Source organism: Lissotriton vulgaris, chromosome 1_1 (assembly GCF_964263255.1).
Source record: "Lissotriton vulgaris chromosome 1_1, aLisVul1.2, whole genome shotgun sequence".
Taxonomy (NCBI): domain Eukaryota; kingdom Metazoa; phylum Chordata; class Amphibia; order Caudata; family Salamandridae; genus Lissotriton; species Lissotriton vulgaris.
In genome coordinates this window covers 1,558,124,067-1,558,700,782 of record NC_141685.1, presented here as the reverse complement: position 1 = coordinate 1,558,700,782, position 576,716 = coordinate 1,558,124,067, and the positions used below count along the sequence as shown (strand labels likewise).

General features: G+C 44.9%; 2 protein-coding genes and 1 non-coding gene across 3 annotated transcripts in view; 1 reads left to right on the top strand and 2 right to left on the bottom strand.

The window, feature by feature from the left end:
• The first annotated feature begins 85,584 nt into the window (after positions 1-85,584).
• On the top strand, positions 85,585-85,718 carry LOC147750806 (small nucleolar RNA SNORA69). Its single transcript, XR_015300142.1, has one exon. It is a non-coding gene; the product is annotated as a small nucleolar RNA SNORA69 (small nucleolar RNA).
• Positions 85,719-113,703: 27,985 nt separating this feature from the next.
• LOC147750805 (sodium-coupled monocarboxylate transporter 1-like) lies at positions 113,704-390,843 on the bottom strand. The gene is made up of 15 exons (XM_086918021.1): positions 390,188-390,843; positions 314,618-314,683; positions 278,018-278,069; positions 257,406-257,473; positions 251,153-251,307; positions 240,360-240,500; positions 230,471-230,600; positions 205,906-205,994; positions 191,976-192,088; positions 168,136-168,203; positions 156,365-156,451; positions 139,150-139,382; positions 130,709-130,812; positions 128,771-128,859; positions 113,704-113,832 (listed from the first exon to the last, which is right to left on the bottom strand). Exons 1-15 carry the CDS (start codon positions 390,536-390,538, stop codon positions 113,728-113,730), a joined length of 1,851 nt encoding a protein of 616 aa, XP_086774147.1. The 5' UTR covers positions 390,539-390,843; the 3' UTR covers positions 113,704-113,727.
• Positions 390,844-494,482: 103,639 nt separating this feature from the next.
• Positions 494,483-576,716, bottom strand: part of LOC147750804 (sodium-coupled monocarboxylate transporter 1-like) — a 366,759-nt gene continuing 284,525 nt past the window's right edge. Inside the window, exons 13-15 of the mRNA XM_086936978.1 lie at positions 543,833-543,936; positions 529,229-529,317; positions 494,483-494,976 (exon numbers count right to left, since the gene is read on the bottom strand). Of these exons, the coding sequence (XP_086793104.1) occupies positions 494,779-494,976; positions 529,229-529,317; positions 543,833-543,936 (391 nt within the window). The 3' untranslated portion in view covers positions 494,483-494,778. The remainder of the gene's footprint in view (positions 494,977-529,228; positions 529,318-543,832; positions 543,937-576,716) is intronic.

Genomic DNA, 576,716 nt, shown 5'->3' with positions numbered 1-576,716 from the left:
AATCCAGTTTGGCAAGCCTCCACACTTAAAAGGTGTTGTTATTACCAGTATCACCTGATAGGGACCAAGGCAAGATGGTTTTAGGCAAGGCTTCCATACATGCTTCTTTATTAGCACTCAGTCCCAAGGACACAGATCTTGTACTTGGTCTTGCTGTGTTGTTGTAGCAACTTCTCCAACATGGTGAGACCCAAAACGTACCACAACAGCCAATGCTTTGCAATAATCCAGTACCAAATCATCAGTTAAGTTCATTATTTGATTTGCTGGGACTGTCGGCTGTCTCATAGCCCTGCCCATCACAATTTCATGTGGGAATAGTACTGTTCTCTTGTCAGGGATACTTCTTAGACTCAGCAACATTAATGGTAATGCATCAGGCCTTTTCAGTGTTGTGGATGCACAAACCTTAGCCAATCTAGAATTTATTGTGCTGCTCATCTGCTCAACCACACCTGAAGCCTTAGGTCTGTAGGCACAGTGCAACTTCTGTTCAATTTGTAATGCTGCACAAATCATATGAATTATTTCATTGTTGAAGTGCGTTCCCCTATCTTATTCCAAAGAGACTGGGAAACCAAACCTAGGTATTATCTCTCTAAGAAGCAATTTAGCAACTGTTAGGCTGTCATTGCATGTTGTTTGATATGCTTCAACCTAACGACAAAACAGACAAACAATCACATATTTTAGTCCCTGGCAAGGTGGCATTTTAATTAAATCAATCTGCATGCTGGTAAATGGACCCGCAGCTTTTCCAATTCTACCCATGCTAACTGCTGTTTTTCTCCCTGCATTTTGTTGCTGACATATTGCACATCTTTGACAGAGACATTCTGCAATAACCCTGAATTTTTTGTTAAACCATGTTTGACGAAACAATCTAATCATTGCATCTCTACCTATGTTTGTTAGACAATGATAGACCCTTGCCATCTGTGATTACAGACCATCTGGCATTACTGGTCTTCTGTCTGTATAGATCCACACCTCATCTTCTGATCTACCTGTACATCCTGAGTTGATCCACCCATTTTTCTCTAAGGCACTTGCTTCCTCCTGTAACTTTCTCACCTCATCCCATGTTTCAACAAATGAGAACATCAACCTGCAATCTGTTTGGCCAATTTGATCAATTTGTTGGACTATGTTAATCAAATATATATTTAAAGCACAAAATCGTGCAATCTCGTCAGCATATCTGTTGCCTAGTGTGACATATTCACAACCAGAGAAATATGCGGAACATTTGACCACACCTATTTGTGCCCGCATCTGTAGTGCCATCAGTAAATCTTTCACATACTCTCAATGGCTGATTGGTGAACCTGAAGAGGTCCAAAATCCACATTGGGACCACAACTGCCCAAAGTCATGGACCACCCAAAAGCCGTATTGGCTATCAGTATATATTGTCACTCTCAACTGCCTCGCTAAGCAACATGCTCAAGTTAGAGCCACCAACCCAACCACTTGTGCAGAACTCACTCCTTTCAACCATGATGCTTCAATCACATTTGCCACTGTGCAGATTGTGTATGCAGCTCGCAAACCTCCTCCTGAACCTCTCAAAAATGACCCATCTACAATCAATACAACATCAGACTCACCCAATGAAGTATATTTGATATCAGGTCTTGGTTTAGTACACAACTCAGTCACATCCAGACAGTCATGATCAACTTCATTCCTAACCACTTCACAGTCAGGTGTTGGTAATAGCGTGGCTGGATTCAATGTTGTACATCTTGCTATCATTGAGTTTCAGCACCCAATATCACTTGCTCATATTTTGTTAACCTACTGCTTGTAAGGTGTTGTGTGAGAGTCTGAGTTAACAAAATCTCAACTGAATGTGACACATATACTCTCAAAGCATATCCCATTATAATCAATTCACTCTGCTCAAGACTCACACAAGAAGCAGCAACTGCTTTAAGACATACTAGTAATGCTGCAGCCACTGGATCCAACGTGGCAGAAAAATATGCCACTAGCCTTCGTGCTGTTCAGTGAGTTTGTGTTAGAACTGACAGTGCGCAACCATCACGTTCATTACAGAACAATTCAAACTCTTTGTCAAAATATGGCATTCCTAATCCTGGTGCTCGACATAAACTGTCTCGCAACTCCATGAATGTTTTCCTCGCTCTGAAATCAAGATGAATTGGATCTGTTACATCCTTGTGTGCCAATCTTTGTAATGGCTTGCAATCAGTGAGAAATTCATAATCCACTGCCTACAATATCCAATCATTCCCAAAAACTTTTGCACTTCTTTGTGTTTTTGGCGGATTCAATTGCATTATGGCATTGATCCAATCCTGAGAGACCTTCTGATGACTCTTTATGCCCACCTACTGCCAAATGGTTCAGTAAAGAAATTGTTTCTGTCACACAGTCTTCTCTCGTTTTTCGATGCCACTAAAAGGTCATCGATATATTGAACTGAGTCTTTAGGCAATACAAATGACTCCAGACCTTTCTTCAATATCTGATTGAAAATTTAGGGTACCTTTGAGAGACGTGGCACCATGCCAAAACACGGTTTCCGAACCGGAACGTAAGCAAATATTGGCTAGCAGGGTGTAAGGGTATCAAGAAAAATGCTTGACATAGATCGATTATTGTAAACCTCCCTGCATTGCATGGGATTTGATATAGGATCACAGCTGGGTTTGGTACAATTGGACAACAAGGTATAACAATTTGGTTCACCTTTCTCAGGTCCTGTACGATCCTATATTTCCCATTCAGTTTGCAATTTCCCATTATAGGTGAATTGCATGGCCTTCCAAGGATTTCTTTTAGTATTCCTTTTTCAATCAACATGTCAATCACAGGTGTCACTCCTGCAATTATCCCTGGACTCATTTTATACTGACGTGTTCTTGGAAATTTTACAGCAGGCTTTACTGTTATTTGAATCGGTGCAACTCATTTCATTAGTCCAATATCTTTTTCTGTAAAATCCCACACATGAGACAACAGTGTCTCTCTCAATTCAACAGGTAAATGATTCGCTGTAAGCATTGGATACAACTCATTCACTTCTGTTCCTTACCGTGACATCTTGAAGATCACATCCTCTTCTTTTGTATGAACTACTATTGCATCTGCGGTACAATAAATGGAACAGTTCATCTTACAAAACAAGTCCCTTCCTAACTGATTAACTGGACTTGTGTCACACAACAAATTTCTCCACACATTCAATTCTTTCTCAGTAGCTTCAGCCTGAATCGTTTTCACACTCTCTATTGTATCTTCACATATTCCTCTTTCCGGAACCCATCTATCAGGGCCTGCAACATACATTCAACTCGTCACATCTTTCGCTGTTTCTCTTCCTACTTCATCCGCAAACGCATTACCACGACCAACATCATCCGTTATCTTCTTATGTGCACTGCATTTCACAATCGCAACTTTCATCAGCAAAGTAAGTGACTCAAGAAGTTCATTCACCAATTGTCCATGCTGAATCTTCGTACCATGAGAAGTAAGAAATCCTCTCTCTCTCCACAAACGCCCAAAACTATGAGCCACACCAAACGCATATTGACTATCGGTATACACAGTCACTCTCTTTCCTTTTGACAACACACACACTGTCGTCAGTGAAATCAACTCTGCTGCTTGAGCTGAATTCTGTGGAATACGTCCAGTTTTAACAATCGTGTGCAAAGTCGTAATCGCATACGCTGCAGTCGTATCGCCATTCGGGAGCTTAAAGCACAAACCATCTACCCATAGGCACCATCAGAACTCAAAAGAGGAGTATCTTTCAGATAATTTCTACCCTTTGTTTCTTCCTCTCTCCGGAGAAAACACTCATGCTGTTCCTGAGCATCTGTCTCTACAGAAATCGGCAACAACGTAGCTGGATTCAACGTGTTGCACCGCTTTATATGCACATGACTAGCCAAAAGCGTCAACTCATAACCTGACAAGCGTGCACTAGTAAGGTGCTGAGTCTTTGTTTTATTCAATAAGGTATCCACTGCATGTGGGACCATCACAATCAACGTATTATCCAATACCAGACCAGAAGACTGTCGAATAGACACAGCCGCTGCCGCTGTAGCTCTCAGACAACTCGGCAACGCTTTAGCTACCGGATCTAACATAGCCGAAAAATACGCACATGGGCGTTGCTTGTCTCCAAACTGTTGTGTCAACACTGACAATGCACAACCCTCTCTCTCGTGCACGTAAAGCGTGAAAGGCTTACTGTAGTCGGGGGTACCCAATACCGGAGCAGAACACAACGCATCACGCAATTCAGAAAAACTTCTCTGACATTCGTCAGACCAAGGAAGAGGATTCGGTGTATCCTTAAGAGTAAGTCCCAACAGAGGTTTCGCCAATAAAGAAAAATTCGGAATCCACTGTCTACAATACGAAGTGATACCCAAGAAAGCACGCACTTCTCTCTGTGTGGATGGTACAGTCATTTGCGCAATCGCTTGTATACGTTCTGGAGTCAATCGTCTTCCCTCCTTCGACAAGAGATGACCTAAGTAGGTCACTTCTTGGCGACAATATTGCAACTTCGAAAGTGACACTTTATGATGGAGGTCATACAAATGCCGTAACAAAGAAAGCGTAACTTCTTTACAAGTCTCTTCATCCTCAGCAGCGACCAACAGATCATCCACGTACTGGATAAGAGTAGCACCAGAAGGCAATGCAAGAGTATCAAGCTGAGTTTTCAACGCTTGAATATAGATGGATGGACTCTCACAATAACCTTGAGGAGCACGCTTAAACCGGAAGCTTCGGCCTCCTAAAGAGAAGCCAAAAAATATCTCTACTCTCTTCCGCAATCGGAATACTAAAGAAAGCATTCTTCAGGTCAATAACAGAAAACCAAGCAGCCGAAGCAAGGATCATAGTCAGTAAGGCAGTAATGTCCGGGACAACAGGAAACTGTGGCACCACGATCTTATTGACCTCACGAAGGTCGATCACAAACCGATACACAGGTGGCTGAGAAGAATCAGTACACTTAAGACAGGCAAAACAGGACTGTTACACACATTACCTCTTGTTTCTTCAATCACATCTTTCTCAACCAAATCATAGATAATCGCTAAAAGAGCTCTCTCACCATCACTAGATATTTGATATTGAGGAATGCGAGGTAACTTAGCATTCCCCTTGAGGGTAACAACATATGGTGGAATCTGTAAAAGACCAACATCGTTTGGACCCGTAGCCCAAAGCGTATCAGGAAGAGAACGCAATTCCAGTGGAAGCCGATCTTTAGAAAAATACATCAGAGAAATCACTTTCTCACCCAACGTAAGATGTACTCCCGAAGGAGAACAATACAATGTTGCATGCAATCTCTTCAACAAGTCCAAACCCAACAGATTCTCACCACAACCTGTCGTTAGAATAAGAGATGCTTCCAATTCACAAGGCCCAACAGAAAGAGACAAAGGACAAGAAACCGGGTTACGAACTGGGGCGCCAGAAAATCCTACCGAAACATTCGTCAAGCCAGACAAAGGTGCGCCAGGGAGTTTAGAGTGCATGATAGAACTCTTTGCCGCATCAGTATCCAAAAGAAAACGTTCTGACACACCTGATGTAACCACTTCAACATAAGGTTCAATCTGGTCTACTGGAACTGACACTACTCCCTCTCTTTGTCTTTGGCTGTCCTAGTTATCATGAAAATCAGCATTCTCACTTTCAACATAATAATCATCAGCAGAATATTGAGCCGACTGACCAGACGAAACATTCTGTTGATCAAAACAATTCATAGAATTCTGTGGGGGAAAGGAACGTCCATTCTGGGGGAACACACGACGTCCTCTACCCCTAGGCACTTGCTGGACACCGCGACCTCTCACACCAGACATACCATTCGCATGTTGTAGCAAAATCGGACAATTATGGTTGAAGTGACCTTCCTCTGTACAATAAGCGCACTGATTAGGGCCTACCGGAAGTTGCTGAGGAAAAGACTCGGGCTTCTGCAACAATCTCTGAAACTGTGGAGGTTGCTGAAACTCACGCTGATTAAGGCGAGGCGGATACGCCTGCTGTAAAAGGACCTTTGTCTTTAATTCTTTAGTCTTCTTCTGTGGTCTATCTTTCTCATCTTTATCTCTATTCTCGTAATATTGTGCAGTAGCCAATATCTGGGCAGAAGAAGAAACAGCCCATGAACTCTCAGAGTCCTTCAACTTCATACAAAGCTCGGGGAGCAAATTATAAACAAACTTATCCACAAACAACCGTTGGCCACCTTCTGTACTCATATCTTGACCACTATGATCGATGAATGTTTCTTCAAACCTAGTGAAGAAATCAGACACACTTTCGTCTTTCTTCTGCTTGCATGCTGCTAACTTATCGCAATTCACTCGCATAGGAGGCATCAAAGTCTTCATTAAAGCAATAATCTTACCAGGGAGTTCTGTAACTAAAGGCTCAGGTTTAGCCCCTCCACCTTGACGACCATGCGCAGCAACAATATTAACCCATGCATCTCCCAACTCAACTGCATGATCCTCGTGACGGATCTTCGCCCACAAAGTTGAAGGACGACATTCCCCAACAACATATCTATATCAGCTAAATTCATCACAACTCTTTATAATAACCTGCAGGATTTTTGCGGGGGTCAGGCAAAGTCTGCTTAAGAGCCAGAACTTCAGCTCTCTTCCAAGGAACATGTACCCAAACTCGCTGAAAATGAGCTGGTGCAGCCGCAATACCATGAGCAGCATCAGCCAAAACTTCCTCTCTCCATACAGGGGGAACCTCTCTCATCGGATACTGCTTCACTTTTCTCCTAACAGAAGGATCAGGTTCAAACAACAACTGAGAAGGAAGTCTACACCTAAACCCAAGAAGCGTCTCTACCACGTCCTCAAAATCGGGACCCACTATCGTCCCTTTAGCAAATTCAGACTGAACATTAAGTAATTCCGATGGAATCGGACACAATTTAGTATTGTCCCACTCTTCACGAAGGAAAGTACACATAACATCAAAAACATACCTTTGCTTCGGTGCTTCCCACTGTAGGAAAACATCCATAACCGCTTGCAGGTCATACCTGGAGGCATTCTAACACAGTCCGCTCCTCTGAACTAGGGAGCTGACTACGCGTTTGTTTCCGTACAGAAACTGGGTTCATATTTAGTGACCCAAAAAGAGGAGACAAAAGGCTAGTAATAGTCTCAGTCATTCGTTGTCGAGCAGAAGGAGAAGAAGTCGACATGAGGACAGGAGATAAAGTGTTTTGAGACGACAAAGACATAGGGTCAGTAGAAAAGGAAGTTAGAGGCAAAGGAGTAGAAGGCAAAGGAGTTTGAGGCAAAACAGTGCCGAGTCCAAAACATACCGTTAAAAATCTTGGTGTGCATCTGGATCAGGCACTGGTGCTTAAAGAACATGCCAATCAAGTCGCCGGTTTGTGTTTCCATACCATCGGACTCCTGCAACGCATTTTCCCATTCCTGCCTGATTATCATCGTAAGACTCTGGTCCAGACCCTGGTGGTCAGTAGACTGGACTACTGCAATGGCCTGCTCATCTCGGCCAATGAGGAACAACTAAATCGTTTGCAAGTGGTCCAGAATACCGCGGCAAGACTGGTGCTCAACGTTTTGCCCAGGACTCCTTCCCGCCCGCTTTTGGACAACCTTCATTGGCTGCCAGTTCGGCAGCGGGTTAAATACAAAATCTGTTGTACCATACATAAATGTCTTTTTGGGTCGGGGCCTAAGTACTTAACGGACAAGTTCATCCCCTATAGTCCTGGATGTTCCTTGCGTTCAAGCAACCAGCAACTGCTTCAGGTCCCCAGGATTAGGAGGGTAAGACAGGGAGGGCGCGCCCTATCCTATAAAGGTCCCATTCTCTGGAATTCACTTCCACTTGCCCTAAAGATTAACTCCAACTTCCAATCCTTTAGGAAGCTCCTTAAAACCCATCTATACTCAACCTCATAATCTGCTGGTAGTCTAATTATTCAGTTATCAGTCCTACATCTGTATCAAAAGCGCAAGTGCGGAGATACCCCTTTGGGGGTTGAATCCTGCACTATGTAAGAAAATAAATAGATAAATAAATAAATAAAGCTGTAAGCAAAGCTGGCGGCCCTAAAGAAGGCTGCGCCAGAGGTGGGAGAACCAACTGTGGAAGAACGGGTGGCTGAACAACAGCAGGGGGTTGAACAACTGGAGGTTGTGGAGGTGCCATAGCACTCTGCAGATAAGGGGGTGGTAATCTCAACAAATTGTGGTATTGGGTTCTCCAAGTCTACATACTCCGCAAAAACCCGCTACAGCTTTAAAAGATGTTGGCACGGAAACTGGAAAATGCAAAAGACAAGTTTATTAAGACCTCATGGGGTGGTGGTACATTCCTACAGCACCCTTCGGCAATGCAAGAAGTATCACCCCGAACATCGGTGCAAACCTTCTTTTATACAGTTTTACAGTAATAAAAATGTAGGCGGAACACTTTTACAGAGTTTTTCGGTCCATATATGGTCAATTTTGGAACACAGCCAACTCATGGGAGGAGTTACAACACCACTGGTCAATTTGGAGGGACATTCCTAAGTGATGACTGTCCACTAGTACAAAGGGCTTAACTACGCATGTGTGAGCTTGACCAGTACTAAAAATAGCCTGTTGCTGGGCAAATTCGAGTGGTCAGTAGTACAGAGAAAGGACAAAAGGGTATGCTGGCCACGAGGCGACGCATTCATATAAAATGGCCGCCGGCACATTCAAAATGGCTTCCAACAACCATAGTCAAGATAAGGGAAATTCGTGTAGCAAAAGCTTAACGCTAACCCGATCACCGTCAAATTACGACAGAGGACCCTTTTAGCGTTCAGCTGAAGCTACCTCATAATGGACATAATCAGGGTATTCATCTTCAATATCAATGGACATAATTTGCGCTACTTCTTTATGCATCATTTGTTCATTTTTGGCAATAGCTCGTTTGGACGGGATACAGGCAGAAAGACACATTGTACATAACATAACATAACATTGAATACAAAGGCATAGGAAGAATAATATCCCAATTATCACACATAGTATTGTCAGCAACTTCCAACCCCACGTACTAAGCAATGTCCAAAACCACCCCGAGAATGTCCATGTACCATTATCAGGATGTATCTCAGCAGCAATCTTATGTAATTTAGATATTGCATCATAAACAGAAGGTGAATTATCTGGCGCGTATACACAACAACTACTTCCGATAATACGACATGCTCCTCCACGGTCAGCTAATATTACATCTAAGACCATGCGATTCTGGAGCGTTACAATTCTAATAATCTGAAGTTCTTCTGTTAAGTTTCCTAAAGCAAAAACTGTCTCATTAGCAACAGCTTCTACAACACGTGTCTGTCGTCTTATTTTTCGACTGTTTAAAGCAGCTCCAACGAATGAAAAGAGGCCTAAATTAAAGTCAACATACTGTTGCAAAGCAGTATCAGTCTGGTCAATCTCATCGAGAACCAATGTTCTCTTTACTCTATTTAATATAAAATCGTGGTATAACACCTAGTCATTATGATACATGGGTGGGGCAATAAATACAGGAGGTAATACAAAAGATATATAACATGTTCCTAACCATCCTATTGGGAGACGGTGATAACCTTTATTTCCACAAATAAAGTACGTGTTTCGTGAGGCCACAAACGTAATACCATTTGGTGTGTCAAAGGTGAGAGTGGTGTTACATTGACTTCTTCCTAATGGGATTGTACCTTTATTACGAACGCACAAGTCAGCTTTTGTATCGATAACAGTAATCACGTGCAGATTAGACATATTTACACTTCTTTGATTGCTATAAATTTGCGGCGAGGATACGTTGTCAGGACAGTATTCTTCCAATTCAAACTTAGTTCCTTCAGCTTGTGGATAACCATCTCGAACATTGAAACAAACTTTGTTAAGTCAAAAAAGTAATCCACCTTTCGTTGGCCATCGCAAAGTAAACAAAAGTGTATACCAAGCATTACAAGACCCATTATGGGAAAACGGGAGTGGGATAAGTGGAGTGCCTCCTTTCTTTTGATGTCCAGACAACATCCCACATACACAACAGTTCGAAGTATTTGTCATATTGTGGGTGTGATGCAGAATCTGGATGAAGCTATTATTCAAGTAAGTCGTTCTGTGTCGTTCTTCATGGTAAGGCAAGGTAAAATGAAAATGTTCAGACGGAATTGGGGTAGTTGGCAATAAATGTTCTCTTGCCGGCACCTGGAGTTCTACTACCCAAGCTTTCACAGCTATCACCACAATTGTCATAACAAATAGTACTGCACCAAGAATACTTTTATTTCGCATTGTAGAAGATGCCATAGTTCAAAGTTCAAAACGTCTCAAAAAACACCTAAAAAATAAAAACACCTGCTCGGGGCCACGCCACCTCGGCTCCAAGCTGCTTGTTCTCTCAAAGGATCAGACCATCACATGGTCCCCAGGACGAAGATTGTGAGCCTCTCCAATGGAATTGTCAGGGAGCGCTTCTCGAACCTATTGATGAATGGAAATTAAATCATTTGTTACTCGTGCCAAATAATCGTTCATCATTATACAAGGCACATCATGTAATAATCGAGGCTTAGGAACTTCCCATATATTCATAGGCCTTCCAAACACCACTTCATAAGGTGGGAGGCCAGTTCGGGAATGGGGCACTGATCTTATAGATAGCAATGCCAGAGGCAGAGCATCCGGCCATTTCAAAGACGTGGATGCCACGATCTTTGCTAGCTTTAATTTCAGAGTAGCATTGCATCTTTCCACGAGACCTGCTGACTGCGGATGAAATACAGCATGAAACTTTTGCTGAATTCCCAATCCCTTCATTACATATTCCACAATTTTCCAAACAAAATGAGGACCATTATTGCTCCAGAAAAATGTACAAACACCGTAGCGAGGGAAGTACTCCTTGAGCAAAACCTTAGCTGTTGTCAGCGCTGTATTATCCTTCGTGGGGAAGGCCTCAATCCATTTACTGAAAGCACACACCACCACTAAGACATACTTAAGGTTATTGCAATGCTCAAGCTGAATGTAATCCATTTGCAGTACTTCAAATGGTGCAGTAGGTGGAACAAACCCTCCTTTCGGAGTGTGGGTCCCTTTTGCAGGATTGTGCTGTAAACAGATCAGACAGGTCTGCACTACTCTTTCGGCCGTATTGGCAATCTCAGGATGCTCCCAAACTCGCGTTAGCAATCGAGTAATTGCAAGAGCTCCAACATGTGCCAATCGATGTGTCATTTGGACCATCGCTTGCAAGTAAGCTGCAGGCAATTTCCATTGTTCCATATCTTTGCTTCTCCAACAACCCTCATCATCCAGCACTCCCTCTGTTGCCCAGGTTGCAAGTTCTGCTTCAGACGCTGATTTCTGAATATCTAGTATCTCCTCTCTAGCATCATGCCATCGCTCAGCCTGTGATTTCACTACATACATCGGCGAGGCATTTCGTAACATAGCAGTCTCTCTCGCCATGCTATCTGCAAAAGCGTTTCCTTGCCCCACTTTGTCCGTCACTTTCTTATGTGCACTGCATTTGATTATCGCCACTTTCTTTGGAAAAAGTAACGCATTCAAGAGATCACGCACTAGTTCTCCGTGCATGATGTGCACTCCATGTGAAGTCAAAACCCCCCGCTCTCTCCAGAGTAGGCCAAAATCATGCGCTACTCCAAAGGCGTACCGGCTATCGGTGTAAATGTTCACACACAAGCCAGCACTCAATTCACATGCTCTTGTTAACCCCTTGGATGCTAATGACAAGGGTAACTCATCATGCACTTACCATTCATTTCAATGGAAATTAGAGGAGCATAATATTATTGCCTTAGCACTAAAGAGGTTAAAGCTATCAATTCCGCTGCTTGGGCCGATTTCTGTGGTATTCGTGCTGCTTCTACCACCGTCTTAAGTGTCGTGATCGCATATGCCGCAGAAGTTGTACCATCTGGCAGCCTCAAACACGATCCATCAACCCACAGTTCCCCATCCACATCTGGAAGTGGCGTATCCTGTAAGTCGACACAACCCTTTGTTTGTACTTCAGTCAGGAAAACACAATCATGGTGTTCTTCCTCCTGGCCCTCAGCAACTGGATACGGCAATAAAGTCGCAGGGTTCAGGGTAGCACATCTCTTTAGTGTGATGTGTGGCGCCAACAGTGTGAGCTCATATCCTGTTAGACGTGCACTCGTAAGATACTGGGTCTTTGTTTGGTTTAACAGAGCATCTACCGCATGGGGAACTAACACCAGCAATTTGTGTGACAAAACTATTCCCTCACTCTGCCGTATGGCCACTGCTGTTGCTGCAACTGCTAGAAAGCACCCAGGTAATCCTCGTGCTACGGGGTCAAGTACTGCCGAAAAATACGCACAGGGCCTCTGCTTATCCCAGTGTGTCTGCACTAAAACTGACAATGCACACCCATCTTTCTCGTGTACATACAACGTGAAAATCTTCGTGTAGTCTGGTGTACCTAACACTGGTGCAGAGCAAAGAGCTTGTCTCAATTGTTCAAAAGCGTTCTGGCATTCATCTGTCCATTCAAGGGGCATTGGTGTAGTCTTGGACAATAACGCTAACAAGGGTTTTATAATGTGTGAAAACCCCATTATCCACTGCCTACAGAAGGACGTTAAACCTATGAAAGCACGCACATCTCTCTGAGTACGGGGACTGGTGTATCTAAAATTGCTTAAATTCGATCAGATGTTAATGCACGCCCCTCCTTAGACAAAAGATGACCGAGGTAGGTCACCTTTGGTCTACAGTATTGCAGTTTCTTCCTAGATACTTTGTGATTATTCTGAGCAAGAAAGGAGAGTAAAGCAAGAGTACTCTCTTCACACTGTGCATGCGTGTCTGCAGCTAGTAAAATATCATCAACATACTGGATGAGAGCCACTCCAGACTGCAAATCAAAAGAATCTAGCTGTCTCTTTAAAGCCTGGCTATAGATGCTAGGACTTTCTGTATAGCCTTGAGGAACTCGACAAAATCTATACGATTTGTTATTTAATGTGAAGCCAAATAGATATCTGCTATCGGGATTTATGGGAATGGAAAAGAAGGCATTTTTTAGATCAATCACGGTAAACGTGGTAGCAGTGGGCGGAATCAGAGTAAGTAAGGTGGTGATGTCAGACACCACCGGATACTGGAGCACTACAATTTTGTTAATTTCCCTCAAATCAATAATAAATCGATAGACTTTGTCATCAGTGTCTTTCTTTAAGATCGGAAGAATCGGGCTGTTACAGACATTGTAGGGAACTTCCTCCACTACTCCCGCAATAATCAAATCATGTACAATGTGAGTTAAGGCGATTTCACCTTCCCTAGATATTTTGTATTGTGGTACACGTGGCAAAGACACACCCTCCTTAACAGTTATTCGAATAGGGGGAATAAGCATCTGTCCCACATCCGTGTCCGAAGTAGCCCATAACGTTTGTGGGAGAGAGGCTTCAATTTCTTGCATAGTACACAGTCTCTCTACATCTGGGTAATTGTCATTCAAGATGACCCGCACTCCTTCAGGAGCGCAGCGTATTGTCGCTCCGAAGTATTTAAGCAAATCTATGCCCATAATATTGTCTGGAGTGTTTGGTGACAATAAGAACGGGCATGGACTAAAGAATCTGTCAATGTAAAATGTAAGGGGTTGTGACAATGGGCTAAGAGAGGGTGTTCCATCGAACCCTATAGATGTAATCATTTCACCAGACAGGGGAGCCCTTGGAACCAGGTTTTTAGATAGAGCACTACGAGTAGCTCCTGTATCAACCAGGAACTGATCAATAGAACCCAAAACGCCCGCTGATACATAGGTACCTCTTTGATCTACTGGTACTTCAACCGATTCCACACCCCATCCTACGCAATCCTATGCATGCACATAGTCCTGAGACTCCACATTCTCACCCTCCGATATCTGATACTGATTCCGTCGATCAAAAGTATTACGATCATCCTGACCACGACCCCTCGCCTCAAACCTACCACAATCACTCGCTCCACCCCTCGCTCCTGAAGAACTATTCCGTGTCCTTCCACCTCCTCGACCACGCTGATTACGTTGTTCACGAAGCACCGGACAATCTGAAGCCCAATGTCCAAACTCTTTACAATATGCACACTGATCTTCAGCAATGTCGGTACGACCAGAAGACGCACCATACCCTCCACGCCTGCCTCTATCGTTCCCTCTCGGCTGTGTAGCACGAACCTGAGCCAACATCACTTTCGTCTTTAATTCCTTCGCTTTCTTATCAGTACTTTCCTTAGCCTCTAATTCCTGTCGCTTATAATACTGAGCCATAGTCAATAAGGACGCAGGGGTCACCGTGGTCCAGGAACTCTCACTAGTCTTTAAATGTTTCGCAATCTCCGGCAGGAGATTAGCCACATACTCATCGACAAACAAATGCCTACCCGTGTCATCTGTTAATAATTGCCCACTGTAATCATGAAATGCTTCCTCAAAACGTGAAAAGAAGTCAGAAACCGATTCATCTTGTTTCTGTTTGCAAGAAGCTAACATAGTCCAATCAATCTTTTTAGGGGGAACGAGCGTTTTTAATTTATTCAAAATAGCTGTTGTACCTTGCCCTTTAGGAGGGACATACAAAGGTGCAGCTTCACGCATAGGCATAACATAAACCGTAGAACTCTTATCTGTTCCAAAGATAGAACACTCTTTGGATTGCTCCGTCGATCCCGGCGCAGGCACATCTGATTCTTTTTCTGCTTCCCGTAATCTTGACGCCGCATCCCGTAGCTGGACCAACCAATGGAAAAACCCATCCGCATCTGCAATAACAAATAAACCTTTACGCATATTCTCACGATTAACTAATATATCCTTAGGCTCTAGATCAGTCGAATATTTCCTAAACCGATCTACAACTTCATCTCCAAACTGACTCAAGAAATACAACCGTTCTCGTTCGGACCATTTACTCATTTCATCATTAATCTCCAACATAGTTATTTTGTTCAAATTTAGTTTATGGGCAAAACTGCGCAATTCCGCAGACTCACTAGCACTTAGCCTCATACTCTTACTCCCTTGACCATCTCCGTCCGAGTCCTCTTCTGGGGCCGTAGGCAGAACATACGGAGGCGGGCACCGATCTAACAATGAAAAATCATCAACTTCATAAGTAAGGACAGGATAAAGGGATGTACCATGTTTCAACGCATACCGTTACAACTACCTACTGTTACAACGCGACCATTACAACGCATACCATTACAACGCATAGCGCTTTGAGGTGCTGGATAGTGGTAAGTATAATTTACTATTCTAACTCCAGTCCCTGTGGACCCTAGGGAAGGTGTTGGATAGTAAATTATACTTATTCCCTATCCTAGAGCGCCCCCCAGCGCAATGCGTTGTAATGGTATGCGTTGTTAAAGTCGCGTTGTAATGGTAGTGCGGAGTAACAAATGCGTTGTAACAGGTGTATACCGGATAAAGAGGACGTCGAATAGGGAATTGACCATTCGTTTGCAAATTACGTTCCCGTGCCTCCCTCTCTTTCTTCTCCTGCAACTCCTTCTCCTCCAGCTGTAAAGCCTTATCACGGGCAGCCTTCCGCTGTTCTTTGTCCGCCAAGGCTATTTCACGCTTCATTCGTTCGCGCACTGCTTTCTCCCACATTCGTACACAATCAAACATATCTTGTCTAGACCTGCGCTGAAACAAACATTGCTCCACATACTGAACCTTTCGTAAATCAAACGACCCATGTAGTGGCCATTGCAACTCGGGATCAGATTTAGTATACTTGTTCCATAATTTACTGTATAATATAGGGGAAGGCCAAATTTAATATACATTTCCCGATTGGGAGTCCCCTCTGGGGGAGCCGGCTGAGATTCATTTAATCGATAATTGGTACCATTTCCAAGACAGCACATTCCTCGAAGTGTGCTTAAAACAGGCATGGCAAAAATATCACGGAAACGTGATACCACAAAAATGGCACTTAATATACTCCACACAAATGTGCCGTTCAAACAAAAACAAGTTTAGAGAAATATCTCTACATGCCTGCCTATGTGAAGTGCACTGCACATATAACTCAAATCATAGAACCAAATGTTAGCTAACTCAAAACATATTCAAAGAGCCACACTAAGCGTCCGTAGACTATCTTACCAATCACAAGCTTACCAAATTCTCAGATATCCAGATTCCAACTGCCAAGGTCTTTAATCGAATCCGCCAAACCGGCACTGTACGACAACTCGAACGAGCATGATCTCAGTCGAGGACCGGCGCCACCTGGAAGGTCAGATCAGAAGGAAAGGAAGAAAACACCGTGGGTGCCAAGACTCGGGTCACTCAGTGGCAGCGTACGCGTCCATGGCGAGTTTCCAATCCTTCGTCACGACCTCTCCTTCGGGCATCCGAGTCGCCGATGAGTCCCTTCGTGGTCGCAATTTGTGGTATTGGGTTCTCCAAGCCTACATACTCCGCAAAAACCCGCTACAGCTTTAAAAGATGTTGGCACGGAAACTGGAAAATGCAAAAGACAAGTTTATTAAGACCCCATGGGGTGGTGGTACATTCCTAAAGCACCCTTCGGCAATGCAAGAAGTATCACCCCGAACATCGGTGCGAACCTTCTTTTATACAGTTTTACAGTAATAAAAATGTAGGCGGAACACTTTTACAGAGTTTTTAGGTACATATATGGTCATTTTTGGAACACAGCCAACTCATGGGAGGAGTTACAACACCACTGGTCAATTTGGAGGGACATTCCTAAGTGATGACTGTCCACTAGTACAAAGGGCTTAACTACGCATGTGTGAGCTTGACCAGTACTAAAAATAGCCTGTTGCTGGGCAAATTCGAGTGGTCAGTAGTACAGAGAAAGGACAAAAGGGTATGCTGGCCACGAGGCGACGCATTCATATAAAATGGCCACCGGCACATTCAAAATGGCTTCCGACAACCATAGTCAAGATAAGGGAAATTTGTGTAGCAAAAGCTTAACGCTAACCCGATCACCGTCAAATTACGACAAAATGCGACATCAGAGGATCCTTTTCAGGGTCCTTAGTCACATTTGGAAGAAGAGGTGGCAAAGCCGGATAACATTTATCAATGGCCATACAATGTTGTCTATCCGACACCTCAATTGCACGATCTTCTTCATCTTCTTTAAACTGCCTAGCAGCTTGCATTATGACATATTCTTTTCTTTCCTATCTCTTTTAGATTGCTTAATTTCTCTCTGTTTGGCTTCCTTGCACCAGAGGCGGAAAGAGGCAAACATCGCCGGCCGGGCTTTCTTCCTAAATAGTGCAACTTCCAAATAATCTAAAACATCTGTTTCGAAACTACCATGTGTGGCCATCGTAAGACAGCATCTTTTCGTGTCTAGCGGACCCATACTTCATTATACATAATGGGACCCACTCCATGCTTTGAATAGAGCTCATAATTCGGCGTTCCAAGCGGAGGTATCGGACACGAGTCCTCCAATCGGGAATCCCTGTTAGAACTACAACAAAACCATTTCCTAAGTTTGCTAAGACCAGGCATCTTCGCTCACTAATCTAGCTTCAAACTTCAAGGGGTTATCTAACACGATATACTCGCAAATGTACGAGCCCCTCGGCTTTGGTATTTGCAAAAACCAAATCAAAGAACCCAAGAAACAAAACCAAGTCGTGGGAGCGACCCACTTATACTTAACCAAAATGTCTATCACGGCACCAGAAGACCGTCTATCGTCTCGCTCTACAAATCATCACAAAAGGGTCCAAGATAGGGCGACAGTCAGGGCAGCATTCCTTCTTAGCTGTCGGAACGGGGAAGCCTCGCAGGAAAAACCTTCAGTCCACATTCGACATGCCGGGGTCGATGAAGTGGGAGCCCTCTTCCAGAATTTCCTCACGAAGCTCCTCACAATCTTCGGGCTTGGACCGGTACAGCTGAAGTCGCCCTACGTTGGGCGTTAATTGAAGAACCGGGCTTTCAGAACCCAGCGGCGCCAGGGGCACGCCCAAAGTCTTCGGATTCACCTGTCTTGGTTTACAGAGACACGGAATACTTCTGGGTGGCGTCAGAGCCCAAGTTTATTAGCTGCAGCCAGTAACAGTGATCCCAGAAACACAGGAGGGAGTATTTCGGGAGACTGCTCAAATTCGTAGAGCAACACATCTCCTTTTATACACAATATTCACATATACAAACATACTCCCACTGCGCAAAAATCTAACCAATGGGGTACATTCTCAAACAAAGTATCACATGACGAAAAGCTCAGTTTGCAACATCCCAACCCAAAGTTAATCATTGGGAATGTCCCAAATCCAATCTCCACAAGCAGGACAAACCATAATTGAAAAGCACAATGCATGTAATAAAGAGCATCGAAAAAGAAACAATGTCTGATAGTGAGCAAGATAAGGCATGTGTAAGGAGACTAAAAGTTAACGATTTCCTGAACAGTGATTGGCAATCTCAGACAATGATCAAACCAGGGAAATTGACTCGGCAGCGTCTGTTTCAGGTGAAGGAATCAGATCCTTGCAATTCACCTCGAAATCAAGAAAGACCCTGTTAATGTATACCAATACGTGAAGGCCAGGCCGCTTCGTTCGTTCGACCACATTCGTCGGCCTGCGTGATGGCAAGCCAAAGTAGAGACTTAAACAAAATGGAACCCATGTTCAAGACGAAATCTCCAAATACATGGTGAATAAGCATGGGCGAATTTTGCGAATCTCGCGTTCGCAAATTTTGCGGATTTGCGAACTCGCAATCCGCAAAATCCGCGAATTCTCGCGAATTTGCGGATTTTTTTTTGTGTTCGCGCGGGTTTCTGCCAGTTCGCGAGGGTTTTGTACAATTTCGCAAATTCTAACTTACCTGTCGGGTCGCAAGTTTTGCGAACTTGTTGTTTCTACCTGTCCAGCCTGTTTGGGACACTCTTCTTCATCACTGCCACTCTCTGTCACCACTGCCACTCTCTGACTACTCATGCCACCCTCTGGCCCACCCATGCCACCCTCGGTTTCATCACCGCATCCTCTGGTTGTCCAGTGTACATTATTTTCGGCAAAGCAAAGCACACCTTCCCTGCCTCAAGTGACCTGAATTAATTTGGGGCTGATTAATGTGTCACAGAATATTTTTTTAGCTGGCACCTGCTTCCTTAGTGCTTCCTGATTAGTGATCTTTTGCACTTGCTAAGTGCTTTCATTGTTGCAAAATTAGTTACAACACCTGCCCTGCCCCAACTGACAATAATGAATTAGGGGCTGATTAATGTGTCACTGGATTTGAACTTCCAGCCTGGCTCCTGCTTGTCTGCCTTAGCTGTAATTCAGGACCTTTGTGTAACTATTCTGAGGGTCAGAGCAGGGTCACATAATAGTTGCAAGTAGGCAACTTAACTCTGGAGGGGCCCCTCAGGAAGCACTACAGGAAATGGCTACTAATGATGAGCTTGAACTTTTGAACCTGGTAAGTAGTTTCAGTTTTGCTAAGATCGTATTTCTGCAATTTAGCGCTTATTCGCGGGGCGCGAAGTTGAACTGGGAAGCCGCGAACTCACGCGAACAGTGCGAGCAAGCCATAAAATCCGCTGCTCGCGGATTTGCGGATTTTGCGGGAAATTCGCGAATCTCGCGGATTGCGAATTTACCGAAAATCCGCAAAATCCGCGAGCGTAACGGATTTTCCGCCCATGCTTAATGGTGAACTCGCTAGCTAACGTGACAAATTCACTCCATATTAGCGGCACTCACTAAATACGGTTCAACATCACCAAAATCGTGACGGAACCATAACCTTACGTGACAAGGTCCGTTTTCACAGAAACACATAGTCTGACCAATATTCTGAAAGTCATTTGGCGAATCAAGACTCAAGTACCCTCCTTTCTCTGCTGCTTTCATCTCAGCCAGCATTAATTTTTCTTTCAGTTTCTTGTGTCTCATTTCTATGTCATCCCCACAATCCTTTGCATAATGAAGTGTTTTGTCAACAGATTTACACTGCCAACAAATCAAATGATGCTGAATCATAGCACTTATCTCAGGTCTTAATTCATACACAAACCTATACACAAAGTGTCCCATATGTTTCTCCGTGGTATTTTCGATGTCACTGTACTGTGAAAAGCCCCTCATAATATGCATGCACTGATTTTTTTAATTTGTGGGTAGTTAGGTCTATTTTCACTGAATCGGTTTCTTTTCGAGAAATATTCAGTTTCAAGTGCGTAGTGACTTGATTACATTTTTTCATGACCTTTTCTGAAGGTGCTCCTGTTTTTGGATCTTTTGGATATTCTTTTTTCTGCCAATCTACAGCAATTTTACACTTGATCCACAAATCCGCTGGAACTACAATATAAAAAGACCTTACAATTCAACCCACAAAACCTTTAAAACTTTCGCGCATCTTTCCACTTGTATGTACCACTCAACAGGTTTTTCTCTCAGCCTGGGGAAATCATTCGTAAATGACAATATATCCTGTCTTGACCAAGGAACGTGCACAAAATCACCTCCTGATACCTCTCTCATTGGATATGCTGTAACCACATCGTCTGGTACTGACTCTTTGTCTGCTACTTTTCCAGGGTACAATGACAAAGCAGCTTTTGATGACACACTCGATTCATCCTTCTTCTTTTCCCATCTTCCTTTCCATCTAGCTAACTCTCCCTAACGGCTGAATGTGGAAATCAACTCTTTAATCTGTAATTGTCTCCCTGATATATTCATGTTCTCTAAATCCTTGTCTGTGAAATCCAATCTATATGTTTTTTGCATCAGTTTTAGACTTTTCAATGTCAACTCCATACATCTGTGCAACTTCAGCAAACGTCTCATCCAAGCTTCTCGCTTTTCTTGTAATATTCTTACACAAGAATAACAACTCATCTTCTTGATATTTACTCAATCTTTTAGACTAATTGTACCAGCAATCATCTCCTCCAGATCTCCGTTCAATTTAATCACATCTACATAGGCATTATTATGTTGACTACTACATCCAGATGCTATCTCTCTAATCCAATCATCCGATTCTTCTGGTGATGGACCCAATGATCTCTGTACATTTTTACTCGTATTTCTCCTTGACCTATTAGGTGTCTGGGCATTCATTCTCCTTTCTACTTGCATAAATCTCTTAGGATCAAGATGTATAATTTGTTTTGGTGTCTCATCCTTCTCTGAAACATCAATCAATTGTTCCACTTGTTCTGCAGCTATATTTACATGTGTACTACTATTTCCATTCACTTTTACTATCTATCTATTATCTATGTAATAATGGTCATTACTCTTCCTGGAACTGTTAAGACATGTACTCGTGTAAGTCCTTGCTCACTATATATTGGAACTATAGGAGCAATTGTCACTGGAGCTGACAAAATATCTGAATGCGTTATCGGATTCATTCTTACTACTTCTTCTCTGCTAACATTTTTAATTTGACACACCTTCTAGCGATCTATTTATTTTTTCTTCAAGCTGAATTAAAGAAGCACTCAGTGAAATGCTTGAAGCACTTGCACTCGTATTTGTATTAATCTGTCCTCCTGAGATAGTTGAGGTCTATTCATTTATAATTCATTTAAGAAATCCTCATTAATTTAATCTATATCTACTAAGTCTGTATTTTTCTCTGGTGGTTCTGTATTATTCTTTTTCTCTTTGGATTTTCCCCCTTCACTCGCCTCAACTTCTCTAACGGAAAACATTTTAGTACCTTCAACCACATCTCTCCTCCACAATTTCTTATAAGCATCCCCTTTTGCTTCAGAATACCTACTCGCTGTATTCTTGTATCTATTTTGTTACCTCTCTCTCTCTCTTTAGTATGCATCATATTACCAGTCTTCCAAAGCCTCATACTGCATTGGTCTTGGGTTTGGATTCAAACAATTCATTCAAAATCTCACATTTTCTAAAAAACTGGTATTAAAGGTATCATTTTCTGGAAAAGCTAAATTAGCATCATTCTCTGTATATTTCATCCAATTTTCTAACCAAGTACAAGCATGATAACCCCTTTCTAACGCCATGAATGCTGCAGGTGTTCCTTCCGGGGGCATCAGAATTTCTTCTCTGATTTGTATTGGTTGATCTTTGCTAAACAAAACTTCAACAATTTAATTATCTTCATGATTTCTTTTTAGCTCTGCAAAATTTGTATTAGTAAATAAATCTACAACTCCCTTTAGTGTTATGTTTTCTCGGCTTCCAATCAAAGTTAATTTCCGCTGTCCAATCTCAGCGCAACTCACACCAACCAACCTATATCAGCGCAGCACTTTTGGTGACGTATACTCACCACTGACCAACACCAGCGCAGCTGTTTGTTACGTCAGTATAACTCCTTCCACTTCCTATTAGTAGTTTCACATATGTTATTGAAAATACATGCAAATAAGGGAAATTCACCTAGAAGATTTTATATTAAAATATCGTGCTCTATCACTATATTGACCCCTCTACCTCTACAAGCAAGCCCCATCAAGATTAGTAATGTGGGTTTCCTATAGGAACATGTCACGTCCTCCACTGTGCTTAATATAGGAATATGTGTTATGCTCTTTCCTGAGGATGTGCATGCCATGGATGTTCCACGATATAAAGAACAAGTAATTGAGTGGATTTATTTCCTAATAGGGTATAGTGCCCCCAAACAGCCACCACATAGTAGTGAAGGCACCAGCCATGCAACCACAAATATATCCACATGCTGTGATGGTGACAAGATTTAAAGATTACATTTCACATACAATAATATCCCAACTGCCCATCTCAGGACAAAGAAAAAATTCCGTTCAACTCAAATTTTAAATAAAGAATGTAGAATTGGGTGAATGCGTCCCCTAAACAATCTACTGAACTAAGGGAATAGCGGGCTAGCAAAGGCAAGATGGTCAGGTGCTACCCAATCTCTAATGCCTAGGATGACATCTGGTGGCGCAGTGCTGTATACATTATACACTTGGAGCTGTAGCAAAATAAGTAGAAATTAAAGGTTTAGGCACAAGTACACTTGATTAGGTATGCTGATGCAGTGCGAGCAAGTTAGGTTAGATTGTTGGAAGCCTAAGGGGTCCATAGAGGAGGGTAGTCACTTGTATCAGTGCAGGTGTGATCATGATGGGGCCATAACATCAGTATAAGGCTGATTCTTTTGCTGGTGTCAGAGCTTCACTTAAAATGCAGGGCAATCACAGTGGCCAGGAGTATCTGCATAATTGAGGGAACATTCATTGAAATGGTTGCAGTGTGAGACCAGCCACCTGCATGGAAGTGTCACATGCGTGGAGCACGGGCACCAACAGGGAGGGTGCCAGCCAGAGGGATGTGCCTGCCCAATCAGCCACCCACTATCTCAGGATCTGTGAAGATGTGTGCTCACTGATCCACAATAATCCTCGGTTTCACAGGAAAGGTAACGGCATAAATGAGACCCAGGTCACTTAGATGCAGCCTGACACCATTAAAGGAGGCACACTTGTGTTGGTCAGCCAAGGTAAAACTGGGGAGCAGCATAAATGTGTTGCCATCAACATAAAAAGTCCCCAGTTTTACGATAACATTGTAGTAGATAATCTCTGGCGATATAGTTTGGCAATCTGACCAGTAGTAAACTTGGTGGCGCTGCCAGATGGGGATGCCAATTGAGGTCTCTCTGTGTGCTTTTGCCACTGTGAACATGCTGTAAAGACTGGACTGAGCAACCTCCACCTACAGCCACTGCTCCGCAAAGTGTGTGGGATTAGGGTCCCACTGCCCTAAGGTATTCCCACAATCCAGATATTGTGCCTTGGAAGTCCTTTACTCTGCTTCTGTTGGATAGTTCTTCTAGCTGTATGCTGAGTTCTTGTGTACAGGCTTAAAGGTCTTTCAAAAGCGATGCATGACTCTTTTTACAAGTGGTCTTCAGGGAGCAGGATTAGGTCAATGGCCACATTGTTGATTTTAGTTTTCAAAGCATTTTGCGGAGCCTCAATAGTTTGGCGATGAGGAGGAGGGCTTAAACAGTGGAGGCCAATCCCGTAACCCTGCAGGTTCAGAAATTGTGTCCCGGATGCATGGCCGCCACCTTCTGGCCCCTCGGCTTCACCATATGGACCGAGAGCAATGTGTGTAGATTGGACAAATACTTGCCGCAAGGGCAAATGATGAGCAGGAGGGGCAAACGTAGTGGCTGGTGGTGGGCGCTCACCAAGTTGTGGCACCCTGGGTAAAAGATTTAGTGAATCAATAGTGAACAAGCCGCTAGGTTCATCCATTCATGGTCCAACGATATTTTGTGAATTATCCATCAATATTGGAATCAGGTGCTCCTTGCTAAATGGTGGGTGAAGCAATGTCCCGTCACTCAGAGTGTGCCCCTCTGGGTGTCCATTAGGGTAGCCACGTTTGAATCTGTAAGTCTGCGAGAGGACAGGCAGCGGAAACTGTGCAGGAAGAGGTCCTAGAGTCTTTAGGAGGTAGAAAGCCTGAGTGTCAATGCTTGTGGGCAATGCATCATGGAAGGTGGCCCTCAAGTGGAAGGAAGCCCCACAGCTGCGTGGACAAAGCCACAATCGGAATACATAACCATGAACATTAGACATATCAGACACACTTGTCATGCACTGGGGGGCTGCCAGGCTCAACAGTAGCATGTGACGGAAGCCCAGCTCCAACACATGAGAGGGACCCACCTGGAGAAGGACCACAGTCACGATGGCCCACACAGAGGCGAGATGCATTTGCACTGCCCAGCAACAAAACATTAGGGGCCAGGAGCAGTAAGCGAAGAATGTCAAGGGAGTCCTAGAATGCCATGCCAGAGCTGTGGCAGTGTGACAGCCCAGAAGCACAGACGGGTCAAAATGTAGCAGCTGGACTGTGGTCTGTCAGAGGGAGTTGATGACACCATAGGGCTGCCAATGCGCCGTCACAGGTAGGTGCCAAGGGGCCATAGCAATCTATGCTGGGGCCACTGTAGGAGAGCAGTCAATGCAGGTCATGACGATTGCTCCAAACAGCAGCCAGCAGCTAGATCCCTGGCTGCTGACATCAATCTAGGGCTCACATCTGGGCCAGAAGCATCAGATTTAATATTAAGCCTGCCTCAGCATGGCCATGGCAGCGTGGCCGACCAGGAACTGAGACAGGCCAAGTTGGTGCCAGTGGGCAGAGCTCTTCCAATGCAGAGTGAGATGCCAGAGGGCAGGAGCAATCTATAATTGAAAGCCTCCTAACCACTGTCACAAGGAGGTACATAGGGGGGGCCAGCAGGCCATACCATGGTCGAAGCAGGAGGATAGACGATGTTAATGCAAGGCCCCTGAAGGGTTGCCGAGGACTTCAACACAGCTGCCGCGAGACCGTGCATGGGAGGCAGGAGCAGGAAGCCATGATCATAAGTGGGGCCAGGCACCCTGACAGCGGCGGTTGACCCCAGCAAGCAGCAACAGCAGCGAGATTAATTGAGGGCAGTCACCACACAGCATGACGGATGGCAGGAGTTGAACAGCCGGCTCAAATAAAGCACAGCCACCATCATGCATAGTTTTTCCACGCCCTCCAAGGTTTGTTTTTTTCCTTTTTGCACTTCATATCAAGTGTGGTGTTATTATATTTTTTGTGTTGTGTTTTATTTTTATTTTATATTAATTAAAGCAAATGTAAAACGTTAATGGGATGTTTTGCTACTATATAAATGGATTTCATGATTCCTCTCTTTTGAATTGCCTGTATTTTCTACAAATGTTTTCAGCACTTCCGTTATGACCATTGTGTATTGTAAAATTAAACTTCATAAGGAATCTTCATTAATCTTTGTTGGACGTCTGGCATTTTATTTAATCAAGATGTGAAGATGGGTTTTGCATTTCCTCACACCATCAATTAAACCTGTGTATGGAAACCTCACACTTATCCACAGAGCTTATACTCTATTGTTTAGTCTATGAACGCTCCCTCTGTGCTGAGGAACATTTCCTAAATCTCACAATTACCCAATTGGACACACTCTTCCATTTGTATAGTCCTTTAAGCAGATAAAGCTGCGCCGATATAAACAATAATTATGACTCAATGTACTGAATTACAAAATTTGGTAAGGGTGTGGGAAGGGATTAATCTCTGGGCCTGATTTACCAAAACAGGGTTTCATTACAGCATACATGCATTACACCTATGAATGGTCATAACTTGCAGTTTTGTTGACTGATGGACAAAACGTTCTGGCATTCACATGCATAGCTTACTCATGTCTCAGTGAGCATGGAGAGGTCAAAGTAACTCACGATATTGAAGAAATGCACCTTTTCACACCTACTGCAGACCTGTACATTTCAGCAGTTTGAATTTCACTTTTTTCATTTGATTAGTTCTTTCTTTTTTCAAAAACAGGTATATTCATTTATTTAAGGTTTTTTATCGCACAAGTACAGTGTAAAGGCTTTCGACGAAGCAACTTAGGGCTCTATTACGAGTCTGGCAGTCCACAGACGGCCATATTTGCGGGGGCCCTTGGGTGGTGGCGGTCTTCCGACCGTCCTATTAGAGTTAGGGTAGTTGGACCGCCACTGCCTTGCTGCAGTCGCCAGGGAACCGCAGTTCCCTGGTGGTGTTGCACGGTCAGGAGGCTGCAATATGCTTGGTGCGACCTCAATTGTCCCACCAAGCATATTACGCGTTTCCTCTCTGACAAGGCGGTTTTCATGGCTCCCTTGTGCCACTGAGCCCTGAGATGCATACAGGGGGGCACAACATGGGCCCCCCTGTGTGCATGCACCACAGTTCTTGCACGGAATAGACTTTACAGACCATGCCATGCAGGAACTGTTTTTGGCGTTCCCATTGCGGTGCCCATTTTCAGGACACTGCCATGGAAACGTAAAAAAAGCCCCAAGACACAAGAAAAAGACGTAATCTGGAAGGCGGCCTGCCCACAGGTTTGGCGGTGGGGCGGGGAGACCCAGTGCCGCACTGTCAAACTCATAATCAGGCCCTTAGAAACAAAATGGATTAAAAAAATTAAAACAGAAAGAAACCTTTTTACACAGAACATGGTACTTTTTTTTGCAAGGTCCAAAAGTACTGCTATGTGAAACAAATATCAATATATACAGAAAACAGTCCAGCAAGTTCAGTACAAGACAGACAGGAGAGAAGGTAAGTTTATTAAGATGTAAGTGCAGTAGTGGATCGCACAGGTAACGCTGTGGGACAGTAGGTGGGCGGGGTGGGTCGGGTGGGGGTAGTGGAGTTCGACATATGTCAGGAAAGAAAGAAAGAAATAGAACTGCTTACCTTGAGCTCACCGCATCGTAAAGTCGGGCACATAGGCTTTCGGACTCTGCCAGCCAATCCTAATGCTGCAGAAGCAGTGTTGTGATTGGTCTAAGCATCCTGTTTGGATGCTTATGCAGTGCCTGGGAGGCTGGTAATGTTCTCCAAGGGCTGAGCTACACAGCCCAATGGAGAACATGCCAAGTGCGCATTGCGGTTCGGTTGGCCCTAGAGGGTTGGTCAGAGCATCATTGCACACTTAGGAGTGGGCAAACCACTCCTACTCCCTCTGATGCGGGGAGCCCGGCCCAGCCCCACCCCACCCCACCCGACCTGGCTGGAGTCTAAAAAAATAAATAATAAGAACTGCTTTTTATTATCATTTTCTTTTGCACTGCTCAAAGGAACAGTGGGGCAACGCTCTTGACTGACTGAATGACTGAGGCTATTTATAAAGAGCACTACTGCTGGTATCCTTCTCAGGTGTGTGGGCAGTGAGTTCCAAAGTTTACATGCCAGGAAGGAAAAGCGTTTTCCTCCACACCTTACTCTTTTTATCTTAGGGAGTTTGACCTGGCCAAGGTTGGCTGACCTTAAGGAATGTGTTGGCAGATAACAGGAAAACAAAGATTGTACATCCTCAGCCCCACCACCAAATAAAGCTTTGTGTACCAAACAAAGTGTCTTAAAATCGACACGTCGTCAGACTGGGAGCCAATGAAGTTGTTTTATAGCATTCAATGTGGGGGGATGTTTAGGTAATTTGAGCAGCACTCTAGCTGCCGCGTTCTGAATTGATTGAAGTTTCGCAAATTAGGCAGCACCTGCCCCCAGATAGAGAGCTTTACCATAATCAATTCTAGAAAGAATCATGGCACCTATCACTGCTTTCCTCACGACAAAGGGGATGAAAAGGAGAATCTTCCTGAGGCCTTTTAACATAAAGAAACAAGCAGATGAGACTTGATTAATATGAGAGGCCTAGGTAAGATCTTTGTCCAACATAAAGCTAAGGTTCCTGGCTTTGTTCACTGGCATGGGAAAAGTACAGGCTGTAGTTGGCCACCAAGGATGATCCCAGATCGAAACTTTCTGACCAAACTCTAGGACCTCAGTTTTGTCAGTGTTCAACTTTAAAAAAGTTTGAATTCATCCAGGTCATCAATGCAGAGGTGCACTTACAGAATTCAGCTACCATGGCATCCACTGACTGAGTTACCAACACTATAAGCTGAGTGTCATCAGCATATGACACCAGCGTAAAGTCATAGCTTTTTATTAGTCTGGCCAGAAGGGCTAAATAAATATAAAAAAGTGTAGGGGATAGAGCCGAGCCCTGAGGGACTCCACCAGGGAGTGTAAACTCCTCTGACTGATATCCAGCCCAGAAAATGACTTGTTCCCTAGATGATAGGAAGGAAAAGAGGAGGGCAAGAGCTGTACCACTGATACCTACATCTTGTATTCTTTGTATTAATAACGCATGGCTCACGGTATCAAAGGATGCTGTTAAATCAAGCAGGACCAGTATAGCCCTTCCTCCCTCATCAATCACCTTACGTATTTCCTCTGCTGCCATAATCAAGGCTGTCTCCGTAGAGTGTTTTGAACGGAAGCCATGTTGTGTGTTGTCAAAAATGTTATTGATCTCTAGATAAGATGTTAGTTCTGAGTTTATAGCCTTCTCAAGAACTTTGGCAGGCAGAGGCAAACAGGAGATGGGACGATAGTTTTTCTCGTCTAGTGGGTCCAGCTTAAGTTTTTTTAAGAGGGGACATGTACAAGCTTTTTTCCACATTGTTGGAAAGACTCCTGAAGTCAAAATTTGATTTAATACAGGAGATAGTGAGGAGTTTATCTCATCTGGGGCCGGATGTAGTATATACGGCGGGCAAGGGTCCAGGGAAGAGCCTGATTTAATTTTTAGCAACGGGTCCGCCACTTTCTCCTCTGCCAGTGATGGAAATTGCGATAGGCCGCAGTGCTTGACCCTACCGTCAGACTGTGCAAAAACATTTCTCACTGTATCCTTAGCTGCCGTTGTATACAGACTTACTTTGAAAAAAGCCGGCTAGCTTTTCTGTAAACTTTTGATCTGGTGTGAATATTACATCCCATGGACACTTCAATAATGCAGAGACTGTTTGGAACAGTTCTTTTGGGAAATTCGTGGCTTCTTTGTTTTTGGTGGTGAAATAGGCAGTTTTAGCCTGAATGATTGCGACCTTATATTCTTCAAATGCAGCACAATAAACTTTCTTTTGTGCAGTGTCATATTGTGACCTCCAAATACGTTCTTTTTGCCTACATTTAATTTCTGCTAGTTTAATATCTGGAGAATACCAGGGGGACAATGCCTTTTTCTGTCGCGGTCGTAAGATTCTTTCTTGTGCAACCTTGTTAGCGGCTCTATTTAGCCAGTTACTGAATTCTGCAGCAGCTTGGTTAGCATCAATGGGAATCAGAAGCCTATCATTAAGTGCTGACACAAAATAATTTTTGCTGACTGACTTCCAAGCACGATGTTTTGACAGTCAGGACCCTGTTCCTCCATCTACTGACTGGCGTTAGTAACGCGATGCTGAAATGCACCGCAGAATGGTCAGACCAGGGTAGAGGGCAGACTTTCTTAACCTCTATACGAGAGGTATTGGTGCAGATACCATCCAGTGTGTGTCCTGCTGTATGTGTAGTCTCACAGATGATTTGATTTAGTTAAAAACTAGCTAGTTTATCTAGAAAGCAAATGGTATCAGGATTGTTATTATCTTCCAAATGGAAGTTAAAGTCACCTAATATGGTGAGGGAGTCCGAATCTAAACAAGACCCCGCCTTAGCGACAGAGCCGCCACGGGTTCAACATGTTCTCCATATAAATGTCTACCACTCACATATCAACGCTGTACAATTTGATTTAATTTATTGTTTATAGAGCACTTGTTCAACTTAAGAGGCATCTTGGCTCTCGTACAATCATATATAAATATGAACAAAAGGCGGCCATCAGCATAAAATCTTTTTTTAAGGATTTCCTGTAAACCAAATAAGAATGAATAATTCAGATGTTTAATGGAAGACTGTTCCAGAGTTGAGGGCTGTAGTATCCTGTGCTTATGCCTTTAAGTCTTTGTAAAGTTCTGGGGAAATCTCCAGGGCCTAAATTACACAGCCTGTTCTTCATGTACAAGTAGGAACGCATAGTACTTAAAATCATGAGTTGGATAAACAACGCAATGAGACTTCTGATACATGATGGGAGATGTAGCATCCGCCCCAGCCTGGGTACTCGCCAATAACTACACCACACATGGAGCTTGGTATAACACGTGTTTATTCTTCTCCATGTAATCAGAAACTCAACATTCTAAACCCTCTTGATGGAGCACTGACAGTGACAAAGTCTCATATATACCTTGAACAATAGCTGGCCATGCCAAGGAATGAACGTAACATGGAGATATCTTGTAGGGGACTGGTAGTTGACAACACTTGCACTTTAGCTGGATCAGGTGTCATGCCCCCATCAGAAAAGATCGGGCCAAAGAATTTTAACTTTGTCTTATGAAACTTACATTTCTCAGCATTCAAAGTCAAACCTGCAGCAGCGGGCAAGCAACACGCTTGCATGAGAGCTTTATTGTGCATCTTCTGTGTAGCTCTGAAAACCAATGTCATCACTATAATTGAAAGCATTCATGACAGGCTGTATGATACGCTGAATGGCATCTTGAAACAGCTCTGCAGCTGATGACACACTGAAAATTAGTCTTTTGAAATGGAACAGACCAATATGAGTAGAAAAGTTGGTAATCTAACTAAAATTCTCCTAGATTTTCAAATGATGATGTCCTTTATTCATATCAAAGTGAGAAAATACCTTTGCAGCATTTAATTGTTATTATGTCTGCAATGGGTGGGCCTGGATGTTGTTCTCTTTCAATTGCCTTGTTTGATTGATGCACATCCACACAGATGAGTACACCTTCTTCACTGTTCTTTTTGGGTACCGCCACTATGGAAGCTACCCAAGACGTCGGACCAGTGGAACTATCAATTATATGATGTTTCAGTAAAAATTCAAGTTCTTTTTCAACTGCTTCCTGCAAAGGAAAGGCAATGTGTCTGGGTATTTGAGTAATGAGGCAAACGTCCTCATTAATGTGTAATCAGACTTTTATAGTCTTCAGTTTTCCTAACTCATAAAACAATGAAGGCAATTGACTTAGTTTTTGATGATGTGCATTCATGTTATAGTTCACTGATATCAGTCCTATATCAGCAACTGTGCTGAAACTGAGTAAACAGGCTCTTGATGTCGTACCCTGAAGTACATGAATGGATGCTTGTACTTTTGTTTTCTTGTGTTTCAACATTGCTATACATGAACATTGACTTTTAAATGGTATTGATGCAGCCCATGCAAATACTTTAGATTTCAATGGCATAGTTCGGGACAATGGAGACAGGTCATTGTATTTCTCCTCAGGCATAATGTTTATCGACGCACCACTGTCGATAATAAAAGGTATTGAACAACCATTGACTTTTAGAGTTATTTTCGCACAATGTTTGAATGGCTTTGGTGCTTTGCTGTGTCGACTTTTTTTGGACCAGGAATTTTCCTCACATACATCCAGTCCAGCGTGTGCATGTTTCGCTGAGGTAAGCTTCGATATGGCACAACCATCTTCTTCATTTTCACTTGCTACTGATACTGAAGAACTGTTTGATGAAGATTTAGATGATGATTGACTTCCTTTGGTGTTCAGTTTGCCTCAGCTGATGTGATCGCTTGGCATAGTGGGTGTGCATCGAATGTCACTTCTGGAATGTTCAGAAGGCTATTTTGTCTTCACCCCGTGACGTACTTACTTTTTCTTCCACCTTGCACACCATTACAAAATGGTTCTTATTTCCACAGCCTTTGCAGATCTGCTCAATGGTGGAACATTTACCTTTGTGTGGAAAGGAAACTCCACACCTGAAGCACAACTTCTTTTTCTGAGGAAAAATCACTCTGTGTACCTCTGCCTTGTGCTTTGGTTAACTTTTCACGTTCATGACTGACTCACTCAGGGCAGCTCGGCCTCCATGTCAGCACCTTGTCGATCAGCATGCTCTTCTGCTCTGGCAGCCATAAGGGCTTGTTTCAGACTTAGGGCCAGATGTAGGTCGGTCGGTAACGGCCGAAAATCGGTATTTTCGGCCGTTACCGACCGGTATACATGATTTGTCATGTAGGGGCACAATTTTACAGAATCAGTAACTTTACCGATTCGGTAAAGTTACCGATTCTGTAAAATACCAAATCGGTATTTTTACCGATTCGGTAAATCTCAGATGTGGGTGGGACTCTTCTGAGTCCCAAAGGCCCTACAAAATCGGTATTTTACCACACAATCCTATTGTGTGGTAAAATACCGATTTCAGGTGTGCATGCACATGTGTGCATGCACACCTAGCCATGTGACAGACAGACATGCCCTTAGGGCATGTCTGTGTGCCACATGGCGCACATGCCTATTTGTGGGGTGCCAGAGGGTGTCAAAGTGACACCCCCTGCACCCTTGCAAAAATCATTATTTACCGATTCTGTAAATACAGAAGCGGTATTTCCCATTGATTCCTATGGGCTTTGAAGCCCATAGGAATCAATGGTAAATACCGCTTCTGTATTTACAGAATCGGTAAATACCGAATGTGACAGATTCGGTATTTGCACATCTGGAAATGCCTACATGTCCAGCACATTGATTTACCGATTTTTAATTACCGAATCGGTAAAATTTGGTAATTAAAAATCGGTAAATCAATATTACCTACATCGGCCCCTATATGTTTCTCTAATTATTCATCGTCTTAAGGAATCTGACAAGCATCCGTCAATCACTCTGAGGCATATCGCTTCCTCATCATTAAATTAATTGAACTTACAGTGTTTGATGAGAGTGTCCAGTCTCTCAACAAATATGTCTATGGTCTGACCAGCTTTCTCTCATTCTTGACTGAAGATGTACATTTCATAATCTATATTTGGCATTGGCTTGAACTTGAGATTCAAGGCTGCTTTGATTTGACTGTATGTAATTTTGTTAGCTCACAACATTTTCTTTATGACTTCTTTTTCCCTTTCATCCGCAAGATTCTAAAGGTACTTGATAATCTTCTTGCTATCAGCTTATTCTATCGCATCAATGAAATAATAAAATGTCTCTATCCAGGCAGACTCTCTGCCACCAATATTTAGCTTTTTGGCAGTATCGCTTGGCGGTGGTGGTTTCAAGAGGGTGGCTGCATTGTAACCATTAACAAGATTGGCTGACACAGAGGATGGAGTTCTCTCCACACTGTCTGCTGGCCTCTGGGTCATCTTGGACAGTCTGTGAAACCTTGACCTTCCTCTTGGTCCCCATGGGAGTCCTTTGCTGTCAGGAGACTTTTGGAGTTGTTCTGAGCTGCCATCCAGCAGCTTTAGTGGTTTGCCGCTTTGGGTATGGACAGCTCCACAAGCACAACAGTGAGGTGGGTCCTCTGGAGCCACTACACCCAGCTCTATGGTATGATGACTGTCTTTACTCTTAGTTCTGGTAAGCAGAGGACAGTTTCTTGTATTTGAATTGTGTTGCGTGTAAGTGTAGTGCCTGATACCTGTTTGATCTCTGCCATGCAGTGCTTCTGCTTGCAGTGTTATTACCCCATATAATGAAGGGCTTTAGGTTGCATAGTATTGCGGTACTTCTCTTTGCGGCCTTCCAAGCAGGTTTTTGGGCAACGATATGCAGACTTCTCAGTAAAGCTTCAGTTATCATCAAATTGTTCACACTTTCTGGAGCAGCGCTTTGGCTCTACTTATGCCAAACATCGATTCCGCACTTCGATGGAGACACACATGGCACACATGAGCAGCTTGCTGGACCACGGCAAACTCTCTGAAAGAGCACTGTCTATCTTCGAATTACTTATCACTTTAACATTTGTTTATTTGTATCCCTCATCTCATTACCAGAGGTAGCGACCTCCCCAGCCCGGGTTCTCGCCATTGGCCACACCGCACATGGAGCTAAGTGTAACACATCATTATTCTTCTGCGTGTAACAACAAACTCAACATTTTAAACCTGCATTCACTTTACTCCACTCTAATAATTATGTCACAGTTCTACGGAGTCCATCAGGAGCCACAAGGGTTCCATCATTGCAAACTCACACAAAATTAAACTTTACATTTCCTGACAGTAAAATTCCCCTATTGTCATTTTCACTATGGAAAGTCTAGTAGCCCCATTGGGGAGTGCACGATTACACGCTGACAACTCAGCAGTGTTAACTTCGGAATGGGTTTATTAGATAAGATACAATGCGGTATCAAAAGAACTGTTGCGTTAACCATGACTTGATGTTCAAGTCGAATTTAATGTAACTTTTGCACAAATGGCAACTTTAGAAAATTGCCACTTAGTTACCCAGAGTTTTGCAGTGACTGTTTACGGTTTCTGGACAGAAAACAGCTTTCTGCCCTCCTGCAGGGAGATGCGAACAACTCTCAGGAAGGAATACAAAGGGTCAGAGGTAGGAAGAGGTGTGACCTCTCCTTGGCAGGAAGGCCAAACAGGGTGTGAGCCCAAAAGATGAGCTTTAAAGAGGAAGCCGCTCTTTAGGGGCAAATGGTGGACACACACAAGAGCGGCTGCTCTTGTTTTTTTCCAGACATGCTGGCATCGGGGACAGAGAGGTGGAAGCCACTGCTAAAAAGTTTTTCCCGTGGGTGTGCAGCCCTCAGGTAGTCACACCTCTGGGAAGGACTAGGGAATCTCTACACACCAAGAGAAGGGTTCTGAAATTTTGGGAGAGGGCAGAATGGTGCATTTTGGGCTAGCTAGATGCTGCAATTTACAGGAATTCATCACTAAGTGGGAGCCCATTAGTTATTAGATGCTGCATCATCTGAGGACACATCACAAGTTTTAACATGGGAGCTCGGCTATCCAATTTTCAGATCACATCTGTACTGGAGAGAGGACCAAAGAAGGACTGTCTTGCTGTTCGCTGGACCCATCAAATGAAGACTGCATGAGAGACTGGACTGCAAATGCAGCTTCTTGGGCTAGCAAAGAGAGGACTGTGCCTGTGGTGCCCTGCTTGAGGAAAAGTCATCCTGATCTCAAGACAGAAGAAGTGACTTCAAGAATCAGTAGGCTCATTTCCTGTTACAGCTACAGTACCACAACATCTGAAGAAGCCTGCCTTTGCCAGTCGGTATCCAAGAATGCTTGGTTGGTGCTGACTGCTGAAGTGCACCGTGGACAACTGAGTACTGACCATTATGATATGTTGCACCGGAGTCTGCTGGACATTAGAGAGTAGTCAAAGTGCAGTTTGGTCACCCAACAATAATTTTACAACCACTTAAAGGGAACTGCAGGTTTGTCTGTACCTAGAGAACAGTAGACCAGTGGAAATTGTTTTCAGCTGAACTTCACCCAGACTTCAAAGGACAACTAACCCTGTTGCCAAACTTGTGCAACTGTGTTCATGGACTGGGGTTGGTGCAGGAAGTTCCCTGTCTCCAGATCAGCATCCTATAGCATCCTGAGCTTCCTGCATCCCTTGCCTCAGGATCCCTCCAATAAAGACTGCTGGTTAGGGGGATGACATCCCCTTTGGATGCTGATGTCCTTGGGGGCCAACTACGCCTCCTGCACCCTCCAGTAAGTCCCACATGCAGGATTGCTAAGAGGTCTTCAAAGGCCAAACCCTCTTTCTCCATCACTCTGCAAACGTGCCTCCTGGTGCACTACTTAATCAATCATAAATTTTGTGAAGCGCACTACTTGACCGTGAGGGTCTCAAGGTGCTGGGGAGTGCTGCTACTGCTCGAAAAGCCAGGTCTTGAGTAGTTTTCTGAAGGACAGCAGGTCTTGGGTCTGCTGTAGGTGGCTGGAGAGGGTGTTCCAGGACTTGGCGGCGAGATGGGAGAACGATCTCCCACCGAAGGTTGCTCTTCGGATGCAGGGGACTATGGCGAGGGCAAGGTCGGGTGAGCGGAGCTGGCGGGTGGGGGTGTAGAAGCTGAGTAGACTGTTGAGGTACGCTGGTCCGGTGTTGTGGAGTGCCTTGTGTGTGTGGGTGAGAAGCTTGAAGGTTATCCTCTTGTTGACGGGGAGCCAGTGCAGGTCTATCAGGTAGGGTGAGATGTGGCTGCGGCGGGGGATGTCCAGGATCAGGCATGCAGAGGCGTTCTGGATGCGTTGAAGCTGTTTCAGGAGTTTGGCCGAGGCTCCTGCGTAGAGGAGGACGTTTCCGAAGTCCAGCCTGCTGCTGACGAGGGCCTGGGTGACAGTTCTTCTCGTTTCGGTGGAGATCTACTTGTAGATCTTGCGGAGCATGGGGAGGGTGTTGAAGCAGGAGGAAGAAACAGCGTTGACCTGCTTGGTCATGGAGAGGGTGGAGTTGAGGATGACCCCTAGGTTGCGTGCGTGGTCGGTGGGTGTTGGTGCTTTTCCCAGTGCGGTCGGCCACCGGAGTCGTTCCAGGCCAAAGGGGCGATCCGAGGATGAGGACCTCCGTCTTGTCCGAGCTCTGCTTCAGTCGGCTGTTCCTCATCCATTCGGCGACGACCTTCATTCCTTCATGGAGGTTGGTTTTGGCGGTGTGGGGGTCCTTGGTGAGGGAGAGGATCAGCTGGATATCGTTGGCGTAGGAGATGATTTTGAAGTCATGCAGTCGGGCGACGTGGGCGAGCGGTGCCATGTACCTGTTGAACAGCGTTGGGCTGAGTGATGAGACCTGGGGTACGCCGCAGAGGATCTCTGTGGCTTCGGAGTGGAAAGGGTGGGGCGGACGCTCTGTGTTCGGCCAGAGAGGAAGGAGGTGGTCCAGTCTAGGGCCTTCTCTTGGGTCCCGGCGTCGTGGAGGTGTGTTCGTAGTGTGCGGTGGCAGACCATGTCGAAGGCGGCTGAAAGGTCCAGGAGGATGAGGGCCGCAGTTCTCCATTGTCTAGCAGGAACCTGATGTCATTGATGGCGGCGATGAGGGCAGCTTCGGTTCTGTGGTTTCTGTGGAACCCGGACTGGGACAGGTCCAGGATGCTGTTCTCCTCGAGGTAGTGGGCCAGTTGTTTATTGACGGTGTTCTTGATGACCTTCGCCAGGAACGGGAGCAGGGAGATGGGTCGGAGGTTCTTGAGATCCTTGGGGTCCACCTTGGGTTTCTTGAGTAAGGCGTTGGTCTCGGCATGCTTCCAGCTCTCCAGGAAGGTTGCTGTCTCGAAGGAGATGTTGATGGCTTTCCGGAGATGGGGTCCAATGGCTGTGCTGGCTTTGTTGAAGATGTGGTGTGGGCAAGGGTCTGACGGGGATCCGGAGTGGATGGTGTTCATGATCTTGATGGTGTTGTAGTCGTTGATGTTGGTCCAGGAGAGCAGGCGGTTGGTGCGGATGGTGGTCATGGGGTCGGACGTCTCAGTGGTAGTCGGGGCGGTTGTGCTGTCGAAGCTGTTGTGGATGTCTGCGATCTTGCGATAGAAGAAGGTGGCCAGTGAGTCGCACAGATCTTGAGAGGGAGGATGTTGTTGGTGATGGAGCTGGGGTTGGAGAGTTCCTTCACAATGTTGAAGAGCTCTTTGCTGTTGTGTGCGTTGTGGTCTAGGCAGTCTTTGAAGGAGGCCCTTTTGGCTGATCTGATGAGGTGGTGGTGTCTGCGGGTGGCGTTCTTGTGGGCTGCATAGCTGTCCGGTGTTCGTTCATGGAGGCAGTTCTTCTTCAGCTTTCGGCAGGTTTGCTTGGAGGCCTCGAGGTCTGCGGTGAACCAGCTGGCTTTCTTGATGGTGTGACTGTTGGAGGGTTTCTTGAACGGGGCGAGGGTGTTGGAGTAGTCGTCGATCCAATGTCTGAGGTTGTGGGCGACGGTGTCGGCATTGGTGGACTCGGGGGTGGGCTCTGGGCTAGGGTGGTGGTTAGCTGGTCTTTGGTGACTTTGCTCCAGCAGCGGTGCGGCATCTGTTGGGAGCGATGGTGCATGGTGGGTTTCCGGAAGGTGAAGTGTATGCAGCGATGGTTGGTCCAGTGGGGTTCGGTGGTGTGGTTGAAAGCGACATGGAGGCTTGCGGAGAAGATGGGGTCGAGCGTTTGGCCTGCAGAGTGGGTGGGTGAATGTTGTGACGAGTTGTCTGAGTCCAAGGTTGGCTAGGTTGTCGATCAGGGCAGTGGAGTTGGTGTTGTTGTTGTTCTCGAGGTCGGAGTTCAGGTCCCCGTGGAGGATGTAGTCCAAGAGGTGAGGGCGTGTGTGCTGACGAAGTCGGCGAGGGAGTCGCTGGATTGTGGTCGGGTACGGGGTGTCCGTAGACGATGGTTCCTCTGAGGGTGGTGTTGGGGTCGGTGTGAATCTGGAAGTGAAGGTGTTCGGCGGTGCTGAGGGTGTTGTTGATGTTGGTCGAGTCTCTGAGAGTGTTCCTGTGGACGATGGCGATTCCCCCTCCTACTCCGTTGGTGCGGTCCCTGCGGGAGATCTTGTAGGCTTCTGAGATGGCTATGGCGATGTTGGGTGCCGAGGAGGGGTTCAGCCAGGTCTCTGTCAGGAAGGCGACGTCTGGGGAGGTTGAGCCGAGTAGGCCCAGAGTTCAACGGTGTGTTTGCGGGCAGAGCGGTTGTTGAGAAGAATGCAGCTGAGGTAGTTGGGTTCTTTCCTGGTCGGTGGGTTGGCGGGCTATATGCTGGTGAAGCTGCAGTTCCGGCAGGAGAAAGGTCGTTGGGTGCACTTCGGGGCCGCCGGGCAACAGGTGCGTGATCATCCGGCGTTGAATGCGTGTAGGGTGTTGGAGTCGTAGCAGAGTCGGGCCTTGTGGCGTTCGTGGGGGCCAGGGGTTCTGGCACTGGGCGTGGTCCAGGCGCGGACGGGTGCAGATGGGCTTGCCTTCGGCGCGCCAGGGACGCGGCCACACAGCGGCTGCCATAAGAAGGGGAGGTGGGAGGGAGGAGCAGCTGGGAGGTGGGGGCGGGTGAATGTGAGAGCGGGGCGGGGCCACAGGGGACACAGCAGCAGGAATGGGAGAGAGAACAGCGATGGATACAGAGAAGAAATGGGCACACAGTCCAAAGGGCACAGTAAGGCACAGAAGGGGGAAACAAGGGCAATAGACACACAGTGAACTAACAATAAGCACAAATGACAGTAAAAAATTAAAAAATACCAAACACGAGCAGGAGCAGGGGGGACCTCGAACCCCTGACAGAAGCAGTGGCAGCTGGGCTGAGGCACGGGCGCACTTGCGGTGCTGTGCGGTGTGGGGAGCGACCTACCAAGGGTCAAGGGTTGCTTTCACTACTGGTTGGGGGATGAAGTCCACTTTACTCCTGAGGGATCCTGGGGCCAAGAAGCTCTCCTGGTACCTCCTGTAAGTTCTACACAGCGGGATTCCTGAGAGCTGGTCAGAGGCCCAGCCCCCTTTCTCTACCACCTTGCAAATGCGACTACTACTAAAAAAAAAGTAGAAATTCTCTGAAAAAAACAAAGATTACAGGGCCGTTATGGTTAGGAATTAGCATTTGAAAAAACATTTGAAATTAACTGAAAAAAAACAAAGGTTACGGGGGCGTTATAGTTCGGAAATGGAATTTTAAAAAACTTAGAAATTAAATGAAAATACCAAAGTTTACATGAACGTTATAGTTAGGCTCAGTTTTCACTCATACAAACCAGTGAAATTCAACAGTTATAGTTAGCTGAGCTAACTATACCTTGCACCCCTGCAATGCACTGCTTATGACCTCACATATTAGATCATTCATGACATGGTCAGTGACATTACTGATGACATCTCAAATGACATCACTGATGACATTACTGATGACATCATCCACATAATCACAGTCACACCCACTCATACTGTCAAAAAACCTTTCATATGCCCACTCCCACACAAACATTTACAAACCCATTCACAGAACCATATCAGTACTTACACACCTACTCACTGATTCATTGATCTACACACACATCTACTCAATTTACCCATACAGCTACTCATACACCCACCCAGTCATTAATACAGCCATTGCCATGTCCACTATTATACCGATACAGCCACTCACGCACTGAGTCAGTCACTCAGAGACCTACTCACACACCTTGTCACTCACCCATACACACAATCACACAGCCACTTATTCATACCAATACTAACACATACTCACTCACCCATACAGTCACTCATATACCCCATTACTAACCTAAACTGTCTTTCACATACCCAGTTACTCACCCATATTCTACAGACACATCCACCTACTCACACACACAGCCATACACACACTCACTCACCCATACAGCCCCTCACACATGCACTCATTAACCCATACAGCCACTGACTCACCCATTCACTCACCCACACAGACTGTCAGACAACCATACAGGTACTCAGACAACCAATCACTCACCAAAACAGCCATTAATTACAACCCACTATCACACCCATACAGTCACTTAGACACCAACTGACAGACTGAAACAAACATCCACACAACCAGTCACTCACCCATACATTCATTGAGACACCTAATCACTCACATACAGTCATTCACACACCCACTGAATCATCCGAATCATCCATACAGGCACTCATGCACCCACTGATTCACCAATGCACCTTGGTGTGTATATATATATATATATATATAAAACTTTTTTAAACACTCACAGTCACCACATGATGCCAAGAATGATGTAATTTGAGATGTCATCAGTGATGTCACTGACTATATCATCGGCGCTGTTCCCAAAAAGCAGCACGCCTGCCCACTTCTGTAACCCTGAGCGCGCAGTGCAATGTGTGGAGCTCTCACACAGAGCACATCCCACGAGAGTATTCGCGCCGCCGCTTTTAAAAGGCGAGCGGCGCAGAAAACGGGTATTTCCCGATTGCGGAGTACGGCGAAAGTGACCACCTTGAAGGGAACACTCGGGAGCGGCAGGTACGTTTTATAATGAGGGCACTGGCTGTCTTTTGTTTCTTTCCCCAGTAGCAAGAGCTGCCGCATGTGCTTTTTTATTGACCTGAAACGTATGCATTGTTTGCCGACTTAATGCATTGTTTGTTAGTAAAGCGAGGCTGCGGGGGAGATTGTGTGCTTTTATTTAAGTATTTATGTTAATTGCAGCCCCTTCAAAAGCTGCGATTAACATGAATACTTAAAAACAAAAGCGCACAATTTTCCCCGCAGCCTCGATTTACTAACACAGCAATACAGCAAGTCTGCGGCAGCTGGTGAATGTACGTTATAGTGGGGTGAAAACATGCATAATGAATTGCTTTGAGTGAGCAATCGACTTGAACCAGTATTTCTCCCCCATTTGGGGTTCGAGAGGCATCTGGCATTTACCTGCACAGTAGCGCCAGTGGCAAAATGCACTACAAGCCTAGCTTTAAAAGGACCTCAAGTGCTCCGAAGTTCTGTCTCTCGCTGATGCTTCTCCTTTGCAGCGCGATGTTGCCGATAATATCTTGCGCATAAATCAAGTTGACTCATTCAGCCCACTGGCTAAATGCTCAGAGAAGCCGGCACTGGTTTCTGTGGCAGGGTGAGACCCTGCGATTTCAGACTCTGGATTCCGGGTATAGAAGCGACGAGAAAACACTACTCAGCGAGGTTTGCTAAGGGCCATGCCACGAGAGTCAGTGTGTACAAAGGCATTAAGTGCACCAAGAACAGCGGCGAGCGAGTGCAGCGTCTGCCCCGTCACTGGAAGGGGAATATGTAAAGTTATCAGCAGGAAAGGAAAGGAAAAATTGTCATAGTAAAGCCATTATTACAGAGCACCACACAGAGAGGGAGGGAGTTCAATCGCAAAATACAACATGTGACACCAGGGTCCGATTAACAGACAATTTACAGAAGCTTCATCTGGAGGTAACAGCACTTCTTTACAGGGTAACCGTGACCCGAATATATTGAAGCGCTTTACATGGGCACCAGTAAAGTTACACAGAGTTTCAAACACTGGTGGATTGAGTGATTTGCCCAGAAACTTAGGCTCTTGAGGCTACGCCCACCGAGACTAACTTGCCCTCCAAGGGAGAAGGGATCATTCTAGACAGCGCTAAAGGACCAATGCCCCGGAAGTGTCTGTGAATGGTATGGATAAACCGCAGGCTGCACACCAGTCCATGCTGAGTCTGGGAACTGAGCCCACACAGCAATTTGCACCTCGGCCCAAGTCCCTCCCGCCTCAACTGGCTTTTAATCTGTCTGCTGCCTTTGAATAGTGTGTTCTGTGCAACGCACTGAACTTCCCTCTAGAAATAGGATACATGAGACTGAACGCCCAGACTGCCTTAGTTAGCCGATTGCTTTTTGTTTTCTTTACTGATGAAGTGATGATACCCGTTCATGTTTTCATGTGTAACTAGGATGGGTGTGAAATTGAAAACCAGCACCGCCTCACAAGTGAAAGGCTGTTATGTCCATACAGATTCTACTTGGTGTGTGCAGAGTCCTCAAATTATTGGCACCATCCAGACCGCTAAATGTCCGGATGTATGAGGAGCATGCACTTGTGTGCACACAGGGGCCAGTAAAGACTTGCGCCGATGGTGCCTGTTTGACTTTGTGCTTCCTTCTGTGAATTGGGTGGCTCGCAATATTCGCGGGGGTGGGGGTGGGGGGGGTGTTTAGAATAAAAGAAAAAGAAAATGTACCTGTCCGTGCTGCCTCAGCTCCTTGGCAGGGGTCCAGGTCTTTTCTTATTGCAACTCTTTTCTTTTAGCACAATAACTTTCATTGTCTGGAGCATTTGCAGTCCTGGTTTGTGGAACTGTTCTAGGTGGCCCATTGACTGATCTGGCCAGTTCTGTCGTGCTTGCTCTCATTCCACCACGGGAAAAGCATGGTGCTTCCAACAACACAGCTTTATGATGTGCTCTGGGAATTTCTTTCCCTTGACAATCTACCTTCTAGTGCTGCATAGCATTTAAGCCACAAGACTAATAGTCTTAATCAACAACTGCATTAATAATAAACAGTGTAAAAAGTCAGAGCCGTCTTCTGTATACTGAGGAAGTGAAAGAACAATTCCTCACAAGAGCACCAAGGCTAGACAAGCGGGTCAGCAATACACCAAAACTCTCTGTATCATTAGAGTCTCTCTCAGCTACAGTGTGCTAAAGGCACTGGTTCTCAGTGTTTTGAAGAGTGGGGGGGAGCATTTGTTTTATTAAATTTTTCATTTTCCCAAACAGTTTTCTCCTGTGCAGTCAATACCCAAGCTCTGTAATTGGCTGCAGCAGTCCCATTGAGGTGACATTCAAGCTTGTCTCTTACAAATATGCTCTTTCCTCACCCACTCTGATGATAGTCTGTTCTGCATAAAAGGATTGCATCTTCTGAATATACTTTAATCCATAAACTAAACCCTGAGGTGTAACATGATTTGCTTTAAGGTAGCCTAACTGAGTGTTCAGTGCTACCCATGCACTCTTCCCAGCCACTTTCACAGCTGTTGTTATTCTCTACCCCAGCAAGTTTTGTTCTTCCCCGCCCCCTTGCATTAAGGGTTTCCATTTCTGCCACCTCCTGATCTGTGACTGCACTACTTCCCTACCCACTTGTAGCAATATTGCCCGTTCTGTCATCCCCTGGTCTGTCACTGAACTTCATCCCTGCCTACCTGCAGCAATGTGTCGTTTTCATGCCAGCTTTCATTTTTTAGCTGAAAGCCTTGCCCGATCTGGTTTGCTAAAGACATTTTGGAGACATTCTGAGGGCTGACCTAGGAATGCATTTTGCCCGTTGCTTACAGTTGGCTTGGGGTTTGTAACTCACATTTTAATGCTTTCTATTAGCTGGCTTTATTTGCTTTAGGCTGTCCAGCTTGAGTTCATCCCTCCCGTTGTCCAAACTTTGATTACTGTATTCTTCCACAAACTCACTTTCTGTAAACAGGCCGTTACATCTTGGTCTTATCTTGTCACATTTGCTGTGCATTCAAAGACAGAGGTCAAATGTCACGCTCTCTCTTCAGAGGGCGCTTGGTGTTTACTTTTCTTTCTCTAACTTCAAGGTGAGAGAATGTATGCGACAATCCTGCTGAGCATCCATCTAAAGTGTGCTGGAAACAAATATTTGATATGATAAAAACACATCAATACACTAGGGGATGACTTATGCACACATTATTGTTTGAGTTTTACCCTATTTCGGTATAAATGTAATGCTCATTTCAATTGAAAATGTGTTGTCTGTAATGGTAGTTCGCTACCACACCATGCATACTCCACTTTATACCACTCCACTTTGCTCTATGCCCTTCCACTCTAACACGCCACTCCATTTGATGCCACTCCACTGTACAACATGCTACTCCACTCGAAGGCACTCCACAACATGCCATGACACTCTACTCCCCTCCACACCACTTACCCCACACTTCTCTAACCTACCCCACCCCAATCTATTACATTCCAATTCACCCAATCTACCCCACTCTACACCAATCTACCAGTTGGAGTCTTGTGCTTTTCTAAACCTGAAGTGTACTTGCCTGTATAACCAATTCATGTCATGGTGTGTTTATCCAATGTGCAAACTGGCCTTAAGACCCTTAACGTGGAGCTGTATGTGAAAATGCACCATCGTTTCACTTTTTTAAGTTAATGTTTGGAGTGACATTTGGCGCTGCACACACGCACGGTCTCGTTCCTGGCGCACATAGCCATGGTTGCAGCGCACAGAGACCCTCCAATGCCGCAAACAGAGGGAAAAAATTAGATGGAACATTGATCATCGGTGATGTAATATGTGAGGTCATAAGCGGTGCATTGCAGGGGGAATGAGTTATAATTAGCTGAGCTAACTATCACTACTGAATTTCACTGGTTTTGTATGAGTGAAACCTGAGCTTAACTATAACGTCCCTGTAACCTTTGTTTTTTCCAATTATATATATACACACACAGCCCTGGTGAGGGGGTCCCCAGGGCCATAATAGGGTTGAGGAGGGGGCCACAAGGCACCCCTCAACTTTTAAAAAATGGTCCATCAGGGTGGGGTCCCCAGGACACAATGAGGCTCTGAAAGGGGGGTCACACAACCACCCCACCCCATTGAAAAAACAAGGCCCTGGAAAATGGGGTCTCCAGGGCCTTTTAAAGGCTGGGGATCAGGTCCCCAGGGCCATAAGGGGCTCAGAGAGGCAGGCTTGTGGTCCCTCCCATTTTTAGGGCTCGGGCCTCCCCTACACGTAGTGTAGGAGGAGCTTGCGAGCTCTTTAGTATTTAGAAAAAAAAGTTTCAGAAAGGACTCCGGCTGGGACATTCCTTAGATTTTCATGGCATCTGCCTAGTGATTCGTCTTCGCTGTGCTGTGTATTCAGTAGCGTTGACGTGATAGGCTGTATGCAATGTACGCGTGCCCGAGTTGGCATTTTCTGTGCGCGAACGAGCACGGGAGAGTGATTAATCTTAATTAGGAGCTGTCAGAGTGCCCGTGTAATGCAATCCAGATGATGCGAGCGCGTTCACAGCGGTGAGCGCGTTCAATGTAAAATGACGAGAGGCAGCAGGCGAGGCTCACAGAAGATGACTCATACATGCTCGTCCAAACTGTAGTTCTTTTTTTTTTTCGTCTCTGAGCGTGGAATGCGGCCGGATTCAAATTACAAACCGAGCATTTTTCGTATGCAAAAGTCTTGTTTAGTAAGCAGTGAGAGAATAAGTGCTTTGCCCGATATCACAGGATGTTTAACCCTCCCGCCAGACTCGAACCTGCTTCCCTAACTTCTAAGTCGGCCGCTTTAGCCGTTAAGCCACACCCTTCGATGACCTGATGGGCACTTGGGCAGTTCAGATTCTAGCATATTAATTACCTTTCCTAGGATGACAAAGTGGGGCTGATTTTGCTTACTTTTATGCAAAAACTGTTTCCGAGCAACTTGAGGCAGTCAAAAATGCCCAATTTGTGCTGTCGCAAAATGCACAGTATTCACAAACAAGCAAATGGCAGGTTTCTGCAAGAGCAAATCGAGCACGGGTACAGACAAACGGCCCAGGCATATGCACCGCCATTGTGGCGATTGAAGGCAAATCAAAGTAAAGGATTTGTCCTTAATTTACTAACTTTTGTCCTTAATTTTGTCCCTAATTTTGTCCTTAATTTACTAACTACAAACAGGAGCACAGTACAATACACAGTTTTCAGAGAAAACTGTTAACACTATGCCGATGTAACTGGCTGGAATTATACAAAGGGATTATAATGGCAGGAAAGAGGAGGAGGAAGACGCTTACTAATACAGTTTGTCGGAGTGGCGCGCGCGCGAGGCCGAGGGCTGAGCAGGATGACTCCATGCCACAGTGTAAGCAGTGCTTGAGGGCAGAGTAGTGAGGGCAGAGTACTGAGGGCAGAGTAGTGAGGGCAGAGTAGTGAGGGCAGAGTAGTGAGGGCAGAGTGCAGAGTAGTGAGAGCAGAGTAGTGAGGGCAGAGTAGTGAGGGCAGAGTAGTGAGGGCAGAGTGCAGAGTAGTGAGGGCAGAGTGCAGAGTAGTGAGGGCAGAGTGCAGAGTAGTGAGGGCAGAGTGCAGAGTGGTGAGGGCAGAGTAGTGAGGGCAGAGTAGTGAGGGCAGAGTAGTGAGGGCAGAGTGCAGAGTAGTGAGGGCAGAGTGCAGAGTAGTGAAGGCAGAGTGCAGAGTAGTGAGGGCAGAGTAGTGAGGGCAGAGTAGTGAGGGCAGAGTAGTGAGGGCAGAGTGCAGAGTAGTGAGGGCAGAGTGCAGAGTAGTGAGGGCAGAGTGCAGAGTAGTGAGGGCAGAGTGCAGAGTAGTGAGGGCAGAGTAGTGAGGGCAGAGTACTGAGGGCAGAGTAGTGAGGGCAGAGTAGTGAGGGCAGAGTAGTGAGGGCAGAGTAGTGAGGGCAGAGTGCAGAGTAGTGAGGGCAGAGTAGTGAGGGCAGAGTGCAGAGTAGTGAGGGCAGAGTGCAGAGTAGTGAGGGCAGAGTAGTGAGGGCAGAGTAGTGAGGGCAGAGTGCAGAGTAGTGAGGGCAGAGGGCAGAGTAGTGAGGGCAGAGTAGTGAGGGCAGAGTAGTGAGGGCAGAGTAGTGAGGGCAGAGTAGTGAGGGCAGAGCGCAGAGTAGTGAGGGCAGAGCGCAGAGTAGTGAGGGCAGAGTGCAGAGTAGTGAGGGCAGAGTAGTGAGGGCAGAGTAGTGAGGGCAGAGTAGTGAGGGCAGAGTGCGGAGTAGTGAGGGCAGAGTGCAGAGTAGTGAGGGCAGAGTAGTGAGGGCAGAGTAGTGAGGGCAGAGTAGTGAGGGCAGAGTAGTGAGGGCAGAGTGCAGAGTAGTGAGGGCAGAGTAGTGAGGGCAGAGTGCAGAGTAGTGAGTGCAGAGTAGTGAGTGCAGAGTAGTGAGGGCAGAGTGCAGAGTAGTGAGGGCAGAGTGCAGAGTAGTGAGGGCAGAGTAGTGAGGGCAGAGTAGTGAGGGCAGAGTAGTGAGGGCAGAGTGCAGAGTAGTGAGGGCAGAGTGCAGAGTAGTGAGGGCAGAGTGCAGAGTAGTGAGGGCAGAGTAGTGAGGGCAGAGTAGTGAGGGCAGAGTAGTGAGGGCAGAGTAGTGAGGGCAGAGTAGTGAGTAGTGAGTAGTAAGTAGAGTAGTGAGTAGAGTAGTGAGTAGTGAGTAGTGAGTAGAGTAGTGAGTAGTGAGTAGTGAGTAGAGTAGTGAGTAGAGTAGTGAGTAGAGTAGTGAGGTGAGGTGAGTAGAGTAGAGAGTAAAGTAGTGAGTGCAGAGTAGTGAGTAGAGTAGTGAGTAGTGAGTAGAGTAGTGAGTGCAGAGTAGTGAGTAGAGTAGTGAGTAGTGAGGTGAGTAGTGAGTAGTGAGTGCAGAGTAGTGAGTAGTGAGTAGAGTAGTGAGTAGAGTAGTGAGTAGTGAGTAGTGAGTAGTGAGTAGAGTAGTGAGTAGTGTAGTGAGTAGTGAGTAGAGTAGTGAGTAGAGTAGTGAGTAGTGAGTAGAGTAGTGAGTAGAGTAGTGAGTAGTGAGTAGAGTAGTGAGTAGAGTAGTGAGGTGAGTAGAGTAGAGAGTAAAGTAGTGAGTGCAGAGTAGTGAGTAGAGTAGTGAGTAGTGAGTAGAGTAGTGAGTGCAGAGTAGTGAGTAGAGTAGTGAGTAGAGTAGTGAGTAGAGTAGTGAGTAGAGTAGTGAGTAGTGAGTAGTGAGTAGAGTAGTGAGTAGAGTAGTGAGTAGAGTAGTGAGTAGAGTAATGAGGTGAGTAGTGAGTAGTGAGTGCAGAGTAGTGAGTAGTGAGTAGAGTAGTGAGTAGAGTAGTGAGTAGTGAGTAGTGAGTAGTGAGTAGTGAGTAGAGTAGTGAGTAGTGTAGTGAGTAGTGAGTAGAGTAGTGAGTAGAGTAGTGAGTAGTGAGTGCAGAGTAGTGAGTAGTAAGTAGAGTAGTGAGTAGAGTAGTGAGTAGAGTAGTGAGTAGTGAGTGCAGAGTAGTGAGTAGTGAGTAGTGAGTAGAGTAGTGAGTAGAGTAGTGAGTAGTGAGTAGAGTAGTGAGTAGTGAGTAGTGAGTAGAGTAGTGAGTAGTGAGTAGAGTAGTGAGTAGTGAGTGCAGAGTAGTGAGTAGAGTAGTGAGTAGAGTAGTGAGTAGTGAGTGCAGAGTAGTGAGTAGTGAGTAGAGTAGTGAGTAGTGAGTAGAGTAGTGAGTAGAGTAGTGAGTAGTGAGTAGTGAGTAGTGAGTAGTGAGTAGAGTAGTGAGTAGTGAGTAGAGTAGTGAGTAGAGTAGTGAGTAGTGAGTAGAGTAGTGAGTAGAGTAGTGAGTAGTGAGTAGTGAGTAGTGAGTAGTGAGTGCAGAGTAGTGAGTAGAGTAGTGAGTAGAGTAGTGAGTAGGGTAGTGAGTAGAGTAGTGAGTAGTGAGTAGTGAGTAGTGAGTAGTGAGTAGAGTAGTGAGTAGTGTAGTGAGTAGTGAGTAGAGTAGTGAGTAGAGTAGTGAGTAGTGAGTGCAGAGTAGTGAGTAGTAAGTAGAGTAGTGAGTAGAGTAGTGAGTAGAGTAGTGAGTAGTGAGTGCAGAGTAGTGAGTAGTGAGTAGTGAGTAGAGTAGTGAGTAGAGTAGTGAGTAGTGAGTAGAGTAGTGAGTAGAAAGTAGTGAGTAGAGTAGTGAGTAGAGTAGTGAGTAGAGTAGTGAGTAGAGTAGTGAGTAGTGAGTGCAGAGTAGTGAGTAGTGAGTAGAGTAGTGAGTAGTGAGTAGAGTAGTGAGTAGAGTAGTGAGTAGTGAGTAGTGAGTAGAGTAGTGAGTAGAGTAGTGAGTAGTGAGTAGAGTAGTGAGTAGAGTAGTGAGTAGAGTAGTGAGTAGAGTAGTGAGTAGTGAGTAGAGTAGTGAGTAGAGTAGTGAGTAGAAAGTAGTGAGTAGAGTAGTGAGTAGTGAGTGCAGAGTAGTGAGTAGAGTAGTGAGTAGAGTAGTGAGTAGTGAGTGCAGAGTAGTGAGTAGTGAGTAGAGTAGTGAGTAGTGAGTAGAGTAGTGAGTAGTGAGTAGTGAGTAGTGAGTAGAGTAGTGAGTAGTGAGTAGAGTAGTGAGTAGAGTAGTGAGTAGAGTAGTGAATAGTGAGTAGAGTAGTGAGTAGAGTAGTGAGTAGTGAGTAGTGAGTAGTGAGTGCAGAGTAGTGAGTAGTGAGTAGAGTAGTGAGTAGAGTAGTGAGTAGTGAGTTGTGAGTAGTGAGTAGAGTAGTGAGTAGTGTAGTGAGTAGTGAGTAGAGTAGTGAGTAGAGTAGTGAGTAGTGAGTGCAGAGTAGTGAGTAGTAAGTAGAGTAGTGAGTAGAGTAGTGAGTAGAGTAGTGCGTAGTGAGTGCAGAGTAGTGAGTAGTGAGTAGAGTAGTGAGTAGAGTAGTGAGGTGAGGTGAGTAGAGTAGAGAGTAAAGTAGTGAGTGTGGAGTAGTGAGTAGAGTAGTGAGTAGTGAGTAGAGTAGTGAGTGCAGAGTAGTGAGTAGAGTAGTGAGTAGTGAGGTGAGTAGTGAGTAGTGAGTGCAGAGTAGTGAGTAGTGAGTAGAGTAGTGAGTAGAGTAGTGAGTAGTGAGTAGTGAGTAGTGAGTAGTGAGTAGAGTAGTGAGTAGTGTAGTGAGTAGTGAGTAGAGTAGTGAGTAGAGTAGTGAGTAGTGAGTAGAGTAGTGAGTAGAGTAGTGAGTAGTGAGTAGAGTAGTGAGTAGAGTAGTGAGGTGAGGTGAGTAGAGTAGAGAGTAAAGTAGTGAGTGCAGAGTAGTGAGTAGAGTAGTGAGTAGTGAGTAGAGTAGTGAGTGCAGAGTAGTGAGTAGAGTAGTGAGTAGTGAGTAGAGTAGTGAGTAGAGTAGTGAGTAGAGTAGTGAGTAGAGTAATGAGGTGAGTAGTGAGTAGTGAGTGCAGAGTAGTGAGTAGTGAGTAGAGTAGTGAGTAGAGTAGTGAGTAGTGAGTAGTGAGTAGAGTAGTGAGTAGTGAGTAGAGTAGTGAGTAGAGTAGTGAGTAGTGAGAAGAGTAGTGAGTAGAGTAGTGAGGTGAGGTGAGTAGAGTAGAGAGTAAAGTAGTGAGTGCAGAGTAGTGAGTAGAGTAGTGAGTAGTGAGTAGAGTAGTGAGTGCAGAGTAGTGAGTAGAGTAGTGAGTAGTGAGTAGAGTAGTGAGTAGAGTAGTGAGTAGAGTAGTCAGTAGAGTAATGAGGTGAGTAGTGAGTAGTGAGTGCAGAGTAGTGAGTAGTGAGTAGAGTAGTGAGTAGAGTAGTGAGTAGTGAGTAGTGAGTAGTGAGTAGTGAGTAGAGTAGTGAGTAGTGTAGTGAGTAGTGAGTAGAGTAGTGAGTAGAGTAGTGAGTAGTGAGTGCAGAGTAGTGAGTAGTAAGTAGAGTAGTGAGTAGAGTAGTGAGTAGAGTAGTGAGTAGTGAGTGCAGAGTAGTGAGTAGTGAGTAGTGAGTAGAGTAGTGAGTAGTGAGTGCAGAGTAGTGAGTAGAGTAGTGAGTAGAGTAGTGAGTAGTGAGTGCAGAGTAGTGAGTAGTGAGTAGAGTAGTGAGTAGTGAGAAGAGTAGTGAGTAGAGTAGTGAGGTGAGGTGAGTAGAGTAGAGAGTAAAGTAGTGAGTGCAGAGTAGTGAGTAGAGTAGTGAGTAGTGAGTAGAGTAGTGAGTGCAGAGTAGTGAGTAGAGTAGTGAGTAGTGAGTAGAGTAGTGAGTAGAGTAGTGAGTAGAGTAGTCAGTAGAGTAATGAGGTGAGTAGTGAGTAGTGAGTGCAGAGTAGTGAGTAGTGAGTAGAGTAGTGAGTAGAGTAGTGAGTAGTGAGTAGTGAGTAGTGAGTAGTGAGTAGAGTAGTGAGTAGTGTAGTGAGTAGTGAGTAGAGTAGTGAGTAGAGTAGTGAGTAGTGAGTGCAGAGTAGTGAGTAGTAAGTAGAGTAGTGAGTAGAGTAGTGAGTAGAGTAGTGAGTAGTGAGTGCAGAGTAGTGAGTAGTGAGTAGTGAGTAGAGTAGTGAGTAGTGAGTGCAGAGTAGTGAGTAGAGTAGTGAGTAGAGTAGTGAGTAGTGAGTGCAGAGTAGTGAGTAGTGAGTAGAGTAGTGAGTAGTGAGTAGAGTAGTGAGTAGAGTAGTGAGTAGTGAGTAGAGTAGTGAGTAGAGTAGTGAGTAGTGAGTAGTGAGTGCAGAGTAGTGAGTAGAGTAGTGAGTAGAGTAGTGAGTAGAGTAGTGAGTAGTGAGTAGTGAGTAGTGAGTAGTGAGTAGTGAGTAGAGTAGTGAGTAGAGTAGTGAGTAGTGAGTAGTGAGTAGTGAGTGCAGAGTAGTGAGTAGAGTAGTGAGTAGAGTAGTGAGTAGAGTAGTGAGTAGTGTAGTGAGTAGTGAGTAGAGTAGTGAGTAGAGTAGTGAGTAGTGAGTGCAGAGTAGTGAGTAGTAAGTAGAGTAGTGAGTAGAGTAGTGAGTAGAGTAGTGAGTAGGGAGTAGTGAGTAGAGTAGTGAGTAGAGTAGTGAGTAGAGTAGTGAGTAGTGAGTAGTGAATAGTGAGTAGTGAGTAGTGAGTAGTGAGTAGAGTAGTGAGTAGTGTAGTGAGTAGTGAGTAGAGTAGTGAGTAGAGTAGTGAGTAGTGAGTGCAGAGTAGTGAGTAGTGAGTAGAGTAGTGAGTAGAGTAGTGAGTAGAGTAGTGAGTAGAAAGTAGTGAGTAGAGTAGTGAGTAGTGAGTAGAGTAGTGAGTAGAGTAGTGAGTAGAGTAGTGAGTGCAGAGGAGTGAGTAGTGAGTAGAGTAGTGAGTAGAGTAGTGAGTAGAGTAGTGAGTAGTGAGTAGTAAGGTAGTGAGTAGAGTAGTGAGTAGAGTAGTGAGTAGTGAGTAGAGTAGTGAGTAGAGTAGTGAGTAGAGTAGTGAGTAGTGAGTAGAGTAGTAAGTAGAGTAGTGAGTAGAAAGTAGTGAGTAGAGTAGTGAGTAGTGAGTGCAAAGTAGTGAGTAGAGTAGTGAGTAGAGTAGTGAGTAGTGAGTGCAGAGTAGTGAGTAGTGAGTAGAGTAGTGAGTAGTGAGTAGAGTAGTGAGTAGTGAGTAGTGAGTAGTGAGTAGAGTAGTGAGTAGAGTAGTGAGTAGTGAGTTGAGTAGTGAGTAGAGTAGTGAGTAGAGTAGTGAGTAGAGTAGTGAGGGCAGAGTGCAGAGTAGTGAGGGCAGAGTGCAGAGTAGTGAGGGCAGAGTAGTGAGGGCAGAGTAGTGAGGGCAGAGTAGTGAGTAGAGTAGTGAGTAGTGAGTAGAGTAGTGAGTAGAGTAGTGAGTAGAGTAGTGAGTAGAGTAATGAGGTGAGTAGTGAGTAGTGAGTGCAGAGTAGTGAGTAGTGAGTAGAGTAGTGAGTAGAGTAGTGAGTAGTGAGTAGTGAGTAGAGTAGTGAGTAGTGAGTAGAGTAGTGAGTAGAGTAGTGAGTAGTGAGTAGAGTAGTGAGTAGAGTAGTGAGGTGAGGTGAGTAGAGTAGAGAGTAAAGTAGTGAGTGCAGAGTAGTGAGTAGAGTAGTGAGTAGTGAGTAGAGTAGTGAGTGCAGAGTAGTGAGTAGAGTAGTGAGTAGTGAGTAGAGTAGTGAGTAGAGTAGTGAGTAGAGTAGTGAGTAGAGTAATGAGGTGAGTAGTGAGTAGTGAGTGCAGAGTAGTGAGTAGTGAGTAGAGTAGTGAGTAGAGTAGTGAGTAGTGAGTAGTGAGTAGAGTAGTGAGTAGTGAGTAGAGTAGTGAGTAGAGTAGTGAGTAGTGAGAAGAGTAGTGAGTAGAGTAGTGAGGTGAGGTGAGTAGAGTAGAGAGTAAAGTAGTGAGTGCAGAGTAGTGAGTAGAGTAGTGAGTAGTGAGTAGAGTAGTGAGTGCAGAGTAGTGAGTAGAGTAGTGAGTAGTGAGTAGAGTAGTGAGTAGAGTAGTGAGTAGAGTAGTCAGTAGAGTAATGAGGTGAGTAGTGAGTAGTGAGTGCAGAGTAGTGAGTAGTGAGTAGAGTAGTGAGTAGAGTAGTGAGTAGTGAGTAGTGAGTAGTGAGTAGTGAGTAGAGTAGTGAGTAGTGTAGTGAGTAGTGAGTAGAGTAGTGAGTAGAGTAGTGAGTAGTGAGTGCAGAGTAGTGAGTAGTAAGTAGAGTAGTGAGTAGAGTAGTGAGTAGAGTAGTGAGTAGTGAGTGCAGAGTAGTGAGTAGTGAGTAGTGAGTAGAGTAGTGAGTAGTGAGTGCAGAGTAGTGAGTAGAGTAGTGAGTAGAGTAGTGAGTAGTGAGTGCAGAGTAGTGAGTAGTGAGTAGAGTAGTGAGTAGTGAGAAGAGTAGTGAGTAGAGTAGTGAGGTGAGGTGAGTAGAGTAGAGAGTAAAGTAGTGAGTGCAGAGTAGTGAGTAGAGTAGTGAGTAGTGAGTAGAGTAGTGAGTGCAGAGTAGTGAGTAGAGTAGTGAGTAGTGAGTAGAGTAGTGAGTAGAGTAGTGAGTAGAGTAGTCAGTAGAGTAATGAGGTGAGTAGTGAGTAGTGAGTGCAGAGTAGTGAGTAGTGAGTAGAGTAGTGAGTAGAGTAGTGAGTAGTGAGTAGTGAGTAGTGAGTAGTGAGTAGAGTAGTGAGTAGTGTAGTGAGTAGTGAGTAGAGTAGTGAGTAGAGTAGTGAGTAGTGAGTGCAGAGTAGTGAGTAGTAAGTAGAGTAGTGAGTAGAGTAGTGAGTAGAGTAGTGAGTAGTGAGTGCAGAGTAGTGAGTAGTGAGTAGTGAGTAGAGTAGTGAGTAGTGAGTGCAGAGTAGTGAGTAGAGTAGTGAGTAGAGTAGTGAGTAGTGAGTGCAGAGTAGTGAGTAGTGAGTAGAGTAGTGAGTAGTGAGTAGAGTAGTGAGTAGAGTAGTGAGTAGTGAGTAGAGTAGTGAGTAGAGTAGTGAGTAGTGAGTAGTGAGTGCAGAGTAGTGAGTAGAGTAGTGAGTAGAGTAGTGAGTAGTGAGTAGTGAGTAGTGAGTAGTGAGTAGTGAGTAGTGAGTAGAGTAGTGAGTAGAGTAGTGAGTAGTGAGTAGTGAGTAGTGAGTGCAGAGTAGTGAGTAGAGTAGTGAGTAGAGTAGTGAGTAGAGTAGTGAGTAGTGTAGTGAGTAGTGAGTAGAGTAGTGAGTAGAGTAGTGAGTAGTGAGTGCAGAGTAGTGAGTAGTAAGTAGAGTAGTGAGTAGAGTAGTGAGTAGAGTAGTGAGTAGTGAGTGCAGAGTAGTGAGTAGTGAGTAGTGAGTAGAGTAGTGAGTAGAGTAGTGAGTAGAGTAGTGAGTAGTGAGTAGTGAATAGTGAGTAGTGAGTAGTGAGTAGTGAGTAGAGTAGTGAGTAGTGTAGTGAGTAGTGAGTAGAGTAGTGAGTAGAGTAGTGAGTAGTGAGTGCAGAGTAGTGAGTAGTGAGTAGAGTAGTGAGTAGAGTAGTGAGTAGAGTAGTGAGTAGAAAGTATTGAGTAGAGTAGTGAGTAGTGAGTAGAGTAGTGAGTAGAGTAGTGAGTAGAGTAGTGAGTGCAGAGGAGTGAGTAGTGAGTAGAGTAGTGAGTAGAGTAGTGAGTAGAGTAGTGAGTAGTGAGTAGTAAGGTAGTGAGTAGAGTAGTGAGTAGAGTAGTGAGTAGTGAGTAGAGTAGTGAGTAGAGTAGTGAGTAGAGTAGTGAGTAGTGAGTAGAGTAGTAAGTAGAGTAGTGAGTAGAAAGTAGTGAGTAGAGTAGTGAGTAGTGAGTGCAAAGTAGTGAGTAGAGTAGTGAGTAGAGTAGTGAGTAGTGAGTGCAGAGTAGTGAGTAGTGAGTAGAGTAGTGAGTAGTGAGTAGAGTAGTGAGTAGTGAGTAGTGAGTAGTGAGTAGAGTAGTGAGTAGAGTAGTGAGTAGTGAGTTGAGTAGTGAGTAGAGTAGTGAGTAGAGTAGTGAGTAGAGTAGTGAGGGCAGAGTGCAGAGTAGTGAGGGCAGAGTGCAGAGTAGTGAGGGCAGAGTAGTGAGGGCAGAGTAGTGAGGGCAGAGTAGTGAGGGCAGAGTAGTGAGGGCAGAGTAGTGAGGGCAGAGTAGTGAAGGCAGAGTAGTGAGGGCAGAGTAGTGAGGGCAGAGTAGTGAGTAGTGAGTAGTAAGTAGAGTAGTGAGTAGAGTAGTGAGTAGTGAGTAGTGAGTAGAGTAGTGAGTAGTGAGTAGTGAGTAGAGTAGTGAGTAGAGTAGTGAGTAGAGTAGTGAGGTGAGGTGAGTAGAGTAGAGAGTAAAGTAGTGAGTGCAGAGTAGTGAGTAGAGTAGTGAGTAGTGAGTAGAGTAGTGAGTGCAGAGTAGTGAGTAGAGTAGTGAGTAGTGAGGTGAGTAGTGAGTAGTGAGTGCAGAGTAGTGAGTAGTGAGTAGAGTAGTGAGTAGAGTAGTGAGTAGTGAGTAGTGAGTAGTGAGTAGAGTAGTGAGTAGTGTAGTGAGTAGTGAGTAGAGTAGTGAGTAGAGTAGTGAGTAGTGAGTAGAGTAGTGAGTAGAGTAGTGAGTAGTGAGTAGAGTAGTGAGTAGAGTAGTGAGGTGAGTAGAGTAGAGAGTAAAGTAGTGAGTGCAGAGTAGTGAGTAGAGTAGTGAGTAGTGAGTAGAGTAGTGAGTGCAGAGTAGTGAGTAGAGTAGTGAGTAGAGTAGTGAGTAGAGTAGTGAGTAGTGAGTAGTGAGTAGAGTAGTGAGTAGAGTAGTGAGTAGAGTAGTGAGTAGAGTAATGAGGTGAGTAGTGAGTAGTGAGTGCAGAGTAGTGAGTAGTGAGTAGAGTAGTGAGTAGAGTAGTGAGTAGTGAGTAGTGAGTAGTGAGTAGAGTAGTGAGTAGTGTAATGAGGTGAGTAGTGAGGTGAGTAGTGAGTAGTGAGTGCAGAGTAGTGAGTAGTGAGTAGAGTAGTGAGTAGAGTAGTGAGTAGTGAGTAGTAAGTAGTGAGTAGAGTAGTGAGTAGTGTAGTGAGTAGTGAGTAGAGTAGGGAGTAGAGTAGTGAGTAGTGAGTGCAGAGTAGTGAGTAGAGTAGTGAGTAGTGAGTGCAGAGTAGTGAGTAGTGAGTAGTGAGTAGAGTAGTGAGTAGAGTAGTGAGTAGTGAGTAGAGTAGTGAGTAGTGAGTAGTGAGTAGAGTAGTGAGTAGTGAGTAGAGTAGTGAGTAGTGAGTAGAGTAGTGAGTAGTGAGTAGAGTAGTGAGTAGTGAGTGCAGAGTAGTGAGTAGAGTAGTGAGTAGAGTAGTGAGTAGTGAGTGCAGAGTAGTGAGTAGTGAGTAGAGTAGTGAGTAGTGAGTAGAGTAGTGAGTAGAGTAGTGAGTAGTGAGTAGTGAGTAGTGAGTAGAGTAGTGAGTAGTGAGTAGAGTAGTGAGTAGAGTAGTGAGTAGTGAGTAGAGTAGTGAGTAGAGTAGTGAGTAGTGAGTAGTGAGTAGTGAGTGCAGAGTAGTGAGTAGAGTAGTGAGTAGAGTAGTGAGTAGGGTAGTGAGTAGAGTAGTGAGTAGTGAGTAGTGAGTAGTGAGTAGTGAGTAGAGTAGTGAGTAGTGTAGTGAGTAGTGAGTAGAGTAGTGTGTAGAGTAGTGAGTAGTGAGTGCAGAGTAGTGAGTAGTAAGTAGAGTAGTGAGTAGAGTAGTGAGTAGAGTAGTGAGTAGTGAGTGCAGAGTAGTGAGTAGTGAGTAGTGAGTAGAGTAGTGAGTAGAGTAGTGAGTAGTGAGTAGAGTAGTGAGTAGAAAGTAGTGAGTAGAGTAGTGAGTAGAGTAGTGAGTAGAGTAGTGAGTAGAGTAGTGAGTAGTGAGTGCAGAGTAGTGAGTAGTGAGTAGAGTAGTGAGTAGTGAGTAGAGTAGTGAGTAGAGTAGTGAGTAGTGAGTAGTGAGTAGAGTAGTGAGTAGAGTAGTGAGTAGTGAGTAGAGTAGTGAGTAGAGTAGTGAGTAGAGTAGTGAGTAGAGTAGTGAGTAGTGAGTAGAGTAGTGAGTAGAGTAGTGAGTAGAAAGTAGTGAGTAGAGTAGTGAGTAGTGAGTGCAGAGTAGTGAGTAGTGAGTAGAGTAGTGAGTAGTGAGTAGAGTAGTGAGTAGAGTAGTGAGTAGTGAGTAGTGAGTAGAGTAGTGAGTAGAGTAGTGAGTAGTGAGTAGTGAGTAGTGAGTAGAGTAGTGAGTAGTGAGTAGAGTAGTGAGTAGAGTAGTGAGTAGAGTAGTGAATAGTGAGTAGAGTAGTGAGTAGAGTAGTGAGTAGTGAGTAGTGAGTAGTGAGTGCAGAGTAGTGAGTAGTGAGTAGAGTAGTGAGTAGAGTAGTGAGTAGTGAGTTGTGAGTAGTGAGTAGAGTAGTGAGTAGTGTAGTGAGTAGTGAGTAGAGTAGTGAGTAGAGTAGTGAGTAGTGAGTGCAGAGTAGTGAGTAGTAAGTAGAGTAGTGAGTAGAGTAGTGAGTAGAGTAGTGCGTAGTGAGTGCAGAGTAGTGAGTAGTGAGTAGAGTAGTGAGTAGAGTAGTGAGGTGAGGTGAGTAGAGTAGAGAGTAAAGTAGTGAGTGTGGAGTAGTGAGTAGAGTAGTGAGTAGTGAGTAGAGTAGTGAGTGCAGAGTAGTGAGTAGAGTAGTGAGTAGTGAGGTGAGTAGTGAGTAGTGAGTGCAGAGTAGTGAGTAGTGAGTAGAGTAGTGAGTAGAGTAGTGAGTAGTGAGTAGTGAGTAGTGAGTAGTGAGTAGAGTAGTGAGTAGTGTAGTGAGTAGTGAGTAGAGTAGTGAGTAGAGTAGTGAGTAGTGAGTAGAGTAGTGAGTAGAGTAGTGAGTAGTGAGTAGAGTAGTGAGTAGAGTAGTGAGGTGAGGTGAGTAGAGTAGAGAGTAAAGTAGTGAGTGCAGAGTAGTGAGTAGAGTAGTGAGTAGTGAGTAGAGTAGTGAGTGCAGAGTAGTGAGTAGAGTAGTGAGTAGTGAGTAGAGTAGTGAGTAGAGTAGTGAGTAGAGTAGTGAGTAGAGTAATGAGGTGAGTAGTGAGTAGTGAGTGCAGAGTAGTGAGTAGTGAGTAGAGTAGTGAGTAGAGTAGTGAGTAGTGAGTAGTGAGTAGTGAGTAGAGTAGTGAGTAGTGTAGTGAGTAGTGAGTAGAGTAGTGAGTAGAGTAGTGAGTAGAGTAGTGAGTAGTGAGTGCAGTGTAGTGAGTAGTGAGTAGAGTAGTGAGTAGTGAGTAGAGTAGTGAGTAGAGTAGTGAGTAGTGAGAAGAGTAGTGAGTAGAGTAGTGAGGTGAGGTGAGTAGAGTAGAGAGTAAAGTAGTGAGTGCAGAGTAGTGAGTAGAGTAGTGAGTAGTGAGTAGAGTAGTGAGTGCAGAGTAGTGAGTAGAGTAGTGAGTAGTGAGTAGAGTAGTGAGTAGAGTAGTGAGTAGAGTAGTCAGTAGAGTAATGAGGTGAGTAGTGAGTAGTGAGTGCAGAGTAGTGAGTAGTGAGTAGAGTAGTGAGTAGAGTAGTGAGTAGTGAGTAGTGAGTAGTGAGTAGTGAGTAGAGTAGTGAGTAGTGTAGTGAGTAGTGAGTAGAGTAGTGAGTAGAGTAGTGAGTAGTGAGTGCAGAGTAGTGAGTAGTAAGTAGAGTAGTGAGTAGAGTAGTGAGTAGAGTAGTGAGTAGTGAGTGCAGAGTAGTGAGTAGTGAGTAGTGAGTAGAGTAGTGAGTAGTGAGTGCAGAGTAGTGAGTAGAGTAGTGAGTAGAGTAGTGAGTAGTGAGTGCAGAGTAGTGAGTAGTGAGTAGAGTAGTGAGTAGTGAGTAGAGTAGTGAGTAGAGTAGTGAGTAGTGAGTAGAGTAGTGAGTAGAGTAGTGAGTAGTGAGTAGTGAGTAGTGAGTGCAGAGTAGTGAGTAGAGTAGTGAGTAGAGTAGTGAGTAGAGTAGTGAGTAGTGAGTAGTGAGTAGTGAGTAGTGAGTAGAGTAGTGAGTAGAGTAGTGAGTAGTGAGTAGTGAGTAGTGAGTGCAGAGTAGTGAGTAGAGTAGTGAGTAGAGTAGTGAGTAGAGTAGTGAGTAGTGTAGTGAGTAGTGAGTAGAGTAGTGAGTAGAGTAGTGAGTAGTGAGTGCAGAGTAGTGAGTAGTAAGTAGAGTAGTGAGTAGAGTAGTGAGTAGAGTAGTGAGTAGTGAGTGCAGAGTAGTGAGTAGTGAGTAGTGAGTAGAGTAGTGAGTAGAGTAGTGAGTAGAGTAGTGAGTAGTGAGTAGTGAATAGTGAGTAGTGAGTAGTGAGTAGTGAGTAGAGTAGTGAGTAGTGTAGTGAGTAGTGAGTAGAGTAGTGAGTAGAGTAGTGAGTAGTGAGTGCAGAGTAGTGAGTAGTAAGTAGAGTAGTGAGTAGAGTAGTGAGTAGAGTAGTGAGTAGTGAGTGCAGAGTAGTGAGTAGTGAGTAGTGAGTAGAGTAGTGAGTAGAGTAGTGAGTAGAGTAGTGAGTAGAAAGTAGTGAGTAGAGTAGTGAGTAGTGAATAGAGTAGTGAGTAGAGTAGTGAGTAGAGTAGTGAGTGCAGAGGAGTGAGTAGTGAGTAGAGTAGTGAGTAGAGTAGTGAGTAGAGTAGTGAGTAGTGAGTAGTAAGGTAGTGAGTAGAGTAGTGAGTAGAGTAGTGAGTAGTGAGTAGAGTAGTGAGTAGAGTAGTGAGTAGAGTAGTGAGTAGTGAGTAGAGTAGTAAGTAGAGTAGTGAGTAGAAAGTAGTGAGTAGAGTAGTGAGTAGTGAGTGCAAAGTAGTGAGTAGAGTAGTGAGTAGAGTAGTGAGTAGTGAGTGCAGAGTAGTGAGTAGTGAGTAGAGTAGTGAGTAGTGAGTAGAGTAGTGAGTAGTGAGTAGTGAGTAGTGAGTAGAGTAGTGAGTAGAGTAGTGAGTAGTGAGTTGAGTAGTGAGTAGAGTAGTGAGTAGAGTAGTGAGTAGTGAGTAGTGAGTAGTGAGTAGAGTAGTGAGTAGTGAGTAGTGAGTGCAGAGTAGTGAGTAGTGAGTAGTGAGTAGAGTAGTGAGTAGAGTAGTGAGTAGAGTAGTGAGTAGTGTAGTGAGTAGTGAGTAGAGTAGTGAGTAGAGTAGTGAGTAGTGAGTGCAGAGTAGTGAGTAGTAAGTAGAGTAGTGAGTAGAGTAGTGAGTAGAGTAGTGAGTAGTGAGTGCAGAGTAGTGAGTAGTGAGTAGTGAGTAGAGTAGTGAGTAGAGTAGTGAGTAGTGAGTAGAGTAGTGAGTAGTGAGTAGAGTAGTGAGTAGAAAGTAGTGAGTAGAGTAGTGAGTAGTGAGTGCAGAGTAGTGAGTAGAGTAGTGAGTAGAGTAGTGAGTAGTGAGTGCAGAGTAGTGAGTAGTGAGTAGAGTAGTGAGTAGTGAGTAGAGTAGTGAGTAGAGTAGTGAGTAGTGAGTAGTGAGTAGTGAGTAGAGTAGTGAGTAGAGTAGTGAGTAGTGAGTAGAGTAGTGAGTAGAGTAGTGAGTAGAGTAGTGAGTAGAGTAGTGAGTAGTGAGTAGAGTAGTGAGTAGAGTAGTGAGTAGAGTAGTGAGTGCAGAGTAGTGAGTAGCGAGTAGAGTAGTGAGTAGTGAGTGCAGAGTAGTGAGTAGAGTAGTGAGTAGTGAGTAGAGTAGTGAGTAGAGTAGTGAGGTGAGTAGAGTAGAGTAGTGAGTAAAGTAGTGAGTGCAGAGTAGTGAGTAGAGAAGTGAGTAGTGAGTAGAGTAGTGAGTAGTGAGTGCAGAGTAGTGAGTAGAGTAGTGAGTAGTGAGTAGAGTAGTGAGTAGTGAGTGCAGAGTAGTGAGTAGTGAGTGCATAGTAGTGAGTGCTGAGTAGTGAGTAGTGAGTGCAGAGTAGTGAGTAGAGTAGTGAGTAGTGAGTGCAGAGTAGTGAGTAGTAAGTAGAGTAGTGAGTAGAGTAGTGAGTAGAGTAGTGAGTGCAGATTAGTGAGTAGTGGGTAGAGTAGTGAGTAGAGTAGAGTAGTGAGTAGTTAGTAGTGAGTAGAGTAGTGAGTAGTGAGTAGAGTAGTGAGTAGAAAGTAGTGAGGTGAGTAGAGTAGTGAGTGCAGAGTAGTGAGTAGTGAGTAGAGTAGTGAGTAGAGTAGTGAGTAGAGTAGTGAGTAGTGAGTAGAGTAGTGAGTAGTGAGTAGTGAGTAGTGAGTAGAGTAGTGAGTGCAGAATAGTGAGTAGAGTAGTGAGTAGTGAGTAGAGTAGTGAGTAGAGTAGTGAGTGCAGAGTAGTGAGTAGATTAGTGAGTAGTGAGTAGAGTAGTGAGGTGAGTAGTGACTAGTGAGTGCAGAGTAGTGAGTAGAGTAGTGAGTAGAGTAGTGAGTAGAGTAGTGAGTAGAGTAGTGAGTAGTGAGTAGAGTAGAGTAGTGAGTAGTGAGTAGTGAGTAGAGTAGTGAGTAGAGTAGTGAGTAGAGTAGTGAGTAGAGTAGTGAGTAGTGAGTAGAGTAGTGAGTAGTGAGTAGAGTAGTGAGTAGAGTAGTGAGTGCAGAGTAGTGAGTAGTGAGTGCAGAGTAGTGAGTAGTGAGTGCAGAGTAGTGAGTAGAGTAGTAAGTAGTGAGTGCAGAGTAGTGAGTAGTGAGTAGAGTAGTGAGTAGAGTAGTGAGTAGTGAGTAGAGTAGTGAGTAGTGAGTAGTGAGTAGTGAGTAGAGTAGTGAGTAGTGAGTAGAGTAGTGAGTAGAGTAGTGAGTAGAGTAGTGAGTGCAGAGTAGTGAGTAGTGAGTGCAGAGTAGTGAGTAGTGAGTGCAGAGTAGTGAGTGCAGAGTAGTGAGTAGAGTAGTGAGTAGAGTAGTGAGTAGAGTAGTGAGTGCAGAGTAGTGAGTAGATTAGTGAGTAGTGAGTAGAGTAGTGAGGTGAGTAGTGAGTAGTGAGTGCAGAGTAGTGAGTAGAGTAGTGAGTAGAGTAGTGAGTAGAGTAGTGAGTAGTGAGTAGAGTAGTGAGTAGAGTAGTGAGTAGTGAGTAGTGAGTAGAGCAGTGAGTAGAGTAGTGAGTAGAGTAGTGAGTAGTGAGTAGAGTAGTGAGTAGTGAGTAGAGTAGTGAGTAGTGAGTAGAGTAGTGAGTAGAGTAGTGAGTGCAGAGTAGTGAGTAGTGAGTGCAGAGTAGTGAGTAGAGTAGTGAGTAGAGTAGAGTAGTGAGTAGGACATCACAGGCAGCAGCTGTGCAAGCTTCTTACACTCACAAGGAGACCACAGGCAGCTGAGGTGCAATCTTCTCCCACTCACAAGAACGACATCACAGGCAGCAGCAGTGCAAGCTTCTTACACTCACAAGGAGACCACAGGCAGCAGAGGTGCAAGCTTCTCACACTCACAAGAAGGACATCACAGGCAGTAACGGTGCAATATTCTCACACTCACAAGGAGATCACTGGCAGTACACACCACATGAACACACTCCATAACACATAGCAACAATACATTGGCATTTACAATGCCATTAGCTCAAACTGAAATAAATCCGAGCCCGATTGCATTTCTAATGCTTGTTATATATATAATAGCCACCAGCATGCGCAGTGAGCTTGAATCAGCACTTAGTATTATCTTGCAGGGTTTGAACACTGCATTAATGTCATTTTTAAAGCCAGTTCAGTGTGCAAATTAAAAAAACTGTCTCAAATATTGCAAGCATACCGTGAATGTTGAACATTGCGCTTTTCTTCACAAGGAATCCGTGAGCCTGAAATGCATTTCAGCTCACATCCCTTACTTGTCTTTACTGGTATTATTTTTGGGGAACATCCCGTCTTTTCAATGGAAGAGACGAGCGAAACAGGCCCCCATGCCAATAAATCACACACCAGGTTGCTCCGTGAAGGGCGCCCCTGACCCTAGCAGGGCTGTTTCAATGTAGCAGGCATGGAACTTCCTGCCTGCACATCCAAAACAACACAACACTTCTCTGCAAAGAAAAGCTTTGAAGCCGAATTCCAAGGAATCCAAGCGCTTTATTGAACACAATGAAATCATGTGGCAGCCAGCAACAATATCTGTCCCAGTGCGTTTCAGTTCTGCTTCCGTGCCTTGCTCACAGGAAAATGAACCTTGCTTTCGGAAATGATCTTGTGTTTGGGTGGGCTCCCTGAGGGCTATAATGGTTCGGGGTGAGGAGCGCCATTGTGCATTCAACAAATATAGGGCCAGATGCATCAAGGCTTTTGCGACTCGCAAAGGCTGAAAATCGCAGAATTTCGGCCTTTGCGACTCGCAAATGGCCTTTTAGCATGATTTGCTATGTATCAAATAATCGCAATTTAAGGAATCGCAAAAAAATGTGATTCCTTATTTTGCCATAGCATTTAAGGAATCGCAATTTTTGCGATTCCTTAAATGATATGTATGTAACTATTTGGAATTGCGAATTTGTGTTAAGAAATCTCAAATTACCAACAACTTGTACTTGGTGGTAATTTGCGATTTCTTTTAAAAATGCCCTATTTGGCATTTGTGAGGGTGGCATATGACACACATACATGCCCACAGGGCATGTATGTGTGCCACATGCACACACAGGTAAATTTCAGGGGTGCAGCAGGGTGTCTTTGAGACACCCCTGCACCCTTTGAAATAATTCTCAGATTGCGATTAGCTAATTGCGAAATCGCATTTTGAGAATTATTGCACTATCATTCCTATGGGCCTCCTGCGAATTCGCAAATAAAGAATAATAAGGAATCGCTAAAAAATAGCGATTTTGTACATACATACCATTTTGCGCTTTCTAAATAGCGATTCGCAAAAAATCGCTATTTAGGAATCGCAAAATGGATGCTTGATGCATCTGGCCCATAGTCATTAAGCTTCCATATTTGTCAGGCCTTCTCCTTGAAGATCCAGAGTGGGATGCGGACTAACCAGAATGGGAGAGGGTCTGACAGAACTTTATTTTTACATAATGTGTAGAGCAGTATAAAAACTGATTTAAATGCAAGATGGAGTAAGTGAAGAAACATAAATGGGTCAAATGTGCTTTACATTTAGGGGTTGGCACATATGTGAAATGTCGTCTACACCAATTTTTCCAAGTGTTTTAAAAACATTTTCTCAATTACATAAAATATACTAAGCTGGCTAATTTCTTTAAAAAAATACCAGGCAAAGAAAATCTCTAAATAAGGTGTTAAAGGACTATTTTCCCAGTGAGGCCTACTTTTACTGGGAGACATTTCCCACTCACATTGGTTTGTGGAGAATTCAACTGCAAATCTTGACTTAATGTGAAAACTCCACAAACGGGTTTAATTGGTAAGTACACTGACTTTGGAGCTTCATGAAATCCGACATCTGTGCATTTCGATAGTGAAATTATGGTTGCACTCACGCAGGGTGCTAGGAGGCCTTGCAATAAACTTTGCGGAGTATGACTCGCTATTGATGGGTCAGACTTCAGGTGGCTGCATCTTAAAGAAGGCTCAGTCACACAGGTCAGTGGTTGGTATCACAGAGTAGAATGCTGAGGCTGGCTGAAATTGGGAGTCAGTGTTGTGGGAAACAGTTCCAGGAAGAATGACGGTCACCACCCCACCTAGGGGGCGTGGTGCCTTTAGTGGCATCAAGGGACAGGAACACAGTGAGGAACGCCTTCAGAGTCAAGAGACCAGGAAGAGGGTGTGCGCCTCAAACACAGGAACCCAACCCCGCAACCGGAAACGCGTCACTGGGGGTCCCCGGAAGCCGCAAACTGGCGGGGGGGGGGAGGGGGGTTAAAAGGAGAAAGGGCAATAACATCGCTCTCTTTGCCCACTCACCTGCGGAGGGAACCGATCGGAGCATTGGAGTAAAAGTTACCCACCCACCCATCCCTGAGTTCAGTGTCTTTGGTTAGGCGGGGTCCTGGGCAAGAGAAATTACAGGATCTCCGTTGGGGGGCGGCTGCTTGGCCCCAGAACAGGGTGTGCAGTCTATTTGTGGCTCCGGGCTGGTGGGAGAGGGGGTTGACCTGCTGGTGGCCCTGGACTCGCTGGCCCCACCCAGGAAGCTGGCGCTTGTCACAAGCAGTGGAGAATTATCTACCAGCGGCTCTGTTGGCCGGGGGGGCGGTCAGCACAAAGAGAGCAGGGTATCTTGGTTGTGGCCTGCTGGCACAACTCAAGGCAAAGCAAAGGACCTGTGGGGATACAATTGTAAATACAATGCAAAATATGTATAACCCTGATATCTTATTTGCGTGTTGTAGTGTGTTAAATAAAGCAATAATAAAAGTTGGTCAGGAGATTACCAGTAGTGAGTCCAATGCTGACATTGTCAGTATCTAAAGCTAGTAAAGACTACGCTGTGAAGACCAACTACCGTCTCAGGTGTTTCATTGGGACTTAATCCCAACGGTGGGGGGGGGGGGACAGGGAATGAGAAGGTGGCTCCTGGTCCAGCCCTGAACTGTTAGATCCTCTCCTTGAAGTAGCAAATCATTTCTGGTGAAAGATAAAACCTACAAGTCTAGATTTAGAAGCGATTTCCAAGATCCTAATAAGTGGCATGGTCGTAAGGGACTCTTTGTTGTTGGCTCATGCAGGGCCGGCTTTAGCACTGGTGTTGCCTGGTTACCCTACATCCCATGATCGCTTCCTCTGATTCCCTCACTACCGCCGGGCAAAAGTGCCCCTCATCCCTCCAATCACAAGTGATTGCTAAACACAGTGCCCCCCTCCCAGGTCGGAGCCCCCTCCACAGGTCAGCACCCAGTGTGGCCGCACCGTTCGGACTGTCCTAAAGCCGGCTCTGGATTGAAGCCTTGCAGCAGGTAGAAAGGATGGGCAAAACAGTGAACTGAGGCGACAGTGCAGTGGCGGTTGCACGAGATCCAAAGTGGTAGGGAATGGGGTAGGGGATACAAAAATAAGCGCAGTCAAAAACATCAATGAAAATATAGAACTTTGCTTACCTGGAGCTCCGTCCACTCCGTCTTGCTCCTCTCCTGACCCTTGACTGGTGCACACTGCACAAGCTCCAAGATGCCAATGCCAGCACTGCTCTCATGCTGGGAATGCTATTCCCAGCAGGAGAGCAATGCTGGGATTGGTCTGAGCAGCCTGGTTTGCTGCTCAGACAGGCCTGGGAGCCTGTGGCTTTTCTCTACCCGGCTGTACAATACAGCCGGGTGGAGCAAGGCTAAGTGCGCATGACGGTATGGCCGGCCTGGGAGAGCAGGTCCAACCGTCATGCGCTCTTAGTAGTGCCCATCACCCGTGCTCCCCACTGTTGCATGTACTGCATGGCACCACCCCGTCCTATTATGAGGCTCACTGGCAGCCTGCAGGGGGTAAGAAGAAAAATAAATGATAATAACATTGGTTTATTATCATTTTATTTTTCATGTTTACATCTGCTGCCACAGAGTGGGGAACACTACTTTGCCATAACGAAGGAGCCGCCCCTGCGAGTGTGCCCTATTAAGAAGCTTCCCTAAATCAGCCATATGAGAAGAACTTGTATGTTATGACTCAGATTTTACATTGCCCATGTTGTATCTCCCAACTCTGAGAATTTTAGGCACATACTGAGAGCAACGAAAACATTACAGGGACCAAAGTGCAACAGATGAAATATAAACCTTCCATCAGGTATCTTATATAGAAGAACAAGTCAAGAGGAGGAACAAAGTAATGTAATACGATCATCAGGGTGTGAAATGTAGATCTTCTGACTGATTTAAATGAACGAAACTTAGTGAAGTAAAAAACTGAATCGTGTGCGCCTAGCACCACGTGACATTGTGACTCAGCTAAATGTTTTCCAAAACAAAGTGAGGGACGGCCGTCTAGACATGTCCATCCCACCCACTTACGGCAGAGAGAGTACACTTTAAGAGATACATCTATATAGGTAGCGCCGTAGTCTCCAGGTTGACTTATCCAGATATATATTGGCACTCCGCAATGACCATCGCTGGTATTCAGTCAAAATGGCGCCACGAGCCAAAGGAGATTAAATCATAAAAGCGAGAGGGAAAACCCCCATTCTGAAACATCAGTTTGCTGCAAGACCGACCACTGTACAATAAATAAAAAGTGTAAATCCCTCTCGTTTTAACCACCGCTGCCCGAGATTGTAGAGAAGTCCAGTAAAGGCAAGAAAATAAAATACAAACTTTTTTTTATCAGCAAATTTGGAAAAAGTAAAATGTAACGGAAACTTGGAAATTAATGTTTTCTTGAGACTCAAATACAGATTCCTCAAACTTCACAAATAAAAAAAACTAACAACCAAAAAACAAAGTTTTTGTAACTGATTGGACAAGTTCCCAAACAGAAAAAGAGTTCTTTCAGATGAGTACCTGCAGTTCTCATAGCAGTCAATGGTGCCTTATTAACAAAATGTATCTCACACATTTTGATGAGGTTTATAGGGAAGATTTAGTTCCGTATAAGCAGGAGATAGAAAAGTGGATAAAAGTCTTAGATCCATTGACAGAAGAGCTTCAAGAGGTTTTGAATCAGGAGATCAGGCAGGGGGAAGTAGAGGAGGCTATTAAGCAGGCTAAGAAAGGCAAAGCACCAGGTCCGGATGGGCTCCCTGTTGAGGTCTATAAGGTCTTGGGTGGGAGTCTGGCACCGTTATTAACTAAGGTTTTTAATGAGGCCTTTATAGGAAAGGCGGCTCTCCCCACATCATGGAATAAGGCGAACATTATAGTCATTCCTAAACCCGGGAAATCACCAAAATACATGGACTCGTTTAGGCCTATATCGCTTCTAAACAGTGATTATAAGCTGTTTGCTAAGATTATGGCGGATAGGCTTGGTAGAGTCGTTCCCTATCTCATTCATGAAGACCAGAAGGGGTTCATTAAGGGCAGATATTTAAAGGAGCTAACGTTTTCTCTGATAGGGAGCATTGATGTGGCTGTCACACACAATCTCCCCTTGGCGGTAGTTGCTCTCGACGCCGCCAAGGCGTTTGATCGTGTTAATTGGGAGTTTTTGAAGGCTTTAATAACACACTTACGGTTGGGGGTCAATTTTGGTGTGGTATTGGCCCGACTGTATCAGTCACCTATTTCGAGAGTCTTAGTAAATGGGGTATTAACTAAGCCGATAAAGGTAATGAGGGGTACAAGGCAGGGATGCCCCCTATCCCCTCTCTTGTTTGATCTTTATATTAAACCGTTAGCTTGTAGAATTAGAGAGGCAGACATGATTCCCCCCTTTGAGTTTCAGGGATGGGCTAGAAAGATCGGGCTGTATGCAGACGATATAGTTATTTTAACATCAAATTTGCATCAAACTTTGGACTCTATAGATTCTATTATGAAGAAATATGGTGAAGTTTCGGGATATCGGTTAAATGCTGATAAAACAGAAATTATGTCCTGAAATTTGGCAACAGAGGATATAAGTTGCAAAAAAGAGATAAGGTACCTAGGGGTCCAAATCACTCAGGACATAAAGGATCTTACCAAAGTCAACTTTGCCAAAGTCAGGAAGGAAATTTCTTTGGCCATGAGGGGCTGGGCCCATCTGCCGTTAACAATGTACGGCCGCGTCAATTTGGTGAAGATGATGGCGTTACCTAAGATAACTTTTTTATTCGACTCGCTCCCTCTTATGTTTGAAAAGGAGGGTTTTTCGAGACTGCAGAGTGAGATTGGATCTTTTATTTGGGCATCTAAGGGATCGCGCTTATCTTGGAAAAAAATCAGGAGAAGACTTTTGAAAGGAGGTTTGGCTGCACCAGATTTCCAGATATATTCTTGGGCTTTTCTGCTTAAGAACTGCAGTATGCTCCTGGGCATGCCAGGGAGTTCGGTCATTGGTGAACTATTGTCTGCAATGCTGAGAGTTGAGAAAACTAAGCAGAATGGATTTATGTATACATTTTCCGACCCAAAGTACTTTAAAAAAGTAAGATTAAAAGTGCTGAAGGATCTGGCGATGGTCTGGTATAGAATTAGGAGGGCCATAAGAATACCATATTTTAGTGCAAGAGCACCGATTTGGGAATCACCAGGTGCCCCGAGTTGGGCTGAGGATGCGCTGGTAAGGACACTAAAAGTAGAGGGACCTCAGAGATGGGGGGATTTGTTTATAGATCGTAGTTTATTGCCGTGGAGCTATTGTGAACAAGAGTGGGGGCGTACGTTTTCGAAGTTTAAATATCTCCAGATACAAAGCTGGGCTGCCCGGAAAGAACATTTAATAGGGCTATATAATGAGTTTGAAGAGAAGCTGGCGTTGGAGGCTCCGATTAAAAAAGAAGTGGCGGCGTGGTACTGGGCAATAGTTGAAATGGAGGATGGACCGTTTACATTGACGGAAAGCCTGTGGGGAGAGTGCTTGCCGAGGATTGCTACAGAAGAATAATGGTAAGTAACTATGTTGATTCTTTATAAGGTGGTAAAACCTGCAAATTTAAGAAGGAACCACTTGTTCACTCTCCACAGGGCGTATTGGTCTCCAAAGAAACTGGCGAAATTTAAAGATGGTGGAATTGTCAGATGCCCCAAATGCAGCAGCCCAAATGAGGATGATATGCACATGTTTGTTACATGTCCGGCGATAAAGGATTTCTGGGGTGATGTGAGTAAATGCTTGTCAGCTGCACTGGCCCAATATATTGAGGTAAGCCCTGAACTTGTCATCACGGGAAGAGCAGATCTACAAGGTAAGGGCTTGGACGATAAAGCAAAGTTGGTGTTCTATGCTATACTGTTGGCCCGGAGGGAAATCTGCAAGATGTGGGTTTCTGCTGATCCTCCGTCAGACTTGTCCTGGATAAGAGCTTTGAGGGCTGTAGCAAATCTGGATATGGTCGGTCAGCATAGGAAGAGATACAGGTTTTGGACTCCGTTCTTAAATTGTTATGGGTGATGGGTAGGGGGGAAATTGGTGAAGGTAATGGTGGAAGAAAGTCCTATGATTAAGCCTCTCCAAAATCTCGGTGGAAACATGCTTCATGGAAGGCCGGTTAAGGGAGTGCACTTTCTCCCAAGAGAGCATAATTCCTATCATATGAGATGAAATCGCCCTAGGGTGCTATCGTGAGAGAAAGGGGTGAGGAGGGGCGAATGAGGACAAAAAAAAATGTATCTCACACACACTTATCTCTGTGTTATTAAATCGAGTTTGCTAACTGACTCGGCTACTTGGGTTTTCCAGATTGCATAGGTAGTCAGACCCCTTGTTGGAAAGTGGATTATTAGTAGTGGTGAATATACATCTACCACTGGCAATAATGCCACTAACACAATGTAGGGCTCAGAAAATTATTCCCATGCTCAACCCTTGGTAGCTTGGTTGCAAGCAGGCAGGCAGGCTTAACTTCAGAGAGAGATCTGTAAAGCATTTAAAAACACCAGTTCAGTAAATAATTAAGACACAACACACAATAAGAATCCAACAACAATTTATGAAAATAAGATATACTTTTTGTTTAAAATGACACCAAAATGAAAAATATCCAATGTTGGGAACCTAGAGATACGATTTTTTAAAGATTGAGCTCTATATAGCACATAGAAACCTATAGCGCCTATTGGGACATTTGGTGGCGCTAGACCGGGATAAAGTCAATGTTTCAGGCCGAACTCGCTATGGAGTCCTGTGAGGCTAGCCCTCGCGGTAGGTCTCTGTTAAAGTTTTACCTTCTGACTTAGAAACTTTTCTGGAGCTTTTCTTCCTGGGGTCCCTCGAAGTTCTCAGCCAGTTCGTATTTGGTGAGGATTCACCTGCTTGCCTTGCAACAAGCTCCGGTCAAACCGATGGAATCAGACCTCCAGAGCGTTCCAACGGGACGAACCAGAGATCCAGGCCAGCTCACGGTTAAAGGAGGGTGGCTTGACTCTCGCGGTTGGTCCAGGTCTCCTTTTCTATGTTCGGACTTAAAAACTTTTATGGAGCCTTTTCTCCCAGGGTCCCTCGATGCTGTTCACCAGGCCGGATTTGGTGAAGGTATGCCAGCTTGGGTTTCGACCAACTCCCAGTCAAACTCCGGAAGTCGGACCTCTGGAGCTTTTCAGCAGCACAAACCTGAGGGGCAGGCCGGCTCGCGTTTGAGGAACGCTGGCTTTGCTGACCAGGACAAGTCGGTCAACTTATAGAGTTTTTTTTCAAAGTTGCTCCAAAGTTCTCCAAACTTCTGGAAGTTCTTCCTGAAGTTCCTTTGAAGGTCCCAAATTCTCCAAAGCTTTTTCCAAGGGTCTGGAAGCTCCAAGACAGTCTTTGAAAGTTTGGGACTTCAATTCCCACAATTCACTTGGACAAACAGGGGCGGCTCCTCTGCTAAGGCGGAGACTTCAATTCCCACAATTCACTTGGACAAACAGGGGCGGCTCCTCTGCTAAGGCGGAGGAGCATCACCCCACTGCATAGAAGAGCAGGAAAAATAAAATGACAATAACATCATTATTATCATTGTCTTTTTTGTAGCTGCGGGCTCGGTTAGGGTGGGGCGAGGCTGTTGGCACAGGGGCAGGTGTGATGTGCACTCCCAGAGTGTGAATGAATAGTTTGGTCGTTCTTCTTGGGCCGACCAAACCGCTCATGTTGACTTTGCATGTTCCCCACTAGGCTACATTACACAGCCTGGTGAGGAACATGCAATGCCTCCCTGTCCCCATCTGAGCACGAACCACGGCGCTCAGACCAATCACAACACTGCATTGCAGCGTCGTGATTGGCTCAGGGGAGCCCGGGAGCCACGTACTTCCTGCTGTCAGGACTGTAGGAAGAGTACAAGTATGGAGGAGGGGCAGTGGCCGATGAAAGTGGTATTTTAATTTTTTTATTTTTTATTTTGTCCCCACCGCTGCCCTTCCACCACAGTTTACTGCCAGCTGCTACTGTGGACAAAAGCCTTACAAATCCACTGGTAGTACTCCAGGCGGGGGGATTCTTTGTGGTAATGGTCCAGGTGAGCTCCGTTTACCCGAAGCTTACAGGGAGTCTACTCTTTAGCAGGTTTGATCCATGAGGCTGTAGTTCCAGATTGTGCAGCCGGCGCAGTCAGTCAGAGTGCAGGGTCTGGTTAGTGCCAATGAAACTTCCAGCATGGACCCTACTTCTTGCTTTAATTTTAAGCAGCCGATGTGAGAGGCACTGTCCCTCTCAGATACCTATTTAGGGGCAGATTTACAATAACTAGTGCATCCCTGCAGATCAGCAGGGAGTCACCAGTTATGTTGCGTGACATTAGGAACCGCTTGAGCCACCATAGATGCTCCACATTTACAATGCGGCGCACAGTGGTGCAAGGAGAGACAGATACGTGACGCATCTGTCAGCGTCTAGGTGACACAGTGCTGGAGTCATGTCACAAGCGATACGTAACTCCAGCACTGCTCAGGGCATGTCTATACTTGCTGTGCTGCATCACCCCTTACGCCTGCTACAAGCAGGCATAAGGTTTTGACGCAGCAGGGATGTAAAAGTGACTCAGTGAAATCTTGTAGATTTCACTGCGTCACTTTTATGGGTCTTCCTTGCGACGGAACTCCCACCTTGCATACTTTATATCTGATGCAGGTATAATGTAGTGCAGGGCTTTACAACGTGACACATCTCACTAGATGTGTCACATTGTAAATTTTTTTGCATAATGGCGAATGGTTTACGACGCCGCTGCATCACAGAAGTGACGCAACAGTGTCGTAAAAATGTTGGAAGGGGCTTGTAAATCTGCCCCTTAGTGTTCTCTGGGGTCACACAGGAGGGCACACTTGCCCAAATAGGTGCAGGTCACACACCAGAGCATGACAATTTCTTCCAAAATGCGGCACTATGGTCTCCAAAAAAAGCACTATTTTTCCACAATTCAATATGGCTGAAGTCTCAGCAGAGAGGCAAGAACTGGCTAAACCAACCTCCACGATGGCTCCTCTCCATCTACTCCCTGCCCCTGGCATCTGCATATTCCTTCCTCAAGTTTACCATCTGGCTGGGTTTAGAGGGTATGGGCGTAAATTAAACTGGTTTTTCTGCCTGTCTCCTCCTTCTTTTGAAGATCATAATTTACGACCCCTCTCCCTTGCTACGGCATTCCTTTGAAGCAGAACCCTCTCCTGTCAGAATGCCTCTTCATACACAGGGCTGCTTATCACCTCATCAAAGCATCCTGGCTTTTCCACTTAACTCTGACCAATCAGGGCAGAGATAGTGGTTGCAGTGAGGGATTTAAAAATAGTTTTATATTCGTTACATTAAGTATGCAGTGGGTACTTTCATGCAATAACCATGGATTTTGATGCTTCTCTAAATTTACAAGATCATGTAACCCTGGGGAAGCGCAAAATCCTCAGGCCTCCCAAGATGAAGCGTAACAAGGAGAAATATCTTTATTTTTCCTCGGTTTTTCCTCTTACTATGTGTTCTGCAATCTTCAGCAAATGTAGAAAGAGGAAAATGCCCCCCAGGATTGTTTCTGTGGAGCTGTGCAGGAAGGTGCCAGTTGGAAGTGGGGGTGCTTATCCGTCAGCGCCGCCACCAAATGCTGGAGGCGGGAGTTCCCGACCCCTCATTTCAACATTAGGCTAAGCAAGGACACCATCTGAGATAACGCTGCTCACCCCCATTAGTAGCTTGACAGGAGCAGCCAGGCTTATCTCCATGGCACCAGTGTACAATATGTGCAACCACACTCACAGCAACCCAATGATGGCACCATAAATAGACCCCACACAAGGTTTTATAAAATGAGTATAAGCTTTATATAAGCAGATATACGATATGACCACACAATACAAAATCAACATATAAGAATGGGTAATATTCCTTCCGGTGGGTTGGTAGGTTCTAATCCCAACCACTGCTTCTAACCAACAGTTTAACTCACTTCTAACTGTTTCTAAAAGGTTAGGCAAGTCGTATTGCTAGAATCACTCATGTTGCAAAAGAAAGACATACTGCAATGCGTAACGATATTCTCTTGTACTGTGCAACAGAGAAACAATTCCATACGTAGTGCCACAGTCATGTACTTTGCAATAGAAGGAATAATGCAATGCTTATCATTCCCAGCATGCCCTGTACCAGGAAGAAACAAAGCAATGCATCATGCTACAATCATGTACTGTGCAATGAAGAAATAATGCACTGCACCACGTTATACTCAGTAACTGTGCGATGAAGAAATAATGCAATGCGCCACGTTACAATCATGTGCTCTGCAAGGGAAAAATAATGCAGTGCGTAGCGCTCCAAGCATGTAGTTCATCAGGCACAAATGAGGTCAAGCATCATACGACAGTTGGATAGTTCGAAAGCAGCAATAATGCAAAGTGTAATACGACAGTTTAGGTGCTCCGTTAACAGTGCCCCCAATATGGATCAATGATGACACAAAAGTACTGCTTCTAACTCCGGCCCCAGTACTGCCCCTCCATGGGCCAGCACGGGCCTAGATCAGAGCTGAAGCAACAGGCTCACCCAGCTGACAGAAGCATGAGTCCGAGAGAGTGTCCCTCCGGGCTCGCACCCCAACCCGAGGTGGTGATCCACATTACCTGGGGGGATGCGACCCCATTCTCCTCTCCTACTTCAGCAACTTAGGCCTTGATCCAGAACTCCGTCACGGGGTACGGCGAGCTAGGGCGGGCAGCTCAGCTCCTCCGGGGCTGCCAGTCTGGGCCGCTGCTGTTTTAGTCCGATGGCCCAATGACTTGGCCCTCCTTCCAGCGGTCTCAGTGAACACCAAGACTCACCCTCGGCACTGTGGAGATTTACTTCGAATTCAGTGTACACACTACCCAGGCATTCCTCACCAGCGCCTCAGGTTGCACCTCAACACGCACCCTGTGCGTCTGAGTATCTCCTCTTCTCCCGGTACACACAATGTCCAGGCGATCTTCACCAACGCCATGGCTGCACCACAACACACACTCTGTGCGTCCGAGTCTCACCTCTTCTCCCGGTGCACACGATGACCAGGCGTTCCACACCAATGCCCTCGCCTGCACCACGCCACTCACTCTGCGAGTCTGAGTCTCACCTCTTCTCCCGGTGCACACGATGACCAGGCGCTCCACACCAATGCTCTGGCTGCACCACGAAACGCACCCTGCGTGTCCAAGACTCAGCTTACTCCTGCGTGCCCCTGATCATAAGGCACAACTTCTCAGGGTCTCAAGCTGCAAAAGCACGTGCACACCACGTTGCTTGGGACTTCTCCGGAAACTTTTATGTTCCTGTGTTTCCAAACAAGGAGCCAGCTCACCTTGGGCCCTTGGGGTTACAAGACACAGCACAAAGCACAGTCTTCTTCAAGCGGATGGACGAAGTGCCTCCAAGCACAGTCCCAAGAGGCTCTCCCTTGGTTAGAACAGCCCCAGATCACAAAGCAAGGATTGGTCTTTCGACAGCAGTCTCTTCAGTTGCTCCTTCTTTAGCAGATGCTCCTCTTGACCACAGAATGGGTCCAAGCCTTTTCAGTCTCAATCCACCTCTGTTTCATTCCCATGTTCAGGGGTTTCAGCACTCATAGTTATACCCCTTAATGTCTTTGAAGTTCGTTTGTGCTCAGGGGTCACTGACCCCTCCCTAAATCAGTTCTGGGTGTCTCCCTCCCAGTGTCACCTTTCTCTCTTTGATACTTGGGGTCTGGATCCTTAATCACTCAGCAGGAGATGGTCAATTGGTTTATAGCACCAGCCCAGGCCTTTTCACCTCCCGGGCTTCTCCTCCCCCTACTCTCCAGATGCAGGGCAGCCTGGTGCACTCAACCCCCTCCCTGGTTTAAGACCTCTACCAGCTCCTCTTACCTTCCAGATCCAGACAGTCAATCCACATTTTAGCAAAGACACACAGAAATGCTTAAAGCACAAAACTCGTCCACCTTTTTAAAAGAGTGGTTTCTGAACACACAATGACAAAACCACCTTTACAGAAAGATGTGTTATGATACTGTAAGTTAATACATTCTAAACATCACCTCTCCATTATAAACTTGCAGGAAACTAGGCTACCAAATACAACACCCAGCCTCCCCCATTCTGTCCTATGGGCAGGGTGGCCTTTCAGCAGTGGAAAACACAATAGAGTGTTTTTCACTGTCAGGACATAACACACACTAGTATATGTCCTGCCTTTTACTTACACTGCACCCACCCAGGGATTACCCGGGACCTACCACAGGGGTGCCCCATGTGTATGCAAAAGAGAAAGTCAGGCCTGACAAGTGGTTGCAGTTGTCAGGACAACATGCTAACTTAGCAAACTGCGCGCAGGCCCTACATTGCAGACCTGAGTTCCCTTCTCTGCACGCCTTTGCATTACTATCCCTGGCACACAAAGTGCACATCACTAGGGACTTTACTAGTACGGCAAAAATACCAATCATGGCCAACCAATTACCATTACATTTTACATAGGGAACACTTGTACTTTGACACTGATCAGCAGTGGCAAAGTAGCCAAAGCATCTAGATTGCAAAGGAGGCAGAGGCAAAAAGTCAGGGGTAATTACGTCAAGATATGCTATGTCTAACAGTGACCCTTCCTGCACAAAAGCAATCCTGCAGACAACACAGGCACCCTTGCACCATAGGGTGCCTGCGTTGGTGCTAGGCAGCCAAAATGGTGCCAGCGCAGGAAGAAAGGACAGGTATGCACCGTATTGCATAAATACAGTGCATTCCTGCCCTTTCACTTTGGTGTAGGGCAGCGCAGCAAGACTACTTACTGCATTGCCTTACACTAAATCCCTGTAAATTAGGGCTACAGGGCTTATTTATGAGCACCCTGGGCCACCGGAACTTCACTTTTTACCCTGAACTTGCAACAGATACTTATTCCTCCTGGCTCAACTCTGCCTTCTCCCAACTTGCCCCAATGAATAGAGGTGGCCCTAGCAGAACTCGACCATACGCCTCTTGGTTCACAGAGGCTCTCAGAATAGAAAAACAAGGTTGTATACGTCAAGAGAGAAAATAAAGAGCCAAATACGATATACAGGAGAGAGAAATGTACAAACACTCTTTAACCAAATACAAAGCTCTATTAGTCACAGAAAAAGCAGCATACTTTTCCTCGCAAATTGATTCATCCAAAAACTCAGCTACCTTTATCAAGATATTAATAAGCTAACTAAACAACCAGAACAAAAAGATACTGGGTTCAGCAGTCCTTCTGCGATGTCATTGCTTCACATCTCAGGGGTAAAATCAACAAAATATTTTACTCATTTGCCCCTCAGGATAACTCTTTGTCAGTCAACGGTCAAGACAAATTGACTTAGCTTTTGACACGGATTTGTCTAGTAAATGTTTTGAGTGTTTCTCATCTGTATCCTCGGCGTTGATAAAAGACCTTATCTTAACTACCAAGTCAGGCTCTCCAGAAGACCCATGTCCACCTTCCATTATAAAGCTAGTCCCTGACATCATTGATACCCATCTCTCAGTCATATTTAATAATATGTTTAGAACTGGTTAATTTCCTTTTCAATGGAAACGAGCCTCCATCCTGCCTCTACTGAAAAAAGCCAACTTATATCCAGAGGACCCATCTAATTACTGACCCATTTCCAGGCTGATCATAAGGCACAACTTCTCAGGGTCTCAAGCTGCAAAAGCACGTGCACACCACGTTGCTTGGGACTTCTCCGGAAACTTTTATGTTCCTGTGTTTCCAAACAAGGAGCCAGCTCACCTTGGGCCCTTGGGGTTACAAGACACAGCACAAAGCACAGTCTTCTTCAAGCGGAGGGACCAAGTGCCTCCAAGCACAGTCCCAAGAGGCTCTCCCTTGGTTAGAACAGCCCCAGATCACAAAGCAAGGATTGGTCTTTCGACAGCAGTCTCTTCAGTTGCTACTTCTTTAGCAGATGCTCCTCTTGACCACAGAATGGGTCCAAGCCTTTTCAGTCTCAATCCACCTCTGTTTCATTCCCATGTTCAGGGGTTTCAGCACTCATAGTTATACCCCTTAATGTCTTTGAAGTTCGTTTGTGCTCAGGGGTCACTGACCCCTCCCTAAATCAGTTCTGGGTGTCTCCCTCCCAGTGTCACCTTTCTCTCTTTGATACTTGGGGTCTGGATCCTTAATCACTCAGCAGGAGACGGTCAATTGGTTTATAGCACCAGCCCAGGCCTTTTCACCTCCCGGGCTTCTCCTCCCCCTACTCTCCAGATGCAGGGCAGCCTGGTGCACTCAACCCCCTCCCTGGTTTAAGACCTCTACCAGCTCCTCTTACCTTCCAGATCCAGACAGTCAATCCACATTTTAGCAAAAACACACAGAAATGCTTAAAGCACAAAACTCGTCCACCTTTTAAAAAGAGTGGTTTCTGAACACACAATGACAAAACCACCTTTACAGAAAGATGTGTTATGACACTGTAAGTTAATACATTCTAAACATCACCTCTCCATTATAAATTTGCAGGAAACTAGGCTACCAAACACAACACCCAGCCTCCCCCATTCTGTCCTATGGGCAGGGTGGCCTTTCAGCAGTGGAAAACACAATAGAGTGTTTTTCACTGTCAGGACATAACACACACTAGTATATGTCCTGCCTTTTACTTACACTGCACCCACCCAGGGATTACCCGGGACCTACCACAGGGGTGCCCCATGTGTATGCAAAAGAGAAAGTCAGGCCTGACAAGTGGTTGCACTTGTCAGGACAACATGCTAACTTAGCAAACTGCGCGCAGGCCCTACACTGCAGACCTGAGTTCCCTTCTCTGCACGCCTTTGCATTACTAGCCCTGGCACACAAAGTGCACATCACTAGGGACTTTACTAGTACGGCAAAAATACCAATCATGGCCAACCAATTACCATTACATTTTACATAGGGAACACTTGTACTTTGACACTGATCAGCAGTGGCAAAGTAGCCAAAGCATCTAGATTGCAAAGGAGGCAGAGGCAAAAAGTCAGGGGTAATCACGTCAAGATATGCTATGTCTAACAGTGACCCTTCCTGCACAAAAGCAATCCTGCAGACAACACAGGCACCCTTGCACCATAGGGTGCCTGCGTTGGTGCTAGGCAGCCAAAATGGTGCCAGCGCAGGAAGAAAGGACAGGTATGCACCGTATTGCATAAATACAGTGCATTCCTGCCCTTTCACTTTGGTGTAGGGCAGCGCAGCAAGACTACTTACTGCATTGCCTTACACTAAATCCCTGTAAATTAGGGCTACAGGGCTTATTTATGAGCACCCTGGGCCACCGGAACTTCACTTTATACCCTGAACTTGCAACAGATACTTATTCCTCCTGGCTCAACTCTGCCTTCTCCCAACTTGCCCCAATGAATAGAGGTGGCCCTAGCAGAACTCGACCATACGCCTCTTGGTTCACAGAGGCTTTCAGAATAGAAAAACAAGGTTGTATACGTCAAGAGAGAAAATAAAGAGCCAAATACGATATACAGGAGAGAGCAATGTACAAACACTCTTTAACCAAATACAAAGCTCTATTAGTCACAGAAAAAGCAGCATACTTTTCTCGCAAATTGATTCATCCAAAAACTCAGCTACCTTTATCAAGATATTAATAAGCTAACTAAACAACCAGAACAAAAAGATACTGGGTTCAGCAGTCCTTCTGCGATGTCATTGCTTCACATCTCAGGGGTAAAATCAACAAAATATTTTACTCATTTGCTCCTCAGGATAACTCTTTGTCAGTCACCGGTCAAGACAAATTGACTTAGCTTTTGACACGGATTTGTCTAGTAAATGTTTTGAGTGTTTCTCATCTGTATCCTTGGCGTTGATAAAAGACCTTATCTTAACTACCAAGTCAGGCTCTCCAGAAGACCCATGTCCACCTTCCATTATAAAGCTAGTCCCTGACATCATTGATACCCATCTCTCAGTCATATTTAATAATATGTTTAGAACTGGTTAATTTCCTTTTCAATGGAAACGAGCCTCCATCCTGCCTCTACTGAAAAAAGCCAACTTATATCCAGAGGACCCATCTAATTACTGACCCATTTCCAGGCTCCCTTTCTCACCAAAGTTGTAGAGAAGGTAATGAACATGCAACTAAATCAGTTCATCAAGAATTCCAACTGCTTGGATCCCACTCAGTTCAGATTCAGATCCGAACATAGCACAGAGACTGCTCTAACTAAGGCAACCAATGAGCTCAAATTAATTTTAGACAATGGGGGATCAGCAGCCCTCATCCTGCTGGACTTATCCGCGGTGTTTGACACAGTGGATCATTCCATCCTGATACACCATCTGGAAGTAAAGGGCACAACAAAAAATCTTGCCCTGAAATTACTTTTATCCTTCCTGTCAAACAGGGAAAACACAATTAATTTAGATGCCTTCTCTTCAAGCCGATGTTGCCTGCCCTGTGAGGTTCCACAGGGATCCTCGCTCAGCCTGACTCTTTTTGACTTATACGTCACAGTCACGTCACAGACCTAGCCCCCCTGGTCGAATGCTTCGGGTTTTCCCTTACCTCATATGCGGACAATACGCAAATGGTATTATCAGCCTCCCAGGGTGCCAACGACACTGGTGCCCGCACACATGACTGCATGAAAGGCATCAATGGTTGGATGAACCGACACCATCTTAAGCTTAATGCTGGAAAGACTAAAGTGATTTTACTCTGCAACAACCCTAACCTTTGGTCTGCCCAGAGTTGGCCTAGAGAGATGGGCCCCCTTCCTGCACCCACCAGGAAAGCCAAGAGTTTGGGTGTCATGATTGATGACCACTTACTCTTGTGAAACCAAATTAACGCAGTGGTGTCTTCCTCATACAACATCCTAAGAATTCTCAAAAAAATCTTAATATTTTTGCCTATGTCAGTCAGGAAGTCAGTCATTTCCACTCTTGTTTTAACTAAAATTGATTATTGTAACAGCCTCTACATCAACCTTCAAGCTCATTATCTAAATAAGTTGCAGGTCCTTCAGAATTCGGTGGCCAGGCTCCTTCTGGATGTACCTAGGCATTTTTCAGTTTCCCCTGCTCTTAAGGATCTCCATTAGGCTGAGAGTCAAAAACAGCATCAAATTTAAAGCCTTTTGCCTGACCTATATGGCTCTCCATGATCCAGGACCCTGGTTTCTCAAGAAAACCATAGCTTGGTACACTCCCTCAAGAAATGTAAGATCAGCAGGCTCTTTCAGAGCAAACTCTATCAGATTAAAAAAATCTAAATGGGGTGGCAGCAGCATTGTGGTTAGAGCTGCGACAGCTTGGAATCTCCTCCCACTCAATCTCAGATCAGCTCCCTCTCTGTCTCAGTTTAGAAGACTGCTGAAAACCTGGCTATTTAATCAATGATTTCACTTACACCCCTCTCACCGCTTCTGCCTCAGCGCCAAGGCACCCTCGGGTATTCGCTGCTCTTTATAAATAATTTAACATAACATCACTTTTTGTGACACTCTGGCAGTACAGATTACAACATCATATCTATGAGGCCACTCAAAGGCATTATGCACATCATAGATATGGAGAAAGACAAGACAGTAAAAAGCATTGCGTTGCCTTACTCTGCGCTATTGAGGCGTTCTATGGGCATTATGGTGGGTTTTCCCATGCCACCCCATAGATTTTGATGCTGCTCCAGATTTACTACATGATGTTAACCTGGGAAGAGCCAAATACCCACAACTCAGTGAGGCGTAACAAGGAGAAATATCTTTATTTTTTCCTCTTTCTATTTGTGCTGCATTCTGTGGCATGCATAGAAAGAGGGAAACGCTTCTTATGATTGTTTTTGTGCAGGAAGTTGGCCCTTCCTGCACAAAAACAATCTTGCTGACAACACAGGCCCCCTTGCACCAGCGTGCAAAAGTGCTTACGTTGGCGCTAAGCTGTCGAAGCGGCGCTAGAGCAAGTGGAAGGACAGGAATGCACCATCTTGGATAAATACATTGCATTCCTGCCCTTTCACTTTGTCGCAGGGCTGTGCAGCAAGGAAACTTGCTGCGTTGCCGTACCCCAAATCCCTTTAAATGAGGGCCCTAGCATTATGAGGAGGGAAAGCAGGTTGAGGAGTGCTCCATCGACACTGTTTGAAGTGTCCCCTTGAATTATTCATAGAGGCTTGAAATCCCTTCGTCTCAAAGTATGCCCATCCTCCAAACTCTCCCCGATAGATTTCGTCCAGTAACCATTACTTTAGAAACAACAGGTGTAGTTTCCCAAATAAAGGTGGATTTGGCACCCACACAATTTCAGATCAACATGTTATGCATGAGTTAACTGCACAACGGGTACTTGGCGGCATATCAGCGGGTGTGGCAGCCACAGAGTCCAGAGCACTCCATTCTCACAGGGGTGCGCCGAACCTGCTGCCACTCGAGAATTTCATCCGTCCACAGCAGTCCCAAAGAGCTGCAGAGCTGTTAAGAAAGGTGCACGATAAGCAGGGGATAAAAACGTCAATTTTGGAAAGAGGGGTGAGCCTAAAATGCAGTCCACACAATGCAAGTGTACAGTAGCAAGGACCGTTGTTTCCCTCAAAAATACCCCTCAGTGTGTTTGTGACTCGGCACCATCCATTTTCTCCACCTCGTTGGGTGACTCTCCTGTAACCTAAGAAAGATTGTTAGAGGTTTTACCGATGCCTGAGGCCAAAGCAATGCAGGGCCCTCTGGACGTACTTTTCGTTTCTGTCAGATGCAATAAGCACCTGTTTTTAAGTTATACGAAAATGTACGCTAGTGAAAGAGAAAACATGTCATCTGGCACCATCCAGTGGAATAACTGCGTAAGTGCCGCCATGATGGTAATGAAGACAGCAGGCTTGTTAAACTTGCATTAAAAATGTCCTTGTTACTGAAGGAGCTTCGTCCCTCAGAAAAGCACAGGGCCAGTCGCTTAATTGCCCATATTATGGGGTTTTTGTTTTGTTAGACAAAAAACAGCTAAGAGGTCTTTTGGCTTCCAGAATTAAGTGGGCGCACTTCCTGAGTAACCGCAGAGTATCATTCTGAATATGTGATAGGTTAAGGCAATGAGGCGAGCGGTAGTACCTCTGAACCGCTCAAAAAAGTGGACCAGAAGGCTGATCAACTTAAACTATAGAAAACAGCTGTGCCCCTGCACTTAAACATTTATGTGATGACAGGTAGTGACTGTGATATTAGTGTTTAAAATTGACAAATATTGTTTTTAAACAAATCCAAACATGTAGTTAATCTCCGAGAATAAGTTCATAATCCTGGGTAAGGGTAATATCAGTAGAAACAAAGTTCGTTCTTAGTATGGACACTTCTGTTTATAGTTCCAATTCATAAGCCAACACGTGTTTCATCGCAGGGAACAAGCTGCGAATCTTCAGGGCTGAAATGGGAAAACTTTGGCGACTAGAAAGAATCAGTACAGATCTCTAGTCAGGAAGTGCAGGGGCACAGCTGTTTTCTTTTTGTTTTGTTAGAACGGAACGGTAAATGCCTGAGTGATGCCGCAGAAGTAGTACTACTGAAGGATAAAGAAGTGTGCTTGAGAGGGAGGGATGTGGGGGGGTGAAGCAGACCACGACAAGGAATATGTGGAAAAGGCCACTTTTATTGGAACAGGTGCGCATCACATATTAAATAAACCTCGGCAAAAAGCCTTCCAAAACTAAGCCTCACTAAATACGTAACATCCCTAACCCCTCCCTGAAAATTTCATGTCCCCGCCCCCACTCATGCAATACAACATTTTAAACATTACAAAAACATTACATTACCATATCAACCATTATAACCTATAAATACAAGCCCTCCATTCACCAATTCCCATGCCTGCCCCTTCACATCTGTCAATCCCCCAAAACGTGTAATCCGAACTAAAAACGACTAACCTATCCTTTCCCTGTTGATAACACAACTTACCCATTAATCAACAAACCTCTGCCAAAACTGCCAAAAAACAAATAGACCCTGCACGGCACCTGCTCCAAGCGACAGAATGCAGCGAAGAAACCCTGCTCCCCTGTTCCAACGAAGCCAACCAAGCTAATAACTTACTGAAAAAATATAGAAAGAATTAAAGAAAAAAGCCCTTACTGACTAAAAGGGGGGAAAAAACACTGACAATAAAAAATTGGAAAGAAGGGAGGGAAAAAATTCCTGCCTAAGCTCCCAGCCACCAGGTCACCAAACCTAAAATGGAGGCTGGGAGCAGGAGCCCAAAGCATTAATGCTTGGGCTACTTTTGGGCTGCCTACTAGAAAAAGCCCAAGACCTAAAATGGCCACTGCTCCTGCCTCTACCCCCCCACAGCCCCTCCCAAATCACCGGGGGGGACCTCCCTGTGGTCGGATTCCACCCCCCAAACCCCCCTTGGGAGGGAGGGGTGAGGGCAGGGGCGGTTTCTGATAAAGGGCGTCGGGGCTCCGCCCCCTTTGTTTTCATCCCCCCAGCGTCGGCATTGCTAAAGTAAAAAAAAACTCTGTAAATCTATTATTATAAAAATAATTTACACACGTTTCTTGGAAGCAGGGCTGTCGATGTGCTGACACTGCCAGCGAGTCCGATACATTCCTTAACTTTCTGCCTGAGGGCGGGCCCGGGAGCTTCAGTCTAATGTATTTGCCGGCGGAAGAGCTCACAGCCCTGAGGCCTGTGAGGTCATCAGCTCGGCAAATACATACACTCGAGCTCCAGTCTCCACCCCCTGATGACGTGTGGATAGAATTTGCCCCGGGCGCTTCAGGTTGAAGCCCTGTAGCACCGGGGATCCACGTCAGTCAAGGAGTGGAGATGATGGTAACCCCACCCTTTCCCAATTCGTCACAGGGGGTGGTACCTGCCCTATGACGAGTTGAGAAGGGGTGGGGTAGAGGCTGCAGGCAGGCGGGAAGCTTCGAACTTCCGAAGACACACATTGCAGACTCGAGGAGATTGCTGTTCTCTGAGGAAGCAGCAAAGACAGGAATGTACCTTAGAACAGAGCCCGAGTCTGTGACTAATTACAGGCTGTTCCACCAAGAAGTCCGACTCCGACCACTAACATAGCAACATAGAATCAAAGGTAGGGGGGGGCAGGTTGCTGAGACTCAAAAAATGAGGAGACCTCGCTTCAAGTTTTTAGAAAATATTAGCTTTAACATTACAGAAGACCCTTAAATGCATCTGTTTGCACTGTTATTGTCGTATGTATTTTAGCACAAAAGCAGGTTGCAATTACAGCGCTTCATCTTGTGGTAGCGTTGCCATTATTCCTGCTGAGAGTAAAGTTGTTAAAACATTTTTCTGATTTCATTTGTACATAGATGAAATCTTTCGTTTTTAACATCTACAGAAATTCCTGACACGATCTTAACTTGTTTTGTATATTTAAATGGTTTAAGTAAAGCGAGGCGGTAGATTTTCAGATTATGTTGCTGAAGATTACATTTGTCAATGTGACTGATTTGGTTGTCAGCTTGGTTGAACGGTGACTCAACGCTTAAGTAAGTCGTTGAACGATCGGGTTTTTTGAGTTTGAACTTTGGGTAGAGGATGCTGGACTGACAAGATGAGATGTACTTGTGGAGCTACAAATAAAGATGAAAACCTAGGTTATGCAACGGTGACCCTGTTTAGGTTTTGTTTAACTGTGTGGTGTATTGTTTCAAGTCTTTCAAATCTAGGAAACCGAATAGAGCATGCTTTTTAAGGTGCCATCTGAAGAACAGTTTAGGAATTTTATTCCATTAATTGAATCTGGTGCTCTGGAAGACCCTTGTCCTCCAAAAATAATGCATATGATTCCAGCACAAGTGGCCAGCATCTTGTGCACATTTTCAATATAATGTTCTCTGAGGGTGCTTTCCCAGTGCACAGGAAATCTGCCTCTTCCTAAAAATGACAATCTCAATACTCTGGAGATAGGACGATAGTTGTTCTGGTACAGACTTCCCTTTGCCGGTAAATTGGTGGAAAAAGTAATGAATAGCTATCTGAATATATTGAAGAAAACTGTTTGTTGGGTGACGCCCAATTTGGGTTCATGAAAAACCATAGTACTAAATCTGCGTTGGTGTTAGCCACAGAGGAAATCCGAGAAATGCTTGATAGTGGAGGAGCGGCTGGTTTGTTTTTATTGGACCTCTCAGCTGAGTTCGATAGGTTCAACCACAAAACTTGTTGACCGGTTACAGAAACTGTGGATAGAGTATACTGCACTTAATCTTCAATCCTTTCTAGCAAATAGGCAACAACAAGTGGCATTGGGTAAATTGATCTCAAAGCCTTTCTCCTTGCGGAGTCCTACAGGGCTCTGCATTGAGCCCAATGCTGTTCAATCTGTCACACCACTAGCTAAACGTATTTTTTTTTTATAGCTGTATTTCCCTAGCTTCTTACGCAGATGAGACACAAATTGTGGTGTCATTAGAGAAACATTCGAACAACCTTGGCCATGCTTTTAGAACTTGCATGAGCGATGAGTAACTGGATGGGTAATTGCCTGAAACTGAAGTCGGCGAAAACTGAGGTTATCCTTTTGGCAATAATCCATCACATTAGGTCCCCTGCTAGAACCAGTAACGAAAGCAAGCTTGCTAAAGAACTGAAGCTCAAAGAACAGGTTAATAAAACCACTTCTAGTGTGAAGTGTAGAGGGGCATTAGCCCGGTTTCTGACAATGGATTAGATAGTAGTTTCCCATGAGCCAGCCAATTAAGATTTTTCGTTTGGCCCCTAGACACCCTATATTCTATGGGACAGTTGTGTTCAACAAAACACCAATATTAGGGAGAATACTTCATACTAGATGTGGATAATGTGCAAATGGCCTTACTGCACTCCTATCATTCGGAAGAAACTTTAGAGAAAGTTGGTTGATTTACATCAGGACCCACAGAAAACTGTATTTAAACTGGTAGAGAAATGCACAGTTTCGATTATTTCTTAAGTCAATCAATGCAATTATCCTATGCCACCACAGCATATCTATTTGACCGGGACCGAATAGGTTAATGGGATACCTCTGACTTGGGGAAACCAGACATCTGAAGAAGTGTTTGGAGGAACAAATCTGGGTCTATAAGTAACAAATGTGCACCACCTGAATTCTGTGAAATGTTCAAATAAATTGTATTTTCTGTTGAAGGAATGCAATACAACACCACGATTCTTAAAATTGATTACAACGTTATAATTTGCATCAGATTTTGGACTATTTCATACCCAAGACATCCTCTGAGAGCCTCTGAACCATATTAAAGTAATCATGCACTGTGACTGTCATCTGTTTCCCCTTTATTCAATGAGCTACTTTACAAATTGCTCTTTGATTCAGTCTGTGGCTTTAATAATGGGACACCTTTAAGAACGGTAATGTACAGTGTCGCTTCCAGTGGTAGTTGAATTGCAAATGTTTTCTTAGTTGCCACTTGTAGTTTATTTTAAATTTTAACTTGCTGGTATATCAGAAGTCGTATCAGACGAAAAAGTGCCAAATTTGTTGAATGACAAATTACTTGTCCACTGTAGTGCTAATAGATGGATAGAACAGTACACAATGTTGGAGTAGAGGGTAGAAACCCAGAAATTTGAATGGAGTCCCATAATACTTTATCCAGCGACTTGTAACTTCTCAGTAAAAGTCAATAAACTATATTGGTCCCTCGAGTTATCCTAATTTATGAGCCCCTGGTCGCATTCATTGTACGCTTGGCAGTGGATATTCCTCCTTCCTTCCTCTCTTCTCTTTTCTCGTATTTTCCCTTTTCTTGCACTCTTCTACCTTTTTTATTATTTTTGTATTTCATATTTTAGCAGTTTTTCCTTTTGAGATTCCTTTCCTACTTGCCTTCCTACCGTCATTTTCCTCTTTGTTCCTCCTTCCACTTTAGTCTCCTTCCTGAGCACTGTAATAGGGACATTTTCCACATTTAATCATGACGAACCCTTGCAATACTAATACTAATGAACAATTTGTGTATAGATTCGTGTTTTCCAGTTCTATGGGCCCTCCATGCTGTTGTGTATCTGCGATGGCTGACTTGCATTTGCACTCTGCATTCTATCCTTGAGGTCTTTTGACCTTCCATAGACCTGACCCAAATGATTGTGGTCAGTGCCATGTACAGGTTGTGTGTCTTCTTGCTCGTAGTACTTCTATCAGGTAGAGGCATTTCGGATCGCGACAGACATTTGCAGTGTGTTGTTCGAGTGAGATGGGTCATTTAATCCTCCACTTACCCTGTGTCTCTATAACTCACATTCTTCAATGTTCAGGTTCTGTGCCAACCTGCGTCAGTGGCTTCTTTTGCATGCACCCTATGCCTCAATATTGCACTTCTCAGATCAGTGATCATCTCCATTGACATGCCTCCTCATTCAAATGAATTCTTACCTCCGTACCTCCCATCCACACTCTCCTAACATTACAAAATCTCACATCTCCTTTGCCCCTGTATGCCTTCGTGAATCATTATTAGGGCTCCCGGTTTTATGGTATTTATTTTTTGGCCATTTCCGTCTTTATTTATCCCTATTTATTTTTTGGGCATTTTTTCTGTATTTATCCACATTTATTTTTGCCACACGCAAAAGGCGCCACTACAGCTAGTATTTTTCCGCATTTATTTAAATTGACAATGCACATCAGTGCCCGGTTGTTATTGGTCAACACAATACATTCATCTGAAAACTTTGCCATTGTAGTACAAGCACATGTGCATTTCAAGAGACTTTGCAGACATTGAGGCTCTTTCTGGTTTGTTAATGAAATGAAGACCACTTAAACTAGAATATTTTGCCTTTCATGTTTGAACTACCCTTGTGGAAAAAGGGAGGAGAATTGCTGATGACGGAAACTCCATGGCTGGGAGACAAATGTCAATAACTCATATTATCCTGGGAAATATTTCATTCTGGGTGCTTTGTTTTTTTTACCCTGTGGTGCAGGTAATACTGGCTTCCCCAACTCACTGTTTGTCTGCCCGAATCTAAGCACACAGCACACAAAGCGTTTTGTGGGTTATTCTGTTTGATTTCGTTCAAAAGACAGGGGAGACGCAGAGTGATTGTCAGATTATTAGAACTCACTGATTAATGCACATTTTGAGGAACTTACAGATAAAAGGCCTTATATACTAACCCTATGCACATGCCGACAGAAGCACCCACAATATCTCATAGGGGAACCTCAACAGGAACTGAAATATTTTGCAAGCAGGCGGCCTAAGTAACATAACATCTATTTGTGAAGCGCACCTTTACCTAAGAGCATCTTGACACCGAATAGCAGATGTTTATTGTTCCCCAACAGTCCTTGTTTTATCGACCTCAGAAGGATGAAAGACTGAGTGGGCCAACCCAGATTTGGACCTGTAACCACGAGAACAACAACATGCCTCTACAGTGGACACATCAGACCACTAAGCCACCAGACCTAACAAGTACGATTGAAAAACCTACTTTATGCCCGATGGTCACCTTGACACTTCTAGTGGATTTTGGTGAAGCTCGCAGAGTGCAAGAAATGGATGGCCTTCACAGTGTGCACAATAAAACTAAAGAAAACAATGCACACGAAAATATGCTTCAGCTCCATAAGTTTTAAAAAGACAAAAATCGGATTAAAGGCAATGGTTTTGGAAGTGATGTTAAACTACTGGTGAGGGGGTTCATACAACGTTGCTGGATTGAATGCTCAAGTTTCCTCTATCCATTGCACGCTTCTCCCCGCTCACTCCCAGTTATTCAACAGAGGTGTACTCTATGGTGTCGTGCAAACTGATGCACCCCAGCTGGGCCGGCCTTCAGCATGGGCGAGCTGGGCCCAGGCCCCGGGCGCCAATATTTTGAGGGGCGCATGGTGCTTTGTGGATTAAGGTCATGCTAACAGCGCCACTTCCGTAGTCTTGCTCCAGCCTTGTCAGTGTCGCTAAGAGCTTGTTTCTGTCTCATTTGCCAGTAAGTGGTTTTAATCCTACACTATCGTACTGTGGACAATGTTTTTAACACTGCATTAACCCCTTGCCCTCCCTCACTGTCTCACCCCTGCTGGCACACATCAACAAAACCATCCTCAGTATAAGGCAGCTAATGAGATAAGCAATTGGTGCTCTGGGTACGCTAAGGGAGGTCTGGTGATGTTTATGTTCAGGGACCAGTCCCTGCTCAGCCAAGGAGTGACCTGTGATCGCCAAAAGGAACCCCCTGCTGCCTCTTATGTTTTTTTTAGCATCGGCTACCTGGGGGCCTCCACTCGGTTTAATCCAGCACGAACAACAGGCTCCACCCAGCCCTACAGATAGCACAGTAGAGGCTGGAGACTGGGACCTCAGCAGCCGCATGGACAGCCATGCACTGAAATAAATTAAGGTTTTTTTTAGGACTGCAAAACAATCCCTGTCCTCTTTGATGTACGGGGCGGAGGCCTTTGGTGTATATCCCATGCTGTGCTGCTCCTGAGTCCACTGCTGGAGTCAGTGACAAAGAAAGTCTGTTTTCAAAAAGATCGCCTTACAAACACTCCCTCTAGAATTGACAGTCCATTGTTCTCACTTTTGATTGGGAAAAGGCCCCTATTTATTTGAGTTTCGATATTATGGAAGGTGTGGAGGGGTAAATCGTAACTGGTGCAAGCCTCTCTGTACTAATGCATGGCCATTCAGGCTCCACCTGCATTGATAGCAATTTTCATGTCATTTTAACAGTTCCAAGTACTACTTCAGATTTTTTTCATTTATATGTTTTGGTACAATTATATGTTTTGGTACAATGGTGCAAAAGTTAAGCTGTCAATTAATTTCCCAATTTTCTTCATGGACATTAAAATAAGAACACCAGTCCTGACTGTTAAATAGAGTACTGGCCATAACTCTACGTTGTGCATTATTTGGCAGCAAAAAATGCATCCTTGGAGTCACACTTGTAATAGGCTTTTCAAAAGTTTGTTCCGCCCAACTGATGCACATTTGTCATTGTTTAGGTTGTTCTTTTGGAACCGTGCCCAACCCTGGTACCCTCACTTCGCGTACATATTCTGCCGTCATCTCCCACCGCCTGTAAGCTGTACAGGTGCCCTGAAACTGGGTGATGGCACACTTTGATATCTGGTCTTCACACTGTACACAACGCGTTATACAGCAGGGAGGCACGCAATGTCTCGGGCACAAGCGTGAGAAATTTCGCACCTCAGCTGCCCCTCACTTCAGTATCAGGAGCTGTCAACACATCAGCTGAACCCGAAGAGCAAACACGCTGAGTGATGACAGCACAGGCTTCTCTTCTTTTGTTTCCATTTTGTTTTATTGTTTTTTGCACGTGGAAAGCCAAGGTTGTCCAGTGTGGCGTTCACGCCCCACAGGGACCTGCTTAACCCCTTTGCTGCAGATTGGCTCAGGGGATGATCGGCCGTCCTTGAAAGACCCTGAGCCAATAGGTCCACATGAGGGCGTTAAAAGACCCTGATTGGAAGGGATTTAAATGAATTTCGGCGTGCAAAGGAAACTGCATGCAGCGGCAGCGCGGCAACATTTGCTAGCGTTTTGCCGTTTCTATATATAAATACAGACAAAGGAAATATATATTTCCGTCTGTATTTATATGTAAATATCCGTAAAAATGGAAAACCGGGAGCCCTAATCATTATCCAAGCAATCTCATTCACAAATCCCCCATCTGTGCATCTCCCCATATGCCAAGATCCCTGCATCTCCCTGTGACTGTCCGTCTCCGAGTCTCACTGTCCTGGGATGAAAAACAACCCCAGGTTTTAAAATCTGAACAGTGCAGGCTTGCTGACAAAGAATAAAATAACAACACTGCCATTTTTTATAAAAAATGCAAAGTTATGTGCAGATTTGAAGAGGGTATAGTGTAAAAGTTATCTGTGATCCACTGCTAATAAACTACTAACGGTGGCCTACAGTGTCACTGTCTTCACAGAGCCTGTGTCTACCTACCCACAGCGTCTGTAACAGGAATGACCCATGACTGACCAGATTAATGCATGGCCGGCTATGCCTGAAATTCTATTCCACCCTATGTCCATTCCTCCAGTACCTACAACTCTCAGTGCCCGTGCCTTTGTTTCACAGTGTCTCCGCGTCCCTGTGCCTCCCTCATGTGTGCCTCTACGTCCGTGTGCCTCCATCATGTCTGTGTCTTACTCTCCTTGCATACCCCTGTACCTATATTACTCTGCTCCTATGCTAAGAGTGATCTAGAGTGGAAGTCGATGCCAAGTTATCAAAGGAGAGATCTTTGGATGCATCATTCAACTGCGGACACAGAGGGCTATTCCTTACGTGCTGCAGGTGCAGCGGCGCCAGTGGTGAGGGAACGGGAATGTTCACCGCGGTTAGTGGTTGTGTTTTTTACTATGGGACAGTGGTCAGTGGGCGAGGGTCCGATTTCCTTCCTGCATTGTGGTTCACTGAACCCTTGGTACGCTACAGGATACAGGGATAAGGGGAAGCAGCACAGGTAGACTGGGACATCTATGTTTAGGAGAGCAAAAGAGTGTGGAAATAGAGAGAGAGGAAGGCAGTTTACCTACAGCCACACACCCACATTTAGTGCAGGTTGGAGGGAAGGAAGCATCTGGTTCCTTTAGGCAGCCTCCTGCATATGGACAGCTACGGGCAGGTGTCCTGAGTGTGGAATCCTTGCACCAAAATTCAGTGAATGCTCTTAGCATGAACATTATTGCAAAGTAACATTCTGGCCGATTGTCCACTTCTAGATACACTGCAAGCACAGTGGAGCATGTTTTTGTGTCATTTTGATATGTTTGTGGCTCGTGAGGGGTGGGTTAGTGAAGCATGGTTGTGAGATGGAAGATGACGATGTAGAAATTATGTCTTGGGATATTTATTAATTTTATGGGCACTGTTCGCACTCTGGGGTGACTCAAAGCAGGGGGAGTTATTATTTAGGGTATGTTGTTGTAATAGAGAGGCTTGGCTGCCATACTGTATGTCCTTGAACTAAAGCTGCAGATTTGTTGTCCAAATAAATTTGATTTACGCTGTCAGTTTGGGTCTGTGGTTTATGTGCAGTCCCGCCCACGTGCTAATTTATTTATGACAGCTTTGCGGCTTCTGCTCTTAAGTAAAATGTTTACTTAATTTATATTAATATACCACAGTCAAGAGCCACTCCTCCATGTGCATCCACCGTGCTCTTCTTGCCACGCCCCAGTTTATGGTGTTACTGTGGGCACTGTGCTGCGTGCCCAGAAGCAGATTAGGTTCACACTGTGTGTGATTCTGTTGAGGGGTCTTCCATTCTGGATCTCTTATTTATTTGATCTATATTTTTTTTTTTTATAGAGTTTTATATAGGGTATCAATGCACTTTACATAGCACCAGTTGCATTACATGAGGAACTCAAATCCTTCAGTGTTAGGCCTAAGAGAAACCAGTGCAGCCCTCACGCTCTTGCTTTTACCACTGATGAATGCCACATTTAAGTTGCACAAGCGAGAGAGAGAGAGATCAGAGTTTTTTGTCTAATTGAAGTTTTGATTCATGGAAAGGTAGCACAGAAGGCTGTTAGAAAGCTCTGTAGCTGTGGTTCTACTGAATAAGCAGCTACCTATGTTATATGACAGCTCTTTAATAATGTAATACCTGCACTTTCACAATTGCTTTATAACCTTCCTACTTTCTCAAATTTGCTTGAAAATGCACCATTTTTCCACTATTTTTTCAAAATTTTCTCGAGGGGGAAATCCCCCCGAACCCTCCTTAGGGGGTTCGGGCTCGCTCGCTACGCTCGCTCGCTACGGTGCAGTATGATTATCAGTTACGCCTCACCACTTTCAAATGTCACCAGCCGCCACTGGGTGAGGGGGGTGAAGCAGACGACGACAAGGAATATGTGGGAAAGGCCACTTTAATTGGAACATTTGCGCTTCACATATTAAATAAACCTCGGCAAAAAGCCTTCCAAAACTAAGCCTCACTAAATACATAACATCTCTAACCCTGCCCCTCCCCTAAAATTTCATGACCCTGATCCCACCCATACAATACAACATTTCAAACATTACAAAAACATTACATCACCATATCAACCATTATAAACTATAAATACAAGCCCTCCATTAACCAACTCCCATGCCTGCCCCTTCACATCTGTCAATCCCCCAAAACGTGTAATCCGAACTAAAAACGACCAACCTATCCATTCCCTGTCGATAACACAACTTGCCCATTAATCAACAAACCTCTGCCAAAACTGCCCAAAAACAATAGACCCCGCCACCCAGAAAGGCAGGGGAGGGAACTACCCCCCTTTCTGCCCCCCAGTAGGAAAACATTCTAAAACTCCTCACTTCTGAACATGCAAGCATCTAGACAAAACTTCCCTGATCTCTAGCAAATAAAGATCCATTCCCAACCTGGGTAAATGCACTCCACCATCACGGAAGAACTCAACTGACTCAAAGCGGATATCCCTGTGTGACACTCTCTCCGAAACCCAATTGACGGCAAAACCTTGAAATCTCTGAGTTCACCTTCTTCCTGGCCCTGTCAATGGCTCTGGGGTTCACCGCCCCTCTCCAGATCCTGCGCGGAACTAATTAAACTAATTAAAGAGCGATGGTCTGGGTGCCAGACCATCGCTCTTTAATTAAAGATAAATCCCTCTTCATAGCCCACAGCAAGACCACACCTTTTACCCCACAAAGATCGTTCTCTCCCAAGTGTGTCAATAAAATATCCACACATAGACCCCTCACCATTGCCTTATTCAAACATGGAATGAGTTCCCTCCAAAGCATACCCCCTTTTCCCTTCCACACAATATTAAACATTTGGTAATTAAAACCCAACATTTTTCCAAAATAACTTTGGGCCACCTGAACTTGGGCCCATTTGATGAACGAATGCCCCACTATCCAAACCGTCACTTCTTTCGACTGGGGCCCAGCCACAGAACCTGTAAAGAGAAAAATACAATGAATCTCGAAGCAAAGAGGATGACGCCGGCGCCTCCCCCGCGTTGCCCCTCACATAACGCTGAAAACAATTTGACGACCAGCGCCCTAACCGCATGATTTCCCCTTGAGACCATCCCCTATTATGCGCATCAGTCGCTGGCCCAATCCTAAAAGGATAAAACTGTAGCAGGTTCCATTGTTTTTTCAGGAGTCAAGGGCACATTCATATCCCTCATGAGCTCATGGAAAGTGTCTAGAGCTGTCTGGCACTCCGCAGAGCCCGGGGTACCAACAAAGGAAAAATCTTCCAAATAGTGTGTTACCAAGGTGTAACCTGTGTGGTGCATGACATGCCATTGCAAAAATGTGCTGAAACATTAGAGCACATGACATGGAGCAACCCATCGGTAATGCTTTGTCCACGTACCATTTACCCTCGAAATGGATACCCAGAAGATCCCAATCATCTGGATGGACTGGAAGCAACCGAAACACAGACTTAATATCACATTTTGCCATCTCTGAGGTTGCGCCTGCGGTCACCACTAGTGACATGGCCACGTCAACCGAGGAAGATGAAACCGAGGCAGCCTCCTCATCAATGAAATCATTCATCGAAGACCCCTCAGGCCATGACAAATGCTGAATGAGCCTGTATTGCCCTTGCTCTTTCTTGGGCACCACTCCAATAGGTGATATTATCAAGTTCTCTATTGGCCAGTCATCAAAAGGGCCTGCCATCTTTCCCTCATGCACTTCTTTACTCAGTTTTTCTTGCACCACCCTGCTATGCTCCGCCGCTGACTTTAAGTTATCTGTCCACCTTCTCTGCCTTGGTCCCTGATAACCCAAATGAAATCCATACTGAAAACCTTCCAAAAGCTTTTGTTTCACCCCCACATCCTCATACTCCTGTATTGCATGTTCAAGCTTTGACAGCCTAACTGGCGTAGGAGCCCTTTGGCCCAGCGCCCTGCGCCCCTCTACCACCTCGTCCCCCCTGAAATTGCTGTGAGGTGCCAGATGTACCTGCACCTGTCTGATTCACTTGCTGACTACCTTGCGGTTTAGGTCCCCAACATCTAACAAGGGGATGGCGCATACCACAGTTGGAGCATTTGTGTCTGTACTTGCAGTACTCCCTAGTGCATAATCCTTTATTGAAGTCCCAGCATGCCCCAATTCCAGTCTGTGTAGCCGCTCCGCTTCCCAGCCCACCCCGGGTGGGCTTCCCCTGAAAGGGCCGATAAATTAACGGCAATCCGCTAGTTGTAAAAATGGTCTTGCCGCCTGCAGCCGCTCCCATGGTATGCTGCCATAAATCTGTATCTAACTCCCCCCACTTTGCTTCTGGGTCCCATGCCATCTGAGCCCGAAACTCCTCATCGTATTGCGCCCAAACATAACCTCCTCCAGTTATCTGCGCTTTCTGAATCACATCCATATATTTAAATATAGACACGCTGCGCTCCGGGAATTTCTCACAATATACGCTTGCATAGATTAAAAACGCTGCCGTCCAGTTCTCAATAGTCAACGGCACTTTAGGGCGCTTAGCCAATTCATACTCCTCCTCCTTAGAACCTTCCTTAGACCTGACCTTCCTGTGCAGGAGTTTCAATATCTCAACATACTCACCTTTCCATATGCGCTCCTTGGTTGCCAGCATTAGATGAGCACCCAACGGCTTGGTTACCCCCATGTAAGGCAGCTTTTTAATTTTTAATTCCTTACTATCAAGTAGCTCTTTAACTCCCCCGGCTGCATCAGTATTAGTCCCACTCTCCACCTTATTGCCCAAGGCCACATTTCCATTCTCAGTGCCCACTCCCATGTCCTTAACATATTTACCTTTGAGCAGTCTCCCCTTTGACACCCCCCGACCCCCTCTACCCCAGTCCCCAGAGACACCATTTTTAGTTTGGCCTGTGTATGAGCTGTCTCACCTGGCTCTAAAGAGGCTGCTCTAGCGGACTACGACCGCCGTGCCGATAATTCCACTCTGTCCCTTGTCCGAGGAGCCCTCACCAAGGGGCGATGCTCTCGTCTGTTCCTTGGCTGCTGTACCAATCCGGAAACCTGTAAAACACTATGAGATACGTGAGAGGGCCCTCCCCCCTCCGTATCCTGCAATTCCCCTTCCTGTGGGCTGTCTTCATCATAATCAAGCAAAATCAGCTCCGCCACCTGAAGCCCCTCATAATCAAATTCAACCTCACAGGTCCTACCAGACTTCGTATTACCAACACTGGCCCTCATGGCCACTGGGCGTCCTCCTGGCGGGGGAGCCGACTGTACCCGCTGGTACTCCCCCAAGCGTTGACTCTGAAGCTCCATAGCCGACGGTCAGGTAGACCACCTAGACCTGCTATTCGTTGGGGCCAGCGAGGTCCCTCCGGACCTTCGTGTGCTGACCACAACGGGATCCCTCGGTGGTACGGAAAGTGCCACGCAAGGCTCTACCCTCCCTTCACCTCGGCCCAGTTGGGCCGAGCCGCGCCCTATCGAGTCTGCTGCGCCACGCTGATCTGAATCCTGAAAAGAAAAAGTTTGGACAGATGTGCTGGGACCCCTTATAGAAAAAACGGACTCTGGCCCCTGCCAACTAGACACCACCGGACCCGCCGACCGCCTTCTTACCCGCCCTGACTGCACAATCCTGCCCGTGCTCACCACTGGGAAATACGACCCCCTTCATCAAGATCACTCCAATCCAACATAGTCCCCACCGCCGCTGAAGGTTGACCCCAACTCCTGCCCACCCTTGAAACAACACTCTCCCCTTGTTGCCTCCCAACTGGCCCACTGAAATCCAACCGGACCCCCGGATACTCCTCCCGGTCATACTGTTTCACCCCACCACGGCCCTACTCCTGCTGACCAAGAAGGAAAAATATCCAATTCCTCCCAAGCCTGCCCACCACCTGCTGGCTCCAAATCCCCTTGCACCCCAACCAATGAACTAGGAACAACACTCCTAACACTTTTAACAGGAGACATTACGCGTGCCCTCGCTGGTACATCCATAAAAGCACCATCACCACAAGAAAAACTCTCCCTAACCTGCCCTGCACCAACACCAGAAACTCCCCCTTTTACAATCACTCCCCCCTCTACCTGAGCCCACTCACCCTCTCCCCTAGAACTCCCCCCAAATGACAGCATACCCCCCTTTAAAGATGCTGGGGGAGAAAACTATAAAAGGCTGCCCAAATTACCCTCATCCTCCCATTCATTTCCAACCCCTTCAATTCAACGTGAGCCACCTTCCACTTCATTCAAAGGTTGGGCCGGCATTACATTCAAAACACTTACAGGCCTGCTAGAATGCATGCCTTCATTGCCCTCTGGCCAAGCAGCCCTGTGACCCTCAAATGTAATGGGCCGACAAGTAAGGCTCTGCTCCCCTCCCACCTCCTCTTCACCCCGCCCTTCTTCAAACTCCAAAGAATCTCGCCGCGCGCTCCTTCGCACACCACTAGAGACAGGCTCCGACACACGCTGGGCGGCCGAGAGTGAAGCCACACACTTTCTGCTCCCCCGCCGACCTCCACGCTTCTTACTATTTACTGGAGAGGCCCCCGCCCCCTCTCTCTGTTCACGGGGCCGGGCTGCCTCAACTACGCTGAAAACATTTACCGGGTGCGCTAAAGAGGCCTCGTCTTCAACCTGCGCAGGCCCGCCCGACGCACCAGCAGCGTCCCCGCCCCCTCCTCGACTCGCACATGACAGGGCTGGTTTCTGGATACGGGACCGGACCCTTTCACTTACCAGGGACACCCGCCACCGTTTAGGAGTGGTACACGCTGCTACGTCAGCAGTGACGCCAGCAGAGGCCTGACAAGGAGGGCGCGCCAACCCCTGCCGACAACCGGATCCATTCTGCCAGCTTCGCTCAACAAGTGAAGAGCCTCCAAAACTCTGTAATCTTCCATACTCCAGGTAAAGAAAATGACAAACCTGCTATCTAAACCTAACTGTATTAACAATAAATGACTATAAAACAGGAAAATCCCAAAAAATTCCTGCCTAAGCTCCCAGCCACCAGGTCACCAAACCTAAATTATTGGCTGGGAGCAGGAGCCCAAAGCATTTATGCTTGGGCTCCTTTTGGGCTACCTACTAGAAAAAGCCCAAGACCTAAAATGGCTTCTGCTCCTGCCTCTAACTGCCCCCCACCAGCCCCTCTCAAATCGCCAGGGGGGACCTCCCTTCGGTCGGCTGCCCCCCCCAAGCCACCTTTGTAGAAGCAGAAAAGAGGAGGCGTCATGGACGTGACATTCAGTGAGCGGCGCTGTGTGCAGTGGGAGCTCTTGCTGGAAGGTTCCTGGGTGGAAGATGAAGGATGAACACCTTATAGACAGAGGATGGACGGAGCGGAGACGTAGCACAGGAGGGGGCAGGTGCCAATAGTGGGGAAGAGGTGAGGGAGACAGGGGAGGGAAAAGGAGAGAGAGCAGCAGCTGCTTCTACAATGCAGGAAAAAATTGACTTGCCATGGAAGGTTAGTTTTCAAGGTTAGGTTATTACCTCAAGTGCTCAATTTTATGTCTTTTCATTTTGTGTTATAGATAGTATTGCACCCACACCTGCTCAACCTTAACTACACTGACTTGTGGTTGCTTTTTTGCTTCAGACACCTGTCTTAGAGTGTCAATGAATCCAGGTCTCATTGGACCCAGGATCAAGGAGCGTGGCTGCCCAATGGGGATGAGCCCTGATAGGAGCAGCCACTAATGCTCAAGTTCATAGCAGCAGGGGTAAATGCTTGATGTGCTCTGTAAGGATTTTTTAAGCCATGAGTTTTCAGGTAGTGAGTGGTCTCATATACTTGAGATACAACAAGACAATAATCAAAGCTAACATATTGGAGGTACCTGCTAAATCCATCCTCCAGACTTTAAGCATGAATACAAGCAGAAGGAAAAGACAGAGGAGCTGAATGGAAACGTATTCATGCCAAAGTCAACACTCCTGGTCGACTCATTTGAAATATGTCATAATTCATATATTAAAGCCCCTTTGGCATATGTCATAATCCAAATGTTTCTTCCATCCACAAGCTGTAAGATCCGTGTTTCTTATTCATGGTGCAATGGATTTCTGTCCTGAGAATCAACAGATGGAAAGCAGCCTCAGCTCTCCTTGCAGAGGTGGTCTCTGAAGCACTGCTAGCTTCTCCCATGATTTCTTCCATTCGCCAGATGGCCCCAGCAGTCTATCACCCCGTCTTGGATTCCTAAGATTGGCAGCATGTTACTAAGTAAAGAGTGGTGCTTATCGAACTCCTACGACATTATTGGGAGAATTACGATTGTGGGATCTGGTGCGGTAAAGTTACCCTAGCGATGTGAAGGTACCCCTATCTAATTATGCACATGACTAGAATACTGAAATAGTACTTTTATAAAAAAGGAAAAATAAGAAATAAAAAGGAATATTTATAAACACTGCCTGAGAACACTTTTCCCAGTGCACCTTTCCATTTTTGGATATTACTATTCTTCTGCTGGACACTTGTGCCTAACAACGGCGGATACGGGAACTGTATTCCACAGGACCTTGATTTGCTGAAACGAGGAGTGAGGTGCAGTATTTATAGTCCGCCGTTGTGGTTTTGAAGTTTATTATTCTAGAATTGAGGACTGAGTTTGACAAACATTTACACATGTCATACACTACAGAACCTCTCCCAGTCTATTACATACATATGTATTAGCAATCATAAAACTTACTTCACTATTGAAGGAAAAATGCTTATGTTTTAGAAAGCACAGTTTCTAATGGGAGTCTTGCAGCGAGGATACAGATGAGGGCTGTTAGTCCGAAACTGGTCCCAGGATGCTTGCTTCCGGTCCAGGAAAGACATGACTTGGCAGTTCGGGCTGGACTGTTCCCATGAAGCACAGGGTCAAGACTGATTTTCATATAGCTGTGTCTGAACCGGGGTGGCGAAGTGAGCCAAAGAATGATGATGAATTCAACCCAGATCTGTGACTGAGGTTGATTGTCTGAAAGGTTTCAGTGCTCCGTCCTTCATATCCTTGTTTTTGCTCAGTATCTTGCCATCTTTTGTGGTTGATAAGACAGTGGAAGTTGCTGAGTTGGGGGTGGTTTGGGTCCATTTGGGCAAGGTTAGGATGAGTCTTACTGCTGAATTCTGTATCATCTGGAGTCTCTTCATAAGTTGGGAGGTGGCTTCTGTGTACAGTGCATTGCCGTAGTCCCGCAGACTGGTGACTAGGGCTTGAGTGATAGTTTTCCTTGTGCTTATTGGGAGCCATCTGAAGATCCTTCGCAGCATGCAGAGAGTGTGGAAGCATGCGGTGGAGATTGTGTTGATCTGTCATTTCCTTATGAATGTGCTATCTAGGATGATGCCACAGTTGCGAGTGTGGTCTGCCAGTGTAGGAGAAGGTTCAAGTTCTGCAGTCCACCAGGAGTCATTCCACTGAAAGGCTTTGTTACCAAAGATCAGCACTTCGGTCTTGTCAGTCTTGAGCTTCAGACAGTTGGCCTTCATCCAGTTGACGATGTTCATCAAGCAGTTGTGGAAGTTGGTCCTCAAGATCAAGGGGTCTGCTGAGAGCGAGAGGGTGAGCTGGGTGTCATCAGCGTAGGATATGATGTTGAGGTTGTTGGTTCTGATGATGTCGGCCAGGGGTGTCATGTATGTGTTGAAGAGGGTGGGGTTGATGGATGAACCTTGAGGAACGCCGCAGATGGTGATCTTTGGTTCCGGGGTGAAGGGTGGCAGTCGGATTCTCTGGATTCATCCTGTGAGGAAGGATGTGATCCATCTGAGGGCGTCACACTGTATCCCAATGCCAAATTTAACATTTGAATTATTTGGAAAATGGCAGCCTTCTTGAAATGAGGGTTTCATTACCAAAGGGAGGAAAACCCTATGCTAAGGTGAAAGACATTTTTATTTCTAATTGAGAGCTCATATTGCCTAGAACCAGAGACATTAGGGAAGGATTACGGTTGCCTATACAACCAGTGATACTTAAGAAGGAGCATTAAAGTATGTAAAGTCAGTGACATATGAGAAGTGCGACATTTGCACATACAACAGGCAAAACCAAAAAACATCCTAAAATAAACAAGTGGATCCAGTATTGCCAACGAAGAAGGAACCTGGGTAAAGTAATGACATAGTTCATCAAGAAAAGCTTGTAAATGCTGGATAACACTGGTCAAGTGTAATGTTTAAAGATCTTTTTTTGTGGTTATTTAGCATTTTTGTCTGTACCAAAAAAAGTATTTAAAAAATGTGCATGGCACATACCATTGAGCAGCAAAGTATGTCATACTTTGAGTAAGAATTCCTTTATCATGTTGAGCTTGTTGTGATCTTGTGAGTTTGTTATGAAGCATTCCTGTCATTGAGACTTCTGCATTGACCAATTAGTCCCTGACACATGGTTCAATCAAAGGCAATCCATACATTGCACTGGAAACACTTCAAATGAGATGAAATAACACCCATATAGCCTACAGGTGAGAGATGTACACTAATTTCAGCTGATCTCAAATGGGATTGACAAAGCCTTAAAATGATGGTGAAAGGTGTTGGCACAAACTAACCAATGCCTAAAGGGGAGCACCCAAGACCTACTCTCTGCATAATGGAAACAATATATGTTGTAATAATCTGTATTGGCAAGCTAAAACTATACAGAAAAGATCTTTAGTGTTTTCCTAATCTGTTGTGACAGGATTGTACTTCTGAATATTCACTATATAACCTAAAACCTATAAACACCCTAAAAATTCCCTTTACACCTAAAAACCCACACCCACTCTAAACCCTGAAAATGCATGGGCCACCCAAAAATCCATACTTACACTGTACTCTAAAATTTCCCTTGCCACCCAAAAAACCATATCCACCCTAAACCCTAAAAATTCCCTTACCACCCAAAAACATATACCCACTCTAAACCCTGAAAATTCCCTTGCCACCAAAAACCCATGCCACCCTAAACCCTAAAAATTCCCTTACCACCCAAAACCCTATACTCACTCTAAACCCTACAAATTCCCTTGCCACCCAAAAACGTATAACCACCCTAAACTCTAAAAAACCTTTCCCCAATTCAGGCACGTTATAGTTAGAAATGAGCATTTTAAAAAACTTAGAAATTCACTGAAAAACCTCAGGTTTCATGGATATTATAGTTAGTTGGACATGTTGCTCATACAAAAATGGAGAAATCCTGCCGTTATATTTAGTTCAGCTAACTATAACTCGTGCCCCCGCAATGCACTGCTGATGACGTTACATATTACATCATTCATGACATGGTCAGTGACATCACTGATGACATCTCAAATGACATCACTAATGACATCATCCATGTAAAAATCTGATGCACCTCCTCACACTCTAATATAACCTTTGATACACCCACGGTCAAATACAGACTACCTTTTTCGAAAGCATCGACACACCAATACCAGTTACTACATAAGTACTCACTGATTCCAAAGAATCGGGGAAAAAGTAATAGGAGATGATTCGACTCTGCATGCACAAAGGCACTCTCTGATCTTAAAAATGCCCTACACAGGATTCCTCGCGACCTATTATTGGTCAGAGGGTTAAGGAAAACCTATAATGAGGCACTGAAAAACCGGAAAAGTGCAATAAAAAGCGAGGCCTGGGAATCCCTTTGTGAGGCTTCGCTCTCTAGAGACCCTTCTGCCTTCTGGAAAGCGGTAAATTCCCCCCTTCTTTGTGATGATACAAAAGCACGCATAGAAATAGCAAACGCTGAGGACGAATGGGTTGCCCACTTTTCTAAACTGTATAGCCATACACAAGGGGCACACCAACCTCTATCTGATATATCTGGGGATAAAAGGGCCAAGGACCTGAAATTGGCCGTAACCTTGGAAGAAGTTATGGCGAGCCTTAGAACAACCAAGGGCGGAAAAGCTGCAGGCCCAGACGATATCCCAGCAGACCTGTTCAAACACAATATTGAGCTTTGGGGCCCATGTTAGTACAACTTTTTAATGCTGCCCTTGCGAGGGGTCTAAATGCCTCATGGTTTTCTTCGGTAATTGTCTCAATATTCAAGAAGGGAGATAGGCAGAATTGTGCGTGATATCGATCCATTTCCCTTTTAGATTCATCCATAAAGATCCTTGGTAGAGTTATTTTAGAGAGACTTCAGAGCTGGGCAGAGGATAATGGGATAATTAGTGACCTGCAATATGGTTTCCAGAAAGGAGTAGGAACAGTAGAGCAGGGCCTAAATCTATTTATTATGCACCAAAAATACACCAGGGTAAAGGGGGAGCGTATATATTTTACATTTGTTGACCTTACGTCTGCATTTGACTGTGTCTCCCATAGCAAACTCTGGGCAATACTAGAAAGTTTAGGGCTGGAAGAAACTATTATTTGTTTTCTAAGGGAACTATATTCAGGTGCCACAGCAACTGTCCGTTATGGAAAGGATGGAGAATGTACTAGATCCTTTGAGATAGGCCATGGGTACGTCAGGGGTGTGTCCTGGCCCCTTTTTTTTATTTCTAGTCTATATAAATGGTCTTGAACGCACTCTGCTGCAGGAGTGCAGGGATATGCCTATGGTAGGCAAAAGATCATCCCTGCACTCTTGTATGCAGATGATGCGGTCATAATGGCACGGACACCCCTTGCCCTACAAGGCTTCACAACATCTTTTAATAATTTCATGTTAAACTTGGATCTAAAAATTAATTGCACGAAAACTTTCTCGATGAACTGTGGCGCAGGTAGTAATAAATGAAGAAAAATCAAAGTCCCTTGGATTCCACCCCTACGTTTCCTTACCTAGGTATCCTGTTCCACGAGTCTGGCACATGGGCAAGTGCGGTAAAAGCAAGAACCCTTTTGTTCTCAAAATCAATAATGGCCCTAAAAAACTTTATTAAAAAAATGGGGAAAAAAACGATCAGGGAAATTTAAAAAATATACAATGCTACCTGTATATCAGTTGCTCTTTATGGATCAGGACTCTGGGGATATGCCAACACAAACTCAATCCAAATAGTGGAAAATATGTTTTTAAAGCACATCCTAGCCGTACCTGAGAGTGCCACAACCTATATTTGCCACACAGAACTTGGCCAGCCACACATTGTAGATATAATTAGAATCCAGCCTATACTTCTCTGGCATAGGGTCTGGACAACAAATGAGTGCGTATTGAATCGCGCTATTTTTAGGGATGTTCTAAGTTTAGAAAACGTGAGCAGGATCAAATGGCTTGACTATGTTAAACGCTTCCTTGTTGAAATTGACTGCCTAAAATATTATGATGATCCCCTCACAATGGTTAATATCCCAAGGAAGATATTGAAAAAACATTGTATGGAATACCTCGAAGAGAGAAGAGCAAATGAGGAAGCAAAGAAAAACACTGTTTGTTTACACAAACTGATATTAACTCGGGACAAACTGCAGCCATATTTAACCTTATACATGACTAATTATGAGAGGTTTTTCCTAACACGTTTCAGGCTAAATATCCTTTTTAGACTTTTAAGTTTACCTGCTATGAACACCTAGTCCCATGATTTAACTATGTGCCCATGTGATGACTCTTCAGCCCAATCGGATATTCATATTTTATTTTTCTGCAAATTCTATACATTACCTCGTAGGAAACTTATTATCCCAATCCTAAAGGAAATGAATGTAAATAGATGCCGCCCAGCGTTTTTAGAATTGCAGAGATTGGACACAGTATTAACGGTTGCAACTATTTTAGAATTTTTAAAAGAAGTTTTTATATTACGGAAATCAATTTGTATGGATGAATTTTAATTGTTTTTAAGCGTAAATTGCCTCTTTATGATGAACTATGTGTGATACTTCGTTGTAAATGAACTTTCATGTTGTATACTTTTATGGTTATTGTTGATTAACCGAATAAAGTAATGAAAAGAAAGAAAGAAAGATTCCTATGTGTACACACACATCAACTTATTCACCCATACAATCACTCGTACATGCAGTCACTCATCAATACAACACTATCATATGCCATACCATATTCACCTATATAGACAGTCACACACTGCCACTCATCTATGGAGTTACTCACACATGGTAATTTTTTCAGTTAATTTCAATGTTTTTTTAAATGTTAATTTCTAACTATAACGTCCCTGGAACCTATGGTCTTTTCAGTGAATTTGAAAGGTTTTTAAAATTCTAATTTCTAACTATAACATACCAGTCGCGTTTCCTGAGTGAAGGAGAAAGGTGAGAGTGGCCTCCGAAACACCTCTTAGAAATGCCACTGTGTGGGATTTACTGGAGGTGACAGGAGGAGCAGTTAGCCCCCATCATCAACCTTGGAGGCCCACTATCCCTTTTATTACCACCAGTAAGTCCCACACAGCAGAATTGCTAACTTCTTATATCATGCCTACCCCCTCCCTGCACCACTGTGCAAACGTGCCTCCTAGCACGTTGTAAGTTGGGGGATTAAGTCCCCTTGAATCCTGAGGGTCCCGGGGGTCAACTAGCCCACTAGGTACCTCCAGAGAGGTGGTCCAAGGCCACGCCCCTTTTTACACCTCTCTGCAACGCAGCTCTGTTGCGCTTACTGGAGGTACCTGGTGGGCTAGTTGGACCCAAGGGACCCTCAGGATTCAAGGGGAATTGATTCCCCAACTTACAACGCGCCACAGGGAGCGTTTTTTAAAGTGATGCACTAAGGGGGCGGGGCCTCCGACACAATGCCTTTGTTAATTTTGTATTTTATTTTTTAGAAGGGGGCTGTGTGACCACCTTCTTTTCCTATTTTCTGGGCCCGGAGGACCCCATCCCCCAGGGCCCGACCCCTATTTTGTAATTAAAAAAAAAAAATACGGTAAGGGGGCTGCGTTGCTCCCTCTTGAGGCCATTTTCAGCCCCGGGGACCCCATTTCCTGGGGCATGGCCAGTATTTAAAATTATATTTAAAATATTTGGAGGGGGGGCACGTGGCCCCCCTCCTCAGGCCACTTCTAGCCCCAGGGACCCCATCCCCCGGGGACTGGCCACTCCGTTGGGGACCATAAGGGGAGCCCCAATGCCCCAGCCCCGCCGGCTCCCCGCCTCCTTCGGTAGCCAGCATTGCTTTTCCAAAAGGGGAGCTGCTAACATGCAGCTCTCCTTGTGGAAAAGCAATCCTACTTTGCTTCATTGAAGCGAGAGGAGGTTTCCTTGCTCTCGCTTCAATGAAGCAAAGCAGAGTTGCTATGACAGGGTGGGAGCCGCACGGCTCCCGCCCTGTCATAGCAAACAGCAGTGTCTTGGAGGTTGGCACCCCACGACACTGCAAGAGCTGACCCTGGGGGGGTGGCGGTCCCCAGGGCCATCAATGACTACAGGAGGGGGGCCGCGTGGCCCATCTCCCCCCAGTGCAAAACCCCGGGGAGGTGGTGGTCCCCCTGGCTCAGGGGTCCATAACATACCCCAGCATTTCCATATTTATTGCCTTGGGAGGTGGTGGTCCATGAGGCATGTGGGGGGGTTTGAGCCCCCCACAGGTTTTAAAGGAATATATAAAATAGAACCCAAGGGAGGTGGCGGTCCCCGGGGCAGTGTGGGGGGGGATTGGGAACCCTGACACACTTTTTTCACAGCCCTGTGGAGGTGGCAGCCCTAGGGCTGTGGGGCCCCCGGTGGCTTCCGCTAATGAATTGGCAGCGCCCCCCAGACCTGGCCACCCGGGGGCTTTTTGAAAATGAAGTGTGGGAGCCCACGCTTCGTTTTTTTAAAATAATTTTGATGGGATTTGCGAACCCAACACGATTTCTGCCAAATTTATTTAAAAAAAATGCTTTTCTTGGCCCTGGGGGTCCTTGTGAGACCCCCTGAGCAGGCCTAGAGGGTCAGGGTGTTTCTACCCTGCCCCCATTTATTGTTTTTTAACCACTTTTTCTGTTTTCTTGTGACTCGGTTCTCCCGAACCACAACCACGAACCACCAGGAATGTAGGCATTCAATTTTTATTACTCCTCAAATGACGCGTTTTGGGCACCACTTGCCTCCACCTTGATCACATATCTGAGAAAGCATTTCGCCATCTTTTTTTGCATGCTGTGTGCTGAAACCACATGGTAGAACACACATAAACATAGTAAAAGCACTTGCACATTTTTCTGCATATGGTTGAGTCTGTTTTCCTTTCCAATATCATTATGACTCTTATATTTAAATCATCCAATCACCATGAATGGTTTAAAATGCACATGTTTACAACATAAATATAACTGATGCTATATAAATTCGATAAGATGTAAAAAACGTGTTTCTATGAATGCATTATTTAAAAAAAGACAAACACCATTGTAAATGCATCGTGATGATATATATTGTCTAAATACAATAAACTCCTAGATTTGATAGTTAAGGACCATGTTTGTCCACAAAGATAAAACCATAAAAATTAATATTCTTTGTGGCAAAAATCCTGCATCCAAATAAGTATCCTAATAAAAAAAATATATATACGTTTATCTACTTTTTGCTGCACAACTAACGGATAGCTCACTGGTTATTGTATGAGAAAAACTGAAGGAAAAACAAGGGCAAACCATTGCATAACATAAAGTAAACAGTAAATGCGTGCAAACAATATGCTCAATATATTTAATGTTTAGGTAGTATTCTCACTGCATAAATACAGATATCGTTGGATTAATCCATACTCAGCCAAACTCCACCTATATGTTGAAATTGTTTTCAATTATTGGCATAGTGCAAACAACGCATAATCCCATAACGTGCTATGTGCTAAGGTGCTACTCTTTATACATATAAAACTAATTAAGTGCAAGTGCTTGAACTTCAAAAAATACCATCATTAAAATACTTAATATCAAAAAAGAATGTGCGTAATGCAAGCCTAAAAGATTAGAAAGGCTGCAGTGGGAACTACCTAATATTTAGAAAAATCTAGTATACACACAAGTCACAGGGAACTCAGGTACCAATCACTGGGGTCAACTTTGCTTGCTTGGTCCCACTTAGTTGACAATCTATAGAAAATGATGCAAGTCCTCAGTATTATTGAGGCCATGTGGAACCTTGCTGTCCAACTCTAAAACAATTTTGAACTCCATCTGCCTTTGGATTTTTTTCTCTGTCTCCCCCCTGCTAAGTTTGGGAATGGCGTAGTTATAGTTAGGACCTATTCTCCATAGGAAATCTGCAACATTCTATTCCCAATAACTTTGGCATCGGTTGACGAATCTTCGCAAAATTTTCAGAACTCGTAGGGCGCTCCAGTGCGTTTCTATCCTGAAAGTCTCGGGGTGATTTTTCAAGCAGGGGCCGAGAAAAAAGAGGGGTCCCAAAATGTGTTTTCCCCATGCAATTTTCCATATGAACATTTAGTCGCAGCTACAGCCCGAACTGCTTAATGGAATTACACCGAATTTGGCAGAAAGGTAGCCCTTGGTTCAGAGTCCTGCCTTTTGTTTAAATGGTGTAAATCTGTTCAGTAGTTCCTGAGAAAATCAAAAGTAAAACCACATATATATCTATTGGCGCAAAGGATCAGCGCACCCTAAGTGCACCCTGCCGAGCACGAGCTGTATGCTAATTGGCTGACAACACTCCAAATCAGGCACAAGAAACCTAAGAAAAAAACGCGCACAATGCAAAAAGGGGGCAGGGTAGAAATACCCTGATCCCCTAGGCCTGCTCAGGGGGCCCCAAAATATTATTATTTTTTTTAAATCGGCAAAATCCACGCATGGTGCGAGTATCCTGCAGATAAAAAAGAAACCCGTAGTGCGGGCTCCAGCGCTTCGGTGGTAATTAGCCCCCAGGGGGGCCAAGTCCCGGGGGCTATATACTTATGTGAATGGGGGGCTCAGAGGGCCCCCGAGGACCGCCACCCTCTGAGGCTTTATAAAGTTATGTACTGGGAGCTCACAGCCCCCCGAGCCCCGGGGACCACCACCGACCAGTGCCTCAATATTCATGTGTGTGTGGGCTAAAAGGCTTGCTTAGAATATATGCGGAGGGCTCAGGGCCCCCCTGCAGCCCCGGGGACCTTGGGGCTTTTTTTTTTTTTTAATCTGCGGGCGGCTTGAGCCCCCCACACGCCCCATTGACGGCCACCTCTCCGGGGCACAAGGTATTCTAATTAGGGGGTCTGTGACGGATCCCCAAGCCCCAGGGACCACCAGCCACAGGCTTTGTAAGTGGTGGAGCCTGTCATGGCCCTGGGGACCGCCATGCCCCCAGGGCTGACTCCTGCAGTGTCCCGGGGTGCCCACTCCCAGGACACTGTAGTTTGCAATGACAGGGCGGGAGCTCCCACCCTGTCATTGCAAACTGCTTTGCTTCGTTGAAACGAGAGCAGATTGCTTTTCCACATGGGGAGCAGCATGTTCGCTGCTCCCCATGTGGAAAAGCAATGATGGCTCCTGCAGGAGGCGAGGAGCCGGCTGGGAATGTGGGGGCATTGTGCTCCCCCCACGGTCTCCAATGAGGTGGCCAGGCCCCGGGGGATGGGGTTCTCGGGCCAGAAGTAGCCAGGGAGGGGGGCCACGCGAACCCCCTCCCCAATAATAATTATGAGGGCACTGTGTGTTTTTAAAATACCCCTCACACACTATGAATCCCATAGTGTCATTCTCCCATCATTGGGGTCTTCCCATCCCTCTACGGGGCGGGCGTGCTAGGGAGTGTAGGGACCTATTTAACTGAATTTTTACCTTTTTTTACACTACCATTCACGTAAATAGGTCCCTACACTCCCTAACACATATCACTATCCTCATCACATCACATAGCCTATTGTCAAAAATATAAGTGCTCCCGCGTCACTCGTAGGTCGAAGCACGCCTCGCCCCGTAGAGGGACGGGAAGACCCCAATGATGGGAGAATGACACTATGGGATTCATAGTGTGTGAGGGGTATTTTAAAAACACACAGTGCCCTCATTCTGCCACCCGCAGAGAGGCCTAATTTTCACATTGCAGTGTATCCACGAGTTTAGAAAATATACAAAATCATATAAAATTAGTCACCACTCACATTTATAGAATCCCATTGTTTACAAGTCTAGTTCAGGAGGGTGATTCTATCATCTCCTCTACACTTCCCCAATTTTTTTTAAAGGCATACCACAACATCATCCAGACTTATGAACTTTTTACACTCAAAAAGAGAGGCAATAACCAAACATGTATATATATAGTCAGTCCAAAGTATGACTAGTAGATCCTTTTTGTGCGTGTTTCATCTTTTAATTCAGGTTCTTCATCTAAAAAACAAAAGCGCAGCCAACACGTTTCACCTTAACAAAGGCTTCCTCAGGGCAGCTTCTTTCTTTCACTGGTGTCTGTCAAAATTCAATCAAGAAGACAAGGGTCCAAGGCATACGTAGTTCCTTATGACAGACATTCTATGTAGACTTCAGTCAAAATGTTCCTTCCAAAAATAATAAACATTGTGAACTCAGGCAATGCATTAATCCAAAATTCCTCGGTTGGTCATTCCAACTTGTTACCATTCTATGTAAACTTCTTCCAGAAAATTCCTCCCAGAGATTCCACCTAAGGATGAAGCTCACAACCAAGTTCTCCTGCATTAATACGGGTACACTGCATGTCATACTCCAAACAAATCTCTTTGGTATGAACATTTGTGGATTTGCAAAAATATGAAAACTTCAACATTTTTGGCGTTCTATGTTGACTGCAAATAGAATTTCAGGAAACCTGTGAGGAGAAAGTCTCAGATGACCCTATGCTAGTTAAGTCTCTTTCAGAAAGATCAAACTCTAATTGCCTCTCATGAAATTCCACTCTGCAGTTCAGTTCCATGTGCTGTGAAATTTGCTAATCGTTGGTTGTCTGAAAAACTATATTGGTTCCAGAGAAAGCTGTTTTTTAGATTGCTGTCTATGGCCATGACCTTCTCTAAAAGTATAAGGGATAAGACTGTCAACAGTTCAGGGGTCTGCATGGCAGCAGTTTGTATCATAAGACTATTCAGAAGTGGAACTGGCTGGGACAATAGTAGGATTTGTTTGAGTAGAAGCAACATGTTTTGATCTTCTGACTCTGGTTTGCAGTTCTCTCTGGGCTCCAGAATGGTGCAGAGGAGCAGAAGCTGAGTCATCCTGCCAACGTTGTCGGTTTTGCAGCTACTAATAATGACTTAGATCCCTGGGACCACTGCCCGCTCTTAAAAAATAGTTTTTGACCCATTCACAAAGGGGAAGGGATCCCCTGGGGACCCCTTTCCTTTTGCGAATGGTTTACCACCCACTTGAAGTAGGTGGTAAATTGCGAGTGTTTTGTGACCACAATTGCGATCCGAAAACATTTATACATACAAATGCGAGTCGCTATTAGGAAGAGACGCCCTTGGCATGCTCCTTCCTAATAGTGAGTCGCAAACCTCATTTCGAGAATCGATAAAATTTACTGATTCGCAAAATGAGGTTTGTACATGGCCTTGCCCTAAATTGCGATCATAAACGGGCTGATTGCCCATTTGCGAGTGCAATTTAGGATCGTACATGTGGTCCATGGTATATTTGTTTGCGTTCAACATTAACTTCTGAAATATTGCCACTTTTTATTCTCTGACATGTAGTATTTTATTGAAGACATGATCACGTGCCGTCTTGTGTGCAGCAGTGAAATGTCTCACGCTGGATGCACAGGAGACCTCCCATGGAATGCTGAGGGTGTCATGAAAATTATGAAATGTCAGTGGCAAAAGTAACTATGAATCAAAATGAAGACTTTCAAATTATTCAGGTGAGCTGCCTACTGTAGTGGGTCAACAATTACAACATTAAACCTGTCTTTTAGTTTTTACACAACACACAAAGACATACAAAATATCGTTGTGATTGTCAGCCTTTTTTCAGACATTTTGTTGAATTTCTAAAGATTAAAGCACAGGCAGAGTGATGCTAAGGGAATCTCTGATCTTCTGTTTTGTGTTGCCTCTTTATTTAACTGGTTCTAGGCCTGAACATTAGTAGGAATCCATTGGACACTAAATAACGTTAAAGGGAGTTAATTACATATGAATAAATTGTCTTATTTATCATTTTGGCCCGGGTGGCGGAGATTAGGGTCTAAGAGCAGAAGACAACACTGGAAACAATCAAATGCTGACCCTTTGAACGCGTTTGCAATTGCAAATAATAATAAGAGTGTATCCTTTTTACACTGGTCCACGCAAAGCAAATACTGCTGCAATGGCAGTTATTTCAACCAACCGAAATAATTGGCAGACTATGCTCATTTGTTCAAGTAATGCAAACGGCGTCCACATTTTTCGGATTTAGCGACACGAATTATCCTTACATCACTATGGCTTATGCCATGAAACATTTTAAAAAAGAGTCAAATCATGTTGTGGGAAAGTTGTCCATTGCATTTTATTTTATTTAAAATCTACTTCAGCATGTTGAAAGGCGGGGTTATCACTTCCACCGAGTTGCTTCTGATCCGGATATGGGGACATATGTAAATCTCCAACTGCATATTTCTGAAACAAAATGTAACATATGTTTCAATAAGCAAATGAACAAAAACTATAGATGAAAATGCAAATAGATATTATAAAACCCAATGAAGGAAAACGATAAATTAATATATGTAAGTGTTTCTGTTTGGTTGTGTTTTCTCGGATACCAGGGTGCATGTGGTTCCTAGGTGTCTCCTGTACTGCTCGTCTGTACCGTTTACTGTCCATGTACTCATGGCCTCTAGGAAGATGATGGTGGGACAGCTGGTAGCAATGCATAGCACATAAAGCAAGAAAACAGCAACAACCTTCTGTGACGCAGACCTGGGGCATTGCATAGGATCCGTAAACATGAAAGAAGCTGAGCTGATAGATCATGGTCTGTCTTAAGAAACCCTCTATAACAACACGTTTGTATGTGCAGTTTAACCTGAATGTGAAAATACGAACGAGAGCCACCTCTTAACACCTTGAAACAGACCCACCACAAGTCAGTGGCATAGCGCAAAATGATGGGACCTCCCTGCAGAATGCGATAAGGGGAGTCACCCAGACTGCTCAGATATTCATTGGATTTGGGCTCAAAAGAGCCCCCTGAAGCATTGGGGCATCCCATGCTGCGGGGGCCTGCATTTCGCCCCTGACATAGACACCTGGGGCCATATTACAGAATATGGTGCACGCTCTTTGTTTGCAAGGCACACATTTCAAAACGTGGACCCTGAGCAAACAAGGAGAATGCGCCGCATCATATTGAAAGAGCTGCCCCCAAGGCAGCAGATAAGTCGTACTGCCCTGGGGGCAGTCTATTCAAGTGAAATACAGAGCGACTTTGAAGTGAAATACAGAGCGACTATGAAGCAGCCGCTCTGTGTTTCACAGTGCAGGCGGCAACCCGCCTGCACTTTTAAGGTGTATTAGAGATCCCCTTGCAGGCAGGTGTAGTGAGTGACTACACCCGCTTGCAAGGGGATGTCTGTGGGGCCCCTCCAGACAGTTTCTATCAGGGAGCTTACTGGCAGTGCGCCAATTCCCGGTGGTGCACTGTTAGTGTGGCACCTGACAGCTTCTTTACCTCTGCGTCTATAAAACGGCGAAGGCGCAGAGGCAAAGGGATTCCCTCATTTGCATGGGCCTACACCCCCACGCAAATGAGGGAACACCCTATGGTGCTAGTGCTGGCGCAATATATCTACAGCCCTTTCTGTAATACCAAAGTGCCCCTGGGGCACACAAAGCGGGCACACACTCCCCTGGGGCACTTTCCAAAATAAGGCTCCTGAAGTAACTTTTGCTGGGCTCTGCTATGCAAATTAAATTAACAGTGTTGCTTATCTGTATTTTTTCTGCTTAGGGAAGCAGAGAGGATTTATTGAGAATTTATGTTTTCTATTCAATGTCATTGCATACATTCTGCCAGGCATGCAATGGCATGGTTTAAAGGCAGAAAGGGCCCCTTGCAAAAGCAAAGAATCCTGGGGCCCCAGCCAAATCACGGGGATTGCAGGGGCCTCCGTTATGCCTCTGAAAAGGTGGGTCACAGCTTGTTTCAGAAGACCAAGTGCCCTAAGGTGTGTATCCCTCTAGGATGGATATTGGCCCCAGGGACAAATTTCAAGGCCCCATGCACAGCAGCTTTGTTTGATAGCTCCATGGAAGAGAAATGCCAGCGGAAGGAGATTAGGTAGAGGCAGGCAAATGGAATGCAAATACCGAGGCAGAGAAGTAAGTAATGCACAATAGGAAAAAATAATATGAAGTTCTTTTAAAAGAGCACATAAATATCTATTACGTCAGATCATTAAAATAAATGTTACTGAAAAGAAGTCCATGTGCACAGACGGAAAGTAGTGCCATAAAATGCTTCAACCCCCATTTTTCCATTCCTTCAGCAAGGAAGTGTTGGTAGCCATCTTGGGACGTGGCTTCAGCCGAGTCCCCCCAAAAATGTATAACAAAAAGAAAAGGACGCAGTGTAGGAATACCCTGACTCCCTAGCCCTGGGGTCCATGAGGGCCCCCACCTGGGCAAAAAAGCATTTCTTTAATATTTTGCCACAATCCACGTAAAAAAACAAGCTCTGTCTCCTGCACTTGTTTAGACCATAGTCCCCAGGTGGGCCAGGTCCTGGGGGCATGAGATCTGCAGCTCTGGGACGGGGAAATGGATGAATTTTAACACAGACCACACCTACATGTCTCAACACATAGTTAATACTTTCTGCTCCCCCAGCCCCTTACTACTCATCCATGGCATGACTGTGACATCTCCCGTCATCTTGTAATTCACGCACCCGCACAATCCATCAGCTCAAGTGCAGTGTAAATTCTGCAAGTCAATCTGAACTCAGATCAGTTAACCCTTTCTTGGGCTCTGAGCCCCAGAGAAGACAAGGTAAAGGGGGCTTCTAGTAGCAGAAACATGGGAGAAAGTTCTCAGGGTTGTACTAGAGCAATCTACTTGTAACAAGGTTTGCACACAAACTCCACTGTTTTACGTCATATTGAGCCATCCACCCACGACCATGAACAGACAAGATTGGGGAGTCAAATCTCATGCATGGCCCAGAGAATTTGATGCACATTGGAGTATTAGTGCTAAGTTTCTTGCAGCTGTAGTAATCAACCCAGGAGGACCCGCTGCTCTGAACTCTACGTGCCTCCGACATAAGATATCACCAAACCTCTACCCAAATCTCACTAGTCCACCCTGTTCCCACCAACATGCTGCTAACTGCTAGTTGACAGCAGTGCCAGAAGTCAGACCATGTAAAGCTTTGAGCCTCCCGTCTCAACACAACCAAATATGGTGCTTATTACAACTATATTGTAAGCTAGTACCCAGAAGCTCCTGGGAGATTTCACACCGGTGCTCTATCAACGTCATGAATACATGTATAGGCAGACAGAAATAAGGCATGTGATACAGGTAACATGTGTGAGTGACCTGAGTTCTGAGGTTTGACTCAAGGTTAGTCCTTCCAAAGTGGATAAAAGGAGTAGAAGGGAGCTAGGTAACTAAGGCACTTGCTAGAAAGCGGTCCCACAAGACCTAGCTGGTGATAGGCGGTACGTAAACAGTCAGAAGTACTGACTAATTGAGCGTGTGTGTTTTCAGGGCACAGCCAATAACTGCCAGAGCAGCACTTTGAGGTGCTATCTGTGATTAGCCCGGGGCTGTTTCCGGGGCAAGGCACAAACATACAAAATAAATATGCCAACTTTAGGAAGCAGGCTGCGTCCATCATGAACAGGACAATGTATCACTGCAGCTCTAGGGTTATGAATCATTGCCTCTCCCTGTGATACCCCTGCCAGCAGCATCATTACTGCCAGGCCGACAAACAGCACTTTCAGTGCTGTGGGGCTGCACTGTAATTGGAAGAGATAGAGCTCAGAACAGGGGCACAGATGTCAAACACATTATGGCCCCAAAATTCACCGGGGCAGCAGCAGTCTGCCAGGGTTGGAGCTAAGACTGTGCCAGGAGAAAAGCCTGTGCCAGGAGAAAAGCCTTACCGACCGCCTCTGATCTGATGAAAGTGAAGATTAGGGGCAGAGGGAACTTAAGAACAATGGGTTTATGCCTCTCCTCATCAGCCTTCAGAGCGTCTCTTTTGTGGTAAAGCTCTCCCTTATGCATAGGCTGCTGGCTGATGATTGAGCGCCACTGCAGAAATGAGCAGGCCTTCAAGGAGCCACCATTGATTCAGACATGTTTTAAGGCATGGGAACAGTGGGGAATCACCCAGGGCTCCCACTTTCTAAGGGTTCCCTTGGAAAAGTGAACATTCTGTCTTTTTGACTATCAGTGTATGATATCATCTTTCTAAACCTCTCAAACCTCTGTAACTCCATGTCAGACTCTACCTTTCAACTCTGTATCTATAGCGCATGTCATCTTAAGGTTTGGGGGGGTCCCAGGCAACACATAATACAATGTTTTGTGTGGTCCTGGTAAATTTAACACATAATTTAGTAATGTTTGGCTTCATGAGGGATTGCGTTAAGAAATGGGTAATCAAATAAAAATGTGTCACTTACAGGACCCCCCGAAATGTGTTTTGCCCGGGCCCTCAAATCCTTAAGACAACACTGCATAGTGTGGAGTGGTGTGGCTCACTGGTTAGAGGCGGCAGACCCGGAAGCAGAGAACGGCCCGAGACCAGGGTTCAATTCCCGACGCGGCAGGGTCGTGGACCAGGGTCAACGGACTCGATAATTCTCGCCTCGGTGCCTACTCTAACCAGGGATCACACTCGGCAACTCTGGGCATTAAGCTTGCCTCATCTCTACAACGGCCCCCCACAGATGCCGGGGATGCCTGGCTTCACCTTGGAGATACCCAGAAGGGACCATCTCACAGGGAAAGCCAGGACGGGTTCCCCAGCGGTCTTCAGCGCCAGGACGCTTACGGGCAGCAGTGCGCTTTACAAATCCAGTACATTTACATTTACACATTTGATTAGGAACCAGCAGCTCACACCACCCCCTAAATCCTCCTCCACCCCTAGACTACATGCCCTTCAATTGCTCTCCATAACCAGATGGGTTTACTCCATTGCATGTATGGAGACAGTCTAGAAAACATTCTACAGTGACAGAGCTATGGACGTAGCCCCCTCAATGCAATGAAAACCAGCAAAGTCCTCTGGCCTAACCAGCCAAGCACCAAACACACCACCAAGGTCTGTGCGGGTACAGGCCCATCTTACCTTCACATTCACCAAGAGTAACCATTTCTAAACTAGACATTATCAAACCTCTAGTAATCATTAGAGCCCAGAAAAAGCAGGGTCTAAAACAGGACTCAATGCCTCCTTCAGGTCTTTACCCTGAGGCCTCTTTATTATTGTCTGACGTCCCCCATTCATTGGTTGAGGCTGAGGGCATCCCTCCCAAGGTAGGCTAGTGTGCAGTCCATATATGACTATATGCACATGTTTTGGTCATAACTCTCTGCAGCTGGGTAGATGTTTTTGGCAAAATGTGAGACTCTTCTTGGAAAAAAATGAGGTTTGATTCTGGCCCTGGTGCTGCTTTCACAAAGAATGTAATCTTGAAGGGAAGAACTTACAAATATAAACATAGCAGGTGCCCCAGTTGAACCTCGTTTCATACATTATAAAATATATACAGTGCAATTATTTACAAATCATTTACAACAGGCAAATCAGAGCATACGTGGGAATATTAAAAAGTAATTCATTTAGTAAAACACCAGGGTCTTGCATCTTAGTTTACACATTTATACAGGGGTCATTAATCTAATGAATATGTTTTTTAATTCTAGTTGCCGCCACCAAGAAGTTAGCCATACAAAAAGTAATGCGTGGGTTGGTCAATAATTGTAAGTAGAGCAGGGCTGGTCTCACTTGAGTGAAACCAGCCTCCTTCAATACCGGTACCAGGTATTTTTTTCTTGGCTCTAAATAAAAACCACAAAACATAACAAAGTGCATGGTGTCTTGAGTGGAAAAATTATCACAACTACAGGGTGGGGCTAGTTCAGGTTTTTCCCATGTTTTAAAATTCCCCAAATAAAAATGTAACACATTAAACCTGAACTTAATTAGAAGGAACCTTTGGAATTGAATAGTGACGAAACCAAGGTAAGGTGCTAGTGCAAATGAGTTAACAAGTAAATAGTGTCTCCTCACCGCTGGCTTCGCTAGTTCCCTTTCCTCACGACGTGCTCTTGCCCTCCCCATGAATTGCTTTTTAACAATGTCGATGTCCTGGATCTTAATGTCTGTGGGAGAGGTAAAGAGCTCTGGTCGTCCTATATCTGCGAATGCCTTCATCAGATAGGCCAGCCATGGAATCCTTTTAAAATGATCTAGGGCCAAAACATCAGCCATGATCTTATGAGTATGTGGAATCAACGATGCAGGGAGCGCAAGGTAAGTGGTTTTATTCATTTTTTTATTTTCCCTATCCCGTCAACTGCCCTCACCTGCCCCAACCCACCGCTCCACCGCACTTACCTGTCCCGCCGCACCTGCTTGTTGGTCTTGGCCTCTGGGGTGTACCAGCTGACTTGTATTGTGGTTTTGTAGTTTTTAGTAGATTTCAGGGGGGGTTGGGGGGGGGTGGGGTGGTGAAACTGTTGACGCAGTTAGTGATCCAGGTAGAGAAGTTCTGGATGGCCTGGTCGAGCTCTGCTAAGTCCTAGTTAGTTAGGTGGTGGTGAGGGCCTGATTCCCCTGAGATCTGGAAACTGTAGTGGGAGGAGGTGTGACGCTTAGTGATGATGTGCTGAGCGTCAAAGATGGTGAGGTGTTCGATGGTGTGGTCCATCCAGGGGAGTTCCTTGGCCTAGTTGAATTTATTCTGTTGCTGGAAGTGAAAATGAGGTCAAGTGTGTGTCTAGCCTTGTGCGCGGGATAAGTGATCAGTTGAGTGAGGTCTTTGTTGTTTAGGTTCTCTAGGAGGGCGATGGAGTTGGCTTTGTTGGGGTCATCAATGTGGAAATGGAGGTTGCAGAGTAGGACGTAGTGGTGGGAGTCGATGACTAGGGGTATAATGAGGTTGTAGATGGTGTCGCAGAAAGTTGGTCGGAGTCCCGGGGGTCTGTAGGAGAAGGTGCCCCCTATCGTGGTCTTCACGTCTGTCTGTAGCTGGAAGTCTTGTTTGTTGGTGCGGTCTCGGTGTACCAGTTTGTAGCCATCGAGAATGGCAGTGGTGATGCCAGGGTTCAACGAGGGTCGGAGCCACGTTTTGTTGATGAAGGCAACGTCTGTGGAAAGGGTAGTGATGGTGTCCCAGATTTCTATGGAGTGTTTGCAAAGGGAGTGGGTGTTGAGCAGGATACATTAGAGCTTTTCCGGGTCATTTATGGTCATCTTGGTGGGGAAAGCGCAGGCTCCTTTGTTGGTTGTGGTGCAGGAGAAATGGCAATGTCGGTAATGAAGGGTCCTTAGGTCGAATGAGAAGCGGAGGAGACCCATCTGACATTTTGGTATCCAGGGTCAAGGCCCAGGAGTTCCTTGGCAGTGTATTGGAGGGTGGCAGGAGGGGCTGGGGTCCTGCTGCTGGGTGTGGTACTGGTGCAAACAGGCTTCCCTTTGGCACACCGGTGCATGGCCGCAAGGCAGCCTGCATTTGTGGTCCTGGGAGGTGGGAGAGGCTAGCAGGGAGGTGGAAGGGTGGGGAACCAGTACAGTGGAAGCAGAAACAATGCGGGAAGGGGCAAGACTGCAAGCAAGTTACCCAGCGCAACTAGGGCAAAAACAGGGCACAAGAGAAATAAAAAGAAATAAAGCTAAAAGCTAACAAAATAAAATAGAGGTACAAATGGAAGAGGAGAGGTCAGGGGACATCGGAGGTCGTCAAGCAGGTGGCAGCCACACATGACCAAACCGGCATCTTCTGGTTTCTGGTGGCAAAGTGAGTGGCTGGAGAGTGGCACACTGGACCAGGAGGTCTAGGGCTGCTCATTTGGGTCACTCAGCGCTCTGCAATTATAGTCCTGGGAGAGGCTAGCAGGGAGGTGGGAGTACGGGGAACGGTACGGCAAGAGCCGGAAAAAGGCAGGAGGGTGCTATGACTGCAAGTGAGTGCAAATAGAGCAAAAAGAGGGCACAAGAGAAATAAAGAGAAATAAAACTATAAGCTAACAAAATAAAATATGGGCACAAATGGAAGAGGAGAGGTCAGGGGATGTTGGAGTACTTCAAGCAGGTGGCGGTCACCCGGAACCAAACCGGCGTCTTCTGGTGGCGAAGTGCAGACTGATGAGGCTGACTAGGCTGGTGGCAGGAGTGGCTGGAGAGCAGTGCACTGGACCAGGTTGTCTATGGCTGCTGCCTGTTATATCTCTAAAATTGATGTTGAAGTCAAGATCATAGGTAGGATCATACTGACGAGATTAACTCAGTGGGCTGAGGAACACAACATACTGTCTGATATCCAATATGGGTTTTGCCTGGGGAGGGGCACTGTGGAGCAGAATCTTAACCTCCATCTTGCAATCAATAAATATATTTGAGCTAAAAGGGCTTCCTACCATCTTGCCTTCATGAACCCCAACTCCGCCTTTGAGAAGGTTAACAGGGACAAAGCTCTGGATGGAGTTGGAGTCCATGGAGGTGGTACAGAGTTTGGTGGATTTTCTCAGGGAACTACATTGTGGGTTGATGGTTTCAGTCACCTACGGTAGTAATGGGAAATACACGAAACACTTTGCACTTAGAACGGGGGTCTGGCATGGCTGTTAGTTTGGCCCCCTTTCATTTTATTATGTATATTAATTGTCTAGAGAGAGTATTTCTGTACATGGCTTAGATGTCCCACGAGTCATGGGAAGACCACTCCCAGCTCTTTTATATGCAGACAATGCTGTTTTAATTGGCAGCACTGCCAGAAGGCTGCAGGGGTTTTAGACCTTTTTGTTGATTTTATAGGCAGCCTGGATTTACTTACCAGTTTAAAAAATCGCATGTGATAGTACTGGGGGCAAAAAACCTGAAAAGTGCCACTTTTTCTGAGCCGGGACAGATTTTAAGTTAGGCGGATAATTTTGCCTATCTAGGAATTTTAATAGATTCTGGTCTTAACTGGCATCACCTAATAAAAAAGAACATTGGAAGTTTAAAGAGGGCATGTGCAGGAGTAAATGATTTCTCCTCTCATTTTGGCCAAAAGCCATTGAAAATTATTCTGGAAATCTACAAAGCTAAGCGTATCCCAATCTCCATTAGTGGCTGTGAGATTTGGGGGTTACACAAAATTAGGCCCAACAATGGTGGTGGAGAATACATTTGTTAAGCCACTCCTAAGGGTGGATCAAAGAATGAAGAGCTAAGGATGTGCTATGCCACTGGTCTTATTTGGTTGCGACCCCTCTTGTTGTGGTGTCCTCTCTGGTTGAAGGCAGAATTAAGTTTCAATCGGTTAGTTATTACAGATTGTATGAAGTTGGACAACATGCACAATATTCCTTGGCTTGTTTATATCAAGGAAAATGTTAGGGCCCTTTGGGAGACCAGAGTTATTTTCCAACCCACTGAGCATCGTTAAATGAGTCATTGTTTGGTTGAGGCAGACCTTTATTCTAAGGGTGGCCGCCGAGAGGGAAGCCACAGCCCTGACCAAGCCATCATACAGGAAATTCGTCATGGTAAGAACAGTACCTGGGGTAGAGTCCAAGCTTCTTTATGAAATGCCAAATTATCAGTGTAGTTTAGTGACTTACTTCAGGTTGGGTTTTGTTTGTTCAGCTGCTCTATCCTGAGAGAACATGATATAAGCACTCTGTATTGTCCCTATGCTCCTGTGATCAGCTTTCAACTTGCAATATTTGCACGTTGTATTCATTTGGCCTTTTTATAAAACTCTTCGATTCAAGTTCATAAAATCTCTAATTTTAACTGGTTATTTTTAACAGGTTCGACCTGTCCTTTTATATTTGCAACTTTTAGCAAAACCGAATTTTTGTCTGTCTTATGTGTCATGGGGGCAGATGTATGACCATTTTTTACGGTCGCAAACTGGAATTCGGCCTGTTTACGACCGAAAAATTGGTCTGCCCCATGCACAAACCATATTTTATGATTCACTAACCTGTTACCGACTTGCAAAATATAGTTTGCGACTCGCTATTTGGAAAAGGCGTGGCAAATGCGTTCCTTCTTAATATCGAGTCCTAATACAATGTATGATTGTTTTGCGACTGCATTTGCGGTCGCAAAACTCTCGCAGTTTACAACCTACTTCAAGTAGGTGGTAAACCACTCACAAACGGAAAGGTATCCCCATGGGGTGCCTTCCCCTTTGTCAGTGTTTGTGAAAATATTTTTTAAGAGCAGGCAGTGGTCCCAAGGACATATCAAATGATTATCAGTGATGTTACCGACCCTGTCATGAGTGATGTATGTGAGGCCATAATCAGGGGCGTGGCGTAAGGTATAGTTAGCTCAGGTAACTATAAATGCTGAATTTCACTGGTTTTGTGCAAGTTAAATCTGAGTCTAACTATAAAGTCCCATGAATCTTTGTCTTTTTTTGGTGAATTTCTAAGTTTTCTTTTAACTTCTATTTACTAACTATAACGACCCTGTAACCTTTGGGTTTTTTAAAAGTGAATTTCTAAGGTTTTTCAAATTCTATTTCCTAACTATAACATTCCTCTTACCTTTGTTTTTTTTTTCAAGTGAATTTCTAAGGTGTTTTAAATTATATATGCATTTGCAGAGGGGTGGAGAAAGGGGACAGGGCCTCTGACCAGCTGTCAGGAATCCTGCCGTGTCGAAGTTACTGGAGGTAACAGGAGGGCTTGTTGGCCCTTAAGGACCCTCAGCGTCTTAAAGGAAATCCATCCTCCAACCAGCAGTGTGCCTGGAGGCACATTTTTGGAGTGTTGGAGAAAGGGGGCATGTCCTCCAAAGACCTCTCAGCAATCACGCAGAGTGGGATTTACGGAAGGTGTCAGGTGGACTTGTTGGCCCCCAAAGACACTCGAAAGGCAAGGGGACTTCACCCTCCAACCGGCATTGCACCAGGGGGTGCATTTGCAGAGTGGTGGAGAAAGGGTGTGTGGTCTCTGAAGCCCTCTCAGCAGTCGCGCTCTGTGAGGTTACTTACAGGTAACAGGAGGGCTAGATGACCCCCAAGGACCCTTTGGAGCCAAGGGGATTTCATCCCCCTACCAGCAGTGTGCCAGGAGGCACATCTGCAGAGTGGTGCACCCCCTGCAGCCAAGGGGACTTCATCCCTCAACCAGTTGTGCTCCAAGAGATGCATTTGCAGAGTGGGGCAGAAAGTGGATGGGGCTCCGGCGACTTGCTGGTCTGTTTTTTTTATAATGGGATGGTGGCTTTTTAAAAAAGTAAATTAGGGAGGGGGGTGAGTACCCTACCTCCTGGGCCAATTTCGACCCTGGGGACCACATGCTCAGGCCTGGTCATTTAAAGTGGGTGCCTCCAGGGCATCCACTCACCGCTGGGACGATGGGGGAAGCCTCAAGGCCCCCCCCATGGTCCCTGCCAGCTCCTCATCTTCTGCAAAAGCCGGCATTGCTTTGACACAGAGGGAGCTGCTAACATACAGCTCCCTCTCTGCCAAAACAATTGTGCTCACTTTCAGTAAGCAAGAGCATTTTCAATGCTTTTGTTTGCTGAAAGTGAGTGCAGTTTGCTATGGCTTGGCATGAGCGGTGAAGCTCCCGCCAAGCCATATTAAATAGCCTGGGACATAGCAGGAGCTGGCCCTGGTGGGATGGCGGTACCCAGGACCATGTATGGCTCCAGGAGAGGAGGGGGTACCCGGCCCCCTTCTTCCTTGATTAATGGCCTGCCCCTGGAGGTGGCAGTCCCTGGGGCTGAGAATGGCCTGGGAGGGAGGCCATGCATCCCTCCTCCCATTTCATAAAAAGATGTTTGGCCCAGGGATGTAGTGGTCCCCGTGGCCCGGAGGTCCGTGAAGCCCCCCATGTCAAAATGAAAAAGCCCAGAGGAGATGGTGGCCCCTGGGGCAGGGGGTTAGCGAGGCCCCCTATTACATTAGCCCAGGGGAGGTGGCAGTCCCTGAGGCTGCGGGGGAGGCCATACAGGCCTCCCCTGCACTAATTGTAACCAATTGCCCTGGGAAGGTGGTGGTCCCCTGGGCTGCAGGGGGGGCTCTGCGGGCCCCCCACATGACTTTACTTATGTTTCTCCTGGGGAGGTGGTAGTCCCCGGGGTGCAGGCGGCACCTCATGGGCACCCCCTACATTAATTGAAACTAGCAGCCCGTCCCGACGTTGTCCGGGTATGAATTGCTGCCGGCCAGTAGTATATTGTTTTGTAGGATTTCATTTTGATAGCATTTCTTATCTGTGACATGCCTGTGAAACGCTCCGATTCACAGGGCACTGCTGATGCACCTAAGCGTGCGCGTTCAGTAGTGTGTGAACTCGAGTTTCCCTACTTTATTTTTCCTTGCAATATTATATAGCGCAAACTCGACAACATGGCATGAGCACAATTTACATTACAGAAGAACACATTTATTTGTGGTAGGCACGTGGAGACAAAGCGATTTGCCTGGAATCACAGGATGTTGAGCTGATGCCGAGATTCGAACGTAGCTCCCCAGCTCTAAAGTTCGCAATTCTAGAACTTCTGGCGGAAGGTGTGTCTAAAAGTGTATGTCATGCTGGCCATCAATGAGAGAGACCTGTGCATTTTTCAAATCGGTGGAGAAAAAATATGAGTATGTTGCTGGAGATGTGGGCCGCCGTGCAACCAATGTACTTACCGGGGGAGGGTAAACACCCATTATTCCGCAACTTTCTTTCCGCATACCATCACTCCGCATACTTTCATTACGAAAGTACCATGACTCCGCAATGCCATTATAACGCATGGCATTACATTTTATATGCTTTTACCACGCATACATTTACAACGAAATTCATTGTAAATGCATGAACCGTAAAAGCATGTTTTTTTAAAATGTTTGGATAAGGTAAGTATGGGTATAGGGGTATATGTTTTCGGGTACTGAGGTATATGTTTTGGGGTGTTTGGGTATTTTAAGGGTTCAGATATAGTTTTGGGTTATGGGGTACAGGGGTAGTTTTAGGGTTTAGGGATAGGTATGGGTTTTGGGGTGCAGGGGTATTTTTAGGGTTCAGGGCTAGGTTTGGTTTTTGGGGTATAGGGGTATTTTTAGGGTTCAGGGGTAGGTTTGGGTTTTGGGGTACAGAGGTATTTTAAGGGTTCAGGGCTAGGTTTGGGTTTTGGGGTACAGGGGTATTTTTAGGGTTCAGGGTTAGGTTTGGGTTTTGGGGTACAGGGGTATTTTAAGGGTTCAGGGCTAGGATTTGGGGTACAGGGGTATTTTAGGGTTCAGGGATAGGTTTGGGTTTTGGGGTACAGGGGTATTTTTAGGGTTCAGGGGTAGGTTTGGGTTTTGAGGTACAGGGGTATTTATAGGGTTCAGGGCTAGGTTTGGGTTTTGGGGTACAGGGGTATTTTTATGGTATAGGGATAGGTTTGGGTTTTGTGGTACAGGGTATATTTATAGGGTTAAGATGGGTTAGTGTTTAAGGGTGCTGGGGTATTTTAAGGAGTAAGGGTGGGTTATGATTATGGGGTGCAGGGGTATTTAAAGGGAGCAGGGTGGACACCTGGAGCTGGAATGTACAGAACCTGGGAAGAAAAAACAATGAAATATTGGGCACACCGCTCGCTTTTTTTCCCATAATCCCGTGCCCCGCACACCACGCCCCCAGCACACGCCCACAGCACACGATATGAGACATGGCATGAAGGGCGGAACGTACCACACGCCCCCAGCGTTTGTCACGCCCCCAGCACACGCCCACAGCACAACGCAGACACTCCCACAAGGGACTACTTTGCTGGCACGGTTCTTTTACCTTTTAAAAGTATATGGTGGGCGTCTGCATAGCCTATGTCCTTCTGCTGCAACTGCCCTTTCCAACGCTGTATTGGGTGTTGTGATTGGTGATCTGGTTCCTGAGATTACCCGCCTCAAAGGTTTGGGCTCTCTCTTTATTATATTAGTATAGATAGGCTATCTGGTTTTAGGCTTAAACCTATAATAACTGATAAAACCCCACCAAAAGGAAAATAGCCATCGCCAGTGTAAACACACTGAAAATACACCTTCACAACCACAAACTAAGTGCCATTCAAATAGAGAAAAAGCTGAGTGAAAGAGTCATTTTTATTTCTTCCTGAAAGGGCCAATACAATGTAATTTTGTTATACAAGGCAGCAGCAAGAAAGACTGGGCTAACATTCTGCTTGTGTTTTGTTGTTCAGGGATGTCACTAAATTATTGTTTTTTCTTCATTCTGCTTTTCTTAGTTGTGTGGTGCTTGGTCTAAAGATGCAGTGTTTAGAAGCATGTTTAGGTCTTATTTAGTTATTTTATAAACTGTAGAGATTCAGGAAATATCAAAATCATATTTGATATTTTGACTATATTTGATTTCACTGATCAGTAAAATTGGTTGGTTTCTTAAGAATCTTTCCCAATATGCACCATCACATTTACCCAGGAACAGCCCCCTTTTCTAGCAAGTCAGTATTGATTGTAGGTAAATTGCCAAACATCCCATGCTTTAAACATTCAATGCAATGTGTAGTGGCAGGTATTTGTGAAAAGATAGTGGTGAAAACATGACACCAGATGTTTGGTAAACATGGAATGCAGTGTCACTTGGAATGCTGCAGCAAAACGTTCTTACAAAGTTCAATAAAGATTGATGTGAAATTTCTTGTGTTTGCACTAATTCAGCTACTTTTATGAAAAAGTTATACGATGACCAGTCAAAATCGATACCTGAGCTGAAGTGCTTCCATGTAAAAGATCCTTGTCACTATGCTGAAAGCGTCTTTACAATCTTCAGAGTTACTGAAGAATGCTATTGACTTTGTAGTCCATTCTGGTGCACTGTTTCCTAATGCCCAGGAACTAAAATGCAAATATTTCTCATTTTGTGCTTTGTGTGGCATCAAAGAGAGAATCATCCTAACTGTGTCATTTAGTCAGTGGTTCTCAGTCTTAGAGGCTGTGAATGCTATATTATCCATTTAGTGACTGTTTACAGATTTTCTGCTTAGTGATAATGCCAAAGGCAAGAAATGTGATGATCTTTAGTCACATATTGATAGTAATGTGAAAAAGTGCAGTTTACTGCATGTTTAGGTTTTTAAAAGAACACATGACTTCTGTAGTGGCATAATCAAAATACTAGAGTCTGAAAACACCTCTGTCTACCAAGTGTTTAGCATAATAGGTGTATATGTGAAACATTCCCTCGTGAGTAGGCTGGTAGACACTTTTAGTAACTTTGGCACTGCAACATGCTAGAATTCTTACCATTTGGTTATCAAAGAAATGTTGAGGAGCAATTCAGGAAATTCTATTTTACAGTCAAAGCAAAAAAAAAGACAATTCTTATAATTAGAGTAATTAATTGTGCAATTTGATATTGATATACTTACTTTCTCTTTTTTACAGCATGTGAAGATGTCAAAAGACAAATCTTCCCTACAAAGAAGGAATTTCCGGTCTATATGTTGCTTTGTCCCGCCTAAACATGGAAGAGTACAAAACAGAAAATCAGAAAATATTCCTGGCACTCCCACAAACTTCTTTCAAAGATCATGCTATGCTCGTCTAATACGTGCTTGGTGTATTTGCAGATATTCTGGCATTGACAATATTTTGGATTTCTGAAGTATTTAATTTGCGGTAACCCACAAACCCACTAACGAGGTCTAACAAGGATGAAACCGGTCTGGGATTGCTTGTGGTCCCTTCTGAAAGAGGCTTCACCTGGCAAATCGGGTCAGAATGTCCCCATGAGCATCAGAGTCTGTACTGGTAGGCATAAGGCGAGCCTTTGTCTGGATTGGAACAGTGGGTGAAAAATGATGAGTTGAAATGCTACCCTGAGTAATTGCCAGTGGTTGGACTGTTTGCAAGCATTCTTCTCATCACCTTTTGTATGATTTGTATGGTGCGATTGTTCTAATCCACACCATGCTATGAGCGCTACATCGGATAACCCCAATGTTCCTTCATCCCACGCATGCAAGGGAATTTTACAACAGTGCTCATACAGAATTTATATTGGGTACATGTGGTATTTATTTATTTATTTATTTAGATTTATAGAGAGCCTTATCATCCAGGGGTCTCTAAGCGCTTGTCTGAGGGTACACTCAAAGTTCGATAAAGGGCGTTCCCCAAGCCCACATTGTCCCACATTCTTCCACTCTTTTCCATAGTGATCACGTCATCAGCTAAACACTTAAAAATACTCTTGCTCACAACTAGACCTCCCTCCTCTGCTTCTCACTAACCCCTTCGATGCTGATGACGAGCTCAGCTCGTCATCAGCCACAGAGGGCGTGTGCGGATGACGAGCTGAGCTCGTCATCTAACGCGGCTTTTAGAAAAAAGCCGCGTAGCGCGAAAATAACCGCCTCAGCGATGCGGTTAAAGGGATACTTTTCACTTTGTTGTTGTGTCTAGCCATCTGGAAGTCTTCAGTAGTTCCTAGGCTATGAGATCTGTTTTTGTTAGCTTACAAGATAGCATTTGTCTCATCTCTAATGCAAAATATCCTGCTGATGATCCCATAACTATGGCAAAACCGGTCCTTGCTTGCTTGTGTTCTGGTTCAGGGTGGAAAAGGCCTGGCATTTCAGGCTGGACTGTTCCTATGAGGAGCAGGTTCAAGAGTGATTTGCATGTGGCTGATTCCAAACTGAGGTGATACGGTGAGCAAAGGAACGATGGGTTGGAATGCTATCCTTAGCGATTGCTAGTGGTTAGACAAATTGCAAGCATTCTTTTCATCACCTTTAGCGTGTTTCAAATGTGCTTTATTGCCTTTGCCAGCCCTTGTAGTTTACTTCTGACATGGACTTTCTCCTAACCATTTAAACTCACGAGGTACACAGTCTACGTGACCAGGTGCATTTTTCTGTCAGAATGACAGCACATTGGACCCCTTGCAGGTGGGGTGTACACCATCACAAGGCTCAGAAACAGTGCGGACCTCTGTGTCTTTGCATAACTCAACAATTTGTTTAACAACAGTCCCCATTTTCTTACCCAGACCTTTGTTGTGTACAGGCTATCCTTGCACCTGATTTCATCAACTGCCTGTCTCTTCTAAATTCCCAGAGTCCTTTGGCAGCTGCATCAATGATTGTGTCGCAGCCAACAATACTCCAATGTCTTATCTACCCAGCTGTCTCTCCATCTAGACCTAAACACCGTGACGTTCACCCTATGGTAACCCCTTACCAAACGTACACTTTCCTCATGTTCTCAGCTCTTGTGGTCTATCAACAATCTGAGAGCACAAAGAAGCTGCTTGGTAACCTACTGAGCTTTATAAAAACGAATATAACTTAGCAAACACTTACCTGTTAAAAGACTAACGATGACTCCTACAATAATAACAATTAATGCTCCAATGGTGCTGAAGTAAAGATATGATATAGAATACCAATAATCTGCAATGGCAGGTCTGAAAAAAACAAATAGTGGAAATATATTAGTTTGGTTGCCTTTCTAACACAAATATATTTTAATCCGCGTTCTTGTCACTTTACATGGCAAACGTGTATTTACATCTGTTGCGAACACTCAAAATCTTTCAAGGCAGTCAAATAGTTTCAATTTGTAGTATGTTTGCTAACTTAGTTTACATACTATGTTTTCTTAAGTGACAACCTGAAGATAAATATATAGTACAACAAAATATAAAAATGTGAGGATGTTGCAAGTTCATCAGAGAATTAGCTAATGGCGTAAAAGATAGGAGTGATGTTGGAATGAAAAGAAATGAAAAGAAAAAGTATCATTTACTCGAGGGGTGCAGAGAGGAGAATGAGAAGAAAGATCTCTGGAAAATGGTGCTGATAAAACCAGGTGCCTACTGTTACCTCATAATGTGTGTACAAGTCACATCAGTCACGATGAATGAAGATCCAACCTGTTCCTTTTGCATCATCGTCACCCCATTACATCAGTGAGCATGTCACTTGGCAGATTTGGGCACAACATATTTAATCCCTATTGTCCTACCAGATTTAGCTACACAGCAGTGTCAAGTAAATTGCTGCAGCCACACCCCTTTTGTCTGACACACACTGTTTCAGGGATTTATTTCTTATGCCAGTACAGTTTGGCTCCGGATAATGTAATTAAGGCTGAGAGATCAAAAAAGATTGTATGGTTGAAGCAAATCAAAAAAATATTATTCAGCATGGGCCTTCATTCCTTGTGGGACAACCCTTCATCTGCCACATCTCTGTCAGCAGCAACGTTAAAAGAACCTTACTGGCTGTGGGTCAGATATTGAGACTCAACAGGTGTTGGATTCAACCCTAAAAGGGAAATTTTTAAACCTTAAATTGTGTAGTTTTTGAAACTCTACTGGGTTGCCATCACTATCCCTCTGGACAGGAAACGTTATTTCCGGTTGAGAGATAGCACCCTCCCCATGAAATCATTCACAAATAAATGGGCCCCAAATAATGATGATATATTGTGTCTGACCTGTAAGCGATCCACAGAAACAACAGGTCATATCTTCTTTGTCTTCTCTGGTTACGTTACGCCTTGACAGAAATGGATTAAGCCATTTTGTAGAATACTGGGGACCCACAGTAGTTGTTCTGCACTTGTTATGTTATGTTATGTTATAAAATCTTATATAGCGCGCAGCTGCCCCAGCTAAGGGGCATCCCAGCGCTTTAATAGACAGGAGAGTTGGCTGCCGTAGAGATGGACATACGGCTATAACATAACAAAGCAGTTAGCAAAACAGGTAGGTTTTGATGGCCCTTCTGAACGTCAGAAGGTCATTTAGGCCGCGGACCTGGGATGGTCAAGCGTTCCATATTTTCGCTGCTAAGTAGCAGAAGGAGTGTCCTCCCATCCGCGCACGCTTTATTCGAGGGACCGCTACCAGGTGTTGGCCCTCTGAGCGTAAGGTTTGCCGAGGAATGTAAGGGGTCAGGAGGGGAAACACCATAGGAGGAGAGGCAAGTTTCAAGATTTTAAATGACAGACATAAGGTTTTAAATTTGATCCTCTTGTCCACGGGCAGCCAGTGAAGTTTGGTCAGAGTGCTGGAAACTGAATGGAAGCGGGGAAGTCCTATAAAGGCTCTGGCTGCCGCGTTTTGCACTCGTTGTAACCTCCCCACCTCCGCCTCATTGGCCCCTAAGAGTAGAGAGCTCGCATAATCCAATCGAGATAGAATGGAAGACTGCACTATGATCTGGCGGGTGGGAGAGTCAAAGAATTTTAAAATCGGCTTGAGGTTCCGAAGAATCCCAAAGCACGTAGCGGCAACCTTTTTTGTGTGGTGGATGAAGTGGAGCGAGGAATCTAGCCAGACTCCAAGGTTTTTTACCTCATTTTTCGTCACAGGAGGATTCCCGAGAATTTCCGGCCACCATTTGTCTCCACAGGCGGAGACATCCTTACCTAGCAGTAAGACCTCAGTCTTGTTGGCGTTGAGCTGTAGGTAATTGGATGTCATCCAGTTGGTAACTGCCGTTAGGCCCGATTTAAAATTGGACGCACTGAGCCCTGAGTCATCACTCAGCAGTACCACTAGCTGAGTGTCGTCTGCGTATGAGACTATAGAAAGCTCCCACCGTTTAGCGACCTCAGCCAGTGGCTGGACGTACAGATTAAAAAGCGTCGGGCTGAGAGCAGATCCCTGGGGCACACCCTGCTCAATTGGGCGTTCTTTTGAAAGAAACGGGGGGTGGAAACTCGGAATGACCTTCCGGTCAAGAATGCCCTAAACCAGCCTAGTGCCTGCCCACAGATCCCTGCTGCCTCCAATCGATACAGCAACACCTTGTGTGAGACCGTGTCGAAGGCAGTGCTGAGATCTAAAAGGATCAGCGCTGCCGTCTGACCGGAATCCATAATGGTCCGCAGTTGTTCCGTTACACTCAGGAGTGCTGTCTCGGTGCTATGCCCCGCAAGGAAACCATGCTGGGAGGCGTCTAGAATGAAATTAGAGCTGAGGAATTTTGTTAGAATATTATTCACGTGGGATTCGGCCACCTCGGCTGGCCAGGGCAGCAATGAAATTGGCCTAAAATTTTCCGGTTTTGTGGGGTCTAGTGTGGGCTTTTTAATAATAGGAGATACCCAAGCTTGCTTCCATCTAGTGGGTATGATGGCAGATGTAAAAGAAGAGTTAATGATTTCAAGAAGGGGGTTGAGTATGAGCACAGGGGCCTCCCTAAAATGGGCCGGCTTAAGTGGGTCTGCAGGAGAACCTGACTTGATGTTCCCACAGAGTCTGAGAAAGTCGTCCTGATTTGAGTCAGGTATAGTCATAAGTTTATTTCTCGGCTCGCTGCTAGCGGAGGTTAATCTGGGAGTGGCTGGGAAGGAGCTATAGATGGTTCGTACCTTATCGATAAAAAAGGAGGCAAGTGTTTCACAGTGTAGATAGGATGCAGTTGTCATTACCACCGCTTTTTGGGCGCTAAGGTCTTTCAGAATTTAAAAAAAGTTTTCGAGGGGTTCTGACTAGCCTTGATCTCCTTGGCATAGTAGATGGCCCTTGTCCTACAGATATTTATGTGGTAATTCTTTTGTGCAGCCACTTAGGATCCTTGGATTGTTAGAGCTAGATCTGCTAGACTGCTTTAAGGAATTCCAGTGTATTATCTTTATCATTTGATCTTTTTCACACCCTAGAAGTATTTGTGTCATTTTCCTAGAGTAGGATCTTAGCAGGATTTTCAAAAATGATTGTGTTTTGTCTAATTTATATCGCCTGCCTGATATTTTGTAATTCTCTGTGGATTGTTTTTAAATTATGTCCATTTATATTTTATACCTATTTTTGGGTGGTACCAAATACAATGTTCTTATGTTTAATGAATTTCACTCCTGTATGCTGCAATGCCTCAGCTCTCACAATTGATTTAATAGTATTTGTATTATTAATCCTGTCTGTTGATGTACTTGTCTGTTTTTATGGGTTTTTATGACTAATCGTCAAATAAACCTCATTGAAATTAAAATTTCTTACGCCTTAAGGTTCATGTTGCACCTCAATGACCAGGCTCAACAAGGATGGAAACTATCTGAGGTTGTTAGGGTTACCTGTAGCCCAGCACGTACTGGAACATGTATATTACGGTGAGTTCACAAACTACTTGCATATGATTAGAGCCTGCCTGTAATGGTCAACAAAAATAAAAAGGAACATAAAATTGTATGATCAATTCTTCTCAATTAGCAGCATTACAAGAAATTCCATGTGATGTTCTGTCCCCAAACATGAGTGATTAAATATCCAATGAATTTCCTCAGGAGTCTTGTTCATCAGTTTCAATCCACTTTTATTCATTATTACAATTGCACATCAGCCCAGCCAACGCGTTTCGTCCTTGCTGACTTCATCAGGGTTAGGTTATTGCTCAATTCCTAATACTGCACGGTATGCAAAATTATTTTTAAAAAACATGTCCGGTGAAAGTTCCAGATAGTAGGTTCGGTGGTATAGTACCCCCTGTTCAATCTTAATCATTCCAATTAAAGTTCTTGCTCCCGACATGGAATTTGTTGTTAAGCTGCTAATTGAGCGGAATTGATCATACAATTTAATACTTTTTAATTTATTTTGGTCTTTGAATGTTGGTGATCCCTGAGCAGTGGGTTCAAATGAAGTTGAGCATAGATCAGATACATATTAACACTACCATACACCAGTGCGAAGTCCTATGGCCCGCACTGCTATTGTATCTTATTTGTAGACCTGCCTGTAATGGTACAAATAAACTAAAAAACGACAAACTGAAATTACAGTGGCCAAGCTTATTCAGCATTTCATCTATCATTTTTTTGCAGTCTAATTGTGTTTGGAACTTCTCCGAAACATCTACTGCTAAAAGGATGTTACAGTTAAAATCCAAATTGTAACTATTTAAATCTCCCAGTTATGGTTAGCTTTGTAACCAGTACCGCTCATGACTTCACAGATGACATCATAGGTTTGCATCACAAATATCCACTTGTACTGATTTGCCAACTTCCACCTAAACGTAATACTCCTGACTTCCTTAAAAATGTTTGTTATGGTTTTACTATTTTTTAAATGATTGACTCCAGATTTTTTAAATTATTTTTTTTATTCGAATGTCCACTTTTTAGCAAATTAATATTTGTTTGCTATTTTTCTTTTTTATGTGCCCAATGGATATGGCCTAGTATTTCTCCTTAGATTCAGTTTATCAGTGTTTAAAACCGGAATCACTTTCATGTTCTCAAACACAATTTGCCATCTTCTGCACCTCGGTGGTAGTGCTACTCAGCTCACTTTTCCATGATCAGTTTCAAAATCTGAAATCCACACCATGTTTTACAAACATCCACGTATGAATCTCTAGCTTTCAATATCAGGAGAGCATGCTAATAAATCAAGGATCAAGCTGCTATATCCACCTGAAGCCCACAAAGTTAGACTTCCTACGTGTCGTTAGTGACAGCAAACAACAAGAATCTGCGATTAATCTTAACAGCTTCTCTCCATGTCTCCCCGATAATACTAAATCCCTGGGTTTCTAACTAGACACCAAACTTACTTTGAGAACCTGCATTGCCCACCTATCAGTGCTTAACTTGAGCCGGCAGTTTGCGGTGCTCTGCACACACAGTGGTTCTGTCAGTCAAATTTAGAAATAAGCACAACAGCTGTTTATTAATTCAATATATAATAAATAAAATACTAATACCTACCACCCAGGCTGTTTTTATAGCTTTGGTGGCCTGGAATTATCACACTTTTAAAAGTGTGATAATTATATTGTCAATCAATCAATCAATCAAACAGATTTGTAAAGCACACTACTCACCCGCTAGAGTCTCAAGGCGCTGGGAGGAGGGGGGAGCCGCTATTGCCCGAACAGCCAGGTCTTGAGTTGTTTCCTGAAGGAGAGATGGTCCTGGGTCAGCCGTAGGTGGGTGGGTAGGGAGTTCCATGTCTTGGCCGTCAGGTAGGAGAAGGATCTTCCTCCGACGGTGGCTTTGCGAACGCATGAGACAGTGGCGAGGGCGAGGCTGGCGGACCGGAGCTGGCGGGTGGGTGTGTAGAATGTGAGGCGGCTGTTGAGGTATTTGGGGCCCATGTCCTGGAGAGCTTTGTGTGTGTGGGAGAGGAGTCTGAATGTGATCCTCTTGCTGACGGGGAGCCAGTGCAGGTCTTTCAGATGGGCAGAGATGTGGCTGTGGCGGGGGATGTCCAGGATGAGTCGTGCAGAAGCGTTCTGTATGTGCTGGAGTCTTTTCTGGAGTTTGGCTGTGGTTCCAGCGTAGAGGGTGTTCCCGTAGTCCAGTCGGCTGGTGACGAGGGCCTGGGTGACCGTCTTCCTGGTTTCGATGGGGATCCATCGGAAGATCTTTCGGAGCATGCGCAGGGTGTTGAAACAGAATGACGAGACGGCGTTGACTTGCTTGGTCATCGTGAGGGAGGAGTCCAGGATGAAGCCCAGGTTGCGTGCATGGTCCGTTGGCTTGGGGGTGGTGCCCAGGGCAGGGGGCCACCAGGAGTCATCCCAGGCAGAGGGGGATGGTCCCAGGATGAGGACTTCCATCTTGTCTGAGTTTCAGACGGCTGAGCTTCACCCATTCTGCGACGTCTTTCATTTCTTTCTGGAGGCTGGCTCTGGCGGTGGCGAGGTCGTTGGTGAGGGAGAGGATTAGCTGGGTGTTGTCGGTGTAGGAGATGATGTTTAAGTTGTGTTGGCGTGCGATGGCTGCGAGGGGGCTCATGTAGACGTTGAAGAGGGTGGGGCTGAACGAGGATCCTTGCAGAACTTCGGTGGCTGCGGATCGGAATGGGGGAGGCGGACTCTCTGGGTTCTTCCGGCGAGGAACGAGATGATCCACTCCAAGGCCGTTCCTTGTATTCCGGTGTTGCTGAAGCGCTGTATCAGGGTGCGGTGGCATACGGTATCGAAGGCTGCTGAGAGGTCCAGGAGGATGAGGGCAGCTGTTTCCCCTTTGTCGAGCAGGGACCTGATGTCGTCGGTAGCTGCGAAGAGGGCGGTCTCGGTGCTGTGGTTTGCTCGGAAACCGGACTGCGAGGGGTCGAGGGATCCGTTTGTCTCGAGAAAGGCGGAGAGCTGTTTGTTGACGGTCTTCTTGATGACTTTGGCAGGAAAAGGGAGGAGCGAGATGGGGCGGAAGTTCTTGAGGTCGGTGGGGTCCGCGGTGGGTTTCTTCAGGAGGGCGCTGAGCTCGGCATGTTTCCAGCTCTCCGGGAAGGTGGCGGATGTGAAGGAGCTGTTAATGATGTCCCGGAGTTGGGGTGCGATGATGGAGTCGGCTTTGTTGAAAATGTGGTGTGGACAGGGGTCGGTAGGGGAGCCGGAGTGGATGATGTTCATCGTGCGGGTTGTGTCTTCGGTGCTGACCGAGGTCCAGGTGCAGAGGGTGGTGGTGGGGGGTGCTGGTTCGGTGGTTGGGTGCGTGGTCTGTGCGCTGAAGCTGTTGTGTATGTCGGCGATCTTGCAGTGAAAGAACAAGGGGAGTGAGTCGCAGAGGTCTTGCGAGGGTGTGGTGTCGTTGTCATTGTCGCGGGCGCTGGGGTTGGCAAGCTCTTTGTCATTGGCAGCTCTGGCAGGGGCAACAGGTTGTGCAAGCTGCAGTGGCATCCTGATGAGGGCCCTGGGACTTATCTTTCTACAAATTAAGCACTGTAAAAACAACTTTGTGGAAACAGTTTCAAATTCTTAGACTTTAGAACTTTTGTACCAGCAATGATCCTGACTTATCTCAACAAGAGCAATGTTCTGCTTATCGGCATCCCTGAGCTAACTCTCCTCTGCACTTGGCCTAAGCAAGGATTATTGCACAACCACCATCAAAGAATTCCATCAATTTCCTTTGCCAGCTTCAGCACAACCAAGGCCTAGTGTGCTGCCTATAACCAAGACAATTTAAACACAACTCCATACCAGGGAGAAATAACAGGGCAGGACAGATTAGGATCTTCAGCGAAGAATGTTTGGGCAACACCAACGGCAGCAGCAATGATAATCTTCAGATCGATAATCGCAGAAAGGTCAAGACAGGACATTAAGTGTTCTGATATGAATCAAGCATCTGCAATGGCTAGCATAATCTGATCTGTCAGAGTCCTTCCTTTCTCCACATCTGTAAAGGGTGGGAGGACACTCATCATGCAAAGACTCCCAATTCCTGGACTACCACTGAAGAGTATTTACTACCCCCAATGCTTCATCTCAGAGTTACCTCAGTGGCATAACGCAAAATAATGCCCCCCTGTAGAATGTGAAGAGGGGCCCATAGTCTCCCAGATCACACAGATATTCATTGGTCTTGGGCTCAGTGTGGGGAGCCCTGAAGAGTCGGGGCTGCTTACGGTATTAAGGCCCCCCACACCACAGGGGGCTACGGGGCCTCTGTTACGTCCCTGTGTTGTTCCCACCTCCATATTACAATGATGTGCAATTCATTCATCACACAGCACCCCTCTACTTGTCCTTTTTCCTCATCAATTGCATTTACTCCACGTCGTACATTTCTCCCTTTGTTCAGCACTCCATTGCTTTCTAGGTAGTTGTGTACTCTTTTAAATTGCACGTGCACATTCCTAAAAGAGGAAATCAGTTCCTTGAGCCTTGGAAAACAATATTAAAACTCTTCTTTTGGGAAAGATGCGAATTCTGCAGAATCATATTCACTACACTCAACAACATACACATTTACAACATTCATTCTGGAGCTGGCTTACCCCTGACACGCAGTACTATATAAAGTGATAACATCGCCCTTCACTGTCAGTTAATTGACATACCTTTCAATAGCTTCCGTTTGCATCAACGTTGTAAATGGTGTTGGTGTTATTGTTGTTGATGTCCAGTTGTTAGATGAGTTCCAGTTGGAATTCATATCATAAAGGCTAAAGTTACAGCCAGCAGTGGAGAGATTCAGTGGTAAACGTCGCTCAGGCAGTGGAGGATAAATCTGACTTCCAATTCCAGCCCATAGTGAAATACCAAATCCAGTGATAAGACCCACAATAGCACCCTGAGGAAGAAAACATATAAGTGAATGGGGTGATTGTTCTAACTTCATAATTTAAACAAATGTAGGTGGTTTAGACTGAAAGAAATGGCATGAGATGAGGCAATTCACACGTTTCTGTTCAATGTGTAAAAATGGGGAAGGAGGCAATATTTGGCACCTATTGGTTTGTGGTTAAATTGGGCCACTTCTTCCTACATAACTGACCTGAGATGCAGTTGTAAAACATGGGCATGTTGTTCTTTTATAACAATGAGAGCTCATACTCTGTATAATACATGGGATTCTGCAATGCCTGTATAAACACCCATCTCTAAAGTCATTATAAACAACAACTTGTGATTTACTCAGTCACCGATTATATATGGGATAAAGTACTCCATGCAGTAAATTAAAAAGAAATTGCAAGTCACTGAAGAGTTTCATCACCATAGAATAATGAGGCTGAAGGCCGATTTCCTTTATAAGGTCATGGAACTCCGAAATGACTTGCATTGTCCTTATTATGTACAACAGGGGGTACTTTATCCCATATAATACATTTCCCACAAACCACTAAAAACCTTGTTGCAGAGCTCTATCATATGAAAGAGCGAGCATGTTTGCAAGCATGAAAATTAAAAATGAAACCTATCTCACAAAATTAAATGTATCAAAAACTTGTTAGATATTTGTTGCAAAACTATCTCAAGGGGTAGAGGGGGAGGGTAATAGGTGAGACTGTCCCCCACTCAGACACTATTCAAACAATTGAGGCCTCACCTATATGGAAACGCATCTATATATAGGACCAAGAGACAGGGACTGATTATCAATATAACTTCCCAGGGTGTGCCGAATAACACTAATCCTCAGGTCAAGATGTGTGGTAATTTAATATAAAATCACACAGGTCCACATACAACTCACCCAAAAAAAGTGTGGAAAATAGAGAGAGTACCTCACGGTAGCACCACCCGAGGGGGTTCCCGGCTAACAATTACCGGTATACCCACTTCTCATCACTGGCCACTCTCTCTATGTGAAAAGACAGAAGTGCACAGAATAAAGTAATTGTGCAAGCGTGAGAATAGTGGTGAAGACACAGTAGTTACAAACATGTAAACAATGATACCAAGATGTTGTGTACATATACAAACAAACAGACCCCTGACCAACCACTAAAAAGGTTATGTGTAGCAGGGCTTTGCTTGCTTTTCGTTTTTATTCTGTTGCAGCAAACCCCGACAATTAAAAATGGTTACTTGTATAACATAATGAATTATATCCTCAAGCCGACATGTTTCATCGCTCCGAATTTCAGCGATTTCATCAGGGCATAAGAGGGGTTATCTATTCTCAGTCTTTTCAGAAGAATCAGGACCTGTGTGAAAAATAAAACAAGAACGCTAAGAGAGCAGTTCATGCCCCTCCAAATGGGGGCATACCCAATGCAGCACATATCGGCACACAGTTAAGGCATATTTACCTTGAGGGTGGTCGGGGGGCAGAGGTCAACCACAGGGACAAGGCAGAGGGAGAACACAACCAACATGGCAAACATATTCACCCCGCATCACACGGAGCAGGGCCAGCTCCTTCCGCAATTAGGGAGAGAGAACAACTCATCATCTTCTATCACCAATGACATTGTGGTAAATCTGTCCTCTTATGAACTCACATCCATCGAGCGCAGAGTTTTAAATAAGGGTCTTCGGTATGTACCCACAACTAGACATGACCCTTTCCTATGTAGGACTGAAATCTCAGGGATGATGAGAAAGATAAAACTACACAAGTTCTTTGCTGATAAAGAAAGTACGCCCCTCTCTCTCTTTGACACCAATTTACGTAGGCCCTCGAATTTCTGTCCACCCACCTCCCTCCTAGGTCCAGAAGTGGCGGTATTTGAACAACGTGTCACACAAGAAATAGAATCTCTTGAACAGAATTCAGGATACAACCTGTGCCACAATATGACGAAGGAAGAATGGCAGGCGGTGGGAACTTTACAAAAAAATTTGGCCATTACCATCAAGCCAGCCGATAAAGGCGGGGCCGTAGTCATACTTAACACCAGTGACTACGAGACAGAAATTCTCAAACTTCTCGGGGACCGCACTAATTACCACCCTTTAGTGCGCGATCCCACCCCTGAGCTTGCTGACACTATCAAGAGGATGGTGGCGGAGGCAGTTTCGAAAAAATGGATTTCTTCCAAGGAGGCGGATTTTATAATTAACATCAATCCAAGGGTGCCGGCATTTTACATCTTGCCCAAAATCCATAAGCCCCAACGCCCTCCGCGAGGTCGCCCCATTGTTTCTGGGATTCAATCCATACTGAACCTCTATCCCAGTTCGCTGACTTTTTTCTCAGGGAAGCGGTGGTCACTCAGGAATCATACGTACAAGACACCACCGACATTCTCAACATCTTGAAAGACATAGGTTTTGACCCTGTGAACTAACTACTGGTTACGATTGACATAGAGTCATTGTATACCAGCATCCCCCAGGACGCCACGCTGGTGGCAGCAGCGCGGGCCCTGGGGTCGATGGAGTGGTTCTAAGACACACCCCAGGCGGTTGTAATGCAGTGCATTGAGTTGGCACTCACTAGAAATGTCTTTGAGCACCGGGGTCAATTGTACTTACAGACCTCTGGAACTTCTATGTCGGCCACATTTGCTCCCAGCCTGGCCTGCATTTATGTGGGCCAGGTTGAGAAGAATGAGGTCCTCCATCAGTCCAACCCATACAGAGAAACCATCTCGTTGTGGAGACGTTATATTGACGATGTCCTCTGTATCAGGACAGGTACAGAGGACCGGCTCAACACATTTTTACAATGGTTGAACCAAGTGGGTACCAGCCTCCGATTCACCTGGACCATCAGCAACACGTCTGCGGTATATCTTGATGTTGACATCTTCGCGGTGGATTACAAATTGGTGACCAGTTTACATCACAAGGCTACAGATAGGAACTCCCTTCTCCACTATCATTCTTTCCATCCTAGATCACTCCGGGATAATCTACCGGTTTGCGCCGGTATTCTTGCGATACCGGCGCAATTGCTCCTCCACTGAAACTTTTCTTGAGCAATCCTCTGAGCTAGTCAACAAACTTCAACAACGGGACTATCCGGTCAAAGTGATCAAACGTACACAGAAGAGGGCTCTCAATACGCCGCGTGAAGCCCTATTGGAGCGCAACGTAAAAGAAAAACAAACTTGCCTTCCAGTGGTGAGAACTTTTGATCCTCTTTCAATAAAAAATAATACAGATCATAAGAAAACATTGGTCTATACTGGACACTGCGGCGGACAAGATGCCAACTCTGCGTTTTGCTTTCAAAAGAGCCTCCAACTTACGAGATAAGTTGGTCCATACACGATATCCGAGTACTGTCCAGGCAAGCACCATCCCGGCGGGACACTACCCCTGTGGCAATTGCTCGGTCTGTGGGCTCACATCAGCCACAAAAAGCGTATCTCTACGTGGGGGCAGAACCTGGTTTCTTAACTGGTTCAGTAACTGCAATACGACACATGTGATCTACAGACTTATGTGCAGTTGTGGTTTTTACTACATCAGCCTCACAACCCGCAAAGTAAAGATACAGGTTCAGGAACATCTGAGTACTATCAGAGCAAAAAAACTCACCACTCGTCTGGTGCAACATTTCAACGTCTCGGGACATGATCCTAAGGATCTCAAATGGACCTTTCTAGAAAAAGTGGTGGGCGAAACACACAATCTGGAGAACATCTTGGCAAGAAAGGAAGCTAAATGGATATTTTTGGAGAAAGCGGACCAGGAGGGGCTGAATGAAAATATTGAGTGGAACAAAGTGAGCAGGCGATAATAGGGCTCTATTATGGACCAACCTGTTAACTCTGGCACCTGTAAGGGTCTGTGAGTCAGCCACCCCCAGACTGTAAAAATATAAGAAATTAAGGTGTCACGTGCAGGGATAGCTACTGACCACCCTCGTGGTAGTTTCATGTATAAATTCGTTTTATGTCTGTTCCCTGATGGGGCATACACTTACACTAATGTCACGGACAACCTCACCAGCTCTTTAAACCCCGTTATGCCTCCCAGCACATAGCGCATGTTTATAGTGGGATCCCTCCCCTCAGCTAACAGACACGCACTGGGCACCGACGAATGTAAATAGGTGCCGGGCAGCAGGGCACAATTGTTGGTCGTGATTCACGATGTCTGATGTGAAGTGCACGTTGGAATCTAGATGTTGCGTCATTGAGACGGTTCTAATCTCTTTAACCTATACGAAAAACATTACCTAGAGCCCAATTCAAGATGGCCGCGCCGTGCGACGTGGTGGGCGGAGTTGCGTTTCCCTCCGGCTACTTCCAGTTTCACGTACACATCCTGCGTGAGGATCGTTGGAAGCGCCGGAGGGACTCGGCAACAGTAAGAGTATGGTGGAGACTGAATGTGTGTGTGACCGAGGGACTCCGTCTACACGTGCATAACACTTTGAAAGTGGCATGTATGGACATCGGACACGCGTCCCAGCAATGATATGGACTGGGACGTTACCGCGACTCATGTGATTGTTTTACCTAAATAGCATTGCATTTCGACCGGGGGTCATAGGTAACAATACAGTCCTTGACGTATATGCTCTGAGAGGCATTTTCGAGCTTTTTATATTCCTGTTGAGTGATCTAGATGGTAGTTTGTCGGACTGTGTCAACTCGATTCACTAACTAGCGCAGTGGGTTGAAACGCTATAGAGTGGATGTGTACTATAGCTTTTACTAACAACTTTTTATTAGCAATTTATCAAGTCACGCTCCAATTCAAGTTCTATCTGTTTTACACGTGTAGGTGGCTGTGATAACTTCCAGCCATTTCTGGACACGTGAAAACTTGACACGGTGTCCTACAGAGTGGTGCCGGTATATACTGACTTAGCACCCTCAAGGTAGATATGCCTTAACTGTGTGCCGATATGTGCTGCATTGTGTATGCCCCCATTTGGATGGGCATGAACTGCTCTCTTAGCGTTCTTGTTTTATTTTTCACACAGGTCCTAGTTCTTCTGAAAAGACTGAGAATAGATAACCCCTCTTATGCCCTGATGAAATCGCTGAAATTCGGAGCGATGAAACATGTCGGCTTGAGGATATAATTCATTATGTTATACAAGTAACCATTTTTAATTGGCGGGGTTTGCTGCAACATAATAAAAACGAAAAGCAAGCAAAGCCACGCAACACATAACCTTTTTTGTGGTTGGTCAGGGGTCTGTTTGTTTGTTTATGTACACAACATCTTGGTATCATTGTTTACATGTTTGTCACTACTGTGTCTTCACCACTATTCTCATGCTTGCACGATTACTTTATTCTGTGCACTTCTGTCTTTTCACATAGAGAGAGTGGCCAATGATGAGAAGTGGGTATACCGGTAATTGTTAGCCAGGAACCCCCTCGGGTGGTGCTACCGTGAGGTACTCTGTCTATTTTCCACACTTTTTTTGGGTGAGTTGTATGGGGACCTGTGTGATTTTATATTGAATTACCACGCATCTTGACCTAAGGATTAGTGTTATTCGACACACCCATGGAAGTTATATTGATAATCAGTCCCTGTCTCTTGGTCGTATATATAGATGCGTTTCCATATAGGTGAGGCCTCAATTGTTTGAATAGATATTTGGTGCAAACATTTATTAGAAACAGTTCAATGTAAGTCAGTTTTTAAAACAAAATAAAAGCTGCAGTAGTTTGGGACGTACAGAAACTTGCTTATTTTTCTATCTAAGGAGTGCAAAAAAATAAACAAGTTCTCTCTGCTTCGGCCTCGTTCCTCTATATGGTTATGGAACTCCTCAGTGACTTGCAATATCCTTATAATGTATGGCAGGGGGGCCGATATTCTTTATATAATGTGTTGTATTTTCTTTTCATATAAAAGGTGCACTCTGACATCAGACCATGCCTATGATCTTTGAACTTCTCAGTGGCTTGTAGTATCCTTATAATGTACAGAAGAGGGTATGTTACCGCTATTATAACTGTAAGTGTAGAAGGGCACCGGTCCTTATTATACTACTGAAGGCACCTCTGAAAACAAGAGCATGCTTAGAATCAATAAGTGGATACTATGGGTGCACTATATACCTGGCAGCACCCCAGGAGAGAACATATATGTCTGGGGTGTGACACGTCTTTGCAGACTACTTTATTTCACATTTCCTAATCCCTCCTTGTGATCCTCAGTTATCTCTTGCTGATGTTCTCATATTTAACAACAAGGGGTGGTGATGGACAGAGTTTCTGAATTAAGCAGAATACTCTCACCCAGTCAAGAGATCAGGGCTAGATCCAACACCGTTTTTTAGCTCACTGCACCATCCCAGCACAGAACCTGGCTATATGCAAATTAGTCTGTTCCTGTCCCAGTGCATGATGGGAACAGGGCAAACCAAACTACCAAGCCAATTCTTACACTGGGAAGGAAACAAGCTTCCGGGGACCGGTTTCTGGCATTTCAGCCGTCGTCGGCCCGGCTTGCTTGAATCCTGATGGTGCAATGTTCTCATATGCTATAGATGTGCATGCATTCCGACATGACGTCTTGCCCCTTGCCTCTTGTCTGATTCATTCCAGCTCCATTGGCTTGACACCAGTTCAAGTCAATGCAGTCCAGTTCTTGTTGTGAGCAACATTTATCATATCTCATTACTTGGGGATCAGAAAGCTTGTCATGGACGCATAAAATTACAATACAAACTGAGACATCAGGGTAGTCTCCTACGCCAGACTTCAACTTATGTGGGGCACCTTCTGATTGCATATTGATACTTTTCCTTAGTTATTTAAGAAATATTTTTTTCATGTGCTAATTTTGTTACCAATTTCCAAATTCCAACATATACGTTCCAAATTCCACCTAACAAGTTTATGCAGTCAGTACATTGTAATACCTATGCCTTACCAGCCCCTGATATCCCCGCAATAAATTTCAGCAATCACAAGTTTTCTCCCTGGAATGGGAACTAACCACCCAGAGGTATTGGGTGCTTTACCATGGGGAGTTCCCAGATTCCAGAATCAAAACCACACACAATTTCTGCCAGCTCTATGCAGGTGGACAATGTCAGGATAGGGCTTTGTCCAGGTTGTTGCACAGTCTTCTCCCCTGGGATGCTGCAGGGGTTGGGTGGGGGCTGTGATGCTGCCCACGGCGCCAGCCCTGCAGCAATAAACACAGGGCAGGTGTTGGGAGTTTTAAGACACTGAATTTCAGACCCAGATGGACTTGGAATTGTTGGTGGCAGGATTTCACTCGGAGGTATCGCTGCAGGATCTGTTTCCCTCACTGAGCCATATTAGGGCAAAATAAGCAAATGATAGAAATATATGTATTTTTATGACTTTAAGAGTTTGAATAGCCTTGTGTTTATACGGAATGGATTTCAATATTTTAGTCTTAAAAAGAAGGGTTTGATAACATTGTCAATAGATATGCATCTGTAGAATAGTGGGATTTCAGAAGCGAGCACTTCAGCACAGTGTGGGGGCTTGTATGAGCTGCATGCTTGCTTGCGCAGGGCTGCATGTGAGCATAGGTGTATTAACTGTGGTTGCAGCACCCTCTAGTTAATCTGGTGTAGAGAGCAGTTGCTTAACAAACTATCGTGGTTTTAAGATAATTACCAACAAAGCGTGTTACCCCCTTTTTCCTTGTTGAAGCATATTAGACATGAGGAGGAAAACAGGAGAGGGCGAACAGTGGGGCATATTAGCAAGAGCGTGCGATAAATAACGCAAATCGCGCTTAGCGCATATTTTTTTATCGTGGAAATAGCATGGTATTACCAACGTGTATCTCCAATGCCACAGAAAATCCAGCGATAGCGGCGAAATCCATCAAAAACACAAGTGAAACAGCAATAAAACTTTAATCACTAGCATAAAGCTTGCTAATAGGCAGCAGGGGGGATTCAGCCTTAGAATCCACATACCAGTGAGGATAATGGCTAAGTCAGGAATTTAGCTGGTGTAAAAATTCCTGCGATAACCCCGGTTAGCGTGACTTTTTTCATCGCTAACCGGGGCCGGGTCCTCATTGCTAATAGGCGTTAGGCCCGTTAGCGGCTGTTTCCGTGGTCTTTTGGTCAGGAATGCCTACTTTGCGGATCTATGTTGATACAACGCATGTTATGCGCGTGTATCAAGAGGGAGAGAGAGGACCAGATAGCTAGTCCAGATCCCCGGTTTATATGTTCAATTAATCAAAAAAGGACTAGCTGGAATGGGGTTGGTATGATATTATATTATAATCATAGTAGTGACTCAGTATTGTTTTGTCAGAAGGAGATGGCACCTGTTGGGTGTCTTTAGAAAGCCCTCACCCACCAACCTAGTTGGTGGCATGCTTCATCATCGGGCCCACCCAGTGACACCTAGCGTGTCCCGGGTGTGCTACGACGCCTGACTACAGCGGAGCAGGTATGTCACTGTGTGTGCGGTGAAGGGTGTTAAGTAAGTGAGTTTAAAACGGCTTGGCGGGGGTCCCAGTACCCGAAGGGTAAGAACACTTTATTAAATGGGCCTCCGCCAGCGGTTAAAAATAAGGTAGTGGGACGTTAGAGGCGGGTTACGACCTCCTACGTCCTTTGATGTGTCAACATGTTTCAGCCAGTGCCTTATCTGTAATCTGGCTTTCTTCAGGACTGGTAAAAAGTGTGTGTAGTTAAAATTAGGGAATGTGTAGTGCAGGCTATGTGTCTACACGCCCTAAAGTGTATCTAACTGTGAGAGGGGGGATTCCCTTCTCAAGATCAGGCTAGTATTAGGTAGGTATGGCTTCAAGGTTATTGAAGTGGCATGGGGTTGACCAGGATTTCTGGTCAGAGCCGGCGTGGGACCTGTTGTGCCTCCTTCGCAGAACCGTAGACACATAGCCTGCACTACACATCCCCTAATTTTAACTACACACACTTACCCTTCGGGTACTGGGACCCCCGCCAAGCCGTTTTAAACTCACTTACTTAACACCCTTCACCGCACACACAGTGACATACCTGCTCCGCTGTAGTCAGGCGTCGTAGCACACCCGGGACACGCTAGGTGTCACTGGGTGGGCCCGATGATGAAGCATGCCACCAACTAGGTTGGTGGGTGAGGGCTTTCTAAAGACACCCAACAGGTGCCATCTCCTTCTGACAAAACAATACTGAGTCACTACTATGATTATAATATAATATCATTCCAACCCCATTCCAGCTAGTCCTTTTTTGATTAATTGAACAACGCATGTTATTACAACGCATGCTTTTACAACGCATTTTTTACAACGCAAAAACTTTTACAACGCATGTATTTACAACGAATGTTTTTACAACGCAGGTACCTTTACAACGCATACCATTACAACGTAAGTATTGGTAAATATATATTAATTTTATAATCGTAAATTAATTTAAAAAATATAATTTAATGTAATTTAATTTAAATTTAATTTTAATTTATTTTTACCCTGTACCCCTGTACCCCCAAAACCCAAAACTGACCCTGAACCCCAAAAATACCCCTTTACCCAAAAACTAAAAACTGACCCTGAACCCCAAAAATACCCCTTTAACCAAAAACTAAAAACTGACCCTGAACCCCAAAAATACCCCTTTACCCAAAAACTAAAAATTGACCCTGAACCCCAAAAATACCCCTTTACCCAAAAACTAAAAACTGACCCTGAACCCCAAAAATACCCCTTTACCCAAAAACTAAAAACTGACCCTGAACCCCAAAAATACCCCTTTACCCAAACACTAAAAACTGACCCTGAACCCCAAAAATACCCCTTTACCCAAAAACTAAAAACTGACCCTGAACCCCAAAAATACCCCTTTCACCAAAAACTAAAAACTGACCCTGAACCCTAAAAATACCCCTTTACCCAAAAACTAAAAACTGACCCTGAACCCCAAAAATACCCCTTTACCCAAAAACTAAAAACTGACCCTGAACCCTAAAAATACCCCTTTACCCAAAAACTAAAAACTGACCCTGAACCCCAAAAATACCCCTTTACCCAAAAACCCCAAACTGACCCTGAACCCTAAAAATACCCCTTTACCCCAAACATATAACATTTAAAATATAATTATATACTTAGCAATACTTACGTTGTAATGGTATGCTTTGTAAAGGTACCTGCGTTGTAAAAACATTCGTTGTAAATACATGCGTTGTAAAAGTTTTTGCGATGTAAAAGTTGCGTTGTAATGGTATGTCGTTGTAAAAGTTGCGTTGTCAGTGATGTTTCCCCTACTTTGCATGTCATTAGCGATAAATATCGCTGACATCCAAAGCGGCCCCCAAAACAGTCGCTTTCGCCAGAAAGCTGTCGCTAAAGCTGTTAGCAACAGCTTGCTGATAGGGCAATTAAAATATCGCCGCTTTAGCAGCAAAAAGTGCCCCTAAAGCGACGAAGACGCCCTTGCTAATATGCCCCAGTGTTCTCAGCCTGGCTAAGGTTAAGTGGCCTGGTTAAGAGCTGCATTTGACCCATGACAAACCTCCTGGTAAACCTGTAAACAACATTGTGAGGCTTGTCCAAAATCATTTTCTATTACTCTGCGTCCACTTCACACTTTATGTTTTTTTCCTGGGAAGGTGAAATTCCTTAGACGCTCACTCTCCTCTGATTTTGAAAACGGTCAGATATAAGAAAAAGATTGATAAAACTCTTTCTATGTTTAGGGAAGGCCACAGGCAGCTGGGGGCTAATTAGCGGGTCCCAACTGTTCAGAGATAACAAAAAATACCATAAGTCAGAAGACATTCTGAGTAAACATGTCAACACATATGTTTGCATTCATAAACTTTCTATGCTACAGTAGGCGTATTGTAACAAAGAGACGTGGTCCCCATACATTCTCTCTCTCACTCTCTCTCTCTTTTACACACACACACGCACACACATGCACGCACGCAAGCACACACGCGCACACACACCAGCTAGTTTTTTATCAGAGAATGTCTTATTTCTGACACCTTGTTAATGTCTCTTGTAACTCTCATTGTGCGTAATGGGATCATTGAGAATCTTTCTATCTAAATGTTAGGGCATCAGTTTCTCACAGGGTTTCAGTAACAACAAGGTAGTATTATTTATGGGCATGTGATGTAATGTACCAAAGGAGCCTCTTCCCAGTAACTGAGGATGTGTCATCAACATTGTATGAAAATGTGATATCTCAGATTCTGAAACTGAATCTATACAGCCTCTCGCCTCTCTGTCTTTTTCTCTCTCCTATCAGTCTAACTACCTTATTTTTTTGAGTTCAAATATTTTATTGTATTTGGATAAAAAGAAATACAGTTTCAAAGCCACAGGGATACATGAATACCCCAAAATTGACGCATATAAGTAAAAATGTAAAAAGTAAAAAAAGAGTTACATGACAAACAGTACCTGATCTAGGATGATAATGATAGAAAATTATCATATAAAAATTACCATGTACTCATCATGACAGAGAGCAGGTGTTTCAAAGTCATTGAATAGTAAATATCCTCCCAAAGAAAGGGGGTCAGATGAAAAACCACCATATAGCGCAGTAAAGTCATATATGGTAAAATGTGTATCGCTTCGTAAATAGAGTTTAACTCTGGTCTTTTAACTGAATAAATTCAAATGGCAGTAAGATTCTAAAATGGCTCTGACTGGCCATCCGATCAGATTACAGTGACAAAAGCTATGCGACAGCAGGGCTTTGATCTCAGTGCCATAACCCTAACTGCTGTCTCTAAATTGCACACTGACACAGCAAACAGACATCCATGTATAATTCACCATGAAACACACACACACATCTCTATAGCTGATATAGAACAAGCCGAGAATATGCTTATGGAAAAATCTTAGGTAGTATGGTTGCACCTGAAACGGACCATTACCATATGAAAATGCTCCACCTGTAATGTGATATAATGTAACCTCATATGTGGACAGATGAGAGCGCGCTTATTGGTCATTAGTGTGTTTAACGCACCCTTCTTCCCGTCGCTGATGATTCAGTGAGTGCCTGAGATGAATCAACATTAGATTGGACAGAGTGATCGTTCATAAGAGAGTGACTGAAAGTTATTATTTTGAGGTTGTGCCTTAGCGTGTGGTGACGCGTCTCTGCGAGTGGAGGTCATTCTCCGAAAGCTGTTCTTATATACCTGTCTCTAATACCTTCCCTACCTGGTCATCCCTTAAACGTTCCTGGTGCTGGTTTATCTTGTACTTTCCCTAGTTCTCCAAGTCTGGGAGAGCTCGACTTCTCATCTATTTTGCTAAGTTCCAGACTATCCCGTGCCAAGAAGTGGATGCGAGCGCCACAGTACTATTGCGTACGCACCACTAGTTGGTTAAGGCTGCATTACTGACCTGAGTGATTGATTGTGTAATGGTTTTGCTCCCTCAAAATGAAAACATTTTTCTTGCTTTGTCCGCAACACATCTTGGTGAAGCTGTTGCTTGGCTTTGGGGTAGTCCGCTCTGCATTGGGCATGCTTTCAATTCCACTGTCGCTGGGTTTGGGGACCTGGTTTCTGCTTTCAATAGTGAGTTTATTAAGGGCCTGAAGGAGACGAAGTCAATGACTTATGCTGATTATCCAGATGGTCGGGCTGTTGTCTCATCAAAGATAATGATATGAGTAGGCCTATTTCTAGACGTGCAGTGTTTTAACCCCTACTATCACACTATGAACATTATAGTAGGGTGGGCGCATACTGACAGGTATCCACTGTAACGCACATTGCATTTGGTCGGAATCACTATCTTCACCTTTTAAGCAAGACAAACTATCAAAAGGATAAAAGGGTCACTAGTAAGACCAAAGAAGGTGGGCACTATCACTTCGCCTGCCAACAGGTAGTCCACGCCACTTTAAAGAGTGGCTTTATTTGGAAGAGCAAAGTCTACAAAAATATCCTGCGTACAGTAGATCTAGTTCCTGATTTAGAGGTGGGCAGAATTGCAGAACCCTCTGATTCCCACTATTAGAAGAACCACTGATGGTGGAGTAACCATAGTATTAATGTAGTATCGGGGATGTACTTTATCTAGCATCAATGTCACCTGCGGTAATGACTCCAGTGGTGGACATACTGCATATGCCTGGATTATGCAGATAATCACATTTCTAAATACCGTTCTCTTAAATTTATGAAAATTACACTTGTTCTATTAAAATCCGCTAAATTCCAAAAATAGGATTACTTGTTTCCCTTCTGATTATATACCTATGCTATCGATATCGCTGCAGTACTTCTCTCTAATGTGTGAACAGAAATGAAGCAACTTGAGAGCATGGAAGTAATGAGAGTGTTCTGAACTTTGAAATCAATCAATCAATCAATCAATCATTGCATTTATGTAGCGCACTACTTACCCAGAGGGTCTCAAGGCGGTGGGGGGGGGGGTGTCGGATCTGCTACTGCTCGAACAACCAGGTCTTGAGTTGCTTCCTGAAGGCGAGGTGGTCCTGGGTCAGGCGGAGGTGGGTGGGGAGGGAGTTCCATGTCTTGGCGGCGAGGTAGGAGAAGGACCGTCCCCTGTGGTGGCTCTCCGGATGCGGGGGACGGCGGCGAGGGCGTGGCTGGTCGATCGAAGCTGGCGTTTGGGAGCGTAGAAGTTGAGGCGGCTGTTGAGGTATCCTGGGCCTTGGCTGTGTAGGGCTTTGTGTGCGTGGGTGAGGAGACGGAAGGTGATTCTCTTTTTGACCGGGAGCCAATGCAGATCTCTCAGGTGTCCGGAGATGTGGCTGCGACGGGGGATGTCCAGGATGAGTCGTGCTGAGGCGTTCTGGATCCGCTGGAGTCTCTTCTGGAGTTTGGCGGTGGTTCCGGTGTAGAGGGTGTTGCCGTAGTCCAGACGGCTGGTGACGAGGGCCTGGGTGACCGTCTTCCTGGTCTCGGTGGGGATCCACCGGAAGATCTCACGTAGCATGCGCATGATGTTGAAGCACGACGAGGAGACGGCGTTGACTTGTCTGGTCATGGAGAGGGACGAGTCCAGGATGAAGCCCAGGTTGCGTGCGTGGTCTGTTGGTTTGGGTTCGCTGCCTAGGGCGGGGGGCCACCAGGAGTCGTCCCAAGCGGCGGGTGAGGATCCCAGGATGAGGACTTCCGTCTTATCTGAGTTCAGTTTCAGGCGGCTGTTCTTCATCCATTCCGCTACCTCTTTCATCCCTTCGTGAAGGTTGGCTCTGGCGGTGGCGGGGTCGTTGGTAAGGGAGTGGATCAGCTAGGTGTCATCGACGTAGGAGATGATGTTGAGGTTGTGCTGGCGTGCGATGTCTGCGAGGGGGCTCATGTAGATGTTGAAGAGGGTTGGACTGAGCGAGGAGCCTTGAGGGACGCCGCAGATGACTTCGGTGGCTTCAGATCTGAATGGAGGGAGGCGGACTCTCTGTGTCCTTCCGGCGAGGAAGGAGATGATCCACTCCAGTGCCTTCTCCTGGACTCCGACGTTGCTGAGGCGTTGTACTAGGGTACGATGGCAGACAGTGTCGAAGGCTGCGGAGAGGTCGAGGAGGATGAGGGCCGCTGTTTCTCCGTTGTCGAGCAGCGCTCGGATGTCATCGGTGACTGCGATCAGGGCGGTCTGGGTGCTGTGGTTGGCCCAGAAGCCAGACTGCGAGGGGTCGAGGGATCCGTTCGTCTCGAGGAAGGCGGCCAGCTGCTTGTTGACGGTCTTCTCAATGACTTTTGCAGGAAACGGGAGCAGCGAGATGGGGCGGTAGTTTTTGAGGTCGGTGGGGTCAGCCGATGGCTTCTTGAGTAGAGCGCTGAGTTCGGCGTGCTTCCAGCTCTCCGGGAAGGTAGCGGTGTCGAAGGAGGTGTTGATGATGTCCCGCAGGTGGGGTGCGATGATAGCGTCGGCCTTGTTGAAGACGTGGTGACCTCAGGGGTCGTTCGGAGATCCGGAGTGGATGGAGTTCATCATGCGGACGGTGTCTTCGGTGCTGATCGGAGTCCAGGCGCGGAGGGTGGTGGTGGCGGGCGGTGGTTCGGTCGTGGTGTTCGTCGGTTGAGTGCTGAAGCTGTTGTGTATGTCCGCGATCTTGTTGTGGAAGTAGGAGGCGAGGGAGTTGCAGAGGTCTTGCGAAGGGGTGATGTCGTTGTTTCCGGCGTTGGGGTTGGAGAGCTCTTTGACGATGTTGAAGAGTTCTTTGCTGTTGTGTGCGTTGTTGTCCAGTTGTTCCTTGAATGCAGTTTTCTTGGTGGCGCGGATGAGTTGGTGGTGTTTTCGGGTGGCGAGCTTGAGGGCAGTCATGTTGTCCGGTGTTGGGTCTCTGCGCCAGGTTCTCTCGAGGGCTCGGCAGTTCTTCTTGGAGCTCTTGAGTTCGTCTGTGAACCATGGGGCTTTCTCGCTGCCGGGTCTGCTGGGCGGGGTCCTCAGGGGGGCGAGCTTGTCTGCGCAGTCGCTGATCCACTTCGTGAGGTTGGTGGCCGCCTGGCTAGGGTTCGTTGTGCTGGTGGGAGGGTTCATGCTCAGGGAGGACGCGAGCTGGTCGGCTATGATCTTGTTCCAGTTCCTGCGTGCAGCCTGTTGCTAGTGGTGGTGGATCGTGGTCCTTGCGAAGCTGAAGTGGACGCAGCTGTGGTCCGTCCAGTGGAGTCCGGTGGCGTGGCTGAAGGCGGTCACTGATGAACTGTCAGTGCTGCTGATGGTGTGGAGGCCATGAGAAATGAGCAAATAAATATAATTACATCTGTACCCTAAATACCGCAGATGTAAAAACAGAGGGACATATTTACAAGCCCCTATCGCCACCACAATGTCACTGTTGGCGACGTTGTGGTGGCGATAGGGGCTTTGCCTTATTTACAAGGCGAAGTTAAGCCACTTAACGTGGCTTAAGGCCAGGCAATGGGTGTTGTGATGGGCTGTACATCGCAACACCCATTGATTTTGACGCTGCCTGGTATTTACAAGGTGTTGTAAATATGGAGCAGAACCAAAATTAGACCAGGCAAAACTGGTGCCAGGAGGAGAAATGCTTAATTGCCCCTCATTTTTGCTGGTTCCATGTGTGTTGCGTTGTGCAGCACACCTAGAAACAGCAAAACACCATTAATTGTTTATGTGGAAGGTGTCCCTTCCTAGTGGAGTGGTGTGGCTCACTGGTTAGAGGTGGCAGACCCGGAAGCAGAGAACGGCCTGGGACCAGGGTTCAATTCCCGACGCGGCAGGGTCGTGGACCAGGGTCAGCGGACTCGATAATTCTCGCCTCGGTGCCTACTCTAACCGGGGATCACACTCGGCAACTCTGGGCATTAGCTTGCCTCATCTCTACAACGGCCCCCCACATTCGCCGGGGATGCCTGGTTTCACCTTGGAGATACCCAGCAGGGACCATCTCACAGGGATAGCCAGGACGGGTTCCCCAGCGGTCTACAGTGCCACGACGCCTCAGGGCAGCAGTGCGCTTTACAAGACCACATACATTACATTCCTGTACATAAACAATCATTAGAAAACTAATGTTTTACAACTTCTATGTGTGCTGCATTAAGGAGCAAACTTAGAAGTTTCAAAACGCCATTTCAGATTGTTTATGTGCAGGAAGGAACACCTTCCTGCACATAAACAATTATTCCCCTCAATGCAGGTACCCTCGCAATATGGTGCAAGGGTGCCTGCGTTGGAGCTCGGCAGCTTAATTAGCACCTGCACAGGGGGAAATTCAAGACTTCACCATGCTCTTGTAAATACAGTGCAGCCCTGCGTTTCAGAAGTAGCGGAGCACGGAGTTAAGGCAAGAAGGTCAACGCCCCGCTACGCCAGTTCTTTGTAAACATGCCCCAGAGTTTGAAATAGAAAAAAGGTCACTGAGTATTTCATGTTAAAGAAGGGTAATTCAATTGTGACAAAAGAGATAGGAAGTGATAAACATGACATTTTAATTCACTTTGCAGAAGTTCTTATATCTTTCATATATACACTTTTACTTACTGCTGAATTGGCAAAGGGGAACAATATGCCCAAAGAGAAGAGTCCAAGCAGTGGGCCACCAACCATGCCAAAGATCGACAACGCTGCCTAAAGAAAGAGAAACCACATTCATTACACCAGATTAACCTAAATCATCATCAGAATTTCCTAAGAGCAGCGTATTTCTTATTTATGGCAACGACATGCAAAAGAGACCACGTTGATATATTTTCTAAGATATCAATCAACCCTGTTATATAGTTTTTCAAATAGACTTCGACCCAAAGACCTTTTATGTATGTCATGTCTTATCACAGATGGCAATTTAGCAACATGATATTATCCATAATGAGTAAAGTAAAGGAATGTATTCACCTAAAGAATTCACAATGGGGGAAGATTCACAAAAAAATTATAGTACACCCACAAGTGGTATGCATCCGTCTATGAAATTCTATATCCAGACTTATGGATCTCACAAAGACACAAATGCTAGGACAAATGCCTCCTAATCCACGCATGATTCACCTCCCAGAAACAAAAATATTTTTCAAAATTGGGAAAGTCCCTTTGTTTCCCAGGAATTTTTAGAAACGTCTGCTTCTTTTCACACCCAACATACTTCTTTCAGATTTTGTTTAACTACAGTAGTGTCCAAATTGAGCATAAACGGCATTGGAAATAATGAGAAAATACCCCAACGTGTATAACTTTGTGAGTTTATCCAAGCCCCTGCGGCAGGAATCTTCATATTTTCACCCCTAAATTATAAACTTTAGCACATGACTAAAGAGAATCTGCCAGACTTGCAGATTTCCTTCCTGAGCTCATGGGTTCCATCTGTAAGTGAATGTGCTCACAGAGGCTAATTCCAAGGAATGAGGCGAAGTTAATCACATCTCCAGATGGCACCGTTTCTGCACCTAAATTTAAATATTTTATGAGGGACTTTGTTTTAACTGTGCTTTTGATTAAGGAGCAGGTTTATATTAAGTTTAATTGTCTATGCATAACAGCACTTCCGAAAAAATTAAGAACCTATATGTTTCCACTGAATCCTTCTCAAGTTCAAGCAAGTACATCTTAACATTAGATGTATTCTGAGTGAGCAGAAAGGGTATAGAATAAGCATCTTTCAGATATAGCATTCATGGGAAATATATAGAAGTACTGATTTGTGTGTGTATGGGGTAGCCAAAAAAAATTCAATATCCCCAAAGTACGCCACCACAAGCTCCCTTAGCCAATGGAGTCTGCTCACCTTCAGACTGCCAAGCTGACGACTAAATAAACAAAAAGCGATGGAAGTCAGTCAAAAGAAGAACCTACAGAGAGAAGCCGTTCAGTGAATCCAATGACCTTGTATTTAGCATTAGATATTCAAAGCATCTTGCACTTGCACTGCCTGTACCTCATAGTCCTTTCACCTTCTTTAGCTTCACTGTGCTGATCCAATTGGCCTGTGATTCTTTGTGGGTACTTGCAAAGTGCTGCTTGCAACCCCACCCTGTTAGTTAGGACTGACCTTCATAAGTAAGACAATGCCGTAAGATAGCTTTGTTCACTATGCCAATTCTCCAAGCCCTATTAGACTGTTTGCTTGTTCTCTTTCATTTTAACAATTTCTCTAGACCACCACTGTTTTCCATAAACTTTAATGTAAACTCTTACCTTACTGAATTTGACGAAAACAAGAGAATAATTAACTTAAAGTGAAATCAATACAACCAGATGGGGAGAAAATGTAAAAAGCACATAGTACACTGTATTCTTGTAAACATTTGTGAGAGGCTGGCCTCCTATATGATGTCCACTAATGTAAGTAGGCACCTTGCACCAGTCCAGACAACTCTTATGGTGATTCAAGAGGTCTCAGACAACCTTAGAAAGCTATCCAAGTGGTAGCTGTGGAGAGCAGCCTTCAGGCTTAGTCTTGAAGGAGTGTAAAGCAGCTTGTTTAACCAGAATACAATATTATAGTATAGATTAAATGAAAAGGAACCACATAAAGTATGTATAAAAATATGTATTTATTATTTAACACTCTCTAGTACGTTACAGTATCTCCTAAACGGAGATAGACACAAAGCACACAATACTTAAGCACACAAATCACCGTGAATAGCACTAATACACAGTGGACCCCAGGGCGACACCAAACCATATACTAAGAAAGTGGTATAAGAGCCATGACTTGAGTCAGTACAATGTCAAGAGGACGTAGAATGGCTGGGGACCCACAGAACCACCCAAGGTAAGCAGATAGGGAACCCACGGAGAGCACGTGCAGTGTGAACATGACCGAGTGCTCCGTACAAGTCTATGTGCAAGTCTTGGTTGAAATTGTAATGATTAGGGACACTTCCCAGTGGACCCCAAAGGCAGAAGGTTGGAGAGCCACCTTACCGTGGATACTGTGATACCCCAGTTACCTGTCCCAGGGAAGCCAGGTGCATAGGTGTGAAGTGGCAACAGAAACCGTAGTCGACCCCAATGGAGGAGTTCAGGAAAGTGCCGCTGCTGGAAGAGGAGAAAGTGTGTGGAGGTATCCAAATGTCGATTCTTGAAGAGGAGTACCAGAAAGCAGAGGGGACAGTGTCTATGCCACTCGGAAGTGACCAGGAGACTTGTAAGACTGATGCTGTCCGATGTTGGGTGCTGCAGGAATGATGACGGTGACCTTGACTCTGCAGCTGCGAGGACCAGGGATGCTGAGGACAACCAGGACCCGGATACAAGCTGCCCCACAAACGATGTCGAGTACGGAGGGGTCTGCGTCCGGCGGGATCACCAAGAAGCCTTGGCAAATGTAACCCACACAGGAAATCAAGAAGGTGCACGGTTGGGACCAGCAAGGTCCAGGAGATACACCACAAGCAGGTGAGTCAGGGCAGGCCTGAGCAATCAGAGGAGCCTAAGGAAAACAAAGGTGACCCTCAAATGGACCCACAGGCCGGAGGTACTGGAGTCGTGAGAGGACCTTGAGCAGCTCACCAACAGGGGCAGGCCACGGTGCCCGCAAGGCAGTGTGGCTGCAGATCTTGGTGAAAGAAGTTGCAGGAGGATTGACTACTTGGAGCCCAATGCACTAGTTGCAAGGTTGCCAACAAGGATATGCACGTGTAAATGTACGTGGTGCACAAGGGTTTGGTTAAGGCACCCCCACAAGGGATTCTGATCTCAAATTCGGTGAGAAGACATCTCAGGCCACAAGAGACGTGTAAACTTACCACCTGTGTTGTTGAACCTTTCGGAGCCCGCAGGAGCTCGGGATCAGCACACCGGTCAGCAGTACTGAGGTGCCTGCAAATGCAGGGATGTGACTCCTTCACTTCAAGGGAGATTATCTTCAAGTGTCTTGGATGCTCCACAGGTCCTTCACAGATCCTGTATGGTGCACAGGCACGGACGAGGCAGAAGACTTAAAGGGAGATGAAGTCAGGCCCAAACAAAATCCAGCGAAGTCAAGAGTGCAGAGTCGGTAGAAGTGCAGTGGTTTCAGTTCTGAATCTAGTCTACGATGAATCTAGAGACCTACACCCAGGTAAGCCCTTAAGTACCCTAAGGAAAGGGTTGGGAAGATTCAGGGGACCCTCCCAGGGGAGGGCCTAGTCAGGGGTCAGGTTACTCCCATGTCCTTTGCCCAGTTTCACCCCAGAGCGGAAGCCAATGGCTCACAAAAGTGGTTTGAACTGGACTATGCACAGGGACACCAAATGTGCCCCTCATGCAGAATTTCTGTTGCTGGCAAGCGCACCCACCCAGCCCTAATGCACTAAATCCTGTCTGGGAGGTGGTCACACTTCCCTGTGACAGGATGCCTATTGTTCTGCCTTCCCCTGCTCGAGCTTGGCTCAGCAGCAAGAGGGCAGAAATGTGTCTCTGATCGACCTCAACCATTTTGTGATGCCCGGGACTAGAAGGCTGGTACCGGTAACACTGAGAGCCTAACAGAGGGCTCTCCCGGTGCTTGTAATCATACCTCCCACACTGTTTACAGTGTGGGAGGTATAATTCCAACATGTTTAATACCAAACATGATAGGATTCATTGCAGCCGTTTTCAAGCTGGTCATCGTGGGTCATGCGATGCCCCTCTATATAGTATATGGCTGCTTCACTGACAACCTGGGAGAATGGACTCCGTAGGCTGCAAGGGTGTCCTGCTCATGCAGGGGCACCCTCTCACTTAAAACCAACTTAAGTACCCTAACCTCAGGATTGTAAAGGAGTGCTAGAGGGGTGACTTATAGGTTTTATGTGCAGGGACCCTTAGATATAGTAAACCTATATCTTTAGTAAGTGGTGCATGCGCCAACGTACACAGGCTGCAATGGCTTGCCTGTAGCTCCATTTTGAATGGTCTCTCATGGGCGGCAAAATGCATGCTTCAACCCATGGGAGACCTCTGGGGTACCTATGCCCTGGGTACATGTGTACCATATACTAGGGTACTCCAGTATCCAATCTGAGATGAACCTAGGTACTGACCACAATAGTTTAGGGAGAAAGCAGATATACTTGGGTCCTGATTAGCAGGATGCCAGAAACCGGTCCTCGGAAGCTTGTTTCCGGTCCAGGGAAGACATGGCTTGGCAGTTCGGGCTGCACTGTTCCCATGAGGCATAGGGTCAGACTGATTTGCATATAGCCATGTCTGAACTGGGGTGGCAGAGTGGGCTAAAGAACGGTGATGGATTAAACCCAGATCTCTTGACTGGGTGTGAGTGTCTGATTGATTCAGAGGCTCCGTCCATCACCATCCCCTTTTGTACTCCTGATTAGCAGGATCCCAGTCATGCTAGTCAAAAACAGCATCACACAAGCAAAAAGCGGGGGTAACCATAAGAAGAAGATCCTACTTTCCTACAAAATTACAGCAAAGAATAGCAGATTTTCCAATATGCACATTTAGATTGAGGGATACATCCAAAGTAAACTGTTGCAATGCCCAGTTTAAAAGTGAGGAAAGCTTGGTTTACTCAGGCAGAATAGACTAGGAGGTATGGACCATCACAAATAACATTGTATGTTTTGGAAATTACCATCTTTTGCATGTTATTCACCCAGATGTTTTGCCATATTTTGCTGAACTTGTTTTTGCTGGAAATAGCACTTCTTACTTTACACAAGCCAACCCGTGGTAAACCGCTTGTGCTCTCCTCTTTAAACATGTTAGAATTGGCACATTTGATTTACTGGTAGGTCCCTGTTAGATAGTACTATATGTACCCAGGGCTTCTAGATTAAATGGTACTCTTGGGCTGCCGCACTCATTGTGCCACCCTCTAAAGCAGTGGCGATTTACCGTGGGGGCGTTTGGGCGCCGCCCCCCCTGTTTTCTCGCCGTGCGAGAAGAAGGCAGAGACAAATGGTAGTTATTTATTTATAACTACCATTTGTTTCTGCCTGCCTTTCTCGCACGGCGAGAAATCAGTCAGCAAACTTCCTCGAGCCTCAGTCTCCTACTCTGCATGCTGCAGAACGGAGAGTGGGAGGAGGCTTGGGGGAGTGGCTTGCCCACTGTTGTGAATACGGACTGTTTGGACAGCCTGAGAGACTGTCCAAACAGACAGTATTAGCAACAGTGGGCAAGCCGCTCCCCCAAGCCTCCTCCCACTCTCCGTTCTGCAGCATGCAGAGTAGGAGACATGACGTATTTAGGGCAGCCGGCCGAACCAATCAGCGCCGGCTGCCATGGAGGGGAGGGAGGCTGCCTGCAGCCTTCGGTGACGAGGGAGGCATTCAAAAAAATCCAGGATGGCGCGCGGGAGTCTGCAGTATCGGCCCTCGGGACAGGACTCGAGTCGAGAGCCAGAGCGGGAAGCCAAGCCAAGGTAAGTTTTTTTACATTTATTTTTATTTGTATTATTATGAGGCAGTCAGTCTGATTTTACGCCCCGCCTATTTCAAATGTCACCAGCCGCGACTGCTCTAAAGAAGCACTGTAAAACATGCCTCCAGGCCTGCCACTACAGCCTGAGTGTGCAGTTTTAATCTGCCATTTTAACCTGGCAAAGCAAACCTTTTGCAATGTGTAAACCTTCATTTTTAATACTTATACCTCACCCCTAAGGTAGGGCTTAAAACATATAGGGTGTGCATGGACATGTATTTATATTGTTTTACATGTCCTGGCAGTTAAAAACATCCAAAGCTATTTTTCAGCGTGTCAAGACAGACTCTCCAATAGGTTAACACTGTTTTACACTACTATATTTAATAAGAGCCAAATTCATTTTGGGAATAGCTAGACACATGGTTCAAGGACTCAATTCAATTCAATTTTACTGTTATAAATTACAAAATTCATCACAATATTACCAGATGACACAAGATAATAAAACCATTAAAAAAAAAATACCTCATAGTTACTTTTCTGGTTTGTCCGTTTTTTCAAAGTTTACTTTGTTATTTCAACGATATAAAATGTACTAAACTATTTGACAACTTAGACTTGATGATTCATTATCCGTTAAATAAAACAGTCATTGACTCTCAACTAAGTCATTATAAAGTGTAATTGTACGTGAAAGTAGCAAGTTTGATTTTTGTTTCTGTTAATACAAAGTACCAGAGTCTCAGGTATTTAAAAGAATCCTGTAGCTAACTTCTGTCCTCAGTCATCTGGTAGTTTTTTTTCTGTACTAACCCGCTATCTCATACTGACGCTGTAAACTTTGTGCCCTATTATAGCAATTTGTCATGTGATTGCAAAAATTTCAAAAGTTTACAATTTATCTGAGTGTCCGTAGGGTCAATGCTCCACATTATTGCCATTCGGCAGAAATGAATCCCCCTCTCGTTGAAGATGCGATTAAGCAATGACAGGCATGCTTTCTTAAATACAGGACATATCCACATTAAATGCAAAAAATCCTCCTTGAAGACACCGCATAGCATGCATGTTTTAGGTCTTTTATAGATGGTTTGTCCGCTAAGGACGGCAGTACTCCTAGACAAATAGCCAGTAACTTTTTTTAAGATACACAGGATGAATTAAAGAGAGATATGCTGCTGGTTTTAAACGTATGTTTACACTGTCATTCAAGCATGTGTCCGCCTAGAAAATATATTCTTATTATCCGTAAGTGAATACATTTTTTCTGCTTTGTTGATCCCATCGCAAAAAGTTGTCTCTGAAAAATTTAGATCCCATAAGTCAACAGTGTTAGTTTTTTTCCAGTGACAAGAGTAGATACTTGTTATAGCTGGAATTTGCGTTCTTCATCAGTGACTACCATAGAGTGCTAAACTAGAGGGCTAGACTGAATGTTTTGTCCCATGATTTAATTGTATAGTATCTCCCAGCTTTATCTTTTTGTGTCAGTCCAAATTCCAGGCAGATTTGCGCAGGTGAAGCATTACAAGGAAGACCAAGTATTTGTTTGCAGTTTATCCAACATTTGAGCATCTTTACCGTGCATCACCATGCTTGCATAAGCTAGCGTGAGAAGCAGTTTTGCACTGATAATTGCTAGTAATGGCTGGAAAGAGAGTCTTTCCAGTTACTTCCCAAGTGCTCAGAAGGCATGTATTAAGGAACAATTTTTCGGACCATGTACTGCTTGTGTGTCTGAAAGTAAAAATTCTTGTCAAAGTATACGCCTAGATATTTGCAGATGTTAACCTCCTATGCTAGCGTTTCCTAGTTTCATTTTCAGAGGAGCACTGGATCTGTCCCTGTTGACATAGTTTTTGTCTTTGTTATGTTGATTTCCAATTTGTTGATCTTTGTAAATACAGCAACTTCTTCAATTAGTCTTTGAAGTCCCACCCTCGTATGGATCAGCAATATATTGTCTGCGTATGAAAGATGTGATATGGTCAATGTTCTTAATCTTGGAGCATGGTAATTTACCCGATCAAGCTGGGGGGATAGATTGGCCACAAAAATATTAAACAGGAACGGAGCAAGGACACACCCTTGCTTAAGGACCATGGCTGTGGGCATTGTCGTGGACAATCTTGTACCGCCCGCCACCATGATCTGGATCCATGTGTCAGTATATCATGATTCAATAGCTCTTAAAAGATTTTCTTGAATGCCTCATCACTTAATTTTACCCACAGAAGGGTTCAGTCAATTTGATTGAAAGCTGCTTTTAGGTCTATTAGGCAGAGCTGCAGTTTTTTCTTTAGACATTTGCACTTCTACGAAATTGTTGTTACTGTTAGCATGTTGATGGTGGTTCCATATCCATTCAGGAAACTCGTCTGTTGTGAAGGTATTAAGTTGTTTGTATTAGACCGATAGATTTGAATAAATCTTCCAGTATTAGTGAAGCATAATACTTGGCTTCAGAGTCGATGAGCGTTATTAACCTATAGTTTACTAGATTTGTACTATCGCCCCCTTGAAGATTGGGTTAATTATCGACCCCCTCCAGTTGTCTGAGGCTAAATTCATGTGTTCCACCTCTTTGAAGAATGCTGTTATTGGGTTGGTCCAATATTTTGGATCTAGCTTGTATATAACTTAATTGTCAAGTCACTCTTTATATTACTATTTTCGAGATTACATATTTAGAAAGTTGCCATTTTCACACCTAAAACCAAAAGGATTTTCTGCTAGTGTCCAGCTGTCCTCTAATCCCTGATGGCTCCCCTGTGGTGAGATGTGTGTTGCTCCCAGACAGTGGACAATGGGCACTCTGCACGGGGTGGGGCGCTCATCTCTTGAAAGGAGTGCCTGGAGGACTGTATCCAGCCCCTTCCTGAACTGCAAAGGATGCTTACCTTGTCATCGGCAGATGAAGCTCAGACCAAGCCTCTGCTTTTATTTTGTCTCTCTAGTCATGCTGGCACCAAACCAAATGGGAGCAGAGGAACTGACCAGAACTAGTTCAGAGGGTTAACAAAGGCTTGCCCTCCAGCTATAGGCGGCACTGGGCATAAAAGTGTAATCCACAGACCTCTCCTCAAATCACTCCTGAACCTGAAGGAAGACTGGACCTGCTTGCCTTGAATCCAGGACCCCATAGATGACTCAAAGTTTCACTTGGTTGACCTCCTGTTTAAGCTACAGGTGCACATCAAGCTTCCAAGTGCCATTACCCTGCAACTGCCCAGTTGACCAGTACCAACCATACCTGCCCTGGACCCTGCTACTGGCAGCAGAGTGAGTCCTAACCCCCTTGGCTGGTGTTATAGTGTACTCCTCCTGGCTTCCAAACTGCAAGACATGGGACTTAAAAACATTTTGCCAACTTTCTGGCAGGAAAATCTATGGATACTGGGATCCCCATTAAAGTTGGAGCTGGTCAACATCAATTTGACTTCTGGGGCCCGAAATCGGAGCTTTTCTACCTTTGTCGATGACCGTACTGGGACCCCGCGCCTTAACAGACTGCCATTGAAAAACACCCAGCTTTGACTACAGTTTGTTGCTTACCCTGCCACTACCATGTCAACAAGCACTTTTTGTCCATAAAAAGTTTCTAAATCTGAAGGCATAATTTCCGCCAGGATGAACTTGCTCCCTGTATCTGGCCAGCAATCCATTGCGTTGGCCTTAACTTTTGACTTTACCCAGTTACCAGATAAACATGGTAACCTTTTGTGATTTTTGTACAAGTTTTAATTCAAACACTCATATCTGGTTTCACTTATTGTATTACAGTTCTTTTTCCGTCATTATATTTATTAAAATATGGTCACTTTTTCTAAATTGTTTTGGAAATTTTCTTGTGGTGTTTTCTCACTTTATTACTGTTTGCATACTTTATGTGTTGCCTGTAAGTTAAGCCGGACTTCTTTGTGCCAAGCTACCAGGAGGATAAGCACAGGTTTATTTGGTGACTTTAATGGTTCAACCTGACCAGGATTGTGATTATTATTTGAGGTGGGTTCTCACCCCCCTCCACTAATATTCCAGTTTCTTATGGTAAAGATTCATCCCAATGGAGTTAATCGACCTACCGTCTAATCCAACACTGAGGCAGTCCCTTAGGCTCAGGCCATCCTCTGAAGAGGGCATTTTAACTAGATCAAGGCATGTGGAACTCTGCCTAGGAGAATGTCAGTTATGGTGGTACCCAACAATACAGAGACGCACTGAAGAGAAAGGAGGAAAATGTGATCATAGGAATGCCAATCCCATTGACTGCAAAAAGGATTTAAAGATAGATCTCAATACTGATCATGTGAAAAACCACGCAGGGGAATCAGTAGGTCTTTCACAGTCATTGTATGGCTGTATACAGAAAACTAAGCATATTTGTTCATGCTTCTGGGCATATTGTGAAAATAGCAGTAAGACATGAGAGGAAATGCAAAGGGTGAACACTGTTGCTCTACACAAAAAGAGGTAATCTGTGCCATGGGCGGAAAATCCGTTACGCTCGCGGATTTTGCGGATTTTCGGTAAATTCGCAATCCGCGAGATCCGCGAATTTCCCGCAAAATCCGCAAATTCGCACGCAGCGGATTTTTTGCTGCGTGCGGTGTAAGTTCGCAATTGCGAACTGGTACAAAACCCTCGCGAACTGGCAGAAATCCTTGCGAACTGGCAGAAATGCTTGCGAACACAAAAAAAGCATTCAGCAGGTTCAAAAGTTCAAACTCATCATTAGTAACCATTCCCTGTAGTGCTTCCTGACAAGGGCCCCTCCAGAGTTCAGTTGCTAGTTGCAACAATTATATGACCCTGCTCTGACCCTCACAGCAGGCTCATAGAATAGCTACAAGTAGGCCACAAAGGTCCTGGAAAAAAAAATTGCACTGCAACAGAAAGCAAATTACAGATAAGGAAGCAGGTGCCAGACTGGAATTTTAAAACAGTGACACATTAATAAATCAACCCCAAATTAATTCATGTCAGATGAAGCAGGCAGGTGTGCTTGCTTTTCCCCCCCATAATCTACAGTGATGATGAACCAGAGGGTGGCATTGATGCACCAGAGGATGGCATGGGTAAAACAGAGGGTGGCAGGGGTGAAACAGAGGGTTCTGGGAACCTGTGATGATGAACCAGACGTAGAAACAACATAATTGTGACCGTTGCGAGCCGACATGTAAGTTCGCAATTGCGAACTGGTACAAAACCCTCGAGAACTGGCAGAAATCCTTGCGAACTGGCAGAAATCCTTGCGAACACAAAAAAAAATCCGCAAATTCGCGAGAATTCGCGGATTTTGCGGATTGCGAGAACGCCAAATTCGCAAAATTTGCCCATGCTTAGTGGTGATAGATAATCCCCTTGACAAGAAAAGAAGGAAGAGACCTATGGTATACATTCATTTTCCACATAAGTCATTCCCTTTAGTCAATCCAGCCAAATAATGTTGTCAACAGCATTGCAGGCAACCATCAGGTTGCCTATCATTAGCAGCAGCAATGGCTTTTTCGTGCTGCCCTCTTGAAGCAGTTGCCACTTCTTAGCCACTAGTTGGTGTAACCTGCATGAAGCGGCAGGAGCACCATGCTTGTCACCAAGAAGCGTAGTGTGCTGTGCATTCTGTATTTGGGGTTGTGTGTGGCAATCAAGGATCTCATGCCATATTAAGCCTGGGTCCTAGGCAGGTAATCACCATTCCATGTGCAAGCGATGAATGTTCAAGTTCAGTAGTCGCACAACCACATCATCAGTGTCACTTTAAACTGAACAATGGGGGCTTCTGCTGAACGTATTTGCCGGGGATTGCTCCAGCACACCCTTGTGACGAGTTATAACCTGTTGCCGCGCAGTTGTGCTGTTGAAGCTTGCCATACAAATGAAACATAGTATATATACACCTCTAAAAAATTATTTATTTGTCACTAAGGAATGTTTTTTGAGTTTAAAACACCAACCTGAATCACGCTTCCCATGAATGACGCCACACCAGACATAGCAATGCACACAGCGCCAAAAAGTAGACCTAAGTGGAAATAAATTACACATTAGCTGTTTTAATCTATAGAGATAAGTTTATCTCATTTGTAGCAAAGTAAATACCTTGTATTTTATTTCACATTGTGCAAAATATACCCTTTAGATACATGATACAATAGCTTACATGTTTATGGTGCGGACAGTGATTTTCTTTCATTACATTTGTTTATTTATGCATCTATAGAGAGACCTGCTATTCAAAACGAGCGACATGGCGCTAACACAGAATCTTGAAGTGAACAAGTTAGGAAGAGTAAGGGAAGAGCCAGGTTTTAAACTTTTTATGGAAAAGAAGATGACTTGGGTTCAGGCGTTCATCTAATGAAAGGCACTACCAGTGCTCCAAGGACCAGCCGCCCTGACGTAAATATCAAGGAGGAAGTAGAAAAGAGAAGGGTGCGATTGGGTACGTAGGGGATGATACACCGTTTAGTAAAGAGGGGCCCTTTTATCAGTAAAGGAGGGTAGCAATGGCATTGACGGAATGCCTCACTGGCAACCCATTGGAGCGCACTTCAATGAGCAGCCGTAGAGAGTCTGAGGGAAGGTTCGATGGACACCAACCCGCAGTGCTTCGAAGAAGCTGCCACCTAGTGAGCAAGAACCTCAGGAGGCCTAAATGTAAGGAGTTACAGCAATCAGAACCAGAGGGGCGATGAGTCTGAAAGACTTGGATGACTGTCTCCCTACAATCCACCGGAAGGAGCCGATCAACCTGAAAAAACTGAAACTGAAAAAAGCTTTTATTGTTCGATTATTTAAAATCATTACAATATGCTAACTGTATAAAAATAGTTATCTAAAAAAGAATCGTAAGTTATATTCCCTAAACTTTTTCCTCCAGTCAGTCAAACGTAAAACCATCATAAAATGTCATGTTCTGACTGTGCAGTTTAACACCTTGGACGCTCATGACGAGCTCGTCATGAGCCACAGCGCTCCAGTGCTCATGACGAGCTCAGCTCGTCATAGCCCGTGGAACGCTCAGGTGCGGGGAGAGTACCCCTGCTGTGCTGAGCGTTCCACGGGAGTCAATACACCTGTGACGAGCTCAGCTCGTCATGAGCACCGGAGCGCCATAGCTCATGACGAGCTCAGCTCGTCATAAGCATGGGGGCACTGTGCGCGCCCCTTCCCCCCAGCACAGCGGGGGAATAACCCCCGCAGCGAAGGGGTTAAAAACAAAGTGCATTAGTGTTTTTAAATTGGAAGTGTATCCACCTCTCTCCTCCATCCAGACCTACAGTTTCCTTTTTACAGCTCAGCGTTTGCAGACAGTTCCGCGCGAATTAGGTCTGTAAATTTCCCTAGCCGTGATACTGTTTGACTTGCTGTAGACAAAAAACACAAGTCCGAAATTTTGCAGCATCGGTTGAGGCCCTGAGCTCTGCAAATTGGGATGACCAACCGTTGCCTCTCTCTGGCTAACTTTGGGCAGCAACACAACAAATGATACCAGGATTCCCGGTGGTAGTCACAGAGTCTGCAGGCTACTGATTTGTCCGGACGGGCCCAGCTTGGGTTGAACTCCACTATAGGTAGTGCCAGGAGCCTCATGTGAGTGATCTTTTTTCGGGTTTGAACGGAAAGAGCTTGTTCAAAGTAGGGCTGTGCTTCACCCACTTTATAAGAGGCATCCAGTGAGGAGAGATTTGGGAGGTGATGCAGACTAGCGAGATCTCTTGCGAATTATATTTGCTTTACCTGTTGGTTCACTGCTCTTTTCCATGCTGCAATTGAGATGTCCGTGTTGGCCAGGTTTTGCACCTCTACTTCCAGCAATTGGTCAGCTACTGCCAGTTGCATTTGCCATGGCGATCCGCTTCAACCTTATGCAACCTTATGCACCGTTCAGATATAAACAATTTGGCACTGGTTTACATTAGAGCATGAACCTTGACCCACAGGGCATTCTTTTGCTGAATCTTAATGTACTTATTTTACAAATGCAACACTCGATCTGTCCAATTATTTACAGAATCTGACATCTGTGCGCAGGTATTGTGTGTTACAGCGGAAAGAATAAAACAATTGTGTAACTGTTTCTGAGGCGAATCCTTATTATGAGCAAAGGGGGCAGGAGCTCGTCCTTCTCTGAGGCTGCGGTTTCTTTCTGCAGCTACCCTGGTCCCTAATACCATTCAACCTGTGCATGGATGTAATTTCAACCAAATGCCAGGGTTGGCTTTGACCCACCCTGTCATCCCAGGGCTGTCGTAAACAAAAAGAGTTTCCTTTCTGTGCAGATCAGTACTGTTAGACTCTTAGCCTTATCAACACATTTGAAATACAACCTGAAATATATACCTCTAACACAAAACTGTTAAAATATCTGTTTTATTAAAAAACCGTCATTAAATGCCAACAAATGTCATGATCATTATACATATACAGTACACAATACACATTTAAAAAGGTTTTTCTATTTCATAGAAACCACATTTTACATATAAGTTGATACAATTGTCCCAGGGCTGTCTCCTTTCCCCGTTAAAGGAGCGAGGAAAGAAAATAAGAAAATAACCCCTATTCCTTATGCAACCTTCATAGCCGAGATGGCACCGTGAAAAGTAAACGTCGTGACAAAAATGATCGAGCTTTGTTTACGGTGACCAGTTGTGATCTCACGAATACATTATCTCATCATCAATCGTGACACTTAGAGATGTCCGTCAGTAAGGCCAGCAGCAGCTGAGTCGAGCTCTTCGGAGGGCTGGCCTCTTAACAGTTCCAATCCAAAGCTTTCACAAGAGGAGTAGAACGTCCCCGAGAGATCTGTAGCATTTCCAAAAAAGGCATGAACCCACGTGTAAATCATTGCATTTCGCAAGTATGCACCTCACAGAGAATGAAGAAGACCCAGGAAGGAAGACAGTTGAGCTTGTTGACCCACCACAAAATAAAATTCAGTTCATTTTGAGTTTGATTCCGAATTATGCAAATAGTCCCCCGTGGAATTCAGAGTAAATGATGTTCATACATATTTATTGGTCATATCCTGAAAACCTGACGGGATTGCTACCAGCCTGACCGGATTGTATATATGAAAAAAGTCACCCAACTGCTGGACTTGTCTCCACTGGTGCCTGTCAGCCACGACAAACAGGGAAAAATGCCCAACAGGGAAAAATTCCAATAAATAGTTGGTGGCGCGCATCAACGTCATGGGAATCAGAGGATTTAAACAAGGGAAAGTGTAAGTATGCCAGACACTGTCCTAGTCTATGAACTTATGTGAAAACCAGCAGTTCATGTCTCTCATTTCATCTTTCTCAAAAATAATATAGAGCAATGAAGAAGCTTACTTGCAGAAAATGGGTTTTGAATCAGGCCATTTAAGTCATTGGTTAAACAGAGTGTCATTCACCTATTGGTTCAGTCCATCGAAGAGAATACATAACATGGATGGAGCAGTAGGTCAACCTTCTTCAGCCATTAGCTTTGTGGCCAATGTTCAACTCAGACCACTGTCGAGCCCTAACTGTGCGGCCATCCTGGAATTATATTCTTCATAGTCTTCTTATTTACTCTTCCAAGAAGAGTTAGATCACAACATGATGCAACCCTATTTTTATATTACAAACATATGCCCACCACGTTTAGGCACTTGAATTTCGCATTTTTTGTTTTGTAAATTATTCTTGCTATAAAAAAGCATCAGTTTATTTTCAAGGTAAGTGGACTGAGGTAATAACAATACGCTGACTATGAATTCCCCATCACTGTCACAAGATGTAATAACACCAGAGTCCACAAAATGGGAAACAGACATCGCCTTCACCTGGAGGTCCAGGGTAAACACAGCATACAAGTGGTCTATGTTTAATCTAGGAAAGTAAGTTGTCCATTTAAAAACGGAAAAACTGCTAGAGTCCAAGGGACTGCACCTGAATGGCATATCTGAATTTGAAATGATGAGCAAGTTTGTCCTAATATAACTAGGGCTGTGTGAACTTGCAAAGTTGGCAAAGGTGTAATTCTGCACATTTTTATTCACGTTTTGCAACTTTTGTAAGACAACTCTAGTGGTCCTTTGCACAGCTGTTAAGTTCGAGTCTTTGTGGTGATTTGATGGTCATCACTTGGCAACTGTTACCCGCTGCCTTTTTGGAGCATTCAGTAATTCCACCACACCCTATCTGAAGTTTGAGCACCTGTCAAAGTCTCCTACTTGAGTGTCACTAGCTCCCCTCCAGCCCACAAGGTCCCCATTATGGGCTCCCACAGGCAGGTTTGATATGCCTGTGTGTGTGTGTGTGTTTGCTTGCTTCAGCAGTTCAGTGTAACAAACAAAATAAAGGATAGACTCTCACTGATGCCAAAGGGCCTTTGGCTTCCCATCTAGCAAGGAACAGCATGTCATGTACCGTGTTGGCTTTTATTATCACTTTCTACGCCTGAAGAGGCGTTGAAATGCTTTGCTGTTGTGTAGCACACTAATTCCTTGGATTCTCACACCATTAGACACTATTAAATACTTTGTCATGCATAAGGATATGTTGTTTGTCATAATGTGTATCACACAATTGTCATGTAGTTTCTAAACAATCTATCATGCAATTTGCTATGCAGTTTTTCACATGTGTATGGGCCTGATTTAGATCTTGCCGGACAGGTTACTCCATCACAATGGTGATGGATATCCCATTCGGCGAAATATAAATCCCGTTATAACCTACTGTTATGTTATGTTATGTTATTTATTTTTTTGTATAGCGCAACGGTTACTCAAAAAGAGAATCCCGGCGCTTTAGGTAAGGTGAAACAGGTTTCAAAATAACACAACACAGATAAAAACAGTTCAAAAGTCCACAAAAGAAACAGGGCTACAGGCAAACCTATTGAGAAAACAGCCAGGTTTTGAGGCCTTTCCTAAAATCAAGAAGAGTAGTCGCCCCCCGCAAAGGGAGCGGTAAGGAATTCCACATCTGTGGGGCCAGCAGACTGAAGGAGCGGCCGCCTAGGCGAGCCCTCTTCACACGCGGAACAACCGCAAGAAGTAAAGATTCCGACCTCAACGCGCGAGTAGGATGGTAGAAAGTGAGTCTCTTTTGAAGATGTTTGGCTCCCACCTCATGGAGAGCTTTATAGGCCAAGGTCAGAGCCTGAAAGGCAATCCGTTTGCGGATGGGTAGCCAGTGTAGCGTCGCCAACAACCCAGAGGCGCTGGTGCGTCTACTTAGGCCAAAGATGGCCCTGGCCGCCGCGTTCTGTGCCACTTGAAGCCTCTGCAGCAAATACTCTGGCAGGCCCAGGTACAGACTGTTGGCATAATCCAACCTGGAGCCTATCAGGGCCTGCACCGTCAGCCTCCTGTGATCCTCGGACAAGAGAGGCAGAAACTTCCGCAACATTTTTAGCAGGCCGAAACAGGTGCCGGTTACCCCCAGAATCTGGGCTTTCATCGTCAGCCCCTTGTCCATCTTAACCCCCAGGTTTTTAGCCATGGGAGAAGAGCCGGACGGAGGGAACATGTCGATGGGCCACCAGGCCTGCCAGCAGGGCTCCGAATCGCACCCGAAGAAGAGAACCTCCGATTTATGGGAATTGCACTTGAGGCTGTGCAGTTGGAACCATGCGAACACAGCCCCAAGGCAATTCTGGATACTCTCCCCGTCAAAGTCAGCCCCCCTCTCACATGAGAAGAGGAGCTGAGTGTCGTCGGCATACGACACGATCCGGGCACCAAAAGACTCCGCCACCGCCGCCAAAGGGGTCATATAGATATTAAAGAGGGTCGGGCTCAAAATAGAGCCCTGAGGGACCCCGACTCCCAAAGGCGGCATTACAGCGGTGTCAGATGATGTCCAGATCGTTTGCCGGCGGCCGGCCAAGAAGGAAGAAAACCATTTGAGCACCGTCCCCCGCAGGCCAATCTCAAAGAGTCTTGCGAGCAGGCCCTCATGGGGGACGGTGTCAAAGGCCGCCGACAGGTCCAACAACACCAGCATGACTTTGCCCCCGGAATCCAGCACCCCTTTGATGGTTTCCGAAACCTCAAGGAGCGCGGTCTCGGTGCTGCGGTTTGAGCGGAAGCCTGACTGGGAGTCGTGCAAGATCTCATGAGACTCCAAAAAATTGGTGAGCACCGACTGAACGTGCTTTTCCAAGATTTTTACAAAAGCCGGCAGCAGCGAGATAGGCCTGTAATTGGCTGGGGCTTTCGGGACAAGTCCCGGCTTTTTAAGCAACGGGATGACCATTGCCTGCTTCCATGATGGCGGGACCTCTCCCGAACTCAACGAAAGGTTGAGAAGAGGGTGAGCCAGCGGATTAACCACCTCCGCCAATTTACCCAGAAGCTTAGCTGGGCAGGGGTCAAGCGGAGACCCAGATTTTAAATTGCCCATAAGCGCAAGGGAGGCGGAGGCTGGCAGAGGTGGAAACTCAGCCAATATGGCGCCCTGCATGACTGGGGGGGGGCATGCCCGCCTCTGGCACCGGCAGCGTGACCGGTCCACTCGAAGGAAAGGAGTCCTGGATGAGTTTGATCTTGCCTGTAAAAAAGCACGCCAGATCTGCTGCCCAGGATTCTACAGGGCCCTCTTCCAAGACGGTGGTCCGGGGTGAGATGAATTCTCGAACGATAGTAAAAATCTCCTTACTGGAGTTCAAAGCTGCTTCGATTCTCCCCTACTGGATTTATATGTCGGCGGACGGGATATGACGGAGTAACCTGTTTCGCCAAGACCTAAATCAGGCCCTATGTTACAGTTATATGGTTGTTTCAAGCTCTCAGGCAGACTTCATGCACACTGTCATGCAACATATCCTAAAGCTTAAAGCTAATGATTCATGTGGTCATTTAGGTGATAGTTCATGCTATTGTGTAATGGTGTTGCAGGTCATCGTACAGTTGGACATATTATACAAGGATTGTTATAGAAGTATTTTATTGCATTTCAGTTATCAAATATCTTTTTCTCGGGCAAGTATTTAATGTCATCAATTCAGTTCTGCTACTGCCAACTATATTGAATCCCACTATTTCAACCATTTCTGGTGTTGCTTTTTGAGTATCTCTTTATGGGATTCTGAGCTTTAAAATTATTTGTATCCTCTTCCATCCTAAGGGTTTGATGATATTGGAGGGGCTGTAGCATGCATGTGGCACAGTTCTCACCAATAGTGATATAGCACACTACTGTTTCTATCCTTAAAGGGTCGTATTGAGTTGGTCGAATGTGCCATTTCTTGCAGTACTAACTAGGGAAAATCCAACTCTTGTCCATCCTCCTGAATTCTAGGGGACCGTCAATGGCTGGTATACTTGCTGGAAATGAGTTTCAGAGTTTTGCAGCTTGCATGGAGATAGAGGTGGTTTCACCTACAGTCTTCGTCTTGTGAGGCGGTACAATTAGCTTTGGTGCCAGCTTAGATCACAGTGTTTTTTTTCTGAGGATACATCTTGATGTTGACCTGTAGGAAAATGTCGCCGCTTGTCAATGTAGTCGATTTTGAAAGTAGATCTTCTGCTTCTGAGGGCGAGGGGACAGTGAAGGGCTTTTTAAGCAGTGAAGAGGGGTTCCTGCAGGTTTATGTGTACCAGTTGTCCCACATGCATTGTGAATTCTTTGTAAGAGTCTCACAACTGTCAGTGAGAACCAATGGTACAGTCAACCGCGTAATGCAGTTTTGATATAATGAGTTTCTTGAATCTTTACTGGAAATCCCAGATGCAGCTAAATGTGTTGTAGTGTCTGCCTAGTAAGAAACAGACTTTTTGTCACTTGTATAATTAGAGGGCCTGTGGACAGGGCAATGTCCATTGTAACTCTTAAATGTATTACTTCTGTTGATCTTGTTGATGGTATCCCATGTTCCTGTGACCAAGCTGTCAAATGATTCATTGTTTTTTCAGTCTCTGCATATGAGAATCTAAGATTTGGATGCATTGAGTGTAAGGAGATTTGTTAACATCCACTGTTCTGTGGCTCACAGGTATTCTTGAGCTGCCAAAAGTGTTAGTACTTTAAAATTCCAGGGCAATCTGTGTATCATCTGCTTGGCTATAGTATGTGAAGTTTAACCATGTGCTAGTTACTGATAGTGGCCTAAGGTACACATTGAAGAGGGGGGTGATCAAGTATTGAGTTACTATAGTCCTGATGCATGGTGGGGAAGTGAATGGAGGTCCCAGGCTAATCCTTGATTTGTCCCTATAGTAGGAGGAGATCCATTTGAGGATGCTTCCTTCTATGCTTATTCGTTTTAGCTCTGTTTACTGGGCAGTGTTGTTGTTCAATTGTCAAAGGCTGCAGATAGGTCAAGTTGTGGTGCTCAGACTGAAGAAGGGTACCTGTAACAAGACTCTTCTGAGAAGATGGATTTAGGGCAACAGACCCTTTTCCTTAGCCTTCCTGATTATCTGGTCCAACGCCTGCAGGTGGCGCAGAACTCCGCCGCCCGGGCAATTTTCGGCCTGCGGAGACGGGCTCGAGCTTCCGGGCTGCTACAGATGCTCCATTGGCTGCCTATCCGGAAGCGGATCTGGTTCAAATCCCTGACGCTGATGCACAAAGCATTGTTTGGCTCAGGTGCCGGATATTTGCGGCGGAGATTGGCCTTCAATCGTCCAGCCCGCTCCCTGCGGTCTGAATGCCTCTTTACAGCGGTGGTTCCGCGGGTGAGGAAGGCCCGCGCTGGGGGGCGCTCTTTTAGCAGTAAAGCTCCCCAGCTGTGGAATTCGCTTCCGTTGTCGCTCCGCAGCACCGCCAATCTGCTCCAGTTCAGGAAGAGCCTGAAGACCTGGCTTTTTAACCTTTAGGCCTTTTTCTGTTCTTTTCTCTGTTTCTGATTCTGTTTTGCTTTGTTGTGTTATTTTTACTCTGAGCTGCATGTGGAAAGCGCCGGGACACTCTTTTTGAGTAGCTGTGCGCTATATAAACGCATTAACAAAAAAAAACAAAAAAGAAAAAAAAATAACAGACCATTGTATATCTCTCTTCTTGTCATCTGCTCAGAGGGACTTCCAATACACCATGAAACAACAGCTCCTTATTTCCTGAAGTGCCTCAAGCTCCCTGTGAGGTGAGGAACCACCCTCCTTCATGAATTAATGTGCTATTTAGTCGCTCCAACTCTTGCTCAGGATTTTGCAATGGCTATTGGCCGGTTAATCTCTACTATCCTTTTTAGGACTCGCATAGGCAGCGCATGCGCTACCTCTACGAGGCATCATGTGATGAGAATTTGTAGTCAAACTCCATCCATGGCATTTCTCTTTGCTTTGTTGCTTGTCATTGGGGAAATCTGCCATCGCTGTTGTTATCTTGCTTGTTGTTGGCTGGTGGTCTAATATATCACTTCTGTTTTCTTCCGTTTCTGGAGGAAGCAGCATTGACCAACTTCAGTTAACCTATGCTGCAGGGTGGTATCTTTTACTGTAGGGACTACTTTATGTTTTTTTTTACTTCGTGCCTGGTTAGCGCATCTCGTTTATTATGCCAGCGCCACTTTTCGCAGTGTTGCACCCTCCACCACCACCCGCCCCTCGTTCCTTGTTTGACTTGTTTGATAAGCCAGGCGTTTCCCAGCAACCAGTATTCCGTTCAGCCACGTCACCGCTGGAGAGAGGGGCCGCCCAGCAGGACGTCAGCGTCGAGGCGAGAGGTGTGCTTGAAACCGAAAGGGCTGCCCCGCTCCTTCTCTGTGCAGCTTCACCAGGAGTCTAGTGTCCCGAAGACTGGAGGGGCCCCAGGAAACGCTCGCAGCTGTGTACGCCTCCCGTGTGTATTGTTCTCAGCTGATTGCAAGAGCGGGGCACAGGCTTTGCTAACATTGACTAATGCTGCTGGTTTAAAATGGTGACTGGTTCACTACACATAAGGAGGCTTGCAGCTTGCTCTGCAGATTTTTTTGTTTCATTTTCTTGTTTGCATTTTTTAAATACCGCAAACTCAACCCGAAGATATTGCAGCGCTTTGGCTAAACAAACACTGTCAAACCGGAGTCTGCTGAAGAGAATATTTGCATAATATTGCCATTGGTTGCATTATTTTCAATATATGTTCAAACAAGAACGTGGCCTTTCTTCCAGTATTAGAGTCAGAAAAAGTGGCACTGTGGATCAGAATTACTGCATATGCACTGGTTTTGCTTTCACTGTTATTTCGGGGTGCTGTTGGTTGCTGGCTGTATTTGTTCATTTAGGAATTGTGGACATGCACACTTTATCAGCGTGGTGCCCTTTCATCAGCGCCCCGCTAGTTATGCTTTCATTGTTGTGTCTCTTTCCCTGCTCCTCAACCCCACTCTCTCTGCTCTCACTCCCTTCTACCCCTCCCACATAGTCACTGGGCTCCAGCTTCCAAATCGTGTGCTAACCTGCACGTATTTCTATTGAGGTTACCAGTGCTATTGTGTGAGAGCCAACAGTACTGAAACTCGTTTGTTTGTGCAGAGGTGTAGTCTATTCAGACCCACAGGATGGAGTTTCAAGTTGTTGGGCAATTGTAATGTATATGGTCTAATGACGGCCCGTGGTTACACATTAAGCAAGGTGCATGAATACAGATAATGCTCAAAACTCCGGTATACAAACAAAGGCAGTAAAAAGTTTAACTGTGTTTAGCTTTAAAATGTGACTTGCGCTGTTTTTTTGTCTCTGTTGTTGCTTTGATTGAAATTGCTGGTACTAAAGCATCGATGCCCATTGAGTTGTAAGATTAGAGATGATTTTATGTTCAGGGACAGGAGTTACTCTTTTAAGCTTGATAGTAAAATAATTTGGTGGGCGATGTAGCGCTCTAGTGTTTCTGAGGGTCTCGGCTGAGCCCGGAAACACTACCACACATTGTATCACCTTCTGGCCAGGCGTGGCCAGAAGGCTATAAATAAATGGGCCGGGGTCGCTCAGGACTTCCGGTCCGACACAGCAATTATAGTGTACATGTCCTTATTATTGCCTTAACCTTTGTGCCATCATTGCCCCTGCCCCTGCCAGGCCGTGTCCCTGGTGGCATCAGAAGAGCGCCCCTCCCCCCCCCACACTGGTGACAAGGGGGGGATGCCGCTGATTGTGCCCCGAAAGAGTGGAAGTACCTGTGACCGACAGCGCACTACGTGCGAGGCAACTGAGGCGGGCGCTCGAAGTACCTGGAGACAGCGATCGTCAGCACCGGTAAGCAGCGTGCGTCAAAAGCTGCATGAAGGCACTGGTGAAGCGAGCGCTAACAGAGCGTGTGCACCACCGGCAGGCCCGTCCCGCATCTGAGGCCTAGCCGCCGAAGCCGGAGACGCGTGCATGCGCAGTGAAAGCAAGGCCGGCCCCGGGGGAAAAGCACAGCGCGAAGGAGCGTTCGTAAAGCAAGGAAGGAAAAAAAAACACACGCGCTCCCAACAACACGGAGAAGGAAGCGTTAGACACCCCAAGGGCACACGAGAAGACAACAACCGGCAAGAACCCACGAGTAAAAGGAACAGACAATACTCAAGTAACAAGCATTGGCAAAATAAAGGAGTAAACAACAAGCATTGGCCAGGGACACAAAAACAACAAACATTGGCAGCACCAAACAGAGCAACAAGCATTGGCAACACAAAATAGAGCAGGAAGAAGAAACATTCACCACAAACAATCAGTTGTAAGACCAAAAGCAGAAACAGAGAGGAGTACTGAGACCTCAAACGCCAAGGAACACAGAAAAGAGAACGCCAGACCACAGGCAACCCGCGATGTTGAATCCACCACCCGCAACAGCAGCGGGACAGCAACAAGCAGCACTCCCTGTGCAGCCAGCAAAGCCTCCGACGCAACATTCAGCACACTCGAAGATTCAAGCACTGCCACCATTCAGCGATCTGATCGATCTTGCGACAGCGGCTCCAAGGTGGGCAGTTTGGATTGGACGACTTAACAACTATTTTGTAGCAACCAGAGAAACAGATGAAGAAGTCAAGAGGTCGCTCCTTCTACACTTTGGAGGAGATGAAATTTACAAACTCTGAGCACCTCCCAAATACCGGAGCGGCCAACGACTTTAACACTGTAGTCCGAGCGTTAAATGCTCACTTTGACCTTCAGCTCAATTCACATTATGAGCGATTCAAGTTCCGACAGTCAAGGCAGAGAGAGGGGAAACAATGGATGCCTTTCATGCACGCTTCCGAGATATGGTGAACACCTGCACAGAAGATGACCAAGCGAAGGAGGTCACCGCACAACTCATTAAAGGCTGCCCCAATAAGCCTCTGAGGACGCTAATACTGCGTCAGCCATGCATCACGCTGGATGAAATCCTACTCCTCGCTCGATCGCATGAGTTGTCAGACGTCCGGGCAACTGCAATGGTGGCAGCCCTCAACCCACAAGCAGACGCCAGAGCCAGTGTGAAGACAGAACGAGTGGATGCCATCCGCACCCCAAGCCAGAGCGGGCGAGGATGATGGCCCACCCGAACACCGCGACGTGCACCATGCGGTTATTGTGGGCGCGAAGAACACAATCAAGATGGCTGCCCGCGAAAGGGAAGACGTGCTCCAAATGCGGAGTGCCGAACCACTTCGCAAGCGTATGTCGGGCAAGCTTCCGGGGAACCCCTCCGGAAGGAAGACGATAACAGGAGCAGTCAGGCACCTAGCCCTGGACGAGACACAATCATCACGACCCATGAAGACACAGCCCCGTCACTACTCACATTTGGAAGACTCTTCCACCGAGGAAGACGACGAATGCTACTTCGTGTCATTCGCATGTGACTTGAAGAGCAAACGTAGACCTCAGCCTAAATGCCAAATTAAGATTGACGGGTCATCAGTAACTGGATTAATAGATACAGGAGCAACAATGAATGTGATGGGCCTGCAGCACTACAAGAACCTTAACCCAAAACTGCGACTGACGCCGTCCAAGATCCGGATCCTAACATACGGAAGTCAGAAGCCACTTCCCCGCAAAGGCAAAATGGTAGTACAGGTGAAGTCGGAGGATCGGGAAGTCACGACAACATTCCATGTTTTTGACAGGGAGGCAGACTTGCTCGTCGGAAGCCACACTGCAGGGGATCTCAACCTCATTGCCTTCGCCAATGCCGTAAAAGTACTCCAGACAGAAGACGTCCTACAGCTGTTTCCGTCACTGTTTGAAGGCCTAGGAACGATCAAGAGACAGCCTGTAAAGCTACATATCGACAAAGCCATTCAACCAGTCGCGTTGAGGCACCGGAGGATTCCATTTCACTTGAGACCAGCCGTCGAGCAAGAACTAACCCAACTAGTCTAGTCTAGTCTAGTCTGGAAATTTGTACTGCGCAAAACATATCACGTCCCGTGAGGGAGTCTCATGGCGCATGCGGACAGCCCCGGAGTAAAAAGGAGAGAGATCTTGCGAAAAAGGCGGAGACCTAGCTGAAGAGCCATGTTTTCAACAGTCTTCGGAAACTCATGTGCTCGGTCGTTGCACGAATATTCAGAGGAAGTTTGTTCCATAGGAGAGGTGCCATATGTGAGAAAGCACGTCCCCCATTCCTGACTGTTTGTATTCTAGATGGCGTAAGTTGGAACTTATAGCTAGATCTCAGTTCTCGTCCGGGCTGGTACCAAGTCAGTTTTTGGTTCCAGTATTTGGGTCCAGTGCCATGCATATGTTTGTGGACCAGACACATGGTTTTAAAAATGACTCTCTTTTTTATGGGTAGCCAGTGTAAATTTTTCAGGCTAGGAAGGGAGGGGGATCGTTTTGGGAGTCCTAAAATCAGACGAGCAGCAGTGTTCTGAACAACTTGCAGTCTCTTTATGTGGCATTCATTTATGGCAAGCAGAATGGAGTTGCAGTAATCTAGCCTATTTATAATAAGGCCCTGAACTAGAACTTTACGTGCTTCTTTTGGTATCCATTTAAAGGCTCTACGGAGACTTCGCATGATTCCAAAACAGGTTCCAACCGTGTGGTTCACGTGGTCCTTCATGGATAATTTATTATCCATGTGGATTCCAAGATTGCGGACAGATTCTTTTGGGACCGGACATTCCCCCATTTCCGGGGGCCACCAGTCCTGAGACCAGTGTGCACTGGCTTGACCGAAAGTCATTATTTCAGACTTTGCGCCGTTTAGTTGTAAATGGTTTAGACTCATCCAGTTTTTAACCTCTATTAAGCACTTTTTAAAGCGTTTTTTGGTGTCATTAATATCATGTTCAAGGGTAACAAGTATTTGCGTGTCATCAGCATATGATAACACGTCAAATCCATGTGCCCTAATGAGATTGGCCAGGGGGGCCATATAAACATTAAAAAGTGAGGGGCTGAGAATAGAGCCCTGTGGCACACCCCTTGTAACTGGCCGTGTGCTGGCTAAGGTTTCATCTAATTGCAGTGTGGTGGTTCGGTTTGACAGATAGCTAATGAACCATTTTAAGACCTGCCCCTTGACACCATACTCCCACAGTCGTCTGATTAGGATATGGTGGGAGATGGTGTCAAAGGCAGCTGATAGGTCTAAAAGTACCAGAATGCATGATTGGCGCTTGTCAAGGGCACCTCTGATGTTATCCGTCACCTCTATCAGGGCTGTCTCCGTACTATGTGCCGCACGGAAACCTGACTGTGAGGTGTCAAGTAGATTGTTCTTCTCGAGATAGCTTCTCAACTGCTCATTTACAAATGCCTCCAGCACCTTCCCCGAGAAAGGTAGCAAGGAGATGGGGCGATAGTTTGAAAAGGTGTTTGCATCCGCACCAGGCTTTTTTAGTAGAGGTTTTACTCTAGCCGCTTTCCAGATTTGAGGAAATTCCGCTTCTCTCAGGGATGTGTTTAGGAGGCAGGAGAGGGGATGGGCCAACACTGGAGAGAGGGTAGTAAATAGTTTGGATGTTAGGTGGTCACAGGGAGATCCGGATTTTATTTTATGTCCTAGACGTAGGATTTTATCATCGTCTAGCAATTCAAAAGTGGACCAGTTAGAGGAAGAGACCTCTTTGTTCATGTGTAGTTCTATGTCCAGGTGTTGGAGAGGTGTATTTTCTGCATTGAATGGTTGACATATTTTTGTGATCTTATCGTCTAGGAACATTGAAAGATCTTCTGTCCATTCTTTGGTTTTTGGGGCCTCTGGTGGGCTTTTAACGGACGTAAGTTCTTTTAGTATGTGGTGGAGCTCTTTGGACGAGTTTTTAGCTTTACTTATGCGTTCAGCTATATGTTTTTTTTTTGCCGCTTTGATTTTCCTCATGTATTCAGTATGTAGGGTTTGGTAAATTTGGCGATCATTGGAGTTTTTTGTTTTACGCCAGATTTTTTCGGCATTTCTTGTTTGAGTTTTAAGATATTTTAGTTGGTCGGTAAACCATGGTGAGGTTTTTTCCCTACAGTATACCTTTCGTAAGGGGGCTATTTTGTCTAGTGTTTTATGAATGGCAGACTCCAGGTGTATAGCTCCGAGGTGTACATTTTCCTTGAGATTTATGTGATCTATCTTGAAATTTGCTGAAAAAGAGGCCTGGGTAACCCTTTTCATGTTTCGACATGCTTTTTGCGTTTTATTTATTATATTTTTAGCACTATGTCCACTTATAGAGAATTTCACCAGAAAGTGATCGGTCCATAATAATGGAGTGGGAGTCTTTAGTGAGACATTTGGCGAATTTGAGAATAAAAGATCAAGAGTATGACCAGCTAGATGGGTGGGACCAGTGATCAATTGTGTCAGATTAAGTGTGTTCATTGTGGAAATCAGTTTATCTGTGTCCGCTTTGGACTGATCATCCACATGATAGTTAAAATCGCCTAATAGTAAGAAATTGTCAGACGTCAGTACGTGAGGGGCGATGGTTTCTAGTAAGGCATTTGCAAAATCTCCTTTGTTTCTTGGAGGGCGATATAATAAAGCCCCTTTCCAAATACCTTCCTTTTCTAGCTCGTTGATTTTGAAAATTAAAATTTCAGTGTCACTTACTACTAGACTGTCTATGATTTGAACATTTATGTTCTTTGTAGCTGCTATGAGTACTCCACCACCTTTACCTCCTATTCTATCTCGTCTTATTATGGTGTATTGTGGGGGAAAGGCAATATGGAGGTCCGGGGTTGCGTGTTCATGCAGCCAAGTTTCCGGTATGAAACACAGTTCTGGTTCTTCATCATTAAGGAGACTCCATATTTCCATGGCATGTTTAGGGATAGATCTGGCATTCACATATATAGCAGTGTATTTCCCTAATATGGGACAGAGTTTTGTTTGGTCGTAAGGCGACCTAATACAGTCTTTGGGGGCTTTTGAGAGATCAGTTTTTAGATTGTCAGATAACGTTAGGGGAAGGCGATTTAGAGCCACCAGATCTTGTCGTGCATACCTGATGGAGGTCGGAGTGCAGAAAGTCAACTAGAGAAACAAGGAGTCATTGAAAAGGTGACAGGCCCGACACCGTGGGTATCACACATGGTGATAGCTGAAAAGCCCCAGCAGCCAGGGAAGATAAGGATCTGCATAGACATGAGGATACCCAACAAAGCAATAAAGCTAGAGAGGCACATCACGCCCACAGTAGACGACATCCTGGCTGACCTAAACGGATCACAGTGGTTTTCGAAATTAGATCTGAATGCGGGTTACCACCAACTAAGGCTAGCAGAAGAAAGCAGATACATAACGACATTTTCAACACATCTGGGTCTCAGGCGATACAAAAGATTGAATTTCGGGATATCAACAGCCGCCGAAATTTTCCAAATTACCGTAAAGGAAATCTTGTCAGGATTACAAGATGTGTTAAACGTAAGTAATGATATCTTAATCCATTTCAAAACAATTGAAGAACATCATCGGAGACTTAGAGCCAGGCTCCAGAGATTGGCCAAACATGGAGTGATATTACACAAAGACAAGTGCAAATTCTTCCAAAAATCAATAGAATTCTTTGGATATGTCTTCAACTCAGAAGGAGTCAAGGTAGACCCCAGGAAATCTCACACGATCAGACTTGCCCCTGCACCAACGACCGTATCAGAAGTGAGAAGCTTCTTGGGCATGGCCTAGTACTGTGCGAAATTCATCCCAAACTTGGCAACAATTGCAGAGCCTCTGTGGAATTTGACGAAGAAAGAAAGTCCTGGGAGGTGTTTAGCCCTCATTGTATCGAATATGAAGTATGAGTATTATCACTAATTATGACTCACCTTTGTAGGTATTTTTGATGGTAGCTGACTCGAGCAGTACTGTTGGTATTATTCACTCATTGATCAATAAGGTAAATACAATGTGCACCTTTTGTGTGAATTTAGTAATGCTAAATATCTTTTTCCTTAACTACGAGTTCTTTAAACTATTGGCTGATTTTACAACAGCCAGTTCTGACTAGACTTGGTGAATTAGAGAATGCCTAGCCTCAAAATCTTTGTAGTGCCCAAAATAAGTAGTGGGCAAGTATGTGACAAGTCCTTGCACATTAGATTGTTGTTATTTTCTTGGATATCTTAGTCTATTAAAAACCACAGATGAGTGTTGTGAATGTGAATGTGGTGTGTTGTAGGAGCAGAATTGTGTAACATGAAGACTGTCTATTCTTTTTATACAGTCATGCGATGTATATCTTATATTGTGTATTTTTATTTCAGATACTGTGTAAAAGTGGGATACTATTATTTTAATCCTGAGGAAGGTTTTTGGCTTTGAACAATTATACGCCATAACCGAAACGCGTTGATGCAATGTTGGGTGGAGATACACTAAGCTATTGAGAAAAGAAACTCCTTTAATTGTAAAATTAAATATACAATCTGGAGTAGTATTCAACAATCAATTTGAACTAGTGATTTCTCTGTCCCCCTTTTTTAATTGGAAGCATTTTCCTTGTGTGTTGTCCCATTTTCTCTGTAATTAATTTATGGTGTGTTACAATGTACTGCTTTTAATATTGTTTTTAATTTACCAAAATAAAATGTACATTTATTTTTTGTATGACTGTTTCATGTTTATCATTAGCTGCTCCTAGTCTGTGAAAGAGAATTAACTCTATGTATGCTTAATGTAAAACTGTGGTTAACCTATAAGTTCGCCCAAAGGGGAAACTTTACTGACAGTTTAACTGTCACCACAACAGAAATTGCACCAAGCGCTATGCCAACCAACAATGAGCATGGAAGAAAGATGATTCCAACAGTACTCCTTCCTTTAAAGGGAAAATGAATATGCAAACATCTTGTGACTAGGAATAAACTTGCAAGTCTGTAGGCCTTCACCGACCTTTTCAGGTGACCCAGTTCTGGTATGTCCATAACCATATCCTATTAACTCACTCAAATTTACACTGCACTTATTTTCACATTTTATGAATAATAACATTGAATTTACACTCTCAACTATTTCTATTTGTAAACTTGAATCATATTTATACGTTTAAAAAGCAAATAAATATGCACTGTGGCCTTTGTGCAGAATTTGTTTTTGTCGACAGGTACCTATACTTTCTAAGGTCAGTGTGAAATTTTTGACTCTTGGGCTTCTTTTAAGTATTTCCTGAAGCTGTGTCCGGGATATAGATTCAATTGTGTAGAGCATGTTCTCTTTCCCTTGTACCCTTTCACAAGCATAAATAAATATACAGCATTGCTGGAAGATGCCACAACAGAAAGCATTGCACAGAGACCTGGTGATATGGTGAATGCCTGGTGCCAAAGCCGCATTGTTTCAAAAAGACTTGGGTGCTACACCAGTCGGGTAAAGAGGATCTGGGGGTGGGATCAAGTCACAAGAAAGAGTGGCCCTCCAGGGTTAAAACTTTGCTGAACTTGGGGTGTTGGCACAGCCTACTGGAGTCAGCGTTGTTGATACCTATTGAGAACAAGGGCAAGGTTTTTTTATATAAAGCAAACTCGCCATGACCACCAGTCCCACAGAGGCATATTCATGTTTTTAAGGCTTGCCTAGGCAGTGCTTGTGCTGGTTCTGCAAGACATAGTGAAGTAGTGTGGCTCACTGGTTAGAGGCGGCAGACCCGAGAGCAGAGGACGGCCCGGGACCAGGGTTCGATTCCCGGCGCGGCAGGTTTCTGGACCAGGGTCAGCGGACTCGATAATTCTCTCGCCTCGGTGCCCACTCTGATCAGCGTTCACACTCGGCAAATCTGGGCATTAGCTTGCCTCATCTTCACTAACGGCCCCACCAGACCGCCGGGGATGCCTGGTCTCACCCTGGAGATACCCATTAAGGGACCATCTCTCAGGGAAGCCAGGAAGGGTTTTGCAGCGGTCAAAGCGCCTTGGGACCCTCCGGGTAAGTAGTGCGCTATATAAATGCCTATACATACATACATACATACATACTGTATTCAGGATATGGGCTTTTAAAGCTCGACCCATTTTCAAGGACTTCCCCTGTTACATGTGTTGTTACTCTGAGCTCGTGAGCACTACTTCTTTCTTTAAGCTGGAGCAGTCAAGAGCAATGCTTGTGGTTTACAGAGATCTATTGTAAACAGAGTGGTAAATCTTACACCTATCTTGCCCCATTTGCTGGGCATTCAAAGATCAAGATCTGTTTTGGCTGCAGCTGCCTCCTCCTCACTCCTGCTTTTAAAATGCACGGCCTGGCGTCACTGTTCCTGCCTTCCTATGGCTGCTGCTGTCTCCGTCTCACAGCTCAATAAACATTTGCAATGCAATAGGTCTTGAATTTGTAGAAATTTGAGCTATTGGCATTATAAATAACAATGGCGTTTATTTATGTGTTTTAAAAACCTGCAATTGGTGTGTAAACACGCACTCTGTACTTCTAGTCATAACTGCGCCTCTTTTACTGCCAGCCTTGCTTCTCGAAAGCAAGGACTATAAGTAACAAATGCGTGTTTACGCACCGTTTGCAGGTTTGCAAAACACATAAATAAAAGGCATTGGTGTTTACAATGCCAATAGCTCAAACGCTTGTGAATGCAAGACCTATTACATTGCAAATGCTAGTTTTAAGGGCAACAGCAACATTCGCTGTGTCAAGAGATTAGTTTGCAGAAATCATGTTTTTAGTCTTGTAGTAGAGCGCAATGTACACCTCAAATGTTTTATAATTGTAATGGCTTTTCAATGGAGCAGATCGAGAGAGGTCAGGAATTCTGAGATGATTTATTTCCACATAAATGTAATCCTGCCTTGGAATACAATTGTGTTTCATAATTATATTGGATTACTTTTAAGTACATACATCATTTGACTGACATAACCCACATGTCACTGTGCCTGATTCAGTTAAGTTTACATCTTGATAAATATATGTTGCAGACCATTGTATAAACAATAAGAGGAACACTTTCGACATAGGAGGAAGTGGAGTATGAGAGAGGTCGAGGGTGCGGTTGATTAATCCAACCTAGTACAAACACATATGAATGTTTTTGTATTGCACATGTTCATGTTGTAACATCAGCACCTCACCTCATAGTATTGCAGACATATAAAATGTTGCAATTACCCCTTTCAATGATACTAATGTTACCTTGTGCACAGATCTCAACAGTAACAGCCTTATTTATAGTTTGGTGGATGTTGCATCTACCATATAAGGAGTGCACTGATGCCAATTTCACCCTCAGTACTCCAAGTTCTTTATATTTGATTGTCTCATAACATCTCACAAGAGAAAGAAAAAACAGGAGCAGGAGAACAAGATATGGGAAATGGTCTGTTTTTTCAAAGGAAAGAAAGGTGTGTTAAGTAAAGTATTTGCCATTGGACTATCCTAAAAGTTCAATTTAAGTATTCTACAAACTTAGTCCTAGCAGCAAATTCTAGGAGTGAGGGGACATTGTTCACATGATAACTCGAGGAAAAAGTACAAAAATCAATAGACCTATGCAGGAAAACTAGACCAATCAGAAGCGCCCTGACACAGCTTCTTGAGACAGGAGAAAGAAACCAAAAACTGGACTGCTAAGGGGACATTTTTATTCAATTAGGATTTTTTTTTAAATGTGCACATTTGAAAGACTCTTATCACGTAGGGTGATAAAACAAATATAGGATAAGTCTGAAAAAATAACAAGTAGGGACTAGGAAAAACACTGAATTAAAGATATTGCTGATTTGAATGGAATTGAGGCAAAATGCGCATTTTATGAATATTGTAAAATATTTGTTTCTGTGGGAAGTACTACCCTATAGAGCGATGCAGGTTTTTGTCTCCTAAAAACACCGGGAAATATGATTGGTACAAACTCAGAATCAAATAACAGAGCCATTCCAATAAAAGGAACATGGGCAAAATATAACTTGTGACCATACACAATGCGTGACAGATGAAATTGTTTTTATAAGTACACAAGGTGCAAATATACTGGTTACATGCTATAGAAATATACAAAATCCATTACAATCCCATTATAATGTAATAGTTATTAAACTAGAATAAAATGTGATTCGAAAATATGGGTTAAGTCACATCAATGTAATTAGATAATGAAGAATCTTAAAGAAAGAAGGTTCTGTACAATGATGATATGAGAAGAAGAACCACAGGAAAATGAAACATGAGGACATAGATTGTCTGAATCCCAAAGAAAGTTGGAAAACCTTTCAGTATATAGGTCTAAGATCACAAATCCAGTGGATTTTCCAGGAGGATATGACTTTTAGAAGAAGGCAGGAATATCTCTTGAAGAAATCTGCTCTGGAAGTGCCAAAGGAAAAATAAGGTTGGAGAGAAACTCCCAGAAGTGGTCAAACAAGAAGAAGTCAGTGGAATAATGCAAGAGTAGCAAGCACCAAGACACAGACAGTAGCAACCTGCAAACAGCTAAAAATACAACTTAAATGACTAGCCGTAAGCCATCTTGTTGAGAAAATACGTACAAAGAACTGCAAATGTATATCTTTCAGTGTGGAAGATGATAATTCACTCGCACATCATGTGACATTGATAAGAAATTGATAGCGCAAAGAATACTGCAAATAGATTGCAATCAACAGAAAACAAACACATCTATTTTCCAAAAAGAAATATAAAAGAAACATCTGAAAACAAGTGTTGCTAAAGAAAAATAATGGCAAAGAAATTTCCGGTATGAATGAAAGTGTATTGTGAATTAAAAGACATCAACAGACCAACAAATGTCCACCTACATTAACTGCATATTGGTTGATTTTGAGTAACAACGTTATTGTTAAATGGACCTTTCATGGAGTCAGTAAAACACACCTCAAATCAGAAATGACATTTATATTTAAAAAAAACTTAAGTGGCTATCCTTGCAGAAAAGTTGAGAAATTCCAGACATTTTTGGCACAATTACAAAAAACATTCACACACAAAGGAGTATGATTTTAATGTAAAATTGGCGTCCCAAGGCCTTTGTAATTATGACCATCACATCATAAAGACTTATGGGAATAAACAGCAAAACCAAGAGAATTTTGCATCTATAGGAAAAAAATATAGACCTACTGTGCGGGGCTGACTCTGCAGATTCTCTCCTCACATGACCCTGGCTGATATTACAACAAAGGCGTATCTAAAATAAGCAATAACTCAGTTGCAGGGGAGGCATTTACAAATTACCACAGTCTCTGCTTTACTTGGTGCCTTCGCCATGATTGTATTTTCACAGTGGAAGCACTCCTCACATGGAGAAAGCTGGTCATAGGCTGCTCTAATGTGGGGTACAAACTGTGCTCCTGGAGCCAGGGGGGTCTTAGAAGAGGGCAAGTGGGCTAGAGAGTCAACCGCTGCCTCTCGGGTGGGAACTCTCTGGCTTGCCGCCACAGTCTGGCTGGTGCTGACCTTTTAGTTAGGTGGGTGGTTCATCGTATAGTCTGGGACCTTCAGCTTTTGCAAAGGCTGAGGGGGTGGGTGACCAGCTCACAGTAACAGAGGACCCAGCAAGTTTTTAAAAATGTGGTCTACAGCGCAGGAAACATTTGACATGCAAGTATTTTTGTACTTGCAATGGCTATTACCAATTTACACTTTATACACTTTGCTACCACTGATTTGCATGATTAAAACTTTAACATAAATAACATGTGCCTGTCTTGGAGCTAAAGGAGGTAATTTTGCATCACATAACAAGGAACAATTCAAGGTTGTGGTGCCATCGTTTGAAAGGGGCACTGCTGAACCAGACGAAAATCAGGCTGAAATGGGTAATTTAACAAATTTCTATATAATATGTCTTTACGTAATTTTGGTGTTAGTGTAGTAAAACAAACATCTCCTTTTTTATTTTTTAAAAATCAAACAACATGAAGATCCAGATTTGCATTCATAATACAGGAACGGTGCAGTAATTATTCAACTTTGGGTTGAGCACTCAGTTACAGCCCTAATGTACAGTCCCTAAGATCTTATCGTGAGATCAGATAATTGCATGCTGCTCAGCTAATGAATCTTGGAGAAGCTCTATTCTCTCAATAAAACAATCCTTTAGACTGTTAGTAAATGCTGTTTGGCCATTCTTGCTGGAGATGAGCCGATGCTCAGATCACTCTTTCAGAATCCTAGTTTGAAAAAGCTAACATAATATATGTGCTTTTGTCTAATGCTACCTAAGCAGGGGCGACTGACTGGCTGTGTACAGTGACATCACACTTTAAAATGACTTAGGCAGCAACAGCAAATGCTGTGAGAGACATGTTCTACTTGACTGGTGGAAGTCCTAATTAGTAGGAGCATGCTGATTGACTCACACAGCCTGTTCAGTCTGTTTGCATGTAATAATTATACATTTCCCCATTTCAACTAAACTCAGTTTCTAATTATTATTGAGCTAATCACACCCTGTTGACCTGGGACATGTGGTCCTCTGAGTGAATGTAGTATTATTCCGATATGTGACTTACTTGCCCCTTTGGCCGCCCATGCCAACTTCCGGTCTGTGAGTGTAGGGAAGCAAGGCTTAATGAGATCCTCAATTGTGACAGCCGCCAATGCATTGATCGTAGAGGACACTGTGCTAGAGATAAAATGATCAAATTAGTGGATTTATTTAATAGCAAAGGTTCTACCAACCGGTTAAAAATTATTTTTGAAGAGAACATACAGAGCATACTTGCTTAAATTTAGCACAACAAAATCAGAAGATACCTTTTTTACCTTGTTTTGAATGCAAGGAGGGGTAAGCTAAGTAAGAAAAACGTTAATAAAGTCCTGTTTCTTGTGATATTGTGTCAAACAAATATTTTATTTGCACGTTTACATGTTTTTTACATTACAAAACAGGTAAATGTAACCAGAGCAGTTAGAGTAAGGTCAAGCATATGTGTATGAAAAGTCAAAACAATATATCATCACTTTAGGTCTGTTTACTTGTAGAACTAGCTTAGGTAGAATTATTGGATACAAGGCCAGATGTATGAACATTCCATTTTGCGAGTCACAAATTGCGACTTTTGCGACTCGCAATTTGCAACTCGCAAAATGGAATGTACAACATTGTCTCAGACTCTGTTTGTGATTCCTAATGGGGTCGCTAAAGACCTTCCTGATCAATGTTAATGAGGTAGGTCGTAATTTGGACTCCTTAGGAATCTCACATATCACAGGGATGGTGTCCTGCTGGGGATAGCAGACCGCTAAGTCTATGTGTATGCTTTTTAAATAAAGCAACTTTTTTTTTCAAATGCAGCTCGTTTTCCTTAAAGGAAAATGGGATGTGTTTAAAAGAAAAGAATGAACAAAATTCTGTTCTATTTTTAAGGGCAGGTTGTGGTCCGTCTGACTGCGTGAATCGGATGGGCGCATCGAGTCTTCAACGCTGACACTTGCTCCATTCAAGGGTCTTTTTAAGAGAGGCCTGCATGGGTCATGTACCTGGCCTGCCCTTCATATCTGTTGGCCTGAAACTTTGGATTTACCCCTATCCAGTGCGACCACAATTAACCCCTAAGTGCTATTGACTTTTGAGCACTATATTGCAGTTTATTCTTTTAAAAATTCATATCTCAAATTCTAATTTTTGGATTTTGTTTTAATTTTGGTCTTGTTTAACCCAGATACATCATTTGGACTTTTCTAAACTAGTGTGGAGTCTTTTTGTTGTGTTTTCACCATGTTACTGTAATTAAAGTGTGCGCAAAATACTTTACACATTTCCCCATAAGTTAAGCCTGACTGGTCTGTGCCAAGGTACCACAGGGGGAGCACAGGTTAATTTAGGTTGCATATCTGACTTACTCTGACTAGGCGTGGGGTCCCTACTTGGACAGGGTGCATACATCTGCCAACTAGAGACCAAATTTTATATCAGAGTGTAAGTATATTACTACCTGTAGAGATGGATAGTGTGGAACCCTTGGGGGTAGGAGGAGCTCACAGTTAGAGTTGTCTTCAGGGATTCCAGATGCATGTCCCAAGTTCCGGCGATGGGGCTTCGCCAATCAGTTATTATCACACTTATCACTTTGCGATTGAATTATTGCAACTTTCTGTACCTCATTATGCTTCCTGTGTTAACAAACTTCCAGTTGCCCAGAAATGGCTGCTCAACTTAACCTTAAAATCGATCAGAGAAAGGATTCGCTCTTTCAACTGGCTTCCAGTTAAAAAAAAGGATTATTTTTAAGGCTCTCTGCATGGTCTATTTATCTTTGCATCAGAAAGGTACCAGCCAACTCAACTCCCTTTTTCATTGGTACTCGTCGTGTAGGCTTCTCAGATCCTCCTCTCATAAGCAAGTGTTGGTGTCCACATTCTGTGAGGTCACATGGAGATATTTGCTGCAAAACTGTAGAATACTCTGCCAGCTCACATCTCAGAAGCTGCTTCTCTTGTTATGTTCGAAAAAATGCTGAAAACATGGTGGCATATCATCAAGAACAGTGATAAAATTATTGCCAATTTAGCGGCAGGAAATTGCAGCTAAAGCGGCGATAATGGGCTTGATAATATGCCCTTGTGATTTCCCATAGCAGCCCAGGTTAACACCAGAACCTGGACTGCTAAGAGAATTCACAAGAGCATATTATCAAGCCCAGTATCGCCGCTTTAGCTGCAGTTTCCTGCCGCTAAAGCAGCGATATTATTTATTGCTGTTCTTGATAATATGCCCCTTGGCTTCTATCTCTCCATCTCCCTTAGTCACTGGAGCTTCTCTGTTTTCTGTTTTGGGATTGGATGCTTTCCGCTAGTGCATTGACACCGCAGGGAATAGTGTGCTCTATAAGTTCTAACAGTTCACTTAGTTTGTGGAGGACCCTTGCCTCCTGCCTGTGCAATGCTCTGCTCTTGGCCTAGCCCATTTCAATAGGGGCTTAATTCCACAAACCCAGGGAGGTAAGGGACTTAGTCTTGCAGTATGAAGTAATAGTGGGTTTTGCGATGAGAATAATAAGAACAGCAAATCTCAATGCCACACAGTCTTTTTGAGATCACTTGTAGACTCCAGGTGCACCTGATCTCCCATTATGTCAGTGGCGTCACTAGGGGGGTGCGGGGGGTGCGGACCGCACCGGGTGACACCAAACATGGGGTGACACCAATCTGTCTGGTTACGCTTTGTCACACAGCTCTGCAACCTCGCCTTTGCTCTGCAAGAGCACCTGCTTACAAAATACTACAGTGCACGCCACGCACGCACCACCTACTACCCTAGTGGTAGTGGTGATGCGATGCGCGGCGGCTGCGTACCCAGTTTGTGGGTCCCAGGGCCGTCAATCTTACAGCGCTACCAATGACGGCCCTGGGACCAGCCCCCGCGCTGAGCTCCTCTGACGCACGCCACCACCACGCACTGAGACTCAGTGGAAACAGTCTTGGCAGGGGAGTGCTGCTGGGCGATTTGCAGAACGCTTAGGGGCCCAGCCACAACCACAGTGGAGTCTAAAGTCCAGAAAAGGTAAGGACACTTGTCCTCCTCACCACTTAAAACACAGTTAAAACAGAGTTACCCCACTGCTGCTCTTCACGTTCAAGTGCCGCCATAAACGCCTCATATTTCACAGTTGAGTTTCGTTTCTTTCAATTCCACTCCCTTTATAAAACTAGCACAGTCGAGGCACAGAGCCGGCAGCAGACGGTGCATACGGCGCTTTAGGGTTCCCCCTCGCTAATATCGTTACCGAGAGCACAGAACAGCGAAGTACACAGTGACAGGAGTGCAGCGTTTAACGGCCTTTTTTAACTCCAAGCGGGAAGGGTTTGACCTGTAGGTTGGGGTCTGATAGAACTAATAGCGTAGCAATTATGACAGGGGCCCAGCCAGGTGCAAGCAAGGAACACGCAGTCTTTCACTGCTGCTGGGGTAGTATAGACGTAAATGATCAGGGCCAGGGTTCAACGGGCCCCGATACGACTGCACCTGCTGGACCGATGGTAACTACTACGCACCTTCTAGAAATGTGATCCATACTAGCAACCCGGTCCCACAGCGTGATTCCCACTTGTCCAGCGTTCTCCGTTTTTTTCCGCTGCTCAGCTGCATATCTGACAACCTGTGGCCCCTTTGATGAGAACGGGATCAGATGTTTACGAGGTTTGTACCATTGAAGTGAAGGGAGGGAAAGGTTTTGAAGGTGGTGCGGGCTTGCAAAGGGGTGATGACCACATGGAAGTCTTTGTCAGGATGCCTCTTTTTAGGAGGGTAAATATAATTGAATGGGTTGAACCCCTCAAAATATGGGCAGTTGACAGGTATGCGCTTATGGGAAAAAGGAGGCTTGTGTGCGTCATATTGCATCTGTGCCTGATGAGAAACAAGTTTGAACACAATATTAAGCACAGGGTTTTGCAGATGTTTTTGAGGTGGTGATAAAAGGGACATGCATATGCCAGCAGCCAGAGCTAAGATTTTTTGTCATCGGTCCCTTTGAGTCCATGAATGTTGGGGGATAGGTGCCGGTGCTAATGGGAGGGTGCAAGTAAGGCTTAATATAACATTCACCCTGGACCTCAAATCCCATACATTTCCGCACCTTGAAACCGCCTGTGACTGTCAGCCCCTGACCAATCACGTCTCTTGAGCGGGTGTGGATTGTGCCAGATTCTGCTGCTCTTTATTTATACTCTCTGCTCATCAAATGCACTACACCTGGGGTGTATTTTCGCGCTCATTTTTTACCGGTGAAGCATCAATTATAGAAAAACAATGTGTAGATACTTCTCGTGAATGCATTTTAAATGCGTGTAAAATTACAGTCTTGATAGAATTCCGGCTCCTTATTTTATCAAGTTGTGTTATAACTTTAAAAAATATAAATTATATTTTCGTATGTTGTGAGGTCGGGATTCGAACCCATGACTTTTTCTTTGTTATATAATTCATTTAGCTCCTAGTGCTAGCGCCGTTGATAAGATCGCCCTCATTTATTAAATCTTCAGTCCGTTCCTCTGGTGGCTATTTACTATATCATGGGTAGCCCAGAATTGTGTTTATACTAATTAATATGCAGATTTCAAACCGGACGGCCTTATTCTTACTATTAAGTTCTTGAGATTCCTCATTATGTGCATGTTTTGACTTACGATTATCCTTTACAATTATTTGTTTTTCTAAACATGACCTACCGTCGCTGTTATGTTATTTTCGCACTCCCAGGCGTACTCGTTATATCTCTCATTCTCTATACCTGTATATTTATGTACTAATTTCTTCACCGCTAACTTATAAAGAAAAACACTTGTCACACTTAGTAGTATTTATTTATACGCTTAAAAATATATAAACTTAAGTCTTGACACTCATTGTCTCAGGTTGTGGCCCCTATCAAATTGTTACTTATCAACTTGCAAAACTACCAATGTCTAACACCCTAAATGAATGTTCCATGTGTTGGCAGGTCGGGAGTCAAACCTACAACCTTCCTTCTAATATATGCCTCCTCCAGCTTCATATATATATATATATATATATATATATATATATATATATATATATATATATAATGTTTCCATGTGTTGTCCTGAAGCGAATGTCCAACAGTAAGTACTCTTCAGAGAGTCCGATGCGCAGGGGATATTGCCAAGGCCCCCCTTGCACAGGCAGGAACCCATGTTCCTTAGCCCGAGGAATCACCAGATCAACAGTGATTCTGAGGGGGTGACACCATGAGTTTCGCACCGGGTGACACCAACCCTAGTGACGCCACTGCATTATGTGGAATGGATTTAGCTGTAATGGTGTCTAGCAAAAATATTATGCGGGTCCAATAAGGCCTTAGGATATGGCAAGACCAGAGCATGTGTGAGAAAACGTCTGATGCAGAGGAGCACTGGGGACATGTGGCAGACGCCTGCGGGAAACATCTATTGATAGGTCCTGTTTCTTATCTGAAACCTCGGACAACAGCCTCCTCTTAATTTTGTGTTCTGCTGGTAGGAGTCTTCAAGTGCATGTACTCAGACGCTGCTCAATCTCCACGAGCATTTCTGAGTTTGCTGACAGCCTTATTGTTATCTACTGCTCCTCAATTAAGGCTGTGCCACCTGTAGATAGCTTGATGAAATATGATTCATCTTTAGTTGATAACCAATCACAGCACCATCAGTTACATCACTGTCCAGGCTAGATGCTACAGGACATCGCTACGCTCTATGGTGGAGACACAGCTCTTGTTACCCTTCCTGCACATTACATTGATTGTCTACAGCTTCCCTTTGCCGTATAGTTCCGAGGGGTCGGTAGCTGTGCAGGTGGGTGTGGGCTGATTCATTTCGTTTTGGCTACCTGCAGGCCTTCTTGGGTCTCGTGCACCGGATGGTTATTTCTCCGATATTACACTAAAGCTGCGACAGTTTGGGGGCCCTTTGGATCGTTGTGCATTGTGTTTTATTTACTGCGCTATACAAAGCTTAAATGCACAGCCGACATCTCCCATACCTTTCAAAACATAGAGTGTATGCTATGGCGGGCCGCAGCTTCCACACCCCAGTGGTCAGAGGGTGCAGGCAGTGAGGGCTGCTGACTTGCACTTTAAGTGGTGCAGGGCGCCGTGGCCAAGAGTGCAGAAAAGGGGCAATACAATTATTGAATGTAGCCAGAAAAATCCTTCACGGCTCAGAGCTTCGGCCTGGAGGTGCCAGAGGTTTTCAGCACATTCATTGCTCGAGCAGGTTTAGCTGCACCGTCCTGATTACAGTGTCTGCAAATAAATAGAGCAGGTATACATCAATAGCTGCACTTGGACAGCTGCACGTCTGTCCCGTGCCTAGGGAGATGGGTAGGTGGAAAGGTAAAGTCACCCAGGGTCCATGGCAGCTTCCAGAGCCCCTTCGCCTGCCAGGGACGGCTGCACAGGGGTTCTGGATCAATAAGGCCTCCTGGGGCTATTAGCATAAAGAGGAAGTCTTATAAAATATCAGTCAGGGGCGCAACTTGATCTTAATTTCAGGGGGGGCTTAAATGGCAAATGAAGGGGCGTGGCTGGTAATCAATAGGGGCGGAGAATAACATTACCCCCCTGGCAGCCCAAAACCCATTCCAGCCCTGAACCCGAAAATTATCCCCTGGCATCTCAAAACCCATACCAACCTTGAGCCCTAAAATTACCCCTGCACCCCAAAACCCATACCCACCCTGATCGCTAAAATTACCCCCCTGGCACCCCAAAACCCATACTTGCCCTGAACCCTAAAATGACCCCCTAGCACCCCAAAACCCATACCCACCCTGAACCTTAAAATTACCCCTCGCACCTCAAAACCCATATCAACCCTGAACCCTAAAATTATCCCACTGGCACCCCAAAACCCATGCCCACACTGAACCCTACAATTACCCCTGGCACCCCAAAACTGATACCCTCCCTGTACACTAAAATTACCCCACTGGCCTCCCAAAAACCATAACCGCTCAGAACCCTAAAATTACCCCCCTGGAACCCCAAAACTCATACCCGCCCTGAACCCTAAAATTTCCCCCCCACTGGCACCCCAAAAATCCATACCCATCCTGAATCCTAAAATGACTCCCTGGCACCCTAAAACCCATACCCACCCTGAACCCTAAATTTACCCCCTGGCACCCCAAAAGCTAAACACTACAAGCTTACACTACATTTGCATATTCGGAGGGGACTGTCCTCTTTGACGTTTCCATGTATGCATGTCTAGAACACCGTTCACTTAGAGTAACCTAGATATTGTATTGTAATTGAATTTATATAAGATATGGAGCCAGTATGTAATGCTGATGCTGTAGAATGCATTAAAGTTACTGGAGCTTGCTTAAAAACTGCTACCTGCTCTTCTGACACTATTCTCTTCAGTCGGGCTGATCAGCAGCACGGTCGTCCTCGCAGAGGCGGGCCACCGTAGGGGTCTCAGGAGCCTTCGCCATAACCCGGCGGCGAGCCCCCAGTGCAGCTAAGCGGGGGCAGGGGACGGCACAGGAGACGCCAATTTGGAGCAAAAACGGGGTTGACTCGGCAAGCAGGGAAGCCCCGAAAGGTGTCCGGCACCCCCCCCCCCCTCGCATTGCGGCCAATGGGGGGGTCGGGCGATGTTCAAGCCTCCCAATGGGTGGAGAGTCTCGAAGCACGAGAACAGCCGGGGGCATATAAGCGCCGCTCCCCCATGTATGCTCCTATCTACAGGAGCGGGGGGAGCAGCACGGCGCACGGAGAATCTTGTCCCACCCACCCACACCTAAGGAACAGCAACGTCGCAGGGCTAAGACAGGGAAGACGCGTGGTGAAGGGCTATGCTGAGAACGGTTGGTACGGAGGCACACCGGAGGGCGGTGTGCCAGAATAGGTCCACTCACCTTCAGATGCCGCACAGCTGGGTGAGATGGCCTAAGGACAGAGACTCTGGGATGCCTCACGGTCGGGTGACATGGCTATGAAGGGAAGGGGTAGCAAGAAGAGACGGCGCTCGCAGCCCAGCTCCTGCCGGATGGCAGGGCACAACAAAGTCGGAAAAGGTAGCGAGGCAGCCTAACTCTTGGACAACGGATATCCCTTTTCCACGCAAAGGAAGCGCAAGAAAATCCAACCTACAAAAAGAACCGCCCCGGAAGGGCTAAGAGACAATAGCAAGGAAATGTATGATGACATAACATGCAAATTCAAGATAGACCTGTTTCTTTGTAACTCTAATAAACTGCGGCCAACAAATGACCACCACAAAGACAAGAAGTGTAGTGGCTTTCTTGGCGGGAGGGGAAGTACAAAAGGAGAAGGTATTGGGAATCACTGCGGGAGTGGGGCAGAGTGCGGGGTTTATGGCATCCAGCCCCTCCCGAAGGTCTCACAGTGTAGATAGATGTGGGTCAAATGTCTCCTGGTTTCTCCTTGCCTGGGACTCCTCTGCTTCTTCGTCCGTGCACTTGGATGTAAAAAGAGACAGATCCATAGCACTGTTCACCATTTATCTGGTGAGCAGTGCCGTGGATGTGTATTCCATACAAGTGCACAGACAGCACACCCTGGGCTTTGACGCCAGCAGGATATCCTTTACAAAGGAAAAGAGTCACCTGCACTGGCCATCCTTTTCCCCTGCTGTGCAATCTTCCCACTCCCACCCCATGCTCACAACACATCAAGTGCTTAGGTGAAATCCCTGACTTCAGGTAAGGATATCAACTTGGTGTCATGGCACCAGTCTACAAGATAACAGGAGGTGGGGGCAGGAAGGGTCGCTGAAACTGTTCAGAGGCTGACTCGCTCTGGCTGGTCTAGACCTCTCAGAAGGGGTCATAAAAATCACATTCTCGGATGCTTAGCATTCTTGCGATACGCAGCCTTCTTTCAGTGCATGTCATCTTAGCCCGAGCTGTAGAAGGCCTCGGGGGGGCTGAAGCCCGGTGAGCCCAATGGGTGTTGCGCGCCTGATGTCAGTCCAACAAACACCTGGTGTAGTGGAAGTAACATCATGCACACTTTTAGCCCAAATAATGCCACATGGCTAACCCGTTTTCCCACTGTTACCTTTTCAGTGAGGAAAGAGGAAGTAAAAGAGTACCTGAGAGGGAAATGGGATATTAGGCAATGGGAGGGAGGGAAAAAGCAAGAAAGAAGTGAAAAGGGGAGATGGAAAGAAGGAAAGAAAGAATTTGAACAACACATGTTCACAAAATTATATTTTATGAGGATTATGTGTGAGTTACTGTTTTTGTTTGGGTTAGTACCCTTCCATTTCTGGCACTTTACAGCAGTTTTAAGATCTTAGAGTTGCTCATTGCTCATCTTGGTGTAATTTCTGTTATTTCTATGTTTTGCTCTTCTTCATTGCTTGATTTTGCTTGCGAGAAAGTGTCACTCATAGTCGTTGAATGTCACTCAAAATTACACTGAAATTATGAAAATGTCACACATAAGCAATCTGAAACCTTAGCAGCTATGACCACCAGCCTAGGAAACCACTGTTGTTGTTTAGTAATATCAAAAAATCTAAAGAACAGGACACTTGTAACTACGTTACACAAGGTTTGTATCAGACTCCCCTCATACACGCTATGTTATTATTCGTTGCGGTTTATGTTGTTTATCCGCCCCACATAGTCGTTGTGGCATTTATCATCGGATTGTCTGAATGTGCTGTATGCCAGCCCCAAACCTGAGGCAACCTCTGGTGCTGCGTAGTAGTGTCCAGAGATATGCACAAATACCCCCGTTGATGAAGAATTTAGATAAAACACACATCTACATCCTAAAAAACTCTTTAATTGACACAGGATGTGATTTGTGATTAAAAGGAAAAATGGGTATGCACTGCGAACAGGTTACTGGTTCTATGCATATCACTTTATCGTCAACATGTTTCTGCTCCTTTGTGCCCAGCCGGGTCTATGGAGCATTCGTCAGGACAAGACAAAACAAAAACAAAAAAATACAGTTTAAAAGTACTCACAAAACTTGTGCAGTATTCACTGAGCAATCTTAATTTCCCTCAGTTTTGATAAGGTACATTGACCTGGAACATAGAAAACATTATTCATACTACTACTCCACAATGTTCAAGAATGAGGGGAAAGTACTAGCATATTACTGCTATTTGTAAACTTAAACTAACTATTATGTTAGGTTACAGTTATTTATCTTGTGCACTATCTGAGGCAAGAGAGATGGCGAATCTTACAAGGAGAATAAAACCAGGGAGATCATGGTGTCCTTAATTGTGTTATGATATTTCTAGTCAACGCATTGTTTCATAGTCCATTATGATGTACCTACGAAGGAATAGTGTACTAAACCTTATTCTATTGAAAACAACCATAGGTGACCCGTATTGCTATTCAGAGCTTCATTTGTAATTTGATACGTTATGGAGCATGCACATAGATTTAAGACAATCATCTTATGTCCCTCGAGTCAGTAACGTGATGCAATCTACAAAAATACTGTCTCCTCGGTTTCTATACAGCACATGCTTGTGCAGATTTAAACACACCCTTCTTACATAATACATCGTTTTTACCTGTCATTCGTAGGCTTCTTTCTTCGTCAGGGGAAATTGGACCCTCGGTCCCAGGCTGTATATGATGGGAAGTGAGAGGCTGAATATTATCGTTCTAGGCGCAAAACGCCATGCTTACCAGTAACGGTCTTCAATCTTACCCGCATCGGAAGCGACTTCCTCGTTCAGTGCTGGCTCTGCCCCTGGACGCGGAGTCGTCATTTCCGGGCGACTTTTACTGTTGGTAGATAGGCAACAAAGATAGAAAGAGGACTATCTTAGCAAACAGCCGACTATCTTGGGTCGGTTGTATTATAATTGAAAACGGACCGTTTTTGGTACAGACTCATTGAAGATGTCTTATTATCATCACAGATAAGAGGTTCATCAGTGTAAATGTAACACATTTCAAATTGTAAAAAATTTAAAAAAATTCTCTCAACTGTAAATGATGTGGTAATTCATAACTGGGGGAACCCAATCATTGTCTTGAAATTCAATAGATATCAGACTGTCTGGTACTCAATGCTAACATTATCGTGTTGGTCATTTTATTTTGGTGGCGGCCATTTGCTGGTGGTCTCAGCACTATGCAAGGACTGTATTCATAATTATGAAAATTGGTGCCACTGGATGTTATTAAGCCCCACTTGATTTGTTTTGAGCCTGTCGACCCACCTTTGTTCCTTCTCAAATAAGATTTTTTCAGCGTTGGTGGTTTTATCTTTTAGCATCTCTAGTACTGTCCATTTAAGTTCATCAGCATTATGACCCTCATCCACAAAATGTGTGCATAATTTCGTGGTAGTCTTTTTTAGCCTTATGTTGCTCTTGTGTTCTCCCACTCTTATTTTAACTCTTCTACAGGTCATGCCAATGTATCGTTTCTGACAAGGGCACGTTATCATGTAAATCACATTTGTAGAATTGCAGTTTGTATGTGCCCTTTGAGTCCAGTTTAGAGTTTCTGTAAGTTGGATGTTCTTTGTCGCAGTTGTTAATTTGCACACATGACAAGTTCCACATGGGTAGTGTCCTGATACTGGGCACATACCAATGTCTCTTGGGGGTCCTGGTAGCAGAAGTTTTCTCGGGCGGGTGTGTACAAGCATGTCTTTTAAGTTCCTTGTTCGTCGGTTTGCGAACCTTGGTTTTGGCCAATCTAGATTGCCTTTGACAACATGCGCCAGTTCTTGTTTATCAACTTTTTTACTTGATAAGTGGCAGGACTGAACGTTGTGACGCAGGTCACTAGGTCTGTGGTCGGTTCCTTTATGATTGTGTCCAGAAGGCACTGCCTTGGTTGATTCCTCGCCCTCTTGCGACATTTGGATATTACCGACTTCTTGTAGTCTCTTTCTTCAAGTTTGATAGATAGTTCTTGCGCTTGTTTTTTATAGTCGCATTCCAGGCTACAATTTCGTTTGAGCCTCAAAAACTGGCTGTAGGGCAAGTTATCTCTAAGTGGTTTAGGATGGAAACTCTTATAGGATAATAGACTGTTCTTAGACGTGGGTTTGTGAAATGTTCTTGTTTCCACCTGTCCATTTTTAATAAAAATTGTCAAGTCCAAGAAGTCTATGCTCGTATGACAGATAAAAACGATGTATTATGTAAGAAGGGTGTGTTTAAATCTGCACAAGCATGTGCTGTATAGAAACCGAGTAGACAGTATTTTTGTAGATTGCATCACGTTACTGACTCGAGGGACATAAGATGATTGTCTTAAATCTATGTGCATGCTCCATAACGTATCAAATTACAAATGAAGCTCTGAATAGCAATACGGGTCACCTATGGTTGTTTTCAATAGAATAAGGTTTAGTACACTATTCCTTCGTAGGTACATCATAATGGACTATGAAACAATGCGTTGACTAGAAATATCATAACACAATTAAGGACACCATGATCTCCCTGGTTTTATTCTCCTTGTAAGATTCGCCATCTCTCTTGCCTCAGATAGTGCACAAGATAAATAACTGTAACCTAACATAATAGTTAGTTCCAGTTTACAAATAGCAGTAATATGCTAGTACTTTCCCCCCATTGTTGAACATTGTGGAGTAGTAGTATGAATAATGGTTTCTATGTTCCAGGTCAATTTACCTTATCAAAACTGAGGGAAATTAAGATTACTCAGTGAATACTGCACAAGTTGTGTGAGTACTTTTAAACTGTATTTTTTTGTTTTTGTTTTGTCTTGTCCTGACGAATGCTCCATAGACCCGGCTGGGCACAAAGGAGCAGAAACATGTTGACGATAAAGTGATATGCATAGAACCAGTAACCTGTTCGCAGTGCATACCCATTTTTCCTTTTAATCACGAATCACATCCTGTGTCAATTAAAGAGTTTTTTAGGATGTAGATGTGTGTTTTATCTAAAACCTTCATCAACAGGGGTATTTGTGCATATCTCTGGACACTACTACGCAGCACCAGAGGTTGCCTCAGGTTTGGGGCTGGCATACAGCACATTCAGACAACCCGATGATAAAAGCCACAACGACTATGTGGGGCGGATAAACAACATAAACCGCAACGAATAATAACATAGCGTTTATGAGGGGAGTCTGATACAAACCTTGTGTAACGTAGTTACAAGTGTCCTGTTCTTTTGATTTTTTGATATCTGACAAGGGGAATTAAATGGACACTATATTCCTCCTCCCTCTTTTGATTGTGAAAGAAAGTTGTTTAGTAATAGTCTGCATCACAGAGCGCCTTTAACTACATGTGCCAGGCACAGACCAGGTCAGTGTGCCCTATCACCAGAAACTAACCTTGGGGCAGCGCATTAGTAAAAGGTGGACTGGCTGTTTGAAGCTAGCTGTCTGCCTTTCACTGTACAGGTAACAACAAGTCTGCATTTGAAAGAGTGGCAGGCATCCTCTTGCAGGCAGGCACAGTGAGTGACTGGGGTGAATGGGGGACCCAAATGATTCTAGTACCTCTTTGCAAGGGTTGCCTTCATGTGTTGCCACCTGTTTGTGGCGCACAGTCAGCATGAATCCTGATATCCTCTTTGCCTCTGCGCCCTCATTCATAATATGGCATGGAAGCAAAGAGGACACATCCCTTGCAGTAAAGAGCCATACCCTTGAGATCACAGCAGTGCTACATATGTACAGAAGGGGTCGTGCAAGTATCTGCGGCCTCTTCTGTAGCACCAAAGTGCCCCAGGGTAGCTAGAAGTAGGCGCACATATCCGTTGTGCCGCAGGGGCACTCTTGGTGATTCGGCCTCAGACCTCTATAAACATGCGGTGGAGCGCTTCAGAGGACTACCCCTAATACATTATTGTGCATATCAGTAAACACATGTTCCATTCATACGCTAGTGCCAATCATTGACTAGTCCTCTTAACAAGCATGCTGAAGTAGCTAGATGACTGATAGTGTTTGCTCAATTATTAAAGAAGTAAATGTGGATAAATTACCTCAAGGTTCCACTATAAGCACATGCAACAAATAACCCAGGAACACCAGGATAGCTTTCCAGAATGTCCATTACCATATATGGCAAAAGCTAAAAATGGAAAAAAATAAAAATTGTATTATAAAGTCACAAAATGCACTTATTTCTGAACGAAAACAGATTTACAGAGATGCCTTATATTTGTCTCTGCCTCATTATGTAAGAAAGCATATACATTTTATCTGTTTGAATGATGTTAGCACTTATGTGACCCAGTCATACTGAACCACTGAAACAGGTTGTCCACAGATCCTTTTCAACCGAAACATTAGCATGAACTTTTGATTTATTATGTGCATCAGTTAAGAAATTACTTTTTGGTTGTGGGGGTGCCCAACAAAGGCCCACTGGGGTCAGAACCATGGGAATTTCCCCATTACACATTGGCTGGGACAGGGTGAGATATTTACTGGAGCAGATAAACACTGATTACCCATTTTCTTCTAAATGAAGCCCCATGACGGAAAACTAAATTGAAGCATATGTTGAAGGTTCAGAGACAGAAATAGACAAACGTAAATTAGAGTAAAAATGTATCCTTCGCAGGGGCCCCTTTGAAGCGTATGTTACATTTCATATTTTACATAACTGACGGTCTATCATATACAGGAGGCAAATTACACAGTTTAAGGCATTCATTTATTTTTAAACTACATATACAATAAATAATAAAATTCGATTATGGGCTGAAACTAACTAAGCAAAAAATTGTTGCAGGAAGAAAATGAATAATGTAACAATCTGCAAAATATTCCTTTTTTTTGTCAAAACACTCAACCTAAAAAAGGTCATAAGTATTTCCCATACTCTATAAATAAATATAAATGTAGAAAACAGATCCCTGTTATTATCACTGCCTTTACATAGGTGAAAGACCGCAAACATCCTATCTATGCTGAAAGCCACGGAAAGCGGGTTCACATACTTTGTTCAAAGTTACCAGTACCAATGTCCTTAATGGACTTCTACTCTATAGACCACCTGGGCCTAGAAACACATTTATTGAATCCATTACAATTGTCATGGAATCTTGTATGGTACACTCAAACTTCACTGTGCTGGGTGACTTCAATTTTAATTTAGACTCCACTGATAATGCTGAAACCAAGGAGCTAATAGACCGGCTTCTCAGTTTAGGATTAAAGCAAATTGTCACCAGGTATACACACACACGGGTAACCATACTTGGGACGGCATTTTCACCAATCATTTACAACAAATTTCACTAAAACTTTATCCTTGCCTTGGGCAGACCACAGTGCTGTATTTTTCGATGTCCACACTAATGGTGTCTTAACCAGAACCTTCAGTACAAACAGAACAGTGGTATCACGCCATTGGAAACAAATAAGCAGTCTCGATCTTGAAACTGCTTTGCGATCACAGAGCCCCTTTTTGGACACTGATCCTGATCAAGCAGCGATACATTTCAACCGCTGGATTGAACAGGGAGTCTCAAGGCTAGCCCCAGATACCTGTAAACGGACAAACAATAGATTGTCATCAGCTTCATGGTACAACACCAATTAAAAAAATCTAAAGAAAATGTGTAGACCTAAAGAACGACTTTGGAGGAAGGAATACTCGGAGACTGGGAAAAAACAATACGGAGAGGCGTTAGCAATATACAAAGAAGCCATAACCGAGGCATAATCCACTTATTTCACCGAGAAAATTATGGCTTTCAAAAACACTCCCAGAGAACTATTTAAGACAGACACTAAATTAGCCACCTTTGGTAATAGCAAACCGTTTAACTCAACAAGACAGTTCTGCTACAAATTTGGTACATTTTCCATGACAAGGTTTTCAAAGAATACAATGTATTCTCTACCGATACTAATGGAACCAGTCAAGACAAATATGAGATGGACAAATTAAACACACAAGCTCTTTACAAGAGTTCAGGCCTCTTACACAGGATCGAGTCAAAAAAATCATTACAGCAATTAAGTCAGGCTCTCCTCTAGACCCCTGCCCGGCCATGCTCTTTCATATGGTCCCCAATATTATCGCTAATAACCTGACACCTCTTTTGAATAATATCCTTAACCTAGGACATTTTCCAGTTGACTGGAAAAATTCCCTGGTAAAACCTATCCTAAAAAAACCGACCATTGACCCCTCGGAAGTTGTTAATTACCGTCCCATTACCTGTCTACAATTTCCGTCAAAAGTTCTCGAAAAAACATTAAAAGGAGAACTGTTGTCTTTCATAGAATCAAACAACAAATTTGATCTAGCGGAACATGGTTTCAGGCGACTACACAGTACCGAATCTGCATTGATTGCAGCTACTGAAAGTTTACGTGCGCAACTAGATCAGGGTGGGAAGGCCATACTGATAACACTTGATTTATCCGCCGCGTTTGATGCGGTAGACCACCGCATACTCCTTCAGTGGTTGGCGGAAATAGGGATTACTGACAAGTCGCAGACATCCTTCGGTCTTATTTAACAAGCAGACAACAATCTGTGACGGTAGATGAGCACAAATCTCCCCCTTTCGTCAAGCCATGTGGGGTACCTCAAGGATCAGCATTTTCACCCACCCTATTGAAGGTATATGTTACCCCACTGGCTAAACTTTTTTGCTCATTTGGCTTTTCAGCCATTTGCTATGCTGACGACACACAAATTGTTGTTTCACTAACCGCCAAACCAGAGATGGTGGCAGCACGTTTCAACCTTTGTATGAGCCATATTATTAGCTGGATGCAGAATAACTGCATAAAACTAAACACTGGGAAGGTGGAAGTGGTCATACTTGGAGGGGATACCTTACTCTGGAACTCGGATTGGTGGCCCGGAAAGCTGGGCCTTGCCCCCAGCCTGTAAAGAAGGTAAAAAACCTTGGAGTCCGGATTGACGATCATCTTTCCCTATCAGACCAGGTTAACAGCTTTACCTCTTCTTGTTTCTACACCTTGAAAATCCTGCGGAAACTTCTTCCTTTCATCCCCATGCCTCTTAGGAAAATGTTCGTTACAGCCCTGATTTTGTCAAAAATTGACTACTGCAATTCACTCTACCTTGGAGCCAAAAAGAGTGTAATACATAAATTACAGACTTTGCAAAATGCTGCTGCCCGACTATTACTAAAACTACCTAAATTCAGTCCCATTAGTCAAGTCATCCGAGAACAACTGCGCTGGTTGCCCATTTCAGCTAGGATCCAGTTCAAATCTATGTGTATTTTACACAGGACCTTGCATGGGGTGGGACCCGGACAGATCAGCCAATATATTAAGCGTTATACCCCACAGAGATTCCTCCACTCCGCATCGGCGTCTCTGTTGGTAGTCCCAAGGGTAAAGACACTGAAATGGGTGGAAGAAGTTTCCCACACTTAGCATGCCGCTGCACCTTAGAACCCAAAGCAACCTATTACAGTTCAGGAACAAAACTCAAAACCTGGTTATTTACCTGTATCTAATCAGCGGGCCAATTTCTTGTTGCATTCTATGGCAGCAAGCGCTAAGACGCCACAGCAAAGATGCGCTCTACAAAAACCCACATTTTATTTCATTTCTCAGGCCTGTATTCGAAGGACTAAAGTATAGAAAATGTACTTCATCTTACTTAACTTCGTGAGAGCAAATACATCAACCTCCACTTCTGTGAACCAATTTAACTATAAAATACCTGAGAAGTGACACAAGTAATCAACAGTTTATTTAAAGGTTTTATGCAGGGGTCAGCATCTTACCATCATCAAAATCAAAAGAAGAAATTCCTTTCTGTGTGTTCAAACTCATATATTCAAATTAATTACAAAAACCATTTGTTTAGACCAATTTCAGACTATACAAAGCCCTATATTGTAGTGTAGTTCCTAGTTTCCCACTAGGCCCTGCGCATTGGAATAACATAAACAGTAGTATCGACGTAGAAGTGCGGATCTTCCAGGCCTCTACTGACTATGCTAAACTTAATTGGGTTTGTTACCAACTAGCTCAGAGGTCACTGGAAACTTTCTTCTCTGCATAGGAAGTGATCAGCTTCCCTGGCACAGACAAGAAGGGATTCAGCTTCCCAACAACCGTGCAACATGACAACTTTGCTCCTCAGACCAAGAGTCAATCACTAGGGTCGTGTGAAACAATAGACAGGTATTTCACTCAGTCAGGTTAGTGCAGATTACTTTCACGATATGTAGAGAATAGAGAGACGGGCGTTTGTCAATAAAGGGTTAACATTTATTGAACAGTCTTTCTTCTCGTACAAGAGAAATGTATTGCCACAATTGCAAGACTTGTTATGATAAAAAGTACGTACAGTAAGATAAGTATTGCTAGATAATACTGTAAAAGCATTGATATGGTTTCTTAGCCATACAATGGTTTAAAAGTAATAAAACATATATACATTCATATATACATTAGGCTAAAATACTCAACTGGTGCTTCTAACTACGCCTACCCCAGTGTGCCTGACCTAAGCCTAACACGTGGAAGGGGAGTAAGTAAGTAGCTTTAAGTTAAGTTGGTTTTGCCAAGGTTTGCTTCAAGAATTCTCTTCTAAGGGTTTAGTCAACACCATACCTCTGAATAGAATGATGGAGGTCTGGTATCTCCTTCAGGGGGAACTCGGTATCCCAGTCACCCGCGAGGGCAGACTAGAAACGCTGGAGCTGGATTTCTCTGCAGGAGAAAGGCAGCGTCTCTCTTCAGCGCGTCGAGGAGGAGGAGGGGGGACAGCGTCCGTGGGCAGCTTGGCATCTGCTGGGCTCTTCGCAGAGGGACGGCTGTTCAGCTCCTAAGCTCACCACACCATCGTTCGCGCTTTAGCAGCGATAATGGTATCAGTAGCTTCACCAACAGCAGCGGGGCAGCAGCAGCATCAGCGTACTGCATACAGCATACAACAGCAATGGGACACCAGCAATTGCTTAAGGCAACGTTGGTAGTATTTATACCTGAAAGGTGCCTTGTTTGACGCAAGTTTGCTGGACATAAGACGCCAATTAAAGATGTCACTAGGAAGTGATAGCTATCAGTTGCTCATTAGAGTTCCATTACTAATCAAAACACAGCAAGCGGGGATTTCCAGGTTTGCTGAGTTTTTATCTTGTTGAAGAACTCGGAGTGTTAATCTAGGAATATCAGATAGTGACTTCTGCTCTGTCATTGCACTAATTGGTTGCAAAGGAAGTGGCAGAGAACTATTCTGGAATGTGGCTCTGTTCGTGTGAGGCCAGAGATACTTTCTGAATATCGCACTTGAACGGTTATGCCAATATAGGGAATAAATGGATTTATAGCCGAATAGGGGCATAAGGTCACAGTATCGATCAGGAACCTAGATAAACACGCAACACCCACTCCACGGGTTCATGTCCATCAAATTACTAAAACTAGAGCAATAGGATGCATGTGTAACATTGCCCACCCCAAAATACATAAATGCATTCGAAATATGCGTATAATGTAATACGTGAAATTTAGGTACTGTACGTTTTTGAAGCATAGAAATCATTCAAAAATTATTGCATATGAAATCAATGAACGATTATGCAAAAAGAATTACACATGAAATATCTCTGAAACAGAAGAAGGGCGAGATAAATCATCACATATAAATGCATTGCAATAACATGTGCTAGAGGCTGATGTAAGTTTGTTATGTCTCTAGATGTGTTTAGAAATAGAAGTGTGAAGCTTCTGTTCTCTAAGAATAGTTTTTACTTTAAGCAAAGAATTGTTCGTGCCAAAAAAAAGTCAATATTAAAAATGTGTTCAATTCAAAAGAATTAATGCTTGAACGGGGAAATAGAGTTCCAACGCTTTTAGCAGTTTTTGTTGATCAAAACTGAAGGCCGAATTCAGAGTTCATGGGAACGCTGTGTGTCGGAAAGCTTCTCTAAAGTTATTGTTTCTGTACGGGTGAGAACATCGTATCAGACAGGCTCTCAAAGAATTGGTCTACAAAATCAGGTGACAGTTCAACCAAATTCGATAGTGCTGTAACTTGGCAGGTGTGAGAATGATTGCTGTCATCATAGTCGGGAGCAGCAATGCTCACAGAAGGTCGTACCTGGGTGATGTTGCTTTTGTCACTCGCTCCACTGTTACCACCTAGTCGTAGCACAGGAGTCTCAACGAATGCCGTCATCAGGATTGGTAGCCGCTGGGGACAACACAATGCGTGAGCCGTTATCGGACTGAGCAAAGTATCGACGTCCATTGGTACTGCTGATGGAAGTGAAAGACAGATGTCCAACACGCACTCATCTCCGCATAGCATACATCGAAGTACCGGTAAGATACAGTTCTGCCATATAGGTCTGAATGAAAGGAACCAGGTCATGTTTAGATCTCTCAGCCTGGCCAATCCAAGGACATTAGTTATCCTGTCCCGGTAGCGCATTGCTAGGATTGTCTCTTCCATTCCCATGGGAGCTATGTCTGAGTTTCGGCTTGCCATAACGAAGCAGGACGGTCAAAAATAAAATCCCTGCTACAAGTCCCAAAAATAAAGGTATGCCGCCAAAAACAGAGTGAACAAAATTAGGAACGATTCCCAAAATTGCTTGAAAAGGTGTTAGCAGTCCCGTAAAATTCGTCTTAAATATGCCTGGGATGCCTGTGGCACTAGACATGTTAAGGAGTTGGCTAAGCATTTCTACGAAATGCACGGGGCAATTTGTTGATAAAAGTTCATGAACTTCAGTAGCTGTCCTTGCAACTAGAAGATCATACGTCTCTTTTGATGACGTTATGGGCACTGTTGTCTGTAAAAGCACAGACTTCATTTTGCTTAAAGTATCAATTCGTATAGAATAGAGATTCAGACGAGGCCAGATGGGAGTCACTGTGTCTGCAGGCCCACTCGGAAACAATGCCTGCATACAACATTTGACCATGGATGTTACGCTTACTAGATAACTTTTCCCTGGCACAAAGCCACAACATCTGTGATCCGTTCTAAGAATGTAACTCCTGTTTGCAAGTTGCATAAAGAAGGGCTCTATCTGAGTTGCAGGTGTGACAAGCTGGTGGCATGAAAGGTTGTTTGAATTTCCATCACATGCTCCGTGTAAATTAATACCCTGACACAAAAGTGTACCGCTCAGTGAATGTTTACAATTTTCACCACTAAGAAATACATTTTTGTCGCTGTCACTATAGCAAGAATGTGTGTATGGTAATTTCCATTCAGATTTTACATATCCTTTACCCAATTGTTCATACTGGCCAGTAGGTATGTACTCAAGGCACTTTTTAAATCGGAAAGTTGTTATCGGAATAGTGATAATTCCGTGTATTATCCATTAAATGACAGGACTCTCTGACATTGTCAATGGTAATCTCTCAAGTTTTTCGATGCTCAGGATTGTATAGTCTGCTCCTTTCTGTGCCAAACTAATCTGTTTATCAGTAAGGTTAAAAATGGAAAATAATGACGTTGTGTTGATTAAACGCCAAGGCGCATAGCCTGAACGAAGATTTTGCAGCGTCCAGCCCAATTGTATAATAGAACGTAATTGAGATTGGCCATGTTGTAACATTAGCAAGTCTCTGTCTATCACATCAAAGGCAGAGGATACAATATTGTCCAACGAATATATTCTGGAAGACAGAGTCATTAACCCATTGTCTACTACAGAAAGTGATTTTTCCAAATTAATACGATCAATTTCTCGTATTTTTTCAGCTGTTTCAATTTGTGTGACTTTCCAAGCCTCGTTGTACGCAGCATAGATACTGGTCGCTATGAAACGCTTTTGACGCTGTTTGCGTGGTCCAAGAATGAAATCGCGCAAATCAGCACCATCTTTTAGTAAAGACAAGTGTTGCTTAATTTCAGCCAGTGTGGATGATGTTAGCCATTCAAGGCAGAGTTTCCCTACACTGTATGTTGTTATTATCCCTGGATGTTGTCTCTGGGAGTATCTCGGGTCTAGTCTGGTCATTTTTAACCCCTGTGTTTTATTCAGGAATCTATCTTGACAGCTGTTTGTGTCAGTAGGCCAGATTAACCACTTTTTGCAATCAGGATGTGTTCTGTTGAAATGTAAAATTTGTGAGACGTCTAACTCAATATCTGCAGTTGTATTCTAAGGTATTGGCTTTGGAATAGACGGTGTTTTAAGGTCTTTGATCTTAGCTAGGCCAAGACAGGATGTTTGGTGTATTGTGTCATTTAAAAACATCATTTGTTCTGGTATCATGCAGGTTCTGAATAGTGCTTCAAGGCCTTGTACCTGCCAATCTTTTGTACCCCAAATGGTTTTCGTTTCAATATTATTTTTCCAATAATCAAAACCAAATGTCATCATTTTTTCATAAAATGCTTCTGAATATATCAATTTAGAATTTGTCAGCATTGTTTTCATTACTGTTTTATCTAACAGTTTGTAATAAAACGTTTCTGCATCACTAGTGTTAAACCCTGAGAAGTATTTGAATTTCTCAAAAAATGCTTTAGAACTGCTTTTAGGTGGTGTAGCACAATGTTCCCATTGATTATACATAAAAACATTTCTAGGCTGTGCCGATTTATGCAAATAGTGATCACCATAATGTGTGTAGCAAAATGTCTGCTCATAACTAGATGAACCTTGTAAATAATCATGATCTGTGAATCTAGCTGACATTACTAAATCAGACATCATGTCATTAATACTGTTAAAGTCCCAATCATCAGAGAATGTACTAGGTTTTACAAAGTCACTTAAGGAAACCTTCAGTTGATGAGGATACTTCAGGATTTCAACCGGACCATAGATCTCATAGTCAGGTTTCTCCCATACTACCCCACCAGGTATTGGAATTGCTGTGACATTTACTGTTGACAGTTCTCTTTTCTTCACGTGGGATGATCTGTGTGGTTTGAGGACTAGGTTGATGTTCTGACTTGCTGTGTCCATTCAATTGTAATAAACTTTCCTAAAATTAAAACTAAAATTAGGTATAGTAGGAGTATGAATACCCCTGAAATAATCCAATGCTCAATCAACGGTGAATCCAGATATAATTCTTTGATTTGTTGAAGGAGTCCTGTTGTATTTTCTTTAGAATACTTTTTTGTTTCTGGCATCACTTCGGGGTCATTTTGATCTTCAGAGAAGTTGTCGAAGTTGATGAAATAACCAGAGGCAGTTCTGTCAATTGATGGGATTGTTCTTTCAATCTGTCTTTCGGTAGCATTTTCTGTTGCCACATTATTGTAGACTGGAGTTTCTTGACGAACTGTTTCAATCTGTGTCTCAAGAGGCACGAGTTCCATGGCATTATTGCATAGTCCTTCACTGTGCACTGCAGGCTGATCGAATGTGATTAGTCTTTCAGTTTGAACCTCTTGGATTGTTGCAAGTTTGGGTATTCTGTTGTTTCTTGAGAGTCCACTGGGCCTACTGTTGATTATAGGGCACATGCTTGTGGTTTTACCAGGTCGATAGACACAACTCTGTTCTCCTTTTTACCAGCAAGGGGCGGTAGTACAACTGATCTTGTTCCGGTGACTGCCAAGACAGGTACTGCTTTTCTGTAAGAAGGCCCAAATTCCTTCTTCACCGCGATCTTTTCTCTGACTAGATCCCCAATCTTTGGAATCCAGACAGGACTTGCTGGGGCTGTTGCTTGTGGTGCCTCGTCAGTGGTAGATGGCTGTTGCTTTAACTTTGTGTTGCTTAAGGATTTTCTTGTTTCATTCAGTTCCTGTAAAACAGCCAAACGATCCTTTACATCAAAGTGCGTTGTTTTTTCTTGTACCACTGACATCTGACTATCGAGGTCCTGAATGTTCATTCTAATTCCGAACAATAGTTCGTATGGGCTGAAACCTTTTAGAGAATTTCTTGGCAAGTTATTAAGACTAGTCTGGACACTTATTAGATGTTTGACCCACCCAGCGCCTGAACCTAATACCTTCGCTGTTATATATCGCTTTATGTCTCGGTTTTTTCTTTCTACCACACTATTCCCTTCGGGGTGCGACGGACAAGAATACCGCAACCCAATTCCCATGCTGGCCATGGCCTCCCTATAAGCTCGAGAGCTAAAAGCAGGACCCTGATCAGAATGGAACGTGGTAATTGCGTATGTGCCGATAAAGACTCGCAAATCGCAAACAGTTCTAGGCGTCAGCCGAGCGCTGGAGGCCACATTTTTAAGTGTGTTTAGCCTTAACTGTGTACAATGGGACGCGCTTCTCTTCTTTGATTGCGCAGATAGACCGCCTTATGCTGTCTAGCTGGGATCCTGAAACTACACTGGCCTGTTCATTACTGCGATCTCTGTTGCAGTTTTCACAATTTTGACCAAAACATTGAATATCTATGCTCATTCCTGTCCACCAGTACTCTGATTGTAATTCTTTCAGAGAATCTTTAATTGTTTGGTGTCTCAGACCCAACCCCATGTGTGCTTCCAGTAAGAGGAAGCCCCTCCTGCTCCTGTTTGGAATTACTCTGTCCCCCACTCCAGGGATTCGAGCAAAAGGAACGGAGTTTGCATCGATTATGTATGCATAATTGAGTGGATAGTTCACGGGTAGTGCTGCACAGTCGTCTTTTACGGTCGTTTTTACTGCCAGCATGGTTTCCCCGTCTATGTATTTTTCTGTACGCTTTTTTGTGGCTACGGAAGCCGGTTTAGTTGCTTCCGCTGTGGCTGTATTAGCCAATGAATTCCCTGCAACGTGAACGCCATCACGTCGAAGACTCTGTGCGTGAATCACGTGAGTCTTTTGTAGTTCTTTGTGTAAAAGAGCTACCTGTTTCCAGAGCAATTTATGCTTTATTGTGGCTGTGTCATCTTTGTAGTCGATTTCAATCCACCTCTGCAGCTTATTGTTGTAAGAGTTGACGCAAAAATGAGAATCGCACACGATAAGTGTCGGGAATTCACGTTCTGCATTTTCGAGCGCCATCTTTAAACATCTGATTTCAGTTCTCTGAACCGAACAGTTTCTTACAGATTCAGTTTTTGTTACTTTCGGTCTGAATTTACCGCACAGCCAACGACCTTTAATGATCGCACATGCTGCATCGTAGGATTTTCTCTCTACGTTGAAATGCTGTACAAATCCATCTGTATAGATTATATAGGCGTATTGTGGGAGAGGCAGAAGTTCGATTGGCAGAGGATATTCTTCTTCATATTCTAAATCATTCAGTTCTTCGAATTGCGGGGCGAAATAGTATTTCACGTCTTCCGCTCCTAGAGAATCTACACACTGTATCCATTTCGGATCCAGTGACACTGTAGGCAGGTTTACTGGGCTGAATAGCGCTTCAAAGGCGGATTCCGCTGTAAGGATATTAATCCGTTTGCCGTGTGCTAGTTCTCGTTCATTTGCTAATGCGATTTGCACTGCTTTCACAGTTCTTTCTGTGTGACTGAATGTGTTTTCTGCTTGTGTGTACAAGTGAGATTTAATTGAAATTGGTACCTTTTCTCCTTCATTTGAGGTTAGGTATGTGAATCCGCATCTTCCTGGGATGACTCGGATTACAAGATCGATTGTGTTGTCACGTGTATCTAATTTTGTTTTTGCTAACATGTCTGTTTGCAGTGATCTCAAAATTTCTGTGTGTTTTTGAGTCCAATTGATTTGTTTAAAATCAGGTTTTATTAGTTCATAGAGAGGTTTAACTCTCTCTGCGTAATTTAGAATGTATGTTCTCCCGAAATTCAGAAAACCTAGAATGGATTGTAAATTCTTCAGCGTTTTTGGAGCTTGGAGTACAGCGCACTTCTCTAAGAAGTTGTCCGCTAGGCTTTTCCCTTCACTTGATAGTTCGTATCCTAAAAATAATACTGTCAGATGGGCAATTCGAGACTTTTTAAAGTTGAATTTGTAACCCTCTGCTGCGAACCCAAGTATAATGGTGTTCACTCTTTTCAAGTGAGTATCCAAGTCGTCGTCTGTGAGATAAATATCATCTACGTAAGATAATGCCTCATCATCATATATTTGTAGTAACTCTGTTACCCTAGCTGAGAATAGTCCTGGGCTGTTCTTGAACCCCTGTGGGAGTCGACAGAATTTTTTCTGCGACCCAAATGCAGAGAAAGCGGTCAAATATCTGCTTTCCGGTGCAATGTTTTGACAAAAGAAACCATTAGATATGTCTAATGTCGTTTTATATTTTTTCCTAACTATGTTATTCATTAGGGCTGCACTATGCGAGTTTTGTACTGCAAAAGTTTTGCAACATGTATTAAGGTGTCTGTAGTCCAAAACTAGACGATATGAATTGTCTGGCTTGGAGACAGGAAACAAAGGATTGTTCATTTGAGAGGTGCATGTTTCAATCACCCCCTGGTACTCAAGTTGATCTAAGATCTCCCTGACTTGTTTTTTAGCTTCTTGCTTAATGGGATACTGCAGTTGGGCAGTTGGTTCACTTTTTAACTGGATTTTGTGGGGAGGAGAGTCCTCATCCCATCCTACATGGTTTTTATATAATGCAGGTGCCTGGGCCACTGCCCATTTCCTTGCATATGTATATTTTTTGTGAATCGGAATGTGATTCGAGAAGGCAGGCATAATCACTTCTTCGCCATGAGGGCACTCCCTGACAAACTCTGGGGGCCAATCTTTTTCAGCTAACAGAATATCATAGCCTTTTGAGAGTTTATCCCAAAATAGACCCCTAATTTTCCTAGTCTTATCCCCCTCTATACGCAATGTTATTTCGTATATTTTATGGGGCTCGCTAAGTCTGGTGTCGGCAGTTTCAACCTGAATGTATTCATTCGTGTCCACTGTCTCCATATGACTCATCAAGATCTTGCGCGCTATACTGATTTCTGCTGCACTGTCCAACATTGTCAATGCCCACTCCCCGTTTTTCAACTGTGTCCTCAGTATTCTCGGCATGGTTGATTACTCTAATACTGGCTACCTTCTTTTTTGAAAATTGAGATTTTTTACTCTGAGCAGGTTCCTTGTCTTTGGACTTGGTGTGCTCTCCTGGGTCTGACCGTCCTCTTCTTTCCGAATTCTGTGGAAAAGATCGAGAGGGACGTGTATCAATACTTTGATATCTATCAGGTTTTTTCAGATGATCCCTATTTCTAAGGTTATATCTTTTCTCAGACGGCTCCCTCTGGGAAGACTGGTGTTCTCGAGTCGGAGTTCTTTCCCTCCGTCGAGGAGACCTTCCTCTGGACTGGAAAACTTTTTCCCTGGGAGTGGATTGTTTATTTCCATCCCAGCTCTTTTTAGGAGTGTTTGAATTATTTTTAATAAATAATTTTACTAACTCTCTATAAGCCTTTGTTAATTCTCTTATGTTAACTAAGAGTTCTTCTTTTGACATTCTTGCAATGTCAGGATGTGGTGTGTAGCCGGCTAGAACCGGCCACGTTGCTCCTGGTCTACCTAGTGGACCGAGCCTGGTTATGTGATCATTATGTTTTAGGGCACCATTAAACCAGAGCAGGTGCTCTTGGAATTTTAGTGGAATTTCAGTCTCCTCGAAAGGAGCGTACTCTTCCGGAGGTTCCTCTATTTTGTAATAGTGAAACTCTTTTGTTGTAGCGTTTGCCGCTGGAAAGTTTATCCATGAATAGAATACCTCTGTCTGCCGATATTCATGAGCCTCTATCACGAAGACTACTGTACCACCTTGAGGTGTCAGTCCATTTTCTATAAGTTTTAACGTTATAGATTTTCTTAAGTGGACCGGGATGATAATTGCATCCGGGTCTGTGTGTTCGGGACCCTGCTGAGTTGCATCTGCTGCGGCCCCAGTGGTTCCGTTTTCTCCTGGCATTGTATAAATGCAGGTTTTGCAAAGTTGGTCTCCAAGGAGACAAAGATTAGTTGCACAATATTTTGGAACACTGTATCCTTCAACGTTGAATAAACCAGAGCTTTACATAGGAATCTCTTCCTACTGAGTTCGGGCGGATTTTAACCTTTCACCCACTCCAGACGTCTATTGGAGTATTTACGGGAGAAAGGGGTCTGTGTGAAATATGCACGACTGAGTTACTCTAACGTCTTGCGTTAGTTTATCGCCTTACCAAACGTTTGGGCGCCATGTAGTGTAGTTCCTAGTTTCCCACTAGGCCCTGCGCATTGGAATAACATAAACAGTAGTATCGACGTAGAAGTGCGGATCTTCCAGGCCTCTACTGACTATGCTAAACTTAATTGGGTTTGTTACCAACTAGCTCAGAGGTCACTGGAAACTTTCTTCTCTGCATAGGAAGTGATCAGCTTCCCTGGCACAGACAAGAAGGGATTCAGCTTTCCAACAACCGTGCAACATGACAACTTTGCTCCTCAGATCAAGAGTCAATCTCTAGGGTCGTGTGAAACAATAGACAGGTATTTCACTCAGTCAAGTTAGTGCAGATTACTTTCACAATATGTAGAGAATAGAGAGACGGGCGTTTGTCAATAAAGGGTTAACATTTATTGAACAGTCTTTCTTCTCGTACAAGAGAAATGTATTGCCACAATTGCAAGACTTGTTATGATAAAAAGTACGTACAGTAAGATAAGTATTGCAAGATAATACTGTAAAAGCATTGATATGGTTTCTTAGCCATACAATGGTTTAAAAGTAATAAAACATATATACATTCATATATACATTAGGCTAAAATACTCAACTGGTGCTTCTAACTACGCCTACCCCAGTGTGCCTGACCTAAGCCTAACACGTGGAAGGGGAGTAAGTAAGTAGCTTTAAGTTAAGTTGGTTTTGCCAAGGTTTGCTTCAAGAATTCTCTTCTAAGGGTTTAGTCAACACCATACCTCTGAATAGAATGATGGAGGTCTGGTATCTCCTTCAGGGGGAACTCGGTATCCCAGTCACCCGCGAGGGCAGACTAGAAACGCTGGAGCTGGATTTCTCTGCAGGAGAAAGGCAGCGTCTCTCTTCAGCGCGTCGAGGAGGAGGAGGGGGGACAGCGTCCGTGGGCAGCTTGGCATCTGCTGGGCTCTTCGCAGAGGGACGGCTGTTCAGCTCCTAAGCTCACCACACCATCGTTCGCGCTTTAGCAGCGATAATGGTATCAGTAGCTTCACCAACAGCAGCGGGGCAGCAGCAGCATCAGCGTACTGCATACAACATACAACAGCAATGGGACACCAGCAATTGCTTAAGGCAACGTTGGTAGTATTTATACCTGAAAGGTGCCTTGTTTGACGCAAGTTTGCTGGACATAAGACGTCAATTAAAGATGTCACTAGGAAGTGATAGCTATCAGTTGCTCATTAGAGTTCCATTACTAATCAAAACACAGCAAGCGGGGATTTCCAGGTTTGCTGAGTTTTTATCTTGTTGAAGAACTCGGAGTGTTAATCTAGGAATATCAGATAGTGACTTCTGCTCTGTCATTGCACTAATTGGTTGCAAAGGAAGTGGCAGAGAACTATTCTGGAATGTGGCTCTGTTCGTGTGAGGCCAGAGATACTTTCTGAATATCGCACTTGAACGGTTATGCCAATATAGGGAATAAATGGATTTATAGCCGAATAGGGGCATAAGGTCACAGTATCGATCAGGAACCTAGATATACACATTCTAATCACAACATAATCATGTATGTATCTTGATAATTTTTATTAAAGGAAGTTCAAGTTTAGAATAGATGCATATTTGATAACAATCCATTAAAATGAATTACACATATTATTCACAGTGACAACATTATGTTCAATTTTTATACATTTCATAGTGAATCAGTACATATTTCACAATACACATCATTTAAAAAAATAACATTTTTATACACATAAAAAGGTGAGTATGTCGACGCGTTTCGGTGCTTCGTTTTTATAGAACACCTTCCTCAGGACAGTATGGTTTAAAAACATCAAATCTTCTTTCTAGAATTAAATACATACAATTAATGTCACTATAGTTACAGAATTTTTCAATCTAACGGGCTATTAAGGGTGAATGGTCATAAACAGATCTTACTTCTTATTTATTACAATCTTTCGGGTACCAGATGAGTATCCCTGGGGTCACAATAGATGATGAACCTCAACTTCAACTCTCTATTTCATCAGAGAATCTGTATAGAAAATAATATGCATTTTTAATTACATGTTTTGATCTGCTATTTAAAGTGTGAAACTATTTACCCATTGTACACTTACTTAATGCATAGTGTGCCGTATTTTGCTTTTAACTACACTTGTCTTGCAATCCTCAGGCTTTATTAAGGCTCGCCTTTGATGGCAGGGGGGTATTTTTCCTCCTCTGTCGTTTTCCAAGGTTAATCCCTCTTTATGCTTTGAGAGGAGCCTGAGCGCCTAGGACACACAATACACAATGTGAATAATGTTCTGTCCTATGCTTTTGGCTGCAATCAAAGGATTATTTTTTCCTTATCACTTTCAACTTTTGCAAGGGTCATATCTTCTGCTTGGAACATACTTCTATATCCTCCTGTTCCAATTAAATTACAGGGGTCTCATAAGAATTTTAGCTGAACTGAAGTAACACCCGTTAATCTTTATTACTACGTGACTTGTCTATATTCTAGCTTTCTCAGCCACTTATGTTGTGGCAGGCAGTCAGAGTTATGTAGTAGCTTGTGGTAAGTACGCCTTCGCCTAAACTTTCCAAAAGTTACCTAAAGGTCGGGTGTTACCACCATGCTCCCATAGAAAAACTCCCATGTGCAAGTGCTTGATCACGTTATTTTATGTGTTAGACGCTCACTGATATTTCGCGTCTACGCTGATTATAATATATTTAGATAAGTTAAGGATTCATATCAAGTCCAACTTATTCTTTAAATAATTCTGCATTTAAACTGGTCATTTATGCAAAAATTAGGCCGGGGTTCTGATTATCGAGTACTTCTTCGCACTTACAAGTGAGCCCCCTGCCTCCCTGACGACGCCAGTCGCCTTACGTGCTTTCCTTACCTTTAGTAAATGTAGCGGCGGTTCACCTTCCCGGTCTCCCTGGTTTTCCGGGTGCGATGAGGTGCTGCTAGAGCACACAGTTTTTATACCCTTCGAGCCTTCAATTAGTTTATTTAATAGACAACAGGTGGAATGAATCGGGAGATCATTTTCCCTCAGACCCACCATCATTGTAGTTTTTAGTTGTAGTTTAGAATTTTCCGCATCTCGTAAATAGAAAACGGACTACGGCGTCCATGTTTGAACGACCTTAATGTTAATTTCTATACCACGCAACAGTTCTACTATGTCTCTATGATGTAAACCTATTTTGGTCAGTGTATTCGTTATCTCAGTGAATTAACATGTAATTACACCAGCCATACCCGATTGTTGCGTGCTCCTACAAATTAGATATATAACGCGCCAGATCCTCCTATAAGAAGCGTTTGCCATATTTGTAGTTTTTGTCATAACAGTAGTTCTCTTATCTATTTATAAGCCTCGTTTTCATCAAGGGACCGTTTAATCGTAATGGAAAACGGACTATGGCGTCCATTTTTGAACGGCCTTACTGGTAATTCCTGTACCGCGCAACAGTTCTACTATATCTCTACGGAGTAAACCTATTTTGGTCAGTGTATTCCTCATCTCAATAAATTAACGTGTCGTTACACCAGCCATACAAAATTGTTGCGTGTTCCTACAAACTAGATATATGACACGCCGCATCATCCCTTTTACAAGGCGTCCGCCATATTTGTAGTTTTTACCATAACAGTAGTTCACTTATTTATTTATAAGCCTCGTTTGCATCAAGGGGCCGCTTTATCGTGATGGGACTCTTACTAGATATTTAAAATAATCAATCCAGCAGTGGTCTAACCTGATATCAAATCATACTAGTACAGTAATCAAACCCACTGTGATTCAATGCATTTAACCCCATTTTAACATCAATTCTACATCATGAATATTACCAAATGTTTCTTGTTTGTCTAGATGTTTATCATGGCACATGTTACATTTCTTATCTTAATTTAACAGACAAAGATAACATTTTCTTTCAGATTGGTACATTATCATCTTTTTAAATATGTAGGTACATGAATCTTCACTCTATTCATTACACTTTGATACTTTTTCCACAGTGTATTTGCCTCTGGTCATAACTGTTAAAACCCACATCAATGCATATATTATAATCACCATCATCATTTTGTACATTTTTGCATCACCGCCTCTTATTTATAATGTTATATGCAGTTCTATTCTCCCTTTTCTCATGTTTGTTGATCTAATTCTCTAATTTAGAGTATCTATACCGCTGTTTTCATCTAATAATCCTTTCCCACTCTTCCCTGCTGTTGAGGCCGTGCATGTATGTTCTAAATTTAGACATAAAAAATTGCTTCCTTTGTTTACGTCTTTTCTCAGAATAGCCCCCTCTTATAGATGTCTTTATTTTTTCTACAATGAACCATCTCAGTTCATCCTCTTTGTGATTTTCAGCCATCCAATGTTCTACTAATGGGGAGTTCTTTATATGGTTCTTCAAGGCTGATCTATGTTCTGTTAGGCGTAACCGCATCTCACGGCCTGTTTCACCAACGTATCCCTTTTGGCAAGGGCATACTAACAGATATATTACATCAGATGTTCTGCAGTTCACGTGCTCATTCATCCAATGTATAATGCCGTTCAGATCAATTTTATCCGACGTTACAATGGATTTACAATGAGTACATGTTCCACATGGCAAATTGCCGCGGATAGGCCTGCCCTGGTCAATGCTCAGTTGAGACCCTGGCCCACAGCCTCGCCTCACTGGCAATATTCCAGGGGAACTGGAAAGTTCAAGTGACCAGACAGCAAAAAGGGGCACATGTGATCCCCTGTCTGAACTGAAAAGCATGTGACCAGCTCAGAAGAGCAATCTCAAGAGGATAAGGCCTGGACCGAGGATGCCAGACTCTGAGATGTATTTCTTGAGCAAGAAACAGGCCTTTCTACATAAAATACTGTACATGCAAAAGAACCAGAGTACAAAAGGTCTTTTACACTTTAGGTGGTAACACACATTTTTGTATGTAAGATACATAACAGGTGGTAATGGAGACAAAATATAGGCAAGACAGCCACTTGACAATAAGCAGGTGAGACAACGTATGTCAGGTGAAGGAGAGGTCAGGGGTGGCATCTGGGTTTAATTTTTCTTTTTGAGCCTGTGGCACCAGACCCATTTACAGAGATTTACAGAGATGTCAACATATGGGTAAGTGGAGCAATTCCCACATGGTGAAGGACTATAGCTACCCTCTGTGTGCCAGGTATAGATACCATTCCTAAAGTGAAGCTGAGATCTTTCTCCCAACTACCAAGCTACAAAATGATGTGCCTATAATAAGCCTAGTTGAAGATCAACTTCTCCAACCCACTAACTTCAGAAAGGATCTGCATCACGTGGGAACCTTTGAAAGGAAAAATAGGTCTCTTGGCAACAACATTAATTTCAATTTTAGTCTCGTAAACTGTTAACAGAGTAACAAGGAGTCATGTGCATGCAGGGCAAAGAAAGACTAGAGCCAGACCGGGGGGCCAAAATGTTGTGGTGAATAAATAACTTGTACAGAGATTATCTGTATGTTTTCATTGAACACTTGCATGAAAATCTCACTCCCTTGCCATAGAAATTCACTCACTCTGTCACCAACGGTCAGCAACTGAATGTGTGTGTCAGGTCAGTGAGAAAGTTGGCTACGGTTTACTTGGGTGGGGTGGACATGAGTGTTAGATGAGATCAGTGCTTTATCAGGAAATCCCGGTCTCCATACACTCCTCTCATGCCAACTATAGCTTTGAACAAATTAATTAGAAATGCAACTGAGACCGTGTGCTACAGCACTACGCAAAAATGCACACAATATAAGATAGAGCGTAAAAAGGAGGAAGGTACCCCTTTGATTTACACAGGGACGGGTATGTAAAAAAGATACATTTATTCAATAAAACCACAATATGTATTTATACGCATATCCTTATTCGTATTCCTCCCTATCGGGTTACAATCTAATCATGTGGATTTAAAAAGTATACAAGTCAAGTTAAAAACAACAGTGACTGTTGTTTTTAACTCATCTCATACAACATACACATCAAAGACCACATCCTCTACCTTGGCTTCTCCAGCTCAACAACAATCCAATGCATCCATCCATACCCGCGGACCAACCACTTTCCCATCACTATCTCACTGCTCAGAGTCCTACCAATAAACCAAGGTTAACATAAAAGAAAGGACCAAACTACCATGTCTTTCAAAAGCTTCTCCATTGAGAACCTAATACTTAAAAGTATTGCTCGTCCTATCAACTCTATGTTTGATGCTAAGACTTTAACATTTTTTTGGAAACCTATGTGACCATTCATGCCTAAATTGCAAATGCAAACCAAATCTTTCAGCACCCTGGTACTCTAAAGACCTTGCTTACAATGAATGATCCCTCTGCAGACAGGAAAAAAATAGAAGAAAAACAAAACTGCTGTTGACCTCTTGATACTGAAGTCTCTTTGTACGACACACCGGCAGCTCGTCACAGAAGCCAAAGCAAAGAACTGTTACAACACAACCACTGAAGATAATCAAGCATTGCAGCAGGACTCTGCAACACCCACCTATACCCCATTCCACTGAAAAGTACAATGCCATCAAACTCTTCTTCATTGAAAAAAATACAGAAGATCCAACAGCACCAAAACGTCATTGGTTTCTCTTGCTGGCCCACACCATTTTCAAAACCAGCTGCATCAATTACAAAGCCATCATGACCATCATCTCTGCCTATTTTGTAGACATCTCTGGTAATTCCCTGCACACCCACAGCCAAAACACCATCAGACTGCAGATTAAGAAGTCAAAAAAGGAAAAACAAAAAGGCAGCAGGCTTTTTCCAACTATGCAATCAGGATCTGAAACTACATGACTCTATCCATCAAGATCACTGATACACTGCTCCAATTTAAGAAAGAGTTGAAGATACACAGCTTTAAACAGATTACCTTATAATGTAATAACTGTCCACAAACCAAAATCCTCTCCTGTCACTTGTTGACTGCATGTTAGTGCTTTACTGTTTGCTGTTCCGCTCTATTTGGCTAGGTTTATGCTATAGAAATGTTACATACATAGAAAAATACCTGCTGCTTTTAGGTGGACTGTGAGATGTTCCAAAGTATGTGCATGGCACAAGAAAACTCAGAAGAGGCCAAATGCTGTGTTACTCACCACATAAAAGTGGAAACGGATACTCCCAACCAGCAGCTTAAGTGTGAATGCAGTCACAGTTTTGGTGGCGATGAGGGGATCTTAGAGGCAGACGAAATTGCAACCAGAAATTACGCATTTTTCCACACCTGCATCCTGCATTGGGAAGGCCAGGCATTGTCAGTCGGCCATTTTAGATTCAGGCACTAATCATATTGTCCGATGGCTTGAAATTCCAAGCAGCTCACCAACAACTACCATTAATTTGATAAAAAGCCTTATGTAAATATTTAATATGTAGGTAGTAGTTGTTTTGCTGGACATGCTGCATGGAGTTTTTGCCAAGTCTGACCTTAAATGGCCACCACCAGAGACAATGCCTGGCTTCTTCAATGAAGGTGTGCAACGACCTGGCATCTGGTGAGAATGGGACTCAGTGGAGAAACGTTATATTGTGGAGGAAGAGCTGGCAGAGAATGTTGTAGGTATTAAATATTGTTGGCATTCAGTCAGTGGCATTAATTAGTAAAATCAGTGTGTTTGTAAGGTAGTGTGAATGCCACTTTATTGTCTTATGTAAACGTTCATGAAATGCCGGTGGGCTGACCCAAAACGGTATTGACAGCACCATGAGCCAGTGTTTGAAGAGCGCGCACCTAAGCAAGACAATGGTTGAAGAGTGCTGACTCAAACCCCCATTCTGACTCTCATGTTTTTTGTGGGCAATTCAAAAGAGCCAGTGTGTGTCCTCTATTGAAAAACCGCCTCAGTGCCCAAAACAAAGGCCCATATCCTTATTTCTTTTTGTTTCAAAATGTATTTAGAAAGCACCACTCTGGAGTTGCAAAATGTATTTGAAGAAAACCCTTGTCTTCACAACAGATTTCAGTGGCGGCCGTCATGATTCGTGGGTGGGTTGCGCAGGGTTTCGCGTGTTCTTTGGGGGGAGGCGGGGTGTGTTTAATTAAAACAAATTTTAAACTTACCTTCCCGGGTCCTGCGACCTCACAGGTCCCGTTTTCCTGCTCTCCTGCTGAACAGGAAGCAGGGAGCCTCCCACCCCTCCCCTAAGCTAAACACAATGCTGCAAAGGCAGCGTTCTGATTGGTGAGGAGGGCGCCCAGCCAGGTGCCTAAAGAGAGGCAATTTTCTCTATGTAGGCTGCATGCAGCCTGTTAGAAATGGGATTTCTGGTTGGCTAAGGCTTGCGCCAAAGCCAGGCAGAAACCACCACTCTAGTCATGGCAAGGGAGTTACACGCTGAAGATAACCCCTGCTCACCCCCTTGGTAGCTTGGCACAAGCAGTCAGGCTTATCCCAGAGGCAATGTGTAAAGCATTTGCGCAACACACACAGCAGCAACACACTAGGCACACCACAAAAGGAACTCCATACAAAGTTATATAAAAAAATAGCCTTTGTATTATCATAAACACATTAGACCGTAATCACACAATATACACTGGGCCAACTGGCACTGGGCAGTATTCACAGGAGATTATATACATGACAGGGCCAATCGGGTCATTGTCAGAACCATTACTCAGCACAAGTAGCGAATGTAAATCCCACCAGTAACTAGTGGCACAATAATGATCTCAGCAGCAAATCACATTAGCATTAGGTATAGACCACATTATGCATAAATAACAAGCATAAAGATATGATGTATCATTTTAGGCCTACGTACAGTATGCCTACACATTAGGCATAGATCCTAAAGCAGCAGTGAACCTCAGTGGCACTAAGCATAAACACATTATGCGTACATCCGGGTACCCTCCTTACTGAGCACCCATTGGGAACCTCGGTCCACCTATAGGCATATTACCCCTCAGTGTCGTTGTTCCCCCAAATCAGGACACTCTCCAGCGGGGGACCCGTCCTGGGCTCGCCCCATGATGCCCCTTTTCAATTAAGGGCTCTTCCCCACTCTGCGCCCCTCTGATGCAGAGTCTTGTTTCTTTCAATTTAAACACCTCCCATGCTAGTCATTTCCCCGAAGATATATTGTGAATAAAAGATTTATCTAGTAAAGTGTGGTTTACTTGAACTCTGTGTATATAGGTCTACCTAAACAAATGCTGATCGACTTATAAAAGCTTTGCTTTACAGCTGTCAGGCTTATGTTCAATTTGATGAAATTTGACCATGTCACACCATACCAGGAACAACTTCATTGGTTACTGGTGAACACACGCTTAGAACTTAACGTCACTTGCCTAAAGCATAGAACTCGATATACATCGATGCCAATATTATTCTGTAAAAGATTCAAGAAATGCCCATCGTATCACCTACTGCACTCTTTTGAAAAGCCTGCTGTTTGTGTCCCAATGGCTAAACTCTCCAAATTAGAAGGTGGTTTCCCGTGTCCAAGAACCAGAACTTTGGAATGTTCTCCCTCCTCATATCTGTGCAGAGCCAGATCATTTAAAGTACCGGAAAGTGCAAAAAGCTGGCTTATAGTTTCTTAAATGGTACTCCAGTGCAGTCCCATACTGAATAGGTCACAGTAATAATTAGCGCTAAGAGACTCTCAGTTTGGGCATATGTAGACTTCATACACATCCATCAAACAAAAAAAGATGTGTGTGTGTGTGTGTGTGTGTGTGTATTTGTGTGCATGGGTGTGTGCGTTTGTGTGTGTATGTGTGTTTGTGTGTGTGCTGTTTACAACCTAGTCGGACCTAATAGAGGAACATGAATCAAGAAACGTGGAGCCCCAACGCCAATGATAGTGAGACACCACTGTTCCTAAATGAAATATGGTAAAACGGTGAAAAACATGTTTTTTTACCATCATTTCAGTTAGAAACGGGTTAATAAAATATGCACTAATTGATGAAAAATGCAATAACAGCTTCTGAGCTAATCACAAAAGAGGGTGTGTGTGGAAACTGGTAATAAGGCTTATATTTCATACAATCACAGAAGAAGCAATGAAATGGGAAACACACAAAAAGATCTTTGCACAGGTGCGTGTTGTTTATGAACTATATACAGACATGTAATGGAGATAGGTATTACAAGGATAGTCATACATTATTTAAAGGCAACTGTAGCGATAATGGATATGAAAGCAGTGTGACCACTATATTTCCTCGTACAATAAATGTGATTTTCAGACGACAACATATAGACAATTGTGAGAACACACATCCAGCGTCACACAATACTTGGGAGAAGAAACAATTACTTGCCAGGTACAAAAGCAGATTTTGGACTGTGACAAGATTTTGAGGAACCATGTAGTACTAGACCAGATGTTTATGATAACCACATGCATATCCTTCAAAGAGCCATTGCATCCCATGTGTGACAGAGCTGATGGCAGATGCATTTTTCAAAGTGTGCAAACTGTCAGCTAAACATAGGTTTACAATGCAACCCCTGGACATGAATAACCCAATGTAAGTTATTCTTACTATACCTGATCGGGTTCTGTCAATATCTTTGCCGTCCATGGGTCGCAATCACGGTACACTGAGTAAATGCACAATCCACTTAACACCACACAGACAAGAATCACCCACAGTCCCACAAGATTTATGTAAAGGGCCCTAGAAAAGAAAATATTTTTAGAAACGCAAATAAAAATATCACAGTTAGTGTTACACTACAAAGACTCATTCAAGAGGTGGGCATTAGCTCTCCAGGCACAACCTAGTCTGGCGAGCAGATAACCACATCCTTCCATGAAAAGAACCATTTTAAGAGATGTCCTAGATTGTTATTGTTCTTCTACCACCGCTATAGTTTGGGGTAGTGTTTTCTAGAGTTTACGCTCCCCCTGCAGACCCAATATCTGCGCTCCTCCCCTTACTCTCTCAAACTTTGGTAGGATCAACCAGTTGTTATTCTTCGACCTTAATATTCTCCTCTGTGAGTATTAGGGGGATGCTTTGGTGTGGATATCGGAAAAGATGGTGGTATTTTCCTTTTGGGCAGTACATTGTACAGCACTGGTGGAAAACATTCAGATGTTTTAGAAAAGACATCATTGGTGCCCATGACCAGATAAGATTAATAGTTTTAACACAGCTGAGATGATAGCACTCTAATGAGTTCACCAGCATGGGTGGGCACAGGGACCCTGTAGAGGTGTGGCCACAGGGCAATCCTTGCACAACAGTAATACCACACTAGCGGTTATTGTGGCAGCATGGCCAAGTTGAATGAAAGTGACTGTTCGTAGTGATTAACATCCAAGTACTCACAATACACTTGTCAATTTGATGACTGGGTGGAGGTGCATGAGCACCGTGCACAGTTGCATCTGCCCCAGCATCACTAATTCACAGAATTTATTGCTGCACACTTTAACAACCCTCCTATTTGCATAAGTAATTATGTCACAATTGTATTACGTTTGTCAGCAGTGGTGATTGCCCTCCACCATCCCAAGCTGTGGCATGAGAATTGTGCACGCCGCTACCAGTCTGAGGTGAGAGTCTTAGCCAGATGTGACATGCATGAGAGGTGTTGTGTGAGGGCAGTTGATGATGTGTGAGCAGGAAAGGATTTTAAGCTGCGGGACATCCTTCTATGTCCCTTTAGACACGACTGACAGGTCTGCCTTGTCCCTCCTCCTTTCTGGCTCCTTTCCGCCGGATCTCACTTTTGATTACATGGGAGGCGATTAGGCATTCCAGACAGTGAGAGATGATTCGTGATGAAATTACCCTCAACATTTATTTTTACCACAAGCTCTTTGTGAGCTTGACTAACCAGAAAGAAAATTACACAACAAGTAAAGTCATGCTCCTACACAAAGTTGTGGGAACGTAATTACTACTTGACGGCATGTTTTATGACCCTGTAAATGATATATTAGGTTTTCAATGTGCAGTTCCTTTCTCAGACAATTTTTGCAGATGGAAAATATACCGCTGTTTCTCTGGCAAAACAAATTGATCGTGTCCAAACCGATGCAGCGTGAACGCTGTTTACGAGAATTATGTCAATAACCACTGGATAAGACATCAACATTACACACGAATGCGAATGTGCAACTTCCACACATTTAATAAAAGAACAATATCATTTAAAGACAAAATACAAGCACTGTAAAAGAGTGCTTTGAACTGTAGAAATAGAAAGAAGACACACATTGTGTGCATAACATGTCTAATAATCGGATGTATTGGCTGCTTGACAATGCCGAAATGAAAATTCCTAAAAATATATAGATAAATATGCGAACCAATGTAAACTAAAATGATAAGTCATATACTCATGTATACATGAGTTTCAATTTAATTGTGCAACGTTTATAAGAAATGTAAAAGCAATCTTTTAATGCTTCTATTGTAATGCACCACAGAGATCGAAAAACTTGTGCAAAAACCTTTGTGTTATAAATTACACGAACGAAACTTTCTGTGTAATTACATTACATTAATAAGAATCTTGATATACTGAAACAACAATGAATACATGTTTTATAAAAATCTTTTATATCTAGGTCCCTTGTGATTCGTGGTAATATGCTATAGTTAGGACTGAACATTTCTATGCAGTCGCTTATGACAACTTGTAATACTTGATTATTTGGTAGTAATACTTCATTGAAGTTATTATGCTTGGGTCCAACTGCACATTCATCTGTTACTAAGAATTACATTGCTTTTATATATGCAATAAAGGATCTTTACTTTAGGATTGCATTTTACTTCATGGACTGAAGTGAAAAATGTTGCTTGCCTATTCATCTAACTTTTTCTGTTGTTTCATATGACATTTCTGATGCCTAAAGTATACTTTTATGACACTTCGACATGGTCTAATATGTGGAAGCCTAACCTTTTGACACCAGTACATGAAAAGCACATTTTGAATTGTTCCTTTGTGGAATAACGTGTGCCTGAAACAGGTGATCGATTCCCATGAATCATTTGGTAAAATTCTCTTAAGTATCTTCGTTTATATCTTGGGGGCAGATGATGGTCACATGAGTGACAGACCATTTTGGGGTGATGGTTGATGTCACCTCTGGATGCAGCAAAAATGATGTAACTGAAAGTACCCTGGAAGGAAGCTCTCTAGGTCTGGTCTCTCGTGTTGGTCTTGTTCTGTGGATCTTCTGACTGGATGGTCTGGCTTGTCGACTGACTGGCTGGTTGGAGGCACTCGTACATTTTACTCACATGCTGACAGACATCTGCAGATGCTCTCAGAGACATGCTTTCAGATTTCTGGCTTGAGACATCTTTCCCTTGGCAGCACTCATTTCCTCGATACTGAGGCTGCTGATGCTGACTTTCCTCTCCCTTGCTATCTTTGGAACTCATGTCAGTGAGGCTCACTCACCCTACTGGGTCACCAGTCTTTGCCTCTTTTCACTCATCCTAAATTGTGACCAAACAATATGCCTATGCTAAAGAAGTTTCCTGAATTGTCCTTCTGCCTTTATTGGTGGTAGGAATCTCCCTCTTTTTAACAAACTCTATGGACTCTGTGGCTAAATATTATGGGGCAGATTTAAAATAACTGGCGCATCCCTGCATATCAGATGGGATGCGCCAGTTATTGTGCGCCACGCCTCCGCCACTACAGATGCGCCGCATTTACAATGCGGCGCAGCATGGGGCAAAAACGGCACAGAAGAGCGACGCAGCTCCAGCAATGCTCCGGGGGGCCCTATCTTTCCAATGCTGCGTCAATCCTTATGCCTGCTTCAAGCAGGAGCAGGGTTTTGATGCAGCATAGGCTCAAAAGTGACTGAGTGAAATCTTGTAGATTTCATTCAGCCACTTTTAGGAGGCGTTCCTGCACCAGAACGCCCCCTCCCCTGCACAGGGACGCCTCCTTCTGTCTCCGGGCTTAACAACGTGACGCATCTGGGAGATGTGTCACGTTGTAAATGCCCCGCAGCGCGGCGTAAAAGAGGCGCAAGGGGCTTGTAAATCTGCCCCTAGGTTCCTGATTTCCCATTAAGATTTCCACTTGATTTACTTCTGCTAATGTGTGGGTTTTACACTACAATTTGTAACGTACTTATCAAGACTCATGACTTATGGTTTAACCCCTTCACTGCGGCGGCTATTCTGCCGCAGTGCTAAGGCGCGTGGGGGGGCGTGCGGCGGTCCCGTGCTCGTGGCGGAACCGCTCCGTCACGGCACACGGGTGAGCTGTGCTTGTGACGGAACGGTTCCGTCACGGCCCCGCCCGCGCTTCAGAACGTTAGCGCAGGCGCGGATTTTGCGCCGCGCAGGCGCGGCGAGAGGGCCGTGACGGAACCGTTCCGTCACCAGCACAGCCCACCCAAGGCTTGTGACGGAACGGTTCCGTCACGAGCATGGGAGGGGTTAAAATGCTAAATATTGATTAGAATTCAAAATTGCTAATACAATAACTAAATTCGACCCTCATTGTCTGAGGATTCTTTAAATTGTAACTTGAAATGATCTTTCGACAAAGATCAGGCATATAATAGCTTAGATTCTAATGCATAACGGGGACAGTCGTAGTTTAATCTAAGAACACCAGATTAATTAGTTATTTATTTAAACTGCTGCAGCAGAGTTGTTGGTTTGTATGATTTAGGCCCAACTGAACTTCTTTAGGAGGTTCTGGGTTCCTGTGATTATATTAACATTAAAGTATGATCATGAGAGTGATTTATTTGAATTTGATTTCCAGTTTGAGAGTGATTAACCAATTAATTTGTCCTCATTGGGTAATCAATCGGGGACATACCAATTCCTCACCCCTCAATGCGATTAATAAGATCCACCGGAGGAGCAAAACCTCTATGGGTGTGAATAGATATTAAAATTTGAGAAAGGGATTAAAGAGAGAAAATGTAGAGTGATTTGGACCCAGTGCAGTGAATATAAAACAAAGCAAAATTCAATTGATCTTCTGCTGCAATAAGACTATTTCACTTGAGATCTTATTGACAGAAAATATTTTCTTCTGAACTGAACTGTAGTAAGTAAACCTCCTTATGAAAACAATGACCTTATTTGTAACCCTAGCCTAGCAGTGCCACTCTTAGAGTCATCTGTTATTCTGTTTGTGGATGCTACTCATTTGCCCTTCCACTGCATCTGCACCCTGGACGCTGTATATGTCTTTATGCCTCTCACTTGATGAATAGCTAGAAAACAAACAGGTCTTTGATAATCTTTATTGGCCAATTTGTCCATCTTTGTGCTTCTCCTATGCTTTGATAGGCAAATCTATTCATAAATGGAGTTATGAAGCTTGGAGCAAGAAGTCTTACAAAGCACTGACACACAAGCTATGTGGGTCCGTTTTGACAGACGGCTCAGATGCTACTCTATTGTGTTATTAAAAGGCCTGATTGTTCTTAGGTAATTGCCTGATGCACTTAGGTTTATTAAGATGTGATTCTAGGGATTTCTACAAAGTGCAGCCATTATGAGATAACTCAATTTTGCACACTTGCCAACAGGAGTTCCAAAAGAAAGATATGACACCTAGTAGCACGACACAAGGACACATTGAGCTGCCCCATACCAGTGGACTTAGCTGTATTGGCAGATCAAGCCGCCACTTTGACATACATGAATATGCTATACATTTTTGCAACAGAGGCCCTAATTAGGAGTTGACATCAATGGTACCCCATTGGGGATGCAGCAATGGTCAACCACAGGTTTTCTGGTGCTTGGATAATTGCATGCCCGCAGAGACTGGACTCGAAGTCGTATGAGGAACTGTGGTAGACGCAGGCAGCTGCTGAACCTGATCCCTCTCCCCCCAAAAGAACACCCCCAGTTGAAGTAAAATCTGTACTCGGTCTGCCCGCAACACCCACATTATCCAAGAACAAAGGATAAATGGAAATGAAATACTTCATAGGACGTGAAGCAAATGTTTGCTATGTATAATTACAAGAAGCTAAAGTGAGAAGTCCAGACATTCGTTAATTAGGGCTATGCAACATTGTAATACACCAACCAGTTCTTACATAAGTGCCTGCCTCTGTCTTCAAAACTTCATGTATTTCACTTCAGGTACCTATTTTTGACTTGTTTCATTTGCAACATTATTGAAATGGAGAAGTTCTCTGCATGGTAAGGGACATGCACCGCTACCCTGAGTGCCTCAACTGTACTGATGTCTGGATCCCTAATGCTGATTTTTGTTGCCATAGGCAAGAATGGATCATGCATATGTGCCATGAAAATGGCCTGTGTCACGGATTGCATTGTTTTTGGGCCAATACGGGCTTCCGACGTGCTACTCTCATAGCAGGCCACTGCCTTTACCAGGAGTTAAGCAGCACGAGCACGGTGGTGGCAGCATACCGTGTAGTGATCAGCAGGAGTTAACAGGTCTTTTTAATCTGTGTCACTGGAGTGAGGCCTACAGGCACACTCGTTCAAAGTTCTGCTGCTGTGTGCTTAATTCACCTCTTGGCCTAAATCAGATTGTTGTGAATTGCTGTACAGTTCATGAGTGGTGCAACTGAGCTCGGAGTATGTGTGCCTGAGAAGGGTACAGCAGTACAAGGATAATGTAGTACTGGGCAGTGTGTGCAGGTTAAATGCATGTGCTGGATGTATGTGTGCCAGTAGGTGGTACAATACATGAAGGGTATAGCGCCGTGCAGTGCTTGCATACTAAATGTATGTACTGGGTGTATGTGTGCCTGTGAGTGGTGCAGTATACGATCAATACATTGCTATGCAGTGTGTGTATATTAAATGCATGTACTGTGTGTATGCGTGCCTGCAAATGGCACAATACATAGCAAACTATGAGTTCCATTTTGGGACACCCAGGCCTGCATGGTGAAACATAAGGACGTGGAGGAATCCCCCAAACAGATCTGTGTTTTGCTACATTCCTGAAAGCTGGGTGAGGCACACTGGAGAAGGGGGAACCGAGCTTTCCCTGTAGTGAGGATATGGGGTTAACCTCATACATTGCTAAGTTTGCATAAGTAAAATATATGCTTAAACACCATTTTGCCACTGCTTGTGCTTCTTCACATGAGAACTGTTTTTCACATATCTAGCCGTACACTGTGCTGTCTGTCTGCACAGCGTGTTGAAGGTCAAATTATAATGTGTGCTGTTGATTCATGTTGGAGAGTCCCATGCACATAGACATAACATGAGGCACAGCGGCCAAACTGAAACTCAGGTGCTTTTTAATATGGCATTACATGCATGAGAAAGCACTTGGAGAAAACCTTTCCATCTAAGAGGAGCTGTGATTTTCCTGGAATGTGATTCATTGCATCTGATCCTGGAGGTATGGGGTCCCCCTGACAAAGCCTAGAGGTATTCTATAATTATAATAAACTAGCTCCCATCATGGGGAGGGTGGTAAAGGTGCTATAGACCTGTTTCCACTGTCATTATAATATGATTTTCCCTTTTGTGCTTTATGGAATTGTAAGAATGCTGATTATATTATTCTTATGCATTTTTCTGCTAGTATTGTCTCCTGTACTGCATCTCAGAGCACGTTAGTTAAATTAAGCAATTTAAATTATACAGTGTCTCTGATTACTCACATTGTGGACTCGTATGAGTGTTAAAGCGAAAGAGTTTTCTTGTTTCCCACTATTCCTGAGAGTTTACTAAGTTGCATGTTCTAGGTTGTCTAATCATTGGTAGCTTCGCTGTAGTACGGAGAATTGATGAGACACTATTGCTAGTCGGATTGGGGTTCTAGGCACTGGGGTGGCTTTTTGGTACACCACAATACACTGAGGTCCCGGTTTCCTGTGCATAGTTCTGTGCATGAGCAGAATCCCTGCATCATCCCCTTACACTTCAAAGATTGCTCTCTGAGTCAGAGAGAGGTCACAAGAAGAGGGTCTGTGAACATTTCAGGAAGGAGATAGGGCTGATAAGGGAATCATAAGGAGCACAGCTGAGTCCTGGGGTCATCCGTTTGTTACACATGTCACTGTCCTTGACACCAGGTGTGAACTATAGTAACTTCCATGGCCTGTGCTGTGGGGCTATCAGCATTGGAGCTGCTTATGCTATGACAGACTGCTTTCTAGAGGAAGAAAGGGCAGAGGAGAGGGCACTTCAAAAGGAAGAAAACCCCCAACATAAACTTCAAAACTTAGATTTTAAATCACATTTGGTGTCTCAAAATGAACTATAAGAAAGGGAGCTTGAGACCCCCAAAATTGTCAACTGTCAAGCAGCCAATCAGACTTTGTGAGGAGAGGAAACTCTGCAAGACCTCTGCTTGTGACTGGGACTGGGGCCAAAGGCCTGCTAGTCTCCCTGCTGGGTGACATCACCCAAGGAATCCAAGATGCCCTACCTTGGAGCCTGGAGCCCCAGCGCTTGCCTTCTTGCCGCGACAAGTGTGCCCTGTGAGGAAGGGAAGAGCATTGGAGGAAGCAATGTCCACAGGGGATACTGGTGAGTGGGCTCCCTGAGCAAGGTGTGAAGAATGGCTGCTGCACCGATCGGGCCATTGCCCGTGTGCAGGATAAAGCTGGAGACCATCATATGCCTGTGAAGGGCCGCCATGAAGTGAGCAGTGGACATCACTTACTGATCGGGCTGGAGCCTGTGTGCAGTGAGGCATCAGCAACTTTGTATGCCAGGAGGGGATGCCACCAAGGAAACTACCCTTATCGCTGTGCTTATCAAGCCAGAGCCCTCATGCAGTGAGGATTTGGCGATCCAAGATGTCAGGAGATTCCGCCATGGATGGATTACCGTGTGGAGTGGGCCATGGCGTAGTGCAGCGAAGAGCTGGTGAGCCAAAAGGAACCTCCATGGAGGCATCTACTGTAATGATTGGGCCAGTGTCAGTGAAACTAGCAAGAAGTGCGACCTGACCAGAAGTGTCACCAGAGGATTGAGTCAGTCATGGGACCCCCCCACACACCTACATCGAGACACACGATCCGCATAAGGCACTTCACATCACCTTTTCTCTATTGAGGGATGGACTGAAACACTTACCCTGCCAGGAGGGGCCGCAAGAGGCCTCTGGCTGTTGCAGGACTACATGTGAGGAACTCAGGGATCGCAAGGTGCTGCCTGCCCGGCTGCGTGCAGTGAACTTACTGGAACCAGCCGCTTCTGTTCCAATACCTGCAGAGGTGGAGTGATCAGGAACAACAGATGCTCCAATCCAGCAGGTACCCATAAGAATGAATTTGGGCCTATTCGGCCCCACTGGAAATTTCTTGCCAGATGGCACTCTGGCACTGGAACACTTTTGGCAATAGAGTGGGAGTGGATTATTGAGACTTAAACCTCTACTGCGGTTTATCCTGGAGGTTGCCTAAAGTGAAGGGGAATAACCATGCTCGCTAGAACAAGGAGAGACTAGGCTACACAGGGAATGATTACAAAACACTAGAGCCCTGACCTAAGGGGGACTGTGTATTTGTGTGTGAATATAGTATTTACCTTTGCGTTGATGGCAATAAAATGCAATGCTTCTGTTTTTTTTTTATAAAAGTAAGTATTTGGAGGGACAGTAATTTATTGTCGCTGTTGCATATACTTTTTGTTGTGAGCCTGTGTTCACCACTGTATCTACCTCCCCCCTTTCTGAGGGAGCCTTGAACTGCTCGGACCACCCTACTACTGAGAGTCAATTGCTAAAGGGGTGCTAGGCCCAGTTGCTCAGAATTAATATTCGGAACATCAGGAATAAATGTCCCAAACTCCCCCAGTTGGGTCTAGTAGCTCCTGCTTGACGCTTGCCTTTAGGAAAGGGATTGTGACAAACATTAGCTATAAATGTAAGCTATAACTGGATACACTGCATTTTTTACAACATATTCCCTTAATTGTGTTATCAAACAAATGAGTAGGTATTTTCGAAAACATTGACAAAAAAGTGAATCAGCAAAAACTTTGGGCAAGTAGCTAGTTACATTTCATAGTACTTTGTGCAACCCGACCATGAATTCAGATTTACATGTTGTATTGTATAAAACGGTGTGATATTAATTTCTGTAGCTATAGATCTGGTCTAGGCCAGTTCTGGAGTGGAAGCAGAGATGCTAGATGGTCCTACAACAACAAAATATAACTTGTCAGAGACACCTTTGCCTGGTAATGCAATATACAGGAGGTGGTGCTGATTATTGCTATTAGGGAGATAGATCCTGGGATTTTGCGGTGAACAGGCTCCGATGGGCTATTTCTCTTCAGCAAATCTCTCATCTCTATTGTAACCCTGCTCCCTTGCTGCTGTTTCCCCACCCTCCACGCCCTTGTTTTCTACACAACCCTGGGTAATACCACCATTGTGTCTATCACCCCATTGCTTTGTACAAACAAAGGCATAGTTTAAACTACAATATAAAATAAATAAAGCTAAGCATGAAAAAAGTGAATAAACATTACAGTTTGGCTTGGAATCTGGATTTGCAGGAGATGTATCGCTGGACTTGAGACTGGTTCACTCCATAGATTGTAGTCCAGGTGAAGGTTCCACCAACAAGAATCGTCCAGAAGGTGTGTCTCTGCAAAGGGCTAGGATGAAAGCTAATTGAAGGATAAACAAACAGATTTTAGAGCTGGGAGATGATATGTACATTTCAAATGGCAATGGGTATTTTAAGTACGCCATGTACTTCCAATATTTAATGACATTATACAAACAGCCTCACATCACTTTTGTACTACGGAATATCAACACTAATAATATTGTTGCATACAAATGTGGAGGACAGAATATCGAGGGACAAAATCTTAAAAGGTAGGTGCATATAAGGGAGTATAGATTTACTATTTCTAACTTCACATCTGCACACATATGTGGAGCTACGTATAGACAATCTATACTAGCCTGTCAATATTTTAGTTGTGATCTTTTGTCCTCGATATTCTGTCCCAATGGTGTTGTTGATTCAATATTCAGGAGGCATATCTTGTTATCAAATTGTGCTGTTTGAGAATAGCAGTGTTCATATTCTGATTAGTGTAGCATCTTCCAAGCCTGGGTACCCGCCAATAACCACGTCACACACAGAGTTTAGTATGTCTTTATTCTGCCACGGGTAGCTGGGAAACCGGCATTCTAAAACACACTTTCATGGCATTGCGCTCTGACACCTACCTCACAGCTCTGCGGAGTCCAATAGGAGCCAAAAGGTTTCCGTCCTTAAATATTGCCAGACACTACATCTCCCCATCTGTTAAACTAAAAATTACATTTTTCTACAAATTACCACATATTTGAACTGGCAATAGTTGGCAAATACTTCAAGGTGGTGCAGGACTTGCTTAAAAAAATACATTAAATACAGCGATGACTGTCGATTAACATAATGCACCCTGGCTTATTTGCAACAGATTTTAAATAATTGCATGATCGTTTATGTAATGACTGTTGATTTTAAAATATGTATTTTATTCTCTGATACCATAAGCCTCTGAAGTTTACATGGCCCACAAAGATCTACATATACCAACGCACTGTACACTTTAGTTTATTTGTAATTGACTTCAAAACAATCACATTGTCATCAAGACAACTATAATCGATTTTAAATCACTTGTCCTACTATTTAGTTCTGTATATCACAAGGCACTACAATGAACAGAGTACTTTTTAATTCTCTTTCAAAATGTTGTATATTGTTATGATTGTATAAGTATATATTTGGTCATTTGTAAAAAAAGTTAATTTTTCATTTATATTTACATTCACATTTCTTCAATCAACCTTCTTTGCACTTAAATTACTCATCCTAGTCTGGTTACTAGAAGCTGGGAGCTGTCATCTTCACTATCAGAGATCAATTAAGACGGTGAAGAAGTAAGAGCAGCCGCTGGGTTCTTAGGTTCAATCTTTCTTTCACCATCCGAATTAGAAGGAAGATGCAAATGCCGAAAGTGAGAAGAGTCTCTGGCAACAGACTTCCCAGGGCACCAGCCAGTCACCATATGTCCCTTGGCGGGCAAAACGTGGAAAGGTGCAGCATCATACTTTTTCTCCTTTGCAGTTGGTGGGAGATCACTAGAGCTCCTGTCTTAAATTCAATGCCAGGTCCCCAGCCAGGTCTTCTGCAGGGGCCTGTTTTCGACCTCATGGTTGCAGGTTCAAATCCCTGTGAGGCAACTCAGCCATTCATCCATCTGAGGGTGATAAAATTAATACCATTGGGTAACAATAAGCATCTGTTATTCAGGTTACCTGCTGGTGAACGTGCGCTTTACAAATACACATGTTATGTTAATGTTCTTTGCATGTCGCCTCCTGTCAGCAGAGGCTTTCATCTTTTCTTTATTAATCAAGGCCTTCATTTGAGTTGAAATATCACCTCCTTCTCTTTTGATGGTCTATTAGGGTAACTTGGCTGTCACTGTTCTCTGGAACATCAAAGTCGCAGGACTTTTGCCCATGGTCAAGTGAGGTGCTGAACGATAGGCTCGTAGGTGGAAGACAACACAGTTTGCAAATTGAACCTCTCCAGATTTGATCGTGGTACTGCTTTCTTTAACAGACTCATAAAACGCTCCACAAGACCATTGGTCTTTTGCCACAAAGGTGTACTCATCTGATGCTTTATGTTCAGAGGCTCCAGAAAATCCTTGAATTCTCTACTGTTGAACGGTGGACCATTATCAGACTTCAAAGTGACTGGAACACCCCAAGTTGCAAGAATGCAGTCAAGTCTCTCATTGACTCACTCATGAGTTGTGGATGAGAGATCCTCCATTAATAGAACTCGGCGTACTCATCCACAATTACCATCAAATATGGTCCATTGTTGATTGGACCAAAGAAATCGATGGCTATACTCTCCTATGCATGCTTAGGGTGTTCTGACATGGTAACAGTATGTCAAGTAATGTTCATAGAGAGGCAGTTACATAGATGAAAGGCCCTGAGTGCCTCTTTAACCTTCTCATCTAAACATGGAAACCAGACTCAATCTCGGAGAGCTCTCTTGGTGGCAACAATACCACAATGCCCTTCTCTAGCCACTAAGATTATCTTCTATTTTAAACTCTTCAGAGTAAGGATTACGACCCTTGCATTATAACTCCTTCCTGAATTACAGACAGTTCATCTTTAACATTTTTGTACTTTTGTTATTCACCATCATTGATGAGAGGTTGAGCATGTCAGTTCCATGACTGATGTGATATCTTTCAACTTCAGCGTGTCACTATCATGGGTCGTGGAAATGATGATCTCGGCTAACGATATGGCAGCTGGCGTATTTGACTTTACAATGAAATTAATGTAGGCTTTAGCCGTCTTGGATGAAGTACCTTGACCTTATATAGGTACTCTTGAAAAGTAACCTGCAAGGTTTTGATCCTTCCCTGGACGATGTACAATGGTGTCATCATACTCTTGTAATCAGAGTCCCCATCGTTCGATGCGAGGATCCATCTTGGTTTTTGGATTGCCAAAGTTAATCAGTAAAGCTTGATGCTCAGTTACCAGAATAAACAGCTTCCCATACAGGATTATATGCAAATTTTCACAAGCCCGTACCATGGCCAAACTTTCTTTCTCGGATGGAGAGAAAACATCTTCTGTTTGGGACAAACTTCTCCTGGCATATGCCCAAATATGCTTTCGAGCATGGGAGTGTCCGCTGTGCTCTGCCAGGATAGCATCTAAGCCAAAAGGTCTAGCATTAACAACAACTTCTCTCTGAAAATTTTAATTGAAATTGGCTATTTAAGTACCCGTTTCAATGACTTTTTTGATTTTCTTGAAACTTCTTTCACATTCCTGTGACTACCTGAATGAAATATTTTCTTTGCTAACTCTCGTAAGATAGCGCTCATCTTCGCAAAGCCTCGTATGTATCTTGAACAGTAACTGGCCATGCCAAGAAATGAACATATCACAGAAACATCTTGTGTGGGATCAGCATTAGACAGCTCTTGTACTTTAGCAGGATCGGGTGTCATACCCCCAGACCAACGTGTGTATAAATTGTTGTAATGTACCTGCAATCTTCTTCCAGTTCCAACTTCTTTCACACCATCACCAGCAAGATTTGTTAAGATACTGGAAAATCTTTTTGTTACCAGTCTCTTTAAGTGCATCAATGAAATCATCAAATGTCTCTATCCACGCAGACCATCTGGCACCAATGTTTAGTTTTTTGGTGGTATCGATAGGTGGTGGTGGTGATTGCAAAAAGTTGGCAGCATGGTAACCAATTATGGGAGTGGCTAACCTTGAGGGTATAGCTCTTTCTGCTTCTGTCAGTTGTCCATTTGAGCCTGTGGCATTCATTCTATTTCTGAGGCCTTGTGATGGACCAGCCTCAGAGTTGTCATGGACAATCTGGGAGGCAATGCCTTTCTCCCCTGTCTTCATTGAAATCCTTTACTTACTGGGGACCTCTGTAGTTGTTCTGAGCCATCACCTGGCACCTTTGGTGGTGGGCCACTTTAGGTATCCGGCAGCTCAGTAAGCATAACACTCTTGATTCTTCTTGGGCCTCATCGCCTGGTACTGAGGATGTAAAGCTCCACGTATCGAGGCGCTAGTAAGTGCAATGACAATATAACTCTTTCTTGCTTGTTCTGCCAACCCGCACTTCTGCCTGCATCAGTACATAATCACCTTTTGCAGTATCACTCCATATAATGTACAACTTTATCTTGTGTGGCAGCGCGGTACCTTTATGTATGGCTTGACCATCCTTTTTACGACCATCAATGTGTAAATTCTTTGCAATGTGTCCATTGTCTTCAAGGGCTGTACAGCGACTAGAGTTGCACTCTGACTCCACATGCCTGAAGCGTTGACTCCGATCCTCAACAGCCACATACGTGGCATTCACAAGCAGTTTTCCTGGACCACAGCAAACTCTCTGGGTGAGCACGGTCTTTCTTCTGGTTTCTTATCCCCTATCGCATCTCCATTTACAGCACCTTCCCAGCCTGGGTACCGGCTAGTAACCACGCCACACACGGAGCTTAGTATTACATTTCTTTATTCTGCTGCGTATAACTGAGAACATGACTTTCATGTCATTGCACTCTGACACCAATGTTGCAGCTCTACAGAGTCCTTTGGAGGCAAAAGGGTTGCCTTCTAAAATATTGCATGATACTACAATTAGGTTCTAATTACTGGCCTAATGGTGGGCAGAAAACCTTTTAGGAGCCTGGTTTAGAAAGTAGTGGAGCAACTAGGTCGGCTGAGGGTATGCTTCCATTCCCTTGGCAAAGGACCTCCGAGCATATTTAGAGATTCCCAATAGGTAAGAAGGAATCTTGATGCCTTCAGTGGAGCCACTACTCCACTGAAGGCAGTGAAGGTTTGCTGAGCAGGCCCAATGCTTGAGACAGCTGCTTGATAAAATAATTTTCAAGAGTAAACTCTTGCAAACAAATCAATGACTCTGGCGAATACAGATGTTTCTCATTGTGTGTGTGGACTATAAAGCAATTTCCCCGCCTTTGTTTCACAGTGCTGTCTGTCTGGCAGTCTTAATGACCTGTCAGCCATCTGATAAAGGGTCTGTCATGGTATAAGTTTCAATGGCTGAGCAAGCTGAGGTTCTGCCACAGGAAAGCCCCTGACAGTAAATTAAGGGAGGGAGGGAGGGAGCCATAAGATTGGGGAGTGGGAGCACTGCTAATATATAGCGGTGCTCCTGCTCCTCAAAACTATGAATGACTAACTAGGTGCTTGAAAGTAAATGTGGTGCCAACATTCCTGCTCAGTATCTTTTACACTTATTAACTCTAGGAAGCCATGACCCACAATAAAACACAAGAAGGATAGTCCTTGGTGAATTAACATCTGCGTAACAAGATTACAGCTTGGAAATTCCAGGCCATTGGAAAATGTATGTTTTTATTTTATTTAACAGAATGACCATGCTCCGCATGGCTTAACTCGTAGGTACAGGTCAGTGCCTTGAAAAAATACTAAAATACAAATAAGTTTATAATGTGTGATTGTATAATTTGATCAATTGTCTCCTGCTGCTAGCACATATAGTTTAAAAACACAAAACATGCTTGGATTGTTACCATTTGCTATTTGCAAATAAAGTTACGTTGTGTATCCCCTGTGCAGACATGTACACCTCTAAACATTATTATAGTTCACATTACTTGTATCACTTTACCAGAACAAGTAAGTTTCAGAAGCGCCTTCATCTCAAACGCCTTCATATCTCAATTTGGGAAAGAAAGAAGGGGAAGAAAAACTCAATGAAATGGAACATGTTCCTTTTCTTCATTCTATTGATCTTAAATTATGACTGGAGGTTTGGCTTTACAATTCTGTTAAATACTTCCTTCAGGATTTCTTTAGGAGGGAGGGTCAACTTTGGTCAACTTTCAGATGAGGCTTTGGCATCTGTGAGTGGGTTTTCAGCTTGCACATCAAACTGGGCTTATGTGCCAAAAGCAAAACAAAAAAATAGAACTCTTTAACAGGTTTACAGAAGACCTTTCATCTCTATGTAATGTAACATTTGGCACTGTGCACTTTAATCTTCCTTTTCATTTTTATGCTGGTTGCACTCAAATTCTGGTGAAAGATAATTCTGATCCTGGGAAAGTCAATGATCTAGTTGAGTATCTTCTTCAGAATCAACAGGCCGGTTACAACTTAATGTTCGGAAGACAGTGGTTATCTTTCTTGTGCCTAGTCTCAGTATTGCAAGGGAATGCATCTGCAATCCACCGAGAAAAAGGTACCTTTGGCCAGTATACTGTTGAAATCTTAGCTTTCTCCTTGATGAACTCCTGAAGAGTGTCCCGAGAATCAACTACATATGCAGAAATATCTGCTGGATCATTTCTGGACTAAACAAGTTGTTAACATAATTCCATGTGACCATTACTGGTAATTCATAAGTAAGCTAATTCAACAATGTTGCATGTCTAATAAAAATCTGCTTAAGCATCAACGTGCGCATCATTGACCAATGGACAATAAATGTTCTTTCAATAAAGCTTCACCGGTACAGTTGCTGATGGAGTGACTTTGAAATAAGTTTTCCAGATCTGGAAATCTCGTGCTGGTCGTTGCCCAAGTAATCTTCATAATCTGATTTCCATTTATGAAACCCCTTGTCCTTTTAGCATAATGTTTGGTGTTGAGCTCCTTGTAACTCATTCACTATGGGAGCTCACTCTTTATTCACCTTGTGTAAGCGTTTATGGAGCAACCTTCAAGCCAATCTCAGAAAGCTGGACTCCATAGTTCAGTTCGAAAATCCACTGATATTTTACTTTCTTTAACACTGCACTTCATTGCAAACACCTTATCATGCCAGCGACTAAAGGCCCATGTCTAAAAGATAGACTAGTTTTCATGGGATTATGAACGTGAACATGATGACGTGTTGTTTTCATTTCATGAGGGAAAGATTTACAAAATAAGGCGGCCATACTTAGAATTCCCTGGCCCCTTTCCAGAATGCCAGAATTTTGACAAAATCGCCTTTTGAAGATCTGAGACCATTAGTTGCGTAGTAGTGTTAAATGTTATTGACCATGACTAAGATGTTAGTGAGGCAGAAGATTAAATTTGCCATGCAAATTCAACTCAATCATTTATTGCTGGTCTAATTAAAATAACTGAAGAAATATGATAAGCACTTTTCAAAATCTAACTATCCACCTTAGCTGAAATTAAAACATGAAGCAATCCAAGCAACAAATGCTTCCACTATGTGTAGGGTATTTTACTTTTTTAAATATAAAAAAGTATCTTCCCAGAAAATGTATCAACCTGCCTATTAACTGGAGATTTTTTGATGGAGAAAACAACATTTACTACCTCCTTAACAGTTCTAACACCAGAGATAGCGGCTGTAACCAGTGTTTCTAGGAGCTAAAAAATTCAACCTAAACAAGTTATATGTAATGTCCTCATTCATTGGGCGAAACAACCTACAGAATGAACAGTTTTCTTAAATTTGGACCAACTTCTCAGAATTTCAGCAATCAACAAATAGAGAAATTAAAGTCTTGATGCAGCAATCTTTAGTTGTCTTTTTAGGCTCTGAAGTAGACTGTGAATCATTACTGAGTCTGTTTGCGAATATGAAAAGAAGCTGTCCAATACGTCTACTCTTCAATGTATGAAAGTTAATGCACAAGGCAGGAGGCAGTTTCCAACAATACACAAAAACATGGGATAATGTGTTCTAAATGTTTCATGATTATCCACAATCATGCAGTTGTCTTCTGGGCCATCCAGAGATGACTGGAATATAGTAATTTACATTATATGGGTATGACAAAAAACTGAGTGCCCTTCAGAAATTAAGGGATGGAATAGCATCCTAAGGTAATAAAGGCCCTGTGTGTCCAAAGCCAACTGGATATTCAACAGAAAATGAACATCAGCGAAGCACTGCCCTAAACCAAAGACCACTATTCTCTGACAAGAGATTCTTGGGTCAGATCTATGACACTATATTGCAGTGAAAAAGTACAATTCTAAAGCTTTCAATGTGTCGTCACATAACACAGGCCTTTGAGTCTATCATTGATGCACCAAGATCTCTACCTATTTGTAGCCTAATCTTGGTAGAATCAGAAAATATTTAGAGAAGGAACCTGGTGGACATCATCAACACTACCATTGGGTGCAGGCTTTGAATAAAAACTAGAGCAGAGGTAAAAAACCTTTGACCGCCTATTTGGAATTGGGTTCCACAAGAGCTAAAGCCATATCAGATACTCAAAATGCTCACATAAGAAATACATCACATATCATTAATGTTAGTATACATATTTTCCATATTTATGCGGTCATTGCGAAAAGCTAAAATGGGTCATCCTCTTATGCTCAGTCACAACTCTGAGGTGAACGTTCAAGATACAACATGAAGATTGATGAAGCTTGCTTCCCATCCAATAGAGAAGAGATTAACAATTGCAAAACTGTGCCACCCAGGCACACAGCCATGGAGAGTTTACGGTTACAGTGTGACAGGACAGAAGCTTCTGCCTTTGTCTATCACTGCTCTGATGGGTCACATTATGACTGGTGATCTTTGAGAACAACAATATGAATTGTTTTTGCAATATTTTGACTAAGGGTCTGGTTTAGATTTCGGTGGGTGGGTTACTCCTTCACAACGGTGACGGATATCCCACAGGACATAAAGGGATTTATATTTCGGTGGATAGGATATCCGTCACTGTTGTGACGGAGTAACCCGTCTGCCAAGATCTAAATTGGACCCTCATAGTATGGATTTCAAATTCAGTACTATTCAAAGTCAGCTGATCCACAGGCCACCCTCTTTGGATACATCATCAAAGCAAGAGAACTAAATTTAGGTACTGGATAGCTTGAAACTCTCCAAAAATACAACACTTGAAAAAAGTGCTGAAATCTTTGGGAGGTCTTTTTCATAATGGCCCACAAGCATATCACTTGATCTACCAAAAGAAGAGCAATGCTTGAACAACCTTTTGCAGAATTTGGTGTACAAAGAGAAAAATGGACACAATAGCATGGGATGAATCAGTTGAGTCATGATTAAAGATTTTTGGGGAATACGGATTGCTAAAAAAGAGTTTTGGACTCACATTTTTTCCTTCTTGAAAAACATATTTGAACGAAAATGTGTGTGTTAATGAAAACATGGTGTATTTATCCTGCGTTGTTAGAAGGCAAAGGATTTTGAGTTAATTCAATTTCGGTTTTGTTAAAATTTAAAACAAACAGTTTGTGGTGATTATAATTTAGTTTTTTATTCTTTCATTTTAGTAATAACATTTTCATTTTTTTTCCTTATTTCTGCCTCTAAATTTATATTAGATTTGTGTTTCTTATATTCAGTTTGTGTCCTTGTAATGATATTGTCTGTCTTGATAAAAAAATAACAAGTAATATGCAGTCTCAAGGGGAGACTGCAGAGTGTGCGCTACGGTCTCTGAAATATTTGGTTTTTAACATACTTTTTAAAATACTCTGATTGCACTAGCTTCTTTGCACTAAAGCTTATTTTGAACAACGTACAGTTGAGAACTGTGACACTCACCGCATTTAGCCTGCCTGACCCGGTCCACCCCCGCTGTGTGCCGTTTGCGTGGAGGGCGGAGCAGAGCCTGTCATTTCTAGTCTAGCGGGCAGAGGCACTCCTTCCACCTGATTGCCTACTAAAAACCGAGGAGGGATTGAACGCGCAGAGACACTCAAGTTGAGACTGCAGAGTGTGCACTACAGTCTCTAAAATATTTGGTTTTTAACATACTTTTTAAAATACTCTAATTGCACTGGCTTCTTTGCACTAAAGCTTATATTACACAACGTATGGCTGAGAACTGTGACACTCATTGCATTTAGCCTGCCTGCCCCGGTCCACCCTGGCTGTGTGCCGTTTGCGTGGAGGGCGGAGCAGAGCCTGTCGTTTCCGATCTAGCGGGCAGAGGAGCTCCTTCTGCCTCAACCTCCCCCCTACTTAAACCAATGTGCCTGTGACCGAGCAGCACATTCCCAAAGGCAAGCCTGTCTGCGCCCGTCCGTGCCCCAAAAGGGACCAGGGACCAGAAACCCTGGCTCTGAGGGGACTTTAGAGAGGATCAAGCACTCCAAAGAGGTACTATTAAAACTGAATAAACCCATTAGTACAACATGTAGACATAAAATACAGGTAGACAACATGGCACTAACATGCAGGCACTGCAATGCAATATTTAGCTGCGAAACACATACCACTAGGTAGCCAGAAGCACAGTTGGCACTATTAAACTGCAGGTCTATGGCTAAACACAAGCATGAGATACATGACCTACTAAGGGAGAAATCATTGGACGCCTTGTTCCTGACTGAAACATGGCTTAATAAAAACTCAAAACCGGATGTGATAGATGCCATCCCAAACGGCTACCGCCCAGTCAGGCAAGATAGGATAGGCCAAAGAGGAGGGGGAATTGCCATAATCCAAGAATTTTCAACGCCCGTATAGGAGCCCGCTCTTGCAGGCACTTGGCGGCCAAAATCTGGAACACCCTGCCAATCTTCATAAGAACGGAATGCAGCGAAAGTTTGTTCCGTGAAAAGAGTAAAGTACTGTCTGTTTTAGTAATTCAGTTACAATTCTATTCCACAGGCGATTTTGGAGTGACAATATCCTTTTAACAGTTGACATATGAAATGTATTTTGTTTTCTCATTGGTTGCATACAGGTTAATTACATGCAATTTCCAATTTCAAGTATTACAAAACTTACTCCCAAAATTTCAATCTTCCTCCTTGGTAAGAATCCTCTATTATGCGATTGATTCCCCCTTGCACCACCACAGCTCTGATGATAACTGCTATAAAGCCGGCCACTATGATCACGATCTGGAACACATCAGTCCACACAACGGCTTTTATGCCACCCTACAAAACATACGATTTTGAGTTATCATAAGTGTTAAACAAAGTCAATTTATCATTGATATAAAATTGAATGATGTTGCAAATTTTTACCAAACTTTTCACCTGTTCCAAATTGTATGTGAATATTGAAAAAGGTAACATCAGCCAGAAAAGGGGCTTCTTTGTCTGATTCCTTTCTTCTTTGTTGGACAAGTATCATAGAGCCTCAAGCAAGACTAAGCTTTGGGCATAAAATAGCTTGAGAAAATTCACCAGTCTTCATATTTTCAACTACACATTTGAAGATGAACAATAAAAAAATATGTTTGCCTTGGTGTAATAGGCCTTTGCTCTGAGGATCGAAGGCAGGAAATCATCTATGAAAGCTTTATTTGACATAATATGTTGGGCAAATTAATTAAAGATTTGAATGTAAGACATAATGATTACAAAAACGAACCAAGAATTGAAATTTCACTGACTCAAATTTTCTAACTTTTGAAACGTTTCTCAATTTTCTCAAATTTAAAAAGTCTGCGAACTACAGATGAAAAGCAGATGAACAAAAACTGCTCAAGTAGGTTCTGGGGGAAAAAATGGCAAGCAAAACCGAATGGTAACTAAAAAATTTTATTAGCAAAAAAACTTGAGGGGCGGAGCGGTGAATTCTCCCTCATATGTCCCTTTAGCCTGGAAAGCGACATTTTTTTGTAATGCTGGGAAAGGTACACAGACATTGCAAGTGCTAAAATAAATTTGCCATTTATAACTTAGGAAGTGGGGTGCACGTAGTACTCCTCTTCCCCCTCACAAGCCTAGGCCCAGCCCCTCCCTACAACGCTGGCTAAGAGCCCACAAATGCAAAATAAAATGACGCAAGAACATTGTTATATTTTACATTTGCTGACTCTGAGCCACGCAGTGGTTCGACACTCCTCTGCCATTGCGAGGAGCCACCACTGCACAGTTGTTTATACAATAAAATGAGAGTGAAAAACTGCAAGTTTGTCAGTTTCGCAATTTATGTTATCACCAGAACATCTCAATCCATTGATGTGAGGTTCCATGGTTCCATAGAGGGGTTCAGGTGACATCATAAACCATGAGACTGAACGCAGATTGGTTTGCAGATGTCACCAATGGGAGAAAAATTGGGAAAACTGCTGGCTGCTGTACTGGGTGACATGCCACGCACTGTGATTAAACGAATCCAAGATGCTGCAGGGAGAGTTTGTGCTCAACATTCCGCGATCTCTTCTATCTTTAAGACCTATTACTCAGGTCTGTAGCAGGAGGAACTGGGATGGAGTGCTAACAGTATCTATTGGGCTCTTTAGACTTACCTAAACTAACAACAAGTGATAGAGATTTGCTTGATGTTAAATTCTCAGCAAATGAGCTTAGATGGGTTATCGCCAGACTACTTTCAGGAAAAGCGCCAGTGGCGGGCTACATTCCATTGTGAGTATATAAAATCTTTACACCTATAATTAAGCCAAATTTTTTGGAAGTGCTAAAAGAATTTCATAACACCGGAGGGGTCTATCCTCCTGAAATGAAGCCACCACTCCAATATTTCTTTGAAAAACAAAGATACAACAGAGTGTAGCTCATACCAACCTATTTCACTTCTCAATGCCGACTCTAAAATATCTATTAGGCTTCTGGCCAATCGGGTCATTAGCATCATTTCTCAGCTTGTATCTCCTGAACATCATAGTTTCATCCCAGGGAAGGATTTGACCTAGCATACGGATGTTACTACTGCATTAAAATAGAGCATGCTGAGACTCTCTAGAAACCTCTTAACACCATTCTACTCGATGCTGAGAAAGCATTTGATTGTGTATCCTGGAAGTTCCTTTGGGAATTACTTTCACAATTTAACTTCAGTTATAGATTTATTAATTTGGTTAAGGCTATGTATAAGGCTCAGGAAGCTCCTGTTAAAATACATCAGAAATTAACACCTGTTATTCCTATTTCATGCAGAACTCGACAAGGCTGTCAGCTCTCACCTGTTTTTTATGCTCTATATATGGCGCCACATGTTAGACTTTTACTTAGAAACATCCCCAGTAATCGGAATCTAAAATATGTCTTTTTCGTTCACTGCCATTTTACATTCCTCACAGGTACTTTAAAACAACAGATTCCATAATTACAAGATTTATATAGACGGAGAAGAAAGAGCAGAGTTCTTTAAAATGTTTTAAACTCCCAATAATTGAAGGTCGATGGGCACTTCCTGACTGGTGCCTCTTCTACTGGGCCAGCATGGCTAATTGTATCAGCAAGCATGCTGCATGGTCTTTATCCTGAGAACTGGCGTCACCCCATTTAATTTGTGAAGGACCTGGACACCTGCCATATTAAATTCAAGAGTAGAGAATTATTTAAAAAGATTAGATTTAAGATCACATCAGCTTTTTAAAAGATTTGGAATAATATGAGGAGGTTTTGTAAAATTCAATTCTTTCATGCCTGTACACCGCTGCTCATCAATCCAGACCTATCCGATTGATTTGGTCCTCTTACTATGGCACTTTAGCAAACTCAGGTAGCAAGCAATTAGACAATTTGATGAATGAGTTCGGGTTAAAAACATTTTCAGATTTTCAGGCAGAATTTTCCATAATGTGTAGTGATTTTTTAATGCTTACAGATCCGGATCTTCCTATTGAGTAGAGACACTAACATCATAATCCCATTGGTCCAGCCTGATATTGCACAACTGATTTTTGACAAACATCCATCTAGTATCTCAGAAAAATATAGCTACCTTATCAATCTCTGGCAAATGATCTGGGAATATGGGCTGATAAATGGACCAATAGCTTAGGAGGGGAGGTCACAGAACAAGAATTTACTTGTATTCTTGGGTGAATCTGCAAGGTTATTACTCCCACCTGACTGAGGGGTCCGATTTACTGTACACTGTTTGATTTCTATAATGCCTGTTCAAAACTTATAGCATTCTGGTCTTCTGGCCAGCAGCAAATACTTCTTGTACAACCTCTTGGAGAGATTATTATTCCAAAAACGGGCACAGGAAGTACTATATGGTCTTTTATATCCTCTCCATTGCTAGATGAAATATTTTGAGCGACTGGAAGTCTGCTTTTCTGCCTAAATATGAGGAGTGGTGGAAAGGGATAATGGAGGCGTATGAATTGGAACGTCGGATAGTGAAGATTAGAGGGTCTATGGTGAAATTTATCATATTGGGGGGAATTTTAGAGATTATTTAGCGTCAGATTAGGGATTGATGTATATTTTGTCTATGTTGATCAGCTGCTCTCTAATGATTTATTTGAATACAGGGAATCAATAGCCTTAATCACTAATGAAATTCAAACTCATGAATCTGTAAGCAACATTGATTCAACATGTCATTAATGAGCGTAAGTCAGTGTGTACAGTACTGAGCATGTATCCGTAACTAAGCCTTCCTATGTTTTAATATACGGTCTAAAATTTGTTTTTAATCTATCCCTGCGGAAAGTGCTAAACTGAAACGTAATCAGAAAAAATATGTAGTTCAACCCATTTCCTTCTGTTTCATTATTTTTTCATCTTTCCCGAGATTCAAGATGAGAGAGCATTAACAAAACACATTTAGAGCCCTTGTCTATACATCTGAAGGGAATATTACGCCACCATGGACCAAATTGTTGCAGTCTTCATGACCTTGCCTCAGAACTGGGAAGGGTGTTGGTGCCCCCTTCATTTTATCAAAGGACAGAAAGTGTTATGCTTGAAAACACAAGGGCTGTATTTATCTAGATGTAACACAGCAATCCAAGTGACCTTGTTGTGCTGCGTTTCAAGGAAAGGTCAGTAATGTGACATATTTATCAGAATTCGGCGCATTCCTGCCTTTTCCCTGCACTGGTGCACAATGGGCTGCCTAGCACCAACACAAGCACCCTTGCACCATGGTGCAATGGTGCCTGCATTGCATGCAGGATAATGTTTGTGCGGAAAGGGGCACCTTCTGCACAAAAGCAATCCCCTGAGGCACTCTTCTCTTTCTATATGTGCTGCAGAAAGGTGAGGCTCTTCTGCATTCAGAACACTCATCTGCAATCTGATGGGTCTTCCTGGGCAGGGAGGAATGGGATACTTGCACTTCAACAGGTAGGGTCCTGTCCACACATAAAACACTGATTTACCCCCCACAGATAGCCTGGCAGACAGGACTGAATTGAAAGGGATCCTTGTGCACTTCAGTGAGCTGCTTTGAAGTCACCCTCTACATCAAAGGCAATTTTGGATGTAAGTACTGGGTCTCTGACTACCTAAAAGCAGACACTTCATTATCTTGAGCTGAAAGGCTGTCAGAAGGACTGCTGCACTGCCTATGGGAATCAACTGGACTTCTTTCTGGAAGGACTGCTTTTTTGCTGGTTGCCTTACTGCCTGCTGCTCCCTGATTCTGCTGGAAGGAGAGCTAGACTCTGCCTTCCCTCCAAGTGAGCTCCAAGGGCTTGCTGGCTTTTCTCCTGTTTTCTGAAGTCTCAGTGACACAAATGTCTTCCTGCAATTCTGCTGGGGATGATGTAATCTGATATCTGTGAATCCTACTTTTGCCTGAAGTGCCCTCTTCAAGTTCTCTGCCTCAGAAGTGGGTTCTGCAGCTGTTTTGCTACAAAACTGATGCATTGTTACCACTGCCCCTGTCGGAACCAATGCATTGCCCTTTGACACTGATGCAGAGGTTGTTCGATGACAGTGGTTCCGCAGCCTGCGTGTCCCGCTGATGACGTTCTGTGTGGCTCGACGACGACGCATTGCCTTAATTTCAGCAACAACAACACATTGCTTTCACCTCAGCGAAGCTCAACAATGACACAGCATTCTGACTGCATGGAAAAGATCAACGCATCAAGCACTCAGACTCAATGCTTTACTCCAGCCGATGTACTTTCTCAGTGGCACCTGCATGGGCCCTGTAGCTGGCCGACCCCGCATCGCGGTCGGACTGAACTTTGGATTTGCACTGGCCCCTCGCGACCTGAAGTAATCTTTTGACTGCTAGTGACTTCTAAGCACTGCTATTCCATTCAATCTGTAAAAATGTATATCCAAACTTCTACTGATTTGATTCATACTCTTTTGGTCTTGTTTTACTCAGATGAATATCCTCTGTTTGTCTAAACCTGTGTGGAGTATTTCTGTGGTGTATTCATTGTGTTACTGTGTGTGTGTGTGTGCGTGTTGCACAAATTCTTTACACGTTGCCTCTTCAGATAAGCCTGACTGCTCTGTGCCAAGCTACCAGAGGGTGAGCACATGATACCTTTTAGTGTATAGCTTAGCCTGACTAGACTGGTGGTTCCTGCATGACCTGGGTGGATACACCAGCCAACTACTAATCCCATCTGTAACATTCCCCCTTTGCCCACCCAAAGCTTTTTGCTGCAGAACTTGAGGAAAAAATAGAAATTCAAAAAAGAGTAATCTAATCTTGAGAAGCCTTGCCCAGCCACAGTTTCTCACTGTGTCCTGTGTATGATCTGCAGGTGTTGGTCTAATTCTAAAGGTAAAACTCTTGATCAGAAGGAATTGTAAACACTTGCCACCTTAATTGTAGTTCAGAGGCAATAGATGTCTAGCTACTGATCCTCTATACTTCTTGAAGAAGGGAAACCAACAACCCGGTTTCAACACTGCTAAATCTCCAGTCCATTTCATAAGGTACCTAGGTCAGGGCAACTGCACCCCACTGGCTTTTGTTGAATTCTGAGTTCCTTTTAATTTCTATGGAAAAGTTTGATTTTTTAATTCTGATCCTCACCTCTTATTTTCCGATGGTTGTCATTTAGATCATATTGAATGTATTAAATTAGTGAGGGACTTTAAACTTCTTTCTTAAATATAATGTTGTTTTGCTGTTGTTGCACCTGTGCCACATGCATTTTTCCCAAAATGTTCATGCTGCTACTGACAACATACCAAGGGTAAGCAAGGGATTCCTTACAGAAACCTGTTTACCTCAAAGGAATTATTTTGTTTTTGTGGGAGCATCTCTCCCCTACAGTTTAACTATGGTGTTTGCTACAGGAAAAAGCCTATTGTAAGATATCAAATGAGCTTTCATTTATTTGATGACCTACCACTGTGCAATAGAAAGTGCAAACTGCTCCAGTTATGACCACCGCGCCCCAAAGATTAAGTCCAGTAACTGTAAAAAAAAAAGAAAATATGAACGTTTTTTTTATTAATGGAAAACATGTATAAACGCTACATTTTGAATGTTTTGTTTGAGACATAGAAATAAGTAATTTCTTGGCAAGAGGAACACATTTTCATTCATTAATACATAGTTCTCAAATTATCATTTGACAAAATAAATCTTGTACACTAAGGCCCTGATTAAGAGTTAGGTGTTGCAGAGGGTGAAATTACAATGTATTGCTGATAATTCCTTCCCTGAACCGTTCAATAATGAGTTATTTGTTTGCAAATGAGGAATAACACATGGGCCCAATTATACCTAGTAAAAATGTGCTTACAGATCCATATTTTAGGTGAAATAATGGCTCTTCTCTACTTCCATGGCATACCTACTAAGCGTTCCGCGTTCCTGTTTACCCTCTGCTTTTAATAGTGACTAAACGACAGCGGGGGAATGCTACTACTTGGAGGGCAGTTAGATCATTCAAGGCAGGTAAGACTGCTGCCAGGCATCAGCGGCCGTTGATGCTCTAACTGTGCAATAGGAGAGGGTTGGTGGAGCTGGGCTGTACTTGTGCAAGCAAATCCTGCTTGATCAGCACTGTCAGATTATTTGTAAGTTAAATTGGGCATGTTGTTCATGTGAATATATGACGTTACAACGCAAACAATTACAACGCATGCCTTTACAATGCTGTTTTTACATCGCAACTACCAATACATCGCATGATTTTACAACACATGCCATTACAATTCATTTTTAAAAACTACTGTTACAACACATACCATTAGAACGCATACCATTACAACGCATAATACTTTTAGAATAACAGTGGGGTAAGTGTTGGATAGTGTAGGGATAAAAATTAATATTCCTACTGCAGTGAAGGATGCAGTAGGGAAAGTGTTGGATAGTGTAGGGGCAAAATTTACTATTCTCATATACCCCAAAACCCATACCCACCCTAAAACTAAAAAAATCTCCATTACTTACCTTATAATGCGTTGTAATAGCATGCGTTGTAATGGCATGCGTTGTAATGGTATGTGTTGTAATGGCATGTGTTGTAGTGACATGCGTTGAAATGGCATGCGTTGTAATGGCATGCTATGTAAAGGCAGTTGTGTTGTAACAGCTGCATTGTAAAGGTAGTGCATTGTAATGATTGCATTGTAATGGTTCTTTCTCTGTTCATGCACCATGCAAATCCAGATACAGGAACACCAGGCTGCGTGTGAATGGGCGAACAAGGTAATACCCTGAGATACAACTCTCCCGACTCATATTCTGGCTGCATGGCATGATATGTTCCTAAATTGGTGTTGACAAGTTATCAAGTGGAAATCCATTCCATTAGAAGCATGCATCATAGACATACAGTTTTAAGAGTAGTCACCTATATCTTTTGAACTGATTATCTAAAAACATTTCTTTGCTTTGCTAATATCACTTTCACATTTCTATCCGTGTTCCTGGGTTTTTGAGATCCAGGAGAGAGGGACATAATGTGATTTGGAGTATGTGATTAAATTGGGTTACCCTTTGTAAATTGCAAATTAAAGAAAGGGGCAGTTTTCAAAATACTGCATAGATTAAAACATAGATGTGCTCACTTGTGACTTATTAAACCATAATGTCAGCCATCCCTCACTTTAACAGAAAAGCATCTTTTCATAAAGTGTTAAAAAAACATTTTCTGTTTTTTAGAATTACCTCACTGAACCTGAAAGTGTGGCAGGCATTTTGATTTAAATTAGTTTATTTTTGCAAACAATAATTTAATGAAGTTGATTAAGACAAATCATAATCAATTATTAGAGAGTACAGGCTCTAATCAAGTTTTGTGTATCACCTCACCCTCCTCCACTGAATTCTCTGTGGGGAAAGAATATCACTTGGAAATGGGGTAAGCTTCCTTTGCCTTCATGGTTGAAGGCAAATATTTATAGAAATGTGAAATCGATAATTATGAAAAAAAATCACAACCATCACTTTTTGATCCAATCCAGCTTCAAGTCAATCAGGATTCTTATAAAGCGTGACTACTTACCAGTGAGGGTCTCAAGGCGTTGTGTGAGGTGGGAGGGGGTGAAATTCCGGTTCGGTGGAAGAGCCAGGTCTTGAGGCCCTTCCTGAATTGCGGAAGTGATGGCGATTGCCTGTGGAGCAGAAGCAAGAAGTTCCAGGTTTTTGCAGTGAGGTAGGAGGAGGATCTTCCTCCAGCTGTGGTCTTGCGGATTCATGGTGTTCAGGGCTTGTTGGGCAGAGTGAAGATGTCTGGTGGGAGTGAAGAAGGAGAGGCGGTGGTAGAGGTATGCAGGTCTGGCGTTGTGGAGAGCATTGTAGGCATGTATGAGGAGTTTGAAGGTAATTCTTTTGTTGATAGGTAGCCAGTGAAGGTCTCTTAGGTGGCCAGTGGTGTGGCTGTGGTATGGGATGTTCTGGATGAGTCTGGCGGAGGCTTTCTGGATGTTCTGCAGTTTCTTTTCAAGCTTTTGGGTGGTGCCGTCATAGAGTGAATTGCCATAGTCGAGTCTGTTGGTGACGAGCACATGGGTGACCGTTTTCCTGGACTCTGTGGGGATCCACTTGAAGATCTTACGAAGCAGGCGGAGCGGGTGGAGGCAGGAGGACAAAACTGTGTTAATTTGTCTTTTCATTGAGCGAGGAGTCCAGGCTGATGATGAGGTTTTATGTGTGGACTTTAGTCTTGTCAGAGTTAATCTTGAGGCAACGGTCCTTCATCCAGTTGCCAACTGCTTTCATCCCATTCTGGAAGTTGCTCTTAAAGGCTGTGGTTTAGTCTGTGAGGGAGTGGCTCAGTTGGGTATCATCGGCGTAGGAGATGATGTTTACTCCATGGCTTCCGATGATGGCTGCCAGCAAGGCCATGTAGATGTTGAAGAAGTTGAGGCCTAGGGAGAATCCCAGAGGCACTCTGCATCTATTTCTGTGGGTTCCGAGTTAAACAGTGGAAGTCTGACTCTGTGTTTGACCGGTGAGGAAGGAGCAGATCCATGCTAGGGCTTTGTCGTGGACGACAGTGTTGTGGAGTCTGGCTTCAGAGGGCATTGTGGGAGACGGTGTTGAAGGTGGCTGAGAGGTCCAGTAGGATGAGGGCAGAGGTTTTGACACAGTCGATGAGGGTGCGAATGTCATCTGTCACAGCAAGGAGAGCAGGTTTGGTGCTGTGGTTGCTTCTGAAGCCTGATTGAGAGAAGTCCAGAATGTGGTTTGTTCAATGAACTCGGAGAGTTGGGCGTTGAAGGCTTTCTCCAAGACTTTGCATGGGAAGGGGAGCAGAGAGATGAGTCTGTAGTTCTTGAGGTCCATTGGGTCGGCAGAGGGTTTCTTCAGCAGGGGGATGATCTCTGCATGTTTCCAGTCTACCGGGATGGTGGTGGAATGGATGGAGCAGTTGATGGTTCGGCAGAGTTTGGGTGCAATGGAGGTGCTGGCTCTGTTGAAAATATGGTGAGGGCATGGATCCAAAGGGGCTCCAGAGTGGATGCTCTTTATAATTCTTAGGGTGTTGTCAGAGGGGAAGGTGGTCTAGTGGGTAAGGTCTGCTGGGGTCTTAAGCCATTGGGTGTGATGGTAGCAGTGGGTTGGGTGTGTCTTGGGTTGCAAAGCTGTCATAGAACTTCTTGATGTTCCTGTGGAAGAAGGTGGCGAGTTGTTGGTGAATTTGTTAACCAAGGTAAAGAGTTCTTTGCTGTTGTGTGCGTTGGCGTTAATGCAATCCTTGATGGCTGCTGTCTTTTTTATTCGGATGAGGTGGTGGTGTGCAGTGAAGGTGGTTTTGAAGGCTGCGTGGTCTTCCATGATCTTGTTGCTCCTCCAATGTTTTCTCAAACCGTCCTATAAACATTGTTTTAACCCCTTGAGTGCTTGTGACGAGCTCAGCTCGTCATGAGGCACAGTGCACCGGCCATTGGAACGTTCGCACGCGGGGATAATTTCCCCGCTGTGCTGAACGTTCCAAAACGGGTGTGGCCGTGACGAGCTCAGCTCGTCATGAGTGCAACTCTGCTGTGCCTCATGACGAGCTGAGCTTGTCACAAGCACAGCCACGCCGCACGCGGCCCCTCTCCCCCCACACAACGGGGGGGAAACTCCCCACAGTGAAGGGGTTAAAAACACAGAGGGGGTAACATAAAATGCATTTTGTGAATGATACATTGTGGACAAATCTGCTGCAGTACAAAACATGCATTTGGTGCGTGCCAAGCAGTATGGCACTGAAATGTTACACAACATACCTCAATCATAGGGTTAGACCACCCTAAAGGCCAATCAGACAGTGCCTGACAAGATGGTCTGGTCTGACGGTTTAAGGGCCATCTATTTATGGGACTGTTTTATGGTCTCCTGGGCTAGTGTTTACTGTTAAAATAATAATTTCCTACAGCAAGCTCAAATCTATGCAAATTTCCATATCTTGGAAAACAATTGTACAGCATGTTTTTACAAGTTCAACTGCCCCAATTTGCAAACTTGGGCCTCTTTCTAACTTTCTACGTAACTAATGGGGGCCCCATTTATTGTGAGTCCTTAGGACAGATGGCACTCAGGGGGTTGTTCCTTCCAGTTGTCTATGGTGTCAACCTCCAGTCCCAGTGTCCAGAAGAAAAGCACAACCAAGAGAGAGCTCTTCCCCCTGCAAATAACCTTTTTTTTTAGTGGGGCCAGGAGGTTCCAGCAGGGAAGCAACTTTGGCTCCAGGAGGATGGGGTCACCACCAAATGATGGCTAAAGTGCAGGGGGAGCTTCAAGGCAGCACAGCCTCCCCCCTAAAGGAAGACCTGGGTCTCCACCCTAAATTGGGTAGTACTCGTAAAGGATAACCTCTCATGGATTTCCAAGGATTTTATAGCTCTCCCCAGGATGCAGCATAAGCTCTATAGCTGGGAGTGCTGCACCCTCTAGGGGCAACGTTTATGACTGCAGTATCTGTGGTTTGAAGGCAGCCAACATAAGTTTTCATGTTGTGCAAACACCCAGGGGGAAGTGGTGTAATTAATAATGTTAACTTTCATTTTCCATACAAAAGGTTATGCTGGGTTCACAAATCACTCAGAGATGCATAGATCTTGAGCAAGTTTTAATGATGTAATGATGCTGACAACCACTCATGTTCAAGGTATACATGCTTTATTGCCAATATTAAGTGCATTCATTCAAAGTGATATTCCATTATTGTATTTTAATACAAGTGAAGTTTTTAACATGTGATTTGGTGATCTCAATCTACCTTTGGAAGGAGCAAGAGTAATTACGCAATGTCACCAAGAAGTATTTCCATCAACTTATGTATATTTGTAAATGCTGCATTGTATTGAGAAGTGTGCATGTAATAAATGTACTTCTTCTTTTTTCAAAAGAAAAGCACAGATTTGACAATCGTTTATTGAGTGTTATTATTGTGTACCTGTGAATAGCGATTACTAGCCCAAACCACCTCCCTTGAGGAGGTCTTGGACTGCTCCGCTTCGCTACCTTGAGAGAGTCAGGTACTACAATGGGATCTTTCGTTCGCAAAGGAGGACAAATGTAGACCCATTACTTGTGCAGGCCACACAACTAATGACTCACTTTCTAACAGTATATAGGAAATTCTTTATATGACATTAAAAAAAATGTAATTTGGACTCCAAAGCAATGTATTCTATCTATTATAGAATTTGGCTTTTGGGTGCACCCTACATTATTATTTACAGGTGAAAGATTATTTTCCTTGATGTGTGTAAGCCCTTTAAGGCTCATGGCCTAACTCTCTGCTTGCCACAAGTCACGAAAGTGACCCCTATGTTTCCTTATATCAAGGCCATATATATGTAGAGTCTATATCCTTGTATGTAACTGTGGAGGAGCTGAAACTGAAAATGCACAGGTGAATACTGCAGAAATAGTCCTGTAGCAGAGAAGAGTGCATAGGGAGAAGTAAATAATAGGAGATGCCATGGTCAAGGAGCAGGAAGTAATAGAATCAGATGTCTGTATGAAAGAGAAACACAAAGAGGAATAAAATACAGGCACTCCCAAGATATAATTTGATGGACAGTACTTGTCTCCAAAGGTAAGCAGCTAGAGGATCATAAAATAATTTGTATTTCACCTTTTTATTTTATTTTATTTTCTTTGCTAATATGCTACATTGTTAACACCAGAACCTGGGCTTCTATGGGAATTCACAAGGGCATATTATCAAGCCCATTATCTCCGCTTTAGCAGCAGTTTCCTGCCGATAAAAGAGGCGATAATGTATCGCCCTTTCTTGATAATATGGCCCCTAGTTCGATGTTGCTTGGAGCTCAGCCTTGTGCGTCAGTGTGTGTGAAATCATTTTCCTTGGGATTTCGTTGTTTATGCAAAAACCTGGGGACACCATAAAGTATCCCGAAGCAGGTGTGGATCCAACAGATTGGAGACAAGGGACCTAATTCTCAAAGGTGAGTTTGCATGTATAAATGTATTTAAATAATATCTTGATTCACTTACTTAGTCAAGTCATGTCAAGTCAATGATATTTATTAAGCGCACATATCACCCAGGGGTCTCATGGCGCTTGAGTAGACTCCACTTAAGCCAAATATGAGAAAGATCTCCTGCCATGTCTGTCGGTACGAACTCTGCATGGAGTGAGAATAAATTTGGTGCTTGACCTTAACGTCCTGGTCGGGTGGTACCAACAACGTTTTTTTGCAAAATAGCTAGGCCCATTTCCGTGCATGCTCTTGTGCACTAGACATAGAACCTTGTTGCGAGTACGCTTCCTTATAGGAAGCCAATGAAGATGCTTCAGACTAGGAACTAATGGGGATCTAGAAGAAAGGTTCTGTACCAGTCTGGCGGCTGTATTCTGCAGGACCTGGAGCCTGGAATAGAGTTATTCGTTGATCGAGGCCAACAGGGCGTTTCCGTAGTCAATGCAGCTGATGATCAGTCCCTGAACAAGTGGCTTCCTCAATTCGATTGGGATCCATTGAAAGATTTTTTTTTAAAACTGCGCATGGTTCCATAACAGGCACCAGTTACCTGGTTTACCTGATTTTTCATTCATAGCTGGTTGTAAATCATGACTCCAAGGTTGCGCACCACTGATTTTGGAGGAAGGACAGGGACCCAGTTTTTGGGGCCACCAGTTGTTAGACCAAACTTCGTGTGCCCCACCCAAGATTATGACCTCAGTCTTGCTGCCATTTAGCTGGAGATGGTTCGCACTCATCCAGCTATTGACGTGTATCATGCAGATTTTAAAATGCGTCTGTGTGTCAAGGGGATCAGGTCCTAGGGTGATCACTAGCTGGGTGTCATCAGCATATGACACCACATCAAAGCCATAGGATCTGATCACCCTTGTCAGAGGTGTCACATAAAGATTGAAGAGCATAGGGTTCAAAATAGAACCCTGAGGGACACCCATCTTTACTGGCCGGCTACTAGAAACTATGTTGTCAATTTGTACTGTGATGGTTCGATTGGTTAAATAGCTTTTAAGGCAGTCCATGGCCTTACCAATGACACCCATCTCCCAGAGCCGTTGTTCTAAAATGCTGTGGGAGATGGTGTGAAAAGCAGCAGAGAAATCCAACAGGATGAACATGGCCGATTGTCCGTTGTCCCGGGCTAGTCTGATGTTGTCAATAACTTCCACCAGCGCTGTTTCAGTGCTGTGGGCAACCCTGAAACGAAGTGTGATGGGTCCAGTAGTCCGTGGCTCTCCAAATGGGCAGTAAGTTGCTCATTGATCAAAGACTCGAGGACCTTTCCAAAATAAAGAAGCAAAGAAATAGGACGGTAGTTGCTAGGGATTTTAGGATCGGCTGTAGATTGTTTTAGGATAGGCCTGACCCTCGCAGCTTTCCATATAACTGGGACTTCTGGTTGCAAAAGTGACGTATTAAATATATCAGTGAGGTTTCTAAAAGCAAAGGGGCGACAATTGAAAAAAAGACGCTGTGGAATCGGGTCTACCAGAGAGCCAAATTTGATCTGGGTCAGGGCAGTTGACACTTCATCCGGGTTAAGCAGGTTAAACTCCTTTAAAGGAGGGAAAATGCTATCAGGGGCATGATCACAAGTTTGGCAGTGGGGCGGTACGCCACTTCTCCGCTCCTGCACCGCAAAACTCAACCGCCGGCCACTCACTGTATTCTTGTTGTCTAGCAGGCAGTCTTTTGGTGTTCCAACTGGAGTTACTTTAAAAGAGGCACCGCAATGGGAACATCAAAGCAAGTTCCTGCACGGCATGGACTATTAAATCCATGCCGTGCAGGGACTGGGCATGTATGCAGACAGGGGGGCCCACCATGTGCCCCCCTGCATGCATCCTCATGGCCAGAGGCAACAAGGGGCCCTCTGGAGCCCCCTTAGTTTTCTCACCGCCAGCAGTTCCATGGCGTGAACACCGCCATGAGACCGCTTGATAATGAGGAAATTCGTAATGTGTTTGGTGGGGCTACAGCTGCTCCTTTAGGCATACCGAGTTTGCCCTGCCAAGCACATTGAGGCCTAAGACCACTGCACCACTGCCAGGCTTTGCGGCGGTCTCAAAACTGTATGATCGCTGTAGTTGTAATGCATTAGTCGGACCCCTGGTGGGAGGTCCCCTACCACCACCCCATCTCCACCACGGGTTTGGTGGTCCATCAGGCCCTTAGTCCTTTCTTTTAATATTGATTTCCTATTCTACTTCATGGGAAGCCCATGATACAGGTAGTGTATACTGTGCAAAATATTATCTTTCTGGGCTCTTCTACTGGCTTGGCATGATAGCAAAAGATTTTAAGTTGAAATTTCAATTAGTTGAATATGAATATTATCTAGGAGATTTTGGGATTGCAGTCATATTTTCCACACACATTCAGGGATGTGGAATTCCTATAGCCCAATGTCCAGGACATATTGTTTGGGGTCAAGGGCAACAAGTTGTAATGTGTAGTTTGCCCAAGTAGGCCCAACCCCCTGCAGCACAAACCCTTTGGCTGCCAGTTTGCAGTAGCACATTAAGGGCCAGGGAAGGGCACTGCCTGAAGTTAGGTTGTTATTTGTGTGCCTATCTTAATGTAGTTCAAACTTGTATTTATGGTTCATTAATTGAAAGCCTTTATTATTAGGGTGAGCGCTCTCAGTAAATATAAGTTCTGACTGCACTACTGACAGTGGTTTCAGTATAAAAATGAGCACTCACGGTTTCAAAGTTTAGCAATATGAGGCTATGCATAATGCTCCCAGAATGCTCTCTGATTAGATGCAAATATTTGTAGAAGCTTGAAAGCAAGATAAATGACTCTTTGCTTTCAATATAAAATGTTCCTAAAAAAATAAAAGTAGGATAAAAAAACATTTTGCTAAACTACTGTGAAAATTCAGGTACCATTTCTTTGCAGCATCATTTAGTAAAATGTGTTGATGCATGCTAGTATTTCGCACAAATATTCATATTGGAAAATCAGTGTAACCAGTTTCAATAAGATTATGAGAAACATAAAAATCAGCAAGCATTGGCAAAGCCAGTAGGTCTAAAATTAGTGGTCAGGTTTTTAGATTTGCCAGTACAAGACTTGTTTTGGCGTGGTTTTTGTAAAGCCTTCTTGATGTGAGAGCTGCCGGGCCCTCACCATTATAACAAACATTGGCAAAAGCAAAAAAAAATTGGTCTAAAAAAAGCACACACTGCCACATTAGTTACTGCCCCTGAACAAAACTACTTTGTGTGCCAATATACTCCTTGTGAAAGAGCTTAATACCGTCACTCACAGTGAAGCCAGCCGATACAGAGAGAGAGAATTTTAATAAACACAAAAGGTTGTGGTGAACGCCAGACTAAATTAGGGGCCCGATTACTAAAGAAAGTCTCAAAAGTGCACCCTTGGTATATGTCCTTAAGTGCAGCATTATGGCTTTCGTGAATTTACAAGAATTTACAGAAGTAGGGCTAGAAATGTACTCCTAGAAAATATTTGTGAACTGCAGTTTATCATGAGCAAATATGCATGTGTAGATTTGCTCATGCGAAAACCTGAGTGTTTGCAAGGTCATTTTCCCATCAACCACTTTTTTCCCAACTCTGGATGAAGGTTTCCGTCTGCCATTGTCAGGAGTAAATTTCCAACATTTCTCAGTATGGGAAAAGATTAGAGAAGAATTATTGAAAATCCTTAAAACATGCAAGTTAGTAGGTTTGCACAGACGTAAAGGGCATTCCAACCATGAAACTATTGCTTCACACTACCTTCAGTCCCAGTATGTAGATCTGCAGAAACGTGGCAACCTAAAGGGATTGCTAGTATTCAAAAACTACTATGGTAGCATAATCAGAGAGGCTATATAAGAGCTCTTATATAATGAGATTGCTGCCATAATTTGTCGCCGAACCACATGGCACCAAAGGGACTAGTGGATTTTGTTAGAAGACAACTAGATTTATGAAGCAACCTGCCCCATGGGCCAGTAGATATTTTAATAAATTCCACACCCCTGACATTTCTTGCCATTAACATTTCTGAGAGTTCAAATGTACAGGACAAATCAAAGATTGATGCTTTATTTATTTGTAATGGTTATAGTAAACTTTGAGTAACCCTAATTTACTACAGAGCACAAGATGAAGAATCAGCAAATAAGCCATAAGAAGAGAAGAAATGGGGGTAGACGACACATTCAATTATGGAGGGTGACACCTAAGTGATGATCTGTATCTGAAATTGGATTACTTATTGACTGGGCTGTGAGCCCTGGTCAAGCAGCTAACACAATCCTATTCAGTGTAAGGCACAAACAAACCCCAAATTTGCCTGAGTTCAACTCCTTGATGGCTTGGCACAGAGCAATTAGGCTGTGTAAAGTACTTGTGCAACACTTCAAACAGTAAACCAGGGAAAGACCACTCAAAAAGATCCCAGACAAGGTTAGAAAGATAGAGCAAAGTTTAATTAAAAAACAAGCCCAAATATCCAATTAGAAGAACCAGACATATGAATTTATAAAGAATGAACTATGAATAGCGCCTAAAAGCTTAAAGTGCCAACCAAGGATATCTGGTTGTGCAGGACCAGTTCAAAGTCAAACCTTCAGGACAACCACAATGGAGCTTGGGTCAGATGCATTCCTAGATTAGTCCAGCTTGCTGAAGTTTTACCTTCTCAGTTTTTGGGTCAAGAGTCCTGTTTGCTTGGAAGAGGATTGTCGGGAGCAAGGAAAGCGTTGCGGATGGTGGCCTAGGTGGCACGAAGAGCAGGCTGGGCATTCCGAGCTGGTGGGCTGGAGCTTCACGATGGACATCCTCCATGGGATCGATGCTGGCTGTGCATGGAAATGGGTTGGCGGGCACTTGTGCTGAACTTCGGTGTGAACGGCATGGATGTGGTGAGAATGGGCCCATTCAAGATCATGAGGAGCCCAAAAGCTTAAATTAAAAGCCCACTGAGCCACACCAAGGGTCCAAGACCTGAGGAACACCGCTTGTGGGTCAGGAACTTGCTGAACACGGGTCCACAAGCTGTTGGGGAGCCTTTTGTGTCCCAGAGGCTCACATCAGGAGGCCAGCAGGCTAGCCCTTTGAGTCACTCTGAGGTCATGGGTTCAAGGTGGAAGTTGCGGGTCCATTTCTTCTTCCTCAGACAAGAGGGTATCAGGTAGCAGGTCAGCACAACAGGGCAGCAGCTCCTCAGAGTAGCAGTCGGCAGAGTGGCAGTTCTTGTAGAAGCACAGCAGCACTTCTTCCTGGCATAGTATCCATATGTCCAGGTGCGAAGTGTCGATGCAGGGTTGTTAGGCTCTTTGTGTGTATACAACATATTGGAGACAAGGGACCCAATTCTCGCAAGGGTGAGTTTGCATGCATAAATCTACTCACTTTTAGCTCTGCTTCTACACATAGGTGTAACCCTCCACTTTTATGCTAATCACCATTTCTGGGTTGAGAATTACACCTAAGTGTAGATTTAAGAGTATTTTCCACATCAAATAAATGAGCGGAGAATCCCACGACTGAATTTATTAGTGAAAAGTTATCTTTAGTAATTCTCCATCTGTATGTGGAGATTTCTGCCACGGGGGAGGAGATCTCCCTACAGTAAAGTATAGTCATATTGAATTTCAATTAAAAAAATTAATAACATTGGGGGGCGTGGCTAGCAGCCGAGCATGGCGGCAGCCTAGGGGACTAGCTCTGAGAGAGAGGCGACCTCTCCAGTAATCCGTACACGAATCCGTGGCTAATCACAAACTCTGGAGGAGGGACCAGAGACCCGGGACCGGGTAGTACTGGCGGCAGGCACTCCGGTACAAATCTGAGACCGGACGGCGGAGTTGCAGCCGAGTGAACCAGCAGCCCAGAAACTGACGAGAGACCGGGGACTCCAGCAGCGGAAGAAGCCGACCGGAAGTGCCACCAGGCCGGAGGGAGGAGCCGGAAGTGTCCGGTGACCGAAGTGTGGGGATCAAGTCGATCCGCGAAATTGGGATATCTGTGCACCGACGAGCGAGCCTAGGTGAGACGGAGAGGTGGGACGGCAGGCAGCGAGTCATTACTGGTGAGACTGCTGGAACAGCCGCCGGCGGAGCGACTGCAGGGGAAAGCGTAGCGCTGCCGGACATTCAAGCGCCGCCATAGGGGAGCAGCTGTGTGAGATCCCCCCCTCCCTCTCAAGTGGACCTGACTGAGTGGCGGACAGAGTCTGGTGGCATCCGCGGCTTGAACGGCGGGCGCAAGCTTGGAGATGGTGGAGTCCAACGGGCGGTACGGGGGGTCCTTCCGACTAGCCTGCTCAATAATGACAAGGACCCTATAGACTGGTCGACTCGGTGGCACATCAGAGCGCATAGCGCCGGAGGTTGGAGGAGACCCTAGCTCACCAGGATACACCACCACCCGGGAAAACAGCGCCGTTCACCACTGCTGCGGGGCGCAATTTTGGCAGTTGCGGCGACGAGTGGGGCCATCACCAAGAACGCCTCTGCCCTCAATCATGCCGGTCAACGAAAGGGCACTACTATATAAGCCTGCTCAGCAATAGCGTGGACCATGCGGGCTGGTCGACTCGATGACGCATCAGCGTACATAGAGCCGGAGGTTGGGGGGGACCTTAGCTCACCGGGATACACCACCACCCCAGGAAAACAGTTCGCCACTGCTACGAGGCGCATTTTGGCAGTGGCGGCGACGAGTGGGGTCATCAACAAGAACGTCTCTGCCCTCAATCTCGCCAATCAGGGAAAGGAAGTTACCGTATAATTGTGGGTGCCGAATAAATAGGACCGGCCATCTGAATGTGTGTGTCTATCCAGAGGTACCATAAGGAATTAAAGTGTGAGACGTGTATCGCCAGCATCAGCCAAGACACAGCCTGAGTGAACGTAGAAGGGTGACAAGTGAGCCTGAGTGACGGCTGATCGAGAACGCACAGCTGCCCCCCTTCTATCCGCACCATTCCTCAAGAAAACCAACCGGTTCTGGTGAGCGATACCGAAAAGGCAGGCACCATGGCGGGTAAAGGCTCCAAAAGTGGCACGACACAAACTCGTATAGAACGATACGCATGCAACAAGAGTGCCTCTCCCCCAGCAGACGGCAGACTAAATGCTACGAAAATGACAGACGGAGCAGGGGTGAAAAAAGCGACACTAGACGATGTGATGCGGGCGTTGGCGCAAGTACAAACCACGGTGGGCTCCATCTCTACCGAGATAACTCTCATCAGAGCGGATCTCCATAAAATGTCTGAAAAGGTGGGATCGCTGGAACTAGTCACAAAATCACTGGTGGAGGATGTGTCTGAATTGCAAACAGCGATGGAGAAAATAACGGCGGAAAATAAAGTGCTAAAAGAGAAGCTGGACGACCAAGAAGGGCGCTCTAGGAGGAACAACATAAGAATCCTTGGGTTCCAGAATCTGAAGGTACCAGAGCGACTGATCTCTTCGTAGAAGACTTGATAAAGACGAGTCTGTCGACCTTCTTCTCGGTCGAGAGGGCGCATAGGGTGCCGGGAGGGCGACCAAAGCCAGGAGCAGCTTCAAGGCCCATTTTGGCGAGACTATTTAACTTCCGAGACAGGGACGCAATCCTGCAGGCGGCAAAAGTATCCCCTCCAGTGAAGATCCAGAACTCTACCCTGGCCTTCTTCCCGGACTATACCGTGGAAGTGGCCCGTCGACGGAGGACGTTTTTGGACATCAAAAAAGACTTAAGGGCCAGAGAGATCCCGTACTCTATGTTGTTCCCAGCTAAGCTGAGGGTGGTAGCGGAAAATAAGACATGGTTTTTCGACAATCCAGATGTAGCCTGGGACTGGCTTGAGGGCTGGAGACCGGCTTCTCAGCCATGCCGCACAGGCAGGAACACAAAAGATCAACGCACAGAAGAACGCGCAGACACTCAGGAATCAGGACCAGAGGGGGCGAGACGCTCACCAGCGAGAGACAGTATTCACGGGGACTCAGTGACGGAGGAATAGCAGACCGATGGGTACGAAACATTTATCAGTAATGGAACTGCCGCGTAGGCTGCCATGGACACTGGGCTGAGTACCTCCGAGGAGGGTAAGGGGGGTCGCTGACTCCGGAGTGTTCTTCTCCCCCAACGAGCAAGTAACTTTGTGTTTCAATGTGGGGTGGGTCAAGCACTCTGCTAAGTTGGGGTGGCAGATAGTTCGAAGTCTGTGTAGCAGGGGGGCAGGGAGGGGGGGAATTCAGGGGAGAGGGGAGATGGGAGTGTTTAATTGTTTAAATTGTTTGACTCATCAGGATTGTATAAGATGCAAAAGTACTGACGTATTGGTGGGTGCAGGCCGAGCGCAACGGAGCCAGTCCAAAATGCAAGCGCACCTGTTAATACAGGCACGGAATAGCACCTACGCAGATGGGTATAGACCGGGAACAATGACACCAATAATTTTGACAAACATGTCCGTCCTTGTAGACAAGAAATGGCACAAGATACACAGACTGATACCCTAGATGGAAATCCTCACTCGGGCCGGTAAGTCCATTACAATTGATGTCCTGGAATGTGCGAGGACTGGGAGACAAGATAAAGAGGGGGCTGGTTTTGCAGGGTATCAGGCGATTAAATCATGACCTGATCCTTCTTCAGGAAACGCACCTAGTGGGCACAGCCAGCAAGGCACTGGACAGACGGGGTTACCGCATGATTGTACATTCAGACTTCACTTCAGGATCCCGGGGGACGGGCATTTTAATGAGGAATGCATCCCGGTTCATACTGCAGACCACTAAATCTGATGACCACGGCCGCTTGGAAGCAGCATGTGGACATTGGGAAGGAAAATCGCTTAACGTAGTGTCGGTATACATTCCAACGGCGCTGCATGCGGCTGCCCTTCCTGACTTGGGGAAATTCCTGCTGGAACTTCAGGAGGGAGACCTTGTGGTGGGGGGCGATTATAATGCAGTGGATCATAATATACAGGATAGATTTCCGGTCCGGACGCAACCTCCTGGCCCGTCCCGCTTTGGTGAGTTCTTGGAGGCGCAGGGGCTACTGGACATATGGCGACATCTTAACCCTGAAGGCCAGCACTACACCTATTACTCTGCAACCCATAACAGCCTCTCTCGCATTGACTACTTCCTTACGCTGGGAGGGGGCCACCTTACAATACATGACATGAAGATTAGGCCTATGGGAATTTCAGATCCTTCTCCTCTAACACTGAGCCTGTCGTGCTCTGAAAGGGTCCGCAAAAGAGTCTATCCAAATTACCCAGGGTATCTTAAGGTACCACACATCTGTAAAGAATTGAAAAAGGCAACCCGATATTACTTCACAGAAAACATAGATTCTGTATCCTCCCCCACAACCTTATGGGAGGCCTATAAAACAGTGTTAAGAGGACAGGCGATTACAACAATAGCGGGACACAAGCGCCAGCAAAAAGGAAACTGCAGGACTTAGAGCTAAAATTAGAAACTGCACACACGGCCCATATGGCGAACCCAACGGAGGATACACTGCACGCGCTTAACATCTGCCAACAACTACATGACGACCACCTTAGACGACGGACAGTTGAGAACATAGCAGCGACAGCGCACAGGGTGTACGATATAGGGGACAAAGTCAGTAAACTCCTGGCCTGGCTGGATAAAAAAAAGGAAGGTTGCAAAAACATACTACAGTTGAGAGATTCGGAGGGGATACTACACTCGCGCCCCTCAGAAATAATAGAGGTCCTAGCCGATCACTTCCAAGGGGTATACACCCCGGAAGTAGAAGCCACGGCAGAAGCAGCAATGTTAGCGCTTCAAACTGTGCAAACCACGACTTTGCCACAAGATGCTGTGGACGAGCTAGAGGCGGACCTATCGGTAGAAGAGATACAAATGGCAAATAAAGCGCGTCACACAGGTAAAGCACTGGGCCCTAACGGGATCCCGATCGAATGGTTTCAGACTATGGCAGACGTACTGAGCAAACCCTTACTAGCCATTTTCATGGAGAGTCGAATTAAGGGAACCTTGCCCCATAATCAACGAATGGCGACAATTGTGGCCATACCAAAACCGGGCAAGCCACCCACTGAGTGTGCATCATACCGTCCGATTTCTCTTCTTAATGCCGAAGCAAAAATTCTGGCAAAAATACTGGCCATCAGACTGATGCCCCATCTATCGTGCTTGATTCATCCGGATCAATCGGGCTTCATGCCACATAGAAGCATGGCAATGAACCTTCGTCTTGTACATGGAGCAATAGCACGAGCCCCCTTGCTGACAGGACCGGCAGCCATACTATCATTAGATGCCAGAATGGCGTTTGATATGGTGGAATGGCAGTATCTCTTCGCAGTGTTAGCCCATATGGGCTTCGGCCTTAATTTATTTCCTGGATAAGACTTCTCTATACGAATCCTGTCGCACACGTAGCAGCAAATGGCCATATCTCCCGAGAAATTCTATTTGCTAGGGGAACACGGCAGGGTTGCCCGCTTTCCCCCCTACTGTTCACCTTGGTTCTAGAGCCACTAGCCACTGTCATTAGAAATACCCCGTTGTTGAAAGGAGTGCAATGGGGAGGCAATTGGGAAGATAGAGTTTCCCTATATGCTGATGACATGCTGATCTATCTGGCTGACCCGGAGAATGGCATCCCGGTGTTGCTGGAGCTATGTGACACACATGGAAAAAATTCGGGCTATACGATCAACTGGGCAAAATCGGTCATCTATGTGCTGAGGGGACCGACTCTGAACCTTCCTAGCAACTGTCCCTTGACGATAGCAGATATCTCGTTTAAATATCTGGGGCTCTATGTCACTCGTGACGCCGCGGTATTTTATGAGCAGAACTTGCTACCACCACTCACTCGCTTAAAAGCAGACGTGAGACATTGGAAAGCCCTCCCTTTGACAATGCTGGGACGAGCGGCACTGTTTAAAATGATGGCGTTACCACGTCTCCTATATATATTAGAAAACACTCCAATTTTGGTAACACCCTCTTATTTCCAGAAAGTAACGACGGTAGTGACAGGTCTGTTGTGGGGAGAACGCCCAGCCCGGGTAGCGCATATAAAACTCAATCGAGGTTGGTACGACGGTGGGATAGCCCTGCCGAATATTCAATTGTATTACTGGGCATCGCAACTCAAGGTGATAAATCAGTGGATCCACGCCCCACAAGATGACCCGGCATATCTAGCAGACAGAGCGCAACTAGGCACACACAGCCTGCTGGCCCCGTTATACAACCGAGGTCTCATGGCAAAGCTAATAGGCCCAACCAAACACACAGTGACGCTATGGCACAGGGCACAGACAAGACTCAAATGGAGAGGGGTTATAACAAAACTTACACCTTTGTGGGACACCAAACTGTTAGGATGCTTGAGATTTAGCAAGGGATTTACTCAATGGGACAACATTGGGATCACCACGGTGGGAGACCTATGGACCAGCAATGGAATGGTCTCCTTCTCGCGCCTACAACAGCAGTACGAACTGGGCCCCAACGAAACCTACTGATACATACAAATACGACATGCATAGATGGCTGCCATTGAGCCGGGGTCCACGGTCCCGGAATCTTCGCCGCTAGAAGACCGTCTGCTCACTGACTTTATGCAAACGGGTGCCACGTCCCGTACTTACCGAAAATTACTGAACAACTTGCCGGACCCTCTGGTTAGATTAAAAGAGAAATGGGAGGAAGAGCTGGGTGCGATGGATGAGACGGATTGGAACGCTGCATTGGCATCCCCATAGGAGGCTGGCGTTTTGGCCCGATTTCGATTGGTGCAGTTTAAGATACTGCACAGGGTTTACTACACCAGAACTACCCTGCACAAAATACATAGGGCAGACCACCCAAACTGCCTCTGGGGCTGTGGAGAAGAGGGGACACTGCTACACACACTTTGGGACTGCCCGATTATCACTGACTATTGGCGACAAATCATGCGCACCATTTCCCAAACTCTAGAGATATCACTGACTCCAGAGCCCCGTATGTGCCTGTTGAATGTGTGGGGACAGAATGATCTGACGCGTCAGGGGCAGCAATGGGTAACAGTGGGGGTCATGGTTGCCAAACGGGATATAGCGCAGAAATGGGGAGTGGCGGAAATACCGACTCTGGCACAATGGTGCAGGAATATGGACAGACTTATGGTGGTTGAGCGAGCAGTGTACAAGATGAGAGCCAACCCTCGCAAATGGAATAAGATCTGGCAGCCCTGCAATAGTTATAGGGGGGAACTATGTGAACCTCTTCCTGAAGAAGATATTGATAGTTCAGGGGACGAGGAGGAGACGGACGAATGATGCACTTCGATAAGTCATCGATAAGGGTCGGGAGGGGGTTTGGGTTACGAATGTGTCTGGTTGCCTGTAGGACTAGGGGCAAGAGGAGATAGGATAGAGGCCGGGGACGCCCTCTAACGTGAGTTACTGAATATACGTCGATACCGATACAAACAGATAACTATTCTTACTGAGTCTAAAGTTGTGTTAAGAAAAAAAATAAAAGTAAGACGATTCAGATTATTCACATATTATCACACTGCCTTACGTAAATTGTCGATATATTGCTGCCGGACCGGAAGGTTGTTGGCTGAAGAGCTGTGTAACAACGAAGGTGAACTATTGTGTGAAAGACAACTGACCTCCAGGTTGTACAAGAATGTAATGTATATTTGGCAACTGCTAATAAAGTCTTACAACCAAAAAAAAATAAAAAAAATTAATAACATTAATTTAATGTAAAAAAAGTTACATTATTTGATCCAAATAATATTAGCCTAGTACGACTCAAACAAAAATGATAACTAACATTAACGTTGCTTTAGTTTACAAATGAAATTTAAATATAATTAGTTTAAATATATGAATTATATTTTAAATATTTTAATATACACTTTATCATTAAAATACCTTATCATTGCTTACATATTTATTTGTATTTAATTTGTAATACATGCGTCTCTAATTTATGTATTGTAATATGTGTTATTAATGTTTTGTCTTTTTAATCTGAGGTAAAGATTTAATATACTTTAATTTAATTTAAACGTAATGTTAACACTAAATAAAAAATAATATTGTTTAGAATGTATAGTATTTAAATGTTTTCATTTAGAAATCTTTTTTTAAAAAAATTAATTTAATTTGCTTGATATTATTTCCGATTGCGGCACACGGGCCCATTTTTCCTATGCACAGCAGTTCTGGACAGGAAAAAAGCTGACCTGGTATTAAAAGGCCAATCCTGGATTAATTCTGGCCTCTCTTCAGGGACTGATGGGCAGGGCCTTTAAAACCTCTAAAAGTATTCTTTATATGCAGGATTATGTCGTCATCTACAGTACTTCCTGGGAAGATTATACAACAAATCTCAAACTGGTCGGTAGGATTTGCTAGCAATAGGATTTACGAGTACCCTATTCAAAGGCTTCCAGGTCAGAAATTCATTACCAATTTTGGTTACATGATAGGGTACGAAGAAGTGAAATCCCAAAGCAAACCACAGAACAGGCTAGCCCCATTCCCAAAACAAAGAAAGGCATGATTTTTAGGTCACCTGAGCTGGTCCAGAGAAGTATTTCAGTTAATGAGACCTATCCTTTGGCAAAGTTACACTGACCATCCATGATGTCCCATTGATTCTACAGGCGGACACCTCAGGGTAGGGCTCAGTGGTCCACTTTATAGTATTAAAAAAGGTATGTAAAGATCCTTACCATAGGTTATGAGGTAATTTTACCACACATTAGACTGAAAGAAACTGACATCAACAACCAGACAGACTCTTCACCTCACTAAAATAGGGAGACATCGGAATCGGAATACAGCACCGATTAATAACACCCATGTGATCTGGCAGAGCACCTAAGGCATCTCACATCTATGCATGTTCATACCGACAGTGAAGTGAAGTTCAGTTTTAAAATTATCAGGAAAATAGCTATCACTCTTGGCAAAACAAAATGTGTTAAAATGTGTTCTTAATACCACTGTGCACATTGTCCCGCACAACGTTATGCGCAATGCAGACAATTAATGAAATAACAATTTGCTCTCTTCTCACCTTGATTTAGGGCTAAAGCTGGAGCATAAATAACAATTCCAGTATATAAAATCTGAAAAAGAAATGCATCAAAATCAATTTCAACAGATTTAAAGTTACTGCCAATACATAGCCCAATATGCACCAACTCTTGATTTCGATATATAAATAAACAGGTTTATATTTCCGATGTTCTTGCATAGCGAACCTCTGAGCCTCCTTGGGCTCAGTCATAAAGTTTGTGTAGCAGGGCATCAGAGAAATATGTTACCCTGGGCGGTGAACTCCACTTCGTTTGCGGTGTTTGTGGGGTTTGTGGGGTTTACCACACTTGGGGCTCCACAGAGCACGAGGAGTTCCACAAAGACTCCGCTCAGCAGATTTTTTCCCACACTCAAGCTCGTCAACATCAAATTAGCAAGCTCGAGCGAGGAAAATCCACCTCTCGGCGAGATTTTTCCTTGCTCATGCTCACCAAGGCCTAGTTGGCGAGTGCTAGTGAGGAAAATCAACCTCCTGGAGAGATTTCTGAAAGCGGGTGGTCAGAGTTCTAAATGCGAGTGGTTGCGGCAGGTTGTGACCACGTGCTTTGAGAAACCTTCCATTCGCGTTGAGAAAGTAGGAATCTACTCGAGCAGCAGAAAGGAAGCTGCGCCCTCTTGCGCTGCGGATGGTGCAGTTCACAATGATTTTACTGCGCAGGACAAACACCCGAGCCCCAAAATCACAGTGAACGGCATGACCGTAACGTGTGGCGGAGTTTTATAATCACTCAGGCTTAGAAATATGCTCTGATGAATGAAAATAACATACATCGGAGCACAGCGCAGAGTATATTATCATGTAATCTAACATGGTGCAGACCACAATAAGTGATCTTATATGTATTGCTAAAGCTCCTAAGACTCAAGGCACTATTAACAAATGTTATTGTGATCAAACTCAGTGGCAAATATTTTTATTAACCAAGGTTTAAAGCCTAATTTATCCATCTCTTAGTAGGGATATAAACCGGCTCTCTGTAGGCTGTAGTGAGAACCAGCCGCTGCAGGTAAGAGTGGTAGGGTCGGCTGGTGGGATTTCGAGAGACGACCACGAGGGAAAATTAATTATTTATTTAATTTTCCATTGTGGTCATCTCTCGAAATCCCCCCCCCAGCTGGCTCCACCGCTCTTATCTGTAGAACTTAACGGAAGAACGACGTTTGGTGAAATGTGACCACTTTCAAGGAGGTTTTGGGATTACAGTCAATATTCTCTGTACACATTTCCTGTCATTATATTAACTTCTGAGTGTCTAACTGTAACAAAAAAATATAGATCAATTCTTTTTATTGAAATATTTTAATATGTTTTCAGGTACCTTCCAACTCCACTCTGTGGTTTGTTGTGCTCACAACAAAAGTATATGTACAATTAAATCCAGAGAAAATAGGTTTGGGACTGTCCATAACATTTTCACTTAGTTCATATTCAAGAAACTGCTATGACAGCTACTACCGCAAACGGGTTAGCTGGAAGCACTGCTTCCTCAGAGCACTGGCAATACTATGTTCATTCCCCTACTTAGTCTCTTCTTTTAAAATTGATTTCCTATTTTACTTCATGAGAAGCCTGTGATACAGCCAGTGTATACTGTGCAAAATATTATCTTTCTGGGCTCTCTTACTGACTTGATGATAGGAAAATATTTTAAGTTGGAATTACTATTAGTTGAACATGAATACTTTCTATGAGACTTTGGGATTGTAGTCATGTTTTCCACACACATTTCTTGCCATTAAGTTAATTTCTGAGAGTTTAAATGTACAAAAAAAAATTATTGATGTATTTGTTTATTTGGAATGGATGTATTGTGCTTTGAGTAACCCTAATTCACTATGGAGCAAAAGATCAGGAATCAGCAAATGAGCAAAAAAGCAATGGAGTCCAACAACACATCCAATTATGGAGGGCGGCACTTAAGCGATGATCTGTGTTAGAAATTGGGTTACTGGTTGACTGAGCTGTAGGCCCTGGTCAAGCAGCAAATACAATCCTAGTCAGGGTAAGGCACAAACAAACCCCAAATTAACTTGCGCTCAACTCCTTGGTAGCTTAGCACAGAGAAAACAGGTTTACCTTAGAGCCAATGAGTAAAGTATTTGTGCAACACTTCAAACAGTAAAATAGTGAAAACACCACTCAAAATGATTCCATGCCATGTTAGAAATATGAAGCAAAGTCAAATTAAGAAATAAAGACCAAAACGCAAAAATCCAATTAGTAGAACCAGAGTTATGGATGTTGAAAGAATAAACTATAAAATAGCACCTAAAAACATACCGTGCCAATCAGGGATATCTGGTTGTGCTGGACCGGTTCAAAGTCAAATGTTCAGGCCGACCGCAATGGAGCCTGGGTCAGTTGCAGTCCAGATTAGGCCTGCTGAAATTTTACCTTCTCAGTTTTAGGGCCAAGAGTCCTGTTTGCGCGGAAGAGGATCACCAGGTGCAAGGAGTGCGCTGTGGGTAGTGGCCAAGTGGCGTGAAGAGCAGGCTGGGCATTGCGAGCGGGTGAACTGGAGCTTCGTAGTGGCTGTCCTCTGCAGCATCGATGCTGACTGTGTGAGGAGATACACTGGGGGTAGCTTGTGCGAATGGGCCCATTCACGGTCATGAAGAGCCCAGAAGCTGACCTGAGGTCACCACTTGGGGTCAGAAACTCGCTGAAGACGGGTCTATGAGCTGTTGGAGAGACTTTTATGTTCCTGAGGCTCAGATCTAAAGGCCAGCAGAATAGCGCTTTGAGTCAATCTGAGGTCATGGGTTTAAGATGGAGGTTGCAGGTCCAGTTCTTCTTTCCCAGGCAAGAGGACAGAAGGCAGCAGTTCAGTAGAATGGGGCAGCAGCTCCTTCAGAGTAACAGCCCAACAGAGTGGCAGTCTTGTAGCAGCACAGCAGCCCTTCTTCCTGGCAGAGTATCCACAGGTCCCGATGTGTACTGATGAGTTGGTGTCTGAGGCCCCTCCTTTATACCCTGGTGCCCTGTTTCTGGAAGGCCAAAGAAGCTTCTAGACAGTAAAATGCATGGATTCCATTGCCTCCCCTACCCTGGCTCCGAGCTGGTTGAAGTGGCACTGCAGGGTTGTTAGGCTCTTAGTATGAAGACAGCACACAGCATATTCAGTTGTAAGTGAGGCACAGCTCCCACCTCCCATACTGCCAGTGCTGGTCCATCCAGTCACACCTAAGCTCCCATTGTGTATGACTGTCTAGGAGGATACACAAAGCCCAACTGCCAACTACACCCAGTCATGTGACCAGAAACAGACTGCAGGCACCAAAAGGCTAAGGCACAAAAATGCCAACTTTCTAAAAGTGCCATTTTCAGACCTGTAATTTAAAATCCAACTTCATATTTTAGGATTTAAAATTAGGATTTTAGAGACACCAAACATAATCTGGTCATTCCTTCCCATGTCAAAATTACTTATTAAAAATCTGCAGAGGAGAAAAGTGAACCCTGCTACAAAGGGCACTTTCAAAGTTTGGAAGGACATTAACCCCAATGATTTAATGTTGCTTCTCAACACTTCAACCCCGGAACTATCCACCGACCCTACGATTGCCACTAATCAATTCCAAAAATGGTTGGGTGAAGCTTCTACTCAGTTGGCACCCACCAAATCAATTTCTAAAAACAGAAATACGCCCAAAGCCCAGTGGTACACGAAAGAACTAAAAGACCAAAAACAACTCACTAGGAACAAGGAACGACAATGGCGAAGAACTTATGACATCGAAAACAAGGATAATTATAAGAAAGCCCTGGCTACCTATAAATCAATGATAATAACAGCAAAAAAGGATTATTACACTCGCCACATAGAAGCTGCTAAAAACTCTAGCAAAAAGCTTTATGACGTTGCAAAAACCCTCGCGGGAAATGCACCAGATCTCAACCCACCCCCATCACAAACATTATGTGATGCCTTGTCAGACTTTTTCTTCACTAAAGTCAACGATATTTATCAAGCATTCAATCTTGACCAGGTTCACAGTAGTGCGTCCACTCCCCTGATCACTTCTTTGACTAATCCGCCTAGTGCTTCTATGACCTCCTTCAATGCCCTCACCACTGATCAAGTCAAGAGCATCTTCAATACGATTAAAGCTGGATCAGCTTTGGATCCCTGCCCCACCTCTGTACTAGCCACAGTTCCAGATACAGTCATCCCCATCATAACCACCCTCTGTAACATTATTTTGGCATCCGGATCCTACCCTGACTCTCTGAAAAATACACTGATCAAACCTCTGCTTAAAAAACCTGGGCTAAACAAAAACGAACTGAAGAACTACCGTCCCATTGCAAGTCTCCCTCTCCTAGCGAAGGTCTTAGAAAAGGCCATGAACCAGCAGCTATCAGCCTATATAGAGAACAATCACTTGCTGGATGATACCCAGTTCGGCTTCCGCAAATACCACGGCACGGAAACCGCTCTCATCAAAGCAGCCGACGATATAAGAGTCATCCGTGACCAAGGAGGTACTGCTGTATTAGTCCTCCTTGACCTGTCGGCTGCTTTCGACACGGTCGACCACAAGATTTTGGTCGACCGTGTCGAGAGGATGGGCATTCAGCTCACTGCTAGAGAGCTTCTGGCCTCCTTCCTGGCCAATAGAACCCAGGCGGTTACCCTGGGCCCCTTTCAGTCGGCCGACCTGTCGTTACCGTGTGGGGTCCCACAAGGCTCATCCCTGAGTCCGACACTATTTAATATATACGTGTCGGACCTCGCTAGTGTCATCAAAGCTTACGGGATGGGCCTGACCTCATACGCCGACGACACCCAGTTGGTTCTGGCCATAAAGGGCGATGGACAGAAGATGGCGGAGAGATTCCAAGATGGGATGACTGCCATTAGTGAGTGGATGGCAAGAAATTGCCTGAAACTTAACTCCGATAAAACGGAGGTGGTTATCTTCGGTAATCTCTCCCCAGCCTGGTCGGCAACCTGGTGGCCAGCGGCCATGGGCACTCCTCCCTGTCCCACGGCCAAAGTTAGAAACTTAGGTGTCACCTTTGACAACCAGCTCAACTTTATGGCCCATGCGAACAAGGTAGCTGCCAATGCTCATTTTAAGCTGCGAATGGTAAGGAAAATCACTCCTTACTTACCAGAATCAGCAGCAAAAACACTAGTTTCCTCGCTAGTGTTGTCTTCATTAGACTATTGCAATGGTCTGTTGCTCAACGCCCAGAACAGAGTCATTAAAAAATTACAGACTGTGCAGAATGCCGCCGCCCGCGTACTCTCAAAAAAACCCAGATTTGCACCCATCTCGGACACGCTTAAACAATATCACTGGCTGTCCATTCACAATAGGGTCAAATTCAAATCTCTGTGTACTGTCTTTAAATCACTTCAGGACCTAGGACCCCGATTCCTCAGAAAGCAACTGATGCCTTACAACCCTCCGAGACTGCTCAGATCTACCTCTCTTAACCAATTAGTGGTTCAACGCAGTCGAACAGCTTCCTGGGGCGATCGCCGTTTTTCAATTGCGGCCCCTAGACTCTGGAACACCCTACCTATTCACATAAGAACCAGTCCCACTCTTCTCCAGTTTAGAAAAAAACTGAAGACATGGCTCTTCAATCAGTAACTCTCTTTTCCGCACTTCCTGTCTAGGGTGAGACTTTAATGCAATTTCAGCGCCGAGACGCCTAAGGGTAATTGTACGCGCTTTATAAATGGCATTAAATAAATAAATAAATAAACTCCAACATTATCTTATGGGACAGATAGGTCTTGCAGTAGGGAAAAATAATTTAAGAGTTTACCAGGACATGTAAACTTTAAAAGCATATGTCCTCATTTTCAAACATATTGCACCCTGCCCTCTGGGCTGTCCAGGGCCTACCCTATGGGTGACATTTATGTATTAAAAGGGAAGGTTTGGGGTTGGCAAGCAGTTTCTTTTTTCAGGTCTAAATGGCAGTTTGAAACTGCACACACATGCTCTGCAATGGCAAGCCTAAGACATGTTTAAAGGGATACTTAAGTGGGTGTCACAATCAGTGCTACTGGCCCACTAGTAGCATTCATTTTACAGGCCCTGGGCACATGTAGTGCCACTTTACTAGGAACTTTTATGTAAATTGAGTATGTTGGGGATAAGCCTTTTAAGGAGTGAGTACATGCACGTTAGCACTGGCGAGCAGCGGTATAGTGTGCAGCAAAAGCAAGGTGAAAAAATGGAGGAGGAAAGCAAAATGTTGGGGGTAAGAACACCCTAAGGCTGACAGGTCTAAAAAGCTACAGTTGTGGCTACTGCTAGCACAAAAGATCTTTAGAACATGAGTTTATATAGACCAGTTTTCAAGGGTTTCCTGATATACAGGTTCAATAGCAAGGAGGGTGTGAGAGCTCTCCACTCTTGTCTATCGTGGATCTACCTCTGTGATGAGGCCGATTGAATGAATGTCGATGAATTAAGTAAACCACAAATGAGGGAGGCTTCAAGCCTAAGTGTATTGTGGAGCACATTTTTAAAGATTATTTCCAATCGACTTTACAACCTTGAATCTGATTCATTTTCTATTAGTTGCCAGTGAAGAGATTCAGAGCAGGTTTTACATGATCCTTTGTGCAGAGGCCAGTGTAGAAGACGTTCTAATAGTCCAGGTGGGACATGATTCATTTCTATTTATTGAAAGTGCTTTGAGCAGAAGATGCAAAAGCATAGCTGCCTTTCAAACAGCATTTAATAAAAAGTAGTTAAAATGATTCAGGAGGAAAAGAAGGGAAAGGAATAACAAATGGTTCCAATTTTTACAAGGTGTGCTAACATTTCAATTCACACATATAACACATTGAAAAAAGGAAGCAAATATGTTGCTCTTAAAAGTCCTTTAGTTCTTGGAAAAGTTCTTTAGCATGAAGAATGACATTCTTCTTTTTCCTGCCAGGATTTTAAACAGCCAAGAGTTTTGTGCGAAGGTACCAGCTGTTCCTCAGATAAAAACCGGTTAGTTTACTTGTGTGGCCTGAAAGATCGCTCAGGATTAAAAATATTTGTTCTGCTGGGTTTACGGGATGTTCTCTGCACAGAATCATGGCTATTGTGTTGGGCCTGATCTTGATGTGAAAATTGCAAAACAATATGAAATGCTGCATCTCCTCTCTTTTACCACATTGGCATTTATCTGAAAACGCATGATTTCGTCTGTTCTTGATGTCATTCAGCAGCAGGCAGCCGTCTCTTGCCAGGGCAGAGTATCCTTTCACTACGGTTTGCCAACAGAACGAGACATTGTTGGGCATTCTGTAAGGGGTGAAACAAGCTAGCATGACTCTTTGGGTGTAGATTCCTGCAAGCTCCAAATTTCTGATTCATCTTTAATCTTAAAATATTTATTACCAATGGCGTTTGTCTTCTTTTGCATCAGTAGCTCAATAATAAAAAAAATGTGCTTGCTCGAATGTGAGTTTTCCATTTTAGTGTTCTGTCAATCCTTTTCCAAAATTTCTTAAAGGACTGAACTTCTTCCAGTCTTATTTTGTTTATGAAATATTGGTACTTCATTTCACGCTTTGTCCTGAAGGTCATGATTTTTGTTTCCCTGTATTGATTATTAAATTGTTTGCTTTACAATATTCTTACATAGCTGTAAGTTGGTCTTGCAGGCTCTTGGGGTTTTGGATATCAAAACGGAACCATCGGTACAGAGGTGGGCCGGGATATTAAAGTTGTTTATTGTTGGAATATCCTCGGACGCCTATCGGATTTCTTGATACAGATAGTTTGCATAGAGAGAGACCAGATGTGGTGCCAAAAGCCTGCCTTGCGTGATCCCTCCGTGATGTTTTTACTGATGTTCCCTTTTTGACTGAGTCTCACCTAGTAGGTGGTTCCAGTGTACCCTGGTTTGATTAGTATCAGAAGCCCTCAGTCAATGCCTCAAATTGACAATTTTTCCCAGAGGAGATTTCTTGAAACAAAGTTGAATGCCAATGAACTTTTTTTAAATGTCATGTACAGGGGCATTTTTATCACTAGCTAGTGTGTGAAGTATGTGCCGAAGGTGAAAATCTGGTCTTTCATTGATAGCCCTTCTCTGCAGGCTTCTTATATGGGTGAAAGGATGCTTTGATTTATGACCCATTCAACTATGGCATTGAGAATCATTTTAGAAAATATTTTGCAGTTAATATCCATTAGATTGACTTTGTGTCCTCTTTGTGTCCCTTCTTATATGGTGGCACCATGATGCTATTTCGACTGTGGGCAGTGGTTTGAGAATGCGATCTCTGTAAATTTTTGGGGAAGTTTTTCTAATTATCAGTCTGGGTAGGAAAGGCACACCCCATTGGTATTATGTTGGGCCCTAGGGTCTTGCCGTGGTGGAGCTCTTATATTGCTTCTTGCGCTCTGTCTTTCGACAGGTGGAAGAGGTGTGGCAGAGCGGCCAGAGCTGCTGATTCTGGAACACCAGGGCTTACGGTTCGATCGCCGGTGGCAGGTTAGCCCAGCACCATGTGACTCTTGGCAACAGCTCGAGTAATCTTCCCAACAGCCCCTAGCGCCTTGACACCCTTAGGGGTAATTGTACGCACTTTACAAATGCCGGAAAAGATCACTAACATGATAGCAGTTTGTTCCCTGTTTATGACTTCCACATCAGTGGTCTGGAGGAGTATCTCATGTGCAAGGTCGTCTGTAGTATTAAAGATGATGGTGAAATGGGTTGCCCACATTTCTTCCCTGATGTATGATTTCCAAGAAATGTCTCCTTGCTCCTAGGCTTTACCCAATTTTTACCAAAAGGCAGCTGAGTCTTTTCCAGAGCAGCTTTTCCTAGCTCATTCCACTTTCTAGTTCACAGATCAATTTTCTTCTTCCTGCTTGAGAATTTAAAACAGGATCTTGTAGACCTTATTTCCTATCTTGAATAGTCACAACACACTATTGTTTGCAGTTCTGCTTTCATTGCCTTACTTTCTCTTTGACGAACCACCCCTCTTTGAAGATAATTTTTATTATTAATACAATTGGTGTAAAAAACTGTGAGTAATGTATCATAAAGTGGTTGTTTAATATTTTCGACTGGACCATTCAGTATTCATTTTTGAAGGTTGACTGTACAAGATTCTATTTTTCATTATTCTACATTTTATTCGAGGTTTGGGTTCCACCCCAAGTGTTTTTTAGATTTTGAATTTCTCTGGCCTCTGAGATTATGCTATATTCATGTCCAAGACTAGCAGCACACTGCATGGTCACTTTCCAGTTAGGATTGGATCCTTAGTTTCCAAACCTGGGCCAATCAAGAATCGTAATCAAAATGTAATCAATCAATTATGGACTGGGCTCTGTGGGCATTGTAAATTGGCATGATAAAATGCTCATTGTCATAAGAGGCCTTTGGTTGAACAGAAGTAGGCCAGGCATTTACCTATGGTATCTTTCCTTGTGAATGCATGTCTTATTTTCAAAATGTAGCTTGCTGCTTTAAGCTGGATTAGTGATTTATCATCATTCGTCCAGTCTTCCATTTTACAGTTGAAATGGCTGCAGATTGGAGTGTGTACTTTTGACTGGCAGGACTTAAATATTGCTCCCTGAATGCAACTAAGAAGATATGTGAAACCATCCATCTTTTCTGTTGCTCATAGATGTTTGTTATTCTTAGGATTGTTTTTTTCCAAAAGTCGAATAGCGACAATATTTAGTTTTATCATGAATGTTGCCCCACGCATTAGTTGAAGTTCATTTGTCAGCTCTACAGAATACCTGCAAAATCCCTCTGTTCCCTGTTTTTCCAACTCTATTGCACATTTTGAATGGTTTAAGATCCACATAAGATCTACTATGTTCAAATCAATGGTTCTTGAAGTAATATTAAATTGAAGGATGTGGGGTAGCTTAAAAAGTGCCTGTAGACCATTTTTGAGAGATTCCTGCCATGTTCAAGGAGATGATTGCAAAGTTTGGTTCCCTTTCACTGGGCAAGTATTCCCAGTTAACGTGGCTTGTTTCTAGTCAGTCTGATTTAGCCTGATTATTTAGGCCCAAGGTGTGAGAGATGATAGATACGTTATCCTGTACTGTGGTGTCTTCTTCTCCACAGCCATCTAGAGTTCGTTTTGAGATTTCTTGTCTTGCCTACGGGTGGTTTTTTATGGGGTCAATATCTTTGGATTTTCTGAGTATTAATTCAAATTTTTCCTGCCCCAGGTTTAGGTTAGGCACAATTCTGGTGGCTCAAAAAGGCTTTACTAGCAGTATAGTCTTGCACATATAAAGAATATGATTTGTGGTTCCTGTGTTAACTAAAATGCAGTTGGTGTTACTATTGGTGCAATTAAAATAGCACTTTACGATCTGCATGTCGTTAATTTTGACAATACTTTCGCCAAGTTTGTCTCTCCCTTTCTACTTAGTTGGCCAAGCACAGCTCTCCCTCTGCTACTGCACCGATCTGCTTCCGCCGCGTTTCTCTGAGTGATTTCTCCAACTTTTGCTTCATTCTTCTTCCTTTCCCTTGTTTTAATGAATACTTTCTCCTCATCTTGCCTCATTTTACTGCTTTTCCCTTCCTTTTCCACTGTTTTATAGAGTGCTTTCTCCTGCTTTTGCCTCGTTTTTCACTGCTTTCTCCTTCTTCTCCCATGTTATTCTGAGTGCTTTCTCCTGCTTTTACCTCATTTTGACCTCTTTCTCCTTTGTCTCCCCCCATTTTTCTGAGTGCTTTCTCCTTCCTTTCTCCCATTTTTCTGAGTGCTTTCTCAGGCTCTTTTAAAAAATATATATTTTTATTAATTTTCTTTCCTTTGTTCAACTTCCAGAATCACATACAGATCATGGCAGCAGATGTACATCACAAAAGTATATGGCAAGAATACCTGTACATTGTGTTCTAAGAACTGGCTTATCTGTGGCATGAACCGTACATTAATGAAATATATTGCTAGATTCTGGCCAAAACAATTTCACCATGAAACTATGGATCGTAACAAGTAACTAACCCCTCCCTCCTCCCACCCGCCGGGTCGTCTAATAACATCCTCCCTACATTGGATGTCCCATGCCAGAGTACCTCTCATGAATGTGTTATATCTGTTAAATCATAGGTTTCTGGGTGGCTCCTGCTTGTTGCCGTCTTTTCTACGTCTACCTGGATCACTGTCACCCCCTCCACCCCCTGAAATATGGGGGTCCCTCCTGTGGGGTTCTCTAATATCATGGCATTCCAGGCCCATGCATCGGCTTTCAGCTTTTCATCTCTCCTAACTTTTTTTCATTCGGTCATACTCTGCCGTTGCGCATTCGCGCAGGTCTTTTGCTCAACTCTCCATTGTGGGGGGCTCATCCACCTAATTGTTATTCTTCGTTTGGCTAGTAATAATCCTAATTGCAGAAATCTCTGCGTACGTTTTTCCCCTTAGATCTAGGGATGAGTCCCAATAGTATCTCCTTAACTGAGTGATGTATCGTCCATCCTGTGACCGCTTGTAAACTGGCTATCACCAACTCCCAGTATCCTATCAATTTTGGACGCTCCCATGTCATATGGAGGAAATGGGCATCCATATGACCACATTTGGGGTAGTAGCCTGGGCGGTCCGGGTATATTCTGTGTAGTAATTGTGGGGTCAGGTAGGTTTGGTGTACAATATTATAATGTGTGAGCTTAAACCTGGCATTAGAACTGATTATTCAGACTCCTTTATGTACCCTCCTCCACTCGGCATCTCTTAAGGGTTCGTCTTCTAATACGCCCCATTTTAGCTGTACTGGTAGGTGGTCAGCCGGGGCTTCCTGGCAAAGTGCCCCATAGATGTGAGAAACCAGTCTTCGTCCTCCCGCCAGAGTGGAAATAGCCTGCAAGGCTGCCGTTACCAGCGACTTTTGTGAGAACATCGGCCATAGGTCATGTGAGGTCGCTGAAATGTTGGCATTTTGAATGTATTGCCCCCAGACCAACTTGAATATGGATTCTGCTTCCTCCCGGGTATGGAATTGTTGATCAGAGTATAAATCCCCCATCACGAGGCATTCTCCTTCCGTCCATTTAGTGATTGACATGGTGTGGCTAATCAGTTTAAAAGGTACCACTACCAACAGCAGGGCATCCAGGGCTTATGGCGCCCTCCTAACCACAGTTTTGATGGCTTCTTCCCAGATTGTAGCAACGTGATGGATAATGTATGGGAGCTGGTCAGGTAACCTGAACCACAGCATGATAAGTTCAGGGAGCGGGATCCCCTGATGTGCATCCGCCAACAGCCATTTCTCCCAGTTGTCGTGATAATCATACCAATGCACTGCATGTTGGAGCTTTGCCGACATGTAATAGAGGCCCAGCCGAGGAACATCAAGACCCCCTCCTCCAATGTCCTCTGAAGAGTGGCCAGCTTTAACCAATTCCTTTTTGAGCTCCACAGTAAATCCACCAGCAGGCTGTCCAACCGGCAGAATACTCCTGCGGTATACTGTAGAGCGAGTTTTGTATTACGTAGAGACAGCGTGGTAAAACTTTTTATCAGCACTACCTTGCCCATCAAATGCAACCGTAGGTCCCGCCAGAACTCAATTGATTTTTGGATGCCTTGCACAGACCTCCCCATATTTCTTTCCAGATAAGCTACCTGCATGTGCGCCAATCTAATCCCTATATAGCGTACTTCATCCCTAACCCAAGTCATTCCCACGTGGGGTAGTTCGCTGTCCATCCTCTCCACCAGGCGTCCCATGGGGAAGAGCTTAGACTTCCTTGGATTGAGGCAAAAACCTGATATGTTCCCAAAGCTGTGCAATTCATCCAGAAGCACCAGTAGTGCTTCTTCAGGACGTCGGAGGTAAACCAACGTGTTGTCGGCGTACATGGACACCACATGGATAGTATTGCCCAACTGAATTCCCTAGTTTCCCATCTTAGTTCTTAGAGTGATCACCAAAGTCTCCATCGCAAGAGCAAAGAGGAGTGGCGACAAGGGACACCAATGTCTTGTACCCCTATGAAGTTCAAATCTCTCTGACACGTGGTTTCGGAGGCGTACCCTAGCTATCGGCTTAGTGTATAACAGGTGCACCCATCGTATGTATTTTTCCACTAGTCTCATTCTGCGAAGCACTATCCACAGGTACCCCTACTCAACAGAGTCAAAAGCAGTATTGCGGCTGGGGATAAATCCCGCCTGGTCCTGATGGACCAGTCGGGCCACATACGGTAGGAGACATGCGACCAACACCCCATTTAGTATACTTCTGTTTTTATTCAAGAGTGAGATGGGCCTGTAGGAGCCAGGTGAAAGAGGGTCCCTATCTGGCTTGGGAATCATGGACGCCAGTGCCTCCATCATAGTGCCGGGGAGGTTTCCGTGGGCCAGGGCTTCGTTGTACACCTCTAGGAGGCGGTCGACCGGCCGTGGGGCAAATTTTTTATAAAACTCCATCGGGAGCCCATCGCTACTGGGGCATTTCTGTGTCTTCAGCTGCTTAATGAACGCCAGTACTTCCTCTTTGGAGATTGGTGCTCCCAAAGCCTCCACTTCCTCCTCCCCCAATGTGGGCACCACCACCCTGTCAAAGAAGTCCTGCAGAGCATGCAGCCCCGTCTGGGTGGAAGATGAGAAAGTGTGACGCAGATGTGTCTGAGAGAGCGCAATTTGAATGAAAAATATATCTGTACCATATTCACAAGCACATAACGCAAACGTAGAATCTATAACGTGAAGTTAACACTTGTAGCGTAAAATTAGCCGATGTAACCAATGTAATAGGAAATGTATCTGTATCTACTCTATAAAGTGTATTAGAATTAGAAAGGCCCGTATACATAGTGGGCTAATATAGAAATGTATAGAAATGCTTAAGAACAGCAGAACGTGCAAGACCAGAATTCATGGACGTGTGTAATTATTAAACGGCGAAAATGTAAAGCGAAGAAATGTGCAGACTATATAGCACGGGGTAAGCCCGAGAATATAAACGTTGTATTTTATGTAACATGGATTCAAGTATGATCACTGATTTGCTAAAATCGATTATATATAAATGTGTGTTAAAAGTTATATTGGGTAGAAGGGTTTTGTAGGAATGTTAGAAAAGTTTGGTCATGTGTGATTTTAACCTAACTGACCAAGAGTTCGCAAGAGTGTAGTCCGCTGCATGTAATTTAGTGGGCTCACAGGAACAGGGGATAGCCTTGATCTGAATGTGCGAGACAAGAGTCAAAGGTCTTGTTAGATTTAAGGTGACAATGTTGGACGAAGTTTATGGCCTAAGTGAGATAAGAGACGCTTGGAATTTGGGTCTTGTTTAGAAATGACCGTTCACAGGACCAAACGAGGTTACGAACACAATCGTAAAGAATACAGTTCTGTTGAGGTGATAGACTTTGCTCTGAAAGTGTCAACTGGAATGTCAATGAAGTCACCAGCAAGAAGACGAAGATGGTGCCTAAGAAGCAAGGTCAACTTAACGGACGACGCGAAGAGATGAAGCTATGGAAAGAACCAGAAATGACATCATGTGTAAATGTGTACGTGGTGGGCGTCAAGGGGCGTTCCATCCATACTGTGATTGTGTATTTAGGGACAGCACCCTGGGGAGAAGTTAGCGAAGAGCTCAGAGCGCAGAGAGAGAGAGCAGAGCGCAAGAGAGCAGTAGGCCGAGGACCCTTAGAGAGCGGATGGGTAGGTAGAGAGGGTACTGTTTCTCGATATAAGTTACCATTAGAGGCTAAGAGAGTTTGAACTTCTTTGGAAGTCAAACTGCTGACACCTTTTTAGGTAAGGAACTTGCGAAGTAGGGATGTCACCTAGTATAGAGTAGGGACAGAATTAACTTGTTTATTCTTTTTGTAGATGATGCAACGGAACCACCTTGTGTCTATGCTTTTTAATCTGTTGATTCTGGAATTGATTTTAATTGTATTCTTTAGTAGACTGAGGTTCTTTAGGGAATTTATGTTCCTTTTAGTTCCTGTATACTTGTTGAATCTTATCCTGAGAGGATTGTATATGCAACTTATTCTGATTTTATATTAAACTTTAAACTTCATCAGTCGTAAGTGGTTCTTCAGAGTTGCGTCAGTTTATGGGGTTTATTTAACCTATGCGGGGTTTGTCTTTTACTCAATGACAGAAAATAATCGATCCAAAATAGATGAATGAGATAGGTATCTAAGTGATCAGAAAAGTTATCAAAATCTCATTCCCTGCAGTTGGTAGCAGAGGATGGTTTTCTTCTTGAGGAAGACAACCTAGGTCAGGTCTAGATTACCCCAAGGTCCCTAGTCATCGACGACCAGAAGAAGAATCCCTGCCGAAGAAGGTGCTGACGGTGCGTCGAGAGAAAAGCAGCAGAGTCGGTCGAGAGTGAGTATAAGGGTCATGCGTTGTCAGATTGCGGTGTTTTGCGTTGTACTTGTGTTGTAATGTCAAGCGGAGTTGAATGCCTGTAGTGTGATTGAGGGAAGGTTGTGAGCGCGCACAACCGGATAAAATCTTAAGTTCAAGGAGAGCTTAAGTGGTTCGGGTGTATCGAACACCCAGAGTAATTGTCTACCATTGAAAGGGGGTCATGAGGTACCATTGATCGCCCGAAGGACCGATGATAGGGGGAGTGATAGAGTGAGTGTATGAGTAACGGACGCTGGTCAGACGTTTACTGTGTGTAAGTAACCTATCAGTTAAGGCGAGCGTCTGACCGTGAGAGGAAAGACGTCTCGTCAGTTGAGGTGACAATTACAGTTAGACTGTGGACGTACAGTCAGAGAAAAGTGATCGCTTGGACGGAAGTAGTCATTTTTCGGCGTATGAATGAAAACGCATGCAAGACCGTGAGACGAGCTGAGAAAGGAGGGGAACTGCTGCAGAGGGGACGAGTGACGTCAGCGTAGAGCCGCGCTGAGATTGGTTGGTCGGTGTAGAACCACGCTGGGATAGGCTGGTCAGCGAGAGCCGCGTAGGGATTGGTTGTTTGTCATCAGGAAGTAAACAAGGAAGAGAATTAAGGAAAATCGTAGATTCTTGAAAATGAAGTGTTTTAAACGTTTAAGGGCAATCTTTAGGAGAGATAGAGGGAACTTGTATGCAGGAGAAGAAGCTCCACCAGAAGGCACACCAGCTTACCATATGGCAGTGAATGTAGGCTTACACTCAATATTATGGATCTCTGAATGGAATAAGCTAACAGAGGGGAATAAGGAACTGACGTTCCCGAGATACGGGACGTTTAAGCTAGAGGTATTGAACCAACTGAAAGCGGTAATGCTTGCAACGAGACCTCTACCGAGGCCAACACAATTCGAAGCCCTTAGTGCATGGTTTAGAACGGCACACGAAAAGAGCTTGAATAGACGTCAAGAAAGAGTGAGACGATCGGTAAAAGCAGTGCAGGATGCTAAATGGGACGATGAAGCTAAAAAGTGGAGGGTGCAGAAGATAGAAGCAGACAAACTGTTCACAATGCTAGAGACTACGGGAGAAAAGAAACCTCTAGAAGAAGATGAGGATAGCGAGCCGGATGAGGATCTGATAGAGAGGCTACTGTTAGATAGACCACCTCCGTACAACAGAGAAGCCGAAAGTCCCGAACTGCAGCAAGGGGACGGAGCTAGATGGGGGGAATATAAACCGCTCCCAATAACAGAGTGGGATCCCAAGAAAGGTGAGGAAGTACCTCAATCTAGTCCCGTACAGAGAGTAGTAGGAAGATTCGTGGTCCAGAAGGTGCCAGAAACGCAGCATGCAAGGTCGTATCAATTGCCAGATGCTCTACAAGTACCTGTTACCATAGGTCCTATAGTGTCAATCTACAACCCAGAGGGAGCCCAGCAGGAGGAACAGGCACGATGGGACAGGGAAAGGGCAGAGATGGAAAGTAGGAATAATACGATCAATTCCCAAAGGCAGTTGCTAGGACCAAAGAGTCGGAGTACCCCATTGGATTCAGCAACGGGTCCCTGGATAGAACAGGGGGGTGAGAGAGGACAGATGGATCTGAGGGGACCGAAACCAAAAACCTTTAAGGAATTAAGGGAGTATTTGAAAGAATGGGATGCTGCAGAAGAGACTCAGAATAAAAAGTTAGAAATAGAAGCAGAATGGAGAGATCAGGATAACAGGATCCTCTCTCACTGCGGAGCTGGCGAAAGCAGCCCAGAGTGGGAGAGAGGGAGTCAAGGAAGCAAGGGAGATACTTGCCATACCATCAGTGGCAATAAACAAATGTGTGAAGACAGGAGTGCAGGGTGTGGGGGAGTGCCTCGTCTCATCCTTAGTGAGGGAGAACGAAAGACACAGGAGTACCGAGATAGTTTCAGGTGCACTCACCATGCCCCGGGAGAAAACGTGCGACATTGGAGTCACGAGAATATATAGAGTCGCGAAAGGTCTCGCCATACATCCAGTGATCACGGACGGGATCGCGGGAACATGGAGGACCGTGAAGGACCTTATCGTTTATTGAGTGACACCAGACAGCAAGGGAGTTGCAGTGATATAGAGCAGAACGGAGGATCCTATCTCGCATCTAGAGAGACCGAGCCGAAAAGACAGAATGTAGTGATGGGGAATAGATCATTGTTCCACCATACCCCAAGGGAGGATGGGAAAGCTTGGGATCTAGAGAGGTGGGAACAAAGAGAAACAAGAAAGACACCTCATAACTCACCTGCACCGAGACGTCGGGCGCGTAGTGGGGGTGAGAGGGATGTAAACGAACAGCCTAGGAGTGAGGTACTGAAAGCTGAGATAAAAGCAAAACGCCTTGACGTAATGAGTTTAAAATCAGACTTGGAAGAAATCATAGACGGCACATTGCCAATGGAAAGGATAGAGCTGTATGATCATGATGAAATACTGTTTATGTCTAAGGACGTTACTCGAAAAGCGAGGTCAGTTCATGAAAAATTATCCGAGTTGGCGGACAGGTATATGATAGACATGTCACGAACTAAAGCGTTACAGGGTAACCATAGGCTAAATTGCACGGATCAAGATCTGGATGATCGCAGGACGATTGGGCTGAAAGTACACATAAAGGAACTGATCCTGAGTATCAGAGTATGGAGGGATTTGGATAAATGGGAGGAAAGATGGTCTAAGAGGGGATCCGTCAGGAGGAGTACACTTGCGAGGTCCCAAGATGGAGAGCTAATGCGAATGGAAGCTTTCCCTTTGCGAGAAATCGCGAACGGAAGCTACGTGCATGTACCCTGGAGTAGGGGGGATTTAGCGGCATTTACCAATTCCTTTCCAAAACTCAGAGAGAACCCCGTTGAGTGGTATAAGCAGGTAGAGAGGTTCGTGAAGATCTCTAAGGTACTGTGGATCGATTTGAACACTCTGTTTGATATCATAGTACCCGGAGATTTGTGGACGGCATGCAAACTTAGTATTGAATGGCCCGCTTGTGAACCCCCGAGGGATGCTCAGACAAACGGTCCATCAGAGAGAGTAATGGAAAAGTACGAGAGAGTAATTGCATGGTTAAAAGAGAAAGTGCCAGTGCAAGACATAGACTGGGTTAAGATAGATCGAACAACTCAGGAACCTAAAGAGACCGTTCACGAGTTCTATGAGAGATTGCTGAAAGCATTCAAACAGTATAGTGGGTTGGATGTAATGGACCCCAAAGACATAGGACAGTTTGTGTCGAAGTTTGTCCTAGGATTGAGGCCAGACATAAGCCTAATGATTCAACAGCATTTGATTTGTTGGCAGAACAAACCTTTAGATGAGATTCTGAGGTATGCAAGGTACTGTAGCGATGAAATAGACTCAAAAGCAAAGAAACTTAAGGAAAAGCTGATGTTGGTGCAGATGCAATCAGCTGGAAAGGGTGGACAGCGGCAACAGGGAACAGGAACACCAGTAAAGAAACAGAATAATCAAAGCAGAGATGAGGAAGAAAGACCGAGGCCAAGGGTAGATATCGCAACACTGAAAAAGACAACGAGGTGCCATCAGTGTAACGAGGTGGGACACTGGAGACGCGAGTGTCCCTATAATGTCGAGACGGGGAAATTAGAACAGGAGGAGGATGAGGTTCAAACCAACATGGTTAAGGGAGCAGCAGTCCCGAAGGGAAAGTTCATCAAAGGGGGGACTCAGACTCCTCGAGCCCCGTTCCCTCAACCGCCTCGCATTGCAAATGGAGGGAAAACCTATAGACAACTGCCACTGTTCGTAGGAGGAGAAGAATGCTACTACGTTGATCCTCTTACAGGGCAACGAGTGAATAGGGAAGGAGACTGTACTCTAGGTGCAGCCCTGGAGGTAGACCAGAGAGGACCATACGTAGAGGCTGAGGTGGCTGGATGTCCTACGACCTTTTTGGTAGACACGGGGGCCACTCGATCCACTTTGAGATCGGCGGTAGTCCCAGGTTTGCCAATGTCGGGAGAGACGATTCAGGTGGTAGGAGTCGCAAACAGGAGAATGACGAATCCTCTAACTGAACCAGTGTCAGTGAAGATAGGGAATTACAGTGATGAACATCAGTTTGTGATCTGTGATTCTAGCCCTGTGTGTCTGTTAGGAAGAGATCTGTTGTGTAAACTAAATTGCACCATATATTGCACACCTGAAGGAGTAGAAGTGCAGACCAATGATGATGATGCTGATTTTAAGGTTGTAAACTCGCAGGAATGCGTGGAACTATATCCTTCCCTAACGGTGGAGGAGCTTCCACAGGACTTGAAGGAGACAGTGTCAGCTGAGGTGTGGGATTTTACTGGAGAAGAAATAGGACTGATCAAAGGGGTAGAACCGGTAAAGATCATGGTAAAACCCATTGCTGAGTATCCAAGAACACCACAATATAAGTTGACACCGGAGACGATTGCAGGAATAAAGCCTGTGATCGAATCCATGATTAAACAGGGAATACTGAAGGAGATCGTGGGAAGTCCATGTAACTCCCCGATTATGGGTTTGCAGAAGCCTAGTGGAAAATACAGAATAGTGCAGGACCTTCGAAAGATTAATAATATCGTTGTTTCATGTTGTCCAGTGGTACCGAATCCATCAGTGATATTGTTTCAGATACCGTTCCAAGCTGAATGGTTCACAGTGATAGACTTGTGCCAGGCTTTCTTTTCGATTCCTTTAGATGAGGAGAGCCAGTATCTTTTCGCTTTTAAGCTGGAAAATCGCGTTTTAACATGGTGTCGTATTCCCCAGGGGTATACAGAAAGCCCATCGATTTTTAACCAGCTGCTGAAGAAAAATCTTGAAAGTCTAGTACTGCCCAAGTACTCAGTTCTAGTCCAGTACATAGACGACCTCCTAGTGGCGTCAGAAACTGAGGAAGCTTGCAAGGTAGACACCATCACCTTGTTAAATCACTTGGCCGAGAACGGACACAAGGTGTCTCCAAGTAAATTGCAGTACTGTCTCACTGAAGTGCAATACTTGGGCCACAGGATTGAAAAGGGAAAACGGAAGGTGTCTCCAGACAGAATAGAGGCGATCATGAAAATGAACACGCCTAAAACACAAAGAGAAGTCAGGATGTTTCTAGGCATGGTCGGTTATTGTCGGCAGTGGATAGCCAACTTTTCGCTGAAGGCAAAACCTTTACTACAACTGACGCACAAAGGAGTGAGTGATCCGGTACCATGGGACAAAGATTGTTTGATGGCATTTTTGCAGCTGAGGGAGGACTTGTGTCGTGCCCCGGCTTTAGGAATGCCTGATTACGAAAAACCATTTTTGCTTTACTGCTGCGAAAGAGAAGGTTGAAGGTTGAAGGTTGAAGGTTGTACGCGCATGGCCAGATACACGGCCATGCGCGTAGGCCAGTTGCTTACTTTTCGGCTACATTAGACCCAGTAGCCGCAGCGTTGCCCGGATGTCTCAAATCCGTAGCTGCAACGGGTGTCAGCATTGAAAGATGTGAAAGTGTGGTAATGGGACATCAGTTAGTGGTGTACGTACCGCATTCTGTGGAATTGTTAATGACCAGGACTAAGACTCAGCATTTGACGAATAGTAGGCTCACACGCTACGAGCAAGTCATATTGGCTGCTGAGAATGTGACCCTAAAGAGATGCTCTGTCTTGAATCCTGCTACTTTGATGCCACTTCCAAATGAGATTGATGATGAAATTTGTACAGATCATGACTGCCTTGATGTGACTGAACTATGCACCAAACCGAGACCAGATATCGTAGATGAACCATTGACTGACCCCGATGAAATATTCTTTGTTGATGGTTCATGCGTAAGAGACGATATCGGTCAGCTGAGAGCAGCATATGCAGTTTGTACAATTACCAGAGTTGTGGAAGCCGCCTGCCTGGAAGGAGTACATTCCGCTCAGGTAGCTGAAATCATTGCTTTGACCCGTGCTTGTTTGGCAGGTAACAAAATTCGAGTCACCATATACACCGATAGCCAGTATGGTTTCGGGGTAGTTCACGACTATGGGCAGTTATGGTCTCAAAGAGGTTACATGACCTCCTCGGGTTCTCCTATTAGGAATGGAGAATTCGTGAGATTATTGTTAGAGGCATTACAAGGTCCGACAGCCATAGCGGTTGTCAAATGCGCCGCGCACACGAAGAATACCGACTTTGTGTCGCAAGGCAACAGATATGCCGATGAAGTAGCACGTTATTGTGCAGAACAGGGATATTCTCACACCAATGTAGAAGTGGGGGGAATACAGGAAAGAACTGAATTGACAATGTTGTTAGACACTGTAGATACGTGGGACGAATTAAAATGTGTTCAGGAAAATGCTCCAGATGATGAGAAAAAGGGCTGGGAAACAGCTGGATGTACAAAAAGTGAAATGAATTTTTGGATTTCTGCAGATGGGAGAGCAGTTTTGCCAAACGAACTTGTTAGTCCAATGGCAAGGAAATTGCATGGATCGGCACACATAGGTAGAGATGCTATGGTGAGAGTATTCAGACAAACGTGGTTTAATCCGAAGTTTAGAGTAGCGGCAGAAGCAGTATGTCAGCGTTGTGTGATCTGTCAGCAACTAAACGTAGGAAAGAGAACACCAGTTACTTTGAGTCACATAGGGAGGTCTGGGGGGCCTTTCAATAGAATGCAGCTGGATTTTATTGAAATGCCCAAGTGCAATCGACTCAGATATGTCTTAGTGATTGTCTGTATATTTTCTAGATGGGTTGAAGCTTACCCGACACGTAGGTGCGATACACTTACAGTAGCAAAATTGTTGCTTAGAGAGTTGATACCGAGGTTCGGGGTGCCATCCTCTTTGGAATCGGACAGAGGAACTCATTTCAACAGCGAAATAGTGAAGATGCTATGTTCAGCTTTGAGTATCGATCAGAAGCTCCATTGCAGTTATCGACCAGAAGCTTCAGGGATCGTAGAGCAAATTAACAGTACGATAAAATCCAGACTTGCTAAAGTTTGTTCATCGACATCTCTGAGTTGGCCTGATGCACTTCCATTGGTTCTTATGAGCATACGTAGCACACCAGATAGAAGAACAGGTCTCTCTCCACACGAGGTGCTAATGGGAAGAGCTATGAGATTGCCATCGGTTCCGACTGCAGCGTTGTTGAACATCACAGACGATTTGATCTTGGACTACTGCAAGGGACTATCTGATGCCATTCATTCTGTGTCCCTCCAGGTCCAGGCTGCAGAGGTTCCATCAGCACAAGACTTGTGCCATGACCTGTGTCCAGGGGACTGGGTCCTGGTGAAGAAGCATGTCAGGAAGAACTGTCTAGACGTGCGCTGGAGAGGACCGTTCCAAGTCATACTAGTTACGAACACTGCAGTAAAGTGTGGAGGCTTGCCCAACTGGATACACGCCTCACACACCCGAAGAGTGCCAACACCTCTGGAAGAAACAGCTCCTCTCTCGGATGAGAATCCAGCGGAAAGCGGAGAAGCCACAGAGGGGGAAAGCCAAGCTATAGAGGTGATCGAAGAGGCTGAGCCTGTGTCGGAGCAGGCTACTGACGGTCAGGACACCAGTGAGACCGAAGTCGTCTCAGAAGAAGAGAGTACCTGGGAGTTCGAATCAGATACCGAACAAGCTGTGAGTGATCAAGAAACAAGTCCAAGGACAAGGAGCAGGAGGACAAGGAGTGACGAAGCTAGTTGGCCAGAGAGAAGGAGAAGGCCAAGCTTAAAAGCAGATCAAGAGAGAACCCTTGTCCCGATCTCTGAAGAGTCGGATCAAGAAGAAGAAACTACGGATTCAGGCTCTGAGAGTCCAAGAAGATCAAGAAGGGTACGTGTGCCCTGCAGAAGGTACGCCACCCCAGAGTGGACTTATCTAGCAGATGTCTTGGGGACAGAAATCTGGGAGAGTGAAAGAAGTGAAAGTGATCAATCTCGATCCATTTGTGGCAGTGGAGATATGGATGTTGACGCCTGGACTCGAGACTGAGGGGTTACTGACTTTCACACTTCCTATACCCCCTTACCTGAGTCGGATCAAAGATCTAGTACTAAATCGATTAGAGTTTCCAACTTTTGGTCATCAAATACCAGAACAAGAAGAAAAAGTCATTCGTTTGGAATTATTGGAACATGTTATTAGAGCTGCAGGTACGAGAATAATTGTAGATGCATAAAGACTTTTGTGTTTAAGCTATAAAGAAGAAGATAACCTAGCGCCGAGTGGAAAGAAGAATAAAATTAGGGATTACATTTAGAGGACGGAGAAGGGTTAGGGTTGTCTATTTCTGAAGATAAAAAGACTTTTGTTGATTAAGAGTGCTTCACAGACTGAGAAAGCAAATAAGGCAAGACAAAGACTTGAAAAGAAAACTTTTCTTCGTAAAGGAAAGAGCTGCGCTGTTTGATAACATGGAGAATGGCAACCCAAACCGAAAAGCAAAATGCATAATAGGTACACTAATAGCGGTAGTAATTTTTCTTATTATTACAGTAGTTACCACATCATACATGGTAGGACATGCAAGTGAAAAAGAGACAACAGATGTAAAGCCTGTAACGACTTTGAAACCTGCTCTTGTTGGGAAGAAGGAGGAGAGCAATGTCATCCGTGAAAAGACGCTACTGGCAAATGAAGCTCGTAGGTTACACGTAGACGAGTCGCAGGGAAATTTTAGATCAAATGCATATGCCAAGCTATTGTATGAGTATATCGATGCCATGGAGGCCAAAGATTGTTATGTATGCATGCAATTGCCGGCTTCCGTATATGAAGGCATCAGATATCATCATCTCCCACTGACTTATGGGATAACATGTAGTTTATTGCTTAGTATATTTTATGGTAGAGAAGGGTTCGAGTACTACTTTTCAAATTATGATTCGGTACTGCCTGAAGTCCCGAATTATAAACAAATGAATAAGTGGGACTATTATAAAAAGGAAGACAGATTAACAAAGTTCTTTCTTCCTTGGGATACACTAGATAATTCATATGCACGCAGAAATAATCTGACTTGCAAAGTGTCAGAGGTAGAGAAAAAGTTCATAGGACAGGTAGATGACCGATACAGAAGGCAGAAGATTCTAAAAATGTCAGGACAATGGAAAACAGATTGGACCGAAGAAGAAAAAGCGCACAAGAAGAAGGGTAGCAATGGTCCAATAGCTTTGGATAGAACGCAGAAAGGAAAGTTATGTTTAACTCGAAGCAAGACGTATTATGAGAATGTATTTGTAGGTGAAGTAAATTGCGAACATGCATTTAGGTTAGAGTACTATACGAAAGATTTTATGAAAGGGATGCAAGCGATTCCTAATGTATATTTTGTATGTGGAAGAAATGCCTATGTAAAACTGCCTGACAATTGGTATGGTTCGTGTTACTTGGCCATTGTCTTCCCCAAAATATATCATGCAAAGGATTTAGCGATCATAGAAGGAAAGGCTTCGACAAGAACGAAAAGGGAAATAGGAGATGCTGAAGTAGTTGGAGACATTTTTAGAGCAATGTTTCCTATGTTAGGTTTAATACCTAACGATGTTAAGATCAGGAGACTAGCTACAGTTGTAGATAGATTATCTGCAAGTACTGCAAGGTCATTGATGCTAGTAGAAGGAGAGATGCAGTCGATTAGGGCAATGGTTCTTCAGAACCGTCTTGCTTTAGGTGTCCTGCTAGCAAAAGAGGGCAGAGTCTGCAAGGCTTTGAAGGTCCAAGAATGTTGTACTTACATTCTAGATAATTCGAAACCACTTGAGAAAGTCATACAAAACATTACAGAGATACATAAAGAAATCGAAGATTTAACAAAAGTAAATGTTTGGGAGAAAGTAGGTAATGGAGTAGGAAAGGTTGGAAGTTGGTTACAAAGATCCATGAGAGAGCAAGAAAGGAGATTAGCTACTTTACAAGACCAACAGTACAAAAGTTTGAGAGCTCTTGAAACGATAAAAAGAGGGAATCTTGTAACTAGTTCTGTGTAAGGTGTTATTCAAATTGCATTTAGTGATGACCCCTAGAGGTCATCAAAGGGGGGAACTGAGAGAGCGCAATTTGAATGAAAAATATATCTGTACCATATTCACAAGCACATAACGCAAACGTAGAATCTATAACGTGAAGTTAACACTTGTAGCGTAAAATTAGCCGATGTAACCAATGTAATAGGAAATGTATCTGTATCTACTCTATAAAGTGTATTAGAATTAGAAAGGCCCGTATACATAGTGGGCTAATATAGAAATGTATAGAAATGCTTAAGAACAGCAGAACGTGCAAGACCAGAATTCATGGACGTGTGTAATTATTAAACGGCGAAAATGTAAAGCGAAGAAATGTGCAGACTATATAGCACGGGGTAAGCCCGAGAATATAAACGTTGTATTTTATGTAACATGGATTCAAGTATGATCACTGATTTGCTAAAATCGATTATATATAAATGTGTGTTAAAAGTTATATTGGGTAGAAGGGTTTTGTAGGAATGTTAGAAAAGTTTGGTCATGTGTGATTTTAACCTAACTGACCAAGAGTTCGCAAGAGTGTAGTCCGCTGCATGTAATTTAGTGGGCTCACAGGAACAGGGGATAGCCTTGATCTGAATGTGCGAGACAAGAGTCAAAGGTCTTGTTAGATTTAAGGTGACAATGTTGGACGAAGTTTATGGCCTAAGTGAGATAAGAGACGCTTGGAATTTGGGTCTTGTTTAGAAATGACCGTTCACAGGACCAAACGAGGTTACGAACACAATCGTAAAGAATACAGTTCTGTTGAGGTGATAGACTTTGCTCTGAAAGTGTCAACTGGAATGTCAATGAAGTCACCAGCAAGAAGACGAAGATGGTGCCTAAGAAGCAAGGTCAACTTAACGGACGACGCGAAGAGATGAAGCTATGGAAAGAACCAGAAATGACATCATGTGTAAATGTGTACGTGGTGGGCGTCAAGGGGCGTTCCATCCATACTGTGATTGTGTATTTAGGGACAGCACCCTGGGGAGAAGTTAGCGAAGAGCTCAGAGCGCAGAGAGAGAGAGCAGAGCGCAAGAGAGCAGTAGGCCGAGGACCCTTAGAGAGCGGATGGGTAGGCAGAGAGGGTACTGTTTCTCGATATAAGTTACCATTAGAGGCTAAGAGAGTTTGAACTTCTTTGGAAGTCAAACTGCTGACACCTTTTTAGGTAAGGAACTTGCGAAGTAGGGATGTCACCTAGTATAGAGTAGGGACAGAATTAACTTGTTTATTCTTTTTGTAGATGACGCAACGGAACCACTTTGTGTCTATGCTTTTTAATCTGTTGATTCTGGAATTGATTTTAATTGTATTCTTTAGTAGACTGAGGTTCTTTAGGGAATTTATGTTCCTTTTAGTTCCTGTATACTTGTTGAATCTTATCCTGAGAGGATTGTATATGCAACTTATTCTGATTTTATATTAAACTTTAAACTTCATCAGTCGTAAGTGGTTCTTCAGAGTTGCGTCAGTTTATGGGGTTTATTTAACCTATGCGGGGTTTGTCTTTTACTCAATGACAGAAAATAATCGATCCAAAATAGATGAATGAGATAGGTATCTAAGTGATCAGAAAAGGTATCAAAATCTCATTCCCCGCATGTCGCATATTCTTTAAGAAACGCGTCCTGTGTGCGTACCACATTCCCCTCCCCATTCCGGAGTTGCATAGTAGGAGCTTGTTCCGTCTCCTTTCTCCTGCTTTCTCGTTTTACTGCTTTCTTCTCCACCTCCCATTTTTCTGGGAGCTTTCTCCTGTGCTTGTCTAAGTTTTTTTACTGCCCTCTCCTTCCTTTCCCCCGTTTTCCTCAGTGCTTTCTCCTGCTTTTCAATTGTTTCTTATTGCTTTCTCCCCACTTTTTGTGAGTGCTTTATCCTGCATGTGTCTAATTTTTTACTGCTTTCTCCTTCCTCTCACCTGTTTGTCTGAGTGCTTACTCGAGCTTTTCCCTAGTTTTTCACTGTTTCACGTTGTTTTTTCCTCATTTGCCGCTCCTGCCTGCTGCCCGTTTTCCAGCCTCTTACCTAGGTCCATCCATCTCCCAGTGCCCTCCCTTCTCCCAGGACTGACCTAATGGAGCAGGTCCCAGGTCGAGCTCTCTCGTGCTGCTGCACCACTCAGCTTCCTCCCTGCTTTCTCCTGCATAATTTTTTCCTGCTTTTTCCTTCCTTTCCCCATTTATCTGAGTGCTTTCTCCTTCTTTTTCCTGTCTTCTACTACTTATGCCTTCCTTTACCTCATTTTTCATTTTCACTTTCACCTACTATTTAATGAATTCTCCTCCCTTTCCCCTGTTTTTCTGAGTTCCTTCTGCTTTTGCCTCATTTTTACTAGGGGTGGGCAAAGAATTCCACTCTGCCGGCAGAGTTTGCGGAGTTTTGCCCAAAAAACTCAGCGGAGTGATGTAGAGTGGAGTTTTTTCTCTTGCGCAGCTCGCCAAAGTTGAGATGGTGAGTGTGAGCAAGAGAAATTGTGTGCTAGACCACCTCCCGGCAAGATTTCTGAATTCAGGAGATCGTGCAGGTCGCTACCTCTCACATTGTGAAAGCTGCCACTCACGTTGAGGAAGCTGCCGCTCGAGGAGAAAATGTATGTGAGCGGCAGAAAGAAGCAGTGCCCGCTGGCACTGCGCATGATGCCATTTGCACTGATTTTACAGCACAGGAGAAACTCTTGGTACAAAATATTGGCTCAAACAGCATGACGTACTGGACTCCGCAGCTCGAGGAACTCCACATAGTGCGGCAGAGTTTTTTGGCTCTTGCAGAGTTCCGCGTAGCACGACTCCACAAACTCCGCCCAGGTTCTCCTTCCTCTCCCCCCATTCTTCTGAGTGCTTTCTCCTGCTTTTCCCTCGTTTTCACTGCTTATTTGGCTGTCCGAATCAACAGAACACCGCAAAGTAGCTAGCAACTCCAATGCCTCGAGACCCTCACAGGTAATTTGCAGTGCTTTATAGATCCAGATTGAGTGATTGGTTGAGTTGTACATAGCAGGTTCCTTGCAACTTTTGGCCAAGTCTTCTTCTCAAGGGACCGCATTTCTGTATCTCGCAACTTGTAGCAGTAAGAGCTCTTCAACGCATTATCTGGCCATTCTGTTTGGTTGAATGTGGCCTTGAGAAGACATTCCTTCTTCTTTGGTGTCTCTGTAAATGGATAGTTTAGGGGTTCATCTCCTGCTTGTATAATTTTTCTGCATTTAGCAGCTTTCATTTAACATTCCCAATCTGATTTGATTTCCTCAGGATTTATTTTTTTTATGTGTACTTGATGTCTGATGGGTAAATATAGTGGTATTTTGTTTTTTTTTGCTGGTATAATTTTTATACCTTCCTGCTGAATTTACTTGTCCCCGGTCTGGGATTTCATTTCTCAGCTGTTATTTCTGTTTGTAGCTTCTGTTTCAGTGTGCAAACACAACAGGTGATGGACCGAATGTGGATCAATGTCACACACTCATCCCAGTCCAAAGATCTGGGCCCAAATCCATCGGTTTTTTTTTTGCACTCCACACCACCCTGGGTTAGACAATGGCAATATGCAAATCAGCTCTGACCCTGTGCCCCATGGGAACAGTCCAGTCCGAACTACAAAAGCCATGTCCTTCCCAGAACGGAATCAAGCATCCGAGGACCGGACTGGTTTCGAGGTAACACCTCTCATCAGCCCGGCTAGCTTGACTCCAGTGGTGTGGAGTGCCTGGGACCCACGTCTGGGCATCCCCAGCGCAATTAGGGCGGAATATGCAAACACATCAGGTGATGGACCGAATGTGGATCAATGTCACACACTCATCCCAGTCCAAAGATCTGGGCCCAAATCCATGGCTTTTGTAGTTCGGACTGGACTGTTCCCATGGGGCACAGGGTCAGAGCTGATTTGCATATCATCATTGTCTAACCCAGGGTGGTGTGGAGTGCAAAAAAACGATGGATTTGGGCCCAGATCTTTGGACTGGGGTGAGTGTGTGACATTGATCCACATTCGGTCAATCACCTGTTGTTTTTGCATATTCCGCCCTAAGTGCGCTGGGGATGCCCAGACGTGGGTCCCAGGCACTCCACACCACTGGAGTCAAGCTAGCCGGGCTGATGAGAGGTGTTACCTCGAAACCGGTCCGGTCCTCGGATGCTTGATTCCGTTTTGGGAAGGACATGGCTTTTGTAGTTCGGACTGGACTGTTCCCATGGGGCACAGGGTCAGAGCTGATTTGCATATCGCCATTGTCTAACCCAGGGTGGTGTGGAGTGCAAAAAAACGATGGATTTGGGCCCAGATCTTTGGACTGGGGTGAGTGTGTGACATTGATCCACATTCGGTCCATCACCTGTTGTTTTTGCATATTCTGTTTCAGTGGCACTTACATTTGTCTGTGTTGTCTGACTGTGTGGGATAACATACTATCCCTAAGTTGATTCTATAGGCCAGTTTCTTTTACTGTTTCTTTGCTAGTGTCAGCTGATAAGGCCATTTGTGTGGACCCGTTCAGAGTAGATTTTGTTTCATGATCTGTCATGTTTACCTGGTGGTACGCCTGCTTGTGTACACTGATGCATACCTGAGTGCTGACTTAGGGCCTCATTTATGAAAAGTGACGCATACCTACGTGAAAACGATGCATCACTTTTCATTGCACCTCCTTGCGACACAATTGATGCATCATATTTACTGTATGATGCATCATGTCGCAAGGAGTTACAGATACGTCTGAAATACTGACGTATCTGTATGCGTAAAAATGTTGCATTGCTGGAATGTGTCACAAAAGTGATGTAACTACAGCAATGGGTCGTTACACATGGGCAAGGCCCAAGTTAAATGTGCCTGCGTCAGTCTTACGCCTGCCATGAGGCAGGCGTAAGATATTGACGCATTTGCATCCTTTAAGTGGAGTAGTGAAATCTTATTGATTTCACTGCGTCATTGCGTCACTTCTACGAGGCTTACTTGCGTCAGAACGCCCCCTGCATACATTATACCTGGCGCAGCTATAATGTGGCGCCGGGGTTTACAAAGTGACGCATCTGCCTGGATGCGTCACTTTGTAAAAATGGTGCAACAAGGTGCATTTTTTACACCGCTGGTGCGTCACAAAAAGTGATGCACCGGCAGCGCAAAAGTAACGCAAGTGCTCATAAATAAGCCCCTTAGATTTTTCAAGTCAGAGGCATGAGGTCTTAAGTGGTCGTATGATGGCTTAGTTCCATAATGGATTGTCCCATCATTGTCATGGCTCAGGAGGGGACCTTGCACAATTGCAGACTCTGGGATGGTTCTTAGGGGGCTTGCCTCATTATTGTATTGTGCTAGGTGTAGATTTTTCCTTCCATGAATTTGTGAGTTACTATTGTTTGTCACAGAAAAACTTTCTTTCCTTCAATGACTCAATGAGTGTGCTTTTATAAGTTAATGGTGTTTAGTTTCCTTTTATCGATGGGGAATATGAGGTAAAGTCCTCTTTTGTGTTCTTTTTAGTATTTTTTTAATCATTTTTGTTTCAGCAGCTAGTACAAATGACTTGCATTGGGGGTTGGGTTTAGGAAATTCTCTTTAGCTGATGGTATAGTTTTCTGGAGTGTTCTGCTGCATTTCTCCTAGCATTGGATAATTTAAAGTGTTTGCGAAGTTCAGCATCGTTAATGTTTCTATGCAGTCCGTTATCACATCTCGCCCTCGTGCTGTGTCCACAAAGCTGAATTATCTTACTGCAATTCCATTTAAGATTTTGAGCTCCCCGAGGAAGTAGTGGGGTGTCCTGCTACGAAATTCACTAGGTTCACCCTACACTCTAGGACATAGTTCATTTGTTTGTCAATCCACAACTTCGATCTTGGGGATGATTTGTTCATGACCTGTTTCTGTACTTGACTTGGGGCCCTTAACGTGAAGTTGGTGATCTTAATTGGGAGCATATTCTGGTGCTAGCTTGGCCCCTACCTGGTGGAGGAATTGTGATTTCAGATACTCCAAAGATTGCTTTTTGATAGGTATGCCTTCCTCTGATTCCTCCTTGGTCTGCGCTGGAGATGTGTGATGCCTTGTTTTTCCTTGTTCCTGCTTTAATTCTCTCTCCATTAGTTTCTTCAGTTATCTGTAGAAGTGTGTATTAATTATTTCCCCTTTCTTCTCGGTGGCTTTTCTATGACTGCACTTGATTTTCATATTTTTCGCATGCGGTGTTGCAGGAGTCGGATCTTCACACACCACCAGCCTCTGTGGGTTTCGGAGTACCTGTACCTTGATTGTGAGGACTCCTGAATTGCTTGGGCATGCTTGGGCTATGGTTGTGTAACCTTGCCATTTTCCGATGCGCGGAAATCGATTTCCGATGTGCCAGACGACGCGATGGGTGTCTTCTTGGTCAACAATACTTTGATAGTTTAGTGGAGGGAGCATGGTCACTCTCCTCATCAATTTCTTTGCTGTTCACTTTTCCAATCACCTTCTGATTTCTCTGGTTATGAGAGATTCTAAAAGGGCTAACCTTTTCTGTCAGTTCAATGCCTTCGCTATTTGACGGGTACTTGACAGATACTGCGAATACTACAGCACTGTAGATAGGTTAGGTGTTGTGGGTCATATTTCTACATCTTTGTTATCTGTAATTACTCCAATAGTGTGTTAATTATTAGATAACCCCCTCTAAGCGTGCCCTTGGAGGTCCAAACCTGGGAGACCAGTGGGTTAAGGTAAGTGAACAGGGCAGGTATATATATATATATATATAAGTATATAACATAGGTATATGCGCTGTGCTGCAAGTGTCCATCTAATTGCACAGCTTGGGGCCCAAAACATGGAGACTATAATCTTGGGCCCCAGACTTACCAGTTATCTCTTCCTTCCATCGCCTTCAGCCCGATCTCTCGGCCTGCTCCGCACTGCTCTGCTTGCCCCTGCACCAACTTGAGCCAATCAGTCACGGACCACTGTCCTCTCTTCTAACTGCTTGCCTTGGCTCAATCCATCCTTTCTTGGTGTCAAAGCCCTCAACCCATCTTGAGTCTCTATGGTGGAGGCAATCATGGCTTGTTGAGGGCTTGTGATTCAAATTCGTTGGAATTCTCCTTATTGTGGCTCTGTGGTTCTAAGGCTCGATGTTCGCTACTACGGGGAGCCCCATGTGGGGGTTGAGTTTGGCTCCACTTACACGTAGCCTTTGGCTTAGCCTTGACAGGGGAGCAAGAAGAGCCCTAGGAAGCTGGTAAAGGGGTGAGGAGTTGGAAGCATGTGTAAGCTAGCTGTATCGGCCGCTGAGCTTGCTGCTTTCGCATCGGAACTGCGCGACCTGTGGATTCAGATGCCTAGCATGCTGAAGCGATCTGTTAAAGTGCCTGATCCTCAATCACAAATGGAAGCTTTCTGCAGAGCTGTAATTAGGGACACATTAAGGACTCTATTTAGTTGGAGTAATGTGAGGATTTTATGGAGTAGGACAATCTGGATTGGCCCATTTGGACACATTGACTTGCAAAGCAAACAGCAGTTCTAACTCCACAAGAAGTAGGTTTTGTGTTGGTTGACGGAACAAATCCCAATAAGACATGGGTCATATTCCAGTGGAGAACATGGTTCAAACATGAGATGATGTAGTATGTCATTTGGGTTCTTGTCTTGCCAGAAATGGATTTGTATGTCATCTGTATAAATTTGGAAGCTTAGTGGGTGCTGTTTAAAAAAACTTATGAAAGGAGATACATAGATTTTGAACAGGAGATGGATGATCCTTGGAGGACACCACAGGAGTCCTGATGCTGGGACAATTCAGATGTTCCAATCCTGATGTTTTGACTGCAACTCAAGAGAAACGATTGAACCTAGGATAGAGCAAAGGCCCTATTCCTATCCATTTTACCAACCTGTCCAGCAGTGTTGCATAGTCCACAGTATCTTAGGTTGTGTACAAGTTAGGCACAAGAGGGCGGTGTTCTTATCTTCTCCCAATGAGGACATAAACTTCTATCCTTCATCAGCTAAAGCTGTTTCAGTGTCTCTTGCAGGTCCAATACTTGGAGGAGATGGCTTACTTCCACGCACCCTTTCTCTCCTCCTTTTACAAGATATTGGTAAGAATAGGGAGGTAGCGTTTGGGCAGTAGTTTGCCAGGGTCCATCCAGGTACACATATATTTAAATTCAAAGAGATTAAGGGGCTTATTTACAAGCCCTTTGCACCGCTGGTGTTACATTTGTTAGATGCACAGGTGGCGCAATGTGCCTGCCCATATTTACAGGGCCACATAAAGTCACCCGTGGGCCCCATTCACACATTATTCTACGTGAAAGGGGCGTCCCATGGGTGTTGCTGTGAGTGTTCCCACACAACATCCATGGAACCTGACACATTCCCAGATTTACAAAGTGTCGTAAACCTGGGAATACATCAGAATGCTAATCCTTCCCAGGGGAGGCACATGAGGAGCGCAACAAGGAGAAATACTTTATTTCTCCTTTTTTTTTGTTTATTTTTTATGTGTGCTGCAATATGCAGCACACACAGAAGTAGCAAAACATCATTAATGATTGTTTATGTGCAGGAAGGTATCCCTTCAATCCCCGCAACACAGGAACCCCTGCACCATGGCACAAGGGTGTCTGCGTTTTCACACGGCTGCTGTTTGTGCACCGTGCAGGGGAGAAGGACAGGAATGTGCTGTATCTTGTGGAGTGAGCTAAAGAATGATGACGGATTAAACCCAGATCAGTTGACTGGAGGTGAGTGCTTGCAATGTTCAACACTACGTCCATCATCCCCGTTGGTTTTGCTTTGTATCTTGTAGATATGGCACTTTCCTGCCCTTTTAATTTGACGCACGGCGGCGCAGCAGGAAGGCTTGCTGAGCTGCAATGCATCAAAATATAGTAAATGAGGCCCTTACAGTCTAATTTAGAGTTGGTTGGTAACAAGAAATCCACTGACTGTGATGGAAATAGCATACCCTCTGCAGAACAGTTCTATGTAGTGTATAATCCATACTATCCCTGTGACAGATGTACTTAATTGTTTTGACCTTCAGGTCATATCAATATCCTATCAATATTTTTATTTATTTTGCATAATTTCAAGTGACTGCATGCACACAGTTACAGTTTAAGGAATGAGGTATAGGATGACTCCAGAGACACACTTATTCTAAGAACTTATATCAACCTTTCACCTGGTGAAGGCAATGCCTATAGGATATGCTAGCATGCTAATTCTCTTTAACAAGAGCAATTCAGCATGCTTAGAAGCTTATTGTTCACCTCTGAGATATTTAGGTATCTGGAGGTCATGAGTCTGAATCTCAGTCATGAATCTGACTTGTGCACAGTTAAATTGGTGACAAACCCCACCTGTTACTTACACAACGTATAAATCGCTCAAGTGAAGTATAAAGCCCTATATTAAAACAAGTTGGTTGTAAACATAACCCATTCCATGATGCAAAACACACCTTATGAATTTCAACTGGTTTTACTTTTTTATATTCTGATCCTTTCTAAACATGTAGAATATTTGTGGATGTACAGAAAATCTAAGGGGCATATTATCAAGGGGGTTTATATCCGCTTTTTTGGCTTTAAAAGCCAAGAAAGCGGAGATAACATTATCTCCCTATTACCTAGCTGTCGCTAACACCAGTTAGCGACAGCTAGTAGGAGATAGCGACCATCTTGGGCCCCACTTTGCATGTCAGTGATATTTATCACTAATGACATGCAAAGTGGGCATGCCAAGATGTTAGCGACTGGAAACAGTCACTAACATCGCTATCTCCTATTACCAACTATTGGAGATATTCACGCTAAGCGCGAATATCTCCAAAAGCTAACACCTGCCCCAGAGCAGTTCTTAGCCATGTGATCCAATGGTAGGTGGATAACATGGCTAAGAGCATTAGCTCGGTAATGCATGAATATCGCGGACTTTTCAGCGATATTCATGCATTTCGGCCGATTTTTATCGCTTAGGAGATAAACCTTGATAATAGCAAGGTTCCTAAGCGATAAAAATCGCCGCAGCTCGGCGATAAAAATATCGCCGCTAAACCAACATAGCGATAATTATCGCTAGTTGTTGGTAATATGCCCCTAATTTTTCAACATACTAAAATGCAAGCTGAAAATACTTAACAAAGTCCAAAATAACCTGCTTATTCAGTACAAATGTGACATGTTGGCGTACAGTTTTTTCTTGCTGCCATAAAATGCAAACTCGTCTCTCAATGAACTGTGAACTAAAATGCAAACTCTGCTTGGTCAGGTGCATGCAAGTTAATGTCGGTGGACTCGATTCTCAAAGATTGTTTCATATGTCAGTGAGATATACAAGCAGAAACATATTCATAGAACATAAACCCTTCACAAATGCACACGAACTGTAGTGGTGAAGTTGTACATAAAGAGAAGACCCACAAATTATGCATATTCCAGACTAATAAGTGAAACCTAGGGGAGGGGGTAGGAGGCGTTCTCAGTGGGGTATTGAAGAGGTAGTCTTGGAAATAAAGTGCAGATGATGTCCAAACCGTCAGATGGACCAGATTTATAAAGCATCCTCTTTTCTTAAGACAGTTTTAATAATGTCAGGATTCCAGGAAGGCAGTTTTAAGACTATCTTGAAGACTTTTGAAACCGGCCTAATAGTGTCAAGACTGGATTTGTCAGGAAAGGTATGATATGCCTATTTTCAACCAGGACAAAAAACGTATTATACCCATCTTTCCTCGCTAAAGACAGGATCAGGGATGTCGTAAATCTGGAAACCATGGGGCATATTATCAAGACAGGCGATAAAATTATCGCCACTTTAGCGGCAGAAAATTGCCACTAGAACGGTGATAATGGGCATGATAATATGCTCTATGGTATTCCAATTGAAGCTCAGGTTAGATGTCCTTCACATCTAACATGGGTTTCAATTGGAATTCCATAGAGCATATTATCAAGCCCATTATCGCCATTTTAGCAGCAGTAAAGCAGCGATAATTCTATCGCCTGTCTTGATAATATGCCCCCACATTTTTTAATCAGAGCTAAAGCAAATATGCCCCCACATTTTTTAATCAGGGCCGAAGCAAACATATTTTTTTTAAATGTTTGCGAATATCAACATTGAACTACATATGTGAAATTGCAATTGAAGGTGATTTTTTTTTAAGGGTTTAAACATTTAAAAAAGGCAAAACATAAAGAAAATACATTTACTTTGTTTTACTTACCATTTCAATTATGAAAATGAGTGTACCAATGATACGAACACATCGGTTAAACCTTAGCTCTAAATACTGAAAAAACATAAAAGACATATTCTAATTAAAATATAACAGAATTAAAGATATACAAATAAAATCTAATAAACATTGCTTAATGCTATTATAAGTACCACGGACAAACTATTTTTGGATATTTGATGATCACAAAGTAAAACATTAGTAGGTGTATGCATTTAAAGGCACGTCAAAATTGAAGTTTATTTGAAGAATACGCAGAAAATCTACTTCTATCAGCATATAGAGGTCATCAAATTTAAGATCATGGACATCTGAGCCGAAAGCAAATAGGCTCGGAATTCGATTATAATTGAGGCTATCCTTAGAGATAATTAAAACCAACGAATCATAGAACAACACTGTGGAAGAACATCATAAAAAGCTCAGAAATTGACTGATTGTGCCATGCCGTCAACATGTCCATTTTTATAGCAGTACGTCACATTTTGCAACATATGTAAGCTATGGTGCTACACACCTTTGTTTTTAACTTCCCCAAGGACAAACAGCACAATAAAAACATTGACATACAATACAAACTGGATTTTTAATGCATCCTAGAAGAGAGATACGAATCTACATTGAAGTAAGCTTTTGCACAACTGACTCATTCATAGTGTGGCTAGTTCTTAACTGTTTGTAAACTCTTTGCTTCGCCCTTAATCCTTCAAGGTGCGAACAAAGCACCCACACCAAAGAACTTCCTCAAAACTAAAGCTGGTAACATTTTGAGATTGCTTTGCCTTTAAGTAGTGAGACAAAAACTAAATGAAATCTAAATTGCAATAAATAGAAAGTAAACACAGAATCTTCAGAAGAAAAATGAAATGAACATCGCAATTTTGACTTACATTTTCCCTTTGTCTTGTTTTATAATGCAGCATTACATGCTCCCAACATGTATAAATAGTCTAGTCTTTTGAACACTTATGATTACAGGGATGCAACAGAATAGAAACAATGTGGAAATTTGTGACAACTGCGTGGTTACAGGCTGTGTGGTTACAGGTTAAAAAATAAAAACAAATAAATACCAAACCTCAAATATCAATTGCTAAATGATTATTTTATATTCTTTGACCAAGTGTAATCCAGACTAAGGGGGTAATTAGGATTGCGGATTTTCCGCATTCTCTGGGCCCGTGGAAGCCACCGCCGGCCCGGAGGATGCAGAAAATCCGCAGCGGACCCACCAAAGACCCACCACCACATTAGGATGGCTGGTGGGTCCTGGTTTCCGTCCGCAGCTTTTCCGCCGCGGTTGGCTTACAACTGCAGCGGAAAAGCTCTAATCTGGTGACGGTGTCTCTCAGACACCGTCAGGCAGATTAGGATGGGATGTGAAACATGCTTTTCCGCGGCGGCTTTTCCGCCGTGGAAAAGCATGTGTAACTTCACTGCAGGGGCCCGTTGCGGGCCCCCTAGGTGAAGGGGGGTGGGGGGTGCACATGGGGGGTACCTATGGTACCCCCCTGCATTTGTATGCGGAAAGCGGCAGGCACCGCGCGGTGTCTGCCTCTTTCTGCATACAAATGCGACACCTGCATTTTTAACATTGCCGCAGGTGCAGCTTGAAGCCGCACCCTCCGCAATGTTAAAAATAGAGGATGTGACCGCCAGGGTGGCGGTCACATCCTAATTGCACAGGAGGGAACTCCGCATGCCATGTGGAGGTTCCCTCCTGCTCTGGGGTCGCGGACGGACGCAAGTCCGTCCGCCATCCTAATGAGGCCCTAAATTTCTGATGCGTGTGCACCGTTTCCTCTGTGAGCACAGGGAACACTGAGGTCCTGCTAGATTCACACTGTGGGTCACTTACTGCAGTATCTGCCACTGGGGAACAGGTTCCTTAAGAGGTTTCCAACAAGAAGGAATATGTGGTGCAATAGTGGGACCACACTGAAACTTAGAAAGGATAGATGAATTTGAATGGGAAGTGTAGGAAAGTGGGGCATTATGTAGAGAGACTGGTTAGACTTCACTATGTAATACCTCCACGCTACGCCAAATAGGTCCTTTGGATACACACTAATAAATCCCTAGCTCAGTCCTGGTACTGTGGCATAGAGAAGTCTGGCTTTATTAAAGGGAACAAGTGCTAAGCATTTCAGAGAACCAGAATGGATGACAAGTAATTTACACGACTCAGAAGAAATCAAACACTAATTTATCAAAATAGAGAACATTTTTATATAATTTAAGGCACCAAAACAAAGACAATCACATGAGTATAACCGGAGTTATGGATTTTAAAAGGAAACATAAATTAGTGTATTTAACTCTCGAAAAACAATAACGTTGCGGTCAAAGGGAAAACACTGGTCTCTTCTTTCTCATTGATTGCAATGCAAGCATATCTGAAGTTCTGGTGCAAGCGGTTTCCCTTAATTTCTAGATTTGGGGGCAGTAGGTGTGTGGGTGCAAATAGCCAATAGGCTACTAGCTGCAGCGATTAATCTGCCCCTGAGGTGACCATCACTGGGGGGGGGGGAGCTTTTTTCTCCAGAACCCTCTGTTCTGCCACTTGAAAAGAAAAGAAAAAAAACATTCTTGGCTGTACAGATCAGGTGGACTACCCCAGGGATGTGGCTAGCCTTCTTGGGGTGTACGCCTCCTTACTACCTATTTTTCCCGCCTGCCTGCCTGGATTCAAAAGTGCCTAGGGGCATGGAATTGACTGTTGCTGTCACCTGGTTGCATATCAGAGGTGGGGGAAGCTTTGAAGCTCTCTATGTTGATGTGCCATTCAGCTGTCAACTATTATGCAGAGTAGAGAACAGGCTGGGGCAACCAGGTGAGCAACCTCTAAGGTAGCCACCTGGGTGCATGCCACATCAAATCCGGCATGGGAAACATGTCAGGTTTGATGAGAAAAGTTGTTTGATACCAAACATGATAACTTTCAGTGGGACCATAATGAAGCTGGCAAACTCGGGGTGCTCGGCTGCCTGTCCATGTTAGCCTACGGCCCCCTGAACACTTTTAGCAGCCCTGATTGGAAAGGTGCTACTGCAGGAACATGTAAGCTTGCACTTAGATGTCCACACCTTTAATATAATGCGCTCTCCCTCCTGGGCTCAAGGAGGCCTATAGTAGGAGTGACTGACATATAATAAAAATACTGTGTTGACCGTGTCATTTATGGTGCAGGCAAAGTCGAGTTTGAGCAGTTTGCACTGCTCATGCAGTTGCAATGGCAAGACTGCTGTCATCTGTTTATTTGGGTCACTCAAGGCGGCACAATCGGTGCTTCAGGCCCAGGTGACCCCTTCCACTCGCATGCTCTGTGTACCTCTGGAACCACTTACCAGGGACTCATAAGGGAGTTAAAGTCTATGACAATAGAGGTTGCCATTTCACATGCATCATATTTTGCAATGGCAGTGGGGCCTGGCTCCAGTGCACTTTCAGAATCATAACCATCGGCATTGGGGAATGACCACACAAAAAGGGTCCTTTCCTACTGGAAGCATTTTAACAGAGAAGAAGCTGTACCTTAAACCTGCATATTCAAAGATGCCTTGAGTATTCGGGAGATTGTTTGATGGTAGATTACTTGAATTTGCCTGGATATTGGGTGAACAAAGGAAAGACAGCGAAACTCGTAAAGTGTATTCGACAAACTCTATACTACACCAATATTTTCTTTTGACATGCTGAATAAAGCCAGTGGAAATAACCTTGATCCCTCCTTACCTTGAAAGAAGGGTCTAATGCAACACTTTAGGCATCATTTGGAGGTTTAAGAATGCCAAGAGTTGGAGGAGGGGCTTAGCGCGCATCCAAAATGGTTGCGTGAGCTGTGAGCTCCCGAGACCCTCGCTGCCTCCACCGACTATCCTGGCACTAATCCTGGTTTAGACGACGGGTTCTTCTTGCCGTGACTCTCCTGATCTGGAAGACCCTTTTCGGAATTCGATTTGGACACCGGATGCCGAATTGCTCCTTCTGGAGCCCTGAGGCCTACATCGTGGCTGATCCCGGACCTTGGGCATTGGGAGTACCCCGAAAGTAGTTGAACAACAACGGCCTGTGGTGTGGGACAGCTGCCCGGGCACTACTTTTGGTTTCGCTTTTCCCTGGCCGCGAAGATTGGAGATCGCTGTCCTCGAGCCAGCTGGCTGCTGCAGCTCCCTGCTTAATCCCTGCTGTGCCCTGTGTTTCACCACTTGTGGAGTTTTCCTTCGTGGGAGCCATCTCCACCAGAACTCGGAAGCCCCGGCGGGGCGGATTACCCACTATGGCGGCTAAGTCGGAGGGTGACAAACGGTCTCTCAAGACTACAACTCGTGGTGGCGGGACCCAAGCCTCCATTAAGGAAAGATTTGCTCGGAACAAGGCTCGCCGAGTGGGACTGGGAGAACTTCGGAGGGCATGGGTAGTGGTACCCTGGAGTCGGAAGAACCGACTCTTCGAGACGTAATGGGAGCGATCGCCAGCATACAGTCGTCGATGGGCCAACAATATGAGACCTTGCCGGCCAAGATCGACACAGTGGCGGTGGATGTGGGCCTGATCAGGGCGGATCTGGGGAAAACCAACGAGAGGGTGAAGTCGTTGGACGTTAAGGCTGCCAGTCTAACTTTGGATGTCTCCGAGCTCCAGACCGAAGTCCGCACCCTTTGATCCACTAGCGAACGGTTTGCCCGCCGCCTCGAGGATTTTGAAGGTCGTGCTAGGCGAAACAACATCCGCATTATCGGAGTTCCGGAGGCATCGGCGGATCAATCGACAGACCTTCTTGTTGAAGATTTGATCGTCAACCATCTAGCCCCTAAAGGCCTGAGCAAGCTTTTTGCGGTGGAACGCGCCCATAGGATTCCGGGCGGCAGACGAACCCAGGGGACGGCACCGCGGTCCATCAACGCGCAGCTCTTCAACTATAGAGACAGGGACGCCATCTTGCAGGCATCGAGGACCAATGGCCCCACCAGGTTTGAGAACACTTCCGTCAACTTTTACCCTGACTTTACTCCCCTGGTGCAGAAGCAGAGACTGGCGTTCTCCGGGGTGAACTGTAGACTACGGGATCTGGGCATGAAGTATGCCATGCTTTTTCCCGCTCGTCTGCGTATTGAACACAATGAGCGGGTGCTCTTTTTCGATCTGCCTGACGTGGCTAGGGACTGGTTGGACACTTTATCCACGCCTCGAGACAATGATGATAACGCTGGTGGTGCTGAGGGAGGCCAACGGGACCAGGAGGAGTAGAGGCACCGGCATATGTTCCATTGTACTGTGATTCGATATTTTTTTCTTCCCTGTTGGGGTCGATGACTTTTATACTTGGACCCTGGGGTGGCGGGGGGGCTCGGGACTTCTCCTCCTCCGGGGGTGTTGTTTCCTTTTCATCTGTAGTTCTAGTTCTTGGGGAAGGGCGACAGGCACACTGCTGAATGGGGTGGTTTTTTGGTTCCTCGCAGGGGTGCAGGGTGGGGGGTTGTTGTTGTGGGGTTTGGGGGGAGGAGGGTTGGGTTTTCTTTCACTTGTTTATACTGCATTCGAGGCTCCGTATTGTTGCTATTTCTGTGCTTCCTTCGTGGGGTTGGGTGTACCTGAGTTCTTGCTTCCGGGATGGGGGGTAGGGGCTACGGGTCTTGAGCTGGAATGTCAATGGCTTGGGGACAAGATAAAGCGGGGCATTGTACTTCAATATGTAAAACGTCACTCTCCCGATATCATACTCCTGCAGGAAACTCATCTGGTTGGAAATACATTTCATGCCATGAATCGGAGGGGCTACAGGTTGGTGGCGCACTCGGGGTTTACATCGGGCTCCAGAGGCGCTGGTATTATGCTCCGTAATTCCCTTCCCATCGAGATAGACGACACGATTTTGGATGACAGGGGTCGATACGCTGCAATTGTTGGGAGGTGGGAGGGAAGAACTGTTATTGTCATTTCGGTTTGTGTTCCCCCTGGCCTGCAAAATACCACGTTTGTTGACTTGGGTAAATTGTTGCTTGGGCTCCCCGAAGGGCTTCTAGTGCTGGGAGGTGACTTTAACTCTGTTGTGGATGGTTTGCTGGATCGACACCCTCCCAGGATGCTCACACCATCTCAATCGGGTCTTAGTGGGTTGCTGGACACCTTTGGTATGGTGGACTGTTGGCGGATGCTGCATCCAGGTCAGGCCCAATATACCTTTCACTCTGGGGCGCATGGGAGTCTGGCTAGGCTTGATTATCTACTTGTGCCTGCTGCCCAGGCCACGACGGTGCGAGAGAGCCGACATTTGCCCAGAGGCATCTCCGATCACTCCCCGCTGTGGGTTCTTATTGACCTTCAGTTGAATGCTGGAGGCCGAATCGCCCCAATCAATCCCTGGCATCTCCGGACTCCAGAGACTAGAGCGGAATTGGTTAAAGCTGTGGACTTTTATTTTGCCGAGAATGTGGGCTCAGTTTCGTCTTCAGTGTCCATCTGGGAAGCTTTTAAACCTGTGATACGGGGCCAGGCACTCTCGCTTATTGCTGGTGCGAAGAGGCGGCACAATGAGGAGGTTGAACGGCTGGAGGCTGAGGTGGCCACTCTAGAGAGAGAACTTGAAACTGGTGTCACGCAGGAGAAGTTATATGTTTTGCAGCTGAAACAGTCTGCTTATAAGGCCTTGGTTACGAATGCTGCGAAAGCCATGAGTCGAGAGCAAAAGGGCTGTTTGTATGATGTGGGTGATAAAGCTGGGAAGTTGATAGCGTGGTTGGACAAGTGGGAGAGACTGAGTCGTGTGATGCCGGTGATCGAGCGTGAGGATGGGATACGTGTGACGGAACCGCTGGAGATAGTGGAGGAGTTTGCTTCGCATTTTCGTAAGGTGTATGCTCTGGTCTCCGATCGGCCTGAGGAGGATTCCCACCTTTTGCTTCGAGACATCGCCTTGCCCTGTTTGTCTGAATCTGATAGGGAGCGGATGGAGGTGGATTTTTCCACAGATGAGGTAGCGCTCGCTATTCGCTCCATTCGCTCGGGCAAAGCCACGGGACCAAACGGTCTGCCCATCGAGCTGTACAAATTGTGCCCAGACAAAATGGCGTTGTATCTTCGTGCGATGTTTTTGGAATCGAGAGGGAAAGGCCGACTTCCCCGAGACCAACGACTCGCCTCCATTGTGGTGCTTCCTAAGGAGGGCAAGCCACGTAAGTTCTGTACCTCGTATAGGCCTAGTTGGATCTATGTCGTTACAACGCGTTATTTTACAACGCAGACCGTTACAACGCAGTTTTTACAACGCAGGTACCATTACAATGCATGCCATTACAACGCATGGCATTACATAGCAGATACTATTACAACGCATGCCATTACATCGTAAGTATTGGTAAGTATATTTTTTTTTTAAAAATGTAATAAAGTTAATGTAATTAATTTAAATTAATAAATATAATTTAAAAATTTTAAAAACAGTAATTAATTTAATTTAATTATAGTAATTTAAATAATATTAAAATTGTAATTAATTTAATATATTTAATATAATATAATTAATGAAATATAATACATTTATAAATAGTAAGTAATATAATGTAATTTATTACAATAAAAATAATTTAAATAAAAATAAAATAATACTTAATATAATTTAATTTAATATAATTAATGAAATTTAATTAATTTAAAAATTGTAAATAATATTATTTAATTATAATTAAAAAAAACAAAGTAAATAATTTAATTTAATTTAAGTAATGTAATTCAATTAATTTTTTAATTGTAAATATTGTAATTAATTTAATTAAATTTAATTAAATTAATTTAATTAATTTAATTTATTTTAAGTCGTAATACCCCTGTACCCCAAAAACCAAACCCAGCCCTAAAACCTAAAAATACCCCTGTACCTCAAAAACCAAACCCAGCCCTAAAACCTAAAAATACCTCTGTACCCCAAAAACCAAACCCAGCCCTAAAACCTAAAATTACCCCTGTACCCCAAAAACCAAACCCAGCCCTAAAACCTAAAGATACCCCTGTACCCCAAACAACAAAACCAAGCCCTAAAACCTAAAAATACCTCTGTACCCCAAAAACCAAACCCAGCCCTAAAACCTAAAAATACCCCTGTACCCCAAAAACCAAACCTAGCCCTAAAACCTAAAAATACCCCTATACCCCAAAAACCAAACCCAGCCCTAAAACCTAAAAATACCCCTGTACCCCAAAAACCAAACCTAGCCCTAAAACCTAAAAATGCCCCTGTACCCCAAAAACCAAACCCAGCCCTAAAACCTAAAAATACCCCTGTACCCCAAAAACCAAACCCAGCCCTAAAACCTAAAAATACCCCTGTACCCCAAAAACCAAACCCAGCCCTAAAACCTAAAAATACCCCTGTACCCCAAAAACCAAACCCAACCCTAAAACCTAAAAATACCCCTGTACCCCAAAAACCAAACCCAGCCCTAAAACCTAAAAATACCCCTGTACCCCAAAAACCAAACCCAGCCCTAAAACCTAAAAATACCCCTGTACCCCAAAAAACAAACCCAGCCCTAAAAGCTAAAAATACCCCTGTACCCCAAAAACCAAACCCAGCCCTAAAACCTAAAAATACCCCTGTACCCCAAAAACCAAACCCAGCCCTAAAACCTAAAAATACCCCTGTACCCCAAAAACCAAACCCAGCCCTAAAACCTAAAAATACCCCAAAATTACTTAAATTAATATATTAATATTTTATTTTATTTTTAATATTAATTAAATTAATAAAATAATGTAAACTAAAATTAAAAAAAATACTATACTTACCTATACTTACGATGTAATGGTATGCGTTGTAATAGTATCTGCTATGTAATGACATGCGTTGTAATGGCATGCATTGTAATGGTATTTGCGTTGTAAAAGTTGTGATGTAATGGTAGTGCGTTGTAAAAGTTGCGTTGTAACGGTGCAATACCGGCCTATTTCTCTCCTAAATGACGAACCCAAAGTTTTGGCGAAGGTGTTGGCTAACAGGTTGATAACCGTTATAGGTGATTTGGTGCATCCGGACCAATCCGGTTTTATTCCTGCTCGTAACACCGCGCTCAATTTACGTCGCCTTCATGGCGTGCTGGCGAGAGCGGACACGTTGCGTGAGCCGGCCATTTTGGCCTCGTTAGATGCCACTATGGCATTTGACACTGTGGAATGGCCGTACTTATGGGCGGCTTTGGCTAAGTTCTGCTTTGGGACGGTGTTCATTGGTTGGGTCCGTTTGCTGTACGAAGAGCCCCTTGCCCAGGTGGTTGTTAATGGTAGAGTGTCGGCTCCCTTTGCTCTGGGTCGGGGTACACGACAGGGATGTCCCCTTTCCCCGTTGCTTTTTGCTCTGGCACTGGAGCCTATGGCAGCTTGGTTGAGATGGGAGCCTTCTCTCAAAGGCATCAGGTGGGCCCCCGGTTTTGAGGATCGCATCTCGCTTTATGCGGATGATATTCTTCTTTATTTAACTTCTCTGCGGAAATCCTTGGGGGTACTGTTTGATGTCCTTAGCTCCTTTGGCAGGAACTCGGGACTAGTCATTAATTGGACTAAGTCCTGTGTATACTCGCCTACGGAGGATGTCCCGTCCTTGCCACGTACTTGTCCGATACAGATCTCTTCCACGGGATTCAAATACCTTGGCATCCATATCTCACGAGATCCGGCGATGAGGTACCGGCTTAATTTGCTTCCCCCACTCGCTCGGCTCCGAGCGGATGTGAAGGTGTGGAATAGGCTGCCTCTGTCCCTGGTGGGTAGAGCAGCTTTATTCAAAATGATGTCCCTTCCCAGGTTTCTGTATGCTCTCCAGAACACGTTGGATCTGGCGCCCTCCAGCTATTTCCGTGAGGTGGAGAGCTTGCAAAGGAAACTGGTCTGGGCTGGTCGTCCCCGCTTCCATGGTAGGATGGCGGGATCGCGCTACCGGATATTCGTCGGTATTACTGGGCCTCACAACTGAGCCCGATCAACCACGCTATGGGGGTCATTAGGATGGAGGATTTTCCGCATCCTCCGGGCCGGCGGAAGCCGCCGCCGGCCCGGAGGATGCGGAAAATCCTCTGCGGACCCACCAGGACCCACCGCCACATTAGGATGGCTGGTGGGTCATGGTTTAGGTCCGCAGCTTTTCCGCCGCGGCTGGCTTACAACCGCGGCGGAAAAGCACTAAAATGGTGAAGGTGTCTCTTAGACACCGTCAGCCAGATTAGGATGTGCTTGGGAACATGCTTTTCCGCGGCGGCTTTTCCGCCGTGGAAAAGCAATTGTAACTGCACTGCAGGGGCCCGTTGCGGGCCCCCTAGGTGTAGTGGGGGGTGGGGGGTGCACATGGGGGGTACCTATGGTACCCCCCTGCATTTGCGTGCACAATGCAGCAGGCACCGCACGGTGCCTGCCGCTTTGTGCACGCAAATGCTGTGCATGCTTTTTTAACATTGCTGCGGGTGCAGCTTGAAGCTCCACCCGCCGCAATGTTAAAATAGAGGATGTGACCGCCACCCAGGCGGTCACATCCTAATCTGCACAGAGGGAACGCCGCAGCCCATGCGGACGTTCCCTCATGCTCTGGGGTCGCGGACGGACTCAAGTCCGTCCGCGATCCTAATGACCCCCTTACGGTCCGGCATCTAATCCGGCATTTGCCAAGGATAAATGGCTGCTTCCGGGTGGAGACTACAATAGGGCGCTTTACTCGAAGCGGTCTGATGTGGCCCTCACCGGGCCCACGAAGGTTGCAGTGAGGGTTTGGCACAACGCCACAGCTGCCACTGGTTGGTCGGACACCATCACTCGGGCGACTCCACTCTATGCTTCGGAAAAGTTGGGTAAATTATGGCAAACTAAGGGGTTCGACAAGTGGGACCTTATTGGAATCAGTGTGGTTGGTGACCTATTGAGGAAGGACGAGATCAAGTCTTTTGAGGAGCTGCGACGGGAATTTTAACTCGGCCCCTGCGAACACTTTAGTTACCTGCAAGTTCGGCATGCCCTTTCCTCTGTGATGTTGCCTGGGACGTCCGTCGCGGACTCCTCGCCCCTTGAGGATAGGGTATTAGACGGGCATATCCCGGACAGTACGATCTCGTTAATATATAAGAAGTTCATTAACCATCGGGTGGACCTTCTTGTGCAGCTCCGCACGTCTTGGACCGGCGACGGAGTGGAGCTTGACGATGAGGACTGGCAGGCAGCGATATCCTCTCCAAAGGAGGTGGCGATCCAGGCCCGTCTGAGACTGGTGCAATTAAAAATCCTACACCGAGTGTATATGACGGGTCCTCGATTGTTGCGGATGGGGTTTGTTTCGGATGCTTTGTGTAAGCGTGACTGCGGTATGGTGGGTACATTTCTCCATATTATATGGGAATGTCCGGTGGTTGCCTCATTCTGGACCCGTGTGCATGGTGTCATGTCTGAAGTGACGGGTGTTTCTCTTCTGCCTGAAGCTCGGAGATGTTTGCTTAATGTATGGGAGCCCAATGATTATACTGTTGCCCAAACGCAATGGGCCACCTTGGGCAATATGATTGCGAAGCGTGATATTGCGCAATTGTGGGGGTCGGCAACGCCCCCGAGACTGTCCGCCTGGTCTAAGAATATGGATTGGTGCATAATCCGAGAAACAACAGTATATGTCGCCAGGGGCAGGCCCAAGAAATGGGGTAGAATATGGGGACAGTGGAATCAGTACCGTGTAGAGATCTGCACCCCTCCCTTTGAGCCACCACCGGAGCATCTCCAGTCCCCTTAGCATGACTTTTCCTCTTTTCCGGATTCTATGTGCATACGTTGCCTACTGCCTGTTCCCTCTTTCATTCCATTACGGACATCCAGTTTGTTGATAATGCACTTGTGCAGACACGGTCCCCCTCTCCAGAAGGATACGCCATGATTTGTTCCTTTAATTTGAGCCATTGCAGTAGTTTTCTTATGTTTGTTGGTTGGGGGGGGGGGTGTTTTAAAAAAGATAAAATCGAAACCTTCTCTTTTCCTTTATAGGTAAATATAGCTGGACATGGGTTGATGTTTGCCGCCGGGCCCTATGGGTTGTCGGCTGAAGGGCTGTGTTTTTTTAATCCGGTATTGTATTGTGCATATGAGGGCCGACCCACAGATGCCGTATAATTGCTTTTGTATTTTGCATGTCTTTTTCAATAAAGGTTTAAAAAAAAAAAAAAAAGAGAATGCCAAGAGTCCATTTGGAAGTTGGGCAACTGCTGGATTTTCACCAGTGACGACTCTGTCTACTATGATAACAGAGACTCTTAACACTGTGGTCCATCTGCCATAGAACTATAAATGAGTCCCTCAATATTTTTCAAACTTCAAAATTCATACTTTAACAAATACAATATCAATATTAACAGTTACTTTAAAATTGCAGCAAATCGCGGGGTGCATATTGCAAAATGCCTAATGACTTATAATTAGCAGATTGCTCTGCATCCTCTTTCGATTCCTTATTTTACGAACCAACCTCTTACTACATAAGTCAGGTCGCAAAATATAGTACTCGTCACAAAACATCAGTGCCCAAATTAGGACAACTTTTTGTGACCAGTTTATACTTCTAACTGGCCCCTATTCTTGCAGTCCCATCTCAATATGCATGACCTGGGCCCTGGATGCTAATGCTATGTGTGCCAGTGGCCCGCTGAGTAACAGCATAAGCAAATGGATTTATGCTGGGCTGTTAATATTGCTTATTGTTGGTTGCAGATCCATGTCTTTTCTGTACAGCTTGTATCCTTGGCACAGTGGTGCAGAGCACGTGACTCCCAGACCAGACCTACGATCTCTGTCTGTGCAGCAAGGGTAAGCTGGGCACTGATACAAGGGATGACTGCCACCCTACCGAAGGGGGAAGTGATAAATTGTTATAATAGGAGGTAGAAAGTTATAGTTAGAATACGCATTGCCAGTCATACAGGGAGGGGAAGCTGTGACAGAGGAAAGGAAGGTGCTGCCATATCAGCAATTCATGCCGGCAGCACACTGGAGAAAGAGTCCTTCTATGACAGGGTGGTGCCTTCCATGGAAGAGATGCAGAGGAGTAGGGTTTTCATTCAGATGAAACCTACAGGAGGGGAAGGTTGTCATGGAGCTTGGAAGAGGCAGGTATGTAGAAATTAGATACCTGCCATCATCTTTCATAGACGTTTGAGAGATTAGAGAGAAGGGCAAGCCTGGAATGAATTGGAGAGAAAGAGGGCAATTTAGGAGAAGGGTGCCTGCTGTAGACTGGAGGGAGACGCTGACATGGAGATTTTGATGCCTACCATGAAGGGGATTCTTCCAGGAATGCCTGCCATCAAGGATCACCTGCAAAAGAGGAAAAGGAGAGATTGCCAGTGAGGGAAGGGAAAGGAAAGGTTGTGTTTTTGAATAAAGGTGCCTACCTCTGAATGGTGGGGAAGATATCCGGCAATGAAGGGAGATTAGGTCAAGTTGAGGAGACCAGCCATGTAGTAGAGGAGTGTCTGCTGGGATTGGAGGTGCACAGTAGTGGGGCATCTATCCAAGGCAGGCCATGAGTTGGGTGTCCACTCAGGTGGACAACGTCCAGCCACTTTTTTTACAGTGTGAACGCTGTCCACCCTCTCAAGAATTTGGGCGACACTGAATAATGTGCTGAACTCGCCCCGGTGTAATTTCCAAACACCGGGACAATTTCATCAGTTCCTGCATGTTGTCTACTTTCCATCTGCAAAAAGCAAGGCGGAACGGGGCTTTCTTATTTCAGACTCTCGCTGGGCCAATAACAAAGGCCGAATTTGAGGAGTCATCAGTCCTCCTTACGTTTGAGTCTCTTGGCTGGGAGCAGTCAGGAGCCTCACACCTGATGCAAATGAAGAAAAAAGGAAACAAAGGCTCACACCTTCTTAGCACTTCACACATACTTAACACTTTCCGTGCTCATGACGAGCTCAGCTCGTCATGCGGCACGGTTGCTCTGTGCTCATGATGAGCTGAGCTCGTCATAACCGTTGCAACGCTCGCACGTGGGGATAATTTCCCCGCTGTGCTGAACGTTCGAAAACTGGCGGGGTCATGACGAGCTCTGCTCGTCATGAGCACAGAGTCACCGTGCAACGTGATGAGCCGTGCTCGTCCCAAGCACGGCGGCGCTGCGCGCGGCCCCCCTTCCCCCCGCACAGCAGGTGAATAAGCCCCGCAGGGAAGGGGTTAAGAGAGGCAGCTTTTCACTTTGTTCAGTCCCTGTTTAGGAGATATGCATGCACTGTAAGAATATCAGATGTGTTGGTCTTTCCCAGTATTTACACAAAGCAAATTGCATTTATATAGAGCTTACTTCCCCTGAGGAGGCGTTGAAATAATTTAAGTACCACTATTTTTTCTTGGTTTGCCCTACTCATTCCAATGCAGGGTGTCAGAGAACTTTACATCAACATGAGCATATTAGATGTACAATAAATTCTATATGTTTGTAAATGAATGTACAGGATGTGTTACATAAAAATGGGGGATTGCAAAGTGTAGCAATCACATATCATCTTCCATAGCTCACTGTGATATTATCCTCGCAATGTGCTCAAATGTACACACGATCGACCTACTAAACATACATGTGAGGGCTTTAGATCTGATGCCACTTCCTGTAAAGTCGTGGCTTGTTATGCAACTTTCTATGATGTCAATTCCTGTGATGCTATGTGTGATGCCGTGCGCCGTGATGTTGTGCGCCGTGATGTCGTGCACCGTGATGTCACGCGCCGTGATGTCACTTGCATACTGCCAAACTAGGGAAGTCCCCCACTTCCTTTTTAGGACTTGTGCCCTGATCCAAGGGGGGTCATGCAGAGGCGGAAGAGCTTGGCATGAAGGGAAAGATTGAAATGGAGATTTGATCCCATTGAGCAAGTATATGAGCAAAGCAGTATCTGCCTATCTGGGAACTTTTTAATCTTTATTTTTGAGCCCCCTACGTTTTCTGTTAATTGCCCTGAAGTTAGTGTAGCTATTAATGACACAGGTCTGTGTATCATGCTTCTTTGCAGCATATGCTGCGTTTCAGTTCTAGACTAAACATATAGCTTTGATTGGGAAGGCAAGTGTGCTAAGCAGTAACGTGCCATGACATTGCTCCAGACACCCTGACATGGCTCCGTACATCCTGGCACCTATTCCACGACCATTTACCTAACAGCAAATAATTATTCGTGTTGACACAAAAGCTTTATGCAGGATATGGAACTTTCCCAGCTCTTCAACCCTGCGCAGCGATGGGTGGGTGCACGCCACGTGACATAAAATGACTCACATTCAGAATACATCCGTACAACAGGCTCCTCCTGCAAGTAGGGCACGTTGGGATCTGAAGTGGGCCAGCATCACTAGGGCAGCAGATTACCACCATAACCAGTGCTTGAAATGGAAAAATAGAAGTGCAGGTACTCTGTATCAGAGTACCTGCTTGTTTCTGAGAACTGCCTGTACTCTCCAATTAAAAGTATAGCATTTCTCTCGAGAAGGTCCGGTACTCTACCTCTCAAGCTAAAAAAGTGCTGGTACTCCGTATTGGACAGGACAGGCCCATTTAAGCACGGGCACATGACCCTCTAAGACTCAGCAGAGATGAGTGTCTGTAAGCCACCTAACATGAGATGGCTCTCAGCTGAAATATATCAAAACAGGGGACTCTTGGAGCACAGACGGCATCCTTCCCCCGGACTATAGGGACAGCAGAATACTAGCCTGGGATCAGGAGGGCTTGTCACGCCTTTCCTGCGTGACGCAGTGAGGGCTGAGTCCATTATGTCACGCCTTTCCTGCGTGACGCAGTGAGGGCTGAGTCCATTATGTCACGCATGGTGATAACCTTGAATATCCGTGAAACTGCAGTGGGAAATAATGACCACACTGGGATCAGGGAGGCAAATGTGAATTCCTTGGCCCCCCTAATGCTTTGAAGGTACGCTCTGTACGTCTCGGTGTGATCTAACGATTCTTCCAAGCAATAAAAGCAGCACAAACAAAGTCCTCATAGGCATGTGTTGTGTCGGGTGATCTACGCTCAATAAGGGACATCTAACCCTGACTAGGCCTAGCACGTGGTCCTAGAATAAACTCAGCCAGACACTGGGAATAAAGTTGCTTGGTCGGTCGGCGCGCGTCTCTGAACGCCCTCTCACGTGCTCGACCTCCTTTTTATTATAGGGCGGTCACATGACCAACTTGTCCGTCCCTCCGGACCTCGGGGGCGGACCCTCGGGGACACAACATTCCTCCTAAAACAAGAAAAACAACAAAACCCAAAAACACACTGTAACATTGCAAATAGGGTCTGATCGAGCCCACTGTCTCATTCGCATCGGGACCGGTACCTTCAGCGTCTTTCACAAATGCTAACGCACTCAGTTCAACCCCGTACGGGCACACATATGAATTAGAACAGTCTTACGTAAAGTAGTCTCTCAGCCAGCTGGAGGGGGTGGGGTTAGCACGTAGCTGGCGCTGGGACCCTCGCTGAGTCATCGGCTCCGTTCCAGTCTCCACCTCTTGGCTTGGCGCCTCGTTGTCGGCCCCCTCCGGATCTGGGGCCTCATCCAGGGCCTCCGGGTCTCCGCCCACATCCTCACCAGGGACTGGTTGCTCGGCACGTGGCCGGACCTCGTGCTGAGATGTTGATTCACCAGGCGGCACCATTGTTGCAGTTTCGGTTTCTCTGTCGCCTTGCTGGCGCCTTGGCTCGCTACTCGCCGGGTGGTAGAGTTTGAAATGAGATACATTGCGAGTCACCTTGTCTCGTCCTCGAGTAGCTGTGATGCGGGTGCCCTTCACGCCACTGACTCGCCATGGTCGTCTTTCATAACTGAGTTTGAATTTTCCCCCAGTGGCCCGATTCTTTATGAGCACTAGGTCACCTCTTTTGATATGGGGGGCCACCGCCCTCCGTTTCTTGCTGATCTGATCATAGGCGGCCCGCCTCCTCAGTTCTACAGTCTGTTCCTTTATCAGTTCAGGGGCCCACTGGGGATGATGAGGAATGGAGTCCGTTATTACTCGTCCTAGGAGAAGGTGTGCCGGAGCTACCCCCGTTGTGGAGTGAGGGGTCTGGCGGTAGCTGCGGAGAAAGGTGAAAATGGCCATCTCCACAGACTGTCCTTTATCATGCGCAATACGGATTACTTTGTTTAAGGTTCTCATGAACCGCTCGGCCTCTCCATTAGCCTGAGGCCACCTTGGGGTGATGCGCCTGTGGCGAATTCCTTGGGATGAGAGATAGTCTGCAAAGTCTTGGCCCTGAAATGGCGGGCCATTGTCCGTTCTGAGTTCTTTCATGGCTCCGTGCGTGGCAATGATTTTCTCTATCTTGGGAATCACACAGTCGGCGCTGGTGCTGGTGACAATTTCGACTTCCGGGTACTTGGAGTGATCATCGATCATCACTAGCGTGTGCCGTCCATCCGGAAGGCTGCCAAAGTCCATGCTGACCCTTTCCCAAGGGCCTCGGGGCCTGGGTTCCACGATTATGGGTGCTTCGCGGGGGCTGTCACCTGTGGTTTGGCAGGCCATGCATGTGCGCACAGCAGTTTCCACCATGTCGTCCATTAGCGGGAACCACACCTTTGTCCGTAGCCGGGCCTTTGTTTTAACCATTCCCTGGTGCCCTACATGCGCCAGCTGAACTACTCGGCTCGTCAAAGCCGTCGGGATCACCAGACGATGCCCTCGCAGGAGGCACCCTGCCTCGTCTTCGTTCAGTTCAGCCCTCACGTGGTACAGACCGTCCATGATTTTCTGTGCCTCGGGGGTGAGCACCTTCCAGCTCTCCCTAGCTTTCTGCCAGTTGGCTGTCCGGAGCAGATCTTTGGCCCGCTGTATGCAGGCGTCCTGAGCCGTGGCGCTCACCACCTCTTCCAGGGATATGGGACGCGGGCATGATCTGGCCACGACCCATCGCACATAGGCCTCCGTCTCTTCAGCTTCCTCCATCTCCTCTGGGGTGGCCGCCCGGGGGTGTCGTGACAGATAATCCGCCGGATTCTTTGCCCCTGGCTGGTACTCAATGGCACAGTTGTACTCCTGTAATTGCAAAATCCACTTTTCTATTCTGGGGGGTGGTTTGGATGAGGTACCTGAGAACAGCGACAGCAGTGGCTTGTGGTCTGTTACTACTGTGAAGGGCTTCCCGTATACATACAGGTGGAAGTGTCGGCATCCCCAATGAATCGCGATGGCTTCCTTTTCAATTTGGGAGTACCTTTGTTCGGTGTCCGTGAGGGACCGGCTGGCAAAAGCGACGGGGGCCCAGTCTATCTCGTCTCGGGCTCTCTGCATCAGGACGGCCCCCAATCCCGCCGGTCCAGCATCTACTGCAATAAGAGTGAAATGTCTGGGGTCAAAAAACGCCAGCGTGGTGTTGCTGGACAGCGCACTCTTGATGGCTTGGAATGCTCTTTCCTGCTCCGGTCCCCAGTTCCATGGTGTGGAGTCTTTGGTTAGCTCACGCAGAGGGAGGGTCAGGTTAGCTAGGTCTCTTATGAAGCGACCACAGTAGTTCACCATCCCAAGGAAGCTTCGGACTTCAGTGACAGTTGTGGGCGGAGGTGCATCTTTTATGTCTTTGACCTTGTCCGGATCAGGGTTAACGCCATCGGCCGAGAATACGTAGCCGAAGAACCCCAGCTTGGTCTGAAGGAACTCGCATTTTTCTCGGTGCAGAGTAAGTCCAGCGCTGCGGAGCCTGCGGAACACCTGTGCCAAACGTTGGTTGTGCTCAGGAATTGTCCTTGCGTGCACCATGATGTCGTCACTGACATTGATCACCCCCGGTATGCCAGCAATGAGCTCTTGGATGACATTCTGGAATACCTCGGCAGCACTGGAGATCCCGAAACTCAGTCTGGTGTACCTGCGCAGTCCGATGTGAGTGGAGAACGTCGTGATGTTCCGGGACTCTTTATCCAGCACGAGCTGATGGTACCCCGCTCTGAGGTCCAACTTGGAAAACCACCGGGCCTCAGCCATCTCTCCGATCAGGTCATCGATCGTAGGGGTGATGTGTCTTTCCCTTTTGATGGCCGCATTGGGGAGGCGCATGTCCACGCATATCCGGACCGCTCCCGGCTGCTTGGGTTTCCGAGTGACCACGATGGGCGAGACCCAGGGAGTGGGTCCGGACACCTTCTCAATGATGCCCGCTGTTTCCAACTTCAGTAGCTCTTCTTCAACCAGGGGCCTCAGATGAAATGCGACCCGCCGGTGTCGCAGGGCCACCGGTTGGACAGTGGGGTCCACATGCAGGTGTATTTCCCGGCCCTTGAATCGGCCAATCCCTTCGAACAGGTCCGAAAAGTCTGCGATCAGCTGCTGCACTGACTCCTCGTGCACCCCAAACGCAAAAGAGACCACTCCCAGGTCTTCTGCCGTCCGGCAACTCAGGAGCATACCTTGGCCTTCCTCCGACACAAAGATGTTGGCACGCGTGATCTTATCTCCGTGCCGGACTGCTGCTTTGAACTTTCCTCGAATACGGAGGGGCACATCCTGGCCATAGGCAAAAACGGTGATCGGAGTGGGGCGGAGGCTGGGTGGAGTAGCCATGTCTCCATAGAGGGACGCACTCATCAGGTTTATTGAGGCGCCCGTGTCCACCGTCGCCATGATGTCCTGATCAGCCACTTGTATTGCGCACTGTGGTAGTGTCATTGTGCGTCGGGTGGCTGTGCCGATCATGTGCACCTTGTGTGGGGACCTTTCCTCCTCGTCGTCGTCCATGTCACTGTTGCTGGGTCCTCCTTCCGCGCCTTCAGGCTCCGCCACCGCGTGTATTGTCTGGCGGGGCTTGCTGAACTTTTTGGATCGACACACCTTTTCAAAATGGTTCATTTTCCCGCACCCGGAGCATATCTTGCCCCGTGCTGGACATTCTGGCGCCGGGTGTCTCGGGCCTCCGCAGTAACCACATGATTGCGCCGAGGCTCCGCCCTGTGGAGTTGTTGTTCTCTTCACCCATTTGGGCTGTGGGCGGACCTGCAGTTTGTTCACCGGTTCCACTTTCATATTGGCCTGCAGAGCTGCTTCCATGTGGGCTGCCCTGGCCTTGGACAGCTCCTTCGTGCGGCCCAGCGTGAGAATGTCTGGGAGGGGTTTCCCGGACTCCTCTAGAATTCTCTCGCGCAGTTTAGCAGAAGCGCAGCCCTGAATGATCTGGCCTCTGATTTCCTCCGTGACATCCTGAAATCCACACGTTAATGCCAGTTTCTTCAACCGAGAGTGATAGGCGTCCAGCGATTCTTCTGGCAGTTGCCGCGCTTGCCTGAAGATGAACCGTTCATAGTCTTGGTTGGCCATGGGTTCAAAATGCGCATTGAGCGCGTTTATGAGCGTGTGGTGGGTTTTGGGAGTTGCTTCCGTGAGGGTGCGGGCGATGGAATGAATGTCCTTGCCACCAAGATGGAGGATCATGGCACGCTTCTGCTCCTTGTGGACCTTGGTGGCCTCAAAGAATATGAATAGCCTGTCCACCCATTCTTTCCACTTCGGTGCGAGAGTGGACGGCGCACCTTCCACCACGAACGGCTCAATGGGCGGAATGTTAGCCATCGCTTTGGACGCCCGGGAGAATGTCCGTGGGCAGCCGGGATGTGATCCAGCGGCAGCCGGAGCGCCGGACGCACTTCGCGCGACCAATCAGACTCCTGTGCGCCGCAGAGAGAAGCAGGCCAGCGCTGCTCACCTGAGGAGAGCCAGGGATCAGAGTGTTTCCTCCAGGCAGGCAGAGCGGGGGGGGGTGTGTGGTGGCAAGGCACGAGCACCGCGGACACGTGGTAGTGCCCACAGCCGCCTCACCCCAACAGGGACACCCACACGCACCCCGAGCGGGGAATCGATCACCACCCTCGTCGCCAATTGTTGTGTCGGGTGATCTACGCTCAATAAGGGACATCTAACCCTGACTAGGCCTAGCACGTGGTCCTAGAATAAACTCAGCCAGACACTGGGAATAAAGTTGCTTGGTCGGTCGGCGCGCGTCTCTGAACGCCCTCTCACGTGCTCGACCTCCTTTTTATTATAGGGCGGTCACATGACCAACTTGTCCGTCCCTCCGGACCTCGGGGGCGGACCCTCGGGGACACAACAGCATGCACCTATTAAAATACTCTTAAAAGGGCAACACACAGCACAACAGAAGAACAACTGGGAACCCAGAGCTGATCAGAATGATAATTGCCCGCCATGTAAACTGAGCTCTAATCCGGGTCACAGCAATTCATCGAAAAATAACCCTTCTCCACGTCCTTAGTTGTAAAACTGTGCATTGTTAGTAGGTGAACACCACTCGCGATGCCCGTCTTCCCGTATTACACATTCCCATAACACATTGCGTGTTATCATTTGTTTGTAAACCAAACCCCACCTCTTCTTTGTGGGTCACCTGCTACAATAATAATGTTGCTTCTCTTTAAAGGGTTCACTGCTGCTTGGAGCGATGTATGTGCTATATGGCAGATACCTTGAGGCAGTCGTTAATTTGTAAAAGAAACAGGCCAACGTTTTGCTCAGAAGCCCTTGGCAAGCGCTATCCTAAGTCAGAATGCAGAATACCAAAGCAGAGTACCCTTAATTCACCTCATGCCTTCTTAATCCACCCAAGACTGCCTCTGCCTCTTTCTCTCACTCTTGCAGGTTCTGTTTCACCGTTGCTATTTCCCTTTGTCAATGTTTTCTATCCTTCTTTTTCCTTTTTGTGTTTCTCTCTCTTACACTGGATCAAAGTCTGTTGAGGAAAAATGGGTGCACATCCCCCAAAATGAGTGCTGGTGGGCACTGCAGGCAGCCACCAGTACACGTTAGGCCCTGCCTAAAACAACAAATCAGCACAGGATCCGTAAAGCACCTCAGTCCTCTGTGAGGCGTGCGGAAATTCCCCCTTGAAGTTATATTTTCAAGTTGGCCATTTGCCCATTTCAGCTAGATGTCTACCTGTGTAGATCTACATGTGCATAGGGATGCATGGACGTCTACGCTTGTTATTCCCCTTTCCAACTGAGCTATATCCATTTAGCATGTTATCCAGTGAGTGAGTTATCACCCCAGTAAGATATTCATCAAGCACCTGATTCATCTGGTGAACTAGTCTCCTAGAGAACTATCAATATAATAGGCTAGGCATAGAGTGAGATTTTCATCTGTATATGTATTGATCCATAATTTATCCATATGATGAGTTGTCCACACAGTTATCTCTTCACTGAGTTATCTACCTATTGGCCTTTCAACTGCTAAGCAATCGTTGTTAACCGTCCTGGCCCCAGAGCAGTTTAAATTCCTTTGGCACATCAAATGACGCTCAACAAGAGAATTGCAAACAAGAAAAACAACAAAGCCTTCCAAATTCAGACTGGAATATGGTCACGAAAATTCAGACAACCCAGCAGGTAAAAATTAACCATTGTAATTAGGAGTACGAAAAGATCTTTGTCAAAAGAAGAGAAAGTGTGGGACGGAAGGAAGGCCGCTGTCTGTATTGTGGTCAATCAGGAAATTTTTACATAAATTGTCTTGTGCACAATCCTGATCAGTCAAAGAGTTTACTCCAGTTATAATATCACCGTATTTGACACATCAAATACGGAAGCGCAGCGGATGAGCGCAGCGCGCGCGCCGAAGGCGCGCTTAAGGCAAGCTCGTCTGCACTCGTCCGCGATCACGACGCGGCCGGAGCCGGTCCCCCTGCCCGATCCACCAGTGATATCACCATAACATACACTCGGACTGAGTTGATGTCCCTAAGACCTCCCCAATGTCTGACCTGCCGCTGGTCCTTCCCTGACGCTCGGAGCCCTGCCTTTGTTTGTAAAGTCTGCCACTTTTCCCTTCCTCCCCTCGATGAGACATACAGTACAGCTCGCGCTCTGATTTCCACCCCTACTCGTGGAGCCTGCCCTTCTCTCACTCTCAGAGCTGCGCTGATTAACTGCAGATCATTGAGTAAACATGCCATTGACATCTGGCAGTCCCTTCGAGACAACAATTGGGATCTGCTTTTTTTAACAGAAACTTGGCTGAATGACACTACGAATCCCACCATCACCCTCGGCCTTCCGGAGGGTTAATGCATTGTCTGTGCCAATAGACCTAATGGTAAACAGGGAGGTGGCGTCGCATTAATCCATAAATCCAAATGGACGGCTACCTTCCCTCTATATGACCCTCTCGATTGTATAGAAGGCCTACCTTTCAGTGTTCAAATCTCTCCGTCCACTTCCAGCTCGGGAATACTTGTCTACCGCCCTCCCCATTCTAATACCTCCCATCTGCCGGCCTTGGCAGACTATATCATTCAGCTTAGCACTCGCTATGCCAATTTCACTGCTCTAGGGGACTTCAATCTCCACGCAAATGAGGATTCCTGCTCGCACAGCCAAAATTTTATCTCTACGCTGGCGGCCTGTAATCTAGTGCAAATAATAGCCTTACCCACGCACAAAGCGGGACATACACTAGATATGATCTGTTCCAACCTTCCAAGTATTCGGGCAGCCTCCCCCATCCCGGTCGTTTGGTCGGATCATTTCCTCATCCCTTTTGAGATAGATATTTTCTGTTCCACTAGACCCACTATCCCCCCTAAAGCATCAGGTAGAAACTGGAGTCGTATCACCCCTGAAACGCTCCAGGAATACTTAAAAAATTCCCAACCCATCCCGTCGTCTGATCCAGACTCTGGTATTGACCATCTAGATGCCTGGATTAGTCAAGCCCTAGAGGCTCTGGCTCCACTTAAATCTATTAAAACCTACAGGGCTACACCTTCTGCACCCTGGTACTCCAACGAGCTTTGTCAGAAAAAGGCCGCATGCAAATCTTTCGAACGCTTATGGAGGCAGAACTATTCCCTGGATAGTAAAACCATCTATAAGACAGCCCTCAAAGATCTACACTGGCCGATTTCTCTTCTGCCTGCCCCAGCTAAGATCCTAGAAAAACTGGTACATTCCCAGCTGGCGAATTACATCGAAACCAATGGGCTCGATACTTATACTTATGGTCGACAAGTAGTGTCTCGGCTAAGCAACCAATGATAAGGTTAGAATAATTGAGAGCTTTTCTAGAATGGTCAGCCCCACCTGCAACAAGAACATATAACGGTTCTTGGGCTTTGCAAACTTCTATAGACATTTTATTAAAGAATGTTCCTACATTACAAGATGGACAACACGTGTCGCTCAAAAAAAGCAACCTTTTGTATGGGGAGAGGAACAGGAAGCACCCTTTCAGACTTTGAATACAGCATTCACAACTGCGTCCATTCGCAGACATGCTAATATGCAACTGCATTCTATGATTGAAACCAACACATCAGCATTTGAAATTCAAATTGTCCTGCTTTAGAGAGATTTCGGAGACAGAAGCTCTGCATTTGGTGTCATATTACTCGAGGACGCTCTGCACATTTGAGCACAGTTATACCATGATAGAGAACTCCAGGTGATTAAAGAGGTTTTCTCACAGTGGAATCCCCACTAGGGTGGTCGATCGCAAATCTGAAGAACTGGGTTCGAGTCTCGCCAATGACGATCAATATCCCGGCATTGTGGGCAAATCTCTTAATCTCCCTGTGCCTAAAAAAATGAATGTGTCCTTGTGTAACGCAACTGGTGCTCACGTAAAGCGTTTTGATACCTGATACCTTCAGGTCATGTTTGCCATATATTAAAAACTCCAAAAAGAATGATACACGAGAGCACAGTATGGACAAACCATGACCATAGACCGTGGATGGACATGGAAAGGCCACAAAGAAGAAAAAAATGCCTGCTCCTAACCTCACAGTGGCTTCTACTCAAGAAAGAAAAACTTAATATCAGTTGATGAACCAAGTCAGATTCAGACAAAGACAAATCAATGATGAACAATAGCTACAGAAAGATCTGCAAGATCTGAGAAAGGTTGAAACAAGCCTATACAGGAAAGATGTCTTTTATTTGCCTCATCAGGAGTAGCAGCTTCAGGTCATGAAGACATGAAGAGGCGCCATGATTCTTCCATTGTAGGACTTAGTGGCCAAACAAAATATGCAAGAGTTACTACAAAGATACTTTTGGTGGTCCACATTTAATTTTATTGTAGAATTACCATCACTACAATACATTCATGTTGTTGGCGAATTATTTCACTAAAATTGGATGTTGTGTGCCTCTGAGAGGATTGCCAACAACAGTGGAGCTAGCATAACATTCTTGGACAATATCTTCAAGCTTCATGGATTACCTGATGTCATCATCAATGACTGGGGAACTTAATTCATTGTCAATTTTCGAAAAGAATTAGTTAACACTATAGGCGTTAAACATTTTCCATCTACCAGTTAACATCCACAAACAGATGGGCAGAGAGAAAGTCTTAGCCAAGCCACAGATCAATTTCTCTTTTGTCTCGAGATTTATGGAGGACTACACACATTCATTAGCTTTTCCCTGTAAAACACAATGTTATTGTCACCCTTCCCCCGACATCCTACTATCTGCCCAGTAAAGGGTCTATTGCAGAATTCTTCACTCAATTTATCATCACTGCTCATATTCCACAGAGTATCACTTTCAGGATCCAGTCCCAATACTAGGTGTGTGTACCCAAAGTATGGCTATGGCAATCTTCATACCAAGCTCACCGAACCTCGAATACTATTTTCTGTAGATCATACTTTTCTCATGTTCTACAATAAAAACTCACTGCTTTCCCAAATGCCACCACTGACCTACAAACACACATTAAACACGTTTGCTGCACCAGAGTACTGCTCACCTCAAGATATTTTGGTACTAAAGGTTCTCATTTTCCTACTATATTCTGTCAGACTAATGAGAAAATACATGTATGCCTTGAAAAGAAACATGTGTTGGCTGATCCATGGTAGGACTAGGGCTCCAGTCACAGTATGTCCTTGCCGTGCTAGAGATAAGTTATAGACAACAATGGAGTGAAATATTCAGTCTCCGCTGATTTATGAATGTCCTTACAGTTTCTCTCTCTCTCTCTCTCTCTCTCTCTCTCTCTTCTCTCTCTCTCTCTCTCTCTCTCTCTCTCTCTCTCTCTTTCACTCTCTTTTTTTCTCACTCTCTTTCGCTCACTCTCAAATATATCGAAGCAGTGGTTTTGAGATGACCTTAGACTGCTTTGGCAGTATTATGAGCCAGTGACTCTGGTTAGCACATTTACTTCTGGTTTCTAACCAACATATTATTATTATTTAGTACCTTGGTGAGAATAGATGGGCTGGGATTTTCATCTATATTTCTTTTGGGGAACTAGATTATCCTCAAATCCTGCAGTGCCCAGTAAGTGATGTTTCCATCCAAGGAGGTAATCATCTCAATAGTAAGTTATCCTCTCCACAAGCTACCCCCCCCCCCCCACACACACTAATATATTTACCTGTACAGCTACCAACTAATTTATCAACGCAAAGATGCATCCACTCCGTGATTTACTTCCTTGAAAAAGTATTCACCGTCTGATTAACCCACCCAGTAATGGGAGGGTTACTCAGATGGAAAGTGCAATCCTCCATCTTGGGCTCCATCCTCTCCCCTCCTACATTCACCTCATTGGTCTTAAAAAGAGCCCTTTTCAAAACCTGTTGCTGAACACACAATTCTTTTATAGGGAAAGGTCCCAGCCAGCTACCTATCTTCGAAACTCAACTTCTATCGTCCAGTCAGACTTTTAAGATCCAGTGACAAAGCTCTGCTCATTGTTCCCAGGCCAGAAGCTCCTGTACGGGGTCAGGTCTTTTTCTTACCTAGCCCCTCTTCACTGGAATGAGCTACCTCAAAATAAAGCAATACAGGAGAAAGCCTTTATGTTAGAGTATTCTAAATTACAAATATTTTTGTGCATGACTGTAGAATCTGCCAGAAGGTAGAAATAATTTTGAGTTTGATGCTAAAGTTCAGTCAATGTGGGGGGGGGGGGGGGGGGGGGGGGGGAGGGAATCCATCATAATTCAGTTTTCTAAACTTAAAGTGCTTTATAAGGGCTCCTTTAAAGTGTTTAGTAATGTGTTGGAAGCCATTAAGTTCCCAGAGTCAATGTGGCACTTAGGGGAACTTTTTCGAGGGGTGGGGTCAGAGGGGAGTGGCCGGAGGGCCTGGCACTGTGACATGGTGCCAATATTCTCAGAGTGGAAGAGTGGATTGCATGCAGGGAATGGGTGGAAAGGCGTGCTACCCACCGTAGCATGGGGTTGGTGGGGTTCGAGAGCCAGGTGATGGCGGGGGAAAGAGGGAGGGTGCAATTTGCTTGATTAAAAGAGATCCAAATGGCGGATTGTAGAAAAATACACCGGCATAGAATGATGAATTCAAAAATTGGGGGAGCCTTTGAAGGGTGGACTCTATTTCTGGGTAACAGTGGGTTAATTACGAATGAGTTGGGTTGTTAGGAGAGGGGTCAGGCTAGGCAGATGTGCATTTTTATTGATCTATGAGTCATGAGATTACTTGGAGCATGCTAGGTGGCTGGGGATGCACTTTAGAAAGCACATGCACTTCAAATTCTGGCTAATAGTAGGTCAGATCAGTCACATAAGTACTTTTACCGGGATAGGAGGTTGAGGTCCAGTGTAATTGACAATCTAGGCAGCACTTTAGAAAACTGATGCACTTTAAATATTGGCCTAGTGCTGACATTGGCTACATGTTTGCTCTTTAGTGCACTAGTCACGTTTAGCCCATTAGGCATTTTATGCACTCTTCACTTTCATTTGATGTATTAAGTTTATTGTCTGGGAAAAGAAGATGGATGTGATGTTTAAGAGTACTTTGAAGGTGGTCTCTTTTATTGTCAACTGGCTTAACAATAAGAAGAAATTGCGTTCAGTAGAGACCTGGGCTAGAGCTGAGAACCCTTTGGTGGTTTTACTGCAGGATACTCATGTTTGGAGTTTTCAATGTTTAAAAGCTGGGCCGGCTTTAGAGGCTTCTCACCGCCCATGCTGCACATCGTAGTGCTGCAGTTTCTTGGGCCAAGAGACTAGGCACTGAAGTGCTGGATTTTGCTAGTGATAAACAAGGACGTTAATGTTGGGTGAATTGTTTTGGTGTTTTCTAAATGGCTCATGTTCCTGAGCCTGTATGCTCCAGTTGAAGATAATGCTGGGCCTTATGAGGATTTTTTTCAGTCACTATAGCAAGCCCTAGGGGAGGTTATTATGGGAGGGGATTTTATTCTTTTGCAGAACCCAGTAAAATTGAAAAAAGCAGTTAAAACCTGAAGTTGTGAAGTTTTTTTCAGAATTATCAAAAAACCCTGGCACGTATTGATACTTGGAGGGAGGCCTTTCCAACAAAAATAGAATATACATGTTTTTCTGGACGATTCCATAGTTCTTCTCGTATTGATTATTTTTTTACTTTCGAAAGCCCTGAATTTTAGCGGGCAGCTGTCCTCCACAATGCTTTTCAGATCATGCAATTCGTACCCTGAAGGAATCGGTGGAGAAAGGTACTCCGTAAATCAGGAGATGGGTTTTTAATAAACAATACTTACAGAAGGAAAGCTGGGTCCGGATATGTAAAGAGAAGAAAAAGGAATTACTGATTATAAATCACGGGTTCACTCCCCCAGATATAATGTGGGGTGCTTTAAAATCACATGCAAGGGAGCTTGTGATAGTGAGGGACGTGGCATATAATAGAAGTGCCAGACAACAAAATCAGATTTTGGAAAAGACTGTTCAGGATAGACAAGATACAGGCATCTGTATTTTGAAATTTGTACCCTTCGCAAGGGACCGCTTTTTTAAAATAAATTGAAATTGAATGTTTTTAGCCTAATTTTGAATTATTTCTGTCATGCACTGTGAGGATGGTGGGGATATTTGAAATTCCTACCGAGTATCGATGTAGCTTTCTTGCTGCTCTCCGGTCCTCCGCAATCAGACAGCTGATTGTTTGTGGGGAGAGAGTCGGCATTTTTCTCCGGCTGGAAGTGTGGGCCTCTATCGGTAGCGGTCAACGCTCTAGTCTTTCAACTCACTTGGGGGCATAAATACCACCTATAGGAACTTCCTTATACAACGACAGGAGCCAGTATACTTTTTAAGTTGCTTTATTCCCCGGAGCGCCGGGACTCCGTCTGCTCTCAACGCTCGGCTGGCGTCCCACAAAATGGCCGCCTTCCGTTTCCGGCTTCCCTCTTCCGGTTCCGGCTAGTAAGAACACTAGACCGTTACCACATATCTCCCCCCTTTATGCAATAACAATTTAACCAGCATACACACTCTTACTAAGTGTTCATTTCAAAGTCCTTGAATCTCACCGGGGTCCTTACCACTCTTCCTGCTCTCGTCTTCACCACTCCTTCTTCTCTTTCACTCCCCTGGTTCTCCGACAACATGCCTCGTGTCTCTGCTCCTTCATGTGTACTTCCCGTCCTTTCTTTCTCAGTTCCTTTCTTGTTCCTGCCATTTCCAATGCTTTCTTCTCTGACATTCCCGTCCTCTCCAACATCTCTCTCTTCTACCTGCTGCGTGCCCTCTTCTACTTGCTCTTGTCTCCTTCTGCGACATTCCTCGCTACTCCTCTCCACATTCTCTTCCACTTCTTCTGTCTCTGTTCCTTACTTTAAGATTTTGCTACATTTCGCCATTCTGTCCTGCGACCACACCTTGCCGTCGCTGAGCAACACCGATCTGGCGTACGGCTCCAGCACCTGTAGGGGCGGTGTGAACTTACTTTCCCCTTTTCTTCTCAGGGTCGCCACCTTCACTCTCACCCAGTCACCCTTCTCTAGTGACACTCCTTGTACATTTCGCCTCTTATTGAAATGTTCGGTGTACGTCTCCTGCGCCTTCTCCAAATTCCTCCTGACTACGGCTGGCAACCATTTGCTCTGCACAACCATTTTCCTCCAGGCCACATTGTCTTTTGTAAATGGTTCTCTCCCTCTTAGTACCTTAAAGGGGCTGTATCCAGTGCAGCCTGGCGTGATTCGATAGGCCCACAACATCTTGGGTAACTCCTTCTCCCAGTCCAGTCCATCATTTATGGCTGCTTGTATGGTACCCATTATCACCCTGTTAAAACGTTCCACCTGTCCATTTCCAGCAGGGTGATATATGGGTGTATGCTTGACCTCAATCCCATTCTTGGACACAAAAGCTTCCCATTTCACTGACGTGAACTGTGGTCCATTGTCGCACGTGATAATTTTTGGAATTCCTTCCTTGAGGAATATGGCTCTCAGGAAGGTTATCACCGTCTTGGTATCTACTGCTTCTTCTACTTCCACCTCTGGCCACTTGGAATACTTGTCGATCAACACAATAGCGTACTTCTGTATACCTTCAATGTTCAGAATGGGTCCAATGATGTCGACGGACACCATCTCCCATGGTCCTTCAGGCACCGGGAATTTCCCTAACGGTGGTCTCAACATGGACTAGGATTTGTCTGCCTTTGAACATGACTCACATTGTCTTACATATCGTTCCACTTGTGTGTCAATAGCCGGCCACCGATAGGCGTGTCGAGCCAGGGCCTTGGTCTTGGGGATCCCCTGGTGTCCTTCATGCAACAAAGCCATCAAATGATCTACGATCCCCTGGGGAGGAATCACTTTGTCGCCCCTAAGAAGGAACAGGGGATTTTACCCCAGTGACAGTTCGTCCCTCACTTCCCAGTATCTCCTTAACATCTCCTTAAGGTGTCTTTTCTCGGGCCACCCGTGGACGACGTATCCTTTTATCGCTTCAAGATCTTCATCCAATTTGTAGGCCTCTTCCCATTCCTGCCCACTGATCACTTTCTCCATGTCCTGTATGGTAGCCACCATGTAGCCATCCCACTTCGGGGTCTCTTGCTTGTCCGCCCCTTCCTTGGCCGCCGCTCGGCTCAGGAAATCTGCCACCTTGTTCTGTGGTCCCAGTATGTGCTCCCCTTCGTACACGAAGTCTAGCAATCGAAGTGTCATTTTGGCAATCCTTGGCGTCGCATGGGCATGTCCATTTGATGTTAAGACCTTTATCAGGGGCTTGTGGTCGGTTCGGACGAGAAGCTTGGCGCCCCACAGGTACTGTCTGAAACGCTCCATCGCCCACACCACAGCTAACATCTCCTTTTCGATGACGCTGAATCTTTCTTCGTTGGGTGCCAGGGACCTTGAGGCGAAGCTGACTGTTGATGTCTCTCCGTTTCCTGACTTCTGCATTAACACTGCTCCCAGGCCTCGGTCACTGGCGTCGGTGGTAAGGATGGACTCTGCTTACGGGTCAAACCCTTTAAGGGGTATGGCTTCACTCATTTCTTGTTTCATTGTCTCAAATTCATCCTGCTCTTCCTTGTTCCATTTGAAGCCATTCCTTTCCTTCAGTAGTTGGCGCAAGCAGTGCGTCTTGGTGGCAAAGTTGGGAATGAATTTGCTATAATATTCGGCCATTCCCAGGAACGATCTGACGGCCTCCTTCCCTAGGGGCTGGCGCGTCCAATATCGCTTGTATGTTGGCTCTATACCCTTTTCACTAACTTCATGACTGAGGTAGGTTACTGACGGTACTCCAAACTTGCACTTGGTCCACTCTGCAGTCAGGCCGTTCTCTTGCAAGGTGCGTAGCACTGTGTGCAGCTTCTTTTGTGCTCTTGTTTGGACGCTCCCATGACCAGAATGTCGTCCTGGAAGAATTGGACTCCTTCCACTTTCCGAAAGAGTCTATACATCAGTTTTTGGAATACGGCGGCTGCAGATGCCAGCCCAAATGGCATCCTGGCAAACTTGTAGCATCCAAAGGGTGTGATAAATGACGTGAGGTGACTGCATGAGGGATGGAGCTTTACCTGGTGGTAGGCAGATGACAGGTCCACTGTCGAGAACCATTTGATGCCCTTCGTCTTGGCCAGCATCTCATTTATGCGGGGAAGGGGAAACTTGTCGATCAAGATGTTTTTGTTTAGTTCCCCGAGGTCGACACACAGACTCACCTTCCCATTTGGCTTTTGAGCTACTACCAAGGGCGAGAGCCACTCTGCGCTCTCAATGGCCTGTATCACCTCACCTTTTTCGAGTCTGTCAAGTTCCGCCTGCACTGCCTCCCGGCACCGGAAAGGAATGTTCCTTACTTTGTGAATGAATGGTTTAGCTCCTTCCTTCAACCTTATGAGGTGTTTGTACTTGGCCAATTCTCCTATCTTTCCGTTGAACACCTTGGGGTATTCTCTATGCCAGGCTTCGTTGTCACTTCCTCCCTCCATGTTCATCATCATCACCTTTTCTACGCCACCTGGGTTCAGTTGTTTTCCTAACGCCCCTTGGTCCTTCCAGCAGAGCACCGATGGTCCCTTTTCCGCAATGTACAATTTGCAATTTGCTTGACGTCCTCTGAACTCAAAGAGCAACGGGCAGTAGCCTAGCATGGGTATTCTCTGCCCCGTGTACATGACAGGTCTTACATCCATGGGGTGCAGTTCCTCTTTTATTTTTGTTACAAACTTCTCTTCCCACACTTGCCTCTGTATTATGGTGATGGGGGCTCCAGTGTCTGCTATTATTTCAATGGGTACACCTCCTATGTGCATGTTTAACTTGGGTTTGTCCGACTCTTTACATTCCACGTCCAAGACCTGGGCATCAATGTAGAGGACTTCCTCCAATTCGTCTTCCTCCGTCCGGGTCTCTTCTTCCTTCCTTGTGGTTTTCTTGGCCTATGCATCTGACAGTGGCTCCCTTGGTTTTCCGGCGGCATACCATTTCATAATGGCCGAAAACACTGCAGTATGCACATTTTGCCCTAAACGCCAGGCACACTTTGTCGTTTCCCATGTGCGACGTGCTTCCACACCTGTAACAGCTAGGTTGTCCCCCTCTTCCCGTCTTCTGGACTGCACCTCCAGTTTGTGTGTTCCGTCTATTGTCTTGGCCTCTTGGTGGGTCTCTCTGGTTGGTCCTTTCGCCCTTGTTGTGCATCATGACTCTGCAGACCGTCTGTGTTCCTCCTGCCTCTTTCCGGGCTGCTTGGGCGCACCGCTTGGACATTTCTGCTTTCTTCACCAGGGCCCAAACCTCCTTCAGGGGGGCCTCTCCATTCACCCACAGTTTCTCTTGCACGTGTGTGCTGAAAGTGTGCATTATGATTTGGTCCCTTATTAGCTCATCATGGAGAGTGCCACATTTACACGTCAGGGCCAATTTCTCCAGTGCCGCTACGTACTCATCAATTGTCTCTCCGCCCTCTTGTTTCCTCTGGAAGAAGTTATGCCTGTCGATGGCCACGCACACTACTGGCCTGTAGTGCGCGTCAAGGTCCTCAATGGCGTGACTAAACACATCGGTGTCAGTCGCATCCCTTGCGCTTTTGACGATGGTGTCATACACTCTGAGCCCCTCCGGACCCAAGTTGTGCAACAGGATCTTCCTCCTCCTCGGGCTCGAGTACGCCGCCTCACTCTCATCTTCCAATGCTTCTAATTAATTTAGAAAATACCGCTTCCAGTCTTCCCAGGGCATCGTGGGTTCCCCTCTTTTCGGGAGAAAAGGCACCATTTGGGTGAGGGAGGTGGACTGTGTCGCCATCCTGCCGTGTCCTCTGGGGCCCGCTTGTGCAGGGATGGCACGGCCGGGTGGGCTGCCTGGCGCTTGTCTCTCGTCTGTGTCCTCCTCACTGTGCTCACTGCCGGCTGCTCCCCCTGATGCGCCGTCAGTCGCTGAGCGCACTCGTTGTCCGCCTCGGTCTGCTGTGCTTGGTCCTTCCCCCTTCCTTGCTGACCCACCAGCGTGCCGCGTCGGGTTCAATCGTGAGTGGGGAGTGCCCTTAGCTCTTGGCTGCGTGGTACTAAACCGCTGCGTGCGCACCGTGTGGTAGGCGGTACCTTCTTTTCACGCTCCCACCTTGACGCCCTGTGGCCGGACGGCAGCTCTGCTGTCCTTAGGGCTGGTGCCGCTATGCCGACTGTGGCGGGCACACATCCGTTCTTCCGCCGGGGCTTTGCCACTCATCCTCTGCCGCGCTCCAGGAGCAACGCACCTCCACACGTGGGTAAATGCCGTTCCCCTATCTCCTGTCTTTCTGAAGCTCCTGTGAAGGAGTCCGTTCCAGTTGCTGTGCCGCCGGTCCGTGCTTCACCTCGTCTCCATTATAGGAACTTCCTTATACAACGACAGGAGCCAGTATACTTTTTAAGTTGCTTTATTCCCCGGAGCGCCGGGACTCCGCCTGCTCTCAACGCTCAGCTGGCGTCCCACAAAATGGCCGCCTTCCTTTCCGGCTTCCCTCTTCCGGTTTCGGCTAGTAAGAACACTAGACCATTACCACACCACCGCGCCTGCAGCCGCGCAGCGGTCGCACACAAGCGCGGAAGGCGCGCCTGTTCTCTGCCGGCAGCCTGGAAATGCTGCCCGTTCATCAGCAGGTATGTCCTAGGCTTAGGATATGCCATTCGAGAGAGAGTTTGTTGCAATGGGGATCTGTGGCACCCTGTTCTGGGGGGGAGAAATGCCCCTCAATTAGTCGAGAGCCTCTCAGACTGGAGTTGCCCTCACTACAGTTGGTCAACAACGTACGGAACATAAGCCAGGCACCTTTCAGACTACCTCGAAGGGGAACTATTTAGGGGGAAGAGAGTCTGCTAGGACAATGACTCAGTCTGCAGGTGATTCACTAGCACCCTTTCAGGGGCTCTATCTCAATGTTAGATCTATTCCACGACATGGGGCCGAAATTTGGGATTTGTTAGATGGCGTAAAGCCGCATATCTGTCTCTTTAGTGAAACATGGCTGAATAGCGATGCCACTCCAGCACTGGCAATAGCATTCCTAGTGGATTATTTGGTTGTGCGCTTAGACCGATCTGGAAAGAGGGGTGGAGGGCTGGTGATTGCCACACGCCACCCTTATTATATTAAGACCCTTGATTCTGTCTCTAACCCCAACTTAGAGCTGCTGATTTTCAAATTACATTGAGGACTTAAGACTGAATGGACAGGAGCCCTAGTGTATCACACTCCAGGAGGAAATAAGAGAGATTTTTGTACAGCGTTATAATAGAGGCTTGCCCCTTTCACGCTGCAAACTGATAAGTTCTTACTTGTAGGGGACTTTAATCATCGTTTGGAGGCACTTGCTAATGCAGACTCTGCCTGCCTGCTTGCAGCCATGGAATCTCTTGATCTCTCCTCCAGAGTAGACAGTCCAACCCACTTGGCGGGCCATGTATTGGACACCATTTTCTCGAACATCCCAGAATTAACAGTTGAACCTCCACAGAGGGTTGGCTGGACGGACCACGCGGTTTTGAGCTTTTCTTGGGCCCACTCAAAATTTTGCGGAATTTCGCAACCGCGCAAAGATTTTCGCAGAGGTTGGAAAAAGGTTACAGCCCTGGCCTTTAGCAAGGTCTACATCCCTCCTATCTTCAGGAACTGCAACGATTGTGACCTGGCCGTAGAAATATTTGAGGCCTCTATTACAGAGGCTCTCGACTCTGTTGCACCGCTGAAGATGGTAAAGATACAGACCAGGGCAGCCCGGCACCATGGTATTCTGATATACTTAGAAGGGGAAAGGCCCTGTGTAGGGCAAAAGAAAGGAAATGGAGAAAGTCCAAATCTGAGCAAGATGAAAGGTGCTACCGAGAGGCCCATAGAATTTACCTAAACAGTTGTAATGTAGCTAGGAGAACCTATTTAGGCTCTCGCATTATAGGAGCGAAAGACTCCTCGCGCAAGCTTTTTGTCATCTTGAAGGAATTTACCAATCCAAGGGCAAATAACCCACTCCCGCCATCGACGCAGGAACTATGCAACAACCTAGCGATACATTTCACTAATAAAATTGATACAATGTATCACTCCTTTGGGTCAAAGAGAATGTTCATGAGGGAGACCCCTCCAGGAAAATCCCTGTTCCCTGACTTTAGAATGCTTCCCTATCATCACTAGCAAACAGGTAGGCGCCCTTCTAGCTCAGGCAAAATCGGGGTCTGTTTTAGACCCGGTACCACTTGCGGTCATGTCTGAACTATCCTCTGTCGTAGCGGACTCACTTGCAGAGATATGTAACATCTCATTAGCGGCGGCGAATTTCCCACGTAAATGGAAGAACGCACATATTAAGCCTCTGCTTAAAAAGGCCTCAGCAGATCCTATGGACCTACAGAATTATAGGCCAATCTCTCTTCTTCCCAGTTGTTCCAAAATCAAGGAGACAATAATTAACCAACATCTTTCTAGTTATTTAGAACACAATAAAATACTAGATCCATCCCATTCTGGCTTCCGTGCATCTTATAGCACTGAGGCCACTCTTCTAGAGGTCACGGATATGCTCAGGATGTCACTGGACAAGGACTCAGTCATGTTAGAGCTGTTTGACTTGGGCGGCCTTTGACACCATCTCTCATTGTATCATGTGGATCAGGCTTAGAGAGATTGGTGTCAGAGGCCCGGCCTTTGACTGGATTCAGAGTTACTTGTCCAACAGAACACAATGTGTTCAGTTGGACTCATTTGTGTCACCTACTGCTGTAGTGGACAAGGGGGTTCCACAGGTCTCTATATTGAGCCCCACGCTGTTCAATATTTATGTCGCTCCCATGGCCTCTATCATCAGAAATCACGAGTTTGAAACCATCTCCTACGCTGATGATACGCAATTGAGAGTACACATTGAGAACAACCCCTCAGAAACCAAGGCAAAGTTCATTACCTGTATGGCTAGTATTGCCAGCTGGATGAGGAAGAACTTTTTGCAACTTAACTCCTCTAAAACTGAGATTTTGTTGTTCGGCAAGACTGAAGAACTGTGGAGTGCTGACTGGTGGCCGACAGAATTAGGAGAAGCACCTGCCCCTAGGAGCTGGGCAAGAACTTATGGATCAGAATAGACAATAAGCTTTTAATGGAAGATCAGGTGTAAATCCTCGCAGGTACCTGTTACGGGACCATGCGGCTACTCAGAAAGATCTTTCCTTGGATCCCTCTGAATGCTAGAAAGACCCTTATCCAGTCGCTCCTTATCAGTCGCCTTGATTAGGGCAATTCCTTGTTGGTAGGAATTAGGAAAAACCTGCTATCTAAGCTGCAGGTGATGCAGAATACCCCAGCCCGTCCTGCCCTTAACAAACCAGCACAAACTTCCTCCCTCCCTCTCCTGCACCTTTTGCACTGGCTCCCTATAAGGAAACGAGCCATCTTCAAGCTACTGTGCCTGGTCCTTGGTCTTTAAGTCCATGCACGGTCTGGGCCCGGCCAATCTGACTAACAAAATTGAACGCTACCAACATGGGCGACAACTTAGATCCAGTAATCGCAGCCTGCTCTGTGGCAGGAGAATAAAGAAAGTCAAAATGGGGGGTCGTGCGTTTTCCTATCGGGCCCCCAAACATTGGAATGAGCTCCCTGAACATCTTCGTGCCTGCCCAAACTTTCCACAATTTAAAAAGTTGCTCAAGACCTGGCTATTCTGAGTGAACATCATACTCCTCTCACATTTGCCTTTTTCTCGGGTGCCGAGAGATCCCCCTGGGGATGATTTGTGCGCCTTATTAAATGAGTTAAATAAATAAATAAATAAATAAAACTTTTAAGGCATCCATCGATAGTTATTAGGAAAGCGTTGGACAAGGCCAAGCAGGCATTAAGTGAATTGTATTATACTAAATTTGGTGTATTGAATCATGCTCATATGCAGAAGGTTTATGAGGAGAGTCATTTTATGGAGAAACTTTTAGCCTGGCAGGCACGAGAAAAAGCTGCAAGTTACATGATTCATGCTTTGAAGTGCACAGTTTTAGGGGTTAGGTGCAAGGAAACGGGAAAATTGGGTGAAATAATGCTTGAATATTATTGACAGATTTATAGTCAGAATCAAGTGGTTGATAAAAATGATATAGGGAATTTTAGAATGGGTATTTTATCTAATCTTTTAAAAAGATTTGCATCTACTCTTGTCCCACATCTACGTGTCATGCTTGAGGAGGTGAAACGCGAAAGAATACTGCCTCTAGATATTCAGGGGCCACTGTGGTGTTCATCACCAAAACCAATACCCCTCTGATGGGCTGCTTTCAGTAAGGCTGATCTTCCTCATTAACATCTAGTCCAAGAAACAGCCAACCGCCTGGTAAGAGGTGTAAGGTTCCTGGTGCATCATGATCAAAATTGCTTTATGCCAGTCAAAGGAACTATTCACTGTATTCACAGATTAAACATGGTGTTTGCACACTTCAAAAACTTTTCTGAACCAGCTGATATGGTACTCTTAGATTCCTAAAACGCCTTTGACACGGTCGAATGGCAGTTCTTACATGATATTGTAGAGGATGAATTTCCGCATCATCTTGCATAACTTTGTTAAAATACTTTACTGTTGGCTATGGACAAGGGATTGAGTGAACAGCATCCTGTACTGGGGCTTGCCCATCAGTAGCAGTACTCGTCAGGGATGCATGCCCCCTCTCCCTGCTTCTGTTTCTTCTTATCATTGAACCATTGGCTGATTGGATAAATAGGAATGCGCAGTTGTGGCCCATGCGGTGGCCGGGGGCGACCAGGAAGATCACATTTCCATTTATGCTGATGACGTTCTTAAATATGTCTGATGCCCCGACTTGTCTATTTCAATGTTAACTGGCATGATTGAGCTTTATGGAGATGCATACGGGCTTCGTATGAATTGGCGGAAGTTAGTCATTATCCCTATGGTGCGGTTTCCCCCTCTGCTGCCCTCGGAATCTCCTGGTATCAGATGTGAGCAGGGAGCATTCAAATATTTGGGTATGTTTATCTCTAAGGACCTCTGGGTGTGCAGTTATAGGAACATTGCACCCATAGTGTATATGATCAAGGGGCATGTCACAATGAAGGACGTTCCTATTGAACTGGCCAGGGTAAATCATCCTATTCAAAATGGGGGCCCTGCCAAAGATGTTGTGGGCTGAATTTATGAGGCCTTGCATAATTTTTAAGCTGCCAGTGCGTCACTTTTTGCACCAGCGGTGTATAAAATGTGCCATGTTGCGTCATATTTATAAAGTGACGCATCAAGGTAGATGGGTCACTTTGTAAACCCCTGCGCCACATTATACCTGCGCCAGGTATAATGTATGCAAGGGGGGTTTCTGACACAAGAAAGGGTCGTAGAAGTGATGCAGTGAAATCTATAAGATGTCACTGCGCCACTTCTAGGACGCAAATGCATCAATATATTACGCATTCCTAATGGCAGGCGTAAGCCTGGCTCAGGCACATTTAACATGGGACTTGCCCATGTGTTATGACCCATTGCTGGAGTTGTGTCTCTTTTGTGACACTCCAGCAATACGTCATTTTTGCACCTAAAGATACGTCAGGAATACTGACGTATCCGTAACTCCTTGCGACATGATGCATCATACTGTAGATATGACCCATCATTGGTGTCGAAAGGAGGGCGCAATGAAAAGTGACGGTTCGCTGTTTTCATGCAGTGATGCATCACTTTTCATAAATGAGGCCCTGTATATTCTACTGTGCTACCCACGTAGGATTGCCCTGAAGTGGTTCACAAGTGTGCAGGCTTGTGTAAACAGCCATGTATTGGGAGGGACCCCTCCAAGAGTTTCAAGCAGGAAAGGCATGCAATCTATATCTGATGGGGCTGTTGACTTAAGATTATACTACTGGGCCACCCAATTGCTTCCAATCAGCGACTGGATATTCAGGGAATGAGAGGATTCCACTACGAGACTAAAACTGGCATATTTTGATGGGTCAGCCCTGTAGTCCTGGTTGTACGGTAAGAAAACTGTTGTGCTCACAGTTATAACTCCAATTCCAAGGGCACTGCAATAGATGGGGTGGAACAAGTTGCTCACTAAAGAAACACTGCTGTGGTACAGGGCTGTCTGAAACCATGCGGCTGCAGGCCTTTACAACCTAGGATAGGATGGGAATTTCCATGTGAGGGATTTCTGGTTGTGGGACTGTATGAAGTCCTAAGGCCAACTAACTGCAGTATACAAGGTGCACAGATCAAAGTTCTTACTTTATCTGCAATTGAGACATGCTTAAGACATCTGTAGGGCCCGAAATGCTGCACTCCCAGATTATGGCAAACTGGAGGTCAGATTTAATATAGCCGCTATTGGGGAAAAGAGTATATCCTGTTTGTTCAAATCACTGGTGATTAATGTCCTGGGCCCAGCAACAAAATTAAGGAAAAGGCGGTAGTCGGACCTGGGTACAAGATGGAGGCTAGAGAGCTGGTTATTTTATATCAGCTCAGCTGATACAATTCAAACATTTCCACAGGTTATGTTGAACCTCTAACAGTCTGTGGAGGATGGGGAGAGGAACTTTTTGGAGTGCCTCTATTGGTGGCAGACCAGGGGTACCTTGTTGCATGTCCTGTGGAAGTGGCTGGTTATTTAAAGATACTTGCCCATGATCTTTGATAAGCTAGAGGCAGTAGGAGGTATCCCAAATCACTGCAATCCAAAACTGGCAAAACTGAGGGGTTGCCAGGATGGGATGCGAAATGAGGTCAGTAGGGCCTGATTTTGATTGGGTATATGCTGGCAAAGAAGGATTTAACGAGCCATTGGAGACAGAAGGAAGCCTCTCACTTTTTAGATGGATTAAGAGGGACGGGTTATCTTTCTATTGCTGAGGAGGTGGTGTATAAATCAAGGAGATGCCCACATAAACACACAAAGATATGGAATCAGTGTTGGGACTACCTTAATATATTGAGCCCTGGATAAAATGTTAGGGGTCCTATTTCAAGGTGTGAAGATAGGCAGGACAGGCAGAGTAATAGCTAGATAATATAGGGATATATATGTCCTTCGATTGCAACTGGTTCCATATTCCTGTAATGCTTGGGCTTTGGGGTACAAAGTATGTGAGCATAGTAAAATTTGTGGAGGAAATGTTTGTATAATGCCATGGTTTCAAAATGTTAATGATCTCAATAACAAGAAATGTAAAAAAAAATCTATTCACAGCCACTACCCTACAGCCATATAATATCGCACAAAATCACATTCTTCAGAGTCAACTAAACATGCACAAAGTGAATAACAACAAAACAATCCATATTCGTTCATCCAACTTCAGACTGGACAGTTCTATACAATGCACCCTACATAACTGTATAGAGTCAGTCACTATCATTCACTTTATAAGAAAAGGAAAGGATTTGAAAACAAAACTTCACAAAATAGATTGGCACAACAGGAGCAGGCTTCAATACTTATAGAAAGATGAAGGAGATATAAATATATATATGAACTCGGGGTTGACTTGGTTTGGGGACCCAAGGAAGCGCTTTGATGTCAACATGGCAGGAAAATGGTTTGAGTAGCACTATGGGCTGTCCTGTACCCGGAACAACGATTTGGTAACACAATACCCCCATGCACCACCTACCTGGAACAATACTGCATTCTGGGACCTGCAGTCCAAAAGAATTTCGTGAACTGTAATAGGGTGAGTGGATCCACTTGTTTGGGGGTGGAGCGTGCTTTGGCCAATTACAATGTGTCAGGACTTACATTAAATGGTGCTTGGTTACCTCCTGAACACTTTTGGGCGCTGAAGAAGGCAGATTGTGCCGAAATGCATTTGCTGTAAATAAAGTGCTTCCAGGCTCTCCCCTGTGTGGCCTCTGCTCTGTCTGTCAGCCAGAGAACCGTTTCAGAGGCCCCCATGTTGCAAGATGGCCCGGACTTCACTGGCTTCTGCTCCGGCAGTTCTTCGGTGGCTTTCAAAGAATTGAAAGGCCCGGGCCCACCTCTGTGTTTTGGGAAGAGATAGGGCTGTCGTGAGGTGATTACACATCACGCGGGGCTGGATGCACTGTCATACCTGCCCCCACCGGATGGAATCCTGAACTCGGGTGTTCACGTGGTTTGGGGGCCCAAGGAAGCGCTTTGATGTCAATATGGCAGGAAAATGGTTTGAGTAGCACTACGGACTGTCCTGCACCCGGCACAACCCTTTGGTAACACAATACCCCCCCTGCACCACCTACCTGGAACAATACTGCATTCTGGGGCCTGCAGTCCACAAGAATTTCCTGAACTGTAATAGGGTGAGCAGATACACTTGTTTCGGGGTGGAGCATGCTTTGGCCAATTACAATGTGGCAGGACCTTCTGAACACTTTTGGGCGCTAAAGAAGGCAGATTGTGCCGAAGTGCATTTGCTGTAAATAAAGTGCTTCCATGGCTCTCCCCTGTGTGGCCTCTGCTCTGTCTCTGAGGAGGAGGTATTGGTGATATATATATATATAGCTCCAGCGTACACCAGTATCACGAGTCAATCGGCTGGCAGGTGCTGCCACGCGTTGGTGTGCTGCGTACACAAATATTAGCTCCACAGCTTTCTACCCAGATCCCTAGGTCCAAGAAAGACGGCAGCACTCACGGGTTTCTTGGCAGTTTCCAACAAACTTTATTCAAGACAAACGCGTTTCGGGAAGCGTCCCTTCCTCAGTGTCACAAGGGAACGCGATGCAGGGCGCCATTTTTAAACATTCAAAACAGTGCAATGCCAATCAACAAGGGACTACACTCTGCACAATCATAAGCGCCATCTTGGAGTGTGCTTTGTTGCGCTTTAAGCAAACATTGTTAGTATTTGACCAAATACATACAGTTCTACTTCGATCATGCCGTGTATCGGCATTAATGTCTCACCATAGAGAGACATATCCCTTGTAACCATGCTTTTTGCAATTACTGTTTATATGACTAAAATCACAAGAGTGCGTCCAGTACATGTCTCTCTGCACATCTGCACCCAACTTTATCGTAAACCGACTGCCGGTAATAGCGTTTTACACGCTTCAAGCAGTCATCCCCATAAACTCATCAATAATATTCCTTACGGAGAGTTTTTACGACTTAAGCACAACTGCACACAGAATGAAGACTTTGAACAAGCAGCCATTGACAGTATAGAGAGATTCCGTAACAGAGGTTATAACTGGAACCTGCTTCAAGATACTTTGAATAAAGTCAGAAAGATACCTCGTAGTACCCTTTTTGAAAAAGAAAAAAAGGTTGGCTCTACTGAAGAAGTGAAATTCCGCATGATTACACCCTTCTCTGCGGATTCATTCAAATTAAGATCTATCTTGTCTAAACATTGGCATATTCTTAAATCCGACCCAATTGTTGGGTCTGATATACCTGATGTGCCACTAATAACCTTCAGGAAGGCTAGATCACTGCGTGATGAGATGGTTCACAGTTATTTACAACCACAGGAGAAACAATTAGGGACTCTGAGGGACGTAAAAGGCTTTTTCCCTTGTGGAAAATGTAAAGCCTGTTCAGCCAGCAAGAGAACTCTGACGTATGAAGTCACAGGCTGCAAAGGTGGCAGGAAAATTACTAAATTTATGTCCTGTCACACAGATCATGCAGTTTATTGTTTGGTATGTCCCTGCCCCTCCAGATATGTTGGAAGTACCATCAATCCTGTCAAACTACGGGTGCTGGAGCACATGCGGGCCATTGTGAATAAAGATTTCACATACCCGGTAGCCCGGCACTTTGCAATCAAGCATAATAGTGACAGGAATCTCCTTAGATACTTCTGCCTAGATCAAGTTGTTGAAAACCCCAGAGGAGGCAATAGATTGCAGACACTAAGGAGATTAGAACCCAGATTTATTATAGACCTAGAGACAAGGGCACGAAGGGACTGAACATGGGGGAAGAGCTTTCATCTCATCTGGGCTGAATGATGCATGTTAGAATTGATGTGTTATGAAAATTTGTTCCACATACCCGAACATTTAATTGTGGTTTATAAACTGAGTTGAAAATTGAAGATGTACATAGTTGCGAATTTTACTAGCATAGCGATAGTGTTAAAGGTTTGTCATTTCCTGTAGTATCGATCTGAGATTGTAGCAGCCATCTGTTTGGCTGCAATTGCCGATCCACGGCTAGATTCTGCTTTGTATAGCATTTTTATAATGTGATTTTCGCATGGAATGAGCATTGTGTTTTACAATGCTATTTCTCTCAGATTCATGCCACTTGTACGATTATGTCTACTAAACTCTTTGACATGATCTTTCAATCAATGAAGTTATGTGTAGCCGATACACGGCAAAATTGTTTACCTAGAAACCGTTTCATGACAAATGTTGATTTAATGTGCATTTGGGTTGAGATACGGCGGTTCGTATAAAATGACTTTCACATAGATGGTAAAACAAGATACTAGGCTATGACTATATGTGAAGAAATAACATATTTCAAGATGGCGTGCATTATACGTATGACTGTTGAAGTCCGTTGTTTGTGTCATTGATACCTGCAAACATAGATAATGGCGCCGCACAACGCTTTCCGATGTAAACACTGACGAAGGGATTCTATTCCCGAAACGCGTTTGTTCTAAAATAAACTTTTTCTGCTGAATTACTGCTGCTGCTCTCGTGAGTGCTGGTTTGCCTTCAACCCGGCTGGGTATTACTAAGGAATTTGGAGCCTGCATCTATTTACGCGAACACCATCGCGTTACTAGCACCCGCTTTCAGAGTGACTCGTATGTTTGGTGTTTCTGGATATATATATATATATATATATATATATATATATATATATATATATATATATCACATCGTAGTGCTATAAAAAAGATTCTGGCATCGGGCTGTCAGCCTTCCAGATGAGCAGATGCTGGGCCCAACTATTCAGATAATTAACGACTCATACCACACTCCAGTGCAGATGCACTGCATGTTCCATCATGCGTCCTTGCTGTGCTAAAGAGGATGTGAACAGACAGGAGACACAGTCCATATCTGGTGCAAGTAGCCCATGATTCTTTCTTAGAAGACAGAGATCGCCACAGTATTGAGACATGTTTTGGCACCCCCTTGCCTTTCAAACCTCACTTTTTTTTGCTAGGATTAAGATCACCTGTGTAATGGTACCTCAAAACCAGCATGGTGTGGGGCGCTTGTAAGAAAGTTACTTATTAATTATGGTGGATTGAAGTCAACTGCAAGTAATCTTGTTACTGACCTATTAAATCCAGTAAAAGGTTCCAGTTTAATTTAAACCATAGCTCAGCCCCTGGTAGCTATGGCACAGAGCAGTCTGGCTTGACTGAAGAAAATGTGTAAAACCTTTAGAGGTACTAAAGTCGAACTGAGGTTTTTATAAACATTAAAAATAGTGGTTGAACTATTTTTCATGTTGGTACTAAACCTAAGATAGCGGAATTAATATTTTATTCTGAACTTTAGTTTTCCTTACAGGGCAGCCAGAGTCTTCTATAGTCAAAATAGGTTTTGGGGCCTTGTCACTGTTGGGACATGGTTACATTAAATTGTTACATGTTTCACTTTTATATATCATTCACCCTGTTTTGTGGGCTACTTCACCTATATAGGGGTGACAATAATATTTAAAAGGGAGGTTTTCCCTGTCAAAAAGAGTTATTTGATGAGTAATGCTGCAGGTGTTTACTGCATCAGTCCGGCTACACTTGTAGGCCTCAAGCCATGTTTTCTCTGTCACACTAGAGGATGGCACAGTAAGTGCTGCAGTCCATATGTGACATTAACTTTCCATGCCATGGGTCTATTTCTGCATCATATACTGTAGCTTATAGGAAAGTTAAGTATGGCAATTTTACAATATTTTAAGGATCAGAATATATGCACAGGCGCATTATTAGCAGTGTCCCTGTGCTCAGAGTAAAATAAAACAGCAGCATAATTCAAAAACAATTGGGGTGATCACTCCAAAAAGGGTACCTTCTTACAACGCTACAATGCTTGGAGTATTGAAACAAGTAATAGCTTGTCAGCAGAAGATACCTGCCCCCCCTACAATCCTGAAGTGGGATCAAAGACTTTGAAAACTGTTGGGTATGAAAAAGTTAATTCAAAACCTGGAAGGAATACGCCTTTCCTTTGGGGATAAATGGGGCCCTCTGCTGAGGCAATTGTCAGAAGCTACCCCTAGATAGAGGACTTTGGGGCTCTCAACATATATGAAAAAATTCAAATGAAGGGATAAATTTGGGCTGGCAAGGGTGGGGACCGCTTTGGACAGAACATTGTGACATTTTATATGGAATTCCTGGCCTTCACAATAATGTGTGGCGTTCTAGGCTCTGAGTTAATTTTCCCGATTCATACCATTATATAGGTACAATTCACATAGCCCTAATATAGGCATAGAAATCAAGCCCTTATTTAGACATAGCCCATACAGACCAAATAAAGGCATGGTTACTTCCACCCGTACCAAACGTCACATCGATTTCTTGGAAAATCGGCTGAAGCAGTTAGGGACCTTCCCTTGCTTGAATATTGATTTGTTCAAGAACTCATGTACTTTGCAAAGAACGACTATTCCCTATGGGGTTCTTTCTTGACGTTATTATGCCCAACTTTACGTCAAACTATGGCATTCCTAGACACATTCAAGTTATAAATATACCTTCACTTGCTCTAGCAAGACACAGTGGTTCGGAGAAGTTCGACTATCTACTTGCCAGACGCAGCTGGCTACAGTAAGTGCCGAAGGAAGCCGACCCTCCAGCTGACGCACTAATCAAGAGGCTGCCTTTCTCTCACCAAGAATCCAGCTCCAGTGTTTCCAAGCTCCCCTTGCGGGGTGTTGAGAAATCGAGTCCCGAGAGAGAGCTACCAGACCTCCTTCATTCTAACTAAGGTACGGAGCTGATTAGAACCTAGAGAAATCTTGGATAGATTCTTGGCAAAGAAAACTAAACCTATGCTACACAATACTTACTTCTTCCTGCTGTTAGACCTGGCACCTTGGCGTGAGTCTCCCTTCCACTTTTTGCTGATGTGCCTCATGTGTTTTGATGGTGTTAGCTGCTCAGGGCACTGTGCCACTGCCAATCAGTGCCACAGTGCAAGTGCTCCCTATGAAAAGTGTATACATTGATTGGTGTCCATGATTGGCTTATTTGGTTTACTCAGTCCCCAGTAAAATGTACCAGAAGTGCCAGGGCTTGTAGATACAAATGCTGCTGGTGGGCTTGCAGCACTGGTTATGCCACCCACAGAAGCGGCCTAGTAAAATGTGTCTAAGGCAGGGGTCTCCAACCTTTTGTGTAGTCAGAGCTACTTCTGGCCAGTGAAAATCGTCGTGAGCTACTGAACCCGAAGCAACTCACGCATTTTTCCGAGAGACCCCCCCCCAAGCCCAGTTTCATTGACTTTAAGCCTAATTTCATCAGAGCCCATACTGTACATTTCTGCCCTCTGTTTCACTCGTATTTTGTGCCTTTCTGCCCTCTGTTTCACTTGTTTTCCCCTTGTCTTTTGTGGCCTTCTGCTCTCTGTTTCACTCGTTTTCCCCTTGTTTTTTGTGCCCTTCTGCCCTCTGTTTCACTCGTTTTTTGTACCCTTCTGCCCTCTGTTTCACTCGTTTTTTGTACCCTTCTGCCCTCTGTTTCCCTCGTTTTTTGTGGCCTTCTGCTCTCTGTTTCACTCGTTTTCCCCTTGTTTTTTGTGCTCTTCTGCCCTTTGTTTCACTTGTTTTACCCTTGTTTTTTGGTGCCCTTTTGCCCTCTGTTTCACTCATTTTTTGTGCCTTTCTGCCCTCTGTTCCACCCGTTTTCCCCTTGTTTTTGTGCCCTTCTGCCCTCTGTTTCACTCGTTTCCCCCTTGTTTTTTGTGCTCTTCTGCCCTCTGTTTCCCTTGTTTTTTGTGGCCTTCTTCCCTGTTTCAATCGTTTTCCCCTTGTTTTTCGTGCCCTTCTGCCCTGTTTACCTTGTTTTCTGTGGCCTTCTGCTCTCTGTTTCACTCGTTTACCCCTTGTTTTGTGCCCTTCTGCCCTCTGCTTCCCTTGTTTTTTGTGCCCTTCTGCCCTCTGTTTCCCTTGTTTTTCGTGCCCTTCTGCCCTCTGTTTCCCTCATTTTTTTGTGGCCTTCTGCCCTCTGTTTCACTCGTTTCCCCTTGTTTTTTGTGCCCTTCTGCCCTCTGTTTCCCTCATTTTTTGTGGCCTTCTGCCCTGTTTCACTCGTTTTCCCCTTGTTTTTCGTGCCCTTCTGCCCGATTTACCTTGTTTTCTGTGGCCTTCTGCTCTCTGTTTCCCTCGTTTACCCCTTGTTTTGTTCCCTTCTGCCCTCTGTTTCCCTCGTTTTTTGTGCCCTTCTGCCCTGTTTCCCTCGTTTTTTGTGGCCTTCTGCCCTCTGTTTCACTCGTTTTCACCTTGTTTTTTTCGTGCCCTTCTGCCCTCTGTTTCACCCGTTTTCCCCTCGTTTTTGGTGCCCTTCTGCCCTCTGTTTCACTCGTTTTTTGTGGCCTTCTTTCCTCTGTTGCACTCGTTTTCCCCTTGTTTTTCGTGCCCTTCTGCCTTCTGTTACCCTCTTTTTATGTGGCCTTCTGCCCTCTGTTTCACTTGTTTTCCACTTGTTTTTCGTGCCCTTCTGCCATCTGTTTCCCCTGTTTTTTGTGGCCTTCTGCTCTCTGTTTCACTCGTTTCCCCCTCGTTTTTTTGTGGCCTTCTGCCCTGTTTCACTCTTTTTCCCCTTGTTTTTCGTGCCTTTCTGCCCTCTGTTTCCCTTGTTTTTTGTGGCCTTCTGCTCTCTGTTTCACTCGTTTTCCCCTTGTTTTGTGCCCTTCTGCCCTCTGTTTCCCTCGTTTTTTTGTGCACTTCTGCCCTCTGTTTCCCTCATTTTTCGTGCACTTCTTCCCTCTGTTTCCCTCGTTTTTCGTGCCCTTCTGCCCTCTGTTTCCCTCATTTTTCGTGCCTTTCTGCCCTCTGTTTCCCTCATTTTTCGTGCCTTTCTGCCCTCGTTTCCCACTTGTTTTTCGTGCCCTTCTGCCCTCTGTTTCCCTCGTTTTTCATGCCCTTCTGCCCTCTGTTTCATTCATTTTCCACTTGTTTTTCGTGCCCTTCTGCCCTCAGTTTCCCTTGTTTTTTGTGCCCTTCTGCCCTCTGTTTCCCTCGTTTTTCGTGCCCTTCTGCCCTCTGTTTCACTCGTTTTCCACTTGTTTTTCGTGCTCTTCTGTCTTCTGTTTCCCCTCGTTTTTCGTGCCCTTCTGCCCTCTGTTCCCCTCGTTTTTCATTCCCTTCTGCACTCTGTTTCCCTCGTTTTCCACTTGTTTTTTGTGCCCTTCTGCCCTCTGTTTACCTTATTTTTCGTGCCGTTCTGCCCTCGATGACGTCACAGGAGTCAAACTCTCACGAGAAGAGTCTGCAGCTCCAGGAGAGGAGCATCATCCTCTTCACCTGCCCCCAACCTCAGCTAAGCTCCAATCCGAGCGGCTGGTTTGGGTGAGGGCGGACAAATGCAGCCGGAAAAGTAAATAGCCCATGAAGGGCTACACCAGCTACTTCCGGAGTCTCCGCGAGCTACCGGTAGCTCGCGATCGACCGGTTGGAGACCCCGGGTCTAAGGTCTGCCATTGCAGAACCTGCATGCAGTCTGGTACTGTCATGCTGACTGCGCAAGTACACCTACTTGCCAGTCCCTAAACCTTCCCTTAACTTCGTATTAGTCACCCCTATGGTAGGCCCAAGGGCAGGGTGCATTGTAAGCATAAGGTAGGACAAGCTCTGATGTGTGTGGCATGTCCTCATAGTGAATTACATCCATTTTCGATTTTCACTATTGTAAGGCTACCTGCACTCCATAGGCCAGAATGGGCTGCTGGAACTATTACACTATATAATCCTAATAGACTCAGAGAGCATGGTAGAAAGCCAGGTTTAGTGTGCCTGAACTCAGAATAATAAATTAATTTTTTTAGGAAAGTTTATTTTAATATCCTGTGTTTGCAAATGCTACTTTTAGAAAGTTAGCCTTTGCTTGCCTGACTATCTCAGCCCACCTCTGCTAAGATGTGTATCTGCTGTCTGGTTTCTGTGAGTGACAGGGCTGTGGGAGGAGTGCCCCTTGACTCCGAATAGGGCTGTGCTCTGCCACCACAATGCTGGCTTCACCTCCTGCGGAGTGTCTGATGTCTCTGCCCTGCTCACTGAAAGAAGAAGCCAGAGTCACCACAACAAAGTGCTCCAAAACTGTGCTGAACCAGGCTCAGGCCCCCTGGCCCGCCAGAACTAAAGAAACTGTGTATAAAAAGAGGAGCCCTGCTCCTAAGAAATTAGATCCTGTTTTGACCACAACGAACCTCTGCCCGACTAGAAGGACCTGGAGAAGCTGGAGGAGGAGTACTGTCTCTGATCTGGGAGACTGGCCTGCAGAAGGTACCTTGCTGAGGAAAGGAGAGGAAAAGACCAGGAAGGACTTTGTAGAACTTGTGCCTGAAACGATCTCCAAGGGCTTGAGAGCAAGCTTGCCCCCTGACCTGAGCCCCAGGACCATTGGGCTCATCCTGCCTTTGCCCGTCTGCTGCTGGGCTGCTGTGTCCTCTACCGCCGGAGCCGTGACTTTTTGTGCCCCTCGCCCCCTCCGTGGGCTATGATACCTTGTGCCTGACCGTTCCTGCTTTGAGAGAGCCCCGCTCGTGTTCGAGCCGCTCTCCCTACGCCTCGCAGGGCTCCCCGTTGACCTCACCGTCTCGAACCGCGCTGTGCGCCCCTCACCCCTCCCGCTGGAATCAGCCAAAGTGTGGATTGAAGCCCCGGACGGCCCATACGTTCGAGACGTACCCGCCGCCCCGCTCTGCACTCATGTACATGAAGGGCTGCGCTGCACCTCGAAGAGCCTCCGGTACAGTCCGTACCAGGAGACCCGTGCCGCGCCTGCCCGCATCTCAATACAGCCCCCCCAGCAGACCCAAAGGTGCCCCTTTCATCTCCCCCAGTGTATTGAAGACGTACGCCACGCACACCGACATCAAAGGTGCGCTTCGTTTCCCGCAGCGTATTGAAGACGTACGCTGCGCACACCGGCATCAAAGGTGCGCTTCGTCTCCCCCAGCGTACTGAAGGAGTATGCTGCGCACACCGGCACTGAAAATACGCTCCGCTCACTACACGAACTGAAGCAGTACACGGCGCCCAGAAGTCTCGCCCCCACGAACGCCTACGCTCCGGACTGTCTGCCCCTCTCTCCGCAGTCCCTCTCAGCCGCCTCGCACCTCGAGGCCTCCTACGAGCCGGACTGCCTGGGAGAACCGCCGACCTAGTCCCGAGCCCGCCTTCCCCAGGGGCCGCACCTGGACGTGATGAACCACCTCAACGCAAGGTACTGTGAGACTCAAACGGAGCCTGTGTGTGATTTGGACCGCGGGGTCCGCAACGTTGTTTTTACTTACTATTTAAAGCTACGAACTGCCGAAAGCTTCGCCCAGTGAGTGCTAAGCACACAGGACCCGCATTTAAGCCTTTTTAAAGTACTCCAACGAGCTCTTGACAACTAGAAAGTACTGTGGCCTCATTCAAACGTTATATTGGTCTTGTGTTAAGCCTACATGTATCTATATATATTTTTACATAAAGCCTACGTATTTTTGATACATACTTACGCCTGGTGTCCATTTGTAGTGGGTCATTGTTTTACTGTGTGTGATCATAAATGCTTAACTAATTAAAGGCCCTCAAGATTAGCCTTGACTACTCGCGCCATGCTACCTAAAGGGTGAGTAGGGGTTATTCTGAGGAGTGAATCCCTTACCCTGACTAGAGGAGAGGGTCCCTGCTTGTCACAAGTGCATACCTGTGCCAACCAGAGCTCCCCAAATCTAACACCTGCGTACTAGACTTAGGTTAGGTACATCGGGGAAGACGTATTTTGGAAGCACCAGTTGAGTATTTTTAGTCATTGTTATGTATGTATGTATTTTTATATGGTTTAGAAAGCATACAATGCTCTTTCAGTATTATTTTATAATATTGTTCTCGCTGTACGCATTATACTGTGCAGTCTGCATTACGATTGTAGAAGTTCGCTTTTCTTGCATGAGAACGAAGAATGTTCAAGAAACCTTTTATTGAAAACGCCTGTCTCTCTATTTCTCTGCAAATCTGTAGAAACAAAGCATGCACGATTGACTGAGTGAAATACTTATCTATTGTTTCCGCGACTCTAGAGATATATTTCTTATTCTTGGAAAACAAAGTTGTCATGTTTATGCGGTTGTCAGACACTAATCCCTTCTTGTGAATTCAAGAAAGTTTTTAGTGACCTCTGAGCTAGCTGGCACTCACTATTAAGTTTAATATATTCAATACAGACCTAGTCTACCTCAGTCCTACGTCTAATCTACTGGATATGGTATTCCAATGCGCAGAGCCTATTGGGAATATAGAAACTACACTACAACAAGGGATGGAGGGTACTGCAGCTTTAAAGGCTTCTTAATAGATTATGATTCATGCCTATGCCTCTAATGTACTGATATGTTGAATAATAATATGTTGAAAGAAGGACCAATGGTTCTGACAGGGAGGGAGTTTTATTCATGTGCATTTGGGTCATTATTTGGTTTACCTCTATGGGGCTGCCAGAGAAGTCTAATAACGGTAGCCCCTCCGTGTAGAGGATGGGACAAGCATCAATATGACCTGAAAGCCCAGTGGCGCATGGGCTGCCAGGTCAAGGGTTTCCACACCAGTAGAATCTCCGCAGTTCCTCCTCCATTTTGGGATGGGATCCACGAGTTTGGAGGGTGGGGGGGCTGGAGAGACCAACAAATGGCAGCTCACCCACTGTTCCAAACTCTAAATAACCTTCTACATATCTTTACAGAGATAGATCCCGATTTAATCGTGAATTGAGGTTGTGCTGGAAGCAGCTAGGAACCCATTTCTCAGGACTGAATAATTTGGAGTTTAGAGAAATAAATGTGTTCACATGTATTTTACCATTACGACTCACAACATCAAACCCCTAGTATTTAGTTAAAGTGTTTTTGCAACTACCGTTTCTGACTTCATATATAGCATTAACAATGACTTTATCAATGACATCAATGATTACATCTTACAGCCATACCTTTAGCCCTTGGTTCCTATTTCACAGCAGTATTAGTACTTTTGTACTAGACAGTTCCTAAAGGGGCCGTCCAGCCCAAGCTGCCAGGTCAGGTACCCTCTGATCAGGAACACAAGCTACAATTGAGGTGTTTGGTCTTATACATGTCACCAGAGTAAGCATGGGCGGAAAATCCGTTACGCTCGCGGATTTTGCGGATTTTCGGTAAATTCGCAATCCGCGAGATTCGCGAATCTCCCGCAAAATCCGCAAATCCGCGAGCAGTGGATTTTATGGCTTGCTCGCACTGTTGGCGTGAGTTCGCGGCTTCCCAGTTCAACTTCGCGCCCCGCGAATAAGCGCTAAATTGCAGAAATACGATCTTAGCAAAACTGAAACTACTTACCAGGTTCAAAAGTTCAAGCTCATGATTAGTAGCCATTTCCTGTAGTGCTTCCTGAGGGGCCCCTCCAGAGTTCAGTTGCCTACTTGCAACTATTATGTGACCCTGCTCTGACCCTCAGAATAGTTACACAAAGGTCCTGAATTACAGCTAAGGCAGACAAGCAGGAGCCAGGCTGGAAGTTCAAATCCAGTGACACATTAATCAGCCCCTAATTCATTATTGTCAGTTGGGGCAGGGCAGGTGTTGTAACTAATTTTGCAACAATTAAAGCACTTAGCAAGTGCAAAAGATCACTAATCAGGAAGCACTAAGGAAGCAGGTGCCAGCTAAAAAAATATTCTGTGACACATTAATCAGCCCCAAATTAATTCAGGTCACTTGAGGCAGGGAAGGTGTGCTTTGCTTTGCCACAATAATGTACACTGGACAACCAGAGGGTGCTGCGATGAAACAGAGGGTGGCATGGGTGGGCCAGAGGGTGGCATGAGTAGTCAGAGAGTGGCAGTGGTGACAGAGAGTGGCAGTGATGAAGAAGAGTGTCCCAAACAGGCTGGACACGTAGAAACAACAAGTTCGCAAAACTTGCGACCCGACAGGTAAGTTCGCGTTTGCGAAATTGTACGAAACCCTCGCGAACTGGCAGAAACCCGCGTGAACACGAAAAAAAAATCCGCAAATTCGCGAGAATTCGCGGATTTTGCGGATTGCGAGTTCGCAAATCCGCAAAATTCGCGAACGCGAGATTCGCAAAATTCGCCCATGCTTACACCAGAGTGAGCCCTAATGGCACAGTGAGCTTTACATGTATATCCGGCAAATGTGCAGTAGCATGGCCACATGTACCAGGCACCAGGAACAATGTCTTAAGTTCAACAAACTAGTTATTCAATATGTGACGGGCTGGAGGACACAGCTTAAAACAAATTAGGACGGCGATTCCAGGGGGGACAATAAACAGGCACTGAATTAATCCATTGAACTTGTTCGAAGAAGAAGAAAGAAAATTTTGTGAGTATGTTGAATGCCGTGGCAATTTCACAATGCTTCACGACTGTGGTATAAAAGAATACATGTCCTTAACTACTGTACTGGCAAGAATGCAGCTGAAGCAGCTCATTCAGTCATAGAATGGCAATTAGTGATTTAAAGAAGAATCACGAGGAAACGGTGTCTGTTTCCATTTTTTTTAATTGAAAAATATGATCAAAGGATCTGATGGCAACCTTAGACTGTTCGAATACCAAAAACAGAGAACTGACGTCTCTCTCCCCTTTCACATCCAAACCAGGTTACTAGATGTCATCAAACACCCCCAAAGACTCCCTCTACTGCCACCAATCAGGTGCCCAGACCGCTCCACATCTCTATGTCATGATATTGCAGTTCCATCTTCTCCTCTTTGATGGCTGTTAATTCTCACTCAATCTGAAATCACTCAGGGTTTCAACACTTTGGGGAAGAATTGCACTGCAGCAGAGGCAAATGCTCCGCCGCCCTACGTGAAAAGGAGAGAGGAAGAGAGCGCTCTATTTACTAAAATAAGGCACTCTCCTCCCCTCTCACTAGTGCCGGTCCTGAAATCAGTGGTGCAAAGGTGTCTCCGTGAGTCTAGCATAGGTTTTGTACTGGAAGGAACCCTTCCAATACAAAATACCATGCTGAGACTCATTTCAAACCTTTTCCCTCTTTGTATGCGTGCTGTACAGTGCAGCACACTTGCAAAGTCGGAAAAGGAAGCAGAATGCTGAAGCATTTCTCCTTCCTTGTGTATGCTTGAAAAAGACTTCAGTTTTCTTATGCTAAACCCAATAGGATTTAATGTGAGAAACCTTGGGTAGTTGCCTGGGAATCCCCATGCTCCACCCTTCTCACGCCCCCATGACGCAAAGTAATGCAAAGCAGCGCTATGTGCTGCCTCATGTAACTTTTCGGTTATTTCCAGCGCTAAAGTAAATTGGAAAAAAATTATTTGCACTGATATGCATCACTTTTGTGACGCAAACACACCACACATTTTTTATAAATCTCCCCAAAATATTTTAGCTTGTATCTCCTTCCTATTGTCCCCTCTTCCCTCAATATCACTTTCACTAACCTCACTCTCTTTGCCATATTTAAGATCTCAGATCTCAAATTTCTCTCTGCCATCAACTCCTTTATGTTGTACAGAGGTCCAATACCTGCTGCTGGCCCCACGGCCCCCACTTAGCAACTTTAAAAGTTTGTCCATAGCGACCCCAAGCTCCTCCAACTTGGATGTCTCCCTCTTAGCCTCTAAAGCTGGGGACAGCCTTACTGATAGGGAGTAACTCTCCCAGGGCCTGTCTCTAATCAGGCTCTCCCCTGACGCTGTTACCAGTTCCTTCTTGAACATACTGTGTGTCGACCTACAAATGCCATAAGACACTCCTCTCAACAATAAAGAAATCCTCCTCTCACCACTCAGACAAAGCGAAAGCGACGGCATTATGTTTCCTTTCCTCTATAGGGCAGTGGGTTCATCTCATCAATGCAGGGCTTTGCCTTATGTCAACATGTTAAGCTCAGAGCACTCTCACAACAATCTGCTCCCTCAAAAATTGCTCTGGGGAAACCACCCGTTAATTGATTGGCTGGGATAGCAGATCCTTTGCTGATTCGTTTCCTGGTGCAATGAAAGGACCAGGAAGTTGAGAGATAGGGAGCACGTTGTTTCAGAGCCGCAATGGGTCAATAAAGTACATTTACAGTGTCCCACTCACTGCAGGAAGTATTTCTGTATGATTTTAACTGAGTGGACAAATATTGACACTCTGAAACCGAAAGCAGGGAAAGGTCAGATACCTTGCACAAAACATCACGAAACAGATCACAGAATTCCATGCTGGGTAAGTTTGCACTAATGCAGGACACTCTTTTTTAATGCTTGTCAAGTCTGGCTTGACGGCACTGCTGTCGCCAGAACCAATGTGATCAATAAGAAGAGAGATTTCAGAAGTACTTCTGATACAGTAGCTTTAGCTCCACCCACATGTTAATTAACTTGAGTACAGCCAGTGCTTAATTTGTAAAATATAAGTGCCAGGACACTAGTCAAGAATCTTCTGCAGCTTGCACCTCCCATTGCTACTACTACCATTGTCAATGAGAGTACCTAGTCAACAGCTGACCAGCACACTGCTACAAGTGTGACCATTCAGAATATTCCAGGCCCCCAAAGCCATAAAAATGCCTTGGGTGGCAGATATGCATTGTTTTTAATGTATACTCAATTGATAAATAATTGCTGTTCCGCTCTTCTCTAAACTATGCAAATAGTGGCACCATGTCACAGCTGTTGTAAGTGCTGGTGTTGACAATTAACCCCTTCGAAGCTAATGACGAGCTGGGCTCGTCATGGCGCTTACCTGCCGTGCGCGGATGACAAGGCCAGCTCGTCATGAATAATGGTCATTTTGGATATTCAGCGTAGGACGGGAAAACGCCTAGCAGCCATGTGGTTAAGTGCAGGTGCCGAGCACCAGAAACCACAGCCTCAAATTAAACACTGAGTACAGTATTCGATTGCGCAGAGGGTGAGTGCTTCCATTGAAGACTTGCATCACATGTTTACCTTGTAGAAAAAATATGCTCAATAATGCAGGATTGTGCTGGGTATAGTGAAAATGAAGATCGCAGGTCTGATCTGTTTATTATGAAAGGTTACGACAAAGATAGCAGTCCGGAAATATTTATTATGAAAAGCACATGTTAAAGCCAATAGGCATTTGTGAATGGATTGTTATTAAATTGTGTTAAAGCCTTTAGGTTGTATTTTATTAGTTGCAATCTCATAGATCAGATAGTGTAGTTGCAAAGTTCTGGGTGTTAGTTGCACTTTCAGGCAAATCCTGATGGTAGACGAAATGCAATTTTTTCTTAGTCTGCTCCAAATCTTAGACTTCAATACAGTATCCTATGAACAAATAATGAAGCTTCTCTTGGCTACTAAATCTGGATCACCGTTGGATCCTTGTCCCCTCAAGATAATCCACACTGTTGTGGAGGCAGTCGCCCATCCACTCATGGAGCTACTCAACGCTGTCATTAAAACAGGGATATTTCGAGAAATGTGGAAAAAAACTTCTATCCTTCCACTCTTAAAGAAGTCAAACTTAGACCAAACGGACCCGGAAAATGACCACCCTATCTCTTGTCTGCCTCTTCCAGCGAAGGTCCTTGAGAAACATATGAATCAAGAGCTGGCCACTTTTATCGACAACAGTTGCATCTTGGACTCAACTCAGTATGGCTTCTGGAGTAAGCACAGTACTGAACTGGCCTTGATTGAAGTAACAGAAGAGATCAGACGTGCGGTTGATGAAGGGGGCTTGGCAGTCCTGATCCTGCTGGATCTGTCGGCTGGCTTTGATACGGTAGATCATTGTATCCTAACAAATTGTCTTCAGGAAATAGGGATAGCAGGCACTGCCCTTGCCCTCCTTATGTCCTTTTTATCACATCTGGAATAATTTGTGGAAGTGGAGGGTCTCAAGTCACACTGCTTCAGGCTCCCTTGTGAGGTGCCACGGGGGTCATGCTTGAGCCCTACCCTATTTAATGTATATGTCACACTTCTGGCCCGATTGATCAAATCTCACAGCTTTGAGCTGGTGTCATATGCAGATGACACGCAGATCATTGTATCTATCTTGAGTAAAAATTGCGACACGCCCACAATTTTGACAAGTGTATGAGACATGTAAGCTGCTGGATGGCGGAGAACTGCCTCAAAATAAATTCAAACAAAACCGATGTCCTACTTTTTGGTAGAGATACATCCTTCTGGTCCATAGAATGGTGGCCGCGAGGCTGGGCACTCTTCCTATACCAGCCACCAAGGCCAAACGTCTTGGGGTAATTTTGACACGACTCTATCCTTTTCCCATCATGTGAAGATGCTCACCTCAACTACCTTCTTCACTCTGAAAATTCTGAGGCAAATCTTTCCGTTTATACCACTGGATCTATAGAAAACAGTGGTGGCAGCACTGGTTCTGTCTAAGCTCGATTATTGTAACAGGGTTCTGGTTGGGGCAAACAAGGCAGTACTGGTGAAACTGCAGATACTCCAAAACTCTGCAGCTCGGTTGCTCTTTGGCATATCCAAATATTCATCAGCCAAACATGCCCTCAACACTCTTCACTGGTTACCTATGGAGAATCAAATGAAGTTGAAGGCACTCTGTATCGCCTTCAAAGCGCTACATAATCTAGGTCCAGTCTATCTGGCAAATCGGTTCCAATGGTATATATCACCACGCACCCTTCGGTCCGCCTCTCTGAAGCTGGTGAAAGTATTGAATTTCTGACTCCAGAGATGGGGTGGAAAAAGCTTTATAACCATCACAACTAGATGGTGAAATGAGCTACCAATAAAGCTAAAAGATTCACCAAACCTGCTCTCCTTCAGAAAGGGCCTAAAGAGTATTTACAATTCAAGAGCCCTCCCAACTTTCATTTTGTACTTAATTTTCATTCTATGACTGTATGCCTGTTGGACTGGCTTGTGGGAATGCTAATGCTCAATACAGAAACTTGGGTTGATAATCGGAAGAGCCAACAAAAAAGGCTCTAGGTCTGATTGGTTGATTAGGAAAATGCATGTTTGATGCTACATGCCTGATCTGTTTATTATGAATTGTTATGACAACCGCAGTAGATCTGACTTATTTATAAAAGCCTATAGCAGCCTTTCTAGAGTGGATTATTATCACACCACAGTAGAGGCTGTAGACAGGCATTTTGTTATTTAGAATTAGAATTACAGAGAATTACAGAGTTTACCTTAGTAGGCTGTTGATTGACCCCCTTGACAAACCTTAGGGGTTGAAGATTTGCACTATAATAGTCTTTGCTACACCCTCTTACAAAACAAATTCTTAAAAAGTGCATACATATTCATACGTAGATCCATATATAGGGGCTTTGAGTCACCCCTCTTCTGCCATTGGTCTGTTCAAGTGTTGTTCATAGTCTGCCCTAAGTTGCATGCTGTCTTGGATGGAAGAATTGAGTCAGCCAACTATAGCCATTGGCTCTATTGCTCCATGAGGGACCGCCTTTTGCTTGATCAAGGGTGCACATTCACCTGAAAATGAGTGCGCTTCAATGCCAAGGCTGGTGAGCCAGTCCTTTATTTTCCATTTTGTCTTTTGATAGGTACTCTTTCATTTGTTCCTTCCCATTCTATTATATTTATTTTTATAGTGTGTATTGCAGCTCTCTGGGATGTCGAGATGCTCATTTCATCTGCAGTGCACTGCATCACGAGCTTTCACTACTTCTAAATCTAGGAGTCATTTTAGAATGGTAGTGTCTATATCAATCATTGTTGTACTATTCCACAATAGCGAATAATTTGCTTCAAAACAGACTGCTATACAAGAACTTTAAAATTATGTTGCACTATGTACAATATCATTGCAAGACAACCACCTGATATGGTCCATTTTATTTTTATATTGCATTTTGTTCGTTACCGCCATGTTTTCTTTTTCTACTGTTATTCTTTTACTTTATCTTGCAGGTGCGTGTTCAATTTGTGGTTTTTTATGTGTATAGGTACATGGGTGAATGCAAGAATGTGTCAGTGGTTAGATGAATGATTTCTGAAAGCAAGGATGAGGAACATAGTGCATTTATGATTACTTATTGAGTCCTAAACTCACCAATGATTCATCCTCTCAACGCCTGGACTCAGCTTTGGACAGGGACAATAAGCTGGAGTCCCTTCCTCTGTTGAAACTGGAAACATTGGAGAGTCTAGCACAACATATAAAAACCGGCTCTCCATGTGACCCTGCTCCACTGGGCTCACTGGGGCTGGCTAGCAAAACCATTCTCCCTACCCTTCTGGAATTGTTGAACTCTTCCATTTTGAGTGGGATGGTACCAGCGTCCTGGAAACATGCAATGGTACGGGCCTTATTAAAAAAACCTTCTCTCGACCCAGCTAACCCAGGCAATTACCGCCCGATTTCTCTGCTCCCATGGGTATCTAAGATCTTGGAGAAACACGTCAATACCACTCTGACGAATTTCTTCGAGGAAAACCATCTCCTCGATGCTTCCCAGACGGGCTTTCGCCCAAAACACGGGACAGAGACCGCTCTACTGGCCGTAACTGAGGAGGCGAGACGGATCTTGTATCGGGGGGGGTCAGTGGCAGTGATCCTCCTCGATCTGAGTGCCGCGTTTAACACGGTTCATCATAAAATTCTGTTGAACCGTCTCGCCGACCTAGGAGTGTCCGGAGAAGCCCTGGTCTGGTTCGAGTCTTTCCTATCGGACAGAACCTTCCAGGTCTTTGACGGCACATTCGTGTCATCAAGTAGGCCTTTGGGGTGCGGAGTCCCGCAGGGTTCATCCTTGAACCCTACGCTCTTCAACGCATACATGAGGCCGCTGGCTGGGATTGTTCGTCTGCATGGTGTCAATATCATCTCCTATGCGGACGACACCCAGCTGGTGGTCTCCCTTGCACAGAAGAGCGGCCTCCAATCACCGCTCAATCTAGCGGCTTGCCTGGAGGATGTAAAGAGCTGGATGATGAGCTCATGTCTGAAGCTCAACGACGACAAAACTGAGCTCATGCTCCTGGGCCCGGCGGCTCCTTCTACTCTGGAGCTCATATGGCCCGCAAGCATGGGTGCGGCCCCACCCCCGAGAGATAACATTAAAAGTCTGGGGGTATGGCTCGAGAAGTCGCTGAGCCTCAAAACACAGGCCACCAAGGTGTCGGCCACTTGTTTTGGCCTCCTTAGGGTGATTAAAACAATTCTTCCCCTTCTTCCATTTGAGGCCAGACAAATAATCATACAGGGCCTTGTCCAATCCCGTCTGGACTTTAATAATGCCCTCTATCTTGGAGCACCAGATTACACCCTACAAAAACTTCAGCGCACTCAAAATTGTGCTGCCCGTGCGCTATTGGGAGTCCCACGGAGGACCTCAATAAAAACTGGCCTAAGAACCCTACACTGGTTTCCTGTTAGGGACAGAGTGAAGTTTAAAGCTCTATGCATTGCCCACCAGACCTTTTGGAAAAAGGGCCCAGAAATCAACTGCTCCCTGATTTCTCCTTATCTGCCCAACACGGCACTTCGTTCCTCAACCGCATCACTAGCCAAAATCCCAAGAATCTTTAGAGCCAGAGCAGGAGGACGTTCGTTCTCGTACAATGTGTCTAAATTGTGGAACACCCTTCCTCTGCAGATGCGAGATAACTCCAACTTAACTAGTTTCCGGAAACAGCTCAAAACCTTTTTGTTTCAGTAACTAGTAAACTCCTGAGGGCATCTTCTGTTTTAGTTTCAGCGCCTAAACGCCTCAGGGCAACTGTAGCGCTCTATAAATCCCATTTTCATTTCATTTCATTTCAATGTCTGAAGATGAAGTTTCATTTATAAGCCTGCCCTAATGGAATTGCCAATGGTTTCTTTTTCTTTTTTTGTTAAACATCAACTCCACATTAAATAAGACAATTAAAAGGCAAGACTTATCAAAGTTACAATTTTGTATAGGTTCTTGGCAATTCTGCATTCGTCTTTATTTGCCATTTGCACTGACTATTGCAAAATATCATTTTCAAGGTAGTTCGGTGGTGCATGTGCCGTTTGTGCTAGCACTTGCCCAGGCAAATGCTATTGCCAAATTGAACGGCATAGGGCAATTTATGTGGTCTGGCCGAATGAAACATCTTCTTACAGTTGTGTTACAATAGGAGTATGCTGACAATAGGTAATTAGAGGTAGTCATGTAAGACACCATTTGAATGACCAGAAGCACGTTTTGGGAAATCTTGCAACAAACTTATATGTTTTATATAGTAGCTCTTAAACCGTTGGGTCTTCATACACAGTAAATTAGAGGTTTGTGCTACCAAACGCATTTTCTTTCACTTTATTGAACTTGTGAGGATGAATGATTTAGCCACGACCACCAAGTTTAACAGCTGACCAGAAATCTAAGATCAACCTTCCCCTATCTACTACCCGCTGTCTCAGGAACTTTCTGCCCCTATGTCCGAGACTTCAACCAGATTTTCTTAAATTGTATTGGGTGCTGAAAATCCATCTTTGCCTGGCTATCTATTGCTGGGCTGGCCCAAAGCCCCTTGACAATGGATCTCCTATAAACCTTTCCCCTTTGTCAAGAAGTCTAAAGCTGTTTTGAATTGGTAAGTAGACTGTACAAAATCAGAAAATAAACAGATAAAATAAAGTAGGAATGTGGACCTTGTGGTAAGAAGCTTGCGAAGAAGTAGGTTTCAAGTGAGGATTTATTCAAATGAAGAACAGCTTGACAACCACGAATGAGAGACACGATAAAACAACCGATCTCCCCGAACTCCTCTCTCCTTCTAATTACTCAACCCCAACTCTTCTCTCCTTCTAATTACTCAACCCCACAACATTCTATATGACCTACTACCATTCTATTAATGACATAAGACAGAATACCACAGACCTGTCATACTAGTACAGGAAAATGATGGTCTCAGAATGTGACTGTTCCTTCTCAATGACCTATGCTGGTGTTTTCTGCATGAGCGATCGGTTATGGCGTCATAGAAACTGAAAGATCATGCCACCTTCCATAGATCTGCTTCCTGCAGGGCCTTGCCATCAACTAAGTCTTGCAGAATGGCAAGCAAACATATCCTACCACCCAATGTCTCACAGTATCAGGAAAACACATTGGTCGTAGTAATAAGTTGAGGGCTCGATTCCGATCCTGTCCAAACGTGAGTGAATAATAATTATGAGTTGTGAAATATTTATCACACCCATGGTTTTCCAGTGATGGATTCCTGCAGGACAATCCTGCCAAAATTCATTGAGGTACACGGTTAAATACCAACTCTGCAAGCTATGTCTCATTTCCAGGTTAAAAACCAAATGTTATAAATCCCTCAACCAGAGGGAATGGTATTACCTGAAACGTGCTCCACACGCCTTGCAATAATGAAAACACTCAGAGACCAAAACAGGAGTCTCTGAGGCAACAGAAAGGGACACTAGCAACAATAGAGCCAGCAAGGGCTGCTCATGCTCTTTCAACAATCCTTAGTGGGATAATTCTGACAACTTGAAGAGTTTCAAAGGGAACGCCAGATTCCTACAGGACCAGACACCAGGCACTGCTGGTAAACTGAATGGAGTTGAGCAAGGATGGAGAAAAATGACATACACACTAACACGCAGACAATTCTTTTCATCACTCATAGTGATGGGACAGTAAAAAGAATGTCCCTAAAGAAGCTTCACCCCCAAAATGCTCATTGTTGAAATCTGAAAATTTCATAAAAGATTTAGGTCCGCCAGTCTTCCTGGTCCTGAGGAGGCCTTTAATAAGGATGACTGAAACGTGTCGGGCCCATAATTGAAAGAGTCCAATAAAATAGAATGAGCCTTAGATAACACAGTCATAAAGAGAACTCTGAGAGGTGGTTGCCCTAGGGCTGACTTTATTGTGTGACTACCTCCCAGTGGAATGCAAGTTGGACTGAAAATGCATTCTCTTTGTGCGAAACAATAAAATTGAAGGAAGGAGATGAAACGTTTGATAATTAGACTTTCCCGTACCCTGTGGACACTTGTACAATGTGAAAAGTAATTTATTTTCATATGTTGTAATTTGTGTTGTTTTCCAATACTTTTTGTCCAGAAACCTATCAAGATGATGGAATGTTACCAGATAAGCAGACAGGTTCATCTAATGAATCTATAAAGGAATTGTTGCTAAAGTGAGTCAATATCCCAGTGAAAATGTATTATTTCATTTTGGTATGAATGTTGTTTTATGAATTTACCCCTACAGTACACTGACCCTTTTTTTAGTTTGTGTTTCCTTTCACACTCAGCAACATTGTCACATAGTTCGCATCACAAAATCCGCTCACTTTACAGTCAGAGAAAGAAAAGTAAACATAAATCTCCAATGTTAAAAGAAAAAGCATTCATTTGTCACAAGACAGAGCATAACATTTGACCTCTGAGACAAGATAATAACAACATTCAAAGGCATCGTTATTTTTCATTCATCTTCTGAACTCCAGCCTGGTTATTTTGGGGTTGCTGCAGCACCCCCGCACCTCTACTTCTAGCGCCTATGTTCAGCCCTCCCCCCCTCAAAGCCAGAAGACCACGCTTCATTTGTTGACATCCCCAACTAGCGCTCCGACAGTCACAATGAATACAGTGCACCCAAAGGTGCAGTGGAGTCATTATAGGCAAAGCAGACCAATATGCTGAGCTAGTGCCATGTTATTTAGCCAGGCTGGCATGCTTTTTTTGTTTTACTTAAATAAACTTGCAACACGGGAGTTTGTTTCGGGAATACAAAAAACAATGGCTTTAGTGTGTAGGGAGTTTTCTCCAGGCACGTCCGAGCCTCTGTTTGCATTCCCTACTCGCATGGCATCTCGATCAGGAAAAAAAATAACCTGGCAGTCCACAAACAGGACCGTCAGGTCAAGTGCTGGTGAGACCTGCTGAATCTACGCTGTTGGAATCCTCTTGTTCCACCATCTTAAAATGGGAAGAAGGAACTGTGATATCAACAGATGGGGCATCCCCCAGCCTCTCAAAGAGGCCCTTAGTGATTAGTAAGTGAGGGCAAGGAATAAAAGCAGGATGGATGGATCTTTTTTTTTAAAGAATGTTCCTCCATCATTTTATCTCTCCATTCATTCGTCACTTATGGTTCATCCTTTTAGCAACCCGCTATAGAGCAGCCCAAAATCATATGCTTTGGGTTTGGGTCATGGGAAGCTGCAAAGTACCAATGCAGATCTGCTCACTAAATGAAAAGTGCCTTAAAAGTTGCCACCTTGTTCCTATTCACTCATCCCATCAAGTGCTTGGAAGTGCCATGCAGCTGAAACTTCCTTATCTCATGCGTATTTTTCAAGGTAACTGGTACTAGACAAGGGTCCTCATAAACTATCTTATTGTTGCCTCTTTTTTTGCTCCCATTCTTTTACTTTTCACTCTCATCCAACTCCAAAGTCACTTCTGTACTTCTAAGAGGCAAGCGGCTGACCAATGTTGCTTCCTGCTCCTCATTACCAAGCTGGTACTGCATGTTTATGCAAAACCAGTCATGCCAACATATTCTCCTAACTAAGAACATCTCCCCCAAATCTTTCACAATGCAGGAACAAATAAGTCTTATATCACAGTCTTTGGCATTTGGTCAAAAGCACACTTCCAATTAGCCAAGTGCACACTAAAAGTCTAAAATCCAAGCCAGGTCGGGGCTGTTGTCCTCAATAGAGGGTTTCTAGGAAGGACATGGCTTGGCCTGCTACCAGAAAGCAATCAATATAGGTGACAATGTGGCAGCAGAAAAATACCATCCTCAAGGGCATGTTTTGGAGTGAATCTAAAAAGATTTCCATGATAATCAAAGAATATACCTAACGACTGGTCACCAAAAGCAATTATGATATGCCTTCCGCCTGCCCGAGACACAATAGGACATCCTAGGGGGGATTTAGAGTTTTGGGGACAGGGTGCTTCATTGTAAGTGTGACAAAGTACCCTATTTACTAAACCCTTGGTCTGTCTGCCGCATTTGGAGAGAGGCAGACCACCAGCCTTCGGTTAGCGAGCCCCTGTTGGCTCAGTCGATGGAAAGGTTCCTCACCTTGGTGGCATGCTTCATCGGGTTTTTCATGCCCCGCTGCGAGACGGGTGTGCTACGACCACAGGAGATGTAGGAGCACTGTGTAGGGTGTGGACTACAAAGTGATTAGTGATTTGGGAGTGGAGGGGTTAGACAAGTGAGTTACAAAATACCTGCCTACGTGGAAGCTAGGTTTTATTAGATCCTGTAGCTAGTGTTATTAAAGAGGGGGTAGAGGAGAAACACACTGTGATGGGAGTGTGGCACCTGGTGTACATGTCAGATGGATGTCTGGGCAGGGGGCCTGGCACCTGGACATCTTCCGTTCAGTACACTCAAGCCTAGAGCAGTTAGAAGGGAGGCTGGGCGGGAGCCTTGGAAGTGGTTTCGTCTTAAAGCCAGGGCTGCTTGCTCCGGAATATTCCATACATCGTTTGTGCTATGACATTTTCTTCTGTGGTTCACGTGTGGTGAAGATTTAAATTAAAGTCCCCAGTAAATATCATATGGGGTTTGTTGTGGTCCTTCATCAGGTTGTTCATGACTATTTAAATGTTTTAAAGGATAACACATTTGTGCCTGGATGCTGTGTTGATGTATATGGCAGGATAAGCGGCCATACGTCACCGCATATACAATTTTCTATTTTGACGCCCTGCAGCAGGGGTTTCTAGGAGTGCATCTATTCTACCTTTGCGTTCAGGTGTGCTGAGACATGCATCAAGAGCCCTCCTTTAGTTCTGCCCGTGGAGCTGGTTCAGATAGCTGGATTGATGTATTCCAAAAATCCCATTAAGGGCACAGAGTTCTTTGCCCAGGTCTGCAGCATAGCAATGATGTAGATATTTCTCAAGTATTTGACAGTTTCTATATTAGAGATTTTATTTTGGATTCCTGCCATGTTCCGCCATGTTTCCAGTGTGCTTGCCGGTGATCTTTTCATGCTGGCTGTGGTAATCATCTGATTTGTTTGTCGGTGTGGGAAGTGTAAGTGGCTTAGGAATTCCTGTACAGTTGGTTCCTTCAGTCCAGGGTTTCTGTTTCTGCTACAGCACTGTGGACAAAGCCGACTGGTTATCTGGGAGACCCAACAAATCAACGGTACTGCGCCAGTACATTCTGTGACTTTCCTTGGATATTAGTCGATGCCGAAGTGATGGGTGTGTCTGGTTTAGCTTGTGCATGTGGGAGCTAAACTTCAGCTTTAGTTGTTTTCTGCATCTTAAACGATTCCCATGCGGATATCAATTGCCTGGTGAAGATGCCTACTTGAATTACAAGATCTAATTAAAAGAATTACTCATTTTGGCAAGTATGCAATGTGCTAGGTGCCTGTGTGTTAATGTGTTAAAGGTGATTTATAGCGCTGCTATAGTCGCTTTCTCTCACCACTGAAGCCGATTGCGTAAGCAGCATGTCTCAAATGAATTTGCCTGGAGGGATCTTGCTTCTATTTTATTACTTGCGTGGCTTGTGCAATTAGTTGCATTTCTCCCTGGGTTCAATGATTTAGCCTAAAATAGATTCAAGCGAATGATAGAAATCAATATGGAGATAATATATAATGCACAGATACATAGAAGTGGAGTTACGTGTACCTGACCATATTTTTTCCGTTAGTATTGTCCTCGATATTATGTCCTATCGATGTTCTAGGGCCAATATTCAGGGTGCCCACCTACAAGACTGCCATTCACAGTGAATGCTAGGAATACTCCCCTCTTTATTCACATTTTGGACCTGGCTTGGGGCATGGAGGTTACTTGCCCGTTAGTGTGATTTTCTATGAAAAACAGGCAAAAAATATTTGAAAGACCTTTCAAAATCATCAAAGTAGAAGTCTTGGTGGTCTGTGGAGCAGTATCTATTGAATGTAGCTGGAGCGCGCCATCAACTTAAAGAAAAGCTATAAACAATAGTATTAACTAGAACAATAACCATAGTCATCCCAACCACCCCCAACCTATACTTCAAGAAAATGAAGTACGTATCGCGGGGCAGGACAGCCTCCGACGCCAACGGGGTGCCGGTACTGCCAGGTCCAAATTATTCCCACCCCTAACAAACTAATATCGGAGTCCACTGATCAGAGTCCAGGTTCCATCTGGCGAGAGAGGTCACACATGGGGGGGTCCACCTGTTGTTGCGGTCCACACCTTGCGTCCCTGAAACAAATATAAATTGTACGTGTAGTCACTCAACCTCAGCTGCTGGCGGTGCAGGGAGCTGGGTATGCATGCCGCACATGGTAACAGTTCCACACATTGGCCTGCCCCAAGCTCGTTAGGCAGGTACATGACAAGTGAGGCAGATCGCATCATCTCTGCATCTGGAGGTATCAAAACTGTGCCAAACAACTCAGCATGGGAACTGGGTGTTTCAGTTGCGTCCTCGGGTTTCCTGCACCAGGAGGAGAGCAAGCGGTTTCTGTTGTTACCCTTATTCCTTGATTGTATTGGGGAGGGTTGGGGAGGGCCGGCCTGGTGCCCACTGGAGTAGCCACTGACAGAGGAGGTGGAGTGTGTGATCTAGGCTGGTACCGCTCATTGGCCCACTGAAACATTGTCTCCGGGTTATCAAAGGAGAAAGTCTTGGATTGGAAGATAACTTAAAGTTTGTCGAGGAACAACAGCATGCATCGAATGTTAATGCTACATAGCTACTAGTTTGGTGTAGTCCGAAAAAATCATTATTTTGTGGGATTGCAACTAAATTGTGTCTTGAGATCAAGAGTGATGGAGTATGGCATCCCTGTCAAGATAACTGAGTATGCATGCAACTATAGATCAAGTTGGAGGCCCCGGTGGCAGCCTCTGAAGCAGGGCCCATTGTGCCCTCTTGATTACGAAACAGGTGGCTAAGGACGTGGCAGGCATTGAGGCCCCTACAGTTTTTGCTCATTCCAAATACTCGTTTTGGTTCATCCCAAGCACAAAACTAGATGGAAATTTGCATTTCTGTTTTTTTAACTTTTCCCTGGAATGTTGGCAAAATGGCACTGCCAGCAGATGAAACAAGCATTAGTAAACCTAATTGGTGATGTTATTTTTAAAGAAGCAAAGGTACTCATATTTTCATGTCCTACAAAATCAGCAATCATCACCTTCCTCATGAAGGCTGCAGTATTATAGTCTATTACTAGAGGTCTCTCAGGATAGACACCAGTATTTTCTATAGCAGTCTACGCCAGGACAGGCTTAAGATATAAGCACTGCAGAGGTGGAGGTAGGTTTGTTATAGTAGGTATGGTAGGTAATATATAGTAGATAGTATGGGATATAATTTATTATTAATAGGGATTAAGTATGGTAGGTATGGTATGTTAGGTCAGGTATACTATGTTAGGTTAGGAATGGAAGGTAAGGTATTGTAATTATGGTAGGTAGGCATGTATGGTAATAATGGAATGTATGTATGGTAGGTTTTGTCGGTAGGTATTGTTAGACCTAACACTCTTAGGTAGTAGCCCCCCAAACCTTTTGCCTTCACCCATCTTGTTTTGCTGAATTTGTTTTTGCTGGCTTTAGGACTCTCTGCACTTTACCATTGCTAACCGGTAGTAAAGTGTGCTTGCGCTCTCCCTAAATTATGGTAAAATTGGCCTATGCCTACTTGGCAGTTCTTTTTACATGTCAGACCCTAGTAAAGGGTACATACTATAAGTACCCAGGGCATGTAAATTAAATGCTATTAATGGGCCTGTAGCACTCGTTGTGCCACCCAATAAAATAGCTTTTAAACACGTTTCAGCCCTGCTTCGGCAGCCTGGAATGCAGTTTTAAACTCTATTTTACCTGATGAAATAAACCTTTTATCAGGCTGAAACCTTTCTTTTTGATACATATAAGTCACCTCAAGATAAGCCCTAAAGGCTTATAAGACTTGGTGCTGGGTATTTAAAAAGTAGGACATGTGGGTTTACGTTTTACATGTCCTGGTAGTGAAAAAAGTCCTAAATTAAGTTTTCACTTTTGCAAGCTATCCCTCCCACAGGATAACATTAGGTTACCTTATTATTCTTAATAAGTGATAACTTAAGTTTGGGAACAGATAGAAAAATAATGTTCACACTCAAATGAATTGTAATGTAAAATTCTCTTTAATTGAAAAGTCAGAAATTAAGTCACAATTCTGTTCTGACTTTTATCATTTTGGCATGTTCGTGTCCTAACCATTTGTGTCTTCTTTCAGTAACCTGGCTCATATGACTGTGAATAATGAATAGCTTAGCTGTTGTCCTTTGTGTATTCCTCCTAGACAGTGAGACAAAGAGAGACAAAGTGTTGGCAGGGTGGGCCTTCCTGCCTGGATGATTGGAGTGGAGCTGTTTACTGCCCCACTTACATTTCAAAGGGCTACCTCCAGCAAACACACAGAGAAGCCTGGCACTAGTCTTTGACACCCCAGACTACTTGGAGCATTGACAGGGTACAGGAAGAACTTTCCAGAACCAGATGAGGGCTAGTATAAGGACTTCATAGGCTGGCACCAGGTATAAATATTGGACATCCTGAACCACTCATTAGATCACTTCTGGACCTGCGGAAGGCTCAGAAGATGAATTGCTCATCTGCCCTGCTTCTACAATGGCTGCTTTGTTATATAAGAACTGCCCTGCTTCCCTGCTGCTTGAGGAAAGAAGTATGGGCCTGCTCATTGAACCCAGGACCACCAGAGTGACTCCAAGATCCAGCTGGCTGATCTCCTGCATGGGATATATCAAGCTCCAGAGACCTGGCCTGCAACTGCCAAGCTGAACAGATTGAAATGGACCTGTCTGTGCCTCAGCGGAGTGAATCCTGATCCCCAAGCAATTCCCAGGTCCTGGACGCTTGGCTGGCATCAGTCTACTCCTCCTTGTCCAACAATGGGTTCCCTCAAAACCAACGCAGCACTATGCAACTTGACACAGGACATCGCTTGCAACACCTCGTAGCTCCTGATCAGCGGCCTCATTGGAACACATACAGCGTGTTGTAACTAGATGCAGGACCTCACATTGCAACTCCTGATCATCTGCCTCATCGGAACAGACACAGTGCAATGTAACTCAAATCAGGACCTGGCCTTGCAGCACCTCGTAACTCTCAATCGATTACCTTATTGGACCGACGCAAAAAGATGCAGTGCAATGCAGTTTCACAAATCTCAGCCCAAGTACAACTAGCTTCACTGTCCTGTGGGCTGAATAAAGTCCTGTATCCGGCCCTTACTCCATTGCAGTCTGCCTGAACTTGTGACTTTGTGCCGGTAAGCCAGGGCAAAAGTACCTTAGTGGCTGCTTTGTGCTTTTTGCCTCTATTCTCACTTAAGACTTTGAAATTGCATATCTCCAGTTCTACTGATCTGATTTTTGTTATTCTGGTCTCATTTTATTTATTAAAATATACACACCTTTTCTAGATTGGTGTGGGATTTCGCTTGTGTTTTTTTTTTGCGTTTTCAATTTATTATTGTTTGTGTGCTGCATTAATATTTTACATGTTGCCTGTATGTTAAGCCTGACTGCTTTGTGCCAAGGTAGCAGAGGGTTAAGCACAGGTTAATTTAGTGACTTGTTTGTGGTTCACCTTGACAAAGATTGTGGCTGTTGCTTGAGAAGGGTTCTCACCCCCCTCAACCATAACCCAATGTCTTAGAGGTAGGCATGTTAGGTTAGCTATGTTAGATATGATAGTTTATGGAAGGTGAGTATGGAAGGTATGGTTGGCTAGCTATGATATCTATGTTAGGTAAAAATAAGTTAAGAATTGTAGTTAGATATGGGAGGTAGGTATGGCAGTTATGTATGAATGATAGGGTATGGTAGATGGTTGGTGTTGGACTTGGCCGTTTTTGTAGGGTCACCCCTGAACTTTCTGCCTTCCTCCTATATTTTGTCTGACCTGTTTGTGTTGGTTTTGTGACTCTGGGCTTTTTACCACTGCTGATCAGTGCTAAAATGCATATGCTCTCCATATTGTAAATTGATGTATGGATTAGTGACTCCGTGATTGGCTTATTTGGTTTACTTGTCAGACCCGAGTACAGTGCACTGAGTGTGCCCAGGGCTTGTAAATCCAAATGCTGCTGGTGGGCCTGCAGCACTGGTTGTGCCCCTCACAGAAGCAGCCAGTAAAAGTGTGTCTCCGGTCTGCCATTACAGTGCCTGTGTGCAGTCTGGTACTGCCATGCTGACTGGGCAAGTGCACCCACTTGCCCGTCCCTAAATCTTCCCTTTTCTTCATATCAGAAACCCCTATGGTAGGCCCAAGGGCAGGGTGCTTTGTAAGTATAAAGTAGGACATGCCCTGGTGTGTGTGGCATGTTCTAATAGTAAATTACAGTAATTTTCGTTTTTCACTATTGCAAGGCTACCTGTTCTCCATAGGTCAGAATGGGCAGTTAGATTATTACATCTTATAACCCTAACTGACTCAGGGAACATGGTAGAAATTTGAGTTTAGTGTGCCAGAACTCAGAATGATAAAATACATCTTTTAGTGAAGTTGGTTTTAACATTCTGTGCTTGAAAACACCAATTTTAGAAAGTAGGTATTTTCATGTCCTACTATAAGAGCCTGCCTCTCCTAGGTTATGTATTCCTTGTCTTGAGTTTGGGTGACAGGGTTGGGGAATTCCAGGAGACAGGGTGAGTCAGCCATGTGGTGAATAGAGGGATCTGCATCTAGATGGGAGGGAGGAGTTGCACCTGGGACCTGAATAGGGCTGTGCCTCCACCCCCCAAAGTGCTGGCTCCACCTCCTGTGGTGCGTCTGAGGTCTCTGCCCTGCACTGTGAAAGGAGAGAAGGAGTCATGCCAACAGAGTGCTCAAGGGCTGTGCCTTTTCTCCACAATGCTGGCTCCATCTCCTGTGATGCGTCTGATGTTTTTGCCCTGCACTGTGAAAGGAGAGAAGGAGTCATGTCAACAGAGTTCTCCAGAACTGGTTTGGACTAGGCAAGGGCCCCACTGCCCTCAGAGGACAAAGTATTTTGGGGTATAAGTATTGGGACCCTGATCCCAAGAATTTAGATCACTTTTGGACATCACAAAGAAACCTTTGCTGAGGAGTGGAACCAGAAGAAACTGTGGAGAAACTATCCCTAAGCTGAAGTGCTGCTTGGTAAATTGGCCTGCAGTTGTTGTCTGACTGCCAGACAAAGGGGCTTTGTGTACTTTCATCAGTTTGTAAGGATCTCCAAGGCCTTGGAAGAAAGCTTTCCTCCTGCTGAAGTCTCAGGGACAACGGACTTCAACCCCCAGCTCCCCAGAGTTCCTTGGGAAGTGCCTGCTGCTGTTTTGGGCCTTCTGAGGGACTCCATGTCGCAAGGAGCTGGAAGCGCGATTCAAGAGGAAGAAGCGTGTCGCCGTCGCTGCCATCGCATCTTGGATGTCACCTCTGTAGCTGTCATATTGCACTGCATCGAGAGAAGCGTCTCGCAACGAAGAGGAAGTGTGTCACCGTTGCTGCTGCTGCCGTCGCATCTTGGATGTTACCGCTGTAGCTGTCGTATTGCACAGCTTCGAGAGAAGCGTCTTGCAACGAAGAAGCGTGTCGCCTTTGCTGCTGCTGCCGTTGCATCTTGGATGTCGCCGCTGTAACTGTCGTATTGCACCTCATCAAGAAAAGCGCCTCGCATCCACAGAGAAGCGTGCCGCCGTCGGAGCTGCTGTCGTCGCATCTTGAAAGTCGCTGCTGTAGTTGTCGCATTGTGCGGAAGTGTCTTGCAAAGTCGGAGAAGAGTGTCACAGCCGAAGCTGTTGTCGTCGCATGGCGGAACGAGAGTGTCGCCGCGACAGCTGACGCATCGAATCGAGACTTCTCGCAGCATCGGAGATGCGTGCCATATCTGGAAGATCTTCACTTCTTTATTTCGTTGCACTGGAACTTTGCCGCATTTCCATTGCTGCAACACTTTTGTTGTGGAAGCGTAACGCATCGTAAGGTACATTGACTTAAAGTGTTGCAATTTAAGAACTGAACAGAACTAAGCTAAACCTACAGTTTTAAGTACAGTATTGTGGATTTATGTCGTTTGTGGTCTTGTGATAAGTCTATATAAAGAATACTTTTACTTTTACTGTATGTGGTCATAAATGCTTTACACACTGCCTCTGGGATACGCCTGTCTGCTCGTGCCAAGCTACCAAGGGGGTGAGCGAGGGGCTATTTTAGGAGTGTATCCCCTTACCCTGAATAGAGGCAAGGTTCCCAATTTGTCACTAGACACCCCCAAATCTAACAGTCAGGTATGATATGTTATGTGTGGTATGTTAGGTATTGTAGGTTTGGTAGTCTAGCTATGGTGAGATAGGTTAAATATGGTAGGATATATCAATCTTCTTTAAAGTTTGCACCAGTGAGAAAATAGTCCCTCATGCAGTTCAAGGAAAGCACTCATTTGCAGGCGGCATATAAACTCAAACAACCAATAGTAATGTGTGAAAAAGAAATACTCCACTGAGGTGGGGTAAGACATGATCGACAACGCATCATGCCCGTGACTTAGGAGGATGACTATAAGATGCAAGTGGTTGAAGGATAAGGATTCAAAACCCACTGTAAGCACATGAAAGACAATAGGTCTGATTGACGGCTGTCCTGTCAAAACCCTAACCTAAAGAGGACTACATGAGCCTCTCACCTAGAGCTAAGGGGAATACAATGGTGGCAATTGGGACAATGTAACCACCTTGATGGACAGCACATCCAATCAATGGCAAACAGCGGAAAACTCATGAACACCAATGGCTTACCAGGAATCACTCAAAGCCCTCTCGCGCTCTGTCTGCCTATACGTCTTTATGCTTCCTTTTGATAAATTGATGACATAAGCTCTAGCAATAGCCAGTTAAAACTGTCTGTAGTGAGAGCTGAAAAGCATCTCAGCCAGTCAGGTTTCATTTTTATTCAAATTTCAATTCATGAATACATTTGGGAAATGGATTATTAATGTAGCATCAACATTTTTAAAGGGTTTTATTCACAAAGTACCATACGAATGTTCACTAAATCATAAAGGAATTTAAGGGTAAAGCAAAGCTTTCTGTCTGATGTGTCTGGTGTAAATCCGTCCAGTAGTTGCTGGTATCTATTTGTGCAATAATTCAATGATAGCTCCAACTGCAAAGCTAATTTTGGGACCCCGTTTTAACATGTGTCCCCCTCAAACATTTCTTACGACACTTTACAGTATTCAAAGAATTCTTTGGATTTTTGGAACAAATATGCACTCTTGTTTGTAGGCGTGCCTTTCATGGTGTGAGTTTTTTTTTCCCACTTATTGTACCTTACACAGAGTCTTGAAAATGACAATACTACACTTCTCATCCTCATCAGTGACTATCAACAGACTCCATCTTCGTGTCATGCAGCTCTAACAATACACTGCTCTTCAATTTCAGAATATTATTAAAATTAATACTTTCGAACTTTCTTTCATTAGGAATTCTGTAACTTTATGAAATAGAAAATGGATTTTTGCAAAACATTTCTGTTACAGAATACTGCCCTGGGTTGTGAACACAGTACCTGTGAACTTTCGATTAATAGGAGAACATGTTTTGTCAAGTCTGAAGATATAATAGAACACATCTTAAGTAAATGTTTAGGATGACACATTATATTATGTTTGAATAGTTATTCAAATGTTGGTATGGCCCAACTCCAGCCTCTTACCTCATAGGTACTAGTAATGCCCAGTCGATAGAAAACAGGGAGAAAAATCTCGGCACTGATGATGACCACAAAAGCATAGCTAAAAGCAAATAGGGCATATATTGCTCCGTAGCGGTAGACTTCTGCAGGGGTACCCATGATGGTCACTGCGGACATGAAGCTGGCAGTGAGGGACAGTGCCACCGGAAGGGCACTCATACTCCTTCCCCCGGTCAGGAATTCTGATGTTGTCTTTTGCCCACCGTGAGCAAAGGCGTAATATAGCCCAATAGAGGCAGAGATGACCAGCATGGCAGCCAAGACCACATAGTCCCAGACAGAGAAGGTGTGGATAACACCAGTGACCGACATTGTCCACCAGAGCTTAGAACAAGACAACCAACGAAAGGCTTCCAGAGAGCTACACCTTGATGTACTTTATTTTTGCCTCTGCCACCTGGGAAGAGTTATCTATTTCTGTTGTCCCGCTGCTCTCAATGCTGATCTTCCACATGAAGAGTTCTTGCTTCCTGAGTTAACGCTGAAAAGGGTAGAAACAGAAGACAGTAGTTGAAGAGAGCGAGCCCGAGTCCGTCGGCACCAACGACTCCTGCAAGTTCGCCTCCAGGCGCCCCATAGCAGGCTTCCCCTATTTATGTCATCCCGTCTTTAAGGACAAAACCGCAATTGATACCTCTTTCACAACTGCTCACAGAAAGGCAGCCTAAAGCAAACAGTGCCTTCTAACACAACACACAGGAAAGTCAGGACGAGAACTCCTCCCCCCCTCCGAACCGGTGAATCAGCTGCTTGCACTGCCACGATCAGATTCTTGCCAAAAAAAGTTCAGGTAAGCGCATATTTTCGATTAATTAAAAGTGAAGCACGCAAAGATTACTGAGAGGAAGAACAGGTGCAAACAAATAAGACACTTTAAATATAAAAACATAAATCAAAGTCCCTGGAGGGACATCCTCATGAGGGCTTATTTTTTATATTTTTTCGCACACCTGTCTCATTGCACATGAATGCAACCCACAGAGCGCGCTGACAGCCTACAGTCTCCTTGCACTGACCTTGATGTGTGGTCGAACCCCTCTTGCATAGGCAGTAGGGAGTATCTCTTTCCAGCGACACTTCTACAACAGGGAGATAAAAAAAACGTTTTTTTAAAAAAAAAAAAAAGGCATCAATACTTTAATAAAAAGAGAAACGGAGAGAAACTACTTAAGCCAGGCGATACGCACTGGCTGGACTAGGCTTGATTGTTCGGCCATCTGTGCTATGACAACGGATTCCCTGAAAAAGAGCACGCGTATTAGTTGTGTCCTGTTTATCGTTATTTATCAGCAACAGAAAAACCTCGCTCTCCATAAGGAACTAATGGAAAAATTGAACACACACGTCTCCTAAATATTAGTTTTGTTTACCTTCCCAAACCATCTTTGAAACATAGTTAACATCCCAGTGCCTCTGCGACAGTGAGATGTCCAAATTGCGCCTGAAAGATTTGGGTGCGAGTGTCTCCCAAACTCTTCAGTTTTACTGAATTCTCATGTGAGATAACGTTTTTTGGGCTGGGTGAAGGATTCTACAAAATCCATGGAATGTCCTGCAGGCTGCTTCTCTGTAGGAAACCCTAGGCTCAGCAGTGTAAAGCAGAACGGATTCATACTTGGAGAGTGATAAGGAATTAGAAGAAGAGAAACAGAGTGACATAGAGAAAGGAGTCGTTTTTTACAGTTACGTTTTACAGGTTAATTTTATAAATTTGTTTGTAGAAGGCACATTTTTAAGTTATGCCTTCTTCATGTTACTCCAAGGAATGTCAGACAAAGAGAGAGTACCTGATTTGCGTGTACTTCAATAAGTCACACATGAAAGGATTGCAAAGTGACACAATCCTTGGTAGTCCTGGGTAATTCACAAATAGACAAAATATGGTGGCTGAGACCGTGAACATAAGGCAGTGACTGGCGGTGGGTCAAATAGATGTGAGAAGTCACTAGCAGTAGTGGTGGAGGGGTGTGATGATTGAAGTGCATAGGAGGAGGAAAGGCGGATTCAGTTTCACAAGTGCCTTATATGATCGGAACAATAGAGGGATACAACCCACCATAGATTGTGTAAACTCACAGTACGTGTGGGGTTTAATTTGACTAGTTTGAGCAGCATACGAGTGAGGAACGCTATTATTTTTCTGTACAATGTGTTTTTCTACTTCTGAAGAGACTCAGCACTCATGTATTCTGGGATAACTGAACAAGTCTCGACCATCACTTCCTAACAGTGGAAATTCATTTTTGTTTAGGAGCTTTCATGGCAATGGTATTATTGGATCGTCTAACAAACATTGTTTGGAAACTCTTCTGCCTACTGGGAAATGTTCTTATAATGTTGGTCAAGAGAGACTGCAAGTCATTAAAAGCCTATGTCAATCAAAATAGGGAAGTGTTCAAAATTCATTGGTCACAATAACAATGAATAATGATAACTTAAGCGATAATCATCCTATATTAAATACTCATACAATCACCTACAGACAACACCAGCAGTGAAATTGAATAAGTTCTTGATGGTCCCTCCTTAAATGCCACTTTTGTTGCACCTTAGTAAATGATTCAATCTGAAAGCTATGCGCTTTCATTTATGGTACCTTATTGTAAGCTGGAAAACATGGTTGTGATGTTCTATGTTGGTTCCAGGACATCTGGCCCACCACATGAAGGCGATTCAGAAAAGGGGGTGGTGATGAACAGAGTGTCTGAATTAAGCAGACCACTCTTACCCAGTCCAAAGATCAGGGCTTGATCCATCACCGTTATTTATCTCACTGCACCATCCCAGCTCAGAACCTGGCTATATGCAAATCAGAATGTCCCTGGCCCAGTGCATCATGGGAACAGGGCAGACTAAACTACCAAGCCGATTCTTCACCAGAAAGGAGACAAGCTACCGGGGACCGGTTTCTGGCATTTCAGCCGTCTTCGGCCCGGCTTGCTTGAATCCTGATGGTGCAGTGAGAAAGGTACTCATGTCTGAGTATATCCTGCCACACCTATAGTGGCCAAAAACGATTCAGAAAAGGGGGTGGTGATGAACAGAGTGTCTGAATTAAGCAGACCACTCTTACCCAGTCCAAAGATCAGTGCTTGATCTATCACCGTTATTTATCTCACTGCACCATCCCAGCTCAGAACCTGGCTATATGCAAATCAGTCTGTCCCTGGCCCAGTGCATCATGGGAATAGGGCAGACTAAACTACCAAGCCAATTCTTCACCAGAAAGGAGACAAGCTACCGGGGACCGGTTTCTGGCATTTCAGCCGTCTTCGGCCCGGCTTGCTTGAATCCTGATGGTGCAGTGAGAAAGGGACTCATGTCTGAGTATACCCTGCCACACCTACAGTGGCCAAAAGCGATTCAGAAAAGGGGGTGGTGATGAACAGAGTGTCTGAATTAAGCAGACCACTCTTACCCAGTCCAAAGATCAGGGCTTGATCCATCACCGTTATTTATCTCACTGCACCATCCCAGCTCAGAACCTGGCTATATGCAAATCAGTCTGTCCCTGGCCCAGTGCATCATGGGAACAGGGCAGACTAAACTACCAAGCCAATTCTTCACCAGAAAGGAGACAAGCTACCGGGGACCGGTTTCTGGCATTTCAGCCGTCTTCGGCCCGGCTTGCTTGAATCCTGATGGTGCAGTGAGAAAGGGACTCATGTCTGAGTATACCCTGCCACACCTATAGTGGCCAAAAACGATTCAGAAAAGGCAGTGGTGATGAACAGAGTGTCTGAATTAAGCAGACCACTCTTACCCAGTCCAAAGATCAGGGCTTGATCCATCACCGTTATTTATCTCACTGCACCATCCCAGCTCAGAACCTGGCTATATGCAAATCAGTCTGTCCCTGGCCCAGTGCATCATGGGAACAGGGCAGACTAAACTACCAAGCCAATTCTTCACCAGAAAGGAGACAAGCTACCGGGGACCGGTTTCTGGCATTTCAGCCGTCTTCGGCCCGGCTTGCTTGAATCCTGATGGTGCAGTGAGAAAGGGACTCATGTCTGAGTATACCCTGCCACACCTATAGTGGCCAAAAACGATTCAGAAAAGGGGGTGGTGATGAACAGAGTGTCTGATTTAAGCAGACCAGAACAATATTTTCCAGTAAATCAGATTGATGCATCTTCTTTCTTGGTGTGTCATCAGGTGGAAAAGATAGTGCAGAGCATGCAGATGGACCATGTCTCTACTGCACTTCTCCTGCAGTCATCTCTCTTATGTCTAAGCCAGGGGATCAGAACATACATATTTTGTTGTTCGTTGGGGCTTTGTCATGATTTATGTACTATTTGGCTACTGTAAATCTAGTTGTTCAGCAGACTACTCAAAACAATGGCAGGAACTACAGTCATGGCAGTTCCTGTTAATTAACCGTGGGCGTAGCACTTCGCTCAGCCCACGGAGTGGGCGTAGTGTTGCCTACTTCGCGCTTCACAAAGTAGGCGTAGTAGGCAACACTATTCCCACTCCTTGGCGGCGCGAAATTGCCCGCCACCCGCCTCCATCCCCAACTTCTTCAGACGAATGCGCATGCGCATACGTCTGAAGAAGTCGACACGTCAACAAGAAGTGGGAGCCCCGGGACGCCGCATCCAAGGTAAGTTCTTTTTCTTTTCTTTTGCTGTATTTAATACTAAAAATATGTTTGTACAAGAGGGCGGGAGAGAGGCGGGCGGCGCGTAGTGGGGCTACGCGAAGTGTGTGGGTGGACGTAGCGCCCACCCCACTGCGCGGAGCTTCACGTAGCCCCACTACGCACACTACGCCCACCCTTACTGTTAATGTTGTAAAAGTTTGATGACCAGCTCAATCAAACATGTAAAAGTAAAACGAAATACCTCCTACACATAGGAGTCATCTCCTATCATGTGGGGGTCATTTGTTTTAGGTCGAGCCTAGCGGCAGCGCGCATGCGCTTCTCGCTCTGCGAGACTGCTGTAGTAGAGTATGGGAGAGAAGCCTCGCCCACTCTCCTCCCATATTTTTCATTGGTTTATGTCATTGTCTTTTGTAAAATGCTGCCTTCGGATTTGTTAATAGGCTTGTTAGCACCTCCTTAGGAGACCCTTGTCTTCATTTGTAACCTCCCATGGCTACTGGCCCCTTTAGTTCGATTGTTTCACAGCACCTGTTATTTAGTCTGTAAGCACTATATACTTTATTTAGTTTGTCTTACTGCAGGTCGGACATGCGCTGTTTCAGCTGAAACCTCTTGTGTTTTTTTAAGCAGCAGGCTCGCCCCGTAACACGAGCCCCCGCTTTCAATCACATTTAACTCAGCATTATCTTGTGTCTGTTTCAACACCCCCCACCCCCCCACCCCCCCAAGTAAAATGGATTTAGAAATGATTAGCAAATTAAGTCATGTTAATTCCAGGTAGCACATAATCGTGTGCTAATGGGCTGAAGCTGACAACAGCACATCTGTGTTACATGTCATCGAAACTAAGCCACCTGACGTGTTGTTTTCAAAAGCCTGTTTTTTAACAACACTAACAGCAACAACACTACCACCACCCCTACCACCACCACCACCAATACCACCACCACCACCAATACCACCAACAATACCACACCACCACCAATACCACCGCCACCCATACCACCACCACCAAAACCACCACCATCAAAACAACCTCCAATACCACCATCAATACCACCACCACCCCTTCCACCACCAATACCACCAAGACCACCACCACCAATAGCACCACCACCAATAGCACCACCACCAATACAACCACCACCAACAACACCACCAATACCACCACCACCACCAAAACCAGCACCAATACCATCACTACCAATACCACCACCACCAATACCACCACCACCCCCAATACCACCACCAGTACCAATACCACCACCACCAATACCATCACCATCGCCAATACCATCACCACCACCACCAATACCACCAATAACAACAATACCACCAGTACTACAACCAATACCACCAATATCAATACCAACACCAACAATACCAGTATCACCACCACCACCAGTACCAATACAACAACCACCAATATCACCAAACCCACTAATGCCACCACCAATACCACCACCACCAATACCACCACCCCTAATACCACCACCACCAATACCACCACCAACAATACCACCACCACCAATACCAATACCACCACCACCAATACCAATACCACCACTTCAGTGCCTCTCGCTCACTAGTAATAGAAGGGGTACTGTACAAGTCTGGAGCTGCAGCCGAGACCATCCCTCCCTCACACCATGCCTGCCATAAAGCACAGATCACCCTGCACCAGGAGGTGAAGCCAGGCTCCTACTGCAGCTGGAGTGTTTTTTATTAGGGCAAAAATAGCAATGCCATTGTGCAATGCGACACTGCACACTCAAATCACGGAGAGGGCAGCAAATAGCCACCTCTCCTCCTCTTCCTCCTGAGCCGCGACAGTGTAATCACAGAGCAAAAGGTGTTGGAGCGTTTTATTAGCATTTATAACTCCAATCATATGTAACTCTAACTTCACACTTTGTGTTTGTGTAATTTACAACACTCACACATCTTTTTCACTGAACTATTTATCACTACTTTGAAGAAGTCGCAGGCCGGTCTCTTCCTCTTATAATTACAATCTAACAAGCGGTCAAGAAGGCCCTTTGAATGCAATAGGTGTCGCATTTGCAAGAGTTTAAGCTATTTGTTTTCTAAATGACAATGGCATAGATTCATCAAGTGAAATTGGGATCACAATAGCTGCGAGATTGCGATTGCAATTTCCGCTCCCGCAATTCATCAAGTACAAATTCAGCAAATAGCGAATTCGCAAAACAAAGAATCGCAAAACCATTTAGTAACCCCATTGCGATTCCTTAACAGCGATTACCCACATTTTCTGTGAAATAAATTGCGATTTCGCAAATATATTGCAAAATCGTGAATTAATCGCTATTCCTATTCATCATATATCGCAAATAGCGAAAATACCACAAATCGCTAAAAACGAGTCGCAATTAAAGGAGAAGCAAAACCAGGTGGTAACCATGAAGTCCAATTGGTGAAAAAAAATTGGCAAACAGGAAACAGGTGTTGGGGAAATCAAACACACTTAAGGAGACTCAGTAGGAGCATGAGGAAAGTCACAATGGCAGGTCCCTACATCGTGGCAAGGCGGCTGAAGCTCCAGATTGCAGCCCAGAACCGACGCCGGATCCAGGAGCGCATCTTCCGGCTGCGGGTTACACTCCTGGGCCACACTGAAGAGGAGATATACTCCAAATACAGGCTCAATAGGGCTATGATAAAGAAGCTCATCGGAGACCTTGATCCCCTGATGCAGCACCCAATACGGAGGACCAATGCAGTGCCCACCCATGTCCAGGTCCTGTGCTGCCTGCACCTCCTGGCCTCTGGCAGCTTCCAGGGGATGGTCGCAGTTGCAGGGGAAATATCACAGAGCACAATGTCACGCTGCCTACAGACTTTCCTCGACACCATGCTGAGCCGGATACACCACTATATCACCTTCCCAACAACCCAACAGGACTTAATGCAAACAAAACTGGACTTTTATCACACTGCCCATTTCCCCCATGTAATTGGCTGCATCGACTGCACCCACATTCACATCTGTCCACCTGCAGAGACCAAATACATGCACTGGAACCGCAACTCATACCACTCGTTCAACATCCAGATGGTCTGCAATGCGAAGACCATCATCACAGACATTGTGGCACAATACCCGGGGAGCACGCATGATTCGTTCATCTTCCGGCACAGCGGCATACACACCCGCTTGGCCAGGGGTGAATTTGGCGAAGGAAATCTCCTAGGTATGTACACATGCCCACTTACAGTATGTCAAGAACATGTTGCTGCGCATAACAGGCACTGACCCTCTGCTCCTACCTTCAGGTGACAGCGCCTATGGCCTCCGTGAATACCTCCTCACCCAATACCTCAACCCTGCTACACCACAGGAACGGCGATACAATGCTGCGCACATACACACCAGAAATGTGATACAGCGGATATTTGGTATGTTAAAGATTCAATTCCGCATCCTCCACAAGACTGGCGGAGCCTTCAAATACCGGTCTGAGGTCTGCTGCTGCATCGTGGCCGTGTGTGCCATACTCCACAATATTACCACCAAGCGGAGGGTACCTGTGGAGGTGTCAGGTAGTGAGTCGGAGGGGGACAACCTGGCACATGTGCATCATGCACACGGGGAGAATCCTGCTGAAGGACACAAGCGCCGCAACAACATCACACTGAACTATTTCTAGTGCACCAAAACCCCTCACACAACACTGCACTCATGCATGCCACATGAATTAATGACATGAGGAAGATTTGTGTTCAAAATTAATTCTTATTTTTGGTTAACAAGCCCTCGATGTGCTTTAAATTACCAAAAATCTGGGCAACTGTATTGATTCATACACGCTCTTGTATCCAGAGCAGGCGTGCATGGTTACCTCACCATGGCACTGCCGGTAATGTACAGTCAGTCACTGGTGCCTCCTGCCGGACGCACCCTGTCGCCTCTCCACCTCCACGCTGGGAGTGGCCTGCCATGATGCAGCATTGGGCTGGGAACTGCGGCGCCTTTCAGGTAGCACTGGCACGGACAGGCTGCTCAGGCTAGATGTACCCTCACTGGCATCATCACCCCCCCCCTTGCATGGCCATGGCCGGACGCCTGTTAGTTCTCCAGAGCGGTAGCGACCTGCTCCAGGGCTCTTGCAACATCTTGGCACCATTGTACCATCTGAATCTGCATGGCCAGTGACCTGCGCAACAACTGGGAAGTGGCGTTCCCAATGAGGTGGTTTGAGCGGGTGTAGGCAGACAGCCGTGTCAGCAGCTGGCAGTGGCGTCTGTGTGTGATGTCCTGCTGCGCCACCATCAGTTGGTTGCTCTCTTTGATAGCTGCGGTTAGCTCCTGCACACTCCCAGTTAGTTGGTTTATGTTGCCGGCAGTTTTGTACAGCTACAGCTGCATAGCTGCCATGTGCTGTGCCTGCTTGTGGTGCACAGCAAGCATCCAAGCTTCTATTCCAAGGCCTATATTATGTGCCTGTTGCTCCATGTCTGCTGGTGTGGCCACAGAGCGCTGCTGCCTCAACCTGCGGCTTGCCTAGGACCGCACAGTGGCTGTGCGGCGTGTCTGCCTTCTGGGTGGTGGTGGGGTCTGCTCCACTGCCATGCGTGAGGACTGGTGAGGTTGTGCTCCTCCTATGGCTGTAGGGGTGGCCCTGTGTGTTTGGGAAGGTGCTGGTCCAGGTGCTGGTCCAGGTGCTGGTCCAGGTACTGGTCCAGGTGCTGGTGCAGGTGCTGGTGCGTGGGCTGGTCCAGGTGCTGGTGCTGGTTGCCTCTCTCCCTCCGTCTCATCAGGAGTCTCCACAATGTGGAGTGCCTCGCTATCATATGTCTCAGCATCTGCAGCACCTGTGATGTGAATGAGTGCATGATTAATGATATGATTCAGGCACCTGGGATCTAGCAACATGCATGCAGGCTGGCGTTCCCTGGCTGGCTTTAGGGGTATGTTTCACTCGACTTTTCTGGCTGTGTGTGGCTATCAGGGCACATTGTCACACTACAGGTCCCACAAAGCAATTGAGCGTTTGAGAGGGGCAGGGACTGGATTACTGGGGTTACCAATATGGCTTGCTCTGGGGGCATGGGCAGTGTTAGGGGACGGGGTCGCAGTTGCATGGCTCTTACCTTGAAATTGGTGTGTGGCACGGGAGGTGTCCAGGTGAGTGACCACCACGCAGGCTGCAGGGTTGATGTTGTCCTCCAGTGGTGTGTTTGGAGGAACTGTGGAGTCTCCTCCTCCTGAAGAACCGGGCTTTTAGAACCCAGCGACGCCAGGGGCACGCCCAAAGTCTTCGGATTCACCTATCTTGGTATACAGAGACACGGAATACTTCTGGGTGGCGTCAGAGACCAAATGTATTAGCTGCAGCCAGTAACAGTGATCCTAGAAACACAGCATGGGGTATTTCAGGAGACTGCTCAAATTTGTACAGCAAGACATCTCCTTTTATACACAATATTCACATATACAAACATACACCCACTGCGCAAAAATCTAACCAATAGGGTACATTCTCAAACAAAGTATCACATGACGAAAAGCTCAGTTTTCAATGTCCCAACCCAAAGTTAATCATTAGGAATGTCCCAAATCCAATCTCCACAAGCCGTACAAACCCATAATTGAAAGGCACAATGCATGTAATAAAGAGCATAGAAAAGGAAACAATAACTGATAGCAAGCAAGATAAGGCATGTGTAAGGAGACTAAAAGTTAACGATGTCCTGAACAGTGATTGGCAATCTCAGACAACAATCAAACCAGGGAAATTGACTCGGCAGGGTCAGTTTCAGGTGAAGGAATCAGATCCTTGCAATTCACCTCGAAGTCAAGAAAGACACTGTTAATGTATACCAATACGTGAAGGCCAGGCCGCTTTGTTCGTTCGACCACATTCGTCGGCCTGCACAATGGCAACACAAAATGGAGACTCAAAAACAAAATGGAACCCATGTTCGAGACGAAATCTCCAAACACGTAATGAACTGGCTAGCTAACGTGACAAATTCACTGCATATTAGCCAAACTCACTAAATACGGTTCAACATCACCAAAATCATGACGGAACCATGACCTTATGAGAAAAGGCCCATTTTCACAGAACCACAGACCCTCCTTTTGCCATTACGTAGGCAATAACCTAAACTCACGTTAATCTGAAACTAGGTCTATATCAATCTTCATCAGACCATCAAGGTGTTGTTGGAGCATCAGCCTATTACTTTCTACTTCTCTCAAGACAGGTCTCCGCACACACGTAGTAGCACAAAGACTTCAAACGGCGGGAGCACACTGGATACAAAGACAACAAGAGAAGAGAATAGCTAAAGCCATACCAAGGAAAATCCCCATTTGGACAGCAGTCCCCAAAACCATCCAATCAACGACCAGTCTCCTTCGTCTACATGAATAGACTCAGAAACCTTATGCAATCTAGAAATGGCTTGGTACACTGTCGGGGCATTATCTGGTATGTAAACACAGCAACTAGATTGGATCAATTTGCATACCCCTCCTCTATCTGCAAGTATGACATTTAACGCAATACGGTTCTGCAATGTCATAACACGATCAACTTGAACTTCCGCTTTAACATTACTGAGAGCACCTGCAGTTTCATTTATGGTGGCCTCAACCACTCCCGTAAGCTATCGTATATTCCTGCTATTGGCCGTAGGACCCCAAAAGGGTAGGAAACCCTTGAAAAAGTCTCCTACTTCCTGTGCTGCGGTATCTTCCCGAACGAAGACACCTCTAACATATCTTGTTCTGTGATAATCCATAGCAGCCGTGTATATAGGGGGAAGCAAAAACGCCACATAACATGTGCCTGAAAAATAAGGTGGCAACCATGTGTAGGCTCTGTCATAACATACAAAATATGTACCTTTAGCTGGCACAAACGGAGGAGAAGTCTGGGATGCAAAAACGTAGGTTTGAGCACACACACTCTCACCTAGCTGAGCTCTCGGATTTAGACCATTACCACGTACAAAAATGTGACCTCGATGGGGTACGATCCAAATCGGGGGAGACCTTTTCCATCTCTCCTTCTCTGTCAAACTAGTGCTACATCCAGTGACATTCCAACCAATATAAGCCTGTTTCTCATCCTTAGGGATAGCATTGTATGCATCAATATCTCGGATCATATCTACTATTCCCTTTATCAAGGCACTATTGCTCGGATTATCTCTCAAGGAACGCAAAGGATATACCTCATTCGCATAGATGAACATAGTCTGAAAAGCCCATACAGACCCATTGGAAGAAAAAGGCAAAACCAGATATGGCATACCTCTATCTGTCGTATTAGGCATAAGACCACATACCCAACAATTTGTAGTATTGACTACAAACTGATGCAGATGCAACAGCTGTATAAATGAGTTGTTTTCAAATTCTGATCTTCTTGTCTGTTCATGTTCAGGCAACGTATAGAATTGGTGCAAAGAAATAGTAGTAGAAGAAAGCATAGGTTGAGTGGTGGGTGCGGAAATCAGTGATGTAGCATAAACAATCCAACCCACACAAACCAATGTGATACTTAAAAACACAAAAGTACACAATATAATAAAACATTTTTTACAAACCAATGTACACAATCTGATCTTAAAATTCATTTTCTCAACAACTCTATTAGTTACAAAAGACTCCATCCTCTAACGTGCTGCTCACGGCAATTTTCCCTCTTCACTTAAGTGTGCGTCCAGGCGTCCTAGACACTCCCAGAACCGCAGACCTTTTGTCAATACACGGGTCACCCCTTAAGAACTTATACCGTGACCCTGCAGCTGAACCCGGATTGTGGTTCGAAAAAGAAAAAGACAAAAAAAGTCTTCTGTCTGAAAGAGTATAGTTCACCAAAAAATACGTGATCTTTATTTGTCCATTTTATTTCGCAGATTGTAGCGTTCTTTACCAGACACCGTCTGATCCTGAAAAAATGTCTCAGGATTTGTAGTATCGAGCCTCAAACGGGACGGCACAGCTTCTTGTAAAACTTCGTCATCTGCACGTTCCGACTGAGTCCATTTCAAATGCGCATCATTAAAGGGGACAAACTCCAAAACTCTCTCGCTTTCTGAATCGGCAAGACCATCAGCAATCCATCGGTCATATGGCAAAGGGAGTGAAAGTTTCTTACAATGGGTGGCATGCACCCAGTTTTTCTTGCCGCAGACCTTAACAGCCGTAGGAGTCGTCAGAAGAATCTGGTAAGGACCATTCCATCTCGGCTCGAGATTCTTTGTCCTTTGGAAGTTCTTGATCAGGACCCAGTCCCCAGGTTGAATCGAGTGGCCTGCATTCACAGAAGCTAAAGGTAAGGTATCCTGCACCTGTTGGTGAAGAACACGCAATTTAGCAGTCAAATCATGTAAATAGTCAACCAACATAGGGTACTCGATGTCGCTGTATTTCTTTGGCCTCGGCACACCCCAAACATTCGCCGGGCGACCAAAGACAATCACGTATAGGCTAAGTCCCACACGAGAATGTACTGTCGTTCTTGTGGACAAAAGTGCCAACGGCAAAGCATCAGGCCATGCAAGGCCAGAGCTCGCTTGTATCTTGGCCAACTTAAGCTTAAGAGTGCCATTGTAGCATTCAATCAAACCAGCTGACTGGGGGTGATTCGCAGCATGAAATTTCTGCCTTATTCCCAAACCTGCACACACTTTCTTCATAATCTGACCCACAAATTCACTTCCGTTGTCACTCCATACCATTCTCGGCAATCCAAATCTAGGGAAAAAATCCTTCAACAAAACCTTGGCCGTAGATAAGGCAGTATTATCCTTAAGGGGGTAAGCCTCTATCCATCTTGAAAAGGCGCAAACAACCACAAGAACATACTTCAGGTTGTTGCATCTCTCCATATGAATAAAGTCCAACTGTAGAACCTCAAACGGATACGTTGGAGGAGCAAAATGACCTGCTAGAGTTGGGGTTCCCTTACCAGGACTATGCATCAAGCAAATCATACAGTTTTTAACCAAATTCTCAGCACATTTAGGAATTCCAGCATTCTGCCAGACTGGAGCCAACAACTTACATATCCCTTTCGAACTGATGTGAGCCATTCCATGTGCCATCGTAACCACTGGAAGCACATACGCATCAGGCAACAACCATCGCTGGTGTTCTGACAACTCAATCCAACAGCCAGTCGAATCCAACATTCCCATAGTCTCTCTCCACACACTCAACTCTTTCTCAGTAGCTTCAGCCTGAATCGATTTCACACTCTCTATTGTATCTTCACACATTGTCCCTTCCGGAACCCATCTAGCAGGGCCTGCAACATACATTCAACTTGTCACATTCTTCGCAGTTTCTCTCGCTACTTCATCCGCAAACGCATTACCACGACCAACATCATCCGTAACCTTCTTATGTGCACTACATTTCACAATCGCAACTTGCATCGGCAAAGTAAGTGACTCAAGAAGTTCATTCACCAATTGTCCATGCCGAATCTTCGTACCATGAGAAGTAAGAAATCCTCTCTCTCTCCAAAAACGTCCAAAACTATGAGCAACACCAAACGCATATTGACTATCGGTATACACAGTCACTCTCTTTCCTTTCGACAACACACACGCTCTCGTCAGTGCAATCAACTCTGCTGCTTGAGCTGAATTCTGTGGAATACGTGCAGCTTCAACAATCGTGTGCAAAGTCGTAACCGCATACGCTGTAGTCGTATCGCCATTCGGAAGCTTAAAGTATGAACCATCTACGCATAAGGTACCATCAGAATTCGAAAGAGGAGTATCTTTCAGATCAATTCTACCCTTCGTTTCCTCCTCTGTCCGGAAGCTTCGGCCTCCTAAAGAGAAGCCAAAAATATCTCTACTCTCTTCAGCAATCGGAATACTAAAGAAAGCATTCTTCAGGTCGATAACAGAAAACCAAGCAGCTGAAGCAGGGATCATAGTCAATAAAGCAGTAATGTCCGGGACAACAGGAAACTGTGGCACCACGATCTTATTAACCTCACAAAGGTCAATCACAATTCGATACACAGGTGGCTGAGAAGAGTCAGTACATTTAAGAACAGGCAAAACAGGACTGTTACATACATTACCTCTTGTTTCTTCAATCACATCTTTCTCAACCAAATCATAGATAATCGCTAAAAGAGGTCTTTCACCATCACTAGAGATTCGGTATTGTGGAATGCGAGGTAACTTAGCATTCGCCTTGAGAGTAACAACGTATGATGGAATCTGTAAAAGTCCAACATCGTTTGGACCCGTAGCCCAAAGCGCATCAGGAAGAGAACGCAATTCCAGAGGAAGCCGATCTTTAGACAAATACATCGGAGAAATCACTTTCACACCCAACGTAAGATGTACTCCCGAAGGAGTACAATACAATGTCGCATGCGATCTCTTCAACAAGTCCAAACCCAACAGATTCTCACCACAACCTGCCGTTAGAATAAGAGGTGCTTCTAATGCAGAAAGAGACAAAGGACAAGAAACCGGGTTACGAACTGGGGAGCCAGAAAATCCTACCGAAACATTCGTCAAGCCAGACAAAGGTGCGCCAGGGAGTTTAGAGTGCATGATAGAACTCTTTGCTGCACCAGTATCCAAAAGAAAACGTTCTAACACACCCGATGTAACCACTTCAACATAAGGTCCGCTCTGGTCTACTGGAACTGACACTACTCCCTCTCTTTGTCTATGGCTGTCCTAGTTATCATGAAAATCAGCATTCTCACTTTCAACATAATAATCATCAGCATAATATTGCGCCGACTGACCAGCCGAAACATTCTGTTGATCAAAACAATTCATTGAATGCTGAGGGGGAAAGGAACGTCCATTCTGGGGGAACACACCACATCCTCTACCCCTAGGCACTTGCTGGACACCGTGACCTCTCACACCAGACATACCATTCACACATTGTAGCAAAATCGGACAACTATGCTTGAAGTGACCTTCTTCCTTACAATAAGCGCACTGATTAGGGCCTACCGGAATTCGCTGAGGAAAAGACTCGGGCTTCTCCAACAATCTCTGAAACTGTGGAGGTTGCTGAAATTGACGCTGATTAGGGCGAGGTGGATACGCCTGCTGTAAAAGAACCTTCGTCTTTAATTCTTTAGTCTTCTTCTCTGCTTTATCTTTCTCATCTTTGTCTCTATTCTCATAATATTGTGCAGTAGCCAATATCTGGGCCGCTGAAGAAACAGCCCATGAACTCTCAGAGTCCTTCAACTTATTACAAAGCTCGGGGAGCAAATTATAGACAAACTTATCCACAAAAAACCTTTGGCAACCTTCTGTACTCATATCTTGACCACTATGATCGATGAATGTTTCCTCAAACCTAGTGAAGAAATCATACACACTCTCGTCTTTCTTCTGCTTGCATGCTGCTAACTTGTCCCAATTCACTCGCATAGGAGGCATCAAAGTCTTCATTAAAGCAATAATCTTACCAGGGAGTTCCGTAACTAAAGGCTCAGGTTTAGCCCCTCCACCTCGACGACTATCTGCAGCAGTAAGATTAACCCACGTATCTCCCAACTCAACTGCATGATCCTCATGACGGATCTTCATCCACAAAGGTTGAGGGACTACATTCCCCAACAACATATCTACATCAGCTAAATTCATAATACACGCATCAACTTTCTGGGACAACTCCTTATAATAACCTGCAGGATTTTTACGGGGGTCAGGTAAAGTCTGCTTAAGAGCCAGAACTTCAGCTCTCTTCCAAGGAACATGTACCCAAACTCGCTGAAAATGAGCCGGTGCAGCCTCAATACCATAAGCGGCATCAGCCAAAACCTCCTCTCTCCATACAGGGGGAACCTCTCTCATCGGATACTGCTTCACTTTTCTCCTAACAGAAGGATCAGGTTCAAACAACAACTGAGAAGGAAGTCTACACCTAAACGCAAGAAGCGTCTCTACCGCGTCCTCAACATCGGGACCCACTATCGTCCCTTTAGCAAAATCGACTGAACATTAAGTAACTCCGATGGAATCGGACCCAATTTAGTATTGTCCCACTCTTCACGAAGAAAAGTACACATAACATCAAAAACATACCTTTGTTTTGGTGCTTCCCACTGTAGGAAAACATCCATAACCGCTTGCAGGTCATACCTGGAGGCATTCAAAACCCATCTACGAGCAAGGAGATCTAACACTGTCTGCTCCTCTGAACTAAGGAGCTGACTACGCGTTTGTTTCCGTACAGAAACTGGGGTCATATTTAGTGACCCAAAAAGAGGAGACAAAAGGCTAGTGACAGTTTCAGTCATTCGTTGTCGAGCAGAAGGAGAAGAAGTTGACATGAGAACAGGAGACAAAGTGTTTTGAGGGGACAAAGACATAGGGTCAGTAGAAAAAGAAGTCGAAGGCAAAGGAGTTTTAGGAAAAGCTGTAAGCAAAGCTGGCGGCCCTAGAGAAGGCTGCGCCAGAGGTGGAAGAACCAACTGTGGAAGAACGGGTGGCTGAACAACAGCAGGGGGTTGAACAACTAGAGGTTGCACAACTGGGGGTTGCGGAGGTGCTGTAGCACTCTGCACATAAGGGGGTGGTAATCTCAACAAATGCGACATCAAAGGATCCTTTTCAGGGTCCTTAGTCACATTCAGAAGAAGAGGTGGCAAAGCCGGATAACATTTATCAATGGCCATGCAATGTTGTCTATCCGACACCTCAATCGCACGATCTTCTTCATCTTCTTTAAACTGCCTAGCAGCTTGCATTATCGACATATTCTTTTCTTTCCTATCTCTTTTAGCTTGCTTAATTTCTCGCTGTTTGGCTTCCTTACGCCAGAGGCGGAAAGAGTCAAACATCGCCGGCCGGGCTTTCTTCCTAAATAGTGCAACTTCCAAATTATCTAAAACATCTGATTCGAAACTACCATGTTGTGGCCATCGTAAGACACCATCTTTTCATGTATAGCGGACCCATACTTCATTATACGTAATGGGACCCACTCCATGCTTTGAATAGAGCTCATGAGTCGGAGTTCCAACCGGAAGTATCGGACACGAGTCCTCCAATCGGAAATCCCTGTTGCAACTACAACAAAACCATTTTCTAAGATTGCTAAGACCAGGCATATTCGCTCACTAATCTAGCTTCAAACTTCAAGGGGTTATCGAACACGATATACTCGCAAATGTACGAGCCCCTCGACTTTGGTATATGCAAAAACCAAATCAAAGAACCCAAGAAACACAACCAAGTCGTGGGAGCGACCCACTTATACTTAACGAAAATGTCTTGTCACACCACCAGAAGACCGTCTATCGTCTCGCTCTACAAATCATCACAAAAGGGTCCAAGACAGAGTGACAGTCAGGGCAGCAGTCCTTCGTAGCCGTCGGAAAGGGGAAGCCTCGCAGCAAAAACATTCAGTCCACATTCGACATGCCGGGGTCGATGAAGTGGGGCCCTCTTCTAGAATTTACTCACGTAGCTCCTCACAATCTTCGGGCTTGGACCGGTACCACTAAAGTTGCCCCACGTTGGGCGCCAGTTGAAGAACCGGGCTTTTAGAACCCAGCGGCGCCAGGGGCATGCCCAAAGTCTTCAGGTTCACCTGTCTTGGTATACAGAGACACGGAATACTTCTGGGTGGTGTCAGAGACCAAATTTATTAGCTGCAGTCAGTAACAGTGATCCTAGAAATATAGCATGGGGTATTTCAGGAGACTGCTCAAATTTGTAGAGCAAGACATCTCCTTTTATACACAATATTCACATATACAAACATACACCCACTGCGCAAAAATCTAACCAATGGGGTACATTTTCAAACAAAGTATCACATGACGAAAAGCTAAGTTTGCAATGTCCCAACCCAAAGTTAATCATTGGGAATGTCCCAAATCCAATCTCCACAAGCCGGACAAACCCATAATTGAAAGGCACAATGCATGTAATAAAGAGCATAGAAAAGGAAACAATGACTGATAGCAAGCAAGATAAGGCATGTGTAAGGAGACTAAAAGTTAACGATGTCCTGAACAGTGACAACAGACAACGATCAAACCAGGGAAATTGACTTGGCAGGGTCAGTTTCATGTGAAGGAATCAAATCCTTGCAATTTACCTCGAAGTCAAGAAAGACCCTGTTAATGTATATCTTGTTGAAGCTTTTATTCGATATGCAAGATATCTTGAAAGCGTACACAGAATACAGCATTTACAAAACTAGAAAAAACATTTTTAAGAAGCAATACTGAATGTACATTTAAGAAAGATAAAAAGCCATATGATGCCAGAATAAATTAGCTAAAAAAACGAATTAAACCGCTATTGACAATCTCTTGCAACGAATCAGCCAGAAATGCTTTAAAAATTTGGCTACACCATAAACAATGGGGGGGGGGGAGTGTCCGTCATTAGGATGCGAAGGGCTACCAGATAACTACGCGTACCCATATTACAACAAAGGAGTTTGAGCCAAAAACTCCTGGGTTTAGCATAGTCCGGACATTCGAACAGGATATGCGGTATAGACTCTGTCCTAGTGGTACAACGGGCACAAAAGGGTGACGTGTGGGCACCTGATTTCCACTTTGACACCAGGGCCCCAATTGGAAGGGAGCCCACTCTGAATTTAAAATACAGTGCTCGATCAGCTGGAAGGGTAATTAGGTCCAGGTAAGGTTCGTAAACTACTACATCTTTTATTGTTAAAAAGGCAACTGTAGATTTACAATGACTAGAATTTATAACTAGCCGATCCGCAACCCAGTTCCAGTATAATTTTTTCAGAACATCTTTTTGTGGAGCCGTTCTTGATGACCAACAGTCTCCCAGCCCAAGTTCCTCCAAAAGCTTTTTGGTGTCTCTCAACCACTTAATCTTCGCCCAACCGCCCAGGCTCATTATCTCAGCCAACCCTTCGGCATATGATTTTAGCTCTTCACCCCTCCAGATACGTGCCCATAGAAGGAGCGGACGAAGCCGGGCTTGGTCTTTGATATTCTTACAGCCTGTGTCCATCAGCACAGGCACTGTTGGAGTGCTTGGAGGGAGGGCGATTAAATATTTCAAAAGCTTGCTCTCTGCTGTTGCCAGGGAATCTAGGCAGCAATGCCCCCACAGCTCTGCCCCATACAAGGCTGATGTTACTCCCTTAGCCTTGTAAATGTCAATTGCTGGGGCAAGCGACCTCCTCGGTGATGCCCGGAATTCCCTCAGCAGGGCACCTCCTACTCTCTTGTGAATCAAGACCATCTTGGCAATGTGAGGTGACCAGTTCATGCTATCCGTAATCCGTATTCCAAGGTAATCAAATTCGGATACTTTCTCCAAGGGAACAGAGTTGAGAATAGGTGGGCGGCCCAGTTTCCTTGGAGGGTTTAGAATTAAAAACTTGGTTTTATCCATGTTGATTACCAAGCCCCTTGAAACGCAAAAGTTCTGGAAACGGGTTAGCAACTTCTGGAGGCCTTGCGGAGTCTTGGAAATCAAGAGCGTATCGTCCGCAAAAAGTAGGGTTGGAATCCGCACCCCCCCCGAGACAAGGAGCGTCGGCTGGTTCTTGCTGGAGATATTCCACCACCCCATTAACGTATAGTGAAAAGAGGGTGGGCGCTAGGACGCACCCCTGTCTCACACCCCTAGACACTGGGATTTTCTCAGTTAACTCTCCGTTTCTCCCCCAGCGAACCTGAGCAAAGGTATGGGCGTGAAGGCTAATAAGGAGGGACAAGATGTAAGGAGGCAGTCCCAACCCATAAAGCACCCTCCATAACTCCTCCCGAGGAACTAGGTCAGATCTATAAAAGCCAAGTATAGACTGCCCTTGCCTAGCTCCACCACCTTCCAGCCAAGGAGTGCTAGCCTAAACACCTGCTCTATCGTCCCTGTTCCTGCCCGGAACCCTGCCTGGAAGTCTGATAGTATTTTATTTTCCTCCACCCAATGAAGAATCCTACCAAGTATAGCTTTGCCTGCTATCTTTTGGGTGGAGTCAATAAGACTTATGGGCCGATAGTTCCCCGGAGTTTCTCTACATCCTTTTTTATAAATTGGGACCACCACCACCCCTTTCCAGGAATCGGGCACTGGCCACCCCTTCATAATATCATTTAGGAGTGCTGCAATAACCCTTCCCCATGCCACTGGATATGCCCGCATGAGATCCCCTGGTAAGCCATCTGGGCCTGCTGCCTTCCGGGGGGCTACCCACCCAATTACCTTTTCAATCTCTAGAGCTGTAAAGAGATTGTAGCCGTGAGGTTCAGATACTAATGGGGGGAGCACCCCGACATTTAGTGCCCCTTCCGCCGGGAGGTATAAAGCCCCGAAGTGTTTTTACCCAGCTTTGTGGGGGGATATTACAGGGTCTCATAGCTTCATCGGGCCTGTTCCGGGAGCCTACAAGGTTCCAAAACCCCCTTGAGTCTTTACTTTTGCTGGCCAGAAGTAGGTCCTCCCAAAACTTCTCTTCCCACTCCTTCTTAGCAAATTTAAGAGATCTATTATAAGCCTTCCTTGCTTCCAATATATCAGGGTGGGATGTTATGTTATGTTAAGTGTAGCTTGTAAAGCGCACTGACACCGAAGCTTCCTGGCGCTGGTAGACAGAACAGAGTGAGAAGGAGGCAGAAGTAACAAAATCTACGTGGGGGTAGGGAAGAGATAAGTTTTTAGCATTTTCCTAAAGTTGGGAAAAGAAGAGCAGGATTTGATGGAGAGAGGGAGGGTGTTCCAGAGTCCAGGGGCCAACTGGGAGAACCGGCGACCGCCGAATCTCCTAGTTTTGCCCCTGGGGATGATCAACAAGTCAAGGTGAGCGGATCGGAGATGGCGTGTAGGACAGTAAGGGTGGAGGGTAGATTTCAGGAAGGCAGGGGAAGGGCAATGAAGTGCCTTGAAGGTAAGACAAGCCACCTTGAAGGCAGCCCTTCGCTCGACTGGGAGCCAGTGCAAATTCACAAGCAAAGGTTTAGCTGATTGCCATCTGGATGTTCCATGGATCAAGCGGGCAGCCTGGTTCTGGACGATTTGGAGGCGTTGAGTCAGGTATTGTGGTAGACCGTGATAGATGGCGTTGGAAAAATCCAGACGGGAAAGTATCAGCGAGATAACAGTTTGGGTGAGTGCTGCCGGGGGAAGGAAATGGCGGATTTTGCGGATCCTCCGAAGTTGATTTGCGTTTCACTGCCTCTACAAGTCTTGATTTGTGTACCCTACATATTTGTGTGTACCATCCGTTACCTTGCTTTACACCTCCTTTCTTCCCTACCTTACTCGGGGGGAAATCAATACGTGAAGGCCAGGCCGCTTCGTTCGTTCGACCACATTCGTCGGCCTGCGTGATGGCAACACAAAATGGGGACTAAAAAACAAAATGGAACCCATGTTCGAGACGAAATCTCCATACACGTAATGAACTGGCTAGCTAACGTGACGAATTCACTCCATATAATCCGAACTCACTAAATACGGTTCAACATCACCAAAATCATGACGGAACCATGGCCTTACGAGACAAGGCCCATTTTCACAGAACCACACTCCTGTGGCCACTCTCTTCCCCAGTCTCTCCGCAATGCGCTCCTTGGCACGGCCTCTGAGGTCGTACCACCTCTTTTTGAGGTCATCGATTGACCGGTGTGTCACTCCAACAGCGTTGACCTTGGCCCTGATGCGCAGCCAGATGCGCCTTTTGGTAGCCTCGGGCACCTTCCGGGACAGCTTCCCAAACAGCTGGTCATGGTCCCTGCTGACTCCCTCTATCAAGTACTCCAGCTCTTGTTCAGGGAACTTGATTTTGCGCTTCCTGGATGTTTCACTGGATCCTGCAGCTTCCCGGTACATTCTGGAATCAATGTGTGTCCTGTATTGGGACTGCAGGGCGTGTCTCTTGGAGCTCAGTGCTGTGCCTCCTCCTCTATCCAGCTCTGTGATCCAAATGAAGCATGGAGCAGCCTACTTCCTAGTAGTGATGTCATCATTGTGCTCAAAATGTAACTTCCTGTTTTTGCAATCTCGCAATCTGCGAGATCGTTTTTGCGATTTCGGTATTTGCAAAATCACAATTTGGAGTTGGGAAACAGCCGATTTTGCGATTTTATAGCGATTTTGGGAAATTCGCATACAGCAATTGCGGCCGGTTTCGAATCGCATTTATTTAGCGATTTTAATGATGAATCCCATTCTGCAAATTCTGGATAGCAATTCGGTATTTTTCGCTATTTAGGATTCGCAGAGTGGGTGCTTGATGCATCTGGGGGATAGGCATAGATTCATCAAGCGAAATTGCGATTGCAATAGCTGCAAAACTGCGATTGCGATTACAATTTCTGCTCCAGCAATTCATCAAGTACAAAAGCAGAAAATAGAAAATTCGCAAAACAAAGAATTGCAAAACAATTTGGTAACCCCCATTGCGATTCCTTAACAGCGATTGCCCACATTTTCTGCCAAATAAATTGCGAAATCGCGAATAAATCGCTATTCCTATTCATCATAAATCGCAAATAGCGAAAATACCACAAATCACTAAAAACGATTCGCAATTTAAGGAGAAGCAAAACCAGGTGGTAACCATGAAGTCCAATTGGTGAAAAAAAAAATTGCCAAACAGGAAACAGGTGTTGGGGAAATCAAACACACTTAAGGAGACTCAGGAGGAGCATGAGGAGAGTCACAATGCCAGGTCTCTACATCGTGGCAAGGCGGCTGAGGCTCCAGGCTGCAGCCCAGAACCGACGCCGGATCCAGGAGCGCATCGTCCGGCTGTGGGTTACACTCCTGGGCCACACTGAAGAGGAGATATACTCCAAATAAAGGCTCAACGGGGCTATAATAAAGAAGTTCATCAGAGACCTTGACCCCCTGATGCAGCACCCAACATGGAGGACCAATGCAGTGCCCACCCATGTCCAGGTCCTGTGCTGCCTGCACCTCCTGGCATCTTGCAGCTTCCAGGGGATGGTCGCAGTTGCAGGGGGAATATCACAGAGCACAATGTCACGCTGCGTACAGACTTTCCTGGACGCAATGCTTAGCCGGATACACCACTATATCACCTTCCCAACAACCCAACAGGACTTAATGCAAACAAAACTGGACTTTTATCACACTGCCCATTTCCCCCATGTAATTGGCTGCATCGACTGCACCCACATTCACATCTGTCCACCTGCAGAGACCGAATCCATGTACCGGACCCGCAAGTCATACCACTCCCTCAACATCCAGATGGTCTGCAGTGCGAAGACCATCATCAGAGACATTGTGGCACAATACCCGGGGAGCAAGCATGATTCGTTTATCTTCCGGCACAGCGGCATACACACCCGCTTGGCCAGGGGTGAATTTGGCGAAGGACATCTCCTAGGTAAGAACACATGCCCACATACAGTATGTCAAGACCATGTTGCTGCGCATAACAGGCACTGACCCTCTGCTCCTACCTTCAGGTGACAGCACCTATGGCCTCCGTGAATACTCCTCACCCCATACCTCAACCCTGCTACACCACAGGAACGGCAGTACAATGCTGCGCACATACACACCCGAAATGTGTTAGAGCGGACATTTGGTATGTTAAAGAGTCGATTCCACATCCTCCACAACACTGGCGGGGCCCTCAAATACCGGCCTGAGGTCTGCTACCGCATCGTGGCCTTGTGTGCCATACTCCACAATATTGCCACCAAGCGGAGGGTACCTGTGGAGGTGTCAGGTAGTGAGTCGGAGGGGGACAACCTGCCACCTGCACATGTGCATCATGCACACAGGGAGAATCCTGCTGAAGGACACAGGCGCCGCAACAACATCACACCGAACTATTTCTAGTGCACCAATACCCCTCACACAACACTGCACTTATGCATGCCACATGAATTAATGATGTGAGGAAGATTTGTGTTTAAAATAAATTCTTATTTTTGGTTAACAAACTCTCGATGTGCTTTAAATCACCAAAAATGTGGGTAACTGTATTGAGTCATAAAGGCTCTTGTATCCAGAGCAGGCGTGCGTGGTTACCTCACCATGACACTGCCGGTAATGTACAGTCAGTCACCGGCGCCTCCTGTCGGACGCACCCTGTTGCCTCTCCACCTCCACGTTGGGAGTGTCCTGCCATGATGCAGCATTGGGCCGGGAACTGCGGCGCCTTTCAGGTAGCACCGGCACAGACAGGCTGCTCAGGCTAGATGTACCCTCACTGGCATCATCACCAGCTCCCCTTGCATGGCCATGGCCAGACGCCTGTTGGTTCTCCACAGCGGTGGTGACCTGCTCCAGGGCCTTTGCAACATCTTGGCAGCATTGTACCATCTGAATCTGCATGGCCAGTGACCTGCGCGACAACTGGGAAGTGGGGTTCCCAATGAGGTGGTTTGAGCGGGTGTAGGCAGACAGCCGTGTCAGCAGCTGGCGGTGGCGTCTGCGTGTGATGTCCCGCGGCGCCACCATCAGTTGGTTGCTCTCTTTGACAGCTGTGGTTAGCTCCTGCACTCTCAGTTAGTTGGTTTATGTTGCGTGCAGTTTTGTACAGCTGCATACTTGCCATGTGTTGTGCCTATTTGCGGTGCACAGCAAGCATCCAAGCTTCTATTCCAAGGCCTAGATTATGTGCCTGTTGCTCCATGTCTGCTGGTGTGGCCACAGAGTGCTGCTGCCTAAACCTGCTGCTTGCCTGGGACCGCACAGTGGTTGTGCGGCATGTCTGCCTCCTGGGTGGTGGTGGGGTCTGCTCCACTGCCATGCGTGAGGACTGGTGAGGTTGTGCTCCTCCTATGGCTGCAGTGGTGGCCCAGTGTGTTTGGGAAGGTGCTGGTCCAGGTGGTGGTGCAGGTGCTGGTGCGTGTGCTGGTCCAGGTGCTGGTGCTGGTAGGCTATCTCCCTCCATCTCATCAGGAGTCTCCACAATGTGGAGTGCCTCGCTATAAGACGTCTCAGAATCTTCAGCACCTGTGATGTGAATGAGTGCATGATTAATGATATGATTCAGGCACCTGTGATGTAGCAACATGCATGCAGGCTGGCATTCCCTGATTGGCTTTAGGGGTATGTTTCACTTGACTATTCTGGCTGTGTGTGGCTATCATGGCACAATGTCACACTACAGGTCCCACAATGCAATTGGGTGTTGGGGAGTGACAGGGACTGCATTACTGGGGTTACCAATATGGCTTGCTCTGGGGGCATGGGCATTGTTAGGGGACGGGGTCGCAGTTGCATGGCTCTTACCTTGTGCTTGGTGTGTGGTACGGGAGGTGTCCAGCTGAGTGACCCCCACGCAGGTTGCAGGGTTGATGGTGTCCTCCAATAAGTCCTCCACTGGTGTGTTTGCAGGAACTGTTGAGTCTCCTCCTCCCGTGGCCACTCTCTCCCCCAGTCTCTCCGCAATGCGCTCCTTGGCACAGCCTCTGAGGTCGTACCACCTCTTTTGGTGGTCATCGATTGACCGGTGTTTCACTCCAACGACGTTGACCTTGGCCCTGATGCGCAGCCATATGTGGACCACCATCGAGGGGCCGGCAGTGGCCACCGCCGGCCCTGCGGTGGCGGTCCTTCCGCCATCAAATGGATATTTCCCATCGCCAGATTAGGATGGCGGTGGAAACAGGAACGCGTCTGCAGCGGACGCAAAGACTGTCTGCCACCATCAATCATCCTGATTGCCTGGAGGACGGCCCAGGGAGCCTAAAATGGTGGCCTGCCTACCAGGCACGTCCACCAGATTAGGATGGCAGTAATAGGCAGCCTTTCCATGGCTGCGATGCCGCCATGGAAAGGCATACGTCTTTTTTCACGGGGCCTGTTACGGGCCCCTGGTGGGGTGGGGGGGCTGCTCTTTGGACATACCTCTGGTACCCCCTGCATTGCCATGCTCAAGATGGCAGGCACGACGTGCCTCTTTGGCATTGTGGCGGGTCCTGCCTACAGCACCGTCCGCTGCAATGTTGCAGATGCGACTACCAGTGTGGGGGTCACATCCTAATTAGGGATGCGGGACCGCCGCACCGTTGGCGGACGGTCTCAGCACCACTATGGTGGCGGACGGACGATTGTCCGCCCGCCATCCTAATGGGGCCCTAAGTATGTCGCACAAGCCACAGGCTCCGATGTCTAAAAACAAGCCACTGTAAGATGGGAGATATTTGCAAAGCTACAGACATGCACTTTGTTCCCGATCGTTAGGGACAAAATCTAAGTTTTAGCCAGTAGCAACAGCACATAACCCGCGTGTAACTGTCTGGGCTGTAGGCATTGCTCCACCACGACCTACACTATCTTCCAAATGTTGCTCGTGGCATCAAGTTCCTTCATGTGTAAAGTAGTCTGTTGACAGAAAGCATGGTCCTAATACCCTATTGCAGCCTCTAGCTCTGGGTGTAGAACTCATCTTGGCTGGCAATAGTGGGAAAGTGAGCGGCTGCCACTGCACTACTCTACACATGTTGGGTATGCTGCCCACTAGTCCATAGTCGAATTTCCCCCGTCAGAAAAAATGAGGGTTTTCCTACCCAATAACAACTTTGTGGCATAAGTGACTCATTTCTTTGCAGACAAATAAACATACTTATGTCAACTTCAAATTTCAGTTCACATCATTTACCAGCAGGTCACCAGGTCCATACATATTTTTTTTCTAGAAAGACATGCTTCACGTGGTCCTCTGCCAACATTTATGCCTGTTTGGCATTGAACAATGACTCCTTTTTGTCTCTTTAACAGTAGGGAAGATACATTATGTTTAACTACTTGTTCTTCCCTTCACCACCATGAGAACGCTGTGATCTAAAAAAGTAGTGCACTGTCCGTTCTGAAAAAGATTCAAGTGAACCACATTAGTGCATGTAGGAATATTGCAATTGGACTGATGGAAAGGTATGTTTGTAGGGACAGCTATAAACCGTCTGAGGATGCTACAGGTTATGTAAAGCTGTCTTACTACACCATTATTGGTTTAAATGGATGCCTGCCTTAAACGGGCACTAAAAGACTGTGATTGGTTTACAATTATGTGAAAAGTTAATGCAAACTCCTATAATAATAAAAAGTATAAAGTCACAAGGAAGACAGCATTTGTGCTTTTTCTCACCAACAATATCAGATCAATTCTGTTCGAAGAGACACACAATAGACCACTTCAGGCTGAGACCAGGTCCACCGGGGAGCTTCGACGTCTGATAGTAGGTAAAGAGCTCACATTGCTGGGCCAAGCCTACACTACAAGTGGATTTATTCACATTTCCGAGAAAATTATTACCAGCTCCAAGTCCGATCCTAGCCATCCTTTAAGTGGCAAGGACCAGGTCCAAGACATCACAGCAGCCAACCAGAGGATTAGGAGCATCTCTGCCATTTCACTGGAGAGACCCCCTTTTTAGTAACCCAGCTACAGCTCAGAGGGATCTGAGACCATGGGTGTGTGCAGCACTTTATACAGGAAGTGGCATTCAAACTAAAAGCTTGCACTCCAACAACAATGACAGGAGTAGCCAAAGTTACAGCTGCAGACAGAGGCTCGAAAACGTTAACCCTTTCTTGTAAAAGGGACAGCTGCATTGTTAGCCTACATGTTTGAAATGTTATTCCGGGTAATAGAAATTGTAAAAGAATTCCTCATCCCAAATGTTTCAGCAGTAGGTCACTGTGGATATATCCAACGCTATGGTAGCCAACTTCATTGTTATAGATGTTATTCACTACTCCCTAAAGCGCTTCACTGAACAATGAAGTATGTGCTGAGGGACCTGATATCACTGGACACAGCTGGGGGGAAACAACCTTTACAACGCAACTTTTACAACGCACTACCATTACAACTAAACTTTTACAACACAACATCCATTACATTGCATGCCATTACAACGCAACCATTACAACGCATGACACTACAATGCATACCACTACGACGCATGTCATTACAACGCATACCATTACAACGCATAACATTACAATGCATACTACCCTTACACTATCCAACACTTACCCTACTGTTGCACCCCCTGGAGTTAGAATAGTAATTTTACCCCTACACTATCCAAAACTTACCCTACTGTTGCACCCCCCTGGAGTTAGAATAGTAATTTGTACTCCTACACTATCCAATACTCACCATACATGCAATGTAATGTTATGTGTTGTAATGGTATGCGTTATAAGGGTACTATGCGTTGTAATGGAATGTGTTGTAAAAGTAGTTTTTAAAAATGCATTGTAATGGCATGGGTTATAATGGAATGCGTTGTAATGGATGTTGCATTGTAAAAAATGCGTTGTAAAGATATGCGTTGTAAAAGTATGCGTTGTAACGTCATACATCCCAGCTGGGTTGGGCTACTCGAAACAAATGTGGAAGTCTAACCTTGCAAGGAGTAAACCATGGTGACCTCATCCAGTACGTGTTCTCAGCTCAGTTCCCCTATGCTTAGCTCTGCCACCAGCCTTGCCCGAGCTCCTCATACTAAGCTGAGCCCCACCAGGTAAATCTCAGCATTTTCTAAACCGATTCCAACCTTCCTGTTTTCATAAGTCATTACTTTAATTCCCCTTGTGTCCCAGACTGTCCTGCTTTCCTCACACCCCTCAAGGACCTAACTACTCAAACACCCAATAATGACCATCTTCTCATCCAGGCCATTACCCCTCCCTGGGAAACAACGTTTACAACACATGTGATGCATCGCATGCCATTACAACGCGATCATTACAACAACTGCATTGTTACGTCGCATGCCATTATAACGCAAGTCGTTACAACGACTTGCTGTAGTGGGCAGAAGGTGTTGGATTTAAAATCCAACGCCTTCCCAACTGTTACACAGACTGGAGTTGGAATGGTAAATTATACTTTTCCAACATCCAGCGACCCCCCTACAGTAAGTAATCATAACGACTTGTGTTGTAATGGTATGAGATGTAACAACGCATTTGTTGTAATGACCATGTTGTAATGGCATGACATGTATTTGCATGCGTTGTAACATGGCCTATTCCCCTCCACACCTCTAAATCATCTTATACCATCTGCTCGCATACCTGAGATGCTGCATACTCTATTAGTTGTTTCAGTGTTCTTTTCTCCTCAATACAAGTGACTGCATCATAGCGAAGCACATTTCTTAAATGTATTTAATCTGTCAATCGTTCTCATGGAACAAAAACCAAACTCAATGTTCTCAATCCACTTTGATATGGTTCCAGATTAAGTTACTAAGTATGGGCTAATGTCCAAACAGACAACTCCTTGATAGGAGTGCAGACACTGCCCAAGCAAGAGAAATTTAATGTTTTGGGGTATGTCACAGAATTTGCAAAATCCTGGCTTTCTGGGGTATGGCATGCCTGCTTGTTACTTTTGAGACAGTGCACATACTGTTTTCGCTGTGGGGTGGAGGGGCCCTGCATTAGCTTTATCTTTGCAAGAGATATACATGCCCTTTGATGGAGGGATGTAGTGAGCGTGTGCTAGTACTTCTGAAACTTGTTGTGTTAAACAGCACTACACTGTGTACTTCCGGGTATGCATCACACCACAGGCACTTGAAAGCATTTGAAGTCGTAATCAATTTGCTACCAGACCTTCTACTGTAAAGATCAAGTAAAACCTTGCCTTAGATGCATACTTTATGGGGTTTGAGTGCATTAGTCAATTTAGCATTGGGTAAACGAAGAGCCCTGACACTAGCGTTAATAATAATTTGATGAACCATTGGACGTGACAATAGATGTGTTCGACCGATGTGCACGACAAAACACTCACAACAGTCTGAGGTCGCATGTAAAAATATAGACATAAAACGATAACATCATAGGTGTCGGCGACATTTAATTTCTGGGAGGAGGGGCGGAGGAGGATCACGACAGCCTTGGCGAGAGCCGAGCAAGAGTCTGGCTTAGGTGTAAGAGCCAATGCACTAGCCTAGCCAATTAGGCACATGCAATTCTCATATCACGGAACCGAGTGACATTTATTGACCGCAATATTATTATTATTATTTTTTTTATGAAACATTCAAGAATACCCCAACACCCTGATGATGTTACCCAAAATATGTCTGTCATGTTCTTTAATTTACATAACCTATAACATAATTAAATGTGGAGCAAGCATACTGTACATAGAGCATAAATAGATGGTTTTTTTTTGTAGCGCACAGATCCCAAATTGTATTATTTTAATGGGTCCTCAAACTTGAGGAAAATCATACATAGTGAAGTGAAGCAATGAGTCGTAGATCATTCATTTTGGTGAAGTGGAGAAGCAGGGATTTGAGTCCTGGATTGCATATTGTGCAGTTCAGAGACTGTAGGGTTACATTCTTCTCTCTTCTGTTCAACAGCAAAGGTCAGTGCTTTGTGTTTGTTCAGTTATTCAGTTAGTGTTAGTATACGGAGGTCAATAAATACTTATCACACCTTAAATCGTAACGAGAATCTCTCTCTCTCTCTCTCTATGTCTCCCTCTCTCTCTCTGTCTTTCAGAATTTGCTCCTCATTTTACAGTGCTTAAAAGAGATTTAGACAATGTGCTGCTTGACATCTGAGAGAGATGTTTTGTTTTTCACTGTTTAATCTTCAGTTTGCACTTTAAAATCTGGGGTGGGAGTGGGTGATATTGTCACACACATCCCTCCACTTCCAAATCTCCAGTGAAAAATCACCCCTCTCCCCCACAGTTCCCACACCAATGTACAACATAAGCATAGACAAAAAATGTGTATATATGCCTGATCATTGTATAAATGGATTCAATACTTTTCTTTATCCTGTCCTAAAAAAATTGGGGACCCATGTTTGATGGTGGGTTTGGCTAAATGTAAATATGTGTAGGCAGACATTGTTGTATGGTTGATACTTTTGCAGTCTATATTTTTGACTCCATATCATTCTAATTCTAAATCGATCTCCTTATATTTTTGAAGTCAATATAGTCACTGTGCTCTCACCCGGTGCAGACCACAGCAGGACACACCCCTAAGTAAAGATCTGTGATGAATAATCCACCCAGGCATAGGGATGCCTAGATTGTTTTCAATTCACACCTGGCCCCAGAGATTGTTTCTCTTAAACTAAGTGCAGCTTCAGGGTGGATCTACTGGAGGTTGCCACATTGCACTCTGCAGCTGAAGGTATTGCATAATGCCTTTGCTCAAAAACTGCCCATCTCGGTGTCTGTCTGCCAGGTTTCTGTCACAGGTGTTCACGTCAACAGAAGCATATGTTTCCGGGCACTGCATGTCTTGGAGCCTTGGAATAGACAGGTATTACCAAGATGATGTGCATAGCAGCAGATCAAAATATTACTCTCCCATCAATCATCTGAAGTGCATGTACATCCTTCTAACTAGTTACCTCCCATCAGGCAGCTGTCAGGCTTCATGGAGGCCCACCCACTGAGAACACCTATTGTCCTTAAATCCCCACATGAAAAGAATGCGCACACTACACCCCCACAATAGGAATCAGGTGAAAACAAGGAAAAGATATGTAGGAAAAAAAGGAACAGCAAACAACTACACGTGAGTCTTCTTCGGCTGTGATCGTTACTACACAGGATCATGTTTCATAATAGGCAACAATATGAAACAGAATATCAGGTGAAAGGAAAACATCACAGCATGTCTGGGTGCGTGATGTAAGATGGTGGCCATGATCTAAATCTTCTCCGGCCACTGCGTTCATCCTTTATCACCCTGCCTGGAGTCAACACGATCCTCCTGCCTCTGTGCAACACACTGTGGGTTGCCAGTAGTGTGATTTTGCCAAACAAAGCCATTGTCAACTGGAGACACGAGCAACTCCATCTTGAGGCACACAGCAGCCCTAGGCCTGATATCTTGGAGGCCAGCAGGGTTTCTGAGGTGTGGGCGGATACGGGACACCATAACTAAAATTCAATTTCTGGGTGCCCTTCTCCAGTGCACGAACGTGCCATGGGGGGCTGAGATCCTACCTATTACAGGTGCTGCAGTCTGGTTCTGGAGCTGACTGAAGTTCAGGGGTTGAGGGGCTCCACGCTGAGGTGGAGCAGTGTGGGACCTGGCATCCTAGGTGCAGCAGACTGAGCTGAAAGAGGAATGGTTCCCTTGTCAGCTGAATTCCTGAGCCCCTGCCTCTCTCTCCCCTAAAGAGTAGGGGAGGTCGTGGGGTTAAAACCCTGCCTGGGACTGTGGTGACACAAGCGAGACTACATCCCAGTGTATGGGAGCCTTTCTATTCATCTTTCTTCTTCACTGCCCTCCCTTCTGGATGGAATGGGGTGTAGTATTTGCAGGCTGGTCTATGGTGCCGACTTGGTTTGGTGCGCGTGGAGGGGAGGCATTCACCGCTCAGATTGGAGCCCTCCCACTCCCGGGAGTTGAGGTCACAGGTTGAGCCCAAACCTACAGCCGCTTGGAACTGCTTTGCTGGGTACTGCAGGATCTTTACAATCTGTGAGTGGATGTTGCCACCATGGCAGTGTGTTGGATGGAAAGTGACTGAGGTAAGACTGGATTGGACCTCTTTTTGCCAGCTCCATGGTTCATGTGGACTGTTGAGCGGACTCTCCTCCTCTGCCCTCCTGCTCCCATCTGGGGGTCCCTGCGTCCTCCAACAGTTAGGGGTATTTGATGAAATATTTTGAATCATTGGGAGAGACTGACAAGTTCAGAAAGATCTGGTAAACTGGATGTAGGTTTGTTGAACTAGCTGAGGCAGTAGAGCAGTCTTGGTGCTTATTCTTGTGCTGCCTTCTTCTCTGGGTACCCTCCACTAGATTTGCTGCTGACCAGTCCCCCTCACATGGAACAGGATAAGGCACATGGCCCTGGTCACCAGGGTGGATTGATAAATACCCTAGACCATCCCAGACGAAGGACACTCACCCTGCTGAATCTGCTACTGAGCCTCTTGAGGCAGCCTCCAGCGTAACATCACCAGGGATGATCTTAAAGGGGAAATTTCATTCTCAGAAAACACTAGGGGCCCAGATTAAGGAGAGTCAGCTAAGAAGTCTTTCTGCTGCTCCGGCATGCCTAGAATCTGGCCTATAGCAACAAAGAGGTACAGGGACAAATCTCAACTGTAGAAGATGAACTTCGAACCCTTACTACTGGCTTAAAAAATTGAAACAAGTCACACTCACCCTAGATCGAGGGGTGGAGTATTATGCCTGGTGGGCATTCTGGAGTAGGGTTGCAAGCCCATGCTTATCTTACTATAGTTGTTCAAGTCCTGGTTTCCTGTAGGGCATCTTTTTTCCTTTTTCCTCCTGAAGAGAGCCCACAGAGCCCTGATGAATAGGCTACTGCGATGATAGTCAAGGTAATAAACTATGCAGACTGGGACACAATCTTTAAGAGGGAATTGAAGGAAATGATCAGATTAGGGTCACCCGGGTCCTTCGCTACCAACTTGCAGCCTTCTTCATAAATGAAGAGTCGGTCAGACAGTAGAGAATACAAACCAAATATATTTATTGAAAGTACACTCAAGTGGAGTCCAGTCTTATCAGCCTCCTTAGATTGCTGCAGAAGGGCTGCCTTCTACCAACAGGCCAATGCATAATGTACATTTTCAGGATCACTAAAGACACGCCCACACTGGAAATTTCCAGTTGGTAGCTAGTGAACAATGGAGATACAGAAGGATGAGTTGCAATCCCAGGACCGGGTACATGTTATCTCAGAGCCAAGGTTACTCGGCCTGCACCCGCTGCTCTAAGGGTGGGAGCAGGGCTATCTAGCAAGAAAGGTATGCAATGACAAAAACAGTCTATTCATTAGCATAGCAAAACTCAACCTTGGAGAAATACAAGAAGAGAATATCGCAGCTGCTTTCTGTTGAGGCAGATAAAGTGAGACAGAAATTAGTTTTGATCATGGCTCAAAATGGTGGCTCAACTTAAAAGGGTGTCGTGAATGCAAACTCTACACAGAGCAATGAACTAGCAGAATGAATACATGACATTTACATTTCAACAGAACACATATTTATCTGTTGTGATTTTAACAAGGTGCTAATCTTCCCAGATTATACCACAAAGGTGCACCAGCAACACAATCCTTCTATGACGTAAAACATAAGCTGTGAGCGATGCAGCTTCAATACATACATTTGTATCTAGCACAGTGGAAGGTCTTGCTTCAAGGGAAATCTCATGATTTTTTAGACCCAAGATGATCCATGAGCCTAGGTGGAGGAGCAGGCTGACCTGCAAACACAGTTCATGGGATTGGTGGCCTTAAACAGAGATGCACCGGGGGGTTTCCACTGTAAGGGCTTGAAAGACCGATATCTGCGAAGTAGGCAAAGACCCCAACTGCTGTATCAATGGAGACAACAGTAGATAGCTGACCACTAAATCTCAGGAGGATAAAGACTGGAGAGCTACTGCAAGTTGAGAGGCATCACAGGTCAGACGTAACTGGCAGTCGCTGAGTAAAAGGCCTTAGTTTGATAGATGTCCAGCCATGAAGTGACAGCAAGGCTCAGGGCTCTCATTTGATCATACATATCACAGTGATGTGGCAAGAGATGTAGCTTGTTCTGATTCTAGAGGCTGAGAGCCACTGACCCACATGGAAGGCAGTACGTTGTTTATGTTGAGTGACAGATGTTTCGTGTAGGGAAGTATGGGGGGAATAGGGTAGTCTATTAGTTACTCAGTTACAGTCCACAGAGGGGCTAGGCATGCAGAAAGGGCAAACACATGTGCATTTAACTGAATGGGACCACAACTTGATGTTAAAGAGGTCTCTTGGAACATAAATGATACCTATAGATGGGTAATACATAACAGTCACCGTGGCAATGCCTCTAACTAACACCAGAGTTCTACTATTTGTAATAAGTCTACAAATGACCTAGATAATAGCATTAGAACAGGCACTGCACTGCAATATGCTAAGAAACACACACATCATATAGTTCTTCGATATGAGACTCATCTGATGCACACTCAGTGAAGATTACTTGGAAGGTATGGATATACCCGAGTTTACCACTCCACATACACAAGAGGGTCTAGAGGGTCTCCAAGCTTTTCTGTAATAAGAGCTACTTATGTCTAGTGAAACTCTTTGAGAGCTACTAATATTATTAGTGTTCTAATAGTGATCACATCAGACAAAATTACATTAGTGGCCACCGGATGCAAGATTACTACCAGAGATCAGGCTTGGTTGCCAGCAGAAATGGAAAAAAGACTTTGTCAATCCAGAATACCTATAGATGGGTAATACATAACAGCCACCGTGGCAATGCCTCTAACTAACACCAGAGTTCTACTATTTGTAATAAGTCTACAAATGTCACTTGATTTATCACTCAAATATCAGCTTTAAACATATTTTGGTAAATCAGCAATTTTTCCCCAAATATCAGCCTGTGAGTTCTGAAATTAAACACAATTTTATTAAAAAATTAAAAAGTAAAAAAACGCTTTCACATTTAGTAGGTTGGGCTACACACAGGAGCAGCTGCTTACAGGTAGCTGGAGAGCTACCAGTAGCTCACGAGCTGCTCGTTGGTGAGACTTGGTCTAGAGGAGTCATTCCTAGAATGTTTCCCTTGATGGTGTCAGAGGTGCCTCACAGAGTATTGGGTGGCAATGTGGGGGTCTTGGGCTTATTAGGGATTCCCAGAGGTCCTTCGTAAGTGTATGTTCTATCTGCATTGATTGAGACCACACCCGGAGACCTGAATGTCCTTATCCTTAATGTCCAGGCAGGTAAAGTGATTGTAGGGATTTGATAATGGAGGCAGGTATAGATGTTAGAGACTCTGTCTATATGGAGCAGCTCCTGAGTTGGGCTGCTACGCTTTGACTGAGTGATGCATGGACAGGTGTCCGAGATTACACATCCTATTTCGGGAAGCACTGGTCTCATTCTAAGCTAAATTATTTCTTTCTTCCCACTGTGGATATGCAAGGGATGGACATCACTAGAATTCTCCCTAGATTTCTCTCAGGTTCCCTCTGGTGAAAACACACTGAAAAAACCTTCCGGCATGCAGGGTGGCCAGTGGCGCCTGAGTACCTGACCATCACTGGACAGGCAATTTTTATAACCTTGTCCAAGATGGAATTGGGGAATACCTAGAGTTGAATAAGCTTTCCACCCTCTCAGCCATAACATTAGTTATAGCTCTAAAGCCAACAGTTCGGGACAAGATCATTTCCAACACCAAGGGCCATCAAAGAGACAGGGACAAGATAAACGATGATCTTGAGGCTTCAATCTGCACATTGGAGTCACAATTCTTAAAGTAGGGATGAGGAGACACAGAGACAAATAGAAGCAGATACATTTTTTCTTCAGGAAAGGTTGCTAGATGAGGCCAAAAGGGCTTGGGTTTCATTCGAGTACATACAACATTGGAGATAAAACCAGTAAGTTACTCTACTGGTTGGGTAACTGCAAAAGGGACCACATCACAGCTATATCTTTGTAGACTTTTATGAGGCTTTGAACTGAAAGGTACCCATTTCACAGGCTGAAAGTGAGAATCCAGTAACAAAAGACCTTTTTGTTGCCAGGCTTAAATCACAACACAGAGTAGCCAATATTTTCCAATCTCAAATGATGAGGTAATACTGGAAGCAATAAAAGGCGTGCTACTACTTAAACTCCAGATTCTAATGGCTACCCACTTGGATTCTACAATAGATATGCTAGCCTCTTGGTAGAGCCTTTAAGGGCCATCTTACAGGAAGCAGTGATTCAGCAATGTTGGCCAGAGGACTCTCTTAAACCGGATAAGCCGGCAACAGAATGTGCTTCCACAAAGACTCATATCTTTTATAAATATGCAATTAAATAGGCTTGTGAAAATATTTTCCTCATTAGTCGAATCATACCAGAATAGATTCAATCACCCCATAGGAACAAGACATTGACTGCAAAGGTTGCAGATGACTAACCTAGGAATTGTACTAACTTACAATGTTAGACGTCGTTGATTTGAAGAAATCCTTTGACTTTATCGCTTGATAGTTCCTTTACCAAGGATTGGACAAGATGCAATTTGGTCATAGGTACCTGGCATATGTAAGGCTGCTTTACTCCTCACCCTGTACACAAGTTTTCATCAATAGGGTCCTTTTTGAGCCTTCCAAGATTGAGAGGGAAATGCAACAGTGTTGTCCACTGTCTCCACTCCTCTGCTAGCCATTCAACCATTGGCAAACTGGTTCAGACGGGGTTGCTCAGTCATGGGATAAAGACAAAGGGGGAGGCCTGGAGGACCGCATACATTAGATGCTGATGAGCTATTGTTTTTGCACTGGTCACACCTCTAAAACACTAGAGTTATACAGATGCTGAATTTATATGGTGACGCCTTCGCAATTAGAGTCAACTGACTTAATTCGTTTTGGTGCCCTTCATGTGCGACCTAGTAGTAGGAAGGACATCACCTATTTCTGTGCTCCAGATATCACACCATCATTTTCAGTATCCAGGCATCCCAGATCCTTGGGATTCGAATGCCTATTGGCATTGAAATATAGTTCCCATGCTGGCAAAAGTTAAAATCCAGATGACAATTTAAATAATTTCATCAGACATATTATACACGTGATAGACTTTATAAGAAGGGAAAGTTGCTGCGCCCCTGTACTCAATGTCAGGCAGCTGTAGGCACATTACTACACTTGATCTGAGATAGCCCTAAGATACAGCTGCACTGGATCTGTATCCACTTTACATTACAAACAATGATAGAAGCACTGGCGGAATGCAATCCTAAACTGCTCTTGACTTTGATACTGACTATTTCAATGAGCGTCGAGAAGAATGTCAATAATTTTGCTGATCGGCAAGCACGTGCACAAGCATGTCCATGAAGCTGAGTACTAAATTGCAGAGGTGGGAGAACTTACATCATCCACTCTGTCTGGGCCTAAAATCTGAGGCATCATGTAGCTGGGTGAAATGAGTGCAGGAAGTGCACCTTATCATTGCTCCCTGAGCCTGTACCCAGGGGGAGTGGAGCATCAAGAGGAAGAGAGATGCTGGTTTCTCTGCTTGATATCAGACAGCAGTATTGGGCAGGTTTAGGGGCAGACCTGTTTGCTCCCACTTGGTCTATAACACCTTGTGGTTTACACTTCTATTGTCTCTCCTTTCTCCCAAAAAAGACACTTTTGAGGATGGTGCCACAGTTAACGCTCAGCTGCATGATCCTAATGCACTCTTTATGGGGCCTCCAAGAATCTCTTTGGGTTCACCTAAAATTCAGGATGTAAAACAGACCATATCTCCGGAGCAACAAGCATTATATAGAAAATGTTTGCAAGGTTTATAAATGCCTGCACCAGATGGATACCAGCTATGTGACCTGCAAAATCAGATGCTTGCTCAAGAGGCTCCAAGTCCTCAAATATTCGCAGGAGTCTCTCTATTCTCTGTTCAGGCACCATCACTATTGGACTCTTTATCCCTCGATAACAGTGATACACCCACAAATTTAAACTTCAGAAATAATCTGAATAGCTATGTTTGGCTAGCAAGTTTACGAAGCAGTGCCAATAAGCCCCTTAGGGAGATAGGCACTTTACAAATGCTGCCACTCACTTCTTGCCCCTATAGTATCCCAAAGCCCCCATTCCACGTACAACGTGAAGCCTCCTTCAGCAATCCCTTCTGGGGCTACTCAGTTATCTCAAAATAACACAAGAAGGGAGTGAAGAGGTAATGCTCAAAAGAGCAGAAGAGGTGGATGCATCCTCCTCAAGTTATATTGTCAAAAAAATAAAGGGATCCAACCTTATAGTTCCACTGTGCCGCGGCAAGGCAGTGTCCTGGTGAGGAGGTAACCTTGATATTTGTGTGACTATAGGTACCCCTTCGCTCCCGTTTTGAAGGCTCATGGGGCATTATCTGGGCGATATAAGAAACTCATTCAGCAATATACCTATCGGAGTATAGTATACTGTGCATGTTAAATGTATGTGCACCACTTAGTGGCCGATTAGGATTGCGGTGAATCTGCATCCTGCGGGCCGGCGGAAGCCACCGCCAGCCCGGAAGATGCGGTTTCACCGCTGTGGTGATTGCAAAGACCCCCCACCAGATTAGGATGGCAGGGGGGTCATCTGCAGACGTGAAGACCATCTGCCACTTTTCCGCCGCGGTGCCGGGTCAGAAAAGCTCTAATATGGTGGTGGTGTCTATCAGACACCGCCAGCCATATTAGGATTCATGTGGAAACATGCTTTTCCACGGCGGGTTTTCTGCCTTGGAAAAGCATATTGTCTTTGGTGTTTGGGGGCCCGTTGCGGGCCCCCAGGGTGTCAGGGGGTAGGGGGTGCACATGGGGGGTACCTATGGTACCCCCCAGCATTTACATGCACAAAGCAGCAGGCACCGCGCGGTGCCTGCCGCTTTGTGCATGTAAATGTTAAACATGCATTTTTAACCTTGCGGCGGGTGCTGCTTCAAGCAGCACCCTCCGTATGGTTAAAGGAACAGGATGTGACCGCCAGGGTGGCGGTCACATCCTAATTTGCATGGAGAGACCACCGCTGCCCATGCGGACGGTCCCTCTTCCTCGGGGGTGTAGGACGCCATCCTAATGACCCCCATAGTTAGGATTGATTATATGTAAATACACAGTTGTTTTGATTTGCGTGTAGAAAGGATCTCTTCTAGGTCCTGATGAGAAGCCAGGGGAGGGCTTCGAAACATGTCGACACAGGGGACACTGCTCATTAAAGCATAGTATCTCCATCTCATTCCCCACTTTTAATGATACCAGCTCAAAGGAACATTAAAATTTATTTTTTACACGGAGCCAGGTATTGTTTAATATTTCACCATTCACCATTCACTCACTTCTGACCCTTCCACTCACACTTCTACCCCACACGTAGTATTGTTTTTCATAACCAGTGCTTTCACGTAATCGTAGATCGCAGCACGCCCCGTCCCGCAGCGGGGCGGGTAGACCCCGATTTTGAAGCATGCTACCAAGGGTCCTTTTGGTGGGTGAGGGGTATTTAAACAAAGCTGTGTGCTTTCCACCATTGTAGGAGACACACGTAGTCTGGATGAACACTTCTATACTTTCCCATGAGGGTGGATCCCTTTGTTTTTTCCCACTCAGTTATCACATTGATACTCACATAGCACGTTTAATACCCTGATGCCTTCGCTTCCAACAGCATCCCAATATAGTGTGATGTTATTACCTTCTTTACCACCTTTATTCTCCCATATCGATTGGCTATCTGTTACCTCCTCCTGTTTAGGGCCATGATACACCAGCTTCCACCTACCATGACCACTCTTGCTCAGAAATGATAGCTCCCCACCACCAATATCCTGCACCGAGATTGCTCTACCAGCCTTTTCCAGCCATGCTTGCACTATAACTTGGCAGTCAGAATCTCGATCTCAACCCTGAACCTAACCAATCTACTGAAGCATGGACAATTGAGCAACCTACCCAGGTATGATTTCCAACCTTCTCAAATCAATGACTAAGGTGCCTTACCACTCACTTGTCTCATACCCTACAAAGGGTACCTATTTTTACTTTTTTATGGTTGAAATGTACTTTTTGTTCAAAGTGTTATCTGCTTTGGGACATGAGGCATTCACTGCTGTGAAGTGTTTTGAAGCAGCTTGCTGTCTCGTTCTCCTACTGTAATGTGTACCCTGTCAAAAAATAAGATGTACAGTCTAGGGGGGCAAGGACTTCTTCAAATATGAATGGCCTGCAATTAGCGTGCATGGCTATTACATATATGACCGACGATCATAAGATAACAACGTGTTTGCCAGTGGCGGCTCCTCCGCTATGGTGGAGGAGCGTCACCCCACTGGTGAAATGCCAGCAGACAGAAGAAAAATAAAAATGACAATAAAACTATTTTATTGTCATTTAAAATGTTGACCTCCAATCCGCGAGTGTAGGGTGGGGCCAAGTCATGTCAGCAACAGTGGGGGAGTGGGGGTAGGCACTGAAAGTGAGCATGTCAGTTTGGCCGGGGCGTCCACAGACGGGCAAAGTGACATGGACACTTTGATATTACCAGGCTGTTCCTCAGAGATATCAGCAGTGCCCAGGAGCACAGGCTCCCAATCCCTGATGGAGCACGAAACTTTCCCGTTCTGCCCTATCCCAGCGCTTCTTTCATGCTGGGAGTAATTGCATGAGAGAAGCGCTGGGATAGCGTGGGGCGACTGTACCCATGGGAATTGTAGTGCCAGGAGCAGCGAGGTACGCCAAAGCGAAGCAGCAAAGGATCGTGGGCCGACAGCCAAAGGTAAGTGTTTAAACACATTTTTGTATTATTTTTTCCCCCGCTCTGCCCCCCACCCAAAGTTGGATTGGCAGCTGCCGCTGCTCGCGCTTTCACAAAGGCAATAGGCGAACAATTTGTGAACACAGTGCTCAAGGAAATAACCCAATTTGCCCAGCTTCCGCATGAGCACGCCTTAGAACAGGATACTAAGAAGGATATGTCAACAAAGGGCAGTGTCAAACTGTCTGGGAAGTTATTTTGTATAACATTTCATGTGAGGGTTTTTGACACCACCAGTGCAATAGTAAATGTTATGGTATCAGACACTTGAACGTTGAATGTTTGATATTCACTTTAAGTATACTTAACCCCCTCTGTTAAGTCAGCTTTTCTGAAACTGTCAAGTGATTCCTTTGCTTATGGTTAGGCAAATATTGATTATATTAGTAAAATCTGGGATGACAAGGTTGACACATTTTGCCTTATTTTTGATAGCTCTCAGGATTCCCAGGGCCAGGCCAGCATTGGCCCTGGACCTTCAATGACTCCAGCCCACCAGGGAAATGCTTGATGAAGGAAATGGCCAGTATGCCTTGTCTCCACTTGGTGTAGCACTAAAATGTTACCGTGCAAGTGGTTGATGATGCCATGTGCACACCAGATGGTTGTAGTGCTCCCCTCCTTTGGCTCTGAAGCTTTAGATATATTTGACCACTGGACACAGATTAACTTCCTACGGGTGTAATGATGTGCAATTAAAGGCACTTACTTGATTCTTCATATTGAAAGGATGCACCAGTCTCTGACACTGAGAGGCTCTGGCATCTGAGATGAGAAGTTTGTAAGTTATATTGTTCAGCCAAAACTGTTTGCATTTTTGGTAATTATTCAGGCCGTTTTTAAGTTCTCATGAGCTCAGTTAAAGTTTCTGCCTGTATTCTTGGTGAGAATGTAGTCGTGATCAACACTGGAAACTTATGTGTAATATGGAATACATTTTATTCTTTTCTTCCCTCGGGAAACTCGTCTCCACCATCGTTTTGAAGGCATCCCCTTGTTGGATGACTTTGGGAGTCACAGACTATTAATCTGCTTTTTTCCTAATAAATTCTTTACAGACTCAAGTGAAATGGGAGCAGTTTTCCTTCGAAGTCAGAACTTTAGTAATACTTTTTGGAGAAATGAATTCTGTTGATTCTGATTAGTTCCTCGGGGTCGAGTTCCAGGGTTCCAGGCATCACTTTTTTGTTTTTCTTTTTTTGTTTTTCATCAGCATGGCATACTAATGTTCTTCTCCTTCCCAGTCCTAAAGAAGAATGCTAAGATCATGGCATCAAGTGCCTACCTATCACTGAATATTGTTGCTTAGCCTTGCCAAGACCAAGCTCTCTTCTTAATATCTTTGTCCGTACCTGTCAGGCTCCCCATCCTGTGTTGTGAGTCATGAAGACCTTGGCTGTCACACAAAGCCTTCCAAGTCTCTACACTTTGCTCAGTTCCCCACGAAAGTCAGGTACAGGATATGAGGGTAATGAATCTATGACACAAACCAGTGCGAACACTACACCTCACTACTCCCATCTACACAAGGCTCCCACAACATTTGTGTCTATCTAGTAGGCAGTAGCGAAAAAAATGATGGTGAATACAAACGTCTACTTCTTCTCACAGCAGGACAGGGAACATATATCACAAATGCATGAGTCTGAACAGGAGAGCAGCCTCCTTCTATGCCATTTTCAGCCCTCTGCATACTTGTAAGGTAGAAAACACCAGTGACCACTCAGCAGTGACTCCTCCTTTGGCTCATCAGAGCGATTACACACATAGGTTTATTCAGCGGTACCCCCAAAAGAACTTCTGAAACTTCATACCACCTGGGTTGACTCAGGAAGTGGTGGGGCCTGACACCTTATTTAGATTGTTCAAGTCATGGCCACGCTGTCTTGAAACCTTTCTGTATTAACCAACGCCTGCTAATTCCAGTCACTAAGACTCCTTGATTCCTATAGATTATATTCTGTTTGGCAATCCTGAAACATCTCTGTCACTTTGCTAAGGAACTATACCCACTTTAGGTATTTAGGGCCAGATAAACTATCCTAATTTGCAATTTGTATAAATTCTGCAAACCAACCAATGGCCAGGTGAACTTTTGTTGTGGTCACAAAAAGCAGTCACAATTTGCAACCATTTTTTTTGTGGGCAGAAATTTATTTCGCAGAATGACCTATGTACTTAAGGGTCAGTTTGTGCAATAAGGATTCGGAGTGGGTCAGAATTTGACCCTCCTAAATAATATCCAATAGGCACTGGTGTAACAAAACTAAAGGGGGCCTGCCTGCAAGGCATGTGGAGGGGCTCCCTCTGGAATCAATCAGGAGATCCGCAGCTAGAGTGCTGTGCTGAGGAGGCCACCTGGAGCTTGGGGCCACCTCCTCAACGCAGTGGCTGTGGGGGCCTGTGTTACGCCCCTGCCAATAGGGAGACTGACATTTATGAACCACTACAATTAGTCATTATCACAGCAGATCATTATGTCTGTGACTGACTTTAAAGAAAGTAAAGCTATTTTTAATGCTGTCCAATTTCCTTAAAGAAAGCAGGGTCGTTTTTAAGAAAATGGCTTTTATTCAAAGTTTCTTGGGGAGTAGGCAGGGGGCGAGATGGCAGCGGTCCCCTGGACCACTGCCTATTCCCCAAGAAAGTTAAGCTTCAGTTCCCAAAGGGGTCCAAAGAGGACTCCTTCCCTTTAGCAAATAGGTTACTACCCTCACTTGGGTGTCAATATCTTTTCAATGGCTTGTGAATGGAATTCCAATTGATATGTATGTTACGGATCACAATTTGGAAGCGACGCACACAACACGCCCCTTTCAAATTTCAATTCATTCATTTCCATCTTTATTTCGGCAGAACTTGGCCAAAAAAGATTAGCAAAGCAACAATACATTTATCAAAATTACATATCATAAACCTCTTGTAATACAGAGCAAACAAATATAAAAAAGAAAAAGCAATTCTCATAATGTATAGACGTTATGGATAGAGAATGCAGTATTAATAATAAGTAAACATTTTGACGGGGAACTAGAGGATATGAGTCATAAATATACAATAAAATAGAACTGTAAAATTTGGAAACCCACTTTGGAAGTAGGTAAATATTTATAGAATACTAAAATGGGTTTCTTACATTGGCAATAACATGTTCTGCTGCTGCAACCATCAAAACACAGTGTTTGCAACCTCATACATGTTTCGTACATCTGACGATATGCATTAATAGGTCTGTTTGCAGATTTCTGAATTGAATTGTGTTGCAATCTCTTGGACCTACATCCTTGGTGTGTTTTTTTCCCAAAACCTGGTGCCTTTCGTCCTCCGGTTTTGCTGAATTTGTTTTTGTTGGCCTTAGGACTCTGCAGTCAGTGCTAACGTGCTTGTGCCCACTCCTCGAAACTTGGAAAAATTGGTTTATATGTAATTGGCACATTTCATTTACTTGTAAGTCCATAGTAAAGTGGTACTACAAGTACTCAGGGCCTTTAAATTACATGCTACTGGTAGGACTGCAGCACTTACTCTGTCACCTACTTAAGTAGTCTTTTAAACATGTTTTAGTCCTCTCATTACCTCCTGTGTGCACTTTTAAACTGCCATTTGAATTAGGAAAAATGACCCTTTGGTTAAGCCTCAACCTCACTTCTTAATACGTGTAAGTCACCCCTAGGATAGGCTCTAAACTGCCCATAGGACAGAGTGTAGTATATTTAAATAGTCAGATATGCACTTTTAAGTTTTATATGTCTTAGTAGTAAAAAACGTTTTTAAAAAAATGTCTTTCCATACTGTGAGGCCTACCTCTTCCATTTGAAACATTGTTTTACCTTATTAAATTTAATAAGTGATAGATTTTATTTGGAAACAGGTAGCAGTATCATGTTAGATGTCTATGGTATTATAAAGTAAAACTCTATTTTATAGTAAAGTAGGATTGTAAGTTACAATAGTAAAAATGACACTTTTTAAAAATTTGGCATTTTCTTATCCTAACCATTTGGTGCCTGCTGCCTCTATCCTGGTTCGCATGACTAGGTGCAATTAGCAGTTGGCCTTTTTTGTATTCCACCCAGATAATAACACAAAAGGGAGGAGTGTCTGTAGGATGGGCCATTCTGACAAGATGGGCATTCATCTACCACACTTGCAATCCAATAGGGGGTGCCTTCTGCATTTCCAAAGAGCTTCACACTAGCTGTTTGTTACCACAGACATGATTGGTCCAGGGCATCGGAGGAAGGAAAGTCCAGAACTCTCTGTGGGGGGGGGGGAACTCCAGGAGTTCCGCCTCAAAGCTGGCACAGGTATAAAAATAGGACCCTCAGACCAACTCTTCAGAACAGTCCTGGACAGGGCACAAGTCAGGGGATACATGCGACGGTGTCTACCCACTCTTTTCACAGGATGCACGCCGTCTACCCTGCCAACAAGTTGGTCCCCACTGAGATATGCTGAATTTCTCCTGTGTAATTTTCAGAAATTGGGACACTTTCAGCAGCACTTGCACATTGTCTGCTTTAGTTCCAAGCAGTAATTGTGCAGACAGCAAAGGGCTCCTATTATTTTAAATTCCAGTTGGACCCAAAACATAGGCCCCCTTTAATGGGCCATTGGTATTATGGCTTTCAGCTATCTCGAGCCTCACACATCTAGATGCAAATGCAAAAGAGGTTAAACAAAAGCACACAACTTGTCATCACTTCACAAGTGCTTAAGTACCTGTACATAAGAGATATGCATGCACTATAAGAATGTCAGATGTGCTGATCTGTCCCAGTATTTACCCACATTTTTTTTTAAACCACTATTTTGTTTTATTTCTTTTATAGCGCTACTCATTCCAATGCAGGGTGTCAGAATGCTTTACATCACATGTACACATTGTATATTGAAGGTAAATCATATAAATGTGCAAATGAATGTACAGAATGTGGTACATAAGGTAGTGAGGGTTACAAGGTATAGGAGTCATGTGTCCTTCATAGCTCACTGTGTTTTATTAGAAGGATTACAATTTATGAAAAGCAAGTCAAAAAGGGATCTCTGTGTAAAAAAGCAGTAACCCACTCATCTATCTACATAAAATAAAAATCTGTCATCTGCATGTTATATGATGTGCTTGGCAGGTGACATATTAACACTCTTTGATTCAAAACTGGGACTAGGCAAGTCACAAATCTCGTCGGCAATTGTGTTAACCTCCAAAGTTATCTTACCAGTATTATTATTCTCTGAGATTTACTGTGCACAGAAACATCTCTGCAGCACGTGCCTTAACTTCAGAAGATATTTTAAAATGCAGAATGTGCACCCGAATAAGTAGAATAGATTTACTGCCATGTTTCGCCTTGTTGTGAATTAATTTGAGGTTATTTTAGGTTTAAATTAGTTTTTATTGTTGCAAAATAAGTATATGAGTACAGCCTGTCGTCATCTGGTATGACGTCAACATTCAGCCGTCTGCAGCTAGTATGCAACATATAACATGAAACTCCCTTTTAACCCCCTCCCCGCCCCCCCCCACACACACCCTCCAGCCCCAGGTAGTTTTAAACGTAAATGTATAAATTGAAGCCTACATTTTGTGTCAGGGTTGTGTCATTTTTTGGCACACCCTGAGGCAAAATCGAATTTATTGAAAATTGTAATGTGCTCAAATATACATATAAAGGACCAGCTAAACATAAGCGTGGTCTTAAGATCTGATGTCACTTCTTGTCATGTCACTTCTTGTGTTGCCATGTGTTGCCATGTGCAATGTTGCACGCCGTGAAGTCATGTGCCATGATATCTCTTGCATACTGCCCAACTTGGTTAGTCCCCCTACGTCTTTTTTAGGACTTGTGGGCTGCTGCTGGACCTATGGATACTACAGAGGAAGGACTGCCCTGCTACAGGCAGGCCTGCTGTTTGAGGCCTGCTTTGCTGTCTGAGAAGGAAGACAGCACCTGCTCCCTTTATCCCAAACTACTTGAGGGACTCCCGGTTTTCCGACCTCCTGTCTGAGCTACAGGGACACTACAAGCTCCGGAAACCTCCCTGCAACTACGTAGCTAACCTGCTGCAGCGTCACCTGCCTGGATCTGTAACTGAACTACACAATTGCCAAAGCTGAGAGACTGATTCTATACAACTCCATTATAAAAAAGCATACATGAAAAAATAGCATGAACGCTGGCTTTATAAATTGCACCTTTTTTGCTTTTAATTGTTCAAGAATTATTTTAGTTTTTTCTTATTTTTCTTTTGTGCACGGAAATACAAAAACATGAAAAAATATATATACAATTATATACAAACATGTAACAAACAGTTAGGTATGTACAGTGATTCAGACAACCTCGCAAACAACACATTCATGGCCAACCATTCATCCTATGCCGCATTTTTACTGGTCCCAGTGTCAAAGAAAACTTTTTGATGTAAACGAAAACGATCTCAGTTGTTGTATTTTCACAGTTTTTACAGTTTGTTAATCCGGGTTTGGAAAGAAGTCAAAAAAAGATCGTAGTGCATTGACAAATCAATTCCAGTGTTAATTCACACAGAAGACACGGGACCGGGTCGGTCGACGCGTTTCGAACCCTGTGAGTGCCAGGGTTCTCCTCAGGACCAAAAAGTAACTCTAAAACAAAGAGAAACAATCATCACTACCAAGGTTTGAGAGATCAACACCTCAAAACGCTGATCAGCCTGTATCAGCCTACCTCTACTATTGGGTCATGGCTCCAACCGTGAGTACAATCAGGGGTGTTCCAATTTGGTGGAGCGAAGGGTACTGGAAGACATTAAACATAAACAGAAAGGGATACTAAGTAACAGTGTTGGTGTCAGGCATCTCCTTTCTCACGCTACCAACTAGGTGTTCATCTTACCTGAGCTGCAGTGAGTGCTTGTTGCAAGTGGTTTCCTTGGACGAGTGGGATCCGTCCGTTTGATTGATTTGGGCGCCAAAAAGCCGCTGCAAAAAGTCAGAACAATATTGTGAGGCCCAATGTTGTTGAGTGCGGTCCAGAACACGCCGATGACCCTAAGGGAGTCGTTCTTACCGTGGCCGTGCTCCACGCAGGAACTACAAAGATTCAAACAGTTGTCCGCTCCTTCCCCTTCAAACTCCAACCGGTGCATGAGCGCTGTCCATTCCGTTGGATCTAGGTATAGTTTGGCTCAACGGGGTTGTGGGAAATGTAGTTCTGTGGCGATTAGTTGTGGGAGATGTAGTCCTTGAAAACCATTCAAGTGTTGGGTTTGTAAATTTCAGAAATCTCATTTAAACCAGAAACCGTTGTGTCATATTTCATAATGAGCAGAGCTTCTCTCTGGTTCAACCGTGCCTCCAAGTTCCCGCCTCTCGAATCATTTTCAATTTTGGACAGGACTGTCCACTTTAGTTTGTTTTTGTCGTGGTTCTTGGTCAGCCAATGGTGGACCAAAGGCGCATTTTCGACTTCCCTGCGTAGTCTGGATTTATGTTGTGTGATTCGTTGCCTGACTTCCTGTGTTGTTTTGCCAATGTATAACTTTGGGCAGGGGCATATGATCGCATACACGACATTTCTAGTTTTACAATTTGTAAAGACTTCATGTTTCCAGTTTATATTGTTGAAGGAGAACACCGTTTCTTCTATGGTTTCGGGACAGCAGATACAAGTCCCACATTTGTGGTGTCCGGTAGTCGGTGGGAGACCAAATAAGCTTCTAAGAGTCGGGCCTTTTTCGACGGGTAGGGCTGCCCTCACAATGTGATTGGCGACGCTTTTTTCTTTTTTATATGCAAACAAAGGTAGATTTTTTAAATCTTCATGTAGGTCTTTGATCAGATGCCAATTGGATGTGATCAGTTTTTTGAGTTGGCTTGCTGCAGGACAGAAAGTTGACACACAGAACACTCGGTTTTGCTCCTTTCTTACCCTCTTTTGCATTAATGCTTCTCGTGGCGTCCACCAAGCTCTTTTAAGAGAATTTTTAAAAAGTTTTTTGGGGTAACCCCTAAGGAGAAGCCTCTCCTTTAACAGATTTGCGTGTTCGAAATAATCCTCCTTTCGCGAACAGTTCCGACGAATTCTGAGGAATTGTCCGAAGGGCAAATTTTGTTTCAAGTTCCGCGGGTGATTGCTGGAATACAAAAGTGCTTTATTTCTATCTGTGGCTTTTCTAAACAAAGTAGTCTCGAGTTTGCCATTACAAGGTTCAACTTTGACATCCAGAAATGTAATGGATTCGTTCGAAGATGTACAGTTGAATTTTATGTCTTGTGTCCGGGTATTCAACCATTGGACGAATTGGTTGAGGGTTTCTGAATCGCCAGTCCAGATGAGAAAAACGTCATCTATGTATCGCATATAATGCGAAATCCGATTTCCAAATGGGTTGTCATTGTAGATGAATTTGTTTTCATATAACCCCATGAACATGACTGCAAGCTCGGGGGCAAATGGACAACCCATGGCTACTCCCTTTATCTGGAAGAAAAATTCGGAATCAAACGAAAAGAAGTTTTTTTGTAGTGCGAAGGATGCCAGTTCCAAAATGAATTCAGATGGTACCTGTACTGGCCTGTCACGCCTGTTTAGAAAAAACGACAGAGTTTCAAGTGCCTGGTCCTGTGGGATCTGTGTGTACAATGACACGACGTCTAGCGTCACCATTAATTGTGTGCTATCGTCAAAGCTTATGGTCTCGATTTTTTGGAGGAAAGCAGTGGTATCTTTTAGGAGGGCTGGGATCTCTTCTATGAATGGTTTTAGAAAGAAGTCAATATACTTCGCCCCCGGTTCGAAAAGGGATTCGCACCCCGAAACGATGGGGCGTCCTGGAGGGTTGATTTCATCCTTGGGAATCTTGGGTAGTAAATAAAATACCGGAGTCCGCGGGTTTTTGTTCTGTAAAAAGGCCAGTTCTTTCGGGCCCACAAAGCCCTGATCAAATCCTTTTTGTATGATTTGGAATAGTTCATTCTGGATTTCGTTAGTCGGATTTTTTACAATGCGTCTGTAGCATGTGTTGTCATCCAGTTGACGATAGACTTCAGTCTTGTATTTGTTAATGTCCCAGACTACCACTGCCCCTCCCTTATCTGCTTGTTTCACCACCACTGTTTTGTCATTTTTTAATGTGTTCAAAGCGTCTTTTTCGGGTTTTGCGAGATTGTATTTCACAAAGGTTTTCTTTTTCTCAATCGCTGATATTCCTGACAGTACCGTCCTTTCAAATGTCACTACCTCCTTTGGGATTTTTGAGCCTGCGGGGCAAAAGGTGGATTTCCTTTTAAGTCCCGTTGTCTCAGTTTGCGGTTCTTCACTGACGTCCGAAAAAAATGTTTTTAGTCGTATCTTCCGGCAGAATTCAAGCGTTTCTAGTTTCATTTTGACAAAATCTGTGCGTCTAGATGGAACGAAGCCTAAGCCTTTTGTCAAAATCAATGTTTCTGCTTCCGTTAGAATTCTGTCAGACAGGTTGAATATAGCCGGGGGATTTAGTTCTTGTAAAATCGGGATCTCGTCCTCATTTCCCATGGCTGGACTGGTCTCGTTCTCCCTCTGCCTTTCTGCTGGTCCTGTCCTAAAAAAGGAGTCTGATTTTGCTGTTGTCTTTGCTGTTGATTTTGTTGATTGCCTTGTCTGTTCTGGTATGGTCTATTGGAATTGTTAGAATCACTTCCCGAAGATGATGATGTATCGGAGAAGGTGAGAAATTTACGACGTGATCGTCCTTGGTTATCCTGTAAGAATCTCCTAGAATCGGAGCTTGAGTAGAAGTCCTTCCTTAAGAACGGATATACGGATTCCAGGGAGAAGTTTTTCTTATCCAACTCGTATTTGTTATTTTTCTGGGCAACTGTAAAGTCCTTAAACTCCCCGATTTCTTTTTCTATCTTTTCAAGTAATCCTTTGGAATCTGTGATTAGTTGGTTATCCTGAATCTCTTTCTCCAGCACTGCAATCTCTTCCAATTCTTTAACCGAGATTCTATGTGCTGTCTCGATGGTTAATACCATCAGATCCCTGCTGCACTTTGTCTCTATTCCACTGAAGCCTTTCTTATATTCAGGGTCGTCTGTAAAAACCACAGGGATGTTGCGAACTTGTAGTCCTGCAGGGATTGTGCCAGATCTTAAATGTTGGAGTAAGAAATGTCCGTGGAGATCCGTCCTGATTTGTTTTTTACGTAGTCGAATCAGTTTGTCAGACTCGTTTTGGGTGTTTGCCGCGAGGCTGAGAACTGCTGATGCGAAGGGAGGGGGATCTCTCATAAGGTTTTGAATATGTTCCTCAGTGTACGCTACCGTGTCCTGTTCAGCCATACCACAACTGGACACACGTGCAAGTGAAAAGAAAAAAGTGAAGAAGAAAAGTAAACGTACACGTTTGTGAAAGATTTAGAAAAAAGCTAGTCCACCGGGCACTAAGTACATTGAATGAAAACTAAATAATGTTCCAGGACTAGTCCTGTGGCAGCTGCTCCTCTGCCCAACAGAGCCTCGCGAGCCGTGGTGCCCGCTCTAAAGTCAAAAAACAAGGGAGGGTTTTGACTCCTAAACTCAGCAGGCTGAGCCAAAATGAACCTTAACGAAACTACACAATTGCCAAAGCTGAGAGACTGATTCTATACAACTCCATTATAAAAAAGCATACATGAAAAAATAGCATGGACGCTGGCTTTATAAATTGCACCTTTTTTGCTTTTAATTGTTCAAGAATTATTTTAGTTTTTTCTTATTTTTCTTTTGTGCACGGAAATACAAAAACATGAAAAAATATATATACAATTATATACAAACATGTAACAAACAGTAAGGTATGTACAGTGATTCAGACAACCTCGCAAACAACACATTCATGGCCAACCATTCATCCTATGCCGCATTTTTACTGGTCCCAGTGTCAAAGAAAACTTTTTGATGTAAACGAAAACGATCTCAGTTGTTGTATTTTCGCAGTTTTTACAGTTTGTTAATCCGGGTTTGGAAAGAAGTCAAAAAAAGATCGTAGTGCATTGACAAATCAATTCCAGTGTTAATTCACACAGAAGACACGGGACCGGGTCGGTCGACGCGTTTCGAACCCTGTGAGTGCCAGGGTTCTCCTCAGGACCAAAAAGTAACTCTAAAACAAAGAGAAACAATCATCACTACCAAGGTTTGAGAGATCAACACCTCAAAACGCTGATCAGCCTGTATCAGCCTACCTCTACTATTGGGTCATGGCTCCAACCGTGAGTAGAATCAGGGGTGTTCCAATTTGGTGGAGCGAAGGGTACTGGAAGACATTAAACATAAACAGAAAGGGATACTAAGTAACAGTGTTGGTGTCAGGCATCTCCTTTCTCACACTACCAACTAGGTGTTCATCTTACCTGAGCTGCAGTGAGTGCTTGTTGCAAGTGGTTTCCTTGGACGAGTGGGATCCGTCCGTTTGATTGATTTGGGCGCCAAAAAGCCGCTGCAAAAAGTCAGAACAATATTGTGAGGCCCAATGTTGTTGAGTGCGGTCCAGAACACGCCGATGACCCTAAGGGAGTCGTTCTTACCGTGGCCGTGCTCCACGCAGGAACTACAAAGATTCAAACAGTTGTCCGCTCCTTCCCCTTCAAACTCCAACCGGTGAATGAGCGCTGTCCATTCCGTTGGATCTAGGTGTAGTTTGGCTCAACGGGGTTGTGGGAAATGTAGTTCTGTGGCGATTAGTTGTGGGAGATGTAGTCCTTGAAAACCATTCAAGTGTTGGGTTTGTAAATTTCAGAAATCTCATTTAAACCAGAAACCGTTGTGTCATATTTCATAATGAGCAGAGCTTCTCTCTGGTTCAACCGTGCCTCCAAGTTCCCGCCTCTCGAATCATTTTCAATTTTGGACAGGACTGTCCACTTTAGTTTGTTTTTGTCGTGGTTCTTGGTCAGCCAATGGTGGACCAAAGGCGCATTTTCGACTTCCCTGCGTAGTCTGGATTTATGTTGTGTGATTCGTTGCCTGACTTCCTGTGTTGTTTTGCCAATGTATAACTTTGGGCAGGGGCATATGATCGCATACACGACATTTCTAGTTTTACAATTTGTAAAGACTTCATGTTTCCAGTTTATATTGTTGAAGGAGAACACCGTTTCTTCTATGGTTTCGGGACAGCAGATACAAGTCCCACATTTGTGGTGTCCGGTAGTCGGTGGGAGACCAAATAAGCTTCTAAGAGTCGGGCCTTTTTCGACGGGTAGGGCTGCCCTCACAATGTGATTGGCGACGCTTTTTTCTTTTTTATATGCAAACAAAGGTCGATTTTTTAAATCTTCATGTAGGTCTTTGATCAGATGCCAATTGGATGTGATCAGTTTTTTGAGTTGGCTTGCTGCAGGACAGAAAGTTGACACACAGACCACTCGGTTTTGCTCCTTTCTTACCCTCTTTTGCATTAATGCTTCTCGTGGCGTCCACCAAGCTCTTTTAAGAGAATTTTTTAAAAGTTTTTTGGGGTAACCCCTAAGGAGAAGCCTCTCCTTTAACAGATTTGCGTGTTCGAAATAATCCTCCTTTCGCGAACAGTTCCGACGAATTCTGAGGAATTGTCCGAAGGGCAAATTTTGTTTCAAGTTCCGCGGGTGATTGCTGGAATACAAAAGTGCTTTATTTCTATCTGTGGCTTTTCTAAACAAAGTAGTCTCGAGTTTGCCATTACAAGGTTCAACTTTGACATCCAGAAATGTAATGGATTCGTTCGAAGATGTACAGTTGAATTTTATGTCTTGTGTCCGGGTATTCAACCATTGGACGAATTGGTTGAGGGTTTCTGAATCGCCAGTCCAGATGAGAAAAACGTCATCTATGTATCGCATATAATGCGAAATCCGATTTCCAAATGGGTTGTCATTGTAGATGAATTTGTTTTCATATAACCCCATGAACATGACTGCAAGCTCGGGGGCAAATGGACAACCCATGGCTACTCCCTTTATCTGGAAGAAAAATTCGGAATCAAACGAAAAGAAGTTTTTTTGTAGTGCGAAGGATGCCAGTTCCAAAATGAATTCAGATGGTACCTGTACTGGCCTGTCACGCCTGTTTAGAAAAAACGACAGAGTTTCAAGTGCCTGGTCCTGTGGGATCTGTGTGTACAATGACACGACGTCTAGCGTCACCATTAATTGTGTGCTATCGTCAAAGCTTATGGTCTCGATTTTTTGGAGGAAAGCAGTGGTATCTTTTAGGAGGGCTGGGATCTCTTCTATGAATGGTTTTAGAAAGAAGTCAATATACTGCGCCACCGGTTCGAAAAGGGATTCGCACCCCGAAACGATGGGGCGTCCTGGAGGGTTGATTTCATCCTTGTGAATCTTGGGTAGTAAATAAAATACCGGAGTCCGCGGGTTTTTGTTCTGTAAAAAGGCCAGTTCTTTCGGGCCCACAAAGCCCTGATCAAATCCTTTTTGTATGATTTGGAATAGTTCATTCTGGATTTCGTTAGTCGGATTTTTTACAATGCGTCTGTAGCATGTGTTGTCATCCAGTTGACGATAGACTTCAGTCTTGTATTTGTTAATGTCCCAGACTACCACTGCCCCTCCCTTATCTGCTTGTTTCACCACCACTGTTTTGTCATTTTTTAATGTGTTCAAAGCGTCTTTTTCGGGTTTTGCGAGATTGTATTTCACAAAGGTTTTCTTTTTCTCAATCGCTGATATTCCTGACAGTACCGTCCTTTCAAATGTCACTACCTCCTTTGGGATTTTTGAGCCTGCGGGGCAAAAGGTGGATTTCCTTTTAAGTCCCGTTGTCTCAGTTTGCGGTTCTTCACTGACGTCCGAAAAAAATGTTTTTAGACGTATCTTCCGGCAGAATTCAAGCGTTTCTAGTTTCATTTTGACAAAATCTGTGCGTCTAGATGGAACGAAGCCTAAGCCTTTTGTCAAAATCGATGTTTCTGCTTCCGTTAGAATTCTGTCAGACAGGTTGAATATAGCCGGGGGATTTAGTTCTTGTAAAATCGGGATCTCGTCCTCATTTCCCATGGCTGGACTGGTCTCGTTCTCCCTCTGCCTTTCTGCTGGTCCTGTCCTAAAAAAGGAGTCTGATTTTGCTGTTGTCTTTGCTGTTGATTTTGTTGATTGCCTTGTCTGTTCTGGTACGGTCTATTGGAATTGTTAGAATCACTTCCCGAAGATGATGATGTATCGGAGAAGGTGAGAAATTTACGACGTGATCGTCCTTGGTTATCCTGTAAGAATCTCCTAGAATCGGAGCTTGAGTAGAAGTCCTTCCTTAAGAACGGATATACGGATTCCAGGGAGAAGTTTTTCTTATCCAACTCGTATTTGTTATTTTTCTGGGCAACTGTAAAGACCTTAAACTCCCCGATTTCTTTTTCTATCTTTTCAAGTCATCCTTTGGAATCTGTGATTAGTTGGTTATCCTGAATCTCTTTCTCCAGCACTGCAATCTCTTCCAATTCTTTAACCGAGATTCTATGTGCTGTCTCGATGGTTAATACCATCAGATCCCTGCTGCACTTTGTCTCTATTCCACTGAAGCCTTTCTTATATTCAGGGTCGTCTGTAAAAACCACAGGGATGTTGCGAACTTGTAGTCCTGCAGGGATTGTGCCAGATCTTAAATGTTGGAGTAAGAAATGTCCGTGGAGATCCGTCCTGATTTGTTTTTTACGTAGTCGAATCAGTTTGTCAGACTCGTTTTGGGTGTTTGCCGCGAGGCTGAGAACTGCTGATGCGAAGGGAGGGGGATCTCTCATAAGGTTTTGAATATGTTCCTCAGTGTACGCTACCGTGTCCTGTTCAGCCGTACCACAACTGGACACACGTGCAAGTGAAAAGAAAAAAGTGAAGAAGAAAAGTAAACGTACACGTTTGTGAAAGATTTAGAAAAAAGCTAGTCCACCGGGCACTAAGTACATTGAATGAAAACTAAATAATGTTCCAGGACTAGTCCTGTGGCAGCTGCTCCTCTGCCCAACAGAGCCTCGCGAGCCGTGGTGCCCGCTCTAAAGTCAAAAAACAAGGGAGGGTTTTGACTCCTAAACTCAGCAGGCTGAGCCAAAATGAACCTTAACGAAACTACACAATTGCCAAAGCTGAGAGACTGATTCTATACAACTCCATTATAAAAAAGCATACATGAAAAAATAGCATGGACGCTGGCTTTATAAATTGCACCTTTTTTGCTTTTAATTGTTCAAGAATTATTTTAGTTTTTTCTTATTTTTCTTTTGTGCACGGAAATACAAAAACATGAAAAAATATATATACAATTATATACAAACATGTAACAAACAGTTAGGTATGTACAGTGATTCAGACAACCTCGCAAACAACACATTCATGGCCAACCATTCATCCTATGCCGCATTCATACTGGTCCCAGTGTCAAAGAAAACTTTTTGATGTAAACGAAAACGATCTCAGTTGTTGTATTTTCGCAGTTTTTACAGTTTGTTAATCCGGGTTTGGAAAGAAGTCAAAAAAAGATCGTAGTGCATTGACAAATCAATTCCAGTGTTAATTCACACAGAAGACACGGGACCGGGTCGGTCGACGCGTTTCGAACCCTGTGAGTGCCAGGGTTCTCCTCAGGACCAAAAAGTAACTCTAAAACAAAGAGAAACAATCATCACTACCAAGGTTTGAGAGATCAACACCTCAAAACGCTGATCAGCCTGTATCAGCCTACCTCTACTATTGGGTCATGGCTCCAACCGTGAGTAGAATCAGGGGTGTTCCAATTTGGTGGAGCGAAGGGTACTGGAAGACATTAAACATAAACAGAAAGGGATACTAAGTAACAGTGTTGGTGTCAGGCATCTCCTTTCTCACGCTACCAACTAGGTGTTCATCTTACCTGAGCTGCAGTGAGTGCTTGTTGCAAGTGGTTTCCTTGGACGAGTGGGATCCGTCCGTTTGATTGATTTGGGCGCCAAAAAGCCGCTGCAAAAAGTCAGAACAATATTGTGAGGCCCAATGTTGTTGAGTGCGGTCCAGAACACGCCGATGACCCTAAGGGAGTCGTTCTTACCGTGGCCGTGCTCCACGCAGGAACTACAAAGATTCAAACAGTTGTCCGCTCCTTCCCCTTCAAACTCCAACCGGTGAATGAGCGCTGTCCATTCCGTTGGATCTAGGTGTAGTTTGGCTCAACGGGGTTGTGGGAAATGTAGTTCTGTGGCGATTAGTTGTGGGAGATGTAGTCCTTGAAAACCATTCAAGTGTTGGGTTTGTAAATTTCAGAAATCTCATTTAAACCAGAAACCGTTGTGTCATATTTCATAATGAGCAGAGCTTCTCTCTGGTTCAACCGTGCCTCCAAGTTCCCGCCTCTCGAATCATTTTCAATTTTGGACAGGACTGTCCACTTTAGTTTGTTTTTGTCGTGGTTCTTGGTCAGCCAATGGTGGACCAAAGGCGCATTTTCGACTTCCCTGCGTAGTCTGGATTTATGTTGTGTGATTCGTTGCCTGACTTCCTGTGTTGTTTTGCCAATGTATAACTTTGGGCAGGGGCATATGATCGCATACACGACATTTCTAGTTTTACAATTTGTAAAGACTTCATGTTTCCAGTTTATATTGTTGAAGGAGAACACCGTTTCTTCTATGGTTTCGGGACAGCAGATACAAGTCCCACATTTGTGGTGTCCGGTAGTCGGTGGGAGACCAAATAAGCTTCTAAGAGTCGGGCCTTTTTCGACGGGTAGGGCTGCCCTCACAATGTGATTGGCGACGCTTTTTTCTTTTTTATATGCAAACAAAGGTAGATTTTTGAAATCTTCATGTAGGTCTTTGATCAGATGCCAATTGGATGTGATCAGTTTTTTGAGTTGGCTTGCTGCAGGACAGAAAGTTGACACACAGACCACTCGGTTTTGCTCCTTTCTTACCCTCTTTTGCATTAATGCTTCTCGTGGCGTCCACCAAGCTCTTTTAAGAGAATTTTTTAAAAGTTTTTTGGGGTAACCCCTAAGGAGAAGCCTCTCCTTTAACAGATTTGCGTGTTCGAAATAATCCTCCTTTCGCGAACAGTTCCGACGAATTCTGAGGAATTGTCCGAAGGGCAAATTTTGTTTCAAGTTCCGCGGGTGATTGCTGGAATACAAAAGTGCTTTATTTCTATCTGTGGCTTTTCTAAACAAAGTAGTCTCGAGTTTGCCATTACAAGGTTCAACTTTGACATCCAGAAATGTAATGGATTCGTTCGAAGATGTACAGTTGAATTTTATGTCTTGTGTTCGGGTATTCAACCATTGGACGAATTGGTTGAGGGTTTCTGAATCGCCAGTCCAGATGAGAAAAACGTCATCTATGTATCGCATATAATGCGAAATCCGATTTCCAAATGGGTTGTCATTGTAGATGAATTTGTTTTCATATAACCCCATGAACATGACTGCAAGCTCGGGGGAAAATGGACAACCCATGGCTACTCCCTTTATCTGGAAGAAAAATTCGGAATCAAACGAAAAGAAGTTTTTTTGTAGTGCGAAGGATGCCAGTTCCAAAATGAATTCAGATGGTACCTGTACTGGCCTGTCACGCCTGTTTAGAAAAAACGACAGAGTTTCAAGTGCCTGGTCCTGTGGGATCTGTGTGTACAATGACACGACGTCTAGCATCACCATTAATTGTGTGCTATCGTCAAAGCTTATGGTCTCGATTTTTTGGAGGAAAGCAGTGGTATCTTTTAGGAGGGCTGGGATCTCTTCTATGAATGGTTTTAGAAAGAAGTCAATATACTTCGCCACCGGTTCGAAAAGGGATTCGCACCCCGAAACGATGGGGCGTCCTGGAGGGTTGATTTCATCCTTGTGAATCTTGGGTAGTAAATAAAATACCGGAGTCCGCGGGTTTTTGTTCTGTAAAAAGGCCAGTTCTTTCGGGCCCACAAAGCCCTGATCAAATCCTTTTTGTATGATTTGGAATAGTTCATTCTGGATTTCGTTAGTCGGATTTTTTACAATGCGTCTGTAGCATGTGTTGTCATCCAGTTGACGATAGACTTCAGTCTTGTATTTGTTAATGTCCCAGACTACCACTGCCCCTCCCTTATCTGCTTGTTTCACCACCACTGTTTTGTCATTTTTTAATGTGTTCAAAGCGTCTTTTTCGGGTTTTGCGAGATTGTATTTCACAAAGGTTTTCTTTTTCTCAATCGCTGATATTCCTGACAGTACCGTCCTTTCAAATGTCACTACCTCCTTTGGGATTTTTGAGCCTGGCGGCAAAAGGTGGATTTCCTTTTAAGTCCCGTTGTCTCAGTTTGCGGTTCTTCACTGACGTCCGAAAAAAATGTTTTTAGACGTATCTTCCGGCAGAATTCAAGCGTTTCTAGTTTCATTTTGACAAAATCTGTGCGTCTAGATGGAACGAAGCCTAAGCCTTTTGTCAAAATCGATGTTTCTGCTTCCGTTAGAATTCTGTCAGACAGGTTGAATATAGCCGGGGGATTTAGTTCTTGTAAAATCGGGATCTCGTCCTCATTTCCCATGGCTGGACTGGTCTCGTTCTCCCTCTGCCTTTCTGCTGGTCCTGTCCTAAAAAAGGAGTCTGATTTTGCTGTTGTCTTTGCTGTTGATTTTGTTGATTGCCTTGTCTGTTCTGGTATGGTCTATTGGAATTGTTAGAATCACTTCCCGAAGATGATGATGTATCGGAGAAGGTGAGAAATTTACGACGTGATCGTCCTTGGTTATCCTGTAAGAATCTCCTAGAATCGGAGCTTGAGTAGAAGTCCTTCCTTAAGAACGGATATACGGATTCCAGGGAGAAGTTTTTCTTATCCAACTCGTATTTGTTATTTTTCTGGGCAACTGTAAAGTCCTTAAACTCCCCGATTTCTTTTTCTATCTTTTCAAGTAATCCTTTGGAATCTGTGATTAGTTGGTTATCCTGAATCTCTTTCTCCAGCACTGCAATCTCTTCCAATTCTTTAACCGAGATTCTATGTGCTGTCTCGATGGTTAATACCATCAGATCCCTGCTGCACTTTGTCTCTATTCCACTGAAGACTTTCTTATATTCAGGGTCGTCTGTAAAAACCACAGGGATGTTGCGAACTTGTAGTCCTGCAGGGATTGTGCCAGATCTTAAATGTTGGAGTAAGAAATGTCCGTGGAGATCCGTCCTGATTTGTTTTTTACGTAGTCGAATCAGTTTGTCAGACTCGTTTTGGGTGTTTGCCGCGAGGCTGAGAACTGCTGATGCGAAGGGAGGAGGATCTCTCATAAGGTTTTGAATATGTTCCTCAGTGTACGCTACCGTGTCCTGTTCAGCCATACCACAACTGGACACACGTGCAAGTGAAAAGAAAAAAGTGAAGAAGAAAAGTAAACGTACACGTTTGTGAAAGATTTAGAAAAAAGCTAGTCCACCGGGCACTAAGTACATTGAATGAAAACTAAATAATGTTCCAGGACTAGTCCTGTGGCAGCTGCTCCTCTGCCCAACAGAGCCTCGCGAGCCGTGGTGCCCGCTCTAAAGTCAAAAAACAAGGGAGGGTTTTGACTCCTAAACTCAGCAGGCTGAGCCAAAATGAACCTTAACGAAACTACACAATTGCCAAAGCTGAGAGACTGATTCTATACAACTCCATTATAAAAAAGCATACATGAAAAAATAGCATGGACGCTGGCTTTATAAATTGCACCTTTTTTGCTTTTAATTGTTCAAGAATTATTTTAGTTTTTTCTTATTTTTCTTTTGTGCACGGAAATACAAAAACATGAAAAAATATATATACAATTATATACAAACATGTAACAAACAGTTAGGTATGTACAGTGATTCAGACAACCTCGCAAACAACACATTCATGGCCAACCATTCATCCTATGCCGCATTCATACTGGTCCCAGTGTCAAAGAAAACTTTTTGATGTAAACGAAAACGATCTCAGTTGTTGTATTTTCGCAGTTTTTACAGTTTGTTAATCCGGGTTTGGAAAGAAGTCAAAAAAAGATCGTAGTGCATTGACAAATCAATTCCAGTGTTAATTCACACAGAAGACACGGGACCGGGTCGGTCGACGCGTTTCGAACCCTGTGAGTGCCAGGGTTCTCCTCAGGACCAAAAAGTAACTCTAAAACAAAGAGAAACAATCATCACTACCAAGGTTTGAGAGATCAACACCTCAAAACGCTGATCAGCCTGTATCAGCCTACCTCTACTATTGGGTCATGGCTCCAACCCTGAGTACAATCAGGGGTGTTCCAATTTGGTGGAGCGAAGGGTACTGGAAGACATTAAACATAAACAGAAAGGGATACTAAGTAACAGTGTTGGTGTCAGGCATCTCCTTTCTCACGCTACCAACTAGGTGTTCATCTTACCTGAGCTGCAGTGAGTGCTTGTTGCAAGTGGTTTCCTTGGACGAGTGGGATCCGTCCGTTTGATTGATTTGGGCGCCAAAAAGCCGCTGCAAAAAGTCAGAACAATATTGTGAGGCCCAATGTTGTTGAGTGCGGTCCAGAACACGCCGATGACCCTAAGGGAGTCGTTCTTACCGTGGCCGTGCTCCACGCAGGAACTACAAAGATTCAAACAGCTGTCCGCTCCTTCCCCTTCAAACTCCAACCGGTGAATGAGCGCTGTCCATTCCGTTGGATCTAGGTGTAGTTTGGCTCAACGGGGTTGTGGGAAATGTAGTTCTGTGGCGATTAGTTGTGGGAGATGTAGTCCTTGAAAACCATTCATGTGTTGGGTTTGTAAATTTCAGAAATCTCATTTAAACCAGAAACCGTTGTGTCATATTTCATAATGAGCAGAGCTTCTCTCTGGGTTAACCGTGCCTCCAAGTTCCCGCCTCTCGAATCATTTTCAATTTTGGACAGGACTGTCCACTTTAGTTTGTTTTTGTCGTGGTTCTTGGTCAGCCAATGGTGGACCAAAGGCGCATTTTCGACTTCCCTGCGTAGTCTGGATTTATGTTGTGTGATTCGTTGCCTGACTTCCTGTGTTGTTTTGCCAATGTATAACTTTGGGCAGGGGCATATGATCGCATACACGACATTTCTAGTTTTACAATTTGTAAAGACTTCATGTTTCCAGTTTATATTGTTGAAGGAGAACACCGTTTCTTCTATGGTTTCGGGACAGCAGATACAAGTCCCACATTTGTGGTGTCCGGTAGTCGGTGGGAGACCAAATAAGCTTCTAAGAGTCGGGCCTTTTTCGACGGGTAGGGCTGCCCTCACAATGTGATTGCGACGCTTTTTTCTTTTTTATATGCAAACAAAGGTAGATTTTTGAAATCTTCATGTAGGTCTTTGATCAGATGCCAATTGGATGTGATCAGTTTTTTGAGTTGGCTTGCTGCAGGACAGAAAATTGACACACAGACCACTCGGTTTTGCTCCTTTCTTACCCTCTTTTGCATTAATGCTTCTCGTGGCGTCCACCAAGCTCTTTTAAGAGAATTTTTTAAAAGTTTTTTGGGGTAACCCCTAAGGAGAAGCCTCTCCTTTAACAGATTTGCGTGTTCGAAATAATCCTCCTTTCGCGAACAGTTCCGACGAATTCTGAGGAATTGTCCGAAGGGCAAATTTTGTTTCAAGTTCCGCGGGTGATTGCTGGAATACAAAAGTGCTTTATTTCTATCTGTGGCTTTTCTAAACAAAGTAGTCTCGAGTTTGCCATTACAAGGTTCAACTTTGACATCCAGAAATGTAATGGATTCGTTCGAAGATGTACAGTTGAATTTTATGTCTTGTGTCCGGGTATTCAACCATTGGACGAATTGGTTGAGGGTTTCTGAATCGCCAGTCCAGATGAGAAAAACGTCATCTATGTATCGCATATAATGCGAAATCCGATTTCCAAATGGGTTGTCATTGTAGATGAATTTGTTTTCATATAACCCCATGAACATGACTGCAAGCTCGGGGGCAAATGGACAACCCATGGCTACTCCCTTTATCTGGAAGAAAAATTCGGAATCAAACGAAAAGAAGTTTTTTTGTAGTGCGAAGGATGCCAGTTCCAAAATGAATTCAGATGGTACCTGTACTGGCCTGTCACGCCTGTTTAGAAAAAACGACAGAGTTTCAAGTGCCTGGTCCTGTGGGATCTGTGTGTACAATGACACGATGTCTAGCGTCACCATTAATTGTGTGCTATCGTCAAAGCTTATGGTCTCGATTTTTTGGAGGAAAGCAGTGGTATCTTTTAGGTGGGCTGGGATCTCTTCTATGAATGGTTTTAGAAAGAAGTCAATATACTTCGCCACCGGTTCGAAAAGGGATTCGCACCCCGAAACGATGGGGCGTCCTGGAGGGTTGATTTCATCCTTGTGAATCTTGGGTAGTAAATAAAATACCGGAGTCCGCGGGTTTTTGTTCCGTAAAAAGGCCAGTTCTTTCGGGCCCACAAAGCCCTGATCAAATCCTTTTTGTATGATTTGGAATAGTTCATTCTGGATTTCGTTAGTCGGATTTTTTACAATGCGTCTGTAGCATGTGTTGTCATCCAGTTGACGATAGACTTCAGTCTTGTATTTGTTAATGTCCCAGACTACCACTGCCCCTCCCTTATCTGCTTGTTTCACCACCACTGTTTTGTCATTTTTTAATGTGTTCAAAGCGTCTTTTTCGGGTTTTGCGAGATTGTATTTCACAAAGGTTTTCTTTTTCTCAATCGCTGATATTCCTGACAGTACCGTCCTTTCAAATGTCACTACCTCCTTTGGGATTTTTGAGCCTGCGGGGCAAAAGGTGGATTTCCTTTTAAGTCCCGTTGTCTCAGTTTGCGGTTCTTCACTGACGTCCGAAAAAAATGTTTTTAGTCGTATCTTCCGGCAGAATATCAGCGATTGAGAAAAAGAAAACCTTTGTGAAATACAATCTTGCAAAACCCGAAAAAGACGCTTTGAACACATTAAAAAATGACAAAACAGTGGTGGTGAAACAAGCAGATAAGGGAGGGGCAGTGGTAGTCTGGGACATTAACAAATACAAGACTGAAGTCTATCGTCAACTGGATGACAACACATGCTACAGACGCATTGTAAAAAATCCGACTAACGAAATCCAGAATGAACTATTCCAAATCATACAAAAAGGATTTGATCAGGGCTTTGAGGGCCCGAAAGAACTGGCCTTTTTACGGAACAAAAACCCGCGGACTCCGGTATTTTATTTACTACCCAAGATTCACAAGGATGAAATCAACCCTCCAGGACGCCCCATCGTTTCGGGGTGCGAATCCCTTTTCGAACCGGTGGCGAAGTATATTGACTTCTTTCTAAAACCATTCATAGAAGAGATCCCAGCCCACCTAAAAGATACCACTGCTTTCCTCCAAAAAATCGAGACCATAAGCTTTGACGATAGCACACAATTAATGGTGACGCTAGACGTCGTGTCATTGTACACACAGATCCCACAGGACCAGGCACTTGAAACTCTGTCGTTTTTTCTAAACAGGCGTGACAGGCCAGTACAGGTACCATCTGAATTCATTTTGGAACTGGCATCCTTCGCACTACAAAAAAACTTCTTTTCGTTTGATTCCGAATTTTTCTTCCAGATAAAGGGAGTAGCCATGGGTTGTCCATTTGCCCCCGAGCTTGCAGTCATGTTCATGGGGTTATATGAAAACAAATTCATCTACAATGACAACCCATTTGGAAATCGGATTTCAAATTATATGCGATACATAGATGACGTTTTTCTCATCTGGACTGGCGATTCAGAAACCCTCAACCAATTCGTCCAATGGTTGAATACCCGGACACAAGACATAAAATTCAACTGTACATCTTCGAACGAATCCATTACATTTCTGGATGTCAAAGTTGAACCTTGTAATGGCAAACTCGAGACTACTTTGTTTAGAAAAGCCACAGATAGAAATAAAGCACTTTTGTATTCCAGCAATCACCCGCGGAACTTGAAACAAAATTTGCCCTTCGGACAATTCCTCAGAATTCGTAGGAACTGTTCGCGAAAGGAGGATTATTTCGAACACGCAAATCTGTTAAAGGAGAGGCTTCTCCTTAGGGGTTACCCCAAAAAACTTTTAAAAAATTCTCTTAAAAGAGCTTGGTGGACGCCACGAGAAGCATTAATGCAAAAGAGGGTAAGAAAGGAGCAAAACCGAGTGTTCTGTGTGTCAACTTTCTGTCCTGCAGCAAGCCAACTCAAAAAACTGATCACATCCAATTGGCATCTGATCAAAGACCTACATGAAGATTTAAAAAATCTACCTTTGTTTGCATATAAAAAAGAAAAAAGCGTCGCCAATCACATTGTGAGGGCAGCCCTACCCGTCGAAAAAGGCCCGACTCTTAGAAGCTTATTTGGTCTCCCACCGACTACCGGACACCACAAATGTGGGACTTGTATCTGCTGTCCCGAAACCATAGAAGAAACGGTGTTCTCCTTCAACAATATAAACTGGAAACATGAAGTCTTTACAAATTGTAAAACTAGAAATGTTGTGTATGCGATCATATGCCCCTGCCCAAAGTTATACATTGGCAAAACAACACAGGAAGTCAGGCAACGAATCACACAACATAAATCCAGACTACGCAGGGAAGTCGAAAATGCGCCTTTGGTCCACCATTGGCTGACCAAGAACCACGACAAAAACAAACTAAAGTGGACAGTCCTGTCCAAAATTGAAAATGATTCGAGAGGCGGGAACTTGGAGGCACGGTTGAACCAGAGAGAAGCTCTGCTCATTATGAAATATGACACAACGGTTTCTGGTTTAAATGAGATTTCTGAAATTTACAAACCCAACACATGAATGGTTTTCAAGGACTACATCTCCCACAACTAATCGCCACAGAACTACATTTCCCACAACCCCGTTGAGCCAAACTACACCTAGATCCAACGGAATGGACAGCGCTCATTCACCGGTTGGAGTTTGAAGGGGAAGGAGCGGACAACTGTTTGAATCTTTGTAGTTCCTGCGTGGAGCACGGCCACGGTAAGAACGACTCCCTTAGGGTCATCGGCGTGTTCTGGACCGCACTCAACAACATTGGGCCTCACAATATTGTTCTGACTTTTTGCAGCGGCTTTTTGGCGCCCAAATCAATCAAACGGACGGATCACACTCGTCCAAGGAAACCACTTGCAACAAGCACTCACTGCAGCTCAGGTAAGATGAACACCTAGTTGGTAGCGTGAGAAAGGAGATGCCTGACACCAACACTGTTACTTAGTATCCCTTTCTGTTTATGTTTAATGTCTTCCAGTACCCTTCGCTCCACCAAATTGGAACACCCCTGATTGTATTCACGGTTGGAGCCATGACCCAATAGTAGAGGTAGGCTGATACAGGCTGATCAGCGTTTTGAGGTGTTGATCTCTCAAACCTTGGTAGTGATGATTGTTTCTCTTTGTTTTAGAGTTACTTTTTGGTCCTGAGGAGAACCCTGGCACTCACAGGGTTCGAAACGCGTCGACCGACCCGGTCCCGTGTCTTCTGTGTGAATTAACACTGGAATTGATTTGTCAATGCACTACGATCTTTTTTTGACTTCTTTTCAAACCCGGATTAACAAACTGTAAAAACTGCGAAAATACAACAACTGAGATCGTTTTCGTTTACATCAAAAAGTTTTCTTTGACACTGGGACCAGTATGAATGCGGCATAGGATGAATGGTTGGCCATGAATGTGTTGTTTGCGAGGTTGTCTGAATCACTGTACATACCTAACTGTTTGTTACATGTTTGTATATAATTGTATATATATTTTTTCATGTTTTTGTATTTCCGTGCACAAAAGAAAAATAAGAAAAAACTAAAATAATTCTTGAACAATTAAAAGCAAAAAAGGTGCAATTTATAAAGCCAGCGTCCATGCTATTTTTTCATGTATGCTTTTTTATAATGGAGTTGTATAGAATCAGTCTCTCAGCTTTGGCAATTGTGTAGTTTCATTAAGGTTCATTTTGGCTCAGCCTGCTGAGTTTAGGAGTCAAAACCCTCCCTTGTTTTTTGACTTTAGAGCGGGCACCACGGCTCGCGAGGCTCTGTTGGGCAGAGGAGCAGCTGCCACAGGACTAGTCCTGGAACATTATTTAGTTTTCATTCAATGTACTTAGTGCCCGGTGGACTAGCTTTTTTCTAAATCTTTCACAAACGTGTACGTTTACTTTTCTTCTTCACTTTTTTCTTTTCACTTGCACGTGTGTCCAGTTGTGGTATGGCTGAACAGGACACGGTAGCGTACACTGAGGAACATATTCAAAACCTTATGAGAGATCCCCCTCCCTTCGCATCAGCAGTTCTCAGCCTCGCGGCAAACACCCAAAACGAGTCTGACAAACTGATTCGACTACGTAAAAAACAAATCAGGACGGATCTCCACGGACATTTCTTACTCCAACATTTAAGATCTGGCACAATCCCTGCAGGACTACAAGTTCGCAACATCCCTGTGGTTTTTACAGACGACCCTGAATATAAGAAAGGCTTCAGTGGAATAGAGACAAAGTGCAGCAGGGATCTGATGGTATTAACCATCGAGACAGCACATAGAATCTCGGTTAAAGAATTGGAAGAGATTGCAGTGCTGGAGAAAGAGATTCAGGATAACCAACTAATCACAGATTCCAAAGGATTACTTGAAAAGATAGAAAAAGAAATCGGGGAGTTTAAGGACTTTACAGTTGCCCAGAAAAATAACAAATACGAGTTGGATAAGAAAAACTTCTCCCTGGAATCCGTATATCCGTTCTTAAGGAAGGACTTCTACTCAAGCTCCGATTCTAGGAGATTCTTACAGGATAACCAAGGACGATCACGTCGTAAATTTCTCACCTTCTCCGATACATCATCATCTTCGGGAAGTGATTCTAACAATTCCAATAGACCATACCAGAACAGACAAGGCAATCAACAAAATCAACAGCAAAGCCAACAGCAAAATCAGACTCCTTTTTTAGGACAGGACCAGCAGAAAGGCAGAGGGAGAACGAGACCAGTCCAGCCATGGGAAATGAGGACGAGATCCCGATTTTACAAGAACTAAATCCCCCGGCTATATTCAACCTGTCTGACAGAATTCTAACGGAAGCAGAAACATCGATTTTGACAAAAGGCTTAGGCTTCGTTCCATCTAGACGCACAGATTTTGTCAAAATGAAATTAGAAACGCTTGAATTCTGCCGGAAGATACGACTAAAAACATTTTTTTCGGACGTCAGTGAAGAACCGCAAACTGAGACAACGGGACTTAAAAGGAAATCCACCTTTTGCCCCGCAGGCTCAAAAATCCCAAAGGAGGTAGTGACATTTGAAAGGACGGTACTGTCAGGAATATCAGCGATTGAGAAAAAGAAAACCTTTGTGAAATACAATCTCGCAAAACCCGAAAAAGACGCTTTGAACACATTAAAAAATGACAAAACAGTGGTGGTGAAACAAGCAGATAAGGGAGGGGCAGTGGTAGTCTGGGACATTAACAAATACAAGACTGAAGTCTATCGTCAACTGGATGACAGCACATGCTACAGACGCATTGTAAAAAATCCGACTAACGAAATCCAGAATGAACTATTCCAAATCATACAAAAAGGATTTGATCAGGGCTTTGTGGGCCCGAAAGAACTGGCCTTTTTACAGAACAAAAACCCGCGGACTCCGGTATTTTATTTACTACCCAAGATTCACAAGGATGAAATCAACCCTCCAGGACGCCCCATCGTTTCGGGGTGCGAATCCCTTTTCGAACCGGTGGCGAAGTATATTGACTTCTTTCTAAAACCATTCATAGAAGAGATCCCAGACCACCTAAAAGATACCACTGCTTTCCTCCAAATAATCGAGACCATAAGCTTTGACGATAGCACACAATTAATGGTGACGCTAGACGTTGTGTCATTGTACACACAGATCCCACAGGACCAGGCACTTGAAACTCTGTAGTTTTTTCTAAACAGGCGTGACAGGCCAGTACAGGTACCATCTGAATTCATTTTGGAACTGGCATCCTTCGCACTACAAAAAAACTTCTTTTCGTTTGATTCCGAATTTTTCTTCCAGATAAAGGGAGTAGCCATGGGTTGTCCATTTGCCCCCGAGCTTGCAGTCATGTTCATGGGGTTATATGAAAACAAATTCATCTACAATGACAACCCATTTGGAAATCGGATTTCGCATTATATGCGATACATAGATGACGTTTTTCTCATCTGGACTGGCGTTTCAGAAACCCTCAACCAATTCGTCCAATGGTTGAATACCCGGACACAAGACATAAAATTCAACTGTACATCTTCGAACGAATCCATTACATTTCTGGATGTCAAAGTTGAACCTTGTAATGGCAAACTTGAGACTACTTTGTTTAGAAAAGCCACAGATAGAAATAAAGCACTTTTGTATTCCAGCAATCACCCGCGGAATTTGAAACAAAATTTGCCCTTCGGACAATTCCTCAGAATTCGTCGGAACTGTTCGCGAAAGGAGGATTATTTCGAACACGCAAATCTGTTAAAGGAGAGGCTTCTCCTTAGGGGTTACCCCAAAAAACTTTAAAAAAATTCTCTTAAAAGAGCTTGGTGGACGCCACGAGAAGCATTAATGCAAAAGAGGGTAAGAAAGGAGCAAAACCGAGTGGTCTGTGTGTCAACTTTCTGTCCTGCAGCAAGCCAACTCAAAAAACTGATCACATCCAATTGGCATCTGATCAAAGACCTACATGAAGATTTCAAAAATCTACCTTTGTTTGCATATAAAAAAGAAAAAAGCGTCGCCAATCACATTGTGAGGGCAGCCCTACCCGTCGAAAAAGGCCCGACTCTTAGAAGCTTATTTGGTCTCCCACCGACTGGACACCACAAATGTGGGACTTGTATCTGCTGTCCCGAAACCATAGAAGAAACGGTGTTCTCCTTCAACAATATAAACTGGAATCATGAAGTCTTTACAAATTGTAAAACTAGAAATGTCGTGTATGCGATCATATGCCCCTGCCCAAAGTTATACATTGGCAAAACAACACAGGAAGTCAGGCAACGAATCACACAACATAAATCCAGACTACGCAGGGAAGTCGAAAATGCGCCTTTGGTCCACCATTGGCTGACCAAGAACCACGACAAAAACAAACTAAAGTGGACAGTCCTGTCCAAAATTGAAAATGATTCGAGAGGCGGGAACTTGGAGGCACGGTTGAACCAGAGAGAAGCTCTGCTCATTATGAAATATGACACAACGGTTTCTGGTTTAAATGAGATTTCTGAAATTTACAAACCCAACACATGAATGGTTTTCAAGGACTACATCTCCCACAACTAATCGCCACAGAACCACATTTCCCACAACCCCGTTGAGCCAAACTACACCTAGATCCAACGGAATGGACAGCGCTCATTCACCGGTTGGAGTTTGAAGGGGAAGGAGCGGACAACTGTTTGAATCTTTGTAGTTCCTGCGTGGAGCACGGCCACGGTAAGAACGACTCCCTTAGGGTCATCGGCGTGTTCTGGACCGCACTCAACAACATTGGGCCTCACAATATTGTTCTGACTTTTTGCAGCGGCTTTTTGGCGCCCAAATCAATCAAACGGACGTATCCCACTCGTCCAAGGAAACCACTTGCAACAAGCACTCACTGCAGCTCAGGTAAGATGAACACCTAGTTGGTAGCGTGAGAAAGGAGATGCCTGACACCAACACTGTTACTTAGTATCCCTTTCTGTTTATGTTTAATGTCTTCCAGTACCCTTCGCTCCACCAAATTGGAACACCCCTGATTGTACTCACGGTTGGAGCCATGACCCAATAGTAGAGGTAGGCTGATACAGGCTGATCAGCGTTTTGAGGTGTTGATCTCTCAAACCTTGGTAGTGATGATTGTTACTCTTTGTTTTAGAGTTACTTTTTGGTCCTGAGGAGAACCCTGGCACTCACAGGGTTCGAAACGCCTCGACCGACCCGGTCCCGTGTCTTCTGTGTGAATTAACACTGCAATTGATTTGTCAATGCACTACGATCTTTTTTTGACTTCTTTCCAAACCCGGATTAACAAACTGTAAAAACTGCGAAAATACAACAACTGAGATCGTTTTCGTTTACATCAAAAAGTTTTCTTTGACACTGGGACCAGTATGAATGCGGCATAGGATGAATGGTTGGCCATGAATGTGTTGTTTGCGAGGTTGTGTGAATCACTGTACATACCTAACTGTTTGTTACATGTTTGTATATAATTGTATATATATTTTTTCATGTTTTTGTATTTCCGTGCACAAAAGAAAAATAAGAAAAAACTAAAATAATTCTTGAACAATTAAAAGCAAAAAAGGTGCAATTTATAAAGCCAGCGTCCATGCTATTTTTTCATGTATGCTTTTTTATAATGGAGTTGTATAGAATCAGTCTCTCAGCTTTGGCAATTGTGTAGTTTCGTTAGGGTTCATTTTGGCTCAGCCTGCTGAGTTTAGGAGTCAAAACCCTCCCTTGTTTTTTGGATCTGTAACTGGGCCTACCTGAACCCTGCTAGCCTCTGCAACAGTGAGTCTCTGATTCCCAAGTGGTGCCTCCCCTGCACCTAAGCCCTCGGTTGGTATCAAAGTGTACACTTCTGGATACAAAGGAGAAATCCTGAAGTTTTGGGCTCTTCAAAACTGCAAACTGGGGGGAGGATCTACGCCAGCAAACAAGATGGCCGCGTAAGCTCCCGGCTCCGCCGACCTCCGGCTCCTGCCAGAAGATCCTGTTATTTATCCTGTTTTTGCGCCCTGCCTCCATGTGTATGAACCGGACTGGAGCTAAACGGTGCAATCCCGAGATTTCTACCAGTTTGGTAGACAAAAATACGTTGTGTGGCAGTTTGCGGCCTAGACCAGCCTGGAAGCCGGGGTCTCGAGTACTGGCCCTGCCGGGTTTCAGTTGAACAACATCGGCTGTAGTTGTGTAACAGGGTCCGGTCTACCGAGGTGAATTTTTTTTATCTTGGACCGAAGTTGACGATGGTTGGCGGAATTGGTGAATATTAAAGGAGGGGTGACAACGCACAATTGGAGCGGCGGACGGGGGTCCCTGGCCTGGTGGCCCGGTTAGGGCCCTGCCAGTATTCGCTGGGTTGGGATCGCCGCTGGCGGTGGCTGAGTTCGGACTGTTATTCTCCCCAACAATAAGTCCCCCTCTGAAATCGTCCGTTCCGCACTCCACTATTTCCCCCGGGGAGACCGGGCTCTCTGGGGACGCGAATATGACCGAAACTGAGCGAGATGCTGTGGAGTGGACTGAGAGTGACCCGTCACTACGAACGGTGTTGGCAGCCATAGAGTCACTTCATGTTTGCATTGAAGCCCGCATCCATAAAATGATAGTGTCTTTGTCTGGATACGGGCGTTTGGGACCACACCCTGGTCCACTACAAGAAACTAAATGACTCGAGATACCCAAGATAGCCACTTCGATGGAGGAAGCAAACCCCGCACTATGGGAGACGTTGGAGCCTTTGACCGGTGTTTTGGGTGCTGAGAACAAGCTCGATGACGCAATTGGATTGTCAGGCCTACGATCGTTGCCGACTATGGACGGACTACCTGATGGACTACCTGATGCTCCCTTTCCGGAGACCTTTGATGGGAACTGTTGTTGGTTTGAAACTGCGTCACTCCCCTATACATCGGCACCGCTAAGATGGCGGACGAAACAACTTTGGGAATCCATGACGGTGTGGGGAATCTTTGGACTTAGCGGAGTTCTCAACACTTTCAGCTCTCTGCTTCGTCTCGGATTGAACTTTGCTGCAGCTTTTTTGTGCATTGACTATTCTGCATAAGCGACTGTTTGTCCAGAAGGGGCGCACATGTTTGATCGTAAGGGTCAAGGATGAGACTGTGTGATTGAGTTTGTCATCGGGTATTACTGGACAAGGGGTTTGCAACCACGATGCTTTCGGGAGGTTGGGCGGTGTTTGCAGTTTCCCCTGTGGTGCTACGTATTTGCAGCTTAATAGATTTCAAGACCTTAGTCTGGGGATTCTTGGCTTTGCAGGGGGGAGCGGAGACCGGGGGCATGTATGAAGACGCCCTCCTCCATATTCTACTTTTAGTATTTAGTTAGTTGGGGCGACAGGCACACTGCTAGTTGGGGTTAGGCGATAGCAATATGCAGGGGTGCAGGGTGGGGAGATGGGTTTATTGTTTTGTCTTCCTTTTTTGTGTTTATGGTTTCTTTTTCTTCACACTCTCTTTCACTTTCCTTTCCTTTTATAAGTATAGTTGGTGGAACATCCTGACTTTGTTGCTATTCCAGTATCTGGTGCTCATGCTTCTCCTATTATCCTGATTTTATGGGTGGGCAGACTCTGAGAGCTTGCACTTAATGTGAATTGTATATTGTACTGTGGCACATCCTGTTTTTCATTCATTGGCGTGGGCGTCTCAGCTGTTTCTTCACTGCTTAGTATCCATCCTATAACAACATCTGCCCGCCTTCTTATTATGTATGAATGTACGGCACCTGATATGTCTATTACTTTCTTTGTTTTGAAACTAATAAAAAGATTTACAAAAAAAACTGCAAACTGGTACGTTTGCGCTGAGATCTTTCTAACTTTCAACGTGAATCTCAGTGAACCCGGTTCTTCACATTTCAGCAACCTCCAGCGAAGACTGGCAAAGTGAGATCTGAACTTCAGGGTTCAGCATCGACAGCCCACGATGACTGCCAACGCGCTGCTCCAGCAACGACTGTCCAAAACATTTGACAGGATTTTTGCTACACCTACAACTGCCCATGATGACCGGTCTGCTCTTCATGCAACAGCGACGACCATCCGCAATGCTCTCCCTGCTAATCCCGGCCTCCTCCACTGTGAACTGGACTCTTCGCACCGTAATTTGAGAAGGTAACCTTTTCAGCAGGACTTACCTGGTCCCCACATCTAGCCTGTGCTCCTTCACTGTTGGCGTGACCTAACATCACCAAGTGGCACTTTGTACTTTTAGGCGCTATAACCAGATTGTATATCTACAGTTCTGCTGACTGGATTTTCGACATTTTAGTGTCAAATACTTTATTGAACTGTACTCGAAATAGGTGTGAGATTTTCCTTGAGTTGTGTTTTCACTTCATTACTGTTTGTGTGCTGCATAAATGCTTTACACATTGCCTCTATGTTAAGCCTGACTGCTTTTATGCCAGGCTACCAGAGTGTTAAGCACAGGTTGATTTTGTGACTATTGTAGTTCACCCTGACAAGGATTGTGGTTGTTGCTTGAGAAGGGCTCATGCACCCCACAACCAACAACCCAATTTCTCATGCAATTCCATCTACCTAATTATAATTCATTATGTTGGTTCCAAATTGTGACTTAAACCGATTGATCACAATCACTCGGAAGGTGGTCTGCCAGCATCAGCAGCCCACCATGCCTGTGATTTTTTTCTTATTTTTTAAATAGACTTTTTTTTCAAAGCTGGCCGTTCCCATAAAAGGACATGGGGCTAATTTTCTCGTTTTTTTTTAATTATTAAACGTTTTCTTATTCCCAAGAACAATTAACGCCTAATAATAATAATACTTACATGTTGTCTGATTGTGATGGCTGGGCCATTCTGCAAATATTCATTTTCCTTTAGCAATGCTATCAAATAATATATCTTTTTATTTTTATAAATCAGTTTCTATTTCAACTGTATGCGAAGGCTCATTAAAGAGAGAGGAGTTCAAGATAGGACAGGGAGCTGTTCTAGATAAGACACATTTCACAAGACATAAATGGAATTCTGCATGCTCACAGTCAGCAATTTAAAACCATGTAAACACAATCGACTCTTGCTCAAGAGATCTCAAAATGTTACAATCCAATTACAAAAACTTGGTGCTTTTTGGATGGGTGTGGCATCCGTAGAAAAGAAGATGCTGGCTGCAGTATACACAATGATGCCAAAAATTGTTGTGTACACTAACTTGAGAAAAATGAGACAACGCATGTATGAAAGCGCTTATTTCCATTCATGAGAAATCCCACCGTACACCCATATTACTCATGCATGAAACATACATTGAAACAAAGGTGCATGCTGGCAGAGGTCCCAGGGATGCCAATGGGCGATGCGTATTTTAAAAGATGCGGGAAATCATATTTCCCAAGAATACATTTTTGGAAAAGGTCCAAAACCTCGTATCATAATAAGACGAACACAGGTTCCTCCCTCTGGCTGAAAGGCGCTTGCTATTAAACACTGGTGTACACAGGCACTGGGAGCATTGCCCACGGTGACCACTTTAATTATGGGATTTTGCAATCTAGTGCCACTGCCGTTTTTGTCATTTTCCAACGGCCACGTGCAAAACTCAGTAAAGCTTTAATATAAAAGGTACTCCGACCATCACGTGGTCGTCATAGTGGTACCCTAAATTATTTCTTTAATGTGATTTTTTTTCTATTTAAGCAAAGAGAAAAGCACCTTGCTTAACAGGCTGACAGCATGGACGTTGGTCTGGAAACGGTGTCTTGATATAGGATAATTTTCGATTCAATGCATTACTTGTCTGATCATTTTGTGTTGCTACATATAATATAAAAACTTAAAAAGATGAAATACAAATGTGTTATTTCGGAACAAATTTTGGTAGGTATAAGTTTCTTTATATGACCTAACGGTTGTATTCCATTTCCCATATTTTTATCATTTGTGTTTCCCACAAGAGCGAGGTTGAACTATTTTGTTTTCAATGAATACATCAAAATATTTGCTGCTGAGGCTTTACCAACCCCGGTGCTGGGCCTTGTTTTTGGTGTTTGTGCACTTTATACTTAAGCCCTCATAACTTTTCCCAATAAAGGTATCGAGGCCAAACGTTAATCCTTGTTTCCCACATGTTGGGGATTCCTGCTGTACTAACAAATGAAATGCATAATTCACATACAGGTCGGTCGTTGCTAGGCCAGTGTTTTGAGACACCAAATTAGATTCTCAGACGGAAGGGCAGGTACCGGGCACCAGAGGGGACGAGCATCTGTACGTTTCCTTCCAGCTGACACTTGTAATGTTCAAGGCTGCATATAGGCGGTCTAGCCTTCCGCACACCAGAAGGTGCGCTTACGCGGGCGCGTGACGCAGCTCGCTCGAGTATAAATAAAGGAGGCGTGGCCGGCTAAGGCAGTCCGGACCACGCGTAAACCACAAAGCGTGTCCCGTGTGTTCTTTATGCCGCAGCGCCAGCGTCACCGCGCGCCTGCGGCCTAAGAGCACTACACTGGCGACGAGGGGTCGTGAACCCATGCTGTGCCCCAGTACCCGCCGCGCCCCTCGAGCACGAGTGGCAGTGCCATTATCGGGACCCGGAGGGCCTAGACAATGAGAGTGCATCCCGCGCCATGAGCCTACAAGCCGGCGGAAAGGCGCAGATTCACCGCCCTCACACCTCGCGCCTGAGAGCGTAATCCCCGGCACGGCGGAGGCGCTGCAGAAGTGGCCAGGAGCACCTGAGAGTGCCTACACAACCCCGAGGCCTGAGAGGTCGGCGCTGCGACCGGAGGGGGACCCGGAGAAGACGTGTACACAGCCAGGCCGGCACCACGGCCTGATCCAGGCGGCAGACACAGTGCCACCAAAACCGAAACCACGCCCCGGCACACCAGGCTGCCCCGAATAAGGCCACGCTCGTCAAGAGACATTACTAAGGAAGGCCACTAGCGGTGAGCCGAGCCCCGCGTGGCGCCCACATGGCGTTCATACCTGCAATTGAACCGTTTGTGGTAGACGGTGCCCCAGCGTCCCTTGCGCCTCGGTGGAAGGACTGGACAAATCGTTTGCATATATATTTCGAGGGGGCGGGCACATCCAGGGAACGCCGCAGAGCTCTGGTTTTGCATCTCGGTGGGAAGGATATCCACAGAATCTACAAAACTATTGTGGAGGCCACCCCAAAGACTTACCTCACGCTCCTCAATGCTCTTAACCCCTTCCATGCTGATGACGGCCCCCATCCGTCATGCATTACAGTGCTCGTGTGCTGATGACGGCTGGGGGCCGTCATGAAGCCATTGATTCTTTAAAACCTCAGCACACGAGAAAAATCGGCCCAGCATGGAAGGGGTTAATGCACATTTCGAGCCTATAGCCAGTAAACACTATGAGAGATTCATTTTCCGTCAGGCAAGGCAAGAAGCAGAGGAGTCACTAGACACGGTCCACGGTAGGCTGAAAGAACTAGCCAGCACGTGTGGCTTCCGCGACGAACAAGAAGAGATACGTGGACAGATAATCCAGCGGTGCTACTCCTCCAAGCTGAGAGTCACGATCCTACAAGAAGATGGCAAACCTCTGGCGGACATCCTCAAATTGGGGCGCTCCAAAGAACTATCGCAGGCCAGAGCCTCGCACACGGAGGCCGCTCTCCACCGACCCATTAAAGCGGAACAGGTCAAAGCGAAAGTGCACCAGTATGGCGGGAAAAAGCAGCAAGAAAAGTGCAGAGAATGCGGATACTGCGGAGGCCAGCCCCCCCCCCCCCCCCCCCCCCGCGCCCAGGACTGCCCAGCAAGAGGGAAAAGATGCAGTTCATGTGGATGGATGAACCACTTCACAGCTGTGTGCAGGTCCACCAAGTCAAAGAAAGAGGCGGCCCATGCCATAGTGGAAGATCGAGACAGCGAAGACATGGACGACGACACCGGTGACTACCCCGTCCATTACGTATTTGCCATCGACCATCCACAGCGGAAGAAACGGCGTCTCCGGAAGTGTCACATCAAGATACACCAACAAGAAGTGAGGGCCACAATTGACGCAGGAGCATCCATCGAATTAATGGCAGCCAACGTATACAACCAGCTCAGCGCCAAACCACCGCTGCGGGCGGTGAAGATCAAAGTATTCACATATGGGCAGGAAACGCCGATTCCACTAATAGGATGTTTCCAGACTGAATTCCAGCACCAAGACCTGAAAGTCCCGACGACGGTCTACGTTACCAAAGAGGGCAGTGGCATGCTGATCAGCGAGCAGGCCGCAGAAGAACTCAGACTGATATCATTTGCCATGGCCGTACTGACCGAAGAGTTAGACACCATATTGGAAGAGTTCGAAGACACATTCCGAGGCATTGGGTGCCTGAAGGGGAAGGAGGTGTCCCTCCACATCGATCAGTCGATCCAACCAGTAGCCCTCAGGCACAGAAGAATAGCGTTCCACCTGAGGAAGAAAGTGGAGGAAGAACTGGAGGCCCTCGAGCGGCAAGGCATCATCGAAAAGGTCAGCGGGCCCACCCCGTGGGTATCCCCAATTGTGGTGGCGCGCAAACCGAAGCAGCCGGGTCAAGTACGCACATGCATGGACATGCGCTTACCAAATGCAGCCGTCAAAAGGGAGAGGCATCTGATCCCCATGATTGACGACATTTTGGGAGAGCTACACGGAGCCCCATGGTTCTCAAAGATGGGCCTCCGCTCAGGCTATCATCAGCTGCCCCTCCATCCAGATTCCCGCTACATCACTACATTCTCCACACACGTAGGCCTCAGACGATACCGACGTCTCAACTTTGGCATCTCAAGTGCCGCCGAGGTCTTTCAGAACACCATTAGAGAGGTCCTCAGTGGGCTCCCGGGCGTTTTGAACGTCAGCGACGACCTGCTGATCTACGCCAACTCCATCGAGGAACATCAGCAGAGACTACGAGGCGTGCTGCAGAGAATCAAGGATGCCGGCCTGACATTGCACCGTGAGAAGTGCCAATTCCTACAAAACAAAATCAGTTTCTTTGGCTATACCTTCTCAGATCAAGGGATAGCCCCGGACCCAGACAAAGTAAGGGACGTACAAGATGTACCTGCCCCCGCCAACATATCCGAGGTGAGGAGCTTCCTGGGCATGGTGAACTTCTGTGGGAGGTTCGTGCCAGACCTATCGAACCTCACCAGGCCTCTCCGAGAGCTGACCAAGACCGCTACCCCCTGGCAGTGGGGCGAAGAACAAGAGAAGGCGTTCCGAGACACCAAAGCGGCCCTATCCGCGGACAGGACACTGTCATACTTCGACCCAGCGAAGCCCACCAACATAGCAGTTGATGCCAGCCCATACGGCCTGGGGTCCATACTAACCCAATGTCAGGGCAATGACGAGTGGGCCCCCATCGCTTATGCCAGTCGCTCCCTAACGGACACAGAGCAAAAGTACTCACAGATAGAGCGGGAGGCAATTGCGATTCAGTGGGCATGCAGACACTTCCACGTCTACGTGTATGGACACCCTTTCACAGTGTCGACGGATCATAAGCCACTGATTCCCCTATTCCGGGGATCCGTGTCAATACCACCTCCAAGGATCGAAAAGTGTATCCTCCAATTACACGAATACGATTATCAAGTAGAATACAGGCCGGGAGCGACAAACCCAGCAGACTATCTCTCCAGACACCCCCGCGCTGCCACCAAGGTAGAGAGGGATGACGCCGAGGAGACTGAGGAATACGTGAGGGTCGTGCTGGAAAGGTCGAGACCCCTACCCATGAACCTGGATATGATCATTGAGGCCACTCGGAATGACGAAGTGTTGCAACTGGTGGCGAATGCCCTAAGATCCAACGATTGGCGGCCGATCCAAACCTCCCTGATCAAACGAACACCGCAAGCCAAGACCTCACTTGAGACACTTCTGAGAGTAAAGGAGGAATTATCTGTTGACAACCAACTACTACTGAGAGGACTGCGGATAGTGATGCCAGCAAGTCTGGCCCAGCAAGCCGTGGAACTAGCTCACCGAGGATACCAGGGCATGGTTAAGAACAAGAGTAGACTCCGAGCCAAGGTATGGTTCCCAGAAATGGACACCATGGTGGAGCAGGTAGTCAAGACGTGCAGATGGTGCCAAGCAGCCGGGCAACCCGAGCGTCTACCCCCGGTCATCACAGAAGATAGCCCGCAGAGACCGTGGGAGTGTGTCAGCGCAGATTTCGGGCACCTACCAGATGGGAGATACGTACTTGTCATCATCGACGACTTCACCAAGTACCCAGAAATCGAACTTATCGAAACTCAAACAGCCAAGGAAGTCATTGCAAACTTTGAAAAGACGATAGCGACGCATGGCATCTTTGAGACCGTCAAAACTGACAATGGACCCCCTTTCTAGGGACAAGAGTTTGCTGAATACCTCCAAAGCTGGGGAATCCATCACCGTAAAGTAACCCCCCGCTGGCCTCAAGCCAACGGGGAGGTAGAGAGGTTCATGCGCCCACTGAACAAGGTCATAAGGATAGCCCATGCCGAGGAAGCCCACCTGGAAAGGGCAATCTACAGTTTCCTGCGAGAATATCGTGTAACCCCACACCGAACCACGGAAGCGGCGCCAGGTCCCTCTGCCATAGGACGAGTGGGTCAGGGATACCATCCCCAGTCACCCCGATTGGGCTCCAAACCGTGTGGACCGGCAGGTAACTCCCTCCAACCGAGCCCGATCCAACAGTTACGCCAGCTTCCGGCGCAGGGCTAAAGAATCGGAAATCCAGGAAAGGGACCGAGTGTATGTGAAGGACAGATATCCGGGAAGCAACTTTCGACTCCCATTTGAGCCCACGCCATGGACGGTCCTGCGCCATAATGGCACAATGGTGACCGCCGAACGAGGACCTGAAACGGTCACCCGCAACGTGTCCTTTTTCAAAAAGGCTCACCCGACACCGTGTGTCCTCAAGAACTGGAGCGGGAAGAAGAAAGCTCAAGCCAGCCAGAGGGACCAGAGGGACCAGAGGGCAATGATCGGGATGTCCAGAGTGATAATGCGGAGGTGAGTCCCTCAACAACCGGGACCCCCAGACTCAACACCCCCCGACCTCCGGACACTCGCCGAGACACCTGAGTCTCCCCACAGGTGACCCCACTGAGAGCCCCCGCCAGAGGAGAGACAGCGGGGTACAGTCTGCGGAGGAACCCAGCTCTGTCCTCCCAGCTAGCAGACTTTGCGGTGGATTGATCCTGAACAACTTACCCTTCTGATTGGTAACCGGCCGCATGGCCCTGTTTCATTTACTGAGACTCTGGAGTATGTTGTGTTGAGTTTTTGATCAAATAAAGGTTAGAAGGAATGTAATGTTCAAGGCTGCATATAGGCGGTCTAGTCTTCCGCGCACTAGAAGGTGCGTTTACGCGAGCGCGTGACGCAACGTGCTCGAGTATAAACAGTGGCGGTTCTTCCATGGGAACGTTTGGGCACCGCACCCCCTGCTTTCTCACCGTGCGAGAAGAAGGCAGAAACAAATGGTAGTTATTTATTTATAACTACCATATGTTTCTGCCTGCCCTTCTCGCACGGCGAGAAAGCAGTCAGCAGAACTTCCTGGTTACTCGAGCCTCAGGGCAGGGGGGAATAGCTTGGGGGAGTGGCTTGCCCACTGTTGTTAATACTGACTGTTTGGACAGCCTGAGACAGTATTAGCAACAGTGGGCAAGCCGCTCCCCCAAGCCACCTCCCACTCTCCGTTCTGCAGGATGCAGACTAGGAGAAATGACGCGGTTAGGGCAGCCGGCCAAACCAATCAGCGCTGGCTGCCATGGAGGGGAGGGAGGCTGCCTGCAGCCTTCAGTGACGAGAGCCCACTCCACGTCAGACGCAGCGGTGGCATTCAAAATCCAGGACGGCGGGAGCAGTCTCGGGACTCGAATCGGGAGTCAGAGCGGGAAGCCAAGGTACGTTTTTTATATTTATTTTATTATTCTGAGTCTGTTATTAACGGGGCCGTTGTGATGGTTGGCGCCTAGTTACTGTTGCTGCTGAAGCGCGAGATTGAACAGGTGTGGGGGCGGATGCCTGTAAAACAATGACATCAATTGTTAGAAGCAGTTCGAAAATGATATGGGAACTCTATGTGTAAAGCTTAGACTGGCACAACAAACCACAATGTAATGCTGGCACTTTTCATTGTAGTTTGCCTGTATTCTAAGTTCAGTGGCAGAGACATGAAACAGGCACTTGGAATGCATATTTGGCTGATTTGCGTGAGGTTACGGGGTGGGAATGAAGAACCTTAATTGTCCAATTAGAAGCAGCGTCCCTTATGCAACACTTGCACCAACACTTGAGCACCCTGACTCAAAATCACGTTTGCTCCTCTTTCATGTTTGCAGTTTGTTTTTATTTTATCGTCTTCATTTTATCGTGTATAGGTTTTCACCTCAGTGAAAGTGTGAAGGTGTTCAGGCAAGCTTGTGCAAGAGTCAGACAGATTTGAAAACATGGTCTGCATTTAAAAGAGGTTTTAAATTAGAAATCTCCGGAGTGGCAGAACGGGTTGCAGCCATCCTCAGAGACCCGGCAGCCTGTGGAGGCTTAACAGACTGTTAAGCTTGTACCCCTGCTTTATGTGCTGTCTTTTCCATGTGTGAGTGTGTGGTAAGTCTGCAGGACTGTTATCTCGTGTGGCGCATATTATGAAATCACCGGCCAACTTTTCTCCAACATTCTAATAGCCTCTGGTGTTTGTTCCTGTATGGACTTTTCTCCACAGCCAATTTTACGCCTCGCCAATTTCAAATGTCACCAGCCGCCACTGAGTATAAAGAAAGGAGGCGTGGCCGGCTAAGGCAGTCCGGACCACGCGTAACCCACAAAGCGTGTCCTGTGTGTTCTTTATGCCCCAGCGCCAGAGTTGCCGCGCGCCTGCGGCCTAAGAGCACCACAACACACTTCCTGGATCTGAGGTAAAGGGTTCGTGACAACAAGGGTAGGATCGGAATCTCAGGACTCAACTGTTATTGTCTTCTTTATGTTCCCCTAAAGATACACTCCCTTAAAGCCGCTGTGAGCACCGACGCGGCCCTCCACTTCCAATTCTGGGGTAGGTCTTCTATTCTAACTGCATGACAACGAAACACGTAGCGTTTCCAAAACCAGGCACTACAACTAACACAGCGTTTCTGCCTTATTTGCGAGACAAGCGACGTGCCTGTAGTAGACATCAGTAACGAGCCATAAAACACACCCCCTTCTCTAATTTGGTGCCTCTAAACACCGGCCTAGCCACGACCAACCTTACTTTTATTTTTATTTAATGCGATTTTATATAGCGCAAACTTTACCCGAAGGTGTCAGAGCGCTTTACATAAGAACCAGTTTCAAAATATATGGTGCATTTCATTTGTTAGTACAGCGTCACAGTCCCCGCTATAACTCTGTATCAATAGATCCTGCCGCAAGATAGTTATATCAGTGGTGTGTGTGTTTGTACCCTGTCGCATCTGACACAGCGCAGCTAACTGATATTGACACCACCCCTGTGTGACTTTCACCACACAGGGCGCTGCGCACCTTATTCGAGGTTGTTAGCTTATTGGTAATAAGGCTACGTTGGCATTCCTCAGTAAGCATGCACACAGATGCTTGCGGACTCGAATATCATACCAAGAGCACATTTGAGTGAGGGCCAGCATTAAAATGTGTTCCACGTTGGAATTTGATATGTTTGTATGTCTCTCTCTTTTGTATGTCTCTCTCTTCTTTTTTCATATCACTAGGTTGGGCAAAGGAACTTGAAGTACACATTCCTACTAGCACTGAGACACAACAACACCTAATTATAGGTATTACAGTTATACAGGGTTACTTTTTGTCCCTGATCCCTGGTCACTTTCTCTTCTATAATTATTATTTTCACCCTGTTTTGGTCCTGACAAAGCGCCCTTGGACAAAGCGCCCTTGGATCCCCATGGACCTTTACGATGTGTGAAACATGTTGACCCCATTCTTTTTCATACACCCTCACGGAGCAACGTGATTACATTTATCCCCCCCTCTACATTTGTTTCCAAGAGGAGCTCTACATCCATAGTATTTTTAACCTTAACATCCAGACCCCCGAATAAAACTAGGTTCTAGGTACCAGCTGGTTATTTTAACTCACTTATTCACTCACTGTCCTAGGCCCACACACCTGCATGCACAACTGCGGCGTCTCCTCAAAGGATCTCTGATAAAAAGCCCTCTCACGGGGCCCATGGAGGACAGCAATGCCACCCCCACGAGGAACAATGCCCGATGATGAAGCATGATACTCACAAGGGTGTGTGATGGCACTATATTCAAAAGGAGGAATTCCCCCTCATTCTAGAACATCCCAACTCTACTGAGACAGACAACTCTAACATTATGTGCAAACCAGAATAGGTTGCCACTCTCTTTTTTTCTTTAGGAATAGCTACCCCTAAGCGCATACAACCTCTGTACTCCCCCTAAACATTAACGGGGAAACCTCCTCTACGAGTGGTAGACTTGCAATTCCAGGGGTGGGCCCAACGCTGGGGGGTTTCCTCCTATGGGGACAGATGGCATCCTTGTTTAAGTGCCGATATGGATAAAACTCATGGATCTTAGGTTGGAAAGGGCCCTGAGGTTTCTTCTGGTAAAACCCCTCTTTCTTCTGATCAAGGTTGGATTGGGACTTCCTCCTGTGGAAATTCTTTTGGTGGCCTTTAAATAGCCCTTTGCTTTTTCCATGTTTACCCCCTCCTTCTGCTGGGGGCTGACCCTGTCCACCCTTCATGGAGTCTCCCACTGATACCCTCTTGTGGACCCTGTTGCTGAGCCATAGGTCTGCTCCCTTGGCAAGCTCACTGGGTACAAGTTTGTAATTAATGAGGTGTTGGCACATCTCTGTAAAACTAATACTAAACATGTGTCTTTGAGAAAAAGATTGTGCAGCTCATTTTAATAACTTCACTTCACCCAACCAGTGCTCCCCTTGCTGCAACTTTGGGCCTGTGGTCAAACCATCTCCTTCATCTTCCTCATCCTCCTTATCTACATCTTCCTCAGGATGTTCGCCCTCCTTATTGTTGTTGCAGCTTGCATTCTGCAGACCTCCTCAAAGTGTCTGGGGGCTATCTGAAAGTTCACTTGTGTGGCTCTCTTTCCAACGCTTAGCACTCTCTCATTGCAGAGCTTCCTCAATTTGTCTACCGTGGGGGTCTCAGTGCCACTGAGCTCCAACTCCGTTGGCAAAATTGCAGGTGCAAGAAGAATGTGAGAGGAATTAAATTGAGGGAAAATCAGAAAAAACAGCCAATTAAAAAAAAGAATTAAACAAATGTATTCTGATATTGGATTATTAAAGGATTTTTGGTTTTACACAAATCACTGAGTGGCACTGCGCAAACACAAGTACTGGATCCCACCAGTGAACCTCAATATAAGAAATTAGCTTTCAAGGAGGAATGGGTGAGAACCCCACTCAAGTAATAAACAGAATCCTTGTCAGGGTAAACCACAAAGGTCACTAAATAAACCCGTGCTTAACCTTCTGGTGGTTTGGCACAAAAGCAGTTAGGCTTAACTTAGAAGCAATGTGTAAAGTATTTATGGAATACTCAAACAGTAATAAAGTGAAAACACAACACAAGAAAAATCCCAAGTGAATTTAGAAAAATAGAGTACATTTTAATAGATAAAATGACACCAAGCAACAAAAATTCAACAGTTGGAACAAGAGTCATGAATTTTTAAAGTTTTGGTACAAATCCTGACAGGAACTACAAAGCACCAATTGCTCTTATCTGGTTACGCTGAATTGGGTCAAAGTCAAAAGTTTGCGACAACGACGATGGAGTGTAAGTCGGATAAAGAGACTAGATACGTACCCCTGGAATTCTTAGCTTCTAACTCAGTTCAGTTCCACACAAAGAGCCTCAGTCAGAGCTTTACATTGGGGTGAGGAGGCTGCGAGGAGATCATTGTCAGCATGAACAGCTGGTCTCCAGTTGGTGTTTACCTGCAAGAAGATCATTGTTGGTGTGAAGAGCAAGTCACCAGTTGGAGCGTCACTTCAACAGGAGCCACGAGGAGATTGAAGTAAAAAGCCCAGAATCTCATGATTTTTCCTAGGAGTCTAGTCCTTGCTGTATGCAGGTTGGAAGAGTAAATGTTGCACCGGCCATGGTTCCTGGACCTGAGGAGGCACCTCGTGGGCATCAGGATTCACTTCAGCAGAGGCCAGTAGCAGGGTCTGGACAGGTACAGATGGTGCTGCTCCACTGTGCAGTTGCTAGGAATGCCTCTGGAAACTTGTTGTGTCACTGTAGCTCAAACAGGAGGTCAGCCAACTGACCCTTGGAGTCACTTTTGGGACCCTAGCTTCAAGGCAAACAGGTCTAGTCTTCCTTCTTCAGACAGCAGGTCAGTCTTCTGATTTGTACTGGGGGTTCTGGGGGTGCTACTTTCATACCCAGTGCCAGCCTGTGTGCAGGGGTCATTCTCTTTGTCTACACTAAACTGGATCTGGTAAGTTCTTCCCCTTCCTTTGGGTCTGTCTCCAATCTGCCTAGGTTAACAAACCGCATGCAGACCTAGATGTGGATTGCATTGGCTAGTGATAAGGCAGGCGGCTTCAGACGTCAGGAAGGGGATGTGCACAGCTTTCAAGCTACCCTTTGAAATTCAGGAAGGGCTGGGTACAACTCCTAGGCCTTCCTGCTCAGGCAAGGGGCAACCCACCCCATACCCAAGGTCATTTTGTCCACTGGCTGGAAGCAATACACATTACACCACAGGAGAGACATTAACAGTTATTTGATTCTGGACACTGGCAGAAAGGTGTATTTTGTTTAGGCATGATAATGCCAACTTTGTAAAAGTGGCCTTTTCAGAAAAGTAACTTAAAAACCGACTTTACTATTAAAGAGAATTTTAATTACAATTCAAATGAGTGGAAGCAGTAGCTCTCTATGTGCTCTCAAAATGAAGTTTTCACTTATTAATTGTAATAAGGTAGCCCAGTCTTAGGGCCTGATTTAGATCTTGGTGGATGGGATACTCTGTCACAAATGTGATAGATATCTCGTTCACCGTATTTCAATTGCCATGGGATATAATGCACTTGTAACACGGTAGACGAGACATCTGTCACATTTGTGACATAGTATCCCATCTCCCATGATCATACCAGACCTTTAATATATGGGAGGTTTAGCATTGCTACAGTGGAAATCGACTTCAGGAGTTTTTTTACTGTGAGGGCATGTAAAACCTAAATACACAAGTCCTTCTCTTTAAATACCAGGCACCCTTTCCTATGACCCTATCGGGGCTTCGTACGGGGGTCTTATAAGTATTAAAAAGTAGGATCTAGGCTTGGCAAAAGGTTTATTTTGCCAGGTGAACCTGGCAGTTTAAAACTGCACTAAAGGTTGCAGTGGCAGGCTTGTGAAACATATTACAGTGTTACTCCAGTGGGTAGCACAATGAGTGTTGCAGTCCACTTGTAGCATTTTATTTACAGGCTGTGGGTACATGTAGTACCATATCCCAGGAACCTATATGTAAATTAAGTAATGGGTAGCCCAAGTTTATAATATTTACGGGAGAGAACACAAGTTTTTTACCACTGGTTATGAGGGGTAAAGTGCACAGAGTCCTAATACCAACAAAATCTGATTCCGCTAAAACAGAGTAGTAAGACAAAATGACTAATGGAATACCACATTAAAGGTTGTCAGGTCTGAAAAACTTTAATATAACAATCAACTCGCGGAGCAGGCTTTAGGCTTTGTGGGCCAGTAGACCACAGTCCTCTGTCTGCCTAAGGGGCAGGTGAAGCCAAAGCAAATCGACTACATTTGTGTTTGCGGTCAGTTGCACACAGGAATAGGGGTTATGTGGCTCCTAGTTCTTGCTTTCACCTACCATTTTACATTCCAGTGTCTTGAAATATATAATATGTCAACATATCAGTGGAAGTTTATTTGAAGATAACCCACTACAATCATGGAAGTTGTTTCATCAAAGATTTTTCGGATATTTGTTTAAACCGCTGTGGATTTGTCTATAATTCTCTGGTGCTTTCAACCTGTGTGGATGAATGTGAGGCCGGAGTCACCTTTCCAGTCTGTTGTTGAGTCTTAATTTTCTTGAACAAATTAAATGCCCATGTGGGCTCTTTGAAGAAGTGAGATTGTTTGTTTAGAGCCATATGCAATCTTGTTGTAGTTTCCTCTTAACTGCTGTGAATGTTCTCCTGGCCCCAAGAACTGAACAGGAGGTCAAGGAATAGTGAGACACTTGAGCCTTGATAATTCATGCTACATTTTTCATGCACTTAATAAAGGGTGGCATATCTGTCCTTACAGCTTATTAGTTGGTATAATGTAAGTCTTGCAAGGGCACCCGGAGGAGGTTTCTGAGAGTGTGACCTATAAATCCTTTCAACAAAAAACGGAGCAGAGATATTGGACCTACTGAAGATATCTGCAAGCAGTTTTTCCACAAACTCTTTCATAGTGCCAGTAGATGTCATTCTGAATATTCCCACAATACTGTGACTGCTTCTCCTAGATGTAGCTTCTGTGTATTCATTATGGTTTTTAACTAGTTCAGTGATTTTCTCCAGTTTATGGATCCTTACATCATTGGTGGCTAGGGTGTCTGCTGTATCTGAAATATGGCATTCTGCCATATCAATTCTTATGACTTGTTGATCAAGTGTTTTCATAATTTGAATGACTTGGATGGCCAGTCAATGGAACTTGGTGTCTATTGACATGAGGCCTTTCTGCATTGTTTGATTACGTTTTAATGCTGGCTTCATTGTCCAGATCTGTGGTGTTTTACTAGGCTACTTTTATAGGTGCAAGGTCATGTATTTTGTTCTTTGTTTCCTTAGTTCAAATGACAGTTTGGAATGATAGTGGTAATTATTCCCCATTTGCTACTGCAATCTTTTTGCTGAGTGTACAAGCTAGACCATTTGTCAAGCGTCTCATGAACAGAAGTCTCAAGTATCTTCAGTCTTAGGGTGTGATGTTATGTTATGTTAATTATATTTTGTGATGTGATTATACCAGTGATGCACATCGCACACTGGTCTAGGCCCATTTTTAGTAAGGATATCAGCCATTTTCCTTTAGTTGGAACAGTACAACGGCACACTGTATTCCAACCATTCAGCAGCAATACTGTGAATGTATGTTGTTATATTGTATTATTGGCCTTTACAGTTGTAGTACTGAGTTTTACTGAGAGCATAGCGTGCTGGATATCTGGTGACTCTTCCAGGTTCTTTCACTCTACTCATTCATTTCTGCCACATCACACTGCCATATGGTATGTGTTAGAAATTGGGTCTTTAGTTGGCAGAGGTATGCACCCTGTTCAAGTAGGGAACACAATCCTAGTCAGGGTAAGCTAGATACACACTAAAAGGTAACCTGTGCTCACCCTCTGGTAGCTTGGCACAGATCAGTCAGGCTTATCTAAAAAGGCAATATGCAAAGAATTTGTGCAACACACACACAGTACCACAATGAAAAACGCAAAAATATTTCACACAGGTTCAGAGAAATAGAGAATATTTTTATGAGTAAAACGAGACCAAAACGAAATATCCAATAAGTAGAACCAGAGGTATGAATTTTTAAAGAATAAACCCAAAAAAGTGCTTAGAAGTCACTAGCGCTAAGGAGTTACTTGAGGTTGCGCTAGACCAGGGTAAATCCAGAGTTTAGGCTGACCGTGATTGAGGGCAAGTCGGTACAGGACCCAAACAGATCTTGCTGACAAAGTGCCTTGGATGGAGCAAGTGTTGATGTCACAGACTCACTGTGAGGAGCCGAGGAAGTGCTGCGTCGTTGTGATCCCATAGATGGAGGCAAATCGCTGGTGCTGATCCGGGCAGTTGGCGAAGGCTTCGGGGGCGAACCCTTTTCAAATGCAGGTGCTACTTTGATGTCGAGCCACGCTGTCCATCATCGTCGAGCTGCGCAGTTTATGGAAGTGATCTTGTCGATCAGCTCCTGCGTAGGCATCAAAGGGCAATGCGTCAGTCTGGTCGACACAAAGTCGGCACTGCGTTAATGTTGATGCTAAAAACAGAAGTAATGTCTGAGGCCCAGGACTCGGTTGGCACCTTAGGCAAGGGAGGACTCGTAGATGCCAGACTCCAGCATCAGATTTACAGGAAGTCTTGATGTCCCTGAGACTTCAGAACAGGGGCAAGCCAGCAAGCACTTGGCGTCACACCGGGTTCAGGTGAGGTGAGTCCACTCCTTGTCCTCAGCAGGGCCTAGATCAACAGGCAGCAGTGCAACTCTGCAAAGCAGAGAAGCAGGTCCTTCTGAACAGTCAGTCAAGCAGAGTGGTAATCCTTGTAGCACAGTAGTCTTTACTCCTGCTAGAGTTCTTTACAGGTCCAGTAGTGTACGGTTTTGGTAGGGTCAGAGCCCCAGTACTTATACCCAAATGTTCATTTGAAGTGGGGGAGACTTCAAACAGAACCTTGAAGTGCACAGGTCCCCTTTCATCCCAGCCCTGTCTGCCAGGCTATCTGTGGGGAAACAGGACACTGTTTATTCAGGTGTAAATGTCAGCTCCCTCTCACTGCCAGGGGGAGCTATCAGAATGTAGATGCATGCAGATGAGTTATTTGTCACACCCACCCTTCCTGTATTTTTGGCTGTCTAGAGGGAATACACAAAGTGTAGCTGTCACCATCACCAGATGTGTATTGGAGACAGGCTGCGAGGCACACAGAGCAGTAAGAGCAGAGACATGTCCACTTTCTAAAAGTAAAAGAAAACAGCGATGGGCCTTAGCTCCAACTCAGCAAGGCTGAGCTAATTAACTATAAAACAACACAAGTGCCAATGCTGAGTTTTATTTCTAGAACATTTTCGACCAACTATATGAATAAAACATAATAGTCTGCTTTTCTAATGGTTTATTCTACTTGTTTTGCCTTCATTATTTTGCAAAAAATATAATTCTTTGTGCATCACAATACATTGAAAATATATACAAATTATGTACACAATCCAATCCAAAGAACATCACTTTACATACTGACACGACATCCCTTTATCCACACATTTGGCCAAAACATTCAATCCACATTCAACCTTCACACATTCATCATACAAAATGGTCCCAGTGTCAACAACACAAGAGAAATAACCAAATTATTTGAAAACAACAATTCCCTTAGTTTTGTGTATTTTCTAACAAAATCAAAATTCAAGGATTTGCACTCCTATGTACAACAATGTTTTCGATGTGACCTGGGACCAGGTCGGTCGAGAACATTGTTGTAAATAGGAGTGCAAAACTGAAGGTTTTCTCCTATTTGTCTGATATCAGGCAGAAGATTGTTCCATAGATGACCAGGCGCCCAGCTGAAGGCTCTCCCCCCAAACTTAGAGGTTCTTTTTCTGATGGTACAGACCAGGTGGGCAGTGGAAGAACAACGATTTTGTAATGGAGCATGTCAGGCAAATTCTTTCTGCAATGGCAGGGGTTCAAGTCCATAAAGGGCCTTAAAAACAATACATAGTTATTCTCTGAGCTAGAGGTTGCCAGTGAAGATCACTAAGAGCAGCAGATGCAGAATCGCCTTGGGTCCTCTTTAAAGGCAACTTAGCAGCAATTATCTGTATTCTTTGTAATTTCAGAATAAGGAAGTTGGCTGAACCGAGGAGCAGGGCATTACAGTAGTCCAGCCGGCTTAAAATAACGCTTCTAACTACTAGAGCCCTAGCTGCCAAAGGGAGCAAAGGGAGAATTTTCCGCAGAGCCTTTATGAGTGGGAAACAAGTCCCAACTGTCTTATTCACATGTTTCTCCAGGCTCAGCTTGTCGTCAAAAACTACCCCCAAGTTGCACACTGTTGCAGCTGGTATGGGAGGAGTATCTGCCTGAATGGGCCAGAAATTGTCTGGACGAGGGATTTTGTTCACAGTGCAGTGTAAAATTTCTGTTTTCCTACCATTAAACTGCAGAAACAACCTTTGTAATGCACTTATCTCTAGCAGCAAGAATAGAGCAAATGATGTTAGGACAACTGCTATTTACAGGTGGGAATGTTCTTTGTGATGATAACTTCCTGCCTAGGGGAACAATATTGAGGGAGTTTTAGTGTTTTTTAAGTGCTCTACAAATTGAAACAAGAAGAGAGAGTGCATAATAGAGCCACCTGTCTTGTAACAAAAGTGGCTCCCGCAGGCCTCGCATTGAAGCAAACTACGGGCCGATTCACAAAAGTAATCTGAGACAAAATCCTAACTTTACTACTTTTGGTATTCACATAAGGCATTTAGGAGTAGTAAAGTTAGGATTCCTAACTTTACTACTCCTAAATGCCTTTTGTGAATACCAAAAGTCATAAAGTTAGGGATTTTGTTCCAGTTTAGGAGTAGTAAAGTTAGGAATCCCAACGTTACTACTCCTAAATGCCTTTTGTGAATACCTAAAGTCGTAAAGATTTTGTCTCAGATTACTTTTGTGAACTGGGCCCTTCGTTTGTAAGTGGATTGGACATGTGCATGGGAAGAAAGCCCTCACCAAGAGAAGCAAACCAATGGCAGAAGTGGGCTAACCCATTGCACGATCCTTTATGCTCACCTCCAAGCTAGTTCTTTCCATGGCTTGAAATAAATTACCATTGCCTTCGTAGAATACATTTCCCAAAAGTCACATGTTTACACTGCAAACTGCTTGAACATCTCTTCAATGTATCTACAATGCACTGCTTTACAGAGGTACATGTAAGTGTGCAGACGTTCCAAAACATAGTGAGAAATGTGTCAATGTTTGTAAAGCTTAACAGGGTAATAAGTATAAGATATTACTGAAATTCTATTGAGAATAACATGTAGTCTAATTTAAATAAATGCCCCTACCTGCGTTGATATCACTGCCCCATACATTAACTTTAAAAAGAAATAGGGGACAAGCATACTGCTCGGAGCCTGCTTGGTTAGGTACAAATACTTTGATGGCCTTTCTGAGTGCGGGGAAGGCGGGCTACAGCTGTAAAGATGACAATACGCTTCAGAGATTGAGAAATGGGCCCCCTAATAACCAGATCTTAAGTGAGACACTTATTGTTAATATTAATGAAGCCAGCTCTGGATTTTTGCACATTGTTGCTCTGCTCATTTGCCAGTGGTATATTGGGAAGTAACATTCGTAGGTGCCCGGACTTTCTTTTCAATAAACACGCAGGGACTAAGTCGGGCAGTGCTGGTCCCTGATTAGCACTATCACCATCTTAAAAGTGAGCACATACTGCAAAGGCGTGGCGACGTTTGTAGAAACATTGGTAGTATCGAGTAGTGGTATACAACTACTATAAGTTCTTTGCTTCTAGATAAAATATGTGCATAAACTAAATTGTTATGTAGTTTTTTTTAATTTTTATTACATTATTCTTTTGCTTATGTTTTTTCTATGATATGAAGCAATTCGAATTAATGAACTTTTCTTTGTATTTTCCTCTTAAAATGTGTTATTTATACATTGATATGTATGATATTATATTTCTCATTGTTATAGTGCTGTAACATGGCTGTGTGTTTTTGGCTGCCACTTTACAAAGGCTTGATAGAGAACATTCTAGTCAAGTCCGCCACTGATTTGTATGGTGCCTGCTTTTTTTCTCACCACCAATAAGCTCTACCTCAGTGGGAAAGCACAACCTGCTCTGACATACACTGTGCACATAACATAGAATAGTGGCAATCTAATCAGATGTGAACACAAGTGGGGATGAAAGGAAGGTGAATGATGGGTTAGGCACAACAGTGAGATGAGACCCCCAAGGCACGAGCATGAAAGGGCCAGGCCTCTGCAATTCACATAGACATTGTTTCCCACCAGCCTTCCCACTGAAGTGGGCTACTTTTTAATTGGATGTCCACATGTGCAGAATTTTCTAACTCAGATTAAAGTAAACCAACGGAAGATGTGGGCCGACCCCTCGCTCCATGTTGTATGCTGTAGTGTGTGGGAGAAAAATGTTAATGCCACTATGTGAGGAAATGGGGTTTATTATATGGTGTGGTTGTGAAACCTCACCATGTAAAAATTACAAACCCCTCCACTGCCAGTAGGTTTCATTTGTTAAATCTTAAGCTCAACCCTAGGTGGCTTTGGCTCTGGGGAGTCAGGCTTACACAACGGAACAAGTATTTAAACAGCACCAAAATAAGTGAAGAAGAAATTCAAGACACTCAAGAAATCCAAAACCAATTTGTAAAAATAGACTATATTTTAATGTAGTTACTTTGGGTGACAAACACAGAAAGTGAACTAGTCAGGGGGTCATCAAGGTACTCAGAAACAGTTATCTCAAGTCCAGGAGTAGTCCTCCATTTGTTCCTGGCGAATTATCCCTTTGCCATGGGATGCTGTGAGGGAAATGCAGTTGACAAAGTTCTTTCTGCAGCTGCTCCTCAGTCCACGACTCAGTGAGGCATTCCTGGCTAAAGGGGTTGATGTCTCTTGAAGACACCATGAGACTGGCAGAAGCCTAGTTGTCACTGGTCTACCAGATGCCGGGTATCGCAGTTACAGAATGATCCTTCCTCGGATGATAAATTGTCTTCTGGGCAACGAACATACACTCCCGATGACTCTTTTGAGTCCAGCAGACTAGGGCAGAACTTTGATCGCTGGGTCCTGGTCCTTGGCGCTGCGCGGCGGCAAGGACTAACGATCTAGTGATCTTGGCTACCAGTCGACTGACCCTTTGAGTCTCTTCTCATGTTTTGACTCCTCAAATGTGTTTATCATCAGGCACAGCACAGTAGGCACAGTCCTTTCCTTCACTAGCCGAAGGTGTGGCAGGTGAAGTCCAACTTTGATGCAGGCTCTCCTTTGCCGGGTTCTTGGTCTGTCCTTCTTCGGTCAGGACTTCTTCTGTTCTCTTTATCCAGCCAGGTTGGACCTGAGTGCTGGGGGCCAGAGGTGCCATCTTTGTGTCCTGAAAAAATGCCCTTGGGGTAGGATAAGGTCAGTAGCCAATGGGAGGAGGTTCCCTCACTTCTGATGAAGACTTCTGCAAAATGTGGCATCTGTCTATCCCAAGATACACCTTTGTGCCCACTTCCAACATGGGAGAACCCCTTTCTCCGCACCCAGAGCTTCCTACACCAACCCATGGGTGTGGTTAACAAGGGGGAGACACACTCCTGGAAAACAGGTTTGGTAACTGATTATCCTTTTCCTTTCCCTAGTGCCAGCCTGTCTACCTCAACAATAGAGCATCCCATCTCCAGAATGTTTCCCATTTGCCCTTCAAAGGGCAAATGGGAAACATTCTTTGAATCCCTAACTATTTGGTAAAACACATCTGTTTTGTTTCACTAAGTCACCCTTATAACATGTAAACTTTAAGTATATGTCCTTAAATATATGTATGTTTCTTTCCTTCCTCCCTAGACAATAGAGGCTTAAGTCACTAAGGCATTAATTAATGTCCTGAAGATGGTCCCCATGATTTAAAAGTGGGATCGAAACGCCGTTGACTTGTTGCGCACCATATACAAATACCTATGATTGAAATATTGTGTATATGTAATGGTGCCCTTTTGAATTTTCTGTACACTGAATTCTCACAGAAAACCTTGCGTTTGCCTTAAAAGCCCTGTTCTTTGTCACCTTCTGTATTTGACCCAATTGTGTTTGGGTACAGGCTTGTGCCCCACACTTGCGATTTGTTGAAGGTAATCTTCTTGTAAATGTAAATTTGTCAATTGAGTAAGAAATTGCAGACCTCTGTCCGGCTGGACATGTCACTCTAAATATGGTACTGATCTCGTCCATATTCATTGTCGTACATTGAATCATTTGCATGGGACCGTTGTTGTTTCTCAAACTATTTAACAAACAGCATCCTGACTACGGGCCCATTCAGCAAGTATTATATGTAAATACACAGTTGTTTTGATTTGAGTGAGAAGGGATCTCTTCTAGCTCCTGATGAGAAGCCAGGGGAGGTCTTAGAAACATGTCGACTAGGAAACACTGCTTATTAAAGCATAGTATCTCCATATCATTCCCCACTTTTAACAATACCAGCTCAAAGGAACATTAAAAAAAGAAATTCCATTGAGCCAGGTATTTTTTAATTTTTCACCATTCACTCACTTCTGACCCTCCCAATCACACTCCTACACCACACATATTGGCCGATTAGGATGGCGGACGGACTTGCGTCCGTCCGCCACCCCTGAGTAGGAGGGACCGTCCGCATGGGCAGCGGCGGTCCCTCCATGGCAATTAGGATGTGACTGCCACCCTGGCGGTCACATCCTGTATGTTTTACATTGCGGCGGGTGCTGCTTGAAGCAGCACCCGCCGCAATGTAAAAAATGAAAGCAGTGCATTTGCATGCACAAAGCGGCAGGCACCGCGCGGTGCCTGCCGCTTCGTGCACGCAAAGGCAGGGGGGACCATAGGTACCCCCCATGTGCACCCCCCACGCAACCTTCACCCAGGGGGCCCGCAACGGGCCCCCAAAGTGAATGTCCGTATGCTTTTCCACGGCGGAAAAGCCGCCCCGGAAAAGCATTTCTTTCCCTACATCCTAATATGGCTGGCGGTGTCTGATAGACACCGCCAGCCATGTTAGTGCTTATCCGCCGTGGTCGCCTTCCGACCACGGCGGAAAAGCGGAGGACAGATTGTGAGACCCACCAGCCATCCTAATTTGGCGGTGGGTCTTTCAAGCCTCCTCGGCGGATTTCCCGCATCCTCCGGGCCGGTGGTGGCTTCCGCCGGCCCGGAGTATGTGGGAAATCCGCCATCATAATGACCCCCATAGTATTGTTTTTCATAACCAGTGCTCCCACGTAGTCGTAGATCGTAGTACGTCTCGTCCCGCAGCGGGCGGGAACACCCCGATGATGAAGCATGCCACCAAGAATCCTTTTGGTGGGTGAGGGGTATTTAAACAAAGCTGTGTGCTTTCCACCATTGTAGGAGATGCACTTAGTATGGAGGAACACTTCTATACTTTCCCACAAGGGTAGATCCCTTTGTTTTTGTCAATATAACTTGAGGAGGACATATCCAATTCTTCTGCTCTTTTGAGCATTACCTCTTCATTCCCTTCTTGTGTTACTTTGATATAAGGACCCGTTAGGATTACATTAAGTGTGGCATATTTTATTTTATTTATTTATTTTTTGAGTTTTCTATAGCGCGAACCAGACCAAAAGTAGGGTATCAGAGCGCTTTACATAAAGAGCAAGGTGTAAAACATATTAGTGAAAAACATTTTATACAAAAACATAGCATAAAAGTAGCAGCATATAGGAAAAGGGTCCGGGTAGATAGCAACATCGGGAATTGCTCTGAAACAATAAAAACAAGATTGAGTATGTGTTGGTCTTCGCTTCACGGTCTCAGTGACTCAGGAGTAGAGGAATGTAGGAGGTTGTATAGCTGGGGTCGTAATTGTGCAGATTTAAGGTAGGAATTTGCTAATCAAGAATCATTTTGCTTCCTTTTTGAAGAGAGGCATAGAGGAGATTTTTCTGATGTACGGCGGAAGCGAATTCCATATTCTTGGCACTGCTCTGGAAAATGCTCTGTTGGAGATTTTAGTCTTATTGAAAGGTGAGGGTTTCAGAAGCAGATTGTCTGCGCTCCTAGAGTGTCTGTTTCCTCCCGATTAGGAACGTCTTTGTGCTAGGTATTGTGGGTGTTGTGGTGTAGCGCCTTGTGAGTGATGCAAGCCATCTTTAGTTGGATTCGAGCTTTATAGGGTAGCCAGTTGAGTGCTTTCAGATGTGGTGATATGTGGTCATATTTCCTAGATCCTGTTATGAGTCTTGCAGCGGCATTGAGACAGGCTTTTAGAGGAGCGGTTGAGATTTTGGGAAGCTCTGAGAGGGTTGTGCATCCGTATTATAGCCTCAAGATATTTAAGGACTGAACTTCAGTTTTGAGGTCTGATTTCTCAACGAATGGCTTAATTTTTCTGAGATATCTGAGGTGGAAGCGGGCGTTTTTAGCCAACAGGTTGATATGACTTTGCTTGTTAAGATTCTTATCCAGTGTGATTCCAAGTGATAAGGTGGAGTTCACCAGAGTCGGCGTGCAGTTCAGAGCAGTGATCATTTTGATCCACTCCTTTGTCACTGTGGTGTTCTTAGGTCGGGAGATTAAAAGAAATTGTTTTTTTTTTAGATTAGCTTGAGGAAGTTGGTTGTTAGCCATTGGATGGTCTTTTCGAGAGCTAGATTAGTTGTCTTTATCTCTTCGATGGAGGAGAACTTGATGTACAGTTGGGTGTCGTCCACGTGCATATGGAAGGAGCTGTTCGCCTGCTGTGATCGGTAAGTGGTTCAACATATAGGTTGAATAGCGTGGGGGATAGGGTAGAGCCTTGTGGAACTCCTAGTAGGTTAGGTGAGGAAGTGGAAATATTTTTGTTGATCATGTACGATTGTGTTCTGTTTTCCAGGAAGGATTTGAACCATTGAACGACTTTCCCAGATAAACCCATCCTGTATTCTAGTATTCTTAGTAGTTTGTCATGATTGACCAATCAAAAGCTGATGAGAGGTCGAGTAGGACTAGTAGGCAGGTTTTGTTGTGGTCAAGATCTTAAAGGGCGTTGTCTACTATGTGCAGGATGGCTGTTTCTGTGCTATGATCAGGTCTGAAACCCGACTGGTGGATGTTCAGTAGATTGAAGTTCATGATGTGTTGGCTTAGTTGTTGCTAAACACATTTTTCTAAGAATTTAGCTAGCATGGGAATGTTGGTAATTGATTGGAAGTTATTCGGCTCGGAGGTGTTAGCTGTGGGGTTTTTTAGGATAGGGGTGACTTGTCCTGTTTTCAGGCAATCCGGGATGTGATCTTGTGCTAGCAAGGCATTGATGATTTTGCTCCAGAGAGGTGTGATGATATGGTAGAGGTGGGGTAGGGAATTTGAGGGGACAGGGTTATTGAAGTGGTTGTTGAGTTTTGTAGTCACCAGAATATTGGTGATGTCATTAAGATTGTATAGTTTGAAAGTATATCAGTGAGAGTTATTTTTGGGCTGCGGTAGCTCATGTAGTACAGAATTATCGACTTGAATGATCATTGGGGTGACTGAGTTAATTGCTGCCGCACTAAGCTCAAGTTAGAGAGAGTTCATTTTTGTTGTGAAAAATTAAGAACATTTTTCACTGCTCAGCTGTGATTTCGATGTTAGGAGTGAGGAATTGGCAAATTTGTTAGATTGTTGTATCGGAATTTCTCTTTGGTCTATTTTTAGCCTTGTCTAGTTCTGATCTGAAAAATAATTTTTTTGATTGTAGAATGCTTTTATTGTAGGAGTTTATAGATTTCTGGAGAAGTTTAAGATGGTGGGGGGATGGATATTGCCTCCATTTCCGTTCCATTGATCTAAGTTTGCGTCTCTCTTCATTTAGGGCTCCGCTAAACCATGGTTTTTTGTCTTTGTCAGGAATTCTTTTTAGTTTTGATGGAGCGGCTTGGTCGAAGACTTTGGTCATCGAGGAGCTATAGAGAGCAGTGAGGTCATTGACGTCTGACATGTTATTGGGGAGTGTGAGAGCCTTCTCACTTTGGGAGGCAAGGTTGTTTTAATTGATGTTTTTTGTGTCTCTTATCCATTGTTTTGGCTTAATTTGTTACTCATATCTATTAAAAAGTGAGCACTGAACTTTGCAATTACTTGATTTTCTGCAGGACCTTCTAAGAGCCAAAGTTGGATGCATCAAAGTCAATGAAGCACCAAAAAGGCACAGTTTATCTTTTAGGAGCAGAGATCTTGGGGACTGACCGTCACTGCATATCCCTAATCTACTGAATAAAACACCATGTTTAGCATCCACTGTGAAGAAGTTGGGTTTTACATTTGTTCATGGAATGACTTTGGGAGCTCAGATAAGCAGGATGCTCTGAAGCTGTTTCTATCAGTTAGGAAAGTTTAAAACCTTTCCTACATTTACTGGCTCCTAAGTACAGCAGTTTAGCTGCAGAGGTGCTGATACATTCCAGGACTGACTATTGAAACTGTTTGTATGCTGGAAATTTAGCATCTGCATCTGCAGTGGCCCAGTTGCAAAGGGCTCAAACACAGCAGTGTGTCCTGTATCGGGCCTCAGATGTAGGGACCATTTTTCCCTGGCAAGAAAACCTTTGCATTAGAATCGGCTAGCCAGTTGTATTAGCTACAACGTGGCGTGTTGGGTATTTAGATGTTTTCACCAACTGCGCCTTTCAACCCTGACTTTGTTGGTGGATGACTTAAAAGATAATGCAGACCATTTTTAATTTAGTTCTGTCTTTGGTAGGAAGCCAGTGTAGCTCTTTGCCACAGACAATAGTGTGGCAACAGAGTTTGTAAAGACAATAAGTGGCTACAAGATGATTTTGTTGATACCAGTTAGAATGGAGTTTTCATAGCCAAGGGTGAAATTACAAGCGAATGGAAGGTCAGGTGAAAGTCTTGGGTTGCTTACGAGGCTTTAATATTTTCAGGGAATGCGAGTGGCTCTTGCAGATTATATTTATATTGGGTGGTTAATATGCAAGACCATGGAGAGGTGTGGGTCTAACCATATTCTAATGTAGCTGATCTCAGAGGCAAGAGAAGATGTAACGTCAAACGACTGAAGTTGAGAAAGCCAGTTATGATTAGAAATCTGATTTGTGCTGTCTGTGAAATAAAAGAAATTCTTTTTAGGGTTAAATCTAAGGATGTTGCTGAACATCCACTTGTAAAGGTTAGGTAGGCAATTTCTTACAATCTGAACGTTAGTGAGCGGGGAGATTTCTTTGTGAATATGAGTTTCTTCATTATATTTCTCAGGGGTTCCATGTACAAATTAAATTAAAAAAGATTGGAAATAGGAGTGATCACTGGGGGTCATTATTCATTCATCATTCATAATGTCTGAATCCTCCAGCTGTGATCATAATACTAGGATGTTGTCTACATGTATACCACAATACAAAAATTATTATAACCAATGTCAACAAGTGTGACATACAACAAAACATCCTTTTTTGTAAAGCTAAACAATGTAATAAAGTAACACAATAAAACAAATGAAAAGTACTAAAGTAATGGAGATGAGCTGTGCAAATTATGACCTGTATGAAGAAATGAGTTGGTGTCTATCTATCTAAAAATGTAGAGGATGTTAGGGAATTCTGTGTACGCAATGGACTTTAGCAAGCATATGTTCAAACGAGGTGCAAAAACACTGTTGCAAACTTTCATCAGACAAGATATTAAGGGCCTATTTATGATCGCAGGTGGAATCACTTCCACCCGACAAGGAACCTGTAATGGGACCGACCGATACCCAGTCGGCGGTCCCAACCGCCCCATTAGGATGTGACCGAACACTGTTTGGTCGCATTCCTATATTTCACTATGGGAGCATCAATTACTGCTGTAAATCAGCCCAAATGCATGCTTCCATAGTGAAATGGGAGATGCGTTCATCCCTGCACCCTGTGTCAGGCACCTCAAGGTGCCTGCCACAAGGTGTAGGGATCAACAGAGGGGCACCATAGGTGACATCTCGGCCTCCAACCGGAGGCTGTGCACCAAAAGGGACCCTGCTGGGGGCCCCCTAACAAGCTTTCCAACATGGTTTCCATGTTGAACAGACCAGCATGGAAACCATGTCGGAAACCGTGATCGTAATCTCAAGGGCAGAAAGAGCTGCCCTTGAGATTACAGGCTGGATTCCAACTGGAGGATGGGCTATCGGAGCCCATCGGATGGCAGCCGGAATGCCCGGCCGGTTTCTTTTCTGACCGCTTCCATTCTCATGAGGCGGTCGGAAAAAAAACCGATCAGCCCATTGCAATGCAGACCAGAAGTCTCAAACATCTGACGGAGCCTTTACGTACCATATCCTAATCGGCCCCTAAGTCTGCATTGACTGTGATTCTTATGCTTCTCAGATGCAGACTGGAAGGGCCAGTGATAACTGGTGTGACTATCCCAGCACACTGTATCCTTTTTTGATTTCCCTAAAGTCTGATAGGTCGTACGAGCAGCAGAATACTAATTCACTAATTCTAATGAATGTGCTTGACCCGAATGGGCACTAAAAGACACAGTAACATGTCACTCTAAAAAGTAGTGTTATTAGTAACACCCTCTCATTTTTTATGTTAATGGAAGTCCAAATAAATGTACTTGTTTAACAATGTTATGCTCGCCTGGTGAGGTTGTATGGCTATGGCAATTTAATGCTGGTTCTTTCGAGAGAGGTTGTGCAGTTACGGATGCCACCTTTCTCACCGGCCTGCGCTCAAAAATGGAGGACATGCTGTTAAAAAATGGATAAATGGTAGCTCTATGTACAGTTGGTAGGTGGCAACACAAGAGTGGGGGGTGAGTCGCTGCAGTGCACATGCATATCAAGTCCCCCTGTCCATGATGATATATGTCAGACAATGTGGGTGAAGCTTTGAACATATGATTATTTCCATCTCAGTTTCCCTAACAACTTTGTCTTCATCCAGTTCTTTATATTATGGACATACATGAATGCTTTCAAAGAATAGAAAAATCTTCTCAACAGCCTTGGGAATTCCAGGCTCCAGGTCTACAGGCAAGCATACGGTCTTTACCACTTTACTCTAAAGAGAGATTCCCTCAGCAGGATGTCCCTCAGTGTCCTCAATGTTTTCCTCTCACACCTTTTGACCTCTAGAGCTCTGTACCTCAGAGGACAATAAAACATAGTATGTGATTTTAAAGCGAAAACGTTTTCAACGCGATGATTGTGGCTGTAGAGTCATGGATTAGGTTTGGATGAATGGGGCGATGCACAAACAGTTATTTTTCCCTAGTCTTGTATTTCTAACCATCACCAGCAATGGGCATCTTGCTGTGCTTGATGAGGTCTGCTGGGGTTTTGAGCAGTGACAGCTCATCTAGTGAGGCATTTGGATGTTGCCTCCCTCACTGCAAAACCATATACTTTTATTTAAAATCACCTTAATGGAATGACTTTTTTTGACCTGCCCGCTGCGCTCTGTTTGTTGAGTTAGTGTTGCCTTTCATCCTTTCAGGGTGGGGCCAATTTGTATTGATTGGCACGTCAGCAGGACTTTGACGTCATGGCCATGAACTTGAAGTGAAGTGTAGTGCACATGTTGGGTTGGACAGGTGTCTTGCTGTGCCCGACCTGTAGCCAGGAGTCCCCATGGGCCCGTGCCCATGAGAAGTGTGGCGTCAGGAGGATAACAGAACATAGAACATTTTAAGTATGGCATTTTTTGAAGCCACATAGTGAGTCGTTTCTGTCCCTCGCGTTTGACATGATGGTCTCCTCTAGTGCCAGTTACAACGCTGTGCCCGCAACACGCCTGTGCCTTGGTACCGAATGCATGCAACAGGAAGGAGAGACTCTGGCACTGTGTTTGTAAACTGTATGCCTCTACAGCTTTGAGTGGCTGAGCACAGCAGGCATTGCTAACATTGTGTGGTGCTGGGGCCCAATGTGCAACATAAACCATGTTAGTAGGGACTCTGTAGGGCATGAGGCGAAGTCTAACGCCTAGAGTTAGCTGAAAAGTTGTGAGATAACCTCCTTGGCACTTGTGTCTACGCAATGGTTGTACTGCATTGTAGAAGAAAAGGGAACATTTACATTTTTTCTAGGGGTCCTTCCCCTACCCCTGTACATTCCTTATGTTAGTGAAAAGTCACCAGCTGCCACTGGTTTCGAGATTTGTTGTGACTTCCTTCACTGATGCCTCTCTTGAGATTTAGGGGCAACACGGTGTTTTTACTTTCGTAGCCATCATGGATCCACCTGTTCCATGTTTAATCAATAGAAAGAAAATACAATTACTAGATTAAATAGAGAGATGTGTATAAAGTCAACAATTTTGCAATAACATTTATTTTACGGTATATTTCAAAATATGTGTCTTGGTGTGATCATATATATTTCAAATAAAATAAGACATTTATATAGGTTTTTCAGCGATTTGGCGCATCACTACGTCAGGATGCTTTATCCCATGGATTTGCAGAGAAAGGAGGAATAACGTGATCCTGAACTTGTATATCATCATGAACATTGTATGTCTTTCCTTTTTCTGGAAATTGCATGTTATCATGTTGAAAGCTTTTGTTCTCACTTCCAGCCTCCTGCTTGTCATCTGAATATGTCGACAAATCTAAATCTTCAGTTTTGTCTTTCTAGAAAGGAAATAACATAGACGTCAATCAGTGATTGAAAAAAACCTAACAAAAGAAATTACAAGCACGCCCTCTAAACAACACGAAAGTAGCTTGATAAATCAATATATTTATTTGTTTCACACCATTACAATTCGGTTTTACCGAAGCTATAGCAGCGCAAGTGGTATTTAGGTATGTTTTTTAAAAGCGTACTTTTATGAAAGCTTACCCTACATTTAGTCATGCTCTTTGGGAAGTAGGTGGTGAGACCACCGCCAACAGTCAGAGTAGGAAGCACAGATCCAGCAAGGGTTGTGTTGTATCCAACCCTTTGGGTGAAGGAGAGACTTTAGAAAGGTAGAATTAGGAGAGAGAGACTGTTCAGATTCCACACATGCCAAGATTTAGAAACAAATGAGAAGTTTTAAAATGAAGGTATAATAGGCCGGATGTACAAAACATTTTTGCAGGTCACAAACATCCTGATACGAGGGCAATTTACGACCCAAAAAAACATTTTGTAGGGAACAAATGCTAAATTGGGATTTGGTAACTTGTTACCATATCCCAATTTGGCTTAGCGACTCGGTATTTGGAAGGGGGAGGCGGAAACTCCTTGGCAAATGGGAAGGGGTCCCCAAAGACCCCTTCGCCTTTGAGAATGTAAACAAAAATATTTTAAACGAGCAGGAAGTGGTTCCACAGAGCACCGCCTATTCTGAAAAAAAATTAAACTCCAAAGTTTTGTTTTCTTTTTTTAAATGTATCCTGTTTTCCTTTAAGAAAAACAGGTTGCATGTGTTTTTCAAAGAAAAAGATTGCTTTATTTAAAAGCAATCACAGGCTTAGCGACTTGGTATTTGGAAGGGGAGGCGGAAACTCCTTGGCAAATGGGAAGGGGTCCCCAAAGACCCCTTCACCTTTGACAATGTAAACAAAAATATTTTAAAAGAGCAGAAAGTGGTTCCACAGAGCACCGCCTACTCTGAAAAAAAAATTAACTTCAAAGTTTTGTTTTCTTTTTTTAAATGTATCCTGTTTCCATTTAAGAAAAACAGGCTGCATGTGTTTTTTAAAGAGAAAGATTGCTTTATTTAAAAGCAATCACAGACATGATGATCTGCTGATCTCAGCAGGCAATCATCCTTGTGATGGTTATCATTCCTAACGAATCGCAAATTGCGACCTACCTACCTTATTAAAATTCATGAAGTCGGTTGATTTGCAACCCCACTAGGTATCATACTTTAGGAATTGCTATTTCCTAATTACGATTTGATAAGAACTACAATTTGGAAATCACAGTTCCACGTTTTTGTGCATCTGGCCCTAAGTGCCTGAAGTAACAGAAGACTTAATAAGAAAATAGGCAACAGCACTACAGAAGGCATCTATCTCACAGTGATCTCCAGCTCCAGCTGATAGGATACTCTCCGCAAGGCAAATTCCAGAAGCGAAAGGTGTAAAAGGGCTGGAAATAGAAATAAGCACGTACGGAAAATGGGGGAAACAGCTAAGATAATGTAATAGTAATTTTATATATTTATATAGCGCATTATCACCAACGGTCTCTAAGCAATTGCTTTGGGAACCCGTCCTGGTTTTTCCCTGTGAGATAACCCATACTGGGCACCCCCAAGGTGATAGCTAGGCATCCCGCCGCAGGGGGCCATAGTGGAGATTAAGCAAGCTATTGCCCAGAGTTGCAGAGTGTGAACCCGTGATTTGAGCAGGCACCGAAGCGAGAATTATCGAGTCCGTGGACATTTTGGGCTCAAGACCCTGCCGCGTCGGGAATTGAACCCTGGTCCCGGGTCTGACCTCTGCTTCATGGTCTGCCTCTTCTAACCATTGAGCCACACTTCTCCACGTAGATGTAGCACATCACCTTCATTGGGTGACAAAATATACACAAACCGTGTCCATACAAAAATAAGAGGTAATAGTAACGGAACACAGGTTATCATGGCGATGACACATAGTCTTCGGAGCCACGTGGCATGCTGAGTTCTTTTGCAGACAGGCTGTTTTGTGTGGAAACTCTTCCCACAGACTAACATCTTCAGTGTTCTTTGGAGAATGAGCAGCCTTAAACAACCCGTCCATCCTCCAAGCTTCGACATTCTCCAGGTTTCCAACATTCTTCTTTACCTTTACATTTAAATGGGTTTCCATCTCCATTGCATCTTTTTTACACATTTGATTTACTTTGTAGTTCTCTTGATTCTTCTATTCACTAATTCAGATGTTTTTCCTATCTAATGCTGTCCACTTATATCCAGTTAACCAGTTTGGGGAGATCTTGATACCTCTTTGCCTACCTTGCAGGGAATGTTGAGCATAGTGCCATATACCCATAACAGTTCATTGAGTGCTTTCTGTCCAGAAACGCCGTTCACCCTTGTCAACTGTAAGTCCTCTTTAAGCATTCAATTTATCATTTGGAGCTGCCCATTTGACTGTGAGAAAGACTGGAAAGTCCTCAGATGTTTTATAGATAATTCATGCACCAACACTTTCATATATTATAATGTTAGTTACACTTTGTTGTCAGTGATAGATAATGCAGGAATTCCTTCATCCGTAAAGACATACTTCAGAAATGTACTAACAGATTTGTGGTGGTCTTTATTACTACTCAAGTAAACGGCCTTCATATGTGGTAATATGTCAAACAAGCATTGGCATAGTCAATAGGTCTTGCTTTTGGGACCTTATAAGTGTTTAGCTAGAGCTATTGGCTTTGCCGATGTTTTTAAGCTATGTTGCAGAGTCACGTGGGTGTTGTGGAGCATGTTGAAAAGTTATAACTAAAACGTGTTATAAGCATTTTTGTTACCTTATGTATAACTAATAAGACATTATTGTCTAGGCGGGACCTAAAGCATTTGTAATGCAATCAGTCTCGCATTTGTGAAACTTATAGAGATTGATGTTGTAAATTATATTTTTTTTACTAGAGGACTAAGAATGAGGACATATCAATGGGAAGAGAGAGGCAGCTGCAGCACTGCCTAGAGGACTTAAAATGAGGAATGACCACTGGGACTACAGAAGCAGATGCAGGACTGTCTAGAGGACTTAGAATGAAGAATTTCTGACTGGGCCAAAGAAGCAAGTGAAGCACTGCCTATAGCTCTAAAAATGTGGGACTGGCCGCCGGGACCAGAAAAGCAGCTGCAGCACCGTCTGGAGGACTTAGAATGAAGAATTACTGATGGGACCAGAGAAGCACCTTGCAGCACTTACTAGAGAACTAAGAATGAGGAATTACCACTGTGATCCGAGACACAGCACTGCCTAGAGGATTCATAATGAGAGAGTTACTGATGGAACCAGAGAAGCAGCTCTGTCTAGAGGACTAAAATGAGGAATTGCTAACAGGACCAGAGAAGCAGCTAGCAGCACTGCCTAGGGGACTAAGAATGAGGAATTGTCCCTGGGAACAGAGACACAATGGCAGCACTGAGTAAAGCACTATGGGCCAGATGTAGGTAGGCAAATACCGGTCGGTAACGGCCGAAATTCGGTAATTTCGGCCGTTACCGACCGGTATTTGGAAAATGAGATGTAAGGCCACCTAAAATACAGATTCGGTAATTTTACTGAATCGGTAATTTTACCGATTCGGTAAAATTACCGAATCAGTAAAATTACCGATTTTGTATTTTTCGATGTAGGTAGCACTATAATCAGTGCTACAGGGCTTTCAGAATTCGTTATTTACCACCAACTAGAAGTCGGTGGTAAATAATGAAAAGCCTTGAAAAAGCATTTGTTTTGCTTTTCAAACGCTGCCATGTTGCAGACATACATGCCCTTAGGGCATGTATGTCTGCAACATGTGCACCCATACACGATTGAGGGGTGCAACAGGGTGTCAAAGTGACACCCTGCCGCCCTTCAATGTTTCCCCCAATTACCGAATCGGTATTTACCGATTCGGTAATTGACATTCATTCCTATGGGCCTACAGGCCCATGGGAATGAATGGCAATTACCGAATCGGTAAATACCGATTCGGTAATTACCGAATCTTACGGATTCGGTAATTTAAAAATAGAAATTACCTACATCCCATTTACCTACTCTTAAATACCGAATCGGTATGATTCGGTATTTAAGAGTAGGTAAATCGAGATTGCCTACATCGGGCCCTTAGAATGTGGGAATTACCGCTGGGACAGAAAAGCAGCTGCAGCACTGTCTAGATGACTTAGAATGTTAGAAATTCTGCAAATGTTTTACCACTTAAGGTAAGAAAAAAACATTTGGATCATGTCTACAGTTAAGATGCATAAAAATGTATTCACTGACAAAAAGGTGTGTATGGTAATTTGGAGCACTGTGAAAGTCATTGCTCCATTCAAAGCTTACACAGACAAATTCAACATGTACCGGATAAAACACTTAAAAGCATAAACTGGGATTCCCAAAAAGGTTTTACAGAATTATGTAATGCAAGGCTTTCACAACGCACTATATGGAACAACTCACCTTCTGAACGTTCAAAAGAACATAATGCCCTAGATTCAATATTTATTCTGATATGAAAATGCCATTTTAAAGTGGTGGAAACCACATGTAATTCATTGTCAAGGGTGAGATACAAGTGTTCTAAAACACAGTGTCCACCTTTCCCCAAAATACATGATAATGTGTTCCAATGAGACACAGCAGTTACCAGCCAGAGGTGGGACATAAATATCATTGCTCACTGATTGAGTCATCAGTCAAGGCCAACCTCCATGCCTGGGTGCAGTGATCCCAGTCAGTCACTATCTGGAGACAATTATGTTATTCTTCTCATTGGGGTGCAGTGACTCACACAGGTTTCTCCGAGATGCTGCACACTCACTCCTCCATGGAGGAATCCATTTTACTGAGCCAAATTTCTGATGGCTTTAGTGAATAAGGAATTGCAGGAGTGCCGCCATACTCTCTTACGTGCCATCACACCATCCCATCTGAACAGGGCCAATCCTACTATGGACTTTGTGAACTTCCCAGCAGTCAAGTCCAGCTCGGTACTAAACCACCAGTTTACTTAACCCAAAAAGAAAATTAAATTAAAGATCCTACTTGGTGACAGGAAAGCAAGGGTAAAAGCCTAGGTGGCGCAATTTCCTGCCTTGATAAATTGTGCAGGGCATTAGCCTCCTTTTCGAGTTTGCTTCCATGGAACAAATCTTGCATGTACAGGCTAGTGCTACGATTACTTCAATAAAAAAACTTGCTACCATTGTTGGGAATTAAACCCCACTCAGTTTTAAACACACACAGATTCACAAAAGACATACCTAGATACTAAAGAACGAAAGGCTATTCTAATTGTTGCTCAGATTCTGCTTTTTGCCCGGCATCTCACTGTTTCCTGCCAGACCCACCCCAATATGAGACATGTTCCTCTTCCTAGACTGCTGCCCAACCAATGGAGGCCATGCAGTGTCCGTCGCAGAAGCTAACAGTCTTTTGACACAGGAAGAAGACTAGAACAAAAGCTAACAGTCTATTACACAGAAATAAGACAAGAAAAACGAAAGATTGTCAGGTTGCCAAAAAAGGTAGCGGACATACAGAACCTGGTTCAGACTGGGGGCTGCTCTTCACTGGGGGTGCTACAGGGGAGCACTGGAGGGGACTGGTTTATAGGCCGGACATGGAAACTGTGGAAGCCGCCATCTTACAGAGAAGACCTGCCGTTGCCTTTTGCTGGCCCCACTGCCTCCGCTTGTCCTTCAGCAACATAGGCAACACCGACAACAGGAGGGGGCGGGAGCAAAGGCAACACACCGTATAACTGTAGCCGGTATGCACGGAGTTTAGAGCAGCAAAATAAATATAGTAAAGGGATAACAGAGTGGTGAAAAAAAGTAGTATATTGTAAAAAGTCTTGCGTGGAGGGAACAACCTATGCAAGAGCTTGCGTGCAGGCAATGGACGTCCAACTAGCCGTCACACCAACATGCGCACATTAACAAGTACATGTCAGAGAAGCATCAAGAAATGTCATGGGACCACTCAATTTAAAAAAGAGTGCACTGAACAAACGATTATATAAATCAAAAAGTAAGGGCACAAGTAAGAGGGCAAAGTCAAAAAACACACCCAAAGGAGGGACATAGACCAGCGTTTCACCAATAAAATAAAAGCATTTTAGAAGAACAAATGAAACAACAAATGAAAGCGGTGGGTGGGATCTAACCCCAAAGAGGGATTACAGCATACCTTGCAGCGTAGCGCATGCACGTTGCCTCTAGGCTTGACCTAAATAGGAAACAATTCTAAACAATTTTTACACTGCTTACAGGCCCTTTTTTCATCAAGAGTCAGCTTTCTATAGGCTTTATGTGGCACACTTACTGGTAGCAATAGGGGTTGTATGTAACACTTTGACTTTATCACTGGCAGCAAAACTTATTATGCTTGATCTGACTTTCTATTCAATAATAGAATCATCCCTGGCAATCAAAAGTGTGACTCCTTTTAGATTCCTCCTCGGGTGGTTCTCATGAACAAGATCAGCAGTTTAGTCTTTCAATGGTTCATGTCACAGTGCTTGATTTATAAAATACATTTGTGCCATCGCTTTCACCAGGAGGTCACTTCAGTTTGCACCGAACATTGCCCCTGATATGCTGTCAATGACAGTAACAGCACAACTACTAACCATCACACTCCTACAAATGTGACATTTCGGACTATTTCAGGGCCCCAAAGATATAAGAATGGCTTCGGCGGCAGGCAATAATCCTTTGTATTGTATAATGAAGTAATAAATAACTGTTGTTGTGGTCATCTCTAAATCAGTCAGACAGAGCCACCTTGTGGCAGACTATCATTAGCAATGGTATTGACAATTAAGTGTTGGAACCACCGGCTCAAATTAAGCACTGTGATGGGGTACCTATATCTGTGATTGGAGAGCCTGTATTACTTAGTTTCAGTTCATTTATCACACACCAACACAGCTGAAGGCTCAGTGGTTCATCAGTTGTTTTTTTCAGGCCAACCAATCAGGACACATTCATTTAACACCCTTGAATTGCGGTCTCCGTCCTCAATAGCTTTCCGCTCATTCTCACCAGTGACTTCAACAACAACCTCTTTATTAGCTATTCCTCACCATCACTGATAGCAAAAGGTATACATAAATGGCCGTCCCCTTCAAGATTCGTAATTCCAGGCTGATATTGTATTTCAACCAAAGTAACCATCTTTGGGATGGTTCATTACGCCCCTTTTGTATTGAAAGTAAACACTAACTGTGATTCATACGTACCACAATTTTTAAAATGGTAAATGTCCCAATAGCAAACTAAGGATTTGCTTTCCACCACAGAATAATTCTATTTTCCCACTTTCAAAGCTCTGAAGGCAAAGGTGATTATGTTTACCCTGTCCCTCACCACTCGTGTTGGGGTTGCTACCAGCACTTTGTTGCTTGTGCTCATGGTTGATATGCTTAGTGTTGTTAGACCTCTTTAGTATAATGCAAATCTCTGGTTTACCTTTTATAAAAGCTTCTTGGCCGCTGACCAGATAAAGGGAACATCCATGTTAAGAAGATACATCATCGTTTCCAGAAGGTGAGAAAATCCTCCTACACATTTTAAGAAGCACTCAGCTAAGCCTTCCTCACGGTTGGGTCTCATGTCATCACTGGATAGTGTATGACTTCTTTGGGTCACTCACCCCACTCTGGTCTACATATTTATCATTCATTCAACACAAAACTGTCCTGCCATCCTGAGAACATAGTACATTCAGAGGCCGTCCTCAATTTTCAGCATGATGCAAGGGAATTCAGGGCTAAATGTACAAACACATTTTTCAATTGACAGAAAATATGTATAACCCTTTCATACATATGGCCCTCAGTTTTCAGTTATCCCAATAGAGCACTTTTAACAGTTGTTCAGTCTTTTCAAAGCTGGATTATGCCAACTCCTACATTTCTGGTATGCCTGGTCTGGTCCTGGAAAGCAGCCCTCAATGATGTGGACTAAAAAGGGCCGCATTGTGCGTGGGCGAGCTGAGCTCAAGCCCAAAGTGTCTAGGTTCAGAGCAGTGTGCACAGATCTGACCTAGTGTACTACTTTAACCCTTTCGATGCTGATGACGAGCTCAGCTCGTCATCACCCACGGGTGTCGTGTGCTGATGACGAGCTGAGCTCGTCATAGTGCCACTAAAATGGCATTTTCCAGCACTGGGGGGGAAAACGCCCAGCAGCCATGTGGTTAATAATTTTATCTGATTTAGGCCGGTTGTGACTGTTGATTCTTTTCTGGCACTCCATACATTTTCTTGTTCCTATTTCCCCCGGTTTCCCCTTTTCCCCATCCATCCTTCCTTGTTGCTGTCATCTCACCCCTTCACCTGGCCACTGGCCTTCAATTTGGCCCTGATGTATACCACTCGGGCATGGTATAGATGATTCAGGTGAGGGGAAGGAGAGGTAAATGTGTGCTTACAGGCAGCCAGTGCTCCGAGATACCCAACCAGGACCCCACATGTGAACAAACAAGCCCTCATGGAGATGACCAGGAGAAGCAAGCTGGAGAGGATAGCCAGGAGGACAAAAAGGGTCTGCCAAAGTTGGTTTTGCCGTGGACAGTATCTGAGAAAAGGCCGACTCTGACTATTTTCCATCTTGAGAAGATCACATCACATCGCTCCAATCCTGCTCTCTCTATAATGGCTTGGAATGAACACCAAAAAGTATCATATCTGGTCTATATAATTCACAGGGCTTTATATATCAGTACTGCATTCGACATGAACCACAAATTACCCATCTCAGGATGCACCCATTAACTCCAAAGTGCAGAATCTTTCTCCCTGAAATCCCCTCTGGAAAAACCCCCAATAACAATGAAGCACGCGTTTTGGGGAGTTCTCTCAAGCTATGGAATTGCATCCGTATGACTATCAAGACATCAAATAACACTTTCAAGAAAGATATTATTTTTCAATGCCACATCAAGATAAGTGCAGGTGGCTATCGTCCTTCAATTAATGGTCAATGATTAGAAGGCTTTGAACTAACAGGAGACCTCTTTTAGATGTCATGCACAAGATTGTAGTCCATAATGTCCCTCACTATTAACTTTTCAACCTACATTTAGAGTTATTATGAGTTGGTTAGCCCTCTAGTTTAATTATAACTGCAAGACTATTAGCCACCCTGATGGAAAGCATATTTTTGTTCTCAAATGTAACTTCATTATGCACTCTATTGTATACTTTTATCAAGTTGAATTTGTATGTCTCTTGGTTTTGAGTAAAGCAATCTGTTAACCTGGTAGGTCTTGTTCACGCTAAATATAACTACAAATAAATAAGTAAATAAAGCTATGAAACTCCAAAAATGCGTACCAGTGGAGCTATTTGATACAAGTGCCCTGTGCCGTTTCACAGTATGCTTCAGAAGTGTGCTTAGGTGAGTGCCCTTAAGAGAAGTGCATGTGGATGGAAAGACCATAGCAGCTAGAAATGTTCATCAGTACAGAGAGTAAATATCTTACAGTACTGGAGCCTGTCCTCAAAGAAATAAATTAGGATCTGATGATATTCAACAATGGAAGACCTTCATGAAGAGAACTTTACAGGTGTTTGGAGATATTAGACTGCCCATCACATTCATGACTAAGGTGAAATCATTAATATGCTAATTGAGAAAATCGGTTCATGTGTAAAACGAGGTTGTGGTAGAAATGTCATTACCGATACAGAAGGCATTCTTGTTAAAGTACAATCACCACATGTCCAGTGACTTGGTCTGGTAAGAAAAGACGTTCTGTGGGTTCTCGCAGTGAAATGATCACTCTACAGAAGTTCCATTAGATGCTGGAAAATGGTTTAGAAGGCAGTCTCACTTTGATGCTGCTGTCTTCCTCTAGTGGGTTTACTTTATCCCAGTGTGATAGCAGAACCACTTACAGACCGAAAATGGGTTTTAAGGGAGTAAATTGACTAATGAAAAGTCCTTGTAAGCCTATTTAAATACAAAAGTACAATGAACTTAGAAGGAAGATAGTCCTAGGTATGTAGAAATTGTTAAAATAATATATTGAAGTTATCTTTAAATAAAGTTATGAAGTGTCTACACATAAGGTATGTGGAGGTATACTTCATGTAAACCTCTCATTTTATAAGTAGGGCCATTTTCAATAATTTGAAAAACAAATTATATGTACCGTTACGCATTTCTACATATAGTTCCGGGTGGGTCCCAGCAGCAAGCTTTGGCACTTAAACCTGCAGTGGGGAGCGAGTTTACCAGAGCTTCTGAAGGTTCAAAACAGGTTAAAACGCTTACTTAGGAAGAAGTGTGACTTAACTTTCCCTCGAGGTAACGGTGCAGCTCGCCAAGGCAGGTGACATTGAGAGTGCATGGATCTGAGTGCAAAACATTGGCATCTCAGTACTATTAGTAGCCTGTGCATAGGCTGGTCTTGCCCTGGGCTGTTTAACAAGTCAGATTTTCAGGACTCTACACGAGTTACATTCATTATTTATGTAAATTTATTGAATGAGGTGATTGCAGAAATGTAATCTGGACCGATTTGACCACCACGAGACAACCCGATATTGGATATTAAAACACATCTACCAACTATTTGGAAACAGAAACAGGGGGTCAAGAGCATCAGATTAAAAATAAGTGATTGCAGAAGAGACAAACAAAGGTATCAAAGAAGGCCTGGTGTGGATCATTTAAGGAATGATGTTTTGATCCTGACCTCTGGCAGTGCCTGGAGGAAGAGAACAAACCTTGAAAACCAGAAAGTGGAGCAACCAGGGCCGGGCTTAATTTATTTAAAAAAAGTAAGTGCCAGGACTCTCGTTAGGAGGCCACTGCAGATGGCACCACCCTCTGCCCCTATAAGCGCTGCCAAAGACAGCACCAACACAACTACTAACAATCACACTCCCACAAGTGTGACAATTCAGACTATTCCAGATTCTCAAAGCTATAAGAATGGCTCGGGCGGCAGGTAATACTAATTTTTAACGTATATTGAATTAATAAATAACTGTGTGCTCATTTCTTAATTAAACAGACAGCACTAACGTGGTAGACTGTCATAAGTGCTAGCACTAACAATTAAGTGCCGGCAATGAACGGGTCAAATTAAGCACTGTACCAGGAGCACATATGCCTAACCACTTGATACACAATTTTGTTTAAAACCAAAGGGGTCTAAGGCATGTATCTAAAGAGGAAGGGGCCCTCAGCACAAGTGCAAAGTAATATACCTGCTGACAATAATTTTGACTGCTGACTCAATAAAGTGTACCCTAGTTAAAGGAATTTAGGAAGAGACCAGGGAAAGGACTACACACAACAGGTATTTGACATGGCCCGGTACTCATCAAAGTAAAGAAATGCATAATGGGTTCATAAAAACTATGGACGATTTTAGCACGAAACACGCAGTCTACGAGAAATAAATCACATCAATTTAACTAAATAAATGTATTATTTCAGGCTTCAACGTTTTAGAAACGCCCATCATTTGCAGAGAGAAAACCCCAAGGTCAATAAAAATCACCTGTTATCCATTTTACTTGATCTACTTCTTTGTTGCAGAGGGAAGAGCAAGCATGGCTGCTTGACCTTAAGAGCTGTCCATCCTTCCTGCAACCTTTTGTTATGGGAACAGTATTTTCTTATCAACGGTGGACTGGTTATTATTTAATTACACCAACTGTGTAGGTGTGATAGAGAATTTACAAAGTGGACTTAAAAATTCACTGACTTAGAGCTACCAGCTAAGCAGATGGAAATCAGCCGGATGGCAAAGTTTGCATTATCATCAACCAAAAAATCCGAATTTGTGCAGCGTTCCATAGGCCTGAGTCTCTCTTTGGAAAAAGCTCAGTTTTCTGAGCATACACATTTTTTTCTAATGTATCATTAAACCTTGTCTGTTCACAAAGTACATGACTCTTTGAGGAACAAACTATTCAACACATTTTCAGTTAATCTGTCCCTTTGTGTTTTAGGACATTTAATTAAACAAAGTGAATGTTTAGGTCTGGGTTTGCCAGCACAGCCGTCAAACAGACTATATTGCGAACAGTATACTTAAAATTGTCTTTGGGTCTGCCCCTTCAAATCATAGGCTTTCTTCGAGGCCATTGGAGTCACCTACTGGTACTGGCTGTTTGGTTGGATCCATTTGCCTTCACTAGAGTGATTGCACTGGAGTGCATGTGGGGATGATTTACAACTACAGCCCTCTCTGGCTGCTGCTGGAAATCTCAGATGTGTCTTGCTCTAATGCGATCACACTGCATGCCTTAGAATGAAAAAACCCATACGCATTTGCTCTGCCAGAGCTTGTTATCAAAAACCAGTGGCGCTTTAGATGGGAGGGACATAAGGGAACTTTCTGAAAACATCTACAAGGTTTCATTCTAATGACTAGATTCCAGAAGGCAAGGATTTGCACAGTGCTGTTCTCTGTTCTTAATTTCAACCTTTAACAGGAGAATATCTGCAGGAATAGTTCATTACTATATGTCCGCAAGGGTGCTATCAGTAACTCATTTACTCGGTAGACAAAGAAAGAACAAGTATTGTCAAAGCCAGTAAGTTTTGCATTGACTGCCAGCCTTTTGTCAATTTTTTTTTTCTTTTTTCATTATTTTTGCAAAAATTTTATTCAGGAAGCTCAATGATGGAAAGGAGAAGGAGAGAGAACCTCTCCTTAATGTCCTATCATCTAAAGAGAAAGATGGGCCAGTGGCCACCTCTGCCTTACTCTGGCCCAGAACAGTAGGGTACTGTCACCAGAAGTTGGGACAGGTTGCCTCACTATTTTCCCTCCCTCCTGGACTTACACACCTGTGTACCCATGATATTGATATTGGGGATAGTCCAGAACTCCTTTTCTGCATGGTCTACAGGGGCCTCAACTAAGTCACCAAGACTGATGCTCACCGAGTGGTGTACCAAAACATGAGGGGATTACTGCAAAGTACATGGAGGGGGCCCTCCCCTGGTACCCAGTCAGGACAGGAGCCCATCACCCGTGCACAGTGAGCGTTGCATGACTGCATGCACTATGGTATCTGGTCCCAAACCCAGTCAGTGTACTGAGTATAGTTGCCAAGGTTTCATTTTACTTATGACATTTCCATGTTTCAGTGCACTTATGTGTGGCATTTCAATGCACATGTGTGACACCTTGAGTGAAACTTATAGTGAGAAGAACAGTTATACTCACATAGTGAGAAAAGTAACACAAATCTCCCCTTTTTGGAATGTAGTAGTCTAGAACTCTCTTAAAACAGCTTTCAGCTGACTGGATTTCTAATGTGTATGTGATGTACACTTGATTTTTGTACTGTTTCTCTCTTGCAATAAAATCAATAGAATATGGTTATAAACAAAAACAGCTGCAACATGCATTACGCACTTATGCGTAAGTCAGTTACCAAAGTTTTTCTAATATAATTCTGGCTCTCTGCCATTTCTTCCTGCTATGTACCTCTGGGCCAATGAATTTTGATCTAGTCGGATGATAAGTCACCATCAGACCAGCAGCCATCATGGACAGCCTGCTGACATGAACAATTTTCCAGACCCTTCCTGGGTATGGGGTGTGGTAGGGTGATGGCGGGGTGGAGAAGATTGGAGAGCAAGAGAGAAATGTCACTGGCAATCTATAACATTTGACAACTTTCTGGTACAATGTCAGAATCTAGTTTTTTTTCTGATGCATGCCAGTGCTCTTTATTCATACCGGCAAGTGCTGTCATCTTGATCATTCTGCTCCTTTCTGATTCTGTCATCCGCCTCTTCCCCCTATTCTTAGTCCTCCTCGTCCTTCTTTTGCTCCTGGTGCTCCTCCTCATCCTGTGCCTTTTCTGGGTCTTGGCCATCCTTATCCTTGCGCTCCTCATATTACTGAATCATCTTCTTGACTCTGCTCCTGTAGCCCTGGTCCTGCTCCTCATCTTCATGTTCTGCCTTCTGGTCTACTACCTCCTCCTTTTGGTCCTCTTGCTGGTCATCCCTTCCCTCCTTTTTGCTCTATTCCTCTGCCTCTTGGCCTTCATTCTCCTGGTTTTTTCCTCCTCTGGTTGGGTCCTGAAGCGATCCTCTTAGTACAGGTCTTCCTAGTTCTGATCTTCCAGGCCATGGGCATTCTGTTCTTCTTGGCCCTTGTTCTTTTACTCTTGAACCACCTCCAGATCATGGTGTTGCTCCTGGCCCTCAGACCTTCCTTTTCCTATATCTCCTGGCCTGGTCTTCCTGTCCATTGTTCATTTGATCTTGGTTCTCCTCCTGGTCTTGTTCCTGTCCTTGGTTCCCTTGCCCCCAGCCATTTTCCTGCCACTTTACTTCCCAGACCTAGTCCCTGCTCCTATTGCTCCTACTAGCCCTTCTTATCCTAAAACTCCTCTCACTGGCCATCCAGTGATGGTCCTGGTCCCTTTAGTCCTGTTTCTTCTGGTACTTATTGTCCTGTTCTCTTGACACTGGTCCTCCTGGTCCTTCACACACTGCTTCCCTTGTCCTTGCCTTCCTGATTCCCGTCTTCTTAGTCTCTTTTGTTCTCGGAGACATTATTGCTCCAGTCCTTCTGACTTCGTGATCCCCCTGGTTTTTGTCCTCTTGGCAAAGCCCATGCTTTTCTCCCTGATCCTAGTTGTATGGGGCTGTACTCTTTCTGGAGCTGCTGGTGATCCAGGTCCTCCTGCTGGTCCTCCACTCCTCCTAGTCAGGTACCTTTTCAAAAGCTGTCACCCAGGCCTTTTTTCTTTCTGGGATTCACCTACACAGCGCTGTGTTTGTGAAATCTCTCGTATTCAATATATCTTTAAAGGGGCTCTTATCAGTTACCTGCCGATGAAGTACTGTCTTAATGTGCTTTTGTGCTGAACTTTATTTTTGGCTTCACTTTATCTGGCTGCATTAAACAGTATCGCACATTTTGTTTACTTTTCCTGGCAGCACTGCTTTCGCCATATCTTTGATTATCCAAGCAGTTTCATTTTTGTTTGGCTTTTAACTTCTTTTGGCCTCTAACTTTCACGGCTTGCTAATTTTCGAGTAAAACTGTGTCGCACATCACTGCAGTCTCCATTTCTTTCATTCTCCGATATGCTTCATACTTATTTTTCCTTTAACCTTTCATAACTTGCTTATTTGCCTTGAAACCGTGTCACACATCACTTCCCTCTCCATTTCTTTCATTTTACGAGACATTTATTACAATATTTGGACCATTAACTCTCACGCCATGCGCACATTTGCTTAAGTACTTTGGCTCATTGGCTTGCTTGCTTTTGAGTGAAACCATGTCGCACATTACTCCTGTCTCCATCTGCCGACTTGGGAACTAGGGAAACTGGTACATGATTCAATGCCAGCATTACATCCTATACATTTTGGATATTCACTATGGGGGATATTCACAAGGACTTATCTCCGATTTATCTCCACCTTAACGCATACAAAGTGGAGATAGATTTAACACCCCATTCACAAGCTGGTGCAAACTGCAGACATCACCAGTATTCCCGCGATTACTGCCCCAAAATTTATCTCCACGGTGGACACCACCAACTAACCATAATGAGATACAGAGTAAGCGTTCCCGTGCAAAAACACACAAAAAACCACAACACCACTTTCACAACGAACTGCCAGATCCGCGATGCGAAACAAAAACAGGCGATTAGCCGCGGTAGCAGCAGGGAACAAACACCTGCCTTTTGCTGGTGTTAAGCAGGACGACTACCAGCAACATAAAAGGGAGCCAAGCCAAGAGCCACACCAGAAGACCCACAGATGCCATGGAGACAATGATCATGCAACACGGATACCCATGAGGGCCACAACACCCACCGCAACCACCCCAGGCCCACTACCACCTCCGGACCCGTCCCGCCCCCCACCCCGGAACACCACAGAGGCAGCGTACACAAAGACAGCGGACCCATCTGAAACACACCTGCCACCCAGACCCAACGCCAAAGGAGGACAGTGCCCACTACAGGCCCAAGAGCCACATCCCCCACCTGCTGACGGTCCCAAACCAGCGGACAACCAACATCCCTCCGCAGACAAAGCTGCCTGCCTCGCAGCACATGCCGGCCTCTGGTACTGATCAACCCACAAATGCCAGAGTCTGAGGAGTTACACAGCCAGCCCCATCCAAGGTCATCACACCTGTCCTGGATGCCAACATCAGCCTGGTACCCCAGCACACCCACGTCACCCACACTGCGCAGGAGCCGCTGGAGACCAAGCAAGGCCCCTACGCCATAGCTGGATTCGCTCACGTGCCAGGGACAATCAACTGCACACATGTACCCCTCATGCCCCCTGCCCACACTGCACACAACTACCACAACAAAAAGCACACGGATACCATGAATGTGCTGGCAAGAGTGGACCACCCGGGAATCCTCAACAATGTTGTGGCCAACTCTCCAGGCAGAGTGCATGATACTCACATCTCCCGACAGCCCTGCATCACCCAGCGCTCCCAGGATGGCACACATGGAAATGCATTGCCCGTTGGTCAGTCCAAAATAAACACACCACACACCTCCAGCCCACAGTCATGCAATTCACGACACTGCCAATGGCCACGCAGCTCAACTACATCTAACATGACACACAACATGCCAACCGACCAGTCACGACAAAACCACTCCATTGGGAATCCGGCCTTGCCATGCCCACAACCCATCCACGGCATGGCACCACAGACACACAATAGCAGGATGTGAGGAGAGGCATGGAGCAGGCATGTGCGAGAGAGGCAAGTGACTAAGGAATGTGAACCTACCAAATTCCAGGTGTGGCGTGGAGGTGCCGGACAGACCACAGAGTGCAAACCACGGAAATGTTCATGTGGAAATCGACGGTTGGTGCATGGAGTGTAGTGGCCAGTGGACGCTACCATGTCCCCACAGGCTGTGGGGCAGAACGCGGATATGTGTTGCATGTTACGTCTCCCCCTGCATGCGTGTGCATAGTGGGTTGGACCTGCGTACGCCAGGCCTGGCTAGAGGTGTGAACAAAAAGCCTGTTGCACTGGTCATGGTTCTCATTCGGAATGGACAAAGCGTCTGCCAGGGAGGCGCCTGTCAGCCCACCATGAGTCCTGCTCTGAGCGCGGTGGGGCCTGCGTCTCTGTGCTCCTGCTGCACCCCGGGCCGCTGGTCCCCAGACCGGTCATGCCTGCCCCAGCGCACCAACAATGCTCCGATCACCTGCCTACACAGGCGTGTGTCAAAGAGGGCCCACCACGTGCCGGAGCAAGCCCCAAGCACTACAACCGCAACCTCTGCAGCCTCTGTGTACCATTGCTGGTCCCCCCGACGCTTGCCCACATTACTCCTTTCTCATTGACATACTACACGATTATGTGATTTTACAACGCAATCAAAATGATAGCTGTATGTAACATCACAGTTTTTACAACGCAAGTCGTTACAATGACTTGCGCTGGAGGGCGCTGGAGGGCGCTGGACTTAGGAGTAGTAGGATTTAATATTCCAACACCAGTCTATGTACAGTAGGGAAGCTGTTGGAATAGTAAATCTTACTATTCCTTAGGTTATAGCACCCTCCAGTGGAATTTGATGTAACGCTTGCGATGTAATGCCAGCGTTCTAAATGCATCGCAGTGTAATCACCGCGATGTAGAGGATGTTTCCCATACTACACCGGTGTCCTCTTTGGCCCAGTAGGTCCCACATGTGGAACTGTGTCCTGAGTCCTGAATGGCAGTGACCCCAAGTCTGTGGCAGCGGCCACAGCACCAGACTCCCTTTGATCAGTGAGGCATAATTCCATATCGCAGGCCCGCAACATGTGGTGCCACTAACCCTGTTCGACGAAAGCCGGCGACACGTGGTGCCACTAACCCTGTTCAACACAGGCCAGCGACACATGGATGAGGGCTCAGGCCTACCCTGTGGACCAGTAGGTCCCACATCCAGCACTCAGTGATTGCACGAAGAAGAGTAAGAGGAAGATGCAGCTCAGTCCGGACGAAAGAGTCACAGAGGTGATCAAACACTATCAAAAACTGACCTGGTGCCATCAACCCTGTTCACCGCAAGTCCGCGTCCCATGGTGCCACTGAACCTGAACTACGCAGCCGGTGGGGCCATCCAACCTAAGCCAGCAACACTCGTTGAATGGCCCTTGCTGACCGCTGCCTCAGGCCTACACTGCAGGCTATTGGTCACACATGTGGAACTGTGTCTTGGGTAAGATGTGGAAGACCCCACACCATTGGACACGCCTCATTGCAGGTGGCATCCCGTAACAGCACTGGTGCCACTAACTCTGTGTGCAATGAGTCATGGGCACTATCTGGTTGGACCTTGGTGGCGTCTGAGTCCATGGCCTGGTAGTGTTCTGCATCTTCATCTGGATGGACCGAACTTGGTGTCTGACATGTGTCTGTTCCATTCATCTCCACCATAGTGATTGTTTCAGCATGGTCCTGCCCTCTGCATCATGCCCTGGGGGTACACCTTCCACTGTCCACCAATACACCCCGCGACAAGCCCCTTTGTCATCTACGGAAACCTGCTCTGCACTCGTGACCCTGCCTCAGTGCCCCGCAAGTCAGCGGCCCGTGGCGGTGGGCTCGTGCAGGACGCTGTGCATCCGGGGCCACTAACTCTGTGCAGCACAAGTCATGGAGCCTTTATGGTTGAATGGTTGTGTGATATACACTGTTGCCAATTTGCACACACATCCAACACAGGTGTCACTCGGTATGTGTGCCTGCTAATAAATGTGGCCTTGCGCACATGCCCATAGTCATTCACACCATCTGAGCAAGTGTGTCCGTGAGTTCATTGTGTCAGCATGATGGGCATGGGCCCGACAACATCACAGTGTGCTGTCTTCTGTGGACATTACCATGTCATCTCAGCATTGGCAGTGACCCGGGACATGTAGCTTTGCACGCAACCCACTGCATGCACTAGCGGCGTGTGCTGGTCCAGCGTATGTCGGGTCAGCACAGGGGTGTTTTGATTCGGCAGGAGGAGCAGGGCGTGGCTCGGACCTGGCCTTGGGCAGGAAGTGCGGTAAGTGTGTCTTTGTGTTGAGGTGTAGTCGCCACCAGGGCCACAGTAGTCGAAGGTTGCAATGTAGCATGCACCAAGAGGGCGGCCCGCACGTACGGGGACTTGTAGGAGCACAAGACCGCTTAGGGTCTTGGCACATGCATGCCAAGTGTTATGTGTATCAGTTCTGAGGATGCATGAGTCAGTTGCCTGGCCTCATTTGCAGCACAATCACAGTCAGCCATGGGCTGTAAGCCTGTGTCCGCCCTGTCCGGACTATGAGCCTACACTCACGTGGCCGCACACCTTCAAATGCCAACGTCATGGTGTTGTGGGCATGCCGCTGGACATGAGCGGACATTATTACATACTGGGTAACCCAAAACAAGTCCTAGGGCCTGGGTATTCAATGGTACAGATATGGTGGTCCTAGACACAAATTTCACACACAATGTTTGATATTATTCCAAACAAATTTTCTCAATTCTTATTCCATGTGCGAGCTCAATCCTGTATTGAAGAATTTGGAAACAAAAAGAAAGAAACATACAATAGCCCAAAAACAGGTGTTCAGTCAGCACACAAAAGAGATATTCAATTGTTTTAAAAGTAGAGGAGAGAAGACTCTACTGTTTATTTTCAATAAAATTCCTCCTCAACATTACTATACAAAAAGTAAAAATATACCAATATTTCAATTCAAAAAAGGGGGTTACCAAGAAAAAGTAAAGTGCATAGTGTGAGAGGTTTTGTGCTCGTGTGAAAGAAAGAAAGGACCTAGAGGCCAAGGGATATCGAGTTTCACAATTGTCTTTGAGTCCAAGGCTGAGATAGTCCTTGGTTTTGTTCAACAAGAGCCTGCCCTCAATGGTTTGTGCAAAGAAATGTTGATCTTTTTGTCTTTGCGGCGGTCAAATCGCTCGGAGCTTCGTATCTTCAGATGGGGTGAGTGGGTAGGGGCATAGGAGATGCAGGCTCAATGCAGGGGAGATTGTCGGCGTTTCGACCCAAGGATACGAAGGGCAGTTTATATCCTCATGGACGGGTCTTCATCAGGACGGGAGGTGAAGGGAAGGGCTAAGTTACATTATAGTCATGTAACCCCAGTAGTGTGGGCTGACACCTGTAACAAAAATTTTTTGAAGGGCTAAGTATTGAAAACCTACAACATGAAGGCTTTTGACTAAGAAACAGTACTCCAAAGGCACTGACCCTTTAATGGTGTGCCATTAGGTGAAAGGATCAATTCGATTTATGAAAGCCGTTCAGACGTGCTCTCGAGTACTGGAGAGAAAATGAAAACACATAGCCATCAATGCTGTGCTTTCCTCAAGTACAATTGGACATGAAATACAAGGACTAGACTGAGACAATACTACACACAATGACATAAAAAAGCGTTTGGAGACGCTAATTACACTCACCCTCGCTGTGTTGGGCGAAGGATGGTGATTGATAATTCGGTCGAAGGATATACACGCTTTGTCTGTGGGCAAGAATGTATAGTTAGCTAAAGGGATCAACAATCCAAAGAGGGGAAGATGAGCTCAAGTATGCCCATTGCTATAACATACCTCCTCAGTAGAACTGCGTGGCCTATCAGTGGGGCTCTGTCTCTTGACGACTGCTGGGAGATGCCCAGTCGGCGCCAAATTAAGTAGCAGACGTGACGTGAACGTGCACGCCACTCAAAGTCACGTTATAGTCAGGGCTGTTGCCTAGCAACATACGTGGGTTGGAGAGAAGACAGACTCAAGGCGTTTTAACATAGTAAACAATAGAAGACAGATATATGTAGAAGAAATTTACATGATATGTGTCATACAGTACATAATTACATGATACAGAAATAATTATATACACGATGGTCACATGCTGACATATAGTCTCCAATGACTGCAAGCGGATAGAAATTAAACCAGCACGATTACATCAACCATTATACAGAATAGCCATTTGCCTTGTTGTTTCCTCATATTCATTCAGACCCCGGTTGACTGTGTCAAATATGTGCACCCATTTACATTCTCGGAGGCTAAGGGTATTCGCAAAATTCCCGCCCCTTACATTCACCTGGACTTTCTCCAGTACCCACCAACGGATGCTTTCTGGTGGGTGACCGAAAGCCAGAAAGTGTTCCACCAGGGGGGCGCCCTGCACTTTACAGCGTATTCTGCTTACATGCTGCAGAATGCGAGCTTTAACCTTCTGTATAGTCTGGCCAACATATAGGAAACCACACGGGCATTTGATCGCATAAATAACACCTGCTGTGTTACAGTTGGTTTGTTGGCGCATAGTGTGGGTGTAGTTGTTATGCGTACACTGTTTTATTTCCAGGGTCATGGGGCATGCTTTACACGAGCCACATTTGTAGTGGCCGATCACAGGTGGAGTATTCCAAAGTGTTGTTTGCGTGTTGCTGGGTTTGCCGAGAAGCAGGGATCGGACTAAATGGTCCCTCACGCTTTTCCCTTTCCTAAATGCATGCATCGGAGGTTCCGGGATCCCTATCTCGTCTGCAACTAGGTGCCAGTGACCGTTTATGATTCTCTTGATGTCACTACTCCTAGTGTTAAAGGTGGTTACACAGGTCATTCTATTGTTGGTATCTTTCTCTCTTGATCTAGGTTCCAGAAGGACTTCCCTGTGGCAAAACCATGCTTTTTTTCTGGCCTTTTTTAGCAGCCTTCGTGGATAGCCCCTGTCTGCCAGGCGCTCAATCAATAATGATGATTCATTGAAGAAATCCACCTTCAGGCTACAATTCCTACGCAACCTCAGAAATTGCCCATACGGTAGGTTATCCCTAAGGTTGCGAGGATGATGACTTGAGTAGCGAAGCAAAGTGTTCCTTTCGCTGGGTTTTCTATAGAGTGTGGTGCGTAGGTGTCCCTCATCTTCGACTATACTGATGTCCAAAAAATTGATCTTATTGTCACCAAAGTCGAGGGAGAATTGGATGTCATTCGATTGGCTGTTGAACACCCTTTGTTTGATCAAAGGGGTTCTGGATGAAAGGCCGAGACCCTGACCCAGACAAAGCGTGTATATCCTTCGACCGAATTATCAATCACCATCCTTCGCCCAACACAGCGTCTCCAAACGCTTTTTTATGTCATTGTGTGTAGTATTGTCTCAGTCTAGTCCTTGTATTTCATGTCCAATTGTACTAGAGGAAAGCACAGCATTGATGGCTATGTGTTTTCATTTTCTCTCCAGTACTCGAGAGCACGTCTGAACTGCTTTCATAAATCGAATTGATCCTTTCACCTAATGGCACACCATTAAAGGGTGAGTGCCTTTGGAGTACTGTTTCTTAGTCAAAAACCTTCATGTTGTAGGTTTTCAATACTAGCCCTTCAAAAAATTTTTGTTACAGGTGTCAGCCCACACTACTGGGGTTACATGACTATAATGTAACTTAGCCCTTCCCTTCACCTCCCGTCCTGATGAAGACCCGTCCATGAGGATATAAACTGCCCTTCGTATCCTTGGGTCGAAACGTCGACAATCTCCCCTGCATTGAGCCTGCATCTCCTATGCCCCTACCCACTCACCCCATCTGAAGATACGAAGCTCCGAGCGATTTGACCGCCGCAAAGACAAAAAGATCAACATTTTTTTGCACAAACCATTGAGGGCAGGCTCTTGTTGAACAAAACCAAGGACTATCTCAGCCTTGGACTCAAAGACAATTGTGAAACTCGATATCCCTTGGCCTCTAGGTCCTTTCTTTCTTTCACACGAGCACAAAACCTCTCACACTATGCACTTTACTTTTTCTTGGTAACCCCCTTTTTTTAATTGAAATATTGGTATATTTTTACTTTTTGTATAGTAATGTTGAGGAGGAATTTTATTGAAAATAAACAGTAGAGTCTTCTCTCCTCTACTTTTAAAACAATTGAATATCTCTTTTGTGTGCTGACTGAACACCTGTTTTTGGGCTATTGTATGTTTCTTTCTTTTTGTTTCCAAATTCTTCAATACAGGATTGAGCTCGCACATGGAATAAGAATTGAGAAAATTAGTTTGGAATAATATCAAACATTGTGCGTGAAATTTGTGTCTAGGACCACCATATCTGTACCAGGACATGAGCGGACAGGCATTACACAATGGTGTGCCTTAGGAGTGCACGTGATGCAACCAAGCAGCGCACACAAGTGTGGGGGCTCATGGGAGGGAGGAGCAACTGTGTGGCAATGTAACACACAGTGAGGCCGCTTATGTGCAACATGCTGGGCATATCATTCATGATACCCAGGGTCGCAGACATCCCACCACACCCACGACGGGCCTCTGTACATCTCCTGTATGCATGCAGATGGGGAAGTTACTGTAGGGATGAAAGGTCCTTTGTCTGAACTATCATGCAGTAGCACATCTGCAGCGCCGAGCAGGAACTTGCATTTAGCCAGCACCCCCTGACAGATACAATAGCATTTGCTTGCGACTTTCACACTTCGCACTGCCCAACTTGAGACCAACGTGTACACATCCCACACAGAAGTACGTGGTCGTAGTTAGAGTGCGTGAAATGACCTTCACACGTACTCCCACACCAGGCCTGCACCCGTTGCACACAGGCACTGCTCATTGCACCGAGCTGTGCCATTTCATCCACAGGACTGGCTCAGGGCAAGACAGTGACACTTCAAGCAGAGTCACTGACACAATGGCAGACCATCCTGGACACATGCTCGACTCCAGTCTTGTGGACATGTACCGTGCACGTCTGCTGCAAGTGCTGGGGCACTGCCATTGGCAGTGCTGCAGATCAGTTAAGCCTAGCTTCCACCTTGCGGACGTCACCTGCGTTCAGCCTGTATTGCATTGTCGCTCATGCATATTCGAGTGGTCCATGGATGTCTGCCTCTCCAACGTAACAGTAGTTGACCTGGATTTCGAGGTGTGTGTACGCCACCTGTTGGCCCACGACCAGGAGTGTCACTGTGATGCCCGTTTATCGCATGCATGGTTGTTTGGCGTGCAGGCTGGAAACTGGACCGGGGAGATTGCCCTAGTCCTCGTGTGCAGTGAGCACATCGAGCCACTACCTGATTGGGCTTTCGTGCACATTGGGTCCAGGGGTTGGAGTCAGCACATCTGTCTGGGTCAGCTGATGGATTACGTCGACGACATGTCAGATGTGGTGGACAACGATCGCTCATTGGAGATGTGGCCTACGCTGCTGCACTTGTGTTCATGGACGAGTGAAAAGGTACCTGATGCCACAACTAGATGTGACCCATTGCATGTGTCCCGATGCCTGGTCGCATGTTGGGAATCTGGTCACATGTCCCAAGATGACAGTGGACATGGCTGCATTGGCCTGGACTCATGATCCAGGTGCGGACAACCAACGCGATTGGCACTGACTTGTGTTGGTGATGGACTACTCTGAGGTGGACATGGGCGCTTTCCTACACTCCTCATTCAGGCATGCTGCTGCATTGGTCTGCATATCAAGGCACTTCTGTTGGCCATACTGACACGCACTTGTTGATAAAGTTTCCACACTTTCACTTGTATCCAACTGTGTTGTGTCTTGATTTGTATGCCAATGTGTGTGCCACAGACTCTCTGGCTCCCTGCCATACGTGCATTGCTACCCCATCATGACTCTGGGATTGTACTTGTGCATTATCATGTCCGTGTTTCGTGCTTTGCCAGACGCATAAGGCCGTTTACTGGCCTCAGGCAGGTGCACAGGTGTCCTGTGTTCGGTTGTGCAAATGTTGGTGTTTGTACCACATTGTGTTCGATGGTGGGGTGCTCTGCTTCCTATGTGTGTGTGCTGCATTGTGTGTGAGATGTCCCTTCAGCTCTGATTTGGCTCACCCTTCTCCCTTTCAGGCAGTGTGGTTTTCACTTCTGTTCTTGTTCAGTGGTGTGATATTGCCGGGTTGTGTGACTTGTGCTCTTGGTTGATGTTGTTACTCTTGTGCATGGCTTGTCTGTAGTTGTGCTGTGCTTAATTGTTCATGTGTGCCATTGTGCCCATCTCCCCCGTCCCCCCTGTCCCTGCTGGTTCCTATCCTTGTTGCTGTTGTGTCTGTTGTTTTGGGCAGTTTCCGGTCCCCGAGTCCACCATCTCCAGACTGATCTGGTGGACATCATTTCCTCCATGTCATCAGCTCCTCGTGGGGCGCTGGACTCCCACCTCCGGTGTGTATTGCTGCCTTCTTGTTGTTGGCGTGTTTCTGCTTGTTTGTGCGTTTCGCATCATTCCAGATGTTCTGGTTTTCTTCCATTATCCACCTCCACTCTCAGGATGCATTCACCTTGCCTAAGATGGCCCGCCATGTACAATGTTTTGTTGCCAATGGGGCTTGTGGGGTTGTAAACTGGCACAGGTTGCCTCCATTGTGCTTGGCTGTTATTTTCTGTTTGGTATGTCTTTTTTTTTCAGGCTTTTGTTGTGCTTATTCCCGCCTGCCATGTGTGTCGCGGACCCGGCGGAGCTTATTCCTGCTTGCCTCATCGCGAATGGGCTCACTGCATGTTTTTTTGTGTTGTGGCTTGTGTTTTTATCTCCGTCGAGGTGGTTGTATCGCGGACATTGGCCGCAGTTTCGGCAGACTATCGCATGGTACCGCCTTGTTGTGAATTCCACGTTGACACGCGGTTATTTTTCTGTGATCGGCTGTGATGTGTAAAGTTGCATTAGTATTTTTTGGTGATGGTTAGCACACGTTCTTGTGAATATACCCCTAAATCTACCCATACTAGCACAAACATGATGCGTCTTTGTGTAACAGAACAAGGGCTTGAGTAAAAGCGCTCAAATGAGTGGGTATTATTACTAGCACTTTTCAATGACAGGAGTGTGGTACAAACAGCGATACAGTAAATACTTAAAATTTTAAATTCTTGTACAGAAATACCAATCAAATTAAAGATGCTGTTTTACGCAACAGAGCCCGACCAGAACATCAATGCTTACATTTCACTAGCTACCCTTGTTATTTATCTTACACTTTTATTACAGAGTTCAGCATTTAGTTAACTTTCCCAGACAGCATGCAAATAAAGCATGCTTTTATACTTCTACAGCAATTATTTACAGATTAGCTTTTCGGGTGAGCACACATTTATTTAGGCCTTTTGTTCACTTACTCCGCCAACACGCATTTGTTCACATGTTGACAGCGTAACCTTAAAATTCATCTTTGCATTCCTTTGGCATTGTGGCATTTAAAATTCATCTTTGCGTGCCTTTTGCACGTGGAGTTGACAAATGTATGCTTAATTTACTTATTTTCACTGCGCATACCTACCTGTTTTAAAGGTGAACCTACAGGCATCAGTTAACATTTTAAACAAGAGGAAATGCAAGGTTTTAACAAATGTAAGAGCAGGATCACACATATACTAAAAGCTTTTCCCTAGATTACATACGGGTTGCAAGGTTGCACATTCAAAGCTGACAGTTTTAAAACTCAGAAACAAGTTAAAGTCTCTGCTCAGGCTCAACATCCTGTCTTTTTGGTCAAATTACTTAATCTCACTGTGCCAACAATTAAAAATGTGTGTTTGTGTAACTGGGGCTCACGTAAAAGCGTTCCTATACCTTTGGGTGGAGTTCACGCTATATAAAAAAATGCAAATACAACAAAATCAAAAACATGTGGCATGTGGCCTTTACAGGGGCACCTTTTTGGGAATTGTGCTTTAAATGTCTATGCTTTTATACGCTTTTGGGGTTTTAACTTCTTTCAAATAAAATATAGTTGTTTAAGGCATGCTAGCAAGCTGCATAAATATGTTAGGAAACCACAATCTTGATTTATTTGCTTTCTGTAAACATACATTTGAAACATGCATTATAATGTTATTATTTATAAGGAGCAAGATCACACATACATCAAAGAATATCGCTTATGTTTACTAAAGGTTGCACGGTTGCGCACATGCCTATGGGCAATGTTGCACTCACGTTTTTTTAAACAGCGCAATGGACTTGAAGATATTGGAGTGGTTTATTTGAGCAACAGTTACATTACACGATGACACATTGCATTTTTTGGTAGGCATAAGAGATGAAGTAATTTGCTCAGAATCACAGGACGTTGAGCCAAGACTCCAACCTGGTTGCCCAGCACCAAAATTGCCAGCTCTAGTCGTTATGCCATGACCGAGCCAGTACAAACTTACTTCTAGCCTTGCTTTCTTCAGCTGCCTGATGGAGGGCGCTTTAAGCACATCATGCAGAGGTGTAGCAAGGATGCATGTGCCTGCTGGGGGAGGTGTATATCTCTAAACTTGCGCTGACCTCCAGTACTTGTTACACTTGTTAGCAGTGAGCCCAATTCACAGAACTAACTTAAGACAAAATCCTAAACTTACTACTTTTGGTATTCACAGAACGTACTTACTACTTTTGGTATTCACAGAATGCACTTACTACTTTTGGTATTCACAGAATGGATTTACGACTACTAACTTTACGTCCGCACTCCGGCCGGAGATTCCAGCCCAGTGGCAGAGATTCCGGCCTGGAGGTGGAGATTCCGGCCCGGAAGTGGAGATTCCGGCCCGGATGTGGAGATTCCGGCCGGGTTGTGGAGTTTTCGGCCGTGGCTAAGTCCCCGCCACTGGCCTGAATCTCCACCTCAGAGCCGGAATCTCCGCCACCGGGCTAGAATCTCCGGCCTGAGTGCAGACGTAAAGTTAGTTGTCGTAAATCCATTCTGTGAATACCAAAAGTAGTAAGTGCATTCTGTGAATACCAAAAGTCGTAAGTACGTTCTGTGAATACTAAAAGTAGAAAGTTTAGGATTTTGTCTTAAATTAGTTCTGTGAATCGGGCCCACTGTCTGGGCATTGGTCTGAGCTCATTAGAACCAGTTCAACACCAAAATATAGCAATAAGCAACAGAAAGGTGACCAATCAACTTTTGCAGAGGGCATTCCACTGGCTTTCACTGCGTTTTCAGTAACGTTTGAACCATTTGGGCTAGAAACAGTTACTTTTTACATATGCAGATTATAAATCTGATGATGGAATCCGTGGCAAATGTGGCTAATCCATAATTTTGTGTAAAATGCCATTACTGCACATATTGGCTTTCTCATAACACTTTTACGAACTTTCAGTAGCTTATATTGCACAACTGCTCACCAAGCTAAAACTTACATCAACAAAAAGCGTATTACTAATCACATAGGCGAAACCTAATGCATTTACCAATGCTTGTTTTAGCAGATTGCATACTTAGTTAAAGGTGTGGGAGCATGGTGAACAGGAAAATTAGTTCACTCAGTACTTTTCTCACCACTTCTTTTCCTTCTTGAGCGTTGCGGAGCACCTGCATACCTAAAACACTGGTGTTAAAGCATCTGCTGCAGTGCGCTATGCTTATCCAGCAGGTTTCATGATATATTGGTGGTAAGTTAATGCATTTGTTTGAAGAGCGAGGTGTGAATCTCTGGTTACAGGTTTTAAGCATCAAAACATAGCACAGGTGGTTAATTTGTCTGCTTCAGAGCATGTAATGCATTGGTCACAGATCTGTGTTTTGTGTAGGATAGATCAATGGTTAAATTATGTTATTGCATACATAATTTTATAATATCTATTTTTTGTTTCACGGCGAAAATAGATCTTTATTTATTGCGTAGAAAAGCAAAACACCCAGGTCTTTCCCTGCAGCTGTGTAAAGTTATGTACAGTCACTTTTCAGGCTCTTGCGAGATCTAGGTTGTATATGTACTATGTCTGACAGGGGTTGTTTCCGCTGATTGCACAGTCTTATAAATAAAACACACAGTTGCTGCCACCTATACTGCTATGCTGCATTAAATCAGGTAACCAGAGAACGTCAAACTTCAATGTTTCCAATAATCGTTATTAAATAGTAGGGTGTGTTGGTAGTAGGCACCTGGTCTCATTCAGAAAATGCTTCTGAGGAAATCAGTATAAATAAAAAAATTATCTCTACAGAGAATAATTTAAAACATTGTTTAGGTGATTTAGAACTACGTAAATACTGAGCCTAAGTGTGAGTGAGATTTAATTGATGTGCTAATAAATACAAACCAACTAGAAGGGCCGATTCTAGGACTTTTGAGGCGCTGGGCAGAAAGAGAACATGAAAGACCCTTCTAATGCACATGAAGGGACATAACACGAAATGAGATCAATTTAACATTATTCATCTGGCATGGTTGAAAAGACATTGCAAGAAGAAACTTACCTAGTGTCAATATCAGTAACAATAAACAAAACAAGTTGAATACGAGCAGGCTGGTAGAGGCGAGCGCCCGTAGCCCCGAGCCCTGAAAACAGGAGAATGGTGCACGCGCGCTCGGCATCTGGCTTCAATTACCACGGCCCCTGACAGCTGGTAATTGATAAAATATAGCCTGCTGGTGCGCGTCTCCGCACGGAATATGCAGGAAGCGGAGCAACTCTACAGACTATGGCCTATTGTGTGCTGGCTTGTAAAAACACAGCCATGCGAGGGCCAATTGCCATGCATCTGCCATAAATAACAAGCGAAAATCACGCGCTTCTGTGGAATTCGTAGGTTAGATTGCCGAAGTCCCTCTCTAGAGGGCTCTGGAGCCACACCCACTTCGTGGGATGTAGGCCGAGCCCTAAAAACACAGATAGCCTCATAAAATAAGTACATATATTTTAAAGCACTTTTAAGCTGAAATAGATTATCGTAGTCACATTGGGTGGAAAAGCTAGGCCGAAGTCTCAGAAAAATGGTTTTCTTTAATCAAGTTTTTCTAGATTGGTGCATAATTAAAATTCCAAAGATAAACTATCCTAGGCCATCGGTTCTTATCCTGTGGGACAGACACTCAAGGGGGTCTGTGGGGCCTACATAGGGGGTCCTTGAATTCTTAGAGAATTAAATAATATTGATATACTAATAACGTTTATATAAATAAAGAAGCAAAGCGTAAAACTGCACATTTTCAAACATTTAGTAAATCTGAACGAATTTAAAGTTGGAGGCTAAAAATTAAGTTGGCATCCCCAGGTTTATTTGTGGGAGCAGTGCAAGTGCAGCAGTATGGATGACGGGTGAGATTCATTGGATTAAGAAAAGCCATAACCTTCCCATTTAATTTAACATTTTGATGTTTGTATATTTGTTTGAGAATTAAATAGAAGATTGCAGCATTTGAGTTTTGTAATGAATTGGTTTGCCTTTAAATCCTCAAAATTTCTTAGGCAGGGGCCCCATGCTTCCAGTAATGACACAATGAGGGTCCCCGGATACCCATAATGAATCGGTGGGGATACCCATAATGAATCGGTGGGGGTCCCCAGATACAAGTAATTATTAAGGGAGTTCCACAGAAGTCAAAGAACCATTGTTCTGGACAATACTGAAAAAAAGGGTTTCCAGGTACCTGGTGCAAGATAAAATATGCAGCACAGAAGATTACTGAGCCAAAAATATATAAAAGCAAACAAAACAGTTGAAAAGCTTGACTTACATTAAAGGTTTCACTCAAGTCACTATAAAAATAGGCATTGAGACATAGCCAGATAGTATGATTTCTGATACATTTACGTTTTTACTTGCAAGTATTATAAAGTACAGCCCAGGCCTACAAAAATGGTAGCAGAATGATGTGCTAGAACTGCATTGTTATTTAGCATTTCCATTAATACTGATTAGCTTTTTGGAAATTTTCAGTCTTTACTGTTCAATGTGAAACTACAGCTCCCAGGATGTTATGGAACTAAAAAGGTAAATGGGGATACCCTGAACCATCACTGTCAGGCCACCATCAATCCCTCTTAACTGTCTTTCAAAGTTTTAACACTAAGGGCCTAATTCACAAAGGTAACTTACACTTTTGAGTAATTTACGTATTTGAGTAAGTTTGCTCCCTTTTGCTTATTGACCACATCCGAATGTTGTACAACAAAAAAAAAGAAAAAACTGTAGTAAGCCCAGCACCACACACGGAGGTAGGGAATTAAGATAAGACCCATAGGAAATAATGTTATATAAATAAAATAAAAAAATTAAAACAGCTAAACATTTTTAAGAAAATAGTACATATTTATTTTTTAATAATAAAATATTGCAATACCCTATTTTGAATTTAAAAGTAATTTAACAAACATTTGTATTAAAATATAACTACATTTTAAATAAAACTTTTTAAAACTTTGAATAATTATGAATGAATAATACAATTATTTAGGTGGAAAGTTATATTTTTGATTTAAACTTCAGAAAGATAATTGTAACTTAGTTTAATATATTTCCACTAATTAAAGATGTATTTCAAAATTAAGTTAATTGTGCTGTAGCATTTTTGTTTCCACATTTACATACTTTTTTATTAATATTGAACATAACCTTTTTTTAATATTTATTTTCGAGTTAAATAAATTTGAATTTGAATTTAGTAAAGCTTATAAAGCACATGGTTGCTTTCCATGAGGCATCCCAGTGCTAGGATCCTGCCCCGAAGACGTGCTCATCAAGTAAAGAGTTAGAATAGCCAGATTTTAATATGTTTTCTAAAGATTGCTCCTGTAGGGGTCATTCGAAGATAAGAATGCATACTGCTCCAGAATTTAGGCGTTAGGTATCTTTAAGACCAACCTCACTGTATGGCTTTATTGATTCAAGGTACAATAGCCAGCAGGGAGTTAGATGAGCAAAGGGTTCTCGTAGGGATGCATAGCACGATCAAATTGCAGAAGTATTTCGCGCCTGTTAGATAAGGTCAGGTAGGCAAAGCATATGACCTATAATTTGATCCATTTGCTGAATGGTAGCCAGAACTGATTGGTAGCCTCAGGGGTGCTGCAATTTAGAGGAGTCTGGTGATATTGAAGATGAGTTGGGCTGCTAAATTTTGAATAGTCTGTACACATCTCATAAATGTCTGGGAGATGCCTAGATAATCTACATTGCTGTAGTCTAAGAGGACGGTGACCATAACCTTGACTATTGTTTTCTGAGCAGAGGCAAGAAGGAAACAGAGCATCTCAGAGTGTCAAAACACAAGCTGTACACAAGATTTAGTCAAGCCTTAACTTGGCAGTCCATTGTGAGCATTTGGTCTAACCAGACACATAGATGTTTCACTTTGGGCATAGGAGAAGGAAAAGGACAGAATGAGTTGGGTCACCAGGCAGGGGACCATATGTTAGGTTGGCTCTCCACCACCATCACCTCCATCTTTCCACCATTGTGTTTAAGACAGTTGAGGCATATGCACTCTGCAACAAAAGTGAGGCACAGTTTCAATAGAGAAGTACAAGACATGACATGGAGAGTGGAAGGGTAAGTTGTGTAATATCAGCATAAGAGAGTGAAGTGAAACTGAATGGTTCTATGATATCGGGTAGGGGGCTAATGTAGATAGTAAAAAAAAGAATTTGGGGTTCAGTGACTGATCCTAAGTGTTGCAATTGGGTTTCGCCAATTCATTACACCTGGATTTTTTTGCTTTCAACTGTGGGTGAGCCTCACTACATGTGTCTCACTCACATGGCAAGTGGACTGTGCATGTTTATCGCCAGTGTCTGGTTTTTAAGGTAAGGCCAATGTGATGCAGCAAGGGTAAGGGGCACTTAGATGGTTACACGTGAATACATGTACACATGCTTTCACAATATTTGGAGGACAAGCTAATTTCCTTGTTAACATTAAACTTTCCAATTGGAATTGCATGTCTCGTTTTTATCGTGAAAGCATTTACCAAGGATTGAGTTTTGTGGGAAGTCTGAACTCAAGGGGTGGCCAAAAGAGAACTATAAGATTGGGATATTTGACCGGTGCCATCCAGAAACACCCCTGCTGGCTGTCTTTTTGTACACTTTGTCCCAGTCATGACAAATGCATGCCATGGACAAATGGGGAGAAAGAATAGGAGAGCAACGATGGAGCCAGCAAATGGGAAGCCTATGGGTGGGTGGGTTGAAGCCCACAAAGTATATATAACATGTCTCAAGAGAGACAGAGCAAGTGCTGTCTTGCCAAAGCTTTAAAAAATTATTTTATGGTAGTTGAAAATGTCAAAACTATGGTACAGCATCTCCATTTTCCTTAGCATCTAAACAATAACTTGTGCGGCTTAAAAGGCAAAAGTCAGATTCCACGGCATCCTCACCGTTCACATTGAAAACAGTAGGACGTGCCTGTCAACATTTACTAAAACGTGTTTGTGGTTTAACTAGCAATTCATCAGCACCCACAATTGGAGAGTCAGGCATTAAACATTTCTTCTCCACCATTACTGTATGTTAAATGATAAACCAAGTAGTGAGAGATGGAGCATATGACATTTTACCATGGTTTGCAATAGCAATAACAATAGCAAGGTCTCTAACCTCCAAAGGTTACTGAATGCCGTCAGAGAATATGACTTGTCTAAGCAGGCATTGTAAGACAGACTCAGTGCTTAATTTGAGCCGGTGCTTTCAGGTGCTCAGCACTGGCACCTAATCTTCAGCACAGGCGCTTATAGCACCAGTTAAGAACACATATATTTAGAAGTCCCGTGATTTTCCCCCAGAATGGCAGGATGTTGAGACAAGCCGAGACTCCAATCCAGTTCCCCAGCTCCGAAATTGGCAGCTCCAGACATTAGACCAAGTCCTCTCCAGAATAATAAGTGCCGGGGCTTTGGTCAGAAGGCAGTTTGCACCAGCACATTTCTCCTGTTAGCGCTGCCTCCTGAGGAGAGCCCCGGCACCTTTTAATTTACAAATTAACCACTGGACAGACTCCTCTGATGGCAAACTCATCCAGTACTGCGCTCCTCTGATACCATTATCACACCCAATGACTGAGCCTGCCGCAGTTCAGTAGTGGCAAAGTGGTGTGTCTGTGGTACCGACCTCTTGTTGCTGCAATTGTGCTACAACATCCGAAAGTTATTTACACAACTGATGATAGGTAGGCCCATGGAAGTATGCTTTCTACACCTTAAACCTCAAACACTGCACAGTTGGAGATGGCACTATCTACATCACTTTCATATTTAGAATTAATCTGACACGCATGGCTCAGAGGGCCTAACATCCTGCAATTTCAGATTGTTACACATTGTAAAGCTGCCCTGTTTTTTCCATTTCTTTCGCAGTAGTCATTGTTCATAACTGGCCTTAAAAACAATGTTTACATTTCATGTTGATAGACAATGAACGGACTGTGGTCTCTTTTATGCCTACACCACTTTTTTGTATTAATATTTTGATATACTTACTTTGTCTCGCCTGCAGAATGCAAAGATGTCAAAAGAGAAGTCTTCTGTACAATGAAGGTATTTCCGATCTATCTTTTGCTTTGCCCCTCCTAAAAAACTCAAAGCAAAAAAACAAGAAATCAGAATACAGTCGTAGCACTTGTTTATTCTTCTACTCACATTTGGGTGTATCTCATAGAGGTAGACAGGAAGAGGCAAGGCTGAGTCAATCTTATATCGGCAGTAATGCTTGTATTTACTCTGTTATTTCATGTTATGCATTCATTCCATACATCCTACAAGCTCCAATTAAAATGCATGCCTCGGAGTTCTTATTGAATTTATAATCGGGCGTACACATGCTATACAAACGCCAAATCTATTGGTTTTGTCAGTGTTTGTTGCTAAAGGGCAGGTAGAAGCATCTGTAAAATTGGTGCTGCAGAAATAAGTTGCCTTTTTTCGTATGGAACCTATTTTTCAGGTCTGTTTGGCAGTGCTTGACCCCAGTGCTAGGTCATCTAGCTTAGGACACCCCCGCGCCGGACAGCCACCAGCTGCTGCGTGTGCCTCCCGCCTCCCTTGCTGCCCCTGCCGCCGCCGTGTGACCATGCCCCCTGCCACCGAGCGGCGTGGTCTCCTGAGGTCTAGCGCTGTGCTCGCCTGATACTGCAGGCTCCTGTACCCCGTTTTCATTGCTGTGTGCCCCTCTGCCTGTCTTGTGCTTGCTGTATTTTTTCTCGCCTGTCCCCCTGTTTTCGCTCCCCCCGGTCTCCTCCCTCCCTGCTCCCCGCTTCCCGCCTCCGTCGCTAACCACGCCCCCTTTTCTTTCTGTGCCCTCCCCGTTCCCGCCTCCCAGCTGCTCCGCCCTCCCTCGCACTTGGCCATATATGGCGGCCGTGCGACGCAGGTGAGTGTGACCTAGCTTAGGACACACCCCGCGCCGCACGGCCACAAGCTGCTGCGTGTGCCTCCTGCCTGCCTCGCTGCCCCTGCCGCCGCCGTGTGACCACGCCCCCTGCCACCGAGCGGCGTGGTCTCCTGAGGCCTAGCGCTGTGCTCGCCTGATACTGCAGGCTCCTGTACCCCGTTTTCATTGCTGTGTGCCCCTCTGCCTGTCTAACTTTTATTTTGTATATTTGTATTGTGCTTGCTGTATTTTTTCTCGCCTGTCCCCCTGTTTTCGCTCCCCCCGGTCTCCTCCCTCCCTGCTCCCCGCTTCCCGCCTCTGTCGCTAACCATGCCCCCTTTTCTTTCTGTGCCCTCCCCGCTCCCGCCTCCCAGCTGCTCCGCCCTCCCTCGCACTTCGCCATATATGGCGACCGTGCGAACGCGCAGCGGTCACGCGCAGCGGGCGTGCCGATTGTGCGCCGAAGGACGCCAAAGGTAAGCCCGTCTGCGCCCGTCCTCGCCTGGACCGCGCCCAGCGCCCGAACCCCTGGCCCCCGCAGAGGCCGGCCCACCCGCCGGACGTACACCGCCGCCACCCTCAACGCACTCAACACCGGCCGAGTCCCGGGATGCCACCGAGCCACCCCGAGACGCACCCACGGTCCCTTCAGCTGCCACGCCTGCAAGTTCACCTGCATCCGGACCTGCCTCGCACCAGCACCCGCCAAGCCGAACCCCAGCAGCAACCACCTCAAGTGCATCCTGCTCAACACCCGCTCCGTCCACAGACACGCCATCGAACTCTGGAACCTCCTCGACACCACAGCTCCTGACGTTGCCTTCCTCACGGAAACCTGGATGAACGACTCCTCAGCACCCGACATCGCCATCGCCATCCCAGAAGGATACAAGATCACCCGAAGAGACCGCGTCAAACAGACGGGAGGAGGCATCGCCATCATCCACAGGGACACCATCCACATCACGACCAACACCGACGACACCCTGACTACCGCTGAACACCTACACTTCCAGATCCCCACCGACCCGAAGACCACCCTCAGAGGCACCCTGATCTACCGACCCCCGGGACCACGCACACAATTCAGCGAGGACATCGCCGACTTCGTCAGCCCACATGCCCTCCCCTCCGCTGACTACATCCTCCTGGGGGACCTCAACTTCCACCTGGAGAACAACAACGACCGCAACACCATCACCCTGCTCGACAACCTCGCCAACCTCGGACTCAAGCAGCTGGTGTCCACCCCCACCCACCTCGCCGGACACACACTCGACGCCGTCTTCTCATCCAGCAAAGACATCGCCTTCAGCCACGCCACTGGACTCCACTGGACGGACCACAGCTGTGTCCACTTCATCTTCAGAAAAACGACGATCCACCACCACCAGCAACAGGTTGCTCGAAGAAGCTGGAACAAGATCACAGCCGACCAGCTCGCCGCCTCCCTGAGCCAGCACCCTCCCGCCAGCTCAGCGAACCCCAGCCAGGCCGCCGACAACCTCACGAAGTGGGTCAGCAACTGCGAGGACGAACTCGCCCCACTGAGGACCCCGCCCAGCAGACCCGGCAGCAAGAAGCCCCATGGTTCACCGACGAACTCAAGAGCTCCAAGAAGAACTGCCGAGCCCTCGAGAAAGCCTGGAGAAGCGAACCAACGCCGGACAACATGACCGCCCTCAAGCTTGCCACCCGGAAGCACCACCAACTGATCCGCGCCACCAAGAAAACTGCATTCAAGAACCGGCTGGACAACAATGCACACAACTGCAAGGAACTCTTCAACATCGTGAAAGAGCTCGCCAACCCCAACGCCGGAAACAACAACATCACCCCATCGCAAGACCTCTGCAATTCCCTCGCCCCCTACTTCCACAACAAGATCACGGACATACACAACAGCTTCAGCACTCAACCGACGCACGCCACGACCGAACCACCGCCCCCCACCACCACCCTCCAAGGCCGACGCTGTCATCGCACCCCACCTGCGGGACATCATCAACACCTCCTTCGACACCGCCACCTTCCCGGAGAGCTGGAAGCACGCCGAACTCAGCGCCCTACTAAAGAAACCTACAGCGGACCCCACCGAACTCAAGAATTACCGCCCCATCTCGCTCCTCCCGTTTCCAGCCAAAGTCATCGAGAAGACCGTCAACAAACAGCTGGCCGCCTTCCTCGAGACTAATGGATCCCTCGACCCCTCACAGTCTGGCTTCCGAGCCAACCACAGCACCGAGACCGCCCTCATCGCTGCCACCGATGACATCCGAGCCCTGATGGACATCGGAGAAACAGCGGCCCTCATCCTCCTAGACCTCTCCGCGGCATTCGACACTGTCTGCCACCGCACCCTAGTGCAGCGCCTCAGCAACGTCGGAATCCAGGAGAAGGCACTGGAATGGATCATCTCCTTCCTCGACGGAAGAACACAGAGAGTCCGTCTACCACCGTACAAGTCAGAGGCCACTGAAGTCATCTGCGGCGTCCCTCAAGGATCCTCGCTGAGCCCCACCCTCTTCAACGTCTACATGAGCCCCCTCGCGGCCATCACACGCCAACACAACCTCAACATCATCTCCTACGCTGACGACACCCAGCTGATCCTCTCCCTGACCAACGACCCCGCCGCCGCGAAGGGATGAAAGACGTAGCCGAGTGGATGACGACCAGCCGCCTGAAACTGAACTCAGACAAGACGGAAGTCCTCATCCTGGGCCCCTCGCCCTCCACCTGGGACGACTCCTGGTGGCCCCCCGCCCTGGCCACCGCACCCAAACCGACAGACCACGCACGCAACCTGGGCTTCATCCTAGACTCCTCCCTCACCATGACCAGACAAGTCAACGCCGTCTCCTCGTCATGCTTCAACATCCTGCGCATGCTACGGAAGATCTTCCGGTGGATCCCCACCGAGACCAGGAAGACGGTCACCCAGGCCCTCGTCACCAGCCGACTGGACTACGGCCACGCCCTCTACGCCGGAACCACCGCCAAGCTCCAGAAAAGACTCCAGCGGATCCAGAACGCCTCAGCCAGACTCATCCTCGACATCCCACGACACAGCCACATCTCCGGACATCTGAGAGACCTGCACTGGCTCCCCGTCAACAAAAGAATCACCTTCCGTCTCCTCACCCACGCACACACAAAGCCCTACACGATCAAGGCCCGAGCTACCTCAACAACCGCATCAACTTCTACGCTCCCAAACGCCATCTCCGATCAGCCAGTCACGCCCTCGCCGCCGTCCCCCGCATCCGAAGAACGACAACAGGAGGAAGGTCCTTCTCCTACCTGGCCGCCAAGACCTGGAACTCCCTCCCGACCGACCTGCGCCTGACCCAAGACCACCTCTCCTTCAGGAAGAAGCTCAAGACCTGGCTGTTCGAGCAGTAGCAGCACCCCCCCCCCCCCCAAGCGCCTTGAGACCCCCGGGTAAGTAGTGCACTCTATAAATGTCTTTGATTAATTGATTGAGTGCTAGCAGGCTGCTGCCTGACTGATTATAAACATGGGAGCAAGCTTTGAACGATAAACTCATACTAGAACGTGTAGAGTACAATTTCAAGATGGCCACAATGTTTATAACCAGTCGAAGCGAGCACTAACAAAAGGATCTGGAAAATGGATGCTACACATGGTACAAGTCTGGGATACACTCGCGTATATGGCGTCCATCCACTATTTTCACAGGGTAGACGAGGTCCACCCTGTCATCAAAACACACAAGATGATGGACGGAATGTTGCATAATGTCAAAACATTGACCCCCAGTCACAGATCTGGGTTTAATTCATCCTTATTTTGCTCACCACACCACCCCAGTTCAGACATGGCCATATACAAATCAGTCTTGACCCTGTGCCTCATGGGAACAGCCCAGCTCGAACTGTCTTCCCTGGACCGGAATCAAGTATCTTAGGACCGGTTTCTGGTCCACGCTGTCATGACGTTGGGCCCCACTGCTATCATCTCGAGCAGCAGCATGCAGGCAGGGAGGGGACATTTATATTTTCATTTCCAGCTGGGCCAACAGTAAAGGATAAAGTAAAGGGGCCATCAGTGCTCCTTTTCTTCCAATACGATTCTGACTGGGTGGGTGTGGAGCCTCACACTTAAATGCAAATGCAATGGAGGTGAAGCAAAGGCACACAGCTTATTCTCACTTCACAGGTAAGTAAGAGAGGTATGTGTTTGACTTTGTTCAGTCCATGCATATCAGAGATATGCATGCACTGTAAGAATGCCAGATGTGTTGGTCTGAATCAGTATTTACACAAATCATTTAAATACCACTATTTCTTTTATAGCGCTAGTCATTCCAATGCAGGGTGTCGGAGCGCTTTATGTAAAATACATGTTATACAGTGCCAATAAATCATGTAAATGTTTAAATGAATGTACAAGATGTGTTACATAAGACAGTGAGGGTTACAAGATGTAGAAATCATGTCTTTCAAAGCTCACTGTGCTATATTAGAAGGATTACAATTTATGAACTGCAAGTAAAAAAAGTAACTTTGTCAACTTTGTAACTTCCGAGCCTTCTAGCCATGCTGCCCCCGACCTACTCGGCTATTAGAATGGATCGCTCTGGGGGAAAGACAGGAGGAGGTGTCGCCCTGATAACCCGCACTGATTTTCACTTCCAGACACTACCTTCCTCCCCTATTCCCGCTGTAGACTGTCTAGTAGTCCGTTCCACTTCATTTGGGGTTCCCCTGACTTGTGTACTTATTTATCGTCCCCCTCAGTCCACTCCCCAATTTCTCACTTCCATTGAGGACCTTTTGGCCACTTTAGTAGTGAACAATTCAGCGGTCCTGGTTCTCGGAGATCTAAACTATTGGCCAAATGACCCGGCGGAGGACGCTAGATCTAAGGAGTTCACAGCCCTGCTTGTTAGTCTCAACTTCCTCTCCCAGCTTGCTACACCAATTCACATCCTAGGTCATCAGCTTGACCAAATATGGACCCTCAACATCCCAACCAATTCTCCTATCACCTCGCCCTGTCCCTGGTCAGACCACTCCCTTATCTCCTTTGCACTAAACCTTGGACAGCCGCCTAAACCTTCTTTGCCCAAAAACATCTGGGTTAGAAAGTGGGACAAGGCTGATCTTCCTGAAGTTTGCTCTTCCCTTGCGGCATCTAGCCCTGAGCTTAGTGATCTATCCCTCCCCACTCAGCTCACAGCCATCAACAACTGGCTGCTAAAGGCATGCAACAGTGTTGTTCCCCTTAAGAGAGTGGCTAATAAACGCGCCCACGCTGCCAACAGGTGGTTCACTCCTCTCCTCAGGGACAAGAAGTTGGCGGCGTGCAGAGCAGAACGAGCATGGCGACGCACCTATTGTCCCCTTCTTAGAGCAAAGTACTGCCTGGTACTCAATGAATATAAAAGGGACATATTAAAAGCTAAAACTGAGTACTTTTCTGGAAGAATTCTGGCAGCGGAAAATCAATCTAAGGAAATATTCGCCACGGTACACGAGCTCGCTGCCTCCGACAGGGTGATTTCCAAAATTCCTCCATCTCAATCACTCTGCAATTCCCTCAACTCCTTCTTTATTGAGAAGGTAGCTCTCATTAAGGCCAACATCCCTCCCTCACTCCCGACACCGTCCACTGCTCCCCTGCCTCCCGCTGCTCCACTCCTCACTCAGCTTCCCCCTTTGACACGAGAAACCCTCCTTCCCATACTGGCTCGGGTAAAATCGGGCTCACCCCAGGACATCGGCCCGGCTTTCGCCCTGAAAGAGATTTTCTCCAGCTGTTATTCCCCTCCACTCACATTAATCAACCACTCCCTTAAAACTGGCATCGTCCCAAACGCCCATAAATCAGCAGTTATCATTCCGATTCTGAAAAAGGCAGGTGCCGATCCATCTCTGCCCGCTAACTATCGTCCCATTTCCCTTCTCCCTTACTTAGCGAAGGTCTCAGAGGCTCATGTCACCGGAACTCTGAGCTCCTTTGTGGAGTCTACCGGCCGCCTTTCCTCTTGTCAGGCAGGTTTTCGCCCGCTGCACGCAACCGAGAAGGTGGTAGTTTCGGTGATGGACAAACTGAGGGAGGGCATTGACATCTGCCTCCCCCAGGCCCTGGTCCTCTTAGATCTGTCCGCCGCGTTCGACACGGTGGATCATGACATCCTGTTGACCCGTGTCGAGGCGGCGGGCATTGGGGGCACGGCCCATGCCTGGCTCCGGTCCTTTCTAACGGACAGGGAGCAGGCTGTCCATCTGGCCGACTTTGCTGCCCCTCCTCGTAGAGTGACATGCGGCGTTCCCCAGGGCTCCTCTTTGTCTCCCCTGCTATTTAATTTATACATCTCACCCCTTATTTTTTCTTTACAGCAGATGGAGGTCTCGGTGTTCAATTACGCCGACGACCTCCAACTTATTTTTAACCTTTCCCATTCTCCCTCCTCTGCCCAGAATTTCCAGAGGGTGATGCTCTTCATCCAAGATTAGATGAACTGCAACCACCTCAAACTAAATCCCGACAAAACCGAACTGGTTTTGACCGGGAGTGGTTGCAGTCTCTGGTCCCCGTCTTTTTGGCCCGACTCACTTGGTCCCCCTCCCCTCCCGGTTCCAAAGGTTAAAACCCTGGGCATCTTTATCAACTCCCAGCTCTCCCTTCACACGCAGGTTCACTCAGTGGTGTCCTCTTGCTTCTTTTCACTTCACACTATTCGTAAGGTTTCCCATTTTTTTTCTGTTCCCGCCCTTAAGCTTATCCTCATGGCCATGGTGCTATCGCGCCTTGACTATGGGAATGTGGTCTACAATGGCGCCCCAGACTACCTGATCCGTCGCCTTCAACAGATTCAAAATCAGGCTGCCCGCCTGATTTACGGGCTCCCTAAATTTCATCATGCCACCCCTCTGCTGCAATCTCTGCACTGGTTACCGGTGAAGGAGAGGGCTCTCTTCAAGTTGGGCTGCATGACTTATCAGGCTAGGTCAGGGACTGCCCCTGTCTTCCTCTGTGATGTCATATCACCCTACCTTCCGGCCAGAGAGCTCCGCTCATCTCACCAGGCCCTCTTGACAATTCCCCTCTTTAGGAAGAAGAGGTCCGGGGGGACAAGATTTGCGGTCCTAGCTCCATCCTTTTGGAACTCTCTCCCTTCTGCCCTTAGAGCCTCTACCTCCTATGCGGAATTCCGCAAACATCTTAAGACCTTCTTGTTCTCCAGATCCCTAGCAGTCTAGCCTCCGTCTTTATGTCCACTGGTTCACCGCTACCTAGCGCCATGAAACCGTCCCGGTATAAGCGCGCTCTACAAATCTGTTAAAATTCAAAAAATTCAAAAAAATTCAAATTCAAAAGCAGTAGCCCACTCACCTATCTACATAAATTAAAATCTGTCATCTGCATGTTGCATGATATGCTTTGCAGGAGACATATTAACCTTCTATACTATTTTCATACAAATCAGTGACTAGGCAAACCAAAGATCTCTCCACCAAAAGCTAGAACTTCCAGAGTTATCTTACCATTAATATTATTATTATTCCCTAAAATATACTGGGTGCACAAAGAACTCTGCAGCATGTGCCTTAACCCCAGAAGATATTTTAAAGTGCAGACTTTGCAACCAAATAAGCATAACACATCTACTGCCATGTTTCTACTTGTTGCAAATTTCTTTGTGTCAGAGGGTTAAGCAAATGTATTAGTTGAGGCCAAGATTTTGAGTTGGCATTGCCCCACTTTTTTGGCACAACCCTGACGCAAAATATAATTTGTTAAATCTTGTAATGTGCATAAATGTACTCTTGATAGACCTGATAAACAAATGAGTTAGGTCTTTTCTCTCAGTCTACGGCATTTATTTAGGGTGTCCACATATGAGCTGAGGGAGTGGTAGATCTGGAGAAGGCATTCCATTCCCTGGACTGGAACTATCTATTTACAGTACTTGAGAAGTTTGATCTGGGCCCAGTTTTTAGTCAACTAATGTGCCTACTCTACACTAATCCCACAGTCAGAGTCAAGGTGGGCCCCTACATATCAGACTCCCTTCCAATACAGAGAGGTACACGACAGGGGTGCCCTTTGTCCCCACTCCTGTTCGCGCTGGCAATGGGGCCACTGGGGAAGGCACTACGCGCTGATTGGGAGTCGAAGTGCCCCTAGGGGACGCCATGCATCAGGTGTCGCTGTATGCCGATGATCTCCTCATTTACATTAGAGACATCGACCGAGTCCCTGCACAGCTGGCTCAATTACTGGAAGAGTTTGCTGCACTCTCTGGGCTAAACGTGAATATAGACAAGTACTGCATCTACTCATTCAGCGAGGGACTCCGGGACCCGAGTCTTGTCGTGAGTGACAAATGGGTACAATGGAAGGCGGACATGTTCTGCTACCTGTGAATTAAGAACTACTGCCAGTCAAGCGATCTCTTTGATGGGAACCTGGGAAGGGCGGTGACATCCATCAAATCGCACATGCGATTTTGGAGTACATTACCACTAGCTGTAACGGGCAGGGTAACACTCACTAAAATGGTGTTACTCCAGAGACTTCTATACAACTTCATGAATTTGCTGATCTACATTCCAGCCTCCTTCTTCAACACCTTAGAAAAACAGATCAGAGACTTTATCTGGGGCAACACCAGGCACAAAATGGCATTGAAAAAGATCTACCTACCAATGGACAAGGGGGGGGTGGCGGCTCTTTGTTTCGAACATTACTATCTAGCGTCTCAGCTGCAGTGGATAGCGCAGTGGCTAATAGATCGTCATTTTGCAGACACTGCTACCACACAGCCACCCTACCCTCCAGGGTGAATAGTCAGTCTGTTTCACCTGGGTGCAAGTTTGTGACCGCCGGAACCCTTGCTGCTCGCTGTGGCTTACAGATGCTTTTGCGGGAGTCTTTACATAACACGACTTGTGATACCCTATGCGCCAGCGATACCTTTATAGGGAACCCCTTAGGGCAGGTGGTGATCTCTGCGTCAGCAATCAGGGGATGGCAGGAGCAAGGCAGTCAAATGTTCGAAGACCTATATTACGTACCTCACACTTGCAAAATGTATTTTGGTCGCATAGATGCAGAATGTTCGAGGTGTGCTGAGAATGGAGCCAATTTAATACATATGCTTTGGGGTTGTCCCCGTGTGGGCACACACTGGAGTGAAGTGGCCGATTTATTGCACACCTGCACCGGTCGGGAGATGCCTTTCGATTGGCCAACCAACCTGTTACACAAATTCCGTAGGACATTCAATACGAAGGTCGCATCTAGATTTCTCGTTCTGGGACTGATAGTGGCCAAGAGACTGATTACAAGAAAATGGAAAGTACCAGACCCACCCCATATAAAGGCCTGGTGGAACTCAATGCTCACGTGGGCCAAGATGGAAAGTCTTTCAATAAGGCGCAAGGAAACTCTAGGACTACGTACGGTCCCCATCGCAATGTGCTGGGACACTATTTACACTGACTTACAACAATAGGCAGACAGACGACCGGGGACTCCCCTGTTGCACACTCTGTGGGCAACTAATATACATACAAATTGAATACACCACAATGTCTTTTTACAGGCAAATACATGCTGATTGTATAAATGTACTGACATATACTTCAGAAGCAAGGGGGTAGTAAGTAGCTACCGGCTGTGAGAGCAGCATACAAAACTATACATGAAAGGCAGAATGACCCATCCAACTGACCAATACAAAAAGATTGAGACTAAGTTACTTCTGTTTAGCTGATTGGAGATTGACAATTCCTGAAGTATCCGGAGCAAAAAAGTTAGTTTATGAAGAAGGCTGACTCGAAATCCCTTAGAGCAAGTTTGCAATTCAGTATGCTTGCCATGAATTGCGCAAGCGTCATACACATCTAACTTTATAAATAAAGACAGTGACCTGCATGTCAGTGAGCGTACTCATGGTTGTAAAAAATAAAACAGTCTCCTGCAATAGATGGGGATCACTTTTGGTTCCCAATGCACCTGAGAAAGTGTTGCTTTTGTCCTCTGGCATAATTTGTGACGCCTCTGGGGGCTTTCCGATTCATTTGCATGCCCTTTGGCCTGGCATCAGCTGCGGCCTGTTTCCAGAGGGTCATGAAGAAAGTCTTTAAAGGATTGCTCAAGGTTCTCATCTTCCAAGATGACATTCTTGTATACGGGAAGGATCAACAGGAACATGACAAGCAGCTGTGGAAGGTTTTACAGGGACTTCAAGATGCAGGTCTAGTTATCAAAAAGGAAAAGTGCAAATTCTGTGTGTCGTCTGTAAATTTTTTAGGACATACTATCTCTGGTGAAGGGATCAGTCCTAAATTGGATCTTGCCGAAGGCATTGTAAAAGCTCCTGTAAGATCAAGTTCGATCATCTTTAGGATTGGCAGAATACTGCTCCAAGTTCGTTCTGAATTTCGCGTGTGTTTCTCTCCCCTCAGGTTGCTGCTCAAAAAAGGAGCTCAATTTTCATGGTCTGATGATTGCTCCTCTGCCTTTAACTCCATTAAGAGTGTATTTGGTACCATGCCTATGATGGGACATTTTGATGCTTGCAAGAAAACAATACTGTCCACAAATGCCAGAATGCTTGGTTTGGGGGCGGTCCTGTCGCAGGTTGTGGATGGTGAGTCTAGGATAGTTGCTTTCGCATCTCGCTCACTCAGGGGTGCTGAGGAGTGTTACTCTGTGATTGAGCGGGAGGCGTTGGCAGTCTTCTGGGCTATACGTCATTTCAAGTTTTATCTTTGGGATTTACCTGTGGTTGTTAGGACTGATCATCATCCCCTGTGCCAAATTTTCACATGCAGATACTTTGACAATATCTCTCCCAGAATCAAACGTTGGATGGAGGGGTTTTCAGAGTTTAATTTTGTGGTTGAGTATATGCCTGGACCAAAGAATGCCATTTCAGACTGTCTTTCCAGGTTACCTTTGGATCAATCTGGTGTGGAAGTGGAAAATTCTCTTGTAGCATGGGTGCATGAGTCTGCTGTTAATTCTGATGAATGGTCCTTTGCCTCTCGTCGTAACAGTGAGTTAGAAATGGCCAGGGAATTTTTGGTGAAGGGTTGGCCAGCAGACAAGGATGTACCTGAATCCTTGAAATGTTTCATTAATGTCAATGATGGGCTGGTGTGTTGATGATGAGGTGTTGATCAGGAATCCTGGTTTTTTGAAGAAGGGCCGTTCACGGTTTATGGGGCCCTTCATCATTAAAGAAGTCAGGAAGAATGTTGTTGTGTTGGATTCTGGTGAGGTATGGAGTATGCCCAGGTTAGTCAAATGGCAACCTGGTTCCAATGTTTGTGGATGTGAATGGGGTTTAGATTCGGGTTGTGCGATAGTCCTGGTACTGTGTGTAATAATCCTGTTTCTGACGTGCCTGTTCCAGAGAGTTTCCGGAGGTTGAGATTCAGACCGACCTGGCTCAAGACTATGAAATGTTTTAAATATTTAGACTGCACTATCAAAGACTATGAAATGTTCTAATACTTTGGTTTGCATTGTTCTGTTCCCACTGCAGTTGTATTTTTGTTTTCTGTAACTTTGCGATATTTTCTTGTTCAAATTGTATGGGAGGGAGATGTGTTGTGGTCTTGCCTAGTCACCTCTTGCTCCTTTTCTTTAACACCCTTTTTTGCCTTGCCCTTTTTCCCTTTCTATCACTGTTGCTGGGCTGTGTCCTCGCATTCCATGTGTCATGGCTTGACAACAAAATGTTTGGATCTGACAACTGGACCTCTGGGGTTGGAGGTTAGCTGCTGCCCGAGCTGGTGGTCCTTTACATGTACTTCTGATTAAACCTACTTGAAGACTAAAGAGTGCCTCTTGGACTTCATTACAGAACGGGCGATTCATAAAACAAGGAATGTGGGGTGGACTGATTTCAGAGGAAAACAAGATTAGCGAGCAGTGAGACATTAAGTAAAGCAAAGGGTGATAAATTCAATGTCAGGGATAATTAAAATATAGAATGTGTGTGGCTTAGATGAGTATGGAGTTATAAACGGCTCCACTGGTGCGTGGGCTTCTCCAGCATTGCTGAGCATCTGCGGCCCTCAGGGGGATCTGACAATTAAGGCGGCAGTTAAAGGAGCAACCAAGTGCCCGCCTTCCACAGAAAAACAAACATTAAAGCCCTTAAGGTGGTTGGAAATCAGTGGCAGACCCTCGAGTCTGACAGGCACTGTTTTGTAGACACAGGTCAGCCCGTGGACCATGTTGGGCTTCATCAACTGAAGCAGATGGCTGGGAGGCTGGCAAGCTCCTGAATGCCGCCAAAGACCGCCTGAATGCCGCAGTAAACCTTACCCTGGATTTGCCCAGCGCTATGGAGACAGTGACAAACTCTTGCCGCTGACAGGTGCCATTTGGAAACTGTTGGTGGGTAGCCACCTGGCCTTAGGAAAGTCGGTGAAGGTCAGCCTCTAGGGGGGAACATCACTTACAACGCATTTTTTACAACGCACTACCATTACATCGCAACCATTACAACGCAAACCATTACAACGCATTGCGCTGGGGGGGCGCTCTAGGATAGGGAATATATTTAATTTACTATTCAACACCTTCACTGCTATCCACGGGGACTGGAGTTGGAATAGTAAATTAAATAATTCACTATCCAGCGCCTAAAAGCATTATGCGTTGTAATGGACTGCGTGGTAAACACTGCGTTGTAAAGGCATGCGATGTAAAAGCATGCGTTGTAGTGACACCAATCCGCCTCTAGGGGCTACAGGCTTAGTAGATGCTGGATGGCAGAGGTAGCCTGAAAGAGCAGACTGCAAGCCAGCTTACCTAAGCAAGACAAATGAAGAGAACAGACAGATTGACAGACTATACAGAGACAAGGAATGAGCCTAGCTAAAGTATGATAACCTTTACACAGGGGAGGGGGAGAGGCTGTGTGGGTGCTGATTCTCTCAGGTGTAGGGTGGTATAAATGGAGGCAATATTTAACCCAGTAGGAGAAGCAAAAGCACGCTTGGGAAATTCCCATTCAGGTTTTTATCTCTTAACATTTAAGACCTAAATTAGCTAGGCAAAAGGGAACAAGCATAGAGCTACATTCGAAAGTATGTCCCAATCCAGGAGACTCATCTCCTGTAGCAAGACCAATACTGAATGTGTTATAAGCTTTACCCCAATCTGTTCTGGTCCTTTGCAGATTCAAAGAAAAGTGGGGTGGCATCCTCTGTAAAAGGTATGTAGGTGTGGAGAGACATAAAGTCAAGAGAAACTAGGGGAGAGAGGGGGCAGGTATATGAGAGTCCGAATCCTGGTGCACCATACCCCACGTGCTCCTCGATTTGTAACTCCCATTATGATCCAAGAACCTTTATATTAAGGGGGCAGCTAAGAAATGAGAGGGGCAAAATCGTAGTGGGGTAGTTTGACTTGGCCAGGTAAGTCCACACCTGTTGGTCAAACATAGGCATGCGAGTCATGTCTGGGAAGCTAATTCGGGAACTTTGAGACTTGCGGCTGGTCGACACATGGAGGTACCTCCATCCACATTAAAGAGACTACTTTGTCTATCATCAAGTCCACGCCACCTTCTCAACCAGTGGCTACATTTCAACGTTGCACTGCCTGACCAGATCCATTCCCAGAGTCAGAAAACTTACTTGGAGCGGGCCATACATTTTCTGTTGAAGCAGCAAGTTTCTCTTAAGTTCTATCTATACATTGAAACATACACTTACCTGTTACTAGGCTAACAGCGAGACCCACAACAACAACCACTAGAACGCCAATTGTGCCGAGGTGAAGATATGACATGGAATACCAATAATCAGCAATAGCCGGTCTGAAAAAGAAATAAATAAAAATATAATAGTTCAGTTGTCTTTCAAAAAATAAATCTTGTGACCTCCATCCTTATTACTTTTAAATACAAAAAAACATGTATGAGAGCCGTTAACAATTTACTCTCTCAAAATCATGCTAACAATCTCGAACTTTTCAGTTTATTGTGTGGGCATACTGTATTTTTTTGTAAGATAAAAATAGGAGCACCGCAAAATACAGAATTATAAGTGTAAGCTTAATCAGCAGAAAAATAATATTTACTGTATGGTCGGTAACTGGTAATCACATAGTTGCCGAGTGTGCAGACAGATTATGTGTGACATTTCAAAGTTTTCCATATGTTTATTTATGGCATTAAAATGGGAATTTTGGATTCTATATGTCCAGGGTGCTGTGTATGTGGACGACTCTCGTGACAAGCTCAGCTCGTCATGTCAGTGCCCATTCCACACGCTACAATCCCACTCCCCTCCTCTCTGATCGAATATAAGTAGTGGTGCTCCTACACTGAGGTCGAAGCGGGTAAGAACTAAAGGATTCGCTTTCCCATGATGTTTGATTTAATACAAATTTGTTCCTATACTTTGTTTAGTAAGGAGAACGTTCTGAAGGACAGAAGACCCCTTTGGATGCAGCTAATGGATTCCCTGCAAAGCTCAGCCTGTGCTGAGCCAGGAAAAGGGGGACCTGCAGGGGGCTCCTAACTTGGGGTCAATTCCCCTGAGGACTATCATAAAGTGTAAATATGTGGCCCTAGGTGTAAGAAATGGGGTTATTTGAGAGAGGTGAAAGCTCTATTCAAGTTAGAAACACGATCAAGGTCAGGGTGAGCCACAAAAGTCACTAAATACATCTGTGCTTAAACATCTGGTAGTTTGGACAAAAGCAGTCACGGTTAACTTATAGGAAATGTGTAAAGTTTTTATGCAGCACTAAAAACAGTAATAAAGTGAAAACACAACACAAGAAAAATCCCAGCCTAATGCAGTAAAATAGACCACATTATAAATAAAATGACACGAAAACAACAAAACTCCAAACTGCAGAACCAGAGTTATGAATCTTTAAAGTTTTAATTGAAAATAGCGCCAAAAAGAACAAAGGGCCACTAACAGTTGTCTGTTCCTGCTGGAGCAGGTCAAAGTTACAAGTTCAGGCCAATCACATTGGAACGGGCCAGATACAGAGACCAGGTTCGTCCCATGGAAGAGAGTACTGTATCATAGTCCACATCCGCAAAAGGTACCTTAGCTGGGGCTTCGCTTTTGTGGCAGTCACTAGTTGCCTCAAAATGCTGCTCACCATCAGAACTTTGCATTAGTGGGAGGGGGGGCAATTGTTGCTGTTGCGAGAAGCCTGCTTGTGGTAGCAAAGAATCCCAAACATCTTAATTTTCACCTGTAGCTCATTTTTGTTGGAGGAGAAGTAGACTCTGATGCCAACCATGGTCCAGGACCTGTGGAGAACCTTTGAGGACCAGGGCTAACTCTAGCAGAGGCCAGCTGAACGGCTCAGGCAGGTCCAGTTGGTGCTGGCCTGCTAGGCAGTTGCAGGGAAAGGCTCTGGAAGCTTGATGTGTCCCTGTATCTCTAACAGTAGGTAAGCCAACTGACACTTTGAGTCACTTCTGGGGATCCTGGGTTCAAGGCAAGCAGATCAAGTGTTTTTTTTTCTTCCGACAGCAGAGCAGGGAAGTCCCTCTTCTGAATCTTCCATCGGTGCAGTAGTGTTCTTATAAGAGGTTCTGAAGGTGCCATTCTTATACCCAGTGCCAGCCTGTAAGTGGGGCTTGTCCCTTTAGCCAACCTCCCTCGTTCCCTGGTTTATGCTCCAATCTGATAGGGGGACAAAGGCAGGCAGGCCAAGGTGTAAACTGGATTTGTTAATGATAGTGCAGGCAGCCTTAGAAGTCAGGAATTGGGTGGGCACAGCCCTCAGGCTACTCTTTGAAACTCGGTTGAATAAGCCTTCCAGGCCATCCTGCTCAGGGGAGGAACAGCCATCCACAAACCAAGGCCTTTTTGTCCCCATGTCTGGAAGCAAGCTGAGAGGCACATTTTATTTAGGCATAAACATGCCAACTTTCTTAAAGTGGTATTTTTAGACTATTAAAATCCAACGTTACTGTTAGAGAGAATTACAAATTACAATTCAAATGAGTGGAAAAAGTATTGCTTGTTCAAAAAGCTTATGTTATCAGTTATTAAAGGTAATAATGTAAACCAGTGTTAGTGTAGGGATAGCCTTGATACAGTTAAAAATGACTTTAGGAGTTTTTCAGCCAGGACATCTAAAATAAACTACACATTCTACTTTTAAATACCATGCACCCAGCCCTGTTAGTTGTTAGGGCCTCTTTTAGAGTTGACTTATAAGCATTCAAAATGAAGGGTAAGGCCTGGGAAAAGGTTTATTTTGCCAGGTCGACTTGCAGCAGCTGCTGTGGCACACCTAACACATGGTGTACAGTGCAACTTGACTGGGTGGCACAATGTGAGCTGCAACCCAGTGGCAGGTTTCAATTTACGGGCCCTGGGTACATGTAGTTCCATAAACTAGGGACTTACAGTAAATTAAATGTACCAAGTAGGTGTATACCAATTTCACCATGTTTAAGGGAGGGAGCACAAGCTCTTTACCTCTTGTTCGCAGAGGTAAAGTGTGCAGAGTCCTAATGCAGACAAAAACGATTTCTGTAAAGACACACTAGCGAAGGCAAAAGGTCTAGAGGAATACCACACCAAAGATGACAGATTTAACAGCATCCTGATAAGCTCTTCTGCACTTGAAAAAACACTTATGTGTCTCCCCCACTTCTGTGAATCAAATTTGAATGCCTTGAGTGCCTTCAAGAATATTATTGTTCCTTTATTAAAAAGGGTATAAACTGACAAAAGGCTTCATGTCATGTGTGACACCTCAATCCAGGTCTGGATATTTTCGCTAACAACATTCTTTCTGGGACTTGTCAATGTTGTTATGTTATAGCTATTTTACAGTTCTTAGACTCTTTCAAGCCATTCTGTGTACACTGACCCCACCCACACTCTCATCACCATTCCCACCTCCATGCCCCCACCTTGTGTTCTAGCTATAGAGTCATAACAATGAGCAATGAAAATGATCATGACTTCACAGAGGACGTCATAGATTGCATCACAAATTACATCATCACATTGGTGTTCTTTTATTTGACAACAACCATAGTGCTCGAATGTCCTAATCCAGATTAAAAAGAAAAATACATGAATAGAAAAGGCTGATACAGCTTAACTGTTAGGTAATAATTAGTTATGGCCTTTAAAAAGAGTTATCAAATCATCACTCCACTGTCAGTTTCTTGATGTTTACACCCAGACTATACAGATAATAGGCTGCAGTTCTTTTCACAAGTAAAAGAAATCCTTACGAAAGGCAAAAGCAATTGTAGAGCTGAGTACAATTGCAAACATTTTCATGGCTTCTTGCAAAGCGTATTTATAATATAGGCTGCTCTAGTTACCGTGACAAAGTATTATATATTGCTAAACACAATGTCTTAGATTCTTGAATCTGTGGCTAGACCTTTGTGAGGGCCACTTTGGCTGGAGTAAATTGTGTGGTCCTATTTTTAAAGCCTGCAGAATTAGTAATTCAACAGGAGGAAGGCCGGGCCCAGGGCCGGACTGACCCCCACAAAGGAGACCTGGCAAATTTTGTCAGACCAGCCCCCAATTGGTGCATAGCGAGCAAGTACAGTGCACAAGCCTGACCACTACAAGAGGGATTTGGGTGGGTTCTTCCCCCAAGAACATTTGTGAAAAAGTGGTAAAAATGGGGCATTCTACAACACATTTATTCATTACACATTCAACTGTATTAGTTTTTAAAGCCTAGTAAATATGACCTTGCAGTGCACAAGAATACCCAGCCAATTATAAGTGGCATTTTGTCACATGTGTGGATTATAGGTTCAATTAGAAAGTCTGCATATAAAATGTAAAATTGCAGTTAAGACTCACTTTCAATGAGTTACGCTATCATTCTGAAAACAAAATACACTTCAGGGATGGCAAAAGCAATTTCTGTATCCATATATTAATTAGGACGACTAAGTGTTTTTAATCAAGTCATACTCTAATCACATCACAATTTGTATTGGTGTGATTCACAAAACATATATGTCTCAATTATAGAATCGTTAGGTGATTAACAAAGGAAAGTCTGAAAAGACAATTTGGTCCCTCACACTGGCAATGTATTACCCCCAGAGCCTCTGAGGTGTGCTCTGGAAGATGAGGTCACCATTCAACAAATTACGGGCAGGGTGCTCCTCGCTGAGGGAGGGCTTGCGCCGGTTTTAGTGCATATAGCTGACAGTGCAAATATCTTTGTTGAGGTCCTTCATGATTTCCTCACTATCACCCTCCAAATGCCCCTCATCCCTCCACAGCCATAAAAATGCTCCTCCTCCCTGGACGGTTTTGAGGTGATCCATTAAGCAGAAGCCCAAAAAAAGGAAGGGGCTCAAAATGTGTTTTTTCTCATCCATTTTTTCGTAAGAACATTAGACACAGCTACAGACCAACCCACTGAAAGGATTTACACCAAATTTTGCAGAAAGCTCGATCTTGGTCTAGAAAGAGTGCTTTTGTGATTTGGTGTAAATTCATTTAGTAGTATTTGAGCGATTAATGCTGAAATAATTTGTATATATATCCCGCATTGGAGGATCCACGGAGCCCCTACCACTACTTCGACAACAATGTGTTGGCAGCCATCCTAGGACTCGGGACTAAGTCTAGAGTCCTAAGAATAAAATTGCTTCTACAAAGGGATTGCAATGATGGCTCCCGCTGAATCTGCGCTGGGAATCCAGTGGGCTTCGGGTCGTCCCCTGTAGCCACCAACGAGGGACGTTCTGTGGTGTGCCCTGTGTGGGTACCTGTGCACGCTACGTAAACAATGGATAAACAAGCCAGCTCCTGCAGTGGCAGGGAGATGACAGAGAAGCATGTGCCCTGGGGCACCACCGTGGCCTCCAAAAATAATAATGCTTTGGGGTGCACTGGGGCACCCATTGCATAAAACAATGCCAACTCCAGCATGGCCCTGAGAAAGGGGGCTGCATCAGGGAGCTGGTCAGCGGCGGTTTCTCCACGAGGGCGGGTGCAAGCCAAGCAGCAAAAAATAAAATGACAATGAAAATAATTAATTGCCATTTTATTTTCCTGACATGCGCACTGCAGGAGCCAGCCTACCCCGAACCCAAAGACATGCAGGGCATGTCCTCTGCTGCTGATTGGCAGCAGAGGACAGCTGGCTGGATGCTCCAAAGTTCGCATGTCACTTTGGACAGCTGTCATGCGCCGGCCAAAGTGACATGCACACTTTGAAGCTCTTCACCAAGCACAGCCCTACAGGGCATGAAGGAACATCCAGCCAGCCTGTCCCATCCAATCCAAGTGCCTCCCTCATGCTGGTTAACAGCATGAGAGCAGTGACTGGATTGCTATGGGGAGCTCACATGCAGATTCAGAAGTGGAACACTGAGTAGTACATGTAGCCATGGGCAAGTACCATTTATTTTATTTATTTAAAATGTTATTCCAGTTTGGTTCTTTTTCAACTTTTGGAGGGCGTGGTTGTTTTGTTTTGCGGTTTTGGAGGGAGGGGGATTTTATTTGGGGTCTTGGAGAGAGAGGGTGTTTTATTTAGTTTTTTCTGAAGTGGTGGGCATTTCACTTAAGCCCCATTTTCAAATGGTGGGCTTGAGGCTCCCCCATGGACCCCTCTATAAAAAATATTTAAAAAACACTGGATGTCCCTGGTGGGACCGGGACACCCATAAACATATAGGAAAAAAAGTATTAATTTATTATTCACTGCTCCTACAAGGAGTGTACATGTCCTGCAAAGGCTATTTGCATTTGTTAGGTCTCGCCTAGGCAGCGGGCATGCGCTGTTTAGGAGAAGGCCTTTAGGAATCAGTCTTCACTTTTCAAGCACTCGTGCTTGTGGCGGCATCCACCTAGCAGGAGCAAGCAGTGACGCGCAGGGGCCATCTGTTTGTAATTAAGGTGGTTGCCCGCTGCTGCTCGCTCCGGCAAGCTGGATGCCGCCACAAGCACGAGTGCTTGAAAAGGGCAGACCGCTTGTTTTGCCTTGAATGGTCCAGCAGCGTTTCTTGCTCTCCCGTGGCCGCTCTTGTTGAAGAATCTTTCCAGCATCTGCTTTTCAATATCAGAATATAAACCTTTCTTTCAGGAAATTCAAGCGCTTTCATCCAAAACCCTCTCTCAACTAGTACTCACCTCTTACTTTGCAGAGTAGTAACTCTTCTATTTGGTGCATTTTTTTGGTATTTCTTGCTCTACCGCAGGCAGCACACCGAGACATCATTTTTGCATGTTTATGAAGCACTTGCACTGTTTCTGTATAGTCCCCCCTCACCCCACAACTACAACAAGAAACTAGGCATCCTCCAAACGCCCCCGAAGCAGCTGTGCCTCTCTTATTTCCACTTAACCCAAGGGATGTCAGTGGCCACAAGTTCCAAGGCACTGTGTTTTCCTCCTTCATTACTCGATAACCTAGGCAGAATTTGTGCACGTTTTGCTCAGCTTAGCATCATGTATTAAGACATGTTTACAATGAAGATTCTTCTCCTAGATTTGTCTTCCAATTAGCATGCCAGAATCTCTTCTGACACGTACCCTTTCTGTCCTTTATTATTCTTCCAGATCTTCATCTAGGAACTGTTTAGAATCTATTGACCAACAGTCTACTACCAGGTACGTGCACGGAAGCCGTCCTCCCCTCTTATACAGTAAGTGTCCATACAACAAGGTTTTTGTTTCCCAACACTGTCCTGTCCGAATTCATTCTGAAGGCAACTTTCTAATATGTGTTTCATCTGCACACAGGAGCTCAGTTGAGCCCACCTCTCATTTGACTGCCCAGCCCATTGATACACGCTGGATGTACTATTAGGTCAACTTTACCTTGGTTTAGCTGCATTCTCTCCCTTTTTAGAGACACTGTGCCCCTCTAATCACGTATTATTCATCTTGCCTTTAGGTGCTTTCTATCCTCACTGTTCTGAAGGAGACCCCACCCTAAGGCTGGATCCACCTAGCTGATCTCCCAGGGGTCAAAACATAGACTACAACTAGCTCACAAGCCCTAATAACTGTGAATTACCAACAGTGGCCATAGAAGGCTATGTGATACAATGGAACAACTGACCTATGTTAGGCTGGAATTGTATCTTGATGAAAATCTGATGGATATATGTCACACCTCTTTTCCTTGTCCACCTTCCCCACAGTTTCACATTGACCAACAACACTCCATCTCTCTTTTTCCCACACCTGAGCACCTTTTGTCTAAATAATAGAATCATGTGGTGATGAAAGATCAACTGCGTTGCCACATTTAAATTACATATTTACATTTGTAATAAATTGCATTCATTGCGAATATCTAACATGGCACTGTGAATGTTGTTTTAATTTGCATATTTTCATAATAACAGTATAATAAAACTACATTTCCCATGATGCACATATGTATAGCACGCCCCCACAAAGAACTGAGAAGAGATATGAATGAACTTGGTGAACGAGTAGCAGAAGTGGAGACAGCAGACGTTGCCAGAGGCGAGGAAGTGCATGTCCTGCAACAAGAAATACTTCGACTCCAGGAGCAACAAATGGACCTGCAGGCGCACACAGAGGACCTGGAGAACCGCTCGAGGCGCAATAACATACACGTCCGGAACGTGCCTTCGAAGACTGAAGGGAGTGACGTGATGGCCTACTTACAGGGTCTGTTCAGAGACATATTGGGGGAGCCCGACGACTTTGTGATCAGGATTGACAGGGCGCACAGGGTGGGCCTTCCACGACGAGCAACCAACCCCCTCCCAATATCCTCGTCTTCCTCCCGGACTTCCCTCTCAAAGAACGCATCTTGAAGGTGGCCCGGCTAAAACAACCCATCATCTATCGTGGCCAAGCGTTGGAACTCTTCCAGGACCTGTCCGCGATCACCCCACAAAAGCGGTGGGCCTTCAGAACCGCTACGGCCTTTCTGCGAGAGAAGGGGATCCCATACTCCTGGGGACACCCATTCCGCATCATTTTTAAATGGAATGGATCTCTGCAGCAACTCAGATCACTGAAAGACACATGTGACCTGCTGGGTATCCCACACGAGGAGGAAGGCTCAGGAGACGACTCGGCTGCGCCCTCATCACAGTCGACACTCCTATCAGGCGATAGAGGGGGCTGGCAGAAAGTGAGACACAAGCGCCCTAAGAAGAAGATCAACAAGCCTGACCCCGAAACAGTGGCTTTGGAACACACAGCCGCTATCCAGGAGGTGTCAAAAGATACTGCCAGCGCACCATGAGAGATAGTGGTCGGGACTTCAACGAGCATGGCTGCTGCGCGGCTTGGGGCCAGGGTGGGGAGCCAACAGGTTGCCGTTGCCATTGCCTGCCCATCATGGATACACCATACAACAGGACCAGCTGAACTGTTGACTGGACCTGGGACAATGTTTACTAATGACTTTTCCACAGTTGGGGAAGGGGTGAGGGAGGGGGGAGCGCGGGAGCGTAAGTTGGGAGTTTGGGCAGCAGGGGTGTTGGGGGGATGTGGGAGGGCTCTCCTTGTCCAGGGGATTTTGATTCCGCAATCCGGTTCTATGGGCTGATCCGCATCAGGCAGGGGAAGAACCTGCCATGGACACTTGCAGGCCAGAGGCTGTGCTTAGCTAACCCTATGACCCACTCTCCATGATACGTCCCTTGACAGTGCTCATGCTTAACGTGAGGGGCCTTAACAACCCGGTCAAGCGCAATGCAGTGCTATCTCTTCTGGAACACTCGAAGGCGGACATCTGCCTCTTGCAGGAAACCCATTTAGTACCCAAGGACCACCATAGACTAAAGTCTCGATCCTTCCCCTGGCAGTTTTTCTCGTCTGCCCATAAAAAGGTAGCGGGGTAGCGATACTAGTGGCCAAATCCTTTGGGGGGAGAGTCCTGCAGAAGGAGGATGAGATTAAGGGGAGGCTGCTTGTCCATCGCTTCCAGGTAGCGGGCCAAACGTTGCTGGTAGGCACTGTATACGCTCCCAATGAGGGTCAAGAGAAATTCCTGCACACAGCCTTAGAAGCAGCCACAGCCACTACACACCCACACTTACTGCTCGGTGGTGACAGCAACTTAGTGTTTCTCAACACAGCAGACCGTTCTGGCCAGAGGTTCAGCCATGTTGGGGCACTCTCAGCACCGGGACACACGCACATTTCAGAGTTGGATCTCACAGATCTGTGGAGGCACACTCACCCACATACAACGGCGTACACGTACTACTCGGCAGCCCACAAAACACACGCGTAGCTTGACTATTTTTTGTGTTCCTCCCAACTGACCTTACAGACGCAAGACGTGGAGATACTCCCAGCCTCTTTATCTTACCACTCGCCTGGCGTCCTTTCGCGTCGCAGCCACGCCGAGCCCCCAGAGACACTGGAGACTGCGGGATAGTATCCTACAGACCCCAGCCACACAGGAGCGGCTCAAAACGACGATCGCTCAGTTTTTTACACATAATGCTAACGAGGACACGTCTAAAGCCACGCAAATGGCAGCCCCAAAGCGGTCCTCCATGGTGAAGTCATCTCGATAGCTACAGCTAATAACAAGGAACGGACGCAGAAGAGGGCTGACCTCACTCAACGCGTGGCAGAATTAGAGCAGATGCACCAACGCACCGGGGCGGCACGGGCTTGGCGTCAACTCTGCACTGAAAGGAAAATGCTAGCGACCCTGAACCAAGACGTGGCGGAATACGCCGCCATGCGCCTCAAACATGCGTACTACACCGGGGGAGATCGTTGCGGGAAGCTACTGGCGAGCAGATTGCGAGAACAACGCCAGAGACAACATATACGGTCCCTCCGGTCTACCCAGGGTGACCTTCTCACTGAAGATGCAGCCATCTCTGCGACTTTCGGTGATTATTACGCTGCCCTCTACGATACTGACCATCTAGACCCGCAGGCCAGCCTCGACTACCTGCAGGGCGCAGCACTACCGTCCCTAAATGAGGCGCAGGCGGCGTTCCTCGATCGCCCCATTGGCCTTGAGGAGGTCATTTCGGCGATCTCCCGCCTTAAATTGGGGAAATCCCCAGGCCCAGATGGCTATACAGCGGCCTTCTATAAGACCTTCTGCCCGCAAGTGGCGCCTCTACTGCGTGACCTTTTCAATACGTTCGATCAGCCCGGCGCCATCCCCCCTGACCTTCTAGAAGTGTCCATCTCAGTAATCCCCAAACCCGGGCGAGATCCAGCTAGCTGCAGCTCGTATCGGCCTATCTCCTTATTGAACATTGACCTGAAGCTTTACACCGGTATCTTAGCTAGTCGTCTAGCACCGTACATGCAGCAACTAGTGGAGCCTGATCAAGCGGGCTTCATCCCACAAAGACAGACTAGCGACAATACCAGGCGAGTTCTTCATCTCATCAAGGCCGGGTCACGCACGAGACCGGGCTGTATGCTCCTCACCATTGATGCGGGGAAGGCATTCGATAGGGTGCATGGGCCCTACCTCAATAGGGTACTACAACACTTCGGAGTAGGAGAGGTACTCCGCAATCGCATATTTAATTGTTATCGCCGACCCAATGCAGCAGTACGGGAACAATGGTCACACCTCCCCGCGGTTTGAAATTGGCAGAGGGACCAGGCAGGGGTGCCCACTCTCTCCCCTCCTTTTTGCGATCTATATGGAGCCGCTAGCGCAGCGGGTGAGACAACACGAGCGCATTTCTGGCAACCCCTTTGGTGGAGACACGCACAAGATCAGTCTCTACGTTGACGATATCTTATTATCGCTAACAAACCCGATGCAGTCCCTACAGGCTCTATTTGAAGAGCTCCACACATTTGCGCTGGCGTCGGGCTTCAAGATCAACGTAATGAAGTCAGAGGCCCTGAATATATCGCTGCCACCAGAGGTCCTGGAAGAGGCTAAGGCGGAGTTTGACGTGCAATGGTCCGAGTCCACCATCCCATACCTGGGGGTTCTATTGGCGCCAACAGTGCAGGCCACCACGGAGGCCAATTACACAAGCCTTAGCATGAAACTCCAATACCATCTCAGGCGTTGGAAACATCTCACTCTGTCCTGGCTCGGCCGGATCGCCGCTGCCATCTTAGGCGTTGGAAACATCTCACTCTGTCCTGGCTCGGCCGGATCACCGCTGCTAAAATGACCCTGTTGCCCCAGATTCTTTATATATTCCAGACTCTTCCCTTGCGTCCGCCGGCAGGGTGGCTTCAGAAGACACAGTCGGAACTAGCACGCTTCGTTTGGAACGGCCGCCGTCCGCGGTTCAAGCATACTATTGCTGCGCTGCCGCCTGAACACGGTGGAGTTGGCTTGCCAGATCTCACACTATACTTCCAGGCGACACAACTGCGCACACTCGTGGAGTGGCACCAACTAGAATCAGGCAAAAACTGGCTCTTTCAAGATCAAGCTGTGGCAGGCCGCCGACTGCAAGGTGTTCCGTTCTTGCCTCGTGGTCATAGACCTCCCAACCTATATGCCTCAATGGTCACTAGCATGGTCCTCGGGGTGTGGGACAAGGTGGCCGTTACCCGGGGGCTCACCTCCTACCCCTCACCGATGACTCCAATATTTGACAATCCAGACTTCACGCCGGGACTGGACTCTAAGGCCCATGCAACCTGGAGGACGACTCCCTGCCGGGACGTGGGACACATGTTTGACCTCAAGGGCATCCTTCCTTTCCACAAGGTGAAAGAGAATTACGGTATTGCTGAGACAGATCGCCTGCACTACCTGCAGATTCGCCATTGGATTCTGCAACCCTCGATCAAACCCGGGGCGCAGCGACACCTTACCCCATACAAGAAATGGCTGCTAACTCGCACATCTGACAAAAAACTAATCTCAGACCTCTACCAGCACTTACTACTCACCAACATACATACCTATAATGCGGGGAGGGCCAGATGGGAGAAAGACCTGGGGCGCCAACTTACAATGAAAGAATGGGAGGGAGTGCATTACAGAGCTAGGCACTCGGCGCACCACACAGGTCTTACCAAAACAATGACCAAAGTTGCCACCTATTGGTACCATACACCCGAGAGGCTACATCGATGGGACCCCCGAGTTAGCGACCGCTGCTGGAGGGGGTGCGGGGAACTCGGAACACTGGAGCACCTGCTCTGGAGCTGCGATAGACTCCAGCCCTATTGGACCTCAATCCTTGATTTGATAGATTCTCATCTAGACATGCAGCTGCCTCGCTTCCCATCTTATATCCTGCTAGGTCTAAGCATGGGCGAATTTTGCGAATCTCGCGTTCGCGAATTTTGCGGATTTGCGAACTCGCAATCCGCAAAATCCGCGAATTCTCGCGAATTTGCGGATTTTTTTTTTTTTGTGTTTGCGCGGGTTTCTGCCAGTTCGCGAGGGTTTTTTACAATGTCGCAAATTGCGAACTTACCTGTCGGGTCGCAAGTTTCGCGAACTTGTTGTTTCTACGTGTCCAGCCTGTTTGGGACACTCTTCTTCATCACTGCCACTCTCTGTCACCACTGCCACTCTCTGACTACTCATGCCACCCTCTGGCCCACCCATGCCACCCTCTGTTTCATCACAGCACCCTCTGGTTGTCCAGTCAGTGTACATTATTGTGGCAACGCAAGCACACCTTCCCTGCCTCAAGTGACCTGAATTAATTTGGGGCCGATTAATGTGTCACAGAATATTTTTTTAGCTGGCACCTGCTTCCTTAGTGCTTCCTGATTAGTGATCTTTTGCACTTGCTAAGTGCTTTCATTGTTGCAAAATTAGTTACAACACCTGCCCTGCCCCAACTTACAATAATGAATTAGGGGCTGATTAATGGATTTGAACTTCCAGCCTGGCTCCTGCTTGTCTCCCTTAGCTGTAATTCAGGACCTTTGTGGCATATGTGTAACTATTCTGAGGTTCAGAGCAGGGTCACATAATAGTTGCAACTGGCAACTGAACTCTGGAGGGGCCCCTCAGGAAGCACTACAGGAAATGGCTTCTAATGATGAGCCTGAACTTTTGAACCTGGTAAGTAGTTACTTTCAGTTTTGCTAAGATCGTATTTCTGCAATTTTGCACTTATTCGCGGGGCGCGAACTCACGCGAACAGTGCGAACAGTGCGAGCAAAATCCGCTGCTCGCGGATTTGCGGATTTTGCGGGAGATTCGCAAATCTCGCGGATTGCGAATTTACCGAAAATCCGCAAAATCCGTGAGCGAAACGGATTTTCCGCCCATGCTTAGCTAGGTCTCCCTAATGCCCTGATATACCCCTTAAAATCCTGGAGAGGGAGGCTTATTGCGCTAGCGCTGGGGGCAGCAGTTCAGAACATCGTAGCTCACTGGAGGGCCGTCCAGCCCCCACAACAGTTGGGCTGGCTGCATCAGCTCTGGGCGATCCTATGGATGGAGGAGTTGTCGTTGGCCGGGGCGGGGAGGGGGGCTGACTTTGCAGCACTCTGGCGACCTTTTCTGACCTTGCTGACCGGGGAATTTCGGGAGCTACGTTGTCCCCGCTACTTGCGAATGCTGCGACTTGCAGACACTCCACTCCCGGAGCCTAGAACGCAACCACGCAAACGCTAAGCCCCAGCAGGCACTAGACCAGATGGCCCATAGTCAGAAGGTGATGGACTATGGTTTCTATTCTCGCTTAATGGACAAGGAGAGGGGTGGGTGTGGGAGAGGGTGGGAATGCAGGGGTTGTCTTACCTCCTTTTTGTCTTTTCTGTACATTCTTGCTTCGATATCAGCTCCGCTTGCACCTCCATAGCACTTCTTATGACGCGGCCGGCCCGATTGGGTTGTAGGCGGCTTGCTGTGTTAACTGTAGCGGTCGATGCTCCCGATAGTTATGAACACACATTGACACTGCCTGGGACCGCCTTGTACACGGGCTGGCGTAGATGGCTGTATGAGGTGCAATGCTCCTGTTTGTTGCTCAATAAAAAAAGATTTTTTTTAAAAATGCTGGTCACCGTCAGAACTTTGCATTGGTTGCGAGAAGCCTGCTTGTGGTAGCGAAGAATCCCAAACATCTTAATTTTCACCTGTAGCTCAGTTTTGTTGTAGGAGAAGTAGACTCTGAAGCCAACCATGGTCCAGGACCTGTGGAGAACCTTTGAGGACCAGAACTAACTCTAGCAGAGGCCAACAGAATGGCTCAGGCAGGTCCAGTTGGTGCTGGCCAGCTAGGCAGTTGCAGGGAAAGACTCTGGAAGCTTGATGTGTCCCTGTATCTCTAACAGTAGGTAAGCCAACTGACACTTTGAGTCACTTCTGGGGATCCTGGGTTCAAGGCAAGCAGATCAAGTGTTTTTTTTTCTTCCGACAGCAGAGCAGGGAAGTCCCTCTTCTGAATCTTCCATCGGTGCAGTAGTGTTCTTATAAGAGGTTCTGAAGGTGCCATTCTTATACCCAGTGCCAGCCTGTAAGTGGGGCTTGTCCCTTTAACCAACCTCCCTCGTTCCCTGGTTTATGCTCCAATCTGATAGGGGGACAAAGGCAGGCAGGCCAAGGTGTAAACTGGATTTGTTAATGATAGTGCAGGCAGCCTTAGAAGTCAGGAATTGGGTGGGCACAGCCCTCAGGCTACTCTTTGAAACTCGGTTGAATAATCCTTCCAGGCCATCCTGCTCAGGGGAGGAACAGCCATCCACACACCAAGGCCTTTTTGGCCCCATGTCTGGAAGCAAGCTGAGAGGCACATTTTATTTAGGCATAAACATGCCAACTTTCTTAAAGTGGTATTTTTAGACTATTAAAATCCAACGTTACCGTTAGAGAGAATTACAAATTACAATTCAAATGAGTGGAAAAAGTATTGCTTGTTCAAAAAGCTTATGTTATCAGTTATTAAAGGTAATAATGTAAACCAGTGTTAGTGTAGGGATAGCCTTGATACAGTTAAAAATGACTTTAGGAGTTTTTCAGCCAGGACATCTAAAATAAACTACACATTCTACTTTTAAATACCATGCACCCAGCCCTGTTAGTTGTTAGGGCCTCTTTTAGAGTTGACTTATAAGCATTCAAAATGAAGGGTAAGGCCTGGGAAAAGGTTTATTTTGCCAGGTCGACTTGCAGCAGCTGCTGTGGCACACCTAAAACATGGTGTACAGTGCAACTTTGACTGGGTGGCACAATGTGAGCTGCAACCCAGTGGCAGGTTTCAATTTACGGGCCCTGGGTACATGTAGTTCCATAAACTAGGGACTTACAGGTAAATTAAATGTACCAAGTAGGTGTATACCAATTTCACCATGTTTAAGGGAGGGAGCACAAGCTCTTTACCTCTTGTTCGCAGAGGTAAAGTGTGCAGAGTCCTAATGCAGACAAAAACGATTTCTGTAAAGACACACTAGCGAAGGCAAAAGGTCTAGAGGAATACCACACCAAAGATGACAGATTTTAACAGCATCCTGATAAGCTCTTCTGCACTTGAAAAAGCACGTATTTGTCTCCCCCACTTCTGTGAATCAAATTTGAATGCCTTGAGTGCCTTCAAGAATATTTATTGTTCCTTTATTAAAAAGGGTATAAACTGACAAAAGGCTTCATGTCATGTGTGACACCTCAATCCAGGTCTGGATATTTTCGCTAACAACATTCTTTCTGGGACTTGTCAATGTTGTTATGTTATAGCTATTGTACAGTTCTTAGACTCTTTCAAGCCATTCTGTGTACACTGACCCCACCCACACTCTCATCACCATTCCCACCTCCATGCCCCCACCTTGTGTTCTAGCTATACAGTCATAACAATGAGCAATGAAAATGATCATGACTTCACAGAGGACGTCATAGATTGCATCACAAATTACATCATCACATTGGTGTTCTTTTATTTGACAACAACCATAGTACTCGAATGTCCTAATCCAGATTAAAAAGAAAAATACATGAATAGAAAAGGCTGATACAGCTTAACTGTTAGGTAATAATTAGTTATGGCCTTTAAAAAGAGTTATCAAATCATCACTCCACTGTCAGTTTCTTGATGTTTACACCCAGACTATACAGATAATAGGCTGCAGTTCTTTTCACAAGTAAAAGAAATCCTTACGAAAGGCAAAAGCAATTGTAGAGCTGAGTACAATTGCAAACATTTTCATGGCTTCTTGCAAAGCGTATTTATAATATAGGCTGCTCTAGTTACCGTGACAAAGTATTATATATTGCTAAACACAATGTCTTAGATTCTTGAATCTGTGGCTAGACCTTTGTGAGGGCCACTTTGGCTGGAGTAAATTGTGTGGTCCTATTTTTAAAGCCTGCAGAATTAGTAATTCAACAGGAGGAAGGCCGGGCCCAGGGCCGGACTGACCCCCACAAAGGAGACCTGGCAAATTTTGTCAGACCAGCCCCCAATTGGTGCATAGCGAGCAAGTACAGTGCACAAGCCTGACCACTACAAGAGGGATTTGGGTGGGTTCTTCCCCCAAGAACATTTGTGAAAAAGTGGTAAAAATGGGGCATTCTACAACACATTTATTCATTACACATTCAACTGTATTAGTTTTTAAAGCCTAGTAAATATGACCTTGCAGTGCACAAGAATACCCAGCCAATTATAAGTGGCATTTTGTCACATGTGTGGATTATAGGTTCAATTAGAAAGTCTGCATATAAAATGTAAAATTGCAGTTAAGACTCACTTTCAATGAGTTACGCTATCATTCTGAAAACAAAATACACTTCAGGGATGGCAAAAGCAATTTCTGTATCCATATATTAATTAGGACGACTAAGTGTTTTTAATCAAGTCATACTCTAATCACATCACAATTTGTATTGGTGTGATTCACAAAACATATATGTCTCAATTATAGAATCGTTAGGTGATTAACAAAGGAAAGTCTGAAAAGACAATTTGGTCCCTCACACTGGCAATGTATTACCCCCAGAGCCTCTGAGGTGTGCTCTGGAAGATGAGGTCACCATTCAACAAATTACGGGCAGGGTGCTCCTCGCTGAGGGAGGGCTTGCGCCGGTTTTAGTGCATATAGCTGACAGTGCAAATATCTTTGTTGAGGTCCTTCATGATTTCCTCACTATCACCCTCCAAATGCCCCTCATCCCTCCACAGCCATAAAAATGCTCCTCCTCCCTGGACGGTTTTGAGGTGATCCATTAAGCAGAAGCCCAAAAAAAGGAAGGGGCTCAAAATGTGTTTTTTCTCATCCATTTTTTCGTAAGAACATTAGACACAGCTACAGACCAACCCACTGAAAGGATTTACACCAAATTTTGCAGAAAGCTCGATCTTGGTCTAGAAAGAGTGCTTTTGTGATTTGGTGTAAATTCATTTAGTAGTATTTGAGCGATTAATGCTGAAATAATTTGTATATATATCCCGCATTGGAGGATCCACGGAGCCCCTACCACTACTTCGACAACAATGTGTTGGCAGCCATCCTAGGACTCGGGACTAAGTCTAGAGTCCTAAGAATAAAATTGCTTCTACAAAGGGATTGCAATGATGGCTCCCGCTGAATCTGCGCTGGGAATCCAGTGGGCTTCGGGTCGTCCCCTGTAGCCACCAACGAGGGACGTTCTGTGGTGTGCCCTGTGTGGGTACCTGTGCACGCTACGTAAACAATGGATAAACAAGCCAGCTCCTGCAGTGGCAGGGAGATGACAGAGAAGCATGTGCCCTGGGGCACCACCGTGGCCTCCAAAAATAATAATGCTTTGGGGTGCACTGGGTCACCCATTGCATAAAACAATGCCAACTCCAGCATGGCCCTGAGAAAGGGGGCTGCATCAGGGAGCTGGTCAGCGGCGGTTTCTCCACGAGGGCGGGTGCAAGCCAAGCAGCAAAAAATAAAATGACAATGAAAATAATTAATTGCCATTTTATTTTCCTGACATGCGCACTGCAGGAGCCAGCCTACCCCGAACCCAAAGACATGCAGGGCATGTCCTCTGCTGCTGATTGGCAGCAGAGGACAGCTGGCTGGATGCTCCAAAGTTCGCATGTCACTTTGGACAGCTGTCATGCGCCGGCCAAAGTGACATGCACACTTTGAAGCTCTTCACCAAGCACAGCCCTACAGGGCATGAAGGAACATCCAGCCAGCCTGTCCCATCCAATCCAAGTGCCTCCCTCATGCTGGTTAACAGCATGAGAGCAGTGACTGGATTGCTATGGGGAGCTCACATGCAGATTCAGAAGTGGAACACTGAGTAGTACATGTAGCCATGGGCAAGTACCATTTATTTTATTTATTTAAAATGTTATTCCAGTTTGGTTCTTTTTCAACTTTTGGAGGGCGTGGTTGTTTTGTTTTGCGGTTTTGGAGGGAGGGGGATTTTATTTGGGGTCTTGGAGAGAGAGGGTGTTTTATTTAGTTTTTTCTGAAGTGGTGGGCATTTCACTTAAGCCCCATTTTCAAATGGTGGGCTTGAGGCTCCCCCATGGACCCCTCTATAAAAAATATTTAAAAAACACTGGATGTCCCTGGTGGGACCGGGACACCCATAAACATATAGGAAAAAAAGTATTAATTTATTATTCACTGCTCCTACAAGGAGTGTACATGTCCTGCAAAGGCTATTTGCATTTGTTAGGTCTCGCCTAGGCAGCGGGCATGCGCTATTTAGGAGAAGGCCTTTAGGAATCAGTCTTCACTTTTCAAGCACTCGTGCTTGTGGCGGCATCCACCTAGCAGGAGCAAGCAGTGACGCGCAGGGGCCATCTGTTTGTAATTAAGGTGGTTGCCCGCTGCTGCTCGCTCCGGCAAGCTGGATGCCGCCACAAGCACGAGTGCTTGAAAAGGGCAGACCGCTTGTTTTGCCTTGAATGGTCCAGCAGCGTTTCTTGCTCTCCCGTGGCCGCTCTTGTTGAAGAATCTTTCCAGCATCTGCTTTTCAATATCAGAATATAAACCTTTCTTTCAGGAAATTCAAGCGCTTTCATCCAAAACCCTCTCTCAACTAGTACTCACCTCTTACTTTGCAGAGTAGTAACTCTTTTATTTGGTGCATTTTTTTGGTATTTCTCGCTCTACCGCAGGCAGCACACCGAGACATCATTTTTGCATGTTTATGAAGCACTTGTACTGTTTCTGTTTAGTCCCCCCTCACCCCACAACTACAACAAGAAACTAGGCATCCTCCAAATGCCCCTGAAGCAGCTGTGCCTCTCTTATTTCCACTTAACCCAAGGGATGTCAGTGGCCACAAGTTCCAAGGCACTGTGTTTTCCTCCTTCATTACTCGATAACCTAGGCAGAATTTGTGCACGTTTTGCTCAGCTTAGCATCATGTATTAAGACATGTTTACAATGAAGATTCTTCTCCTAGATTTGTCTTCCAATTAGCATGCCAGAATCTCTTCTGACACGTACCCTTTCTGTCCTTTATTATTCTTCCAGATCTTCATCTAGGAACTGTTTAGAATCTATTGACCAACAGTCTACTACCAGGTACGTGCACGGAAGCCGTCCTCCCCTCTTATACAGTAAGTGTCCATACAACAAGGTTTTTGTTTCCCAACACTGTCCTGTCCGAATTCATTCTGAAGGCAACTTTCTAATATGTGTTTCATCTGCACACAGGAGCTCTGTTGAGCCCACCTCTCATTTGACTGCCCAGCCCATTGATACACGCTGGATGTACTATTAGGTCAACTTTACCTTGGTTTAGCTGCATTCTCTCCCTTTTTAGAGACACTGTGCCCCTCTAATCACGTATTATTCATCTTGCCTTTAGGTGCTTTCTATCCTCACTGTTCTGAAGGAGACCCCACCCTAAGGCTGGATCCACCTAGCTGATCTCCCAGGGGTCAAAACATAGACTACAACTAGCTCACAAGCCCTAATAACTGTGAATTACCAACAGTGGCCATAGAAGGCTATGTGATACAATGGAACAACTGACCTATGTTAGGCTGGAATTGTATCTTGATGAAAATCTGATGGATATATGTCACACCTCTTTTCCTTGTCCACCTTCCCCACAGTTTCACATTGACCAACAACACTCCATCTCTCTTTTTCCCACACCTGAGCACCTTTTGTCTAAATAATAGAATCATGTGGTGATGAAAGATCAACTGCGTTGCCACATTTAAATTACATATTTACATTTGTAATAAATTGCATTCATTGCGAATATCTAACATGGCACTGTGAATGTTGTTTTAATTTGCATATTTTCATAATAACAGTATAATAAAACTACATTTCCCATGATGCACATATGTATAGCACGCCCCCACAAAGAACTGAGAAGAGATATGAATGAACTTGGTGAACGAGTAGCAGAAGTGGAGACAGCAGACGTTGCCAGAGGCGAGGAAGTGCATGTCCTGCAACAAGAAATACTTCGACTCCAGGAGCAACAAATGGACCTGCAGGCGCACACAGAGGACCTGGAGAACCGCTCGAGGCGCAATAACATACACGTCCGGAACGTGCCTTCGAAGACTGAAGGGAGTGACGTGATGGCCTACTTACAGGGTCTGTTCAGAGACATATTGGGGGAGCCCGACGACTTTGTGATCAGGATCGACAGGGCGCACAGGGTGGGCCTTCCACGACGAGCAACCAACCCCCTCCCAATATCCTCGTCTTCCTCCCGGACTTCCCTCTCAAAGAACGCATCTTGAAGGCGGCCCGGCTAAAACAACCCATCATCTATCGTGGCCAAGCGTTGGAACTCTTCCAGGACCTGTCCGCGATCACCCCACAAAAGCGGTGGGCCTTCAGAACCGCTACGGCCTTTCTGCGAGAGAAGGGGATCCCATACTCCTGGGGACACCCATTCCGCATCATTTTTAAATGGAATGGATCTCTGCAGCAACTCAGATCACTGAAAGACACATGTGACCTGCTGGGTATCCCACACGAGGAGGAAGGCTCAGGAGACGACTCGGCTGCGCCCTCATCACAGTCGACACTCCTATCAGGCGATAGAGGGGGCTGGCAGAAAGTGAGACACAAGCGCCCTAAGAAGAAGATCAACAAGCCTGACCCCGAAACAGTGGCTTTGGAACACACAGCCGCTATCCAGGAGGTGTCAAAAGATACTGCCAGCGCACCATGAGAGATAGTGGTCGGGACTTCAACGAGCATGGCTGCTGCGCGGCTTGGGGCCAGGGTGGGGAGCCAACAGGTTGCCGTTGCCATTGCCTGCCCATCATGGATACACCATACAACAGGACCAGCTGAACTGTTGACTGGACCTGGGACAATGTTTACTAATGACTTTTCCACAGTTGGGGAAGGGGTGAGGGAGGGGGGAGCGCGGGAGCGTAAGTTGGGAGTTTGGGCAGCAGGGGTGTTGGGGGGATGTGGGAGGGCTCTCCTTGTCCAGGGGATTTTGATTCCGCAATCCGGTTCTATGGGCTGATCCGCATCAGGCAGGGGAAGAACCTGCCATGGACACTTGCAGGCCAGAGGCTGTGCTTAGCTAACCCTATGACCCACTCTCCATGATACGTCCCTTGACAGTGCTCATGCTTAACGTGAGGGGCCTTAACAACCCGGTCAAGCGCAATGCAGTGCTATCTCTTCTGGAACACTCGAAGGCGGACATCTGCCTCTTGCAGGAAACCCATTTAGTACCCAAGGACCACCATAGACTAAAGTCTCGATCCTTCCCCTGGCAGTTTTTCTCGTCTGCCCATAAAAAGGTAGCGGGGTAGCGATACTAGTGGCCAAATCCTTTGGGGGGAGAGTCCTGCAGAAGGAGGATGAGATTAAGGGGAGGCTGCTTGTCCATCGCTTCCAGGTAGCGGGCCAAACGTTGCTGGTAGGCACTGTATACGCTCCCAATGAGGGTCAAGAGAAATTCCTGCACACAGCCTTAGAAGCAGCCACAGCCACTACACACCCACACTTACTGCTCGGTGGTGACAGCAACTTAGTGTTTCTCAACACAGCAGACCGTTCTGGCCAGAGGTTCAGCCATGTTGGGGCACTCTCAGCACCGGGACACACGCACATTTCAGAGTTGGATCTCACAGATCTGTGGAGGCACACTCACCCACATACAACGGCGTACACGTACTACTCGGCAGCCCACAAAACACACGCGTAGCTTGACTATTTTTTGTGTTCCTCCCAACTGACCTTACAGACGCAGGACGTGGAGATACTCCCAGCCTCTTTATCTTACCACTCGCCTGGCGTCCTTTCGCGTCGCAGCCACGCCGAGCCCCCAGAGACACTGGAGACTGCGGGATAGTATCCTACAGACCCCAGCCACACAGGAGCGGCTCAAAACGACGATCGCTCAGTTTTTTACACATAATGCTAACGAGGACACGTCTAAAGCCACGCAAATGGCAGCCCCAAAGCGGTCCTCCATGGTGAAGTCATCTCGATAGCTACAGCTAATAACAAGGAACGGACGCAGAAGAGGGCTGACCTCACTCAACGCGTGGCAGAATTAGAGCAGATGCACCAACGCACCGGGGCGGCACGGGCTTGGCGTCAACTCTGCACTGAAAGGAAAATGCTAGCGACCCTGAACCAAGACGTGGCGGAATACGCCGCCATGCGCCTCAAACATGCGTACTACACCGGGGGAGATCGTTGCGGGAAGCTACTGGCGAGCAGATTGCGAGAACAACGCCAGAGACAACATATACGGTCCCTCCGGTCTACCCAGGGTGACCTTCTCACTGAAGATGCAGCCATCGCTGCGACTTTCGGTGATTATTACGCTGCCCTCTACGATACTGACCATCTAGACCCGCAGGCCAGCCTCGACTACCTGCAGGGCGCAGCACTACCGTCCCTAAATGAGGCGCAGGCGGCGTTCCTCGATCGCCCCATTGGCCTTGAGGAGGTCATTTCGGCGATCTCCCGCCTTAAATTGGGGAAATCCCCAGGCCCAGATGGCTATACAGCGGCCTTCTATAAGACCTTCTGCCCGCAAGTGGCGCCTCTACTGCGTGACCTTTTCAATACGTTCGATCAGCCCGGCGCCATCCCCCCTGACCTTCTAGAAGTGTCCATCTCAGTAATCCCCAAACCCGGGCGAGATCCAGCTAGCTGCAGCTCGTATCGGCCTATCTCCTTATTGAACATTGACCTGAAGCTTTACACCGGTATCTTAGCTAGTCGTCTAGCACCGTACATGCAGCAACTAGTGGAGCCTGATCAAGCGGGCTTCATCCCACAAAGACAGACTAGCGACAATACCAGGCGAGTTCTTCATCTCATCAAGGCCGGGTCACGCACGAGACCGGGCTGTATGCTCCTCACCATTGATGCGGGGAAGGCATTCGATAGGGTGCATGGGCCCTACCTCAATAGGGTACTACAACACTTCGGAGTAGGAGAGGTACTCCGCAATCGCATATTTAATTGTTATCGCCGACCCAATGCAGCAGTACGGGAACAATGGTCACACCTCCCCGCGGTTTGAAATTGGCAGAGGGACCAGGCAGGGGTGCCCACTCTCTCCCCTCCTTTTTGCGATCTATATGGAGCCGCTAGCGCAGCGGGTGAGACAACACGAGCGCATTTCTGGCAACCCCTTTGGTGGAGACACGCACAAGATCAGTCTCTACGTTGACGATATCTTATTATCGCTAACAAACCCGATGCAGTCCCTACAGGCTCTATTTGAAGAGCTCCACACATTTGCGCTGGCGTCGGGCTTCAAGATCAACGTAATGAAGTCAGAGGCCCTGAATATATCGCTGCCACCAGAGGTCCTGGAAGAGGCTAAGGCGGAGTTTGACGTGCAATGGTCCGAGTCCACCATCCCATACCTGGGGGTTCTATTGGCGCCAACAGTGCAGGCCACCACGGAGGCCAATTACACAAGCCTTAGCATGAAACTCCAATACCATCTCAGGCGTTGGAAACATCTCACTCTGTCCTGGCTCGGCCGGATCGCCGCTGCCATCTTAGGCGTTGGAAACATCTCACTCTGTCCTGGCTCGGCCGGATCACCGCTGCTAAAATGACCCTGTTGCCCCAGATTCTTTATATATTCCAGACTCTTCCCTTGCGTCCGCCGGCAGGGTGGCTTCAGAAGACACAGTCGGAACTAGCACGCTTCGTTTGGAACGGCCGCCGTCCGCGGTTCAAGCATACTATTGCTGCGCTGCCGCCTGAACACGGTGGAGTTGGCTTGCCAGATCTCACACTATACTTCCAGGCGACACAACTGCGCACACTCGTGGAGTGGCACCAACTAGAATCAGGCAAAAACTGGCTCTTTCAAGATCAAGCTGTGGCAGGCCGCCGACTGCAAGGTGTTCCGTTCTTGCCTCGTGGTCATAGACCTCCCAACCTATATGCCTCAATGGTCACTAGCATGGTCCTCGGGGTGTGGGACAAGGTGGCCGTTACCCGGGGGCTCACCTCCTACCCCTCACCGATGACTCCAATATTTGACAATCCAGACTTCACGCCGGGACTGGACTCTAAGGCCCATGCAACCTGGAGGACGACTCCCTGCCGGGACGTGGGACACATGTTTGACCTCAAGGGCATCCTTCCTTTCCACAAGGTGAAAGAGAATTACGGTATTGCTGAGACAGATCGCCTGCACTACCTGCAGATTCGCCATTGGATTCTGCAACCCTCGATCAAACCCGGGGCGCAGCGACACCTTACCCCATACAAGAAATGGCTGCTAACTCGCACATCTGACAAAAAACTAATCTCAGACCTCTACCAGCACTTACTACTCACCAACATACATACCTATAATGCGGGGAGGGCCAGATGGGAGAAAGACCTGGGGCGCCAACTTACAATGAAAGAATGGGAGGGAGTGCATTACAGAGCTAGGCACTCGGCGCACCACACAGGTCTTACCAAAACAATGACCAAAGTTGCCACCTATTGGTACCATACACCCGAGAGGCTACATCGATGGGACCCCCGAGTTAGCGACCGCTGCTGGAGGGGGTGCGGGGAACTCGGAACACTGGAGCACCTGCTCTGGAGCTGCGATAGACTCCAGCCCTATTGGACCTCAATCCTTGATTTGATAGATTCTCATCTAGACATGCAGCTGCCTCGCTTCCCATCTTATATCCTGCTAGGTCTAAGCATGGGCGAATTTTGCGAATCTCGCGTTCGCGAATTTTGCGGATTTGCGAACTCGCAATCCGCAAAATCCGCGAATTCTCGCGAATTTGCGGATTTTTTTTTTTTGTGTTTGCGCGGGTTTCTGCCAGTTCGCGAGGGTTTTTTACAATGTCGCAAATTGCGAACTTACCTGTCGGGTCGCAAGTTTCGCGAACTTGTTGTTTCTACGTGTCCAGCCTGTTTGGGACACTCTTCTTCATCACTGCCACTCTCTGTCACCACTGCCACTCTCTGACTACTCACGCCACCCTCTGGCCCACCCATGCCACCCTCTGTTTCATCACAGCACCCTCTGGTTGTCCAGTCAGTGTACATTATTGTGGCAACGCAAGCACACCTTCCCTGCCTCAAGTGACCTGAATTAATTTGGGGCCGATTAATGTGTCACAGAATATTTTTTTAGCTGGCACCTGCTTCCTTAGTGCTTCCTGATTAGTGATCTTTTGCACTTGCTAAGTGCTTTCATTGTTGCAAAATTAGTTACAACACCTGCCCTGCCCCAACTTACAATAATGAATTAGGGGCTGATTAATGGATTTGAACTTCCAGCCTGGCTCCTGCTTGTCTCCCTTAGCTGTAATTCAGGACCTTTGTGGCATATGTGTAACTATTCTGAGGTTCAGAGCAGGGTCACATAATAGTTGCAACTGGCAACTGAACTCTGGAGGGGCCCCTCAGGAAGCACTACAGGAAATGGCTACTAATGATGAGCCTGAACTTTTGAACCTGGTAAGTAGTTACTTTCAGTTTTGCTAAGATCGTATTTCTGCAATTTTGCACTTATTCGCGGGGCGCGAACTCACGCGAACAGTGCGAACAGTGCGAGCAAAATCCGCTGCTCGCGGATTTGCGGATTTTGCGGGAGATTCGCAAATCTCGCGGATTGCGAATTTACCGAAAATCCGCAAAATCCGTGAGCGAAACGGATTTTCCGCCCATGCTTAGCTAGGTCTCCCTAATGCCCTGATATACCCCTTAAAATCCTGGAGAGGGAGGCTTATTGCGCTAGCGCTGGGGGCAGCAGTTCAGAACATCGTAGCTCACTGGAGGGCCGTCCAGCCCCCACAACAGTTGGGCTGGCTGCATCAGCTCTGGGCGATCCTATGGATGGAGGAGTTGTCGTTGGCCGGGGCGGGGAGGGGGGCTGACTTTGCAGCACTCTGGCGACCTTTTCTGACCTTGCTGACCGGGGAATTTCGGGAGCTACGTTGTCCCCGCTACTTGCGAATGCTGCGACTTGCAGACACTCCACTCCCGGAGCCTAGAACGCAACCACACAAACGCTAAGCCCCAGCAGGCACTAGACCAGATGGCCCATAGTCAGAAGGTGATGGACTATGGTTTCTATTCTCGCTTAATGGACAAGGAGAGGGGTGGGTGTGGGAGAGGGTGGGAATGCAGGGGTTGTCTTACCTCCTTTTTGTCTTTTCTGTACATTCTTGCTTCGATATCAGCTCCGCTTGCACCTCCATAGCACTTCTTATGACGCGGCCGGCCCGATTGGGTTGTAGGCGGCTTGCTGTGTTAACTGTAGCGGTCGATGCTCCCGATAGTTATGAACACACATTGACACTGCCTGGGACCGCCTTGTACACGGGCTGGCGTAGATGGCTGTATGAGGTGCAATGCTCCTGTTTGTTGCTCAATAAAAAAAGATTTTTTTTAAAAATGCTGGTCACCGTCAGAACTTTGCATTGGTTGCGAGAAGCCTGCTTGTGGTAGCGAAGAATCCCAAACATCTTAATTTTCACCTGTAGCTCAGTTTTGTTGTAGGAGAAGTAGACTCTGAAGCCAACCATGGTCCAGGACCTGTGGAGAACCTTTGAGGACCAGAACTAACTCTAGCAGAGGCCAACAGAATGGCTCAGGCAGGTCCAGTTGGTGCTGGCCAGCTAGGCAGTTGCAGGGAAAGACTCTGGAAGCTTGATGTGTCCCTGTATCTCTAACAGTAGGTAAGCCAACTGACACTTTGAGTCACTTCTGGGGATCCTGGGTTCAAGGCAAGCAGATCAAGTGTTTTTTTTTCTTCCGACAGCAGAGCAGGGAAGTCCCTCTTCTGAATCTTCCATCGGTGCAGTAGTGTTCTTATAAGAGGTTCTGAAGGTGCCATTCTTATACCCAGTGCCAGCCTGTAAGTGGGGCTTGTCCCTTTAACCAACCTCCCTCGTTCCCTGGTTTATGCTCCAATCTGATAGGGGGACAAAGGCAGGCAGGCCAAGGTGTAAACTGGATTTGTTAATGATAGTGCAGGCAGCCTTAGAAGTCAGGAATTGGGTGGGCACAGCCCTCAGGCTACTCTTTGAAACTCGGTTGAATAATCCTTCCAGGCCATCCTGCTCAGGGGAGGAACAGCCATCCACACACCAAGGCCTTTTTGGCCCCATGTCTGGAAGCAAGCTGAGAGGCACATTTTATTTAGGCATAAACATGCCAACTTTCTTAAAGTGGTATTTTTAGACTATTAAAATCCAACGTTACCGTTAGAGAGAATTACAAATTACAATTCAAATGAGTGGAAAAAGTATTGCTTGTTCAAAAAGCTTATGTTATCAGTTATTAAAGGTAATAATGTAAACCAGTGTTAGTGTAGGGATAGCCTTGATACAGTTAAAAATGACTTTAGGAGTTTTTCAGCCAGGACATCTAAAATAAACTACACATTCTACTTTTAAATACCATGCACCCAGCCCTGTTAGTTGTTAGGGCCTCTTTTAGAGTTGACTTATAAGCATTCAAAATGAAGGGTAAGGCCTGGGAAAAGGTTTATTTTGCCAGGTCGACTTGCAGCAGCTGCTGTGGCACACCTAACACATGGTGTACAGTGCAACTTGACTGGGTGGCACAATGTGAGCTGCAACCCAGTGGCAGGTTTCAATTTACGGGCCCTGGGTACATGTAGTTCCATAAACTAGGGACTTACAGTAAATTAAATGTGCCAAGTAGGTGTATATCAATTTCACCATGTTTAAGGGAGGGAGCACAAGCTCTTTACCTCTTGTTCGCAGAGGTAAAGTGTGCAGAGTCCTAATGCAGACAAAAACGATTTCTGTAAAGACACACTAGCGAAGGCAAAAGGTCTAAAGGAATACCACACCAAAGATGACAGATTTAACAGCATCCTGATAAGCTCTTCTGCACTTGAAAAAGCACGTATTTGTCTGACCCACTTCTGTGAATCAAATTTGAATGCCTTGAGTGCCTTCAAGAATATTATTGTTCCTTTATTAAAAACTGTATAAACTGACAGAAGGCTTCATGTCATGTGTGACACACCAATACAGGTCTGGATAGTTTCGCTAACAACATTCTTTCTGGGACTTGTCAATGTTGTTATGTTATAGCTATTTTACAGTTCTTAGACTCTTTCAAGCCATTCTGTGTACACTGACCCCACCCACACTCTCATCACCATTCCCACCTCCATGCCCCCACCTTGTGTTCTAGCTATACAGTCATAACAATGAGCAATGACAATGATCATGACTTCACAGAGGACGTCATAGATTGCATCACAAATTACATCATCACATTGGTGTTCTTTTATTTGACAACAACCATAGTGCTCGAATGTCCTAATCCAGATTAAAAAGAAAAATACATGAATAGAAAAGGCTGATACAGCTTAACTGTTAGGTAATAATTAGTTATGGCCTTTAAAAAGAGTTATCAAATCATCACTCCACTGTCAGTTTCTTGATGTTTACACCCAGACTATACAGATAATAGGCTGCAGTTCTTTTCACAAGTAAAAGAAATCCTTACGAAAGGCAAAAGCAATTGTAGAGCTGAGTACAATTGCTAACATTTTCATGGCTTCTTGCAAAGCGTATTTATAATATAGGCTGCTCTAGTTACCGTGACAAAATATTATATATTGCTAAACACAATGTCTTAGATTCTTGAATCTGTGGCTAGACCTTTGTGAGGGCCACTTTGGCTGGAGTAAATTGTGTGGTCCTATTTTTAAAGCCTGCAGAATTAGTAATTCAACAGGAGGAAGGCCGGGCCCAGGGCCGGACTGACCCCCACAAAGGAGACCTGGCAAATTTTGTCAGACCAGCCCCCAATTGGTGCATAGCGAGCAAGTACAGTGCACGAGCCTGACCACTACAAGAGGGATTTGGGTGGGTTCTTCCCGTAAGAACATTTGTGAAAAAGTGGTAAAAATGGGGCATTCTACAACACATTTATTCATTACACATTCAACTGTATTAGTTTTTAAAGCCTAGTAAATATGACCTTGCAGTGCACAAGAATACCCAATAAGTGGCATTTTGTCACATGTGTGGATTATAGGTTCAATTAGAAAGTCTGCATATAAAATGTAAAATTGCAGTTAAGACTCACTTTCAATGAGTTACGCTATCATTCTGAAAACAAAATACACTTCAGGGATGGCAAAAGCAATTTCTGTATCCATATATTAATTAGGACGACTAAGTGTTTTTAATCAAGTCATACTCTAATCACATCACAATTTGTATTGGTGTGATTCACAAAACATATATGTCTCAATTATAGAATCGTTAGGTGATTAACAAAGGAAAGTCTGAAAAGACAATTTGGTCCCTCACACTGGCAATGTATTACCCCCAGAGCCTTTGAGGTGTGCTCTGGAAGATGAGGTCACCTTTCAACAAATTACGGGCAGGGTGCTCCTCGCTGAGGGAGGGCTTGCGCCGGTTTTAGTGCATATAGCTGACAGTGCAACTATCTTTGTTGAGGTCCTTCATGATTTCCTCACTATCACCCTCCAAATGCCCCTCATCCCTCCACAGCCATAAAAATGCTCCTCCTCCCTGGACGGTTTTGAAGTGATCCATTAAGCAGAAGCCCAAAAAAAGGAAGGGGCTCAAAATGTGTTTTTTCTCATTCATTTTTTCGTAAGAACATTAGACACAGCTACAGACCAACCCACTGAAAGGATTTACACCAAATTTTGCAGAAAGCTCGATCTTGGTCTAGAAAGAGTGCTTTTGTGATTTGGTGTAAATTCATTTAGTAGTATTTGAGCAATTAATGCTGAAATAATTTGTATATATATCCCGCATTGGAGGATCCACGGAGCCCCTACCACTACTTCGACAACAATGTGTTGGCAGCCATCCTAGGACTCGGGACTAAGTCTAGAGTCCGAAGAATAACATTGCTTCTACAAAGGGATTGCAATGATGGCTCCCGCTGAACCTGCGCTGGGAAGCCAGCGGGCTTCGGGTCGTCCCCTGTAGCCACCAACGAGGGACGTTCTGTGGTGTGCCCTGTGTGGGTACCTGGGCACGCTACTTAAACAATGGATAAACAAGCCAGCTCCTGCAGTGGCAGGGAGCTGACAGAGAAGCATGTGCCCTGGGGCACCACCGTGGCCTCCAAAAATAATAATGCTTTGGGGTGCACTGGGGCACCCATTGCATAAAACAATGCCAACTCCAGCATGGCCCTGAGAAAGGGGGCTGCATCAGGGAGCTGGTCAGCGGCGGTTTCTCCACGAGGGCGGGTGCAAGCCAAGCAGCAAAAAATAAAATGACAATGAAAACAATTAATTGCCATTTTATTTTCCTGACATGCGCACTGCAGGAGCCAGCCTACCCCGAACCCAAAGACATGCAGGGCATGTCATCTGCTGCTGATTGGCAGCAGAGGACAGCTGGCTGGATGCTCCAAAGTTCGCATGTCACTTTGGACAGCTGTCTTGCGCCGGCCAAAGTGACATGCACACTTTGAAGCTCTTCGCCAAGCACAGCCCTACAGGGCCTGAAGGAACATCCAGCCAGCCTGTCCCATCCAATCCAAGTGCCTCTCTCATGCTGGTTAACAGCATGAGAGCAGTGACTGGATTGCTATGGGGAGCTCACATGCAGATTCAGAAGTGGAACACTGAGTAGTACATGTAGCCATGGGCAAGTACCATTTATTTTATTTATTTAAAATGTTATTCCAGTTTGGTTATTTTTCAACTTTTGGAGGGCGTGGTTGTTTTGTTTTGCGGTTTTGGAGGGAGGGGGATTTTATTTGGGGTCTTGGAGAGAGTGGGTGTTTTATTTAGTTTTTTCTGAAGTGGTGGGCATTTCACTTAAGCCCCATTTTCAAATGGTGGGCTTGAGGCTCCCCCATGGACCCCTCTATAAAAAATATTTAAAAAACACTGGATGTCCCTGGTGGGACCGGGACACCCATAAACATATAGGAAAAAAAGTATTAATTTATTATTCACTGCTCCTACAAGGAGTGTACATGTCCTGCAAAGGATATTTGCATTTGTTAGGTCTCGCCTAGGCAGCGGGCATGCGCTGTTTAGGAGAGGCCTTTAGGAATCAGTCTTCACTTTTCAAGCACTCGTGCTTGTGGCGGCATCCACCTAGCAGGAGCAAGCAGTGACGCGCAGGGTCCATCTGTTTGTAATTAAGGTGGTTGCCCGCTGCTGCTCGCTCCGGCAAGCTGGATGCCGCCACAAGCACGAGTGCTTGAAAAGGGCAGACCGCTTGTTTTGCCTTGAATGGTCCAGCAGCGTTTCTTGCTCTCCCGTGGCCGCTCTTGTTGAAGAATCTTTCCAGCATCTGCTTTTCAATATCAGAATATAAACCTTTCTTTCAGGAAATTCAAGCGCTTTCATCCAAAACCCTCTCTCAACTAGTACTCACCTCTTACTTTGCAGAGTAGTAACTCTTCTATTTGGTGCATTTTTTTGGTATTTCTTGCTCTACCGCAGGCAGCACACCGAGACATCATTTTTGCATGTTTATGAAGCACTTGCACTGTTTCTGTATAGTCCCCCCTCACCCCACAACTACAACAAGAAACTAGGCATCCTCCAAACGCCCCCGAAGCAGCTGTGCCTCTCTTATTTCCACTTAACCCAAGGGATGTCAGTGGCCACAAGTTCCAAGGCACTGTGTTTTCCTCCTTCATTACTCGATAACCTAGGCAGAATTTGTGCACGTTTTGCTCAGCTTAGCATCATGTATTAAGACATGTTTACAATGAAGATTCTTCTCCTAGATTTGTCTTCCAATTAGCATGCCAGAATCTCTTCTGACACGTACCCTTTCTGTCCTTTATTATTCTTCCAGATCTTTATCTAGGAACTGTTTAGAATCTATTGACCAACAGTCTACTACCAGGTACGTGCACGGAAGCCGTCCTCCCCTCTTATACAGTAAGTGTCCATACAACAAGGTTTTTGTTTCCCAACACTGTCCTGTCCGAATTCATTCTGAAGGCAACTTTCTAATATGTGTTTCATCTGCACACAGGAGCTCTGTTGAGCCCACCTCTCATTTGACTGCCCAGCCCATTGATACACGCTGGATGTACTATTAGGTCAACTTTACCTTGGTTTAGCTGCATTCTCTCCCTTTTTAGAGACACTGTGCCCCTCTAATCACGTATTATTCATCTTGCCTTTAGGTGCTTTCTATCCTCACTGTTCTGAAGGAGACCCCACCCTAAGGCTGGATCCACCTAGCTGATCTCCCAGGGGTCAAAACATAGACTACAACTAGCTCACAAGCCCTAATAACTGTGAATTGCCAACAGTGGCCATAGAAGGCTATGTGATACAATGGAACAACTGACCTATGTTAGGCTGGAATTGTATCTTGATGAAAAT

Excerpts from the sequence above, each read along its gene's own strand:
- LOC147750805 (XM_086918021.1), bottom strand. The coding sequence starts at position 390,538 with ATGTCGGTCACTGGTGTTATCCACACCTTCTCTGTCTGGGACTATGTG. Across the intron at positions 205,995-230,470 it reads TATTGACAGAACCCGATCAG|CTTTTGCCATATATGGTAAT; the intron begins GTATAGTAAGAA and ends TTCCATTTTTAG. Across the intron at positions 130,813-139,149 it reads CAAACGGAAGCTATTGAAAG|ACCTGCCATTGCAGATTATT; the intron begins GTATGTCAATTA and ends TGTTTTTTTCAG.